This window comes from Vanessa atalanta, chromosome 8 (assembly GCF_905147765.1).
Source record: "Vanessa atalanta chromosome 8, ilVanAtal1.2, whole genome shotgun sequence".
NCBI lineage: Eukaryota > Metazoa > Arthropoda > Insecta > Lepidoptera > Nymphalidae > Vanessa > Vanessa atalanta.
The window spans coordinates 13038314-13597334 of NC_061878.1; the positions used below are offsets into that span (position 1 = coordinate 13038314).

General features: G+C 34.9%; 27 protein-coding genes and 1 non-coding gene across 42 annotated transcripts; 12 read left to right on the forward strand and 16 right to left on the reverse strand.

The window, feature by feature from the left end:
* The first annotated feature begins 80390 nt into the window (after window positions 1-80390).
* Trnai-aau lies at window positions 80391-80464 on the forward strand. Its single transcript has one exon. It is a non-coding gene; the product is annotated as a tRNA-Ile (tRNA).
* An 8165-nt stretch (window positions 80465-88629) lies between these two features.
* On the reverse strand, window positions 88630-95223 carry LOC125065968 (C-type mannose receptor 2-like). Its single transcript, XM_047673833.1, has 7 exons — window positions 95097-95223; window positions 94349-94462; window positions 93785-93925; window positions 92969-93163; window positions 91937-92200; window positions 90326-90591; window positions 88630-90124 (listed from the first exon to the last, which is right to left on the reverse strand). The coding sequence occupies exons 1-6, from the start codon at window positions 95152-95154 to the stop codon at window positions 90407-90409; spliced, it is 957 nt and encodes a 318-aa protein (XP_047529789.1). The 5' UTR covers window positions 95155-95223; the 3' UTR covers window positions 88630-90124; window positions 90326-90406.
* Window positions 95224-98264: 3041 nt separating this feature from the next.
* On the forward strand, window positions 98265-103215 carry LOC125065716 (macrophage mannose receptor 1-like). 4 transcript variants are annotated; one of them, XM_047673493.1, is made up of 7 exons: window positions 98266-98387; window positions 98711-98856; window positions 99462-99575; window positions 100558-100698; window positions 101415-101606; window positions 101850-102101; window positions 102376-103215. In XM_047673493.1, exons 2-7 carry the CDS (start codon window positions 98802-98804, stop codon window positions 102546-102548), a joined length of 927 nt encoding a protein of 308 aa, XP_047529449.1. In that variant the 5' UTR covers window positions 98266-98387; window positions 98711-98801; the 3' UTR covers window positions 102549-103215. The 4 variants fall into 4 exon arrangements, with proteins under 4 accessions (XP_047529452.1, XP_047529449.1, XP_047529451.1 ...); XM_047673495.1 differs by having other exon boundaries at window positions 98296-98324; XM_047673496.1 differs by lacking the exon at window positions 100558-100698 and having other exon boundaries at window positions 98265-98387.
* An 886-nt stretch (window positions 103216-104101) lies between these two features.
* LOC125065718 (odorant receptor 4-like) lies at window positions 104102-109698 on the reverse strand. Its single transcript, XM_047673497.1, has 8 exons — window positions 109602-109698; window positions 108310-108446; window positions 107783-108149; window positions 106913-107069; window positions 106274-106379; window positions 105432-105527; window positions 104422-104580; window positions 104102-104218 (listed from the first exon to the last, which is right to left on the reverse strand). Exons 1-8 carry the CDS (start codon window positions 109675-109677, stop codon window positions 104174-104176), a joined length of 1143 nt encoding a protein of 380 aa, XP_047529453.1. The 5' UTR covers window positions 109678-109698; the 3' UTR covers window positions 104102-104173.
* A 5079-nt stretch (window positions 109699-114777) lies between these two features.
* LOC125065640 (ecdysone oxidase-like) lies at window positions 114778-119506 on the reverse strand. 2 transcript variants are annotated; one of them, XM_047673376.1, is made up of 4 exons: window positions 119382-119506; window positions 118764-118908; window positions 118020-118153; window positions 114778-116445 (listed from the first exon to the last, which is right to left on the reverse strand). In XM_047673376.1, exons 2-4 carry the CDS (start codon window positions 118897-118899, stop codon window positions 114841-114843), a joined length of 1875 nt encoding a protein of 624 aa, XP_047529332.1. In that variant the 5' UTR covers window positions 118900-118908; window positions 119382-119506; the 3' UTR covers window positions 114778-114840. The 2 variants fall into 2 exon arrangements, with proteins under 2 accessions (XP_047529332.1, XP_047529333.1); XM_047673377.1 differs by lacking the exon at window positions 119382-119506 and adding an exon at window positions 119008-119029.
* Window positions 119507-127855: 8349 nt separating this feature from the next.
* Window positions 127856-128871, forward strand: LOC125065847 (oxidized purine nucleoside triphosphate hydrolase-like). The gene has a single exon (XM_047673693.1). The coding sequence runs from the start codon at window positions 128017-128019 to the stop codon at window positions 128518-128520; it is 504 nt and encodes a 167-aa protein (XP_047529649.1). The 5' UTR covers window positions 127856-128016; the 3' UTR covers window positions 128521-128871.
* Window positions 128872-129948: 1077 nt separating this feature from the next.
* Window positions 129949-135926, reverse strand: LOC125065974 (nuclear pore complex protein Nup85). The gene is made up of 9 exons (XM_047673840.1): window positions 135742-135926; window positions 134973-135674; window positions 134112-134234; window positions 132966-133178; window positions 132608-132714; window positions 131999-132216; window positions 131665-131892; window positions 131372-131471; window positions 129949-131124 (listed from the first exon to the last, which is right to left on the reverse strand). The coding sequence occupies exons 1-9, from the start codon at window positions 135814-135816 to the stop codon at window positions 130923-130925; spliced, it is 1968 nt and encodes a 655-aa protein (XP_047529796.1). The 5' UTR covers window positions 135817-135926; the 3' UTR covers window positions 129949-130922.
* A 467-nt stretch (window positions 135927-136393) lies between these two features.
* Window positions 136394-168575, forward strand: LOC125065577 (epsin-2). Of its 2 annotated transcripts, XM_047673268.1 has the most exons (12): window positions 136397-136578; window positions 153964-154053; window positions 158614-158905; window positions 161112-161284; window positions 161636-161832; window positions 162716-162887; window positions 163192-163230; window positions 163826-163942; window positions 164037-164163; window positions 164595-164770; window positions 164854-165108; window positions 165451-168575. In XM_047673268.1, the coding sequence occupies exons 2-11, from the start codon at window positions 153964-153966 to the stop codon at window positions 165100-165102; spliced, it is 1632 nt and encodes a 543-aa protein (XP_047529224.1). In that variant the 5' UTR covers window positions 136397-136578; the 3' UTR covers window positions 165103-165108; window positions 165451-168575. The 2 variants fall into 2 exon arrangements, with proteins under 2 accessions (XP_047529225.1, XP_047529224.1); XM_047673269.1 differs by lacking the exon at window positions 163192-163230 and having other exon boundaries at window positions 136394-136578; window positions 164586-164770.
* Window positions 168576-168648: 73 nt separating this feature from the next.
* On the reverse strand, window positions 168649-212141 carry LOC125065704 (protein singed). Its single transcript, XM_047673477.1, has 10 exons — window positions 211864-212141; window positions 190174-190398; window positions 184924-185032; window positions 179296-179443; window positions 178233-178418; window positions 175927-176155; window positions 171207-171363; window positions 170492-170653; window positions 170213-170340; window positions 168649-169955 (listed from the first exon to the last, which is right to left on the reverse strand). The coding sequence occupies exons 2-10, from the start codon at window positions 190391-190393 to the stop codon at window positions 169756-169758; spliced, it is 1539 nt and encodes a 512-aa protein (XP_047529433.1). The 5' UTR covers window positions 190394-190398; window positions 211864-212141; the 3' UTR covers window positions 168649-169755.
* Window positions 212142-223211: 11070 nt separating this feature from the next.
* LOC125065728 (peptidyl-tRNA hydrolase ICT1, mitochondrial) lies at window positions 223212-225578 on the forward strand. Its single transcript, XM_047673514.1, has 5 exons — window positions 223212-223462; window positions 223542-223643; window positions 223972-224055; window positions 224352-224521; window positions 224811-225578. Exons 1-5 carry the CDS (start codon window positions 223307-223309, stop codon window positions 224902-224904), a joined length of 606 nt encoding a protein of 201 aa, XP_047529470.1. The 5' UTR covers window positions 223212-223306; the 3' UTR covers window positions 224905-225578.
* Window positions 225579-227489: 1911 nt separating this feature from the next.
* LOC125065995 (clusterin-associated protein 1) lies at window positions 227490-231213 on the forward strand. The gene is made up of 10 exons (XM_047673868.1): window positions 227490-227672; window positions 227829-227999; window positions 228082-228177; window positions 228333-228550; window positions 228929-229061; window positions 229372-229456; window positions 229774-229866; window positions 230094-230204; window positions 230671-230778; window positions 231098-231213. The coding sequence occupies exons 1-10, from the start codon at window positions 227490-227492 to the stop codon at window positions 231211-231213; spliced, it is 1314 nt and encodes a 437-aa protein (XP_047529824.1).
* A 1314-nt stretch (window positions 231214-232527) lies between these two features.
* Window positions 232528-285628, reverse strand: LOC125065994. The gene is made up of 7 exons (XM_047673867.1): window positions 285177-285628; window positions 278100-278232; window positions 273681-273980; window positions 272763-272936; window positions 234460-234564; window positions 233952-234127; window positions 232528-233804 (listed from the first exon to the last, which is right to left on the reverse strand). Exons 1-7 carry the CDS (start codon window positions 285578-285580, stop codon window positions 233690-233692), a joined length of 1407 nt encoding a protein of 468 aa, XP_047529823.1. The 5' UTR covers window positions 285581-285628; the 3' UTR covers window positions 232528-233689.
* A 3046-nt stretch (window positions 285629-288674) lies between these two features.
* Window positions 288675-295225, reverse strand: LOC125065758 (ecdysone oxidase-like). Of its 5 annotated transcripts, none has more exons than XM_047673562.1 (4): window positions 295018-295225; window positions 293837-293963; window positions 291302-291432; window positions 288675-290477 (listed from the first exon to the last, which is right to left on the reverse strand). In XM_047673562.1, the coding sequence occupies exons 2-4, from the start codon at window positions 293958-293960 to the stop codon at window positions 288924-288926; spliced, it is 1809 nt and encodes a 602-aa protein (XP_047529518.1). In that variant the 5' UTR covers window positions 293961-293963; window positions 295018-295225; the 3' UTR covers window positions 288675-288923. The 5 variants fall into 5 exon arrangements, with proteins under 5 accessions (XP_047529518.1, XP_047529519.1, XP_047529517.1 ...); XM_047673563.1 differs by having other exon boundaries at window positions 294914-295023; XM_047673561.1 differs by lacking the exon at window positions 295018-295225 and adding an exon at window positions 294727-294785.
* Window positions 295226-297415: 2190 nt separating this feature from the next.
* LOC125066001 lies at window positions 297416-302852 on the reverse strand. Its single transcript, XM_047673878.1, has 8 exons — window positions 302404-302852; window positions 302116-302264; window positions 301785-301933; window positions 300791-300939; window positions 300117-300282; window positions 299448-299711; window positions 298428-299371; window positions 297416-297604 (listed from the first exon to the last, which is right to left on the reverse strand). Exons 1-8 carry the CDS (start codon window positions 302718-302720, stop codon window positions 297472-297474), a joined length of 2271 nt encoding a protein of 756 aa, XP_047529834.1. The 5' UTR covers window positions 302721-302852; the 3' UTR covers window positions 297416-297471.
* Window positions 302853-304040: 1188 nt separating this feature from the next.
* LOC125065779 (beta-1,4-N-acetylgalactosaminyltransferase bre-4-like) lies at window positions 304041-310749 on the forward strand. Of its 2 annotated transcripts, XR_007119640.1 has the most exons (5): window positions 304041-304215; window positions 304532-305022; window positions 305104-305460; window positions 305882-306504; window positions 310738-310749. XR_007119640.1 is itself a non-coding variant. In XM_047673598.1 (4 exons), exons 2-4 carry the CDS (start codon window positions 304586-304588, stop codon window positions 306066-306068), a joined length of 981 nt encoding a protein of 326 aa, XP_047529554.1. In that variant the 5' UTR covers window positions 304041-304215; window positions 304532-304585; the 3' UTR covers window positions 306069-307356. The 2 variants fall into 2 exon arrangements, 1 of the variants encoding a protein (XP_047529554.1); XM_047673598.1 differs by lacking the exon at window positions 310738-310749 and having other exon boundaries at window positions 305882-307356.
* On the reverse strand, window positions 309702-315727 carry LOC125065954 (DNA polymerase nu-like). Its single transcript, XM_047673814.1, is given in 12 exon segments — window positions 309702-309832; window positions 310301-310450; window positions 310530-310703; window positions 310814-310955; window positions 311070-311374; window positions 311608-311717; window positions 312783-312913; window positions 313179-313420; window positions 313626-313860; window positions 313954-314077; window positions 314327-314437; window positions 314805-315727. Coding segments are annotated over 12 exon segments (2778 nt in total).
* Window positions 315728-316608: 881 nt separating this feature from the next.
* On the forward strand, window positions 316609-320910 carry LOC125065778 (vacuolar protein sorting-associated protein 41 homolog). Its single transcript, XM_047673597.1, has 2 exons — window positions 316609-317166; window positions 318567-320910. Exons 1-2 carry the CDS (start codon window positions 316731-316733, stop codon window positions 320651-320653), a joined length of 2523 nt encoding a protein of 840 aa, XP_047529553.1. The 5' UTR covers window positions 316609-316730; the 3' UTR covers window positions 320654-320910.
* A 2629-nt stretch (window positions 320911-323539) lies between these two features.
* LOC125065956 (regulatory-associated protein of mTOR) lies at window positions 323540-335501 on the forward strand. Its single transcript, XM_047673815.1, is given in 28 exon segments — window positions 323540-323848; window positions 325218-325320; window positions 325443-325564; window positions 327168-327287; window positions 327995-328141; window positions 328332-328567; window positions 328862-329044; window positions 329119-329321; window positions 329457-329698; window positions 329826-329900; window positions 329984-330064; window positions 330248-330602; window positions 330679-330757; window positions 330873-330981; window positions 331025-331213; window positions 331299-331434; window positions 331518-331613; window positions 332080-332340; window positions 332409-332538; window positions 332802-332948; window positions 333066-333169; window positions 333406-333486; window positions 333736-333873; window positions 334017-334326; window positions 334433-334532; window positions 334666-334854; window positions 335001-335122; window positions 335465-335501. Coding segments are annotated over 28 exon segments (4272 nt in total). The 5' UTR covers window positions 323540-323671.
* A 2627-nt stretch (window positions 335502-338128) lies between these two features.
* Window positions 338129-339316, reverse strand: LOC125065781 (EKC/KEOPS complex subunit Tprkb-like). Its single transcript, XM_047673599.1, has one exon. It carries the CDS (start codon window positions 339135-339137, stop codon window positions 338607-338609), a length of 531 nt encoding a protein of 176 aa, XP_047529555.1. The 5' UTR covers window positions 339138-339316; the 3' UTR covers window positions 338129-338606.
* Window positions 339317-339985: 669 nt separating this feature from the next.
* Window positions 339986-341455, forward strand: LOC125065595 (enoyl-CoA hydratase domain-containing protein 2, mitochondrial). Its single transcript, XM_047673299.1, has 3 exons — window positions 339986-340616; window positions 340695-341030; window positions 341105-341455. The coding sequence occupies exons 1-3, from the start codon at window positions 340328-340330 to the stop codon at window positions 341368-341370; spliced, it is 891 nt and encodes a 296-aa protein (XP_047529255.1). The 5' UTR covers window positions 339986-340327; the 3' UTR covers window positions 341371-341455.
* Window positions 341456-341616: 161 nt separating this feature from the next.
* On the reverse strand, window positions 341617-342616 carry LOC125065596 (phosphomannomutase). Its single transcript, XM_047673300.1, has one exon. The coding sequence runs from the start codon at window positions 342427-342429 to the stop codon at window positions 341680-341682; it is 750 nt and encodes a 249-aa protein (XP_047529256.1). The 5' UTR covers window positions 342430-342616; the 3' UTR covers window positions 341617-341679.
* LOC125065594 (N-sulphoglucosamine sulphohydrolase) lies at window positions 342545-347009 on the forward strand. The gene is made up of 10 exons (XM_047673298.1): window positions 342545-342717; window positions 343023-343152; window positions 343331-343467; window positions 343672-343828; window positions 343991-344165; window positions 344379-344442; window positions 344605-344919; window positions 345295-345467; window positions 345647-345776; window positions 346067-347009. The coding sequence occupies exons 1-10, from the start codon at window positions 342618-342620 to the stop codon at window positions 346237-346239; spliced, it is 1554 nt and encodes a 517-aa protein (XP_047529254.1). The 5' UTR covers window positions 342545-342617; the 3' UTR covers window positions 346240-347009.
* A 102-nt stretch (window positions 347010-347111) lies between these two features.
* On the reverse strand, window positions 347112-348737 carry LOC125065793. The gene is made up of 3 exons (XM_047673618.1): window positions 348366-348737; window positions 348025-348165; window positions 347112-347801 (listed from the first exon to the last, which is right to left on the reverse strand). Exons 1-3 carry the CDS (start codon window positions 348408-348410, stop codon window positions 347712-347714), a joined length of 276 nt encoding a protein of 91 aa, XP_047529574.1. The 5' UTR covers window positions 348411-348737; the 3' UTR covers window positions 347112-347711.
* Window positions 348738-349375: 638 nt separating this feature from the next.
* Window positions 349376-350231, forward strand: LOC125065735 (28S ribosomal protein S33, mitochondrial). Of its 3 annotated transcripts, none has more exons than XM_047673522.1 (2): window positions 349376-349469; window positions 349669-350231. In XM_047673522.1, exon 2 carries the CDS (start codon window positions 349688-349690, stop codon window positions 350039-350041), a length of 354 nt encoding a protein of 117 aa, XP_047529478.1. In that variant the 5' UTR covers window positions 349376-349469; window positions 349669-349687; the 3' UTR covers window positions 350042-350231. The 3 variants fall into 3 exon arrangements, with proteins under 3 accessions (XP_047529478.1, XP_047529479.1, XP_047529480.1); XM_047673523.1 differs by having other exon boundaries at window positions 349426-349482; XM_047673524.1 differs by having other exon boundaries at window positions 349465-349520.
* LOC125065957 lies at window positions 350227-351712 on the reverse strand. The gene is made up of 3 exons (XM_047673816.1): window positions 351459-351712; window positions 350628-350802; window positions 350227-350479 (listed from the first exon to the last, which is right to left on the reverse strand). The coding sequence occupies exons 1-3, from the start codon at window positions 351700-351702 to the stop codon at window positions 350227-350229; spliced, it is 672 nt and encodes a 223-aa protein (XP_047529772.1). The 5' UTR covers window positions 351703-351712.
* A 154-nt stretch (window positions 351713-351866) lies between these two features.
* On the reverse strand, window positions 351867-368384 carry LOC125065553 (tuberin). 3 transcript variants are annotated; one of them, XM_047673222.1, is made up of 34 exons: window positions 368119-368384; window positions 367891-368027; window positions 365908-366162; window positions 365400-365536; window positions 365127-365301; window positions 364832-365044; window positions 364617-364758; window positions 364301-364446; window positions 363902-364234; window positions 363582-363812; window positions 363286-363480; window positions 362878-363220; window positions 362529-362684; window positions 361631-361827; window positions 360974-361087; window positions 360645-360823; window positions 360380-360505; window positions 360119-360224; window positions 359744-359817; window positions 358498-358588; window positions 358282-358419; window positions 358092-358199; window positions 357743-357816; window positions 357415-357571; window positions 357230-357348; window positions 356865-357046; window positions 355885-355970; window positions 355576-355739; window positions 355311-355441; window positions 355123-355238; window positions 354902-354978; window positions 354423-354699; window positions 354166-354342; window positions 351867-354085 (listed from the first exon to the last, which is right to left on the reverse strand). In XM_047673222.1, the coding sequence occupies exons 1-34, from the start codon at window positions 368189-368191 to the stop codon at window positions 353879-353881; spliced, it is 5436 nt and encodes a 1811-aa protein (XP_047529178.1). In that variant the 5' UTR covers window positions 368192-368384; the 3' UTR covers window positions 351867-353878. The 3 variants fall into 3 exon arrangements, with proteins under 3 accessions (XP_047529178.1, XP_047529176.1, XP_047529177.1); XM_047673220.1 differs by having other exon boundaries at window positions 355885-355982; window positions 368119-368383; XM_047673221.1 differs by having other exon boundaries at window positions 355885-355982; window positions 356865-357043; window positions 368119-368382.
* A 2765-nt stretch (window positions 368385-371149) lies between these two features.
* On the reverse strand, window positions 371150-372397 carry LOC125065958 (alpha-1,6-mannosyl-glycoprotein 2-beta-N-acetylglucosaminyltransferase-like). The gene is made up of 2 exons (XM_047673817.1): window positions 372365-372397; window positions 371150-372265 (listed from the first exon to the last, which is right to left on the reverse strand). Exons 1-2 carry the CDS (start codon window positions 372395-372397, stop codon window positions 371150-371152), a joined length of 1149 nt encoding a protein of 382 aa, XP_047529773.1.
* Window positions 372398-454352: 81955 nt separating this feature from the next.
* Window positions 454353-459892, reverse strand: LOC125065959 (ecdysone oxidase-like). Its single transcript, XM_047673819.1, has 4 exons — window positions 459831-459892; window positions 457652-457761; window positions 456494-456627; window positions 454353-455855 (listed from the first exon to the last, which is right to left on the reverse strand). The coding sequence occupies exons 2-4, from the start codon at window positions 457749-457751 to the stop codon at window positions 454353-454355; spliced, it is 1737 nt and encodes a 578-aa protein (XP_047529775.1). The 5' UTR covers window positions 457752-457761; window positions 459831-459892.
* Between the last annotated feature and the right edge of the window lie 99129 nt (window positions 459893-559021).

Genomic DNA, 559021 nt, shown 5'->3' on the forward strand with positions numbered 1-559021 from the left:
GTATCATAACTATTGTACTTTCTATCTTGACAATGTTTCTGTACGTAAAGCTATACTATCTTCATGATTTTTATCAATACTAATATTATATATATATATGTGAAAATAGGTCTGTCTTTCTGTCCGTTGCTCTTTTCCGGCCTAACCATTGAACCGAATTTTATGAAATCTTTACGAAGCAAGCTACAACTTCAAGGAAGAACATAGACCTTTTTTGCTTATCCCCAAAAACGCGAGCGAAGTCGCGAGCGACAACTAGGCATGTACAAATTTAATAATCATTTTTTTTTTGTTTTTTGGGATAAGATTTGAAATTAATTGCCAAAGTTAATAATAAGCGGAATTTTATTAAAAGAACTATTATCTTGCCCCAGAAAACTTGGTATTATTAGTTATCTTATCGTGTTTATGCTAAATTTTATCAATGATTCTATAAAAAAATAAAATAATACTTAATATCATAAACAGTATGTAATATTTTCAATGTTTATGCACATTAGACATTCTACCGCCAAACAACAGTAGGTTACTCAGTATTGTTGTGTTTCGGTTTGAAGGGTGAGTGAACCAGTGTAACTACAAGCGCAAGAGACATAACATCTTAGGTCCCAAAGTTGGTGGCGCATTGGCGATGTAAGGAATGGTTAATATTTTGTACAGCGCAATTATCTATGGTGGTTGTGACCACAAACATCAGGTGGCCCATATGATCATGAGCCAACATATACATATAAAACATAAAAAATATAAATTTCTACTAATTAAATTTGTGCAGTTGCGGTTCAAAAATTGTCTAATACTGTAGGTAATTTTGAAGGCTTATTTGACGACCACATTATTCGTAAAACGCTGAAAAGTTAGAAGATAATGTAGCGTTTACCAACATTACAATTACTATTACTAACATTTGATCTATTTTTATTTTTTTTATATTATTTAAAAATAATGTAAGATTTCAACATAGAAACGAATGCAAGTTTTTAAAAATCGGTTATATATTGAAGTTATTGTTTTTCATAGATAACCTTTGTGTAGATTCATACATAACATGATAACCTCCGTGGTCAAGTAGTGTATACCCCTGTTTTCATGGGTTCGCCATTGCGAGATCCCGGGTTCGATTCCCGGCCGAGTCGATTTAGAAAAAGTTCAAAAGTTTTCTATGTTGTTTTGAGTCTGTGTTTATGTGGTACCGTCGTTACTTCTGATTTTCCATAACACAAGTGCTTTAGCTACTTACATTGGGATCAGAGTAAGGTGTAGGTGTGTTGTCCAATATTTAATATTTATACATAGCTCTGTGGATGAATTAATTGACAGGCGCAAGACGTAGCCGACGCATTGGAAAAGACGTGGGAGGAACAGAGGCATGAATAAAATCTAAGGCTGCCATTAGACGACAGTTTTGCAGTCACTTTCTCGATAACTGACTTACTTACTTACTTAGTTAGCATTGACTGATGAATAGCTAGCTCTACATATCTCTCCATAGTAAAAATCAAAGTCGCTTCCTGCCGTATTTACACTTAGATCTTTGTAGATTTCATGTATGATTCAATAGGAACGTGTATATCACATTCATATTATAGTAAAGAAAATCTGAGAACTTAAATCCTGGATCCGATAGACATATTGTTAATATTAGTTAGAATGCGTCCTATACTCTACATTGTAATAATATAATTATAACTTGTAACTGATGTGACGATTGCTCGACCGTGTGGTGGACGCCTAAGACTTAAAATAATTTAATTTAATTCACTTTATAATTCACTAGCGGTGCTCTGCGGTATTGCCCACGTTATATGACGATTATTAGTTGATGGTTGATTTTCAAACTATATATAAATTTCATTGTATTTAATTCATTTTATCATATTTGTTGACGGCCGGCTAAGTGCCGACACCTGATAAATGGTCAACACCGCTCATAGACATTGGCGCTACATTTAAAACTTTTTACATCACCAATGCGCCGCCAACCTTGGTCACTAACATGTTATGTCCGTAGTGCGTGTAATTACACTGACTCACGCACCCATCAAATCCCACAATACTAAGTTTACTGTTTGGAGGTAATGGGTGTACAAATCCAGATCCACCACCAAGTTATTAACATAACTATATTATTTAATTTGTGAAAAAGTGTGACTTTAAAATGAATAATCCTTGATAGTAACTAGATTGGGAAACAGAGTGTACGGATTACATTAGTAATCGAGTCGTCTAGAAGACGTCCACTGCTGGACTAATACCTCCACCACAAGGATTTTCACGATTTCCGTTCTTGCACTTTCTGAATCCAAAAGCTTCACGCAACCCATACAAGATCATCGGCCCCAGTGGCTACCATTTTTGTGAGCGATATGCCCAGCGCCACTTAATCATGATTGAATATAATAATTACTATATCCACTTTAAATATTAATCTATAAAAATATGATTCAAAATTGCTACATAATATAAATAAAAGCCTACGTGAATAAAGTTGATATATTATTTATACATTTTTATTGTGCCTTAATAACTGGATTATCTAACGTATAAAATATTTATTTAACGAACTGCTAGTTCCTGTGATTAGAGCGCTCATTCGTTCAAAATTCTCTAGCTTAATACTATAAATATAGACCCAGATATATCTTCAGATGGCACTCGCCTCTTTCTCTAAAATTAAACAAAGTTACATAACTTTGTCTGGGTTTATTAATAATTATTTTTATACAAGAATAATTAATTATAAACTCTTGACGAGATGTAGAGATTATTTTCGGGTTCCGGCTACATATCCTGAGAAACAGTGGTTTAATAGTACATCGCCAACAACTTTTTTGTCACAGCGACCGTCATTGGCCAATTCGGGGAACGCGTGTTAAGGGCCAGTTTGAAGTGGTCACTCACCGTGAAATTATCTATCCCAATGGCTGATACTAGGAAGGAGACGAAGAAAAATGTATCCAAGTGCTTCCGTAGCAAATCTTAAAATGGCACTGACCCATTCAGTCTGATTTTAATTCTACATGGGCTCAGGATGATTTGTTATAACTTGTATGGTTATTGCACCATATATATTTATTTACAAAGCAAATAATTATATACAGTTCACCGCAGCTTATTACTTTAAAAATAAGAATGAATAAGAGGCATTACCTCTTTATTACACTACAATATATTAAAATTATACTAACTAAAATATTGCCTCTTGTGCTTACAACTACACCGGCTCATTCGCTATTTATTATGGCTCATAATACCTACAATACCTAACGCTAGAAACACCTTGGAGTAGTACTGCAAAGGCCATAATAAAGTATAAAACGTCTTTTTATTACCTCTACTGACTATTGGTTATTTTTTTGCAAATGCTGCCACAAATCCACGCGGTCATGATCTGCAGTATGCAGCATGACGTATGTACGGGTATGATTTGTTGTTTTAAATTCTCGATTCCCAATACAAAACAGCGCAATAATTACAAAGTCAGTTTAACCCGTCGAAGTAAAACTTATTGTATAATTGAGTACCAACTCTACTAATATTATAAATGCAAAAGTAATTGCGTCTGTCTGTCTGGTACGCTTCGCAGCGAATTTGATGCAGTATAACTCCAAGGAAAAGCTACTTTTTTATACCTAACACCCAATATTCAACCCCTAAGACTCGAACAAAGCCATGGCGACAACTGGTTTAAAATAAATAGGATCTACACAAAATGTTGCATCAAATAACAAAATACGCTACACGACAGCCATTTCCCCGTCACATGTTTTGAATAAAACTACAATGCATCCAATATTAACTGTAATAACAAAGCATTATACCAAATACGTAACAATATTCATAGAATTTTCCACTCTTGTTTATTTTAAATTATTTGTAATGTTCTTGTTTTAAAATATGTTTCAAATTACACACGCGACCGACTTTTGAACATTGTATATGTTTTATTATTTATAAATTTTTATAACATATATTATATGACACGAGTTTGACAATCACAAATAAAACGTTGTACATAAATACGATATATAATTTGTATTCTCATCCTAAGGGAAATTATTAATTAAGATCTGGTTTCATAATCTTCTTAACTTCCTTAGATATGTTCGGTTTTTAATAAATTTAACTCTGAAACGTAAGAATACATTCTCATCAGCGATAGTTAATTAATCAAAATATGAGCCAAAATAAAAACAAAAATATAGTGGCTCATTTAGTGATGTGGTACAGCTTATTTACATTAGCATTTAACATAAATAATCTACCGTATCTAATAAACTGACTGTCGAAAAAAAGTTACTACGGAGTTTCTTGTCGGTTCTTTTCGGTAGAATCTACACTTTTAATTCAATAATGTAAAATGACATTTCAAAATTTGTCCCAAGAGCCTATTTGAGTAAAGTATAATTTATTTGATATTGTCAGTCAGTCACTCAATGTATGTTTTGTGTTCGTATCTAATATACATAATATAATAAAAAAGCGCAGAGTAGAGAGTAAGCGTTAATATTTAGTTAGAGTTTAATTAGTTTTGTAATACTGTTTTAATAGAATAAACAAACAAATCTTGGAAATTATAATATTATTTACTAAGAAGTCTTTAAAAGTACTTATTAAAAGCTAAGCTCGTATAAATTTTCGCTTATATAATATTTTAAAGATAATTTTATGTACAAACACTTAAATATTTATTTATTTGTATTTGTATATTTGAATATATGTTACATGTTCTTAAAACATTATAACGAACACCACCTAAACTTCTTTTCTAAACTTCCTAAGGTTAGTTTTTTTTAGTATAGCTCGACGAGCAAATATTTCACCTGAGGGTAATTGACCACCATCGCGCATAGACATTGACGCTGTAAGAAATATTAATCATCTCATACATACCTAATGCGTTACTAACCTTGGAGTTACGTTGTTATGTCCGTTATACCTGTAATTACTGTTCGAACCGGATCACAACAATACTGAGTAGAGCCGTTTGGTGTTAGAATATCTGATGAGTGTGTCGTACCCAGACGGGCTTGCACAAATTCCTACCCTCAAGTAGTACGTACGTCAATTGAACAATTTTCTTTTGTAAATTAAAATATTTAAGGCTTGTAAATAACTACAAAGTTAGATAAGAATTACACCGATGATTTCTTCCAGCAGTTATTTTAAGATTATCGTATTTCCTTTGTCAAACCAAATTTAGTTTTAAGTTTAACTATGAATAGTATTAGAATTTTCAATATAAATAATAAGAACTTATTTCCCTATAAATCTTTAAACAATTCCAGCAATATTCAGCTCCAATGCTTTATTGATTGGAGTTATTTGCGTTGAATGTGGGATGGATGTTATTGCATTAAAGATTCTATCAAACGTGCTCGGTGGTTCGACGAGAAACGCGTCGTGATATGTTATGAGGTTTTGATGAGAGAAGTTATTAATTAATTTAATTATTCTATTATAAGTCATACCGACTCGAACTATTTTGATCAATCTTTCTAAGGGAGAATGCCCTTTTCTATATATGTTATTAAAGTTCGGAATGTTCTGAAGTAAGGGTCTTCCTTCGTTAAAAACCAACTCCTCCAGACGGAGTGAATATCGCTGGATTTTTAGTGAGTATTTTGGCATAATTAGCCCCGGTCGATTCCACATTTCATGGAAGGTAAAATAGTTCAATGCATTTTTTTAACGAGATCAAAGAAAAAATATCTTGCTGCAAGCGATATAATCCTGTGCCATAATATTTTGACATTTATACATTTTGTCATGATACGAAATAAGGTCCAACATTGACGTTTTCATTAAACCAGCCTCAACCCCAATCATAATAAACAGAGAGGAAATTAAAACATAATATCTCGGTTTCATTTCCTTTATTAAATCACTGGGAATAATTGATATACATTTTCTTATAAAAATCTTACAGAAATATAACGGTTCGAATAAAAAATTCAATTTGTACAACGTTAAAATTGTAATGCCATTAGAAAGTCGAGATGTCCCATTTCATACAGACCAGATATATACCACCCACTCATTCCAGATGAGTGGGTGGTATATATCTGGTCGACTTCGAAGAAGATCCCGAGTGCCTGATCTCCATGTTTCTGGATAGAATCTGCCCTATGTGTATTAACCAACTCTAATGGAAGCAGCATGTTAGAATAAGCTCCAAAACTTCATCTTAAAAGGAGAAAAGGTCTTAGATCACCAGTGGGTTTTTTCATTTGGGTAATGCTTCAGATATAATAACGCTATACAGTCCAATCCGATTGTCGGTGAAACTTTCAAGAAAAAAAGTAAAAATTTATAATATAGCCATGTAAAGTAGTATTGGAACGTTTGTTTTAAAGAAAAGCATTCAATTGTAATTTAGCTTCGTACACATGTGCACGTCCACGACGTGAAATCATTTATAAAGCTTCGCACAGACATAAGCGATTAAACTACAGTAAGATGTCGGGTGTAGTGAACCTTAATATTTGCAAAGGTTTAGCTGCAGCTTTACAAATGATTTCAGAAAATATTTATTTTAGTTATTCCATTTTTAAAATGATAATATTAAACTTTATCTGAGATAAAGATCTCATTTCAATGAATCTAATAGTACACGTTTGATTCTTATTTTAATATTTCAGTAGTTTCACGATTATATCTATACTTAAAAAAAAAAAAACATTTGTCCTGTCTGTCTATCAATGCGCAATTTCAATTTCAAATAGTATAAATTATTTTAATTTATATTACATTGATTTTTCAAACGTTATTTTAACCCAAGTGACCCACGCTGAGTCTATCTGGCATAATTTATAGTTATAGAATAACTCCAACTACTGTTAATAAATTGACAAACTTTTGACAAAACTTAAAATCGATTTTTGAATAAACAAATCTGTAAAACCTTTCAATATATTTTGTACCCCATAGTTAAATAGATATCTAAAACCTTCTATCTTTCCCTAGCCATGTTTCAACATTACAATGGATTCGCGATAAAATTTAGTCTTCGTTAGTCTTAAATTTAGTATTAAATATCGAAACTTCGGAAGTAAAATTAAAGTATCTATGTAATAATAATAATAATAATAATAATATATTCTTTATTGTACACCAAGATAAGTAAAACACACAGGAAATAAATTTAACAAAATAAAGCATGGCACAAAAGGCGGCCTTATCGCTGAAGAGCGATCTCTTCCAGGCAACCTTGGGGCAGAGGAAATGGTCTATTAACGGCATAGGTGTACATTTTTTTAAATGGAATATTCAATATACATACATACGAGTATATTTGTGCATACAAATATACATACAAAAATAAATAGATACATATACACAGGCAAACATACATATATAATCAATAAATATATAAATAATATATAAACTAATCGATAAATACATATAAAGAAATATTTATATATTACAAAGTTACATTTCTAGGAAATGTTTCTTGACAGCTTTTTTAAGAACTGGCAGTGATTGAGCACGTCTAATGGTCAGGGGTAGGGAGTTCCAAAGACGGGATGCTTGAACAGTAAAGGATTTGCTATAAAAATTAGAGGAGTGGGAAGGAATTTCAAGAAGCAAGTTGCTTTCAGATCGAAGGGAACGCTCGTGGGAATCACTAAGGAATTTAAATCGTTCTTTTAGGTATGGAGGGGAAACAGGATTGAACAGTATACAGTATAGCAGATTGAGAATATGAGTATTCCTGCGAAGGCGAATTGGGAGCCACTTGAGCTTCTTGCGAAATTCGGATATATGATCATATTTGCGTAAACCAAATATGTAACGAATACATAAATTTTGAATGCGCTCAAGCTTATTTAGTTGCTCCTCAGTGATGTCGACATAGCATGTGTCAGCATAATCAAGAATTGGTAAAAGAAGGCTATGTGCAAGCACAATTTTAGTAGGAATCGGGAGCATATTACGCAATCTGCGGAGTGATCCAGCTGAAGCGAATATCTTACGACTTATGTCACAAATTTGTGGTCCCCAGGAGAGATGTTGGTCAAACAAAATACCCAGATTTTTAACACTGTCACTGTAAGAAATTTCAATATTATCGAATATTATTGGTGGTAGCTGCTTTCTATCGATTCGAGCTAGTAATTTAGAGCTACCAATTATTATCGCTTTAGTTTTAGATGGATTCACTTTTAAGCCGAAGGATTTGCTCCAGTTTGCTATTGATGTGAGATCGCTATTAATACAATTTATAGTTTTAGTTAAATCAGTATGTATGTAGTATCGTAAAAATTGTTGTATATAAATAAAGACCAAGAAGTGTTTGTAGTGCACTGTGTGTGCTATGCAGTATTCGTAGACATATTAGCAAATCGCATGGAATACGTAAATCTAAGGTTCGTTTATCTTTACTACTTCATTTGGAATAGTCTAGATAGACATTAACTATATATTTTTTTAACAATAAAAGTTTTTCTAGCAATTGAGTCAAGAGAGAAAAAAAGAGGACTCTAAGTCGACAATAAAAAAAATCAAATCGAAACATTCTTTATTCGAATACGGCCATGAAAACACTTTTGAATTGTCATGTTAAAGGGTTGAATTATAAGTAAAGCTACCACAGATTCGAAATGTAGATTCTGTAGTTACTATTTTCCACCATTTTAAATATAGATTGTGACAGTAAAAAACAATTAAATTTTTATATTTCCTGGCTAGAAATGAAATAAATATTAAGTCCACGCTTTTTTATTTTTAATCATGCATTAAATAATATTCCTTATTTATTAATGTTTTTTTTTTATAGTGTTTTTTTTTTAAAGGCCAGTTATAAATAGCTGTGGAATATTATTAAACGACACGTATACCGTGCTCCAGGAAGGATGTATTACATTCGGAAACTAGATGTTATTAGTTTACCTTTCCTCCTCGTGTCTATACAATGATTGTCACCGCTGCTTTCAAAAATATCTATATTATTGTGAATATACATAATATTGTTGTAAACATATTGTAAAGCAACTGTAAGTATATCCACTTTATTAAAAACATCCCGAAGGGAATATCCATATGTTCTAAAAACCAGGTGTTGTGCTAACTGTCGTATGCTTATGGTAAAATATTTTTGAATAGAAAATTTTGTTCGTGTATCAAAACCCTCAACACATATTTTATATACGAAAATATTATTTATTTGCTCAATGACACAATTTTTAATATAAAGTATTTATTATACTAAAAGATCAAGTCTAATAGTAATCCAAGAAGTTACATAAATAAGCGTATATAAATAATTCACTACACATATATACTAAGTAATATAGCTCTAAAACGGGCCCCGTTAACGAGTAAGCCAAATATTGCTAGTAACCGAACTAGCACCGATGCTAGAACATTTGAATGTGCCTTAGAAGTACGCCCTCTTTAACATCATCAAGACCTACAAAGCGATCTTGCAACATACAAATGCAGACGTACTTATTAAATAAAATACTTGGTGGCAGGGCTTTTTCAAATCCGTCTTGGTACGTACCAATCACTCATAAGATAATCTACCTCCAAACAGTATTATTATTATTGATATATTAGATAATATATTGAAAAATACACAAGATACCATACTAAATCCGAGAAGCCGTGAATTACTTGAAACTAAATCACAATTTATTTATAACTGACTGATTGAATCGGGATTTGAACCCGTAGACCTTATGTAGACGAGTGCAGCACGTCGCAGGAGGAGCAGATTCAAATTAAACCGCGAAAAACGACTAGTTAAAGAATAATCCACTAAGCTACTGGACTACTGGTTGATAAACGGGTAAAGATCCTACAAGAGGTAGATTACCTCACGTTATTCATTTCAAACCAACGTCCGTGTAGTGTTTATAAACGCGAAGTAAGCACCTGAAGACTATGAACTTCTTGCCCCAATTTAAACTTACGACGTATAAGATATTCATATCTCGACATATAAATACCACATATATCATCATCAACAACCCACATTCGCCCACTGCTGGACATAGGCCTCTCCAAATGCACGCCACTGTGATCTATCTTCGGCATCTCGCATCCAGCTCCTGCCAGCCGTCTTGCGCAAATCGTCACTCCACCGTGCCTGAGGACGTCCTACACTACGTTTGCCGAGACGCGGTCTCCACTCTAGAACACGTTTTCCCCAACGGTTATCGGTTCTACGACAAAATGGCCAGCCCACTACCACTTCAGCTTACTAATCCGTTGGGCTATGTCGATGACTTTGGTACCAAATATTTGGTACGTCATTTAATCAAAACTGAGACGACGATGAATACTTTTACTTTCAAATTGAGTATGTAGAACTTCTCATCCGAACATCTCACCAGAACATACGGCGCGTAAGTAAAGTATAAGTAGCTGCGCTTCGCAGTTGGGTGTAACTGCGAAGCACCTTAAATTTAAATAATTGACAATCATCACTTTTATATCCTTGTAATATAAATACAATAAAATAATATTACCTTTTCAATACGGAGAAGCTCGATCAAATATATATTTAATTTTAAAAAACGTATTTAAATATATATTTCGACATATCAAGGACTTATCTTTGATGTCTGAAAATACGAAACACTTCATAAACTCGTGCTGAAGTTATATATATATATATTTATGTCAACAAAAATTTAATGTTATTTATTGGTATGAATATCACTTGAACTTTTCAAGCGATTGTAAATTGTAATTTATCGAATTCATATTTTTAGCATAAAAAAGGCAACAAGTCGGGCGATTCAACTAGTGTAAAATAAAAACATCACGCATTCGCATATACATTTTAAGACGTACTTAAAAGATGAGGAAGAAAGCTCAGTCTTAAGAAGAGAGATTTTTTATGACGTGTTCTGTAAACGTGCGGTTCAAACGCCTTGCGTTCGACTTAATAATAAAAAAATGCCTACCACAGGACGCTCAGCTGGTGAAAAATTGAAATTTATAATTAACTAGCGACCCGCTCCGGCTTCGCACGGATGCAATGCTGATACTAAATAGTAAATATACTAAAGAATGTCTTGCAACGTTCACAGTTTTTCAGACATTAGACAATACAAACCGTTTTAAAACTGTAATATCTTCGAAAATATTTATTTTAATTACATGATGTAAAGGGCCATTATTGATTTACAATTCATGCACAATGTATTTAAGGTACTTAATTGTACAAGGATTAATGCTGTATTGGTTAAAATCGCTTCGAAAATAATCCATTGTTTCTCTCAAAAAGTAAAGGGTAAAAAATAGTTATTGTGAGATAGACGTATACCACTGCGGACTGATTTGGAGACCTTTTTAAGGTGTACAATACTGTAGTACATTATTTTGATATATCTCGTAGAGTTCAGCCAGCGTTTGCAATTTAAGCGCAAAAAATGTGTTTATTTACGAGAGCACTTTAGAAACCTCTAATATGATCAGTGTTTCTCTACTATATTGCGCATGTATTATACATATAAACTTACCTCTTAATCCGTTGTATAGCTTAAAGATATAAGTATACACAGGGCCAGACAGCGGTAAGCGACTTTGTTTTATACTATGTAATGATGAAATAATTATCATTATAGAATACCAATTACTAAATATAAAATGAAAAGAACTCGTTATTAAAATAAATACTTAAAATAGACAGCACCCGTCGGCGAGGGATTACAACGGAAATACCTACGCAGTCCTATTTTCTCTGCGCTACCACTCAACGTTTAAAAATAAAGGAGATCATGAGCAGGTTGATAATATTATTAACTAGTCATCGCCCGTGGCGTCGCTTACGTTTTATAGATTGGTGGTTAAGTATTAGGCATAAAAAGTCTTGAAGAAATGTCCTTTCTTGAAGTTCATGTTTGCTTCATACCAATTTTTTCATACTTACTTGACCTTACTGAATAGTCCAAAATATACCGAAATGATATATTTTGGACATGTGTTATTTCAAATATATATTAAAACTTTCGCCAATATAATATTAAATAATGATATATTTTAGACAATGAAACATGATCTTTTCGATAACTTCCATGAACCAAACCGTCAGTGCGTCACTCAAAGCGAAAATATCAGCTTATACAGATATTAGTTATAAATTCAAAGCGATACGTGCATTGTTCGCAATCAAGCGTTAACCCAGTACACTTATACACTTGTAGTTTTGGATGTACACTAATTTGTACAAAGGGATTCCAAAAACCAACATGGGTTGAGCTGGTCGCGGTCCGCGCTAATGACGCGATTCGCTGTACTGATGGACGCACATAACATTTAATACATCCTCTCTCCATGTTTATCCTTTTCATATTTCTTTTTTTTTTATAATATTGATAGTTTGACGTTTTCTACCTGATGGTAAGTAGTTACCACTAGTAGTAGGACATTGACGCGGTAAAAAATGTTGATATACATACTTCCATTGCATTATTGTCTAACATGTTAAGTAATCATTTTCACAGTAACGCGTTACTTGATGGGCTTTGTGCAAGCCCGTCTTGGTAAGTACCACCTACTTACCATATATTTTACCACCAAGAAACAATATTTCATATTGATTGATTTGAAGGATGAGCCAGCCAATTGGAAGTACAGACAAAAGGCAATTCATATCTTAGCTCTCAAGGTAGTATTGGTCATGTAAGGAATGGTTCAAATTACTTACTAGTGTCTGTGAGCAGTGGTGATTAGTTAGTTCGCCTACCTTTGACATATTAAAAACGCTTAAAATACGGAACTAAATTTTAACGTTAATATAAACGCAAGTTTGTGCGAACTGGAACGCCTTGATACATGAATTTTAATAAGATTTTTTAATAACACCGAGCTTTCAACGTGATATACGACAGCGACGAAATAGATTGTTACCTCACGAATACCCTTAAATTACGTTTAAGAGCAGCGAAAGGTGAAAAAATTGGAAACGGTGACAGTTTTATTTCGGTTATTATTTTGTTGAAGGTACGATTAATATTGATACTTGACAAATGTCTTATTAAACGATCGAACGATGGTGAACTACTGAATGATGTAGTAGTTATTGGGTATTTTTATATGATATCGGTAGGCGGACGAGCAAATCGAGCAAATGGACCACCTGATGGTAAGTGGTCACCACCTCCCATAGACAATGGCGTTGTAAGAAATATTAACCATTCCTTACATCATCAATGCGCCACCAACCTCGGGAACTAAGATGTTACGTCCCTGTAGTTACACTGGCTCACTCACCCTTCAAACCGGAACACAACAATACTAAGTACTGCTGTTTGGCGGTAGAATATCTGTTGAGTGGGTGGTACCTACCCAGACGGGCCTGCACAAAGCCTTACCACCAAGTATTTATGTGTGATTAATCTAAGAATTATTATAGATAAAAAACATCATTATAGATTTAGCGAACGATTACCTGTAAATCCATTGAACGATTGAATATAGCGTTCTTTATTCAAATATGTTAGATGTCAAATGATTTCAGGAGTACATGTTTATTAAGACAATTATTATTATCATTTCAAAAACCCATATTAAACATAAATGTCTACTACATAACTCTTAAAAAATACCACCCTTCTATTCTTTATTCCAAAACATCTAAACTCTTTTTGCTTAAGCTTAAACGGTAAATGAGCCAGTGTAAAAAATCCAGCGTGTCAGGTTCCATGGTCGGCAGACCATTGACAATGAAAGAAAGTTATAAGATATTGGCTTGTTATATTACCAGAATCTATGCACGAATGTGTCACGACCGTTTCATACCGATATAGGTTAAATATAACGTTGATATGTTATATTTTGAGTTATAACTTTTACAATCCACACAGTTTGAGAGATAATAGTCGGACCGCTTTCCAAGCTGAGCCGAGATGACCCAGTGGTTAGAACGCGTGCATCTTAACCGATGACTTCGGGTTCAACCCAGGTAGGCACCACTGAATTTTCATGTGCTTAATTTGTTTTTATAATTCATCTCGTGCTCGGCGTTGAATGAAAAACATCGTGAGGAATCCTGCATGTGTCTAATTTCAACGAAATTCTGCCACATGTGTATTCCACCTACCCGCATTGGAGCAGCGTGGTGGAATATGCTCCAAACCTCCAAGCTCCTAATGCTGGAGAGGACGCCTTAGCCCAGCAGTGGGAATTTACAGGCTGCTAATAATATTCGTATCAAATACATGAAAACTTCGTGTGAATATTTAGTAAATATTCAAAATGTATTAAGAAAAAACAGTACCTTTTATTATATCCATCCAAAAATGGCAATACATAACCGATTACAGTGTTGTCCGTATTAAAATAAATAATGTTTTAACATTAAATACTGTAGCAACATTATCATTTATTCTCTTGCAATATAAACAAGCACTTTGGGCGATACGTTGCTCGATCACACGTAAGATAAAATACGTGATGCGCGAAGTAATGTATGTAAATCAACAATACGGGCAAACAGATCGCTTAGCTCGTTACTGATTGTATTAGGTTTGTTGATATTTCATAACTCAAAAAACAACTTTTAAGAAATTCATGTACCAAATTGTGTGTAATAAAAATAATTTGTTATATATTTTTACTGTACTATTTAAAAATGGAATAGTTTTTTTTTTTGTTTATACATGATGAGTTAGTCTGTAAGACTAATGTATGTATCACGTTTTATTCCCAAATAAAAAAAAATCACTTTAAATAAAATAAAATTATTGTTAATAGACCCTGAGATCATACTACAATAGTGGTGTATTCAAATTTACATTGTCGCCTAAAGTCAAAATGCGAAGCCGCCTAAACATCAGAGAAGCCCAACAGTGTGTTACTATTCCAATCAAGGAAAGTAAACTTTATTACAATATGTTTTCATATTGTGGAAAAAAATCTTTAATATGTTACAATAATGTCCTTATGCGGCAAACGACAGAGCGTCATTTATAACAGCCCTTAGGATTAGTATTCAACAGCAGAACTATTCAGTGGGAAGTCTTCTAGTATCTTCCTTATGATGTATTAAAAATCAACTTACGGTGATACGCAATTTTGACGCGATTGACCATTGAACGCTATAATTTTATGATCAAAAAATTCAACACGCATCTTCTAACATTTCATTAATCTGCGGTAAGTTCGAATTCGTCTTACGGAATATCTCTTCAGCAGTGGGAAATATAAATTCCCTCTACAATATGCACCAGTAACGATAACGCTGGTGAAACCACGCGGACTGGATATACAACAAACGTGTAAGTATTTAAGAGGTTGTGACTCAAACTTATAAAGGTTTAGGCAACTAGCAGAGAAAACAACCGAATGATTAGTTTCTCCAAACACCAAACTTTTGTACGTGACTCGGCTTTCCTCGAGCGCTAAACTTCTCCTAACTTAATGAGGGAATTTCTTTATCCCTCTTGTAATTAATCCACTGACTTCGAATGAAAGTTCGCAATAAAATAGCATAATATTTTAACTTAGCTTAATTAAGTTCTTAGCATTGAATGATAGATTGAAAATCGTAAAGGGATAAAAACGCAAATTGATTTAAGAGATAAAATATTTTAAACTTCAAAATGTATTTGTTTAAATACTAAGTATTACTATCATAGACTTGAAATGTGCTATATTATATACACTGGTAATAAGAACACGTATTCACAGCTGATGTTCTGGTTGCTTAAAATACATTACGTATAAATTTTCAAACACAATTACTAATCGATAGACAAACATTAACTTAAATAAAAGTCAAAGTCAATAATGTTTATTCAATATAGAAGCATTACATTTACACCTTGATTGTCAAGAAGAAATAAATGTACAGGTACGAAAAGAAACAGCTCAGATCTGAGAAGAACCAGCGAATGAAACTTAGGGTTTTTTTAACAATTGTATTGACAATATATATCTATATTTGAGTCAGCCTGGAGACGATCGTTTCATTAACAAGTTTATAATAATCTTTAACACACAAACGTTCCTTAAAGATTTTTTTTTTATATTGCATTCGAATAATTTTGTGCGTTTTCTGGGATCCTGTTGTAAAGGTTTTGCTCAACAAAAAAATTATGAATCCTGTGTTACATTTGTAACTCTAGCTTATGCATGTTTCTAATATTAATAGTATGTGTCCCAATTTCTACAAAAGTATTTTATATAATACTTTAACGAACAAACAACATACATTATGGCGTATATAATAAGAAGAATGCCGAACAACTTAAAGAATTTCCACATCAGTCAACAACCTAATCTTCTTAACTGCGATTCTGCATAGCTCAGACCGTAAAAGACCAAAAAAGAACAATCCGTAAAACGCACTTAGAAACCAATGTCAAATTATTATGCAATGTTGGTGATCACGATAATAATACATATCGAAATGTCGACTAAATTTGTAAATAACATAAAATCTAATATTCTGCAAAAGTTTAAGTGAATCTGCCCAAATGACCATTCTAGCTTTATACACGTTGGAGTCTAGAAGTTGGAAGTGGTCTCGGAAAGCACGTCAAGCCTGTACTGCACCTGAATTATTTTCGGTTTTTTCGACTCTAGTACACCATAATATGATCTGAATAGTTATATAATGACAATAGAACATACCCATGTTTGCACAAAGCCCTACTACCAAGCAGCACCAGGAATCTTCACCGCCAACCACGAAATTTATTATGGAACTCCTCGAAGAGACGGGCTGATAAACCGTTCACCTGATACTTGCAATACATACAGCCCCCCTTCACACGAAGACAAAACCCCGGGGCGAAAACTAGTAAAAAATATGTAAAGATTACAATAAAAAAGCAATCTCCAGCTATTTCAACAGTTTTCAAATATACTTTAATCCATGCGTCAAATCGACAACAATTTTTCGCTCCAATTGAGCGAATCGTATCGCGATTTGGTCTGCTTACTTCTGTATTTTAAAACACTCAGAACATAAGTTTTACATACTATTTGTAATAAAATATTAATGAAAAGTAGTAAATACTTATATAACAATCAATATATGATATATAGACCAGCACGAAGGCCGTTCCCCATTTCATCGGACTATAAAAATCAAGCAGTAGAGAGTGAACTTTAATATGTGTACGTGTTAGATACATCAAGCTCAAGAAAGATCAAGCTAACTTGAACAGCGTATCTGTTCAAGTTAGCTTGATCTTCTAGACAGACGGGCTAGTGATGAGAAACAGAAAATATCTAGTAATTCAAAAAATAACGTTTTAAAATACTTGTAACTGTGACGACATGGTGTGGGTGTCTTATGTGTGACTGTGTGTACTAGACATAAATTATTGCGTAATACAAAAAAGAATTCATTTTTTTTATTATTATTACTCTTATTATTTTTCTAAAAAGACTTATACCAGCTAAAGAGACCCCAACCAAAAGGACACCCGTTCGTAACAATAATTTAACAATAATCTTTAATAATGATTTTTTGTCATCGATATTTGTAACAGTTATATTCTGTTATTCGTGTCCCATCCGACCGATCGATGTAACATTGTACAAGCGTCTATAATTTTCAATGTTCCTATTTAAATTTTACTTTGAAAAAATGAAAAATCTTAAAATTTTCGGATAACGCTTGAATCTTTAGGGACTTTTGTGTTATATGTATTTATTTAATATTTTAACAATTTTTAAAATTATTAAATTAAGAAAATAATATATTCGTCATTGCAAAGTTATGTCGATCAGAAAAATTTTCATCGGTCAAAAAGATCAAGCTAACTTGTACAGGGTATAAGGTTCAAGTTTATTCAGTTGAAAATGACAACAGTGGTACTTTAGTACTTAACTTTAGTAAAACCTAAAAAAAATAACTAAAAGTCATAAAAGGTTTACTTTTACCGATCTGTCGTATAAAATCGTGCCCTCTATAACTATACAAAGTGAGAGATTAGAGTTTATCCCACCAGGCTACCCCCTAGAATAGAAGCAAAAACATCTAGACATAATTTAAGGAAACTTATCTATTTAAAAACAATCTCGGCCCTTAAGTAAAAATCGATATTATATCGATTAAATTATTTATTAATCGAGTTTTAATTGTGTCAACAATTAATATAAATATTCATTAATTCCTCAATATCAATTAGAATAGATAAGAAACGAACAAAGTTGAATAATATAATAACAATAAATGAAATGAAATAGGGATGAAAGTTTTCGGTGATAAACATGGATGAAATTGGCAACGTGCCCCGTTTTGCACCGCAGCCAGTCAGTATCCCATTGGTAACAACATAGACACCATGTCGCCTTTCGGAACACTTTTCGCATATTTCGGTGTGAGTATTCCAGTAATTTAAAAAATCAATTCCAGTTTTAGGATTTATCGTGATTTTGAAGATCATCATATTAAGATTAGTGATCAGTGTGGTGATGTTGCCTTTTTTCCGAAACAGTGATAACTTCATGTCAAATATGATTGTTAATAAATCTTAGTGAATGTTAGTTTAAATAACAAGTTATGGTTTTAACAATTCTGTTGTAGCCTCTTTTAACCTACAAATTATGGTGTTAATAATGCTCTTGGAATGACAAGCCTTTTTTTGTGACTATGTAATTCACATTACATAATACAAAAATATGTAACCTGCCCTCTTAAAACTAGTAAAGTCTACCATTAGTATTATCATTACATGTATTTTAATAGATGTTTACGAAACTAACGCAGCTTTTATTCATGGCTTTCGCGCTATATGAGACATCCGATCATTGGACCTAGTGGTATATTTTGGTTTATCATAATTATTGAATTTTTTTTTCTTTTTTGCTTCTCAATATACTATATAAAAGTTACTTTACAATATAAGTATCATTATTATTATTAATACATTAAATTGTAAAAAAAAATATGTTTATTTATAAGGCATTAATAAAAGTCAAATGAGCCACCTGATGGCAAGTGGTGACTACCACTGCCAACAAGCACGTGCCACTGAACTTGGGACCTGAGATGCTACGTTTCTTGTGTCTTTTGTTACACTCGCGCACATCCCCTCGGGTTTGAAACCAGAAAATAAGAACACTAATAATTGTTGCTTGGCGGTAAAATTTAAGATGAGTGGGTGGTACCTACCAACTCAGACACGCTTGCACGCAGCTCTACCAGCAAGTCATAAAGCTCTACCCGTAAATAGAAAATATTAAGAGTTTATCGTACTTGTATATCTGTACTTTGACTACGCTTCACGCATGCGCCTTGTTGTTTTGACTAAGGTGATCTCATCCCATTGAAATTTGTTTGCGGAGCCATCCTTAAAAGCCTGTCAATTGTTTGCTATGAACAAATGAATGGCTGGGTTTATATTACGCTGGTTTCAGAGCTAGTTCGTTGAATTAGAATTTATGGGTTTTGGTAAAATAATTCATGTATCAGAGCAATAAAAAAAAATAACCTGAGCACCCAATTTTGTCTTTTTCCGTTCCTATTGTTGAATTATTATTAATATCCAATGATAAATTAAGAATTTTGAATTAATTTTGTCATATTATCGTTAGTATTATAAAGCTACTGTCCAGATTGTACTCTTAATGACATTTGATAGACAAAACTAATATTTTTAATGATAATAATCAATACAAGCAACTCCAAACCAACATTTTTACATGGTAGTATGTAAGTGTACCAGCCATCATTGAGAAAGTATAACTACAGGCACAATGAACATAGCAACTCCAACTGCCATGGTTGCTGGCGCATTGGCGACGTAAGGAATGCTTAGTTTTTCTTACACCGCTGTGTGACCGATTTACCAGCCACCTATCTACACCATAAAAAATAACCAAACAATGAAAAATTAACGTTCTTTAAATTTTCTAGCTCTACTTCTTATTCATGCTGATCTTCTTCATATTCATCTGCCTGGTCGGAATAGCGGTGATTTTGTGGTACCATCGGAAAGAGGGGAGCTCGTGTGAGATTCCAGAAGACACTCCGATCAGAAAAGATTTTCACGACCAACCTTCAACGTCAAGGGCATTCAGAGGTTCTTTGTAACGTGATATTAATTATTTGCCTTTTATTACTAGTACTATGTAACTGATTCGTGAACAAAGCAATGGTTTAACATTAAAATGGACTTTTTTGTAAGTATCAATTTGTTATAGAATGAGAGAATTAGTATATATGTCATTTAGAAAATAGGTGACAATGAAAAAGAAGAAGTAACAGACGAAGACAAGAAAAAAAAGGCTTAATAAATAAAAATGGAATAAAATAAATCAAAACATAAAGTTTCGTTGGTAAAATAAAGTTTTCTTATTATTATGACAATTCATAGCAACGAAATATATAATGTATACTTTAAACGCGCTACGCACACAGAATGCCATCTGCCGTCACTTATTCCCAGGGTCAATAGATATTGCAAATTAAAAAATGGGTCGATACTATACTACGAGTATATATCACCTGCGGAAAAGCAGAAACGCTGTTGCGCCAAATTTCTTTTTCCAAAAGTTTCCATCTTTTAGAAAAAATAATTTAAAGTAAAAAATTTAAGCATGTTACAAAAAATTATCCCATTTTGGCGTCTTAGTTTTTCTTCCTTTCTACGGACGATATATTCCAATGTACAGGCTGTACTATTATTATACTCACTTTAAGATAACATTAATCAATGTCAAATTGTAATCGGTCGATGACCTGATGGATACACTGTTTAGTCGGATTATTAAATCGTATTTTGAAAATCGTTAGTGAACTGGACGTTATTATTTTTAATAATTTACATGAAAAATGAAACAAGAAATACTGAAAAAATGTGTAATTATGAAAATATATAATTTTAGGATATTTTAATCGAGAACCTGTCAAGCCATTAAACAAAAATATTTATGTCTAAATGTAAATAATTGCCCATTGTTTAGTGAAGTGCTAATTATTAATTGGATATTTGAATGTCTTGTTGGTCTAGGGGCTATATAAGGATATAAGGCCACAGACCCCGGAGTCAAATCATCATATACTGCATTAATATCAGTATTTAAAACGGGATATTTACCATATTTTTTATTTTTATTTGGTGCAGCTCGATATTTCGACATTATCTACGAATGTCTTGTATTGTTCACGAGACTCTTATATTGCATTATTATTCAAAACCGCAACGCTTGCGTATTACACATATGTATTTATTTATAAAATATCTATGTAATTGTCATGGGTTGGATGTCTGTGGATTAGACATACATTTTTTGGACCCTCGATAAACATGTTTTTAATTAATTTTTAGACGATTATATCTTGTATTTATTTATTTATTTATCCTTTATTGCACTCAAACTTAAAACTAAAAATTACATTATTGCTACACAAAGTTGCATGAGGTGCAACAGGCGGCCTTATCGCTCAGCAGCGATCTCTTCCAGGCAACCTTTGGGCAGAAGATCATAATATTTACATATATGGGAAGGGTACAGTAATTTAAATCATAATATAATACATACATAATATAATATAAATATGTACATAAATAAATACATAAAATATATATATATAAAAAAGGAGATATAACAGAACAAAAAATAAAAACGACAACACGACTGCCTAATGGAACAAGTAAACGTCCTTAACCATTATTTTAAAAACGGCTAACGACTGTTGTTGTAATTGTATGATGAATTATATGAAAAATTGAAAGTATCATAAAATGATTTTTCCATTTTACTCCACAGACGAAGTAAGAGTGATAAATAAGACTTATAGAACCTTAACAAAATGTAGACTCGTTACAAAAGGCTTAGAAAGCGGTTTGAAGACCACGGCAAATAATTTAATCGATTTTATTTCTGAAACAGATTATGTGATACCTTTAGGAAAACCGTTAAAAATAGTTTAGATTAATAAGAAGTTATTAATTGTTACGATAAATATATAACATTTTTAAATTGAGTTACTTGTTTTATTTTTCACAGATACAATATAAAATTTTCAAGATATTAGTTGAGACATTCATTCTGAAATTTTTCCTTTAAATCTGTTATAAGTTTTTTCTGCACTAATGTTGAATTTAAAATGTTTATTTCCAAAGTATTGCAATCTGTTGCAAACATCGAAATTGATAAATATTTATATTTGAACGCACCATTTAAATTTTTTATGTTTCGATAACATAATGAACAAAATATAATTGCAAACACAGATATTCACTAGATATTAATTCTGTTTGAACGCATCATTAAAACCATTTTGTTTTAATATTATAATTATTGTATTTTCACATGGACGAATTTAATTTTTTAAATTTGTTGAGTTACTTTATTGGAAACTAAATAAATATTATGTTAATTTAAACAAAATTGAAATAACTTGCTTAACATTAAATAAATACCTAATACCTTGATTCACCGATTTTTATTTGATAGAAAGTTTAACTTTGCGCACTCGTTAAACTTTTTATTGCATTCAAGTACTTTCTCGTTCACACCTAAATCTTCTATATATTTAAATTGTTTAATTATATTTTGATCCTTACATTAAAAAAAAAAGGAAATTTAACGCCCTGTTATAGCCCACTCTAGAAAAACTCTCTCTAGAAGATCTATCTATTTCCTTTTCTCAATGTAAGGAATATAGCCATTAGGTGATAAGATCTCATTTTAAAAGACACGGTATACAAACTTGTCAAAAACAAACAAAAAAGGACTCTGTGCAGGTAAGATTAGACCATATTTTCAAACGGTGTGATATTGTATTGTATCGCAATAATCCTATTGAAATCTGAAAGAAAAGGTTCAATTTGTACCTTTACTTATTATTGAAAAATACATCTGTATTGAATTTGCTGTCTGTGAGAAACAAATTTGAAACTTAACGGCGAAACTCCTTTGAAATGCTAAAAAACTCGCCTAACTCTTTGAAATGGAAAACTGAATATAAAAATTACAACAAACAAATACAATACGATTCGTTTGATCGTTAGAACTTTAGAAATACGCCATCAAAAAACATTCCTAGTCAAAATTAATGACGTCATAACCTTCCACCACAGGTTCGATGTCATTTGATATAATAAATACTCCCTTATTATAATTTTAAGTCAGAAATCGTCAGCAAAAAGATTTTGCCTTTGTCATTTATTATTCTAAAAACACTGTACCTAGTAAATTCTGAAACTTCACCTAGCTCTATAGGTAATTTTATAAATATAATTTCTCTTTTGCAGTTATGTATCCAGTGGATTTTAAAACAAAACTTTAATAATAATACAATTATGTTCAAGGAGATTTATTTCAGGCGAAATTAAAACAAACAGAGACCCTTCAATTTGGCTTACCGCTGTAAGTTATTCAAAACACTGCACGAAGCCTTATTAGAAGTTTACACGTGTCCGGCGCATTTTTCAGACAAAATCCCCTAAATGGAAAGAAATATGAGCAAATGCTTTTCGAAATCGTAAAATGATTTCTAGTTAGAACCGGTTATTTCCACAATAGTCGCTTGAAGTTCTCACTGCATTGCAGTCTATGAAATAATTATGAAAAACGCCAAAATAATTAGTTTCGCCTTTCAAAAGAAATGTTAAGATTATAAACGTAAAAAAAATTAATGAGAGAGCCCTATTATTTATATATTATAGCCCTATATTCTTGAGACCTATCAAGAGTAATATCCCTTTACAAACTGCGGGAGTATATAAACTCGAATGTGAGTGTGGTTTATCTTACATAGGTCAAACAAAGAGAAGCATCGGTACTAGGGTCAAGGAACATATAGGAGATGTCAAAAATAGGCGTTCTTCAAAGTCTGCAGTCTGTGAACATGCTCTGGATAAACCCAACCATTTTATTCGATTTGATAAACCACAGATCCTCGCTAGAGAACACAGATTCATTCCTAGAATGATACGCGAGGCTATTGAAATTCAAAAACATCCGAACTTCAATAGAGAAGATGGTTGGAGACTTTCTAACACTTGGGATCCACTTATTAAAAATTTAAAATCCCAAATCCAACAGACTGCAAGACCTAAAGATACAGTTAGTGCCTTCTGCGTGCAACCGGAACGCTACTCAAGATACCAATTAAGAAATCGTTGGCGGTAGTTGTAAATAATATTTCTTTTTAATTCGAACAGACAAATGTCACCTTAGTCTGCCCGTGACCACGAACACTGCAAAGTGCTCGAAACGTCGGGGTGTTAAAATAAAATAATTAATATACGCGATTAAATCCGTTAAAAAAAAAAAAACTAGTTTTATTTCAATACATTTATCCTGTCAACTAATTAGCCTCGTGTCTGCTGCTCGAAGCGTGAGCCAGAGGTGAAGTCTCCTTCGTACTCGGTGCCGATGGTTGGCGGCGATACATCGGTGGTCTTGACGTTGCAACTCGTACGATTCCCACGTTATGTGTCACGATAAATTATTGAACTCACGGCGATCGCTTTGGTGGTCTTTGTGTTGTATTCCACAGAATGCTCGAGTATGGTGTTAAGATAATTCTTAAATGTGGAATGTCGATGGAAAATATATTGCGAAAAGTATAGATCGCTAAGTATATAACGAACTATTAAATATAATCATATTTTGTTCCCATTTGTTTATTGTTTACGAAATGTGTGCCAGATGTAGTGAATCGTATTGACGTTTCAGACCTTGTTACTAATTAGTACGTCAGGCGTTATTCTCATTGTATTAAGGGATTACTTACAAAAGCCGAACAGAATAATAGGTAATATTTACTAATTAAAAAGATTTATCTTTCATGGAGATTTCCAATGAAACTAAAAACATTATCAAAAAAACAAAAATCCTCGTACATTGTATTTGTTTGAAAGGCTTGTTAATAAGGCTTTATATTTATGTTTTTTTTTTGTACTTTATAATCTCAATTATTTATTAGTATTCCTTTCGTCACCACTGCACCACCAACTTAGTGATTAGTTCATAGTTATATCAAGTAGTTTTGTGATTCAAATTAAAGTTGGTATTTTATTCACGTACAAGATATATTTCCATAGTAAGCATAATAACTATTAAGTTTTTGCTTTATCCAACCACCTGGCCGTTTTATCTTTTTTTAATCAAATAATGCGTACATCTGTTGTCATAACTGTCCTTTGTTTCCATGACAACCAACGTTCCGAACGAGTTTGTTGCGAACGAGGGCAAGGCATTTAAGACGCCATCTCCATCGAGAGCCAGGCTTCTCAAAAGGGCGTGACACCGAGCAGCCTCTTAATTTCAAACACTTTTATTTTAAATTTATGTTAAATTACGATTGATACTTCTTATAATAGTATACTTTGAATAAAGTTTATTTTTATTTTATTTCTACAGGCGCAAACATGACGACCTCCGTTGTCGAGTAGTGTGTACACCAGTTTTCATGGGTTCGAATCCCGACCGAGTCGATGTAAAAAAAATACGTTAGTTTGCTACGTTGTCTTGGGTCTGGGTGTTTGTGGTACCGTCGTTACTTCTGACTTTCCATAACACAAGTGCTTTAGCTACTTACATTGGGATCAGAGTAATGTATGTGATGTTGTCCAATATCTATTTATATTTGCTTAAACAAGTTTGAATATTGAATAATTTTTCTTCGAGACCAATTATCAAAGATCGAAAATGAATAATACTATTCGCTAACAATAACTAGTCTTGATGCCGGTTAAGCATAATGAATTATATCCCATTTCCATCACAGGAGAATATACTTTACATTGACACGATATTCATTAAGAATTCGCATAAACTTGGCGTTCTGATTGTTGGCGAAGTTGTTATCGGAAATTTGAATGTTAATTTAAAGTTGATATACGTTAAGTGAAATAGTGTAATAAATATTTATCAAGCAATGTTTGCTTGGAGAACATTATATAAAAGAGTTCTTTGTAAATCACATGGAATATGAAAATAAAATGATTGTTTTTTACTCCTTTGTCGATTGGAATAGTGTATAGTCAGTCATATTCGACATGCAACAACAGTACTGACTGTCGATTTTGCATGTAAATACTGATGTAAATTAAAATATTTATACAAACTTAAAATAAAACATAAATTTTAAACAAAACAATTAACATTAAAAATAGTTTAAAAGAGAAACAGGGATAGGAATGAAAAACGGTCGCTGTTGTGTGATAAATTACGGAAACAACGTACGAATAGTATTTATTCAACAATAAGGAATTTCGTTTCAATGTCATAAAGTTATTTCATTCAGTCCACAGTAAAATTATAATGCAACAAATTCAAACAATATCTTCAAAAATTAAGGTTAATTCATTGAGTTTCATCCTTCCACTTTTAACCCCATTGGGGCCTCGCCCTAAAAAGCTCATATGATTGCTTGGTTTTTGTACGTAAAAGCTAAAATATTAGTATTCATATCTCTCTCTTGACAAATTAAGCCAATATCATATTAGGCCCTACTATGTTTGAACTCTTATTCCTACCCTTTATAATAATATTTTATGTTCTTTTATCTTTTATCAATAGCATCATACATACCTAATTTTCGTTTAAAATTAAAGAACTTGCGAATAAAACTTCTTCGCAAATTTACCTCTCTTGAAGAATAAATTTAAAAAAATGCCGTATGTTCAAAATCAAAATATACTTTATTCGAGTTGACTTTTACAAGCACTTCGTCTTTGTCTTTGGTATTTAAGCTTGCTCCGTAACAAATTTAAGAAAAATCAGTTTCTTGGTTTAGCCGTGAAAGCGTAACAGACATACGGACAAACCGAGATACAGATAGTTTTTTTGCAATTATAATATTAATATAGACTATTCAATTTATTTTATTTATTGAATAGCACTTTCAGTCTTGCGATTGATTCAGACCTAATAAGAAATTGAGATGCCTACTTTTTTTATTAAATCAATTTCGAACAGTTTTGATTTTGATTTAATTTCATTGTAAGCTGCTAATCACTCATCTACATTTGGCGCCTAAATAATGAAACTTCTTTTAAATTTTGTTTTTTTAATATAAAGTATTGAACATTAGTTCAGTTAGATTTGGAGTTTATCGGAAACAATTTACTTTAATTTTATTTACGTTTTTCATTTCTCTTCTCTTTTCGCTCTCTGACAATATTTTTTTGCCGCTCTATAAAGTTATTATAAGATATTATTTTTTATAGCATATGGGCCACCTGATGGTAAGTGGTCACCACCGCCCAAAGACAAAGGCACTGTAAGAAATATTAACCATTCCTTACATCACCTATGCGCCACCAACCTTGGGAACTAAAATGTTATGTCCCTTGTGCCTGTGATTACAAGTCAGAAATTGCATAAAGCAACATCTGACTAAAACGGAACGTTTATTCAATAAAATGTGGCAATGAAAAATATTAGATAGAGAACCATTGAAGCAAAGTTCTTCAAGTAAAATTGATAAAATACAACAAAATGCAAAATACACGAGTGAAACTAATACAATCATAGACAAGTAAGATGTTACAATCGAATTACTTAGACTATCTTATTTGTAACCGTATTATTTTACTCACGTTTCAGACCGAAATGACAATACCAAGAATTGCTGTCGCGCAGACGATATCGAATGAAGAACTTTATTAAAGGCACATATTGCAAATTGAATCTGAGAAATGGATATATATTTTTAAAATGAACATATATAACATAGTAAACATAATCAATATTAAGAAAGGAACGAAAAGTTTAAACGTAATAACGATGAACAGTTACCGCGTTAAGTACTTAAAAATTTTGGTCGAAATTACATTCAAGTATGTCAAATATTTGAATACCAAGCTTTCATTTATAGGACTTATTATAAAGAACTACATTCCGTCCCCACCTTTGCAAGCGTATGCGGAGGGCGGGTCATATGTGAGGTAGTGAGGTAAGATTAGAATACGTAACAAAACTCATATAGGCATTTATTTAGTTATAAGACAAAAGTCTTACCTGATTTTTAGGTTTTTTAATAATATTTATAGCTTGCCGCCCCAACGTCATCGTAAAATCATATAAAGATACCCCATCCTTTATCAAAAATCTCTTCTAAGAAGTAACTATGGTAAATTTCAAGTCCATAGGAACTATAAAATTTTAACTAAGTTTCAGAGATCTCGTGATGACTTATATAGATTCTCTAATGAATTATGACGATTGTTTCCTGTATTAAGGAGTCCGAAGGGTCAGGCTTGAACCCTTAAGACAGCTTATGATTTGTTGTGCTATTGGCGCTCATTTAAAATGAAATGAAAGCAAGCAGAATACGAAAACTATGTCAATAGAAAATGTAAGTACACGGTAAGACGCTAAGAAGCTAACATTTGTTAGCTTCTTAGCGTCTTTAGTGCTCTTATAAATATTTTTAAAGACATTCATGTTTTACAATTGAAACAGACATCGTATCAGTCTCTCGAAAACCAAAACTATTTCATGTATGATGTAACTACAAATATTTTCATATACATAAGCTTTGTTAGTGCATATTGAAATGGACTTTATGATGACCGCCATTAGGCATATTTCCGTATACTGGTATGTTTCTTCAATTCTCTGAGTTACATTATTTTTACCAATGTTTATCCTATCTGATTGGGTTGGAGGATTGCTGGTACTTTGACCGAGGGTGCAGTGATTACTTAATAAAATTATGAAACCGTCCTTGGTGTTTTGACGTGTAAACAAGCGTCTCGGCTTCACTGCAATAAGGTCTATACAAGTTTTATATTAAAGAAAAAAATTAACAAATAAACCTTTATTCTTAATTTTTCTGTTTATCGGTAAAGCCCAATTAAAGTCCGTTTCGTAGTTAAACAATCTAAGCGTGAAGACGGCGGGATGTAACTTTGTTTTATACTATGTAGCCAGTAGAGATAACGACATAATTATGATTAATAAACTACTTAGATCGTACAAAATTTGGATTTTTAAATTCTATGTTGTCTTGGGTCTGGGTGTTTGTGGTGGTCGTTACTTTTAATTTTCCTTAACACAAGTGCTTCAGCTCAGTTTCAGCAGCATTGGGACCAGAGTAATGTATGTGATGTTGTCCAATATTTGTTTATATTTATAATTGAATCCGCGGTGCGCAGGAAAACCGTCTGTGGTTTTTGTTGTACCGTTTTGTGTATTATTAATGTATTGTTCTTTTGGTTTAATAAATAAATAAAAAAAAAAAAATAAAAAAAAAAAACTAAAGAGCACCTCTACCCCACCGCCCCCCTCTACTTTAAATTCGTTCAAGTATAGACGATGCTCGGGCTTACAAGACAACAAAAAAAAATGTTTTCCTATAACTTTACTTTCTTCTTCTTTACATGCAAATTTACTCACGACGTTTACCTTTTCCGCCTACACGAGATAAATTAGTAAAATACTTGTACTCATAATATTTTGATAGAAAGCATCATCGTGTAAACGAGGAGTAATGTCAAATTTGTAACACAAAGTTTTCCTCTTCTCGAAATTAATTAATCTTAATTGAGTAAGGTGTTTGTTTCTATAATAAAATTTCTAAGAAATTTCGTAAAATAACGATAAAAAAAGTTCAGTTTGTATAAGTAGATTTTCAAGCAGGAATTATAACATGTGTGTTAAATGGAATAGTTTAATTCCTTCTGCGATAACAATATTTAATTAATGATAGAGGATTACCTAATTTATTGTTCTTCTCGGTAGAATTTGCATTCAGAGCCAGTGACAACTTTAAATTTAATTTTGAAAAACAGAATCTACTTGAATTACTTTATTCATTTTGATTTTATTTGTAGCATTTTTAACACACATAGAATCAATACCCAATTTTAAGTAACAAGTATTTAAATGAATTTTCCTCTAAACGAATTTCTCCCTAAAGTGTTTACCTGTTTCGAAACAGTGCATACAAATTATTCAAGACACAGACGAAAGAAATCGGATCCTAATCCTGAATTGGATCATTCGGAAATTCAAATAAATGAAGGTATTCAAAGTGTAGCAGTTGTGGCGACCGGAAATAAAGGACCGGCCTGGGCTACTTCCGGCCGCCATACTGGATCTGCACTGCGACTAGATAGAACATCTCGCATCAAGAATGCATTTAAACGTAAATAAATGTCACCTTTGGTTCTCATAGTTACAGAATTTTATAAACAGTTTATACGACTATATTTCAATAGTTATTTACCTAATTAGACCGCAATTTACTAATCTATTCTAATTTTATAAATGCGAAAGTAACACCTGACGTTAAGGGTTGGTCCTAAAAGTAGTTATGATGATACAATCACTCGGTTTTAGGCCTTTCTGCAAGATCCTCTGGGTTGGAGCCACTCACTCTTCATGTATTCTTCTATCAAAATGCAGTGCTATTTCTGTTCTGGTTTGAAGGATACGTGAACTAGTGTAACTACAGGCATAAGAGACTTAACATCATAATTCCAGTACGTTGGTGGTGCATGTAAGGAATGGTGATTATTGCTTATAATGTCTATGGTGGTCACCACCTACTATCAACACCAAACTGCTCTGAGACAAGAAGCTGACCCCTGAACTCCTGTAGGCCGATAGTTCTGATTTCGTCCAATCGTTTTGTATTATGGTTCCAAAACTATTTTATTTTATGTTTATAATAGTAAGTTGTTGGGAACTGTCGGCGAATCAAATATTCATTCAGGATAATATTGTTAACAACGTGAATATAATAAGTATACAGTCTCAGTAAAATGATTTTATTGAGTATTTGCATTGAGATTTATTCCAAGAGCTGTAGAGCTATTCTCTAACAACAGACTTGAGACTCGCCGCAGAAATATGTTGAAATATCAAAATTGAAATACGTGACAATTAAAGGAGACAACATTCATAAATAGCATATCAGCGTAAGCTTTTCAACATTTCTCGAGTGCACTATTATTATTATTACTACTGTTTATACTTAAAAAGTTTAATGAACACACAATTGTAAACATTGTTGCTATTAATTTGGTATTCACACATCCTACCTAGATATAAATAAACAATAATACAAGTTATTCTATCTGTAATGACCACACTATACTCAAAAATGTCTTCGTTGACTTTAATTATTGCTAAGCTACTTCTTGTATCGACTAATTAAATGCATACACCTTTATGTGAAATAAATTATTATTATTAAATTTGATGTATCCGTTCCAATATCAGCAGAAACTTCATTTGCTTAAACTTGACTTTCATGTGCGTTTTTATTTTAATTTGCTTCTCTATAAATAGGTTACGAAGAATTTATATTTACTACAGTAAATATTAACTGTGATACCTAGCAAAAATATTTAAATTATATGCATTTGGAATTTCCGATGTCTGCCCCATCGATTTTCTTTGTTAGGAATGCGAATTTCAGTACTAGACGCAGTAATTTACTTATTACTCTGTAAATTGACGAAGTCGAAGCAACACACTGGCAGACCACTTGTGATCTCTCACAATGTCAATAATCACAATTCAGGTACATCGTCTACTCATTATATAATATTTTTGAATCATAGAAATACTTAAAAAATAGATTACTACAAAAGTCACAGCCTCATTTCAGAAGGAATTAAAACTTCATTGCCAGTCAAGTTCAAGGCGTCATGCCACGATTGCAGACACGACCCTTCATGTTTTCTTTGGTACAATGGTGATGATGAATTATCACTATTAATAGAGTCTGTCCAATGACCAAATCATTTGGAAATATTATTCGCAAACTTCGCAACCAGTTGGTTAATTCCTGAGCACCACTTATTTTTTATATATTTTGCTTTGATTACCATGTACTCTGGGCTAAAAAAAACTTCGTGAGGAAACCTAAATGACCCAGATGAAAGTCTGGCACATGTACATCCACTAATCCGTATTGTAGGATATTTAAGTGATATCCCTTTTCAACTGTTATTTATGAAACATTAAATTAACAATTTTATATAATTTAAGATTTATTTTATTAAGATGAGAATAGCATCAACAAAATCCCCACAGGGATTGTCTTAAACCACGCGAAAATCTCTACGATCTCTTAAATGCATTTGTAATCCATCTTTTGTGTTGTATTGCAGGAAACCAAGAAGAAAAATCTGCTCTCGCGAATACGAATAAATGAAAACATTTAAATAAAATACAATAAATCGTTTCCAGTGCTTTATGAGATTCGTTTGTTGTTTAATACGATCTGCTATTTGCGCTTACTTTTTATAGTTGGCATTTGAACAATGTCCTAATAAAAATATAAAAGAAGAAGTATTTATTAAGAATCTATGATTTTTTATAGTATATAAGAATAACGTGTCTACGGTCGGCATAATTTAAATTTTCAATTCGTGGGATATGTTGAGTTTTGCGTTGGTAAGTTTACCTTCACTCAAATAATTTAACATTACAATACTTATATTCTGTCGTCAATTTGGCGACAAAAATGTAATCGAGGATCCTTTATCCCTTTCTTTCCAACCGTAACTCAGCAATGTGAAGTATTAATTGAGATCTAGGTATCTCCACATTTTGTATATATGTTATTGTAAAAGCTCTAACTACGGTAAATCTTATCGGTTATACGGTAATCTTAGGTTTTACTGGAAAATCTTAAGATTGACCTTAGTTCGAGCTTTTACAGTAACATATATCCCTTGCCAAATTAACAAACACACCCTCGCAATTTACGGAATTTTAGAAAGATAATTCATCAAGATAATTGATAGATCAAGAAATTTACATTTTCAGACGAGACTATATCTTTTTTTTATATCTTACATGAAATGGAAAATGAGCCACCTGATGGTGAGCGGTCACCGCCGCCCATAGACAATGCGATTAGAAATTATGATAAATGCTCTTATCGTTAACACTCGATCAAACTTGAGAACTAAGAAGTCTCTTGTGTCTTATATCTCTTGTTCCTGTAGTTACACTGGCACACCTTACCGAAATACGGTAATATTAAGTATTGCTGTATGACACACACTTCTAGGAATTGACTTCTACTGAAAAAATATTCTCAGTTAAATCCAATAAAGTAATTTAGGCTTGACCCGCATTTGCACTTTCGGCCTTGGAATCGTCCTTGTAAACCATCATAGGGTAGCTAGCAACAGACATAACTCATAATAATTTTTCTACTTATACAACTTGAATAACTAACGACATTATAACGATTTATCGTACAAAAAACGCTCCAAGGTCAACTAATAAGAATTTTGCTTTAATATCAGGCTTTCGGACCTAATATTATTCTCTAACTGCAAATGGAAATGATTCAAGTAATCAACTTCGCCAAACGACATTAGTACTTTAAGAAATAAACCTATTACCCAATTTCAATGCGACGCTATTCATGGGAACTTCGTATTTTTTTACGAAATCAAATCTCTACATAGACCTTGTCCGTGTATCTATCTATTATATTTATTGAGTTTATTTTAAACTTGTCTATATGTTCTTAAATCCAAATAGCCTCGTTATCATATAGTGTTATTATTTTTACATGTGTGTGTGTCAGTTTTTTTACATAAAATACGTAAAAAATTGTTTTGGGATGTTATATCACTGTCTCGTTGGTCTAATGCTTAGATACAAGGTCGCAAATCCAGAGGTCCTGTGCTAAACAGGTCAGGACGTTATAAGTTATTGGATTTTACTGCAGAACAATTCTTATGCAGCTCGAGTCAGTAACTTAAGTTGGCCGCACTTCCGTGCCTCTAAAAGCATATCAAACCATTGGTCCGTCGGATTATAAGAGTCTGGGATTAGAGAGTGCATTTGTGTTTTCTCACACACTCATGCACTATAATACACCCAGCGTAGTTGACTAATCTCTCTTTGACTGAAATCGGTTAGGAGACATCACACACTTGTGCCTGTAATAACATTGGCTCACTCCACCTTCAAAACGAATACAATGTACTATTGCTAGGGGCTAAAATCTATATATAAATAAGCAAAGAAAAACATTTCGGTATTTTTTTTTCCTCTGTTTGCCCGATCGTATTGTTTTATCTTTGTTTGATTAACATTAAAGAATGATGAGCTTTGAAGCTATAAATAAAAAAATTGAAAATTAATAGTTGATTTTGTTCGTCAAGCATTAGAACTTGTGTATTAATTTGTCCTCAAATTTTGACTAGTGTATGAACGCTAGTAACTGATAAGTCCACCGCTCAAGGCGAGCTCAGCTATTAACAGTGCAAGTAAAACTAAGTGATATCGCCATTCCTCCATTCTTGTTTTGTAAATACGACCGGCGTCTACTTAGCTGATCTATTGTACATGTAATTACACGAACTTGTCCCTTATTCCGGAACGCAGTCCACTCGTCTATAGAGGGGTCGTAATGAACACTTCAGAGGACAATGCCCTATGAATTTATATACTTAGAACTCTATGGAAGGACGTATATTATGAATTATTTTATATCGAATATTGAAAATATTGCAATATTCAATCGACATTTAGACTATTACTAAGCGAATATAAAAAGGCCAAAGGCCTTTTCCAGAAAAGGTTATATAGTAATTTCAGAACATTTTCATATCGCAAAGAGTTGATATTTCCAACGTTTGGTATGTCTATAGAAAATTGTTGCTTACTTTAATAATTATTTTAGAATTTTAGTAAACACGTCTTACGTTGTATATCTTGGCGTTCAATCAGCAATTAAAACCTAATTACGATAAAAACAAACAATTCAGATTATCCAAGTTAGAGTATGATTAATTGAAGATTGAAGTTAGAGTATGATTAAGAAGGTTTGGACCATATTCCACCACGCTGCTCCAATGCGGGTTGGCGGAATACACATGTGGCAGAATTTCGTTGAAATTAGACACATGCAGGTTTCCTCACGATGTTTTCCTTCACCGCCGAGCACGAGATGAATTATAAACACAATTTTTTTTTAAACGCATTTCATGTGCTTAATTTGTGTTTCATGTGCTTAATTCCTCTTAACTCTTTCCTCTTAACTCCCTCAAAGGGAGAGGAGGCCTTTATCCCAGCAGTGAGACATTTACGGGCTGCTAATGCTAAGCACATGAAAATTCAGTGGTGCCTGCCTGGGTTTGAACCCGAAAACATCGGTTAAGATGCACGCGTTCTAACCACTGGGCCATCTCGGCTCTTATTAATTACATTACCATTTAAATATTTTGTACTAAAATTTATATCTGAGAGATGAGTCTCAACCTTACCGCTTGGATCAACGTAATTACTCGGTTTTATAGCCATAAGAGATATATGCTCTTAGCTTACATGTGTTAGTAACCTGGCAATGTCATAAACAATAAAGTGTCATTAATATGGCACACCATAACTTGAGACATAGGTTTTATCGTCAAGTGGCCTCTTAATATATTTAGTTGCGTAGTCCTCGAACCCAGGATGAGTTCAAACTCCGCGTTCGGTAAAGAGAAAGTTATCAAGTTTTTCTGTTGAAAAATTTTCAAGAGCGGATAGGATTTTAGAAGTTTTTCTTTACATTTTAGTTAAGAGAAGACGCGCAAACCTGCCACGTGACGGTGAGTGATCACCACCGCCCGTAGACATAGATGTTGTAAGGAATATCAATCATTCCTTACAATGCCAATGCGTCATCAAACTTGGAAGCAGCGATGTTGTGTCACTTATGGCGTAAAGTCGAATTTTTCATCCCATCAGATTACGCGAGCGACGAAAAAGAGGGTGAACTGCTTTATGCACACGCTTGTAGTATAATATGTCCTGTACAATTTTCAGTACACATTTTCGCCATTGCTGACTATATTACAGAATACTCTGCTATACAGCAGCGATGGCAAAAGTCTATCAGAGGAATAAAACTATTTAATTGTGTGTGTGTGTGTGTATATGTATTAGTGGAAATATGTAACCTTTACTACATCGTATTCCTTCTGGACTACACTCTCATCTGCACACTCATCAATATTTACCATAAATGAACCTAATCGAGCCGCTAAATTATTTTTTTATAAAGACGTGTATCTGCGCTAGTTTAAAGAGAAAAGAAAATGTTGAAAAGAGACATCGTGATCAATGTGATCGCATCGTTGATCTAAAACGATGTAACACACATAATATTATATGAATTATTTATTTCAATAGATATACAAAAAAAAAAGATGTAAGTATGATCAAAGGGGTAATTTTTCATGGAGATTATTTATTTTATTCGGCGCTAGAAAAGTGCCATAAACATAGTTATTTTTATACACAGCCAAGCAGGTAGAACAGCAACTACTGAGTTTCTTGCCGGTTTTACCATAAATAGTTTGTCAAAAGTGCTTGTAAAAACCTACTTGAAAAAAGTATATTTTGATTTGATTTGAGCGTCTGTTAGATTTTGTTTCTTCATCTGTACTAATATAAAGAACATTTTTTTATTTGTATATAGAGAGTAATCTCTGGAACTAATGATCAAATTCTATAAAAAAATACATTTTTGGTGGAAAGCGACGTTATTCCTGAGTGTTTGGTATAAATTTAATTTTTATGATGTCATTTTCTTTATAAATAAACTACACCCGTGCGGAGCTGGGCTGGATCACTTAGTGTTATAACGTTAATGCCTGAATTTGTTCATATTCGTTCACGTGTCATTAATTTGATTTATTCTGAAACTTGAAAGAGTTGTTTGATAGCACTCGCGTTAAAGTTTCGCCAAATGGTACACAAACTGTTTCAGATACAGTAAAATAATTTAACGAGGCAACAAATATATGTACAAATATATGTAAGAGACTTAGTGTCTCGAGACTAAATACACTTATTCATTTTATTATGATTGACAAAGGCCTTAATAACATGTCAAGACCCCTTATCAAAGTTCAAAGTCTGACATTTTATAACAAGTCGTATGTAACAGTCAGATCCCTGTAGTCAAAATGTATTTGGTTCGGCGACTCATTTATTAAAGGCAGCTTCGATTAAAATAAGTTGAGAAGCAGTTACGAAGGTTTAATTTCTACGTGCGTTTGAATAGAGTGCCATGTAACCAGCTGATGTTACTGTAATTTCAGTAGTTTAAGATGACAAAATAAAATTACGTTTTATAATACAAATAAAATCTCCAACAATTAAATTTTTCAATAACTTCTATTTATCTCATTATTTCTCGTGACAGATCAATCTATTAAAAAAAAGAAGTATGTATATGTATTTGTGCCAGTCTTAAATAGTGTGCCAAATAAAATAGTATTAATTATAGCTTAACAAATTATTTAAAAAAAAAAATTTATAAGTAAATGATAATGTAAAATAAATAGTTTCGATTATAGTCATTATATAAAATAATGTGATATATTTAATTATGACATCCTATGACGTAACACCGTATTTTAACTAACTATAATCTGGCCTAACAAAATGTGAGCTAGTTTAAGTATTCTTTCCGAAAATTCGTGATAAAAAAGAAAAATGTCGTTAATATGTAAATTATCAGATCCTCAGAAAAATATACTCATACAGAAAAAGAAAGTATCTGATGATGTTTAAAGGGTTAGTGATCCGGTGTAACTTCAAGCATAAGAGAATTATGCAATTGGATTACCAGTTTTTTGGCAGATCGGAGCATCAAGGTCGTTGTCGACGGTGCATGCTCTGACTTAAAATTCGTCAATGCTGGTGTTCCACAAGGCTGCGTTCTATCACCCACTCTGTTTCTTCTGCATATCAATGACTTGTTGCAAATCAGTAACATTCATTGCTATGCAGACGACAGCACCGTAGACACCTCATACACCGGCCGTGCTAATATTTCTCGGGAAAACGTCGAAGAAAACCGGAACAAACTTGTATCTGAAATCGAGTCTTCGTTAAACAAAGTCTCGAACTGGGGTCGGCTAAACCTAGTTCACTTCAACCCCAAAAAGACGCAAGTTTGCGCGTTAACTGCTAAAAAAACACCATTTGTCGTATCTCCACGATTCGAGAACATTCCGTTAGCCGCTACAGCTAGTATCGGAATACTTGGCGTTGATGTTTCGAGTCTCGTTCAGTTCCGCGGTCAATTGGAAGGCAAAGCCAAATTGGCATCAAAAAAGCTTGGTGTGCTCAGCAAGGCAAGACAGTATTTCACGTCGGCCCATCGTCTAAGACTATACAAGGCGCAAATTCGGCCTCACATGGAATACTGCTCTCACCTCTGGGCGGGTGCTCCCCAGTACCAGCTCCTTCCATTTGACCGTATCCAACGTAGAGCGGCTCGAATTATCGACGATCAAGCCCTTTCCGATCTGCTTGATCCTTTGGCTTTGCGTAGAGATGTTGGATCGCTCTGCATCTTCTACAGAATTTATCACGGGGAATGTTCCGAGGAATTGTTCGAATTAATCCCGGCTGCTGAATTTCACCTTCGGACATCTCGTCAAAATTCCAAATATCACCCGCACCACCTAGATGTCCGAAAATCCACAACAGCGCGATTTTTAAGACATTTTCTGCCTCGCACAACCACTCTGTGGAACCAGCTTTCGCCGGCGGTTTTTCCGAACCGATACGACTTGGGAACCTTCAAGAAAAGAGCGTACTCTTTCCTGAAAGGCCGGCAACGCACCTGCAAGCCCCCCGGTGTTGCAGATGTCCATGGGCGGTGGTAGTCACTTTCCATCAGGTGAGCCTCCTGCTCGTTTGCCACCTTATGACATTAAAAAAAAAAAAAAGACATGTTCATGTTCCAACATGTTCCAAAGTTGGGCGAGCATTGACGATGAAGAGATTATTTAATATTTCTTACAGCACCTATGTCTATCGGCGCTGGTGACTACTCAAAATCAGGCACCCTTGCCCATTCATACCTGTTACATAAAAATCAAAAGCGACCCCAAATCATACAACTTGTCAAAAATGATATATCCAAACATTATACCTGAAAAAAATTGCGGTTAAGTAAAAACCTTTTTTGAATACATAATTGGTCAAAGGTATAAATTATTCATCCCAATGTCACGAGCAGGGCAGCAATCAGCGTAAATTGCTTATGATAAAATATTTGTTCCTTTAACAATTTGACCTCATACGATATTTGACAAGTAATCTTTATCGTATTTGCTGTTGAAATAATAAAAAATGATTTGATTTTAACGATAAGTCGATATTCAATTGTAAATCTCTGCCATTTACATGAAATATCAATTAGCGAATCACGATCTTAATTTTAATGTTTTCTAAATTAACTCTAAACTTCTAACACAAGGAAGGAAGGAAGAAAAAAGGTGGTAAATACAAATTGATTTTTACGCTCAAATCATTATAATAATAGTGAAACTCTCTTGTTAAGATAAAGTCTGTAGTTGCAACATCACGCTGCTCCAGTGCGGTTTGATACAAACGTGGGATAGATGAAAGTCATCGTTCAAAGACACAAATCAAGATCATGAAAACTCTAAACTTACATACTTTTAAGTGTTTCGTTATAAAAAGTAAACGGAAAGTGTGTTATAAATTCTATGATGATAAAATAAGAGGTAGACGGGCGCGGTACATTAAAGTGAAGCACTAAAAGCGAATTCAAAATCCTAGGAGTCGCGAATGTCGAAACGACGCCTCTTATATACCGTAAATAATTAAGGTGACAACACTTTTGATATTGTATTCGCTTTTATGGTTCTTCTAAAATATTCCGTTCGCCTTTTGTTTTATTATCAGAATCTAAATTTTAATACAATTATTAATAAAGCATTTTTGACTTTACATGTATTAACCTTGGTAAGGCAGTTTATAATAAATGTCAAACTGTCAAAGTACATTTCAAGTCTAAGAAGTTTGGCAATATGTTAAATGCGCCTTGATTTATTAGTATTGTAATATTAACACTTATTACGGGGATGGAAAATGATTATAATAAAATCGTATAAGTAATCAATCTCAAAATTTAAATTGAATTTATGTAATGAAATAATGCTTTTAAAGATAAAGAGAGCTACCGGAAGCGCGACCATGACTTGATGAAGTTTTCTATGCATGGATATAGGTTAGCATTAATTTTGCTGTCGTTGGCAATTTCCACCAGAGATTCGAACAAAAGACATCAGGATTTTAGGGTTGATTAAAAAAAATTGTGAAAATCGTTGAAAAAAACATTTATTTATTAGTTTATTTTTAAAAAGGTTGTTTTTTCTTGTAGTTATAAGGACTCATAATTTACACCATGATGTTTTTCCTTTACATTAATTCGTATAGTGGATTATGTATATGTCTTCAAAAGACCTAAAACAAACGACCCAACTTTATTATCTTGTCGTGCGTGACAACTGCGCTTGACACTCGCCAAACGTCAGTTAGCCACTATTTTTCTTCGACGCGTACCTTTGACAGTAGCCAGAATAAAAAAAAATAAAAAATACCTTTGACAGTTTTAAATATTTTTGTGTTTGTTCTTGTATGTTGTCTTAATAATAATTTATGTTTATCTAATTATTTATTATTGAGTTGTTTTAGGTTATGGGTTAACAGAGAGTCCACTACTATTATGCCTTCAAAATTAAATTAAGTCTGTAATCTCGACCATACCGATCAATCTCCGTCGTATCATCTCCATCGCTCACATTGGCGAAATAATCTTTGTCCCCTTGGCACAAATAAAAGCCAAAACAAAAAAAAAATACCTTTTACATGATCTCTAGATATATAAACAATCAAAGATATAGAGCTACCTAACTGCCCTTGCGGTTTGGTTGATAAGCAATTGGCACAATTTCGTGCGGCACGTGCAGGTTTTCTCACGATACCTCACAGCCTTCAAATTCAGAGTTAACACGAAACGAATTAAAAATACTAATTACTAGAATTAAAATATGATACATCTAACGATAGTGGTTAGAGATACAAGTATTCCGTGCTAATTAGAAATGGCTAACTATTATGTTTATAAGATGTAGCCCCGTCACGGACATACAGACTCAACTAAATGGAAAGTGTAGGCTTATATTTTAATTATATAGCTCTTTTACATTAGCATTAGCAGCCTGTAAATTTCCCACTGCTGGGCTAAGGCCTCCTCTCCCTTTGAGGAGAAGGTTTGAATATTCCACCGCGCTGCTCCAATGCGCGATGGTGGAATACACATGTGGCAGAATTTCGTTGAAATTAGACACATGCAGGTTTTCTCACGATGTTCTCCTTCACCGCCGAGCACGAGATGAAATATAAACACAAATTAAGCACATGGAAATTCAGTGGTGCCTGCCTGGGTTTGAACCCGAAATCATCGGTTAAGATGCACGCGTTCTAACCCCTGGGCCATAGCTCCTTTACTTTAATGATTATTATATGAATAACATTTCAAAACATGTAAAGCTTGTATATTATGCTATAATACAATTCCACCCTAAAAAGGCAATCCAAAAATATCAGTATATGTGTGATATGCTAGAAATATTATAACAATAAAAAACGTAGGCCGTGTATGTTTACAACCTACGAACCAAGGCATTAAGTACCCAGACGACGATCAGCAACATTACTCCACCCGCGTTCCTCGTTCATTCCAAAACCACGTCAGCCGGAACAAATTCCTATTGTATACTACACCACATATTGGATCATCAGAAACAAGCTACTGAAATATACGTCTTAGATTAAATAAACATAAAGGCGATATTTCATTGTATAGTTTTTGTAATGGTCCTGATGGTATTTATGATGGAGCTAATGTTATATCGATAAAGGATACTAAGCAATATCCAACACGTTAGTTTGAAGATGAATCTCGTTATTTCTAAAGACATTATTGTTTATACTTAATATGTGTTACTTATGACGTTATGTACATTAACACGTAAACATATTGTTACATAAGATTAATAGTTGGAAACAAACTATCAACACATATGACATTTTTTATTCAAACAAAAAATATTTATATCTAGACCAAGAATAGATCAATAATCAAATTTAAATATTCTTGATTCAAATATATTCTCGTAGATATTTTAAATCATCTTGTTAAAAAAAAACTAATTAGTTTTTGTAATAAACTTTTTACTCAACAGTATACCCAGTTTAGATCCTAAATCATTTAAAGTTTACACTCGTTGTTAGGTTTTCGTGCAAACCCGCCTGGGTTTGCACCCATTCATCACATCATATTCTACTGCGAAAAAAGAATACTTAGTATGGTTATTTTTCGTTTTAAAGGGTGAGTGAGTCAGTGTAACTTCAGTTACAAGGGACATAACATCTTAGTTCCCAAGGGTGGCCGGTTACATTTGCGATGTAACGGTAAATGCTTCTAACAGCGCCCATTTCTATGTGCGGCTATGTGACTACTTAAGTGTTATTTTAATAAAGCATGATGGTGATATCAATACTTGTTTTTTTTGTTATTCTGAAACTCCAAATTACCCCTCTAATTGCTAAGAGATCGCTTTAGCATACAACAACCGTGTACGTGGAATATCTTACGGAAAGCCCGTCTAACCTTATCAACGAATTGAATAAACTCTCTACTTTTCCACTATTAATAAAAAGGAACGTGTTAAGGAAATTGCAGATGTCAAACCAATACATTACTGAATAAATATTCAAATAAAAACCTTAAGTTGTAACATCATTGACGCTCATCGTTAAAATTTCATACTATCCTCAAAGAGATTGCGAAAAAGAAAAACAAAACATTTCCGTTTTCGCTCTGCCCCTTTTTAATGCGAGTCAGGTTATTTCTACAATTATGATTCGTTGAAATACAGAATACGAATGCAAAACATTTACATTTTTTAACTAAATATAAAATTGTTGAAGTGTTGTGTGTTTTAAGATGTCATTTTTAATGTAAGCACTGATTTATTCTTGAAATTGAATTTTTTGAGGAAACCTGAATGTTTCAACGAAATTCTGCCACATGTGTATTCCACCAACCCACATTGGAGCAGCGTGGTGGAATATGCTCCAAACCTTCTCTTCAAAGGAGAGGAGGCCTTTGCCCAGCAGTTGGAAATTTATAGGCTGCTAATGTAATGTAATGTAAAAATGGGGATAATCCCACTCCGTGGAAAATATTATAGTGCACGAGTCAACCATTATGTGCGTAAACTCGAGCGAATGATCTAATTTCCGTCCCATTAAGTCTCAAATCTGACAAGACCGAAAAGAGTTCTCATTTTTCTGGGCAATTGTCCGTAAACATTGCGAAGTTCCAAACTCCGAGCGAACAGAAAAACCCAATACTCCTTTATTGGACACGAGACTTCGGGATCTGAAGCCTTTATTACTAATCACTAAATCAATGAAGAAATCAATTCAATACACGGATTATCCTGATCAAAATAATTGTATTTATATTAAGACAAATCAGTCAATCGAAATCAGGTTGCAAAGTTAAATTTGTTTTGTCAAAGTTCTGTTTATACTTTAGCAACTTCGATCGTTTCTACTTTAAGGGATTCTGGGACGGATTAATTGAATATTTGATTGTTTTCTTGAACGAATACACACAATGTAATATTAGTAAATAAAGTAGTTTACGATGTTTTTTATTTGATACTTGCTGATTAATTATTTAAGAAATATTCTACTTTCTATTCTATCTATCTATTTATCTATCTATCTATCTATCTATCTATCTATCTATCTATTTATCTATCTATTATATCTATCTATCTATCTATCTAATCTATCCTATCTATATATCTATCTATCTATATATCTATCTATCTATCTATTCTATATACTACTTTAAATTTTGTATTTCAAAGCAATCAATCCAAATAAAAACATTAAAATCCTCCTACGTGATGGTTATATCTGATAATTAAGGAGATCACCTCACAGGTCATCGGTCCACCTGGTTGGAGTTCACTGTCCAATGTGTTTACCAATTTATGCATACATTCCAGGATTCGCTGCTCCAACAACCCAAACATATCACCCCAAAGTGTTACTTTTCTCTATAATAAATGAAGGGAAAAGGTGAGAGAGTGGGGGTACCACCCCCGAAACGGGTGCACAAAAACCCACTACAACGTAATAAGTTAATTTCAAAAATGTATGTGACTATGTCGTATAAATAAATTGATGTGGATAAATGTTTTAAACGACAAAAAATCTTTTGATTTAAAATATTAGTATGCATTGTATTTTTTAGATACTTACGTTCATCCATTTATCTTTGTCATGGAAAAAATAATGATTCATCGCTTCTTTTGTCCAAGTATAGAGCAAAATCTTTGTCTGAAAATATTTTAGAAAACTTACAATAGTTGACATTATAATTCATTTATCGTTTTTATCGTATAATTTATAAAATACTAGTAATATTTTTGAATTAAAGATTTAAATATAGATTCAATAAAAGCGTATAATTACTATTCGTAAATTTTCACACATGTAACTTTTTTCTCCTCAGACATTTTCAGATTGTGATGAATATGATCTCCATGCCTGAAAATTATTTATATAGACGCACTTCAATTCAAAATCTTTTTAATAATACCAATTCACTATTTAAATTATTTCATAGAAACTCATATCGATTTTATTCAACCTTTTTATTAAAATATGTTTTCAAATAACCCAACTTCAGGTACTTATACACTGTCAATTTGATCGTCTTTCAGATACAATGTATTTGAATGAAAAAAAAAAAATAGTTAAAGGTAATGAAATAGTAGAACGTCTTCCACTCGTTTATTTATTTATTTATTTATTAATTTTCGAAACACCATCGGCATATTCACAAAATATTTAAGAAAAAGTAAGAAATACATTTACTTGTACGGTGTGATACACCACTACAGGCGTTTACATTTTACACATCAAATAACAAAATAATAACAAAACATTACACTCTTACATTAATAAATCTTTAAAATAACAACAAAAATATGAAAGATATGAAGTAACAAAAAGGAAACCAAAACAATAATAAATTACTCCAAATTAAAAGAAATAAAAGCAAAAACTAAAAAAATACAAAATCTTGACACAAATTGAGCAAACAGTCTAATTTTTTCTTAAAACTATTGCTGTTATGGCTAAATATATCAATCTCATGAGAAGTGATATTATTGTAACGACTCATATATCGGATAATAGGCGTTTACCCAAATGAAGATATCCTTTATTTGGCTTGAAAGGATAAAGGCAAACACCTTCAACATAAAAATTATCAACGTGACCTTGAATCATAATCAATTTTTATTTTAAGCAGATTTTAAATGTGTGATTGTTTTATGTTTAGTTAAGCAAAATGACTACGTGTATTTTGATAAAATCTTTCTGAAGCCCAATCACTGATGGAGTTAGCTTAAATCCGTCGCCTTAATATTATTTCCAAGAAACAAATATTAACTAAGATTCTCGCTAAAAATATTTAAAGGATGTGCACATAAAATAACGAATACTATTATAAATGGTGTTTGCTTATATATTCACAATTCAAATAGTTAAGATTCTAATATGATAGTATATTTTACATTTCTAATAGAACTATAGTAACACTGTCAAGTCAAAATCAAAAATATTTATTCAAGATGGAAGTGTTACACTTTTTAGTCAAAAATCTAGCACAGAACAAGAACTGGCGAAAGAAACTCAGCGGAGGTTTTTTTATTTCATAATAACAAGCATTATGAAAACATAAAATCACATTGCGGATTCGAACTAGCACCTTTGGGCTAATTTGTTCGTCTCTCCAAACTCAAGCTTATATCTTGAAAACTACACTTATATATAATATATGATTTTATATGGGGGCGTTCATAAAAACCAACACAAGATTTAGGACTTATAGGCATATAAAGGAAGCTTCACAAACGCCTATGAGAAGCTTTCTAGATAAATGGAGGACACGTTCTGTCCGCTACATTAGTCTTCCCACATTCCAGGTTCATTCCAAAATCAATTCAAGCGGAACGAATTCCTATTATACAACTCGCCACGTCTTTAAGCCTCGCAAACCACGAAAGGAAATGTATTTTTTATGATCAGTGCTATACGGATGATATTTCTATAAACAGTTTATTAGATTATTCGCACTAACCTGTAACACACCAATGATAAAGGGTACAGCGGTGATGTGTAATGTTACACATTTATGAACGCAGAATCATTATTTATAAGTGAAAACTAACAATAACCTAATACTTCGTTAATATCATATTTAATTAATCACATATTCCAATCAATCTATCAAGGCTTAATCATTCAGCAATAGTTCTAAACTGTAACTGTAACTGTAACTGTGATAGCCGAGATGGCCCAGTGGTTAGAACGCGTGCATCTTAACCGATGATTTCGGGTTCAAACCCAGGCAGGCACCACTGAATTTTCATGTGCTTAATTTGTATTTATAATTCATCTCGTGCTCGGCGGTGAAGGAAAACATCGTGAGGAAACCTGCATGTGTCTAATTTCAACGAAATTCTGCCACATGTGTATTCCGTCAATCCACATTGGACCAGCGTGGTGGAATATGCTCCAAACCTTCTCCTCAAACGGAGAGGAGGCCTTTATCCCAGCAATGGGAAAATTAACAGGCTGCTAATGCTAAAAAAAAAGTAACATATCCGCAAAATGACAACAATATGATGTTAAGACTCACTGACCAATAGTTACGTAATATATTTTTTTAAATACTTATGCGTACTCGTATAAATGTATAACCGAGATGGTCCAGTGGTTAGAACACTTTCGTCTTAACCGATGATTGCGGGTTCAAACTAAGCACCACTGAATTTTCAATTATAATTTATAATTAATCTCGTGCACAGCGATGAAGAACATAATGTAATGATGAATAATGAAATCAATGTAAACCTGCATGTGCCTAATTTCAACGAAATTCTGTCACATGTGTATGCACCAATCCACATTGGAGGAGCGTGGAGAAATAAGCTCCAATCCTTCTCGTCAAAGGTTTTGTCCCAGCAGTTCGAAATTTAGTCTGTTGCAATAAAAATTTAATCGCCTGTAAATGTTTTGCTAATGGACAAATTCTTATGACACATGAGATAAGCCAACTATAAATGGATCGAACCGTGATATCTGGTTATAATGAAGGATTCGAATCTCGATCGAATATAAATAGAATATCTATTTATATTCGATGGAGATTGCACCTTATAAGAAGACGAATAATAGATACTAACTTAACAAATTCACAATTCTTACCCGGTTTTAACTTCGATTTTTTACGTACCCATCGAGCTGGAAATGAATGATTAAAAACACGGAAACTTAATATAAGGTTCACGTGTTCTAGACACTAGGTTTTTTCAGGTCTAATAATATCCTTATCTCATTCAGGCGACATTTGTCTTAGAAACTAAACTTAATTTTTTTTATTTTATACGAATCTATCGAATAATATACGTTTAATCTCTGTCATCTTATAATACACAACTAAAAATTATCTTTATTTATGTGTAAAATACTGTAGAAAATCTAAAAGACATTGCAAAACTTCTTACAACGTTATTAAAGCAATATTAAATTAAACTTTTAACTAAACGCCTACACTTACAAGCGCAAGGCGGTTCCAAACGATTAATTTCGACCTCGATTTGAAATCGAATACAAGTGTCACACGGCCGCTTATTCAGAGCTTTTTTGACAACAAAATTACCTATTCATCACGTTCCATTTTTGACAGAAAAACATTTTTACGTGACCTGCTTTCTTGTAGCGTTTGAGCGTGTTTACTTCATTGACTCGAGTGGCATGTTCTTAAGCCTCTATCTTAAGGTTTACAAATTGTACTTGTTTTTGTTTCCTTCGTGTTTGTGTCGTAGTTATTTATTTTAAATTACCAAGATTTAAATTTATATGTGTACATATGTATGTGTGCAAAAATACGTACCAATTTTAAAATTATCATTTTTTAAATATTAAAATATATATTTTTTATATTTTGTCATATAGTTAGCCAATGGTGATAAGTGGTTACAAGCCGGTGACATATAGGTCGCTACTCTAAGAAATATTAATAATTTGCCATATCATCAGGCGCCACCAATTTAGGATCTAAGATGATCTTTAGTGATTACACTGGCTAACAATACTATCAGACTATGAACGTGAGAACATTTAATGATGAAAATGTACCACACACACACTTATGCACGATAATACCCTATACAGTTATAAATACATTTAACTAACGCAGCCTTAAATCAATTAATGGTTTTAATTGTTTTATCCAAATGGAATGTTAAATGGGTTTGTTTTGCATAATTTTATTATCATACAGTTTCAGTTGATAGTTAAATACAAAATAAAGTGATATTTCAAATTAAGCCTTTTTCAAGCGCACCATTACATACTTTATTTCAGCGACTATATTAAAGCAAGAACTAAGTACAGGCGCTATTTAAGCTCACGTTAACATTATCTTAAAGTTAGAGTAGGTGAGAATTACAGTGTTACTTTAAACACACTTAGTGCATTCTGGCGCGTAGCACGTAGCTACGTCAGTGCTACGTCGTAGCACGTAGCATGTTAGTGGTACATTGAAAAATCTTACAATGACATTTTCTTTATTGTTAAAATACAATATTTTATTTCAGAAATAGCTACATTTTATCCTATTGACAATTCTTAATTTTCAATGCTACTGTACAACAGCCTGAATAGGACCACCTCATCGCTTATTCAACTGCCAGATAGATAGGTACCGTGCATTGTTGGATTTTGATTTGAGTTCTACTCCTTAAGGCTGGAATTATTATGAATACTATCATATAATACTTGCTATCTTCGCTGATTTAAAATCCTAATAATTACTTACATTGTTTAATAGATTAAAACCTGGAAGGTATTTTAATTTCAATTTGAAAAAAGAACTTCGAGATTTATCCTCGTCTAAAGTACGATCGCACATCTGAGAATGTTGAAATTATATTTAATTATTATAATTATGATTAATATACAAACTATAACATATTACCGTTAAATTAGGAAGAAAATAATTATGTATACTTATTGTAGTAATATATATATTTTTTAATGTTTCATAAAGTGACCTTTATCACAAGTTGAACAGAAATCACTTACACACTACAACAAGCATCTTATTATGTACAATAGCATTTACGACCAACGATTCACTTTCCCAACCACTAAACGTATATTATATTCATTAGCACTTAGTAAATGCACTTTAGAGAACCATATTACTTAGAACCGAACCGACGTACTGATATTCATATATATTTCAATCGATTTTCAATTATATATTTCGGAATATTCCATTTCCAGCTTGCTTATTATGTGATTATTGGAATATGCGAATATCAGCAATAATTTATAAAGTTATACTTGATAAAATTCTCAGCCATGGTTTAATGTTTTAAATTCTTAATTAAAAGATAAGTAGTCAACACTAACTTCATCCTTCGCGACACAGATACACTCTGTATTGCTGAGTTTTGGACTGCAAGGTGAACGAGCATGTGGAGACATAACATCTAAAGTACCGTGATTGGCGTTAATCATAAGGATATATCGCAATTGAAGGCTTTTAAAAAACTGCATTGTTGAGATCGTTAAGCAGTTTCCTCATCAGAAGCTAAATTTAAGTATACTATTTCATAGTTGCACATCATGATGTAAACCTATTACTATCAAATTATTTTAACTAACAGGTTTGTATATTTTAAGTCATATTTAATCACAGAATAAATAAGAGAATGTATTGTAGTCTCTGCTGGAAGAAGTGAAAAATATACGCATTGTAAATTGGTCTTGTTGAAAATTATTTATCTTCCTGTTTACTTGGAGCTGTGGTTCAATCATTTAATATTAATACAAAAATTCGTGGCTATGCTGTGAACCGTTGAACAGTACTTACGTCGTTTATAATCAAATCCTGGATTATAAACGAAGTTGTTAAATTTCAGAACCATCGCATAACTAGATTGCTAGATTTGACTAACTAAACAAACTAATAAACAAGCAAGCAAGTAAATATGAAAACCTTTGAAAAACCTAATTATATTTAGAACCCAATGTTCAATACGGTAGTTTTATTACTAGAGAATATACCTACTAATATTGCACGGGAAAAACTCGATTATCTATCGTAATGAGCGTTACTAAATATTTCACATTTAAACCTATACTATTAAACATTGTTCCGCGTTACCTGTTGGTAGTCCATACGACAGAGTTGAATTTTCCGACATAAAATGAGTTAAGCCTTTTCCATAACATTTCGAATTATTTCCAAAATGTTGAACTTTTATTATTGTAATAATAGAATAAATAAAATAAATCCTTAACGACGTTTCACATTTTAAAAATGATTGGACAAAAAAATAGGTCAAGTCAAAAAAGGTCAAAAATTGGTCAAATGAGAAGTCATGTGGTATAAGTAACATGCAAAAGGCTCCTCTCTTAATAGATAATATTTGGAACTTATTTCATCAAGCTATATCAGTACATTTGACAGAATTGAATTTTATACACATCGATTTTTCTTAACATGTGTGTATTTTTTTTCATCATAAAGCAGATGGGCAAATGTGCCACCTGATGTTAAATGGTCACCACTACCCATAGACGTGGGCACTGTAAGAGATATTAACCATTTTGAGATCATAAATGTGCCGCTTACCTTAAAAAATAGTATAGTATGTCCTTTGTGCCCATGTTATACTGGCTAACGCAGCTTCAGAGACAGATATATCTTGATATACTGGAACTAGATCAAGCAAGCTACGGTTGGATGTCGTGTAACAGGACATAAAAACCAAAATTCCGAAGACCCTGGCAATAGCCGGGATTAATAAATCACAATATAATAATACATAGGTAATTCACTCTTGCTATATATATGCCGTATATATACAGACAGATACTTTAGTTCTATTGTATGTATTTAAACATAATTACTTTCATAACAATATTTTCTTATAGCTACAAATTAATTTACTAGCCTTCGTCTTATTTTCCGTTGCTTGTTTTATGGGCTTGTATTAAAAAAACAATTAATCAGCTTATTAATTACAGTATTTTACTAATTACCGTTTAACTTCTTAATTATCTTAACCTAATTAAGTTAATTTAGTATACTAACTAACAATTCTTATTTTGAAGGCATAAAATACAATTAAGGCTGGCATAGCCAAGCCAAGCTCATTATGAATCACCACAGAATTTTATTGTGCTAAATTTTGGCTTATAAGTCATCACGCTCTTGATGGTAAAGAAAACTACATGTTTCTGATTAAATTCTAGCATCAATGAACAGAGGAATATAATGTTATCCATTCTCAAAGGAGAAAAGCCAACTGTGCAGAAGACATTTTATTGCACAGGTGCGCGCACATAGATAATGTGATAGGGTGGCAATCAGAGGTGTACACGATGAGTTTAGGCGTTGAACCAAAGGCCATGTGTGCCTTCCGAGCCATGGCTGCTACGGAGAATAGTTTTTTTTTTCAGTTGATCCAGTACTTGAACTTAGAACCTCGCAACCATATAAACTAGTTTAATCTAAACCATTTTATAAACCGTCACTCATAAAATTAAAAAAAATAATTAAAATTGTCGAAATTTGAATTTGATATTTATATGATATTAAAATATCGACAAAACATTTTAGAACTTAAATTTTATTATTATCAAGACAGAAATATAACACGTTTGACCCAATATTCCAATATTTGTAATCGAAGTTGGTCGTTGCGAGAAATGTTTCTGAAGTTGTAATACACTTTGATCCGTTTTCATGCTTCGTTTGATATGAAATATAAACTTATATTAGATTGGTTACGTTGCTTTTATCATAATATAATTATTTACGGCAACCGAACCGCAGTTATTGTTTCAAACGTTTTACGAGACTTATTTATTGTTTTATACGTATGTTACTTACGCTTGGTCTGTGAAGCTGGTACTCGTAATATTGAGTATCTACGTTTTGTAAAGGCTCGCAAAGCGTCAGCAAATTCCCCGGTGTTGCCAAAATATAAATTAAGTTAAAATCTTTTGATAATCTATTTATCAGTCGTGAGTGGAGTCGTAAATGTTAACCGAAGATTTCGAATTCAAACCCTCAATCAACCACTGACTTATCAAGTACATTATTTTTTAATATTTTTTTTAACATTCTCTCTCGGTGGTGAAGGACAACATTCATTTTAATGTGGGAAGCATAAACATATTAATATACTAGCGTTAAGTGTATTTTTATATGACACGAATGATCTTCAATGATAATGTAATTTTAACTCTCTTTGACTTTCAGCAGAATGAAGCCAGAATATTTGTTGAAGATTATTTTTAAATATAAAGTGTAAATAAAACTTTTATTTACACTTTATATTGAATATCAATTTCCCTTCCAGATTTAATAATATTAACCGATCAAAGATGAGACATACCGCAATTAAGAGTTATATCTAAATTCAGCGAGATTTTCTAGCCAGATAAGTATATCCAGTATAAGTGTGCTACAAAGTGTGTTCAAAATAAATACAAAGTTTTTTTTTTATATTTACTTAGTAGCTTTGTGAAAATCCTCTATAGAAAATGGAGGTAAATCAATAAGTTTATTTTTTTAGCTCTGTAAGAAATATTAACCATTCCTTTCATCACCATTTGCTAACAACCTTCTGAACTAAGATAAATATGTCCCTTGTGCAGGCACACTGGCTCACTCAACCTTCAAATCGGAACACAACAATACTGCGTACTGCTGCTAGGCGGTTTGAGAATATCTGATGAGTGGGTGGTACCTACCCAGATGGGCTTGCACAAAACCCTACCACCAAGTATTTTTACTAAAAAAGTTATTACCCAAACAAGTAAACCAGACCCGGGCCTGAAGCCGGCTTTACACGGATGCAGTTTATTAATAAAGAAAATGACATGATATCAATATAATTTATACGCAATAACACCCAGAATATTGAAAATTCAAACATTTGACGAGATATAAAGCAATTGAATTTTTTGCTTAATTTCAATATATACGATTTCAGGTTAGATTTTACTTTGAGAATTTATCGTACGATAAACAAAATAAACGACTATAAATGACTTGATATTATAAAACATAGACCCCCGCCGCATGTGTCTATCTGTCTGAACGAGATATATTTAAAAATTACACATGTTCGGCTTTCACTATTTGCATCAATGGAGGTTTATGATGGAGACTTAGGTTTAGGCTTAGGTGTTTCCTTCTGAAACATGATGATTATCGGAAAAAAGACATGCGCACATTAAATATTACTTTATAGAAGATGTATGTAGACCCTTATTCTTCACGAGCGAAGCCGGGCGAGTAATTAGTTAAAAGGTATTTTAATATGGCGGATTGTATTCAAAATTACAGTTTATCATCGAAGTTAAGTGACGCCTGGCATTAAAAGAAAAATAGTTGTTGTTAAGTGAATACTAAAAGGCTGACATGTTTGTTAGAAGCTCACTTATTTTATTAGAAACAGATACGTAAGTAAAATAAAACGTTACAGAAGTATTATCAAATTACACGTTCACTTGAAAAAAATATAATGAACACAACAAACAAATCTAAACCTTATATAAATAGCAATATGGTATAAATTATTGCGTGTGTATAGAAACACGCAAAATAGCCTGAGGTTGAGACATGTTAAAGATATTAAGATTATGTTCAAGTTTTATCTCTTTATAATCGTGAATTTAATATTTGGACTTAATTCAAAGAATCCCGAATAAGAACAGACTTTTAGCATTTTACATACTCTTTGAACATTTCTCGCCCAAATGTTTGTTTGAAAACAGAATTATTCATGTAAGACCTTTTTCAATTGGGTGTTTTTATTTTTTATTTCTCGTACAATTGTCCTTTGATGTCATGTAGGACCGACCAAAGACAATTATAACCCAGATAGCTTGGGATCTAAGATAAAAGGATAAAAATCCATACACTGGATACTAATTCAATCAGATATTCTATCAAATATCAATTATAAGTAGTGGTAATAGTCTGTAGTAAGTTGCTTTTCGGCGATATAATATCTGATGAGTGGTACCCAGACGGCCAATGTATACATGTATGTGTGACGTGAATACATATATATGTATGTACTGGCAGTCGCTGATTGTTTGAAATTCAGCCGTAATTAATTGCTAACAAAAATATATTTTTTTATTTTATTTATTTATTTTATTTAAGGTAAGGTAAGGTTTCTTTAGGTAGTTTTACTGAAAATCGGGGAAAGCCCAGTTTATAATGCTGTCATCAATATGATGATACCTAAATAACGTGACAATCGGTTGAGTAATTACTTAGCCATATTTCCCGATAAATATAGATCCAATTATTTGACACACAATATTAATCCTTATCAAAATTAATCAATCAATTTTAAATGGTTTCACGTTAATCCGCTGTATTTCTATCACTCACTTCGCTCTAGCAACGATATTCTTAATTTCAAATTGCTTTGATACAATAATTATTATAAATTATATATATTAATTACAATAAATTGTAAAGCAACGATACAGTAACACATTAAATTGGAAGACTACGAGCTGTAGATTGAGAATCACTGGCCTATTATTCTAAAGGGCTATAACATAACATCATGAACCAAGCTACGCAATTTTATTACTATTCGGCTCATGACTTTCTGACGTAACGATGTGATAAACTCGATATATCGTAAAATATGATAGACATTGAACGAAAAAAGAAAATTATATCGATATTCGATCAAAGTTAATACGTTTATATTCAGACAAGTCTATCTTGTCAAAAATGTTACCGTTCAAATTTACTGCAGCTACTATTTGAAAGCTAGACAGTGTGTATTGAATCGTTGAAGCGCTTTCAAACTTCGCTTTCGTCTCAATTATTTAATACAATACGTAAACTGTTGATCTTATGATTATTAAATTTAAATGTCATGACAAAAATATTGTTAAAAAACAAGATGAAATTAATATTATATAGATTATATAAAAAACTGTGGAGTTGGTACTTGGAGTTCTTTGTGGTAACAACTCTACTCTCCCTCTACTCAACTCATCATTTGTTCTACCGCCAAGCAGCAACACAATATTTGTGTTCTAGTTTGAAGAGCCAGTGAGTCACCGATAACACCACAACCCACACAGGCACAAGGGACATAACACCTTAGCTTCCAAAAAAGGTGACATATTGGTAATGTGAGAAATAAGTAAAATTCCTTACGGCACCAATATCTATGGCCAGTGGTGACAATAACGTTGCACATTTACCCATCCACGTAACTTGGTACAATGAAGAGGTAGTATTTGTTGATTTTCATGCATGATAATTACATAAATTTATTGTGTTTAATAATTAGTTTAAAAGAGGAACTAAGGTTCTTTCCGATTTTTCTCTCTAAAATCTACATTTTGATGCGGTGGTACTTTACCCACTTTACTACATATATTTTTAATTTTTATCAAATTTATTTTTTACTACTGAAAATTTACTGTATTTATATTTTAACATCTTACAAGATGTTGCACAGCATCCGATTATATTTTATTCCATGGTGCAAGTTAATTCCACAAAAAGCAATTCCCCTCCTTTATAAGGATATCTTACAAAGATTTCCCATGTGGCAAAAAAGGGTAGAAGTATATATGAAGTCCCTCCAAGTGTGGATCGATGCTATCGTAGGAAGTTTAATGAATGCCATGTTCTCCGTTGACGTTCCTCCTACGACAAGATATAGAGGCGAAACAGACAGAAATTATTCTCGTTAAAAATATGTCTCTCAATGAATTCGTTTAGTATTTACTTAAATCTAAAAAATATACAAGTAGGTTGGTGGCAATATAGTTGACCATGTAAACATAGACTGTTTTACACAGTTACATGCAGGTACATAAAAATTAAGGTTAAGTCATAATCAAAACAAGAGAAAAGAGACATTGATAAGATGCCCTGACAATACGTCTACGGAGATTTATTTGAGAAAAAAAGTAAGATCAGAATGATCTGTACATTCCACTTTTTGCCTTTTAAACGGAAATTAGACGGATATGCTAAAGTTTGGAAAAATAATGTGTTTTTTTGATAACGCAATCTTGTTTAAAACATCTCCCATCTTTTGTAAATTCACTGCTCCAACCGGAAATATTAGAGATTTTCATCAAGATTTTTTTGAATATATCAGAAGCATTGAAGTAAATATATTTTTTAATTAGAAAGGCAGACTATTGCTAGTCTGCCTTTCTAATACACCATCCGATCGTAAGGGGTCACCACTACCCAGGCCTCAGATAACCATTGCGTCACTGACCTTAAGGACTAAAGCATTATATCCCTGGTTTCACTGGCTCACTCACCCTTCGAACCAGAACACAACAATACTTTTGCCGTTTACCGGTAGAATATATGATGAAAATACCCAGATGGGCTTACAAAGCACTACTACCAAGTAAAGTTTATAATGTTTAACTTTTGTGATAAATCAGAAAATCTCCATCATGGACATGGCAAGCACAAGGAACATATATATATATATATAAAGAGTCCCCTCCTCCTAACTAATATTTCTTGTGCTTGTAATAATTTACTACTTCCTATTCTCTATCTACATGCATAATTATTTTCTCCTAAGATTGGTAACGTCATTGCTTTTTTATCAGTTTGTTTTAATATTCATTTGAAATGTCAAAAGGGAAAGAGAACGAAGTTTATAAATAATGATTATCTATTTATTTTTTTCCATCACAATCAAGAATGACTTGGTAAAGTAAACAGGATTTTGACACGTAAAATCATACGAAAATAAAATCAATTATATTCCCAACTGTATAGTTTTATAATATATTATCCTAATAAAAAACTTTATTCATAAAATTATGGAGCTGCCATAAATTTAAAATGAAGAACAGCAATAACTAAAGGACCAAAATCGCATGAAACCGAGAAGCGAATTATTCCACATTTATACACTAAGAACTGGTCTTAAAGTAATAAATGACAAAAGTTATCTTCGCCACGCGAATGTGAGTTTATTTCGAAGCAAACTCGATCCAATATTTATACGTTCGAAAACTTGTACACTGTAAACACGTACAAACTACATAAAATGTCAAATAAAAATATACGTCCACGTTATGCACTCAGATTATAAAACAACAAATACAGATAGAGCGTACAAAGCGTTAAAGTGAAGCAACAAAAGCGTATACAAACACACGTTTCTTGTTAAATATAAAATTTAAATCAATTACCCGAACTGTAGATTTTACCGAGAAGAACCGTCACTCGAATTTACATACGGGAAGCTTTACAGGCGTGCACTGCGTAAATACAGTTATATGCATTACGTGTAGACGTTTTATGTAGACCCTTATATTAGCCGTGTGAAGCCGGAATGGGTAGCTAGTATATTAGTCTTATAGTATATTCATCATTTCACCAATTCACGCATGATTTGATTAACCCGAGAGACATAGATTAAATATTGATGAATATACATGAATAATACAATCTGTTTAAAATGGTTTCGACCAATCAAAGAGGAGGGAAATATTAAAGACATAATATCGACCTCGTCTTACATCTTGTTGGTACAATTAATGAATTCAGAAATTTAATAATTTTACAAAATCACCAACTGTTACTGTTTGGATAAACGCTTATGAATTATTTAATCTGTTGAATTATTTCGTGTTACATTTAAGTTACAACGACAACCCGCATTAGAACAGCTGGTGGAGTTAGCTCCAAACCAACTCCTCAAAAGAGAGAGGATATGCTTGAGATATCCTAGCGGTGGATTTTTTTATTGTTTTCTTGGGATTTCATTTTATTCTGCAGTGTTATATTTGGAGTATCATTCTATCTTTTTTTTATATCTTTTGTTCCCTGGTGTCTGATTTGAGTATTGAAAGTTTTTAAACCGTTAACCGAACCGTTGCTATCAAAACATTTTAAAATGTTTGCGATTGGGCAATATGTAGGTCCATACTGATGAGAACGACTATTAATTTTTCCAACGCCAAACAGCAGTAGTATTATATTATTAGTGTTTTTGACGCCCAGTTTTAAGGATAACGGTTCAGAATTATTTCAGGCACAAGGAACATCTGTTTTCAATATTAATTACAGTGCAAATATCTGTAGGGTCGGTGACCTCTTACCAACATCGCGATTTTAAGACATTTTCTGCCTTGCACGACCACTCTGTGGAACTAGCTTCCGCCGGCGTTTTTTCCGAACCGATGCGACTTGGGAACCTTCAAGAAAAGAGTGTACTCCTTCCTTAAAGGTCGGCAACGCACATGCAAGCCCCCCTGTGTTGCAGACGTCCATGGGCGGTGGTAGTCACTTTTTACCAGGTGCCAGCCCAGGAGGCTCACCTGGTAGAAAGTGACTCGTTTGCCAAATATGACATGAAAAAAAAATGTGATTTTCGCATATTCTGTAAATGTGTCATCATGAAATTCATACGAACAAGAAGCAGATTGTCCATGCTGTGACAAATTTCAGCGAACTTCGAGGAACTGGGTTCTCATTTGTTTCAGAGCGGATTTATACCCTACTCATCTGAAAATCGCTTCTCAAAAACTCTGTTATAGTAATCAGATGATCCTAAGGAGAGATTATTATAGTTTAAGAACAGGTATAAAGCAAAATTACGTTAATTAAGCTTAACGTTTTGTATTCATTGTCGTACTATAGGTTAAAAGTCGGTTGACACGGGTAGGCGGATGGGCAAATCGGCCACCTGTTAGTAAGTAGTCAACACCGCTTGAAAGTTGTTTTTATATTTATTGAAATTGTGCAGATATAGTTGAAAATTCATAATTAATAAATCAAGACTTTATTATTAATATTTTCATACTGACTTTTAGAGCCGAGATGGCCCAGTGGTTAGTACGCGTGCATCTTAACCGATGATTTCGGGTTCAAGCCCAGGCAAGCACCACTGAATTTTCATGTGCTTAATTTGTGTTAAGGAAAACATCGTGAGGAAACCTGCATGTGTCTAATTTCAAGAAAATTCTGCCCCATGTGTATTCCACCAACCCGCATTGGAGGAGCGTGGTGGAATATGCTCCAAACCTTCTCAAAGGGAGAGGAGGCCGTAGCCCAGCAGTGGGAAATTTACAGGCTGCTAATGTAATGTATTTATATAAACTGACTTTTATGGGCGATGGTGACTACATACCATTAAATGGCCGATTTTCCAATCTAATCATCAATTGTAGGTACCTCAAGTATGTAATTTATTTATCAGCCGTATCAGATAATAATTCGGTTTTACACAAAATACCAATTACAGTACTATGCTAAGTGAAACCCATTAGCTACCACAGAATAAACAATATAAAAAAAGAGAAATTTTATATATTCTATAATTAAAATTATAGGTCGAGTGTGTAAAGTACCACAAACAAATGCTAGTACGTATAGGATTAATAATGTCGACACATGTTCGGGCGCGGTGACAAGCTGGTGCCGAGCTAATTGGGCATCGTTGACCTGAAGGGACAATCTTGACACACACAATTGATTGGATATATTAACCACTATACGCTTGCAATAGAGTATATAATCCTGTGTACACTTAAAATAATAATAACAAATCTGAAATCTTTAAAAACGTTTTTCTTCGATAAACACGGAACAAAAAATAATCATTTAGGGTGATGACCCTTAATGATTTAATTTCATAAATAATGTTTTTCTTATTTTATATAAATAAAAACTCTTTATTTTAGATCGTCGAGTTGCAGTAAAAGAAAATTAGAATTAACAAAAAAAAAATCAAATATGATATGAAATTTTAGTAGCTTAATTTAATACTGGGCAATGTTTGTATTTTATACTACAATATTACTCAATTATATACTCATCACTATCCCACGGTTGAGAAAAAACCCCTCTATCCCAAGGGTTTGGTTTGAAGGTTTGGAAGGAGCTGGTACCAACAGGCTACTTATGCTACACGGTTATGTTAAGGAAACCCGTGGTCAAATCGGCAATACCGTAGCGCCGATGCCTTGTATTTAAAAAATAGGGCGTGACCCCGGGGCCATGAGGTGGGGGCTTCGTGTATCCTATTTAAGACGGCCCTGGGGAGAACGGTTCCAAGACGTCCTCACGCCTTCAGAAGCACCAGCGTCACCGTAACTATAAGGACCGTTAGTTCATGGTATTACTTTACCATCCACCATCTGATTGTAAAGAGTCAACTCCACCCATATACTGATGCGGTAAGTGTAACTATAGATACAAGGAACGTACATCGGGGCTATAGTTAGACTGGCTCACTCACCCTTCGAACCGGAACACAATATATATTGCTATTTGTGGAACTACTATACATATGTTATGAGTGTAACTACACCGGCGGGCTTGCACCAAGCACAATAAATCTAGACAGATTGTAAACTGTCCTAAAATTGTAGAACCGAGCATTTCATTTACAAAATGTTTATATATTTTTTTGTCGGCTGTCGGTCGGCTGTATAATAGAAAATAAAATAAAATTATTGGGTAAAGTTAACTGAATTAAAAAAACATTTTTGAATATGAAACGACTTCTAAATGTTTAATTAAGTAACAAATTGATTAAACACAGACTTCAAAGGAATTCAGTCTTAATTTTAATGAAATATTTACAATTTTAATATTGTTTCAATTTATTTCTTATACAAACATATATTTACTAAATACATTATATACCGCGTGTATTTACTTGTATTACCTTAAAGTTAAAACCAGTTAACGTTTGCCGAAGACCAAAGGCCACAAATGAATCATATGAAAACTCAATAGAATATGACGGCGGGATACCACATATAAAAGAAAAACACGTGCCCGGAAATGATTATTTTAACTATTTTAATGATGGAAAACGGTTTGATTATTAAATTAATTATATTTAGTTAATTCTGGAATGTTAAATTAGGCTGAGATGTTTTCCCGTCCATTAATAGGTGTTATATTGAGTGAATAGTTCCCCCACCCAATTTTCTTATAAAAAGCCGAGCGCCCGCCGGTATGGACTGACTTGTTCGAACCGTCGAAGCGATCGGACCTCCTCAGCTTGGAATAGAGAAGAATATTTCCTGCGCTTAATTTCATACCTTCAAGGATGGATAGAAATCCAAACCCTGACATTCGTGACGTCAGCAATGCTGACGTCATGTTTTTTAAAAACTGAGACGAACTACTGCGTCAAATACAATAATTTGTTATTTGTATAAACTCACCAAAATACACCACAAACACCAAAAACAAAAGTAATGCTTTCTCCATCCTCATTATAAGTAATGGTAACACTGCCTATCGTAAAGAAAATAAAACAATAGCACTAACCAGGATTGAACCGACCTCCTGGTATTGCAGTGTATCTGGGCGGTTACTAATAACATTCAGTTGCAACTTTACTTCCCTAATTCGAACTCGACTATTGAAATTTCAAACTACGTCAAAATCTAATTGTATTGCATAATACAATAGGTTTTCTCTGTGACCCACTTTACAAGAATCGGATAGACGGAATTTGGAACAAATATTCGTCGTAGCGAGTACGTTCCACTGTATCGTATATCATGAAAGTTCAATTGTCCGTTCTGATAAATACATTTCTAACGTGCATATATTGCTGTAAAACGTTTCGTAAATAATTCTGATCCCAGCTAATACACCCAGTAGCACTATTCCATAAAAAGAAACTCACCGCAGAAAACGCGTGTTAATTTTAATAATGATACAAGTATAAAAATGGCGTATTACTGAATTAAATAATTTATTTAATTAAGGGCCTTATATTCAAAATCAAAATATACTTTATTCAAGTAGGCTTTTACAAGCACTTTTGAATCGTCATTTAAATAACTATTTAAAGCAAAGCTACCACCGGTTCGGAATGTTGATTCTACCGAGAAGAACCGGCAAGAAACTCAGTAGTTACTCTTTTCAATATCTAAAAATATCTAACGTTATTCACGGATTATTTTAGTTAATAATTCTTTTTATATTATACTATTTAATAATATTTTTTTTTAATTTCATTTCTACCCTTTAGCGATTCTTTTTTTTAAAACAATTGAAGTCAGCAAAAAAGAACAGCTACGCATATCAATTACAAGAGTACCATTACAATTAGCATTGTTTTAAATGAGTGGAAATATTGATTGCATTATCACTACATAGTATAAAACAAAGTCGCTTACCGCTGTCTGTCCCTGTGTATGCTTAGATCTTTAAAATTACACAACAAATTATGATGCGGTTTTTTTTTAATAGTGAGGTTAATTCAAGAAATTGTCACACGGAATGAAGACACGAAAATCCGATAGAGGGCGACGGGTCAGCGACATATGCGCCTGCCTAAGACATTCTGTAGTATATTTAATGTCCGCAACCGTGAGAAGCCGGGGCAGGACGCTAGCAATTATATTATATAATAGTTTCGGAAAAGCAATATTCTTATAGTTTATGTTAAAATTTCATGTCAAATTCAATGTCATTACCGATATGATATTCGAAAGAAAAATGCATTGTTTAGCTAATCACTTCCTAAACAAAAGTTACGGGTGAAACCGTAAATATTATTTCTAATCTCTAGGAGCTCGGTATCACTATGAGTGATTGGACGGCTTGCAGTAATAGTACAAATGAAAATCTTAAAGATATAACACCTCGCGACGACAAGATGGTTTTATTTTTCCCCCAGAGATATGAAATTGCGATTCAACGGCAAACGCTATTAGGATTCTTGCCACGTTCTTTGTGTAATTCTTCAATTCTTGCAATTTATTTATTTTTATATGTAGTTTAAACACAAACAAATGTGTAAATTAACCACATGCAGGTTTCCTCACGATTACTTCACCGCCGAGCTCAAGATGAATTATAAACACAAATTAAGGACATGAAAAATCAGTGGTACTTGCCTGGGTTTGAACCCGCCATCATCGGTTAAGACGCACGCATTCTAACCACTGGGCCATCTCGGCTCTATAGTTTACAGGCTGTTAATGTACAAGTATATAGTATTTTTTAATAACAAAGCGCTTATTCTACTATTGTCGTAATTTTCTTTTCTCGTTTAATTTTTGATAAATAAAATAAATAAAATAAAATATCTATATCTGTTTATATAGAGGTTTTAAATTTAGGTTGACTTCCAACTTATGTTACTTACTTAGGTTTGTTTATTTTCGTTAGTTGGGTAGATAGCATTCACTCATAAAATTTTCTACCGCTAAACAGTAATACTTATTAATACTTATTGTCATTCCTGATTGAAGATGTGATTGAGCTAATGTAAATACAGGTCCAAGGTCCATAGCATCTTTTCTCCCAGGTTGGTGCCGCATTGGCGATGTACAGAATGGTTAATATTTATGAATGGTCATCAAACATTTCAATAAAAAATCATTATTTGAAATTAAAACATTAATGCGTTTAAAAATGATAAAAGCCACTAAAATGTCTAACTCTGTTTGATCAAACATTCGAAACCAAATTCTCGAACTTTTGAAATTACAGTCCTTATATTGCATTTAATTCATTTAAGCATCAGCGTCCACCACATACATTGCGCTATATAGTACAGATGAGTTTTATAATACAAGTACAAATAACTCTAAGTTTTATCATTCAGGATGATGTCATGTTGTGTGGCAAAACTCAATGACTAGTGTGAGTGTAAGGGTTTAATAAGAATCAGATAGGACTATGGTCTTAGAAGAGGTGTTGGATCCGACTTTGCTTAGTTTTTGAGGAAGTGAAACATTGCGAGCTTCCTAACTCTGTAAATACTTGACTAAACGTTTAATCACAAACCCGAAATGGATTTTTAGATCTCGAAATTACCCTTTTTAACTTTAGCCCAACGGACAAACTTGTTGATTTTTTTTTTATTTATTAGTTCGCCTTTGACATTGAGAATATATTTAATGAAACTTATATCTAATATTTTATTCTAATAATATTTACAGTTTAAACAGTCTGTTAGCGTCCCACTGCTGGGCGTAGGCCTTATCCTCAGAGAGGTGACCCTTTGAGGTGAACGTTTCGAGCTAACTCCACCCCATTGCTCCAATGCGGGTCGGTGGATACACCATGTGACGGTTTCCTCACGTTCTTAGTTTTCATCACCGAGCACGAGACGAATTATAAATACAAATTAAGCAATGAATTCAGCGGTCTTTGTACTCAGAATCGATAGTCAATATTCACGCCTTGTGACCACTGGGCTATATATGAGATCAATGTAAACCGCATTAGAGCTGTACACGTGAATCTACAAATAACTAACAAACTAACATTACCTATTCGTACGTATGATATAGAAATGAAACACAATGAAAAGTACAAAAGCGTGTACAAGTATAACTAACTTTAAAAAAAACTAAAAAAAATTATAAGCGAAAATATATATTAATAAAATTAGTAATAATCATTCACATATTTAAAACATACATTGAATGTTGTTGAAATTTAAATTTTTGCGTTCTTTTTTTATTTATTTTTTTATTTTTTGGGTCAATGTTTTTTGCCACAGATTCTACCACAAAAACAAACTTTATTCATAAGTTATATGTATTGCTCATTGTAAATTAAACTGTAAGGTTTTTTATGAGTAATAAACTTCTTTAACTTTTAACCTGAAACACCACTGGAACATCGCCTTTAAAATTAAGGATGGAGGTCGTAAAGCAAGTTGTCTTGTAACCATGATGTCTGAATTACGACCATCTCGTACCTTCACTAGCTCATCAAGTTTATTAGCTATTCAGGCGTCGCGTGAGAAACGTCTTGTAGCTTTGGAATTATTAATTAAACATTTGATGACGTTATAGTTGTAATATTTCATACGTCTGCTGTCTTCGTTTCAACTAAATCTAGAATTAAATGGAATAAAGATTCTAAGTTTCTTTTATATAAAATTGGTAGATTTATGGTACGTGGCTACCACAGCTCATGAACATTGTCTCACTCACCCTTCAAATCGAAATAAAACAACACCAAGTATTACTGCTTGGTGGTAGAATATATGATGAGTGGATTGTACCTACTTAGGTGGGCTTGCACAAAGCTCTGCCACCAGGTGTGTGGATGTAAGTGGAAATATCCGATTGAACTTTCAGGGTGGGTGTCTATACTAATATTATAAATGCACAAATAACTGTGTTCGTCTTTCTATCTGTCTTTCAAATTCTTGCTCTTGCTCCCCTGATAACCGACCCCTTTCGCCGACAGCCGCGGGCGACAAATAGTAAGCTACATATGATCCTCTTAAATAAAAGGGGTTATCTTAGAGACCAATTTTGCAAGGAAAATCGGCGAATGGTTACAGATACAAATTGGATGAAAAATAAGGATGTAAGTAAAAAACCATATAATACAATAATGATATCCTGAGCGATTTTAGCCACGGGAGGCCTAGCTGAAAGAAGTCTAGCTAAATACGCAGGATACATCATAGTGCACTAGTTTGTGCGCAAGCACAGGTGCACGCTCTATTAACTCGCTCCCATAATCTGATGGAATGCAAATTCGACACAATTGGCAAGACCTCAGGTTCAGACAGCTTTACGTGTTTTTCAGGGCACGAATTTGTACATAATTCCAACTTCGAGACTCCGAGCTGTTGGTAGGAATTTTGCAACGGAAAACCCAATAGCTCCTAATCAGTCTTAACCGAAGAGGAAACCTTGAATGGATCAGCGGTTGTTATGAGCAAGCCACATTATTCATTTAAAACTATGCCACGAAATAAACAGTAATAAAATATTTAAAAAAAAATACATTTATTTAATTTGGAGTTCAGTCCGTTACTAGCAGTTCAGTAAACATTTCTAACTTCAGCAAATAAAAAGGTAAACTTCCGGACACAGCTGTAAAGAGTTATCTTGAGTTACCGACGTCCAAGTACTTAAGTCTGTTTTGTTAATAATGACAAGCAGAACTAGAAACTATCTAAAATTCGTTTTCTAGTATAAAAAACTGCATTATTAATTAAAAAGGAAAATTAATCTTTTTTTCAAAATTTTAATTAAAATATTCTTTATTCAAGTATTCATTAAAGTACTTTTGAACCGGTATATTACAGTGCGGAATTAAATGTAGAGCTACACTGTGTAGAGCCACCGGTTCGAAAGTAGATTCAGTAGTTAATCTTTTTTTCTTTTTTTAAGTACAGAGTATGTAGTATGTATGTCAATAAAGTATCTACAATTAAATGTATATTATATGTCTTGGCTAGAAATCAACAAATACTAAGACGACGTTTTTTTATATTTAAATAAATATTAGATAACATCACATACATTACTCTGATCCCAATGTAAATAGTAACTAGCAAATAAATAGCACTTGCGTTATGGAAAATCAGAAGTACGATGGTACCTCTTACACCCAGACAAAAGACTACATTGAAAACGAATGAACTTTTTCTACATCGACTAGGCCGGGAATCGAACCCGGGATCTCGGAGTGGCGTACCCATGAAAACCGTCGTACACACACTCATCGACCACTGAGGTCGTTTTTTTTATTATTAATATAATCTTGTATTAAGTAATCTGTATTTATCAATTATTCTTTTTCCGTTAAATGTTAAATTGTTGTTGTAATGTCCTTACTTTACCGGTATAAAATTCAAACGGACTGTATCTCTACATATTAATCTACTAATACTAAAAGAAACTCTAGCCTACTGAAAACTTCAGCCTAAAGAAATCTCTCGCACAAGTTTTCCACTATATTGAAAAAAAAATCATTAAAAAACCAAGAATTTTAAATAGCTCTTTGAACTTAATAGACGAAACTTCGGTAAGTCTGTCCTAAGCTTTTGAAAGGCACAGAACTTGGAAAGTTTGTATTACAACTTTGACCAAATAAATATCGGACCAAGGCTGAAGTTTTTATGCAAAAGTTCGATACGGATTTTACTTTCTTAATTGTATTTTAATTAGAATCCTTTTTGTGTTATGTATTTGCTAACATTGAATTGAGTTTTTGGAATAGTTGTCAAATGATTTACTCTAGCAAACCTCGCTGCGGGTTTGCGGTTATACAAACGACACAATTTATTAATACTCTACTACCGAACTATTAGGACATGGTTTTGGAATTATCTGTTTTGTCACTGAGTTACCGTGTTTATTAAATATGTTATTTTATTCCATAAAAATTGAATTTCTGAAAGAATTCTTATATTTAATATCACATAATTATCACAATGTTTTTCATGCTCTGCAGTGAGTTTCGAGTTTCTACTTACATAATTCAAAATATAGATAGATAATATGTAGAATTTATCGTAGTCACGCGATAAACGCCTGAATGTGTTCTCAATCAATCAATTCGTTCAAAAATTTCACGAGAGCTCTTATTATGGCCACTTTTTACGGCACAAGCAGAAATTATTACCTGCCATATAATTTAATTAACACATAAAATATCATAAACGTTTCAGATTATAAAACAAAAAGGCGCGTGAAAAGATGGAGAGCGTGGAACATTGAAATGAAGCAACAAAAGCGAATACAAAATCAAAAGTGATCTAAAATTCCCGATGATGCGAAATAACGCGCCTTTTTGTTAATATGTTAATTATTAATAATGTGATAGAACTTTTGACATATTAACAAAACCGGAAACGGGTACGTACTACAGGGAATTTGCAATTTTGTTATCGTATTTAATGTTATGGCAAACCTATTTCAGTCATTATAATGTTATTTAAGTTGAAATAAATTTAATATATTTTATAATTTAACTATTACTTATAAGTTAAGTAGAACTAGACTTACGTCCTCCATGATGAAATAGACTAAAGCAGTATCTTGACGTGAGTTTAAGTTTTTAATCCCTTAATGTTTTAACTATTACTTCAAAGTTAGACTTACGGACTTCGTAAGGAATGGTTTTCTCACTGAAGAGCTTAAATTTAATATTCGGAGACTAATTTTAATTCAATATTTAAGCACATATAAGTTAAGACTTAAGACACTTTCCTCCTCGCACAACCACACTCTCTGGAACCAGGTTTAGCCGGCGGTTTTTTCGCACCGATGCGACTTTGGAACCAAAAAAAGAGCGTACTCCTTCCTTAAGGGCCGGCAACGCATCTGCAAGCCCCCCGGTGTTGCAGATGTCCATGGGCGGTGGTAATCAAATTCCATCAGGTGCCAGGAGCTCGTTTGCCACCTATAACATAAAAAAAAAGATAATGTACTAACTATTATGACTCGACCTCTGCAAATGAGCAGACTTCACGCGGCTTTAATGAATAATAAAAATAAATAAATCACACAACGAACTTTAAAATGGCAGAAGTATGGCGGAAGTATCTAAAAACTGGTTTCCTAAGCTTACATAGTTAACGCTGGCAAAACCTTAGATTATTTATCAAAACATTCCAATTGAAAATCATAGATCTTTAAAAAGGGTAGGGTAGGGTAGGAAGAGTCCACGATGTAACGTATCTATCTTTTAAGATAAACTCATAATAACTATTGTTAACTATTACAAATTAATAAGTTTTTCCAGCTAGTTGGAAAAGAGTAACTACTATGTTTCTTGCCGGTTCTTCTCGGTAGAATCTACATTCCAAACCGGTTGACAATTCAAAAGAGCTTGTAAAAGCCTACTTGAATAAAGTATATTTTGATTTTGATTTTTTTTAGTTTAATTCCCGTTCCCGTAGATATTAAGTCGTACTGAAAATTGCTCTAATATATGATTTTATTTCTATGATTTTTATTTTCAAATAATCTAATCGGTTAAATGATTAACTTTCCAAAAAATCCAATAGTATTGGATTCTGCACCTCTCGTGCGGAAAACTATTGACTTCTATATAATGAAAATGCAGATTTTATTATTTTAGTATGAATGCTTGCCAATTTAAATTTGAAAATAAACATTATCGTTAACATTATTTATTATTATTATTAAAGTATAAAGGGAGTATGTAGTAGAGCATATTTTCAGTTGACTATGAATGTCTTAATATTCATTGTGTTAGACATGGTTCTAACGATTACTATGAAAGTGAGCACATTGTATTTTGAATGGAGAGAGTTTATCATCCACTCACCGTTAAATGGCGATGCAGAATGTTGCCGCAGTCACCATGACAATTGGTATATGGAAGAAAACCAAATTATATTTCTTTGTCCCCACCCGGATATCGGAACCAATAGTCATAAGACCAAGGAGACCAGGAGGATAATCACAAATTGCAATGTCAAAATGACGTAACTGCGTAGGAGAACTTTCTCAAACATAAAACTCACCATACAACGATCCCAATATTATCCAAACATATCATGATTCCACTAGAAATTTTATGTTCGTCCATAATTTTATATGAGATTGTAATATGATGATTTTATTATTGGGTCCACACGGCGTCCGATAAAAGAAAAGGGTAATAATATTACAAAATCTAAAGGAGTTCATAGTAACAATTTTAATAAGGTAAGTTTTTGTTTATTCCAAATTTTCTTTTTATAGACATATACTAACTTATTAGCAAAGCTTTGTTATTTATTTGTGAACTAGCGGAACTATTGAGTTTCTCGTCGGTTCTTCATGGAAGATTCTGCATTCCAAGCCAGTGATAGTTTTTATATAAAATAAAGGACCAGACGCTCCTTTCTTAAATAAAAACTCCTTAAAAATATTAGTTAAATTTTTAAATATATATAATTAATTTTGTCAACTTAATGACGTGACAAATAATCTTCAGCCCAAGTGAATTTGTAGCGTCTAAGTATATAGTATTTTTTGATTTGTTCGGTTGGGTATTCTTCGTAATGGGGTAAGTGATGAGCACTTACGATTAGGTGTCCCTTTTGGTAGCCTTCGTACATAATTTAAAATAAATAATATGACACACTCTACTGGATACCGCTCACTACTGGTCATCAATAAATAAAAAATAAAACAGTTATGTAACTATTTATACCCCAAATACATCAAGAGAGGCGACATATTTGCTAACATCTATTATTTTTAAACAGCAGGCAAAATTTGAAAATAGAAATGAAATTCAACAAATAAAACTCGGCAATATATCTGCGACTGTAACGAGGATGAGAAATAATCCTGACTGATACTACTGCAATACGGCGCTGGTGGAAACAAGAGCCGGTCGTAGTACATACACTTATATACTTTTGTATTCCGAGTCGAGACTGGACATTATGTAAAGCGCGTGGGGCTTCACCGAAAGAATCTAGAACACCACAATTGGGTGCTATTTTTGGTTATATTAGTTTTTACATTTTTATGCGGAACAGTTTCAAATGTTCACACACACAAACACAAAACATTATCAGAGGATATAGAGCAAGTTAGATGGATGCTAAAGCGCCCTCATTGCTATAGTGATCTCTTCCAGGCATCTCTTGGCATATAAATTTAACTGTAGTAATGTAAGAAATTGGTTTATACTAATCAAAATAGTATTAAAATCTTAGATCTATACTTATAAAATAACGTGTCCTGACTGACGGATTATATTAAACTTAGGACAAACTATTAAAGTTAGGGCCATGAAATTTGGTGAGTAGGATCGTTTTATTGAGTAGACACTTACTAAGGAAGGAATTTTGAAAATTCGACTCCTAAGGGTGTGAAATAGGGCTTGAAAGTTTCTATGGAAGTCCGTCATTTTTCTAAGTTAGAAACATAAAATTTAATTCTTGGGATACTGATTAAAAGTGTGTAGATTTATATTATTTACGTATTTAAGCGTTACTGGATTTTCTACCCAAAGGGGTAAAATACACACTAATTTGGTATACAAAGAGGTCTTAAATTAACGTAATATTTGAAGTTAATCTGTAAATATATTTAACTTCCACGTGAGCGAAGTCGCGGGCAACAGCTAGTTATTTATATATCTAGATAGAGTGTCGCACTGCCAAAAAACTAAAACAAAGGGATCAACTTTATTATCTTGGAGTGACAGCTGCGCTTGACACTCACCAAACGTCATACTACTTTACTAGCGTGCGTTTACTTAGTTTGTGTGTGTAACTTTAGATACATAAATAATAAAAAACTAATTATAATATATTATAATGATTAAATTAATACATAATAATTAACCGCATGGTTATTGATGGTTTTTCTGTAGTGGAACACTTAGGATGATTATATACAAACGTATACAACGATTATATATTACGTACAAATACATTAAAATAAATTGCAATGCCTGTTTTTTGAAGAATTATTAATATTAGTATTTTCTCCTCTAGTAGTAGTCAGTTTCAAGCCGGTGACATTAAGATCACATCGTTAAGCTATTGGTACTGTAAATGTATAGGTAACTAAATTAGCCATTCAATGTAACAGCCTCGCCATTTTACTAAATGGCGCCGTTCAATCGGGTCGGAATGACATTTGTCAATACATCTTCCGTTTATAGAATAGTATAAATAGACTAGACAGACATAAACATTCTTAAAATGTGCTGAAAGTTTAATTTATTTAAACAAATATGTTCTGACTATTTTTTTATGTAATAGATTGACGGACCGGCAAATGGGCTACCTGAAGGTAAGTTGTCACCACCGCCCATAGACATTGACGCTGTAAGAAATAATAATCATTACCCCAATGCGCCACCAACCTTGGGAGCTAAGAGGTCCCTGTAATTACACTGGCTCACTCACCCTTCAAACCGGAACACAACAATACTAAGTATTACTGTTTGGCGGTAGAATATCTGATGAGTGGGTGGTACCTAACCAGACGGGCTTGCACAAAGCCTAATCACCAAGTACAACTAATATATTTTATTTCAGGTCTGTTACAAAACAAAAAATATTTATTATATAACAGTTGATTTAATTAATACTCCTCTCCTCATGTCATAGCTTCATCAACACTGAATTCAGCTATTTTTTTAAACTATTTTTTGCGCGTGTTACATTATGCCCTCGTGTTACTGCTGACGTATCTAGTTTGCGACGCGTTTTAAATTTAAATCCGAAAAGTTTCACGTACCATGTTTGAAACATTAGAACGGCAAACAGAAATGTCAGCAAAAATTTAAATATTAAACAATGAAAACACAAATTTGAATGAATGGTACACCTATTTACGACTCATTACGACACTGTTCATCTACCAACTCGCATTGAAGGTAAGTGGTGTTAATAAGTATGTGTTGATAAGTCCTAGAACCTTCTAAAGAGGTTTTCTATATTTGCCGCTGATTGCGAATTTGAATCTGGATAACCGGCGATTTCTTGATGCAATGGTACGAGACGATTATATCGCGAAATTATTTTGATATTAAATATATGCTATATATACATATTTTTTTCATCATCAGAGAGCTGTTATATAGTAAAGTAAGAATAATTAACATGATAGAAGCTTCACTTTCGAATCATGACCGCGTGGAAAAGGTAGGCAAGAATGCCAGAAGCAGTTCCCCGTTGAATTTCAATTCCGATCCTCTGAGCACAAATGAACCAGCCATCCTGTCATCAGTCGTGGCAATAAGATGAGATGTCATACTATTAATAAAGGTTTTTACACTATTATTCCAAAGTGATTTATTTATATATACCAACACAACTATGAAGTATGTGTTTTAATTGTATAACTCGTCAAATTTCATGAGCAGCAAATGTATAAAATTAAGTTAAAAATGTGACCCGAGGTACGAACTCACATGTCTACTTAGATATTATTCTCATTAGGACAACCTCCAATAGTTACAATATTGCATTAAAATAAAAAATTAAAACATTCAAAATTATCTAAGCAAAAGTTCTACTACTCAATATGTATTAAAAATATAAAATAAATATAAGCAATAATAAGAAGTTTTAAGTGGTGTTTATTATTAGTAAGTATTTAATATAATATCATACTCTCTTAGAAGTCCTTTCAACGAACATGTCCAAGTGTGAACGAAATTTCGCCTCATATCTACAAACTTTTGGCGAGATAAGGGAAAGGCTTTGCACCGTCTTGGAACATTTTACAAACTGTTATTGTTGTTACTTATAAAACCAAATTTGTTACCTGATTACCTTCTTCAATGAGCATTTTATTTTACCTTACTAGCTACCCATACCGGTACAATATGTGTCTATATAAAACTCTTACATTTGTGAATAAACATAAAGGGATCAATTCTTGTGTTTTTCCGGCTACAAAGGCTAAATTCTCGGCTTTTCTCTACTATAATATAGTACGTTATTCTTACAGACCTTCGTTTTGAATCATTCGGTTTATTATTAAAAGCACATTAAAATCCGTTGCGTATTTAAAAGGGCAGGAAAGGCATGGTATAAAATAAGGTATTTTATACCACGTAGAGATACTATGTAGTTCATTTCTGAAAACTTACTTAGAAATAAATTACTTCGTCATACTTTTTTTTATAATATTGTTTGTTTTATACATTTTAAATGTCGCCTCTATTTTATTATGCGATCTATACACAACAATATTTTTCATGTGAGCTCTACCAAACATTTTACCGCATCACAATAATATAACTTTAACCATTTTGACATCTATGCCATAAATATTTAAAGACCAGAATCGTATGAATAAATTTTATGTTTACGTAGAACCGTTAGAAAAAAGATAACATTTCGTAACAAAATAGGGATACCATTCAAAGTGTACTATAATTTCGGAACTCGTGTAACTTTTATACCGCAAAAACATTTTATAAAATGTTTAAAATCTACATAGAAAAAGTGTTTTAAAATATTCGGAAAATATATACAAAATATATATATTCCATACATTCAAATGAATGCATAGACAAAATATCGTAACGAAAAAGAAAGAAATTAGAAGTTACGGAATGTAAATTGTATATTACGTATGCAATATTGAATGGGAGTCCCATTGAAACGGCGTGGTGGAATAAACTCTAAACATTCACTTCAAAAGAAAAGGTAGTTTCGATCCAGCGGTGAGATATTAAACGATTATTATTTTAATGCTATGCTTCACTAAGTGGTCACCACCGCCCATTGACAATGGCGTTGTAATAAATTTTAACCATTCCTTACATCACCAATACGCCACCAACCTTGGGAACTAAGATGTTACGTCCCTTGTGCCTGTTGTTAAACTGGATCACTCACCCTTCAAACAGGAACACAACAATACTGAGTACTGCTGTTTGGTGGTAGAATATCTGATGAGTGGGTGGTACCTACCCAGACGGGCTTGCACAAAGCCCTACCACCAAGTATAATATAATATCTCAAATTAAAGAAATAATCAATACATAAATAGGGCGTGAAATAAACCAAAATTAAATAGGATTTCGTTGATAAGATTATTGTATTTTTTCTGGTGGAATATGCTGAAAACCTGGGAGAGGAAGAGGAGAGGGAGAGGAGGCCTTAGCCCAGCAGTGGGAAATTTACAGGCTGTTAATGTAAAATGTAAAAAAAAATACAATAAAATAAAGCAACAGAGTACGGCGGATGCGGAACCTGGCATACGAGTTTTACCTTAAGAGTTAAAATACATTCAACTAAGTTTTTCACTAAAAATATTCGTATATATTTGATAAAATCTTTATAAATACTCGCACTATAGGGAATTGCATTCGTTTTTATTTTTATTCGCTTCTGTGCCTTTACTATAATGTTTCGCGCGCTCCACCTTTGTTTTGCAATCTAATTATAAACTACACGAATACGACAAATATAAAAGTCAATCAACTGATCTCACCGTACATCTCACTTCGTGTTTATGTAACTATTAAATTTATATTCTAATTCGAAAAATATATCATAAACAAAATTATAAAGTAGATCAAATTGTAATTCAATATTTCTTTTGAAATCGCCATAATGAAAAACAAGTCAATGAGACGTGAACGTTTACACGTAATTTATTATTAAACATCCAATATTGAATACCAGCAGTTGATACCGCAATTTATACAAACCTCCTTGATAAATTTATACAGATTTCAAACAATCATATATAGGAATACCACTCGTTCTGATTTCCCCGGATTATTTCATTTCTATGGAATATTCAACCTTGCTTGCCTTTTTAATACCCCACGGATAAGCGACCTCTGTATGCGGTTTCAATTGTTTGCGCAGCTGTAATAATCGTACCAGTCGATGTACTTCGTGATGTCATAAGCGGTTTGCAGAGAGCCATGTAGTGCCTCTTCCCTCGGGACTACGGTAGTACATGTAGCGGGATCTTTGTAAACGAAGATTTTTTTGTGTTCAATGCCTTAGCGAATTTTGATTTTGTAGCTGATGGTAGGTGATCGTCAAAAAATCCACCAGAGAAGCGAAGTAAACTAAACCAGTTTGGCTGATCGGGCTAGAATAACTTCCTTGAAGGTAATTCTGATACCGGAAGCAAGACTGCTAGTAATTCGATCCTATAGCATGCTAAATGATAGAAATTCTCAGCTGTCAACAAAAGCGCTCAAGCAAAACCTTACACTGTAGATAGTAACTAGTTGTCCTAATCCAATTTGAATAACTGTTGGAAGAGTGTCGAATCTAATTGTCAATCATGGTTTTTTAAATTAGTAATAGGGAAGGGGACTAGCAAATGCATATGACACCTTCGCAACTGCACCAAGACCCTATGGAAATAAGTTGTCTTTTCTATTGTACCTACAATACACTGGCTTACTATACAATATACAAGAAATGATGAGTATTATCTGACAGACAGGCTTGTTTACAGCCCACCACCAATATCAATCTATTGACATGAATAAGAATAGCGATTCGACGCATAATGCTGCTAGCGTTTTCGTTACCGGTCCTAACTTACACGGTATCTTTTTAATATATTTATTTATAAAATTATATAAAAAAGCTAATTTCAAAAGAATAATGTACTTAAGTACACAATGTAAATAATCCTTTTGAAGTGATAACTTCTCATGGAAGGGTAAACGGCTTCGTTACGTAACGCGTTACGGCAGTCAATTCTTGACAGAGAGGACTATAAGTGATTGCGGCAACGTAAAATTTCAATATAAAATAGATCAACTTATCTTAGTTTAAGTTTGTATAACAAAGGACGTATTATTGTGACAAAAGATGAAATGGTTGTAAATCTTAAATTAGAATATCTATAATAGTTTACAAATAGACTTTTATTAATATTATCTTAATAGTGATTTAGAAAAGGTTGCTTCGGTTTCGCGATCCCTTTTTAACTTCCATCAGATTTTTATACTTATATTTTTTTATAATTAGTATATAAAACGTTTATCAAGCACTCGTCGTAATTTGATACCATCCTTGTTATTAATTAGATAATTTAAATTTTTCTCCAACAACTTCTAAATTTTTGTAAAAATCCTATTAATTGGGCGCGTTCATCTTCAAGGTCGAATTGAAATATTTCTATAAACAATTTGGACGCAAAAAACGTTGAACGCTCTTTATTTTTATGTAATAATGCTTTAATGAAATACTTTTTTCCTCATTTTTCTTAACATTGAGACGTAAGGCACAATAAATTTGGTGTGAAGTAACAGGCGATAAAAATAAAATAAAGTTTTCTATTATTATATTACAAAATACTGTTTTTATTTTTTAATTGTTCCGTTTATATATTGTTTGCTTCATTTGATGCGATTAATGTGATTTTCCTTGACCACCGATATCATATAGCTATATATATATATATACCTATATATGTATACCCATGGCATAATTGCGAATTTTGCTGCTTCAATTAAAAACTAATTAAGTAATTAAACAAATTAGTTGGGTCATCTCTCAAGAAATTGTCGACATCGCCTTGGTGCTAAAAAGACGGAGCTTAAATAAATCAATCAGCTGTTTATATGCTTATATGTTATGGTGTCTCAAAAGAGCTCTCATCGAAGGAAAGAAATTGATACTGTCAGCCCCCCCATCCTCTGGCCGTCTGAAACGAGACACGAGGCACCCACTTCATGGGTCCTCTGTCCGAGGACACGCCCTATGTTTTAATTCCCGGGACTATGAACATTATATCCTGATTTTACAATGAAACATATGGTTACCCTAACAAATATGTAATTCCCACAAAATAAATCGTTGTGTTTATGGTATCGATTTAAATGTATTCATTATACAATATTTCAGAAAACATACAATCCGACATTATCAACCACGATTTACGAGTAAAATATTAAATATAATAAAAAAATAAACCAATAACAAAATGGTGTTACCACTATAGCCATCACCAACCTATTCCTTGCTCTCTATTTCCTAGCTTAGAGACAACATTAACGAGCTGAATTTTATTTTATTACAGAAAGCAGTCTTACTCAATTCGCGCAGATTTGACTGGGCGTTTTTAGCGACTGATTAAATCAAATTAACCTTTTTATTTGAAATAAATAGTAATAATAATAAAAAGGATTATTTCAGGCAAAGCCTATAAAGGTGTGTTAGTCAATAATAAGTACTCGTTTATTAATACTCTTCGATCATTTTATTTTTATTATTATACTCTATACACCTTGATCTGAGTTAGCCAAGATAGACCGCGTGAATCTTTGGTGATGGTTGCAGTCCTCACTGGTGAAAATGCTAGCCCACTGGAGACTTTTCTGTAAAATGTCTAAAAAATATTGTAGGATTTGACTGTATAATAATTATGCAGGATATGACTACTTTTTTGATCCAGAGGCTTGACATAACGCCATAGATTAAGCCTGAGGTAAGAAGTTAATGGATTTTACTGACGTTAAATTCTCAGCAGTAACTCGGAGTTAGAAAGTACAAAAATTTAAAGCACGTAAACCAATTGGTCCAGCACCTGAACTATTTCTGTTCCATTGGATTATGAACTTGAGGAAACAGAGTGCACTTCTGTTTGTGCCACTGTAATATTTGCTACGTAGCTGGCAAGTCTCTCTTGAGATTAACCGCCGTGGCCTAAATTGGTTCGAAGTCCGCAATCAATCCGCCAAACTTCTTATCTAAGGTTGTATAATAATTACACTAGATTACTCAGCCTTAAAACTCAAACATTCCATATTTTCGGCGTTGGTTTAATTATTTGTGAACGGGGACAACAGTGCAAATATATTTACTTCTTGTATAAATAAACAGCTGCTTAAAGAAGCTTTAATTGAATAAACTCTCATTGACAATGGATATCAAACGCTCTAAGACAGTCTAGAAATAATTAATCGTTGTAGAATAATCAAGACTCAAGATTTTCTCTCAGCAACAAATCTTATTCAGAATATTCATTTGCCGATATAATGTTTCTTTGAAGGCTGTTATTAACTTTTGAAGGGCATGCGAAATAATTATTTGTACATTCCAATTTCTTTTGTAATAAAAGACAAAATAAATATGAAAAAAGTCTTTAAATATATTTGTTTTCAAATAATTGACAAAAAAAACTTGGGAGTTAATTAAACAAAAAAATCCTCGCCAGTCGAAATTAAAACACTTACGTCTTTTGTTCGTTCGCTTCGCTAGGCTATATTTTTAGGGTTCCGTACCTCTAAAGGAAAATGGAACCCTTATAAGATCCATCCATTTAAAACGATAGACTCCAGACTTCAATACTTGTGATAATCAAAACTTGGTGGTAGTATAAGCCCGTCTGGGTTGGTACTACCTACATATGAGTAACCCAGTGTAACTACGCGCAAAAGGGATCTTTAAGGTTCCGTGGCACGTTGGCGATGTAAGAAATAGTTAATATTTCTCAAAAGACCTTTGTCTCTGGGCGGTGATGACCATTTAACACCAGCATTAGTCAGCCCGCCTACCAATTATATAAAATGAGAAAATATATATCCCAAATTAATCTTTATAAATGCAGTCCATCGCAAATTCGCTTGCATATTGTTCTTATAAACCCTGTAATTTATATTATGTCTTTGTCGTAATCCAACTTCGAACTTCTTTAATATCAATTATATCAATTGGTCATATTTGTTTTATCGTCATAATCAAACTTATCGTGATGCTTATCTTAAAGAAGTCTTTAAGCGAGCGAAGCTGCGCCGATAGAACTAGTTTCATAGAAACCTTTAAAATCACGATTCAAAAGTTCTTGTAATAGTCTACCCGTGAAGAGAATATTTTGATTTTTAATTTCATGAAATCAATGAAAAATAACACTTTTTATTCTGATCCGGGGCAAAATGACTTGACCTTGAGCGATACCTTTGTGACGTCATAACATAAACTTATGATCTGAACTTAAGAATATGAATTCTGATAACTGAAACTTCGTAACATTATCTGATCAGTATAACACCATAAATAGCATGTGAGCTTATCCGGCTGACTCTTTTACAGGAAAACAGTGTTTTTCCATTATTGGAATACTATTATAATCAGTCTAAGCTGGATGAAAACTTATCGAAAAACAATTGTAGCCTAAATCTCACTGCCTTTGTAAAAATATTTATGTACCAAAATAAAACTTTTATTTTTTACAAAGGAAGAAAATGTTCGTAACTTTTTATTACTAATCTATTTGTTTGTGACATCACCCGTGACAAAAACCTACTTTTCCCAACATATAGGTCATCTAACGCAACAAACATTTTCATAAATGCGTACCTTGGAATTTTTTTTGGGTTTTTTTTTGGGATGGGATTGGGATTTTCATTTTTTTTTATGTTACATAAAAAAAAGAAAAAACCTTGGAATAAGAGCTATCTGCTAGGTGGGAAAAGCAGGAGGCTGCACCTGATGGAAAGTGACGACTGACATCTGCAACACCGGGGGGCTTGCAGGTGCGTTGCTGGCCTTTAAGAAAGGAGAACGCTCTGCCGCCGGCGAAATCTGGTTCCACAGAGTGGTTGTGCGAGGCAGAAAATTACGTCATGGCGTTGCAGTGCCGTTTAACATTGGTGTGCCCTATTTTTTTAATATATCCTTATATATCTATTGGATATCTTTGATTAGATTTGCCTTTGGTAACGGACGGACAAATGAGCTAGCCGATGGTGAGTGGTCATCACTACCCATAAATATTGATGCTGTAAAATATATTAATCATTCTTTACAACGCCAATAGACATGACCCTCAACCATGGAAACAAAGATATTATCTCTCTTATGCCTAACAACACCGACCGATTAGAAGTCTGCCAGGCGTCCGTGATGACTACACTTTATTTTAAAATCAAACTGATGTAGAAGTAAATCCTGAGATTAGCAAAACAAATGAGCAGACAAACACAAAAACAAACAAACTGCAGCTTTATATATATATTACAGACTAGTTATCAAGAATGACTGCTTACTTATTTATTATACACACAAAACTATTAAAGGCTGTTAAGAAGAAGGGTTGAAGCTTATTCAAACGAGTTAGATAGGTACGATCAATAGTAGCTAGATCTCTTATACAACTGACACTTAACATTCGCATTGTATATTCGCCAATTGTCAAAGCGATTCCAACTTTCGATTTTGTCTTAATTATTCAACAAATCAAATACACATATCATACTTATAACTTAATTACATTTTGGAGTTTTCGACCCTCACTACAATAGCTAGAACGAATAGAACACCTGAATTTGTATTTCGTCTCGTCATTCACCAGGCCCATTAGCTCAGTTGGTTAGAGCGTCGTGCTAATAACGCGAAGGTCGCGGGTTCGATCCCCTCATGGGCCATATGGTTTAGTTAAACTTAATTTTTAACGATAGTAATGGAAAAAAGGTCAAAATTTTGTTACTATTTTTTGGGAATACACTAGCAATTGGCATTTTATATACTATAATTAGTTGCGTCAATGAAGGCTTTTTTTCGTATATCCTCCGAAACAGATGACAACTCCGATGTCATAATAAGTATTTAAACAATATAAACAATGATGCCACCGTTTCAAAACTAGCAAAAAAGAGGTCTGCGTCAGATATATCTCTATATATTGTTATCTCTATATATTATATATTGTTTAAATAGAAGTATACTTAAATAGAACTATAGAAGTATACTTCTGATTTCTAAGTGATTAAAAATAGTTTCAAATTGCAAACAAACAATTAATTACAATAAAAGAAAAATAGTCTACTTATGAAAAAAAAATTACTATAGCAATCACTAGAAAATGCATCGTGTAGATATCATGACACCCCGTTCGCGCATCATAAAAATTCACTGTCATTTTTTTTATAACGCGACAAAAGAAGTATAATTTAAAAATATATCAAAATCATGGCTGTTCATGAGGACTTACCAAGATTTGATTGTTTTATGTATTCATCGACACGACTATATACACGCAATTTTGATGCTTGCAACCTTTATTTAACAGTCATTGTCGAATATCAATTACGACATTTCACGATCATGTTCAGCGGTGAGTTTCTAGAACTACAGAATAACTCTACATAATCTAGTTCTCTATCAAGTTTCAAAATTTGTTATTACAGAATAATCTGACTTTAGACGGGTAGTAACATAATATTACGTCGTAAATACATGCTGTATAAACTTTTGGATATATGTAATTTGAAACGTATTAATTGCTCAAATCATTAGTTGTTCAACTAAAAGTAATTTAGTGTTCAAAATGAAGCCACAAAACGTTAAAGTTAAATTATAATATGACTCAATTATAACCAACAAACATTTGTATGGTTTCCCTTAATATGTAATTATTATTAGTTTGTAAACATGAGAACAATTACGAAGAGCAATATCTAATTTACATTAAGGTACTTTTACAACAACAAGTAAAGAAACGCGTATTTCTAAACTTATTTGGGGGCACGGCTTTGTGCAAACTCGTCTGGCACCACCAAACAGCAATTAGTATTGTTGGGTTCCATTTTTGAAAACCAAGAGAAAGCCAGTGCAATTACAAGAGACATGACGTCTTAGTTACCAAAGTTGGTGATGCATTGGCAAGGGTTGGTCATCATTCCTTAAAGTGGCAATGTTTATTGCTGAGCTTCCCATCATATTCTAATTTAGAAAAGTTAACAATTAAAGTGTGTTTAATGATAACCGATGATTTCGGGTTCAAACCCAGGCAAGCACCACTGCATTTTCATGTGCTTAATTTGTGTTTATAATTCATCTCATTCATGTGAAGGAAAACATCGTGTGGAAACCTGCATGTGTCTAATTTCAACGAAATTCTGCCACATGTGTATTCCACCAACCCGCACTTGAGCAGTGTGGTGGAATATGCTCCATACCTTCTCCTCGAAGGGAGAGGAGGCCTTAGCCCAGCAGTGGAAAATTTACAGGCTGTTAATGTATGTATGTAATGTAAAATTTTTCAGTGCCCATGAACGCCCAGGTGATTTAGTACCTCGTGTATATCTACCAACCGCTAAAGAGCAGCGTGATGCCAGTCCAGCTGAACATTTACAGGACTTTGACTTTTACTTCAAACCATAAAATGGTAAATGTAAAAGTATTTGCAATGATGTCACTTAGCTGTACTTAAGTCTTAAGTTATACTTAAGTAAGTCTTAAGTTGTCCTTATTTCAAATTTTCACTTAAGAAATATTTGACTTCGGACTCGCATAAATTAATTCTCTCGGACAAGTTGTCGAAGTTATTACTGACAACATTTAAATAATATTTTATAACGAGAAATTAACCTCACAATAGTTTCAATTAAAGTTTAAATCCAAATTGGCTAAAATGTATAACGATTTTGATGCATTTTTCAAATCTATCAAGCTTCGTTGATTCGCTGCAGACATAATCTTTCTTGTCACGTTTAGAACTTATTTATGTATAAGGTCACAGATCCCGAGGTTCTCTGTTCAAATTCCAGGTAGGACCGATAAAATAGTTATTGGGCTATACTCTAGGAAAATTCACAGTAACAGCCTGGAGTCTAGAAGTTGGTAGTGTGCGCGCTCTCATGCCATACCTTTTGCTTATGATATTGAGGAAATAAATAATTTACCCGTGTTTTGTGCTCACAAGAGCCGAGATGGCCCAGTGGTTAGAACGCGTGCATCTTAACCGATGATTTCGGGTTCAAACCCAGGCAGGCACCACTGAAATTTCATGTGCTTAATTTGTGTTTATAATTCATCTCGTGCTCGGCGGTGAAGGAAAACATCGTGAGGAAACCTGCATGTGTCTAATTTCAACGAAATTCAGCCACATGTGTATTCCGCCAACCCGCATTGGAGCAGCGTGGTGGAATATGCTCCAAACCTTCTCCTCAAAGGGAGAGGAGGCCTTTATCCCAGCAGTGGGACATTTACGGGCTGCTTATGTTATGTTATGTTGTGCTCACATTATAAACTGTAATATAATATATGCGTTGGCTGGTCTCCCTTGAAATTTCCATGGCCAAAATCGGTCAGAATGACATCATCATTATGTTGATATATTTAACGTTAATCTGTTTAAGTTCTTACGACTCTTAAAAAACGCTATTTATCATTAATATTATTTGAAGCTTATTGTTTTGTGTCTTTTTTTTTTTGTTAATCTTGGAATAATTCATGTTTGATAACCTTATTTCATATACTTTGATAATATTTTACTTTTATTACTTGTCTTTTAGTTCACTTCATGTTTTAATGCAACAGTGGAAACTTTTTTTGGCATATGTTAGAATTATTTTGGTATTAATTGTATGTATTATACTACGCCGTATGTTTCCCTAAAATAAAATAAAATTAAAAAAAAATTATCGTAGCGTAACGCGCCAATCCTAAAGAATGATCAATTTTAAGATAACGGAATCCACATTCATAATCGTTGTAGTTTTTAATGTTTTTTTATTTATTAGTGACAAAACTTGTATGCGTGTGAATACATTGTTGTTCGCTCGAAAGGGAAATGGGACAGTGGTCAAATAAAATCCGTTCCTCAGTCTGTCAGTAAGTCAGTCAGTAAGTCTTTTGTAAATCTCTTTTTCTCTTTTTATTTCTGTAGGTGTTTTTATTAATTTATATTTGTTGTAAGCGAATGCGGTGCGACATAAACCGGCATTGGTATTCCATTACAGTTTTAATTATCTTTTTTATTTTAGTAATTGCTGTGTTGCTTATTTTATGCATGCTAGCGTACACTGACTCACTTTTTCTATAAATTCTTTGAAAAAGATGTTTCTTGTATTAGTATACATATAATTCTTCTTCCAGTAGAGTCGTATTCAAAATTACTCAAAAGAGAGTACTGGAATAAAGAGTATTTTGATGTTATAGTCAATTAATTGATATCTACTTCGTGGTAGAGCTTTGTGCAAGCTCGTCTGGATAGGTACCATTCGCTCATTAGATATTTTACCGCCAAACTGCAATACTTAGTTTTATCGTGTTTGGTTTCAAGGATTGGTGAGCCTATAACTAAACACGCTAAGTAATGTTTATATATTAGACGATATTGTTTAAATAAGGTTCAAACTACACTATAATGTTAGCTCCCAAAATTGGTGGCGCGTTGACGGTGTAAAGATCAATTTTATATTTTTTATATGCATTCACGATCCAATAAACCACTACCTTAGTTTTGGTTGACTCTTATACCCCACACCTCAAACTGGGAATTGTAATAAAACAAAAAGTGCCAACATTATAAATTTCCTTTTTTTTCGAATGGAGAGTACCTGTTGGCCAGAGTGGCCTCTACAGCGTTACCGGGCGAGTGGGCGAGTCGTGGAAGACTCTGCCGGATGTTGAGAGCCCACTGTAGGGCTCAGAGCACGCGCGTCCTAATGGCGCCTCCTGTGAGACCGGACCTCGACTTAGGATGAAATCGACGTCTGGAGGGAGGACATTGTGTGCTCCGAGACCCGTCATACGCCTAGGCGCGGAGCGCTTAAAACGTCCTTAAGACGTTTACGCATCGGATTTGAATAATGTCGAAACCCTATATATATTAGATCTAACTAAACGCTAGCGCAATTCATTCAGAAACCAAACCTTTTCGTGCAACTTTTCAGTACCTTAAAACATTTAATGTTTTTAACACTTTGTCAGCCAATATCTACGGACTATAAACAATTGTACTTTCAGAATTGATGAATAAAAATCGTCCTCACGATCTATTTCATCTACAATTAAAGAATAAAAATGGAAATATATTATCGTAGAAACTTTCCTTTAAACGTAAAAGTTTATATAAATCCCTAAAGGATTCCTCGCTCGTGCCGCCGTTAATAAGAAGCATAAAGTGACCAATTGTCTCGGACTCTATACATTATTTGATCGCTATTTTATTTTTGATTTCAATTCTTTTTGTTCAGTAAAATGTTTTGTCCGTCGATATATATAAACTTGGTTGAATTGTACTTTTTTATCATTTATCATACGTGAATAAAATGATATAACTTAAATATACTTTAGCTTATGCCGACCACATGAGTAGTGAAAATAAATAATCATGGCATTGAGTTGACGTCACATTATTAGTCGAGCTCTTGAATAATCTATCGTATTTATTAGGATTCGTGAAAAATTTACATTTTGAATGTCGACGAAGTTATAGGAATTAAAATTTAAGTTGAATAGTAATAAACTTATGTTATAGAGAACCAGATAAATTATGTATATTTTTTTTTAATTAATCTTACAATTTTTCAAGGTTCCTGAAAAATATCTCCTACAAATTTTTTTTCTATATACTTTTCCTCTCCACTGTTTTTATACGTATGTATCTTCTTAACTACTTGAGAAGAAATAAGAAAATTAATGAATAAAATAACAGTCGATATTGAATTTGCTTTTACGATAACAGCTGCCATTTGAGGCTCGATGGACGATGGACCGTCAGTTGCGGGAATATATTATGAAATGATACAATTTTTTAAGTATACGGAATGAAAAAATGTCTTTTTTATTCATTTATATCCATTTATTTATATATAAAATATAATGTTAAACATTCAAGGGATGACGTACGAAATAGTAACATTAATTTTAAAATTTGAATACTTCTTTAAGTAATTTCAAACTTAACACTATAGTATATTTAAAATATGTATTGCTTAGTTATGTAAAAGTATATAAACTGATATTATGTATGCGTAAGTAACTATGTATGTCTGTCTGTCACGCTTTCGCAACCAAACTGCTGAACTGAATGAAGGAATTGTTGAAATTTGATATAAACACCAATTAAAGACACATGGGCTTGTATATACCTAACAGCTGACGAGCAGCCCTTAAAACGCGAACAAAGCCGCGGGCGATATCTGATATTTTTATATATGTATTTGTAGTTATTTTTTTGAATAAATCCTCTAATCAAACATTATCGGGCAGAGTTTATCGAAGCAATAAAATCGTATTTTACCACATTTTATTGTACCCTAATTTTAGATTTTATTTTATTACTTAGAACATGAAATTCATACACGTCAATAGTCTAAATTAAAGCGGACAAATTACGATGCTCAGTTACTTATGTTATAATATTAAATAATATTCCGAAAAGCGCTGCACCTTCTTGTACCAATTTTACATATATTGAGATTAGAATAATAGGAGAGTAGTATTTTATAGTAGTAGAACGCCAAGTTTCCGACTCCGCAATGTCAATAAATCATTCTTGTGACAAGGTTTCCGCTTCTATAATAAAATTCCGCAGACATTTTTAACTTTGCCGTTTCATAGATTCAAGTCAATTGTAAAAAATACATTGGTAAAGAAGGCATATATTCGATACAAGAGTATATTGATGATAAAAAAGCGTGGAGTTAATGCTTGTTGACTTCCAGGCAAGAGACATAACATACATATATAATTGCATTTAACTAACAATGAGTTTCTTGCCGGTTCTTCTCGGTAGAATCTACACTCCGAACCGGTGGTAGCCTACTTGAACAAAGTATATTTTGATTTTGATTATAAAAACACGTCTTCTCAATTAGAGTTAGAACTCGTATTCAAAATTTTCTCTTTGTTACAGAGTTAATCTTCATTCACAAAAGCATTGCTCGTTAAAGTATCATTAAAGATAAAATCTTATTTGTATTATTTTGCTGACTCTACATTACATTAGTCGAATACATTAGTTGGTGCGGAATTATGTTCGGTTGACAACGTTTTCAATAACAATTTACGTGCTTAAGTAACTTTAGATTAAGTTAGATAACTCACTACGAAATTACTTAGTGAATTTAAGTTATAGCTTGTAAATGATCGGCAACGGCCTAATATCTTAAGATAGTTTGGAGCTTACACCACCGCTGCTACAATTCTTTTTAGTGACATAACTAAATATACACTAATTCAAAAAATGTTTATCTGCTAGAAATTTGCATTATTCGTGCTTAAATATATTAATATTCATATCATTTATTTCATTAATAACCTAATCCCGTGCCAAGGTAAGGACGCCCATGAAAACTCAGTAGTGCTTACCTGGGTTTGAACTTCGGTTACGTGTATTTTACTACTGTGTCACGTCAGCTTCATACAACATTATACTTAGGTAATAGTAACTGCCTGATTGATCACTGCTGGGCTTAAATTTCCCCAATGAGTTGGGTATACACACGCGACATACCTTTACCCGGTACATCTAAGTTCCCCCATGATGTTTTACTTCACACGCGCATGGGTTTGAAACTATGATCGTCGGTAAACACTCAAGTATTCTAACCACAGAACCCCTTCTGCTCTGATATACTTATTATTTCCTTCAATTTCGTGTGGAAGATTTTCTCATAAAGCTACTTATGTTTGGTGACTCCGGCGTAATTTAATTTCATCGGTACGTGCCTTTGATATTCGTATGAGACGCAGAACGCAATATCGCCTTAATAAATTGCAGCCTGCTTGCACTCTAAAATTGATATTAAGAATATTATACGAGAATTTTATTTACCGCTATCAAATAAAGTATCAAAAGGGCACATGAAGTTCACGCATCACGTCAATAATCTAAATTGAAAGCTGTTTCTGTTAAACTGTGAAATTCAGTTGTTTACATGGTAAAATTATCCGGAAAATCGTGCTCCAATACGCAGTGTTTTATGTTGTGTATAAGTGTTTTATATTCCAAAAAATAAACAATAATTTTAACAAAAAAAAACCGACATAATAATTGCGTATTCTTCTACAACTAAATAATCAACTTACTTTTTCTAATCATCAATATGTAGGTACGATCTATGAGTTTACCACGCGAGATGATAGGTCGGTACCGACCCACTTTAAATCTAACTCAACACATACCTATGAATAACAAACTATGATTAAAATATTTGAATTAGTATACTTAAAAGTCGATTTACGATAATATATGTTACATTTATTGTTAGTTTTGGAGTCGGTGTCAGCGCCGGGCACGCGTCGCGCCAGTCAAGAAAAGAATACAATACAATTCACACAAGCACTAAATTTCAAATAAAAAAAACATCAAAATCGGTTCACCCAGTCGAAAGTTCTGAGGTAACAAACATAAAAATACAGACGATAACCTCCTCCTTTTTGAAGTCGGTTAAAAAATGACATCTCATTACCATCTCATACCATTATATTTATAGAAAGAAAAAATGACATTTTCTTTCATTCGAATTCCGCGCATCTAACGTCATCGAACGCGCAGTGGCATGACAGATCAATTTTGTGAGCTATGAAAAAGATAACCAAGAAGCATCTCGTGATTGTGAAAAGTAAAGTATCCTAATAGTGATTTAGGAACTGACATTGTTAATAATAAACATTAAATGTCGTTTCTCTTCTTACACGTGCGTAATTATTATTATTGTAAAGCAATAAGTAAATACACACTTTTATTTAATTTTTATTATTGTTGTATAAATTAACCAATAAATCTCTTCACACAGAGAAACTCAATTGTGGTTGATTTACTGTGGCGTCTTAATCAAAAAAAAATATCAGATAATATCTTATATATATAATTTATATTTATTTTTAACGAAATAAATTACAGTTTAATTTCCGACCGAAATTAATGTTAAATCCACAATTCCGTTTTCAATTTTATTTGAGATATGTAAAAATCTGTATGTATTCAATCTCAGTCCCAATATCGGAATTGAACTGTCATATAAAATAACCGATATGCATATTTCGTAAATATTTTACAGAGTACGTATAGGTATATAGGAGGTATATAGGTCTATAGGAGCATGGATGTGGATGGATATAGAGGCAGGGGACGACCAAAGCAACGATGAATTGTGTGAAAGACGATATGATTGGAAAGAATGTTATTTGTAAGTCCGTCAGAGAAGTATGGAAGAAGAAGACATGCTGCGCCGACCCCAAGTGAAAATTGGGATAAGGGCAGGAGGATGATGAATGAGTAATCGGCCGTCACTGGACGCTCGGCAGATGCCATCACGGATATTAACTATGGGAAATATTGTAATTAAATAAAAAAAACTAATTACTATTATTTACACTATGTTGCGTTGTTTAATATTTCATTAGTGTACGTGCCACGCACACAAGAAAGTAAAGTGTGGTGACGGAGCGAGCTCACAACAGCAATAGATTCCGTCATACCGTCTAATTCGAGTCGATTTTATCCCCAAGGCGCGCTATGAAAAAATTACAAGAATATTGTTTTATAAGCCACGCACAGACTGACGTGAAAACGAAATATTGAAGTCGCTCTCTAAACTGCCAATTATATGTCAAAGTCACTCGAAATAGACTTGTTGTATTGCCGTCTCACTTACTCATGCGAAAAAGGCGAAGTTTAATATATTCGACTTTTTTTATTATATTTGACATATTTCATGTCTTGAATTATGTATTTGATTATTTATTATTGCTATGTCTAGATCGACTGCCAAACCCGTCGACTGTCGACTGAGAACCCTTAAAAAAATAGTACATTCTTAGTATAGTGGTATTTAATAGTAGTTATTTTGTAGTGCGACACTCTATCTACACATATAGGTAATATTATTGATATATATCAAGTTATATTAACAATATGCGTATTATGTACAGATTATATTATATTTATCAACGTCAATTTTAATTGTTATTTAAATTGGACATGCTTAAATTTTGAAATCCGTATTAAGGATTAATAAAACCTAGTTATTCGTGGATTTTTTTACGTCTTCGTCGTTCGTCTATTAGAATTCCTGACGATTTATTTTATACGTTAAAAATATCACGCATAGTATCAGATTTATAATTCACATTTAAAATTTATGATAATCTTCAGACTATTTTAACAATTCCTTTCCGAACAACGTATGACCTCCAAATGACTGACGTTTAACTGTCAGTTACTATGAAGTAAGAATAAAAATATACAATGTTGCGATTCTTGAATGAACGTGAACGTTTCGTTTCGTAATTACAATTCGTTCATCGTGAACGAATGGTAACGGAAATCCGATAGTAGCTTACAATGATTACTGTAATGTTCAAATGCGAGGTCGATTTACAAGTTACATTACATAGATATTATATTTAAATATCAGCTCGCAGTGCACACACACCGTCTTCACCGCGCGCCAATGTTTATACATCTTATTTTCCCGCGCTTTCCGCGATGTATAACACTCGAGATGACAGATAATATATATTCATATAAAATATAAATATAATACATTACAATTACAATTTTAAATTACATTTTTATATTACTAATAGACTTTTTGAACATATTTTCCTAATTAATCTATAATAAATGTCTAATCATCAACGTCAGCTAGTAAACTTTCTGGTGATTTTTCACAGATGAATGGCCCCCTTTCGTGGCACCAGACATCGTCCAAGCGACCGTTTCGGAACATACCCCCACAGTATTCGCCAGGGGATGCATTGTCTGGTTGGTTTTCCGCCCAGAGATCGAAGCCGGCCTCCGGGAGGGGAGTTCCTAAAATTAAAAAAAATCTGGGTTATACAATTGTAATAACTTAATCAACTACAGATAAAATAAAAAATATATAATATTTCGCAGTTTTTCTTTGAATAACTGGCTTATTAATAACTAGTGGCTTTGTTGATCGTCAAGTTTTAGGCATAAAAATGTAGATGATGACCTCCTGGAGTTCAAGATCGCTTCATGCCAAACTACATCGAATACTGTTCAGTGGTTTGAAACAGATAGACAGCCAGACTTTCACATTTATAATACTAGAAATGAATCAGCCTCTTTGAAAATATAGATATTGATTTAAGGTGGTTTTTAATTAATTAGCGACCTTTATATAACTCTACTATGGTAATGGTATTTTTTCTTTTGTATTTAGATCATCTGATGGTAGTAGCCACTACTGATAGACTTGATCAAGACTTGCTGATCAGGTTCTGTCATGACAGTAATTCCCAACAACAACAAGACTAGCAAGCTCGTTCGGAATAAACCAAGAAAAACCGACGAGAACAATATGAACTTTTATAGATTCATGCACCAATTATCTATGGAATTGCAATGCAAGAAAATCCGCAGAGAGTTTTGAATTTCGTTTCGAGAAGTCTTTGAAATATTACTAAATTGAATATAAAAGCCCTATGAAGAATTCCGAATCGGTAAAATTCAATATACAAATATAAGACAGTATTATCTATCCGGAGTTTTGTGCAAGCCTGTTCAAGTGGATACCAGCCCCCACAACTCAACAAAGCCAAATCTAACGACATCTCATACTCCATAAACTATGCTGATAATGTTATAGAGCCCTCCAAAGAACTTACGTATATTGAAACTTGATCTCAGTTAAAAGCTATTTTAAAATTAAAAATCTCTTCAAGAATAATTCTTCTCATAATTAGTTAACTTATTGATAATTATTTTACATTTTCAATATTTGCAATCGATCAAAGCTCAGAGAGATGATTGTCTTATTTTGGATCTTTTATGCTGTTTATATTAATTAAAAAATAATTAGGATTAAACACGACTCTTCCATTATTTATCAGCCGCTGTTTAAAAGCTACATGTAATACAAAATTACTGCAATAAAATTAATTAATTCCTAATATTATTTTTGATTTATGCCTATTAAAATACCCTCCCTCTCCATTAGAAGGAGGATGGAGAAGTGTTCCAGTGGTTCCAAGATCGAGAATTGCACTTCACTCAAGATTGAAAGTGTTTATTTCAGTACCAATATGTAAGAGCAATGGTGTCTGTGAGAATGGTGATCTTGGCACTTATCGTCAGGGGTCCTTGTCCGTCCACCTACCAATTTTGAATATAAAAAAATTAAAGAGCTTACCGTGTATCGTAGTCCATATGCCTCTTTCGTTCCAATCGTGAAAGCCGACATGTATTAATTCACGCATGATACCCGGCAGGTTTGAGCGTATTGAATCTCGAGGATGCTTAGCAAATATCTCTCTCAACACATTAGCTTCGGTCTCGCTGTTGATGACAGCGAGATGGCCCCCCTCGGCTGCACACGTCATAAAGGCCCGCGTCCAATTTCTCGCGATGCGATGAAATTTGTAACAACTCCCTGTATTCGGATCTAGAGAGTATTCTAAAAAGAAAGAACGGTATCTGTATCGATTGAAACGTTATGGAAAGCTTAATTTTATAATTATTATCTTTTCTTGATATGATGGAAACAAACAATATAGGTATATTAGTTCGGGTGGATTTAAGGTGAAGCTTACTGTTTTACCATTAACCATTACATGAATTAAGTAAAAAAAAAAAAATCCCAAATTGTGAATATAAACGAAGCTTATTAATAATTGGCATTATTAGCATAATCCTCTACGCTACATTCGAAATATGCAATGTGTATTTTCCATTGCCTCATTTGCAGAGCTAACGCGTAATCAAATTATTTATTATCTACATTGTTTTCAAAATGTTATTTTTAACCAATTATTTTAAGCCGTTCTACAATTAATTCTATCAGAATTAATATCATTATACATTAGCAGCTCGTAAATGTCCCACTGCTGAGATAAAGGCCTCCTCTCCCTTTGAGTAGAAGGTTTGGAGCATATTCCACCACGCTGCTCCAATGCGGGTTGGCGAAATACACATGTGGCAGAATTTCGTTGAAATTAGACACATGCAGGTTTCCTCACGATGTTTTCCTTCACCGCCGAGCACGAGATGAATTGCCTGGGTTTGAATTGGGCGTTCTAACCACTGGGCCATCTCGGCTCTCATATATCAAAATAAATTGGGGAGAAATTAAACTTTCTTAGAACCGTTAATAAACCGTTCTTTATAAAATTTAATTGATTAAAAAATTTACATTTTTTATTTGTTTAATCAAAATAACACTGACCTTTATCGACAGTACCACAACCATTAACGATCATATTTTTAGATTTCTTCTTATAGCACATATAAGGATGGACTTCATTGCAGTTGACGTCAGCTATCGTCCCATTAACAGCAAATAGTATACAGTCCTCGTCATTATTTTTATTATCGGGTTCTGTTGGCATCCACTCTATTGAGACTCTGTTTAACGGCACACCTTCGAGAAAGAAAAAGAAAATTTATATTTACGGACATAACATTTATTAACATTAAGGACTTTACTGTAAAGGCATAGTTTGTTACTTTTGGGAAAAAAGGTTAGTTAAAACTTTAAACTTCATTTCCCAAGAGAGATTTTGCGTTTCTGCTTTTCTTCTTTTACACTGACGATATCTAACTGTGCAAATCATGACTCCGTGTAATGGTGGCGTGCTATCAGCATTCTCGTTGGAATTTAGATGAAAACGTCTTATCTTTGTAGCTTAAGTTTTCTTGGGATACAATACATCTGTGCTACAATGATTCTATTAGAGATATCATGAAGCTAAACCTTATATGTAATTTCGAAATAGTATTTCATATACAAGATATATACAAAGATTTTTTTTATATAATGTTGACTTTATTTTCGATTCCAAAATATTTTAAGCCGCTTTTACACGTATTGATTTCAATAGATCAGCTGCTAAAATGACTCTGACTGAGCTGCTTGAGCAGATTTTAAATTTAATATATGCAACAAAATTAGCCAAAAAAAAAAAAATTGGATTTTTGCTCAACTAATAACTATAATAATTTTTTTTTTAAATTAAAGTTAAAGAAAAACAAAATCACATACCATCGACGGAGAAGAAATCTCCTTTAGAGAAAGTTGCATGAAATCCGGAGAAAATTCCATTCCATGTGACACGATTTTTTACCATCTCATTCCTAATGGCAGTCTCTACGAATATGTTGATCGGAGAAGCCAAAATTGCACCTGTTCGAATACAAATTTATTAAAACCTGTCGCAGTTCACCCTTTTTATCAAATCTATATAAAATGAATGACAGAAAAATTGGCGAGTAGAAGACACTGCCGGTTGTTGGGAGTCCACTAAATTGGTTCGGAATCGTTCGTTCGCATCCTAAGGGCACCTCCTGTGAGGCAGGACCCTTATATTTGAATTATCGATATTATAGGGATAATATACGGTATATTCATTGAACCAAATGTTAGCGCTATTCAGGAAATTGTTTTACATACAATATGTTCTGCACTTGAAATCTTTTCGCTCATAAAAGATTTGCCGTTCTATCGGATTATGGGAGTGAGGGAATATAGATATATTTGCGCACTAACATGTGTCGATTGCAAATTGTACAAAAATATAACATCAAATAGAATGAGGTTCAAGCTTACCTTCAAGGTGACACCGAAGCCAAGCATCGTGCCATGTCGCTGGTATGCGATGAAGCTTCAACCATCCCCCGGCTTCCTCGTGAAAATTATAATCAAAACGGAAATGTTTACTCTCTGGAAATAATAAAATTCATAATATAGACTAATGTTAAGAAAACCCGCTTGAGTAATGTATGAGACACCTCCAAACAAGCCAAAGCTCGGGGGTTTCCTAGTCGCCATTAAATAATTCTACTATTCGTTTCCTGGTTACGTAATCCACTCTATGATATCGTAACATGGTATTCACAATCGAATTTAATTTCATATAAACTATATAAGTTATTAGTGAAGCTAATAAAGTGTGTAGAATTAAACAATTGCACATCACTAGCCAAAAACAAATGTCAATTTACACTTATTCTCTAGATCTTATTAAGATTCTCGCACCCTTTTTGTTTTCATTTAATCAGTTTATTCCTTTTAGATATATGTATAAATAAATTTATTAACATAACAATTGATAACATTAATAAAGATAATAAAGAGATTAACGACACCAACATATAAATATAAGTAAATATAAGTCAACTTAGTTTTAATAACTTAGTCATGTTTAATAAAATTATAAACTTAATATCAATATCTATTCTTGCTTATAAACAATATAAAGATAATTTAAGCAAATTAACACGTGCTTGATATGCAAGCATTAAGATTATGCAGAGTTTATAAAGTACTATAAAAATGATATAATGAAATCTCTTACCAGACACTTTGTAGAATAGTGTTATAATTATAAAAATTGTGCACGTTTTAAATGCCATGTTGCTCACATGGGTGTCGAGAGCTAGCTAGGCAAGCTGGCGTGCGGTCGAACACTCGGGGCCACACAAGGAAAACATACTGTTTATTCGTAATATTATTTACGGATATATTCAATTAACGAAACGAGTTATGTTTAATAATAAATTGTGGTTTCGGTTATAAAAAAGTAAAATTATGATTAATTACTATAAAGGTTTAAAGTTACATTATGTAGTAGACCCAGTAATTGGTCCGAAACTTTTTTTTGTAATGTTTTATTGTTTGTTTTGGTTCGCTTGTTATAGTCATAGGTAAATGGACTGGCAAATGGGCCATCTTATGGTAAGATGATGAGATGGCCCAGTGCCCGGTTATAACGCGTACATCTTAACCGATGATTACGGGTTCAAACCCAAGCAAGCACCACTGAATTTTCATATGCTTAATTTGTGTTTATAATTTATCTGAAGGAAATCATCGTGAGGAAACTTGCATGTGTCTAATTTCAACGAAATTCTGCCACATGTGTATCCACCAACCCGCATTGGAGCAGCGTGGTGGTATATTATGCTCCAAACCTTGTCCTTAAAAGGAGAGGAGGCGTCAGCCCAGTGGGAATTTTAAAGGCAGTTAATGTAAAAAAAAAGGTAAGTGATTACCACTGATAATAGACATTGGCGTTGAAAAAAATTGTAACCATTATTTACATCGCCAATTCGCTACCAAACTTGGAAACTAAGATGTTATGTCAATCATGCCTTTAGTTATCCTAAATAATACTAGTGCTCGCTCAGACCCGGTGATGAATACAAAGATGATAAACCAATAGGAAATAATACTTTAAGCATTAATCTTTTTATGAATAACCGATGAATTGTCGCAGAACAAAAGGAATCCTGATGGTAGGTATACTATCAATACTGAGAGAACGTACAAAACAATTAACAAATTTTATTAAGAAATAAAACGAAGGTACAGTAAATCTAGTGTAAATAAACTGTTAAAATTAAGTCTTATTATTATTATCGATAGTTTACTGGATAAATCCAGCCTGCTGGGTCACCAGTGTTCATCTGACGATTAGAATAATTGGTCTATCGAAACAGAGAATACATACGAGATTACATAAAATAAAAATAGAAACGATACAGTTTAATTATTATTATTACTAGTAATTTCATCATACTCTACTTTTAACTTTAATTCACTTACTTTATATATTATATATTTATATTAATAATTATACCCTAGTTTTATACAATGTATCAATAATAGTTCTAAACGAGAATCATAGTAGCTAGCCGACGACGCTTGCGCAATTGAGGTATTTCCCCGAGACATTTTTCAAACTAAAAGATAAGCTATTATTATAATTGAATTAGTATCGCAACAAGTTCGCCCTTTTAACTCGTTTTAAACGTTAAAACAAAAAACAATACTCCTGATTATCTTGCAAGTTCTAAAATACCAACTGCTGTATTTTGACAAGGGTCTTTGTTATGTAGCAGATAAATTGAGCAAAGGTTTCTGTCAATTTTTCCAATATTAAGCATAACATGTTTACTTTGACTTGTATATATGAGATAGATGCCATTGAAATGCCTTCCAGATTCCAGCGAAGTACAAGTCAGTTTTCCTCAACCCGAATTTCCTGGTGACAGGTGTGTGATAGTTCTAGAATATCCAAATATTAGGCCCTGTATATGAAATTAGCGTTTTGTCGTACTGACCACTTTGATCTTACTTAAGATATCTCCTAACTGCTTAAGAATTTCAAGTTCAAATTTTTAAGTTCATTTAGCCGGTACATTTGAGTTTTGAAAACAGTCATTCTTTTGTTTTATCCTCATTATTTTTTAAATATCGGTATATTCACCAGTGGCACCAGTGCTGCGAAAACATCTCGCAGGATTAATGATTTGTACGGCGCTGGTGTCGCAATAGAAAGCATGATACGTTTTTTGTTTCAACGTTTTCGTTCTAGAAATTTCGAACTTCAGAACCAGCTCCGTGGGCGACCGGAGACCATTGTGAAAGCGAATCAATCACAAAGCACTTCAGAGATAGCTGCAGGTTTCGGAGTAAGTGATAAAACTGTATTTATCCACTTGAAGAAATTCGGGAAAAAAAAAATTTGAATGATAAGTACGTCATGAATTGAGTGAGTCGAACTTGCAAATACGCGTCGACTGCTGTGTTACTTTGCGTAACCAACACAATAATAGAGGGATTTTAAATCGAGCCATTACTTGTGATGAAAAGTGGATACTATACGATACTTGAAAGCGACACACACTCGACACAAAGGCTGAACCCTGGAGCCCAGCCGAATGCTGCCCTTAACAAATATTAACTTAGAAAAAGTTACTTGTAAGTTTTTGGTGGACTAACGTCGGTGTCGTTCACTACAGCTTTCTAAAATCTGGCCAAACGATTACGGCAGATATCTATTGCCAGCAAATGCAAACCATGAAGGAAGAACTAGCCGCTAAACAACCTAGATTGGTCAATCGCTCTAGGCCAGTGCTGCTCCACGACAATGCTAGACCACACACTGCAGAACAAAAAACTAAGTTAGATGAGCTACAATTGGAATGTCTGTGACATCCATTGTACCCCTGGACCTTGCCAACAGATTACCCTTATTTCCGGAATTTGGACATATGAAGTTGTCCAAAGGCCAAGTTGTGAAGGAAAAAAAATCAACTCCGATGCGGCAGTCCAAACCGCCTTGTTTGAGAGAGTTTATTGATTCTCGCCTTCATGTTATTTTTAGTAAAGGGATCAATGCACTACTAATGCACATGAGATGGCAAAAGTGCATAGATAACAACGGTGCATATTTAAATTAATTAAATTTATTTTACAAAAAAAAAAACTGACTTTATTTTCCTCTCGTACAAAACGCCAATTTCACATCAACCTAATATTACTTTTAGTTATAAAGTAAACTTGTTTTATGTTTATTCTGTAATTATATTGTATGATAATGTTAATTGCTTGCAATGCATTAATTTTATTGCTTTATTCGTTTTGTAAAATTTATTCGTCACACAACGATTTATGTCTTTCGATAAAGTTAGTATTATAAATGTTGGAAGATTTTGATACGTTATAATTCTACCAGAGTCCGTTTGAGAATTGCTCAGCCATCCAAATTTATTTTCGACTACGTAATACACTAACATCAGTTACGATTTATATGTATTTTTTATACTATAAGTATGTAGATGGGCATAGGTGCCACCTGTTGGTAAGTGTTCACCACTGTAAGTAATATTAACCATTCCTAACATCGCCAATACGCCGCGAATGTTGTTAACTAAGACGTTATATCCCTAGTGCCTGTAGTTAACTCTTATGAATATGTGTGCCTACATATAAACGTTGTTTAGTGTGTGTTTACTTAAAAACTATTTTCTCTCTTTTTGTCATAATTGATTTAACATTCGAAAGAAGAAGACACAACATTTTGTATTGTAAAAAGACTAGAATAACAGATTCATGTTTTATGTTTGTGTGTGTTTGGGAATCCCAAACGACCTTAATATTTTTCTTATTATATTGGTTTGACAGATAGTGAGGAGGTTATCAAACGTATACCATTTATAAGATTTACGAAACAGAGCGCAATTGTACGTTCAAGTAAACACATCGAGTTATTGTGATGATTTTACAAAATTATTTATTTACCTTGTTATTACTGTTCGCTTGTAGCGTTGGTGAGTTTATTTTTCATTATTAATTTATTCGTTTTAATGGATTAAAGGGTGAAGCTAAGCGTCAAATCGGTATTTATTCAAGCATTGATCTCGTATCACGTTCGACAAGGTCGTATCTTGTATCTAGCCGTCATTTTTAACTTATGTTTCTTTTATTATTGTAACTAATTCTTAAGTTTTAATCAAATTTATTATTAATAATTATATATATATAGAGCCGAGATGACCCAGTGACTAGAACGCGTGCATCTAAACCGATGACAGCAGGTTAAAACCCAGGCAAGCGTCACTGAATTTTCAGGTGCTTAAGTTGTGTATAATTCATCTCGTGCTCGGCGGTGAAGGAAATCACCGCGAGGAAACCTGCATGTTTCAATATCAATGAAATTCTGCAACATGTGTATCTACAAACCCGTATTGGAGCAGCGTGATGGAATAAATCTTCTCCTCAAAGGGTGAGAATGCATTAGCCCATTAGTGTAAAATTTACAGGCTAATACAATACAAAAATATTTATTAATTCATAGTGTGTATTTGATTTTAATATAGATATAACAGACAATAATATCAAATAATGAGAAACGGTATAACTTTCTAAATTTCAGCGGGAAAACATTTTCGTTTTGACTACGATTACAATGGATATGTTGGTGGATGGTTCAAACTCCATTTAATACCGGCCACCTGGCACGATGCTTGGCTCAGATGCGATCTTGAAGGTACTGTTATAAGGGGCGAAGTTACTACATATTTATCGTTTCTAGCAAGATAAAAATCAATACAATATTTTTCTCTGCAACTAACGCTAAATAAATAATCGAGGAACTGGATGTAGAAGATCCTCATCCTTTATTTATGCTAATAATTTGTTGTGCTGTTTGTTGTACAGTAATCGAGTTTCCGGAAAATCGGATTCGACACCGCTGATCTCTGGAATTAATAGTATATTGATCAAAGTTAGTCAAATTAATTTCACAGTTACGAGCGTTTCATAAACTTTCAATGATGGTATCAAATAGGGCCCCGTCTTTTGAGTAATAGGAATTAATAGAAATCATATTAGAAATAAGTTTTGGTTGAATTGTGAATAAGATTTCTATCTTTAAAATTGCTAGATATTACATAAAAAAATATTCATTCAATAAATACTTACCAGAAAAACATTTCTTAAAATATAATTGTAAAAATATTTTATTGCCTAATGAAATTCGTTAAGTTAGATATAAAATATGTTTAAAATTAATATCCAGCAAATTCCCGATTTAAGTGTTTGACAAATTATATTATTCCACTATACAAAACGGTAAGTCTGCTAAGAAATTGTTTATCACTTGAAAAGTTTCTGAAATGTTTCTTGTAAAATCCTCACGTTACGTACGTTTTTGTCGAGACTCAGGGAATCCATTTCAAATGAGATACGAAAAAAAAACTTGCGTTTATTGCCAAAGAATCTAGTTAACCTGTTCAGAGTCTGGTGTTTTTATTTATGTATACTCATATTATATATGCGAAAGTAAATCTGTCTGTCTGTTGCCATTTCACGGCAAAACCAATTAACTGAATTAAATTAAATTTGATACGCAGCAAACTTGAACTCCAAGAAAGGACATATGCTTTATGCCTGTGTGTTAGGCAAAAAGCATATGACCAACCGCTGAAACGCAAGCGAAACTAGTATCTTAATAGTTTTATATTTTACAGGTTCAATTTTGGCTTCCCCAATAAACTATCAAATGAAAATCGCGATGGATGCTTACTGGAACGCAAAGAAAACGGATGACTGCGCCTATTATACTGGAATAAATGCCTTATTCTCACATGGAGATTTTTTTTCTGTTGAAGGTATACACATCAAATATTACGTTTATAAAAAAAACGCTAAAGCATGTACGAATTTAGCAAGAGTTATCACCTACCGCGAGAGTATGCGTTCCTGGTGTCAAGTGGTCCACTCAACGTGCTACAAAAATGGAACGGAACTTTGTCAAAATAAATTAATAATGACAGTTTTCCAGCGAAGAAACATTAGCAGAGCATTTCTGAGGAATAGTTATCGTTCCCTGGCAAAGTCAAAAGGGAATCTGTAGCAATTTATGATATATAATTATTTAACTCGGTGGTATGGCTATGTGCAAGCCCGTCTGGGTAGGTACCACCCACTTATCAGATATTCTACCACGAAAAAGCAGCACTTTGTATTGCTCTGTTCCGGCTTAAAGGATGAGTAAATCAGTGTATCTTCAGGCACAAGGGACATAAAGTCGAAGTTCCCAAGATTGGCAGCGCATTGAAAATATAAGGAATGATTAATATTTCTTATAGGACCCAATATCAATGGTGGTGATGGTGGTGGCGATGCACTTACCGGCAGCTGGTCTATTTGCATACCAATATCATATATATTTTTTAATATCTTTTGTTAGTTGACAATATACTTTTTTATTATACAATTCATTGATATAGTAAAAAAACGATACAAATATTAATTTCAAATATCACGCAAAAAAAACCTCTCGAAGACAGGACAGCGGAAATAAAACAAATGTTTGTTATTACAGGTGTATCTTTGGCTAGGATGCCAGTGAAGTGGGCGCCTGGTGAGCCAGATAATTTCAACAACGGGGAAGACTGTATCGTCTTAACCAATGGCACGATAGCCGACGTGAACTGCTCGGAAATATTTCCGTACATGTGTTTTAAGAAAAACACGAAAGACATCATTATGACGACATGTGGGACTGTCGATAAAGGTTTGATCTAAACTATTTCGTAATTCTTATTTAAAACTTTCAACTCTGACTGTACATCAAAAAAAAAACTTATATAATACACTTACTTACAGTTATATAAATATTTAAATTAACATTGGCTTCTAATCCTTTAACAATATCAGCCATTGTGAAGTATAAGAACATATGTACACAAAACCTACTAAATATTCACTAAAACTATTTAAATAAGAATATTAAAGTTAACGGACGTTTTCCTTGCAGAATATAAGCTTGAAAGTTTAACTGGAAATTGCTACAAATTTCATCGAATAGGAAAACCCTGGAAGCGTGCTTTTATGACCTGCGCAGCCGAGGGAAGTTATCTGGCGGTGATCAACAGTCCACAAGAAGCTCTTCTCCTAAAAAATATATACGACGCTAATCATTCAAAGATCCGTCCCGGGACGAGCAAGGATGTAATAAATATCGGTATGCATGATTGGAACGAACATGGCGTCTGGAGGACCATTCATGGTAAGCACTAGAGGTATCATATGCCTTAATCATCTATTGCTGCAATTTTCGGCGGTGAAGGAACCTTGTCAGCTGATATCTATCTATTATGAATAGCGTGGTGGTGTAAGCTCCGAAAAACCTTATCCTTAAGCCAGCAGTGAATATTTACTTGACACTAATGACTGATACTTGACACTATTCGACTGTTAAAATATCCTGTTGAAATAGGAAAAAATAAAGAGTGCTTAAACTTATTATTGCATACTGCAAAGTTGCATGTTTATGCTTCTAGGATTGACGATCGAGGAAGCAGGTTACGCAGACTGGGCACAAGGACAACCTGACAACTCAAGTGGTCAATTCTGCGGTGCAATGTTTCGTAACAGCAAACTGGATGATTTTTGGTGCCATGCCTCCGCCCCATTCATATGTGAGAAGAGTCTAGACAGCCTGCTTGAACTATAATATCTATATATTTTTTGGAATATATAGCAAATGTGATGGTATAGTATATAAGCCTCATTGCTATCAATAATTTAGTAAGTATAGTTAATATTCTTTTTTTTTTGTTAATTGAAGATTCCGAGTTTCCTGTCCGTTCTTCTCGGTAGGATTCACATTTCGATCTGGTGGTATTGTTACATTTAATACAGTTCTGTAAAATGACGATTCAAAAATGCTTGTTAAAGTTTACTTGAACAAAGTATAATATGTATTTTTAATTTATTTTATGTACTCTAACAACGTTATTTTTTTTACGGCAACTACGTTTATTATCGGCAAGGCTGTGACAAATTATATTTTATATAATTATTTAACCGTTATAAATTATACAGTTTAAGTATATCGGTTTCGCAGTTTAAGATAATATATTTTAGAAGTGCAAATAGCATCGAACTATGTTATTGTTGTACCTCCTAAGTTAAGAGGTCGAACTAGCCGCAGTGGGTTGACATTGCAGATATTTATTTTAATTCTAAAAGTGATGCTAGGATGTATTTTACCAGAGCTCCATCCAAGAATTACAAGCTGCATATGTTGCAAAAACAAAAGCAAAGCTAATTTAACAGTTAACTCATATTTGTAAGTGAATATTAAAATTATGAATAATATAAAGAAATATGGAACAATTTATATGCTTTACTTTAACGAATCAGATTTTACGAGGCGTATTCATTTATGACACTAATTCAAATAGTCTGGCTATTGTTTTAATCGATGTTGTTTCATTATATTTTATAAAACAAAGTCGCTTACCGCTGTCTGTCGCTATACAATGGTCCTACACAACGGATTTAAATGCAGTTTTTTTAATAGATTGATTGATCCACGAGAAAGTTTTATATGTATAATACATGTCCAACAAAGAAGAGAAGCACTGTTAATTTTAGAGGTTTCTAAAGTGATATCGTAAATACACATTTTTTTTGTACTTGTATTGCATAAACGCTTGCATAAACCTTACGAGATAAATCAAAATAATGTACTACAGTATTGTATACCTTAAAAAGATCTTTAAAAAAGTCCGTAATAGTATATATCTATCTCTTAGGGATAACTCACAATAGCCATTTTTTGTCCTGTACTTTTTACGAGAAATAATGGCTTATTTTCAAAGCGATTTTAAGCAATATGGCATTAAACCTTATCCAATTAGATATCTTAAATACATTGTGCATTTAATATAGATCAATATGGCCCTTTAGAGCATGTAATTTAAATGAATATTTTCGAAGATATTACAGATTTAAAACACAGGGGCATAGCGGTTAGTATTGTCTGATGACTAAAAAACTGTGAACGTTGTAAGACATTCTGTAGTATATTTAATATCAGCATTACACCCGTGCGAAGCCGGGGCGAGTTGCTAGTTAAAGATGAAGCGATAATTGATTAGCCGAATTGTGATGTATTTTTGAGTGCAGGTTTTCATTTTATTAAGTACCAATAATCGTGTCAAATGGTATATCAAAATTTATAAACTCAGAAGGACATGATGCAAGATAAATTTATTCTAGGATACATATATTATGTTATGACTTTATTAATAAATACATTACACTGCAAATTCTGGCAATAGTAACTGAAGCTTATTTTCTCAGTAAAGTGTACATGGAATACGATGTTTGAAGTATCTGGAACAAGTAAATACTTTTTTTTAAATAAGATCCTCCTTCTTTTAACCTATTGCATAGATGTGATACGAGGTCTAGTTCCTCCATAGTGACTGTCACTCTTAGTAGAAACGATCTGATCGTTATGGTGGGTACCCATTATTTCAAAATTATGTATATACATATTAAGATGACTTTGATTACAAAGAAATTGGTTAACTGACCGACACAAACATCTCCATGTTGAAAGTAATCATCCCAAGAGCTCTGAAATGTATTGGAATTTGAGCTTTGGTAATGATGAGACATATATATTTCTTTATATTCACATCCTCAATCATTTCCCACGAAGAACTGTAAGCTACATTCGCTACTTCGGCAGCCTGAAAAATAAATGAAAAAGTGCTAATTATAATTGATAAATGCTCCTCTAATACGATGGGATACAAGTGTTATTTTGTCTTGGCATCAGTCATCACCGGCTTCAGATACAGTTTGAATCCAAGATCAAGGATCGTCTTGGTCTAGGCCTTTGTGCAAACCCATTTATATCGACCACCGACCGTCAACTTATCAAACATTCTTCCGCCAAATAACAATATTTAGTATTGTTGTGTTCCAGTTTGAAAGGAGAATGAGCCAGTGTAACTAGAGCACAAGGAACATACATAATATCTTAGTTCCCAAGGTTGGTAGCGTATTTATGATAAGAAAAATGGTTAATATTTCTCATTCTTGATATTAAAAAAGTTTGGCTTCGATTTTTCGAAATCCACGTAAAACCTTGCACCTTATTTATTTTGATACCGAATGTCTATTCCATAAAATAGACCATGAGAGCAGTGGAATAGACAGCGCAAATATTTTTGCACAAAAATATCTGCGCATATTTAACTGAGAGATCGGTCGCTGTTGCTCAAATTCGTTCAGAAACCTTCACATAATTTATATTAGTATACACTGATCTGCATGCAAAGAAAAAGTTGGTATGTTTTATAAATAGTCGAAGCTGATTTGACAAAATTTGCAATAAGTAAGCAGAAGTCTTAAGTTATGATACTTGACTGGTTGATTCAAATAATAATTCCCCGTTGATTCAATCGAATTGCTCCTCTGATAAGTAATGGATCCACATAACTCATAATTTCACAGATATTTTACGCGTGTTTTCGTAACATATTGAAGAATATCGAATCTAAATATCAATGGGAAATTAAACGATACAAATACTCACATTGTAAATAACGTCCGAGATGAGGTAGCACGGCAGGTAAATATGAACGACGGTAGCCACTGCAAATAAGTAGTATACGCCGTTTATATCGCTACCCTGGAATTGTCAAGAAAATACACCTTATATTTCCGAACAAGGAACCAGCTGAAAAATAATACTCTGTTTCGACTCCGATATCCTGTGCTTGTTCCTTTTGCACAAAATTGTATGTGGCAATACGAAAGTTTATTTCTTTTATATATCGACATTCTGGTATAACAGGATATAATTACCCATATCTTATTACCAACGCTCTGCATGAGATGCTCGCCGGAAGGAAAACATCGTAAGTAAACCTGTAAGTAAGCACGTAACACAGTAACTTCCGAGAGTTTCGGGCAAGACAGACGTTCCATTCGGAAATAACATCCGAGCTTAATCTTCACGAGGAGAGTAGAGTTTAACCAAGCATGATACTGACAAACTGTGGAAGCTTTCCATATTTATAACATCGTCCACGGGAATCTATAATATTATTTTGGCAGTATATTAATTGTTATTAACTACTTGATAGGTAGGCGAGGCATTTTGCTATGGTTTTGTCACTATTTTTGCATTTTAGGGCAAACTGTGCAATCTGCCAGAGTACACTAAGCCGCATCATTTTGAAATGAGAGGCGAATACCCGCGATTTGCCCTTTTCCCTTACTTTATCAATAAATATATTACCACTTACCACTTACCCTTCATGTCCGAATATAGTATTAAAAAATATGAAATATGTAACTTGTTTTTACATAGGCATGATTTTTTTTTAACAAAATAGATTATAACTTTATAACACAAACGAAATTAATAATTACAACGTTCGTTGTTATTTGACTCAGCGCCATCCCAATTTGTAAGACCGCGTTGAAAAAAATTCCGACCAACCAAATTTCAAAACATTTCTGAATTTCACCGATCAACCTGAAATTGAATTACCTTTTGTAGTGGAATTATATTAATCAACAATAAATTAATTTATAGTGATTTTATTGAAACTATCAAAAAATATATTATAGAGAGAATAATAACTAAAACTGTATTTTATCTCTTCATTATATTTGAAGATCATTAAATGGGTATAACTTAGGAGATAGATAATCATTGCATAGGTTACTTCGTAAAAAAGCCATATTTTCTTTTAAAAGAATGAGGTCAACTTTTATTATTCTTGCAAAAGACTCCAGCATTATTCTAACAGATCATTATTGACCATTTACAAGATAAGAGATTCTAGGAAACTAGGAAAATTCCTTCCCTATAAGTGTTAAGCAAGATTATTTATAAGGTGTCTCAGAAGTAACAATAGCTAGTATTTTCTTAAGAAGAAACTTTTCCCAATAGGTTTTTCAACATACAACGAATTGGATTGGATTCCTCATAATTATACACTTTGACATCATCATGTTATAAGTTAAATTAAATTTAAATCGCGAATGTAAATTATATACAACTACCTGCTCACTTCACAGTGGTCTTTGACGAATTTTGCAATACGTATTTTTATCGTTGGGATATCAGTTGCATCAACGAACATATACTTCAAGTTTAAGCTAAATATTTTTATTTTCAAAGATACATGGAACACGCAAACGGAGAACATTCCATCGAAACCTGTTAAAAGAAAATATTTTTAAAACAATTTTTTTTCACCGTTAAAAATAGAATCGTTTTCATATACATAAAGATTGTTCGATATTCAACGAAGCTTCATGAAGGCAATAATTTAATTCATAAAGAGTAAATTTTATATAAGACGTCATTTTTCATGAAATAAAGTAGCCGTCTGCTCAATGGGATATCCAATCGGAAAACACTGTAAATATGTTTTTGTACTTATAAGAAGAAGTAAAACTAAATATCGATTTCTATATTTTAGACATCAGGTATGACTCATTTCCATACAAGTTTTCAACTCTCATTTAAGTCCCTTTGGAAAAATCCTGTTAATGCTCGTCATTAAGGAATTATTGTGCAAAAATCCATTTTGTTAAACCTAGCGGTTTAGGATTTGTGTTGAATGTCAGTCAGCCCTTTTGAAATGGTATTATGATGACAGTTTTTCATCAATACGTTTATTGATTGATGAGAAGTTTTTTTATACCAATGATACTGAATTATGTTACACTTCATATCTTTAACGTTATACAGTATTTATTACCTTTAAATCGTATAGGGATGGATTGGTTAAACTATAAACGTTAACAATATTAAAATATATGTTGTAAGAATGTTAAAAATTACCGATAATTCATTATAAGTTAAAAACGATTTTTACAAAAGATATATACGAGAGCTCAAAGCTTCGACCTGTACTCATAACTCACCTGTGAATCCAATAAATACGACCCAAACCACGAAAATACTGTAAAATGCAATTAACTCAAAATAGGGGCTTTCGTATTTTTGTTCCGCAGTCAGATAAAATACTTCAATCTCATGCACCATGAATCTTCGAGGATTATCAGAAAACATCATGGAATATATTGTGCAGACACCAGCCAACACTGGATATGAACATGCGGTCAACGACATTATTACGATCCATATTTTTTCTAAACCCTTAGACCTTTTGATAGTCTCAGCGACGATTTGCTGGTATTCTTCGGGTAAATAATTGAACTTTTCGTAGTCTTCATTTATACCGTCAAATAATGCCCTTAGTTCATTACTTCGGAATACCGTTATTATAAGCTGAAATTTATTTAAATAGTTAACATTATAAAAATATCGTCAAAGACTTGTATCAACATAATTTTCAGGTTTGCTCTTAAAGAATAGCTCCGCAGCATCTCAAAAAGTAAATAGGTGCTAGTTTTGTTCTTAATTAAAAAACTCACAGGACATAATATACCTTAATGATGACAAAGGTGAGGGATACCATGATGATGGACTGTCTAACTAGATTGGCCATGTCGTTATTGAGAATTCGAAGCCGCATATCATTGCAAGCCAGCATTAGTCCTGGAGTCACGGACAGTATCAAACATCCTAAAATCACATAATTACACTTAAACAAGGTCTACTAGAATAGGTACATTCGAGTGGGACACTCCTCGAATATAGCTAGTTAATTATTCCTCAATAGTTCTTAATCTTAAATCAAGGAAGACTTGACTGCGATATTTCGACGCGTAGAATAATTTCAATATAATTGTGATGTCGTAATGCTTCATTTTAGAATAGACAAGAATATTAAATACTTGGCACGTCAGTAGATAGTCTAAGTTCAAGTAAAATTAAAGTGAATATAAATGGTTAAGTGGGATAGTGTCGTATTATAAATAAAGACGTATTAACCAATAACTGCACAATTGTTGCGTCACATCTTGTTAATATAATATATCGCTAATAGCAAATCTCATGGAATACTTAAATCTAAGGTTTGTATATTATTATTCCTTCTACTTCTTCCTAGAAAAGGCTATATTTTTTATGGCATTGGTTGGCGGACGAGCATATGAGCCACCTGATGGTAAGTGGTCACCACAGCCCATAGACAAAGGCGCTGTAAGAAATATTAACCATTCCTTACATCACCTACGCGCCATGAACCTTGGGAACTAAAATGTTATGTCCCTTGTGCCTGTGATTACACTGGCTCACTCACCCTTCTAACCGGAACACAACAATACAGTGTACTGTTATTAGGCGGTAGAATATCTGATGAGTGGATGGTACCTACCCAGACGGGCTTGCATAAAGCCCTACCACCAAGTAAATAATATAAATAATATCATAACAGAATAATCTAAAATCTCGTCCGAAACACGTTGCATCTTCAGATATTAATTTTACTAGTAAATGTACTCAAACGTGACTTCGTGGAGCACCAATATTCCTCAATCCACGGATAGATAAAATGGTAAGTGTAATAGGTCCATAGACATTGGTGCTGTAGGAAATTTTAACTATTCCTCACATCACCAAAGCGCCACCAACTAGGGAACTAAGGTATTATCACTCAATCACCCTTCAAACTGGAACACGACAATACTAAATATTGCTTCTAGGAGGTAGAATATATGATGAGTAGTATATATGATGGGTGGTACCTACCCAGACGGGCTTACATAAAATCCTACCACCAAGTTATAGAAGCATAAATAGTTTAATTTGCAATTTCAGACTTTCGAAATTTCTCACCAATCAAAATTTTTCTTTTGCCATCGGTACGTGGGTTTGGATACATAAGACCGAGGGTTAGCAGAAAAGTGTTCATTTTGTATGTTTCCGAGAGGCTTTTAAATCTTTTCCCATTATCTACTGAAAATAATTTAACAATTTATTTATTTATTCCTCAAAACTAAAATATTGTACCATAATTATATACATATACATTAAACATAGCTCACGTGCAAGCGTTCGCCGAAACATTTCCCAAAACTTCTTTCACAAAATTAAAAGTGTGATTAGAATCCCAATGATAATTCCGAAAGCAGGTACTGGGTAAAGAATAATATTTTACTTTACTAACTGCGATATGGAATAATAATAAAGAAGTTTATTCGCCAAGCATAGAGGATGTTAACAAATTTCTTACTACTAAATAAAAAAAACACAGAAAAAAAAAAAAAAACATTAATCTATGCCGGTAAAAAGGTCGTAGACTCAGCTTAAAGCTGCTTTTCAGTCTGCACCTACTTACATACAAATGCTGCCAACACAAAGTGTAAACTACTCATTTTATACTTACAAAGTTTAGAAGAAAATAAATATATATAGGGTAACAAAATATTGTGATAAATTTGAAGTTAGTAGTGAGCTGCCTAAGATAAAATTTTGTTATTAATGTAATATAATAAAGCATATAAAATTTTGTAACAAAAAAACAAAAAAACCGTCCGTTAATATACAATTGCCCGCTTGCTTTAAAATAAGTATAGTAATGAAATCATGTGGGTAGTCTCGCGTTTAGCCAGTTTGACTGTGACTTTTGATATTCAGTAAGCCATTTTTTGAATACGTATGAAACAAACGAACAACACAATATATAATTAGTATGTAAATATGCAATGAGAATTTTTCTATAAAAATGTACGAGTACGCCACATAGTAGCACGCTTTTCTGTTTTTAGTGCTCACTAACACAATGTAATTCTTTTGTTAAAATTTTTAAAAAAAATCTTGAGTAAAATATCGGCTGACGTTAAACAAAACAGAAGCACTCATTATTCATAATATCCGAAAAACCTAATGAAGTAGTAATAAGTTACATCTTTCCGAGATTTGTATTTATACATACACACTACGTTTAAAATAGCCAATCAATAAGCTTAAATCTCATGAAAAAAAAATTTTGACCAATCAGGCATATTACTCAATGCAATATTAATGATAAAAAGTGTACACTTAATATTCGTTGATTTCCAAACAGGATGTACAATAAATTTTACAGGTAAATAATGATTCATAAATTTAATTGCCCTTTATGGAAATAAACTCTCTAATTAAAAGAGTAATTGCTGAGTTTCTTTCGGGTACTTCTAAGTAAAATCAAGTTTCCGAACTTTGGTTTCCGGTGGTAGCTTTACATTTAATCCAATACTGGAACGTGACGATTCAAAAGTTCTTTTACGAGCCTACTTGAATAACGAATAATTTGATTTGATTCGTCAGCCAGTGGACAAGTTTGATTAAAAAAAAAAATCAAATAATTTTCCTTAACAAGATACTTTTCCTCAACACATTGATCTACTTTCTTATTGATAAAGATTAAGTAAAGATTCAAATTGGAAATCATATATCTTTTTTAAGTCAATTCAAATTCTAGGACCGATACTTACACTTAACAAATTAAAAGTTTTACCGTATTTTCTAATGCGATCTCTTTTATAATAAAGGCTTTCAACTGCGTATAATAATGATATTATATAAATAATTATCGTTACGATAAATGACAGCAGCATATAAAAAAAATTCTTGTAAAGTACACTGCGGTACTAAACTTTGTCACAATTATTATATATCTAAATTAAACTTATGTTATAAATAGCAGTTTAGTAAATAATCAGACTACGCTTCAGTCTACTAGGCTTTTAGTGATCAGGAAGTATCCCGTCATTTAGAAAGCTGTAAAGTCATTGTCCTTTCTTCAGTCGTGATGAATTGTCGTTTCACCGAACTATGAGTATAGGGAAAAGAATGTACGCCTGTGTACTAATATAATACTAGTTAAACTGTATATTACTATGTTTTGTAGATATAGGATGATCGAAGAGTGAATAAGTGCATAACTCTACAAATTGCAATATTCTCAATGTATCAATTTTCAAGTATTGGTTTAATTCCTATTAGTTATTGATTATTTTAAAACGTTATTAATAAAAGGTACCATCTAAAATTAAAATTGAAGAGAAACTATAACATGCTGCCCACATCGTCGAGACTGTTGAAAATGGGTTTCGTAGCTAAGTACCAATTTAAAAAAGATCTTTGACTGGTTTAAAAATACTTAAAAATAATAGTAGAATACGAAGTGTCTGTACCGCAACAGTTGCCTACTTCTCACAAGCTCTTTGATAACAGAGCATGTCAATCAAAATATGTTTTACGATTCTATTACGGAATCATCCTTAGGTCACTTAAATTTTTAATAATATTGCAAAGAACTACTTAGCCGACTTCAAATATATTATCTAATAATCATTTACTTACCATCATAGGGGAGATTATCACTTACTTACCATCTTTTTTAGTATTGAAGATTTCTTACGAAAGTAATATCTAGGTATTTATTTTATCTATAAACGAATGTCCTGGCTGACTGTCTTAAGTCTGACACTTAGTTTTTCTGGAGGATACCTTGTTTTCCGTTATAAAGGATAATATAAGGTGAACATCAAATCCCCTCAATCTTCAATTCCATCCAATGGAAACGTAAATGACGAATATGCGTGTGAACGAGCCGTAACAATATTAAATAAAAAAATATATATTTATAAAATAAATTATGGCAAGTAAAAAAATGCCAAAATATAAATATATCTTAAAACTAAAAACTAAGATATAATATTTAAATTCTTACATTACCTTGGTGGTCCACCAGCTCACCATGCACAAAAAAAAAGAGAAAAAAACTGAGTCAAAGTCAAAAAAGTCAGATTTTTGTCCTATATGTGTTTTATGATACGGATTTATCTGTATTTACACATTGCATAATACGTGGCGTAATATAACTTAGCAAAATCGATTATCCCTTAAATCCGCACAATGCGAAATGTATATGAATAATTACTCCATAAAAATGTGTTTTCCTATTGTTTTTATTGAACACAAACATGATACTATAATTATTCCTTAATGTTTCTCTTTATAATGGCTTAAATTTCTTTTGTAAGTTAAGCTCACTTTAGAATCAGATATAAGTTTCTTAGAATAAGAAATTAGATTACAGGGACTTATTTAAAACTTTTCTTGCGAATATTTTTGTCAAACTACTAATTTAAAGGCAGAACAAGATAGCCTGGCACCTGAGTATTCTGTTGTATTTGTCATATTTAATCAGAGTAACATGTACAATAAACTCTTGTCTAAACTTAAGGTTACCAGTCAGCCACGATGTAAGAAACGAGTCGGCAACAAAATGGCTTTATTAGTAAAATAACAATAATTGAATGTGTAAGCCAGGGTCTCTTACGTTGATATATAATACTAAGAGAATATGGTGCATTGTAATGTCGAAAAAATTATGCATATATAATCGTTACTTCCCTGCAAAAAAAAAAAACAAATACAAATCTTTGTAATATGATTTATTCAACGAATGCATTTCTATCTCAACCGTCTATGTCTGATGAAAGTGAAATCGTTGACGGAGAAACTTTTCTTTTCTTCTGTAGACTTATTTGACTACCGGTACTTGACTTTCGATACCGATTCTTCTTATGTACTTCCTTCTCGACTTTATTACACATGTTGAGAATACTGTCACGCAAATCTATGGGAATATCATTGACAATAACTTCGCGGAGCAACGAATTTCGCACTTTTTGTCTATATGGAGATATTGGATGAACTTTTTTCGTTCTTTTAAATTTATTTTGGATTCTCTTCGAAAGATCTTCAATGTTGCCATTCAACCATTGTTTATGCACCCACACAGTTGTATTAATACAACATATAAAAGACAGCAATCCTGCACACACAGATATAATATACAAGATTATGGATAATACTGCAGATATGCAACCGTTTTTGTAGTCAATTTCTCCATCATCACATGGACACAATCTTCCATACATGAGATCTTTTAGAAGTAACAGGTTTTGAGAAATGGTTGAACAATTAGATTTTAACCTGACTCTTACTAGATCTGCTTCATCGGGTGCAATTGCAACCGTTCCAAGTCCACTGCTGATTAAGTAAACATCTTGAATTGATAATGGTGAACTTAAATCTTTACATACATTTGCTTTTGAAACATATACAATGTCTGGTAATTCTTTATCTATATCTCCTAAACAAAGAGGCGCTTTAATGCATCTCTTAATATTTACATCATAAAAAGGCCTTCGACCATAATATTTGAGGTCACAATCGGTAGGTGAACAGTTGTCTAAAGAGTTCTGATCTATTGTTTGACACCTAATAGCTCTATCATTAACATAATCTTTAATCAAAGATCTTTTCCGATCTTGCAATGTAGTGTTAAACGGAATATGAATCTTTAACTTTTCTTGTGTCTGATCGCAATGATATAGTAACACTATTTCACAATAACCAAGTAAGTCATGTTGATATATCGCTGGGATGAAATATCTTAACGTGGTCCGGTCCTTGGGTTTCACAAGGTTAAAGGTATCACTGTGAACGTCCATTATATCACAATCTTCTTCTGTGTTCCTGGTATCGGTCAGACAACATTTTTTGACTTTTGAATAAATTATACAAGTTTCTTCGCGGTCGTCGTTTTCAACATCTACATAAAACTTAATCGCGACAGATTTTTTCATTAATGGCGATATTCCCTTATCGACGACAGAAATAGAAGCAAATACGAGAATATTGTGAATTAATAAAATGCATAAGCATTTTATATCGATCATAGCATTGTCGAAATTTGACAGTCAATTTATATTTGTATATATACTCTTTGGTATCAAAGTTATAAGGATTTTTAAGGTTTTTTTGGTTAATTAGTAAAAAACTAAATGAAGCTAACTAATTTAATAATTGACAACTTTTAAATGAAAAATGTGAATAAAACTATATATTTATTTATTTTATTATTATTTTCTAGCTTGTTGGTTATTTATCAATTAAAATTTAAAATTAGGCATTCTAAATTTCATGAATATAATTATATTTTTAAGAATTTATTCAGAACCTGCTCAAATTATTTTTTAAATGACAACATTCTTATTATGACAAAATTAAAGTAAAATTAAAGTTCATCGTTCAGCCAGTCCGACGTCCGAGTCCAGTATTCAGATTTAATAAAATCTGAAGCTCTTTCAGCTATGATCATCGTAGGCGCGTTAGTATTAACACTTGTTATAGTTGGCATGACACTTGCATCTACTATTCTTAAGCCTTTTATACCTAAAACCCTTAATTTACTATCAACTACACTGGTGGGATCATCAACTTTTCCCATCTTAGCTGTCCCAACTGGATGGTAAACATTATAAGTTACAGTTCTTGCCATGCATTCCCAGTATTCATAACTTCTAAACTCAAAACCATCGCAATCTTTAAATTTTATTCTTTCAAGTTTTGCTCCCACTTCTTTAAAAACTTTAGTCTCAACTATATCAGTGACACGTCTGAGGCTTTTGATAAAAGTAGACATATCACGTTTGTCGCTGAAATATTTAGGATATATTTTTGGATGATCAGTAGATACCTTAGAGCGTAAAATTATTTTACCCTTTGATAACGGTCTACATAGAGATACAAACAATATTATCATTTCTTGATTAGCATTCATTTCTGAAAACTGTTTACAGATCTCGTCAGTGAATGACATTATGTTTCTACACATGGGATAAATATAAGATGTATTTGGTACAAAGTAATTGTGATCTATTTGTACATCAGGCAACTGTTTACCACTTGGTACAGAAAGAAATGCATTAATATTAGGTTGGTCGTAATTAGTAGCATGTGGTCCGCTTTGATCGATCAGATATTGTGCTGCTGCTTTAAGCCAATAGTCACTTGATTTTTTTACTGCTCCTGTATTCAAGGTAAACGGTACAGGAATGCGTACGTGATCTTGTAAATTTTCACCAACCGGTAGGTCTGCTATGACATTTATTTTTAATTGTTCTAAGTGTTCTTTTGGTCCAATCCCTGATAGCATCAACAACACGGGTGTATTTATGGTACCAGCACTTACTACCACTTCCTTTGACGCATAATAAGTCAGTTTTTCTTCATTTACCTTCGTAATTGTAACTCCAACTGCTTTTGAATCTTTAAAAATAATTTGATCAACAAAGGTGTTTTTCAAAATATATAAATTTCCACGATCCCTAGCCGAATTTAGAAACGCTGTTGCTGAACTAACTCTTCTACCTTTATGATTGCCACCCTGTATCCTTCCAAATCCCATCTGCGTAGGTCCATTTATATCATCTAGATAAGTTAATCCCATTTCAATATAAGCTTGAGTTAATTTATTAACTATGTCAGGGTGAGTGAAATTTAATTTATCAACAATATACAAGCCGTCGGTTCCGTGGTTTCTTCTTAAAACTGGATCATTAAGGATTGTAGGGTCAACATTTTTTTCACTTTTCATAAAATATTTCTTAATATTTGGCCAATCCCAACCATCATCGTCTGTTAAATGCCATGGTTCGTAATCGCCGGGACTGCCTCTCATGTGAAGAAGACCATTAATAGAACCAGTGCCACCAAGCATTCTGCCTCTAGGCCAAAACGATTTTCCATCTTCACAACCTCTATTCGTCGTTTCATCTCTTTCTGTGTAGTATTGCCATACTTGGTCACTTCTATGTGTCGCTCCAGAGAAGTTTGGAATCTAAAAAAATAATAAACCTATATTTTTGATAAGGTTAATACTATTTTTGTACGGCAGTAGAGGGCAATTCGTGCAATTTATAACCTGGGCCCAAAAGATTCGTTAAGAGGTAAATTTAAAGAAATTAAAATAATGACTGTCGCTTCTCAATTTGTTTTTGATAATGTTATGTATGTACGCAAAAACATAAATGATTTTCCCAGAAATTGTGACGTACATTCTGTTAACACTAGGAACAAGAATAAACTTGTTACTCCAAGTACCCGATTACACAGGGTTAGTAACTCTTTTTTGGGGCAATGTATATGTTTTTACAACAGGATCCCAGAAAACGTTCAAAATTATTCAATTATAAAATTTAAAAGAATCGTTAAAGAGCGTTTGTGTGCTAAAGGATATTACAACACTAATGACTTTTTAGTTGATTGCACACCTTGGGAATGAAATGATCGCCTCCAGGCTTCTTCAAATAACTAAAATATAATTATCATTGTACATGGAAAATGGTTAAAAAAAATATATCCCGCTGAGTTTCTTTCGCCGGTTCTTCTCAGGTCTGAGGTGCTAAATTCCGAACCGGTGGTAGATTTTTGACAATCAATAAGCAAGTGTAAACACTTCTATATTGAATAAAGATTTTTGACTTTGACTTTGACTTTGACTTTGACTTTTGATAAGGTTTGTAATTGTAATAAATATAACCGATTGTAGTCTCTCTCGACGTTTTAGTGTATTTTATAAACCTAATTCAGTTTTTATTACTATTTTGAAGTTAGCAAAAACTTCAAAACTAAAAGCTATGAAAAATAGAATGTATAAGGATAAAATTGTAACTAGAGGTATTTTTTTATTTGATACCGATGAAGTAGACTATTATATGTACATCAGAAGCATTTATTTATATAGTCAGACTTAGACTAGTAAGGCATTGGAAATCTAACAAATAAGAAAATCTTCTATTATATATCTTCTCTTCGTTTTTGAAAATTAAAAAGGGACCACAATTAAAAGAAAAATATATATTAAAATTGGCAAAGTTATAGAGCAATAGTATACGTTTAAAAAATAATGCCGAAGCTTGGTTGCAGTGCATTGTGCAATACCGTCTGGGTACAGGTACCACCCACGCATCAGATATTCTACAGATAAACGGCTACACTCAGTATTATGAGAGGTGAGAGAGCCAGTGTAACTACAGGCTCAAAGGAACGTAACATCTTAAATCCCAAAGTTGATGGCGTCTTGGCAATGTAAAGAATGGTTAATATTTCTCAATGCGCTAGTATATATTAGTGGTCACCACTTCCCATCAGGCGGGGCATATGCCCGACCGCCTACCTATAAAATAAAAATATAACAAAAACAAAAATAACCTCTTTTTTTCTAACCAATTTAATATCAGATAGTAATTATTATTCTAATTTTTTACATTATAATTATAGTCGTATTTTATAATAGGAAGATCGATGGCAAACTGGCAAACTTGATGCTAGGTTAGTTAAAAGTATTGAATCGTTACTATATAAAGCACCCGAAACCCTTCCGTAGCAAATAATGGCAGCGGTTATACTTACAATACTCTCAACTGGGGGATTATCTCCAGCTTCAATTAGTAAGACCTTCCATTCCTTGACTTCTGACAAACGGTTGGCGACAATCGAACCAGCGGTTCCAGAACCGACTATGATGAAATCGAAGCTGTCATTATCTGAAATTTAAGATTTAGACCGTTAGATTATAATCTATCGCAATATTGTAAACTAAATATCGAATAAACGTATAAAATAATGCGTTTAATTGTAAACAGTACATATATATATTACAGTTAAAAATACGTCTGCACTCCTAGTTTTTAAATTAGTTTACAAAGATTAGACCTATTTCTTAGCATTTTTTTAGAAGACGGCTTACTAATAGTGTTTAACCCCTCCAATTAAGACCAAAGCTTGTGCTACGAGTGGGGACGACTATAGCCCAAGGGTTTAAGCTTTAACCTACGTCTTTATACATCGCTGGGCGGCCAGTAAACCATTGCGCTTATGATCGTAATTTAAAATGAATACCTCTTAAAAGGTCACTAAATGTTACTAGGCAAAATAATATCGAACTATATAAAAGAATAAATATCAATAGCGCAAGTTGATTTATAGAAGACTCTGAGATGCATCACCAATAGTCTAAGACTTGACCATCATCAGTGAGGCTTTCCGAACGCAAATCCCCCGCACACTTGTTTAAGGCGGACCTAATAGAATAAAACATTATACCGTTACGTAGAAACGAACGACTCGAAAAATAATACTTTTAATATTAAGTACCTCTGACACGTGGTCCGTGGTCCTCAGGCCATGGTTCTGTGATAAGGCACTGTGCGGTCAACAAATGCGATATCAAATTTACGAAAACAGCTCCAGCTGGACCTTGGTTTGGGCAAGGATTGCTTAAGCATGTCATCGCTGAATCCTGAAAATATACGTAGTTTTTTTATTTATAATAGGTTGGTTTATTATATACATATTTCGTTACTATTTTACTGATGAATTAATTCATTATATTTCATACTCTATAACTAGTTGCGTCAACGAATTGTTATTCTCGAAATTCCTCAAAAAATAGTTTCGATATCATAAACAGTGTTGAAACATCATAAATATTTATGTCTTCGCTTCAAAATTTCCAACGTGCCACCTGATGGAAAGTGTTACTGACTATGCACATTGGCACTATAAAAAATATTATCTACAATAACACTGCACCACTAAAAGTTCCCTTATGTCTGCAATAACACTGTTTCGCTCATCCTTCAAATCGAAACATAACGATACTAAACTGTGTTCTTTAACAGTAGAATAAGATGGTCCTCTTAACGTATAGATAAGGAACTCATCTCCTACATCCACTAAAATTATGATATCAAATTAAAAAAATTAAATCACCTGATAAGCTCAAATCATTTAATTCTAAATTGACTAAAACAGTTCATTAAACATAGTTTTACAAATTGAATTGTATTTAAAGTAAATCGTAACAAAATATGCACACGTCTCGTCGAGAAACCTCTTCGATTCAACTGATATATTTATCAAATAAATAATGTTAAATCATAAACAATATTTATATTCAGATTATATTATCGCAACGATTAAAAATAAAATTAAACAATATTAACTGTTAATTGTAAACAGATTCGTGCGGTGGAATTAATTAATAATTTGGAATATTCTCTCTGTGTTTATTCATTAACAGTTTTTCGTCTGTTTGCTTTTTATTTCTACTCTTATTTTTTTTTATTTCTTTAAAGCTCTCTAATAACTACCAAACAAAAAATACACAAATTAAATAAACAGAGGAGGATTAACTACTGTTATGTGTTTGTCTATATTCATATATTCAGTCTATATATATATATATATATATATATATATATAAACTTATGAAATCTATCTATACATATATGTAGATTTAATAATCTCAGCTATATGTATAAGTTAGCACTGTCTGGAGCTTACTGTCTAAGGACTGTATATGTATATGGCCCGTGCCAAGGGACTCTAATAAATGAATGCCTTATTTTTTGTTGGACTGACAATTTCACAAAAACTATTTCAATAACTAATATTATTTATTATTATAATCTATAATGCCTAACCAACTTAAATTACTAGGTGGAGTAAGGTACTCAATACTTGTATTGTGTAGTGTTTAAACGCCACTGGTAGTGATGATGACTTTGAAAATCCTACACGAGCGGTACTAATTTATAGAATGATAACTAAACAAGCGCAATAGGTAAGTGAAAAAGTAAGTAAAGTAAAAATATTAATTACTTTAATTAAAAAAGTAGATGTTATAACGGAAATTGTTGCCTTTTAGAGAGCCGAAAAGGTTCAGTTAGAACGCGTGCAACTTAACCGATGATTGCGGGTTCATACCCAGGCAAACATCTCTGAATTTTCATGTACTCAATTTATTTTTATGATGTATCTCGCGCTCGGCAGTCAAGGATATTCTGCCAGATATATACCCACCAATCCGCATTGGAGCAACGTGGTGGAGTGAAGCTTTAGCCCAGCGATGTGGTATTTACATGCTGTTACTTTAACTGTTTGTTGTATTTTGTTTTATTTTTTAATTAGGGTTAGCATTTTCAGAGTTATTAAAAGTTGAATGTTAAGTTAATGAAGCTACGCAACAGAAATAATGGGATGGGGCGTGCGGTAAATTAAATTCTTTGAATATTCTAGGTAGGACGTACATAGTTAAACACGAGTATAAATAAACAGCTGGTCCTATCTTAGTGATAATAAAAAACAAAAATATTCAATATTAGTAATTACAAAAATATTTAAAGTACCTACATTTGGGTAACTGTAGATTCAAAACGGATTATTTTTTTTTTCTCTTTTTCTATAATTATACAATAAGGCGCAAACGAGCAGGAGGCTCATTTGGTGGAAGTGACTACCTGCCCATGTATGTCTGCAACACCGGAGGGCTTGCAGATACATTGCCGAACTTTGAAAGAATAATAATATTCGCAACCCCGGTGCGAGACCTTCACTTTTGCAAAGATTGAAAAAATGAGTTAAATGCGTAAGAAGTAACCCTTTACTTCGTGCAATAACCTTAATTTCGTAGTAGACATATATAGTTATAGTTTCCGTAAGATTGGGTGAGTGTCATTATGGTTTTGGCGTGAATAACGGCAACGCTTGGAGAATGTCAAAGTTTTAAATGCTTCTCCTGAAAAATTACATTTTCGCAAAAGTGACGGTCTCGCACCGGGGCCGGGGTTGCGATTCTATACAACGTGATATTGTTTGATATAATGTTAATATCTAAATCTTTAATAACGCTTTCCTTTTCCATTCAAGACCTAATTAACTACAAGTGTAACAAGTTTGTTCTACTTCTCAACTCCTAGATGAACTTTGAATTTTAATCATTTTCTTCCAAATTCCAAGAGCTCTTTTATTAATTAAGAAATGTTTCAATTATCATTAAATATTCATTAAATATTTGCTATTACGAAAAGATTAATTGTCAACATATTAACATTCACATCAAACTTATAAACTCGATCAAAATAATAGTAAACAGATCAAAGGTGCGGACAACACGTCTGAGGAGATATGTTAATTAAAAAAAGAATTAATGTTAAGTATTATTGATCTAATAATACTAATTTTGCTTAATTCATCTGACCTCCATAGTCAGAAGACTTCGTTAAGCAACTTGTATGTGTCAGATAAAATTATGCCAGGTATGATACATTCATATGTGGGTCCACAAACCTATACTGAAGCCGCCTGTTGGAGTAAGCTCCTACCCCATTCGTTTAATAGAAGAGTAGACCAGGCTTGGTGTGGCCATTATATTTAATTAATATTTATAAAAAGGATAAGAGAAGATTCTTTCATTTGAATATGAGGCCAAGTCCTCTCTAATGTTGCCCGTATGGACAAAACTGTCCTCTGTAAAACAACGCTTACAAATATGTGAAATACGACACATCAATTTAACCGCGGATAATCTCGTTGCGGTAACATTTAGTTCCCATTTCACACGATCAATTCACTCTATGCGGAATATAAATGATCCGAATGAATCTTTCACTTGATTAATACATTAGCATAGCGCCAACCCTGCGGCGCGAGGCTGCAAGGGTACGCACTACACATTTGTAGCTGACGAATAAGTACCATAGTCGCTGATATACCACAGAGTTATAAAGGTCCCGGGTATCATTATTGTACTACGGACATAATGATTGCAAATGATTACTCCTGGATTTCGTCAAAGAATATCACAGAAAGTTTTCGTTAAATTATCATTGGTAAATTTTTAACAATTCTGGCATTGGGAGCCAGCCTTGAGATCTGAGATTTTATGTCCCTTGTGCCTGTCGTAACTCATTGATGACTCACTCACCGTTCAAACCCGAACACAACAATGTTGAGTATTGCTGCTTTGCGGTACAATATTTGATGGGGGGTTGTACCTACCCAGACGGACTTGTACAAAGTGGAAACAAATTAAAACAATATAACGTAAGATTTTGATAGATTTATTTGTTAAAATTGCTATGAATTTCACAAATTATTTAAGAGGTTCTATTACAAAACTGTATTATTAGTAACTAGAGTAGATTAGGTGTTAATTTAACTAAATCTGCTTTAACCAATCAAAACCGTTGGCCAATCACAGCGACTACTTCGATTCATTCAACGAGGATCATTTAAAGGAGGACCATATATATAAAGTGTAAAAATGTATTACAGTTAAAGAAACTTATATGAAAGTGTTTCATTCGACTAACCCCTAAATAGCCTAAAAAAATCTAATAAATTTTGTGGAGCTCCAGCCGTAGATGTGCAGAAATATAAAAAGGATTCTTGGTTGCAATTTATTAAATTGTTATGATTTAACAAAGAATTAATTTTAGAGAGCGGAAAAATGTTACTGGCCACGTAGAGAGCGGCGTTACGGCTGTACAAAAAAAACAAATGTAAAGCGTGCAAACAGACGTCGTCAGTTTACAATGAATTTAAAAAAAAAGACTGTCATAAGTTTCGAAATTTGTAAAAATCTTAACAGATTATTATGCGAAACTTTTCATTTATTTAACAATAAACGAAAAGTTTCGTGTGCGACCCAATAGTTAATAAATATTAAATATATAGATGATAAAAAGGCATGGAGCTAATACTAGTTGACTTTCAGGCAGGACACATTATAATTATTTATTTTAGTTGCACTGATATAACTTTGAATCACAAATAGTGGAAAAGAGTAACAACCGAGTTTCTTGACGATTCTTTTCGATAGAATCTATATTCGGAGCCGGTTAACGTTTAATAAACTTCTGCAAAGTGCTTGTCGTTTACAAGTATAATTTCTGAATAAAGTATATTTTGATTTTGATAAAACTTTTGAACTTTTTTGTAGATTTTTTTTCATACAAATATGTGTCACATTTTAAATAAAAAAAAAACTATGCATCTACTTATATAAAACAATATAAACGGTAGAATTGAGAAAACGACATCTCACAAATTATTCCAATGATAATTTCATCAGAAATACTACATTCCATTTCCTTGTATGGAAATAATAAATATCAAACTTGATTCATCTCCAACAAATGCGAGTATAATTACAAAAACCTACCGCGTACGGCATGGAGTATAATTACGGACCACGTATAGTGAGTACTGTGTCAGTGGTGTGACCTAATTAAACTAGTGAAAGGCAATTTTGTCGGGCAACTTTGACCGAAACCGATAACTAACATAAATTTTATTAGCTCCGAATGTCCAATTCTATTTCTAGAAATCTAAGTTGTGACAAATTCAATGTTTTGAGTTAGGAAATTTTGTCGCCCTAGACTCGGCCCTAATCGGCCCAGAGGGAAATCCCCCTGTAATAGCCGCCTGTGTGACCTGTAATGTAAATATTTATTCGTTTGACTGTTCTATCCATCATCATTAGTACGAGCGACATTGACTCTAAACTAACTTCATTCGGGATATAGCAAGACAAACAACTGTTTTTATTAATGTCACTTTTTTTTTAATATAGATGTTCTGTGTCTAAAGGTAGAATGGTTATAATAATTCGTAGCCGGATTAAATTTCGAAGTAAATTAAAATTGCTTTCATGGTTTCTGAATCAAGTATTTATCCAGTTATTTACATATGATAAAAACATATAAGGGTTGACTAATTAATTAATTCAATAAATCTGTGGCAACATTGGCAGCCTGCCAATTCGACTTAAATTTTACTACTTTTACCGGAGCAAAATGAGTAAAGCTCATCGACGAAATATTCTCGAATATTTTAATTATAAATCACCCGAGCGGACTTCGTACAACTTGGAAGTGATTCGCTAGACTCTTTGTATAGTGTATACCATTGGAACCTTTCGTTTTAACCGATGATCCTTAATAACCTTATCGTGGCTATTATTACAGTGAAGCTACCGATTCTGAATGATTATTTTGAGAGAATATACAAGAAAGGGCATTCCTCTAAAGAGTTCTTTATTCTAATGGCCCTAACAATACCATTTAATAAGGGGACATTTACATAACATAATTAGAAAACCTTTGAAAATATTTATTGATATTCGCTATGGTTTATTATATACATACGTTGTGACTCTTTACTTCGAGCTGCAATAAAAAATCAATCTCAAAACCCTTACATTATTCTTGGTAAGATTAAAAGGTGTAGAACTGAAGCACCATTCGTTGTTATTTGGTTGCTTTCTCTTTTTCGTCCTTTTGGTCGAAAAAAAAATGTATTCAACTGTAAATAAATTACATTGTGTAACCAAAACCGACTCACAATGATTCAACGTAACGATAAAATCAAGTGTTGTATTTATTTGATATTTTGTTCAACAATTCACTTTGTGTTCGATTTGTTTGGATTATATTGTCTAAATAGTTCATAGAAATAGTAATTGATTAGAAAACAGATAGGGCGTGTGATAATTGACGGAAATATACATATATTATTACGAAAAATGAGACATACATAGACAGACAAATATGAGAATAGATTAGAAGTTGGATAGGTTAATAAACGGACAGACGCGAATATTTACTTTATTGACTATTTAATTCGATTAAAATAAATTTACATATAACATACATATTAACTTTATTGGATATATTTTATGAAATAGCATGTAATTTAAAAAAAATAAATAATGAACAATGTTTATAAAAAATGAATCATTTTACTAGTTACCTCAGTCTATTTTAACTACAAGAGAAATAACGCAAAATAAACTACTTTGACATTGAATTGACGCAATCAGACTTGACCATTTTATATAAGTTATGCCAATTTACTATAGCAAGTCTATGATTGATACGTACGTACGTACGTACTCCACAATAACATCAAACTAGACGTTCGGAGTCGATCGATTAAGAGGAATCCTATAGAGATCCTAAAGACCAACCACTAAGAGGATTTACATATACTTAGGTCTTTGATCTTGATCTATTCGGCGTTACCAATAAATATGGCGCGCGGTAGCCTCGCATCACCTGTACCCTGAACAAAATGTCCATTCAGCGCAACGACTGGTCTCCAATGATTTACTTTGTCGATTACGTATAAATATGGTTATTAAAAATATACATATGCCGCAAATTGAAGGTTCCCTTAGTATTGTGTTACTAAATATTCCAATTTAAAAAAAGGCTGATAATTGTTGCCCTTTTTTAATTGGAATTTAAATGTAATTGGCCTCCCTCTGAATTTCTTATTATAATGAGAAAATCAGAGGGACGCCTTTCCATAATTACTTTTAATACTTATGATTGGTTTTAATATTTTTTTAGATTTTCCGGTGACGGTTACAAAAAAAGAAAAGAAATCAATGTAACTAAAATGAAACCAATTCACGTATATCCACGCCTTAATAAAAAATGGCGACCACGTATTGCATAAAATTGCAAGTCGAGTGTTTTATAAGAGAAAACGCGGAGAATTTTTAATTTATTGAGTTATCGTCTATAAATAATTGAATTGAATTTAAAGTTGAATTATGTGGAGAATTTTTCATATTTAATATCATGTTTATGAATAATTGTCTGTATTTATTAATATATTCAGTACGCAAAGAGAAAGTGGGCGTACCTACTCTTTGCGTACTATCTATCTAAATCTCATACATAATGTATAATAACATCAGACGTACAATACTTAATAATATAATCATTTACAATAATATATTTCTTTTTATTTAATAATTTTACGTAATAAAATTAAACGACGATTAGCAATCATTTTTTTTAGATTATATTTAAACTATAAAACATCTATAATTAGTACCAATACTAGTCCAACATACAAAAATATTATACCTATTTACGCGGTTCCTCTAACATCACCTCCGTATTTTACGTAAACTGCTTACTTAAAAGCTAACATAATTATATTTTCAGACCGAAGCAAAGTCAATTTTCCATTAAAATATAAACAAGATAAATACTTACCTAAAATTTCAAAGGATTTTTGAACGAACTAAAGAACTCTATCTTGAGTTTTAAAGCAAAACATTTTAGAAACAATTTGTATCTGTCGTATTGTATTTGTAAGTTGTATCAGTGTTGATATACATAGAAGTATATTATAATAAAAATTCTGGAATATTATTTACAAATTAAAATGAAAAGTACACTGACAAATGCTTTCATTCTGACTAACTGGGACTCGCAGTGCCACTACTAAGTGCACACAATATAGACGTGAATTAATTCATGTTTATTTTTCATTTTACAAAAGGTTTTATTTTTAGCTGTTCCGCATGTCGTACATAGTGTATGTCTGTCGCAGATACATGCACGCTTTCCGGGAGATGTACTTTAATAATGTTATAAAAATTGTCTGTAAATCGTTCAATCAATTTAAGTGAAGCACTTTGATTTTTTTATGTGTATGTGCTTTGTGTAAACCTGCTCGGTAGATACCACCCACTTATATATTCCACAACCAAGCAGCAATAATAATTAGTATTGTTGTTTTAGGGTTTGAAGGATGTGTAAGTCAGTGAAAGTATGTAGTGTGCCTCTAGGCATAAGGAACATAACATCTTAGTTCCCAATGTTGGTGATGACGATGAATGAGATGAAGAAAAAATGAAAATTTCTTACAGTGCCAATGCCCATGTACCCTACCATATGAACATTTTAACTTTTTTTTATGGCATTGGTTGGCGGACGAGCATATGGCTCACCTGATGGTAAGTGGTCACCACCGCCCATAGACAAAGGCGCTGTAAGAAATATTAACCATTCCTTACATCACCTATGCGCCACCAACCTTGGGAACTAAGATGGTATGTCCCTTGTGCCTATGATTACACTGTCTCACTCACCCTTCTAACCGGAACACAACAATACAGTGTACATGTTATTTGGCTGTAGAATGTCTGATGAGTGGGTGTTACCTACCCAGACGGGCTTGCACAAAGCCCTACCACCAAGTGTAACTTTCTGAAACTTGCTCTGTGTCGCTGAAGTCTATTATAATATCGCTTATTGTATATTTACAAAACCAATTGACACACGGATCTGGATGGAGTGCATACATTTATGAGTTAATATCATAATCATTTCCTCCATCTTCATGAACATTATGTCATAAGTATATTCATAAATACATACATATTAATTAAAATATAAACTTTTTCCATAAGCACATTAATCTATTTTTTAATTTCGTACCAAAAATGTATTATTGTGGAATTTTTGTAAGTTAATTTAAGTAGGAAGCTGTGATATTGATTGCATTATAATCAGTGATTTAACTTAAAATTTTTGATAAAAAATATAACACTTTTTGGATTCAACATGGATAGTCTCTAAAGTACATAAAAAAAAACAAGTACGTGTATCCAAAACTTTGCGCGCGAAATGTCATTTCATTTAAAGCTTGACGTCTATCAAACAAATTATTTGAAATCCACACTTTGAAACTGTTATTTATAAATAATATCTAGTACTGACTTTTAACGAGATCAAGCTTTCATTAAAATAAATGGTGCAAAATGTTTTTGAAGAAAGTTTATACACTTGTATTTCTGCGCAATGAAACCCAAATCTTATTAGGCTTGAAGAAACGTGGTTTTGGTGTAAATAAATGGAACGGTTTTGGCGGCAAAGTGGAGCAAAATGAAACAATTATTGATGCCGCAATACGAGAATTAAAGGAAGAATGCTGTGTGGTTGTTAATAAGTGCGATTTAAAAAATATAGGTCATTTGGAATTCACCTTTGAAGGAGATTCACTGTTAATGGATGTACGAGTATTTTCAGCTTCTAATTATCAAGGTGTCCCGGTTGAAACAGAAGAAATGGCTCCAAAGTGGTACGGGTACGATGAAATCCCTTTCGACGACATGTGGCCTGACGACCGAATTTGGTTTCCTTACATGGTAAAAAATAAATTATTCTTTGGTAAATTCCATTACAAAGGTTTTGATACTATAGTGAATTATGAACTACAAGAACTGAAATCTATGGAAACATTTTACAAAAATAAGAAGGTTTAATTGTTTTCTAAATGAAAACAGATCATTGTTTTATTTTCTATGCTTAAAAAAATTGCCCTAAAAAAGGTTTTATTTAAGGCAATTTGTTTATTACCTATTTAATTTACAACCACTGTGATTTTAGTTTTATAAGTTACTGATAATAAGGCTATAAGATAACTTCAATGTTATTCATAGTATTTAAGAATTAAAAATTATAATTTGATGTTCCCTTTTTGTTATAAACAGATACAGAGAATTATTCTGCAATATATTACACCATAGCTATTCCAATATCCTTGTAATTATTATGGTAATGTTAAATAATTATGTGTTTATATGCTTTCATAAATTTGTACTTATTTTTTTTAATCTAGCCATTAGAAAAAATTAATCAAGTAGATTATTTTAATAGATTGAATCATCATCATCATTCATAAATAATTATGTTATCTAATTTATTTTAATCTTTTTGATATAAGTTTTTATTTTGTGGGGTTACATTTTTTTTAAATAATATTTTGACTTGCACTTCTCATGATACAATTACAGTACAGCTAGTTTATATACCATTGTAAAAATAATTAAACAGAAATCAATTCAATATTTTTCAAAAATTTGTTTAATGTAGAAATAAAATATAATTCAAAACTTGCAAATAAAATAACTTATTGAAATTTTTTATGTCTGTAACTTTAAGTTCCCTATAGCATATAGCTTTTGAAATTATAAGTGTTGTTTAATTATGATTAAAATCTTTTTTTGAAATCTTCAAATTGGCAATTAGAAAAAATTTTATCGTCAAAACATTACTTATACATTTAAATTAGAAAGTAGATAAATTGGTCACATCATAATGTATTTAAAGGAATGAGTATTTTATCTTTTGGTTAAGAATTCTCATGAGGTAAATAAGGCGACCTACGTAAAATATGTTGAAGATGTCTAGGTAACTAGTGTCATGACAGCGCTCAAGAGATTGGAGAAGCAAACCATTTGTCGCACGCACGCGCCCGCACCATTAAGGGTTACTTTTAGAATGTAGCTTATTTCAGACATGAGAATTTGTACTTTGCGAGATTAAAATTGGTTTAAATAAATACTGCTGTCAAATCCCTATGATTTGTCACAGCAGTATATACAATAAAATGTGTTTTATGGAGTTGTACTGAAAAAATAATGTGAAATTGATAGTATGTTCTATGAAAATAATAAAAAAATTAATAAATCATTTTTATTCAACAATTTTTCATCAGAAGTAAATTAATAATAAAATCTGGAATTACAATAGTTCATTGACTCACATTAGAAATTTGTCTCCAAACTGTATAAAATTACAAAAATGCACACACAGGTATGCAACCTTAGTATGTATAAAGTGAAGCTAAAGTACACAATATCGACATTAATACTATTTGTTACGATTCAGTTACTAAAATTGTACAATAATTACTTAGTGATGCACGATAATGTTATAAAATTATCAATATGTAGTTGGTAATGTTGGTCTTGGGACGTAGTACCATTATTGAAAGAACAGTATTTTAATAAATCTGCTAGTATCCAATCTGTTTAACATTCTCCTGTTTTATCTAAAAGATTTTTAAACAATACAACCATTCTAAAGTCTAGTTCACGGAACTAAATGGAATTATTTAAACAAAGTAGTGAATGGCCACAAATGACACGACCTAGATTTTTCAGAGTATACACGTCAAATCTTCGCAATTGTCTACAAAACATTTACATCAAATATTTAAATAAAGATATCAATAGTATTATGAACCCAAATATAAATACTAAAATTATATAGAAAGTGTTTGAGTACTTCTGGTTTTCATTTTTTATTTATTTTCCAGATCATTAATCGATTGGAGCACTTATAATTTTACTTTACATATTAACTTTATAAAATATTTATATTTATTTCGGACAATTTTGCATATTTGGAATTCATGTAATATACATAAAACAAAGTCTAAATGTTGACTTGATAAAATCACATTTTATTTTAATAGAAATGTACTTCCTTCAAAAAAAATTACAATCATCACTGAGAAAATTAGACATGGAAAAAGGCACGAAAATACAATCATTTATACCAATCGAATTTGTCAACTATTTTTTTTATTTATACACCAAACACAATCTTCATAAGTAGCAAGGACAATTCTGGTGGAGCTATCACAGAATCCATTTAACCTGACATCCCCTCTAAGGTTGTTTGAGTGAGAATATCCATTTGACCTCCTTCCTACAGAGGCTTACAAATGTGAACATCAATCAATGTAATACTTAAAAAAAAAAAACATTCAAAATTATCCTCATTACAATTTCAAACATACACTTCCTTCTCAATAATATACACATTCTAAAATAATTATCCAGCTTGCAAAAAACAATCGTACACTTTTCAATAAGCATTATTCATCATCAACATCGATAAGTGCAGTCCGTGCAAGGTTTCTAGCCAGGGCCAACCGGAGTAAGTCGGCTTTCTCACTACTAAGGCAGGTGGACCTCAATTCGAGACACAGCATGATCTCATAGGTGTCATCTGATGATAAAACTGGTTCATCTGTTTCGAGCAAGGGCAAGGTGTCCAAGAGTAGGGTAGGCCAGAAGCTAGTGGAAAAGGTTTAAATTTTATAATATATATCAATTTATTCATTAATTTTGTGATAAAAAGACATGATTGAAATAACTTGAGTGAGGAAAATAAATTATATTTCAGACATAAATAATAATACTACAATTTTTATAATTTATTACTAATAAAATTATATCTGTAACTAAAATACCCAAGAAATGATAAAGTGTTAAAATCTGTATTTCATTACAAAGAAATAAATTAATAATTATTAATACTCACTATTCAGGTGAAATATTGGAAGTTATCAAAGAAATTAGAAGTTTAGCTGCCTTCCTGAATTCCCTGTTCTTATATAGTCTATGAAAGTCACAGTATTTTCCTGCAATAGAAACAAATTATATATGAGAATTCAACTCGAATTAACGACACACAATAACACAAACAAACAATACTACATTAATTTAAATAAATATGTATCTTTTATAGAGCTAATTAAAGTCACCATTAAATATATTGCCTAACGCTACGTGCATATTTAACATAACATTCGTAAGCCGCATATGGTAACGCACCGAGCAGCAGCAGCGTGTCGTCGATGAGCAGCGTGGCGCCGGCGGACAGCAGCAGGTCGGCGGCGGGCAGCGGGCGCGCGTCGCAGTAGGCGCGCAGGGCCGCGTGCGCCGCGCGCGAGCACAGCGCCGCGCTGCGAGCGCGCGCGCCCCACGCCAGCGCCGCGCCCGCGCCCGCCGCGCCGCGCGCCGCCAGCCGCCGCGCGCCCACGCACGCCGGGATGCTCTGCGCTGCACACCGGACCGATGTTCGTGTTATTATACTATCATTTGTCGGGTCGATTTTATGCACGGGAGTTATTCAGTTTGTTGTAATTACTAAAATATATATACGTACCGACACTGAGTAGTCCATACTTTTTCGCCTCGGCCATCACTCTCATGGCTTTAGCCTCGGTCTCTATTGGCATTCGTTCCAGCAGCAATTCGGCTCGTTTCAGGCCTTCGGGGGAGCACGAGGCGAGATACGACAGGCCGACGGACCACAGGGATTTATGTTCCAGTAAGAGTGACCCGTATTCTAGGATGAGACTGTCGCGTAGACGGTTCGTGACACTAAAATTAAATCCATACATTGATTAATTTGGAACTTGTTTATTGAGAGAGTGTTTGGTATGAACTGCAAAAGTGGCACTACAGTTCTACTATTCCAACCAAAACAAAAGCCAAATAATTTTTTTTCCAATATTATCATAACAATTAATCTTGGAAAAGTAGTTATTTTACAAATTTAAATAATATTATAAATCGATTTAAAGCAAATACTATCCAATTATTTCTATTAATTCTATATATTATTTGTTTGTTGTATTTTTTATATCTTCTTTAAATCTGTAAGGCACATCAGGGCTTTCTAACAAAAGAAATGTTGTAGAAACTGGTGGAATATATTTTATATTATATGTACAGTAAACTATTATAAGAGAAAAAATTGAGAGAAACTCACTCAGTTTGATGGTCTAATATTTGTAATTTGCCGCAGTGATACAGAATGTCTGTTAAGTGAGATGCAAACCAACCATTGTCGGATATTTGCTGAATTTCATGGATCACCTGTTAAAAGAAAGAAATAAAATTACTGTCAAATTATGCCAATCCTGATCGGAATGTCTCTACTTTTTATCCCCAAATTGTGATGTATAATTTTTTTTTAATATGACGTAATATTAATATTAAGGTCGGTTTATGATTTTATACATAAAAAATGACACTACTTATATAACAGTCTATTACTGATTATTACTTTAATTCTGGCCGGGGCTAACGCGGCGCGGCCGGCTCTGCTCTGTCAGAGCGACACTCACCTGATGCAGGTCCCCCTCCAGCAGCGCGCGCACCATGACGTCGAGGTGCGAGCGCGCGGCCGGCGCCAGGCCGGCGCACGCCGCGCCCGCCGCGCCCAGCTCGCGCCGCCGCACCCACGGCGCCGTGAACAGCACCCAGCCCCCCAGCACGTCGAACCACGAGCTGTACTTCGGTCGGATCGACTCGAACGCCGAGTATTCGCCAACCATTAGCTAGAATTTGAAATTACAAGCTTATGTAAGTTTTTATTTATTTAATAAAAGCATTACAAAACATTATATATAGCCTATGATTTATGACCATGATGTATATCCGAAAAGCATGGCATTTTTTTTTTTCAATAAGAATAATAACATATTTTTAAAAAAAATCGTATTTGTATTAAATACAAAATATTAAAAACTTATTAATCTCTCATCTGAAATTTTATTGTATATAATAACAGTTTAAAAAAAAAAAGATTATAAACAAAATATATTAATAAAAAATTGTTATAGCAGAGCGTGGTTTCGATCCACGGACCTCTGGGTTATGGGCCCAGCACGCTTCCACTGCGCCACTCTGCTACGAGATCTTTTGGCGAAAATACAAACCAAGATCTAATGCATGATTTGTTTCTTAATTTTCTTCCTTCAGTTTAATAATAAACGATAAACACACAAAAAAAATAAGATGTTTTTTCAAATACTATTTACCTAAACTATAGTTTGCTTAATTTATTTATTAGACACAACATGTTTTTGAGGTAATGCTATTTGAGATGATTCTTTTTAAATTTTATACATTTTAAACTTTACATAAAATAAAAATAGCATTAATAATTGTAGAAAATTTTATTTTATTTTTATTTTTGTTGGTTTTTTTAATATCTAACCAATTTATTTTAATTATTTAGTTTTGCTGTCAGTTTAGTTTTTTTATCAAAGGCAGTGAAATAAATTTCCTTGAACAACCCATTGTTAACCAGACACACATGCGAGCATTGAGCTCCAAGCAGATGCAAGCAGAGTTTTGATTGCAATTTATATAAAACCTCATATAAATTATCATGCTTTTTTATAAAGAGTATCCAATAATTACTGTACCCTAATAAAGGGGTATTTAGTCTTGTATTCTTGTGTACTTTTTAAAACAAATTCACTCACTCTCATGATGAGCTCAAGCTGTGGCTGTTGTGCAAGTATCCTGCTGCTCAGCTTCGACCGACATTCTGCTTGCCAATGTTTCCATGTTATTGTGAACTCGCCTGTTGACATGCCACCATATACCTGAAATTACATCATTCATCTTACTTAATATTATAAATACGAAAGTTTGGATGGATGTGTGTTAATCAATCACAGCAAAATGGCCAAAAAAAAATTTGTCATAGAGATAAATTTTAGTCAAGAATAGGACATGGGTTACTTTAATCCTACAAATATTTAGTTAGCCGTACCACCTCCTCTCATATGAAGGCGAAGCTGCGGGCAGAAATTACTATTTTATATAATTTCAAATAGCAGAGTTTAAGCCCTAATTTAAACTGACTGAAAAAAATTTTACTTGTAAGTCTGTCTGGTAGGGTAAGTACCACCCACTCGTTATATATACTACTGCTAATACTTAGTTTTGTGCTTCATTTAAAAGAGTAAGTGGGACAGTGTAATTCCAGGCACAAGGGACATAAAATCTTAGTTTCCAAGGTTGGTGAATCATTGGCAATGTAAGAGATAGTTAATATTTCTTTGCTCAAATCGGCAGTTTGGTTATTTGCAAGTCATCAATATCACCTGTTTTGAATAAAAATAATATATTTGTAGTTTATTCAAATTGGTTTATTATTTTCTTGCTACTGTATTTGTCTATGTTTAGAATATCGATAAAACATTCCACCTTTAAATTTTGAGCAAACAGATGCTTCTGGTAGCAGTATACTAAAATTTAGTTTGGAAAATATTGTGGACTTGGCAGCTAGAACAGGAATTATATTTATAAGCTATATTTTGAAATTTACATTTACTTACACTGTAAACTGGCATACTTCGCAATGAATTGTCCACGAGCTTAAACTCATTAGAATCAGCTGCAGAATGTAGTTTAAGTAATGCTCTGGCTACATCCACTCTGCCCTGCACAACCATACCAACTACTGTATCCCAGTACTCAGGGTGGTCTTCGGAACCTCGTTCACATGCTTCAAGCAATTGTGCAGCTGTCTGCTCGTGACAAGGGAAATGGAATCGTACCCATTCCAATAAAAACGGTAATACTACTTCTCCAGGAATGATATCTATGTATAATATTTCACATAGATGCCATATACATTCAATGGAATAAAAAATCGTTATGTATGAAACCAATGTGTTTTTATGTAGGCCATCTGTTTCCTTTTCTGCTGCTTCTTGGAGACTTTCTATGCACACTCTTATGATGGAACGATATTGGCGCGAAAGTTTCAGAAACTCAACCTGATTGTCTGAACTTTTTGATATTTCGACAAGTTTTTGTACAGATAAGAATGTTCCGTTGGCTTCGTTGACTAACTTACGTAAAATTGGCGTAAAAAGAACTACATCTTGACGAACGTTCAAAATTTTATCGTCAGTTTTGGTCGCTGTTTCTGATGTAGTTTTGTTCACATTTTGGCTTCGAGGATATATAGCAAATTGATTGCCACGTCTCCAAGCGCAGCCTACACGCTTTTCTAAACATTTGTCTGGTAATACCTGAAAGAAATAGTTTTTTAGTAATGATAAAACATAACCTTAAGTTACATTTCAAACATTTACTCACAAATGTTTTAACGCGCCTAACTGCTTGCACGTTGCTAATTGCTGGAGGACTCGACGAAAAGCTCGAAAAATTCATATTTTGTTAAAATTCGAAATTCCTGTCAAAAGTATACATTAAACAAGATCATAACCGTTTATTTTCAAGTTTCAACTTTCAATTATTTTTATTCCGATGCTGTCATGCTTTGCGTCCATACTTTTTTAAACTGTCAATGTCACAATAGACCATTAATACTCCTTATATTTATTGCGTCCGGAATTCATAAAAAAATTGTAAAAAATATTTTATTATGACATTTTTATCTATTTGTTTTTGAGCAAGTATTCAAATAATATTTGATGTTTAGATCAAAAGATTGAATTAAATCGAAGGTTGTCATCATTTGGTATCTGTGTTACAATTTGATAATACTAGCTTGCTCATTCTGTTCTGGCACAGATAAAATGAAGTCATTTATTATCATCGTCACAATATTTTAAAATTAAACCTTGTACTAAATATATACAGTTTTTTAGAAGATAAAGAAAGCAACATTTATAAAATAAGGTAAATATAAAAATGAATGTAATATAGCATACTTAACACTATTTAATCTTAAATCATCGTTTACTTGACCGGATACAGTGTTGGAGGACATGTTGATTTGTCATGAATGAGGCGATTTTGTCAATTCGTCAAAAAGTGTTTTGTTTAAATGTAAATTGTACAAAATTGTTAAGTAAATCGTGTAATATCGTGTTGTGGTACGTGATAATAGTATAATATGTGATATATGTTTACATTAATAAGTCTGAATTAGGGAATCAATTTTTTTTAGTACCATCGCATATATATTTGGTAAGTGTTGCGTTAACTTTTCCCTATCACTCGCTTTTTATTAAGCGATTCGACCGAGACACCGTTTCATGCACGGTTCGGTAGACCTTCACCTCGTCTAAGTGTCGAGTGGCATCGGGATGTTGTAATCCGCAAAGAAAACTTTGGTCTCACTTTGACGTAGCGGCGAACTTGTTGCAAAGAAACAGAAATTAGGCCGTGATTATCTGGTTAATGCCTATTTGTTTGTGTATTCGCGGGTCGGGTAGTTGTTGTGACGTCATATGTGTACGAGGTGAAATATCTTTGTGTTCATGTGTATCTTTGATATGATAAAAGTTTATCAACAATTGATAGCTGCTACGGTTTAGATTGCACGTCATTTCGTATTTGTGTGAAATTTAGTTTCCCAGGATAAACAGTGCTGTGTGTGTCTTGTACGAGAACATAGAAACTTTTGTAAGTTTACAAATTAATTTCTATTGAATACTTTTAAGAAGTTAAAATTTTTAATTAAATTTCTATAACTTTGACGAACTTTTAATAATAAATCTTTTCTACGAAATAATTTAAATTTCAACTAAATATTGAGGAACAACCAAGCACCCTAATACAATTACTCTAAGAATTTATTCAAACAATAATTAGAATTAAAATTCTAATTTGTATTGTCATTTTTTGCTAATATTAATAGAAAAATGATTCAAATAATTCAGTCAATCAAGGTTTCAAATCATGTGATATAGTTAAATGTTTAGCGCAACAGATAATCAAATTAAATGTTAATAAATTTTTCCTCTTGTTAACGTTAATGACAATTAATTAACATTGAGTGCATTCAATGATTTTCATTTTATTGGACTAGCTATATTGTTTTAAAACTCAATTACAAATTAAAAGAAAATACATAAAATTTTGGAAAACTATTTTTGATGAAAAAGGAGTGTGACAAATAAAAAAAAAATTATCTCTGGTATTATATACACAAAGAACGATAATATTATCGGTATCAGTGTTAGTTTATCATCAGTTGATAACTTTGTTCTTTTACTCGGAAGATAATAATTTAGAGTAATAACCTCTTAGTAATCATTTATAAATATCAAAATAACAAATAAAAATAGAACTTTATGACTTTATTTGAAAAAAGAAAATGACTATCAAAAACCTTTATTATTTATGTTTTATCTTATTAGAAACCAGTTTACATTAAGTATATTATTATTCATATAATCACTGAACTTTGTTCCGTGACCAATTTTAGTAAATAAACGAAATTAAAGAAAGAAAAAAAAATTATCTTAAATTAATAACTAATGTTTATTGTATCTGTTCACTTTAAATATTTGAATAGATATAAAATAAAACTACTAAACAATAATATCAACTATGACTGTAAAAACTATAGTCATAATTAGGTATCTTAAACATCAAATGATTAATATAAGAAATAAATGAGTTTGTTAGGTGTACAATTGACATAAAATATAAAGTCGTCATCAAATAAACTACAACAACGGAACCTTAGCGAATTTAAATTTGACAATAAAAATTCAGATTTATAATACAAGATAAAAATAATTACTAATGCAACACAGATATGTAGTAAAACAAACAAAAGATAAATAAAAGGAAACACATAATGCGAAAATGATTTCCTCTCTAGTGAAACAACAGGACTTAAGGTCAACGTAGAGCCGGCCACGGTCGCACTCACAATGTCACTTCCTCTATCACACATTATCACTTGTATCTTGATTGATTATTATTTAAAAGACTCATCATAAACATGTGACTTACGGAGTGAGCCGAACATGATATTTATTTTTGGATAATTTTCAAGTATCAAGGATATGTAAAGTATAGTATAAAACAGGAATTTGTGTGTAAATAAATTGTTTCGTTTTATTTTTTAATTGGATGTTTGATAAGATTGAAGAAATAATTGCGGGCTATATCTGTTTTGTATATTAAATTTTTTAACCTGTGTTAACTATTAGTGTTTTTTTCTGTGGATTTAGACAAACGGTAATTCCAAATTTATTAAATTTAAGCTTTATTTGTTTTAGTATGTTAATATGAAAGATACTTTGAAAATAGGTTAATTGGATGGACATAAAGATTAAGAGTATGCACCATTCCCTTATATTAATTTATTTAATTTAATTAATAATATAGCATCATTAAATCTAATCTTATCAATCATCTACCAAGAAACAAAGATCTCTCCAGTCACTTATGTTAGCTTAATCAATCAGGACATTTGCCTTCTATATTGATTCCACTTTAATGATTTATTTTAAATAATTTACTGATAATTATGTTTTGTTTGCAATAATTATTATAATCCATTAAAAAAATTTAATGCTTGTATTCAAATACATATATGTACATGATATGTTCTGTAGATAAAATAAAATAATAACCAATATTTCTACTCACTTAAATAATAAGTTCCTCAGGTTCCTTCCTCCAACATCATCTTATTTGCATAATTGAAATATATATTTTAAATAATATAGTAATTAAATAATTACTTAAAGAAATAATTTGGGTACGATGGTACGCAGTTCTGTATCGAGTTCATTTAAAATTTTCTAAATTATTGTCTGTTAGTCTAAAATACGTCGCGCGTCGTCGCCCTTCTCAAATCGAAGTTTTTGTATAACTCAATTGAACCCAACCTAAAATATATTTACCCCATTCATTGTTATCCGACTAACAATAATTCCGAATCGTTGAATAAAATGCAAAAAATATAATATATATTTTTTAGAAAAAATACCACTATAAAGTTCTAAAGAGTACTAGAAGCTACAAGGTATTACTACCATGATCACATCGATTCAAGATTCGATATATTTTTTTTGTAACTAATAAAAAAATATATAAATTAATAATTATTCTAAAAAAGCAAGATAATTTATACAAATCGTATATACTAGGTATTGTAATTATAATAGCACACATATAAGTTAGCTTAAATGCCAGATTCTTATCTTAGTGGAAACCTTGAAGACCTCACTTTATAGAAAAACGTGTAACAGTATATTTTTAACGTTTATTTACAACTTTTAAAAAAATTCAATGTAAACATTAATGGCACTGGTATTTATCAACGTCAATAAACGATAGAACAGGAATGTCTCAGCGGCCGCTCTGTAACCGAAACCAAAAGTGAAGAGTTCCAAATATCATTGGATTTCCTTTTGCTTGATTAATTGCATCTCGTGCTGGGTGATGAAGGAAAACCCTGTTAGAAAACCTTCAGAGTCTTATGAAATTCTGCCACATGTATCCAACAAGAAGCTTTCGAACAGCGTGTCTAACAGACTAACCTTCAAACCAGGCTCGTCTTCATCCGGGGTACAGGAAACGAAAGGTGCAAAAAATCCTTGCGTCGCGCGTCTCCCCGATAACAGTCAAGTTTTGGACTATAAGCCTTAAAAATCTTATTTGGCAGCTGAGATCTCCCTGGGTCCTTGTTGTGTTTCGACGTGATTATATGTGTTCAAACGTTATTAAGAAGAAATAAATATAGCCTAGATAGACATTCAGGGGCTAGTGGTATGGTATTTCATAACATTATGAATATTTAAAAGCTACAAATTAAACTCATACGAATATTTCATTCAAAGATTAGAATTTAGATTATTTATGCACAAGTGTGACTATTTTTTACAGTCGTATACTTAATTTGGTTTCTTTTAATTGATAATACGTCAATAATACCGTAAGACCGCAACGACTTTTAAAATCGTATTCATATAAAAAATGCTAATGACCGTTAGTTGAGTTTTTATAAGTATTTAAATGTTTATAGCTTTACATCTTTGTATATGTGGATCACATCTGCTGCCTTCATTTTTGCCCAGATCCACCACGGTGCTGGTGCCAAAGTTATCTAGTTTATTGAATTTGGATTATTTTTGGGTGACATGAGTAGGCTTGCTGTTTATATTATTTAAATATAATAAAAACAATGCTACGTCATAAATTTTATATTTCCAACCATATTCCAACGAAGAAAATATCGACCTAATATTAAGTATATATATCGTATAAGCAAAATGGTGATGTAAGATCATGGCAATGGTGTTAGTTAGTATTTCATGGAACAGTGATTCATTCTTTACCTCTGATTATGACGTGAAAACACATGACTGGACAGTTTTAAGTTACCTGTTACCGTAACGTTTGAGTGCTGACCGTATAACATAATATTGAGATCATCGGACTATCCATTCCAAAATTCCGACTGCACAGTCAGTATTCCTTGGGGTTTAGTATTTTTTTTTTTCTATAATAAAGTTACATATGTATGATTTGTCTGTTGATAAATTCAAATCTTCACATTCGAATCTAGAGTTCGGTGCAATGGAATAATATTAAATTTAAATTTAATAGAATAGATTTTGATTAGGTATAAAATATAAACATGTAGAATTCAATAAAAAAAAAATTAAGTGATATCTGCTTGATAAGATTGACTCAATAACCAAATTTGTTTAAAACATTTCTCTTATTTCGAACATCATAAAAGACGCACTAAAATTAATGACTGAACATGAGTGCAGGGATGGGGCGAGAATGCTAGCAGTGTAATCCCGTTGAATTGCAAATCCGATTGTCTGAAAGAAATATTAACCAGCCCTCCTGTCACCAGTGGAGACATTAAGACGTGCTGTCTGGCGGATTATCGGCCTTTCGTCTCTTTTAATAAGATATACAACATTAATTACACAAAACATATACTATACATGTATGTAAGGAGCTTAGCTTTCGATTATCATCTCGTTTTCGTATTAATAATTCTTAATTTATACATAAATTAGTATGGATAACTCTAAAACTGGTTTAAACCGGTGTATCAAATAGAGACGTTGTATGTAATACATCTCAGAACTAGAATCGTATTATGTAAACGTTCATTTTCACCTGCTCATTATAAATGTAATGAAAAATTAACAATGTTGTGAGACTACGTATTTTGTTTTAAATAATACTGTGGAGTAGTTACGTGAACACTTAGAAGAGTCATTTATATGGATAATGGTATTGAACATTATCATTATATAATAATATATAGATAAGGGAATCTGTACTAATATTATAAATCCATAAGTTTGTCTGTCACACTTAAACAGCTAAATTGATTTAGATTAAATTTGGTATGTAAATAGTTTGATTCCTGTGAAAATACTTTTTTTTTATTGACCCCTCGAAGGGGTAAAATAGGACGTGACGGTGCTATAGGTAAAGTTTTATTGATTTCACGCGAGTAAAGCCGCAGTGCTTTATAATAAAACGATGTTGTAGTTTTATCAGATATTCATAATTGTCCGTGTGAATAATTTCAAATGAAACTCGCTTTAGCTGTGCCTCGAGTACTTCTGTTCCTATGTTTAATAAAGCTATTGAATTTAGAGAATAATACAACATTTATAACATTTATAATTTTAAATACAAAAATGGCAACGTTAATTTCTATGTTTCGATAGCATACATTGTAGCTATCATCAAAGATCTAACGAGCACGGCGTAACGAAGGTCGTACATTGTTCTACGTGGGACATTTGACAGTTGACGTGAACGCGTTCGTTTACCTAATCATATGTTCGTGTCGACGACCTCTCGCTCGTGATATATGTATGTACTGATCTCCGATGTGACGCTCTGAAATCTGATACATATTTCATATAATATTTAATTCACTTTAGAATTTTTGAGATTTGAAATTCGAAATAAAGAGCCGAGATGGCCCAGTGGTTAGAACGCGTGCATCTTAACCGATGATTTCGGGTTCAAACCCAGGCAGGCACCACTGAAATTTCATGTGCTTAATTTGTGTTTATAATTCATCTCGTGCTCGGCGGTGAAGGAAAACATCGTGAGGAAACCTGCATGTGTCTAATTTCAACGAAATTCAGCCACATGTGTATTCCGCCAACCCGCATTGGAGCAGCGTGGTGGAATATGCTCCAAACCTTCTCCTCAAAGGGAGAGGAGGCCTTTATCCCAGCAGTGGGACATTTACGGGCTGCTTATGAAATTCGAAATGAATAGGCGTGATGACACGACAAAAAAATTAAAATTAATTTATCTTAATTATTTACTTTTATTTTTCTATTTGCGCCTAAAGCTTGCTTGTTTCGATAATTTTTCGAATGATATAGGTCTCTATTAGAATATATATAAAAAACAACGCATTTTATTTTTGACCGCATATACTTTATGTTTACGTAAGTAAAGTAAAAATGTACTGGTACGTTAAATCTCGACCGTATTAAATAATAATACTTAATTCGTTTTTTAAATTAATTATCAAAATGATTCATAATATATCGTTTTTGGAATGTGCTATCAAAATTATTCGTTTGTTAGATAAGATAGTTATTATTATTAATAGTTATTTATCCTCTTAATATTTTATTTATTAATTAAAATTATAAACAAGCTTTCGAACATACAAAGTGCTGTTAAGTAGTTAACATACTTTCCATTGACTCTAACTATTCATTCAACATTAAAATCAATTAATAGTAACTCCGCGCTTTTTTCACGAACTGTGTTCTCTCCAGCGAGTAATAAGACTTATCTCTAGTAATATTATAAAGAGGTAAAATTTATGCGTTTGTACGTAGGGGGCAAACGCGGGAACTAATTACCCAATTATAAAAAAATATATATTTATATCATACCATTTTCTTTATTAATAAATAGCACCCGTGCGAAGCCGGGCCGGATCGCTAGTTTATTAATATTTTGTGAAAACATTTTTTAAATTTATTTACAGGCCATGTTAAAAATACCTGCGGAATGTTATGTTTAAGTTAAATTGTAACTCGTACATTATAACCTTCGCGAAATCATCTCTCGACTTTTTAAAGTGCATATTTCGTCTTTATAGTATATCATATTCATTTAGTTCCTTGTTGTGGAGGAAAATATTAAGGATCTGTGTTATGTAAGAAACCTTGCGAGAAAAACATCACGCGAAAGAACGTACTTGAACGAGCCTCGTGTCTTCCGCCTTAATGGGAGAGGAGTGCTCAGCCGGTCTTCCTGTTGGTATTAAATTAACGGTTTTGGAATGTAGTAAGTCATACGTATATACATATACACAGTATGAATGAAAATTAACATTTAATTCAAAGAACTAAGATATAATCTTAGGAAAAATCTTTGAAAAAAATATTGTTTCAGATTTTTTTTTACTTTGTCAACAAATTTCCATAAATAAAAGAAAAAAAGAAAAAATCATTTCAATTGACACACAGACACAATACTAGCAAGATATACAGCAATAACAAAAAAAAACATTTTAAGCTTTACTTATAGGTACTAAAAACAAAAACCAGAATGAAATCTAGATACCTATTAAAATAAGAAAAGATTAAAAACATGCAAATAAATCTACATAAAACGAGCAACATCACAAACAGACATACATACGTAGGTATACATAACGTACTATGTAACTATAAACACCTTTGTAAACTTCCTAGTTTATAAAAATGATTTACGTTCTACTTAAAATAGATTCTTCCATATATTTTTCGCCTATCGCAAGTTCAACGCACGTTTCGGTTTGATTCTGCACACCTATTATTTCATGTCCGATATAAATAACTGAATTATACAGAAATGATCGTTACACTGTTTGCATTACGGTTTATATTTGTTTAATATCGACAAGATGTAATTTAACAGCAACGCAACGACTTGTTATAAATAACGTCAACGGTATACGAATTGACATGATGTACTGGTTATTATAAAGTTATTTTATTCGTATATAGCTAAGATGTTCCAATGATAGAATATAACACCACGTGGATGTTAATCTATAATCGCAGGTTCGTATCCGGGCAAGCCGGTAAACATACATTTCCTCCCACACGCAGGTAGCTTTCATTGCAAACAAACGCAAAGCGAATCAAATTATATGATGCTTGTACAACTTTAAACTCTTTTACAAATCCACTGTGTTCCGATTTGAAGGATACGGGAGCCAGCACAAGGTTACAAGAGCCAAGTACCCAATGTTGGTGGCGTATTGGCGATGTTGAAGGTGACCAACTACCGTCCGGTGGCCCATTTACCCGTCCGCCATCTCATAGTATACAAAAAAATACAGCGATCTTCGGAAGATCATTGTGTTGTATATTATATTCTATAAGGTACATACATCAAGGAAATTACTAATAGTTATGATAAAATCGATAAATGTTTAGTATGCAAACGAATTTATTTAAAGACAAAAAACAAAACAAATGAACGAATGAACTTATAATATACTCTTTAGAAATAGCTCGAAGCTATTTTTTAAACTACTACACTGAACAAACAACGCGTTGTGACCAGTAATGGTATCACCTGTCGATATTAGTTATGCATGTGTTGGTGAGGTTGACTATTTTTAATGATTACATTCTATTTTTAAATTGAGTAAAATGTTACAAGCTGTCAATATGTCTCTCGTTATGAATGGCTGATGTCATAATTATAGTCGATATTTTTTTTTTCAACGAAAATGAAAACCGACTTTCACTGTTCAGATACCACATGTGGGACTATAAGACATCGATTGACAAAATTATGCCTTGGACTCTAAAACGATTCTAATAAGATATGCTTGGTGTAGGTATATACCAAGAAAGCCGCTTGTATCGTCAAATTATATTTTATTTGAGCAAGTAATAAAAGAATCAGCGAGGCGAGCAATCGCTTGGACTTGACCTGTAATTTTTTACCTTCACATGGCGCTGTAAAAGTGCCTAAATGTGAAGCTATACTAAACCCAATTTGAAAATAAAATGTAAATATATAAAATAAATATACGTAACATATATACTTAGATATATAGGGGCGAATTGATGAAACAATGATATGAATAATTTAAGAGATACACCTGGAAGTGATCGATAAAGCGCCATTATCGATAAGGCCGTATTTTGTAACATCTGTTATTTTGTATTATTATTATTACATAAACATTTTAATCATCGTTAAAAACTTTAAATTATTTTTTTTTTTTTAAATAAAACATGTATGATGTTTTATTTAAAAAAAAAAAAGAAGAAAAACTAGTAACGCAGAGAGCGTTAATCTACGTTCGTGTCTCGTGATGCGTTTTGACCGGCGGGTATTAAATATGTCAATTAATTAAATTAATTAAAACATTATTTCGATGTTGTCCTAAAATTATTATTTACTCAGAAAGATCTAGACAATGAGTATATTTTTTAATTGCGGTTATTTGTCCAGTTTACCATCATTTGTTTAGTATGTTGAGTACAAAAAATTGTTGAAGAAAATCATTTGAAATTTAAGTTTCCTGACAATTATTACCGTGAATAATATTCACAGCTTGAACAAAAGCGATGAAGTAATCTTTGCTTATATTATATCATAATTTATTATATAATTTTATTTTGTCTTTGTTTCTTTATATAAATACATAATCAGAAGTGAACTTGATACCTGCCTTGGTCAGATTAATTATAAAAAATTTAAATAGTTTTTTGTTCAATAATAAATCACATAAATCACAGACCAGTCAGATATAAAGCCTGCCCCGTGGTGTTCATGTATCACTCTTGTTAGATCGCATCGCGTTTAGCCAAGCCCCCTTCCTAGTGCTTCCGCCCACTCATTACCTAACAACCCTGTTAAGGCGATGACACACTTTCCAATTTCAACGATCGGCTTGTGTAATCATATCATATCGAAGTGTACATACGATGAAGATGAATTAGTAGCTTGAGACGTAATCAAGGAATAACTTAGTGAAAGCAAATGAGCTGAAAAAGGCTTGTTGAATTTATACTAACCGTATACCATTTGGTCTGCGTTTACATTCGTAATTTGTTTTGATCCGTAATTTTCTCTTGAAAATATATATTTTTTTTCTAATATTCAATTGTTTATGACTTCGATAAACACATTTAAGAGTACTCCTAGACCTCAACAGTCGTGATTACCTAAGAAACGTTTGTACCGAAGAAACGAATTTTTTGATCTTTGAACAGTTTCCTCTTGTAAAGAACCCAGTCGTGGGAGATTTTCTGACTTACTCTATGATATTAGTATTATTACGTTTTATTATTTTGTACGTAAAATGGAATAAAATATATACATATTATATTTTAATAATCCCATAACACCATTTTTATAAAGATTTCCAAAAAATAGGTCAACTAGAAGCTGCTTATGCATTGCTGCTATGTAGAGTGCATGCTTAAAAGTCATAAGTTTAGAATATATACTGTCGTAAAATATACATCTAAATTAATGAGGAGACTTTTTGTAATGTCTCATTGAAAACGATTAAACCAATATACATAAAACTTATACCCAAAGGTGCAGTGCGCTTCGCAGATTTAGACTATCGACTTGTTGACCATGATTTCGTGTTCTTGTATATTTATAATGAAACCTCTATAAAAAAAATAGTATCGGTTTTAAAGGTAGTGTGAAAACGTCAATGTTTGACCTTTAACATAAAGAGCGATTAAACAGATCCTTATATGTATTTTTATTATTTTAATTCGGCCTTTTAGAGGCTGCTAATTATATAAATGTGTTTCTCGTTGTTAATTCAAATAATATTCCTAATGTGTATACTTTTTTAATGTAATAACTTGTACTGTGTAAACGCAGCTTTATAATATAGGGCAGAATAATGTAGTGTCGTGTGCCGCGTCATACGAGCGTACAGATTGACGACGCACCGTTATTATAGTGGTAATGACATTGACGGTGTCGTGATTTTTTTTTTGTAATTCGTACTTTTGTGCAAACACGGTACTCACAAATGCCGTGTTAAATTTTGTAAGTACTTTTTATTTATATATTTTTTTCTTATTTTTATTGTATAATAATTATTTTTCGTCGTTTTTTTCTTATGTAATTTTATTTTTTTATGTTAATTAATATTATGCAATTGCTTTTTTTTAAATGAACGTTGAAGTACTCTGTACAAATTTGTAAAACTGCTTCGAACCGGCTTCGCTATATGTAACTCTACTAATCAAATCGTCACTATATGAATATTCCTATTCTAAAAAAATTGTAATCTCTTGTTTCTGTACAAGATATATATATATATATACTAAATTAATATTATATACAATATAATATTAATTTAATTATTAACATTTATGTAGTCTGTGTGTCAACTCCGTATTTAATAATTTCATAAAATAAGTAACATTTTAAGTAGGAATATGGTTCGACGATAACAACATTGTTAAATATGCCTAAATATTATTACATAGTATTTCCCAGAATTGATATGAAAAGATAAAAATTTCCCTATTTGACCGGTAAACCACAAAAACCACGTGCCACGTGTTTTACCTGGCATACGAGATTTCAAAAAAACAGCATTCAACGTGGGCTGTGGTCTGTCCACACTACCTACTTTCATATGTGTATGCGGTATCATAAAAGAAAAAGTGATGAATAAAATTTGATGAGGAATTTTGTTAAGTTATAACGCGGATGAGGTAATTCGATCGCTTCCATCATATTTGAGATAAAAAAAGAACAACTTTAAAATCCTTAATCCAAGAAAATAATTTTCCAAATCGTTTCATAAATGGCGGAGTTCAAAGATAACAGAAATATAAGAAATATAACCGAATTGATTGAACTTCCCCCTTTTTTTAAGTCCGGTAAAACATCTTATATCCCGTGTAGCAGCAAGTTAACTAGTGGTTTATATTAATGGGATTATTATACCGATCAGTGCTGGCGAATGTCTGAGTGCAATCGAATTAATCAGCTGATACATTTATCTGTTTTAATTTCTTTCCAATAAAATAAGAAACTCTATTTATTTTTAATACGTAATAATCCACTGATACATAACCACTACTAACGTGACGTGTAACTGAATTTTCGTTTCATTTGAATAGGAATGATTTCATTCATAGATATGGTTATTATCAATGTATGAAATCATTCCCTTTAATAGAATACATACATTATGATATGTAAAAAGATATCCTTGTACTATAGTTTTTTTTTTTATTATATATAATGTAGTTATGTAAGGTGGAAGGTCAACTGGACTACCTGATTATAAGTGGTCACTACTGGTGTAATACAAATTGGTGCCGTCAAAATATTATCCATTCCTTACAACACCGCTGCGCCAGCAACCTTGGCGACTAAGATTTTATATTCCTTGTTCCTGTTACACTGGCTCACTCACCTTCATTTATTCAATCAGACTATTGAAAATCACTTGACTATTATACACATTAAATACATAAAGTTACGGACCCTACAAGTGAAGCTATCACAGCTTACGAATGTGGCTAACCTAGAATTTGCTAGAAACCTAGTAGGTACATATTATACTTTATCAATCAAAGTCGGTAAATTTGTAGCCAAGATGGCTCAGTGGTTAGAACACCCAAATATTAACCGAAGATTGTAGATTCGAACACTGGCGATCATTAATTAATTGTTATGCATCTACATCGGCGAATCTACATTTTTCCGATAAAAGTATGTCACACATGTGGTACAAATACGCAATAACCATTTTTTTTTTTTAAAAAGAGGAATGTATCTTAACTTACTTACTTTATAAAATACAACTAACTGAGTAAAATTCTAACAAGGCTGTCCTTAGCTATGCCTCCCCCTTATTTTTTTATTGTACATTAATTAAACAAAATATAAATATTTATATAGCAAGTAATTCCAGGTTCTAAAATAATTATGCATATATTTTTGAGAATGTTACGAAGTTTACGGTGTTATGAAAATAAAATTCAAATTTTATGGCGTGCCAATTAAATTTAAGCACCACGGCGATGTTTTAAAGTCTAGGCGTGTTTGATTCTGTTTGCATCAGTTTCGTTGCCAAGCGACCACTACACGCTCAACACTGAGAAAGCTAATGTAACATGAAACCAGCCAGCTAACCCTCTTAAACAGCTTTGCCTTGTTTATTAATTCTGTAAACTTCGATACCTCTCACTTGCATTTTATATAATAATTTCTAAGTTAGTTCTACAGATAAGCTGAATTTCAATATTAATTGCAATGGATTTATTAAAATCAACTAAGGTGAAACAGTCGTCTGACGTTGTCTGTCATACTTAAACCTCCGAAACTTTGCATGTTCCAGTATAAGTTTTATGTATATCGATATAAATAAATCGTAGTTTTTGCTTCAAAGCAAAAAAAATGATTTATTTTTACGCTGAAAGAAACCACGATGAAGTAGCTAGCGTGCTCAGAAAGCCTCCAAGTATTTTTAAGTAGACGTTTAACAACGCCTCAGTCTGTTCTGAGTAGTTTTTAAATCATGAACTTTAGATTAATAATTAAAAAATACACGATCGTGGATATAATATTATATACATTTTTTAAATTAACATGGTTATTTTTATTACTAAAAGTATTTAAACGACGATATTATTTACTTTTACGAGACTCTCGTGAACAAGATATTCGTAAATAAAGTCGAAATATCGAGCTCGACCAATTAATAATAAAAAGAATGGTAAATATCCCGTTTTAAATACTTGTAGTAACTTATATTACGTTTCGTAAGTAAATATAAGCATTACAGCTCGCCAATAACAGTTACAGATCTATTGATAATTTTATTTAGCGACCCGCTTTACTCACGAAAAGCAGAAAATATTTTTTTCTTATTGAATAACTTGAAAACGTAATAAATCATTACTACTTACTTATTCATAGTTAAATAATATGTATAAGATTAGACAGCATACGTTATCTGTAGGTTCGCAGCCTGCTGATACCGTAACTAGCAAGCTATATATAAGTAATAGTAAATTCTAATTACGCTTCGTATGCCATTCTACCGACTATGTAAGCAAAACGAATCGTTTCTTGAATATAATAAAGTTTGGTTCGGAGGTCATATGCCAAAGTAATTATAGGCACGAGAGATATAACATCTTAAGACTCATGAAAGAAAAGGACAATATTACTTACAGTGCGTGGTTCGTGTGAATTTGATTGATTTCTCAGTGGGATAATAGAAATTGTGTTCGTACCTTGAGCAATGATCTGTTAAAAACTGAAACCTAACAGTTACATACTATGGGCTTCTTTGATATCGATTTCAGATTAACGCCACCAAACGCCCCCCTCCCCCCTCTTTACCCTAATTATAATACCGTTTGTTCTTATTTAATTCCCAGTTTTTTTTTTTATAATCTGTCTAATCTCATTACGTACAATGTTCTAGGGTGAAATCGTTGACCTACTTGTAGTGCTGTTATTCTGTATTTTTATTAGTTACTAATATTATTTTAAAATACCAAATAAGTAGAGAAGAAATTGTTTCCACGCAAGCATGCGTGACACAAATGAAGTGTATGTCTTTAGTGGCAATTAGAATTATTTTACAAGTACATACCTATTTCGAATTGTGTAATTTTCCTCCTAACTACTGTCGCGATGAATACGATACGTTAACGGGGTCAGTTATCTTGATGAGATCTACGGAGGTTTCAGTTCAGGAATGCATTTGTTTATAACATACATTAAAGATAAGACTATGTAAAAGATATAGCTGTCTGTTTGTCAATTATGACTTAATAAGTTTATTACTTTAGTTTCTTATCAAAAAAGTGATTGCCTTTTTTTCATTTTTCATTTTCCTACTGTAATACAAAATTCAAGTATCATAAATGACTCGTTTAAAAATCGACCACTTCTCGACCTGTAATAAGAATGACATATCGGATAAAAACCATTCACCTAGTAACCGACGCTACCTGTGAGACAGTCCAAAAGTAAATATTTGATCCAGTATTTTGATAGAGGGCTATGATATAGTTTCATTTAAAAACTTATAGTTTTGTTTGATATAGTGAGGCGCCACGAATAGCTAGGCCTTGATGACATATGGACACCACCGCCCATAGACATAAGCGCTGTATCAAATAATCACCATTCCTTACATCGTCAATTCGAAACCATGGTACCTATGGAAATAAGATGTTACGTCCCTTATGCCTGTTGTTACTCTGGCTAACTCCTCCCTCAAACCGGAACGCAATAATAATCATTGCTGTAAAATATATGATGCGTCGGTGGTACGTGCACCTACCCATACGTGCTCGTACAAAGATATACCGCCATATCGTAAAAAAAAAAATACTTTATAGATGCTACGATTGATATTGGGAAAGTAATTTATTTTATCGTAAGACCTGCCCCTGTCAAATAATTTTTTTCCACATGTGTACCGATTGGAGTAACACTGTGGTTTAGGCTCCAAGTTATCTTGAAAACAAAAGGGCTTATTCTTAGCAATGGGATAACGGTCGGTCACTTTACTTAATTTTATAAACTTTCACTAAACACGAATACCTTCTAGCTCAATATCAGATAAAATAAATCGCAAAACAATAAACATTATCAAAACATTTATATCTAAAACATAACATCGTGGCCTGCGCAGGTCAATAGCTCGGTACAGCCGGCGTCATAAACCTAAAAGCGGCTTGGAAGTGACACGAATATAAGTAATTGGTACAATAATTAATGTATTTTATTAATTATATGTAATGTTTTTCTTTACTATAGTATCTATATAAAATACTAGCTGAACCTGCGGCTTTACCCGCGTGAAATTTATTATACCACGAAATCCGTTCTAAGCGAATGTCTACACCTGATAAGGAACTTGCCAAATTTCAAATTCGTAGGTGTTATAGTTTCCGAGGTTTCATGATTAACCAGTGAGTCGTATTTCAAAAATATTATATATTATAGTATTTTATAATCGAATCATATTTTCATAATCATTCGGTAACTGTTACATATGAAGTACTTTAAAACGTTGGTCTCAAATAACCTTGAAAATTTACTCAAGTCCAAATAAATTTGACTGCACTAACCTATTCCGCCTTGCCTGACAAATTCAAAGGAATTATTATTGCAACACCCTAACATTGGTTTACTACAGTAAAATAATCTTTAGAACGACAATACGTCTGGTTATATTACATAATGTCAGACGGCCGTCTACAATAAATAAGCTTACATATGAAGTCATACACTTAGCGAACTCTGACTTAATCTAGCTGCAGAATAATCGTGTAATACGCGACCAATGTCATTTCTCTGTTCACTGCTCCGTGCGTGTTAAAAATAATTACTGTGTCGCGCCCTCTGTTTACTCGTAGCGAGCCAAAATAACACGTCGTCACTCACGTACAGTCTGTACTGCGTCTTTGTGTACGTAACTGTCTATCTTCACTGTACATTATGTATACATATACCGAACATCATTCATTTCGTGTGTTTTTTTGGATACTGAGATACGACTCTGTTATTGCTCAACTCATGGTTTCATGACAAGTGAAGACAGAAAAACGAGGAAACCTAAATTATTTCTGCAAAGAACGTTTGGCTATATCAAGTGATTATGATGGATTGATTTTGCAATAAGCTCTAAACCCCCAAAAGCGATTGCAGACTTTGTCCTTTAATGTATCTATCTATTGTTATAATTGACTTTATTTTTTATGTGTCTACGTTTAATTATTTCCAGACAGCATCACAATCGTAATTTTAGGATTTCTAGTGTCTGTGTGCAATTTGATTGACTACTGGTCTGTTGTGTCAGTTGTCTTACTTCTTGGGGATGTTATTGTTTTTGGGGTATTCCAGATTGATAGGCCAGTCTCACCGTGAGATCTATTTTTGAATGCCATTTTTTATTGTAGCTTAAACCAGTTTACCCCAACTCATCCTCGTTTTCGTCGTTGTAATATATGAAGTTTTTCGTATAACGCGATGCAATCACTTCGTGGGATACGTCATCTTGAAATTGCAGCTTTCTCTTTGCACATTTGAAGAAGATGACCGTTAACTAGTTCCTGTGTCTCGTGTATTGTTAAGATGTTGTCCATTTTCGTACAAATATCTTCGGTCTTCCTATGGGGCATTTACACGTTAGGCCTGTTTATAATGGGTTATATTGTATGTCATGTTCGTATTCTGCTAAGGGCATTCATTTGTGTCAGGAACGTAATAGAGTTTCAAACAGGTCCAGTACAACTTACACGTTAAGTGATAGTTTTGGGGCATTCGGCTTATTTTTGCATCAGAACGAAAAGTATAAGTGAAAGAGTATCACTCTTCGTTTTTTGATTCCGAACGTGAATTCGTCAAATTGAATAGAGATCGAGCGAAAAAAATGTTAAGCTTTGTTTAGAAATGTCTCTGGTCAGTGATGATTATGAATCAGGACTTGGGGTAAGACTCGAAGTATTTCAAACACCGATGAGCTGTTTAGACGCAATCAGACTTAGCCTTAGCATATCCAGGTTCTCTATAAATTTAACTATATTCAATTTAGAAGCTTGTGTTTATTTGCCTGTCTGTTTGTTACAGATGCCCCGCGCCCGGGAAGAAATGCAAGTAAACGTGGCGGGCCTAAGGAGAAATATTAAAAACCTCGCGCACAACTATTCCGATGCCCAGGTAAGATTTATAAGTGTTTGCTTTTGTTACTGTGTATTTTAAAAAGTCATAGATTCTCTTAAAATAAAGACAAAAATAATATTCTATTTTTATATTCATTGTCACATAAATATTTCATTGGCTTCTGTCAGTTTCAAAAAGTAATTAAATTTTTTAAAGTTTTTTTGAAATAAGATAATATCAGAATGACTAGATTTTTCACATTATTGATCATACATCGAAATAAAATATCTATAATCAATTAAAAATCAAGCAAAAGGTCTCCAATATTATATTCGGCATTACAAAAACATAGAAATACATAGATCGGTATAGAATATCAACAATATTTTTATATAGTTTGCTTATTTCTTTAAACGCGCTTATCTCAGGATTACCAATCCAAAACAAACATAACACCAATACAAGTCCAATTACTAGAAGAAATATTTTATGCGTTTGATGGATGATTTATTGGGAAAAGTTACAGACCTTATCACATAACGGTTCGACCGACGGGGGCGGAAAACTAACGTTTAAAGCAGGTCAAACCGCTCGGAGCAACTAAATAAACAGAAGTAGCCTGCAATCATGAAATCAAAAGATTATTCTAGGATTTTTCCTACTGATTTTTATTTATTAATTGGTACTAGGAACAAGCATAATAATTATATATTTATATATAATACTATAAAAAATGTTCTAAAATGTTCTAATGTTAAAATAGAAAAATGTCGTTAAAGGATATTTTAAAACTATGACTTTTTAGTTGATAACATATCTTGGGAATGCAACATTCGCCTTCAGTCCTTTTCGTATAAATAAATATGTATTGATTGTTGTTATTGCATTAACAGCCTCTGCTTTTTGGGGAGAAGGTTTGGAGCAAATTCCACCACTCTGCTCCATGCGGGTTGGTGACAGAATTTCGTTGAAATTAGACACATGCAAGTTTCCTCGCGATGTTTTCCTTCACCGCCGAGCACGAAATAAATTATAAACTCAAATAATTACACATAACTACCGCCATAAAAATTATGGGTGAATGGTTTAAATGAAAGTATATTCTCCAATACTCAAAAATAATTATCTAAATCGGTTCATAAATGACGGAGTTCTGAGGTAACAAAAGAATACAGCAAAATTGATTATCTCCTTTTTTTAAATCGGTTAAAAATAAAAGATTGCGGCGTGATATTCTTTTGCAAGATTTTCAAAATACTCATAGTCCAGTCAAATTATGGCTAAAAATGGGTGTAAAACATGAACTCTGTTGTACTGAGGGAGCTGACCTCAGTACAACCCCTCAAATTGGAATTTATGCTCAGAATACACCCCCCTATCGACCCTTAAAATCCCCAAACTGTGTTCGTTCATGTTTTTTTTTATTTCGTAATTTGACTGGACTATAAGGTGTTCCAAAACGGTGTATATGTAACTATTGATATCGGCATGTTTACAGTTGTCTACATAGTTTTAAAAAGTTTCTTAACCATATTAGTGAGAAACTTAATCGGTTCTACAATTAGAGGGTGAATTAAATACACTACGACCAAACAATACGTGAAGCCATTTACTAATTCTCGAAAGCTTAAATTGAAATAAAGACGATCTTGAAATTGACACTCACTAGTGACAATTTTGTACATTTCGTATAACAAGGAATAAACATTAATTCTAAAGACGAATATTTATTATTATATATAATAAATATGTGTTGCGTATGAGTATTCGTTTTTCCATATGTGTATCTAATTAGGAGTCTTATCGAGCGTACGTCAAACTATATGTATATCTACTGATTGAGTTTTCTGAAAAAAGAAATATTAATTGTTATTCGTATTGACGTTTCGCAATAGAATAGAATAAACACTTTATTATACGTCAAAAAGATCAAAAATCAATATACTTTATTCAAGTAGGCTTTTACAGGCACTTTCGAATCGTCATTTAACAAACTATTTAAAGTAAAGCTACCACCGGTTCGGAATGTAGATTCTACCGAGAAGAACTGGCAAGAAACTCAGTAGTTACTCTTATAGACAAAGATACAACTATTAAACAAAATTAAATGAATGCTACGTACAAAAAACGGTTTTATAGTTTAGAGAGCGATCGCTTCATCAAAACAAATGGTTAATGAAATGTTATATTTACTCCTGGTGCGAAATGGTTGCTTGTAGTCGCGGATTGTCTGATAAGATTGTTTGCGGCTTTTGCGAATGTCCATCTCTCAATACGTGGCGTTCCGTAAACATAATTTGGAACCGTGTCCAAGTAAATACGCTTGCGATACTAAAGTTAGCGCGATTGATAACACAGATAAACGTCTTAGTCACCAGATAATAGGTGGTTTTTACTCGTCATGCTTACCGCGAGACATTGTATCAGCTGTATTTTTATTGATATACACTGATATCTAGATATTAGCCAATACCGTAGTTTTTACTAGAATTATGTTTGACTTTGTTCTGAAGAGTATCGTTGTCAAAGTTCTGTCACATGTGTATCCCGTATTAAAGTAGTGTGGTGGCGTCAAACCTAAAAAAGAAAGGATCTCTTCGCCCAGCCATGGGATACTGGTAGCAATAAAATGTAACCAATTCTATATTCAACAATATGATAATATTCGTAAAGTTATCTACGCTTAACATTAAGGAAGTATGTTACATCCTTAACGCTGTCCGAATATCAATAGATGAGAAATGTTCGACGCTCAAAAGGCATTGCACGTGCTCCGTATCCTCGGATGTTCTTTTGAATTCCGGTCCATAGCTATGAACGTGGTTATCCTGAGACAAGCCATCGCCAGTCATTAGTGTATCTGTGATACCAATAACCTTCGTTCACGAATTAGCACTGAGAAATATAGATAATTCACTTTGCACGTTAAATATCACACTTGCTAGAGCTAGAACCCGCAATGAGATTACAACTGACCAAACACTTCCAACTCCAAGACTCTGGACTGCTATAACAATATTTCGACAGACTCAATAACATTTATCGGCCCGACCTGGGTTTTGAACCTAGGACCTTGAGATCTTCAGCCTTATAAATCGACTAGACCAATAAGGCAGCCGAGTTATAATATAATATAGATACCAAGAAATTCAGTTTAGTAATTTTTTTTGTAATTATAGTAACATTTCGCTTAAGTTAAACGTTCATTAATTAGGTTTAACGACTTTCTAAATTAAAATAATGATAACATTTTTATTGTGTCGTTCTGAAATAACTAAAAACGAACATCTGAGAATATTTCCGCTTAAGCACTTCAAGTCGATACTACAGTTATCTAAATTACTGTTAAATCGACCCAAAAACCATTACATCTTATCGTTCAAATATCGGTTCAAATGGAACATCGTGTATAGTTTATTTCAACAGAATTCGTAAATACTTTTAATGTTTGAATCGTTGTTTAATTGTTAATCGAAATGCAAACGCCTTGGTGTTGAGATCTTTTTGTATTGATATTTCTTCTTAGGTCGGATAAATATCAACTATCATATACGAATATGAACCGGACCACTAACCATGCCTTGGCGTATGATTTTCTACCAAGATAACTGCTAGCCAGACCGTCAGAAACTAATGCATATATTCCTTTATGTTGTATATAAAATGTTGGCCCAACATTACATACATAAACGTAGGCCCAAATCTTGAGTATATATTAACGTTGGATTAAAGAAATTTCACTACAGAAAAAATATTCGGATATAGGACAACCAATTTATTTAGCATGCATGTATGTATGTTGATATAATACAACCACGAGCCCTACTGACATATGATTTTGACACGTACGTAATGTCTTAAATTTTCAAGGTTCGATTACGTCATTGGAACAAGTATGATATTTAACCATTTTGATTTAGTGTTTTGTTATTTGTTCCAAATAATTTCAGCGATAAAGTACAAAAAAAAAAACAATAATCGTTAATGAAATAAAAAAAAATCTTTGCATTGAATATTGTAATTGTTTTGATTTTTTCTTGTGTACAAATTCTATAGAGACGTATTCCAGAAACAAATAATATCTTACGATCGTTTCACGATTCCTACATACATAGATTCTGATTCGCGATTATTTTTCAGGCCATACTGTCGTGAATGGGGTTTATTGTATTATAACGGAACAGACTTGCCTGTGTTAACACAATTAAACGGAGCTTCAATAAAAATAAAACGTCAACTTTTCACCACCTTTACAAAATAAATCATATATAACTTTATCAAATATAACTAAGTGATGAAATAAAATGGAAATTTTGCCATTATAAAAATTAAATTTACCTGAGATTAGTTGTAAAATAAGTTACATATAAATCGTTTTTTGAAAATGAGAAAACAAGTATCAAAATTTATCAAGTGATATATTTTGTAGAACAGAGATGAATATTTAAAAAGATATGTATCAACTATTTAACTATTCACGTCACTTTAAAAGATTACTCATGAGCCCAACATTTTTTATCATCCGTGAAATATGTATAAATGTTAAAATAATAAGTTTAAAAAAAGACACATATTTTCCTTTGTAAATGATTGACAAAATAAATAAATTAATTACAGGTAAAAGTGCGCGAGGCAACATCAAACGATCCATGGGGCCCATCCAGTACTCTGATGGCGGAGATCGCCGACCTCACATACAATGTGATGGCGTTCACCGAGATCATGCAGATGATATGGAAACGGTTAAACGACCACGGCAAGAACTGGCGGCACGTGTACAAAGCTCTAGTCCTGATGGAGTACCTCATCAAGACAGGTAGCGAGAAAGTGGCAATGCAGTGCAAGGAGAACATATTTGCGATACACACGCTTAAGGATTTCCAATACATGGAAGAGGGGAAGGACCAAGGTTAGTTCCGTGCAGTCGACTAGGTCTTGGAAATGTCGTGTGGCGATCCATTACCAAAAACTCATGTCTTAACGTAAACCTGATCAATTCATTCTCCGATAAGATCTTTGTAATAGGCGGACCGGCAATTGTTTAACTAATCTAAACATTTTATTAGATGTTGATTTTATAATGTCAGGGTACTATGTTCTGCGTCGATAGTATAATTAGTGTGATTCGTCAACTTGATAGTAGTATGAGTTGGGTATTTCAAGATTTTTGGTTGTTGTCTGAAACAGAGATGTATTGACAGCATTTATATATCGTTCTCATATCAGTCTTGTGTCGTCTTAAGGGCTAAGAATAAAAAGAAACGGGGGAATTTTTGTTTGTATTTTCGTGTATAACAGTTTTGGTCATATGCCGATCCCGATGATTCGTATCACGTTGGGTTCAGTATAGACATTGAGTAACATTCTATTTAAAACGTACCTCCAAGTAGTTTTTTGAAATCAATTTTTATTTATATATGAAATCTTTAAAATTAAGTTATTAAAACATTCAAATTCGACGTTTCAACGAGTATTGATGCCGTCAACACTACCGTTAATGATATAGAAAACGTTTAATTCAGAGTTCGTCGCTCCGCGATCGGCTGTAATTATTGTCGCCTCGTGCTATTTATAGTCTGTTCGGGTATCATTTGGTAATTAAAAACTAATTTCGATTGATATTTCTGTTCTGAAGGCTGGTGACTCATTAGCTACGTAAGCGATTGTTAAAATTTCTCACGGCGCCAATGTCAATGGCAGGTGACCACTTACCATCAGGTGGCCGATATGTACTTCCGTCTTTTATGTAAAAAAAAAATCAAATACGAATTCATACATTTTACAATAAAAACGACATATGTGCAACTGCCGGGGAAGCCCCGTTTTATTTCTTCGGTCGAAAATATAAACGCGAATTTATTTGATCGTACGACCTTTCGTTAAAATTCTCGTATCACACTGGTATTCTATCTAGTAAACTTCAGTCCCTACAACATGAGATATTAGTAAATTAAAAAGAAAAGTCAATTTTTTTCATCTTAAATTTAAATTTGTTATAAATGACGTCATCAGTTTTCACCGCTAACATAAACTAACGAATGGAAAACTATTTGTTATCTGTTAATAATATAAAATGTAATTATTACTGACCTACAATCGGCCTTGGCACAGTTAATGATAGCTTCTGCGTTTCTTAATATCGTAACGGAATTTAATACAACTGAATTATTCATCCGATTCTATAAAAGTGTGCGATATACAACGTACATGTTCACAGGAACCGGTTCTGTAGTTTCGCACGTGTAGCTGTAAATTACTTTATTTTTAAACGGTATCCATAGCCGAAGTAATAAATAATTTTTAATATCAACGTATTTTTAATTTGCTTATTGATTAATGTCTGGAAAATGTTTGAATGAAATTGTTATTATTTTACCAATGTCTTCAGTAAGTTTGCTACCAACTTACGAAAGCCAGTGTCACAGGCTTCAGACTCGAACATACTAGATGTTATGTTTGGCGCCGTATTGATAGCCTATGAAGTGGTATGTACTGGCATTGCCAGCGTCGACGTATGAAGGTTACCACTCAACGACAAGTAGGCTTTTCAATTGTAGGTTACATAGTGCAGTTCTTGATTAATGTCTTTATTTATAATACAGCACTATTTCACTTAAATACTTATGTTCACTTTAATTTTACTTCCAAAGTTCCGATAGGTCTCGTCGACGTCAAAACGCCATTTCTTTTGTAAATCCATAATGAATATCTTTATTCAATCAAGCTCTCGACCGATGATATCGAGTGTATTCGGTGTCGAATGCTGGTTATTTGGGCCTTTTTGGTTGGAATAGGCTATAGATAATTTCATCTCTAGTTTTTGAGATTTTAACTATTTAATATTTAAAAGTGTTCTATTTCTTACGTCTATGAAATTGTTCCATAATTTATCCCGATGTTTTAATATGTCTACGAAAAGAACATTTTGTTTGAAAGATCGAATTGAAGATAGTTTTTGTGTTATTTGTAATGAATAAATAATCAAACAGTATTGTGAGCGCTAATTTCTATCATTATTTGTTTTAGAAAGATAAATAATTATCTGCATGATTTTCTAATGAGAAATGTTTACGTTTTTGTATATATATATGTATCGAGAATGACATAAATTACAGGTCTAAACGTGCGAGAAAAGGCGAAACAGCTAGTGAATCTTTTGAAAGACGAGGAGCGGTTGAAGAACGAGAGGGCTCGCGCTCTGAAAGCGAAGCAGCGGTTTGCGCAGAGCGCCAGCGCCTTCGGCAGCGACGGCGCGCTGGACACGCCCTCCAGCCCCACGTACCCGCCGGTGAGCTGCTCGCACCCTCCTTTGTGGGCAAGCGGTATATGTCGATATATCTGCTCGGCGGAATGAGCTCCACACCTCCTCCTAAGAACCTCTTCTTTGGAGGAGGTGTGGAGCTCATGTGGGGACGGGCTTAGCCAAGCCGAGGGACGTCTGCAAGCACTTACAAATTTTAATTTAAGTCATTGAATTTTTAAATTTTAATTACTTAATATAATTTAAAGAATTTTATGAAATAATTAAACATCAAACAAAACATACAATGTCAGATAAAACGTCCTCTCGTTTGAAAGGAAAAAAATGTAATTGTAAAAATATATACAAATTTCGACTCTACCCCGTCCCGCCCCGCAGCTCAGCAACAGCGAGCCGGCGGAGTGGTCGGGGCGCGAGGCGGAGCTGGCGCGGCCGCTGACGGCGGGCGAGGAGGAGCTGCAGCTGCAGCTGGCGCTCGCCATGTCGCGCGAGGAGGCCGAGCGCGAGGAGCGGCGCCGGCGCTCCGACGACGTGCGCCTGCAGCTCGCCATCAGCCAGTCGCAGAACGACTTCCAGTGGGTACCGCCCCTCCGTCTGCGTCTCTCCTAGTAGATCCGCCCTCCGCCTGTATTTTCATGTTCTATGGTCTCGACTCCCAAATCGATAGGACAAGATCACTAAAAAGTATTTTGCTGAACCCTATTCGAATACTTAAAATAATTTGTAGTTAGCTCCCATTGATCCCACTCCCTGCTCACGATCCGACCCCGAATCCTATCCTCACAGACTCGAACAGTACCTCCGTGCGCGAGCGCACCTCATGCGCGATACAATCGTACCGCCCGTGGAGTTATATCCGAGGTGCTGGTTCTTCGGCTGCATGGAGTGTCGCCCGAAAGTAATTCTGTTAGTGTTTTAAAACCACCATGACATACAACGGATTTTTCACATATTTTGTAACCGAGTACCCAACCATTGCCTGGTAGATCTTTGATTCACTATTCTGTTGAAAGCTTGCTCAGCGGTTAGGGTGTGTTTGTTTGTTTATGAGTTTTTTATATATATAAAATCGACAGGCAGACAGGCAATCCGCCTATAGACATTTAAGTATTAAAAAAAAGGCTTGCACGAAGCCCTGCCACCAAGTAAATTCGCCAGACCGCACTGAAACAAAGTAGTGGAATAAGGTTTTTTAAGAGGAGAAGACACAGAAATCGCAACATTAGCGTTATATTAGGGCGTTACTTTATTAGATTTTAAAAATTTACATTGACAATGGGTGATATTAATTTATACGAGTTTTAAATTTTTTATATAAAATAGCATGAAGCAGTCAAAACAAATAATTATTCAGAATGAAAAGTAAATAAAATTAAAGAACAAACAACAAATACTATAGTACTACTATATACCAGGATGACCTACATATATATTTAAATAAGAAATATATGATTACAGAACTACAGGCGTGGAGCCCAAGAAACCGGAGCAGCAGTCACATCTGCTGGATCTGCTGGACGTGAACCTCTCCCCGTCGGCCGCGCCCCCCGCACTCGGTGGGGCCCCCGCGCCGCTCGACCCCTGGGGCCTGCCCTCGCCGCCCGCGCACGCCCCCCTCGCGCACCCCGCGGTGAGACGATGCGCCGAACCTTACCTCTGTTTGCAAACATGTCGCAACTAAAACGAGCCTGTATTAAACTACTTATAAAAATGTACAGGCAGCAGAAAAATGATACTTTGCCTAACTTAGATTTGGACTACTATAAACTTTTCATGTTATTGACTCAGTTCCATGGAACCGCCATGTTCCACCAGTTTGTTCTATCTTTGCCTTTAGTACCCAAATATATCAAATATCAATAATATCAAATTTAACAAGAATGATGATAAGAAAAAAAATAGCAATTTAATATTTTTTTATTCTACATATTTAGTGTTTACGTTTGGACCTCCGTCCTGCTGTGGATACTATGGTAAGGAGATATGTGGGAACGTAGTTTATGTGCTAATTTTATGCCATTTATATCATTATCATTGGTAGATAGGAGCCTAACGAGTTATAAAAATACCTAACATGATTTATGATACACTAGTATATGGTTGACGTATTATGCTAGATATATAATTATTTATTATTGATATTTCGTAATGTATATACTGTCGTACGTTCTATTCACTTATGAATAACTGTTACGGTGGCAAATATCAAGGTCTAATTTAGTATAATATAACTCTCATACTGGTGGTACTGCAATACGACAACACTGGATCCGTGGGTAAACGTGACGTCCGAGGCAAGGCATTTTTTAATTGGCTCGACTTTTGATTTGGTCCTTTTCGAGATCTATCGCCGTATAAGTCAGCAACCACGTAGTCATCTGCGATAGTAAAATAACGAATGGTTCGGGCAAAAGTGCGACGGGTACATTGATTATTAAATATCCTGGTGATGTAATAATTTCGCCCTCACTATGAAAGTCACAAACGCGAATCTCGAATGACTAATTATAAATTTAAAAATAAAAATGTAGAGTCGATATAACGCAGACTAACGCAGCGCCCCCGCAGGACACGTCGCCGGACGGCTGGTCGGGCGCGCCCAGCCCCGCGCGCGACCCCTGGGCGCCCGCCGCGCCCCCGCCCGCCGCGCCCGCCGACCCCTGGGCGCCCGCGCAGGTCTGTGCAATAACTCATTATATGATAATTATACTATTGAACCGGAGCGCCGACGCTGGCCACATGTAGAGAAATGTATTTTGATGTGCCGAAAATATCGCAGTTGCAGAACAAGTCTCCCCTGTCGATCCTGTCGTCTCCGTCGTCGTCGGAGCTGGAGCAGTTCGACGCGCTGTCGCAGCGCCCGCGCACGCAGCCCGACAGCGACCCCTTCGACCTGTCCGCGCTCGGTAACGCGTCTCCTTTGCCGACGAATAATTTTGATCTGTATTATTATAAAAAAGAGCGATCTCCTGGGACAACCGGCTCTATATATAATGTATTAAATTATAGACACAGTAAAATAAATTAAATGTATGAAATAAAACAGTAACGAAAATAAGTTAAATTATTGTATACATCATAATTATATTAGGAGACAGAGGGAAAGGGAAAGAGAGAGAAGTCGCCAGAATGGGACATAACGCTTTTCCTTCAAAATATTTTATTCTTCTATCAAAAATATGATTTGTTCCTGAAAAAACGACAAAACAAACTTTTTTCGTTATATTATGAATTATGGACATCGCCTGGATAAATAATTTAGTGCGAAACTTGTTCGATAATCTCTGATAGTAATTATTTTAATATTTATATTAAATATATTTGAATGTATTCTCAGGTGACAGTCTGACTCCAAAACCGGTGTCACCCACGAACACTGGCGCCATCAAGAAGTCTCCCTCTGCCTTCCTCGGAGAGAACTCGTCGCTTGTGAACCTTGAGCGTCTGCTGCAGCCCGTTGCGCCTGACCCCCCCGCACCCAATCCCTTCGCGCACGAGCGACCCCCAGCACCAGTCAGTACACCTACACACATAGACTTCGACAAACATGTTTTAATGAGTTCGAAAACTCATCGTAATATTATATCTCATTGTAGGTTAAACTGTCGATCAATGAAATCAAACAGCAACAAATGGGCCTCAACACGGGCCTTTCATTCCCAAGCGCGTCGCCTGCCTTTGGGGCCCCGATGGCCGCTGCGCCGCCTCTGGTCGGGGGCCCCGCGCCGGCGCTGTCGGGCCCCCACGCCTTGGGCGCGGCGGCAGACCCCTGGGCGCCGGCGCGCGCCACGTCGCCGTGGTCGCCGCCCGCCACCAGGCACACTCCCAATCCCTTCCTATCCTAGCCACAGGTACTTTAATATTTATCTTTACACATATGAATCTTATGTATGTCTGTAAGAGAACTCAAAAGAGAGATGAAACTCTATCACATGTCAGGCAACATCATGAAATAACATATACATGATCGTGATTAAAACTATACGAATATCTTTTTATGTAAAATCGTCGGTAAGCGTGTGTGTGTTTATCTGAACTACTTTTACACAGTGGACAATAATTTTGATGATTTTTGGGTTCATTTGAGTGGGCTTCTAAAGCTCTAGATGATGACAACACAATTGAAGTTTTCAGAAATCATTTTGGTATGTAAAAGTAAATTTTTCATTTTACAGTAGAGTGTTTTGTTTCAGAGCAGCTCTCAGTAGACGGGCAGCTCGCAGCCATGCTTGAAGGTACCGTTTGGTATGAGACCGATGGTACACATGCTTCATCGTTTCATCAGTGCATAAACACATGTTTGCAACGAGTGTTGCCAGTTTGAAACACTTTTTATTTCAATAAAATTCCACAGCAATAAGACAAATAATTATAAATAAATTGACCAATTAATGAATTTAATAAACTCGGAGTTCAGCTAGCTGGTTTGTGTGTAACGATGGAACTATAAATAAATTTTACAAAGACAGTTGTCAGTCAAATCGCTCGTGAAAGTGTAACCGTCGGTCGCTTTCTTCTATTTAGATTCAATCTAATGACTAACCGATCAATTCATTTATGTCAATGAATAATTATTATTCTAAGCACTATCTATAAAATTGTCAAAGCAATATTTTTCAAATGAATATTTAAACTATAAACAAATATTTTTATAATTTAAAAAAGTTAATTCCCTTTTCATCTTTACAATCATTAAAAAATGACAATTTTGTAAATAGTGTTCGGCTCGTCTTTACTAAAAAAATAATATATATTTTGACAAGATTATTTATAATCGTTTTTTATTTTATCTCGCGAGTGGTGTATTTAAATTTAGTGTGTAACAAAACGTGAAACTATTGTGGTGATAGGTTTAAATTAAGGTATATGAGGATAGATACAGTATATAATATAATGAACGATACATAGACTGGGTACCGCTGTCGCGTAGGCTGGACGCGTTCAGAAATACGCGGGACGGTTAAAATACTAATTTAAAAAAAAAATCACAAATATGTTATTAATATTTTTTATCTATGTATTCGTAAAATGTCGTAATCTTTACATGAAAAAAATATGTAACATTTTAGGTGCTAAAAATAAGCGAATATACCTAAATAAACAAATCGTAACAGTATTACTATTATGTAAAATGGAAAAAATACGTTTGTCACGGTTTCTGAACGCGCGAGTAGAGTAGCATAGACGTTAGAATAGCGCTAGTGAGTCCGTGGCCGATATTCCTGCCGCAGTCGGTGACACCAATAGAAATAATTTCTTATCTGTAGTTGTAGAAAATTGTGGCGGGAATATGATCCATGCGCTCGTCGAGACGGCTGTTTAAGGAATTAATGTAGTTTTAAAGGAATTTCACAGTGCAGTGTATTACGATTAGAGTAATAATTGTCTGAGTATTGGTTTTATTAGTTCGTCTGTTTTTTCATCACAAACAATATTACTGTTAATTAACGAGATAGAGTTCTAATCCGATATGTTATGTTACTACGCTACTCGTGTTATGTGTGTCAGTAAGTAAGAGCTCTGAACAGAGACTAGTAACCGTGCAGATCTGGATTAGAAACGTAACTAATTCAAAGTGCAATGAAAGAAAAACAGAAATAAAAATAAAATTATTAATTTGTAAGAGGATTTTAAATTTTAGAATCATGAGTACGTTTTTGTAAAAACTAAAGAATCTATATTATATAATTTTTATTTTGTGAAAAAGATTGACATTTTATTTATGATTATGATAAAAAAACTTTTTTTTACACTAGCTTTTTAATTGATGTACAAAAAGTAATAAAATGTTGTATTCTAGATTGTGATGTCACCAGTGTGGTTCTCTTGTCAATTTTGAGGATTTTTCTCGTATACAATTGTTTTTGATATTAGAATTATTTGTAAAATGTAATCGTGGATTGTGTAGTTATTTAAAACTGTGCGTCTTAAACGCCGTCGATGTCTATAAACAGTCACACAATGAAACGACTAATATCTGCACTGTGAAGGTCCGGCCGGTCCACAGTCGAGGGCTACGTCGTGAGGAGTGCAAATCGTGCCTTAGGTAACTTGTATTGTGGTGTCGCTCCGTGCGGGAGGACTCTTGCCGAACACGCGACATTCGTCTTATTTTTTGCGGACAAAAACTTCATTCAAAATTATTTGAGAAAAAATCTAATAAAATTAAGTGTGTTTACCATAAATTCAGCGACGTTTCTTTAAATCGTCCAACTGTGATGGATCTAGTGACGAGTCGTTTCAATCCGAAGTATTGACAATAACATATCGAAAATTAATTTCAAAGATCCTCCGCACGCAGCTGTCGAGACTGTTCGAAGTTAACGTTACTATTAATTAATTCAGCAATCAGAGATAAGTCGGGCTGAATAGTCAGGTGGCCGAAATGATAGGTTATCATATTGTGTTTAAACATTATTTGCGTTTACGTGTCGCCTCCTGCCTATTGTAGTCGTCAACTTGCACGCAGATCAAACCCCGTTAATCTACTGGACTATCTTTGGACCCGGAGCCTTTTTGGGCTCGTTGACTTCGATTGTGCGTTTGGTCTGCGCGCAGCTCAAACCGCTCGTCCATTTTATCGAACTTGCCTTGCCTGAACACCGATGTAGCAACATGCACCTTACGGCTCTCGTAATACGTGTCACCCTTGTATGAACTCGTGCCTCAGTCTTTAGAATCATTAGTGTATAGGAATCTTTCTAGCTTGTTTGTTTTGATATCTGCACGACTAGTTATCATCAATTCGGAGGCTATCACGCTCTCGGTGCGCCGGAATGTTGTGTAACTTTTTTAGGATTTTTTGTCGTTTAGCGAACTAATTATGATATTCAAGCGTGACAGGGCCGAGGCGAGTTCGCGACTAAAATTGTCCAAATCCGCTTTATTACGTGTATGTTGCGTACAAAATATTCCATTTTATATGTGTATGTGGTATCTAAATAAGGAAAACCCTCATTTATGTAGAAAATTCTATGTTATGGCAACACTGAGTATTGCTTATTGTATTTTTGTGATCACGAGTGTTTCTGTACATAGCGATGCCGATGCCGGCGCTGCGTTTCCTTTATGGAAGCAATAATGTCATTTTTACACTGGCAACATATGACTAATGTTTTTTTTCGCTTTATTATTATTTTAACTGGCGATTCAGATATTCAATGGTTATTATTTGTATCAATTATGTAGATAAATTATTTTTAATATATTAATTTTGACCAATAAAATGCATCGATGCTAATCCAACGTGTCACTGTAGCTAGGGAGAACTGTAAAGATTTAATGTAACTATTTAATTAAAATATATAAGTTTTTCAATGATCTTCGTTTATTTCCTTCCTCTCATCCCCTCACGCCGGCGTCCAACACACAAATAAATAAAACACAACGAGTACAATATGATTATAATTTATTTATTAATAGTTTACAAGACGTTATCGTACAAATATTTAGGATCAGCAATAATGCCATACATTCTCCATTATTTGTTCATTATCGAGACATATAAAAACTTATCGAGACGTCGCCTCCCAAACGCGAGTGCAGGCGGGAGTCTCGCGGGAGTCTCGCGGGAGTCTCGTGCGGCTCCGCACGTCTCACTCGCTCGCCGCACCGGATTCAAAACGCGTAAAAATCTTAAAAAATCTCGTCTAAAGATTAAAAAACCTCGGAATGGACGTACGTTTGGGAGCGGTGTAAATGCAGCTTAATCCTATACCGATATAACTTACATTAACTTAATTAGCTTATTCATACGAAGCCAGACCGCGAAGGGAATGTTCGGCAGCACGTCTGGTATTGCGAATAGCCCAGTTACGACTCACTCACGGTACAATGATTACCTGAATGCTCAATTTTGTAGGATCCGTCTCGGCCGCGTCGGACTCGTCGACTGGACGCTCCGACGGCCGACGTGTGTCCTCGACTGATTCCGATATCTTTGAGTCTCAATTAAATTTAATTTAGATATTTTAAAAATAAATATTCAAGCGATCCCGCGTCACGGGAAAGTATAAAAATAATTCTCATCAAGCGATTACCTCGGCAGATCTACCAATATAAGAAAATAATCTATGATTACGATAATTAGACAAGCGATATTTCAATACGATCACATTCGCACGCGTGCGATAAATATCTTATCCGAACTAATGCGAGTGGCGCGTCCAGTTGGCGCTGTTTATATATTTTTTTTTGATGAAATGTAAATTAAACAATGCCAGGTGCATTGCAGACATTCCCGTTTTTATTTTTATTAAGTACCACTGTCGGCGGATTCTGCCGGGAATCGGCCGTTTGGATCGTTCGGACGCCGTCCGCGCGGGCGCGGAGCGGCGGGAGACGGACTGGCGTCAGCTGGAACCGCGCACTCGGAGAGAGTATGTGGGGAAGTCTAAATCTCAGTTTGACATCGACGAAACGCAACACGACGCAGAGTCGCGGCGCGGGGGTGGAGGCGCGCGCGTGTGGGGGGGGGGGGGGGGGGGGGGGGGGGGCGGCTAGTACTCCCAGTGCGTGGCGTGCGCGAGGTCGGGCCCGGCGAGGCGGAAGTTCCCGTTCTTGGCGGCGGCGAGGTAGCTGTGCTGCGCGCGGATGGCGAGGCGGGTGGGCTCGCGCAGCTCGAGGTGGAAGGGCTGGGGGGAGTCGCTGTCGCACGACACGCTCTCGCTGTCCGCGTGCCAGTACTTGCCGTTCTGACCTGCGGGCGGGGGGGGTGATGTTAGAGGCGACGCGGATCATTTTCATTTACAGCATACTGAGAGCGAGCTCGGATGAAGTAAGTTTGATCTTGAAGCCTCTATAATAGTGTCTCGTATACTCGTATAAGACGAGTCATCGAATAAACTCCGTACAAAACGAAAGTATACTTTTTAATATTGTTCGTGTCAAAAATAATAACATTTTATTATTTTTGACACAAAAGCGGTTATGGTTGCAAATACTGTGAAAGTGTACCTTTGAAATAAACGGCTCCCTTGGGTCCGCGGATGACCTGAATGGTCTCGTAGTTGGCCTTGTTGCACTCGAGCTTGACGCCCTTCGGTCCGACGAACCCTTGCTCGCACTTCAGCACGAGAATTGGCCTGCAATTATAATAACATTTCGATTTGAAAAAATACTTCTAAATCTTTTAGTTCATTTTTCTCTCTTACTTATTTATTAAATACAAAGATTTAAGTAATTATTTTTTTTAAATTTATTCGAAGCGACGTTTATGGCATCGGCTACACAGACCTGTTAATGAGATAGAAGTAGTATTTGCAATTATCGTCGATGGTGTCGGAGTTCGCGTAGAGATGTCCGGACCGTTTGGTCATCAGATATTTGCCGTTGTTGGCGCGGAAGGCGACCGCTCCGTCGCCTTGCCACTCCAGCTCGAACAACGCGTTTGATGATCTGCATGAGTGGAAACCGATTAATGAACTGAGCACCAGATACACGTTACTTAAACAGCTAGCATTCATAAATAAATAAATATTGGACAACATCACATACGTTACTCTGATCCCAATGTAAGTAGCTAAAACACTTGTGTCATGGGAAATCAGAAGTAACGACGGTACCACCAACACCCAGACCCAAGACAACATAGAAACTAATGAACTTTTCGTCTCTACGTCGACTCGGCCGGGAATCGAACCCGGGCCCTCGGAGTGGCGTACCCATGAAAACCAGTGTACACACTACTCGACCACGGAGGTCGTCAAATTCATATATGTATATAAACTAAAAAATTATACTGGTTTGCTGTCCTTACTTATATAAGACCTCAGTCATTTACAAATGTTTTCTTTATCGACACGCACATTAAATATAAAAGAGTTTGTTATAATAACAATTCGTCCTGTCCAGTAATATGTGTTACACATCAGCGAGTAGATTGTTTGTAAGTTATGTTACGATAGAAACTCTTAAAAGGTAATAATTTTGGATTGGAAACTCCACGAACTTGTTATCCCCGCTGGCCTGAATGCCGCCGCCGGTCTCGAGGGTCCAGTACCGGTCTTGCATGGTACGGATGTACCAGCGTCGGGTCGCCCAGTCGAACTCCAGCTGGAAGGTCTCGTGGGATGAGATCTCATCCTGGTTGGCTGTCACGTCTACACCTGATGATGGAAATGAGAAATGTACTGATGTTGCCATTTAATGTATTGCTTGTTAAATGTAACTTTGTATACTTAGTTGGGGGTAATATCGGTGCCTTAGTTATATTTTTCTCTCAGTAGACATCAGTTAGTTTTTATAAATTTAAATTGTTAAATATAATAGAACAGTATTTTAATTCTAGGAAAAGACTTGTTAAAACAAATCTCATTAACCTGTTTTCCTGGTAACGTATAAATGTAACTGATAATTCGCAACTCATTTAAACTTAGTACTTATGTACTGACCTAAATGCTAAAACTAAAAAAACTTGTTTGTTTAGCTCGTGGGAGCTGTATTTGATGTGGGCCGTGCGCTGATCGTTCTCTATTTACAGTCGACACTCAAGATGCTTTTAAGTTTGATAAAATAAACTAAAATCAATTTGTTATCAAGTAAATATTAACATAAATAAAGTAAATGAATATGAGTATAGAATACTGAAAAACGTATTATAATCTCTTCTTGAATTAACAGTATATGCGTTAAAATAAATTATTCAGAGTCTATTGTTATACAGAATCTGGACACTAAAACTTCTTTATGATAAGCCAAGCCAGTCTGGGTTTACTAGGTAAATACTGTTATAGTTATAACATATAAAATAATTATTATGGTAAAATAACCATTCAAAATTGTAAGTCTATTTGGATTAAAAGTAGCAGCGCAATAAAACCACAGGATTGTAAATACAATAATTTTCCTTAATTACGTAGTTGTTAATTCGTCCAATCTCAGAACGCCAGCGCAGATAATAATGTACATTCCAGGTTTAGTATGAAAACGACTCTTATTCTCAGACATTTTGATTTAATTAAGTTATTAATGAATGTTAAAATATCTGTTAAGCTACAATTATCGACAATCTTCCAAGAACATACGATGGTCTCGGCGTACAGTAATTACACTAGACAAATAAAAGACGTTCATTGAAGCGGGTTTAATAATAGGATATATGATTAGAGCAGTCAAAATGTCGTGCGGTGAGTGTGATCGCAGACGATCTGTTCGCGGCGCGTGCGCAGGCATCCGTGCAGGTGAAACTAGAAAGCAAGTCTCACAATGGAGGTTTTTTGCGCGGAATAACTGCGCCGAGATCGTCGGAGAATTACATCGGTGTTGATATAACGGAATTTGTTAAAAAATAAATTATTCTCTGTGTGGGATTTTTTTACTTTGTACAATGCAAGTGATAAAATGGAATTGCTCGTTGAAATAAAGGCTAGTAGTTAAAAGTATTTAATTTTTGAGTAATTTTAATTCGTTTTTAGGAGTCGGGAGCATTATGTTTGATTGAGTTTCAGTTCAGTTCAACCGACCTTTACCTTCTAGTAAAACTGTCCAATCCTAAGACTAGATGAACCTCGAGGTCGAGTGTCCACCGCAAGATACCTGTACCTGCACACCGCGCACCAAGCGCACATTTGTAACGCGCTGTAACCGACACTGCAAACCCTGACCCTTGTAAAATGCTCGGTACGATTACCTGTATCGGATCACATTTGTTTGATAATATAATACGGTTTAATATTCGATAATTTATCTCATTTAGATCTTCTGACCTAATCTAAACTGAGTAATGAAAGTGAGATCCTGGGTAATTTAATCCAATGGTTGATCTTATTGAATCCCATAAAGATTTCGGGTTTTACTGTCAATATAAGAAACACTCAGTAGCAATTCGGCGGTGTTACTCTCCCGCGCCTGGTAAAGCTCTTGGTCCTACGCCTGTCCTCTCTCGAGTGACGTCGTTCTGCCGCCCCTTTTAATCATGTAAGTGTGTAGTGTATAAGTGTTCGCAGTTTTTAAGAAATGCTGCATCAGCAGAAATCGGTCAAGATGACGTCATCTTTTTTAAAATGAAATTACTGATGGTACTTGGTCAGCACTTCTATTAGACATCGATACTGTAAGAAATATTAATAATACCTCATATCATATCACCAATACGTAAAAAATATAGCAGAGTTGAGGAATATTCCCTTCAATTGACTTAGCTTCTGCAAGATTATTGTATAAAAAGAGCGGACGAGAATACGACTCTTGCAATTACAACTGGCGATTGGCGAACTTATCTATTTAATAAAATAATTTTTAAGCTATTCAGCCTGACGCACTCGTGTCATTTTCTTCTGATTGCAACGACGTTAACATTGTCAAGTTCGAATACAATTAAATGCATTTGAATACGGCGCTTATTATTCAACAAGTACGTCGACTTTTCGTCTTTATTAGGTGCACTCGTTACATGAAACAACGTGTTCCGTACGCGTGAATCGTGACAGAACATCGGAGCGTGTTCTCAGGAACGTGACGACGCATCCGCGGAGTGACTTCGTAGCTTAAAATTGGATATAATTTACACAAACAAAACGTGCCTTCTCGTTAAAGAAAAAGTTACAAAAAGTTTTAAAGACAGACACGGTTAAGTCTTTAGCTTCTATCGACAATCCGCGTCGACGGCTATTAAGGGGATAACCAATGCTGACAATACTTTGGGTATATATATTTTATTTATACTGAATTCTTATAACTATTTCCGAATGTAAACAACCTCATAAAAGGTGTGGAAATATTAAAACGCAATAGCGAACATTGTTCGTCAGCTCCATCAACAATGGTTGCATGTTGAAGCAATCTCGAGAAACTGCATATAAAATCTTTAGCATCAAATATGCATCACCGCTTCCAGCGGTTCCGGCCTTCTCAGAACTCGATCCATTGTCTTCGTCTACGGATGGATACATCGCAAAGCCTCCAACCTTATTCCTATTCATTTAGGGGTTATTTTCGTGTACTTCGTCTACAGAATCGTCCATTGCTTAGTACACACACGACGTTCCCGTCTCTCAGTGTACGACAATGACTATTTGGTCGTGATTGACGGGCGTTGTTGTTAAACTTGTTCGTTTTGGTTAGATAAACAAACAACTTGACGAGTTTACGTTTAGATTTTAACGTAATTATGTGTTTTTAGTAACTACTATTTACTCGATAAAAGTTTCTTGCTCCAAGAAAACATGAAACGTTACATAAAAAGATATACTATATTAAAAAGTAATATACACACTATAACGTCTATAGTGATAATATATAACTATAAGCATATACACTATGTTTTCATTCATAAGTATTGTTTCTAACGGATACACATAACATATAATAATAAGTAGCAACAGTTGCTATCGATGTATCAGAATATAAAAATATCCCGCGACTGCTGAGTTTATTCCACCGCGCTGTTTCAATGCGGGTGGATAGAAAAGTAAAGATTAGAAGCTTCATTCGGATATACGCAACCAATACATACGTAATTATATTCATTGAATGGTTAAAATAATTATATCGTTTAACTATTGTTTATAAATAAGAGTTTATTGAACAATGCCTTCGCTGTCTTCGTTTTGGAAACAAGGATTGTACCGTCGGCACAGACGGTGCGCTGATTGCAAGCTGAGCTGCTATAATTCATTTTTATTGTTGATAATGAGTATACTCTATTCGTATGACCATAATGATACTTATATGTGTAATTGCAATAAAACTGTTAACTGGTTTCATTTGGTTTGTGGTCAGAAATATTAATCTTCGAAACCAATGCACGACCAACCTTGGTAACTAAGATGTTATGTGCCTTGGGGTTTTAGTTACAACGGCTCACTCACCCTTCAAACGGAAACACAACAATACAATATTGCTGTTTGGCGGGCTTGCCATTGTTACCAGTACGGTAAGAGTAACGGCTTGGAAATGTTCCACGCATGGGAACGCTTATTCTCTTGAGATGAAGATTTGGAACTTATTTCACCGTGTTTGTAGAAAGACATGTGAAAAAATCAGTCGACATAGCAATTTAGTCCTGTTTAAATACATACCGATATATTTAAAACATTTATCAGTCAAAGTGTGATAAACGACCAATGGCCTTTTAGTAATTAGATTTCTTATTCAAACTTTGACCAATGTTCAATGTTTCATTTCAGGCTAGGTGAGTGTACCACCGTCTCAGCTCCCGTGATCGAATTGTAATTAACTCTCACTCGCGCCGGATGCTGCGCGTCTCAATTGTTTCAGCTTTATTGAGCCGTAATTACAACGCGCCCGGACCGACACGAGCAATTACTGGGAACCGGGGAGGGAAATAAATCCACGGGGAAAACATTATTCCAGATATATAATTGAGTTTAAAACATTTTATTAGGTTTTTAAAGTAATTTAGTTGTTATGTACGCTATGGTAGTGTGTCATGAATGCTATTGTTATAGCCGCGGGGCGGTTTGAAATCTTTTGAAAATTTTACATACAATTATGAAGTGACAACCAGTCGTCGACGGAATGTTAAGCACTGCCTAAAGGGATATGGACACGAACTATCCATAATATTGCATACTTTTTCATATTTGAATTACACTTATTTTTATTGAATCTATTATTTTACAGCTTCAAAGGGGACTGTGATAATTACTCATTGCATTTATTAATGAACCACGATATAAGAAAATATTGAAGCCAACGTTCGAACTTACCCTGTTTAACGGAGACGTATTTTTCATTGAGAGCAGCGATGAATGCGGCCTGCGGCAGACTGTCCTCCAGCGAGAACAGCTCGTCCCTGGTGACGGCGGTGGAGCGCGTCTTGAGCACGGCCTTGGAGCCGATGGGCGCCAGGTAGGCGCCGGCCCCGTCGCGCAGCGCCAGCGCGCCCGTGTGGTACTCCGCGCTGAACAGGCACTCCGACGTGCACGTGTCCAGCAGCTACGGGCGACATGTTGAATTAGGGAGCGGCAGGGACGCGACTGGCGGCGTAAATGTAGGAAAGACTGACAATCCTGTCCTATACCAGAGGATCTAAACTACAACCGATAATTATTGAAGCTTTCTCAGGTTCGAATGAAGGTAAGGTTGTAAAGCGGATGCAGAAACTACCGTAGTCTCTGCTAGACACAACAAACGAAATGACTTAAGACTAATTAGAGTTATTTAAAACTTGGGGCATAATACTTTCAAGAACAGAGGTGGCGGGCACTGCATAACATACATAACAAAAATAAATAAATACGGTCTGTGTGTAATTATATAAATATCTATTTAATCTTAAACATTTAGGGAAGTATCTGATTAATAAATAAAATGGTTTTATTTTATGAATCACGAAACTCACAAATACTTAAACAAGATAAATTTAAAAACAAATTACTTTATTCCGTACTTAATATAAAGAAAAGTAGTTATATCAAGTAGAACTAATGATGTATGTAAGGCAACCTGCACGTAATTGTATCTCTGATATTATATAAGTATGTATATAAGTACATAAATAAACTGCTATCTATTTCCTTTCAGTAAGACTTTAGACGAGACATTGTATTGACTCGCATTTCCATGTCTAGTGGATGAAAGAGGTATTGTCTATCACGACCACAGAGCGCACAGTGTATAGAAATGACATCGGTATTTATAACAAGAATTAATCACAAAGTGAGCACTGTAACACGGGTCTATATTTCGATTTTGCTTATTTCCTACTAACGCAAGTCATAGAAACTATTTGTTAAAATTGTTTTTAGTAAAATCAAGGCTCTCTTATGACGAAACCAAATTTGAAATTTGATGAAGTGATTATTAAATACTTTATAATATAATAATGAAGCAGGAAACAAGGTGAAAGTTCGATGATGGACTCCGATGTGAGGGATATCATTACAGTTTTTTGTTAAACTACACAATATTGAAAACGAGTTTAGCTATTAGACATAATTTAATGAAATTACTAATAAGCTTATGCTGCTAATATTGCTATATATATGGGATTAAGTTTGTTCAAATGGATTTGCCACTTGTGTGGACGGCAACACTCCTCAGAACTGTTTTTATTGGTGTTCAGTTTCCAGTCATTATATAGATGGCAGTTGAGTAAATCCATTAACAAAATTCCTGTAGTCAGTCACAATACCCCTGCAGAACAAGTCGGCACAAATTTTTTTTTGTGTCCGTGTGTCGTTTTGCTGTTGACACTACTGGCCTTTGCAGCATTGGCGGTGTAAAAATTATTAACCATTCCTTAAATAAAACCAACATTATGGCAACATTAAACCAAGGTGGTATAATATATGTACGAAGCCCTATCACCAAGAAAACTTCAAATAAAGATTTTAATTACAATTATTCGAGAAACAAAATGGCAGAAAAGATTTCTAAATAAAATTCCCAATTTAAATTTGTTTTAAGCATCGCGTACGACTCTGCCGTATTGTCTGCTCTCGGGCGCGCCTGAGTATTGTGTGCAAAACGCGTTCACGCACCGCACGCCTCTGTAATACCGATGGCTCTGTCAAATGTTAGTCATTGTGTTGTCGATGGAAGCGATACGAATAGAAAAGGGTTCTCCGTGTGATAATAAACTCTTAAATAGTTAGCCGGCAAAGTACTATTTACGGAATAATGTAACGCTTTATTTAATTATTTCATTTGCATTTAACAGAAAGCGTTAAGTGTATTTTGATAAGCGTTTACTAATAAACGAATTAACCAATTTGAGTGGAATTAGTTCACTATAATTTAACGAGAGTATTAACCACAATCTAAAAGGAAACATCGCATTAAATAAACCTTATATCATAGTTTTTCTTAACTGAACCTATAAAACAAATTTTGCTCGATAGAAACGATTCATTTTTTTTGAATTCGTAATATTACAGCGAGCATGAGGTAAATTATCAAGAAATATCAAATAAGGTGAATCCTTCATTTAAGATTCAAGTGTTCCAGTTCCAGTCCTAACAACCACTGGACCATCGAAGCTAAACTGTAATAAATATTTAAAATTTCTCACCTTTCCAGCGGCGCTGAGGTACTTGTTATTGCAAGTGTGCAACGCGTACTTTCCGCCCTCGTCCGCCCTGAACTCGAGGGTGAAGAGCGTGTCCTCGCCCCAGGGCACGTTCGCGTCCACGTGGATCTCGTCCAGTGACTCGGACAGGTGGGCGAAGCGCTTGCGGCCGATTGAGCGGAGGTTCACCTGAGAGAAAATACAAACCAATTCGGATTGTGAAATTGTTTGTAACTAGAAAATTACCAAAACAAATGAAACGTGACTGAACTATTTGTTTTGTATGTTGTATAACATATTATCGATATCATCTCAGTGTATACTGTATTACGTGTTTAATATAAATTATTTTATGTAAAAGTGTAGAGCTATCTTCTAGACGTTGAGAGTCAGTATTCTAATACCTTCACGAAACAGCTTGCCTTAAAACTGTATGAGATAAAATTAAAAAGTTTCGTAACCATTCAATCATTCGGTCATTCAGTCGACTATTGTCTTAATGTGTACTAGCAGGATAAATCTGTGACACAGACGGAATACAACAATAATTACTCCAACGGTTAAACTGGGTCCGTTTAAAAATTACCAAGAATATAATTAAGCTCTATGTATGATTTCACTTCTTGCCCAGCATGGAGTTTAATAAAGAATTGTAATTACAAAGTTTAAATGAAGAAAACATTTCTCCATTCAAAAGTACCAAATCATTTCGAGAGATGGATTCTCAATAAACGCCAGTCATGTCTTATTATATGTATAAATATTAGTCAGTAGTAATATCTCGGTTTACGATAGTATCAATTTCCTCTCGGAAATAAGCACCGATAGCGAGTAATGGCGTGTCGTGCTAATGCAGAGATGATCATGCAAATGAGATCCGACACGATGATCGTGATCCTCGCATTTGTTTACAAATACTTCGTCTTCAAGTAACGCAGATTGACTTACTATTTATTGATGAGCAATTGATTTCAGTGAAAGTTCAAATAGAAAGTTGTTTGGTTTAAAAATATCAACACATGGTATAGTACAATTATATGTTTAATGGTGAACAACTTGTTCTTACCTGTGGCCTTGCAGCCAAGTGCACGTGCCAAAGCTCCGCGTCGCCAGGGACCTTAGCGGTGCAGGTGAGCTTGTCAGAGCTGGAGCCGAGGAAGTAGCCACGTTCGACGTTGCGAAGCGCCCACCGACCAGTACCATCTTCGGACACACTGCGTAAAATAAAGTTTATTTTTATTGGCACTTTAAGTTAATATGACTATATGCAAGTTACTAAAATTGAAACAAACACATTTTTTTTTGTCAAAATAACCGAACGAAGTTGAGCCTTTCATACCAATACCTTTTCAACGCGAATAAAACCGCGCAATAAAGACTTTAATATATGAACAGGCAGAAGAGTAAATCAGCCACCAGATGCCAGATAGTTCCAAGCTATCGGCATTGTAAGAGGAATTAGCCAGACCTCCACAAAACACTTAGGAGCTAAACTGCAAAATGAATAGCTTAATACTTCAAACGTGAATGTCCTCTACGAGTCGACACCAAAGACGCCATTGTGTCCATAATGAATGAGCTCGTAGTTAACTAATTTCAGACGTTCCGTACAAAGACTGCACCGCATATTTAACTTGAAAGGATCGAAACGTGAAGTGAAAAATGAGAAGACAAACACTCATCACAATAGAAAATGCAACACGCTCGGCTAATTAAAATGCAGGGCGTCACAAAAGTGCTCCTCGATGCGAGCTGGAGATGAAAGGGGTCAACGTATTTGCAGCTATGAGTGTGTTGTGCGGAGCTTTGCCGGATCGTCTATGGCATTATTTTGGGAGAAATTTATACTTATAACATACTCAGCCGTTTTTAAATTAAACTGCAGATTTGATGCCTTTTTTATTAACTCAGCCTTTTAGTGGTTAATCTCACATACTTACAATAACAATTTTATGAGTACACTATACATAATTTAAAGTTTATGATACTCCTACAATTACAATAACAAAAGCATACAATAAAAAATAAAATTAACAAAATATAATAACATTGGTTCTACGAGCTTGTAGTTCCGACGTCGCGGTCCAATAAACCATTCAGGGCCCCACACAATATTTATTATTGATATATAGATTTACATCAATGCTAGAAAATATACTTGAAAAATATATTATTCCAGAGGCTTAAATTACAACTTGTTGGAATGTCGGATGTTTATCTATAGAGCGAAATGAATGATTACCGGTATTAAATGATATTAATGTCATTATAATATTCAGCTTGTCATTAGACCTAATTTCCCGGCGACAGCGTGATTTAACAGAATCGCTTGCAACTTTCAAATAACTGTGAATGAATATTTTATCACAACTCAGCGGTGCCAAGGAAATTTAATTTCGTATGCGATTTTAAGTCTTCGTCTCTAATTCTCTCTTCAATGGAGGGTCGAATTAGCTTCCTTCATTTCCTCACCCTGAGGGCGCAATTATTTTTCTAAACACTTCTCTGTGAGGGTTTCCTTCATAATCGAATGACTTATTCGGCACGTGCTCATTAAAATTCACAATTCAACCCCTGTATCCCCTTCGTGGAACAATATCATGGGAAATTCGACCTAAAGCTGTTGCAGAATCAGTTTTTGAAATACTAATTCATTGTAAGGTAATGTAAACTTTATTTTCGTGTCGTAAAGTACTTTTTTGATTACAAAGAGCGTCCTCTCTAAACAAGGATGCTTTTGTTCTCAAAAGGTTAACGCGTCATTTTAGGTTTTGACAAACGTTTCGTTGTTTTTCTTTGATATTATGAAATTTGTCCAAATTTAACTTGAAATGCTTAACATTTTGTAGAAAAAAATTGGTTTATAATCACAGAAATGCAAATATAAATATTTTTAGTGCCTTCTTTAACATATTAAATTACCACCAACCCTCGTTGAGACAGCGTGGTAGAGGAAAATAATTCCTCAAAATGGAAGAAGACTCTATACGAAGACATAGCCCAGCAAATTATCAAGACATTTACTTTACTTTTACTTTAAAATGTGGTTATTGAGTGGGATGTGTGCGATCGATATAGAAATATAATGTCTTTTAACTCTGACGTGTCCTTCTTTGGCGCGGTTAGCAATTATGGACAAGATGCATCTTTGATAATATTAAATTCGCAGCTCCGAAGGCAGACATATCTCAAATTAAAGTAATTAAGCGCAGTACTCCGCACGAACCGCTTCAAACCGATAGATATTTTTCAATCACATGTTTAGCTTTGCTTATGTACTGAATACAAGACATCTTAGATGAAGCCGTTGCAATATTTACTTTATCGAGTTTATATTTAACATAAGGGCTGATTCATATGAGTCAGCGTGTTTGTTTCGCGGAGAAATGTCGCGATTGGTGAGTCAGTCAAGCGGAGTCACACACGGCGCCTTGTTATTGTTGTGACGGTGCGACAATGGGTACGTATTGATATGAGATGTAGAGCTGTATGGGTTTGTTGCCAATGACTGTTTAGAATTTATAATGAGAATACAGAGCAGTCTTAGTATTTTGCCATTTTTGGAAGTTTACTATTTTAATTTACGAATGTCGTTTTTCTGTCTGGGTAATGGAAATGTATGTAGGTTTTAATGATGTATGCTTATAATTCGTTTGCTTATTCTGATCCAAATAAATCAAAAGTCAAAATATTCTATATTAATTGAGGGACCCCGCGCCTAAGCGACTTGCTCACGTAATGTGCACGGGGGCTTAGGCTTTTAAAAACAATTCGAATTATCAACACAATTTATCTTACAGAATTAAATGGAATGTAAAGATACCAAAGGTTCGCAACAACTGGCAAGAAAATCAGCGGTTACTATTTATTTCAAACGAACAATGACAACTATGTAATTTAACAATTACGAACTTCAAGCTTTATTAACATTTCATCTATATTATATACTTGACTTGGCGCATTATACCAACACATAGTGCGGATGGTTTATTCTACGACAGGAGAGTGATTGATGGAAATACAATTAATAAAAAATGCTTACCCAAGTAAATACGACTGCACTTATTATAATGAGTATAGATTAAACACGATAAGAAGCTATGCTGGACACTAGAAACCATATGCAATGGAGCATTTCTGGATTGAGACGGATAACCAAAGGGCTACTAAATTCTTCAAATAGGAAAAATACATAAAATTCTATATCTAATATTAGTCGTGGTATGAGGATGTCTAGGGTCATATTAGCTCAGAGAATCAGATTTGATTATAATTTGTTAAGTAAAGTAGATCCAATTAATTTACTTGGTGGTAGGACTTTGTGAAAGCCCGCCTGGGTAGGTATTACCTACTCATCAGATATTATACCGTAAAACAGGAATAGACATTTATAAGTTTGAAAGATGAGTAAGGTAGTGTCACTACAGGCACAAGGGACATAACATCTTACTTTAGTAGCGATTGTACGAAACAAATATTCTATACTTAATCTTAAAAATTGTTACCTTAGTAACAATTTTTATAACTAATAGATTTCAGTAGTCTTCAACCTCGCCTGTAGAATGTGTGATTAATTCTTGCAATTGAATTTTAGAGCAGTGAAAGCAAAGTCATTTTAAAGTAGAAATATGTGTAAAGGGGTCTTTATCAACAACGTAACATCTTGTCCAAACTGCATCCATATACTTCCATATATATATTGTGCTATGGCGAAGAAAAAACTTGTATTATTAATGCTATTGCGAATATCAGTCGCCTTCAAAATGAGAAGCACTACGAAGCTTCCGGTGAGTCACTGGGATTAGTATTCGAGGGTCGCGTAAAATTTATTGCTATCCTGAGACAAACGTGCGCCCGCGACTTCACATGATGGAAACGGGAAACGTAATGACAATAAATTGAGTATTAGGTACTTTTTTGGGTGCGCGTCTAGTTTGCCATGTTTGGCGTGTTTTTACGTGATTTGTTTCTGCGACATTTATTTAACTTTTTGGAAAACTTCAATCAAAGAAAAAAAATAAGAAGACGGAAGGTGGCTTATAGTCGCAAGCTAGTGGGCAGACCACGCGTGCGATGGTCAAATGATCTTGGAAGAATAGTAGGTGCTCAATTTAGACCGTGGAAATGGCGCGGCGAGAGGAGGAATGATATGTTAAAAAATAATATATAAATAGTTTAGTAAAAAATTACAAAAAGTAGCTGCTGTATGTTGTCTCTTAAGAAGATATTTTGCTTGTGAGCGTGGATACGCATGTGCAAGCAACACATGCCAAATTATATCCCATACATGGATGTTTTTTCACGATATCTTCCTTCATCAGATAAATTAATTATAAACACATATTAAGCATATGAAAAATTATCGGTGCTCTGCAGCGTAGTTACGATTTTGAATATTCTGTTAAGTATTATGTATTCCAGCCTCCGGGCCATCTCGGCTCAACATTAACAATTTAAATTCTACATACATATAAAAAGCGAAACAAAGTCTAGATAGATTGGTTTAAATTCCAAAGCAAAACTATAATCTACATAATGAATCCAACTGTCCGGTCGTAGCAACCGCGTTATTAACAAGATTGGCGAGGGCTGAGCTAGATACGTATAATTACATAATACTTTTTATTCGTAAACCCATAAAAACATGTAATGGTTAAAGGTGTACCCTTAACACTGGCTCAAGTATAAACCGATGGAGAAAAGATTCATGGTAGTCGAAAACAACGCTGAAACTTAAACGATACCTAAATTCCTTTCACTTAAATAGGTTTATATTCGACTTCTAAAAATATTTTTAATTTCATTTATATACGATATTAAAATTAAGATAAGACACAAAAAAAGACAAATTCATTACTTTGACACTATGTATATGTTCAAAATTTAAATTGAAATAAATACTGCTTTTTATGCTAATGTGATTAGCGTCGACAGCCCTGTTCAGCCTTAATTTATGGCCCATTTGTAACTACTTGCAAGGCTTTTATAGACTTTGGAATGATTTTAGGGATCGGCACACAATGGATAATCTAGAGTATCCGTTTAGTAACGGTTTTATATTCATCGAAGTATCTAACGTTTAGTGAGCGCTGAAGCGAATTGCAAATACGAGGATTATTGTTAAAGTGAATACTTTGATTAGAGTAAAATTCTCAAGGGCCGTTTTGGGAGTATCGTTTTGAAATCTTATTTATACGTTAACTTTTTTTAAATGTATTTTATTGTAGTTTGCAATCAACAAATTGATTATGTTAGGTTTCTTTTCGTTCTACACTTTTAACGTGGCGGCATTTGCTAACGCTGTTAAGACTGACTGATCCGATTTTATAAGCATTAAACAATACCCATTAAATGTGCATTTGTATTGAGCAAACATTATCAAATGTTATTTGGAATGAAACGGTACAAATGTGTATCATCATAAAAAATCTATACTAGATCGAGTTCAAACTCGAGCATCTTTATATGTATATATCTTCTGTATGTATACACATGCACATAAACACTTGGACCGATTACAATGGGTTTTTTTTGTTTGTATTTGTGTGGGTCCCGATTGGTTTAGATGGAGCCGGCAGGTGGCGTTGCGATCTTGAAATAATACAATTTTTATTTCACTCGAACGAACTCGCCAGCTCGTAATATATATATTGTATAAGGTTTAAATAAACACAACTTAGTATCTGATCATTACCTGATCTGAAATTTACTTCCAGCCTCCTTCTCTTCAGACTCGCAAGTGACGTTGCCGAACGAGTCCACGGCGAGATACTTGCCTAAATGCGACCGGAGATAGATCATACCTGGAAACAAAGATTAAACTATTAGACTGTATTAAACTTTACGTTTAAAATCATACTTAAAATTATTGCTATTTATCTTGTCTATAAGATAATTCTATCTTTAAGTAAACTCATAAAAACAGTGAAAGAGTAGTGCCTATAACTGTAACGATATTTCTAATCAATAATATATGAAACACTTATGAGCCTACTTCAAATAATATTTCTTCTAAGTGAATGCTAATTGTCACGTGACATCAGCGTGAGCAAATAGTTTTATACTAATTGGACACCAAAATTTACACCAAACTATTGATAAGGAGATGTTCAGAATATTTATGATGAATCTTCGCTAACGGCTGACTATATCGAACATTTATTATACATTATTATATATACAAATATACCTATAATTCAGTATACGCTCACGGAAAGAGTTTCGAACGGTGATATTTTCCTTAAATTTAACGATATTAATATTGCATTTATGGTTAATACGTGTATTACAACAAAAACTTCCTCATGAACATTAATGACCATTTAAAACGAAACGTATTCATTCCAAATCTTTTTAGAATAACGCGTGCTTTCCAGTGTCCTCTAAACGCACTAGGGTATGACGACGTCTGGAGCTCTGGTCAGTGAACCTGTCTGCTGGATCAACATATCGATTCCCGGTCGAGGCAAATACTATCTTATTTCTATATGACGTATTGTTCCTGGAAAGATTGTCGATATTATATACCTCATAGACTTTCTTTAACCTATTTTAAATATTTCAATAGATTAATTAAAAAATTAATTGAATAACATGCTTATTTTAATATCCGCAACTATAATATATAAAATTAAAATATTAATTTATAAATGTTCACAGATAACGAAACATATTTTTTCTTGGTTCGGTAAATTGTGAAAAATAATTAACATTCATTTATTGGAATTTTTTATTCTAATCGATCGAGTTGTTGATAAAGTTACTTCTAAATGTTTTATAAATAAAAAATTGTGTAAATTGAACGATTTTTAAATAAATATTTTTGTAGTTGAACTCAAAAATAGATTAGTTCTATAATTTCTATAGATGAAATAATATGTTCGTTATATATTATAAAAATATATATTCAGATTTTTTGATTATTAAATATCATTTATTTTTACAATAAGGAAGAAAAATGTCTTTCTTCGCTTAATAATGTTATATTAGAACGAATATACTGCCTACATTGAACCGAGCAGCGATTATTCTCCCTGTAAATAACAATGCTTTGAATTGCCACGGTCCAGTATAAAGGGTTGTAATTACAGGTGCAAGCGACGTACATTTGGTCATAGAATACGGTGTAATTGTTTTTACTTATTGCAGTTGTATTACAAACAGAGAACAGGGGCTTTACAAGTTTTTTTTTAGTTTTTTTGTACTCGGCGGACGAGCAATTTAGCCACCTGATATTAATTGATCACCACTACCACACAACAATACTGAGTATCGCTGAGTGACGGTAGAATATCTGATGAGTGGGTGATGCCTTCCAGACAAGCTAGAAAAAAGCCCTACAGCCGAGCGAAGTGAGCGAAAAAGTTTACTTTTGGTAGCAAAACATTTTGGATTTGTAAAAAGGTATTTGGTGAGCACTCTTGCTTACCATCTGGTCTAGTACTAGACAAAGAATGGGACCTCTGTTTTCGATACACACATCAAATTATCACCGTTAGTCGGTTTTTAACATTTGACGTGTGAGTTACGAAGTGATTGACATTGATGGTCTGATTAATTTTCCACTTTCATCAATAATAGAAACTAAATGTAAAAATATGCTAATAAAGATGAAATATCTCCAGTGAAATGGGAATTTCTTCGGAATAATTTGCAAATTCAAATTCGATTACCGTTTCATTTGTAATCGTGACGCGGTTTATATGTTACTAACGCCGATTCGCGAGGAAAACACTAGAAGTATAGAGATATTATCGCGTACATCAAATATTTAAGAAAATTCATCAAAAATATTTAGATTTCTTATGAAAAAGAATGATACTCCTAATTGTGATAGGAGGAACGGATGATTTATGTCACTTCTTGGTGGAATGTGTGCAAGATACAGTCAGAGTAACTTAGTCCAAAGTAATTATTCAAAATATAGACTCGAAGCTTTTTGTACAAGTAGACAAATTAAATTTATTATGTCAAAAAACATTAAACACGGAGAAATATTTTAAAGTTTTTTAATTTTCTCACAGACGATGGCTTGATCGCAGATTCAGTCTTATGAAAATTATTTGCAAAAGTTAAAAGGTGCTATTTCACTTATAAAACCTTTAAGGTTTCTTTAATTGCTTCTTCGATATTTTAACTGTAGATTGCACTTCATTACATGTATAAAACAAAGTCGCTTACCGCCGTCTGTCCCTACGTATGCTTAGATCTTTAAAAATACACAACGGGTTTTGATGCGGTTTTTTTAATAGATAGATAGATTCAAGAGGAATGTTTATATGTATAATACATACACAATATAGTAGAGAAACACTGATAATTTAAGAGGTTTCAAAAGTGATGTCGTAAATACACATTTTTTGCGCTTACATTGCATAAACTGGTTGAACCCTATGAGATAGATCAAAATAATGTACTACAGTAGTGTACACCTTAAAAAGATCTTCAAAGAAGATGGTTTATATCTATCTCTTAGGGATTGACCACAGCAACCATTTTTACCCTATACTTTTAAAGAGAAATAATGGCTTATTTTCGAAGCGATTTTAAGCAATACAGCATTAATCCTTATCCAATAAAGTACCTTAAATAAATTGTGCATTTAATATAGATCAATATGGCCTTTTACAGCATGTAATTTAAATGAATATTTTCGAAGATATTACAAATTTAAAACGCAGGGACGTAGCGGTTTGTATTGTCTAATGACTAAACTGCGAACGTTGTGAACTTTGAAGTGCATTTTCAGTGGAAAGGAAGAAAGGCTGATGCGCCAAAATTGTACTAACGGAAAATGAGGTTTAAGTTAGTACAAATTGTAACTTTTTATAAAGGAAATAGACCACCGGAAAACAAATGGTCTCTCCCACCCATAGACAAAGGTATTTTAAGAAATAAAGCCACTTCTTAGACCACCTATGCAGCGCCAACATTGGAATTAGTGTGATTACGTCCCTAGTACCTGTAATTTATGAACGACTAGCTATTTAAGCACAATAAATTGTAACAGAGCAATATCAATCCCTGTTTAACAGCAGTAGCCCTAACACTGATTGTTGAATTAGTTTTCCTATTCACCACAATCAACAGTCTCATAAAATGTCACGAAGAATGTAAACAGTTCGTCGAGCGTTCACGATCCCACAAAAGTAGTTTGTTTTACGTGGGAATCTGGCTCTTATAAACAATGTCGGCGTTAATAAGTTTTTGCACCAAGTGTCCCACTTAACGGCTGTCATGCGGAGGAAATCGAAGTGTTACAGTGTGTCAGCTAAATGAACTTGTTGACACTTCGTCACTATTGTTGACATTTACATTAACATTTTAATAATAATTCAATACGATCACATCAAGATCGAAGCCTACAACTCTGATTATTATATTTTTAGCCATGGCAGTGTCCAAAACTGTAATATTTACATTTGTAATTGTATATTATTTGATATGTAAACACATTTCAGCGCACGGTACACCGTAGTCACTAACTGAGACTTCGAGCGTCATCTGACATCGGCGAAGGGCTTGTTTACCCACCGACTCGACATCTTGTACCTCAGCAGGCACACCTTTTTTGTAAAAAATAAGTAACAGCCTGCTCTTGTCTCACCTGGGCAAAGGCCTCCTTATCTCTTTAGAATGTTTTGTATTTACTACATTACGAAGCTCCAGTTATTGTGGAATATTTCGCGCTGAGAAGTAGAAAGGCATACAAATATAAGCCATTTTTTGTCGTGGCTTTAAATTTCTTAATCAAAAAAGAATATAGCTATCTACATGAAACAACATTACTGGAAAGGAACCTTAAAGCACTTCAGTAAATTGTAATAATTAATTGTTCGTAAAATATAATTTTCACAAAAAAAATCACGGATTTAATTCATACTTAGACATGTTTAAAATATATCTCAATTTACAATGGGCATAGTACAGGCGTTGATGCGGTGGGCGTTACCAGAAGTATTGATTCGGGATGAGGGTAACAGCTGGGAGACCTTGGCAATGGGGTGCGACCCTCGGCTCAATTATTGGCCCGGGGTGGATTTACATGTGTGGGCGAATTGAAAATATTTTAACTCAACACAAACGTTGACTTCAAAGAGCTCGCGAGTGGAATGATTAACGAATACGGACGTTTGGAAAACATGTTTTTAATTAAAATCTAAATTAGAATGTTCTCAAACCTCAGAAAATATGTTCCATAACATAAAGTACACTATCTATGTAATCGCTAACAGTTATTTTTGATTCGTATGTTCGTTTATTTGAACCGTACTATTTAGATAGGCAATTTATTAATTTGGCAATAATAAAAAATTGTGTCTCATAAAGGTGCACCTAGCTGTCATTAGTCTATTACTTTGCCACTACTTTTCCTGAAAAGATCATTCCATTGTAAGAATGTTTTGTCTTGGTGTGAAGTAGGTGTATAATTAAAAAAAAATATTACTTAAATCACAATTAGAACTCATTCAAAATCAAACGAGAAATCTTAACAACATGAATAGCTATCGAAAACGCGTCGAATCAAATAATTCCGCAATATACGTCAGGGGTGGTTTGCGTCAATTAGTGCGGGGTGGGAGCCGGTCGCAATCAGCTCGTTTTCAGTTGCGTTCGTTTTTGTTCGATCGGAACGATTTTTGCTATTTGCATATGGAAATGAGTCTTTAATCGCTTTTGATTTATTTAACTCTTATCGTCACTTTCACGTGAAGTTAGCTGCTTCTACTGTTTATGATTCTCTCTACAACTCTTACTGTGTACTTTTATTTATATTATCTTGCGTTTTGACTTTAAAACATGGTTCAGGATGTGTACTTTGTTAGTAGAATTATCTTTAATGTCCTACCTGCTTTTGATTAGGTTTAAGACTTCGTGACAGATCTTATTTATCATTAAAAAACACCATTATTATATTCGTTAAAAGAAATCATATAAGACTTACTATCAATGGCGCTTCCAGTCGCTGGTTCCAGAGTCCATATCTGTTTCTTCTTAAGGCTAGTTCCATTTGCGTTGATCTTAAACCCGAAGGTCTCGGCTGTGAGGTACCGATACCGCGAATTGATCAGGCCGATGGTCCACCAGCCACGCTGCTGGTTCTGGGTGATGATATCACCAGCTCCGTTGACTTCTCCGTTGCTATGTCCGTTCAGACCGTTCATTTTGCCTGAAAAAAAAGGTATGTTAAAAATTTATATCCAAATTTAAACAAAAATTACAAATATAGGTATTATTGACATTGATCAACGTTGAGGGTTTAACGGAGTTCATAAATACTGTTCTGCTTAGAACTTAAGTTGATAATGTGATTCGATTATTAAGATCTAGATTTGATGTATCTTTTCTATAAATGGGAATCATTTATTTAAATGCATACATCTTTTATTTTTTCCGGTTATTAGTCAAAACTGTATTTAAATATTTTGTCAACAGTTTCGGCTTGCATTGAATGCTATTTAAGCCAAGATTACCCACGGTCCAGACTTCTTAGAAGACAATAGAATATTACTGTTCAATTTTACTTTTCATTTTATATATTTTATTAAAATAATTTAAATCTTATTGTTGTACAGATAAGGAATACTAAAAGTGTATTCAACGCGAAAGACCGTAAAAAATTGGTCGAAATAGAAAATAATTGTGAGTCACGGTTTGGTGTAAATATTTAAGAATATAATTCAAATGAGTTGAAAATTACTCAACGTGTCTTATTTGTTTCAGAATTTATACAGTACTGCAAAGCGAAATATAGTTAAATAAATGGGAAATGAGATTATGTACTCCTAAATGATTTTGGCTACTGGGGCCAGTGGGAAACAAGCCATCTGCGCAGGATACGTATTGAACCAGTATGTACGCAAACTCAGAAGGGACGGCAAATCTGATATAAACTGAAAATTTACGAGCGCAGGACCAATGGCTTTCCTTGCTTTCAGATTCATGGTAGTAATTCCGGAGTTCCTATTGAGACTTGATGGTTAAAACTAATGTATATAATTTTATAGACCCCGAACCCAGTGGGGTTTTATCCCAGGGTCTAAGAGTCTGTGACTTCGTAAGTTAGACCAAGTATACAGTAAATGTAGTTATTATTCGAGGATACATTGCTATCTATTAAAAGTATTTATTTAACTTATGATTTATTTCAGGGGTTTGTTGCAGATAACTTGGTTGCTATCACTGTAAGGTATCATAAATATAGCTAACCGGTTGTAGAATTCCTCAAACGTATCATCACTTCACAGCTACCAAGTTGAATAGCCTATCTTAGTCCATAAACGAGACGAACTAGATCCACGCGTTATAGCGCCGGTCCAGATTACAGCATCCGTTACACGCTTCCGTACGATAATGGCGGAATTTGCACCGTTTACGTCTAGAAATACTTCGGTCTAAATAAGTTAAATGAAAATGTCTGACACAAGTGACTGTTCGCGACTTTGTCGTTTAAATTTTTCTGTAAATCAATTTTCAGTGGCATGATTGCATAAAATTCATTTTTAATCTCTTTTTTTTATGACAACATTTCTCCAATACGACTCGCGAGTCACCCTATGTCCGTTGATAACACTAAGTCAAAGAAAAATTAAAATAGACCAACAATTAATATACAAAATTTTAATTCATTCTTAAAATCAATACGTGGACGCAAGTACGAACGAAGATATATATTAGTTGAGAAGATTAACAGACGCATCATTCAGGTATATATATGTTCTTTATAATATTGCCCGTCGCCATGCGTCCGGAAACCGATGCAATCTTATGTTCAACGATCGCGGTCAAGTTCATAACACTTTCAGATATCATTTATTTCGAACAAAATATCAACCAGTAAAAAATAAACCAACCAAGTTGAGGAACTTAATCATTAAGTGATTGACATACATTTAATAGTAAAAGCAATTTCCTCCCATTTTCAAGGGAGACTTACTAGGAGATTGACTAGGAGAGGTCAACAACCTAAGATGGTCTTCAATATTTCATGATTTAACGGCCTTACGTGCTTTCACAGGGTGTAACGACTTTAAAATTCCGGGTTATTGAGAACGCTGAGAAGATTTAAACAACAGAAAAATGTTTAATCTTGGACCCGCGGTCTGTAATCTTAAAACCTAACCATTAGACCGACGATACTGTCCAAATCGTATAATGGCAAAGTTGATTACAATTGATGACCCAGTATAAAGGAGAGTAAGCCATAGGACACGTTTTATAATTACACAGCTATAGTTTAAAATACTCCAGGGTAGGTGGCTTTTAGAGCACATTACGGCGATGCTTTCAACTCGCCTGTGCATTACCGCAATGAAGCAATTGTCTGCCGGTAAATTACAACGTGCTCTTAGTAATATGCGACGCATGCTTTTTCATGTATTCCTCGAGTGTATTGCAATTGAATGAAAACTTGAAACGGATAATGTGCGCGCTTAGCCTTGAGCTTGAGTTGAATCAGAAATTTGAGCGGCTTTGAGAGCTACTTGATGTAATGAGTATGTAAGTTTCAGAAATGAAAATGTTTGTATTTTTATAACCTTACGATGAATATTTATTATATTAATGTAAAAAATGTAACAGTCTATAAATGTTCTACTGCTGGGAAATTCTCATTTTGATGAGATTTGGAGTTTCCACCAGAAGGAACCTGGAAAACCTGAGATGAAGTGCTTATCCGGACCATCTAAGCTTATATTAAGTTACAGTAATTTTCGTGATTTTCTCTTTATAATTAGCATTTAAATGATAGTTAACAACTAACGCAAGTTTTAATTACACTTACGCTCTGAAAATATTTAATGAGATATAAATGTATTAATATTTTAATTTAAGAGAAAAAACAAAACAATATAGCACGTCGATCTGCATTCATAATCCATATTAGCTATGTAAATAATTAATTAGTTGAAATTCGCGCTCACTGTGCGCAGGCGCAACACGTCACGGTACGGCTGCGAGGTCACGCTGCCAGGTCAAAGGCACCGCCCAGGTATTGTTAACTGGTGTTAGGCGTTACGTCATACAGTTAAGTCCATTCATTAATAAATTAACACGCAGATTTCAGCGAAATGTTTTGGATATGAGTGAACTTTGTATAACAATTGTTATTTAAATTTATTTTGTGTTTACTTATTAACAATTATGAAATAATATCGTACATTCGCAGTCAAAGTTTTTTTTTTATTTTATATCTGACGGGAAGGTAAACTTTCAAAAGGCCATGTTAGCATCAGGCTTAAAATGACATGCTTTTGTTACAACGTTAATGTTCCACCGACGAAGGATTTCAACAAAGAGTTTGTATAACTTGCCCTTGTATTTAACCCCTGTTTAATTTAATGAATTCTACTAGCTTAGAATGATAATGATATGTTCCCGATTTTATTACGTTCCTACTTCGACTAAAACCTCAGCTTAATCATAACTGAGGGCCAAATCTACTTATTTATATATGTTACGATACCAACTTCGACCTACTGGATTGCAGGCTGAACGGCAACGAAAACATTTCGATTCGATTGCGATAGAGTAACAATTTATTAGTAGAATTGTCGCCCAGACTCGCTCACTCCAAACTGAAACATAGCAATTACTAATAACAGCTGTTTAGCGGTAAAATAAATATAGATCCATAACCTAGGTTATGGATGGTACAAATGGAGATATAGTATTAGACAGATCTGCCCATTAAAACCGGTTACGCGATAAATCAAATCAGTACTACGTGAACTCGACCTTGTCCGAATTTTATTTATCTAGTATTGTGCTTATACAATGGTTATTAGGAGTGTCTAGGACATGGGTCTCATAATGTAATCGACTTCGGATATGAACGTAATAAAATTAAGCATGTAATACAATATGCATACCTACTAAACATGGGCGGGTATACAGCAGGGTTATAGCGTGCGACAAATACTTACAATACATCTTTTGATTAAAATAAGCAATTGCTTTATCGATCTAATAAAATATAATAATATTTCTATTCGTATTTTAAAATTGTTATCTAAATAAATTTAATGGAGGTATACCCGGATTCCATGGACTACATATTTATAAACTTACGAGACAAATTTCTTCTAAATTTCATAAATATGTCGGTGGTTACGGGTCCGATGGAATTGTTTTCAAGCTGAGCCAAATCATTATTATAAACTGGCGAATAAAATTATTAATATATTTTTTTATCGAATATAATGGAGACGAAGGACCAAAGGACCAAGTGCTACCACGTAACAACATCGGTCTGGTACTCTCGGTATTTGCAACCTTGACCACTAGCGAAACTAAACTTAACCATCGAACTAAATTATAACAAAATTCAAGATATTCTACCACAATAGAAACATCCGATAAACATGAATATATGTTAAATTGTAATTAATCATTGTACTTAGCTTGTTTTATAAATAACTGATAATGCATGTAAATGGAGGATGTTTATTGCTAACGACTGATAGTCGGAACTGTTTGTCTCATTAAGTGAATACATATAACAATGCTAAACTAAGATATAACTGATGAGGACAACTGAAACTTAAAATGGAGTCGGTCCAGATATTTAATATTTATTGACCCAACCGATAAATGTTTCTCCGTTCATGATTATTAATGTTTGAAGGATGAGCGAAAAAGTGTAACTACAGGCTCAAGGGACGTAACAGTTGGTGCCGAATTGGGATATTTCTTATAGGGCTATTATCTATGAACCATCAGGTGGTCTATATGCCAGTCCGCCTACGTATTTGAAACAAAAAAAAAAAAAAATTTAAGCAGGTTTCTTCATGTTTGCTTATTGAAATAAGGAACTATAAAACTTTTTTTAAATTTATTTAAATATGCGGGCAAACGTGCAACGTGACATGGTAATAAAACAAAAATCGAACAGTATTTAACTATATACAATTTATTAAAATAAAATATTATTTTATCTTCATTGCATTTAACATAAAATGAATCCATTAACATAAAACGGAACTGTAGATAGCGCTTTATGAGGTATTGAAGTTCGCGCCGCACCGTTACCGTCTCCCGTTACGAGCTCTCTTAGATTCAATGACGAGCATTTTTGACTGAAATTTTATATTAATTTGGTTTTCTATGAGCTGCAAATGAATAAACTTAATTAAAATACATTTATTTTCATTTACATTTTAAGAAATCTTTCCAAGAATGCTTTCATTTCTGATTGAATTATAACAATGAAATGCAGTTTTTGTAGTTGATTTTGTAATGGAAATGTTTTCGCTTTCCCATATACTTAGCACAGAGATTGTTCTTTAATTATTAAGTTCCTGGGAAAAGGGGGTCACTTTCCGGAACGAAAAGGGCATTGATCCGCTATGTTAATTTTTACATCGCGACTGCTCAAATAGACAAAGGGAGACTTTTTAACATGAAGTCGGCTGGTGAAAATGACCGTTAGTAATTAACGTGTTGTCATTATTTTATAATACTATATAATAAATATAATATAATAATATTAAAATAATTAATAATAATCAGAGAACATACTCTAAGATTAAAGATATTTTAATAGAAGCTTTAAGCTTAATATTATTAAAATTAAATTAAATCGTCATAATTATATCTAATGAATAATTTATTTTGAATATATAACATTAATTTTATAATAAAAATTAATGAACGTTATTAAAAAAATACTTTAGCAATGGACGCAAAAAATAGAAAGGATAGCAGTGTAATAATGAATACTGATATATGTATAATTATAATTATTATATATTATTGTAAATCTAAGAGACGGTATTTTACACGTACAAGGGACAATGCACTACACACATTCTCTGCACGTTGATTCGTTGAGGCCTATTCTTTGAAAAAACGCGCAGAGCTTCATGTGAAAGGTTTTAATTAAATTTCAAACGATAGAAACCAGCCGCTAGCACCCCGACGACGCTTAAAATAAATTGAAAAGTACCTACTCTATGTCATATTCCGAGACATAATAATACCAATATTTTAACATGCAGGAATAAAGGTAATAAATATTAATATTACTTTTGTAGAAACTAAGAAACTTTTTTCAAAGTACATACATATATAAAAAATTTAAGTAATTTGATCGCTCGGTTGGATAAGTTTATCGTCTTTCAGGCGGTTCATTTACCTAACGTTTCGGGCATCTGGAATTTTTAGGATCTGTTTATTTTATTTCAGCACATGTTGAGACGAATCGAAATGGCAAACTTGGCTGGGGGTGGGTCGTTAACCGGCTGCTTGCGAAGCAGTGCGCATTGCGGGTGATTTAAAGATGCATCAGACTAAACAGGATTACGGGTTTCGGTGATGCCCTCTCTGAAACGTTTGATGAATGAATACTTTTGCTTGCCATTGTAAAAATAATTGCAGAGCTTTTATGACTACATTGAAAAGGACGAAGTTTTTATACAAAAGAGGTTCTCATAATTATGTACTTAATGCTAGTGTTTTTTTTTTTTATTTAAAGAATAATCCTAGTGGTAGCAAATGGGAAATAAAGCCTTCGTTTCTATTCAGACAAGTTCATGGACAAGTAAATCAACGTATTTTTCATATAATTTTTTTTTTCTTAATTCATAAGCGGACAGGCAGTTGGGCTACAATGTAGTCAAGTCAGTGGTCAAGTGAGTTGGCTTGCACAAAATCCTACCACCAAGTGACTGTTGAAACTTTATCAATAAGTCCCCTACAATTTATAAATAAACATAATCTTTACATATTTGTTAATAACATTTAAATAGCCTAAGCTCATTTCGGGCTAGAGATATAAAAGCTCATTTTATCTTATCGCTCGAAATGACAATGGTACAAGTTTATGAATCACAGGCGGCGGTTGAGTTGATCGTCCGTAAATAAACTTATCAAAATCGGAGTCCCTTCGAATGTATCGGTTGGATGGTTCCGTTTATTATTTTATTTATATATTTTCGGCTCACTTTAATTTTTCCGTTTAGTATGTCTTCTTACATACTTTTTAACCGACTTCAAAAAATTAAGGAAATTTCTTATGTTTATTAAATCAGAACTCCGTCATTTGTGATCCCATATAGACACTTAGTTTATCATTTGGAGGTATAATTTCATTTTAATCCAATTTAAACTTGAAGAAAAAAAAAGTCTACGGGTATTTGATTTTTTTAATGAGCAATAATTTTATTTATAATTTAGTTTCTCAAAGTATAATTTGAAGTCAGTCAGTCTTTTTGGTAAACTACTATATTGTTAATCGCCCGACCCGAGGCTTTTACCTAGAACCTAGGGTTTAGCGATCGTATAGCTAACCACTAAACCGACGAGGAGGCCAAGGCATACTTATAAATAAGTATGGAGCTGTATGAGTGTATCTTACTAACAATACGGTTCATTGAAGATTTCTTGAGATATTAACATAACCATTAAAGATAATTTAGTAGCTGACCCTCTTAAGCACTAAGGGCTACAAATTGAATATATATATTTCTGTATTTTTCTTATAATACAGAAGCATCTAACAGGAACGCTTTTACCCGCATGAGTGACCGGGAAGGGGAACTTAAGTTTCACACCTGACACAGCCGTCTTTGCGATATCACTATAATATATGTATATATATCATAAATTAACAATGAAAATAGGATGGCATTCAATACTATATCAAACATATATGTATATAAAAATATCTACGGAGATCATTTCGTCAACGGAATATGTGTTACAAACAATGTTATAAATAAATTAAATATTGATACGGAAATAAACCGATATTATTTATCTCATAATGACATTCCATTAAGCTAACTCGTAGGTCAGGTACAATAGAAGATTGCTCCCTCGACTCGTTATTTAAACAAATATTTTATGTACAAATTGAAGCTCCATTACATTGATATATAGATAGAAGTGTATTCTATTCTTCCGAAGTTCGTTCAGTTCAAAGGTCTATGAACGCGTAATCTTGCGGGTACATAAATAAACGGACCAGATCTGACGTCTGGATCGATCCTGCAACCGGAGTTGTTTAGTTTAAGTGAGTTTGTTTTTCAAATAATTGAGTATACCTACTGAAAGTATTTGGTAGCACTTAATTATTTTATATTTATTTTAGGTACCTAATCCAGATTTTGACATTTGAAATATTAAATGTTTTTTTTACCGGCAAATTAGTGCACCCAAACCTTTAAGAAAATAAACCTTGCAATCCACCCTAATGGTGGGGCAGCCTCATTTTTTTTAGTCTCTTAAGATTACGCTGATGACCTCCCAATGGAAAGCTATTGGAAAACTAGCTCAAGCATAATATGAACGATTATATTATCTACTGTCGGACGCTTTAATGATCACCACCACTATTTTATAAGCGTCGTGCAAGTTTAAAAAAAACACGTTATAAGAAAATCACATACGAGAGTAATAAGTTGGTTATACCTAATTACGAGAGACTAAGATGCACTAAGTGGCAGGTATGACGGAAGTCGCTCATCATTCAGCGTCAAACCTGTAATAAAAGAAATATCGCAGCTGCGCAGGCGCACGCGATAGCATAAATACAAACATGACGAGATCAAGAAAACCACGATTGATGTTTTAATTTAAACTTGAAATTAAAAATAAAATGGCTTAGCTTTGATTAAACTAAAACAAATTTCAAGTCCAATATAAATTATTTTGCTACAGACAATACTTATTTTTATTTTTATTTTATTTATGGTCGAATATGAGCCCGATATCCTTGTACATATTTGTATGGGTTTTTCACGATAAAGTTTTACCAGTTTATCTTACAATATTAAAATGATGTTAGTTTTTATTCAGAGTTAAAACTATTGCTAATACTCGCGTTAAGGTTTTTAGTACCGAACCATCAAAACCTCAAAGTTTAGTACTCGTTTTTTATGTAAACACTTGGTGTAATTACTTGGTTCGTCTGCACAAGTATAAGGGTCATTGCATCTTAGTTCTCAAGGTTGGTGGCGCTTTACAAATGGCAATGGGCGTTGGTGACCAATTATAATCAGCGATAGCTCAATTGCCAGACCTGTTCGAATACAAAAACCAAATTATTCGGTACCGTTAGTTAATCGAGAAATCATTTTTATATTTATTTAAATGACATCGCAAACGACATGTCTCAGATTGATTTTAGTTTCATCTGTCGACGTAAACATATGCAAACGGTAACCAGACGAACCGGTCAGAATCCGTCGGTCCGAAATATCGAACGGTATTCGTACCGTACAATATTTAGGGTTACGGATCTTTTTGCCTCTAAACAATATATCTTCATAGTCGAATACCGAATACGACATCATAAATTATGGAGCGTTTCTTTTCTTATTTACATAGTAAAGAAAGCATGTCAATATGTGATTATCTTTCTAACATCCAATAACAAATTTCCCTTTTTGAAAACTATTTATAATTGGTTGACTGACCACAAAAAAATTGGATTTTTTTTGTATATATTTTTTTTATTCGTAGGATTCATTTATACGTGTTTGCATACGTGTGTGGCGCTGGTCTTAAACGGGATGAAACAAATCAATTAACAAACCACTTCTCTCGATGAGTTAGTCGAGAGGAATGAAGTCAAGAGTGATGTTGAGTGTTGAGATTGAACGTGTCAGGGAGCTTATAAATTCCACATTGAATAATGATCTTTATTCATTAGGCATAAGGCTGATAAAATATGACGTTATTTTAACAATTTTCTTGTATCTAGGACCTAAAAATCAGGTCGTCTCGTGATTTCTTTCCAACGGTATGATTTTAACACACTGCTCGTTTCGTTAATACAGTTAGATATTGTTGGATAAAATGTTTAATCTTAAGCTTTAAATGATATGAAGATTCTCAAAGCTTGTACGTTTATGCGTGAACGGTAGCTTGAATATTTATCTAAAATAAAAGGTTCAAAGTGATCGATTGATCGAAGAATAACCCGTTTTTATCGTTCAAATAATAGTGGGATTTAGCAGTAAATTGACTAAAAAATATTTGTGACACTTTAAAATTGAATTCAACTTGGTAACTCTAGTATGAATTGTCGTATTTACCACTATCCCTTATCAAAACGATTGCTTGTCGGACTGCAATCGAGAACTAGTTGTCACTTGTCATTTGAAGCACTTTGGCTGTTCATCTTCGATTCTCGCTCGAACGATCGCTAATTTCTCACTAATTAGCATACTCTTAAATGTGTTTTGCGTGCGGTTTCGCGTTAAGCGCTACTGGCCCGTGTATCGTAGCGTGGAGTCAAAGACTCTAGAGAATCAAAGACCTTTCCATAGGCTATTTAACGCATAAATATTCCATAAATATTCTTTCAAGACCTGCTAAGTCCTGAGAGTAGCATCTAAATCAATACTTTTACAACTATTTTAAATATTTGTACAGATAAAAAAAATATAAAAATATTGTATTAAAAGATGTGAACCAATTTTTATTTCAAATTGTCATTTAATTTACTAGAGTAATAGATACGAAAATTTTGTATGTTTGGGCATAGATTATCTAGATCAGTATTACAGTTTCGATATAATTTTTGGTGTCTAGTTAGGAGTAACTGTTTCGAGTTTCCCACGACGTTATAATAGCAGTGTTATCGTTGTAATCTGTACCTTAACCCTGGAGCTTCGCGTGCACAAATATCGGTGCCGTTAGAGCGGTTCAACGACCCGCTGATCGGGCGCGGATCGGCGTGCGGCGGTCCGCAATCTCGGGAGAATATTGTTAGCTAAATACTTTGTTACAAATACACATTTATTATTTCGCGTTTGAAACGATTTATGTTGTTATGAAAATTGTTCATTATATTCAACAAAAAAAACTGTTCAATTATATATTGAATGACATTTTTTCACGGACAAGGTGTCCGTACATCAACCCGTCAATATTACATTTTGAGACACAGCCTTATTTTTTTTTTATTACGTACCTCTTCTACTTTTATCATTTAGACAATTTCAAAAATCTTCAAAGTTGAACTTCACTTAACTAATATCTCAGACGTGACGTGAATCCTAACCAAAGATGCGTCTTCAAACCCAAGCAAGCACCAATGATTTTGCGTGTGCTTCATTTGTTTTTAAAATTAATCTCTTGCGTGGCGTTTAAGAAAAAATCGTAATGAAACTCATGTATCACATGTTCATACAACAATTTACATTTACGTTAAAGACAATGGTTCGTACAAATTAAGGAAACAAAACTACCGGATATAGTCTACTAAAAATAAAAGAAGTAAATCTTATTAGACCCAAGTTGTCGAATAATCCGCGCGTGACGAATGACGATTTTCTCTGCGGGATAGAAAAAAAAACCGTATAGAGCGGAGACCATCTGGTCGTTTTGGGCTTTGATTACGTTATAATATTTTCTAAGCAATTATATTTTTTACATAGCATATGTTAAAACTCAATAAAGAAGTTTCTGTTTGTTAATGCGGATTTTGGAAGTTAAATTGTAGTCAGAATGATTTGGAAGATATTATTTTTGCAAATGCTACAATTCCATTCTACTAGCGACACAGCCTTCGCAGAGGGTAGAATAAGGAGAAAAAGGTACATAAAAAGGTTATATTAGAGAAAACAGACCAATGTCCTGCAGTGGACAAAGATTGTCTGATGACGATGAAGTTACAAAACTATTAAAGGCATACTTATTCTACGGGTAACAATGGAAAGTTACGTTACGTTACGTTATTTAGCTCTAATTTTACACTTGGGATTGCACAAAGCTCTACCAGCTTTGTGCAATCCCGTCTGGATCACCCAATCATAAGATACTCTTCCGCAAAAAAGCAATACTTAGGGTTGTTGTGTTTGAAGGTTGGAATAGTCAGTGTATTTACAGGACAAGGGACATGACATCTTAGTTTCCAAGGTGGCGCAAGGAACTGTTCATTCTTATAGTCATCCATTGGCGGTGGTGACTTACCATCAGATGCATTTGCCCGTCTTATAGATAAAAAAAAAAAACAAGCTTAACTGAGTACAATTTAAACATCAGTTTCTGACAGCAAACGTTCCTCGAACACACACGAGCTGAAATGTAGGCCGTGCGGTAAGATGCATTAGCAATGGACGATAGATCGGGTATTGCACTTGCCGCGCACCGCGTACGGTTTGTATTATTTACTTACTAGCTGTACCTACATCACTGCCTGCCTCGCTAGCCATCAATTAGTTTTAATATATTTTATTTCTTAAACATATCATACAGTGCATAAGAATATTTAAAAAGAGTCTTTTATACACTTCCTACATATTATTAAAATGTTTAATAGTCAGCCGATTTTGATAAAATAAAGTCTAAATAGTTATATTAATTACTATCGAAATATCAACATATTCATTATTACCAGTTTAGAAAATTACCCAATGATTGTATTTTTACTTCTTTATTTATGTTTAAATCATATTCTTAGGTATATTTAATATAATATAATCTCGTCGACTTATAAAGATATAAAAAAAAATTGTAAGTAATAATAGTAGCAATATTAATAGAACTACATAAATCTATTTTAATGTTATGCCCTAACTAGAACGATCTGTTAATCTATTTTTAAACACTTAGTGAAATCCCCATAAGACAAATTGACTTCATGGCGCTATATTGAAAACTTGGATGCGCTATATATACGCGCTTTGTTTAAATTTAACTGATATTATATCTCAGTATAACATGACTTTAGATATAATTTTAATTATACTAGATATAATTCTTATTTAATACTATAATATCATATTATAATATTTAAAATCAGATCTTAGAAAATCTGACGTTTATTGCTTCTATTAACATATTTAAAATAGAAATTATTTAAAAAATAAAATTTCAAAACTTGACGTTTATTTTCAACGTACTTAATTAATGTTAATTTCGACTCCGGTAACAACCGTTTGGAAAGCATCGAGATGATTTATTTAATGTGCAATCTCGTTAGTTTTATTTGTAAGCACCTTTTTAAAATAATATATAAATAACTAGCAAATCTCGGCAAACGTCTTGCCCGTCTATATACTATTATTCCCGGCGATCGAAGTAAGGTAAAGAAGATGATGCAGCGCTATCTATTGGCGAGTAAACAAAATGAGAATACCTACATAATTATATTAAGAACTTCTACATGATAAAATACATATATGTCTAACAATATCGAAGTCTGTCAATCTTAAACAGATAAACTGTTAGTATGTCTGTCTGTATAGGTTACACCGGAGAGTGAGCCAGTGTAACTACAGCTGGTACAAAAGACATAACATGCTAGTTCCCAAACTTGGTGTTGCAGTTGTGATGTAAGACATTGTTAATATTTCTTACGGGACCAATGTCTAAGGGCCATGGTGGACGCTTGTATCAGGTGATCCATTGGCCCGTTCGCCTTTTCTTTATAAAGTACTTCGTAAATAAAATACACTTAAAAACGGCAAGTTCGTTTTATTTCGAACATCACTAATGCGGTTGATATTCTATTTTAGTATCACGAAGCGATCGCCCTTGTTTGTTTTGCCTTCGTTGGAATTCTTTCTCTCTGAGTTGAGATAGGTCGGTGACGGGCACTGATTAAAGTAAGACTTCTTGTTACCCGTTACTTCGCTTAATCAAACCACAATTAATGCCGCTTTCGGGCTCTCGTGTCTGTCTCTGTGTTACATACGACTGCTACGATCGTCATCAAATTTGATAAAGTTATGTAGCTATTTAAGCATATTATTTCCGGAGATAGTCGCGAGGAACAGCTAGTGAAAAATAATTGTTATTTATTAAAACTTTATTTATATAAACTAATGAATAAGTCTTAAAAATTGTAATATTTTGATAAAATTAAGTATAAAGCCAGGCTAACCTGGTTCGACATTTAGATCATAACGAGAAGAACTGAAGACGTTCAGTACTTAAATATAAAATTTCTCATCATATTATATGATTGGCACGTATTAAACATACAAGATTTGATGTATATACATGACGTAAACATCAACAAATAACGCTTTTTTAGTAATTTTTATAAACATGTATAGTATAAAATGCCTCCTTTATTAATAAGTATATATATTTTTATATAAGTTTCAGTAGTAAAGATATCTTCGATATCTATGATATAGTATATCAATGAGTGTAGCATATAGCATAATACATTTCTCAAACTTAAAAATGTAAGAATGTATATTTATTAATAGATATACAGTAATAAATTATTCGCTAAAATATTGTTCATAATTTATATTTTTACCGCATCAAAATTGAAATATCACTTTTTTAATTTATGAATTATAAAATATAAATTATGGTTTTTGGAAATAACTTCTGATGTGAATATTCTAATTTGTGTAATCATGCAGCAGCATTAATCAAAGTCAATTAAATTTCTTTCACTTTTTACAAAAATTCAAATTTGGAACGAGACGAAAAAATAGTTTGACGAAAGAAATAAATCTAATGACTAAAGCGCACTGGACGCGCAGCTGCTTGTTGTTGTGCTTAAAAGGGCTCGAGAAAAGAAAAAAAAACATCGCGTCTGTGTGCGTGCGGCGCAGTGCCCGTGACCTTGACATTGTCGCCCGCGCACTTATGTACTGAAATAGGAATCATTCCATTTTAGTGTTTTTAACTGATTCAGTAGTATGGTTTTATTGAAATATGTTCCGTGTATATATTTTTTTAATAAAGTTCTAACATAGTTTAACAATATATTTTTTTTCGAATAAGATAAATGTGTGAATAGTCATATTTTCGGAACCACTGGGCAGAGAGCCTCTTTAAAGGTACCTATTGGAATTTGTTCCAACTTTGCAGATTTGTATGATGTGGCAGATTTTATCAAACGTAATTATATAGATTTTCTAACGATGTTTTTCTTCAAGACAGAGAGAGCATCAGAACATTTCAGGATTTAAACCTACAATCTTCAATTAAGATCTACGTTTTCTATCCACTGGGATATCTCAGCTCCATGCTTTATATAATATTAATTAATTCGAGTCGTCATTGTGCTTTGCCGTAGGCGCAGTCAAACACCCATTGAAACCCATGTAGAGACATGGCCTGCATAATAATGTAAGGCATTCATGAGAGGATATGACATAGACAAATCTTTTTTTTCTACCACTTGAGACGACAGCAAAGGTTAAATGGTTCAATAACTTGTCTCATAAACAAAATATGTAATGCGGAATAAAATAGTGCCGTTTCAAAGACATTTTAAAAGCTTTTATGCACACTATATGATGAATGTTTTAGATTTTTTGTAATATGTATTCCGATAATTTAGAAAATCAAGAGTAATTATGTAAAGAGAGGAAAATTCAACGTGCGGGTAACATTAACAAAAAACTATTGTTTCACGCACGTTCTAAATTTAAATTCTACAAGTATAGCATTTTTTTCTCATCAAGTTGATATAACAATCGGATACTTAGCCTAACATCATACGCGTTTAATTTTTTTTAATCTAATAAGATAAATTATACCTTTTTCATTGCTTCCCCCTAACTGTACTTTCCCTATTATCTAGTTACAACGAGCTCCCTTCTTTATATCGATTTTTAAACCTGCGTAAGGAATTAGTTAAATTGTAATAAAAAAAATGTCTTATCATTTGGAACATGCGTCTTATGACGCGAAGACTTTGTTTTTTACTTGTATCACAATGTAATGTAGTAAAGTTAATATTAAAGTACTGAATCATTTATTAAGGAAAATTGTTATTTTAAATTTTGTTATATTATTATTAAGGTCAGTTTGAGGACGTTCAATTTAATACCTAATCTATAACAATAAAATGACAGGTATTTTGTTAATGCCTAACTAAAAAACCCTACCAAAACAATTATCATAAAACTGTACTACTTCTGTGCATCTTCTATGCAGCGTTTCTGAGGTTATAGTATGTGATATAATTCTTGGATGTAATGTTAGTATCTCCTGTTACTTTACTGCCTTAATATATTTTTTAAGATATTGGTAAATGTGATGTGATATGAGCAAATGTGTAACCTGGTGATAAGCGGCCACCCATATAGACATTTGTGATGTAAGAAATATTAACAATTATTTACAAAATCCTTGCGCCACCGAATTTGTAACTTAGATGTCATTTTCCTTGTGCTCGAGTGAATACTGGCTCACTCGCCCTTCTAACCGAAACACAACAATAATAAATTTTACTGATTGGCGGAAAAATATCTGGCTATTGATACCAAAAATGTCTTGTACAAAGATCTACCACCAAGTAATCGTCAGTCACTCATCCGCAACAACTCACACATACACATACAAATATTCATTATTGCCGGTAATATACATAAAAGAGAGTAGTACCTACCCAGACGGGCTGTAAAAACGAGGAATATCGTTACAATATACTGGAATGGTCTGTTTAATCGTCCAAGCTCATCGCCAATACGACATACTTTATTCCAACGCTCATTTACTTTGCATTGTAATTTTACAAGATTAACTTTGTGGGTACAACGCACCGGTTCGAAATAGTTTACTGACAATATTCGATACTAAAATTTGTAATGAAAGAAACCCTGAGGCGCTTAAATGATACTTATGGGAAATAAGGTTTATTAACATAACTTTAATATGCTACATCTCCACGCTCATCCTCACGCTTTTCTTCAATCCGTGGCAGTTATTTCGTAAAAAGGGACGGAAGTATGTAACGGGACGCCGAAGAAGCGCACTATTTGTTTCGGCCAATGAGCGCCCGCAGCGCAAATGTTGGTCTTAATAATAAGGCTTGTGTTTTTATTTATCCTGCATATACTTCTCATTGATATTAACACATAATTTTATTTAAATTTATCACTCGCTATAGCTAAAGGATCACGCTATACTCATACCCATATACATACACAAAACAAATTACTATGCAAAATATATTCTGGTTGCAACGTCGTGGTACAATTTCCATGGTCTCAAGTGTAATTACAGCTGGCCTTAGCTGTATATGGCAAACTTATGCAATGTCAGGAACACTGTATTCTGCATAATTCCAAGATGTACTAATAAGGGACAATTGTTTGTTTAGTAATATTAAGTATCAGTTTAGTATTGTGAACTGAAGCGCTAATATACGTATAAATATTATGTATTTTTTTTATTAATAAGTAATGTATTTTAATATGAAAAGTGTGATTTTAACTGTTTTTTTTTATGCGGGATACATAAATTTAAATGTTTTAATATATATAATTGATGAATAAAGACTATTGAGTTCTTGTCAACAATTTTTGATAGGCTTTTTATACACCGGTGCTCACTTTACTTTTATCATGAAAAATTTCGATTCAAAGGGACATATAAGAATTAAATCTAATTTTGATTCACATAACAAAGAAAAAATGTTTTAAGCACAATGATATAGGTACCTGTTTGTTAGCAACTATATCTATAAATTACAAACTTTTTAGACGAAAAAAAGTTTGATATTATATTTTGTAAAAGAAAAAAAATTTTACCTTATAGATGTTATGTAATTTGTTGTATATTTTTTTTTCACTCTTTTCTATTGGACAAAAGTATTATAATATTAGATTCTTCTCGGTAGAAGCTACCTATCAAACCTGTACCTTTGGTAGCTTTACATTTAAATCAACACTGTATAATGACTTGATTGAGACAAATACTTGAATAAAGAATATTTTGATTTTTCGAGTGCAGTAACTCGTATTAAAAACCTTCTAATATAAACTATCAAGGGATGTAGCTTTAACAAAAATAAGTTATATATTGAATACGAATGAAGATCTAATGAAAACTGTTGATGGTGTTCCACTTGATAAAATCCATAAAAACTCCAGTCGTCTTGTTCACACAGACTTCACCTGAGTAAATAATTCATAAGCTTGTTGAGATACAATCCAAAATAACGCTTACGTCAATACCCATAAGATCCATATATCTTGACGGTAATTAAGAATACGCAGACAAAGCTGGAATAGTATTACAACTACTTTGTATTATAGTCAATAAGTATATTCTTTTGAATTTAAGTCTTAAAGTGATACTTGTTGTGATGTCTGGAAATAGAGACACGCAGGCTCGTCAGAAATAAAGCCAATCAAAAAAATATAGAAAGGATAGGAAAAGACGTGGCGATTTGTTTTTATATATTATATATAATGATTAAACTATATCTTTAGTTTTTTAAGATATTATTTGCCTATTTATGAACTTGGGGATTAAGACTCGCTTGGGGATATTTTAAAAAAAAATAAAGAATAGTTTGTATAATCCCAATAAAATAGACTATTTTGATTTAATCAGCTACACTCATTGACTAAACACGAGAAGTACTTATGGGTAGACTAATGAGACCTTCAATTAAATCCTGTAACATAACGATTCAAAAGTGTTTGAATTAAATCTAAAATATATGTTTATATACTGTTTATTATAAAATATAAATAGCAATCATTAAGTTAATTTATTTTGATCAATGCCTTTTACTACCATCGTAATATGTGTGTAAGGCAACTCTCTCGTTTTATTAAAATTTTCTTCATAGTTCGAAACGTACATTATAATACATGATTGCAACAAATAAATGTATTCACCGAGAATATTATCTGTAGCCGAATTAAGATAAAGACAATAATGTCAACGGCATCCTGAAAGCCTCTCCAAACGTTAATAAGTGATATCGAGAGCTCAACGCCGATGATAGCTTATCAGATGTCCGAATCACAAATTTCACTGGCAATACAATGTACTTTTACCTCCCTAGAGATATATTAGCGTGTCATTAATTCAACGCCGGCTTTGGGTTAGAGGAGTCATTGCAATGGAAATTATTATTTCAAGTGAAAAATTTTTAGAAGGCGATACACGAAGCTACATATTAGTCACCAATGCAACACGTCACAAAGATTTACTTCAAGATAAGTTTACAGACTTTATAGGGATCAAGGCTATGACTACGAAGTCAATATAGGGAACGAAAGAGACGCAAGAGACAGTATCGCTCTACTCTGTTAAATAGCTAGGTATAATGCAAATGTTGCGGCCGGAACTATTTCAGTTCAAATTTTTGACACACATTACATTTGACAGTATAAAATTATATCACCACGCTGCGTTTTAGTCGATACTTTATTATCATAAGAAAATAGGGTTAAAATATATACAAGGTTGAGGATTATATAAATTTTATATTTTGTTTGTAAAATTTTCAAGATCTTATCTGAGGCTGTCACGGCGGCGGGCGGGCGTCCGGACGCGTTCCGCCGCACGCCGCGGAATAATTAAGTATAATTATTAAATACCGGCCGTTTACTGATCGAGCTTCTCATACACGTATTAATAACTACCGTGGAATCGTGGAATGTGTGCGATAAAATGCGCTTATAAACTTTAGCGGATTTACGACCACTATTTTTTTTATTTAATGAAGCCCTAATTTTTTTTTTTTTAAGTATTAGCCACTTTGCATCAAGGTCATAAAAAAATCATTAAATTATTAAAGAAGTGAAGAAAGCTAAAAGCTTTCCGTATTAAATAAAAGTTGTTTCCGGATGCTCACTGAGATCAATTTGTTTTATCCCTTTTTTGCATACAACAACAATGGTCCCCTCACCCTTTGCTTTTAACATCTTATGCGAGTGAGTGGTATCTCAACCACGGTTAAGCAATGCATCGAGGTCTGTTCTGGAAAAATAAAGATATTTTTTTTCTTTTTATTGACAAAGATAACTAATGTAATGCCTAACTAAATATTTACTTAAACGTATTTTTTTTTTTCAATGTAAATAATATGTAGGTTATTATTTTAAGACCGGATATAAATGCGATATAGTTAGTTAGTTTCGGTTTACCAAATAGGTGAGCTGATAAAATGTAGCCGATCCAACCGTTAACTCGGATTTAGTGGGCACAGACACGCAAAGCCTAAATGCCACAAATATAACGGCGGATGCTGAATTATTAATAAATAACACAATTAAAATTATCGCTATTTTTAGTTGACGTAGATACCTAATTAAATCTAGAGTATCGATTTCTCTATTCGATTTAAAATTTCATTAGATTACAGGTATCGAATAAATAAACTTTTACATGTTTTTTTTTTACTTTCAATCACGAGTTATTACTTTTAGTTATCGTCTGAATACATCGATACCTTAGTGCTGATTCATTAATTTCCTACTGTCATCATTTAGTAGAGAAGAGCATGCGCATACAGAGATGTGCCCTTTATTCCCTCACGATGACTTTCTAACTCAACTCCGCGTTGATACACAAAACTCTTATTGACCGTAGTTGGGGTTCGATAAGTAGAAGGCTATACCTTCTAATTAGACAAACGGGGTATTTATTAGTTACTATGCCGACAGTAGAGAAGTATTTATTTAAGTCCGTCGGATAGATAGATAGGTATTCTACCTATGTGTTTCGGTTTTAAAGTGAGTAAGCCAGCGTAATTAGTGGCAAAAAATTACAACAGTATCAAATTAATTTGGCCATCTGCTTCCTTCCTGCTTCAATAAAAAAGTCCAAAATTAAATTTTCTTCGTCAGTTAAAAATACGACGCTTTTAATGTCTAGTCTAAATAAATGTCATTCATAAATCATAATCATGATTTTTATCAACAGTTTCCCCAAATATTTGCAACAATTTTATCAAATATTTGATACGCGTCGTCTCGATATCAAAAAAAAAATACGTTAATATAGTTCGATCACGAAAGTAATTTCAAAGCATTAGGTCTAAGAAAGCAGTCTCGACCCTGCGTGCCATCGCTGCGAAATGCCACATACCACTCATCCTGTATCTATATGGGTAGCTACTGTTGTGCACTTTGAAGAGACCAGTACAGGTTCTATAAATATCTAACTGCAAATATAATTTAAGTAACAACTTTTTTATAAAAAATAATTTTATTTATTCGAAATTAAAACATTTTGATAGACATTTAAAATTTAAGAGTTCGATTTAAGAAAAAAATAAAATATGTAGTATCTTAATAATTAACAGTGTGTTTTAGAAACGATATCGACGTTTTAAAAAATCTGATAAAATATTTCGCTAGCAATATTTATTGAATTGTTTAGTGTGGTAGAATCACGTAGGTACATTTTTTGTTTAATGTCGTCGATCACGATCTATAAATCGAAAAACGTGACTTATCTTGATCTGTGAAGACATTGCATCTTGCTTTGTCTGATTGATAGAATTTAAAACTATTATTTTTCATGAATTTTTTTTGATGATATTGTCTTTTCAAGATGTAGGTAAAGTACCCTCAGTATTAATGCATCCACATATTGTACGAAATATACGAAAACTATTTTAACAATTTTAATTTTGCCTGATTGCATCTCAATAGGTAAATAATAAGTTCTAGTACAAATCTATTTAAAAGATATTGTACTGAAGAATATATATTTTTTTAATTTTATAAATAGAATTAATTTAGACCCATAATTACAGTTTAAGTCCAATATATATAATAATCCCATCGGTCGAACACGAAGTACAGACATTGCAGGTTGGAGAGCGAGGGTGTAGCCGTTATAGGTATGTAAGCAGGCGACTACGCCGGGACAATCGATTCGGAGTTGCTCCCCTGCCGTCTCGCCGGGCCATCCACCCGGCAACCACGCACTCCCGCAAAAAGACACCCATAAAAAAACTTACCTCTTTACACTTCAGCTAGCACACACCACCAAAGAAATGCAGTCGCGTAGATCGCGAAAAAAACACCACACTAATTATAAAAGTCTAACTCGCAGTTTGCGGTTATAACACAAACATAAATTAACTTAACACTGTCTTTCATTAATACCTATTTCTATAAGTAATTAAATTTCTACCGGTTAAATAAGCACCGGGGCAAATTATAATTCTGAATAAAAATTACGACGATACAAACCCCACGACTCTTCGCGGCGGACTGAACGAAATGAACATGGCGCCGTTCGAGCGTTCTGGGGAAGCGAGTGAATGTAGCTACAGAATACCCGTTACAAATTGCACCAATAGGATTGCGTTGCATTCATAGGCTACCAAATCACTTATACCGAACAAAATATAATTCGGCGACTTAAAAAACATGAGAGTTTGAATTCGGAAATTAGATTTTTCAAATTTATTGATAACGAATTTTGATTTAAATAAATATCTACCAATTGCGAGTAATATTGAATAGATATGTCGTTAAAAGATTTTTTTTAGACTGTATATTTATTATTTAATAAAAAAAAAGTTTTTTGCTTTATCTTTTGTGTTCATTTATACTATAAACAATTTTTGGTATCATTTTTTAAATCTTAATTGTTTAAGGCTGCAATAAAATTTAGAAAGGCTACATATATCAGTGGTTCATATAGATAAATTGAAATTATAAGTTCCAATTTGTCAACTATGTTTATTAGACCATTCTAAAATGAAATCGCAATAAACATTGGAAGTTAGAAGTAATTTGCATAAATTAGATATTGGGAACTGCTGCGGCTTAGAAAAACCTGTTGTTTTGTGCTTGATGTTTGTATCATTGCAATGAGAATGAGAGTCGAGACGACAATTACATCTCAAATTCCAATTCAACATTTTTAATGATCTTTTGTTATTAGTGAAAAAGCTTTTCTAAAATATTTAAAACTTCGTCATATTGCTTTCGGTACTGACAGGAAACCTGGTTTATTTCGAATTTTAGCTAACAATTTCACAAATATCCCAAGCCAAGCGTTCATAATTAATTATAGAGCTATTTTTAATATTGATTTGTTTATAACTGTTTAAGTCCTCAGCGTTCATTAATCTTATCTGAATAAATCTTCTATATGTATTAAATGATATTCGCAATACTATTAAAGTTATTTAATTTATTTTAAATATAGACAGTTGTACAAAAAAGAATAATTCCACCACACAACGCCCTTCCAGTACTGGTTGATGTTTATACGATATGTCAGAATCTCTTCAGACACACATGAGATATTGAATATAGCACTAACCCGATCCGTCGATTCTGTCCACTATCCACTGTCCTTTAAAAGATTATAAATTGTTTTTGCGAGTAATTTTTTGAGTTGAATTTTTTTTTACTCTGTACACGTAATGTATTACAACGGTGCAAAATTAAGACGAAGAAATCAATAAATGCAGCTCACATGTTTCCATAACATAACTGTTCTCACAGCGAATGTTACGGGACAGCGAACCAGAAAAACAATCAATCGACTTTCAACATTGCACTCGAGTTGCGATTGCATTACCATAGATAATATCGCGAGTCTAACCAGGATTGAATCAGTCAAATGATCTCGCGTGAACATTTACATTTCGAATCGTAATCTTAGCGTTTCCAAGTTTGAGAATGCGTCCATCAGCTACTAATGGCGTCTTGGGGATTCACTGAATTTGTGGCAATATCTATCTCACACAAATAGCTTGACATTTAGTTAGTAACATGTAAGATTAGTTATAAATACTAAAAAACCTAATTGTCGGAGAAGGCTTCGTAAGAGAACTCTGTTATAATAATTACGTAAATAATGTAATTAGTAGTTAAATAGACAAATAACTTAGTCGTGATAATATTTTCTTTTTTATTTATATGGTTATTTTTAATACTACAAGTATTTAAAACGGGATATTTACCATGTTTATTATTTTTATTTGGTGGAGCTCGATATTAGATAAACATGGTAAATATCCCGTTTTAAATACTTATAGTAATACAATGGTTGTTGTATGTTCGTTGGCAGTTTCAGGTCCTTCAACGAGATAACTACCCTATATTAAGTAATTACTTAGTTCGGACTACTAGATACGTAGATTAACGCGTACGCGTGTCGTACAAACTCCAGCTGTATTATAAAAACTAGTTGAATCCGTGATAACTATGGATAATACGTGCGTGTTTTATAAACATGGTTTATTCACTAATTACAAGTTGGCAGATTTGATCGAAATCAGCCGCGTCAGTGGTTAGAAACACGTGATTCGTAACCGAAGATTGCACGTCAAATCAGGGCGAGCACCGCTGAATTTTTTTGTGCGTAACTTGTGTTTATAATTCATCTAGTAACAATATAAAGAATTCTGTATGAGTCAGGTGAAATGCGCGTTAGAATAGCGTGATGGAATGATCTCCATGGGATGATCTCATAAAGCGATGAGGAGGCCTTTGTCTAATATTGAGACTTCAATTGGCTCAACAAACCAGACTTTTCGTTTCTGAGATTAACTCGTTCAACCACACAAATTATGTTTCAAATTACTCCCATAATATGGAGAACAGTTAATTCAACCACCAGTTAACAATACTTAGTGTGTTGTGTTCCAGTTGAAGGGTGAGTGAGCCAGTGTAATTACAGGCACAAGACATCTTAGATCTCAAGGTAGGCGACGGACTGGCTAATAATAATATTGCTAATTAAAGTTTACAGCCCTAATTTCTTCTAGGGAAGATGGCTATGGTGGCGGCCCATTTGCCCAACCTATATTATTAAAAAAAATCGACTCCAAAAGAACTTGATTAGGTACTGTAAATATTTGAATAATATTTTTAAATTTTTATTTAAGTCAAATATTTTCTTGCGACTTATTAATTATTCCAACGTATCGAAGATAAATTAAATAAAAACAACATTAATACGGAATGTCAAATTCCGATTCAATTGTAACTTTATTACAAGTAAATGAACTGATCCAGTTTGCTCGTTGAAATACAATAAATTCTTCGAATCCCATTTGCTGAAGCGAGAAATGCATAGCATACAAATTGATGCAAAAACATCGGCCTAGATCACGCCTAGATGTTGACAGTCCACGGTAGACGACAGACGAGACAATTGTCCGATTACACGGAAACGTCTGATAGCAAAATAGGAAGACACGATTGTATAAAATGACTTCGAAAATTATCGATACTATGATAACTTTCTTATCGTAAAGTTAAGTTCTAGAAATTTTTAGCAAACTTCAGTAGTTCCTAGTATTCTTTTTCCGTAGCTCCTCTTTGTAAAGCCTACGATTTACCATTAGCTTTTGTATATCAATCCCACGTCTTTATTTTTATAGCGAGCGAGTTGAATTTTTTGATAGAATACGCATAACCATAGCCTCTCATGACAAATTTCAAGTTTATTGGTGACATTTTCTTCTCACTTATTTTGAATCCACAGTTAAATTGTCACTGAAATGAAATTCCATGTAAAAATATAATGAAATTAGATTTTCTTGTTTAAATTTTGTAAAGCCAAATAAAAAAAAATTAAATAAATAATTAATGTGACTGACAGCATTAAAATGAATAAGAAAATTAAAGGGGCCGAGTTCATATTGAATAATGTGATCGTTTTGACTAAATGTTTAGTTCAGACAGTATTTCTAAACATTAAATTGTTTAGAAATCTAGCATATTCAAAGAATATTTAGCTGTAAAATAAACTGAGCCGAGATGGCCCAGTGGTTAGAACACGTGCATCTTAACCGATGATTTCGGGTTCAAACCCAGGCAGGCACCACTGAAATTTCATGTGCTTAATTTGTGTTTATAATTCATCTCGTGCTCGGCGGTGAAGGAAAATATCGTGAGGAAACCTGCATGTGTCTAATTTCAATGAAATTTTGCCACATGTGTATTCTGCCAACCCGCATTGGAGCAGCGTGGTGGAATATGCTCCAAACCTTCTCCTCAAAGGGAGAGGAGGCCTTTATCCCAGCAGTGGGACACTTACGGGCTGCTAATGCTAAAAAAAAAAAAAGTGAATATCAAATGAGTGCTACTTAATTAACTTACCCCTAAGTGGTGGAAACTGGTTTAGATTCTAGCCATAATTACCTTTACACCCTGCTCCTAACTCTTGCTCAAGTGACTAGCTTATAAGGCTTAAACCCCGATTCGGACGTGGTTCCATAATAAGTTCTCAGAACTCTTAGCTTTGCCAATTCAAAATCAACATACACGTTAAATCATTATGGCCTTGTTGAGCAACCCAATCATTAACATAACTTTTCTACCAATAAGCAAGAATACTTTACAATGCTGTGTTCCGGTTCAAATAGTGAGTGAGTGGTTTGTACGTAAAATCTTAGATTCCATGGTTTCCGGCACGTAAATTGTGTAAACAGTGGTTTGTTCTATCATCACCAATGTTTATGAACGAAGGTAACCAGGTACCATGAAGTGTTCTTGGATGTCTGCCTTCATAATATTAATATATCAAAACATACACGATTAAACATGCACAGTGAATTGGTGCGCACTAATATATTTCATAGCCAATAAATATAAGGCCTTATATTTTAACTATCATAGTTTTCTAAAAACACAAAGACTTATGTTAATCGAAATGGTACGACAAACCTCGTTCGAACTGGGAACAAAACGGAGATCGCGGTTTTCAGAGCACCTTTAATTCATAGGTAGTGAAGAAAAACATCAAAACAACCGGCGTGACGTAGAAATGATTCTGTCACATGCTCATCCGTAATTCCGCATTGGTACACCTTGGAATGGGCTACAAACGTTTTTCTTCAAGAGTTAGTCTTTATTCAGTTGTGGGACATTTATAGACTGTTAGTTTTTTAAATAGAGTTATTAGTTTTGCAAAGGCTTAACAGTTAACCATGGAGGTCTCATTGTACTGGTCTCTTAATTATCCTCTAATGAAAAAGAGCGTGAAGCGAAAGCCGTGTTTTTAGTAAACCGTCTCAGTTAATTATCTGTTACATATCTCTGTATCTAGACGCGTTTCTCCCGTGTTGGTTTTATTAAGAGAAAATTTAATTAACTCATTTTATTACGTTCGGAAATTTGAATTTTTAATATAAAAAAGAAATCTTTGTTATTTACGGGCGGGTTAACTTTTATTTAAATATTATAATAACTTACGAATTTGTAAATTGCTTGGGTTTAATTGGCGATTATTTTGTTGGAAACGATAAATTTATCTTAACAGAGTTTTTAATTTGCAATGCTGTTGTTATCTTGCATGGTATCAATTCACTTAGGTACTCATTAAATAGAATATAAGAAGCGGATATAGTATAGATTTATGAATGAAGTACAGTCCCAAAAAACCTTAAGTTAAAAATACTTATGAGCTATTTTGAGATTGACCATTGATTATATTATTCTTTATTTTAAATGCATTCGATAAGCCACGGTATAGCTTAAAATAACAAAAGTACCATAAACATATACGTCTCTTGGAAAGCGCATGACAAAAGTCGATAAGTTAAAATATAAAATATATCTTAATACAAGATTATTAACTAAATAGCGATAAAGAAGTGTCGGCAAAACGGTTGTAAAGCAAATGTTAACAAATTGTATGTCAAGACAGGCATCGTTAAGCCGAATGTACGGAATTCGGAAAGCAGTCGCGTGCGCATCTCGCCGCGACGCACGGACGGACATTATCATAATTGATGAAAGCAGCGGTACCGCCTTCACGTACAGTACCGCTAAAAGATTTAGATTAAGATTTCCGATATTTCACTTAAATTATTGTCAAATGAAAACGTATAAATTATTTTTTCAAAGACTTTGATGTAGCTTTAGTTCGCCTCGTTTTTGAATTCGTACTCAAAAATGTATAGTTACGTCTCTTGCTTTATTGTTTCGAGTTCTAAAACGCTTATGTTCCATGTATATTTAAAAACGCATACAGAATTATGGCGTCGTAAAAATGTTTTAGAGCAAACGTTTATTTGCTTTCATACTATTGTGTAGGGATATTAAACGATTTCTTTTAGTTCTTCCGACATAGACTATGACAGACATAAACATAGACAAATTAATGTCTTAACAATCACAGTCGTTGAAATACAAATTAGCTTATTATAAAAAAAAATCTAGTGAATTATAAAACTTTCTAGAATTTTGTGATCCACACATTGTGATCATTTATTTATTTTTATTTATTTATTTATACTTTATTGTAAACCACATGATACAGATTAAAATATGTTACAAGAAAATTTTTGATATTATTGTAGAGTACAACTGGCGGCCTTATGGCTAAGTAGCCATTTCTTCCAGACAAATTTAGACTCTAAATTTTAGAGAAAGAAGGTTTTGAATCAGAATTCCTCGCGAAACATATAGCTTAGGGTTTTTAATCCAACGTATCGATCTACAGCATTTAGAGACTCAGGTAATTTCAACAGAGTCAGTACAAAATGCAGGCTCGGTTACCCACGAACTACATTAACACCAATCATCCAGTTGTTTGAGACGGCATAATTACAGGCACACGGGACTTAACAACTTAGATCCCACAGTTAGCAGCTCACAACAATGTAACTTCCGTTTACAATTCCAATGTCTATGGGCGGAGATGAGCACTTACCATTGGATGGGCCATTTATTTGTCTGCCCTCCTAGTATTTTATGCACCATTTGGTAAGACCATAAACAAACCTTAAGGCACAGTAAAGTATGAATTGACACAAAGACGTGAAATGAATGTTTTTATTGTTGCCGTCAAAATTTAAGCCTAAAAATTTCGTTAGAAAGTTGTTCTGCCTACTTTCATCTTCGTTATACCTTATGCTGGATCTCTTTTTATAAATATTAATATCTAATTGGATTCGCCGTTTCTCAAGTCAGGGTATTTTCTTTGCCGAACCACGGTAGTTTTTAACTCGACAATAAATACGTGTAATGCTAATTAAGGATATTGTATTGATTTTGTAGCGATTTGTATAGCTTTTAGCTTTTATATGTCATAATTCATTGTTTTGACTCCATAAAATGTACTTGGCGATAGGGCTTTGTGCAAGCCCGCCTGTGTAGGCACACTCATGAGATATTCTAACGCCAAACGGTTTGAAGATTGAGTAAGCCAGTAAATACAAGGGACATAACATGTTTGTTTCGCATATTTCTTACAGCGTCAATATAAATGTGTATTAGTATCACATTAAGCATACTAGTATATAATATTTTAGGTATTCATTACTCTATACAACCGCATTGAATGTTACAAAGGCATTCGCAGGATTGAAAGGTGAAGGTGATTAGGAGATCCTACCTATGTATAGCGTTCTGGCGTACTGATAAACACATGTTCTATCATAACTAATATAGAAGCACAATTAAAAGTTATTAATATTATAATATATATCTCTTTTGAATCTTAATATTTATTATTTAGGCATGTTCCTAATAAAGTCGTTTAATAAAAATAAATAAATAGACAAAAGTAAAATTATCGTTTTCCATATACTACTTTACATGAGTGAGGCGATCGATACAACGTCCAGTGTTGAAGGAAATTAATGATAACGATCCTTCATCGCAACCAGATGCTATTTCTTGTAATGCGAGAAGATTTAGGAAAGTGCCCGATAAGATAGCTCTAATGATGCGCAAACGCAGTTATTTTGCACATTTTTAGCTCATTAGCTTCGGAACAAAATATCATTCGAAATTGATTTGCAAGTGTTAATAATAAGAGCGTCAGTAGAGTTCATCGAACCTTAGATCTGAATACATTTGTGTGTTACGTTTTTGCCATTTCATTTATATCTTAAGCATTTATAGTTTGATATTTAAAAAATATTTTACTCTACTTACGGCTTAAGCGCGTTTTTCTGTCAGAATGTTAAGTTAATTACTTACTGTTGTAAATGTGGAGCAATAAATAACATGGTCTAAAGCTATATATTTTTAATTAATGGTTCGCACTGTTACGAATAAAATATACAGTTTAAAAAAAATCGACGAACGAAAATCTCTATACTGTTTGTTGTAACGCTAGGAATACTCTTTTTTATCTTTATTCTTGTAACACTCTTGTAACAACTCGTAGCTAAAATACGTTTAAAATCGAATGTTATTGAGTAGGGAATAAATCTAATAAAGTCATTTGAATCGAATCTAATAGAATTTCTCTGGGTCCCAAATGAGCATATGGGCGAATAGACACAGCTTTACACGGATTGCACATAAAATATATCAATTTTTTTTAATTGGTTAACGTTTATATCAGCAAATTATTAAATTTATTTCAAATGCAATTTACTTTCGTGACTTTTTCTTTTGATTCGTTTTTTTTTTATTCCAATTGGTACGCAGAGAACATGATCTTAACCTATTCCAATGGAAGTAGGAAAAAAAACTAACCTAAGATTTACATATTTCATGCGATTTGCTATTAACTGAGATATGTTGAGCTATATTGTGTTATTTATAATACAACACTATTGCACTTAAATAATTATTTCTGAATTTTCAAATGTTCTACTATAAACATATAAAGGAAATTTCCATTTTCTTATATGAGTAGGTAATACAATAGCGAGGAGAAATTGCATATATGTTTTTGGTCAATTAAATATGGTAAATTCAGAGATAACTAGACCGAAAATCTTTCACTACTAGAAAGCTAAGTTTAACGTTGTAATTTGCATTAACATAATAATTATGAATAGTCAAGCGAAGTTACGCCACGTCGTTAGTTTAAAAATAAAATACAACAAACGACAACTTTGTGATCACATAAACATTGTGAAGCGATTCGCTTCAATAGACATTTCGTATATAAATTTGTATGGATTATAATTTGACGAAGTTTTGCAATTTAACAAGATTACAGTAATTAATACAACCGATGTATTGTAGATATTCGTGTAAGATAACAGCTTGTTCAACATAAGTAACAAAAAACTTTATACAGTGCATTATATTGTTCGTATTAGATATTATTTTTTTCTTTTCTATCTAGACATAATTCCTTGTTAGAACCTAGGAAACTTTTTTGTAACGCCTAACTTAAAAAGATACTTAAGACTAAAACTTACACCAGAAGACGCAGCGCGTTTCGGACAAGGTTTTAGTATATAATATCATTATATAAGTAGCCGTATATCACAATTTCGCTCGCTTTTAATTGAGACTTTTGACGGGAAAGCGAATATTTCATTTTCGAGGTACGCATTCAACAAATTTAGACATATATTTATACATAGGAGTTATTAGTGACTGTTAAAGATACAAATCCAAATCGTTCCTCACACCATAAAAGAACAATAATATAGAATATTAACAGTTAAGTTTTACCGTTATGCTTTTAAAAAATAATAATCCATCGGTTAATATTCGATATAAAAAGAGAAGTAAGTATATAAACAAATATATAATTGTTAGTTTCAAGAAAATGCATTCAAAAATGTGTAAATTTTATTGTAAATCAGATTAATCAGATAGCCTGTTAGTAGCTGACGGTGAAAAGTACAGTTACTATCATAAAGCGCGTCAATGCTGATAAAATTATTGTCTAAATAGTCTCGTAGAAACGAGAGAGGGCGCCACCGAGTGGAACGAGATCCTAATTAAATCATTTAGAGCGTGAAACTCGCGCGCATTTATACATTACATTTTTTTCTTAAAGAGTATAAAACTGGTAATTGTATTACAAGTTGGCTGATACGAATAGCTTAAGATATGCTCTTTTGCACTTTATTAGAAATGCAAACGAGTTATTTTAGAAGGTATAAAACTATACAGTCTCTTTCGGCGCAGTTATTCGAAATGCCAAAATGAAAATTACCGTTACAATACATGCATTTTTCTAAAATTTTGTTTTAAAACTATAAATAATTAAATCTTAATAATTTAATTTTAATTATACCTAGTAATAAAACATATTTTATAGTTCACCATCTCGAAATATAACATATATAATCGTGATATTTTAAAAAATATTGCTATATGAATAATATTTTTTTGGCGTAGGACGATTTAAGTACATATATCTGGATATATCTGTGGTAATTATAAGGACAGATACCTAAATCCCTAATATAATAGATACCTAAATAGGTGCAATTGTTGAATTTCCAATTAAATTAGTTTATCAAATATTGATACATACATCTCGTACATATTGATATATGTTATTCATTTGATATACTTGTAAATATGGATAATATATTCATATATAATTAAAATCGCCAATGTGCAAATGTAAGATTTGCTTATTTTATCTAAGTTCTACACAAAAAGCTCACAGATTGTAAAAGTGAATTTAAACTCATTTGAACTTTGATGTGCGTACCTATCTATCGCTTGATCTCTTCGAGTATCTCTTTCTAATCATAATTGTTTAAAAAATTATGTGTTTAGTAGAAACACATAATTTGTTTAATTGGTTGCAATACAATGATTAACAATTGAGATATAATATACACATAATCTTAACGCAAGAATATTTTTTTGACAGTAATGTCTAATTTTGATGGTATTTGATAAACAGTCTTGGGTGAAAATTATTTTACCTACATTTTATTCCTATAAATTCATTTGTTTTCGAAATTGAAACGATACATTATACAAAATTTATTAACAATAAAATTTTAATAATTTACAAACAAACATTAAACAATATAAACGAAATAAATATATGCTTACCGTGTAAAATAGACAACACATACAAAAATAATCAATTATTTCAGAATGATCTTGCAATTGTAATTAAAATATATTGCTCAAGTCTTGGAAGCAATGATAAATTTCTGAACCTGTTTAAAATTTGACTGGTCTCTTTCATATATATTTTTTCTTAGGACATTATTTACATTTTTATAGGCATGTCAAGTATTTAATGATAAATAGCCAATAATACGATAAGGCATGTAATGTCGATTCCAACTAAGCAATTAAGCATTTACGTGTCCAGTTTATTTAAATATTTTATGTAGTTTTGGCACCACAATTTCACGTTGGCAGTTCCACAATATTCCACGTTATCGTAAACAGCTTCGATTTTCAGGTCTGGTAGCCCTAAACGTAACATCTTTGCCGTCATCATAATACATTAGATCAGCAAATCTTACACTGCAAAGTTTAGGGTAAATTTTAAAAATAAAATTCTAACAGAAATTCGAACTGAATTTCTGTTAGAATTTTATTTTTAAAATATAATAAATATATTTTAACGCTTTTTAATTAAAATACTAACACACTGACAGTGACATAATATGTCAATTGTCAGAACAGCACTAAATGACAAGTGACATCTTATAAATTAAACTTGTAATCGAAGATCAGAATAAGGTTATTTTTATTAAAATTATGCTATAGGTATTTCTATTCTAAAACAAGTAAAACATAACTGATAAAATGGCTTTTGCGCCAATACGTACGCACGTTATGCGCTTAATCGGACAAAGCGGTCATTATTCAACACTGCTGCAAAGGTCCATGGCATATAAGAGCGCTATTTCTTTGGAAACACTATATCCTAACAGTTCTCTTAAGCTGACTACACCTGCATTTGTAAGTATTAATTAAATAATCTCGGTAATAGTCTATATACTGACTAGGAGCAAGGAGCTAATTGTTTAAATTGTTTCAGACTCCAAATCCAGATGAAAAATTCTCAGGATATATACCGATCGATAAGTTGGATATCAAATATAGCGCTAGCTCGGGGCCCGGTGGGCAAAATGTGAACAAGGTTGGTGGGGATATTTATTCCTTGTTATTTTCTGTTGCTCTTTATCACTTTTTGGTTGTTGTGTAGTAAACTAAATATATTAAAATACACTAGATACTCAACTATCATTGAAATTATATTAGCTGCAAGCTATGTTACTTGCTTAAGCTCTCCCTTGGGTTTTCTGAGATGTTTTGTATGACAAAACAGTTAAAACTAATCATAATCAATTTATGTTTACATATCTAGTTTCTGACAAGCCTAGTTGTTATTTTATTACATTAACTTTTAACATGAAAGCAAATGCAAAAAGCAATGAAATTGATAATGAAGCTGATTAACATTCCAGGTCCATACTAAAGTGGATTTAAGGTTTAAAGTTGATGAGGCTGACTGGATCCCTAAAGAGATTAGAGAAAAAATGCTAGAGCTGGTAAGCTATGATTATCACAGACTATCCAAATGTTTTTATTTTTCATTATAAATATTTTTTTTTTGAATAGTTACACCAGATAGTCCTAATGTTCAAACTTAAACCTAACAGGAATTTAACACTTAAATGCATTCTGTTGTCTAAATAATTGTAGTAGGTTTGAAGAGATTTGAAATAATAATGGCTGTGATTTGTCAAGATAAATCAGAGTCATAAATTCCAAACTACAAAAACAGTTTTACTATGGATCAAATGTTATTTGATGATATTAATGTTCTTGATGATATTATTTTCAGCACAGCAAAAAGTTATCTAAAGAAGGATTCTTGATTTTGCGCTCAGATGTGACTCGGTCACAGCAGTTAAATCTGGCAGACTGCCTTCAAAAACTTAGAAATATAATAAGAGAAGCTTCAGTTACGAAGAAAGAAGCTTCTCCAGAGACCACTGAACGCATCAGACAGAGGTAATTAATATCTAATATCAATTGCACCGTAATATTAATTACTACTAGTTATATTCACCGATAGTACAGGATCGTAGCCTTACCACTTTCGTCGTCTTACCAAACGTCACTAAAATCTTATAATTAGAAGGTTCACAGTGCTACCATCCTGTGCTTCTGAAAGTAATAATCTTACTGTCTCCCATATTTATGAATATGATAATCTTTTTCGCAAATGATGAGAAATTTACCTCACATGTTTTATTATGTTATTGTATAAACATTATAAATAAAACATTTTTAATTCCAGGCATTTAAAGGCTTCTCGGCTGCGTGTTGCTATTAAACGTGAAGATGCTTTGAGGCGTGCTCAGAGACAGCCGCCCACTGTTGTAGACTTATGATTTTTTTATTAAATTGGGCATACATTTAAATACTAACTGGATTCAAATATCGACAGAATATTTTCCAAAATATTAAATTGCTATTAATATAAGTTTTCACTAATGATAACATTCAAAGTCAAAGTCAATAATCCTTATTCAATATGGAAGTGTTAAACTTGATTATTGATAGTCAAAAATCTACCAGTTACCAATTGAAACTACTTCCACTAAAAACTGCCGAAAACACTAACTACAAAGTAAATTTATAGCCAGTGTCACTTGGGATAATTGTTAAGTATTCTTACAATATATCTAAATCAGTTAAGCTTATAAGGAAACTTACATACACAAACTCTGACATAATACACTCCTCTTTTGGGCAGATTGACAGTAAAGAGATATTATGCAAATATTGCTGGCAATAAATATTTCGGTAAACTATTCTGCCGCTCACCATGAATTCAGATTGGTAGATACCATTTTGGAAAATATTTTTATCAAAATGGTGGCAACAGTTTTTGTAATTTAAATGTATTGTCAAAACGAGTTCTACATTCAATCAGGTCAAATGAATGGTCAGATTATAAAAACTTGTTTGAATTACAAAAAACTGTCGAAGTGTGCCCAATTTAAATTATAATAAGGTTTAATTAGTTTGTAGACTTATTAATAAAAATGAATAATTGTACTTATTGTTTTTTTTCTTTTCTTTATTTTTTTATTTATATGAATAGCATTGCATAGTATGAGTGTCAAAAAAATTGTGCTTGTACGTTTGTAATATATGGGGACGCTTATTTAAGCGCAGTGCAAGTTTTGTGTGTGTCTGTCCCACTAGTTTAGAGGCTACATATCTGCAAAGTGCACTCTGAATTTTGTGTCTAGTTCCTGACCGACGGACATTTTCAATTTAAGAATATATTTAAGTTTTGGTAAATGGTATTGACATGTTGACGATTAAGAAGGAACTATATGTAGTACCTATATTTTATGGCACCATTATTATCATGTTATAAATTATAATCACAGAATTTAATGTATCCTAAATTTCGTAGGAAATTGTAATAGTAACTTTTTATCTAGAATTAGTCTATGTTTAGTTGCGACTGTTGACTAGGGAGTCTGTTTATGATAAATTATATGAACTTACTAGACTAAAGAATATTATAATCGAGTAGCAACTTAAAGGTAAACTGTTACTTTAGGAAAAATAAGTTTTACAGGAGTGATGTCTCTTAATGTATGTGACACTATGTTTTTGGGGTCATAATATATACATTTATTACATTGGAGGTTATTTCAAGGTTAAATGTTTGTATGGGTGACATGTCTGAGTAAAACGTATGCTTAAGAATCGAATATAAATTAATTATTGAAATAAATTAAATGCACGGAGCTGTAGTCGAATTACGTCGGTACTTTTAAGAGGAACTTATGATTGTAGCGTGCTTTGCGAATCTTTAAAGGCACTCGAGCAATTGTGAGTAAAGTGACGTACAAACGTGTTCACAAATAGCAGTAGTTGATCGTTTTAGGTATTTACGTGTTGTAGTTAGAATTGAGTATTAAAATAAAAATTGTATTCATATTCCTTGTTTGTTTCATTATACATTGAAAATGAGATTTAGCTATAGACGATTTATTAGCAATTAGCAGCCTGTAAATTTTCCCATTGCTCCCACTGCTGGGATAAAGGCCTCCTCTCCCTTTGTGGAGAAGGTTTGGAGCATATTCCACCACGTTGCTTCAATGCGGGTTGGCGGAATTGTGAATTGAATTTGTGCAAGCCCGCCTGGGTAGGTACCACTCGCTCATCAAATATTCTATCGCTAAACAGCTACAGTTAGTAGTGTAACTACTACATAAGTAGGGATATAACATCTTAGCTCCCAAGGTTGATGGCGCATTGGTGTGATGTAAGGAACGAGTATTGTTTCTTACAGGGTCAATGTCTATGGGCAGTGGTGACCACTTTACAAAAAATAGTTATTCACTGTCACTTCTCCTACAGGATCATGAACATAAAAGCTAAACGCGACTTACATAACAAGTTAATATAGGTATAGAGATCAGAGAAGTTGAAAACTTTCTCTTTCATTGAAGGTGATTACAAGTTAATCTCAATGTTTATAAAACTTATAAATGACGTATTCCTTGCTTCCAGCTATTGAGCTTATTCTGGCAACACCATATGAAGCATAGTCGAATCTGTTACCATAGAAACGCTAAATAAACAACATAGTTAGTCAAGTCAATTTATACTACTTGCTAGATAAGATTGAATAGGGATATTTTGCAATAGAAATGTCGTACAGAGATTTGAGAAGTAAGTATTAGTACGTCATGTCCAATGGCAATTTAATTATTATTATACCGTTAAGATTTGTTGACCCTTTGTTGCTTAAGTTTTAAGTCCTGAAAGATTTTTTTAAACATATGATCATCAGTCTAGTATCGCTTCTTTTCCAGATTAGAACTCACGATATTAGGTAAAGATCCAGGCTTTCTATTCACTGGACCATATCAGCCTGATTTATATTTTATATTGTGTTGAAGAGCGTTACTATGTCTAGCTACAAATATTTTCAGATTTCAGCGAAGCAATGCGAGCGCTAGGCTTTCCTCGTCAAATATCTTTGGAAAGTTTCCGTAACCCTAATTGGGAGCTGGTAGAGTCCTGTTTGAGATGGCTTGCTGCGAGAATCGAACCAGATGCAACATTGGCTGGTGGGAAGGATTCAGTTGAACTACGGGTCGCTATGGTCACACACGCTACTGAACTGTTTGTTCGTAAACCTAATATGTATATTTCTTAATATGTAACGTGTTCATATAGTTCTAACCATAACTGTTTTTTTTTTCATTTCTTATTTTTAAGTTGAGTACCTAATCGGAACGATTTTTCTATGATTAAACTCTTTGATCTATTGTTTCTATTCTAGCACTCAAGAGCAAATCTTAAGCTCAACGGTAAAAAGATTTATGGGGCAGATGGATGGGCTGTGCGCGAACTTCTTAAAGTAGCAAATCTTCTACGTTCGGCTCTAGATACGCCAAACCAAGACGATCAACACAGTGACTCAAATCCATTAGTGTATGATATTAGTACCAGAGTAAGTATTCTATACATGAAATGTGGTTGTGTACCAACTTCGACGTTTTAATTCACTAACTTCAATATTGGCTTATGGTCAGGTCGGAGAAGTGAAGCAAGCTCGAGGATTGGCTACGGATATCACAGCTCAAGGAGCTTTTCTCTACGATCTATTGGCTAAGGAACCAGAAAATAAGGTACGCATAACTTATTTCCACATTTATTACCTGTACCTTAGCTATATATATATACGTTTAGGTAACAATACATAGAGACCCAGACAGACTTGCACAAAATGAAATTACTAAATCCTTATCTGGTAATGTAAAAGGTAAAAATTATCTTTTAACAGGAGCAACGCGACAAAGCACTATCCCGTCCTTTGGACATGTCCTCATTGGAAGCAGCTCTTAATCGTGCGGTGGAGTCAGTGGCCGGTCAGGTGGCCGCCGTCCGCGAGCAGATAGACAACGTGGCGTCCAGCGAGGCAGCGCTCGACGCCAAACTGGAGCGCCGCCGGGCGGAGCTACAGCGGGCGGAGAAGAGGTTGCATACCGTGCAAAAAATCAAGTAAGCAATCAATTATCCTAGGTACAATGAATCTGTATATCTATAAGAACTACTCAGTTTCTTGTCAGTTCTGCTCGGTATAATCTACATTTCGAACCGTTGCTAGCTATGATTCAATTTAACAGTTATAAATTAATACAGTTCTTTAAAATGACGATTCGAAAGTTCTCGTAAAATCGTTCTTGAATAAAGTATATTTTTAATTTGATTTTCCATATAATTTTGAATCTTTTGCAAGCAGGCAATATCATGAAGCACATATTTTAAACTTTGAAGAGTTCGTATTCTCTAAATCTCTTTTAATATAGCCTTGCCATTATGATCATACTTATAAGTCAAGCAGGAATCACATTTTATGATAAAATATATCAATTTTAGACCTGCATATCAAAGCGAGCTAACAGCCCTGGAAGGGGAAATAGAACAGCTGTGGGAGCAGTACGTGGTGCGATACCGCTGCGTGGAGGCGCTAAAACATCAGCTCAGTTTGTTAGAGACTGCTCAGGCTGAGGTTTGTCAGATGCATTAAGATAATTCTCAATATGAGGATAAAATAAAATTTGAATGAGCTCTAACCGCATTTTGTTTAAGGCAAAAGTTAATTTATTTCTTATTTATGCACTTATATTCTTATTTCAAATGAAACTATTAGATAATATATTGATAGTTTATGTATATGTATATTATGTTGTGTTAATTTTTGGTTTCTATAAGTAATATGAAATGTCATGAGATAACGGGTGTTAATTTAATATTAACAGGCTTTCTATAGATTGACCTTTAACTTTTCAATATCCCAGCAGTTTTTTTTTTATTTTCAGGCAGCGGAAGAACAACAAGCGGCGATAATGCAATTAATTCATAAATATGAAGCCGAAGACGTTCTCGGGAAACTCAGCGACTCTGGTTATTTTAGCTTCTTTTATATTTTCCTTGTTGTTAAGCCTTCGTGGATTATTCTCTCTGCAAAACAATACTTAGTATTGTTGTGCTCCAGTTTAAAAGGTAAGTGAGCCAGTGTTATGCCAGCCACCTAAGGGAAATAACGATAACATCTTAGCTCCTAAGGTTGGTGACGCATTGGCGATGTAAGGAATGGTTAAAATTGCTTACAACGCTAATGTCTATAGATGGTGGTTAACACTTATGACCACAAGGTGGCCAATTTGCTAGTCCATATAGTTTTATTGTAAAAATGATTGTTAACATATTTTATATTTCAGATGATATGGATTCCAGTGATGAAAGCAAGGAGCCTGCAAAGCAGCCGCGCCCAGCTACCAGACCTCGGACTAGGCTCCGAATCAAGACCGCTGGTAATTGATTTCCTCTATGTGCTTAAGTCCTTAATAGATGTTTCGAAATCTTATCATGCCCTGTACCGTAAAATACCGCGATCTTCTTGAGCGTCTCGAAAAATAAAATAGGATAGGACTCACTATTGGATGATATACTTCATAATATTATGCTTGGTAGTAATATTTTATAATAATTTTCATTTTGTAATAAATTATTGAACTACATAAGATTTCCCGTTTTTAAGGAACTGGTCCCGACGCAAGACACGCGTTTGGGAGCATGCAAGCTCGGGAGTCCCTCGAGGAATTGGACCGATCCAGCTCCGACACTGATCTGTCTGATGCGCAGATTTACGGTACATCCATTTTTAATTACTATCTATTCAAATATTATGAATGCGAAAATAACTTAAAGTATTTTAAAATATGGAAACTTTCTAAAAATGTTGTGATGCACTTGTTGGAAAATAACCCATAGTCGTCCCAAAGCACCTTAAAGTTAGCGGTACACAGACTGACCAACACTTAACAAACTCTTGTACTAATGTATAGTTATATCGATACAACAAATCTAGTATATAGTTCCTCTGGTTTGTAAGTTTGTTTGTGCCTTTTTTTAGTAAAAAGGCGAACCACAGAACTACAGTAAAGCACAGATGGCAAGTAACGGACACACCCCAAACGGACGTTGGACGTTTGTCTTGTGCCAGTTACACTGGCCCCCTCGCCCTTCCATTTGGCACACAACAATTGGACAGTATTTCCTAGTACCTACCGAATTCTTATGTTATAAATAAAAGTATAACACACGCGCGTGCGCAGGCGAGTCCGGCGGGCGCTGGTCGCGGCCGCGCCCCGCCGCGCGCCCCGCCACGCGCCCCGCCACGCGCACGCTGGCCGGCGTCGACGACTACGCCGACCTCGTGCACAGTGAGACCTCTACTAGATATTCTATCACTTTATACGTACACATTTCGATTAGATTTTGTTATAATCTTATAAGATATAACTATCAATCACATCATTTAACTAACCTCGAAACCTAATAACGAATTGTGATCCATTAAAATATTGTCGTAAGTACGTAAGTTTAACTAAATAGTTTAGTAGTAAATGTATCAAGAAACAACGTAGGTACTTAATTTTGTGTGTGTACGTGATTTAATAGAAAGTGTTTGCCTAAAATAAATACTACGTATTAATAAGACTCAAGGTACAAGAGGTAGCCAACAGTAATGTCTATGTACAGGAGAAGAAGACGGGGAAGGTTCAGAGGGTTCCCTGGGCAGCTCCTCTGAAAGTGAACTGAGGCTGACGAGCGCTCACCCAGGCAGGACGTCGGCGCTCAGCGATAACGAGTTTTAATGTAACTCTACTTAATAAATAAAGCTATTTATTAAATATGTGCTTATTATATACAAATAAAGTCAACAAAAAGAAAAAATATTCATTAGGAAACTTTGTTTTTTAACGGCCGCGGCGATTACTCTATTTAAATTAAGTTATGAAATAAAAGAAAACATTATTAACAATATATTTATTTACTTTACAAACAGTAAATTTTACATTAAATAATTGGTGTCCTCTATATACAGATAATAATAACTAGTATCGAAGGACTAAATGTAATCATCTAGACTTACATTGTAATTGTAAATTATAAACAGACTAAATATTATAAAAAAGTTTCTCCTCCAATTAATAATTATCCAATATTTTGATAATAAAGTATATAACATAGAAAAGATCTATTTACCTACGTAAGTATATAAAACTAAAAATATATTTACAATGAAACTTCACTTATATAGCTAATTAATCTCAGTAAAATACGCGACTCGCTCAAAAAAGTTACGTTACTCCAGAAACGTATTGTGTTGTCGAAATAACGAAAGTGGTAACGAAAACAAATGAATAATAATGATCGATACATTACACTAAGAGTTATTTTAAGATCTAAATTAAATAATGCAAATTGAGCAAATTTAGATGTGTTAGCTATTTACAAACCAATTATGTCGTTTTCGACGAGAATTTGGCACCGGTTAGGTACATTGGACTTGAGTTCAAATATACATTTTATTCTAACTTACGCTATATGCAGATATAAAACATTTTATGTTAATGGTGGTCGAGGTTTATAATCTATTAGGAAAATTAAGAATCAAAATTATATAAGATGTAAATGTTTTTTTAATTATAATCAGTAAGTACAAGTACTCCGTGTCAGAAGAGATTTAATTTGATATATCACGTATACGAACTAGAAATAATTTTCGAGAGAATAATGACCGTAGTCAAATTATTTTTGTAATTTTTTTTTGCCAACAAGTCATGTCAAGGCATGACATTAAACGTCTTATTTATTTATTTTTTACTTCTAATTGTTCAAGTAGGTTTATCTTAGTGATATAATGTTTTACATCTACGTAAATAACTATAACTAAATAAAAAGAACTTAAAGTATGGAATAACACAGATATTTGACGATAAAGAACAAATTTACATTACAAATTTAGGTTAGTAAGGGTGGGTTAATTACGGTGATCAAAACATCTTATCCATAAAACCCAAAAATTAAAATTACTGTTACTTTTAGGTTAAAAATTAAATACAGAATACCTTTATTAATTTAGAATAAGTTTTTACTTTTACGTCACTATTAAAATTACGAATTTTTATTTATTTTAACATGAACAAAAGATATATAATTACTACAGATAAAATAAGCCATAGGTACGTATACGTTTAGAAGGAATCAAATTGAATATTTGTGTAATGTATTATAAAAAAATAAATAAAACGAAACTAGTTATTGTTGTGCGTGAGTTAGTAAGTTACGTTTGAGTGTGTTAGTAAGTCATAAAACTAAAGTCATAAAGCTATCCCGTTTAGTTTGGTACCATACTCTTAATTAATGTGTTAACTTATCAAATATTTATATCATTACTATACTTCTCTACACTGTAAGCTCGTGTTGATATACAAGAGAAATAAAACTTATAAATATCGTATAAAACTATAAAATAAATAAAAAAATTAAAAGAAATATACTTTTGTTTTGCTCGATATTAAGAAAATATTTACAACTTATAATTTAATAATTATAATAATTAATTTTTGCCTCAATTTTAAATAAAAAGATAGTTAATATTGTATTAAAATTTCTATACGGAGTTATTTAATTCTAAGCCACGACTTCAGTCTGCTGTCAAACTGTCAAGTTAATATGGCTAGTAGGTACATATAGCCTATTCCAATCGGAGGAGTAGAGATAAACAAACCTTATACACATAATACACATACCATGCGATTTGTAAATAACAGCTGTATTGTGCATTGTAAATAGTGTCTTTATTTATAATCTAACTTTACTACTTGAAATCGCTTTAATTTTACTTCTAAAATTCTAATAACAACGTCATCGGCATTCAAGACGTATTTTTCCACAAATCCACAATTAATACTCCATATTATTTAAGATCCCGACTAATTCAAGATCGAATCTGTTTATTTATCTTTACTCCTCCTGCCATTGAAATCGACTATAAATATTTTGTTGCTTTTGCTATTACATTTAGTCAGGAGTAATAAGTTTTTATAAGTTGCTTATATTAATTTTAACATAGTCCGTATATTATGTAATTGCGGTTACAGGTCACACACGAAGCCTCTAATTTAGCGGATTTAATTTTATTAACGGAACAAATAAGCTTTTGTTGGTAGCAAGCAATAGTACCAAATTTCTGGTCATGTCAAACGTTCTGGCAGCTCTAGTTCATAGCACGAATACGTAGATAGAAGATTGTGTGAGTCACGTTTGTGTGTCTGTGTGTATGTGCTAGTGCGAGTGGTGCGAGTGCGAGGAGTCGGTGGCTGTGCTCGCAAGCGAGTCGTGCTGCTCCGCCGCGTGCCGGCTCTCGTCGCACACTGCGATGAACTGCTCCGCGTACGCTCTGCGAGATCATGAATATTATGTATTATTATATACTGTCCATCTCGTTCTGAGTGAATATAAAATACATAGTTATATTTCAATACCAAAACTATCGACTGGTTTACATGGTACTTAGCCTATAAGTAAATTCAATATAAATCCTCACCTATCCAGTCCCGTGTAAGTTCTCTTCAAGTCGTCCAGGGATGGATGCTCTCTGTCAGCGCGTCGCTTGCGGTGGATGCGCTCCAGGGACCGAGTTAGTTGCGCGTCCTCTCGGCGGCCGCGACGCGTGCGGCGCTCGGTGCGCACCGCGCGGGGCGAGCGACGTCGCCGTACTCGCTGGAAGCACGTTTCATTTATAAAATACATATAGCTCTTGTCTACGACTACGTTTATTGTATTCACTTTGTTCAAATGTCTCGTGCGCCACCTGTTGTGAAATATTCGTACTCATTCAGAATTCTACGTAATCTTAACCTAACTGAATATAACCAAAGTTAAATCTGAATGTTATAGACACAATACGGGATAAATAAATAAACATAATTTTTATTGATGGCCATGGGTATACATATAAAATACGTATGTAAAACCCTATTTAATCTCGATTTTCACACTACTCATCCATCACGGTTTTAATTGTTTTTTTAATTGGAATTAACTATACTCACCGCATCTGGCACGGGATAGTAAAGGGGTGGCGCGTAGGGCGCTGGCGGTAGCGGCAGTGTCGCATACCTCTGAGGTACCATCATGCTCACGGGAACCCGTCCGAGCTGGAGATAATCAAATATTACATCATTAGGACATACAATACAATATCTTAAGCTGAAATAAACTATATGTAAGTAGGATAATATAAAAACTTTTGAATCACCGTGGTATAGGTTTCAATGTAATGTAAAGCTATAGCAAAATATATTTGAATTCGTTAATTTATTATATATTTATGTTTTACAGTAATTACGTATTCAACACGTACGGTAATTCGTATTTTTTTTTATTATATTATGATTTTTTGTTTCAAGTATAAGTTAAGTCTACTAATTCATATGATCAAACAAATTACATTAGCATCGTCAAAATTGTACAATTAATAAACGTCTTTCATGAATTTATTGCTATTTAAACATTATATACTTTGAAAGTTAGAATTAAAATAATTATTTAACGATTCATCATAATTGTCTGTAGGCGTTATAACATTATCATATAAAGATATAAAGTCGTGCGTCTATATGTAAGATAAACGATTCGGTCACGGCTAGCGTGAGCTGATGCCAGGACGATGGAATGCAGGCGTTCACTCCTCACTTCCTGATTCAGTCGACACTCGACACACTGACTGACAAAAAACGTCTTACTAACATACATTTGAATAATGTTGTTTCTGTTTTTTTTAATAGAAAAACATGTTTTATAGTAGGTATTTATTTTAGAAACTTAACGAATTCGGCATTAGAATTTGTTCATTTCTCTTGATACATTTGTTTTTTTTTTTTTGGTTATATTTTTGCACTTTGGCAGACGAGCAAAGGCCTTCGTCCATTGATAGTGTCCTTAAAAGAAATACCCTCTTCTTATGCCTATCTATATGGTGTGCCTGATTTACTTTAATTACACTGGCTCACTCATTTTTTACACCGTTACAAAATGATACAGAGTCGTGAGGCTTGGTAGTAGAAAAATTTGTGAGCGGGACTGTTCATATCTGTCAATTTTTAAATTAGGAAATGTTATTTTATTTAATAATTAATCCTGTTATTATTTATTTAGAAAAAAGTAAATTGGATACGTCAATTATAAAATTTAATAACATTTCAAAATTTATGCTCACAGATAACATTTTGATTATTAGATTTAACATAGATACTATAAGATTAATACATTTCCGCGAATGGTTGAGGTATTTCGTTTTTTTTTTATATATATTCAAACTATGTCAAATTTTCGAATTGAATACGGATTGACTTTTTTTAGTCGACTTAGCTAAACGGAGTTGTATTTTCACCGTATAATCAGAAAGTAGTTTTTAATATCCATTTTAAGAAGCTCTTAAAACATATTTTTAAATAAAAAATTGTACGATCTTTTCGCCCTGTACTATGTTATGGCCATGATATTTATGTTTTAGTAAATGGCGGTGAGTGAACAAGTTCGTACAGAAGTTAAGAATCAGAAGAACTAGCACCTAAACGTCGTAATCTTGACAATATAGGTAACATTATAATCCACAAGCTCCGAGTTTATAATATGTCACTAAAACTCAAATATTGCAGACGTTATCCGCCATATTGTCAAACTTGTTAGTGCGATTGTGTATGAAGTAGAGCAAAGTAAATCTTAGTCTAGATTTGTGCTACTTTTCAAATATCTATCTATACAAATAAAATTGTACATGACATATAATTACTAATATATATGCATCGCTAATCTTGTATGTTCTTCGTAATTATTTTTACGTATTTTAATAAAACGCAGGTAATAGATTTTCAGATCAATTAGTCAGATATTTCTATTCTATTTATACGAAGTCGCAGAGATGAGTTCTTTACGTAACACGAAGATGTTTATTTACATTTAGTTGCAAATAACACGAATGAATCAATTGCTGTCGCGAATAGTGATCTATAAGATACGGCGGCTTGGAATGCGGCTCACCTCTCGCTTTTGCGTTTGTGTTTAACCCAATATAGATTGAAAACAGCACATATTTATACCATAATAATAATAGATATGTTGACATGATAGGCTTTCGAAGGATTGCTATTCGTTCTTTGAAATATAATATATCTATATTTAGTCGACTGTAATGTATGACATGTTTGGTTAAAGTTTTCTTGGCATTTTTTGAATTAAGAACTTAGTTAGACTTACTTTCATATCAAAGATACTTAGAAGACTCTCGAATCAAAATCAAATCAAATATATTTATTGTAAATACATCAAATCACATACATTAAAGAGGCCCTGTACCCCTAAACTAGGAGAACCCGTATCTTAGGGGCCAGTGACTTCCCAATCAGTGTTTACATTTATTTGACTTATTATTAAGTTTTAACTTTTGATTAAATATATTATGATAGTACAAAGAAAGATAAAAAAAAAAGAATACAATACTCAGATGTAATAGTAAAATGTCAGACCTCTTTTTTAAGTTTGATTGCAATAAAATCGATTCTTGGAATGTATAATTAGATTAATATACATTGAAAGATTTATTGAACTGTAATTCTATATGTAAATTAAATTTTATATGTAAATAATTCTCTGCATATTTTGAATACAACAACATATCAACGATTGATCAATGAGGCAAGCGGTTGAACTGAACTACCTTGATACACTTGTCGTTGCGCTGTTCGCGGCGATCTATCATGCGCGAGAGCAGCTCCGAGTTTTGTAATGTTTGAACGCTGCGAATACGACACAAATAAACAATATACCGATGGCAAAATATTACGCCTCATTTATTTTAGTTTATGAACAAAATTTACTCGAACGTTTTTTTTCGTTCGTTTAAGTTCGTTGACAAGTTTTTTTTTTTTTTCATTACATTTGTTTTTTATTTTTATTTACAACTACGAATAATGTGGATGCATATACTCTATTCCAAACATAAGAGGAGAAAAGCCAAATAAAACATTTGACAACAGACGGACACAATATATTTAGTCGAGACCTTTGATTTCACATTAAATTTACATTATCAGCCTGTAAATTTCCCATTGTTGGGCTAAGGCATCCTCTCCCTTTAAGGAGAAGGTTTGGAGCATATTCCAACACGGGTTGCTCCAATGAGGGTTGATGGAATACGCTTGTGGCAGAATTTCGTTGAAATTAGACTCATGCAGGTTTCCTCACGATGTTTTCCTTGTGTTCACCCCGAGCACGAGATGAATTATAAACACAAATGAAGCGCATGAAAATTCAGTGGTACTTGCCTGGGTTTGAACCCAAAATCATCGATTAAAATGCACGGATTCTAATCACTAAGCCTTCTCGGCTCAGACCTTGATTAATCTTCGAAAATTTCGATAACAGTTTCGTCGACTATGGATTCCTCACTCACTCACATTCACTATGGATTTGCAAAAAAAAAAAACGTTCTGAACGTCGACGAAACTGTTATCGAAATTTTCGAAGTCAAATTAAAATGGAAATAAATAGTTAAGTGTAAAAGTGTTGTATTATGAATAAAAATATATTAATTATAAACTCTTAGTAGTGCACAACATAGCTGAGTTATTAGCAAATCGCATGAAATACGTAAATCTAATGTTTGCCTTTATTCCTACTTCTATTGGAATAGGCTATTCTCCAATTATATTAATTATTTAATGTAATACTTGGTGGTAAGACTGTCCAATCCCGTGGCAACCCCCAGTCACCATATGTTCTACCACTAAGCAGTGTTACTTATTATTGTTGTGTTCCGGTTTGTGGTTTAGGTTTCAATGTGTATTTATAAATTATACTACTACTAATTATTATTATTTATTTAATTATTTATATTTATATGAATTTAGATCATAGAGAAGGAACTCGAAGTGACGAATAGCTTCACTTAATTTAAGGCAATAATTGCGTACAGAGTACATTTTATAATTACCTACATAGAATGTACATTCCGTTGTCTCAATGAGTTGGAGCTCCAAGTTCGCGCGGAGTGCGGACTAAGTCGCGTTCAAAAGTAAATGAATTAAAGAGTGTGTCGTGGGAGAATAAATTAACGAATTAAGATTGCCTCACTCAATTATCTGATGCAGTTGACACAAGATCTCGGTAAGTAGGTTTACAAAAATAAATTAGATTACTGAAATGGTCTTTAAGCTCTTCTTTTGAATTAAACATTGCTTAATACTGCTGCTTACAAAACAGTAATGGCGCTTAACTATTCCTCCTGACAATAGTTTAATTACAACACTCAAAATATATAAATAAATTTATATTTAATTTTTTTTCTTTGAGTTTCTTGTTTCTAATAATGATGAGACACACATCATCACATTTTGTCGCAAAATTAAATCAATATTTAATATAATATGCGACTTTCAAAGTAATCATGAAATGTCGGCTTTATTAAAAAACTAGTTGTTGCCCGCGTCTTCTCTCACGTTTTAGGGGTTAGTTGTCATGTGTTAGGCAAAAATGGCACTCAGGCCATTTCCTATGTCCTTCTTCGGAGTTCAAATTTGCTTCATACCAATTTCATCAACTTGGGTTAATTGGTTGGGCAGTGAAAGAGCGATAAACAGACAGACAGGCAGATTTACTTTCATATTTATAATATTAGTATAGAATTATAGATTAAAGAAAAATAATGTGTAGAAATTTTGTAAGCTGAAGCAAGAGGTTACACCAAAAAGAGCGTCATTCATTTATTTATTTTAGATAATAGCAAACCTTGAGAATTTAACGATCGCCTCCGGGTCATTTATTTCAATATATTTTATTTACACTCTAAGTGTCTCGCCTTAGAGTATTTACCAGTTAGCAAATACTTCAAACAAGTCGTCAATTTCATCGTGAAATGTTCATGTGAATTCCTATCTCGGGACGTGTCTCGCTTTGCAATTACGTATTGCACCGGCTCAGCTTTTACTCTTATCGGAATACATGTCAACAACTTGCTTCACTAGTCGTCGCTTGTTGAATTGTTTATTGCAAGATTTATTGTTTTAATAACAACACAGGAGATATTCATTTTTACTCCAGAATAAAAAGGTACAAATATTTTAAACTAAGAATACTTATCGTTCTTATATATTTATTAATTTAATGTTTGCTTATTATACGTAAAAAATAAGTTAAGTAACGTTCATATCACACAGATGCACAAAGACCGCTCAAGGAAAATGTTTTTATAAGCGAAATCATTCTCTTTCTCGACTGATGCTTGATAGTGAGTGTACGAGGACAGGTTTCCTCACGCTGTTCTGTCTAACTATTGAGCAGGAGATGGATTAAAAATGATTAAAATCTTTGTGTTTCTTGCCATTTTGGCTTTTATTCTAAACCACATAACCAGGTCACATATAAAAAGGTACATTGAATGATTACCGAAAATAAAACTTTTACTATATAATATAATAAATATTAATAATATATTTTTGTAGTTTATAAAAAAATTAATAGGGAAATCTTTGTCTGGCAAGGAGAATTAATAACGATCTGTCAAAATCATTGATTCACACATTTTTTCACTCGACTACAAATAACGCCGCTTTATTTACATAGAAATATACAAAAATCGGAACACGGAACTGTCGATCGCCATTACACAGTTCAACAGTCTGGTGGTGTTTTGAACGTGGTGTTTAGAACCTCTGTCATAAATTCTAAATATCTATGAGGAATATTTATGTATATTACTGGAGTCTTTTTTATTCGATATAAACCAAAAATCATAGTAAGAGATGAATTTGAAGTTTTGGGTAAAATAAAAACGGCAATCTATCGTCATTTTATCGCACGTTGTAGTGAGAAAGCCTAACGCCCGAGTTCGATTTGGTACGTGAGTGACGGGTCAGGCCGGTCAGGTCTCACAGGCGACCGGAGGTGAAAACCTGTGATTTATGGAGAGCTTGTTTGAGAATAATAACGCGATATGTCTGCTTTCCAATATCAAACTGTTTATGTCCACAAGTATATTGATTGTTCGGCCATTTTTGTTGTGAGATAATGCGGTACTTAGGTATTATCGCCACTGCAGCAAAAAAAAAACCATACTACTGATGCGCCAATTACAATAATGCCTTTGAAAAATGGCGTTCGGGCGTCATGGCGTTATGGGCTACCCATCTAGATAGCTATGAGTAGGTATTTATCAAGTTAATTCTACCACCATATAAAGTATTTTTCCGTCTTAAAGTTATCATATTAGTATAAAAATATTTATTCTGATAAAATTAAACGGAAAACATATATTTTTTTAAATGTGGTGCTTTAGCAGATATGTAAACAAGGCTTTTTAGGTAATGTCGCAATATATAGCGCATGTGTGAACGAGTACATCTTGGCAGATGCGCCGGCGCAGCGTTTTGTTGAAATCGCAATGAAGTAAGCGAAAATAAAATGTGTCTTATTTAAAGCGAGACGCCACAGACGCGGATAAAAAAATGTTGCAATGGTTTAAGAGACCATTTTATTATTATTAGTTTTATACGTTGATTCAAAAACGCATCTAAGCATCAATTCCTATATTATATATTTATTTAATTATGTTGTAAGCAATTTTATTATATAATTGTAAATAATTTCATTAAATAGCACTTAATATTCAATTTCCTAAAAAATAAATCAAATTTTGCGTAAAATTAACTGAAGAATTATATATTTTCATATTTATTAAATGTTATTTAAAATAGCATTATTTTATAAAACGATTTTGCAACACATTGTTTTTTGTAAATTCTACGAACCAATAAAATGTTAAATAGAGTCTGGTGTTAATTCTGAGTGTAACTATGGGAAACTATAATATGTACAACGTTTATGTTGAGAAGCTTACTAATATTATTAATGCGAAAAGTTGTAAACGTACTTTTTAAATAAAAAAAAAAAAAAACACTAGAATGTCATTTTGCGGCCTGAATGCCATGAGCTCTATACAAAATACATAGCCTATAAACGGCTCAGTCACACCAACTCAGCGTGTAGTAAGAATGCAGTTAATTTGAATTTATATTGGTAAAAAATTCACGCCACGAACTATACGGTAATCACTTCACGTCACAGAAGCGAACCCGCGACCTCTTGGCAGAGGAAACTTCACACGCAGCCAACTGGGTCATATATTACCATACTGCGTAGATTAACATAAAAACCCGTTGTTAACGTAAACTAGATCTTTAAAAGTTACTTTCATCTTGAATAATAAATTAATACTTTCGTTTTTACAATTAAAACTTATTTAGTTGGAAGAGTTTTTATACACTGTTTTTATTTATTTTGACACATAAAACCTTATTTGAATTTACAGTCGCGGCTTGAGTCCTATTATTACAGATAGGTTGTTGCTTATTATGGAAAAACTTATAGAATACAATAACGTTTAAAAAACAACGTAGATCTTCTAAGGAGGTACTTATTGTAGCGCCGATGTCTACGGGCGAAGGTGAGTTACCATCAGGTTTAAAATATTTCCTATGAATAATAAATAAAATAATTAATTAATCTATCCAAGAGTGGGGTAATGGGGGTAATGACCCCACTTTTGTATAGATTATAGAAGGTTGTTCTCGTAAAATATATTGAGAAAAACTAAAACTAATAGTTGCACTTAAGCGTGCTAAAGTACCTACATACATAAGGAAAAAATCTCTTGATGTTTCTTCTTAAGAAAATACTCCTTTTACGAATCTTTTATTGTCCTTGATGCTCGTCTTTCGAACTCAAACTTCCCGTAGTAATCATACAAAGGAGTCTTATAAACATACGACTTATGTGCTTTAGTCTGTATTTAGTATTAAGTACTGTTTTTATTATTTATTAGGAACTTTTTTGTTTATGCTGTCCCTCCACATAAAGTTATGTAAATAATTACTAACTGTTCTTGGGTTTTAAGCAGAGATCTCTTGTTATAGATAAGTAGGTAGACCTGTGTACACCTCTATCCTATTTTTTTCCGTAGGTAGGCAGACGGGCGTATGAGCCACATGTAACCACCACCCATAGAAATTGGCGCTATAAGAAATATTAACCATTCCTTACATCGCAAATGCACCACTAAACTTTGGAACTAAGATGTTTTGTCCCCGGTACCTGTAGGTACTGGCTCACTCACCCTTCCAACCACAGCGCGTGAAGGCTGCGGAAGAATATCTAATAAGTCGGTGGCACCTACAAAGACTTGCACGAAGCCCTACCACCTCATAAATATGTTGATACATTTATAAATAAATACACGTCATTTAACAATTTAATGTAACGCGACAACCGGCGTGTCATGTATATTCTACCGAGATGAGCCGGCAAAAACACAGTAGTTACCAGCTACTAAATTATATCGGTACTCGTATATAATTGAATATAATCAACGTATGTTTGTGCCTTACACTTGCATATAGTAACGTACAGACATTATCTGTACTTTGGCGACAAAACAGCTTAACAATACAAAGATACATGGTGGCCGCAGACTATATTTATATACTGACGTGCGACTTTCTCCTTGTTGTAATCGAGTAAAAATTCTGTTAATATTAAATGCACTTGGTAAAAACCTTCAAGTGAAGTGATTATGAGAAATATTGTATTGAATATGTTATATAATAATTACCGCATAGTTTTCACATCGATCCGGCGCCGCTGATACCATGATGCTGGCGACGTTGCGTCATCTCTTCCGACCCAACTTTCTACATCGTAGATAACGAGGAATCTTCTTAAATATAACAAAATGTTATGTTCTATGAGAGTGACATTACGAATATTTACATTCGAATTAACATTTAATTATTTGTTGATTTGTAATTTATTATTTTTTTAAATTGTATTCGTAGTTTCTAAAAAGCTTTTTGTGTTTCTGGATTGAAAAGTATGAGTATTTATCTAAAATAAAAGTAAAGTCGAGTTACATTATTAACAAAATAAAGTTAAATTGCTTATCGTCATTGTTTAGAGAGGAGCCATTGCATAGTTCAGATTTTCTTGTATGATTATTAATTCACTAGCGGCCCGCCCGGCGTCGCACGGGTGCACTTTATTACTAATGGAAATTATGTGTTATAAATATTTTATAGCACTTAAAAATAATGTACAATGTACTACCAGTGAATTTTTTTTAGAATTGGATTGTTAATTCCGGAGATTATAACCCCATTTTCTTTTCCTATTTTTTTCTCGCTTGCAAACGCGTTACGCGCTTAGCCCACGTGATGTGAAGTGGGGGGTGATTTTGTGGGACTCGCCGGTGCCCTGGACGCCGAGTGCGCCCAAGTACACCGGAATACCCACTAAAAACCAGCGGTACCCTCTCCGTCTTTTCGGCGGGCGCCACGGGATCGCTTACGCATGCTACCGTGAATGAGATTATACCCCTACCTACCCAATGTTTGTATGTCACAAACAATTAATCAATTATAATTGTAGCTTTACATTATAATTAAATACAACTTGACGATTCAAAAGGGCATTCATGTGATACCTACACGACTAAGTAATATGTTATTTTTGATTTAATAAATATGAGTGCAAGCAATGTCGAGTGCTGTACAATGTTATTTGTCAGTAATACAAATACGTTTCTATAATTAGTATCTCTTTGGCAAAGTAAATAAAAAGTGGTTGGTTGTATCTGTGGACACGTGACGTCATATGTGTATGTCAAACACTTTCACGAACTTCTCGTGTTGATAAAGATTGCATTTTTTTGCCAGTTTAGATTCTAAGTTTCTGTTTGATATGTAAATTATTAATAGTTAAGATATCCCTTACAAAACGGTGAGGGATGACTTAAAATCTTTACCTGTAACTGAATTCGTCATGCAACATAACTAAAGATCAGAGATATATATATAGATCAAATTTGTCTATTGGATCGTCTTTGTATATAATGTACATTTTAATTGTACAAAGACGATCGTATATGTATTATTGTATTTATATATTTTTTTACACAAAAATCCGCGATTCCTTCTGTCACGGCCGATAGCTCCCAGAGCGCTAGGGAGTGTTTCTTATTGCGAAAGACATAGGCACGCGGTGTCGAAATCTAGTAGTTTGCGGCTACTCTGCACTCGCAGACCGGCGCGCCGCGGCCTCACCTGCTGAATGCCGTCTATATGTCAATTGCACCTGACTCCAGTACTGAATTAATGTTGTATTGTGTTTATAATTTATTGTTCAATGAATAGCGCTGATCGATTCTAAGCTTTGATCGGTAAAATTTAACCATGAGACAACATAATCATATTAAACTCATTGTAATAAATACAAAGGTACAGATGACAGCAAAATACGGTACTTGTATTGAAATGTAACTACCTACCTTCTCATTTTGGGTTTCGAGTTTTATAATAAAAGGTTTTTAGTAAATAGTAATGAAAAATAATTATAATTTACTTAAACGTTACTTACTATATTTAGGACTTTAATAAGTATATAATTTAAAATTAAAATGAGCTATTGCATAAATCAAATATTGTGAAAGGATGCAAGAATATTAGCAGCGTGTACATAATGTATTAATACACAATTCGCAATTAAAGGAAAGAAATAATATTACTCGAAAATTGGGACGAAAGTTCAGAGGAGTTAGTTTTTGTATTATGAAAATCAAAATCTATTTTTAACGGTTCCTTAAGTAATACCAGATAACCCTTTAAAGGAGCGCGAGTCCCCTTTATCCTAGAAGTCTTGGAAAGTGGCCCACGTCGTTCACGCCTTATCACGCCTTAGAAATTAATTAGAATTAAGAGACATGAGGACATATCCGACCACTTATCTCTAAATTCACTAATGCGGACACTGTTATGGTACGGAACTGTTAGTTCGCTTAGTCGTTCACACACATTGAATGTATGTAAATAGAAAAAAAAATAATTAATCATCCACGCTTGTTTAAACTACTAACGACCCGCCTCATTTCGCACGAGCACAATTAAGATGTTATCGTACAAGATTTTTTATTCCGTAGAGACATTAACAAAACTTCGCACCACAATATTATCGTTAGTATTCATCTTTCCGTTAATTTAAATCCTTCTTCTTTACATAAAAGTACAAAATGTTTGTTAAAAAAATATTAATAAATAATCAAAAGATTATTTAAATTATAAAAAAGCATGGAGTTAATACAGAGTATATTATTATTTAAATTTAATTGTATTTGTTATGGAACTTTGTAAGTACATCAAATTTTGGATAAGTTTAACTGCTGAGTTTCTTACCGAGACGATAGTAGCTTTATATTAAAGAAAATCTGTGAATTGACGATTCAAATGTTCTTTTAAAAGCTTACTTAAGAAATTTATATTTAGATTAAATTTGGAAATCAATTAAATAAATTAAAATAGAAGATGCCAGTCTCATGGCTGGGATCTTCTCTCATCTTTCATTACGCTGCTACAATGGGGGTGGGGACCTGTATGTATATATATATATATATTACAGTTTTGATTACGAGCGGTGATTAATCGCTGAATACGAAACTTTTGAACCTCTTACAATGAATTAAGAACATAAACCTCAATTCTAAGCCCGATATATGATACTTGTCAGCTCCTTAAAGACTTGCTCCTCTAATCGACGTTACTGAACGCACGAGAGCAACTAATATTTAAACGGCAAAGTTAAAATTCGCGTATTATATAGATTACTTCCAGTCCCATTGATTGCAGGATTGTCATTATAAAGCTTAAGATACAGTTTTTAGTAAAGGTTTTCAATGCGTACTTAATTCTTTTGAATTCTAGTTAGTAGTTGTTTGTAAAAACATATTTTATATGAACAAACGAAAGTTACTATGGCAAATCGCAATCAAAACGATTGCATTTTGAATACCCTTGAATATTTTTTTCTTTTTTTTTTTCTGGCTTTTATTTGTGCCAAAAAGACAGATTATTTCGCCAATGTCACGTGCGAAATATTTTTTGTATATTGCATTATATATTATTTTTAATAGCATTAATATATGTTTGGTTCAAATCACTGCAAGAACTTTCTCACACGCTACTTAAAACGAACGAAGTAATTACAAACTGTTGTCAGTAATTGCTTAATGGCGATGCTACTAAATTGCAGTGATTTTAGTCACACACGTCTTCTTTCAAGTGAAGGGAAAAATATATTTTATTTTTATAAAAATCATCAACAAATGTAAAGAGCTCGCGACTAAACTACAGGCGACGAATAACAAAACATATATAATGACGTATTAGTGTTTTCAGTAGCAACATTTGCGCAAGGTTTTAATAGTGACTAGATGAAAACCCGGCTTTGATAGCCGATATCCCCTTCGAGCCCTTTACCTATAATAATAAAATTGTATTGTAACATAGTGTACAAGAGCCGAGATGGCCCAGTGGTTAGAACGCGTGCATCTTAACCGATGATTTCGGGTTCAAACCCAGGCATGCACCACTGAAATTTCATGTGCTTAATTTGTGTTTATAATTCATCTCGTGCTCGGCGGTGAAGGAAAACATCGTGAGGAAACCTGCATGTGTCTAATTTCAACGAAATTCTGCCACATGTGTATTCCGCCAACCCGCATTGGAGCAGCGTGGTGGAATATGCTCCAAACCTTCTCCTCGAAGGGAGAGGAGGCCTTTATCCCAGCAGTGGGACATTTACGGGCTGCTAATGTAAAACAAAAAAAAAATAGTATACACTGTCGTATACAGTATTGTACTAATAAAATTCCCTCAATCGATATATAAACATTACACTTACTTATTGATTGTGAATTTAAACACTACGACAGGTTCGGAAAAAAAATACCCTCACCGGAAAAGAACCGACGAAAGAAACTCAGTGGGTTACCGGCATTTTATCGCAGTCAACTTAAATTAGCCATTCTAGCTAGGCTATTAATTGAAAAACTATTGGAACTAGTTAGCTACGACATTGACGCTGTCATCTATCAAAATCTATGCTGTTACTGAAAAATTCTTGTCATTAACTCGTAATGTTTGGGACCTGAGATTTGAGATCAATATTGGAATGTAATATTGTTCTATTGGTTAGCTTACATGTTGTAGGGTATTAATAGATAATTCAATTGGAATATTTCGACTGTACCTCCACTCGAGTCAAAATACCTGATCACATAATATAAGTAAAGTATAAGCAAAGTTGTCAAACATCAGTCTGACAATTTCGAATGGCCTGTAACGTCGACGCCAGAGAAGAAAAAACGCTGTTCTCATAATTTAGGCTGTGTGTATAAAGAGTAAAAGCAGGTGGTCGGTAGAAAACCACAATTCATCTGGAGCGCACTTTCCAATTTTGCGGCCATTCTTGTGACAGATTAACATAATGAGTTACGCTTATTTGAAAAACAAAAGCGAAATGCATACAATAACATCGCTGTGACGGAAGGTGTTTCAAATATTAACATCTTATTAATAACGTAAAGATACTGAAGAATGCACGTGCGAGAAGGAACCAACTGGACTCTTTGGTAGTTCTTGAAAATGTTATTTTTTGGGATAAACTAAAACTTTAAATACATATTACATCAAACATTGACGTAGAGTTCCATAGTGGACGTTTTATAATATCCGTGTGTTTCTGACTTGTTTTTATGTAAATAAAACTGATAAGAAAAATAATCTGTTAACAACTAAATTTGTTTCGTCGGTTTCTTTAATATTTATAATAATAATAATAATATAATTTCAGTGCGGTGTGACCTTTTCTTTACGGTTTCCAGGATTAGGTATTCTTATATATCTTTAGACATACAGATATACTGGCTCCATTTATGGTTCAACATGTGAAATTGATATTAGCATTGTTTTTATAATTTTGAAGAAATAAAAACAGTTTGTTTTATTTCTGTTAAACAGTTTATTTATAGGTTAGGATCGATAAGTGACGTAAGATGTTATGTAGTCCGCACGCGTCTTTTGCTCTTAACTGAAGTCGCGTCGAGGTTAGCAAGAAGCTATAATTCGTCCGTTTGAATATCCTTGAAATGCTGGTTTCTTAATAAAGGTATTTGGTTTCAAGGCGTGACTGATTGTCTTGTAAATACGAGTATATATTGCATTACCTGCGCCTGCGCCGCCACGCTTGTACCGGCGCTTCTTTCATAACTTGTTAACGTATTAAATATTTGTATTTTGAAATATGTCCTTACACAATTGTATAAACTAAACATTTTATTAACTGTAATAGACATTTTATTTTGTGTAAAACAAATGAGTATGGCCTCGTCTCTCTGGATTTTATATTTCGATGTTTTCTTCTTTTTCAATTCGTAATTCATACATCACCCAAGCATCGCGTATTGTTGTCTTGTGTTCCGGTTTGAAGGGTGAATTAGTGTATCTGCAGGTGCAAGCGATATGACATCTTAGTTCTTGGGAGATAAGATGTTATATCCCTTGGCCCATATGCCTGGCTTACCAATACTATAATAAAAATCATTTTCAGATCTAAGAATAAAATTAAACAAAAAGAGGAGGTTATAAACGCCATTTTAAAACGTAATATAAATTTACTAATACCGTCTACTAACATGTCAGACATACCGTCTGTGCGTCGATATCGCATGAGAACGCGAACGTGCCGAGAGTGTATTCGATTGAGTAAGTGTCTCATTATTGTTCGATTATCTTAATCACATTCCGCTAATGTTTCCTAAAGGAAATATTCTTGTGAAGTAAAGTCGTTTGGACGCGTTGTAATCGATTGCGGGTAGCAAGTACTACTGAATTTTTATGTGCTTAATTTGTGCTTATAATTCATTTCGTGCTCGGCGGCTAAAAAAATATCGCGAGGAAACCTGCATGTGCCTCATTTCAATGAAATTTTGCCACATGTATATCTACCAACCAGCATTAGAGCAGCGTGGAGGAATAAGCTAGCAGTCAGGAGTATTTCCATATCTATCTTTACCAGAAACCGATTTAAAAAAAGGCTTTTGACTAGATTGAAAATTGCTTATTTTTTAATAATTGCCGCGGGCATGTAAGGGGCAGTGGTTGTGTAATTTTTTGCCCCTGGCAACGTGTATGTCTTTCATATTCGGTTGAGTAATTAAGACGTGAAAGTGTAACAAACAAACTAACAAAAATCCACAAAAAGGTATAATAATATGTTAATATAATTTTAAAATGTAAACACTGAAATTGCTGATTGTATTGAACAATTGAACGTACAATATAAACAGACATCTCTAGCAGCCGCACTCGGAGAAGACTTAGAGGTACATTTTTTTTGTGTCTGTTTGTAGTAGTGCTGTTCGCCCTAGTGGCCTTTACAGCGTCACCGGTTGTTGGGGCGAGTACTAGACAGAGCCTTGAAGTTTAAACCCTTCCGAGCTTGAGATCGCATCTCGGCTCAGAACGTAGTCGGTGGGGTGGAGGGGTTAGTTAGGCGCTCCTTATTAATATAGCTTGTAAGAATTCTCCTCCCTCCCCTCTTAATTAGAGCTTATTCACTATTTCAACCTACTGCATATGCTATGCTGTCTGCTTAATATTTGAGTGCACTATAGATAATAAATAAATAAATATAAAAAATTACACTATACTTGCACTATATTTTTCTTGTCGTTATATTGTCGCTATTTTTAATTGAAATAAGGAAAGAAAGAAGAAAGCTTAGAGCCAAGTAGTAGTTCTTTAGCGTCCTTTAGGCCTTTTAAGTTTAGTATAAGCAAAACCGTCACTTGCACGTGTACTCGGGGATTACCATTGACTTGTATGTATACAAATTACTAAAACGATTTTTGAAACGATAACAAACTCATTTAGGCTCTCAAGCTGGCGCTCTGACTGGAGTCAGATCGTGAGACGTGAGATACTTAAAGTTTTGTTAATAATAACACAAGCCTGAATGATGATACTTTGTACTTTTGAAGTTTGAACGTCACAAAGAGAAAAAATATACAAAATATGGTTAAAGCCCAAATAAATTATTGGTTACAATTATATTCTTTTAATGAATGTAGTTAATTGATATTAAAGTTAATTGACGTTTATGAGTACAGCTGTTACATTTTTTTTTATTGTGGGTTTTATTTATACCGAGAGGGCACAGATTAAGACTTTTTAAGCTAATTACAGTTTTGGGTTTGAAAATATAGTATATACACATGTATATACAAATTCAATTATTATTTATAATATTGTAGTATGTATATATGTATGTAACCTGCTCGCAGGTTAAATATAAAAGCAACTTAATGAAAGATAGTTTAATCCATTTACGAAATATGCTCTTCCAAAGTTCCAATAACAATGTATTTCAGATGACAAATGGACGATTACTCAAAACGAAATCAGCGATTAATTGAGACGAGAGATATTTCTCGACTATATATATATATAAAATCACGAATAAGTCGTGAAGCAAGACGGTGCCGGTGCTTATAGATCATCTTTACTATTACAAGTATTGAGAGAGTGAATAAAACTCGTAGATGTTTTCCCAAGGTCGCGGCTTCGAGTCTGAACAATTGCTTTTTAATTTTTGAAATATTTAAAGCAACATTTATACTGCATCTTTTCTCACCTCCGGTTTCGGTCGCGTTTTAGAGTGTAGTCGTTAGGTGTTAAGTATAAGAAGTCTTTGTCCTTCCTTCCCTCAGCTTCTGTCATACAAATCTCATCAAATTTGGTTCAGTGGTTTGAGCGCGAAAGCGTAACTGATAGACAGATATACAGACTTAATTTCTTACGTATAATATATTTTTAATTCATATTTGTTTTTTTACTGCTATGTATTATTTTTCTGCTTTTTATCGTTACTGTATTTAAATATTTTTTGCTTAGTGCATGCTGTCGTCTCCTGCGATTCAAGGAGCACACCACTTGTAAGCCTTAAGTACATATTAATATTAAGAATATGTAGTTAGTAGGTATGTATCTTTTGTTGGAGACGAAATTAAATAAATATACTGTATTAGTTAATACTACCAACACTCCTAGTTGTACAAAAATAAAAACGAATTATACTTCCAAGTAATATTTTTCGATCACATTAATGTATAGCGATCATTTAATAATTCTTTCCTCGAAACCATAATGTCGCGCTCCGTTTTAAAATTGCAAAAGTGTAAGAAAATATTATAGAAAAATGTTGATTTCCTTCTTCCAATGGTTTTTCTAATGATCGTCCGTCGATGGTTCGATTGTGCAAAGAATTGAAATCTCTGTCGCAAAACAACTTATATCTCAATTCATAAATATGTACACGTGATTATAAAAGATGTATTCGTTAAATATAAAATACAGTTGTATCTTACGTTTACAACCAAGAATCCAGAGAACTGTTATTTTTCGAATCTACTTATCTATGACGCTTGTTCGCATTTCTAAGCCTGCTGCGGTCGCAGATCCGACCTTCAAATCTCCTGTTGTTAATATACGCAATAGTAGTAAACGTTCTCCAATCAACGCATTCAATATTCGTCTTTATTGCACTTATTATCGGATTTGTTCGACAAAAAATCCCTTCCACTTCACAACAAATCCTTTCCAATCAATGGAGGAGTAAAGATAAACAAACCTTAGACGTACATATTTCATACAATTTTATATGAAATTTTTGATATTAATTAATTTTATAATTAATGTGCTAAGCAGTTCTTGTTTAATATATCTTTATCTTAAAACGGTAAGTCTAGTGGCTACTGTATTAGATAATAAGTTATTGAGTAAAACAAAATTAGTGTCAGTACGGAGTTTAACTTTAAGCTTGTAAGTCCTGCGTCTGAACACTTTCTGGCTGTCGGATTTGCCGTCTCGTCAGATTAGAGAGTGAGGGAATACAGAGTGCACCTGTGTTTCCACACACACTTCTCCAGTACAATATGTGATTCGTAGTTGGTTGGTGGTAATTTAGAATACATCTCTATTCCACTCAACTACTTATTTCCACTTTAGTTTTGCTACCCAAGTTCCAGTAACAAAACAAAATATACACCTTCGCCAAAATTAAAAAGTAAAAATTTTCACGAATCCAAAATGAATTATGGTATAATTCTAATTCAAAGATCCATGATATTAGATCCTTCCTAAACAATAATATAGCTTACACATCAATATTATTATTAAACGTGCTGTTATATCAAATTGAGACAACCATGTCCTGTAATAATATGTATACAGTTTTGTATAATAAATAAATAAAAAATCTTAGTTCCCGAAATTGACGACGCATTGTTGTAAGGAATGGTACATATTTGTGACAATGGAAATATGTATGAACTGTGGCAACCAGCCTTAATAAAATAAATAAAAAAGTTGTCCAGGCCGATTTTTATATCTGCATTTTATTCATATGCATGACGATAAGGCAGATGTTAGTCAAATTTGTAATACTATTCATCATTGCGTGTAATTACTATTTCAGATTGACGGACAGGACATGTTGTGCTATGTTCATAACAAAGCAGATGACGGGTTAATTGGTGAAACGATTTATTTATTTACAAGCAAACATATATCGAGTAATAAATCTTCATAGAACGTTCTGTTAGGCATTCAGCCTCAACAGCGCACGCGCATATCATTATAAATACTTTCACAATTATATAGAAATTCTTGTCGTTAGATCGCATTGTTTATTCATTGTTCAAATACTTGGTGTAGCTTGATGACCTGCTGACCGATTTCGACCACTCGGGCCATTGTCAAGAGACTCACCACCACCACTGAACATATTACAATGCACAAGTTTCTGCGCAGTCTCTATTCAAATGTACACAGGAAATAGAGGGTGGAATAGAGGAAATCAGATTAGACCGAAAAGAGTTCAGGTACAGCTCTATACAAAATCTGGTCCGGAGTTGTATACGTCACAGCTTCTAAACTCCGGTATCCTATTAAGAACTGCTAAATTAAAAAAAAAAACATTTTTCTTACTGTCCCAAGTCGGGGTTTGATTTGATTTGCTGCCAGACCAACAAAGCAGTTATGGTTTGCAAATACCTGTGTGTTACTGCACATCTGTTAGGATATCACCAGTTACATTCCGATTTCAAAGCAAAACACGATATGAATTTATATATACATATATAGATTCTATAACCACATGAAAACTCGAAGGCGATTGCCCAAATTTAAACCTTCAGTTCGAATCCATGTGGTGACTCCACTGAGTTACCTCGTCTCAATTTATATCTCCAACATAATATCGTCTATGTTGACTAGATTTGAAAATTGTCTATCAAAGCAATAAATAACACCTTTATATAAATTGTGGCTAAATTAAACTGTCATTACACCTCAGCGGTTACGAGACTGTGTGTGTGACCCCAATAACTTACTTCTCAGCCCGAAGATGGACACGGATAGAAATCGTCATTATCTCAAAGATTTCCCTGCGTCTGCACTGAATCGAGTTACCGGTTAAATGAATACCAATATTTATCAAAAACAATAACAAACTATATATATATATATAATAATTAACGAAAACCAAAAATATATACATAATTTTTAAATTGGTATTCAGACTTGGAAATGTATAGACATTCGCGTTGTAATCAATTTTAAACATTCCTTGCCATTGCACCACCTCCCTTGGGGAGCTAAGTTATTATGTCGCGTGTGCCTGTAGTTACACTGGCTCTCTCACCCTTTAAACCGGCACACAACATAATAATACTAAGTATTGCTGTTTTGCGATAGAATGTGCTCTGATTGAGTCTGGGTAGGTATATACAATGACCTTTTCTTTATGACACAAGATTTTATTTTCATTGATATAGTTAAACCCGTTTATTTGTATTATGTAATAAAGCTACGGCGTTAAAAGCATTTGGTAATGTAATCGCGACGTGTGACAGGATATTTGTTAATAGTGGCCCGCGCTTTCCGGCGCAGCCGCTGGTCTTGGTCTAGAATCTAGAATGTAGGTTCTAGCAGGTGAAAGGGACGGCCCTAGCTGGATCGGAGTACTGACGCGACCACAAATACAGATAATATTTTAACAATAAAATTGGTATGACTTGTTATCTAGGGTAGTTAAACTGTTAGCATTATTAAAATAAAATTAAAAAATAAAAGCCCATTTACGGACTGTTAATTATTTTTAAATAAAATTTAACAAAAACGTCTTTAAATAATCCTCTGAGAATATAAACAACAAAAAACTAAGTTTTCATATCGATTCAAAGAGACAGAATACTGAAGTATAAAACAAAATTAGAACAAACGAATTGAGAGCCTCGTTTTATTTCAATATAACCGAGTTTATGCTCTTGTTTTAATATCTGAAAATCTTATTGTGTATTGTTATTACGACACAAACTAATGACTAGTTTATACACATAACGATTGCGATCCGAGTTCAGTAAACCATTTGTGGGCTAATCGACTTCACATCGAATTATAATCGTTAATCGTAACGATTTTGTATATTTCTGATTACGGGATCGATGGCTTCAAGTGCTCTGCGAGGTTCTTGTACTGAATGATTATATACAATTTCAAAATATATTATTGCAATAGCCGACATGGTACAGCTGAAATTAATCGATTTGGCCATTAATATACTATCATTAAAAATAGAAAATATGTCTGAATTTACAGCAGATATCCTTTCAAAAATTAATCAATATTTATTTTAAAAAAAAGCTAACAAACATAATCATCATTCCATTCGGAAAATCTTTGCGACAGTACTAAGGTCACAGGTACTACGCGTGAAGTTTCCAGATATACTCGTATAGCAATAATAACACACACAAACCAAAGCCAAAATGCCACTCGTATTCATTTAACTTTGAAATCAGATCTTTGGACAGCCAAAGAAAATGGCCGTTAGTGATAAGAAATTGCTATGCGTTTTAGTTCTTAACATTTATGTTATCCTGCGCCCAGTGTGTAGAAAACCGGTAAAAATATGTAATTGTATTCCTAATGTATAATATAATAAACGATAATAATTACAAAATAAAAAAAAAACTATTTATGATTATCTCGATTAGTATAGTATTAGAATGTATGAATAACTGTGCCATATTCCGACGCCAATGCACCACCAATCTTGGGAAGTAAGATGTTACATCCTAAAGTTATAAATAGCTCAGTCATCTTTCAAACCGGAACACAACAATCATAAGTATTGCTGCTTGGCGGTGGACGGGCTTGCAAAAATCCTACCAAGTAATGTATCTGTGTATTTCAAATGTTATTTTGATTATGTCCTATAAATAAATTGAGTCATTATTTCATACTGATTGCTTTTCACGTATAAATGGCCAGTATATTTCGTAATAACCGATACTAATGTATCTGAGAGGATAATTTACATAGATCTATCGAGTGCGTATCAACTTGCGCAAGTGCAGCGATGTAATGGCCGAAGTTCGCACCAGAATGTTCTCAACTCGAATAACATCAAAGGTTACACGTCAAATTACCGCGAAACATTTTGATTTGTGTCCGAGTGTAAAGTTCATTTGGATATCCGTTTTTAATAGGTATCAAAATTACGTTATGAATTACTGATTATTTACTGAGTGTATTGTTCTGTTCGAGAGTTGTCATGTGTGATTGTTTATTCTGCTTTCACACCTTGAGGCAGTCCTCGTAACATTTAGCTCATAAACAGGCGGGGCGCGAGTTGAAATAAAAGTATTTTCTTATCAAATATGAGTTTTTTACTCTGTCCCAGTATGATATAAGTATTTTATTTTCATTTCGGGTCTCAAACAGTTCTGACATTTTTATGCCATAATATTGTTTTTATAAAATTGACAAAATTTATATATAAATAACGGGTGATTTTACACAAAAGAGGAATAGAAATACTATTGTAATCAAAATCATGGCAAAGTAGATACCGTTTTAATTACTCACATTTTATGTAATGCCCATTCATAATTAGAACTAAGATTATGAACTTTTAATGTTGAATACATTAAAAGTTCATTCAATAATAATGTGAGTATTAATTTACTCATTTATTATTACTCGGGTGGCTCTGTCATTCCCACGGAAATATAGTTTGGAAGTCATCAAATAACTGTTTCTATAAGGTTTAAGCTACCTCCCATCTGCTTTCCGTTTAATTCCCATTGGATCCCAAATGAAGTTCGCAGGCACTCGCAGCTAAATAAACAGGATTTATTTGCGAATACGTTACTTTCGTCACATTTATGCTAAAAGTGCTGGCGTTTGAAATGACAGCTCGATGGGGAACACAATTACATTCATATTACGGTTGAAGTTTGTCACATTTCTGTATGGGAAACTCACACGTCGCAACGGTACACTCGCCTAACGGAGATCTGAACCCTTCAGAATACATCTTAACGAACATTTCGCAACTAAAACATGAACTCAAAGGTACAAAGGTTACACACGGTGACAGGATGCATGCTTATAAAACTGTATATCCTTACCGACTATAATTACGTGCTAATTTGGACATACGGCATACACTTCCATTGAAAAATATCATTTTTTGTTTATATTAATTGAATTACAAACATGCAATGATATATTTTTTTCCCAATGGTTATTAGGTGGTATTTGTATATTTAATTACAACTTAAATTGTCAGCTTTTACTCTTTGAAAGATTTTTTTTATAAGGATCCTGTAAAGTGACAGCTCATAAATGTCCTACGTCTCCATCGAGGACAACGATTAGAGCTTATGGAGCACGAAATTAATTAGAAACACAAATTAGCAATATAAAATTTTTTATTGCTAATTAGAGTCCAGGTTTGAACACCCGATCTCCAGGTAAGATTCATGTCTTCTAATCACAGTGACCATGTCTAGTAGGTTCCTCTTTAATTCAGGTGGCAACTCTACGCGCTTTGGGATTAAGTGGGGGCTATCATCTGTCATTGGATATGCCGCTACCACAACGTTCAAAATTTACACCAATCATATAACTAATATTATTTTGGCAAGTCATAATCCTGCCGTACTATTCTGTAAGAACTTCTTTCATATAATATACGTGAAATGTTTATATTCGGTGATATTATAATTTCTGACATTTCACGATCGTGTTCAACGTTGAGTTTTTAGTCTGTTACGGAATAATTCTACTGATATGTCACTAAAACCAACCCTTTTGGTCGCTTTTCAATTATTAAATACAAAAATAAGATACGTCTCTTTTCTCTGGACACTAAAATAAATCCAAAATGGACAACGTTTGACGATAACAAGCCAATAATATAATGTATTGTTTTGATGTCTATAAAGATAACTTTGTTGTGTCTTGTAAAGAATATAATAATATGATAAAATATAGAAATTATTAATTAACATTGTTTTTTTTTAAATAATACCAATAACCAATTTATAGTTTCGCAAGCCGTTTCGCTGCCGTGCCTCGACCGCGCCCGGACCGCACCGAGTCATCGACCGTTGAACACGACTCACTTTGACATTCAAACCAAATATAAAATTACACTACTATCTATTGGATTTGACTACGAATTCAACTTTGTAATTAAAAATAATTTTATTTATTATTAACATAGTGCGGTCAGTGACGAGATGCCCCAGTAGTAAGACAACGTCTATATAAACTAACATGAGTATATTAAGACTATTATTATTTGACAGGGGAATAAAACTATTATGTACTTAGACATAGTATAAAAATGCAAAGTTAGTTTTAATAATTACCATTTACTAATAAAACTGAATAACAAAAGTCGTTCATCTTAATATTCCAACAAGACATCACGACGCCGTATGTTATAGACAGTTAAAACAATTGAATTTGTCCTCATATCTACCTGTTGCTGTAATCGTGCTCGGCACGGTGGTAAATCCGTTCCATAATTACGTAAAAATAATATCGAGTAACTATAATCGAAATTAGCAGATAACCTGGTAAAAGTGTCGAAATAACACACCTTACCAGTACCTTAATATTTCAAATATTTGGTAGTAAAATATTATTAAGGAAGGTTTATCCTTTTTTATCTTGTGAAGGAATTGATTTAAAAAAAGTGAATATAATTTCAGACATAGAATATTTTATTGCGCGTGTTGCGTTCAACAATAAGTGGAATGGTTATTATTTACGTTTTGATATTCTGTCGGTGCACCATTAGACACAAATATAATTACATTAAAATCGACCGGAATTCAATCGGGCAATCAATTTAATTACGTTCAACAAAACACAAATGTAGCAACTTACATTTTTCACTACACCTTGTCATATTTCATTGTTACATTTACGCATGTACGCGCCATTTATTGTATTAGACTGACTGCTTTATTACGAGAGCGTAAGGACCATTATGGAATAAAAATGTCATGTTTTAGTTGATACCGAGCCGCAATAGTCAATACGCAACGTTCCGCTGCGGTTTTCATTACAAGGTTTGCGCAAGCGAACATTACTGGCGAAATATCGTATATCGAGTTCAGTGTTCGTGTGACAGATACAAAGCTTCTCAAGGATTCTCATTCATGTACACACTCAGCCTCGCTAAGTGATAGATATCTAATTCACAGAATCATCTTTTTCGTCGTCCACCAATGAGAAACCAGTAAATGAGTAACTCTTAATATGATATTTTGTACCACTGCTGCATAATTATTTTTACTTAAAAAAATATAAGTGAAGAGTATTATTTCGTGGTTTTGTCTCCAGCGTCTCGTATTCATCTGTTACGTGTCCAGATGAATTATTTATAAGCTCTTTATAAAGATAATATTGAATATGTCTCAACACTCCGCGCTTGTACGCACCGCAAACCACAAGATATAGTTTTATTTGATTTACTTACTTTATATTCTATAAATACGCAAATCAATCTCATCGCGTCGAGTATTAATCTTAAAATTGTAAATTGTTATTTGTCAGTATTTTTGCCATGTACACCTCCTTAATTTTGGTGGTAGGGGTTTGGGCAAGCCCGTTTTTGAAAGTACCATTCACCCATCACATATGATACCACCAAAGAGCAATACTTAGTATTATTGTGTTTCGGTTTTGACAACAGGCACGAGGGATATAACATCTTAGCTCCCAAGGTTGGTGATGTACTAGCGATGTAAGGAATAGTGAATATTTCTTACAGCGCCAATGTCTTTGAATAGTGGTGGCCTCTACAAAAATGTAAGTAGGTATATCAATGTTTTATTAAAAACATAGCTTTTGTCTGGTGCGTATTGTAATGTGTAAATGATTACGCAGATTATTTTCACGCTCCTTTGAACAAAAATATAAATAATTTTCATGAATTAAGAAACGACAATTAAAACATATCTACCTTTAGCTTTAATAACGCACATGTTTTTCGTTATTACCTCTGACCACAGCACTGCACGTACATATATGTAATCATATTATTGCGTACTTAATCTTAAAAACATTATTTTAAATTAATTTATTTGATTCTTACCCACAAGAAAATACATGAGAGTCGAAACTGAAACTTACCTGTAACAATAAATAAACACATTATTATACATTATATGAAAGGTACATTTATTTAAAGAAACTGTAATTTCTTAAGACACGTTTAATAAAAGCCGACAATCCAAGTGACTACTGAAACACTTGTCGTTTTTCTCGATACAATCTACATTCCGAACCGATGGTAGAGGACAGGAAAATGGATGGATGGTGGGAGAGAAAAAATTGTGAACACAATGCAGGATGGGTATGGAAGTGTATTCACCAACCTTCATTGGAGCAGCGTGGTATTATAAGCTCCAAACCGTAACATCAAAGAATGTTTGGAAGGACATGACATCTTAGCCCAGCAGGCAAAGTAACATTAAATTTGCTGGCTGGAACTTTACTCGATTCTACTTTACTTAACTGATTTAAATGAAACAAATTCTTCGTCTTAGCGAGTTTATTACCATTTATTTTTTGTATATGATACGAGGTGGTTATGAAAACTAGTGTCGGCATAAATTACCCGGTACGCATTCGGCCACTCTCCAACGAAACAGAAAGCCGATCGACTAGTGTGGTAACCGTTTCCCGCGTGCCATCGTACCGCGGGGATCCCGATGTGTAACAATTTCTCCAGTCTGTACCACAGGGGAAACTCTATGTCTCGAAATATTTATTATTCAATTATTATTATTTTCCATCTATTTGAGTATTTATCACTACTTTGGTGTCAATTTCATTTAAGCGTAAGATAACAGACAGACAGTGTTTCGCGGTCACATTTCGAGTATTCGCGCAACTTATGATTATATGTAAGCATAGATAAAAAAATAATTTATAATAAACCTCGTTACACGATAAATTCACTAGCAAGAGACTCTTTTTCACGTTTATCGTTCTTACGTAGGTTAAGCGTTACTAGCAAACGCAGCAAATACGCAGCTCTTTGTTGTAACTTTTTATTATCTGTGAATGGACAGCAAAAAACATTTGATGAATGTGATCACCATCAAGCTACGTAAGTTATAGGATATTTTAAATAAAGAATAACGCGATGCCTGCATTATAATTACTAATATTCTTATTTACTCTTCCTTTTAACGAGGTAAGTTGCCTAAGGGGATAGGATACAACGTCAGACTAAATCTTTACATCTCTCTAAATGTCTCTCCTGTTCATTAATTTTATCCATAAGTGCGTCCATCTTCCTAGGGTAATTGTTTTTCTGGTACAATTTATTCGCGCCAGGTAAGTTGGCCGGTCAGAAGTTAGTCTCAAGTGGCTTCGCATTGATAGTTTTTAGAAACTTTCATCACCTGGATGGAAAAAATACTGTCGATGTTGTTTGCATCGGCGAATGATTGAGAAATATCATACTAGGAATTACTTTTTACATATACGTAGTAGCAATATAAATAATATTATAAATATATATTTCAAAGAGATTAATTGCATGATTTAAAATAAATATGTCATTTAGAATCTGTAAGGCTAATTAATTAAAACGCATGGTCACTCTATCAGGTAGGCTTTCTCGCCGTCAGCGGCGGTCGTCGACCTGCTATTGTTTATCGCACAGCTCACTCTACTGATTGCTATTTGTTGTTTCACGGTAAACCTCGACAGGTGCAAGATGTTTCATATCTAAACTAACTCCTTATTGTTAACCATTTAATGTTTGTTGCTGCGTATTATTGCTAATCAGAATTTAATATCCCACTTTTAGGCAAGGGCCACCTCTTCAGAGATGGATTGGAGTATGTAACGAGGTTTATCAATAAGTGTGACAAAATTTTATTCGTTATATTACGTCGTTTTCGTCGCCATTTTAGTTTTTCTTTGTTGCGGATATTCCACGCTAAAGAAAAAGATCAGATATTTAAAATTGATTTATAAATTCAAAATTTCTTTGAAGAATAAGAAAAAAATAATATTTGAACGTTCATCTGCAATTTATCGCAAATAACTTATCGTACCTTTATCGAAACTATTATTTATAAAATTTGCGCAATGGTAACTTGGTCACCGAATGGTAAGTGGTCAACACTGCCCTTAGACATTGGCACTGTAAAAAATAAAAGTCATTCCTTGCAACAGGAAAATGCACCATCAACCTTGGGAACAAGACGTTATATCCCTCGTGCCTGTAGTTACACAGTTTCAATCATCTGAACTGCAGTAATTGCTTTTGGTACTCTCCCATACGAGTAGGATAGGTGTTAACAAACAAAACCATTTAATTCACAGAAGTAATTCCACTAATGAGCACTAGAAAGCTTGATAGGGGAAAAAAAAGAAAAATCGGGGAAAAAGGAATGTACCAGCCCGATTTCTACACCGGCCTCCGGTCATCACCATAACCAGCGTGAGGCCGATATCCCACTGGAGTCACAGCGCCATGGTGCGATATATTCACTTATAAACATTTTACCTTGCAATAATAAGTAATTTTAGAGATAGCAGTTCGGATAGTCGAGAAGAGCTATCAAATACTGGATAGTGCACCTGTGTACATGCACACATACGTTTTACTATCTTCTGTGCAGATTGATTGTCTTTGAGATTAGACAACGTTCGGTTAGCAAGATATTATCTATACATATCTAAGACATAAGGTGAGGCTAGCCTCATTTTTGTCTACATCGATCCACATGGTCACAATCTACAGTCAAGATATTCGTTTACATAATACAACAATATATTAAATGTTTTTTTATTTTTATTTGTTGGAGCTCGATATTTCGACATTATCTACGAATGTCTTGTTCACGAGACTTGTTGAGTCGAAATATCGAGCTCTAACAAACAAAAATAAAAAACATGGTAAATATCCCGTTTTAAATACAGTTAGTAATAAAAATAACCATGTCAATTTAAAATCTAATATATTAAATGTTTTAGTAGCGCATCTTCGCATAAAACGAAGAGCAATAATTTAAATGGGACAGGGTTATGGCTTCGAATAGCGCTGCAGTTAATGGACGGTTAGTCTACGGGGAAAGTGGTATGGAAGTTGCAGCGCTTGAGGCGAATTTCTGTGCGTATGAGGCAGGTTGTTACGTAACGACTAAGACTACAGTTCAATGTTCGGACACATTCGGCAAGATTTTGAAAGTGCTCTTATCGTTGGAGCCGTCATCTATGCGGATGCTGTAAGCGTATTGATGCGTTTTCTTTAATTCGCACTTAACACTACAGCTTCCTGATATAACGTATAATACAACTTTACTTATATTAACTTTGCCATTGACAATCAAATAGAAGGAGGTGACGATCAAGGCGACTCATTTATATAAATATGGTCAATAACTCAATAGTTTGCGAAAATCACATACTTTAATATTTTATTTTATGTATCAAAATCAATAAGAGTAGGTTTTTACAAGCACTTTTGAATCGTCATTTAACAACCTATCATCGGTTATAACGAACCGGCAAGAAACTCAGTAGTTACTCTTTTTCATGATTTAAAATATATCCTGCTTGTAAGTCAATAAGTATTCGCTCCACGCCTTTTTATCATCTATATAATCTTGTATTGAATAATATGCTTTTTTTATTAATGCATTTTTAACAATAACAGAATACATTAAACCTTTTAAGGAAAAAGCTCATTCGAATTAAAGGTATGTACAAAATAACAACACGACAATGTTAAATTATAAGTTATCGAATCTAACTTTAATTAATCGTTACGAAACGATACGGAACTGATTCTGTGACGGTCCAGATACCGAATATTAGGAAAATAATATTGCCAGAATTATGTAAAAAATTGAAGCGTTCAAACGCAATGGGGTGAATTAATTTACAATTATTAAAATGAGAGTCAATGACATTAAGGTCTTTGACATAATATGTCTTTCATATGTTTATTATAAGTTGCCATTAAAATATTTTAATCAATTTCTCATAACATTATTCCTATTTGCTTAAGTAAAATACTCATATGTGTACTTTCACTAAGGGTTACTTCGAAAAATTAAAAGGAATTTTAACGAAAATGCCGACAAAAGACGTAAAGTTTTAATGAACGCTGGTTAATGATACGATCAACTCCACGACACGTCCGCACCGTGGTTTTGTGACGAAACGCATCGGCTTGCCCTTTAGTGGTAAAACCGAAGCAATTAAACAATTAGGCCGGTCACGCGTGACCGCTTGCGTAATTTTTCGTGATCGTGAGGATGAACGCAGTGAACTATGGATAATAACTTCCAACTGCCCGCGACTTTGTGCGCAACATTTTATGTTAACATCATTTAATTATCCTACGTTTGAAACTAGCGTCCTACCCCGGCTTCGCATGGATGCAACTTATATATAAATATATTCTATAGTACTCAGGAATAATTTAGCTTTCTACCGGTGAAAACATTGTTAGAATTGGATTATTAGTTCCGGTCTCCGGAGATTACCACCTACATACAGACAAAAAAAAATTTTTACTTATTATAATATTATACCATTCAATATAAATGGATACTTATACAGTTTAAGTTTCACGATGTATTATACATTTTATACATTATACTCGAGTTTACACCACGAGCACGATTTTGATGCACACGTTGTGGTCAGACAGACAACTCGACCCAAACAATATGTAATGATAATATATAATTTTTCAAAAACAATTGTAACTGTGCGAGTAACATTATTCTACGTATATTAAAATAATTTAATAACGAAGGATTGAGTTTTTTTTTTACTTAATTTCTATTAATATAACTTTTACCAAGAACATTACCATAAACTTTCGCTGAATTAAAATCGTTACGTTATATATCGTTATGTATTTTTTGTTTATGTAATACGATATTATTTAAATAATATATCAAATAATTATGCAAGTGGACATCAAAATTCTATTAGTTATTGTTTTCGCAATTGTAGACTGCGTAATAGAATATGGATCTGTTCACTCGCGCAGGCGCGTGCCTCCACGTTTAATTTTTGACGTTTTTTGCCGTCTTTATCTGTGTTACAATAGTCATCCCACGCACACTGAGACATCTGTTAACACTATCGTCGCTCAACTCATGCACACCGATATAAATGAACGTGGAGACGCGCGCCTTCGTCAGTGGACAGATTTATACAAACAAACACCGCTCCCGACAAGACAGTAAACAGTTGCTACAAACAAGTTGTAATCGTCCGATAATCCTGTAAGTGGAATGCTGGCCGCTATAAACCCCCCGGCAAGCATACAAATATAAATTGCGATTTTATATGCGTTTTAATATTCGTTTATGCCTTTTGAGTTGCGCTTAGGAAGCATTTATACAGGGCTGTCAAAAAAAAAGATTATGAACGTGTATGTGTATCTAACGTTATTATGAAATGCATGTGTAATATTTTAATTAATGAATTGAAACCAAGTATCCAAACTCACCATTGTATATTTAAAATATTTTTTTGAATCACTATCTTAAAACTTTACTGCAGATTTTTTTGTTTTTTCCAGGTTGAGTAATGTAAGCTTCTGCTTCTAACTACTGTGACCACCACACAGGATATGAGATAGACTTTACAAGTAATAGCGTAAATTCATATTATTACTTGTCTGCCTTCCCGCAAGGCTATTTAAAGCAAACACTTTTAAAGTTAATCATTTTAAATGATTATGTTTCGAAATATAGATTTTATCGAAAATAACCGGTAAAAAAACACAGTAATTGCCGTTTTCCATCAAATTATTACATCAATAATATAGGTACTTTAATAAAATGTAATTATATTTAAATATTCTGCCTTAAAATAAACAAACACGAACATCACGCTTTTGTTATCTGTAGTCCATATTTTCTGTATTTAGTAGTATGCCTTATTTATCAATATTTTCAGGACACATTTCAAATGTATTAATTAGCAACATTTAAACCTAATATATTCTAATTATAAAATGTATCATATTTCGATAGTATTCCAAATATTACTACATTTAAAATTAAAATAAAATTTAATTATTATTTCGATGGCAGCCCTAACACATAGTGATGAGGCAAAAGCGACGTTTCCGATGGGAAAGTGCAATTATAGCTACACATCAAAAGCTCCGCTCCGTGCGACTGGGGTTGCCAGTTACTGTACCTTTTAATTATTTCATTTCAAACGGAATAAGTAGGTAACCTACCTACTAATAAAATAAATTTTAACAAAGGTATGAGATACGCGTCTTTAACGGTTTTTACTATTTAAATGTAAGACGTAGACGGACCGGCAGATGGGTCACCCGATGTTAAGTGGTCACAACCGCCCATAGACATTGGCGGTGTTAGAAATATTAACCATCACTTATCTTCGCCAATGTGCCTCCAACCTCGGAAATTAAGGTGTTATGTCCCTCATGCCTGTAGTTACACTGCTCACTCGCCCTTTTAACCGGAACAAAAAAAAACCAAGCATTGCTGCTCGGGGTAGAATATCTGATGAGTGGTTGTACCCACCCAGACGAGCTTGCACAAAAGTCCTACCACCAAAAAAAATCTAGCATATTTATACGCTATAATATCTCTTGTTGGAGAGTAATATCCACTAGAGCTGAAATTTGGTCAAAGGGATTTGTTTATTATAAAGAGATTTTTTTAAATAAATGGAACAATTTCGGGTAACCTCAGTAGAATGGCAGCCCTGCGCCATCCTGCACGAGTGAGATAGATTTATTTCATAGCCTCAGTTCTTCACTCGCAATTTATATATATTTAATTTTCGATTAAACTCGTACGTCATCAAATACTCGGAAGGCACTCGTACAAGTCTTTACTGAGATGTTCATGCTGAATAAGTTTCATCTTTTACATTTCAATTAAAAAAAAAATGTTTTGAAGCTGATGTTTATAAAGAAGAAAAGATATAACCTGAGCATTTGTTTATGTTTTAAAGTGAATTGTTTTTAATTCGATGATGATCCGATCTCTTTGAACAATTTTGGCCACGTGAATACTAGTCCGACGCTGGATATATTAAAATGCTCAGATTATTGATTTGATAGGGCTGCCGTAGACGTATAGAAGACTGCGACCCCCATACTGCCTGAAACTTTTGATAATCGTAATTTCAATTGGTTCATTTAAAAGACTATTAAAACAATCACAAAATTTTTACACCCCTTAAACTTTCTGTCCTAGGCCTGGACCTAGTCAGTCGTAAAGAAATACATTTACTACTTACTTAAGTATGTTTACGTTTAATCACCCTCTATTTGATTACTCTAATAATAATCCGATTTCAGCCGCACTGCCCACTTTCAAATACTGAAAATGTCTTGACGGAAATACCCAATACGTTTTCCTAGCCCTATCACGGGTTAAAGCCTAGGTACTCCAGTTCTTCATCTATATAATATAGACGAAAAACAACGAGGCAGTCTAGTTTGTAAAGTTCGCAGTTGTATAACCTATGCGAATCGAAGGAGTAAAACAAAAAACAAACCTTAAATTTACGTATTTTGCTAATAGCTCCTCTATATTGCGCGTTACTAAAATTTATTGATTAAGATATCATTATTTATAATACAACACAATTACACTAAACTACTCATAGCCAATATTGAATTCTATAGTTCCTATAAAATCTTGTTCATTATTCAAAACGCCATTTTTTCTCGAATCCATATAAAATATTATGGTTATTCAAGATTCGACCCATGATAACGCGTCAATTGGATGTCACGCGTTGGGTCGTTTGCTTGTACTCCTATAAGTAGTGAATTTTAATATTTTTACGTGTACAATTAACTACTTTCTACTATATTTAAAATGTTATAAAAAAGAAACATTGTGTTTAATGTATGAAAACTTATTAAATGATGAACGACAGAGATCTCAGTTTTGATCTCGCTCCAGTTACCGACAATTCCTTTTATTACATATATTAAAGAAATATAACTCTTATGTCATAGAAATTAAGAACTATTGCTGAGTAGGTTCTTCGAATCATATTCATTTATCTCACAATAATTATCTCAAAGTGCGTGTGCGCAGCGAACTGTTAAAAAAATATAAATTTGTTTTTGAAATTGTAATTTCTATTCTCTAAGTTTATTTGTTATAGATTAATGAACGGGAATTATTTTTCCTAAATTTATATAAATATTATGAATGCGAATTTAACTCTCTATTGCATACCTAGTATATAATGTTCTCAGAAATACTATTTTTAAAATAAATCACTTGCGCGCTCCGTTCACGCTCCTATAACTACCATAACAGTATACTCCCGTGAATCGGAAAGCACATGAAGCTGTTGGACTTGCGCCTGAACTCTGGTCATGTCGGATGGCCATGCCATCCGTTCAGGAGCGTGAGGGTATGGAGTGTATACATGTGTTTTTTTCCTGTGCAATTGCCAAAATGAGCCATGAATGAGAATGGACTGGAGAGCAAACAGGTTAGCAAACCATCAATTGAACAATTATTGAGCTTGCTCAGACTATCCATTGGTCACACATACTACCGACAAACTTTATTATTGTTACGTTGAGAGGTATAACTACAGGCACGAGGGACATATTATATTAGTTCCCAAGGTTGGCAGCGAATTGGCGATTTACGGAATGGTTAAAAAAATTTACAGCCTCAATGTACCGATAGAGGCGATGAAGCACTAACCACCGTTATGTATATTTTAATAATACAACAAAACAAACTAAACAACAAAATAAAAAAACAAAACTGATAAAAAGAATTGCCATATGGACAATCATACCTACATACATACATATATATGTATTATTATTTATTATTTTTCCCTATGCAAATATGTTACTGACTGATTTATCTCAGACAATCCTACGTCTTGTATGATCTCTGAAGCATTGTTAATCTCGAGTCTTCACGCAGTGCTTATGAGAGCGGAACGGGCAGCGCCGCGGCAAAAAACGTAGCGTGCCGTGCAGCGCATGCGCAGGTTCCGCGATATTTGTAACTCATTACTTATTGATGAGGCGTTTCCCATCGGAAACGTTTTCGTATTTGTACAAAATACGTTCAGTAATTGGAAGTTACTACCGAACCAATCTTATTTATAAACGAGCTGCAGCCTATGGTGCCGTCACTTAGATATTTAATGTAGCAAAAAAGTTCCGTTTTAAACCCCCCACTCCCCAATTATTCTAGTAGTGTTACTTTATGTAGCTTTTTTCCAATTTGGAAGATGAGACACACCCGACATCTTAAGATTTCGTAATTGGCGGCATTGACAATTTAAAAAGTTGTATGTACTTCTTACATTGTCTATGTCTTACCATCACTCGATCTATTTGTCTGTTTGCCTTAAATAATAAATTAAAAAGAAAGTACTACCCAGTAGTCCTGCTATTCTGAGGAAATCTTATCGTACCCAGTTTCGTTAATATCTAATCTATATATATAATATTATATATGAATTCTTTACCATTATTAAATTTAAACCATAAGACATCATGTTTGAACACGTAAACTTTGACCTACATTCATGATTTTGAAAAATACAATTAAATAGTGAAGATCCGGCTTGATGTAGCGCAGGAGATCAAAGACCACAGAATATTCAGCACGTAAGCCTGCGAATACGTACACGCATCGAACTGAGACTGTAAATATTCTAAATGTAAAACTAACCGTCCACTTTCATTTTCATGAAACCTAAATGAAAGTTTAAGTTACGACATAAAGTAAGATATTTAAATGAATTCATATTAATTAGTAGTAGTCCAGACGCTTTTGAATATGTAAGAATAAACAGCGATGACCCAGAGGCGTGGTGCCGATAAATATGAATATTTGAAAGCAAAATATTACATAACTGTCCATAAATTTCTTCAAACTAGAACTTTAATAAGAACACTATCACAAATGCTATCAGTAATTGATGCAACAATTAAATCATGCCCCCTAAACGATAAACTTCACGCCGCGTCCTTGTCCTGCACATGTAATAACGCAGACCCAAGAAAATCAGAATTGGTAAGCCTCAAAAGAACCATCTCGATCTTTGATTATAATCTTTACAACTATTCCAAACAGCGCAAAAATGTAACTTCCCAGATGATTGAAATATGCAAACATCTGTGATCTAGATAAAAAGCATCTTTAACATTTGGATAAACTTATCAATTCAACTGGAAGATTAATTTAGGAACATCAAAACAATCGTCGACTCCTGCTATTCGGTTAACATTAGGGAATATATTTTAGTCACATACAAATAAATGTTTACCACAATAAATAACACAGCACGGTCTAGATTTGTATTAAATTTTAAAGTAAACCAAGTCGAGTTTGCAAGCAAATCATTAGCATTAGGTTCAGGAAGAGCGCGGCATGCGGAATGAACCGCGTCGTGGGCCGACTTGTCTCTTTGTCTCGACATTTTATAAATACCTTAATAATATATGTACATATTGTTACCAAATCGACTAACGATGCTAAAAGTGCTGTTAAAATTATTTGTGTCTTTGCGACATATGTAATAATAATGTATTTAATATTCAATTCAATTATTTCACAACTATTTTTCAGATTTTAGTAGAAAGAATCTAATTTAAAGTCAGTTAATTAGTTAATCTTTAATCTGAATAGTTGAGTGACGTGATGTCTATGTGCGCCCTGTCTGAAATTTAGTTAATTTCAGAAACTGGCCGTTGGTTTACAGTTATTTGGACGTTTTATTCTGACCTGAGTCAAACATTTAACATACTCTAATTAAAATATATTTAATTCGAACAAGATTTAAAGGTTCTTGAAAGATAATTCTAGGATTTATAAAAAGGCAAACGTTTGGTAAAGGATGTACCATGTGAAAACAAAAACTGAAATCGTTAAAGTTCTTCATTAAATGACAACAATATGAGCATGCCTTTATAAATGTCTTAAAAAATTTAATTCCCTTTTAATGCCATATCGAGCAAAGTCAAGTTGGACTCGAATGGAGTAATCACTGGTGCAAGGTTTTCTTGGAATGGTAATAACAAGTCATTAGAAAAACAACTAACAAACCGATAATCATAAAATACGTTGTAAATATTTAAAAAAAATGCTTGCTTTATATAAATATATTTGTAGTTGATTATCAATAAACCAAATCAATATATACTGATATATACTAACGAGAAAAACCACCAAATAAAGTCAGGAGTTAACATTTCCAAGGATTTAAGTTATGTACTTATGTGTTAGTTATAAACAATTGAATTATTATTTATTCAGTCTTAGAAAATAAACAAACGGTCAAATCATACTTTGGCACTGAGAAATATCAGTATGACCAAACAAAACCCACGAAAGGAATACGTTAACTTCTAGAAGTATAGTAATGCATGATCATTACAACACGTTCGTCGTAGTTTGTCCAAATACAACATTATGAATAAAACATTAATGATTGCAAACGAAATCTTAAATGTTGTTTAGTTTTAAACACAATGTATTGGCGCTTAAATAAAGCGTGTTAGGAGAGTGTTCGTGAGTTGCGTTGGTACATTCGACCCACTGACCCTCACGTCCGACCATTGTGACTGACCACAGCGTAAGAAAAACTTCTAAAGCATCTAAACAAAAGTGATGAAGCATAATTAGAAATTCTTCGAAAATATCATACATTTCATAAACGAAAACGAGTCATATCACGCAACACTGATGTTCAAATTTGTTCTGAAGTCGTAATATCGAATATCTCTTACTGTTCCTCGCAAACATCCCCGAAGTTACTTAACAAAAATATTCCATACTCCTATCACGAAAACTCATCTTGGAAAACTGGCTCCGATAGTGCGCATATGTGCTAAACATAATGAATTCACAAAAGTTATACATGGCATTGACATCTTTCATGATAGCTTCATTACTTTTAAAAAAAAGCTCATGGATTACTTCTTGTCAGCTAAATAGTGCGTTAAATTCCTTGTTTTTTGTTTTTCTTTTATAATATGTAGTTATTGTGTTTATAAACGACGATAGCATAGGCCAATAATCTTTTTTAAAATTGTATAATATATTTTAGTTTCAACTTAATTTAAACTTTATTTTACATGTTGACACCATACACTGTGAATGTTATGTACACTTGTAATCGATGTACATATCAGAAGTTGATTTTATTTTTTTGGATGTTGTGTAAACTATCAATTAATATGTATATTGTTAGTGTACTTATTAAATAAAAATAAAAAAATAAAAATAAAGTAATAAAAATTGCGTTTAATGAAGAATATATTTTATTGAGAGACTAATACATTTATAGAGTTAATAAATTGAACTTTGTTATTTGGACAGTATTTCCAAATCGAAACAAATCGATTATGTATTGATTTTCGTCAATTACTACTTATTATAATTTTAAAAATCTATCTAAAGATAAATTGCAGAACTTAGAATAGTCAATATTTACAGATTTAGTTAATATTCAATTTACTGAATAAATTTCCTAATAGTAATATATTTCCTTGATTTATATTTTAGTTGATTATTAAATATTTTAAAACTAACAAAGAGAAGACTTTAGCATGTTATGTATATCTCACTGAGGAAGACCACTACTCTGCGCCGATACGGTTTGGTGGAAACACACGTTGGAGAAATTTATCCTTCAAACCCAGGTTTTAAGACGATGTTTCATTGATGAGATGAGTAATTATTAACGCAAATTAAGCTCATGAAAATTCAATGATCGTCTTCTGATAAGTACTACGTATTCCAGCCACTGGGCCAAATCGGCTGTCGTAGGAAGATTCGCTGGTGGTTGAATTACTATGGGCTCATTTCGGTGGAGACCTTATGACTAATTACTCCACCGCCAAAAAATATTATTTTGCTATGGCGTGTTTACGTTTAATATATTTAATAAAGTGTATGATATTGTAAAACTTTAGGGTCAAAGAGTATAATACCTAATATAATTTGATCGTGTATCTATTAAATTAAAAAAAAAATGTGACTCAATAACTTCATCAATCACAAAACTAAAAGTCTTACCGTGCTCGCTGGATGTGCTGGAACGAGCATCATCGCTCCTGGTGGAGGTTTCCTTGGTTTCCTAACGCCTTTGCTCCTGAGAGGTCGGACGGCAGTCGTCACGGTGTGGTGACGGCCGAGCCACTTTGTCACCAGTTTTTCTTTACTGTTAGCACTTCCGAATTCAGGTTCCTCCTAAGAAATAAAATATGTTTAAAAACTTTTAAAATCGATGTATGAACTGATGTCTTATTTCCGCCCGACTATGAGAGGGGCTGTGCAAGTGTTAGGTAACAAATCCATCCCACGGAAAACGATCGTTACTTCAGGATAAAAAGTAACCAATGTGTTATTCTATCTCTGCACTAAATTTTATTTCGATTTGTTCGGAATGGCGTGCTTGAATACAACACATCAATCCATCCAAACTACAACATTTATAATCTTAGTAAAATAGTTATAAGAAGTACAAATCCATTTTATTTTTTGTATTTTCTTACTTACACTTGACATAATTTGCACTATACTCTGGTAGTTATTTCTGATATGCATTATTTAAACATCTTTTGTCTTTACCAATAGTAAGCATTAAATAGTAATGTCTTTTCTACAAACGTATATCCATATATGTCCCGAAATCAGCCCAAGGCTAGCGAGTCGAAGTTTTTTCATTAAATAACATAAGTTTTTTTTCTCTTCAATTACATATAACTAGTTCTGGATTTTAATAACGCACTTAGAACATAGATAACTGAACCGACTATTTCAAAGCATTTCTTGCGGCTAGATATTTGCAATCGTTTCAATGTATACTATAGAATTGCTGACATAGTTTGTAATGTTCTAGAAATAATTAGCAAAATATAAAAATAAATTGAATGATGTGAAATAATTCTTCTTTGGTCATTTAATAATCATCACTAAAAACTCAATTGTCACCTTTTTCTTTTTCAGCGTCTCTCCTTGCAACTTCGCCTCCAACTCCTTACAGAGTTCATGTCCTCTTATCTTCTCCGCCTCTTGGGCCTTCTTGATCTCGTCCACGTGGAAAACACAAGGCTGAACCGGCTTAAAGGCCGGGTCGAACTGGTTGTGGTCGAAGGCCTGCTTCGGACGGAAGCAGGGACAAATTCTCTTAGAGAGATGGTAGATGGAGACGATGCAGACCAGGCAGTGAACTGAGGCGATTATGAGCAGCGCGATGTTAGCCAGCACTGGAGTCCATGCTTGCATTTCATCCTGGGAACAAATAAATAATAAAATAATGTAGGTCAAACCTCAAATTTCTAATCGCGTAACTTAAATAATGTAGGCTAAAATAGTCTAATTCAATAGACATCTCTTACGAAATACTGTTTTTTTTTATCTTTTAATATTAATTTGCGCAAACATAGACTATTCTATAATTGGGCACAATATCGTTAAATGTTTTAGTATTCGTAAAGTGCAATCCTCACATAAATCTACCATATTGCTAGGTATTGCACAAGACAACATTTTCGCATTAAACGTCCAATTAACCTGACACACACTCGCGCATGCGCGACCATGCAGCCCAGCGGGGACGCATTTGCCGTGTATGTAATTGCCTAGAACCTAAACATCTTTGTAGGTTTTCACGGTAAAAATGCAGCTAAAGACGTATACATATTTTAACTTTATTTTTTTTAATTATTTTGTCATATAGGTAGGCGAACTGGAAATGGACCTGGTGGTTAGTGGTCACCACTGCGAATATACCAACAACCTTGGGAATAAAGGTGGTATGTGCCCTGTGCCTGTAGTTACACTAACTCGGTCACCCTTTAAACCGAAACACAACAATACTAAATATTGCTGTTTGGCGGTACAATATGTAATGAGTGGGCGGTACCTACCCAGATATACTCAGCCCTATCCTCAAGTGGTATATGTCAGGAAAATCTAGACAGTTAGCTATTTATTAATACATTTACAACACTATAATTTATAATCGAACCTATAAAGTCCTTTTAATAAAACATTCTTAATGGAAGGTGTTGAGCTGGGATCTAGACAAGCGACACTAAGTTAGCATATTGTGTTTGTATTTGATGATTCCCGTCTCACTCGGCATTGAAGGCAATCTACGTGATTCGTGAGATAAATTTTAAATTATTATTAAAACATAATGATATAAAAATAATAATCTTAACATAAAACGTATTGCTTTTATTTCTTCAAACCTGAGTTCAATGTCCTTAGGTTTAGTACCTTATAAAACCCAAATGTTTACATTAATCGTCTACTAGTTAACTAAAATACACAATGATGTTTTTGCTGAGTGGCCGATGTAGTTAAGTGTAATATCGCTACACCGTTATGTCATATGCTCAACGTGCCCGACGTTAGAATATTCTAGGACGGCATCTATTATATCAAACTCTGTTTGTTTGTACATCTTTTCCCAACTCCTAATTGCCAATCATCGATATAACACATGTTATGGAATATTATTTTCTTTTGAACGCCTTTGAAATTTTCTTTTTAATAAATTATTATTATTATTAATGTTAACCTATCTAATAATTTATGTAAACATAAAACGCAAAAGTTATTAAATCTACACATATTTACAAACAACATCCGAACAAAAACTTCGAAAATTATGTATTTTATTATTATATTTATTTAAATTTATAGACAATTAAATTGGTTAATTAACAGCTCGTAATTACACCGGGTAGTACGCCTATGCTACGTGTTCACTGTTCGTACATCTATAACAGAATACACAAGCTCTTCAGCTTTTTATTTAGCTAATAATTAGATTAAAATTTTGAAAACTAATATTTTTGTTATTTTAATACAATATTATTCCACCTTTCGCTATATATTATACAGCAGAATTGCATTTTCCCACCCAACCAAACAGTTAACTACTTAAAATATAAACTAAGAATTCAAACGCAGAATACTATAACACAAAAAAGGAACCGTCTGTAAGCGTCCTACTGATGTGCAAGTAGCTGTAGATATGGACAAATGGATGCCACGAACTGCACGGGTTTTCATCCGACAAATCACGAGATGAAATGTAAACTCAAATTAAGCACATGAAAATCAGTGATGCTAGGGTTTGAATAGCCAATCGACGTTTAAGACGTGTTTGTGTGCTGTGTCCACGACACTCGATCTCGATCACTCAATCGCGGAATAGACCATACGTTATACTTCAATATGACAGTAAAAAAGTTTGATTAAAAATATTTTTTTTTCAAAACACGCTTTTTCTGCCAACAGTAATAAACTAGAATATTATTCCAAAATTTCAGTACAATGGCTTGTTCCCAGGCACTTAAATGAAATAAAAAAATATAAAAATATGTTATAATTTAATTTATTTTTAAGTAGATAACTATTATTGTACATAATAGAATTTAGAATACAATTTTCCCGCGCCGAGTTCAAGGTATCAGTCGTAACACGGTGATGATAACTTATATACAAATAATAGCTCATTATTTCGTATCGTCACGATCGCATCTCGCAAGTGCAGCCTTGAACTTTACACCGTAAATATAATATTAAACTATTGTAATTGTAATTATATTTATGTGAACCTCTTATTTTTATATGTATAGCATATTCCAATCGAAGTAGGAATAAAGATAAACAAATCTTAGATTTACGTATTCTATACGATTCGCTAATAATACAGTTATATCGTGTCCTCTTAAGACTTTATGATTAATATATCTTTATTTATGATATCAGAGTACTTTTTATTATATATTTGCTTAGCACAGCTATATTTTGTGCATTAGCACAGCTAACAGTTCTTGATTCATATTTTTTTATTTATAATACAACACTATTACACTTAACTATTTATGTTATTCCTATAAAAATTTCGTTGACGTTTTTGGTTTAGTTGTGTCATAGATTAATCAAGCTCGCGTCTATTCACTGTCAAATATTGTTTATTTGGCTTTTCTCCTCTTATGGTTCGAATAGACAATTTAACATTTTTTTTATAACGTTGTTAAGCGGACGGACAAAAGTGCCATCTGATGGTAAATGGTCACTACCGTCCATACACAGTGACGCTGTAAGAAACATTAACCCTTCCTTTTATCACCAATGCGTCACCAATCTTGGGACTTTTAGCAAATAGCGTGGCATACGTAAATCTACCGTTTGTTTATCTTTATTCCTTCTTCGAGTGGAATAGACTGTTATTACACTGGTTCACCCAACCTTTAAGCCGCACCAGAAACAATTACTCGTGTCTTTACAAACGCTTATTCAGTTGTAAGATGTCACAACCAAGTACGATTACTGCAGCATTGTCACACGTAAATCGTCCGTTGACAAAATATATGCATACACTTGCGAGCCAAATATGTAACCTTCGCATTACATACAAATGTTTAATATATTTTATTTTGCGTTTAATGATTATTTAATTATCGTGCACGATATTTGCGGATTTTTATTTTACATATTTAAATTTATAAACCCCAACAGAGTAAGTATGTCTTATATTAGTGATATTAGTATTAATGTATGCAAATGAATGAAATCTATAAAGCAAGCATTTGAATAATAAGTTTAATCAAAAATATATATTTATTTAAGGTTTTTGCTGACCATACTAACTGCACACTCGCAGAATGCAGGATTATAAATGTGTAGCTAACTATTATTTTATTTGGTTTTCATCAACATACCAACACAATAAAAGATCACCGATATCATTATATTTAAAATTATCTTAATTAATTAATTAAAAAAATTGCATTCACATACTCACGCCAGTAAGTGTACGTCTTGCTTAATGTGGTAACTGGTGCATAATAAATCGCTTACGAGATTAAGCCACTCTGCGCTTGCGCAGCTGATAAGTCAATCCATTTAATAATTTCAAACGAGCCGACTCATTGACAAACGTTACTCAGGAATTCTGTCGTGTCGTGGGTGCGAGGGAGGATTAGAAACTAAACTTGCAATTGAAATTATTTGCATTTGATGGAAATCTATGGACTATTTGCATGACATTATATGATCCCTTCTTACAAACATAATTTGTCTACACATAGGGTTGCTGTATGTGCGATTTTTTTGTAACCTATTTTAATTATTTTGGACTGCTTTTCAGAAACGTCTAATTTCTCAAAGACTTGACGCCGACTTTAGGGGATGGTCTTCTAATGAAAAATTGAAATAGTTTAATTTATTTTTAAGTCAGTTTTTACAGTCTAACTGACAGTCTACGGACAATGAAGCTTATTTGCCATCTGGTTTGAGGTCAGTTAATTACTTGCCTAATGTAATTGTATGCAGGTGCATACAATTACAGTAAAATAGAGACAAAGTTGTAACAGTTGTAATGCAAACCTCAAAACTGGTGAGCGGTTCAGGTTGCCGCAGCGAGTCGCGCTGCAGACCGGTGGCAGCCAGCACGGCAGCGCTGTTTCCACACGCGAGGCACAGCAGCGACAGCGCCAGGAACGCCGTCAACAACCCACTGCTGTACAAAAAAACATCTTATTAATATCACCTCCATGGGGGGCGTTACATCATTTTCACATAATGGAACTTTTATTATAATGTCTTAGAAATTTGTTTTTACGTACGTATGAGTGTATTAGAGTATGATAATGTGTGTATTTTTTCTGATTTATTCATTTATTTTTCTTTTCGACACCTACAAACATTATATCCGGCATCCTAATTTGTACTTAACGTATTCTGCCCGTATTTTGTACAATTTATTTTATATTAAACAATAAATAATTAAATATTATTGTTATATAAAACAGACAGAACGTACAAATGGTGAAAAAAATACCTGAAGGTAAGTTGTGACCACTGCGTTTATATTGAGACGTTTTAACTTTTATTAGTCGGTACTGTAACAAATATATTATGAAATCCAACTACAACACTGACTGATATACGCACAGCATACGTCGGTGGGCTTATGACGCACAGAATTTAGCACAGGAGTTAGAGTATTGACAACAATAGTCAGATAATAATCATTTAAGTTATAATATGAATTTTTTGTTAGACTAAATAAATAAAAGTCAAATGTGATTTTAAATAACTTGAGAGGATTAAATATGATTGAAATCTTGTATAAAATAAAAAATTGTATTGAGCGAATGTGCTTTGCTTATGGTTAACATAAGTTATACCTTATTGATGTTAATGATTAAGTAAGTACTTATCACTATTTTGATTTTGGTTTGTATTTGGTTAAGTATGCAGTTTGAGTATTTTTTTCGAAATACTGTAAATATGTTCTGGTTTCGTTTGGGTCACTTCACCTGGGCTCCACTAATAATATTCCGTCGGGGAAGGTTGACATCTGTTATGTAATCCTTTGTTATGTATAAGTTATATAGTTTTGCAGGTCTTAGAAATATATACATGATAATACTAACATAAGGAGAGGCACACACAATATTGTATATGTGATAACTCAAACTACATCACTATCCTATTGTGCTTGGTAAGTAAACTATTCTAAATAGGCAGTTATCTTAATTGTTATGTATATTTTTTATGAGTGAAGACTGTTATTAGCATTTATATAAAAACAATAATCTCATGTTACGATAAATGTAGGTAAAAAAGATGAGTGTAAAAGATATTTCTATTTCTTTGGCTTAATTAAAAATCCTTTTTAAATTCTACTTTATTCACCACTAGTGTTAAGACTCATAAATTTAATTAATAATAATGTCAAATTCAATTAAAATAAACAAATATATATCACTCCTATTTTTTCGTATGTGTAAGTGAGATGGCAATATAAGGTGTGAAGTTGTTTATTTCGAGCGATTTGACACTTGACGGCTTAGCCATCAACTTCGACATGTGGTTTAAAACAGCACGTCACCACTGTTCGCGCGCATCATAAATAGACACTCTAATATTTTTATCATGTGTTATTGAAATAACTTATAATTAAAGATAAACAATAAATAAATATGGAGACAATAATTTAAAAAGTTTCATTAAATGATTGTGTTACAAATATAACAATATAGCAAAGAGGTATGCATATTACTATTACTGGTAGTGGATATGCCAAGCACAAAACCGAGTAGAAAGCAATGGCATGGGAAGTCGTGCCGCTTCCAATAATTTTTCAAATCTAATATTCAAAATATTACATTCGAATACCAACCCAAGTGATAAGGTAAGCATAACAAGACGAACATGACTAAATAATTAATTAAGCAATATGCAAGAAAATTCCCGGAATTGATCGTTTTACCAGCCGATGTATTTGCAGCTTCTAGTGAGATGTACTAATCGAATGTCAGGCTTCTTAATCTAGAGAAAGTCACTGAGTGATTTACAAACAGCCATTACTTATTATAGATCGTCCATCTATTCGCGTGTTCTGCTATCATCCAAGCTATTATCTACACGTCTATGAGCATAATTATAAAGTCGTCGAAATACTCAATTTACGACTTACGAGTATGTTAAAAGAGCATGTCTTTTTATTTAATTGGCAATCTAAACCATATTTATTTATTGAACAAAATCCACGGTCAAGAAATGTTATTTCTAAGAGACATTTATATTATTTGTGCTAACAAGATACAGTTGTTTCCGTGTTTTACTTACCTTAAATAATATATAAATACAAAGTAAAACATTAAAATTAAATTTTGTCATCGTTATTAGTCATCTTTTTGGGATAGGTATATTTTTCCATAAAGGGACGCTCCGAATTGAGGGTCCCACTTCAAAATGAATATAAAACAAACCAATAAAAAAATAATACAATTCAGTACAAATTAAGAGTGGTTTCTTTTTAACTCCCCCTTTACGTATGAACAAGATGTCCATTTAAATCGAAGTTTTAAAAAAACAGACCATATTTAATTGAATACTCTATATTCATATACATACATATTTCGCTCATCAAGATTTGATAAATTTATTTTTATAACACAGTTAGTACCAACTGACAAATGTACAGACAGTAGTTATTAGTGCTATAAAAAATGTTATACTATCCTTACGTCGCCAAGGCGCCACGAACCTTCGGAGCTTAGATGTTATGTCCCTTGTACGTGCAGTTACACTGACTTACTCAGTCTTCAAACCGGAACACAATATCAAAAATAATCTTATTTGTTGGTAGAATTTTTGATGTGCGGGTAGCACATTTTCTAGGATTCAACTACGCATGTAATATGACGTTCACTTGTACAGATAATGTGCTGTCTATTCCCTCGGTTTCATAGCCCGATACAATGGCAGGATCAACAGCTCTACGAGATTTTTGAAGCTTGCGGTGACACTTCTCATCTGCTGAATCAAGAATTTCTTCGCAAACAATAATAACTTTTTACCAACCGAGATTTATAAGGATCGGGAGCGTCATTTGACGAGATGAAATAAAGCAGTTAAAACTACTTAATTCAAATTATATTGAAAAAAATCAGCGAGTTTTTGATTAGTTACCCTACTCATCCAAATATTGTTCTATTGGTATGTCACTATAAGTATTATAACTTTGATAAAAACATCCCGAAGGTGTCAAGAACCAATATCTGAGCAATAGCATCAACGTTTTCGTTAGATTGAAGTCAAAAGAATTAAGAAAGTGTTTTAAGTGCGAAAGTTTGGATGGATGGATGTTTCATGACGCGGACGGAAACGCTTAAATAATAATACTTATTATTGTAATAGTTTAACCAATATCAATATATTTAAAACAAAATACGATTTAGTAATAAGACCAATAAAATAAAATATAATATAATATAGTAATAATATTGTTAGACGTAGTCAGTATCATATTTTTTACACTAAGTTGGTAATCAATAACTCTGTAATTAATACAGATACGAAATAAATGGAAAATTAAAAAAAATGGGGCTAAAACAGTAACGTGAGTGTTAAATCAACGTACCGTCACATAAAAACACTTTAATTGCGCTGTAGCTGTGCGATCACGAGCGGAACTGAGAGGTCTTAAATCAATACGCAGGAGTAGCTGTACCTCCACTGAATAAAATATTTCATAAATGTTATAAAATTAAAGCCGATATGACCCAGTGGTTAGAACACAGAATATTAACCGAAAGTTGTGGGTTCAAACCCAGACAAGCACCTGTGATCTGCATATGTTTTTAAGTTATCTCTTGCTCGGCGGTGAAGGAAAACGTCTTTTAACCTGCATGTATCATGATTGTCCAACAACCCGCACTGAAGCAGCCAAACCTTAATATAAAATAGATAGGAGACAGATATTGTTATCAATTCTTCTTTCACGACATAAAGGAACCCTCGGCAAACGGCGGCCAGTTCGCAGTATGTACGTTAGCGGTATAACCGCTCAGTGCGTAAGAAACCGTGACAATTAGAACAAAACGAAAGATTAAACTTAAAAATCAGCTGGGATTGGATCCACTTCTGGACACAGCGGCCAACAGTGCCGCTGGCTGTATGTCGCTTAATGCGTGCGTTACTAAGCGTTTGCTTATAAATCCCACTGATTTCACTGGCCGCTGCACCCGGCTGCCCCTAGACATTGGCACTGTAAGAAATATTAACCATTCCTTACATCGCCAATGCGCCACCAAGCATGGAACCTAAGATGTTATCGTCCTCGTGCTTGTAGTTGACTGTACACTGACTCACTCACCCTTCAATCTATACTAAGTATTGCTAATTGGCTGTAGAGTATAATATTGAATGGATAATAATGAGGTATAATGGAGATGGGCCGGCACAAAGCCCTACTACCAAGTTAATATATCAATGCCTGCCTCGTTGGTTTGACTAGCTATAAAGCTGCACATCTCGTGGTATTGGGTTCAAATTGGGTTTAATTGTCGAAGAACAACCTCGAGCCTGATAAGTGACAGTGTACCAATGCCGGAGCCTTAACTCTTTCCGAAAGAGAAACAAGTCTAGCGAAATTGTCTACTCTCTCCTGAAAATGGACACCGTGGCAGAAATAGATTAAGAGGACATCAGGATGATGATGAATCCTATTATCTATGCGAAATGGCTTATTGGTTATATGCTCCGGGTTGGAGGCGTGAAAGGCTAATTTATATCTGTCTCAGGCGGACTAAGAAAGTTTATGTTCCTATTAGAGCGAATATAAATGACACGTTAAATATAAGGAAGATACAAAAACAAACAATAAGAGTTCGACAATTTTTCCATTATTAAATGACTTTAAAAAAAAATACTCATTACAGTATATTTATAATTGAAATTAAATAAATTTAAATAAGTGATGATAAAATGAGAAAATTGGTGTTTAACTGAACACTAAGCTGGGGTTATATGTGAGGCCGTAACTTATTCGTTTAGATCAAGACTGTCCCCAGCTCGGCCGCGTGCGACCGGCAACTAATATTTGTTCGGCTCTTTTTTCGGCGTTTTTTTGATTCACCGCATATATATTACATAAGGGTAATTTTGAAGGATGCTGGTTTTTTGACCATCTGAATGAAATAAGTTAAAGTAAATAGTAATAATTGTTGAATTCGGGCAGCGCTTTGCAAATTTCCAATAATTAAAGAGTGATATACCATTTTCAATTCCATTTTTTCTGCAAATTGAATTTTAAATGCCTTTATGTTTGCGCGACCACCAGCAAATTTACTATTCTTTTCTCGCCTGGGAAAGTATTTAGTTATTATATCAAACTAATATAATAAATACGGAAGTAAACGTTTGTCTGTTTGTTACCTCATAACAACTTCGCAACATACAGAGCTTATGATCTGGGTAAGAACTTCGACGTAAGTAGATATCAATTACGCGATGTCAGCAAAAAGGCACCTACAGAGTTAATACGTTTGCTATTCATAAACAAATAAATTTGACTAATGACAGCTTAAAAAAATCGAAAGCAAATTATAATTCACGTGTTTATTCATGAAGCTTGTGAGGCATTCATACATATATCATTATTACTCCTATTTACGACACTGCCCTACTTGAGCCTGTCTGAAGTCATTGATGCGTTCACGCATGACACCTTGTGATTGGTGGAGATCATTGTGACGAAGAATAAAACATTAATAATATAACAGATGATCATCTTCTAAGAATTATAGGTTGAACATTAAAAAAAGACCATTTGGACGTTTTAATCTGGAATGCATACGTGGATATTAATGTATAATAATACAAGTGTTTTTATTAAGTTTATATTGAAGGTCATAACTAATAACAAAAATTGCAAAAATCATGATCTTCACGCCCAAGAAGCGGTTTAATATATTGCAATTTTTAATACTACTTAGTTCATTCAATGTGATTTGAAATCATTTTTTAAAGATATAACAAAATGTATTTCTATTAAAGCGTATGATTGCAGCAGAGTATAGCCGAAGAGTTATTTTTGTAAACGCATCCAGCAATCGAACATGTAAGCGTGTAACCACCCACTTTGGTTGAAACAAATCAACGAGTAAAATCATTCCATAGGAGAGGTAGCATCAAGCAGAGGGCAGATGGTGAGTTAGTCAAATCAAAGTAGATGGAATATCCCTAAAAAAATGGGATAAGAGCAAATGACAATAATAAATAAATGAGCTTAAAAAAACTTGTAGTCACAACATGAAACTGAAATGGTGAAAATAATTCAAATGAAATTTGTTATTTATATCAGTTTTTTATTCTTTCGGCCAATTTTTATATTATATAGCATATTATAGCTTGTTGAATTATTTAGTAAAAAAAAAACACAATAATTACCAACACTTAACGTACGCCAAGTGAAACTAACGTGGAACAGCTAATTATATTATAATTATAAAGTGTCAGTATTTCGACAGTTAAAAACTATACAAATTGTTGTTGTGAAATAAAAAATAATTGATGATTCTAAAAGTATAGACTATTTTAATAGTTAATGATTTGGGTAATTAAAAAAATATCCGAAAACTTCATGATTATATAAAGAAGACGGGAGTGAGACGCAATGAGGAGGTGGATCCTACTAGGAGATAATATTGCTTAATCAAGCTTGAAACTTGTGTAGGATGATATTCTGCTATAATATGTATATCCTGCCTTGTGGATAAACATGTTGCCAGTAATTCTACCACTGATGAAAGGATCCAGGGTGGCGTTTAAAGCGTTTTAAATCTTGTTAAAGCTCTTGTAAGTAAAATAGCAAGCCTCCTACTAGGAGAGGACCTTGCTTAGAAGTGGATTTTTAAGAAAAGAGAAGCTGAATCTGCCTTACTCAGTATAGCCATTTCAACCCATCGAAAGAAACTTCTGTTGCCAGCCGTGAAAATTTCAGAATCGATATTGCATTTTACAATATCGTTTCTAAAATAATGTGATAATAATATTCATTTTTTGTCAGAGACTTATAAATATTAAATTCAAAACATAATAAACACTTTTCATATATTGTAATAAATTCCACAACACAACACAACACAAACATGAACAATTTACACTTACCCAGAGGAATTATTCAATCCATAACAGTCATTTATCCCAGCCAATACTCCAACCACTCCAGCGACGACGGCAACGCAGCCCGACCACAGCCCGGCGCCGACCCGCGACAGCGAAGCTCCCTTGACCACGGCCAAGGCGCCCGCGCCTACTAGCAGCGCGCCCAAGACCACCTGCGACAACCCCAGGAACACCACCACACGCCTCGGCCCACCGTCATCACTACCGGCCTCGACACTCTTGGAACTGACACTTTTACAACTTTTCTTCTTCTTCGGCAGTTTCTGCGGCGTCTTGCATATCAGCTGCTCCGTGGAGTCTTCAGATTTCAGGCTCGATACAGTCGGGAAGTTTCCCGTCACCACGGTGACGTTTTCCGTCGATGATTTTTCCAATTCGTCGGTCATTTTCGCGTTCGATTCATCACCGGGTAGCGCGACGTGCGCTCGATACGCGCGCTGGGGACAGACTGCTGCGCGCTCAGTCGCTCACACATGCGGTGAAAGTGCTGTTCTTGATGTCGCGATTTAGCATTTGTTTTTGTTAATTATGTGTAATAAAACACCGGGATCTGGCTATCGCTAGATTAACTTTAAAAGAAAGATTTTTATTATTTTAACGAGTGTCAATTTTTTGCGCTACATCGCCATCGCTAAGAGTTCGTCGTCAAAGAAGTTCAATCGTTAACATTTTTTTGTTAATACACACTTGCATGATTATATTGTGGCTTCATGGCATCATTTGTATATAATTAATATTCAATATTATATATTTATTTCAAATTGATTTTAAGATGAAATCCTAAGACAATATTGTATTTTACGACAATTCATGTATTGCCTATATCCGTATCTGTAAACTAAAAACAATAATCCACTAATAACATTAAAATATAAAAAACAAAACTTGACTATTACAGCTGGCTCGGCGGCGATAGCGCACGTGTCCGCAGTCCGCGGTCGCGCAGGTGAAAGCGTCCGACTCGCGGAAACCGAGCTATCTCCGGTAGTCCGCTGCCTATTCTTCCTGTCCTCAACCTCACGACAGACGTCGCTATGTTATGTTACGTAATATATTAAAATATAGCTATTAATATATTAAGTACGTATCGAGACATTAACTCCTATTCTAATAATTATTAATTAGCTGTCTATTTTAATGTATATAATCAAAAATGTAAATAATCTATACTAATATCATAAATTCCTAAGTGACTCTGAAAGCTTTTTTTTTATGTTATAAAGGGCAAACGAGCAGGAGGCTTAAACTGCTGTACCGATTTAGATGAAATATGATATGGAGATAGTTTGAGCCCCGAAGAAGAACACGGGCTACATTTTTTAATTTACCCCCCTTTGTAAAATGGGTGGTGACGGTTTACGTGCTATGAGTAGTTTTATAAATTTCGTTCGGATAAAACCGCAGATTCAGCTAGTAGTGTATATATCTAAAAAGTAATCTTGATATTTCGATACGTAATATGATTAGTAACTTTCTCTAAAATAATATTTCACTAAGTTATTCTCGTTTTATAATTTATATAATATATTGTGTAATGGTTAAACTAAAACAAAGAGAAAATATAATTTGAATATGTTAATAGGTGATATCCTCCTGTCAGAACTCTCCCTAAAATTGTTAGTTTAACAATTTAAGTCCGCACGCAAATTGAGTGCTCAAACATAAGTGCGCAAAAAATATATCTCTCAGTTTCAAACCGATGCGACGGCATTCCGACACGACCTGATTTAGGTGGTTTAAACGAAATTAGTTGCAGAGCAATGGGCTAAGTGCTTTCTGAGACACGGAAAGCATTTAAACTCAAAATTCACGTAAGCACTGTAGATTTTTTTATTTTCATATTTAGATTTTGTTGACAGAAATACTTTTTTATTGACCAGGGGTTTAACCCCAGACCTTAGAATCTTCAGCCTTATAAACTAGAAACTTGTTGTTTTTTTCGTTTCGCGATGTCGGTATAATGTCGACGTCATAATGACGGAACAATAATTCCGAAATTTAATTTTTCAATCTTATTTCTACATTTCTTGAACTATATGAATATGGACTGTCTGTTTAAAAAGGAGTATATATTTTTTTGGTTTTGTACCACCAAACCACGTTTCTTCGGGTCAAACATGTGATAGACATCTATTTCCGGTAATAACGGTCGGGGACCGGAAGTGGTAACTTTAGACGAGGGGAACCTTCCTGAGGAGGACACCTGCCTTCATATAAATAAATACAAAAAAATCTGTACCTTCAAGTTATGCTTGACTGAATTAACGTATCTTGAACGTTAGTTTAAGTTATTAGAAGTAGGAAATTAAGAAGTTGATAGATCTGAATATTACATCATAAACTTTGAACCTAGACCCTTACGATTACGTTGTATATGAATTTAAATTAAATAATTGCGAATGAAAGGGGAAATGTTCCAAGCATTCTTGCCATCCTTCCACTTGGTTATTTATAAATTTTATTTGTAAATACTTAATGAATACTACATACTTATTTTGGCATAAACTTCCAATTTATCTGTATGTATATACCAATGAAAATTTTATTAAAATTATAGATTTGACAAGTAGTTTAAATACTAAGTAATTTCTTTTCAAACCGCTAGTTTGAATTCATTTTCTTATTTAGTTAAGTATAATATTTGCTTTTAATATCATTATTGAACACTAAAGAGATTGTCATTAACGTCAATTCCCGCAGCTCGTTTAAACTTGTCTAATGTACAGATTTATAATTAATAGAAGATTAAACCAGTTTGATTTCCTCATCAATCAAACCCAATGACAAAATAGTTGGTATAATTATATTTTACACCACACGGATCATGTAACGTCGCGGTCGCGAGTTACGTCTGGTTACATACGACTCCTAACTGGGGGTGAAACTGACACCATGCTCTGTGTCCACTGCTTTGCATAGCTACGGAGTGAAAGCGACGGCTCCTCCGTTGCCTAACGATGATTTTCCGTCTATTGTTCGAATGCACCAACACAGCCCGAGGGATTCCGTTCGATGAAATGATTAAATTAAATGAATATGTAGAATTCATGATGAGTAAAAGCGATCAGTAAACGATTTTAACCTCGTAAATGTCATATTGAGTTTATTCCTCCGCCACGGCCCGCCCCAGGCCTCCAATCTTGGGGCCCCCAAATACATCCGCGTTCCACAGTACCTACATAATATAACTCTACAGCCATCTAGACTTTTTAAACATAAATATTTTTATTTTTTTTTTATACTTGTAAAACTACATTTTTCTACAGCTTTTCATTCAGCTTTTCCGCCCGGGCCTCTGATGGGCATAGTCCGCCACCAAACTTGAAAATGTTTACCAGCAATTAAAAACTTATTTTTTAAAATTGGGTAATTGATGAAAATTTACTTTTAGTATATCAAAGCGATATATTTTTTTTTTGAATCTATCTTTTAATTCTATTACTTAGATAAAAAATCTTTAAAAAAAAATTACACTTAATATAGTCAAAGTTTAATCATAATTGTATTATTTTAAAAAATGTCGAGACAAAATCACATATAAATCATTCAGTCACAAAATAAAACTTATTTCAAGGAACAGCATCAAAACTTTAGATTATCGTCCTAAAATATAAATGTTTCGGTACACATAGGTATGTAGTTCTTATATGAAAATTACTGATCAAGTTTATCAAACCTAATTACAACATCATTTGCTTTGTAATTAGTCAAACTACCAGAAGAGTTAATTTAATTATTATTTAAATAACCCAGAGTCTTATAATAATCTTTGATATAGTCCGCCGCTTTCTCAGCTATCATTACGATGGGAGAATTCGTGTTACCTCGAACTACATTTGGCATTACACTGGCATCAGCTACCCTCAATCCATTAATTCCTTTAACCCTTAGTTCTGAATCCACTACTGTTCCCATAGCAGCCGTGCCAACAGCGTGCCAAGCAGACATAGCTGTAGCTTTCGCAAGGCACTCCAAGTATTCTCTATCAATGAAATCGTTGCATTGTTCTATGTCAAATTCGACAACAAAAGCGTTTTTCGAGTTGAAATAAGACGTGCTTGCTATTGACCGAGCTGTTTCTATGGCATCGGGATAGTAATCCAAATCGCTGCCATCATTGAATGTTCCTGAATAAATGAGCGGAGGATCGAGAGGATCGAGGGACTGCAAGCGTACTCGTCCTCTAGACTTCGGCTTTAGATTTACGACGGCTAACGAAAGAATTTCAAAATCTTTATTTAAGGTCCCAATTTTTTCACAAATGCTTGCTTTGAAACCTAAAATTTCTAGACACGCTACATAAAAATCACTATTAGCGTAAATACATGTTGGATATATAGCGAAGTCTGGTACATTCGCAGCTTCATTGTAAGATATGTACGCTCCTAAATCAGAAGTTCTAACGAGCGATCCGCTTCTGTCATAAAGATATCTAATGGTATCCATGTGAACATTTTTTTTATCCAAGTCGCAAGTCCCATTATCCGCTGCTAAATACGTCAGTACCATGACGTGATCATGAAGATTTTCTCCAACAGGCAAGTCTTTGATGACGCTGATACCCATTTCTTCTAAATGTTCTTTAGGACCAATTCCTGAAAGTAACAATAATTTTGCAGTATTAAACGTTCCTGCGGTCATAATAATTTCTTTATCAGCATAGAAAATAAATTCATCATCTTCTAATAAAACTTTGACTCCATACGCCGTTTCATTTTCAACTAATATCTTAGCAACGTGGGCCTCTTTTAAAACAAACAGGTTATTTCTCTCCGATGCTTTGTTGAGGAGAGCAGTGAGAGAACTGTGTCGTTTACCATCTTTTATGGTATGAGAGAATCTTCCTGCGCCTATTGTGTTTGGATTGGTCATATCTTGAACAATATTAAAATTCAGCTCCTTAAAAGCTTCGAGAAATTTGTCGGTAGTAAAAGTTGAATCAGTAGAACCACTAACTTCGATTTCTCCATCAAAACCATGAAGACTTGCCAGGTCTGGATTGATAGTAATTCTTTCGTCTGTCAAATATTCAGTTTTTTTGAAGTACGACAAAACATTATCCCAACTCCAACCCTCCCCGACTATGGAAGCCCAATCATCATAATCAGCCGGAAAGCCACGAGAATAAATCATGTCATTGATGGATCCACTGCCTCCTAGCATTTTCCCACGAGGTTGTCTCTGACTACCATCTTGAAGAGATTGACTTGAATAGTAGTCATTTGTTGTAGTAAAATTCCAGTCGTAATAACTTCTTTTCATACTGTCCTTGAAGCCAGGTATCTTAAAAGATAATAAATTATTATAAGATAGATATATAATGATACAGATAAACCGCTATTAAGTCGCGAAAATAATAGTAGTGCTTTCCTGGAACGTTGCCTTAGATAGACGTCATAACAATTACTTAGCTGTTTTTTTTTTCAATTTGCAGTACACCGTGCCCTAAACGTCTAAATGCACCATTATTTAAACATATTATTTGAAATTAAATAATAAATTAAATTGTTCTACAGCTTCCTGTCCCGACTTCCCACGATAAAATAAGGGTCTACATAAAACTTTTATATCATAATGCACATAATTATATTAGATTACGCGGCTGACATCAATAAAACAAGCCGACTGGGAGTCGGCTTGTTTTTGTGACATCTTCTACCATCATCATCATATTTTAACCAATTTACCCCAAAATCATAATATATATCGCCTATATATATTATGATTTTGGGGTATCACTCACATCAAATCTTTATCATAAATTACTCCGTACATTAGCGAAAATCGTATGAAAATCCGTTCGGTGGTTTGTAAGTTGATCGTGTTCAGACATATAGACAAATGCGGTGAGACTTTGCTTATAATATATAGTAATTACACTTGTCATCGTGGTTTTTCCAAAAAAGTACAGAACATGGTCTTCCTAAATCTCAACTCAGCTTTAGAAAACATATTCATCCTATTCTGTATATTTAACTATAAAAAAAAATATTAATTCATACAAAAAAACACGAAAGAGATAATAGAAATAGGTACTAATGTTTTTATTTATATTTTTAGATTTTAGATTTTATTCATATATTTAGATGTATATTAAATAAGCTTACAATGCTATCTTGAGGTGGATCGCCTCCAGCCTCCAGTAGCAGGACGCTGACCGGCAGCGCAGACAGCCTTGCAGCCAGGGTGGCACCGGCAGTGCCGCCACCCACCACGATGAAGTCAAAATGGGACCCATCTGACAATAAGTACAGTATGCTTTTACAAATAAATAAATTATAGCAATTTAATGACACGTCATAAGCACATACATAACCCTTAAAAGAGACAGGCCCAGTGGTTAAAACATTTGATTCTTAAACGAAAATTGCCAATTGTGGTCAAGCCAGGGAAAACACCACTGACATTATCATTGTCCAGCAACTCTTTATATGTACTGTAATAAATATATGTAACTTTGACGTAAATATTCTTCGGAGTTAAGTTGGTTTAAACATTGGTAATTTATATAAATTACTCTACAAACAAACTAGCTTTTTATTCGACGACTTTAGTGGTCGAGTAGTGTGTACACCGGTTTTCATGGGTAAGCCACTCGGGTCCGGTCGAGTCGATGTAGGAAAAGTTCATTAGTTTTCTATGTTGTCTTGGGTCTGGGAGTTAATGGTACCGTCGTTACTTCTGATTTTCCATAACACAAGTGCTTTAGCTAATTACATTGGGATCAGAGTAATGTATGTGATGTTGTCTAATATTTATTTATTTATATATTTTATTTGGGTACAAAAATGAATTAAATTTGGTGTCAGTATTAAACGAAATTGACTTGAGATTCAGTTGTAAGGCTCGACACACATACATAAAAAATGAAATAAAAAATATGCATATGTCACCTTAAATTGTAAAACCGTTTTTGTATTGTATGGATTACAGTCTATTGAAGTGAATTTCAATTAAATTAAAAATCTCTAACCTCACCTAACCGAAAGATTAAAAACTATCGAAATTTTATCTGTTTGATTGTATGTTGAGTCACCGTTGACAATCTTTTGACAGTTTACAATCTGGCGATACGACTGTAATCTTAAGATTGTTCCGATTTTGCGGTCATATGTATAACGCCTATATTTTTATCAAATGCTATATTCTGTTACGTTAATATTGCAAATGATATTTAAACAGGTAACATATAGTTTAAAATTTTGAATGTCAGACAACACATCTTTTTTTTTATATTTGATAATAATTTTGCGAAAGTACAGCCAACGACAATTTTGATGAAAAAAAACTATATGTTCTTTATTCTTAAATTTTTCCGAGAAGAACGAAGAACAATCTCAGGAGTTACACTTTTCTCCAAATAAATATATGTGTATTATTAAAATACAATTACATTTATGCATCCGTTCTAAAAATCAGGAAATAAATAATATTTATAAGTGCTGTAATTATTCTGTTTAAAAAAAAAGTCCGCGATTGATTTAAACTATGCGTACCTACTTCTTAATTTTTAATTGCCTCCTTTGATCACGAGATCATCTTAACCGTATCATAAGCCTTAACGCCTCTTAATAGGCTCATTACACTAAACTGTTCCACCGTCCACTGCGAATTAGTAATATCACATATGTAGGCCTCTGGTTATCTGTAAGGAGTATCCACTCCCCATAGATGTTGGCGCGGTAAGAAATCCTCACATAACAAATGTCAATAACATTATCAACGCGTCACCATCCTTGGGAACTAAGTTATTATAAGGGTAAGCTATTATCTTATGCCTGTATATTACACATTTGAGCAATGTGGTGGAGAACCTCGAACCTTCTTCGAAAAGAGAGGAGACTTTTTAAGGAATATAAATGGAATTGCTTGGTCAATTCTTATTCAGTTAAATCGGAAAATTTAAATAATGAATAAATTATTTAAAAAAAAAACAATGTATCAAATGATCACCCTTCGCGATGTCTAATCAACAATAGTTAATGCTTAGAGAATTACTGAATTCCAGCACTATCCCTTACTGCTGTTAAATGATTGCGGGGAAATTTCTAACATGAAATCCGAACAGAGAGCCAATGATTGCTCTTACCATTAAATAGTTACATATCGTCGTTTTCCACAATGAATTAACGCAAACGATACGCACTAATCGATATGGCACTTGTTTAAATAAAACTTGTGAAATAACGATAAAACTGGTGGAGTAGACAACGTCGAAGACTTCATTCGTTTTATTTACTACGCTTTGGTGCCAGAATATTTTTAGCTACAAGGACATTTACGATAATCTTTGATGTTGACTTTGCAATTTTGATACTTGAAGTTTTAATATTATTTAATAATTTTGTTGTTTAAGAATTTTACTAATGATATTTATTTTCAAAGATATAAAATGCAGTATATTGTGTTCTGATTCTCATAATTTAAGATCTAATACAATTGGTACCACAATTGAAGGGTTGCTTAAAATATTGACTACGTTCGTTTTGAATGTAACCCGCATAATAGACAATTAAGGATACTTAGAATCATAAACACAATGTGAACGACGTCTCTAATAAAGAAAACATAATAATTTTCTTAGTCTTTACTAATTAATCTTTACGAATCTAAGTTAACTGATGCGATACCTGACTACTAACTTTGAACATTAGCTTGCGGAGGCCATGGCTCCTGTACGAGGCATTGTGATGCGGCGAAAAACTGCAAGGCTGCGGCGAATGTGGCGCCGGCCGCGCCTCCGCTCTCACAACCTACTTCCATCATAATCTACAAGAAATTATAAATATTGATTTAATAATAAAATACGATTAATTATTGCAAACAATCTCAATCGTCGGTTAAATGTATGGCAAGGTCACTAATTTGATAAAACTGTTGTTATTGAAAAGACTATACATAGTATGTGATATAGTGATCATTATCAAGGAGACTCTGCTAATCTGAATGCGATAGTCATAGATATAATAAATATATGTTTAAAAACACAGATACACTGCGTAAAGTAACTACACATTATATTATTCGGTTATATGAATAGGAATCTGTTACTTGTATAGGTATTGAGTAGCAGTTTTTTTTATGACCCACCCACCTGATGGCGAGTGGTCACCACTGCACACAGTCATTGGCCCCGCAAAAAAATTAACCGCGCCACCAACCTTGGTTAAAGTAAGATGTTACGTTCCGTGTGCCTGTAAAACTGGCTCGCTCACCCTTAAAACATGAACGCAGAAATACTAAGTATTGCTGCTTGGCGGTAGAATACCTGACGAATTGATGGCACCTACCCAAATAGGCTTGTACAAAACCTTACCACCAAGTGAACTGGTTACTTATGATATAAAATGCTTCTACAATATTGAAATGAAATATAGGTCAACTATCAACGAATGATTAATCACAAATTATAAAAACTTACAACAAAATATTCAAGACAAATAATTATTTGAAATTGAATAAAAATGTCTATGTACATTACTTAATGTCGTTCTGTAAATATTTGATAATTATTTATAATACAGCAACTAACCTGGGTAACTATTTATTTAAAAAATGGAATGAGTAACACTACTTGGACATGAAAATATATCAACTACTTTTGTAAGTATACCCTCGCGCTGAAAAATTATCATTAGCGCTACAGAATTAAATTGTAGGTGTTTTATAATAAGATCCCTTAAAATATTGCTACAACAATACGGTTGAAAATAACATACCTAATTTTATAATTAATTATGTAAACTCAAATAAACCAATGATAACATTATTTCAACACAAACATTGCGCTTAAAAGATAGAAGAGTGAAAATAGTGCACTTACTTTTCACTCGTTGGATAAAACTGTGACAAAATACTACGTAACGTTTTATCACAGATTCAATAAATATCTCGACCGTGTTTATCTAATGTGGTTGTGTCGATATCTGATTACTTGAAGAATATTTATAGGAGAATCTGCGGCGTATGTTATTATTATATAGTTTTCCACATATCGCAGGTTGATGAACTCGACGGCAATGCAAATGAGAAATACTTGTGTGATATGTTGAAGTTGAATTTTACAGATATTTTCCGCTTAAATACGTACGCGTTATATAATGCAATGTTACTTTACGCCGGGGATGCTTCATATTCGATATGATTTAGTCCGTTTTGATAATATATACCTATGTATATTTTGCTTCTGTAAACTTCACCTACTTAGTATACATTTCATGGGCTTAGGACCCGCAGTCTCGCTAATCCGTAGTAGAGGCTATTTTGATACAGTAAGCATGAATTCAATTTTTATTATTTTAAAAGTTAACAAATCAAAGACTTTGTTATAACTGATATAAAATATTTAATCCAATCAGGTTGATGTTTTTCATTCAGGAACGGTTTTCTGTAAAGTATTTTGTATGGGCACCCTATATTCCAAACGGCGACAATATTGAAAAAAGTGTATAAAACAGTAGCGAGTGACTTGTTCAATGACTTTGAAGGCAGCATCCATGAAATATATTTAATTACGCCACTTAGGATAATACATGCCGGCATGTCTGTTATAAAGTAAAACAAAATAATATAAATAGCAAAAAGGCAACATCAAATGCACGAATACAATTTTTGGAAATTACTTTATTAAGAGAAAAAAAGCTAATTTAGTAATCGCTGACTGTCAAAATTTAAACTACTGGTCCCGGTCTACTTTGACATATAACATGCCTGTGAACAAATTCACAGGAAGCAGGGCTAGATTTAGAGATCAGAAGGCCCTGGTGCAGGAGTGGGGTTTTTCAACAATTTATTTACAGATGACTTTATTTGGTTTATTTGGTTTCATCTCATATATGGATCTGTTCACTCTGTTAAATTATCCACGTGCAATAACAAATGTAATTCAATTGTATATTCTTTTGCTGTCTTTATTCTCTCATTAGTCGTCACACACACACACTAAAACAACTTCCAAGCACGTGCGTCACTCGAAATGCACGCCAATTTTGTCTTCGTGTGTGAATAGATCTATACCATACTTAGAGGAAGTCTCCTCAGTAAGTTTTGTAGTATTGAGTTAAGTAGTTTGTCATAGACGAAGGTGTTTGACCGTTTGATGGATTAGAATTATAGATAAGTATTCTAAGGCCACAATAGTTTAAGGACATATTGGAAGAACTGATAGCCGCTCATTAGTTATTAATTATCTTATCTTAATGATTTTGTGCTTCAAATGCCTTAGCCTGTGACTTTGCCTGCATTATTTAAACGATAGTTTTGTTTAAAATTGACAACTGATTGACACAAAAGTATATAAAATGTCTCATTGCTGGGTCAAGGTGTGCGGCTTAGGTCTTACCCCATCACGCAGCTTCAATGCGACACGTACTAGAAGTATCGGAATTAGCAATATAATTATGGAAGAATTAGACACATGAAAGTTTTGAGATGTTTTCTTTTATTGATAATAGCTGAGGCCAGGATGAATAATAAACGCCAATTAAGTTTTAGATCAAGCCTCCAATTTTACTAACAAGTTGACACTTTACCGCAATTAAATTGAAACGTAATCGTTCCCGTATTCCTATTTTACTAACGCAACGATCCAGTTGCGGTTCGATCAAAGTTAGGTCGGAATATATTCGGGATCGTATCGTAGCCAAAGTAAACACCTAATTAGAATTGGTCCACACTTACGATTAATACTAAAAAATATGTTATTTTTTGTGAAGAATAGTCGAAGTTGGATCGGAATACGTTCCAGACGTACCTTTACCGCTATGCGTTAGTAGAATTGGCCCTTGGAGATCTCAATTTTCTTTTTATCACGTATAACACTTGCAGTACAGGGTATTCGGTATTAGGTAGACTCTCTGGTTAGCGAACATCGTTCTACGAATTCAAACTGTGTTGCTTTTTTAATTTACAAAATGCGGTGCCCAATCTCTCATTTTCGTATGTATTTGTAAGTTTCTTTGATGTCCGTTTACATTTCAGTTCTTATATTGAAATTAAATATATATAGATAAATAAGAATATATAATTCTGTATTATTATCAATGTATCACCAGTAACGTACTTGTCTCATTTTTCTTCTAATAATACTATTTACGTAATTATTGTAACAGGTTTCCAAGGAACCCCTCCTACGAGTTCAAACGATTCGATACATTCACGACACATTCTAAAGATCAAGGTCTAATGTAAAATATTTGGAATTATTCAAAAACAAGTCAATGCTGTATTTATTTTATTAGCGTATATTTTTCCTTATACATTTAGGAAACTCGATTCACTATACAGAATCGATCCCCGGCGGGTCCCTCGCGCAGATGCCGAAGTAGCCCAGCAGGATGGGCCCCTCGGCGAGGCCGGTGCGGCAGCCCACGCCCGCCACGCGCGCGCCGCCCAGCGGCACCGCGTAGTACCTGCGCGCACGCGGTTAGCTCTCAGGTTAGGTCACAGATGTCTTTATTTTTCTTACAGCACTTATTTATTTTACAAGATTATATAGGTGATAAAAAAGCGTGGAGCCAATGCTCGTTGATACATAACGTACAATTAGCAGCCCGTAAATGTCCCACTGCTGGGTTAAAGGCCTCCTCTCCCTTTGAGGAGAAGGTTTGGAGCATATTCCACCACGCTGCTCCAATGCGGGTTGGCGGAATACACATGTGGCAGAATTTCGTTGAAATTAAACACATGCAGGTTTCCTCACGATGTTTTCCTTCACCGCCGAACACGAGATGAATTATAAACACAAATTAAGCACATGAAATTTCAGTGGTGCATGCCTGGGTTTGAACCCGAAATCATCGGTTAAGATGCACGCGTTCTAACCACTGGGCCATCTTAGCTCTTATATATACATAACGTACAAATATAATTGTATTTAAGTAACATGATTGTAATTTTAGATGTCGAAAAAGAGTACCTACTGAGTTTCTAGCCGGTTCTTCTCGGTAGAATCTACACCGAACCGGTGGTAGCTTCACTTAAAATAGTTTGTTAAATGACAATTCAGAAGTGCTCGTAAAAGCCTACTTGAATAAAGTATATTTTGATTTTGACTCTGACAGGGAAGCAGTGAAGCTGCGACTTCGACTCTTCGACTCATTATATTGGCCAAATTTACGAGCGCGGGGTGCGTGACGGCGCCGCCAAAGTTATAACTTTGTAAACTAATGTTCCGTGAGCACCTGTGAGTACGTCGTACACTAATAATAAGACACGAAACTGTCGAGCAGTTACCTAACTTTCCATCCGTATGCGTTCGCAACGGGCATGTAAAAACCCGGCTCATTCAGCACCACGTACTTCTGTAGCTCCCTGAAGCCAGGGTCCGCTGGGTCACTCAGGGGGTACAGGTTCATGACCTCGGCGGCGGAAGCAACTTCGAGTCCGTGCGGCACGCTGCGACCCACCAACACCACCTTCCTGTATCCGTTCGTTGTATCCGCCAAACTGAGCCTCAAGTTTAAAAACTGGTTCTCGTGTCCCACTAAATTTTTGGTCACCGTACACACAATCAAATTGTTCTTGCAATGGAAATCACAAAAGAATAACCGGGACAGCCGATGCTCCCCGCTCACCGTGTCACAGGGGTTCACTTTGAGGCAGGAGCCTCCGAGGAAGCTGTCTTCGAAGAACGGCTCGAGGCACTCCAACTCCGTCGGAACGTACGCCAGAGCGTATCTCGTTTTGCTCGTTCTGTCCCCTAATCGTAAGTTGACCGACACCTGCATCATGGACCGGCCCGCCGCCCCGTGGGAGCCGTCGGCCGGCTCGCTGCCGGCCGGCTCGCTGTCGGCCGGCTCGCTGTCGGCGGGCGCGGTCCTCGCTGCTTTCGTTCGGAACAGATTCCGTAACGCGTTCTTCATTTTGCGCTTGACGCTGACGCGGCCCTCTTGAGTTTCATTGGTCACCTCGATCGTTTCCTCTTGAGTCAGAACCGCCGCGCTGTCCTCCTTTAGGGACAGAGACACCTCCTTACTCTTTCCCGGCACGAGTTCTACTCTGCTGACTTCGAGCGACTGTCTATATTTGAGAATACCGGCTTTATTTTTCAGAAAACCGATCCGAGAGAGATGCGCGATGTTGTCTTGAGTCGATAGGAGGTAGCCGTGAGGCCCGTGGGAGGAGTTTGGCTGGTACTGCATGTGACGTAAATTGAACCAGGGAACTGGGCAAATCACCTGTAAATATAACAACATCGGCTTACAATCAAACGAACCGTAACATTAAGCTAATAATGGCTGTGGCTAGTTTTACCTCTCCATATAATCGCCTCTTTTTCCCCTGTCCCCTGCAAAAGGAGGTCTGAAAAGGTAAAGCCGACGGCAGCTTGGTGTTAAGGTACGGCCACAGGCTGCACCAGAGCGCTCGGTCCCGGAGCAGGAACCGTTCGTAGGTATCCAGTTCATCCGCATTTTCGATTGCGTTAATATCGCCGACGTCTTCGGACATGGCCTCGTATGTCCAAGCCGGCGCAAATATTGCAAGCGAACAACCATAAGTAAAAGCTACTTGTATGGCCTAAAAAGAAATTAATGAAATGAACGTGTTAAAAGATCAAGGAGCTCGATAAAGTGCATTTGAAAATTGAACGTAGTTATTCAAATCGTTCAAAATAAAAACATAAACATATATATTACTTGGATTATTTTTACAGACTAAAGGCGATGTGTAATTAGTTTTTGAGGATCCATTTTGCAAAACTCCGTCTAGTTAACGTTGAAGAGATTTCGAACCCGTCGTAATCGTCTATCAACCGGTCCAAAGGTGATGTCAGACAGATTGATCGCATAAAAATAACCTATAGACGCCGTCGTTTTCCAATGGCCAACCATTTTTCACGTAATGGATCGAATACAGTCTTAGGTGTGTGTCATTCCATAAAAGAATAAAATAAATAAAACAATAACTCATAAAGGTTAATACTTCTTGCGTGTTAAACTGTCCACCGCCATAAAAATTCCGTCCCCAAACGTCGATACCAATAAAGAGATCTGTCAGCCGCTCGCCGGCCGCCACCACGCTGGACTCCACGTCTTTTTCTGACCAAGAGTAGTTGGTGAAGATTCCGTCCACAACATCGAAGTATCCTCTGAAAATATTAAATATTAATCATTGTGCAAAACATGGACATCTTACCCATCTTACCAATTGTATCCTGGGTCCTGGATGGTTTATATTGGACCCGGTAGTTGGCGCTGCGATTGGGAGGTTAAGAAAATTCCCATTTCAACCAATTAGTTAAATAATAAAATGTTATTTGGCTATTCTGAAAATAATTTCTCAATTGTCCGAAGTTTGGAAATTGATAATTCTTACATTCTCGTGCCTCGGAAAGAAAGTAAAACCGATGATCCTGCGCCTGAACTCTTTCTGATTGCATCGGGCTCATCAGATTAATATAATAAGTGCACCTGTGTTTGGAAACACACTTTCGATCATCATAACTCCTGCATTTACCGTAGTCAAAATCGTTTAGGACGAAATCATGCTCATCATTCATACTTATGTATTCATTTTAGAGCTGGTACGACACAGAGAACACTGCTGTATATATAAGCATCAAATAATAATTATTATTCAAAAATATACAATCGAACCTGTTCTTTTCATTGAGTCCATTTTGCCAGTTAAGGTGACCATCAACTGTGACGCTATCATACCAGATCAGCACTGGGTTTTCCAGCTCCTGGTGCAGGATATCATGCAGGTAGCGGACAAACTGCAAGAGTACAGCCGGCTTCGAAATCTAATCGAAAAGTTTAAACAAATTAAATATTAACAAGCACGATCGCTCAACAAACATCGCTCAGTGATTGATTTTTTTCTCTTCTTTATAATGTATATTGGTAAAAAAAAACAAACGAAGTTTATATTCTAGAAAATAATAAAACTGTGATGTCATACTAGTCGTGACCAAGTTGTCCGACGCGGTTACATCATCCTTCCCAGCTTATACAACTTTAAATGAGTAATTTGAGGTTTTTAATATTTTTTTAATTAGTTTTAACACCTCTTCTTGATTATGACTAGTGAGAGGAGGGCTGGTTTTGTTTTTCCCAGAGGATCGGAATTGTGTTACAACGGGAAAGTAATACATTCTTATCACCCCGCGGTCATGATTTGTACAATTACTATATATATATATAATTGAGGCTTTAATAATTCTTATATACATACTTTAATAAGTATTTTAAAAATAGTTATTATAAAAAAAAATTAACTTTATATTATTGTCATTGTCATTACTGTATAGTCTCGCTCAACTATTTTTTCCCTATATACTGAGTTATAAAATAGTCCTCCGGCATACTCATAGCGTTTTGGAGTACTATCATATATAATAGATACCAACTAATCAAAAACATTGAGATTTAGACATACAATTTGACTAACTTGATATATTCCTAACAAACCACATTTCCCAAAAGCATAATTTTGAAGTTTTAGCGATATTTACAAGTGCCTTTGATCCATTCATATCGGATTGCCTTCCGTATCGGATTATGAGAGTGATGTTGGCTATTGGTGGTGATTGGTCGGTGCACCATTATAAAATAATTATTCTCTCTATTGGGTAATGTGGTAATATACCTTATTCTCGACGTTAAGAAGCCATCCGTCGAACCTTAAGGTCTTAGCGATAGCAACGAGGGCACTTGCAAAATGTTGCCAGTCATTTTCCGACTGCAATATTTTTTCCCACAGTGCTACACCTTCCGCCCACTCAGTTATAACAGTACCTAATCATAAAACAAGACCAATAAAGTCGGTTAAATCAAAATAATTTTCAGTTTTTAGTCACTTTATATTTTAATAATTTTCTGATTAATATTTACTTCGTGTCCATTAAATAACATGCAAAAAACTATATTATCTTTAGAATTAGCAAAAGCTAATTTTAAATTTTCATTTAATAAATTACCAATTACTTGAACCCCATGTGCGTGTCCGACATTTATCCAGCCAAGTGGAGGTATGGTAATGAAATGATGACTGAAGTAGCAGAAAATATCGATGGCGCCCCAATTATATAACGTGTACGCACTGTAATTACCAGTGCCATCGATAACACTAAAACAAATAATTATTTGAGACTAGTATTAACAATTCTAAAAATATAATAAACAAATTAGTATTCCTAATGTGCAACAATTCTAAAAATATTACTATTAGATTAATAAAGGAATAATATGTACATTCCAAAACTTACGAATCATCATGATAACCATTTGCCATATCATGGCAAACCAATGTCTTTGGTATTTTTTTCCTGTCTACGCGTTCAATTTCTTCTTCCGTTTCCGGATCATAATGACAAAATGTTTGCGGAGTTTCGAGTAAATTTTCACCAAAAAACTTATTGATATCCGTATTTCGGACAATATAATCGCTGTGGGGTTTTATTTCTGTGCAAAGAGAACTCCAACTTGGAGGTTCTTGTAGAAAAGATAAGACTTCTTCCAAGTTATCAAGCGGTTTACAGGTTAAGTCTTGATGTTTCCAAATTTTCTTTTCAGCCATGATCATTAACTTATTTTTATTATAAATATTATAAAATGTTTTTTCAGCTTAAATAATAAGGACTTGACTCACATTTTCGTAGATAAATAACAAATATGTTTGTTTACTCGCGTCTTGTAAATGAATGACATTGACAAGGCAGGCGCGATGGCGGGATGATTTGAATGAACACAGTAAGAAGCCGAAATAATTAATACATAAATCAATGTACATAAATATACCAAATATAATTTTTATAAATTAAAAATATAATATTTAAAAATTACACGAATTGACTTTACAGTTAAATTTTTATTGAAATGTTACTACACAAAAACTAAAATACGTATTGTTCTATGAATTAAGTAAGTGCAAAAGCAATAATATCGGTGTGGAAGTTAACATATATTTATTATGTTTGTTTGTTCTAGTTTTGATAAACAAATCAGGATGTGTGCTACTTATTTTGATAACGAGTAACGACATCTATTGTTTATAGTTTATTCCCACAGTATAACAAATAGATTGCAAACTTTGTAATAAATTACACAAAACGTTACAGTAATCGTAATCATAAGATTAAATGTAATGTAATTTAAATTAAAACCGTATGAGCATATTAAATGTGCAAATAGAGAACATATCAGATTGTCATAACTCAGTAAATAATGTTTTTGTTACTAATTAAGGGTAAAAATATTATCTTGATTTTTATTTATTTTTAACAAAATATATAAGTGATATAAGGAAGTGAACGAAACCACTATTGATTCAATTTCAAATGGAACAAAACTGAAAATATTAAGTGTATAGTTAAGTATTTTGAGCACAGCTGTATATTAGTAAAATTTGATCACTATTATTAATATAAGTAAGAGCAAGGTCTAATATTTCCTCAGGTATTGAATATGTGACAAAATATTATAAATAATGGATTACTTATTAATTATAATTATCTATTAAAAAAGTAATGGGTTAAGAAATGACTATTTCTCTGTTCATTGTTCTATTGATTAAATGGAATATATAGATTAAAAATATTCTTTGTTTATTGTAGAGTACTTTTTACGCATAGTTTACTTTATTTACGCCTATTATAAAAACATAGTAAACGATTTAAACAATATATTTTTTTACAACTACATATAACACATAATTGGTAATCACGTCATCAGCATTTATTACATTTATTATAATTGTAATTATTTTAAAGAAGCCTTTAATCCGGAATGGTTTAAAATAATATTTTAAAATGAATAGAAACAGAATATATTGATTATTATAATTAATATCTAGTATGATTAGAGCAGCTGTCACTGTCGAAGTCTGTTTTTTATTATAATTTGATCCATGTCAGATAAAAGATAGGTTACGATTTAAATAATATATACCTTTACCGGCGTTGGTATAATTCCGGAAGTTGTTCGCTGGAAACGATAATGTATACTTACGAAAAATAACTAGTAAACATACCCCAAAATAATACAAAACATAAATATAATGTGTTGATTCTTAAACTTTGGTATGTCGCTTTTTCTGTATATTATGTTTACCTTATTTGATAATAAACAGTTATGATTATAGTTTTACTAATGAAGATAAGAGTTTGTGTAACTGTAGAATGTACTTTGCAGATCATAGAACATTAGTTGTAACAACTTATATTGCGATTTTTATTTGTAATTAGAGATATAAAATATTAATGTAAATGAAAACCCAATATAAGATGACATTCATATTTATGTCAAATTTTTTTGAAGTATATAAGAATTGAATATTTTATTTCCTACGAGGAAATTATTCAGATTTCTTCATAAATTATAATTTCACTTTTTCAGATTCACACTGAGCTTTGTTAAATTTATTAACAACCTGTTAATAAAATTCTACAAATGCCTAAATGGTCTCTAGTTCAAAGGTTACTGCAAGTACGACTTTCAACATGTCTCTTTATTACATTATGTCTTATCGCTGTAATCCAATTCTTCGCATCATATGGTTACTACAGATACGATCATTTGGCGCAAGAAAGTTTGCGCCATCATCTTTACGTACAACATAATCCTAAGCTTATAACAAAGAAATCAAAACCAGACTGTAGATACAATGATATTCTACAGAATTCCAAATCGGTACATAGTTGGGATATACCGAGAAAATTTAATGATTTTTTACCAAATGGCATAATAAATGGGAGCTATACCCCTGAAGATTGCACACCTCTCTTTAGTGTTGCTATTTTAGTAACATACAGAAACAGGCAAAGTCAATTGGACATATTTATTCCTTACATGCATAGCTTTTTGAAAAAACAAAACATACATTACAAGTGAGTATCAGTTTATTAAAATATTGAATAGATTTTTTATAATTTGGGCTGTGTATGCATACAAATTTGTTGACATTTCAGAATATATGTAATTGAACAACAAGATGAAAGACTATGGAATAAAGGCTTACTATACAATATTGGAGCGAAGCAAGCTATGCTAGACAAGTTCCCCTGTCTTATCTTGCATGATGTTGATCTCTTACCTCTCGATGAAAGTAATCTCTATGTGTGCCTAAAACAACCTCGGCATATGAGTGCAAGTATAGATAAATTTAGATTTGTACTAATATATAAATCACTGGTTGGTGGTGTCTTAGCAATTACATCAGACCAGTATAAGGAGTTGAATGGCTTCTCGAATCGATTCCAAGGTTGGGGTGGAGAAGATGATGATTTTGCTGGGCGAATTTCAAAGCACAATCTTGAAATATTGAGGTGAGTGCTTATTATAAACTTAAGTAATTTTACTCAATATTACTGTTAACAATATTAATATTGTGATAGATTTTTATTATTTTTATAATTAGTCTCATGAAAATATATATGACCCTATTATGTTTTTCTATAATAACATATAATTTTACTATTCATGTATGATTTGAACTAAAAATTACTTCTTAAGTTGAAACAAAATAATTTCCGGTCCTATGAAGGATTTTTTGGGAAAAACAGATTAGAACAGTAACAGAAAATACAATAGTATTTGCAAATCAGTAATCATACTTAAAAATGTAGCAAGTGATTAAGTAAAAATGAATTAAATATTTATTCTATAAGCATAAATCCCTACTCACTGAACTAAAATTATTTAGAATTTTGGCACATGATGTATATAGTTTATTTATGTTTGTTATAGGTTTCCCCCACACATGTCAAGTTATACAATGCTACTTCACAAACAAGAACATAAAAATGATGACCGCCATCGCATTATGGAGGAGAATGAACACAACTCTCAAAAAGATGGATTAAACTCAATTCGATATAGAGTAAGCAACATTAAAACTCACAGACTGTTCACAATGATCAAAGTGAGATTATGATTCAACTGTTAGCTGTTTATTGACATATAAACTAATTAAAATTAAAAGATTGAAAGACATTTAACACAGTCTCATGTGTGCTACCTACACAGAATTTTCAAAACATTTTTAGATAATTTGATTTTCGTCTCATCCTCAGCAATGGAAAACTACACCATACATCCAAGTTTCCCTATTGCTATCTTATCCAAGTTCAAATTAGGCTTTATCTGTCCAGAAATACTTACACATGTGTACCTTTGGTCCTGGCCTGTCCTCGTTCAGTTAGTGTAGAATTGCGGTCTTCAGTTTCAGAGTAAGGGAACAGTGTCAATGTTTCCAACCACACAGGACATTGATTATATCGTAGGTAGGTTTTTGTAGGGTTTATATAAATCAATTCATACTGATCAATATTTGAATGTCTTATTAGATAAAATTATGAAATTCTCTTCTAGTCTTAAAATTTGTTGTTAAATTTTGTATATGTTTAAAAAGATCAAAGAAACATATATTTATTACGTAATTCTATTAGTGGTTAAAACTAACAGTGTTTGTAATTAGATCTACATATATCTCAGAATATAATAGTTACGTGTTCTCAAATACTCAAATATTGAAAAAATATACATGAAAGATTAAAAATATTATGAATATATTAAAGTTATTATTGAATTTAAAAAACAACTTGTACTTTCGTACAATGAATACACTGCTGCAATCAGTGAATTTGTATATTAACTGTTTTCACTATAGTAATGTGCAATTGGCAATCTCTCGAATACTGATCTTAATACTCGCGTTGTATCTCGAAGCATTTGACACTAAAGTCCATTCACGTGCACGTGACGTTCATTAATTATTTAATTTTTATGATTTTCGTACATGTACGGGACTCGACTCGCTTAAGTCTAACCGCGTGTATCGACCAATGAGGAACGTGTACTTTATTCCCTCGGAGTCCGAATAGTGGAATGGACTGTAGGCTAAATAATTGTGTCATAAATATTACTCAAATGTACTGTACATATAAGTCAAAGCAATAACTTAAGATCTATCTTGTGTTTCGCACAATCTTTTATAAATTTAAATATCTTCTGCACCAAAGTAAGTGTCACATGTTATGCAATAACTCACTTAGTCAATGTTGTACACTTAGGTTTATAAATCAATCTCACCATAACAATTATAACAGTTACAAATCTAAATGGTCCCCAAGACTCATTTGCAACTTCTAAAGATAATTGGAGAATCAATCGCCTGTCATTTGAAACCTCTCACTTAAACATTGTAGCAAATAACCGTTTTGGGAAAGTCTCGAAGTTATAAAATAAATCGATATTAATAAATTTAATCTCAGCAGTGCGATTGTGTAAGAAATCAATTCGTATCTCACTCTTGAAATGTTGGCAACCGACTTACGATGACACGCCATTAATACGTTTGTCCTATAAATTTAAAAATCATTTTGGTCAATTTCGAATATCACAATCTGACATTTTACGCTTGTGTTCAGCGGTGAGTTTCGAGTTTCTTGTTACAGACCGGCAGAACTGTACTAAAACGAATGAACTTCCGTGACACCCAAGCTTTTAGTTTAGAGGGATAATCATTGCGGGTTCATTTTATATTTATTTTTATAAATACCTCATATATATTTATTAAAATGTTAAAATTATTGGTATCTTAAAAATGATTCTAAATTCATTATTTCTTTAATTACGAATACTTATCTCATATAATACATAGCTTTTAAAGCTTTGTATTATAAAGTATACGAGGCTGCCTGTTTTTTTTAGTTTCATGTATAAAATTCAATAATAAATATTTGTAATAGTTCCTATAATTATTTTTATATATTTTTTTATTTAAACGAAAAATAGTCACCGTCGTTAATTTATCGTTGTGACCTCGTCCTTATATACATGTGTACTAAGTACATGTTCGTCAAGCAACTATTGATATCAAGCAACTTTTTTGTATTTACTTTAAGTGTAAAAAATTATGCAGCAATTTATTTTCTATGTATTAAAGGAAAATTAAATTAACTCAAATTCATTTATATTTTTACAATTGCTTTTGTAACTTTAATATCTTAATTTTATTCATAGTATTTATTGTTAAGGGCCGTTTTAAAAGAATCGCAAAAAATATAATTTCTTACGAGCATCGCATTATTAATAAGTACTTTATATTTTACAAGTAATTAATGGAATATTATACTTTTATTTACGTTTTAGTCATGTATTTTTGTACAAAATCCGTCTATTGCGGGTCAGACTAAGAATAACCTCATATTTTCCGTAGTCGCGTCGGTTAAACGCCCTAGAGATTTCAAATGAATTCCATATTTCGTTTCATGTATTTTTGCTATCTCAAAAATGATGCACAAAAACGAAAACGTTACACTAAATCAACACAGCAGAATTTAATGTGTCAACAATATTCATACTTTTGATAGATTTATATAGTTTATTTGATAAGACCTTTATATGTACGTTAAAATATATCCCGAGTGCGGTGTTGTTAAACGGCTCTTAGTTTGTGACCCATAACAATTGGAAAGGCTGGATACGTTTATATTTATATGTATTTTTAAATTTGTGTTCCTACTTGAATGTAACGATAAAACCAATGCATAAGACAGATGTGTAATTATGTCGACTCTCGAAATTCATAAATAAAGTTAATATTAAGGTAAACTCGACGCTCATTTGCAGCCACCTGTTGGATCGTCAGTTGACACCGACCGTACAGATTAAGAAAAATTAATTAATTTTACTTTAAGTGATATTTCAGAAACTGGATATTAAATCGTGTAATTATAGATATAGCGATGTAAAACAAAGTACGAAAATAACATGACATGTTTATTAAATTTATCTTTTTTCCATTTTTATTCTATTAATAAAAATACGCTAAACGAAGTGATGTTTTAAAAATATACTCGAATGGGATTTAGACTGTTGATAGTTTTTGTAACTCTGTATACTGGTAACTATTTTGTTAACTGTACTCCTTGTGGTCTTTGTTGTTTTTACATTTACATATATGTATTTTGTAATTTTTAAAATGAATTATTTCACGTGTGATCTGTTTCGAGCTATTATTTTAATATTAAAGTTACTGTACTCAGTGGAAATAAACATATGAAAATATCAACCGAGTTATTATTTTCGTGCATTTTGGGAACCTATACTTATTACTAGAAAGCCCGAGTTGGTACGCGGAGCTTAGTCGAAGATTTCGAGTGTTCATAGCTCCTGCCGTCTTCACGCGATGTTTTCTCCGGGTATATGCCGGATGAAATTCTGCCACATGAGTATGGAACAGTGGGTGGGATTACTTGAGGAAGCTCAAAGAAAGTCGTTACTAGCCCGGCAGTAAGACCAAGTGCTTGTTTGACCACCTTCTATATTATAAATTATTTCGTGTCTCGCCGCATTTTGGCGACATAAAACCAAACTACTATAGTCTCTTCCACGATACGAACTCCCAGGGAACAAAAGACTCGCACCTCATTGGTCAAGACGACTGTAACAAATGTTTCGGCCTATTCGCTTGAGAGCTCGTTTAGCGGAATAGACTTAACATCTCCAACAAAAATATTTGACCAGTACGTAATAATAGCTATGTAGGTGCTAATAAATAATATTATAAAATAATTTCCTCCGGAATGAACTCTTCCATTTCCCCCCAACTCATCCCGCGATACATCGCTACGGGCAGGACTACGTCCAGACCGCATTCTCGACCGCAATTTTCCATCGTCGTTTTGATAATGGCTGGAATAACACTTCGTGTGGTTAGTGTCGGAAAAACACCGCATCGATAAAGTTCGGTCGGTAACATTAAGACATAAAATCATCTGCTTCACTTGGTGTTACAATTTGGTGCAAGTTTATCTGTGTAGATATTCTACCGCCAAATAGCAATACTTGATATCGTTGTGCTCCGGTTGAAGGAGTGAGTCAGTTATTATAAGTACAATAGACATACTATCTCACTTCCCAAGCGTGGTGACGCACTGGCGATTCTTACAGGAGGTGGTAACCACTTTCCGTCAAGATATAATTGCCCGTCCGCCGTGCCATTCGTTCGATTCGCTTATCTAAATTCTATCCCTAAGAACGAATTCACATTTGTGACAATGCTAGTCTATGCAGTTAGTATTAGCCATTATTCTGCCAATAGACGGAAACCGTGTAATATTTAAATTTTCTATCGCACTCTCATAGTCAATATAACCTCACCAGCAGCTCTGTCCAGGTGTTCGTCCAGAACTTCCCAAACGAGCTCGTCGTGTATTTGTAGCACCAGGTGGGCATCGATCGGCGGATCTGCGTGCCTCAACTTGTCCGTAGTTAGAATCATCGCTGTTTTGCACAAGTCAGCCGCCGTGCCTGAGGAAGGTATCCCTAAAATCTGTTTTTTATCTAATGAGGAAATAGAAAAGCGATACTACTTGAAGTCAGCGAGTACCCTGAATGATAAAGTTGACGGCTTGTCGTTCCGCGTGCGACTTGGCTGCGAAGTTGGAACTGCCGATGTCGCGGAAGGTCCTCGCCCTGCCGCTCGCGAGCGTCAGGCGGCCGTCGCGCTTCTCACATTCCGCTACGATCGATTTACTAAAATTTTTGAGCGATGGAAATGTACCTGTAAAAAATTTTTTTTTTTATTTTTTATTTAGCATTTTTCACTTGGCAGCGAATTTACAATCAAGAGATCGTTCTCCGGTACCGGTCATACATTCTCGGGCACTCAACTGTTAAAACTGGTCAAAATGGATTGCGCCCGCTCGTAGTCCACGTCGAGGATCTCCACGAGCTTCCCGGCGCCGGCGCCGTACACGCTCGCGTACACGAGCCGCTTGGTGCGCTCGCGGAGCTCGGCCGACACCTCCGACACCTCCGCCGCCCCCGCCGCCCCCGCCGCCCCGCGCGACCTGCCGGCCCGGGCGCCATCGAAGGAGGAAAGTCACACTCGTACCTCACAGGGTGCAACGGCCCGTCGGGGGCAGGCTGGGACTCACCAGAGGCGCGCGAGGTGGCGGAACAGGTCGGGCTGCGCGAGCGCGCGGCGCAGGCGCTCGTCGCGCGCGCGGCGCGCCAGCACGCGGCACTCGACGTGGCGGAAGTCGGCCGCCAGCACGCGCCGGCCCGCGCGCGCCCGCACCGCGCGTCGCAGCCGCACGCCGCCCGCCGACACTGGCTCCCCATACAAAAATTGGGAATTTTCACTTCGGATCTTCTCGAGTAGTCCCGAGTTTGCCGCCTCCTCTAGTTCTGGGAGCGGGTGGGGGAGTGCGCTCGCAGGCCCGTGTCGCCCTCGAACATTGCAGAGAAAAAAATTTCGTATTCCACATCCAAGTACGTTACACTCTGTACTCGTGTATTAAAAAGAATAGCGGCGACGATAATTAATTGTGGAGCGGTGATTAAAAAACGCTTTAACATTTTCACGGTATGTCTGAATTCGGTAGCGTCATATCGGTAAACGATTACGAGTAAACGATTTGATGGCAGACTTGGGACTGGCTAGAATTTGATATTTTCCTCACCGTCGTCTCCGTCCTTCGGAAACAAGACGAGGTCGAAAGGCTTCTTGGGAATAGCCTGGAGATTGGGGTTGTTCGATGCTATGCGACCCGTCGCTGCTGCAGTTTGATCCCTGCACAGGTCAAACTAAATAATCGAAGGCTTCGCTCGCTTGATCCCGCCCGAACCACCCGCTCGCCACCACCCACTCACCATACATATATAATATATATACTTAGTATTGGTGTTTATTTTTATTGTGTTATGGTTGAAATAAGTGAGCCAGTGTAATTACAAACACAAAGAACAATTTATTAGTTTTCTAGGTCGATGGCGCGTTGATGATATGAGAAATGATTAATTCTTACATTACCAATATCTACAGGCGGTGTTGACCACTAATCAGGGGACCCATTCGCCAGTCCACTTACCCAAAAATATTAGTAAACTAATTCAGCTTTAGTACCGATAAAAAGATAATTAGAAAGTGATACGAAGATGACTCGACATACATGTAAATCTCACCTGAGTAAAAGCCGGAGAGATAATTCAGTAAATTATATAATAATTTATTTAAACCCCCAAAACACTTCCCTGCCTGCGGATATGTGATTATACAGTAACACCCTCAATGGTCTGTGATTGAGTGAGTGGAACACAATTATAATTAAGACATCCATTAAAAGGTATTTTTGATAAATACAGAACTGTCTACGTAATTGGTGGTACCAATTACGTAGACAGTTCTGTAAAGCATCAGGTAAATAAAATTCTAAATATATTTAAAGCGAGCCATGCTGTAAAGGGCCATATTGATCTATATTAATGATATATATTAATGATAATATGATTGGATAAGGATTAATGCTGTATTGCTTAAAATCGCTTCGTAAATAAGCCATTTTTTTCTCCAGCCTGTTCAGCCAGATTCGAACATTCACATTAGAAACCTCTAAAATTATCAGTGTTTTTCTACTACCTTCCTCTTGAGTTACTCCTCTATCTATTTAAAGAACCGCATTAAAATCCGTTGCATATTTTTAAAGGTCTAAGCATACATAGAAACAAACAGACAGCGGGAAGCGACTTTTGTTTTTAACCGACTTCAAAAAGGAGGAGGTTATCAATTCGTCTGTATTTTTTCAATATTATCTAGTGATAATGACAATTATAGTTTAAATAGTAAATAAATTTAAACCAAGTGGGTTTGACGACTCCGTCCTTGACGTGCTGGGCGATACCCACTAGGAAGGTCGCGTGTGCCTTGTGCAGGTGCCTGTACTCTAGAATCAATTGCGGAAGCGGATGGACCGTCGTCAGACTGCGTAACTGAAACATAGACGGATCCAGGTGCTTGGTAAATGATCTAAACTTATTTAGTTATTGCATCAAATTCCATCAAATTAGGTTCAGTGGTTAGGCATGACAGAGGCGCGTTGGTCAGGTCGGCACAGGTGGGCTGCGACAGCGGAGGGCTATCGCCAAGACAGTCTGCCCTCTCGCGCACACACCGGCACAATTATATCCCTGCGCTGTCGGCCGACCTTTGAGAGACGACTGTTTCGCCGCTTTTAAGATTTAAGTCAACATTCACCATCGCTTCAGCCGTAGACTTCGCCCCCCGGGCGATCGTCTCCCTTATCTTCACGTTAGACTTCGTGTCCAGCTTCAGCTCGTCGTAGAGGATGGTCCGGACTTGCAGCGACGAATTTATCTGGAAAGTCTTTCCGGCGGCTCTGTAGCATTCGCTTTCTATTTCTTTCATGCGGAGCATCAAAATGTTTTCCATTGACTTCAGCTCGTCTCCGTCCACAGCCACGCCGATGTGCTGCATATCTATATTTGTGATAATATAGATACAAATAGACTAACTGTTGTGTGTGCGATGTGCAGATATACTTTTAACTGCGCGTAAACACATTCTTATAATGCTTAGAATCCTAAAATAACTCCAAGAAATCCAGAATATAGTTACTTTATATACGGAACTTTTTTTAATATATTTAAAAAAAGTTTATATATTATAAAATAAGTCATTCACCGGCGACTATCAGCAGTATCTTCATTTCGATGTCCTCAAAAACCTTCCAAAGACCGTTTTCTATCAGCATATCCTTTAACTTAGCCGAGCTGTCCTTTAGAAGGGTAATGTACCAGGCGGCCTTTTGCATCGAGCACTCGGTGGCGATCGTAAAATTTGGTATGAATTCTAGAAGTTTCTGCACGTCGGAGAATTTTTCTGGCGGATTGTCTGGGCTGAGCAAAGCCGACCCAATCTGCCACGTGGAGAAATATTTTATAACATCACATGGTCATTTACAGGTAAATAAATATGTGTTTTAGTGATTTCAATATTTAACACACGGTACCTTCACGTCAATAACATTTAAAGCCGTGAATGAAAGCTTAAAATGACACTTCAGATATATAAGTAACTCTTTAGCTTCGTAACAAGTTAGCACGTTGTTCGTAAATATTTTCCGTAATGTTTCACTGAAAAACGAAATCAATTCTATACTTTTATAATTTAAGTACTAATTGGTAATTTCCTCCTGACCGAATTCTTTCAAGCTAGTCTAACGAACTAACCAACTCTGCACAAGATAGTCTCCAATACAGAGCTCCCTCCGCTTTCCTCGCCCTCGCATGGGCACTCGGGACTCGGAAGAAATGATAATACATGACCGAAGCAAAACTCGGCCGGGAGGGCAAAGAAAAATTAAAGTATTGCCTTACGTGCACCCATTAATGTATCCTTGGAAATAATAGAATATGTCATCAACGTAGAGCAGGATACCTTCAGAAACGCAATTGACGTCTGTGTGCTGGCTGTTCAGTTGGCTATATCCGTTGCTGTTTTAAAAGTAATACTGGCTATTTAGTAACGAAATTTATTAGCACTAGCGACAAAACCAAACTATCTGCTGCTACCATAATTATTTCTATACTGAATTTAATTATCAAACAGGTTCTTATGAGCTGTGCTCTTTTCGGAAACGACTATAAAAAAAGAGACGCTACTACAATGAAATACATGATTAGTATGGAGATTAAGGAGTTAGGCGACGGGGAAATAGAACAGAAACATTGAAAATGAACTGAACAAAAATTACACTAAGGTAATTTTATTGAGTATTATGAACACGGACCTCCACAGGCAGACAAGCTAAGGTTTAAATTTGTGTAAATATTGAGCAAATACTGTTAACTATAATCTTACCTATACATTAATATTGCAACAATTTCACAATCGCTTATAGAATCTAATTTAGTTGTATGTTCTGTGAAATTGTTGTCATTTACAAGAATTACATTGAATGTTAGATCTTTAACCGGTAATTGTGATTTAATTGGCGCAACGAACTTTGCAACTTTTTTATCTTTCAACGCCTTTGAATGTTTGGAATTTAAAAGTTTTTCTTTTTCGTTATTGTCCTTGCGATCACAGTTTCCTATAATTTCAGTAACATCGCCATCTTTTACGGGTTTTCTAAATTTCATTATTCCGTCCTTATTAGCCAATCGTGCTTGTACAACCTTTTTATTATTTTTATGTCTGATAACTGACTCGTTTGAATTTTTGTCTTTGTTTGGTAGAGTTTCATTGCCGATTCTCGCTTTATGCGTGTTGCAATCACTTTCGTTACCATGAACTTGGTCGCGGGTATCCGGTTCCACTCTATTATTTGGATCTACACAATTAAGCCAATTTTTGACGGTAGTCTTATATTTTTCTTTCCGAAAAATATTTTTCGGCTTCGCCTTATTTTGTTCACTTGTTTTTGTTTTCTTTGTCAACGACTCTACGACTTTTGTTGTATTTTTACGTTTCCTTTCAGTGTCACAAAAATCTACGTGATCTAATTCTAGTTGTAGCTTACTTTTATTTGAAGGTAATTCCATACAAAAAGGATTTAAATTATTCTTTTGCAAACTATCATTAGTATCATCATCCGAGTCATAAATCTCCTTAAAGATATCACTATCAAAAATATCCTTCCACGGAATAGGTTTAGCTTGCTCATTTTTCTCGTTATGTATTTCTTTGGTTTTATTTGAACATTTATGTGGAAATCTTAACTCTAAACTATTATCGAATGTTGTAGGAGCAGTATATTTACTGATTTCATTTCTTACGTTCATTTCTTTATTGAAATCGGTTGTTCTTAATAAATCAATTGATGTCACTACTGGAATATTATTATTATCTACATGTGTAATTGTATTTTCCATATTATTTGTTGATGGTGGAACAGACGCATGCGATTCATTAAATCTGAAAAATGCAGTAATTATTTCGCAAAATTTTAATTTCATATCATTATACATAAAAACACTAAACTTTATTATAACACTTACTTTATTATTTTTTTATTTTGTGAGTGAATCTGTTTTGATTGATTCAAAGGGTTTTTCTTATTTTGACTTTCTAAAATAAATTAAAATATGCTTTTAAATAAGAATACAAAATTGAAATTTACAAATAAGGTAATATGAGTCATGGGTTAAGTGTAATACCGTTTTTGAGTTGCATCAATGTGGTCATAACTTTTAAACCAAATGTAGACAAATGTTTTTCACATTTCTGAAGTACTAGTAATTGGTTTGAATTCAGTTTATTTTTTTCCATTGCACGTTATTTTCGCAGAGTATAGAAATGATATCACTTATGTAAACTTAGTCATAAGTAACTAAAAAACAGAAAGAAACACTTCAAGAAGTAAAAAATAACCTTTTTTTAATTCTTGGCGCCATTTTTACTAAATTGTACGAGGTATACAGGCATATGCCTAAATTTCTGAAATGAACGTTGTTATATTATATGTCATACTAACTTTATCTAAATAACAATTAGCTACAACAAATATTATTAGAAATGTTTTATGCATCAGTATTTTAATATCATTCTGTAGAATAGATTATTTTAAATAGCAATATTAACATACTATTCATAAAAAAAGTTAGGTTGTAGTGTTAAGCTTGTAACACTATTTTTAACGTCAATAGTCAATACTCAATGTCAGTCAAAATGAATAAGAAAACATCGAAACAATAGAGGAAAGGAAAATTATATATATTAATTTCCTTGTTATTCACAACACTCAGCAGTCTCTAACGATTATGTGATTTTATTACATGTGTTATAATGGCAATAAACTCAGGGAGCTGCGATAGCTTAAACAGAAAAATGGAACCCAAACTTAAATATTATCGAATGGGTAATGACGTTCAAAATATACTCCTGAAAGACGCTGTAAGTTGTATTTGCGTTCATACGAAGTTTATTTGCCTCGGAACTCAGTGGGGAGTAATCCACTTACTAGATCACGAAGGTAATACAGTACCTATATCTCAAGACAACAATCAAAAAGATCTGCAAGCTCATGCTATCGCAGTGAACAAAATATCAGTGGACGTGAATGGAGACTACATCGCCAGCTGCTCAGACGACGGCAAAGTGCTGGTGTATGGTCTATACACTGATGACAACACTCATAATTTAACTTTGGGAAGAGTTGTGAAGTCTGTTGCTTTGGATCCTTGTTATTTTAAATCTGGTTCAGGAAGGAGATTTCTTACAGGTTTATATCATATTACTATAATACATGTTTATTTTATTATACAAAGATTTTAAATTTCAGCACAATTTATTTATAAAATGTTACTGCTTGTAAAATTGTCTCTTTAAATGTCATTAAGTTGTTTAAATACACTTTGGCTGTTATGTTGGAGCCCATATCAAATTGTATACAAATTATTCAATTAACATTTATGATGGTTATGAATTGCATTACAAATATATAAAGCTAGACAAGATCTTGTTGTACTGTGTGAATAAAAATAATATATGTTCATTTAAACTATAGGCAAAGTTTGATCAGTCATTTGAGAGCTATTCAAAAATTATAAATTATATGCAAGCACAGTGCAGCCAACTTACCTTTTCTCTATTTTTGAGTATACTTAATTTAATTTAAATGTTCTGTGTCACATTATAAAATATTGACATTGTAGTTATCTTTGAATAATTTAATTATATTTGATTTCTTAGTAATGTTACATTACATATAATAACCAAATATTAATAACATATAATTAATAAATAAAATTGTGACATATAAATGAGGACTCACTTAGTGGTAGGGCTTTGTTTAGGTACTACCTCCTCATGACATATATTCCCACCGACCAGCAATATTTAGTATTGTTGTGTTGATTGTAAATTTTCTTAATGTGTGTATGCCTGGGTAGTGACCAGCAGGTGACCCACATGTTCAACTCCGAACCAATTATATATTTAATAATAAAATAAAAGTGTATGTCCATAAAAGGTAAAGGTTTGATGAATAGACTCAGTGAAGGCTGTGAAGTTTTTAAAAACTTCTCCATCAAACCTAATAATGCTGTAAATAGTCTCATGTGTCTGCAATTATAAAATATGTAGGAAAAAAAAAACAATTTTACAATTACTTTATTGTATATATATTATTCATATATGTAATCTGATAGTTTATAATCGACTGTATGTAATATGATAGTCACAATATGAAGTCAGATCTTTCCTACCACAACCTCTGATTGCCTTATTTATCAACCACAAAAACCAACAGACTGTCTTTTTGCTACACTGAGCCTTGTAGCTTATACTACATATTCTGGATATATATTTGATCCTACCGGTTAACATATGTTCTATGACCATTATTTGATACTGTATTAAACAAAATTTCATGAATCGCATTTTCATATGTAATCAGTATTGCTTTGATCATCAAATAGGATACACACTCTTGATTAGCTTGTACAGAAATTATACACATAAATAGAATCCATGCTCAATGTGACTATATGATATACAGTAGGTATACGTCAAATTCAAATACAAATATATATATATCAAATGTATTAGCTGACCCATTTAGTCTAAATATGTCTAAAATTTCAAATATAAATAAACTTTATAACTATTATTTTATTACAGGTGACAACAAGTTGACACTGTATGAGAAGACATTCCTAAACCGCCTACGAAGCACAGTTCTATGTGAGTGTGAGGGCTATGTGCAAGCAATAGCATGGCATGATCGTTTCGTAGCCTGGGCCAGCGAGGTTGGCGTGCGAGTGTACGACCTCGTCGCGAGATGTTCTTTAGGTCTCATCCAATGGGAGAAAAATCCCAACCGATCCATTGAAGATTTCCGCTGTAATCTTCTTTGGTCGGCCCCTAAAACTCTAATGATTGGATGGGTTGATACGATTCGAATATGTGTTATACGTAAGAGAAGTCAAATCGAACTACAAACGCGCGATGTTACGGAATACCTCATAGACCCAGTACACACCTTTCAAACTGATTCCTACATCAGTGGTTTAGGGCCACTCGATGATCAACTTGTAATCCTCGGTGTTCCGAAAGAGAATGATCCTGAAACTGAAAAATCTCAAAGACCAGTGCTCTCAGTAGCTGAATACAAAGACTGCGAGTTCTGTGAGATCGCTAGTGATAGTCTCACCATTCGGGGCTACGAGGAATATAATTGTAATGATTATTATTTGGATATGCTTATTGAAGAGAACAGATTTTTCATAGTATCTCCTAAAGACATAGTTATCGCAAGTCCATACGACATTGACGATAGAGTCAACTGGTTAACCGAGAATGGGAAGTTTGAAAAGGCGATGTCTGTTCTTGAAGAAGTTGGTGGCAAAACATCGAAACATTCCGTTGTCACAGTTGGCGTCCAATATTTAGATCATTTAATATCAGAACATCTATTCGAAGAGGCGGCAATTCTGTGTGCGAGGATATGTAAAAATGATAAAGTTTTATGGGAAAATCAGATTCTGAAATTCGCCGAGGTCAATCAATTGCGCGCTATCAGTTCCTACGTTCCTAGAATCCCAGAACAAGCTTTAAGTTCTCATATATATGAACTTATTTTCTACGAATACCTTAAAGTTGACCCAAACGGGTTCCTAAAACTGGTACAGGAGTGGAACCCTGCTTTATATAAGACAGGTATAATTGTCAAGGAAGTTTTAGAACACTTATTGACAACTGAGGTTGACAAAAATATATATTTAGAGGCCTTAGCGTTGCTGTATTGCTACCAAAAGAAGTACGATAAAGCTCTGACTACGTACTTAAAATTACAGCACAAAGACGTGTTTACATTAATCACGAAACATAACATGTATTCGGTGATATATGACAAAATATTTGATCTGATGAACCTTGACTGTGATAAAGCAATATCTGTACTGTTGCAAGATAAGACCAAAGTTCCTTATGAAGTCGTCGAAAAACAACTCGAAAATAACGATGAATACTTATTTAAATACCTCGATGCCTATAGCAAAGTGGAACCGAATGGACGATACCATGGCAAACTTGTTACACTTTACGCAAAATATGCTCGCAATAAACTATTACCCTTCCTGAAATGTAGCGATAACTATCCCATACAAGAAGCTCTAGATGTATGCCAAAACAACAAATTTTACCCTGAAATGGTTTTCCTACTCGGTCGCATTGGTAACACCAGAGAAGCTTTACAAATTATCATAGAAAAACTGAATGATATTAACCAAGCCATTAACTTCTGCCAAGAACACAATGATAAAGAACTGTGGACAGATCTCATCATGCATACAGTTGGCAAGCCGGAATGTGTTACTTTGCTTCTTAAGAGAATAGGAAATTACGTGGATCCGAGAATGCTCATAGAAAATATACAATCTGGATGCGAAATAAAAGATTTAAAGGATTCGCTGGCGAAAATGATGTGCGATTACCATTTACAGATGTCTGTGCAAGAAGCTTGCAAAGTTATCACTCTAAGAAATTACTTCGACTTGCACGAGAAACTGATCATCAATCAGCAAAGAGGAATATCAGTTACGGATGAATTTCTGTGCAGTGTGTGCCAAGGACGCATTATAATAAGAGATCTCTCCAACGCATCGGACTTAATAGTGTACAATTGCCGCCATTCGTTTCACATAGAGTGCCTGCCAGATGGAGTGGAGTGCAATCATTGTAGTGTTTGTAGTGCCGTTAAAATGTGACCCGCTCAAATGTAACCAATAGATAGGACAGTGTATATTAAATTTAATAGTATTCATATAAATTGTGTACCTTATCATGATAATGTCAATGTTAATCATAAAATTTAGTTTATTTATATAAATAATGTTATCACATAATAATAATTATGGTGCTTTTATAATGAGGTTGCGTGAATATTTTTCCTCGTGTAACTGAATTGCATTAACATTCATTAAAATCTACAGATTGGTAAAATGCTAACCGAAAATACCTATAACCTTTTTTGTGTTATTATTTCAAAGACATAAAGGCTTACTGTTTTCCTTTGTATTTTTTTTTTTGCTTCTCGTCTCAATATTTTATCGCGTTTGGACCGAACCCTCTTCAATTACATATAAATGCAGTTGTAGGTTGCTAATAAATCATTTTTTTTCATTTTGGAATTAGGAAAAAAAGATTTTTTTTTATGATGTAGGTAGGCAGACGAGAAAATGGGCCACCCGGTGGTAAGTGGGCACCATCGCCCACAGACAACGGCGCTTTAAGAAATATTAACCATTCATACATCGCCAATGCGCCACCAACCTTGGAACTAAGATGTCGTGCCTGTAGTTACACTAGTTCATTCCTTATTTCCTCATTCCTTCAAACAAGAACACAACTAAAGTTTGTACTACTGTTTGGCGGTCGAATATCTGATGAGTGTGTGATACCTACGCAGATTAGCTTGCACAAAAGCCTACCATCAAGTAAAATAAAAGTTTATGGAATTCAGTTTAAAAGTATCTTATTGGATTTCTGGTAGTACATACAAATCCGATGTCCCTGCAATCTTTACTCTAAATTATAATCCAAATAATCTACACAGTTTTTAATTTTACTAGAATTATAAGACTATGTGACGATCAATCTAATGCTTATTCTTTTCACACTATTCAAGACGATTGTCTTGAATAGTGTGAAATTATATACTGATCAAAATTTCTGACTCTCAAACGTTTCAATCTAAATTTCTTACAATCATTTATCCATCTTATCTTCAGTACACCTACTTTCTGCGTCTGCCAATAGCCTTTTGTTTTTATTACTGAAGTGGCAATGGTGCTAGTTGTGTAGGTATGTCGAATGACTAAGAGTCGTTGAAGCGTGGTTCAAAATACACAGCGTAAGGCGTCTTCTAGCCAGACTGATTAAAACCTGACCAGAATAAGTTTGTGGAACCGGACTGATTGGAAGTCGGTGATCTGAGAGCTTCATCCGGCAGTAGACTACGATTGGCTGAATTATCATGATCTCAGTGCTAATAATAAAAAAAAAAAAATAATACATGCATGTATCATACTCCGCAGTAATTTTACTTCGTTTTTTGAAACATCGAATCATATAACTTTTTATTTTTATGTTATAGGAGGCAAACGAGCAGGAGACTCACCTGATGGAAAGTGACTACCACCGCCCATGGACATCTGCAACACCGGAGAGCTTGCAGATTGCAGCGTTGCCGGTCTTTCAGGAAGGAGTACGCTCTTTTCTTGAAGGTTCCCAAGTCGTATCGGTTCCGAAAAACCGCCGGCGAAAGCTGGTTCTACAGAGTGATTGTGCGAGGCAGAAAATGTCTTAAAAATCGCGCTGTTGTGGATTTTCGGACATCTAGGTGGTGCGGGTCATATTAAGAATTTTGACGAGATGTCCGAAGGTGAAATTCAGCAGTCGGGATTAATCCGAACAATTCCTCGGAACATTCCCCGTGATAAATTCTGTAGAAGATGCAGAGCGATCCAACATCTCTACGCAAAGCCAAAGGATCAAGCAGATTGGAAAGGGCTTGATCGTCGATAATTCGAGCTGCTCTACGTTGGATACGGTCAAATGGAAGGAGCTGGTACTGGGGAGCACCCGTCCAGAGATGAGAGCAGTATTCCACTTGAGGCCGAATTTGCACCTTGTAGTCTTAGACGATGTGCCGACGCGAAATATTGTCTTGCCTTGCTGAGCACACCGAGCTTTTTTGATGCCAATTTGGCTTTGCCTTCCAATTGACCGCGGAACTGAACGAGACTCGAAATATCAACGCCAAATATTCCGATACTAGCTGTGGCGGCTAACGGAATGTTCCCGAATCGTGGAGATACGACAAATTGCGCGTTAACTGCTACTAACTGAAATTTGTAGGCTGAATTTCAAAGAGAGAAAAACATATATTTTTAAATTATGTTATTTCTATTTGCATATAACCAATACTGTGTGAGTATGTAATTTAATTTTAAAATTTATATATAAGTATTGTAATTTTTAATCACAAGAATGATCCTGCTGTATATAAAAATATCCGACATATAGGTGGAATAGTAAAAGCAAAATAAATAAGCATATATACATACATACTAGTAATTCTATTTTTGCGACATGTACATTTTACAATCATATTAAAGTATTTTTTTAATTCAGAGCTGTAATTAAGAGCAATTAACGAAAGAGTATACAGTATACGTTATATGCATATAAAATAAATACATATTTACATTTAACTAATTGGTTAAATAAATCCTCTAAGAGTAAGGATTGAAACGAGAGATCTGGCAACATTAACCCCAATTTATTTTGTATACAATTACGAAGATAATCCAAGTAACTGAAAACATTATCAATAAAATCATCAACTATCAGCAAATTATTTTGTAAGTTAAGTATTACTTTTTAACGAAAAAATATATTTTTTACTTATATTTGTTAAAAAATGATTGTTTAATTTATTAAAATATTATTATCAATATTTATCAAATGATATAGAATATTTTTTGTAATTTAAAATTACAATAATAATTAACCGGTTTTTAAATTATCATACCGATTTTCTATTTTTGTTTGTAAATTATAGTAAATGTCATTCGTGGAATGAAGCAAATTGTTTATTCCCATGTGGTGTTGAAAAATGGACGCGCACATGATTCTGTGAGGTTTTGAAAATGTTTTCATTTAATGTTTGCATACGTTGAGCGTTAAAAATCGACGGAATTGTGAAAAAGCGTTGAGTGAAAATGACAGATATGCCTCCTTATCTCGCGCTTAACGATGATGAGGATAACAGTGGAGAGCCTGATAGTGACTCCTCGGATTTTGAGGATGATCTGGTTCTAAGTTTTGACAAACCGAGGCACTTGGAGCCCATAAAGGGAGCCGAGCGCGAAGAACACTCTTGGAGAGTCAAAGAAAAGGTACGTGTAAACAGTGTTTGTTTGGTAAACTACGACGTAACTGCGTATATTGTGGCAGACAGGACATATTAAGTTAAAAACAAACGCACATGGACCTATACATTTCCTCCTCAGATAAAAATTGTAAACATACAAAATGTTTCTAATGGTAAAAATTATAGTAATTTTCAAATAATTAAATTTGTAGAAAATTGTTAAAATGTTTGTTATTAAGTGAGAATATACTGTGTTATTTTTCCCAAATTTCAGTTAATTTAAACATTCTTACTTACTTTACACAGGAAATATATAATTATTGTTATATTTGTGTATAATATTCCACAGTATATATTGCTCCTTTAATACTTAATTAATTATATTTTTAATAAAATTGACACAATTAATATATTATTTTATTTTTCTTTTTTATTTAAAATACTTAATGGCACAACACATAAATAGATAAGAGAAGCAAGAAAAAATAATTAACAAACACTAACAACTAAATGTTTGCTTGCATCTAATAGAAATCTATGTTAAGTTAAAATAGTAAGAAGTAAAAGTATCCATAGTTTTAAAAGCTTAGAAAATGCCAAATAAATTAATTTATTGTATTGTATCGACAAATTCTAAGTCCATGTAAATGAAATTTTTTTTTCTATCAAGATTGAATTTCTTCTGACCAATTTTTGAACCTAAAACATGAACTTACTCTGTATGGAGACTATAATTATATATTCATTTTAGTGAGTTGTGATCATTATGAATGGAAGACTACACAGAAAGTTAAACTTCCTTGTACTATAATAAATGTTTGTTGGCTGGCCTTAAATTAGGCTCTCGGAGATATGTAATATGCCTCAAACCTAGCATCCCTTGCTTAACTTTTTATAACAAAGCTTTTCTCATATTCACTCATGTCAATTTTGGACCATCCAATTCAAAACATGGATAATAATTTGTATTCAAACAATAAAGGCATAATTAACTAGAAATATAAGTAAATAAAACCTATGTAATAATTATTAAAAAAGCATTCTTATAGGAACTCAATTGAATGATGTTTTACACAGGTTTATTTTTGAAATGTAAATTATTCCTATAAGACATTTATTAGTTTATTTGAACATTAATTAAAGTTTATATTACATGATAAAGTAATCTTACAATGTTTAGAAAATAATACTCTTCTTTAAGTCACTGTTTATCTAGCTTTCTTCATATACTTTGCCTTGCAACCTTGATAACCTTCAATGAGTTGAGTTTTAAACTAAAAATACATAAATATGCTTTTAATATCTACATTTGATTGTGTCAAATTAATCTATTTTAAGTCTTTTACATCACAGAAATGAATATTTACCATATGTTAAATAATGATTATTTCTAGTACAAGACCCACTGTGTTGCACTGGTGTTGTGCCTTAATGTGGGCGTTGATCCTCCGGATGTTGTCAAGACACAACCTTGTGCCAGGCTGGAGTGCTGGATAGGTATGTATTTAATATTATTTAATAAAATTTAATTCATAATTATCTATTCAACAAACAGACTGATATTATTATATGTTACCCATATTTATCAAGTAACTATAGAAATATGTTTGACACTGCAGATCCGAATTCACTGTCTCCGACCAAGGCTTTAGAGACTATAGGACATGCTCTACAAACACAGTACGAGCGCTGGCAGCCGCGCGCGCGATACAAACAATCCTTGGATCCCACAAGTGATGAGGTATGTATATTGTCTTCGAATGAATTCCTGGATATATGTAGTTTGTTTTAATGGTGATTACAATAGACCTAAGCTTCATTGGATCAAAACATTATTATTCAAATCTTTGTTACTTTCTTCTTAATACTTTCTACCTTGTTGGTCTAACCTAGGACATACAAATAAAAAGTTGTAAGATTTTTCTGTCAACTATTTAGATATTTAAGTCTGGAATTTACTATGCCTTACACACTACCCGACTAGTGTACAGGTACTACTGTGTATTCAGAATCACGAATGCTTCTAAAATTAAACGCTGAATGAGAATTCCAGTAGTTGTTATTCCATTGTATGTAAAGATTGAGAGAATAGAAAATTCACATGTATTTGTGCTCTATGATATATCCTGTGTAACTGTCCAATTACTAGATAATGGCTGACAACCGACTTATGGGAACCTATGGTTAATACTATGACTTCATAAATTTGTCATTAAAATAATTAAACTAAAAACATGTATTTTGATCCAGACATTCAAAATAACTACAAACGGAGGTCTTAGAATCATAACATCTCAGAGGTTTGAGGGCAATGGACGTACGTGGGCGACGATGAGTGGCTGTTTGGGTGTGTTAGGTAATTAGCGGGGGTGCGACCGGCGCGACCTCGCTCTACTTACATTTAGCGTAACCGAAATACGCGTTGACTAACCGTGTTATTATTAGTGAAAATACGTTTCGCAATTAGATGTTTATTTATTAAGGTTTAGGATTCTAACTCCGAATGACTAAAGATTAACTAACTAATATGAATTTTGTATAGTCTGGTCGCGGAGTAAGTTTTCGGACATTGAATTTTTTTTGCCTAAAAACAAGCCAGCAATAGTTAACTATTAATTATTACCAAAATCTACATCATATAATCAATAATTATTAATCTCATGAGCATGGGTACATATTAATTAGTGCTTGTATATTTCATTCATAACACAAAAAAAAAACAAGTATAGATTGACCCGTTTCTAAGATGATTCAATACTGTCTTCCTGTAAACAACAAGGAAAGAATTGTTTAATTATTGATAAATATAATAATATATGTTGAATGAATGAATATTCAATTTTATTCATTTCGCTTCGGTGTTTGAGGAACAGTAAGATAATCCCAGGCTATTAAGATTTCCTGTATTTTTTTCTATTTTATTACCGTCATTTGTATCTCCAACTACGTTGTCATATAAATTATATCTCATAAAATCTACAACATACAAAAGCACGGACAACATGTCATAAATATAACAAAACTATATCCGCGGATAGCGGAGACTGTTTTCAAATACGTATAGTGATTAGTGTGACGTATTATAGGACAAAGTCAAATGAGCGGCAAATTCAACACAATCAGAAAGAGTTCACTCGCAGAACCAACGGATTTACGAGGGTGCGTTTTTATACTGACAATCTTGTACACCAGCGTAAACGACAACTTCAAAACTTGGAGGTTCTTGTAGCAGGAAATATCTTTCTTTTATTTCCATTCAGCTTACATTCTGACTAGATGTACTAAATCCGGTGATACCTTATTTCTTAGCTTTCTTTTTAAATGTATAAAATCTTTCTTCGCAGATCAAAAAACTTTGCTGCTCGCTGCGGCGAAACGCGAAGGAGGAGCGCGTTCTGTTTCACTACAACGGACACGGCGTGCCCAAGCCGACGTCCCAGGGAGAGATTTGGGTATTTAATCGGGTACGTGGCACGTTACTTTGTACATAGCCTGGGTAGCTAGTTGGGTGTCCTACTGTTGAGTTGAGTATTGGTGAAATAAATGTGAAGGAAAACGTCGTGAAGATCGACCCGCCTTGGAGCAGCATCGCTTTGGCGAAGTGAGGTCCTAACGTTCTGCTCAACACCTGCTCAGCCTTAGCCCTGTATATAATAATAACATAATAACCTTCGCCCACAGACATTTGCAAAATGGACATTAACAATTTTACTGCTACTTTATGTTTAATGTTTTTTTGCACAGATCATTTCTAAATAATTTTACTGTTTCAAAAATCGACACCAACCGTTTGTACTGCGCTAATTCTAAAGTGTGCGCACACTCCGCTAATAATTGTTAGCGTAATATAAATCGATTGATTTAAAAATTAGTAGGGTTGTGTGTGGGTATTATACTTTTAGTAGGGTTGTATAAATTTGTAAGTTCGTTAATTTTGTATATTTTTTCACGATTTTATAAATACATATAAAGTAACAAATTTTAAGCAACTTGGCACAAAAAAACGATTTTCACTAAAATTAGCGTAGTAGAAATTGTAGGTGTCGAAATATTGTGTTTCTTTTTATTTTTAAATTGTCAAATACGACAATATAAAAATAATTTTATTTTAAATTGCATTTTATAGTACAGAATGTACTGAATGTACTGTAATTTTTATGAATTTCCACAGGCTTACACCCAGTACATTCCCCTGTCCATGTACGACCTGCAGACGTGGATGGGCGCCCCGTCGCTGTACGTGTACGACTGCTCCAACGCCGGAGTCATCGTCGACAACTTCAAGCAGTTCGCGGAGCAGCACGAGAGGGACTATGAGGTGCGATTCTAAGTGTACTCAGAGTGCAAGCAGTGTCCAAGGGAACATTACTACCAAAAATCAAACGATAATATATTTTTAGTGACAAAATAAAACAAAATATGAATAAAAGTAATTTTCAAATGTAATCACTGTGCTTGCGCGTTAAAGCAGACACTCGTAATTAACCTCCGCCGAGCCGCGGCCGCAGATGCAGGCGAGCGCGGCGGGCGCGACGGGAGCGGCCGGGCCGGCGCCGGTGTGCTACCGGAACTGCATCCAGCTGGCGGCGTGCGCGGCCGGCCAGAGCCTGCCCATGTCGCCCGAGCTGCCGGCCGACCTGTTCACGGCGTGCCTCACCACGCCCGTCAAGATGGCCATCAAGTGGTTCGTGCTGCGCACGCGCCTGCGCGTCGCGCGCGCCGACCTCGTCGACCTCATCGACAAGTGCGTCCCCTCCGCCATATTCGCCTCCGCCATATTCGCTTTGGACTCAATGCGACGATATTTTATTAAATAGAAGGCCAGCACAATGTGCAGTGTTTATATCTGTATTGAGACATGATGAGATTCACAGTTCATTTCTACTTAAGATACGGGTTAGGACAACGATGATATTGACGACATGTACGTACGTCGAGATAGTGTTTCATAAATTATATAAGCACACACACGTGAATCTGTATATATTTTTTCTTTATTCTGATACAGGACTAGAGTCCGTTTTATTGCTCTTTCCAGGATCCCCGGTCAGGTGACCGACCGCCGGACGATGCTGGGCGAGTTGAACTGGATCTTCACGGCCATAACCGACACCATCGCGTGGAGTTCGCTACCCCCGGACCTGTTCCAGCAACTATTCCGGGCGGATCTCCTTACCGCTAGCCTGTGCCGAAACTTCCTGCTGGCCGACAGGATCATGAGGTAGATAGCGTGCGAGCCGCCCGCCCCCCCGGGATCCCCGACCCGCGACCGAGTGTACATGCTCCCCCCGGCAGGTCGTACAACTGCACGCCCGTGTCGTCGCCGGCGCTGCCGTCGCTGGCGCGCCACCCGCTGTGGGCGGCGTGGGAGCACACGCTGGACCTTGCGCTGGCGCAGCTGCCGGCGCTGCTGGAGCGCCCGCACCACCACTACCGGCACTCGCCCTTCTTCCGCGACCAACTCACCGCCTTCCAGCTGTGGCTCGACCTCGGAAATTGTGAGTAAAACGCCCAATTCGACAATTAAAAAGTATTCTGAATAGATCTGACGGAATTATTAGAGATCCGATTTGATCGGTGAACGTTCGATAACGCGACGTGAGAACGTAGAATGAGTGCGGGCGTGTCCGCAGGGTCGGTGTCGCGGCCGCCGCCCGACCAGCTGCCCATGGTGCTGCAGGTGCTGCTGAGCACGCTGCACCGTGTGCGCGCGCTGCAGATCCTGTGCCGCTTCCTGTCGCTGGGCGCGTGGGCCGTGCGCGCCGTGCTGGCCGTGGGCATCTTCCCCTACATGCTCAAGCTTCTGCAGGCTTCCGCGCACGACCTGCGCGCCTCCATGGTCTACATCTGGGCCAAAATCATTGCCGTGGACCCCGTGAGTATTTGTCATCTAAAACTATGTAAATGTATGTACCATAAAAACTAACTTACTTAAATTTGTTTAACCTTTACGTGTGATTAGTGAGACCGTTCAGTATAACATTATTTTTTCCCTATTGCAGACTTGTCAAGTGGATTTGGTGAATGCAAAAGGTCACAAGTACTTCTTATCTATACTGCAAGACCCATCGGTTGATGTAAGTTTAATTATTATTAGATTTTTCATTCATGTTAATTTTAAATTTAAAAAATATATATTTTAAATCAAATCCATTTTCAGACTGAACATCGGACACTGGCTGCATTTGTTTTAGCTGGCATCGTCGACAACTACCCGGCGGGACAAGAGGCCGCTTTGCAGGTATACTCATTTTTTCAAGTGTTCTAACGATACTAATTATTATGCCATCTGCGTCAGCAATATCCTTTACAAATATTATCAACTAATATAATATTATTTTCATGCACTATATTATCGGACATGCTATCCGGTGTCGTTCTCTGGAACGATTTGAATACATGCGACTGTTGAACGCGAACGCAGGGCTCGATGATATCGGCGTGCCTCGAGCAGCTGGGCGAGGGCGCCGAGCGCGCGGGCTGGCGCCTGCAGCAGTGGGCCTGCATCGGCCTGGGCCGCCTGTGGCGCGGCTGGGACGCGGCGCGCTGGGCCGGCGTGCGCGACCTGGCGCACGAGAAGCTGGCGGCGCTGCTGCCGCACCCGCGCCCCGAGGTGCGCGCCGCCTGCGCCTTCGCGCTCGCCGCCTTCGTGTCGGCCGGCGCCGCCGCGCCCGCGCGCACCGACCACGCCAACGCGCTCGACCAGCAGGTGGCCGTGCAGCTGGCGGCGCGCCTGCGCGACGACGCCTCGCCGCTCGTGCGCGCCGAGATCCTCGCCGGTAACCGACCCCTCCCCGCACCCCACCCGCCAGCCCCCCGACGGCCGCACTCTATGCTCGCGTCTCGTTGTTGCAGCGCTCCAGTGGATGGTTTTAATATTCGAGCAACACTTCATCGCCGTGTACATCAACGAGAGGGTGCGACGCAGCGACAGGTGAGCCCCCATCCTATCTCTCTCTATGTTTTATATATTATATTACTCAAAAAGTTACATCCAACATTTAGCGAATCGATAAAATATCGGTCGACGTCGATGTATAATGACGCAGTGGCCGTGTGCGCAGGGAGAGCGGGCGCGGCGGGCGCGCGGGGCGCGTGGACACGGGGCAGGACGCGCTGGCGGCCGCGCGCACGCCGCCCGCCGCGCGCGCGCCGCACGCGCTGCCGCCCGCGCTCGCGCTGCCCGCCATCGGTACCGTCCCTTTGCATTACGATACTCGCTCAGCCCTCGGTATGGTATGGTATCGGTATTTCACTGTGTAGTGCGTCGTGCGCAGGTTTCGGCTCGGTGTACATGAAGCTGTGGGGCACGCTGTGCGCGATGGCTCGCGAGCCGCACCCGCAACTGGCACAGATGGCGGCCGACATCATCGCGTACGTCTCTAACCAGGTACCGTCGGAGCGGCAGCCCGTGCTTAGACTCGTCCGTATCGAGCGGTTCGGAGTCTATAACTATTTTAAAAATGTCCAATCAGGTAGACAGCGTCGGCCGCGACGTGGAGCGTCATCCGCCCCACTCGCATAGCGGTGGGGGGTCTAGTTCGCTGCCGCCGTCGCCCAACACCCGAGCACCGCACGCGCACCACGACTCGCGCACGTTACCGCACATGGGTACGTATGACTGCGAATTGGAATACTGCTGGACATGGATTTTTTTAATATATATAATTATTAACTGTGAGACGTATGCCCAGGTCACCGCCGGGGAAAGTCTGGTCTCCCGCACACGATATCAGAGGACTCGGTGGCGCATCGTGACCGCGAACGAGACTCGACCTCCTCTAATTCTAGTTAGTATACAACTTGCTATATTTTTATAATATCTACAATCAAGCGAGGCTGTGACCTACCCGAACTGCGTTAGGGAAGAATCGCGTTACATAATACCAATAAATGTAGAGGTGGAGACATGGCTAGAAAGCGTGCGTCTCAATCGATGATTGTGGGTACAAACCCACGCAAGCACCACTGAATTTTCTTGTGCTTAATTTGTGTTCATAATTCGTTTCGTGCTCGGCGGTGAAGTAAAATAACGTGAGGAAACCTGTATTTGTATAATTTCAATGAAATTCTACCATATGTGTATCCACTAACTCGTATTGGAGCAGCGTGGTGAAAAATGCTCTAAACCTCAAAGGAAGAGGAGGCCTCAGCCCAGTAGTGGGAAATTTGCAGACTGTTGATGTTAATACCAATAAATAAAATAATAAATAAATGTACGAACATACAATTTTTACTAATATTATATATCCTCAGGTCAATCGACGAAGAAAGTGATAGTATCGACTCAGTTCGTGGAGTGGGCGACGGCGCAGTTCGCGCGCGGGGACGCGTCGGGCGGCGCCACGGGCCCCTTCGCGGCGGCGCAGGCCGGCGACGGCGCGGCGGCGGGCGCGGAGGGCGCGGGCGCGGGCGCGGCCCACGCGGCGCGCGCGCCCGCCGACTGCGAGAGCCGCGCGCACCACGAGCGCGTGTGGCGCCGCGCGCGCAACCGCAGCATCCGCCGGGAGGCCCGCGGTGAGCGTCTGCCGGGGCGCCCGTCTCGCCGCGGGGCAGCGGGGGCCTTAAAGCGCCGTGTGTTTCAGCCCTGCGCGCGTCGCACCCGCCCCGCCTGGAGACGGTCGCGTTCCACTCGCGCTGCCCGCTGCCGCCGGCGGTGGTGCTGTTCCACCCCTACGAGCAGCACGCCGCGCTCGCTTCCAAAGAAAATTTCGGGTGCGTAGCATCCACCCGGCTACTTGGGCCCACTGCTTATAGATCGAACTCAGACCCTAGTACGACACTCGAGTCGAAGATTACATAATATATATTCTCTGTATTAGTTTATAGCGTACGAGCAACGTAAAGATTGTCGGCACCTGTTTGTGCTCACTACTACAACTGTAACGCTTTGCGCCTTTGTCATACATGTAGGAAATTGGACAAAGCAGTAATTTTTTTAAAGTCGTGCCCTAACTATTTTCCTTCGACATCTCCAGGATCTGGGACTGGGGCACGGCGGCCAAGCTTTGCGTCGGATCGTGGAGACGCGCGTGGGGCCGCATCACGTCGCTGGCCTACCTCAACGCGCACCACCACGCACTGCTAGCCGTCGCCTCGCACCAGGGACACCTTGCCATCTACAGGTGACGAACGTGCTACATATATATATACACTGACTGGAGAATTTAAAATGTAATGACCGTATTCGACCACAACGCTAGAGTCGAATGATCGATATCAATAACAACTGTGCGTTGCAGGCCGTCGGGCAGCGGCATGGAGCCGGCGCTGGTGTCGGCGTGGCGGGCGCTCGACGTGCGGCCGGCGCCCGACTACCGCCCGCCCTCCGCGCAGCCGCTCTACAGTCAGTGCATCGCACCCCACCATACACTTACACTTACCAATGAATGCAGCATTTAATATAACCAACCTTCTAATATGACATCTATACAATATCGATTCCAACCATATGTCCCTTTACAGAAACTCATATAAATCATAACTACTAAAATTTGCCTTTGTTAAATTGCCTTAAGTGGTAACCTTAAGTGACCGACCGGCACTTGTAGAATTAAAGTGAATGACGAGTGAGTCGTGCAGGTCTGGCGCAGCTGGTCACGGAGCAGTTCGCGCCGGCCGACGAGCGGAGTGGCAGCAAGGGGATGCTCTCTGACCCCAACAGTGAGTGCACATGAGCGAGGTGTTATATTTCTTTGTTTTATAATTGTCATCTTACACTGCGTCATGGTGTATGTGGACAAAAGAATGGGAACAATATGGACAAGAAAAAAACATAAAAAACATAGACATTGTTCAAATTCCACGCGCAAACAACGAATATTTATACATCATTAATAATAAGGTTTATGGTGCAAACAGTACGCAGAATTCAAAATGTAATATAAACATATACCGCTCGTGCGCGTGCAGTGGGGAGCAGCGCGCCGCCCTCGGGCACCCTGCTGCGCTGGAGCGCGTCGCGACGCTCGCTGGCGCTGGCCGGCCAGGCCGCCACCGTGCGCCTGTGGGACGCGCACGCCGAGCTGCTGCAGGCCGACATACCCACCGGTACTCACACACGACCTTCTCCCTTATCGCACGTTAGGTTCGAAGGCGCAATCGAATCATTTCAAAAAAATAATTTATTTTGATCGATATCCGTGTATAACCATAACGGTATCACCGTACTAACAATCGAGCATGGCGGCCAGAGTGCGAGGCGGCGGCGACGTCGCTGTGGCGCGGCGGGCGCGCGGCTCGCGTGCTGGCCGGCTTCGGCGACGGCTCGGTGCGCGCGTGGGACGAGCGCGCGCCGCGGGCGACGACGGCGCTGCGCGCGCACGCCGCGCCCGTGCTGTGCGCCGCGCCGCGCGACGACGCGCACGCGCTGGTGACGGGCGCGGCCGACGGCGAGGTGCGCGTGTACGACGCGCGCAAGCTGGCGCGGCCGCTGCACGTGCTGCGCGCGCCGGCGCCGCTGGCCGCGCTCGACGTGCACCCGCGCGCGCCGCTCATCGCCTGGTGCGTCACATTCCTGACTTCTCTCTTCGATCGAATTATTCGCTCCTTCGTTTCGTTTGAGATATGCCTCGAGGGAGCGCGTTATAATTTGTATCGTCTTCTTCAGCGGGTCGGTGAATCAGTGCATCAGCATTTACGACTTGAAGGGCGGTGCGCTCAACACCATAAAGTTTCACGAAGGCTTCATGGGGGCTCGCATAGGGCCCGTCTCCTGTCTCGCCTTCCATCCGCTCAGGTAGTATCTCATTACATTTCAAAAATTGTATTAGTAACAGCTGTATAAAATTATCTAATTTTGGGCTTAAAACGTGCTAACCCGATCTGTTTGTGTCGCCGCAGATGTGCCCTGGGGGTTGGCTCCAAGGACTCCACGGTGTCGGTGTACGTGTCTGAGGCGCGTCGGTGACCCTCGCTCTACGGGCTGGCGCTGCCGCTGCCCTTTGCGCAGTGACAGCGCACCCGCCTCTGCCGCCATCACCACCGCCGCCACCATTTCCGCCATCGCTATCGTCATGTACACGCACGCAGGTGACTGTTAACCCATACCATAAATATTAACTTATGTATAATCAGTTGTGTGTGACAAGTAAGGATATTTATATTATTAATGTTTAATATAGTGGTTATAACATTTATGTTTTTAAATATATAAAACATTTTTTATTTATTTTTAGGAATATCAAGAAGTTCAGCTGAGGATAACAACATTGAAAAATCCTCGGAAACACACTCGCACTCAGGTTTCCGAGATACAAATCGAAGTGCGCGAGCTTGCATATTCCTTGAACAAACTAAAGTACGTTTGGTATTGCGGATACACTACAGGTAGTTCTAACATAAGCTTATGTTATATTTATATATAACCATCACCGACAAGAAAAGTAATGTAGATTCTTAAGTAAGCTTAGTTGAGCCCTAAGGTACTGTACTCCATACACACCTACTTGTATATATATACATTGCACACGCACATACTCTTCCAGATCACAATACTACAACTTATCTTATCCTAATAAAATAATTATGAATATCTTTTAAAAATCTAGCAAAACTTTCTCTCAGTCTTCTGTACTAGAAATATTAAAGTTTATACATTTGGACGAGTATGTGTGTATAAAATTGACTTCCAATATTTTAGAAATAAGTTTGCAAGTCAACTCATAGAACGCATGTAGTAGCTCCCTGAATAGCTCCCACCGACATAATACACTCCCCGTCCGTTCGTAATGTTCTAGTCAATATTAATATATTTATTTTCTGTGCATTATAAATGAAACTTTTCACTTCTACTTCTGAACAGTTCTTAATTTATTTTCATATATAAAAAAAAATAGAAGTATGTAACTCTGAGCTCTGAACAACATTAGTTAAACGATATTTTCTGTTTTCATCTAAACCTGACACTATTTTACAGTACGAGTCCCACCGATTTCTTAACATGAGTGCCATAAATTGAACAACATTCAATCACACATCTTATGATACACAAACGAGCTACCTATACAACATATTTTCAACGAGATCTACTCAGGGAACTAACTGCTACTGAAACTTACTTTAGTAACGACGGTATCAACCAATGGTGTTGCCAGGTCGAAATAAAAACATTGACAAAAGATATTCGATTTCGAAAAATTCGGGTGATATTTTTTTATTGTACTGCGGATACAAACTATTTCCGATAATTGTTACTTTTCCAAATATTGTTTTACTTGATTTAAAAAACTTGAAGTTAACTGCGATCAATTTAGGTGCTAAGGTTTATTTGTAAATTATTCAACAATTAAAGAGATATGAGCGATATGTACATTAATGAAGAGGTGGTGAGCTATTTTTCTTTTTTCTAAAATAATACTGAAAAAAAAATGGCAAGATAATTGATAAACATTACCACAAATAAATAGTGTTAATGTACAACTGACTTACGCAAAAAAATTATAAACGATTAGGTCCCAGTTTCCTGCGTAGAAATATTTATATGAAATGATGTCGCGCGATTAACAAACAAATCAGTTACATGATGCAACTTATTTAGCCAAATATATCTTTGTATATTAACCGTAACGTACTCTAAGTGTAGGACACGATAGGTTTAATTAATATAGCGCGTCAATAATGGGCGTCGCCGTGTTAAACATAAGTGAATGCAATATGAGAGTTATTTAGTGTTCGATGATGGCGTCTCGGGGCCGGAGCCGTGTTAAAACCATCATTCCTCAACGTTTGCGTTCCTCGCTCACAAGAAAATATCGATTTTATTTACAGGTGCCTTAAATTTGTTCTCTCGTCTATGTCTCGTGTGTACTCTCACCAATTTAGTCTAAAGTTGACTCTGAAAAATATATAATAATGATGATTTTAACATAATCCGCGGGATACTAGGGAATTATTTAAGCATTTTAAGCGGAACTTAGCGAAATATTAGCATTTTACGTAGCACGTCTCAACGAAAAAGTGTTCAAGAGGTGCTACCTGATATATTTACAATACTGTTTAATATTATACTCCAATGGCTGCTTGTGTTCTTCCCTCAACTGTGACTACGTAAGAAATAACAATCTAAACGTGCATTCGCTGCGTCGTATACTCAGTCACTCTATTTAAAGGTTTTTTTTATTTTATTTTATTTTCAGATGTAAAGTTTGTGATTAGTGATCAGAAAGTTCCTAAAACTCAATTGTTATTAGATGCCATTTTTTTTATTTAAGTTTTTATAACTACGTAACAGCTGGATATTTTGTGTTCTTTTGTTTTAATTAGATTTTACAAATTATGTTGTTGTTCGAAGTTTTATTTAGGTTTACACCGAATGAGTGAAATTAATCTGATGTAGCTCTAGTTTTAGGTAAACGATAATAAGCATTTAACGATTTATTTACTTAAATAATAGGTATTTAAAGAACAAGTTGAGTATGTTGATGAAATCAATGTAATCGTGGACTCGCGTGATACAAATTATACAAAGCTGGACACCATTTAAAAGGTAGCTTGATTACATGTAAAATTAAGTTTCGATTATGAATTGGTTTATATCATCGCTTTTACTATATTGTGTAATTTAAAATGTACATTTTACATAATAATATTGTTGTTGTTAAAATAAAACAAAGTGCATATATAATTCTTTTATTTACATTTATACCGCCACCTTTACCTTTGTGTTTGAAAATGACAATTTTATTTTATCTTTGGCATAATCAATTGAAATTTAAGTTTTACATTCTTGCTCAGGAGTATATAAATTCCGACAGCAGCAACTTCTTCAAACGCCGAAGATGCGTGGTACCTATTATTAATAAACCTGTTACATAATGAAAAGTGGTCTAATTAATAAGACATTTTATAAAAATATACATAATAAATATTTTAAAACATTGGTTCTTTTTTTAATTTTTATAATTAACTTTTAATAATTTAATTTTGTCAATTGCGCAAAAGGGAATCGTTTTGAAAAAAATAAGCAAAAATATCGTAAGTACCTGTAGACAACTTCTAAGTTACTCTGATGTAATGTATGTAATAGGGTACTTTCGGTAGTAAAAAATAAATTATGAAATTTGATAAACATTAAAATATAATGTGTATAAATTTATTTAAATATTAAGTCATATAAACGCATTAATATTTTATATTAAAATTATTTTAAGTGACCTAAAACACAAGCTGTCATGGTGTGGCGTTAGATAGGCAAAAATTGACATTTCAATATCATCTGGCTCTTTGATAAACAAGTTTTCTGGAGTTTTAATGCTACTGTTTTTACATTAGACACCAACAATAGCGATTGTAATTCATTATTTTCCCTAAAAACACCAAATATTAATAGCTGTTAATGTTAAATGAGTGTCAGTCTGATACTGCACATCCCGTTGCGCCGAACGTCACTCAATTTCATAATAATTGATTACAACCTAATTTTAAGGTTAGAATTAAAGGGTTGCTTTTATTTGAGATATAGCAATCTCAGGAACAAAGCATTGCTTCAATACGGAAGTACTTCTGGGGGTTCCTGGCACATATATATATTTGCTGGTAGCCAGATACCATTTCACTAGTAAAAGTTTTGTTTACATTATTCAAAAATTACAATCCAATCAAAACTTTTATATTCAAATAGATCTTTTACAAGTACTTCTGAATCTTCAGCTCTGTGCTCTACTACCAGTTCCGAATGTGGATTCTACTAATAAGAACTGGCAATAGACTCAATTGAATTCAAGAAAAAATAATGGGAAAAAATATATCATAAAATTAAAAAAAAATATTTTATACTCAAAACTTTAATGACTAACAAAACTCTTGGTAACCATTCTGCTTATAATGACATCTAGCAAATCCAGATCAGATTTCAAATTATTCAATTTATACGCACTTTTAACGTCTTTTAAATTAGTAAATTTATTTAATTCACTCAAAGAACATAATTCTCCTTCTATTGCATTTATAATGTCTTCACTTTCATCAGTTTCATTAACTAAAAAACAGATGAGTACACTGTTGTCCTTTTCAACACCAAATTTACTTAGACTTTGTGAGATATTCTTAGTCAGGGATAAATTGTACAATATTTCCGAGTAAACAGTCTTCGTTACCATTGTATTGGATCTTTCTGACAGTATGGCCCGGTTCGCGGCTACGACAACTTGAAGAATGTCTAGTATTAAGCTTGGTTTTATTACTGCACATTTCCAGGTACCGTCAATAACATTGCTTCTTATCGTTTCGACGTTCTTAACATCCCTCATGAGATATATCTTGACCCTCGTTTCAGTTTTAGGATCAAGAGCACAAGTGTAAGGTTCCGGAGACATTTTTTTTTTTTTGGCAGCAATACAATACGACAATGTCAGCCAAATTAATCTGTTTATTATTGACTCATGGAAAGGTATGAATGTATAAAATAGACACACAAATATTTTATTAATTACAAAAATCAAAAATATATGCACAATGTGACATAATTGTATGTAAACATATTGACAATGACAATTGACATAATTATTCTATTCTCTCTGATTTCAACTTACAGAGAATAAATACAGAATACACGTTAGACGTTAAACACAATATGAATGTGGTATGCGCTGGGCTAACATCTGCAATTTTGTGTATTTCGTCATTGGTAGCAAGCTTAGTGCTTGCTACCAATGAACTAGTCGTAAAGTGATGTTTTTTTTACTTTTTCCGTCCAAACTGCATTAAGTTCATTAGACTAAACAGGTCACTGGATACTGGATTTGGTACTCTCCGGTAACCACGATCACACAATAAATATATTGCCAAAATATATATCCCTATAATATCTTAAACATGCCAAAACATATACATATACAATTTTTACCATTTAGAGGGCGAAAAAATCGTCCTTAGTGTTCAAATAATACAAAATGACATAAGAAGATATGTTGAAAGCATAGCTGCAGAATTAACAGTCAATACTTTTAAAAAAAGGGACTTAATGTAAGAATTTAAAAAAATATAAAATTTAGAGATACATTACAACACCGTAATATCTTACCATTTTATTATATTATATAAGTGCAGTTTCATTTTCTTTTATTTTTTACATGTTGAATCCCTTATTTAACAACGACATAACAAGATTTTTATTCTTACTTCCTTTGTCATTAAATTTAAGTATCAAAGTAATATAAGCTGTTTGTATTTGAAATTAGAGTGAAAGTTGCTCACTCCTATATCATAGGCCATAGCAATTCATAATGGCCTTGATCCTATCAAACAAAATTATTTGAATTTGTATTTGGAATTTTAGAATAAACTTTATATACTGTGTTCTAGAAATTACGAACGTAATAATTGGTACATTTTATCCATTTTTATATGTTTAACTTAAGTGTATTTAAATTATATATTGTTTAACTCTGTTATCTTATACGATAAGATAGATGTTTTTGTGTAACTTATTATTCTAATGAATTTGCACTTTTACTTATCACTGTAACTAATAACCTTATAACTTGTACATTGAGTCAAAATTAAAATGTGGATTCAAAGAGTTAATTCTTTTAAACAAATTAGAAAACTTCAAAGTGTAAAATATTTATCAACAAAAATACAAGATTTCGAAAATGTTGGGCCCATTGTATTTCATAAATTAGGAGGTGAGGATAAAGGGATTGCAGTGTACGGTTTGAACAGTCCAAAGGCAAGAAACGCTCTTGGCTTTGATCTCATACAATCTATGCGGGAAGTCAACCAACTCATCCGAGAGGACACAAAAATCTCAGTGGTAATACTGCATAGTTTAGTACCTGGAATATTCTGTGCTGGTACGTTTATTTAATAAATGAGTGGAAACCAATACTAGCTGTTTATTAGAAACATGATAATATATTTTAATATTTTAGGAGCAAATTTAAAGGAAAGGTTTAAAATGAATGATGATGAAGTTGCAACATTTGTGCGAGGACTTAGAAACACATTTATAGAAATAGAGGATTTACCAATGCCTACAATAGCTGCTGTCGAGGGGGTGGCTGTAGGGGGAGGATTAGAATTGGCTCTGGCTTGTGATATTAGGGTGGCTGCGGAAACAGCAAAACTAGGTCTGATTGAAACAGGAAGAGGTCTTATCCCTGGTGCTGGTGGCACCCAGAGACTACCTAGAGTAGTACATCTAAATATTGCTAAAGAATTAATATTCACATCTAGAATAGTCAATGGAACTGAAGCTAAAGATCTTGGTAAGATTTTGAAATTAGTTCATACATATTTCACTGTTAATATCACTGGTTGGTAACTTTTGTTTTGTTTTTAGGACTAGTCAATCATGTAGTTCCACAAAATAATAAGAACAATGCTGCCTTTGAAAAATCAATGACTATAGCTCGTGAAATAATTTCAAATGCACCCATCGCTCTGAGATGTGCAAAGCAGGCTATCAATGAGGGTGTCCAACTCAGCATCAAAGATGGTTATGAAGTGGAGCAGAAGTGCTATGAAATAAATATTCCCACTAAAGACAGACAGGAGGGAATGCTGTCTTTCATGGAAAAGAGAAAACCTCAATATCAAGGGCATTGAGATTAGTTTGTAATAATAAGAATTTACTGAAAACAGGACCAAATAATATTTTTATTGTTGTTATTATTATTAAATGTTAAACCAATATTATCTCTTTTAATTATGTAATAATAAATAAAAATATTTTAGAATATTTTAATTTTCTGATAACATTATCACAATTTTTTTGTTAGTTAGCTTTATCTATATGTACATAAAATATAAATTTGCCCAGAGTAAACACGTGTTTATGATATACTTGATATGGAAGAAATGTTTTCTCGATACTTCTGTGGCTCATTTATTGGAATATAAGATTAAAATAACATTTTACTTAATATTTAAGCACTGTTTTAACTGTTCTTTTGTATCATCTGGAGATGTTACTACGTGGCCAATTGTCCGTGGGTCATTGTAGATTTCATGGTCGTTACCCCCAGCCATGACCTTGTCACCAAAGAAGTGAATCTCACTGAAGTTTTCGTTTTCTATATGCTGAAGACAGTAAGTTTTGTCCCAACCTGTAGGATAAACATCGACACTGATTTGCCCTCCGAGAGCAAATTTCAATTTCGTGTCAAATTCATTTTGAAGTGCTTCCACAAATTTTGCTCTTATGTTGTGTTCTAAATCATATCTAGAGAACTCTTCTCTCTCTGCCTGACTACAAGATCGGCCAACGGGGCAAATATTTATCATACTCGAACGAAACTCTACAAAATTTCCTCTCTTGGCTGGAAGCTGGAGCTTGGACATATAACCTAAAGCGAAATTAATGACCCTTTGAAGTGTTTCCTCGCCAATATAGTTCAATATACTTTGTGTACTTTTTAATTCTCCTTGTCTGTATTGCATCACCCCATTTTCACAGAATACGTAGTCGAATTGGTTCGTCGCATCTTCCCCGCCCATTTGCTCCACAATTTTAACGTAATCGGAACCACTGACGAGTCCGATTGAAACCCTTGGTTTTACTTTTTCTATTAAAAAACTTTTTAAGTCATCTGTTATAATCTGCCGGGGTTTCGTCAAAGTTCCGTCGACGTCGAATAAATATAAAACACTTTGTCGGCTAGTCATGATTACTTTTTATGTATTTTTATAAACTGCACGTCGTAATTTAAATTTTGGAGCCAAACTAGACCCGGTCAATATTAAAAACACCGGCAGCGCCCGTTAACCCGTACACGCACAGTGCTAAAGTTGCCAACAAACACTGACACGTCAGTTGTCAGGCTAAGCGGCCGACACTCGACAGAAATATTGACATGGCAGGTTCACCGGGCGCTGTTATCGCAATATTGTTATGTATAATATCTGCCGAAACAGTGTTATCTAATAAAGCCCGTAATGTTCTCGTATTACTCGGTAAGTCATAAATCGCTTTAATCCAGTACACATTATTTCATTCAAAGAAAACAGTTTTCTAGGTACAAGTACAGTTAGGTAAACAATATCTATAATTTAATTTATTTTGTCTAGATTTTCAATTCGTTTCTACTTATCAACATCGTTCATATTAAATAAAAATACACATTTGCAATTATTTTAAAGCTTATTTTGTTTAGTTAACTAAATTTTACTTAACATTTAAACTTTTTGACAATTTTTACAGTAAACTTGACCTTTTATTAAGATTAAAATGTATCTAATTTAAATTTTATTTATAATAGCGGATGATGGAGGATTCGAACTCGGTGTGTATCGAAATAAGATTTGCCAAACACCAAACATAGATGCACTAGCGCGACGCAGCCTCATCTTTAATAATGCTTTTTCTTCCGTTAGCAGTTGCTCGCCCAGGTATGTTTAATTATATGTAAAATTTTGAACTATATCAGAGTAATACACAGAAAATTGCTAATGTCAGAACATATTTGTTAAATTTAGTATATACTTTGTAAACATGCTCATGGTATTTGTTACATTAATAAGTAAATACAATTTACATTAATATAAAATTTGCTTCTTTCTTAATTAGTCGAGCTGCACTTTTAACTGGTACGCCAAGTCATCAAAATGGCATGTACGGGTTGCATCATGGAGTACATCATTTCAATTCCTTCGATAATGTTACAAGTTTGCCAAAAATATTGCGGGAAAATGGAATCTACACAGGTAATTTTATTTTATACTACATTTATTTCTTAGAAAGGCGCGAACAGCATCAAGAATATTGTAAAGAAAAATAAAGGTACAAAAGATGTGCTTATCAATATCAAAATCCTTTAAAACAATATAATTTGAATGATCATTATTTTGGAGGCTTTATTTGCCTCAGTTAGTCTGACGGATTAGTAAAATATTACTTACATATTTCAGGTATAATTGGTAAGAAGCATGTTGGGCCCCAGAGTGTATATCAATTTGACTTCGAGCAGACGGAAGAAAACAACCACATCAATCAAGTAGGCCGTAACATTACGCATATGAAACTGCTCGCAAGAAAATTCCTCGAAGAAGCCAATAAGCAAAACAAGTAATATATTTTTGATGGATAACTTACTTAAAATATTGCTGTTAACAAGGCCTAATATTTGCCTAAGTTGAGAGGAGAGAATATTTTGTATTGCTATGGTAAACCTATAAGATATCAAAAATTGTACACCTTTTAAACTAAATTTTACTATAATCATGATAGGCCCTTCTTCCTGTACGTTGGATTCCATGATCCGCATCGCTGTGGACATAGCGAGCCTCAGTGGGGACCTTTCTGCGAACGATTCGGCTCGGGTGAGCCTGGCGCTGGACTGATCCCAGACTGGAAGCCCTGGTACTACCAGTGGGATGAGGTGCAGCTGCCGTACCATGTTCAAGTAAATATACCTTTCATAACTTTAGGCACTGCTATGTAAATTAAAAGCCTTTCTATTTTATATTATCTAATGACTCATAACAATTTCAATGAGAAATAGATATATACAAAAGTCTCTGTGAAATTTATATATTCATAATTTTGTTTGATAAATATTTGTGCATACAAAGTTTACATTACTAAAATGTGTATAAGATAAAATTATAATGTTAAGGATACTGAAGCTGCGCGAAGGGATATTGCAGCACAGTACACAACTATGTCAAGACTTGATCAAGGTAACTCCTCAATCCAAAATAAATAATTATAAATAATTTATTTAGAATATACACCGTTACAAAGGTCGACCTAAATAAATCAGTCATAGCATGGGGAACTCGAGAAATTAAAAAAATATATATATGAATTTTATGAAAGTATTTATACATTGTACATTACAGGTGTTGCTCTCATGCTCAAAGAAATAGAAACAGCGGGACACAAGGACGACACACTGGTCGTGTATACATCTGATAATGGAATTCCCTTCCCATCCGGTCGAACAAACTTCTATGACCCCGGCCTTCGAGAACCTCTAATTATTTCGTCACCTGAACCTAATGCTAGGAAAAATGAAGTGTCTGGTGCTATGGTCAGCTTGCTGGACATCATGCCCACTGTGCTGGACTGGTTTGGAATTAAAAGAGAACAGGAAATGAGCAATGACATATGGGGTGATGACCAGCCAAAAAGCTTACTGCCGGTCTTAGAAAAGGGTAAAATATTCTTAGATTAGCAATTAATTCGATAAATAATTAAACAATCTGTAAATTCTGGGCTCCAAGGGTACAGACTCCCTTCGAAGAGAAGGTTTAAAGAGTATTTCACCGTGCGGTTTGATGGATACACATGCAAGTTTCCTAAATGTTTTTCTTTACCATCGAGCACGAAATGTATTAGTAAATACATGAAAATTCAGTGGTGCTTGCCTGGGTTTGAGCCTGAAATCATAGGTGATAAATAGATAGAGGCACGCTTTCTACCCACTGGGCCATGTCGTCTCACAAAATAAGTAAACGTAAAATAAGAGATTTAATTATTTTTTTATCTAGAAATGTGTGAATTTACTTTTAACTAATATCTATTTGCAGAGCCGCCACATTCAGATAAAGAAGCAATATTTGCATCACAAACACATCACGAGATTACCATGTACTATCCGATGCGAGCCGTGCGCACGCGTCGTTACAAACTTATTCATAATCTGAACTACGGAATGCCCTTCCCAATAGATCAAGATTTATATGTCTCCCCTACTTTCCAGGTACTTTACATTGTTTTATTTAATTAAATATCTTTGTTCTTTCGCTTTTTTAAAAATACAATAGAGTTTGAATTTTATGCAAATTATATACCAATTCTAATGAGAACTCCAGGATTTTACATACTTATTTAAAAGATAAGGGTGAAAAAAATAAAACGAGTGTTTCATATGTTTTCTAGGATATCCTTAATCGTACCCGCAGTAAGCAGCAGCTGCCGTGGTACAAAACGCTCAAGCAGTATTACTACCGATCACAGTGGGAACTATATGATTTGAAAAGTGATCCCGAGGAGATCAATAATTTACATGGTAATGTAATTAGGTATACACTACATTGCAATAAGTGAAATACACATAATTTACATCACAATAAAATAAACCTACGCCAATAAAAAAATAATAACTCTGTTAATCTTATCTCTTTTTATATATAAATTTAAAAAGTTACCGATAATTACTTTCAATTCTGTAACGACGCAAAAATTATGTAGATAATAACTTGAAACATTTTATTAGTATTTATAATATAATATAGTATTTATGAATACTGAAGTAGACACTTATGTGATTAACTGTACTTAATAAATACCAATGGATAGGTAAACCGTCACTGGAGGAAGTCGAATCAACTTTGCGCGAACGTCTTCACGAATGGCAGCGCTCCACTCGCGACCCGTGGCTGTGCTCGCCCGACGCCGTGCTGGAGCGCGACGACAGCAGCGCCGTGTGCCGCTCGCTCGACAACGGCCTCTCGCACTACCATCCGAGGTAGTCGGCACTGATCTTTTGTTGAGATTTGTTAAATAATGTCGAGTCCTCTTCTTACAATTGACGTGACATTGACGTGTTTAATTAAACACACGCTAAACGACCTATAAAGGGCCGACGAAGTTTTTTTAATATAATTAATGATTAAAAATGTTATTACTAATTTTCACAGAAACAACGTGTGCAAATATATAGTTAAGCAATTTCATATAAAGTTTAAAAAACTGAACCTCATAAACAAAGGAATAAAATATAGAATTTGTAAGTCGAAAGCGGAACTTAAGTTTATTTACAGAAACAAGTGAATGTTAGGACGTATTTGATATATATTTTTTTCCTTCTCAAGACTATACAATATTCCAATGACAAATAGATCTCTGCCAATGATGTCAATTCGAGATTAAACTTTTTTATTTACCATAAAGCTGTAATTTTCCAATTTAAGGTAAATATATAAATATCTATATTCTATACATAAGATCGTAAACGGACTGCGGAGTGTTTAGAATTAACGCGAGAGCTGATCGCTATGCCATGTTAAGTGTCGTCAAAGGCACAAAAACTAACATATCGGTAGCTAGTTTACACATAGTTATTGTTATAATTATGAAATATGAACCAATTCTAATAAAATTAAATAAGTAGTTGAAATTGAGTAGGAACACATTACTTTTTAGAGTTAAGTACTTGTGAATCTCTTTATAAAACGATACATCGTTAACTTTATTAGTATCAATAGATTGTCTTTAATACTGATGTTAAAATTTATTATAATATTTAAATATTTAGAAATGTATTGTTATTTATTTTAAAAATTATCTTGCCTTCAACTATCAAATTTAAAAAAATACAGGGATAATAATTGATAGAAACGTGTTTTATTTTTGATTACTATATTTTAATATTCCTTTCACAGTAATAAACATACATATGTATATCATGTATATTTTATAATAAATAATAAATAAATTACTAAACCTTAACAATTATCAAGCAAATTTAATGTCATGAAACATTTTAAATGCAATACATATCAGTCAATACTTTCCTTTCACCTGACAGTCACAATTTTAGTCTATAAATAATAAAATAGGAAACACACATTTTTTTTAAACAAACAAATTACAATAAATAAAGCAGCATTAAGTACTTAAAAAGATAAATATCACAGAAATTCTACCTAAAGATTAAAAATTAACATAATAATCCTCTTAACAGCTAGTGATAGGTTGTTCCAAGCTTGTTTTACTAGGAAATGTATTTGATATTATTTGATATATTATTACTTTGGTTACTGAAATGAATGTGATTGAGTCTAAGGTTCTACACTGATCAGACAACATTGTCGTCTGCCACTCTTTTTGTCACAAAAATGACAAAAAATATTTACATGAACTATGAAAATAATTGATTCATAGTCTCATGTTATACAAAATACATACACAGAGAGATTATTTATCTTCTAAGAAAGGTTTATCACTCTAAGTCCATCAGCTCTTCCAAAGACATGGTTATGTTTTGGTCGATAACAAAAATATGCTCCATCATATTGTCCGCCTTCACTGTCTGAAATATAAACATCAAATTGTATTAATGCGGATAGAGCTTTACTATGTACTTTTGTCTTTTCATGTTTTGTTGTTTATTTTTAATTCTTTCTGTAACAGCAGCACTTGATATCAATTCATTAATAAGATTGTGCTAGGATTGTGTTCATGGAGTTGGGATTCATAAAGTATAATCCATACCACTAGGTAGCTGGTATTCAACAAATAAATTTGTCACTTACCAACATTCCTATACGGTCAAGTTGCTTAGATTTTATTATAAGTCCTCTTATATAAATATGGAGGTAAGTGTACAACGCAAACACAAACACTATCATGGCACAGATCTTCAATGTACCAGTCCAGCTGTTTGACATTTTGTCCTAGAATAGAATATTTTATTTGCACAACACTATAATTTATTAAAAAAATATATTCAACAATAACAAATAAAAGTTCTTCCTTGAGGATGAAGCCATTAACTAAGATCAACATAAAGGGTCATATAAATAAATAATGTACAATTATATTATGAATAATTAATTAATTTATAAGTACAATACATCTTCAGATATAAACTTACTGGTTTGATAATGATCACTTCAACTTCATCCACTGAAGCCGCCATTCGGACCGAGTTTATTGGACTGTTAACAATTAAAAACTATTTTCTAATTTATTTTCTAAGTCCCTCCTTAAGTATTAGCGTTTAATTATTGACGAATACAATCGCAGCGCTGTTTTCCGAATAAAATGCAATGTATTGATTTTGTGAGACTATGGTCATCTTTATGGAAGATTTAACTATGGATTGAATAAAACTCATTTTTAAGGATTCATTAGTAAATAATTAATTTATTTTTTTTAAATAAAAGCGGTGTATTAACCACTTAAAATATAACAGAGAATTGAAATTTCTATCATATTTTAATTTAAAATAAAATATTACAAAAGTACGGGTACTGGTACTAGTGAAAGATAAAAAAGCAAAAAGCGTGAAATTACTGTTTTCCTTGTAGAAACAAGTGCTAGAAGTTAGAATAATTAAATACTATGCATTAGTTATGTAGTAGTGTTAGTTTAATATCATTTCAAATTATACGATTGAAAAAATTATCTTCAAGGTCGAAAATCTAAATATTGTCCTCAATGTATTGCGACCCTTATTGTTAAATTGCTTACCTAAAAATCTTGAAAGAGTCTAATTAAACTGAATTGAATTTTATATCATAAGAGCTAGAAATCATACTTTAATTGTATCGAGAAATAAATAAAATTCTGCACGGTTTTTATGAAAGTCCTTAAACTAAAGTTTATATTTGGCGGCGAGCACATACCAAATTCATTTCATGCAGTGAAGCAAGATATTTTTCATTTTCTGCTTAATTAAACTACGGCAATTAAGTCAGATCCTTCGCGCTAGGTGAAAAATAAAAGTTAAGGTGTATAACAAAAAAGATTGATAATTAAATAGAACAATGGTATTGTCAATTTCTTATTCACATTTCACACAAATTTGGAAATTTATAAGCATCTTATAATCTGTCAAAATAAAAGCTTGACACAACTTTTTGTTGAACCATCTGTATTACTATTGTACACTTGTTTTGTGACTTTTGAATGAATTAACTCAAGTTGACACTTGACAGACGACATTGTGAAAATAAGTGCGAGGAAATATTTCAAAGTAAATAGAATAAGTATTGTTGGATTTTTTTAGAATCTTTTATCTCATATTGTAAATATGACATAACATTTATTCATAATAAGAAATATAAAATTGTCATACAAATTATTTTTATCAGCATTTATAATACTTACTGAATCTAGAAATAAAAATATTGTTTAGTAAGGTTATATACAAATTATTATTATTGTTGTTTCAGTTTAATTTTCTGAGGAACGATGGCGACGAATTTTGTCAAATATTCTCAACTTATAAATAACTCAACGAAATACGCACAACGGATGAAAAGGTTATCGAACAGAATATTCAGCGAAGTCGCGATTCCGACCAACTCTAGGTCAATGAAAGTGGTTAAAATTTTCTCAGCCAGGCCACTGCATAGCAACGAGGAGATCATTCACTACTACCCTAGACATGTGGAGACTCACGCATTGATGCTAAAACTGCGCGAATACGGTTTATTCCGCGATGAACATCAAGACTTCAAAGAAGAGATGAAGAGACTTCGAGAGTTGCGTGGCAAGGTTAAAGTTTGGAAAAGAAAACTAAATCAGGAACAAAAAGAGTCTTAGTGTGTGTGCTGTATTAATTTATTGTAGGCTTTTAAGTCACGACAATTGTTTTGCGATAACCCAATTTAAATGAGATCATTCAGAACTTTTTGCTGTTCCATATTCAATGTGAATAATGTAAATAAAACTTCGGTTTATGAAACACATTACATACTATATTAATAGAATAAAACTAATTAGGTGAGTTATACATATGTAGTTTCCTTGTTGTTATTATTTTTAAGATTTCTGTATGGAATTTTATTACCTCTGCTCTTACCAGTAAAGAATATAACGAACAAAAATAATACTATAAAGGAAGTAGACGGTAACACTACAGTCACCAGAAACATTCTCATTGGTGTTGAGTACATTTTATGATAGCTTCTTTTATAACCCCATGTTGTTTTGATCTGTATAGCTTCAGTAAAATTAATATTTTTCAACCAATCATCCAGCCTGTTAAAAATACATAGAAAAAAGGTTACAGTAATTTATATTGTAAATTGATAATTTAACATTTGATTAGTTTTTATGTACATAAATTAGGACTCTAGAAGCATGGAATTTGAAATGAAAATTTTGGAAATAAGCAAGAAGTAATTACTTATTGATTATATTGCCACTGATAGTACGATTGTCGATAAGCTCTGTGGAGGTGATCGGCCAGGCCAGTTGAAGCAATGCCAGGTCCTGCTCCGGGTACATTGGATGCTTGTAAAACGCAACTAAGTGATGTGTGCATGAGTCACCGGTTGCTATCGATGATTGAGTATTAATATCTGTGCGCAGAAGCATTAAGGATTTGAAATACTAGAGAGCAATGTTCCTTGGTTATAGGATAGCTTATGTAGGTACACTATCAGTATTGATGATGTCCAGCGCACTGCCATGCGGTCGTTTTCGGAGGACACAAATCTTCTCTTTTTTGCCTTGACCTGACCTGTGTGTGAAATCCGTAACAAATATTTGATAGCAACAGTTGCTTTGCTCTAACAGTAATAACCCCACTGGGATTTGAATAATAGCTGCGAGATAATCTAACCAATAAATAAATTATTTATTACGTAAAAAAGGTAATTATTGTTTACTATTGATGATGTCCATAACGTAACATCCCGTACAATAAAGGGGGTATGCGTTTTTCGTTAATCGTTTGACGTTAACGAGAATATTTCCTTAGTAGTCTAGATGGCGTTAGGTTCGCATATTGTACCTTAAAAACGTTAGGTCAATAAATAAAAAACATCCATCTCACTTATGAAGGGTTGGAATCTCGCCTATACAAGTTTTTTCACGATGTTTTCATTAACCACGAAATGAATTTTAATCAAATAAACCACATGAAAATTCTCCCTCCCACGTAGGAGTTAAACAATCGTGATTTTTCTTTAAGCTTAATAAAAAGCAATAAATTTTGAGAGATTGTAACACAAACTTTGACTACAGTCGACAACCCCTTTCTTCACGTAAATAGAAGCAAAAGGATAAGGGAGAACACAGGAAGCCTGTGTGAGCACCCAGCGCTGCTTCCACACGAGGCCTGCACACGCGCGCGCGTCGCGTCCCTGCACGCATGCCGTCACACGGTTCGCCACGAGGGCCTTGTACAGGCTCGCGAACATTTCCTCGGCGATGCAAACGTTTATCGTCAAATAGAGACACAACAGTTTGAAAAACATGGTTATTCAGTAGTTTTACTAGTTAAAATTAACCGCCGAAAATGGATACTGAACTGTCAAACATCTTGTTTTTTAATTTATTAAGTTTGGCTTGTTATTTCATCTGTGTCAAAACAGAACCTCTTTAAACTTTCAGCAAATGGAATAAAAATAAAACATATGAAAAAATAGCCATCATTTATTCGATTACAAAATCTTTCGTCAGGAAATAAATTGCTACATAAAATATTTCAACAAGAAATGCCTCAACTGCCAGATGGTCGCGACCGGCGAACTGAGATTGCACGTCACGCGTGTCTGACCGCTGACGTATGACGCGCTCTCGCGCCGGACTGACCATACGAGTATAAATATCCAAACCTAAATACGAAATAAAACGTAATCTCCGATATAATAGAATCGAATACTTCAGATTCATTTGTAAGTAGTTTAGTTGCCAGTGCATGTTAAGCTCCAGGTCGCCGCGTGGTCGTTATCTACATTTTTAATCACGTGACCTGTTTTTGTGTAGGGCGACATTTGTTTACAATTTAAACGAATGAGACGCATCTCTGTTGCGCAATTCATAACGTCTTTGGTTTCTATATTCATCGTCGTCACTTCCAACGAGTGAATCATCAGCTGGAGGCAGTTAAATGGGCATATTTAAATTGTATTCAAATGTACGCGTACATACATCACACACACCAATAAACAGAGTATCCGAATATATACATCATGATTTCATGACATTGGCTCATTTCAGTAAACACAGTAAACACAGACAGCGCCAGATATCAAAATGACTGAAAGTTGTGCAAAATATAGTCGAGGAGGAATCGCAGGGATCACAATCCAGCCTCCGGTCAGATCGTCTCGAAGCGAAGCGTAGTAGAAAAACTCCAGCGTTATTTGTATTATCGTATTAAGATACTGTATTTAATCGCTACACTATTATCACATCTCACAAAATGTAAAAAATGACTTATGTGAATTTTATATATAGTTTTGTTTTGTTATAGACAAGTACCGTTCATTATAGAGTATCTGATTGAGAATACATATTACTCCGTCGTTCTCAACATTGATCTATTTAAAATACAAATGACTCAGGTATAGAGGTGCTCGGCATAGCTGACGCTCAATGGTGAGCTGGGGTCGGTGAACAAATGTCTACAGAGATATCTTCGAGATTTCCAATGGCATATAAAATATATAATCATTTAGAAAAATCGTTGTAGGCAAGTTGTCAATTCTATATTACGTACAAAAAAGTTGAAGATATCTGCCGGCGACATATTTAAGCTAAACATGAAGACTTCTACTATCAGGACCTCTTTTATATTGTAACGTACGAAAAAAAATTTGAAAATCAGCAAATTGATGTCATTTAATAGTACATTAAGCCAATAAAAGTTTTACATTTCTAATATTATTAACCCCATTCGCCATACATTATCGCGTATTCTCAATGACACACTCGACTCAGTCTCAGACCAGGCGTCCGTATGTGTGGATCACATTGAACATTTAATCTCGGACCTTGGCCAAATATCATGGTGAGTGTTGCAGCGAGCGATCAATTCTATCAAATTTATTTACAGGAGCGAACAAAGACCTCGTCGGAACTGTTTTTTATTGAATAAAGTAATAATGCAAGTCTCAAGTTCGACAGGGTTCTCGTTACGATCCGTAAATCGTTAGCGGGATTTGGATATTTTCATATTTTTGTATTCAACAGAATTGCTGGCTCGCTCGCACAATACTTAAGTATAGAATTGCGTCACATTCGGCTTTGTACATTGAAATTTGAATCCCGAACAGTGCTAACATTTAAGGAACACTCAAACTATGCAACGTCGAAGTCTAAGCAGCTTTCGATGTTCGAGCACAAACAGTGCAGACAGTTCGAGCATGTGTGTGTGTGTGTGTGTGTGTGTGTGCGCACCCGCACACATGCGTCGTTCGCACATTTGCGACTCGTCATCGAAACCGAAAGAGTATGGCATTTTTATAGCTGCCTTCATTGCGCGGCTCCCGCGGAGCATCTGTCGACGACAGAACTTCAGAGCGAGGCGGCCGGCCCGACCGACAGCACTCCTCTACAACTACCGTGACTAGATTTCAACGTGCGTCCGTCACTCCTCAAAACGCCAAGGGACCGAATGAATCGTTAAGCGGGCGAGCGCGACTCGGCCTACGCGTAGTCGTCGAAGTCGTCGATGGCGACGCGGCGCTGCGCGTCGGGCGGCGCGGCGTAGGGCGCGGGCGCGCGCGCGGCGGCGGCGCGCCGCTCGTCCTCGGCGCGCGCGCGCAGCCGCTTGATGAGCCGCAGCCGCTCCAGCGAGTTGGACGCGTACGCCGCGCCGCCCAGCTTCAGCGACTGCGAGATCTGCGACGCCAGCTGCCGGGCAGACACGGCCGGTCAGCGCGGGCGCAGAGCGGGCCGGGGAGGGGACGGGGAGGGGACGGGGGCGTACGTACCGCGGCGTGCAGCGCGTGCTGGCGGGCCAGCAGCGCCACGTTGGCGTCGGACACGCAGTGCGGCTCGACGTGCGCGAGGAACTTGCCGCGCAGCCGCTCGTCCTTGCTCTTGAGGGTGACGCGGTTCATGGCGTGCTCGAGCGGCTCCACCACGACGATGCAGAGGTTGAATTGGCCCTGCGGCGGGGGGGACGCGTTAGGGGCGCGTTAGGGACGCGTTAGGGACGCTCGCGGGCGGCGGCCGGGGCCGGTCGTACCTTGATCGTGTGTATGTTGAAGTCGTGTCCGGAGTCGTTGTAGACGATGGACACGAAGTCGTTTCCGATGTACTTGCGCTTCTCGTTGCAGCTGGGGTCGCGCGGCGAGCTGGGCATGGCGGTGGCCACGTGGAACAGCACCTGCATGATGTCGTCGTTCCAGACGTAGGTGTAGTGTCCGTCCTTGCCACCCTTTTCTAGATTGAGGAACAGGTTGGGCTCCTCGGCTCCCTCAAGCGGCACCAGCGTACCCAGCAGCCTCAAAAACTCCATGTACCTACGAGTACATTGAAACGATTTCGTTCATTGAAATTCTATTTAATATACGCTCGGAAAATTTATGTAGACACAAATTCGGAACAAACTAAATATCGACAAGTATCGACAATGTTAATTTCGTACACTGAAGGAACATAAAAAGAGCAGTATAACAGATTTAACAAGAAATTATTGATTCAAAGAGTGCGTTCCGTTCTCACCTCACACTACCGTATTCATTCTTCAATATGGCCACCTCGTCGTCCTGCTGTCCCGGGCCCACGTACAGGACACCGACCTGGAAATTATTAACCTCGGTTCGATTACCGGCTTTGGACCAGACAGTCCACGCTCTCATTAAGTGTGTATAAAGCGATCCTATTGATAAACGCGGGCGTGCCTCGTGTTCTCCGCGTCGCTTGTGGGTTAGTTCGGTCGTTACCTTGTAGGTCTCCAGGGGCGGCACTAGGTCGAGGTTCTTAATGGTTCGCTCGTGCTGCACGCCAGATACCTTCAGCGGACGACCCATCAGCGGGTTCAGAGCCGTCGGCGTCTCCCCTGCAAACGACCGCCGCGTGAGTATCACTCTTTTCCAAAACACTCACACGGTACAGCGGACGGGGCAGCTACCGGGGACGGTGGGCGAGATGGGGTAGGTGCTCATGTTGTGGTACAGCTGCAGGAACACGAAGGACGGAGACACTCCACCGCCGGCACCACTGCCGCCCCCTCCCGTGCTGGGGGGGTTGCGGGTCAGCTCTCTGCGAAACGTTGGGCGGTTAGTGTCGTTTAATAAATATGAGGTCGAGTCGATTATATAAATTGAACGCCTAGAAAATAGTACTTTTAAGTGAATTGCAATGCAAGTAAGTCATAAAATAGGCAGTGCGCAGACCGGTTGCGGCGCGTGGGGCTCATGACGGAGATGGTGTTGGAGCGCTTGGAGCGCGCCAGCGGCGGCAGCTCGTCGCGCGCGTCCGCGCCCGCGCCCGCCTCCGCCTCCGCGCCCGCGCCCGCGCCCGCCTCGTGGCCCAGCGTCACGCGACTGTCGCTGCTCGTCTGGAAGCGGACACCTCTCGTTCACTATTCGCATCTTTTATACCTCATTGTATTAATAATGGGTAATGATATAACGCCTTTGAACTTTTAAATTATATCAATATACTTAGAAATAGTGTTCAGGAGATTTGTAGGACGGCGGTACCTTCTGCAGCTGATGGTGCGTCGCGGTGGCGGCCGTGTTGTTTGTCTCGGGCTTCGTTTCCACTTCCGTCTCGGACCCCGTCGTTCCTATTTGAAACACTATTTTCTATATAGACACAGTATGTTAAGTTATTTTCATGTTTAATTAAGTCGTTTTCATGAAAAAAAGTAAGCGATGACCGAAAATGAGTTAAACAATAATCTAATACCATATCTAGACACGCAGTAGCATGTGGTCAGCCAAGTACAAGTAACAGAACTGGCTGGCAGCACCGTGTGTTCTAAACACTTTTGACCTCCTCATAACTCAAAAACTAATTGACATGGCTCATATATTGAGACTCGCGAGATACATATGTGTTCCAAATTTCATAAACGCATCTCAAACGGTTATTTAGATATTAACGTCTAAAAACCGTCATTTTTATCACTGACTGACCTATAGATCAAATCTATAACCTACTTCCAGGTGACCTAGAAAGTTGAAATTTGGCATGCAGGTAGATAATTAGGCCAATACAAGGGAAAAAATCTGAAACTGGAAATTTTTTATCATTTTATTATAATTTTTCATTTTACTGGGTCTATTAGGAACACTTATATTATACTTAGTTCCTGTAATAACTACTATATATATAAAAAAAAATTTATGTAAAAACCTGCAATCAAAACTTATGACAGCCGGTCTTAATGTGGATTTTGAGGTCTTCACGTGAATATATAACGAGTTGAATACCACCCTTAATTTTTTTAAATCCAAATATTTCCGTTTTAGTACTTATGAGTATAATCGACTTTCGTATTTATTGCGTTATTAACTGGCATTTAGCGCACATCAATGCTGCAAAAGGCAGACCTTAGGCTACGATATGTTATTAGATGATGGGATGTTTTTAACAAAGTAGGAATACTCAATGTTGCGTCACAATATATTTACAACAATTGATTGATTGATTTCACAAACTTGAAGCGCGCGCTCACCTGGGTCGGAGTTGTACGTCATGAGGTGCGCGTGGTGCGCGTGGTGCGCGTGGTGCGCGTGGTGCGCGTGGTGCGGCTGCGGGGAGGTGCCGCACATCTCCTCCGGTATGGCCTCGCACGATACGCGCATGTCGCTCTTCTTGCCAACCTTCTTGCTCGTGTGCATCGTCATCGGAGCCCTGCTGGTGGAGTGCCGGACTCGGTCCTTCATTCGGAAACCTCGACTCGGCAGCATATTTCATATGCGCACCGTACTCGGCGAATCAGTATATTTACCGAGACGGTGGATACGAGTCGAGATGCATTTATACGAGTTGCAATAAGCAAAAATGTATAATGGATGGTATAGGTCGCTCCACACTCACGCGGGCTCGGCCGGCAGCAGCACCAGCTCGTCCGCGTCGGGCTCCCGCACCGCCGCCTTCCACGACGACGACATCTCCGGGGACGAGTTGGAGCGCCGCACGGGGTGCCGCGACTTGCCCTGCACAGACAGCGCGTGAGAGCAGGCCGGCCGGGCCGGGTCGGGCGCCGGGCGGCCGGGCCGTACCTCCGGCACGATGAGCAGCATGTCGTCGTCGTCCGTGGTGCTGGACGAGCTCTGCCGCTGCGGCGAGCCGGGGATGTTGATGGGCTGCGTGCTCATGCGGGTGGCGGCGCCCCCCGACTGATTCGCGCGCTTGTCGCTGCCCACCACGGAGTCCGAGCTGGGGAGGACGCGTTAGATGTAGGCAGAGGTGGAGCACCGGATGAGAGAAATATCTATGAACTTCGATGAAATTTATTCGTTAATGGTTGACCATTATGGATACGACTTGTTTGGAATTCAATTTATAGGATGATTCTGAGAAGCAGTATCGATTATTGAATTCCCTGACCTGGACTTGTGGAGATCTGGTGCGTGGGAGCGATGCGAGGCCGACCTGGACGAGCGAGGCGAGCCTTCGGAGCTCTGGGGATGTACACAACGGTCCACAGTTTAGAGGGAAGAATGTCTTACAATATTTAAAAGCAAAAGATACTTCAAAGTTGCAGGAATGTAAATATGAACATGACTAATGGAATCAGTAGGAGTACTAGTGATTCGCTCTTTAATAATGTAATGCCGCCCTTTGTACTGCACATATTTTATTTTATTTATTTTTTGTTATTTTGGCTCATCTTTAAGCTATGCCAATTCGGTGGACCACTCGAGGATCAAGGCGAGAGGAGGCGTCGGATACGTACGAGGTCGGGCCTGGAGTCGCCGAGGCCGCTCGAGGGGTCGCTGAGCGGCGGCGACAGCAGCGCCAGCACGTCCTGCAGCGGCCACTCCTGCAGCTGCCACGAGCTGATCTGCGGACGGCGAAGGGTCACAGAGGGCCGACACGCGAGCGAGAGCATCGAGAGCATCGAGAGCGCCGAGAGCGTCGCTCACCCTGTTCTGCATGCGCAGCAGCCACGACACGTCGCCGGTGGGCGAGCGCACGTGCAGCTCGGCCCAGCGCGCGCACCAGCACGGGCACGCGCGCGCCGCCGCCAGCGCGCCCACGCGCCACCACTCGCCCGCCGCCTCCTGCGCACGCGCACCGTCACTCCGCGCCCCGCGCGCCCCCCGCGCGCCCCGCACATAGCCCGCCCCGCCCGCACTCACCACCTCCTTGGACAGCTTCTCGAAGCGCTGCGAGAACTGGTTGAGGGCGTCGTACACGGGGTCGCTCGCCTTGTTCTCCGCCGAGTTCTGCCTGCGAGGCGAACGCGACGGGAGACGTTATCGAGGTTACGTAAAATCATTTCAAATGTTTACGCGCTAAGCAAATTAAAAGAATCGTTTGCTGCTACGAAAATATAGTAGTAAAGTTTTTTATCGAGTCGAGTGAAACGAAACACTTTTGCGCAAGCTTCGCATGCAAAATAATTACACGTCCGCCCGCCTTCGGCGCTCGCGTGATTATCTTGGCTGCGTTACAGGAACACCTCTAGGGTGATGCGAGGAAGCCTATAAAGATGTGAGGCGTGCAATTTTGTATAAAAAGCGAGAAAGAAATAGCAGCACGAGAGGCTCCAGCTAATTAAATTAGAGGATTGGGAAAAATTGGTAAATAAGACATATTTAATTCATTAAGGACTGAAAACTTTTTGGATCTGCTTCTGTTTCTTTTAGCTAGCAACTTATAACATCAACGACAATTTCAGAAATAGAAAAGGAGAAAAAAGTTACTTTAAAGTATTCAATATTCGATCCTACGAGTGACACTATTGGGAACGTAGAGGAGTGAGCAGGGGGAGGGGTTGGGCGCGGCCGACCTGGTGGTGTGTCCGCTGGAGGGCAGCTGCAGCTCGGAGATGGACAGGGAGGAGCAGGAGGTCTCCGTGGAGCGGCTGTGCTGCAGCGAGTACTTGCTGTAGCTGCACACACCCACACTTACACGCTTACACTGTCACACCGTTGGCGTTTTACTTTATGACTTTTAATGTAGGGTTCATATTTGATTATTAACTTTACCTCAATGATACACAAAAGTATTAGTCGAAAGCGACATGCGTCCGTGTTAATTAAGAAATTGTTAAAGGTTCATTTAGAAAAGCATTATTAGTCGATACAACAGTCAGTAGGCGATCAATCTACAGACTCATCGTTGCAAGATGAGTTATAAAAACAGCTAAGCTTAAGCCACACCGGCTGTTTCAAAACAACTCAAATTTTAGTTTTTTCGTTCGACACCCAGGTTCACCGGTGAGTGAGTGATGACAAAATCATCTTTGTAACTTTCAACGAGGGTCTAATATTACTCGTTGAAAGGATATCGAGTATGAACAATCTAATTTAGCCCAAAATTGACAAGACAGCGACAACGATGTACATATATATGTAGTACAATGCGACGGCGCGCACGTACCGTTTGACCTCCGGCGCCGCGTGCGGGTGCACCTGCAGCTGGTTGGCCGCCTCGGAGTTGTCGTTCAGCTGCACCTTCAAACACGCGCAACGGTTTATCTTTGTGAGGAAAATTATTGTATGTTCTGTGATCTCATGTGACAGTATTTAGTGACTGAGCTATCGAAAATTCTCCGAGTTACGTTTCATACCTGCGGACCCCGAGAGATATTCGTCGCCGTCGCTATAGGAAACAACGGCATTATCAAAAGTCACAAGCGGTAACCGTAATATTCGTGCTAGTAATTGTGAATTTCCTCCAGTCATAGTCTGCGTGTCGGGCAGGCTCGTCACCGCTAACGGGACGGAACGGTACAAGCGGACAGCGAGGCGCTACCTGCGGCGCGTCGTCGGCGGCGGGCGCGGGGGGCGCGGCGGGCGCGGCGGGCGCGGGGGGCGCGGGCGGCGCGGCGTCGGCGTGCTGGCGGCACAGCGTGGCGCACCTGCACACACGCACACTCGTCACGGCGGGGCGGGGCACCGACGGGGTGTGCCAACTCTCGCCCGCGAGGATCGAGGCTCGAGCCCACCTCCGTTCACGTCGCCTGACGCTTTACCTCGAAGTAGTGTATATATGGAACGTATCGAGCGACGTCACCTTTCGCACAGGCCCTGCTTGATGGAGTTCTGTAAGCAGCCGGACGTGGTGATGGTGATCAGCTTGTGCCCCACCAGCCACGTGGTCGACTGCCCGCCGTTGAAGAGGAACTCGGCCGTGTCGCTCCTTAAGGTCACATTCGTTACATCAGCTGACATATATTCCACTTTGATTAATTATTTTGTAATATTATTTCTACCGGTTTTCCATGGGAGAGTTGCTTGAACGTAAAAAAATATTTAGTAAAATTTTAATTAAATGTTACCTCTGCGGCTTGACGCTGCAGGGTGTGAAGGTATATCTGGCAAGCAGGTCGACACAGGTCTCGGTGAGTTCCACATGGAAGGCGGCGGGTGCGCTGGCTCCCCCCGCACTCGCCCCACCCCCCACAGCCGCTCCCCCGCGCGACCCCGAGAGCGGCGCGCGAGACACCGCCTTGGAGCCCTGTCACGGCGAACGAGTAGTTTCATAGACAGATTCACTATTTTATAAAAATGCGTGTTCTTTGAAAAAATAATAACAGCTCGATATAAATACAGAATAGGAAACGCAAATTAATGTCCTATTGTGTATGGTATAAAAATAGAAACGTACGAGACTGGAGCTCCTCTGCCTGTTGGACGAGTCCTCGTTGACGCTCTGGTGGAAGTGGTTGGACTTGTACTGCAGCTGCTCCTCGAACGGCATTATTATGTAGTTGTGCAGGCCCTGCCGAGACGGTTAACTTTGATACGGACATCATAAATTGTTTTCTATGAAGTACAACTGTGGTTAAAATAAGATCCGAAGAATGCGTTGCTGCGCCTTACAAATGGCACCCGCACGGTGAATCCATAAAATGCTAACAAGTTCGTTTTTGCTGAGGATTGGTAGAACTGAGATTAATTTAAAGTTATTGAAGTCTGAAGAAACCAGATCTAAATATTTTAATTACTAAAATAGTATGGTTCTTCATTCGGTCAGGCAATATATCATGTTAAATTTTTATTTATTGCTGTAAGATGAAGTGCACCTTACACCTTCACTTCAAAGGGTCGAAAGAATACTTGTAATAATTCACTTGGTGGTAGGGCCTTGTGCAGGTCTGGGTACGTACCAGACCTTATTCATTACTCTTCCACAAAACCGCAATTCATAACATCTTAGTATTAATATTTCTAGCAGCGCTAATGTCTGTGATCGGTGGTGACCACTTACCACCACCTATGTGGTAGTACATAAATAAAATATTACTTCGCATATCCGACTTACGTGTATGATAAATCGCACAAAGTTTCTGCGGTAGGAGAGACGGCACTTGAGGAACCAGGCCGCGATCACGTGATGCGCCAGCGACACCACGTAGTGGTTGTAGCGCGACGGGTTGGTGTACGGCAGCAGGATCGCGAACACCGACATGTACTGGTCCTCCACGAACGACGCGAACACGCGCGGCAGGCGGGTCAGCGCTGCGGCGGGGGGGGGGGACGCTTTAGGCACTTCCGATAGCATACGCACGTGTCATGCAATTTATAACAAAAAAAGATTAATCATATTCAGAGCCGATAATGTGACGTATTTTATTATTTTATATTCGAGTACGAATGGATTAATGCTGATTGCTCGCATATGAAATTAAATATAGTACCCGTCACGAAAAGCTATAAATTATGTAAACAAACATTTTTTACTAAGTAAACATTTTATACTGCGAGATAATAATAAATTGACCATATTCAATCGACATGAAATATAGACGGGTTATATGAAAGTAACAAACTATTTAATTTAGTCGGATCATATTTTAACGACGCAAAGCGCTATCGTTTGTGTTTTTTGGTACCGGAACGCGTCCGTCGCAGGGATTGTAAACTATCGGGACGCCATTTTGAAATAAACGCGTCATTCGAGTTTCGAATGCGTACGAGTTTGTTTCATTGCTTTGCATACATCGCGGATCGTTTGTTAATTTTACTTATGAATCTGACGAATAATTATTCTTAAATAATATATGTTAATTAATATTTGTTATTTAATAATTTATTAAATCTTAAACAAATTCATTTTTTTGTTGGTCCAAATGTTGTGAACTCCTGAACACTTGTTTACAAAATTTATAGCTTCTCATGACGGTTACTATAGATTTGTATAATGTCAAGGCAAATGTTACTAGAAAGGAACTCTAGCATGGGGCTGGCGATCGCCTTCGTGTCGGAGATCTTGGACAGGTCGAGCAGCACCTCGGGCAGCATCTTGACCATCGTGTCGCGCGTCTCCAGCGTGAAGATGGTCAGCGCGTTTATGTACGGCTGCGGAGTGCGGAGCACTGGAATACGGTAACTTCGATTATTCATTATTCATTTATTCATTTCATACATTGCAACGGGCCAGGTGTGAGAGTCAAAATCGCATTTTTATGAAAAAATAATTACCACTCGACCGTTTCGATCCATTCGAGAGTCAGCACGCGCTACGCGTGACGAGGTCGACAGAGTTGAACAAAAAAGTATCAAGCGTACCCATTCCGTATTTGAGAAGACAACGCACGATGCGCTGCTGCGTCTGCGGCTCCAGGTAGGCGTGGTACGAGGCCAGCGCCGCCAGCGCCGGCAGCGCCGCGGCGTGCAGCTCCGACAGCAGCAGGCGGCCGCCGCCCGCCGGGCCGCGCTCCGCCACCATGGAGCACAGCGTGGACGCCAGCAGGTCCAGGTCCTGCGCGCGCCGCCCCACGGCCAGCGCGCGCGCGTGCAGCAGCTGCGGCAGCGCGCGCAGCACGTGCGCCAGCACCGACCACTCCGCCTCGCGCGTCAGCGCCGCCGTCAGCGTGCGCGCCGCGCGCCCCACCGGCAGCAGGCACGCGCCCTGCGGGGCCCGCGGTTAGTGGCGGCGGCTCGGCCGGCTGGGCGGCGGGGGGGGGGCGCACGTACCGGCGGCAAGTCCTTGCCCTGCGTCTGGCTGGCGGGCTGGTGGCCGCGCGGCGCCGGCGGCTCGGCCAGCAGGAAGGGCGAGCACAGCGGCCGCAGCCGGAGCGCCGCGGCCCCGTACACCGCCGTCCCCCCTTCGTAGCAGAACCCGACGCAGTTGAAGGCGTTCGCACGGAGGGCGAACAGCATGTCGAAAATCTGAAACATTGTCGGGGCGTTATGTCGGAGTTTCCCTATTGAGTGAGTGATCGCGAGGCGTACGTCCTCCTACGCGGAAACGTACGAGAGATTTTACTCGCCTTGAGTCGTATATCCGGGTGGTGGTGCAGCAGCGCGGGCCGGCGGTAGTGATGGTCGAGGTGGTCGAGCAGCACGAGGAAGGCGCGCGCGGCATGGGCGGCCGGGGCCCGCAGCAGCTTGTCGTGCAGCAGCTCCAGCAGCCCGACGGCCGCCAGACGCAAGTCCGACGTGTCCGCGTCCGCCGGGACCGACACGTCGGCTACGTACATCTCGAAAGGGCGGTTCAGGATCTACAACGGCGGAAGGGAGGCGCGGTTATCGAGATGCTCGCCGTCGGACAAGCGGAACGTCGGACAAGCGGAACGTCGGAGAGGGTCACCTTCTCGAGCTGGTCGACGAGGTCGACGCACACGTCGGAGCTGCACATGCGCGCCAGGTCGGGCAGCGCGCGCGCGGCGGCGGCCCGCAGCGCCGGCTCGGCGTCCTGCGCGCAGGCCGCCGCCACGGGCCCGCCCACGCGCTCCGCCAGCTCCTCGCCGTGGCCGCAGCGGTTGCGCTTGATGTAGGCCAGCACGCAGGCCAGCGCGTGCAGGCGCACGGACAGGCGCGGCTCCAGGCGCACGTAGCGCTCCGCCAGCGCCAGCGCCGCGCTCGCGTCGGCGCCGCCCAGCGCCGCGCAGCGCTCCGTCAGCAGCCGCATGGTGGACGCCTCCTGCGGGGTGGCCGTGAGGTGACACCGGCAGCGGCTCGGCGCTCCGAGGGTTGCCGCTCGACTCACCGGCCGGTCGTGTCCGCAGAAGTCGACGAGGTCGAGCAGCGCGTCCGCGTCGCCGAGGAACTGTCCCGCCTCGTGGAGCTGCTCGATGGAGGTGATCAGCGCGTGCACGCGGCTGTGGATCAACTCGTTGGGGGGGTCGAAGCTTTCTGAAATGATCGCGACTCATGTATCAGCGGTTAGATCTGAAAGACGACATACCGCACGAGAGTTTGAGAACGCATTAATTACTTCTTCGATAACCAAGAACTTCCATTCCATTTTATATTTTTATGAATATTTAGTATAGAAAAACAATTGTAAGGCGCATGAAACTGACTATCTTGCTGTAACACGGCACGGATGATGGCGAGCACGAGATCCCAGGCAACCTCGTCCACCTCCAGGGGTACGCGCGTCACCAGGCTCTGTAGCGCCACAACCACTTCGTAAGTGACCACCGCCTGCCGCCCCGCCAGCGCCTGCAACGACACGATTCAGTTAAACGTACACGAGTGAGACCACGCGGCACATGTTTGGCATATGTGGACCCACCTTGAGGAAGGCGGGCAGCACGGCCAGGAAGGACACGTGCAGCGTGCGCACGCGGCGGGGCCCCCACAGCGCCATGTTGATGTAGAACACGGCCCCACGCGCCAGCCCCGCGCCCTCCTCCGCGTCCTCGGCGTCCCCCGCGCCGCGCACCAGCTCCGCCATCTCCTGCAGGGCCGCGTGCCCCATGTCCGCGCCCACCACGTAGCGCATCAGCTGCGGATGAAAACATTTCATGAGTATTCAGGGATATTCATGTAATATTTGCGATTCGAAAGACATCGACTGCTATCGAGACCTTCCAACTGTTTTGACAGTAATGCTCTATGTTGACGGTCCTGCAGAGAGCGGCGACGAAGGTCCTTAGAGCGGCGCGTGGTAGCAGCGAGTACGATACGACCGCTTCCAGAAGCGATAGGCACCCCTGGACAACTCCTGGGTCCGAAGAGTATACGCAGAGATGACATGCATTGCTAAAAATATTTAATGAAAAATAAATAAATTCAAAAGTAAAGCAAATTACTGTTTGTAGAGGCAGGTAGCCTTGATGTGTTCTAATAAAGGAACATACTTAACAATTCCATGAACGATTTCCTCGTCTAAATAGACAGCATTAAATTTTACAACATTTGTGATGAGACTGACGAAGTCTTTTATGTGCGCCGGCGCTTGTATATGTGGCAGCCATTCTATCAAAAATGGCCCAATCTGGAATATAAAGATATAGGTAATATTATTACATATATTATATTTCTTTTTTTTGTCAAACCCAATTTTACGAACAATGGCCACATGATGGTAAGTGGTCACCTAAATAAGTGGTGAGTAAAAAATGCCAGTTAATGAGTCAGGCCCCACTAAGTTAACACCTTATATAGAATATGATAGAAATGTATATACTAATTTATATTTTCAGATTCTAAAACATACAAGAAAAAGTATGAATTTTGTTGCATAATTGAATTGTCATTTAAGACCAATAAAAAACATAAAAGGCATCATTATGTAATGTTGCAATTAAAATTTTGTTTAACAATGTTGTTGTACTTAATTTGAGTCAATTTTATGGTCAGACAAACCTGTTCTTCAAGACATTTAATATCCTTTCCAGTATTAGTTAAAGTGTAAAGTAATTTAAAACGGAGTTGATAATCTTCTGGCGGATGGTTCAGGTGCGTCTCCTGCAGGTACCGGAATAAAATGGTGCGCATTATAAGCAGTTCTGATTGACCTTCAGCAATACATCTTAGTAAACCAAGTACTGTGTGGCGTGCTTCTACATTTGAGTCTTTGAGAAGGTCCCTCGTACAAGCCCAAATTTTTTCTACACCACCCTGAAATATAAATAGAAATATATCACAAACTTTTGATATTGAAAATAGCATTCAGTTGAGAAATTGTATTGTATTCCTAAAAACCAATTTCTGTTTTTTCAATAGGCATTGGTCAAACAAATCTTTGAGATTGTTGGTGCATTGCTAAATAATTGCAATACTTTACAGGTGCACACATCATAGAAAATCAGATTCTAAAAAGTTGTGAAAATACACATTTCAAACTATGGAAATTTATAATAATTAAGATAATTTTGTTGACCTCAACTGATATTACTTTTACTTTACTTTTTTCAAAAAGATTAGTAAGCATAGCATTTAATACAAAAAATTTACTATAAATATTTGTTATGGATTGAGAGGATCCATAACAATCATTTTTTTACTATTATTAACATATTATACATTTGGACAATGTTTATTTCCCTTACTTCATATAGTTTGTTAATTATCTTTTTGTCAAATATTGACCAAATTTACATGGGACAACTCCTGAGGTACCTTGTCTTTAACAAAGAAAAACATCACTGAACATGTGAAAAATTAATACCAAGTTATTGAGAACCTTCTCTTAATATTGTGATAATGATATGAAAAAAAAAAACTAAGATAGCTATGATGATTAATGTAAAATGCTACATATCGCCCATATTTGTGAATTCAATTTATAGAAAATATTTATTAGTGTAACTACAGGCACAAGGGACATAACATCTTAGTTCCCAAGGTTTGTGACGCATAGGTGATGTAAGGAATGGTTAATATTTCTTACAGAGCCATTGTCTATGGTGGTTTATAGTACCACCATACACATCCATCTTCTCGTCCTTCTACCAACACAATAAAAAAAATATATATATTTATATCCAAAGAGTACTGCTTGAATTTTTTAATCAAAGGATCAACATAAGTTTTAAATATATGTGTGTATAGCATACTTGCACTATACACACAAAAACTATCTACAACAGACTGAACAGTGAATAGGCTTAGTCTAAAACAAGGTAAAGAAAGTAATTGTATTCATAAATAGATATTTTTTGAATCATATCCAAAGTTTTATAATCTTATAATACTTTGGATATTATTTACAAAATTGTATTTCCTTGTGTATACATAGAAAATTTAAAAAATAATCCTTATTTATCTAGACTTATTGTATGATTGATTGATTAATAGTAACAGTTATACGAGTTAACACTAAGTAATTAGTAATAATGTTATATTTATAGTCTGGAAACTTAATATTTTTATCTAATTTTTATGTGTAAATAAATGGTATGAATTGCATGTTTGGTTTGGTAATTATAAAATACAAATGCTTCAAAAATGTCTCGAAAGTACTGGTACTTGCTATTAATATATTCATAACACCCACTCTACTCCACCAGTGAATACACCTAAATAATTGATGATATTTAAAGATTTTACTTAACTAACTAACTGTGGTAAATTTTAACAATTTATAGTTTATCTCAATATAAAATAGTGTTAAAAGTAACCATTAAGAATTAAATACACTTAAATCGGTACAAGTTGTACAAATGTTACTCATAGATTTGATGAAGGAAAAAGAGTAATTAAAAACACATAAAATTATTTATTGAAGTATATTGCTCAAGTAAAAAGATCTTAGTTGGAAAACATAATGAAAAAACATAATAATATTGCATAAGAAAGATAGGTTAAAGATGAGGGTATAAGGATAATTGAAGGTAGGTAACTCACATCTTGGACACGAATGTGAAGGATCTTGTCGCCGACCTCCTTGACTGCACGGAGGCGGCGATTAAGCGGCGTCTCAGGACCCAGCTCTCGCCGCAGTTCTGCCGTCACCACCAGCTCGTTTTGAGCCGCAACGGGCGCTGGGACCGTAAACGGGAACACTCGTTAATCACGAAATCTACGTCACCGGCTTGCGGTTACACCGCGCATACACACAGTAGCGATACGCACCCGATGCACCCTTCTTGAAGAACACTTTCAACTTGTCGTGAAGGGATTTTGTGTCCCTATCTCTAGAGCCCATTATGCACCCGTAGCGACCCTGGTCCCCGTTCGTAATTAACCTAAAGCTAAAGCTAGGCGCGGCGATTACCTATGCGTATGAAATTGGAAATAAAAACACATATTTGTTAAAATTATTCTCACTACCGCTCTGCTTTGCTATTCACCATCTGACAGCTTGATAGCCCTCCCTCCGTACAGCTGACAGATATCAGTTCAATACATGAAGGAAACTTTATTAGGCCTTGCTTTTATCGGCTATGTAAGTTTTGAAGTTAAAAAATATAAGATTGATTTTGTTATATTGCTGTTAATTATAGTCATTGCAATAAAGAATTAATATAACAAATACCTTTATGGTGACTACGTGACAATGAAATTAGTAAACAAATTAGATGACATTGTTTTCTGAACGTGCATTTAGTGTTGTCACTCTTGGGAAAATGTTACCAATAAGAAAAACAGAATTACTATTATGTCATTGTGTTGTGTAAACAAATTCAAACATATATGATGAAATGAAATAGAAAAAAAACCTTCAGTATCTCTATAATTATTGTGGTAATAAAATAGTAAGAAATAATTCTGGGTCATGAGTTTGATCTACATAAAAGTTTTGTTTATTCTTGCAGTCTTAAAATTATTTGCAATGTTAGATAAGGTTCAAATGTGTTACTCCAGAAAAAATTGCACCACCTAAGTCGTTTTTGAATTTATAATTAACTAGCTTTCTTTGTAAAAGTGAAATAAGACTTATTTACTTCCCGATTGCAATGCCACCTACCGGGTCCAATTTATACCATTTAGGAATCCACTTAAACATACTTAAAGGTTTTAAAGCTTATGCCACCACTCTGGTCGAATGCGTGTTGGTGAAATAATTTCACAGAAATTAGACACATGCAGTTTGCCACCCGATGGTTTCCTTCAGTGCCGAACACGAGATAAATTATAAATACATGCAAATTCAATGTTGCTTGTCTGGGTTTGAAACAGTATTCATCGATTAAGTTGCATGCATTCTAACCAGTGGGACATCTCGGCTCTCGTAGGTATTTTCTGTTGTCACAATTATGCTTGGGTTATCTTATTAGTTTATCTCTACCTAGCGAATCCAAGTATTATAATAAATTCTAATACAGCTACTTATATATATTATTATACATTATAACCTTCTCCAAAACAAGCTCCATCTTCTGGTATAAGTTTTGTGAATTTTGGTTTAGCAGGTTTTGAGTGAACAAAAATATATTCATTTATAAGCATAGAGAACTTGAGCAAGTCACAACAATAAAATAAAAACTAAATATAATAATCCTGTAACTGTAAGATAAATTCATAATTTCGTTTATAATAAATCCCATGTTAAGCGAATAATCTCGCTAACCTTTAAGGGCTGCCAGTTTTGCATCGGTCAATGTTCAATTTCGTCAATATTTTTGCTTTCTTATTCAAACGTTCAAATAATATAATCATTTAATCGTTCAGGGCCAAACTACTAAAACGAATTTAATAAAATTTGATACGAAGCAAGCCCGAACCCGAAAGGATTTAGGCTAACACCTGACGAACGACCTCTAAAATGCGAGCGAAGTTTCGGGTTCCAAATATTTGTATAAAATTTTAACTTTCTATCACAAACGAAAATAGAAAAAGTTACTTAAGTGGCAATTTTTCTTCTTGCTTAAATAATAATTGTATTATATTTATTAATAATGAGTTAATAGAATATCATACCGTTTTTGTTATAATCATGCATCAATTATGTTCTACCTTAGCACCAATTATGATCTTGACAATGACAACGTCACAGGTGTTTCATCTCGACCTGCCAGCCCTAGGCCGTGTCACAGGTGAGTGCGAATTGTCGACCCTCGTCACTTGAGGATGAAATTAAACGTTCAAATATTACCTACGCGTTATGGACGGGTTACTATCCCTTTTATAATACGTTACTGCTTGACGTGCACTTGATTTACGGCAAGTTGTAAAGGTATTACGATAAATTAACCCTATTATAGTATAATCTGTGAAATACTAAAGCTTCAGTACTAATAAAATTAGTAATTATTTAATTTCCCTCATATCCATTTCTAAAGTTACTGTCACCTCCGCTAACAAAATCAGCTTTTCTCTCTTCTTTACCCACCGTTTGCTCACTTTATAATATCACCGTTACAATATTTTAACAATCGTCAAAGCTATCCTCACCTCTCCTCTTCTTATCTCATCACACCTCTTCTATGATCACCTCAGTTCACTTCACTCCGCTTTTATTCTCCTTTTTGCACCTTCGAAATATCACCGATACAAATCTTTTTCAAAATAAGTAATACATACGTAATAAAATACAAATAACATAATACGTAATAAGATATTAAAAGTAAAACTCAGGTAAATTAAATTAAAATTTCAAGAAAAGACGGGCTGTCCGCCCGTGTGATGGTGTAATACAAGCTGCGATGCCTTAAATGGTTTTGTTGTGAATAAGTTTTACATAGGCTGTACTTAATAAATGTTAAAATCTCCTGTAATTAGTTACAGAATTGAATAATAAAATTTCTAAGAAATACTACGAATACAGCCAAACTTTTATATTTTTATCATGAAGTTTGTAACATAAATTAAAAATAATATAATAAAAAGAAACTATGATTTATTTTAAGAACTCGTACGCTAGATGGCGTTATCAGCAGAGAAAGAGCAAGTTCTTGATATAAAATTCGTGTAAAATAAGCTATAATAGGTAAACATTTACAAGTTGTTAATAAATTAACTATTTTTAATAAATTGTTACAATTTATAATAATGTAGAATAAGCCAAAAAACGAAAAGCGAACACAAAAGCAATTTGAGTAACTTGAATAGAATTCGATTAAAAATCAAATCATAAACTGTAAACAGGTGCTTTAATCCTCACCATGAAATATTGTCTTGAAATATACACACACTTGAGATAATATACAGAATACATAATTGATTAGGATCTGGTGACTTCGTATTCATTGTATCGCTTTTCTTCTGTGGTCGTGCTCATCATGGGATCCAGACACAAGAGTTGGTCTCGAAGATCATTCCAACCACCTCTGCCAACTGGAGGGCCTTTCAGAACTCTTTCCACTCTCCCTTCGGGTCCAAATAAGAAAACGGCTTGTACTTTCTTTGGAAACAGGTTCAATGCAGAAAACAACTCCGTTTTTTTTTTAAATATGTTAACATTATTATCATACTCTTTCGTCGATAATACGCGTGGCGCCACGCACCCCACCATGTCTACATGCCCCTTAGGGAAGCTTTCGAATACATGAAGCAATGAATAACTCCAACTGTAGTCGTTATACATACAAAATTGTCCCGATAATTGCAATATCTTCCGCCATGTCGTCTTATTGAAAGCTAAACCAATATCATAAGCCGGTCTCCAAGATTCCACTGTGAGTAGATTCATGTTGACGTTTTTCGTCCACGGTGTTCCAAATGACATGACGTCCACACTGGGAAAGTAATCCAACGAGCGAGTGATATATTGGAACATGTAGAGGAAGTCTGGTGCAACGTAGTTGTCTTCTTCGAGAAAAACTACAGGAGTTCCATGTCTTTGTAAGCACTTTGTGCCTTGAAAAATAAAATTAGCCTTCCACCACCAGTGCTGTTTGTGTTCTGTGAGACGGGCGTCGCGAATGAGGCAATATTTCGCGTTTTTCGTTTTCGACAAGCCAGGCTTACAGTCACCGGGGTCGATGCCCGGATGTTTATACGGATGAAGTTGTAGGGAGAAAGGATAAAATATTTGCATCACTTTACAAAAATCAATGTTCCTTACGAGGCGGTTTATTGGTTCGTTGTAAAAACTGTGAGAAAATATCAAGAGAGCTGTCTGTATGCCTTGAACTTCGGACAATGAGATGATAAGGTGTTGCAAATGTTTAATATTTTTATGCACTTGAATAACCAGGATCGGCGTGTGATCTCCTACTGGCGTGAATTCGTCCAGGTTGCTTATATTTTGTTTAGAATTTATATGCTGTATGCGTGTTTTCAATTTTTCAATATCAATTGTGTTATTGACGATAGCATTTTCGGTCAATAAATATTTCTGAAGATGTAGGGGTAGTTCGTGAGTCGGTTTCCGGTAAGCAGATCTATATATATAGTAAACGAATAATAATGTAAATATTATAACAAACAATCTTACCGATGCCACATTATCTTTTTCGTTCAAGTTCATTGTGTATGGATAATATATACGAGGTGACGCCTTCACTTTTATGTCAAAATATATTATCTTTACATCTGTATACTACTTTCTATTTACTGTCAGTGCGTTAGTGTGTTTGTTATATTATATCAGTGTGAGCATTTCACGTTTGGGCTTTACCGAATGTGATAATTTGAAATCTATACATATAATAAAATTGGAGTGTCTGTTTGTAAAATTAAAATAACCGCGTTTTACTAAATGCATATGTATATATACATGGTACATATACCTAAATAACGTTTAAAAATAAAAATGTCTGTGTCTGTCTGTTTGTTCCGGCTAATCTTTGGAACGGCTGGTCCGATGTTATAAGGAGTAACTTTATTTTAGAATTATATGTAAAATAATAATAAAGTCACGTTTTTTTTTAAATTCAAACGCGCACGACTGCTCGGGCACAGCTAGTAGTAAAATATTAATTGGAGAAATAAACTAAGGACACATTAATCATGCAACTTTAATGTATTTATATCAATCTTTCAGAAATTACGATATTGTTAATATACATCTACATATTATATCAAAATTATATATTTTTTTGTTTTTATTCGTACGATGTTATCTCCGGAACTGATTCTATTATTTTTCTGATTCTATTATATTTTCTTTTACTGGTTAAAAGCTACATTATTTCTGAGTACTATAATGTATAAATTACATTTATATAATATAGTTTTCTTTACTAATAAATTCCACCCGAGCGAAACCGGGGCGGGTCGATAGTAAAACATATAATACGAATTTGGAATGTATTGTGCATTCGTCTATGTACACATTACGTTGAATAAAGAGATAAATTATCAAATAAAGGTATGATGAGGCCTTTATGACGTCATAAAATAACCCATGTGTGGATAGCACATATAAAGCAATCAGCATGATCAGCTCGGATTATTATAACCGCTTACAATAATTATTTCCGAAGCGATAAATATGACATTTAAAAACGTCGCGTGTGATGGCAAAATGTCGGCGAAATCTAATGAACAAACAAACAGCGCTGAGGTTCCAAAGTTTTCATCGTCGAAACAACTTCGCACTCTTAAATTTTTATTTGAGGGGAGAATTCAATTTGACTAAGTATATCACTTAAGTACTTTTCGTATTACGGCCTTACAATTTCTTTATTCTTTACGATCTAAAATAAAGTCCTCGGCCGGTGCGCCCGGGGACGGATGACGTTCATCCGGATGAAGAATATTTCACCGGATAATGGGCTCACGCTGACAATCATTTCATATCGTTTATGGAGTCGTTACTCTCTGATGAAATTGCGACATTTTTGGAGGGAATGTATTATGAAACTTTTCAATGCTGTTTATTGTCCTGTGTTGCGTGTTATTTTAATTATGTTTATTCTATTCATTTTTTAATTTAAATATTATTAATGCAGATATATTGCCACAGCCCGTCACAGCTACAAAGGGTCCCATTTAAAATCAGTGTGGGGTTTTGGAATCTAACTTGGAAATTGAATGGGACGGCTGTTTGGGACACTATTGCAGTCATTTTTTTAGATTAATTTATGTTTTCTGCCTTTTTTAATTGTAAAATATTAGTATCTCAAATAAGAGTTCTTCTTATTCTTAATCTTATCCTTATTAAAGTGTATTAAATATGTTACTAACACTGTACAATAAATCTGTTAAGCGCACGTCAATGTAAGTGTGTATACTAAAATGATCAGTAAGTATTTTATTGATGTTATAACAAAAACCGACGTTTTAAAACGAGCAATTAGTGAGTGAGCTATGTCGCATGGGTCGTGCAGCGTCAGCGGCGTGGGTGCAGGCAGACTGCAGCACGATGTATTTGTTCGCACTTCGCAGTTTTGTTTCCTGCAGTTGCGCTGATTTATCGGAACGGCGCAGTTAATGGCCCTTTTCCAAGGAAAACGAACTATCCACTCGAAACTCTCACCTGCCTTCGAATAACTAACGTCGAAATAGAATGGAGTTACGATGTTCGAATGCTCTTCAGCTGATTCAATAGATAAGAGGATTAACAAAATAGTTAAATGTTTTTAGTTAGTCTCTACAGGGCTACGGGCAGTTGCTTTTCGCTTAGTTTAAGATAAAGCGCTTTAAGCGCTTTTGTTTTACAAAAAAATTCAATCCAAGATCATAGTGACGTTCAAATAGTGCTTATTTTTTAAATAAATTAGTCTTCTGTTCTCTTGACCGCTGTGAGGACTGGCTTTATCTGTTTTCCGAGGTAAGGAAACCCTTACAGCCAGGCTTAATACACATAACACTGCCAATTTTTAGACTCCAGGAATCTACTGAGAATTTCGTGACACAAAAATCAACTAAAATTTAATAGCCGATCCGAGGTTGGAGCGTTGGCCCTCGGTATATGCGACCTTACAGCTACTAGACCACTGAGGCAGTCGCTAAGCCATAATTATAATAATACGGAAATATTATAAAATATACTGACTACTATTCACCATCACATAAAATGGAAAAACAACAAAAAAATCTGTGAGTCCAATCTATCAATTCTTTGCTCGTATTTCACTCTAGTTTCTGCCCTCTTCACAGGCGACATCTGCCGGATATTTACTGATCTTTCAGCCTCAATTTATACAGTCTGTTTTCCCAACGCTCTGCCGTGTTTTAAGAGCTTTGAGCAATTTAGCGGAGCTGTTGAAAAAAAATCGGCTTTCAGCTCTTTGATTCAGAATAGCTCCTGATTAATATACAGCGGACGTGATTGGTACATCCTTAAAATGTTCCTTAAAACTTTCTTAAATTGATATTTACTTTATAATAAAGTAACTATTTTAGAAATTGGGGTAACATGTCTTTGATGTTAGCAACATGTTATTGGATCATAAAATAATATTTGAGACTTTAGTTACAAAGCTGCGTCAATCAAATACAATTCAAATAACGGGCACACGAATTCAATGCTTTTTATTATCTATTTAATATTTTGTCGATTAACTAGCAGTACTGACCAACAAAAAAAGGAAATATTTTAATTGGGAAAGTCTAAAATATCTAATCTACGTTATTTTATTATAGAAACGAATACTTTACCCCGTATGCGTTACAAGCTTATTCCTTATTTTTTGAGTCTATACATTTAATAAATGTTTTAATAGAATATTTATTTGCGTATCTAATCATTTCCTAATTTTGTATTACACGGAATTTTGCCGATATTAAAAATAAAATATTTGGTCCGACGTTTCAATTTGGTCACAACAAGAAAAGCCGGTAGAAACCCGATAAACATAATATAATTATGTATTTTTTATGAACAAAAAATTATTTTCTTATTATAACGTTATATATTTTTAATATATAATTTTCATTATTGTCATTTTTTGTGAATAACAATCATTGAATTTTGTTGAAAGCATGAAAATTTAATATCCGATGTAGAAATGTGGACGCATTGTATCTGTCTCAATTTATCTCTTCGGATACTTTTGAAATATAATTTTGTCCTAAATAGAATTGAAGAGATTACAAATGAGTCGCAGAGTTTGATGTCAATCATCGTTAGCTTAATCTCGGAAAATTCTTTTAACAATTTCAAGCATTTTTATGCGAGATGAATAATATAATTTCTTCGAGTACTACTGAGCTCGTTGTCGGTCCTCCTCGGTAGAATCTATATTCCAATCCGGTGGTAACTTTATATTTGATAAAATTCTGTAAAATGACGATTTAAAAGACTACTTCAATAAAATATTCCTTTTTATCTGTCAAATCGAAAACACCAATACTAAGTATTGCCGTTTTTCGGTAGAATATGTGACGAGTGGGTGGCACGAGACGGGATTACGCCGTCTATGACAGATAATTGAGCCCTTTATATCTATTTTTAGAATTGAGGATTCGCCTACCTCGCGCGGTACACTTTTGTAATCTGAGAAGTTCACTAAGAGCTGAGACTCCGGAGCGATACGTACTCGCATGACACAACCATCGCGCCGAAGCGACGAAGAATTACCGATTATGGTTATCTGTTGTTGCAACTATTTTGTGGGATTTATATAAGTAAACAACACTTATTGAGTACCAAAAAGTTAGTTTATGTTTAACTTTAAAATAGGATAACTAAGTACGTTAGTTATGTTGATGTAACCCTTGCCCTACAAAGCTTAAACGACTTGGACTACTTCGACTAGGCTGAGCTTAGTTGTAACTTTAAAGAGCTTGGACAATCCTTTCGGATTCACAAATCCGTGACCCGAATATGTTTTTATATATCGTATTCGTTTATCTTTATAATTTTTCGTACATGCCAATTGAAAATATATTTCTCATTCTCCGCCGTCGATGAGTGACGAGCAGATGAGCAGTTCGTCCACTGTTATAAAGTCTAAACTTTTGTAACGTATTATATACGACGATACTAAATTTTAACGATAATATATTTACGTTATTGGCTAGACTGGAGATTTGAATGTATTCAATTATATCTTGTTGAGATATATATGAGCCGAGATGGCCCAGTGGTTAGAACGCGTGCATCTTAACCGATGATTTCGGGTTCAAACCCAGGCAGGCACCACTGAAATTTCATGTGCTTAATTTGTGTTTATAATTCATCTCGTGCTCGGTGGTGAAGGAAAACATCGTGAGGAAACCTGCATGTGTCTAATTTCAACGAAATTCAGCCACATGTGTATTCCGCCAACCCGCATTGGAGCAGCGTGGTGGAATATGCTCCAAACCTTCTCCTCAAAGGGAGAGGAGGCCTTTATCCCAACAGTGGGACATTTACGGGCTGCTTATGTATGTATGTATGTATGAGATAAATCGCTAGAATTTGTGTGAAAATCGAATCGATCGACTATAGTAGTAGTATAATCGCCAGTCTAGCCAATAAGGTAATTGTATAATCGCCGATAACTATATATTAATATATACAGTTATCGGTACCTAATGCGGCTTATTTAACGCTAAACTTTAATTAAATCAATTCTCTTCATTCAATATAGAAGCATTACACTTCTTGATTGTCAAACCAAATACTACCACCGGTTCGGAAAAGAAAATACCCTGACCTGAGAAGAACCGGCGATAGAAACCCAACGGGTCTTGATTTTGTGATTATTTATAAATATTCAGTATTAAAAAAAGAAATAGCAAGGAGGTGATTGTTTCATTCTTAAGGTGTGCTATCAACTACGAACTCACTAATTTTACAGTAACTTTTTTTTTATTTGGCATTTTGAACGATTTCTGGAATCCTGTTATACAACCGTATACATTGCCCCACAAAACAGTTACTGACTCTATGCAGTCGAAAAATTGGAGTAATAAATTTCTGTTTGGTCCTTGTACCAATGCTGTTAGTATCATATTTTATCACAAAATCATTAATATTTTTCCGTACATTCATAAAATTACAGAATATATATTGAGAAGTAACGAATATCTTGATTTCTTTAAATTTAACCCTCAATGATTATTTAGCTCCCAGGTTATAGATTGCACGTGTAGTCCTTGTCTGCAGCACAAATATCATATGGATAGCGGCCGTGTTGTCCCAAAGCATAATACCGTTCGACATTATACTGTGAAAGCAATTGAAATATACTAAGCGAGCCTTATCTGCATCGGTAAATATTTTGTTTTTTAACCACAAATACCACAGAGCTTAATCTGGTCAAAAATCGTTTTATATGGGGGACACAACTGGATCCTTAGATTCCCCATTGATTAGTACTTATATAGGAGCTGATGTACTTTAGCTGTTACCTTTTTCACATTCGGAGTTATCAATTTTAAAATTTTAGTTTTTATTATTTTGCCTAACATTATTTAAACCCGTTTACTCAGTGGCTTTCTATTATTTTAAAAACTAAGGATGTATTATCAGCAAACAATACTATATCACGTTTTTTCCCAACAAGAATGGGCAAATTTATGTATACGAGGAATAGAAAAGGTCCAAGAATTATTGAAATTCTTGAGGGATCCCCATATTTACTGAGATCCCATAAAATCTTTTCCTGTATCACCAACCCTATAAATTATATTGTTAAGATAAGAAGTCAAAAGTTCGAGCGCACATTCCTTAATTCCGTAGTGATAAAGTTTTCTGACCATGTTCATGCTGAACATCAAAGTCATAGAAAATCCCTACGGCATCCTGTGACTCTTCACAGATATTCTTAATATGCTACTACCACTACTACCGAGTACCGACAGCTACGTCGGTACTCGGTAGTCGAGCGACTCCTCGTAAATCAGAATCCTCGTAATCAGAATTTTTTCTTAATATCTAAAGACTTAAACGATTTAACGAACGAACGAAGCTGCAACCGCCGACTTTCCCAGTTTCACAATTAATAACTTTCCGAGTCAATTTCATGTGCATTTTTCATTTTATTTTTTATAGTTAACGTGAAATATAAGTTGCAAAAACGTTGTCTATTCAAGTAGCTGTGGAATCGGTAATGTTAGTTGGTTCTAAGAATCAGGGTCCTGATTGTTAATTACTATAAAGCTAATGAAGGAAGTTTGACTTATTATCACAAAATAAATATTTTGATTCATATATTCAGGACACGGTTACATGCGTTTGTTTGTTAGTATATAAAATTTTAAGACTGCTGCGGGTTGAACTTGTTGTTTACTTACGAGTCCGCAGGCCTCAGAATCCTGAGCTTAACTCCCGATATTGTCGTTTCCAGTGCTATATAGGCGCAAGAGTGTAAGCGTACCCAACTCCGAGACTCTAGGCCAACAGTGAAAATTTTATTGGCTCAAGTCGAGTTTAAGCCTAAGACCTCCGAATATGCTACAGACACCAACCGACGAGGAAGTCGAATATAATGTTACCAATTTCGTCTTTTCATATTGACGTTTAATTCAAACTTCTGATATTTTAATTAATTCGTTCTCATTTCTGCCCTTATTACAATAATAAATATATTCCTAAAAAAATGTTTCAAGAAATCTTTAAGGAGGCAATCTTAATAATAATTGTGATATTTACATTTTTATAAGAAAATCTAGTATAAAATGTGGAGTATGACAGGATCGATTCACTCGTTCTCCAGCCTCCGAGCAGACGACTTCAAATATGATTTTCTTCGCGGTACTCGTCGCTTGCTCTCTGTGAGTATTTATGTTTATATGATATAGATAATTTTACCGTCTGTTTTTCTAAATAAATGAATGAGTAGATGTTACGAAAGTTTTTGAAATTTGGGTTTTTATGTTTACTTTTAGCTAATCAGTAATTTGTTTTTAATTTACAGATTCATTAACGATGCGGCTCAACTAGAATCCTACAAACGCGACTATGAAAACTTCAGTTTCCCCAGAAATAAAAAGATCGTAGCCATCGATTATGATTGTGATACTTACTGTAAGTGTCCACAAGGACCACCCAATAGATCTTCTGACCAAGACATCGAAATATTTAGCACGTTACTTAAGCCAAAGGAAGAAAAATACACTAGCGATAAATTTCCGAAACGAACCGATGTAACGTCTCCGCAGGAAACCGAGGAAATATATGTAGGTATTTATCTAATATTTAATCCGTAAAAATTTCAATTATTATAAAGAAAAGTCACAACAGACTCACACCACCTCAAAGTTGTGCAAACGTCTTTATTTTGATATTATACATTTCCGCACAGGATAATATTAAAGGCATTACAAGACACACAAACACAGGTGGCCTCTCTATTCCCTCACTCTCGTAATCCGACAGGACGGGTAATTCGACCCGATCGGAAAGAACTTGGGACCACCGCGGCTTACAAGTTACGGGATTGTATACCTTTCCAATTTCTAGACTCAAGTTTGCTAAAACGATTTTTTTAACAAAAGAAACCAAATACTCCAACGCGTTACTTCCGGGTCTGTCTTAGATCTAAAAAGAAGACCAACATTACAAGTATCCTCCGATATCGAATAGTACGCTTCGTTTACACATGTGAGATTTCATGCACACCGTGTTAATTATAATTATTCATTTTAATGTCAATTGTTACAGAGCCGCTGGCGAAGTGGTGGATTTAATTTTGATAACCCTATTATACGAAACGTATTTGGTCGTGCGTATTCTACTCCATCGATATTTGACGAGAACAAAACAACAAAACAAACAACGAATTGAAGCTTACTGAAATATAACATAGCTATGAGTGTGATTTTATAATCAGTAGAACGATTCTCTAAAAACAAACTCGAGACTCAGCTCAAAACACGAACTCTTGAATTATCAAAAAGTGTTTTGTGATATAATAATTAAAACACTTATCGGATACACGCTTCAGTATAGCCGGTCACTGTAACTTTTAAAATAGCACTGCAGAACTTGTATTCGTCTACGCCGTAGACACATGTTGGCTTTGTTGCGAATCTCGTCGTGTATATGCTATTCAACATCTGTTACACGATTTAGTGTTAAAATTACAAACCAATACTAAAGAAAAGATGTTCAATCGAGTTTATCGAATCAAATCTAAATAATAAAAATAATGTTTGATTGATTGAACTCCAAACACGCTTCTGATTATAATCACAAAAAAATACTTTTAAATTGAATATAGGCAATTCTATAAATAATAATTGGATTAGAAATAATACGAAATGGCATCAGAATGAAATATTTATTATAGTAATGTAATAGAAATTATATAAAAATATTATTTAATAAATGAAGCTCCATACATATATGTTTTTTTATTATTAATATGTCAGAAACTCTTCATTACGTCAATAGTTATACCGATTCGTTACTAGAGTTAAATTAAAAAACTACAATTTTGTTTTGACATTAGTTGTATATTTGATTTTCAATGTTATAAAGATTATTAATACTAAATTAAAGATTTGTGTTTTATATGAACTACAAGACGGTCTAAACTAAGTGCAAAGGCAAAAAATTTAACTCCTTTGGTGCACTTAACAATGTCAAGTGTAAAAAACTTTATTTATAAAAAAGAATTAATTTATAATTTAACAAACCCTAACGGAATAAAATACACAATAAAACTTAATTTGAATCGAACAGAAAAAAATATCTTTCTCACTTCAATAACTTGAAAAAAACAGATGACTTTAAACAGTTGAACACATTTTCTTTAATCATAGAAATATACTTGATCAAGTCACCTTTAAAACCAAAATAATCAAATTCTTTTCCATCATGCAGCCCCGTTGCCACAAATGGACACATTGATACAAAATTTAATTTTAATTAAATGTAAAGCTACTACTGGTTCGGAAAGTAGATTCTACCGAGAAGAACCGACAAAAAACTCAGTAGTTACTATTTTTCACCATTTCAGCTACAGAGTTTATGTCAATCAAATACATTTGTATATATCCCACCTGGAAATCAATAAATACAAATCCACGCTTTTCATCATTAATATATTCTTGAATTGAGTAATAAGCCTTATTTTTTTATATTAAATTTAAATATGTTAATAGGCCAATTTAATAATAACACTGGAATCTTATTATAGAAACGAATACTGTGCCTCAGGAAGGATGTATTAACTCTGTGAAGTCGGAAACTATTGTGTTATTAGTTTATCTCCTCTTGTCTATACAATGATTGTATGTATGTATGTAAGTAAGTATATATTTATATATTTTTGTATGAATATGTGTATGTATATTATATGATAATTATTATTTAATATACATTAAACATTATAACATGTGACACCACCCTTCTCTGAAATCATGACTGTGTTTCTAAGCCCATAAGGTTGTCTGGTAGAAATCGCTACCTAGCGATAAGACCGCCTTATTGTGCATCTACTTTTATTTTGTATATATTTTATTTTTATTGTTAAATTACTGTGTTACTGTGGTGTACAATAAAGTATATTATTATTATTGTCACAGATTATAACAAAAATATCTATATTATTGTAAATATACATAATATTGTATATATACATTATATAAACATATTGTGAAGCAACTGCAAGTATACCTATTTTATTAAAAACGTCCCGAAGGAGGTCTCGAGCTTTATAAATAGACCGGACAGCTCTTTTTTGCGGAATTAATACAGTTTTAATATCTGTAGCGATAGACTAAAGTAAAATGCCGTAAGATATAATACTATGGAAGTAACCAAAGTATACTAATCGAACAGTATCAGCATTAGTTAGTCGTCTAACTTTTCTAACCCGACTTGGCTTGTCAGGGATGATAAATTAGGATTCCACTGAAGTTTTGAGTCTAAAGTGATGTCTAGAAATACTGTAGTAACATTTACTTTTAGATCACTATTGTTTAAAGTTAGCTTTCAATTTCCGTGTCTTACATTGGGTAGGGCAAACATTTTTGTCTTTTTGTGTTATTAGAGCTAAATTATTTTTTATTACCCAATTATGTATATATGTACGTGTAGTAGCCCATATTTTTAGTTATATTAAAACAATCAAACGATTGTTTATAGTATGCGTTTGTTCAGACGTTTTTCTAAATATTTATGTATTATATCTGCATTTGTAAAAAATGTAAATTTTAAACAGAAATATTAATTTATTAGTAACAATAATATAAAATGACGTAGTTACCGGGATGCTGGCGAACTTCAGTAAGTGAGCGTTATGTAAGCTGCATTACTTACTATAACTAAAAAACTACTCAACCTATTTTATGGACTCCATGAAAATAATATAATTATGACTCTCCAATAAATAAAGATCAGATTTTCAGTAATGCATATTCTGACATATTGCATTACGGAAAATCTATCGTCTTGCGTCAAGAAAAGTTAAAGAGTTAAGTTGACCTTAATACTCTGTCATTATTCTGCCAGGAAATCATATGTGTTTAGCGCGCTAATGGGAATTATAATCAAACTATCGACGGCAGAAAACAAATCATTTATAATATTTATATAAAAAGCGTTTTAGTTGTATAAGTTTTAGAGAGGTCAGCATTTATTATAGCAACACTTTTTTCATAGCCTTACTCTACTTTAAAAAAAATGCTGTCGGTGGTGGTGGTAGCCGAAAATGGAGTGCACAAACACCGCTTACTTACCACGTTTGATTTGTGTTTATAATTCATATCATGTTCGGCGGTGAAGGAAAACATCTTGAGGAAACCTATTTGTGTCTAATTTTAATGAAATTATGCCACAAGTGTATCCACTAAGCCGCATTGGAGCAGCATGGTGGATAAGATCCAAGCTCCTCGAGGAGGCCTTAGCTAAGCCGTGGGACATTTATAGACCGTTATTAACGTTTTAAGTTTTAAGCGAAACATTGTAACGGATAAATTCGATTTTGAAAATTTGTTGTTATAACAAACATTAGTTATGTTCTGTTGATAAATTTGAATTTCATTGATGGCTTTGCGGCACAAAAGCTTGTACAAACAAATCTAGCACAGCATCAGCTCAATTAACGTAAAACGGAATAGCTGTTCGGTGAACCATATGCAGAGCCGCTAGTGTTTACGACTAGCAAGCTGAAATAATATTTGGGAACGTTTGACCGAGGGTTTTCGAGAATTTAAATGGTGTAGAGGCGTTAGTGCGGTTGAGAACTGACCAACATTTATCTTGCCCAAATCGAGCGCAGCGGGAGGAGCGTTGAGCATTTTGTACTTTGTGTCGACTGGTTTACGTGTAGGAAACACGAACCTTCTACTATTGTTCTTTCATAAACTTTTCTATGTATGTCATATTTTATAATAATCTCGGATAATCTTTTTTTATTTTTTTAATTTAAATCTCATTTTTAATACAACCACTGTTGGTTTAATATTTATAATTTAATTATATAGACAAACAGTCTACAGGATACACGTATCCCACTCACACGTTACATTCTGTGGATAAAAAAACATACAAGGCCTTAATATTATAGAAAACTTACCTATTATGTTATTATATATAACGTAACTTACCGATTACTTCTAAAAAAATAACAATAAGTAGGTACTTTAAGCAAAATAATAACCGTGACTTATTCTCTTTCAGTTCTTAATAATCCTTTTCGATCTTTATAACGATAAAGATCCATTAACACGAATATATAATATGTTCTCTTTAATCTGTAAAACAATAAACAGTCGGTACTCTAAAATACTAATAGTCTGATATTGATAGAACTTTAATAAAACAATCTTCTGAAAGTTAGATCGTTCGTAACGTTACGGAAATTTATTAAAAAGTCAATTAGACCATCATGGACTGTTTTGACTAGAAATTTTGTCTGAAGTACAAATGAAAATCTTCTAATACCTAATTGTTTCTGGAGAGCAGACCATAATTTACTTGTATTAGATATTGTTGAAAGCACTTTGACTTTCTTTGATATAATAGGGTACTATTGTATAATCTGCTTGACATTAAGAATTATTTTGAAAACAAAGATAATAGTAGAGACAGACATTTTGACATTTCTAACTTTTTATTTGCACCCACGGCAGACTAGCGCTCATGTATTTTTATGTTGTTTACAATACTCAAAAAAAAAAATACATAAAAATACTGCGTTAACTCACTTTGCCGATTCTGATTTTTAGACCGATATTGCTGACTTCTGATAAAATACAAAGAACATCAACGAGACAAATATATGTCCCTTTATGAACTCTTTATAGGCTGTAAGACTCCGATATGTAAATTTGCGCAATGTTATTTAATTTTTTTGTTAAAAGTTCACGTTGGCTTGGAGGGTTGGTTCGTTTTTCGCTGAGAGAATCAGAATTGCGATCCATTCGCTAGTATAGTTCTATGCGGAATGATTTGTACAGTAGTTACATATACAAAAAAAAGATCATATTTCATAAGACGTATAATAGTTTGTGAATAATTTTTCATTTTGAAAGACGTAAATGATAATTAGAACTCGTAATACATAAACGTCTGTCTTAAAAGCGCACAAGCGGCAGCGGTTACTGCTATGCTATCGATGCCGTAAAATAAAATCAACATGGAAAAATAGCTTTTATGCAATGAGACTCAATGGTTGAAATTGTTTCATAAGGTTATTCAAAGGTCACTCAGCTTGAGCTCCCGACTGGTTCTATATTCCTTGCACTCGGCTCAAGTGGCCGGCTACGATTTCTCGGCTGTCAGTAATAAAGTACGCTAAGGTATAAACTTTCGTCGAAAATTAATTCTTAAGGAAATTCCAATATGCTCTTACGTATTACGAAGTTTTATTCACGCTAAAAGTTTCGATGATTAAAACTTTAACTACAATGCTTTATAATGTATTCAGTGAACTCCTCCTTATTCAGACTTTCTGCGAGAGACGAGAGTTAACGATGTCTACTTCTACATACATAGTACTGGTACAAAGTATTCTTCAAGCTGAACGTCATTGAATACATTGCACTTCATTTATTCAGTTACGCTGCATACATCGACCGCCAGCGACCAGAAAACCATAATATTCAATCATTAGCCTCTTCATTGTATTTAATATTCAGTCGCATGGAAAGCTACCAACGGTTCTGAACATGTAATCGACAAGAAACTCAGTAGTTACTATTTTTTTGGAATGACAAAATTGTATTACAATTTGTTTTGCACAAAAAATACTAAATAATATAAAAACTTGTTATATTAAAAAATATTTTTTTAACTTTTTTTCTAATTTTAACTTTTTTTAAATTATCCAAAACGTCACAAAAGTGTAAAATTACTTTAATCCGTACCGTTAGCCCATTTCCTACTTCCCATATATCGGTGTTGCATTTCATGGAATAATTGATCAGTATTTCAGTGCTTTAATGGTATTTATCCTTTCAGAATAAAATAATAATGACGTTTTCAAGTTTGCTAAAACTTCTGACAATATGTGCCTACCGATCTTTAAAAATTGTAAGTCTTTAATTCTTGTTTTTGCTTAAATGCGTAAGTTTGCAATTCAGAAAGTCATAGTCATGTCTAATTTGTGGTTTTGCAGTGATTTTTGACCCATTCGAATGTTTCTCCGGAGTTGAAATCGTCATTTAAAGTTAGCAGGACTTTGAACCTCCAGAAAGTAATTGCTTATATCCCTCGTTCAAGGTATTTGGTTATTATATCTTTTGGTTATTTACGTAATGATGGAACCTGTGTATTTTGTATTGCTGGAGGTGTTTTTTTATACCTACCACATAGATTGGAATAGTACATTGATTTTTCAAACATTCTTTTATCCCAAGTGACCCACGCTGAGTATAGCTAGCATAATTTTTAATTATAGAACATCTCTGTAACTAAAATATAAATATAAATAAATTGAGATCTATATTTGTAATAACAATATCTATAACACACCATTATTGTTTGTTACATGAATTAAATAGTTATATAAACAAAACTGCTTTCTCATTCTTCTTCTGTTCCTCAATTCCCACAGTACTTTACCCAGTAGTATTTGTGGCCCATATATTGTACTTTGACAGTTCTACGATAGAAATTTTCAAGTAAGTGTAAGAACAACAACAGAAAAATGGAAAGAAAAACTAAGTCATTTTGAAAATAAGTATCTGAAACAGCTGCACTAATTAAATTTATGCTAAGTAAAAAACTGTTTTTATGCCTTATATGTTGATAAAGTTTGAAATTAAGACGCACTGGTTATTTATTTATTTGCAAAACTGTTTCCCTTTTCTTCCTACTTTATATTTTGACGAGAAACGAAAACTACGGTACGTACAAAATGGCGTCCTCCACATTTATTTATCTCCGCGAGAGTGATGTTACGTGAAACGTTTGAACGTCGTCGTTAGCCATCCCCGGGTGGGTTGCGACGAATTCATAATTCTGGAACGACTCCGTACAAATGGAATTCCTGATCAAGTGTAATTGAGTCCGCGTTAAAAACGACCAAGTCCCGCGTCGCACCGACAGTTTCTCACTGGTCCGATGAAATATTCCTCATATCTGCCGATGGAAGTCATCTTTGGGTCCATTACATATCTTCGTAAAATATCTGCGTACATATGTATCTCCAATCTTTATATTTCACGTGATTATACAGATATTGGCAAAAATTAAAAGTAGATAAGGATTTATTTATCTAATTGCTGAAATAATATATAGTGGATACTTTTTTCGCCACACAACAGACTGGGCTGCGTCCCATCGCTTACTCTTTATCTACTATTAGCGACTCGCCCCGGCTTCGCACGGTGCAATGCTGATATGTACTAAATATACTATAGAATGTCTTACAACCTGCACAGTTTTTTGTTATCAGACAATAAAAACCGCTATGTCCCTTAATTTTATTTAAGTCTGTAATATCTTCGAAAATATACATTTAAATTACATGCTGTAAAGGGCCATATTGTTTAAAGTAAATGATAAAAAATGGTTATTATGGGTTGTTCCTAAGAGATAGACATATTCCATCGCGAACTTTTTTGAAGGTTTACAATACTGTAGTACATTATTTTGATCCATCGCGTAGGGTTCAGCCAGCGTTTGCAATGTAAGCGCAAAAAATGTGTTTATTTACGACATCACTTGAGAAACCTCTAAAATTATCAGTGTTTCTCTACTATATTGTGCATGTATTATACATACAAACCTTCCTCTTGAATCAAACCGCATCAAAATCCATTGTGTAAATTTAATATCGTTGTGTAATTTTATCATTCATCATATATAGGGACAGACAACGGTAAGCGACATTGTTTTATATATGTAATGATGAGTATTGTTCTTTGGCGGTAGTACTACCGCTAAACAGCAAAGCTTATAGCAATCCGATATGAAGACTGAGCGAGTCTGTGTAATTACATGTAGAAGGGACTTCATTTCTTAGTACCCATAGTGTATGGTACATTGGCAGTGAAAGGATAGCTTCAATTTCTTACAGTGGAGCCCATTATCAGGACGCCTATTTATAAGTTTGATTGCCTTTACTTATCTTATACAGAACCACTTCAGTGCCATAATATGTCCTGCGAAGCACTACAGCTGAATATACATTTAACAGTTTTAAGTTAAGTTATACATCGTTGATTAATCTAATTAACCTAAAGGAGTGATATTATATAGTTGACATGATATTAACATTCAAGTAACCGAAATAAACAGTCATAGAAAAAAACCAGTATAATTTAATTTATTATAATATTAACTTTTAATTTTTTTTTTATTATTATATAGAAAGTCATCCCCTTTAGATGGGACTTAAAACGGCGCTATAAAAGGCACTTTTTCACTTATTCATTAGGCTTACCGTCAGGAGCCTTGGATTATAAAGATTTATGAGGTGGCTCTTTACACTATGGATCAAATTCGGACGTCATATTCAAAAATGTGTAAAGGTGAAATACTATATAGTGCATAATATATTATATGTCATCGACGATTTCAGTTTTCGTAGTTGCCTTTGCATTTATGTTTGTATTTTTAACCGACTTCAAAAAAAGGAGGTTAGATTTGAATTATGTTTGATTATGATGATCCATTTAGGCTTCCAAGCATGTGTGCTTAATTTCTTAAGTGTGTTTGTATATTTGTCCACGAATTTCTCGTAAAACTACAATTCGTAACGAGACGATCATTTAATTCAAGTTAGGTATACTTCAACTTAGGGAACAGTGTAGAGTTTCATTAAAATCGGTCCAGTAGTTTCAGTAGTTCAGTTGATGCAAAAGTCGAAAAGAGTGTTTGGTGCTACACCTTTACGAACTGCTGAACGGATAAAGATTAAATTTTGTACTCTTTGTCCTACGATTCATAATTTGATGGGGGTAAAGCCACGGCGCTCGTACTCTTATTATTACTTATCAGTGGCGCTAATGATAATAATAATAAGAGTACGCGGGACGGTTACGGACGGTGATCATAAGGTTGTCTTAACAGTCTGTTAGGCTCTGGTTTGTTTTGTTTTTTTTCTCCATCTTAGGATTCTCCTTTTTTAGCAGAGCTTCTCGATAAGGATCTCCCCATTGTTATGAAGTAATTAAGACTTTTAAATTACTAATAATCAAACGTGTTCACTTAGATATTACCTTTTATAATATATAAAGTAGGAATAAATATCTATTTACTTCTATGTTAACTGAATACACTAACAACTTAAAAATTAAAATTCTTATGAAAAAATTTATAACGCCGGTAGATAAAAAATAAACACTACATTTGATATTAAACTTATTTAATCACTCTTTCACAACTTCAATATTATAATTTATGTAACAAAAGTAACCCGAATCACACACTGCCGCCTATTTATACAACTCTCCTCTCCTCTCCACAACGCACCTCCCGTCCTCGCCCCTCCTCGACAACAACTCCCCTCTCTAGTCAACACACCATCTGTTTTTCGTTACAGTCGGCCATCCTGAAACAATTGCACCGCAATTGGTGCAAACACAAAATTTTAGCTCTCTAATAAATCAATTAAATCATCTCTAGTAACTATGTCGTCATCGCTACTAGTCTCACTATACTCAGGGGCACTTCGATAGGTACGAAGAGAATCGGCGGCCACAATACCAGAGAACTTTTTGTAACCACGCATGCCTTTTACACTTCTAATTTCGTAACGGGCATTATTCAAGACTTTTTGTACAATGTAAGGCCCAGAATAAAGTACTTGCAATTTATTATTCGCGTTCTTAACTTCACCCCCTGAAGGTGCTTGTTTCCAGAGTACTAAGTCCCCTTTTTTGAAAATTTTCTCAGGTTTATGGCGTTTGTCATAATTTCGCTTCATATTTTCAGCTTGGCGCTCTAAACGTTTTGATGCATTTTTACGTTTTTCTCCTACAGATGTTGACTCTTCATTACCAATTAAATTCGGCATAAGTCTACCTTTATGACTAAACATAATTTCGTATGGATGATAACCGAGACTTTCATTAACTGTATTATTCATCCCCCATACAATGTCTGGCAGACATTCTGTCCACATATTAGGATCGACATTGCGAGTACGTAAGGCATCTAAAAGTGTACGATTGTACCGCTCGACTTGGCCATTGGCCCTTTTTTTTTTTTTTTTTTGTTTAACGAGGAGGAAATGCATTTACGCATGCCGCCCGGTCGGGGGACCGGGACGGGTATGTGGGACTCAACCGGGAACTAATGCCCCGTGCCAGGGCACGCTAGTGCTAATGCCCTGTCCTACCCACTAAAACCATCCTCGGGTTTCCACCATGCCGCCGAGTGGTGAGGCCACGGGATCGCCAAGGGCATGCAACCGCGACCACACCAGCGGCAGCCGCCGTAAGGCGGCTGAATATTCATGGAAAGCGCGCCTAGTGCGCGCCTTCCCCCTCATCCTCCACGTAAGAATGTAGCGAACTCCCCCGAGTTCGCCACTGGAGGCTGGGCGTCAACGGAGCTGACGCCCTGCGGCGGATAAGATGGTAGGCTCCGCCGCTGACCGCCGGTGTAAAACACCTGGGAGGCTCGAGTAGCGAGCCCTCCCACTCCCTCCTAGCCAACGAGGCCACTCACATGGTCCGCCCTGACTTGGCCATTGGCCCTGGGACAAGCTATTGCGTTCAATGTGTGGTGAAATTGATGTTTCATTGAAAACTCCTTAAAAACTCTACTAGTAAAGGCTAAATTTCTATCGGATATTACTTTCTTAGGAAAACCAAATAAACTAAACATGTCCTTGAGGACTGTAACAGTCTCTATAGAATTAATCGTTCTAGTGGGACGAGCTAATAGAAATTTTGAAAATGAGTCAACGATCATTAAAATGTATTGATAACCTTTTTTTGTCTTACAAAAGGGGCCAAGATGATCAATATGAACGAGTTCCATTGGAACACTAGGCTTAGGGATAGGGTGTAATTCACCACTTGGCTTTCCGTAATTACCTTTAGCATAAGCGCACTCTAAACAATGATTTATATACTTTTTAATAAAACGGGTCATTCTGGGAAACCAATAATCAGATTTAATTAATTCTTCGCACCGTTTAAAACCTACATGACCTATTTGGTCGTGAAACTTTTGCATGAACTTCCACCTAGCGAATGTCGGAACGACTAACCTATCCCCATTTAAAGTTATTCTATATAATCGGTCATTTTTAATTTTGTAATTATTTTTGATATCACTACATGGATTTCCTTCAGATAACTGCTTTATAATATTTTGTAACTTGTCATCTTGTAATTGTATTGTTAAATACCAATCATCGCTGGATATCATATTAACATTGACAATATTCACAAAGGATTTTAATTGATCAATATTGTCTTGCATTGCTGCATCAGTTGATGGATTACGGCTCAAGGCATCGACATGCTTCATACGATCTCCAGGTCTATATTCGATTAAAATATCAAATTCCTGAATCGTGAGCCACCAACGTGCTATACGAGGCACTAAATCTTTTTTCAATAAAGTGTATCTCACAGCGGAACAATCTGTAACTACTTTAACTGAATGTCCTAGTACATAAACTCGAAAATGTTTCAATGAATCCACAACTGCTAGAGTCTCTAATTCGTAACTATGATACATTGATTCTTCGCGCGAAGTTACTCTGCTAAAATAGAATACAGGCTTTAATTCTTTTTCGTTTTGGTACTGAAATAAAATACTGGCTATACCGTTTTTACTCGCGTCTGTATGAATTTCACAAGGCAAGGAGGGATCATATAAGGCAAGAACCGGTCGTGAACATAGTTTTTGTTTTAATTCATTGAAACATTCGTTTTGTCTTTCACCCCATACCCATTCCGATGACTTCTTTGTCAGATCGGTTAATGGTTTTGCAATAACCGCGAATTTATTTATATATTTTCTAAAATAACTACATAACCCTAAGAACTGACGCAACTGATGTAAATTGGTAGGTTTAGGAAAATTAAATACCGCGTTTATTTTTTGGTTACCCGGCCTTATACCATCCGCACTAATTTCATGACCGAGAAAGGATACACTAGATTTAAGAAATGCGCACTTTTTTATATTTAACTTTAAATCAGCTTTTTTTAATTGAATAAGAACTCTTTCCAGTAATTTTAGACCGTCTGACACATTAGAAGTGGATAACAACATATCATCCATAAAAGTAATAATTTCATTACTACCCACAAGTTTAACTAATTTTTGAATAACGCGCATAAATACTGACGGTGCGTTGGCTAATCCAAATGGTATTCTTAGATATTCATATAGTCCGTCTGGTGTAACGAAAGCCGTCTTATTGATAGAGTCCGAATGAACTTTTATATGATGATAGCCAGAAAACAAGTCCAAACTCGTAAAACAACTTTTACCCGATAATTTAGACAATTGGTCATCAATGTGCGGCATAGGAAAGCGATCCTTTACTGTAATTGCATTTAGATCCCTATAATCAACACATAGTCTATAATCACCGTTTTTCTTACGCACAAGTATAATTGGAGATGCATACTCTGAATTTGACTCCCTAACTATACCACCACTAATTAAGTCGTCAACTAATTTAGATACTACTTGTCTCTCTGAATGAGCTAATCTATAGGGTTTTCGAACTATTGGCTTACTAGTATTAAGTTCAATCCTCATTTCACCTAAATTTGTACAACCTATCTCCTCATTTGTACTAGCAAAACAATTTCTGTACGATTTTAATAGTTCAATTAACTCAATTTTATAATTTTCGTCAACATCTCCCAAATCAATATTTGCCAATTCCTGATTAAAGTTAATACTCATCTCACCTCTCCTCAAAATTAAATGACTTGAACTCACCTCTAAATTCGTTGTACACTTCTCGGCTCTGGCAATCGTCATCTCTTTTTTCCAAATAATGGAGTCCGATCCAATATTGCAGACCCTCACATAGCCGTCACCGTCCTTGAGTACTGTGCTCGCTATGGCGTAAACAACTTTGCCCATGCTATATCGTCTCGGCTTCGTGCAATAGTTTCCTAAATCGGCTCCATTCACTTTTACCCTCACCAGGTTGTCGCCAATGGGTACAACTGTATCTTCTATTAATTCAACTCTGAAACAGCTCGCTTCATCACATATATCGATATTCATTAAGTCGTTAGGTATATTTGGTACTTTAGATAAGGTGACCCCGTACTTAGAAACGCTTAACATAACATCTTCTCTATTTATAATAGTTTGTCCAATTATTAAAACAAAATTTCCCAAATCAACATCGGTGACTACGGCAGAAGTTTTAATTATCTCGTTGTCTACTAAAAGATCAAACTCAACTTCTCCAATAGCACGAACAGAGCTATTATTAAAACCCTTTAAAACAGTGTTTGTAGGCTTTACCTTCAGTTTAAGTGCGTCTGATGCCTTCTTGTTGATAACATTTAGCTCGCTCCCTGTATCGATGTAAGCTTTCATGTGTACATCATTTACACAAACATTTTTCTTATATACGTCGTTTAAATTTGATAACAGCTGTACCTTTTTATAAGTTACCTGTTCACCATCAGCAGTGCACGTACTCGCCACATGACCTAGTTTACCACATCTAAAACATTTACGTTTATCAGGCAACTTACAGGTAGTCGCAACGTGTCCTATCTCATTGCAGCGATAGCAGACCGGTGTTTTTCTCGTATTGGTATTTTCCAACTGGCTGGTAGACCCTTCAGCGTTCAAAGCTTTCGAAAGCCCAACAGCTTTGACAGGAAAGTTTTGCGTTCTCTGTGAATTGTTTTGATAAGAATCAAAGACACATAGAAAACCTTCATACAGCTCGTCTGGAGTATGACACTGAAATGCTTGTGCATTTGCTCGAAGTTCTTGAGGCAGCCCACGCACAATGCAGGATACAGCGGCCTGATCGCTCAATTGGCACCTGTAGCACATGGCTAACTTTTCCTGAAAATACTTAGTCATAGATTCAGTTGGGAGTTTCTTTCTAGACATAAGCTCATCTAACAAAGATGCGTAATCATGATGACGTGGAAAAGCCCTTATAATCATAGATTTCCATTCTTCCCACGAATAGTCATACGAATCCAATCTATTAAACCATTGTCTAGCCTGTCCTTGTAGCTTTGATTGCAAAATAAATGATTTAGTTTCGTCATTCCAATGATAAATTACGCCTAAATGCTCAATTTTCTTAATCCAACTTTTTATATTTAAATCACGATTTTCAGGATCGTAATCAGGAACTAATTTTTCTGTATTTTGTAATTTTGTAAATCTAATATTTAATTCACTATTCAAACATTGATTTACTGCTTTATCTACCCTCTTTTTTATCAATTCTTTAACAGGCATAGATTTCTTACTGGATTCACTTACTTGTGAGTCGCGGTGCCTTTTTATTCGTAAAGAATATCCTGGGTCCTCACGGGTTCTCTTCATTTTGCGGTAATCCCTCTTCTGATATATAACGCCGGTAGATAAAAAATAAACACTACATTTGATATTAAACTTATTTAATCACTCTTTCACAACTTCAATATTATAATTTATGTAACAAAAGTAACCCGAATCACACACTGCCGCCTATTTATACAACTCTCCTCTCCTCTCCACAACGCACCTCCCGTCCTCGCCCCTCCTCGACAACAACTCCCCTCTCTAGTCAACACACCATCTGTTTTTCGTTACAAATTAATGCGCCTTCAAAATCAAAAACAGCAGTGAACTGAAAATAAAAAATAAAAATATTTTTAGGACTTGGGAAGGAATACAAATTTCAAAAATGGATTTGTCTAAGATTTACCTAATTCAGTACACATGCCGACAATTTTTTTGAAGTCGGTGCCAACTGTTGAAGTCGGTTTAATTTTTTTATAAATTATTATTATCCTGTTTTATTTTAAATGTATTTATTGATTTCCAAATTGAAATCCTTTGTCGATATATATTATATATATTATCATTAAGCATAGGAACATACTTATCTGTAATGAATTGCAAATCAACACAACGAGATAAGCTTTCTTTTTAAGGAAACCGCTTACGTATTAGACGTATTTACGTATATAGCGTAAGCGGGACTTTATTGTTGCATTATTACATATTTTTCAGTTTTTTTTCACTTCCACATGTATTTTATTTTATAAAAGCTTTTTACGAGTGTTATACGGATGCCGATATGTACGGCTGATCAATTTGCGTATATATTGACTGTGGACGGTTCAGACGATTACCTATTCACAAACAACGTTTGAATTTTATTCATATTGTTCTGTTTTTATTTATTTATCGTGAAATACTCGATATGTGTCGAAGACCACTGTCCCTTTCACACTGAAACACGATGTCAACCATTTGCCGAGAGACGAATAGTAATTAGCGAAACCAGGATATTCACATAAGTAAGTTTATATCTCGGACAGGTAACGAGGATATCGTGAGAAAGCAAAGAGACGATTGATGTTAATATCAAGCGGATTGGTAAATGTATCTTTTATTTTGTCACGGCGGAGAAAGCAGAAGCAGGGTGAATATAGTTAGACAAATTGACGTAAGTGCGAGTGGGTTCTTAAAAAAAATAATTAAACTTATTTATTTAAACAATGAATTGACCGAGCAGAAGCTCATGTAACTATCAATTGAAATTATTTCTAATACATTATGTTCACATCAAATATGTTTCCCACGATATGAGTTGATTCATGTTACTTTTCCTATAATGCTGATTATGCATTTACTTGTACTGTTCTAACTCCTCGGGCCAATATAACTAGTTCTTTTCATATTTTTTTAGTTTATAAATAATTACCAATACACTTGTCAGAAAAATTACGACAGCGCGAGACTAAAACATATACATTTTTACGTATATTTATGTATGTTACGTAAAGTTCTAGCAAGGCTTATAATTTAAAATATGCAGTAAAATAATAAGGCCGACGTGGTAAAGTAGACACGAGTTATTGACGTAGTTGCTAACTCGTCGAGTTGAATGAAGTTTGGCGGTAGTTGTGAATTTGTTGTTTCTTGTTTGTCCACACCTGCGCCGGTACCATGGCGGTCCTGCTTGACGATTCCGTATCGCTTATCACTTCACAGACTAGTTATAAATAGGACTGGATTTAATTTTAAAATACGTAAGTAATGTCTAGTGTATTTATTTCATAATTAAATATATAATAAATGGTCGCCAAGTGAGTCCAAAAAAGAGTGTCTTAATTCGGTTTGAATAAACTCCGTCATTTATGGATCTATACGGATGGTATTTGTTTTGGATACTTCGCGGTTGGTCCCACTTAATTTTAGACAAAAATACCACCGTAACGGTGATTTTCTATTTATAATAGTATAATTTGAATTTTTTTAATAAAATAAACTTTGTGTGACTTATCGACATATTAGCATTAGCAGCCCGTAAATGTCCCACTGCTGGGATAAAGGCCTTCTCTCCCTTTGAGGAGAAGGTTTGGAGCATATTCCACCACGCTGCTCCAATGCGGGTTGGCGGAATACACATGTGGCAGAATTTCGTTTGAAATTAGACACATGCAGGTTTCCTCACGATGTTTTCCTTCACCGCCGAGCACGAGATGAATTATAAACACAAATTAAGCACATGAAATTTCAGTGGTGCCTGCCTGGGTTTGAACCCGAAATCATCGGTTAAGATGCACGCGTTCTAGCCACTGGGCCATCTCGGCTCATTATCGACATATAAATATTATTAAAATATGAAATCCAAAAGAATTAAAAATACAACATTATATACAATAAACAATATTATATGTAATGAGGCAATAAAACCTACTAAAATGACCATTCTATAACGATCTAATTGTAAGCCAAAGTACTGTTTACAATTAAAAAAAAAACGGTTAGTTACATAGTGGTATAATTAATATTGTTTTTTTTTACAATGTCTGAATTGGTCGCTGTCGCGGCTACAGGTAAGTTTCTTGTATTTGAGAAAATTAATGATCCAGGCGGACTCTAATAACAGATCATTAAAACTTTGTACGAGAGGTGTGTCTGTAGTCAACCTATGTGTATAATATATCTACAAATAAGTCAGTGACAGCATATTGTGACTATATATATTTTTAGAAATAAGACCAGAAGTTATTTTTTTAAATAAAAATTTATTTACTACCCTCAAGAAAACAATTTACAAAACAAATCTACTTTGAAAGCAATAAAATTTAACAAACCAAAATTAATTTAAACGAAAACTAATAATGAAACATCTCTGAAGCTATTACAAAAATTACGGAACAATCTAACAAAAAACCCAACGGACAGAATGAAGTTGCCGAGATGTTGACCCGATAACAGCCGAACAGCAAAGAGAGCACAACCACACAACCGTCTCGTCCCAGCGCCGATGCAAAAGTGAAGCGCCGCACTTTATTGGTCCGTTCTCGTGTTGCTATCCCTCTTCCACCTGACGTCATCGCGCCGATGTACTAGGTTGAGAGGGATTTTCCTCTAAGAATATAATTATAGTTAGGTTATAGGAATCAGTTTAGTGTTTATACATTGAAAAACTAACGGTACTTTATTTCTATTGTCATAAAACGTTGATCATTATGAAAACGAATGACATAATATTTTTAAAGTTTTTCTAAACATCAATCATGTTTATTACACTTTGTAATTCGAGCCGGTAGTTTTTTATTTGTTTCAAACAAATATACAAGTTTCTAAGAATTAGATATTAATATCTAGACTTAAATATTCTTAAAATAAATGCACTAGAAATTTACTTTCAATTCGAAAAAATATTAAATTGTCAATTATTGTTCGTTTCCGCTTGAGTAGTACAACGTAGTATTCAAACGAAACAGTCGAAAAATCTATCTTTTCGATGTTTCTGTCAAAGTTTTGTTTCAACAAAGGTGTTTTGCGCTGAAGCGAATGGATACATAGCGCGAACAGCGATTGAGTCGTGAATACACCTCTGTACCGGATTCTACACTACGCTGAACAGCGCTTTGTGCTTGTCGCCTTAGCCAACTATTTCTATTTCAGACAAAATGTTGCAATATTGTGACGTTTACTCTCGTCTACTATTATAACACGATGCTCTAAATACTTGATGGAGTAAAGTCATTCGGATCTAATTGAATTCCTATCTTATTTACCAAGTCATTTGCATATTATAATGAATCAGAATACTTACATACATTTTAAAATATTTATCGTAGTTGCGTTCGATACATATATATCTCAAATAACAGACACAATTTCGTTTTAAAAAATATTCATATTAATATAACATATAACTGATGACTAGAAGGTATTTGTTGACGCGTCAAGTGTGCGGTGACCTTAATAGTCACAGGACGGACGCTGGTAACATTTGTCTCCAGCCTCCGTAGAGACGCTAATTGCTTAATGTACTGTGACTGGGCCGCCGTGATTTATGCTTGTTTATTTATAAAATATTAAAGGAGTTTGATAATACCTAACTTTACTTTACACGTTTGTAAGCTCCGTTTACAATTTCTACAAAGAACGTAAATTTATTTTGACTTGGTCGTAGGGCTTTGTGCAACCCCGTCGCCGTCAAGGTGATCTAAGGAATGTTTAATATTTCTTACAGCCATTGTCTATGGGCGGTGGTGACCACTGACCATCAGGTGGCCCATTTGCTCGGCCTACCGATATCATAAAAATAAATAAAAATGCGATTTTAATAATTCAATAAAAAAGGTATGTTTTCATATTGCACGCTACTTATATATACATATATATGTGTAAGGATTGTTTACAATTTACATATTTTAGGGCAGCCCTCAATGTCTGATAAACTTTTAACTCACTTATGGGCGAATGCTCCCAGCCAGAGATCACCTTTACACTTATAAAAATAAGATAGACTATCGTGCTATTGATATCGTTTCGAGCTTGTGGGCCACGATACGGTTACATTGTGGTGAAAATAAGAAATTATTTATTTCCACTATACACGAAAAACCAAATGACAATATACTGGAATCAACGATCCAATTCAAAAAAAAATCACTGGTACAAAGCTACAATTCTCCTGATGGCTATAGGGTATAAATTACACCCGTGCAAAGCCAGGGCGGGCCACTAGTGATATATAAAGTATTCAAGTGTTTTTAATTATATTTATGTATTTTCTGAAATATAATACAATGAATTTACACTATTAAACTTAGTATCAACTTAAAGTTGGTATTTACGATTGATTTATGAGGATAAGGTTCCTCATATTTCACAAAAATATTTGATCAACGAAGATTGATCGAACAACGAATTGAATGTCTCTTATATTTTTGTAATTATAAGACGATTCTCTCCGAGGCGCCTTCGTCCGAGCAGATGGCTGCGAGCGGGAGTAGTTTAAAATTAATGAAAACACTCGAAGACAGCTCGATATTGAAGCTAAATGCATTTACTTTGAAACTAGCTTCGATGGAAATTCAAAAGAGGTTGAAAGTGGCTGATTCACAATTGATGTTGAAATTGATTTGTAGAGACGCGAAGATTGGCCTCGTGCCTCGACTCCTGATAGAGCAGAGTTATAAATGATGGGGATTATTCATATTGCAAGAACCTTCCTGAAACAAGGAAACGAAGATTTAGGAGCCACTTACGCGGTTAAATATCCAATTCCTCTTAAAAAAACTTCATCTTATATGACCAATACGTAACACGCACACTTTTGAAAATATATTTTTATAGCACCTACAAACTGAGCGTCCGTAGGTAACTTTACGTAGTTACTGAATGCATATTTTTTATGATTGCTAACGGTTCACATTCGCTCCTTGCAACTCTCGTAAGTACTCACTGTGTTGCCACTGGCATACTGATCTTCTTACTCAAATATTAATACATACACGTTTTACTTTGTAGATATTAAATAATAAATTAATATGTTCCAAGCAATGTTGTAAGTTTAAAGGACCGAAAGACTGAATAGAGTAATAACAGTATAGAGCATTGTACTAAAGAAATATCTTTTCAGTTTTTCCAACGTTAAAAGGCTACTCTGTACTGCCGTGCGACGCGCATCGTCGATTAGAGGACTGATTCGTATCTCTTACAGTGTCAAAGCCTAAGTGACGATGACCATTTGCCAACGAGGGGCCTGTTGGCGCATCTGCCTTGATCAAAATGATCTAAATGAAATCCGATGCTCAGCGTCTCAGTATTGGGTTCGAAGACTAAATTTAATGTTTAGTAAAATAAATGTTGGAATTTCTTTCGTCATTTTGAGTGCGAGTGAGAACAACCGTCTCGTCGGCGATGATCACTAACGTTATAATGACGTTATACACAGTGTATCTAATATTTATTTTACTACAAGAGAAACCTCTTGTTTACTGTATTGTCTATTAAAATCAGAAATATACTTCCTTCTCTCTTATATTTGAGTCGTCATTTTACCAGTTAAATTAGTTTAACGTTACATATTACCTTTGGAATGTAGAATTTATCGTGTTCAACAGTCAAGATCACTTAGTGGTTACTATTTATCGTCAATTATATTAAAAATCATACATTTTATGATCGCTTTTATTTATAATATAAGCAAAAAAGCTTATTGTTACGAGATTATAATAAAAATAGAAAAAAAAATCTGTTTCATCCAAAGACAGTCTTACCGATTTACTTTAAGGTGGAATTTGATATCATTTCTCATTTTAAGATAATAGAGAATTCTTCCGCAATGAAATTTAATAAAGCAGCATATCTTAATATCCTCCACGTACCGAATGTGTCCTCGTAGCACTAGTGAACAAATTTAATCTTTAGTGCAATATGTCAGAAAAATTCTCTTTCACGTATCCTTGTTGTCACAAAAAAAATATTTTTCAATGCTCCCAAACTCTGTCGACACACAAACGTTTTTCCAATGTATTTTACGTTTCATTGTGTTTCGTACACAAAAATAATACTAAAATGTTTAAAATTTGTCAGTTAGCGGTTGCGTAGTTTTATAATATACAGACGCGGACGCTTTGCAAAACCATGCGAAATTATTCTAGAGTGGTAAATAGCGGGCGCGGGTGATTTCACTTTTGTGTTATATCGTTTTATTATATTTATTTGAAATATTTTTCTTTTCTGTTTTACTAGAAAACTAGAAACCTCGATATAAATTTAAAAAAAAACCGTTTTATTGCGGAAAGAAGTGTGCTGAATAAAAATTTACAATGTTTCGCGCCTGGGGATGAGTTCCTGATTTGTTCGATATTTTTTGGAGTCTGTTACCACTTTTAAACTATTACTTATAAAAACGTAATGTTATTTATATAATATGTTAGTTAATTATATATTTGCGTAGTTTCAATTAAGACAATGTTACAATTATTTATGTTATGATGACAGCTTATGTGTGTAGATGTTATTTGACACAACACGTTTACTTGAATTTTCTATTATTAAAATCTACACAAGCGAGTTAATTCTCTTTATAACACCCTCAGTATGTACTAAAACTAGGTAAATTCACAACAGGAAGGCTTGTTTTAAAAATATAAACTAATCCAGGTCGCGAGTTTACTTTGCCATTATAATAAGACTTACAATTTCGATAACACTATCGCGGCGACGCCGCACTCGCCCGGTACCTCGTCAACTGCAACTTATACATTCGCTATGGGATTAAGGATTATCGCGCATAAATAAATTTATACCAATATGTGTGTGTAGAAATGGTTGACTTGTGTACATGTCTGAGATAGTTTTGTATACAAATAATAAAAATACAGCTTATTGCTGATGCTAATTAAATACTTTTGCTTAAAGGACGCGGAGTCAGTATCACAGACTCAAGAACGTCGTGAATTTTAAATATCAGTTTTATACGGGGTTAGGTGGGTAACTTGTTCGTCGAATTTTATAATATAAGTTTATACATATGTGACATTTGGCATATCACAGAGAATAAATGACATCTGCAGTTACTGTTTTAATACATTTGGTGTTTAATATTTTTCAAGAACTAGCAGTCGCGGGTTCACTTGCGTTTTAGAGATTAGTCGTCAGGTATTAGGTACTCAAAGTATGGCTATGTCTTTCATTAAGGTTCAAGCTTGTTTCATACCAAATGAAATCAAATTCGGTTCAGTGGCCGAGGAAGAGCCACAGATAGACATACACACAGAGTTACTTTCGTATTTATATTATAGTAATATTAAAGATATTAAAGTGAACGCAGTTTTATTCCTCTAGAAATTTTGAGACGAATTAAAATTTCAGTCTGAGAAGGAGATTTTTCACTTCGTCTTTCGACTCGACTATGACATTCACAAGTCGTTCAACTTGATTGACGCACTGACGTTATTTTGTAGATCCACGTTTTTTGGGCTGAGAGGTCAAGGAATGGTCAAACGTCGAGCAGTTCATATTACATGTTACAATACGTTTCAATATATAGCCACAAAGCACTTTTGTTATTTTTAAAAAAAGAAAACTAAGTTTGACGCTTTTTTTAATTTTTTATTCGTTTTCTGCAATCTGAAATACAATTTATATATGTTTTTATGCGGTCTTAGAATTTATAACTCGTGCTACCCTAACTGTAGTTTGCTTTGAAAAACTGAAAATTTTACAATCTGTGAGAAAATTCATGATTAAGCTGTTGGTCATAAAAATGTTAAATGTGCCATATTATAAGTTAAAATATAGCTCTTAGCAGTTTGAGCTATGGAGCCGTAGCCACCATAGGCTTCTAATTCGACGACTTTGGGCGTATAATTTGATGTGAAATATTACATACATGCTTTTGGCCTCCATGAGATGATATGATATTATCATTTGAAAAAAATAGCCTTTCAAAACGATTTAATCTAGATCGTAATTTAGATATTGGTGCCGTCCTTTAAGGGAGAACAGCGAGGCCGTAGCGGATTCTATAGATAGAATATTGCGTGGAAACAATATAGTCATGCGTTTTTTATATTTATTTTTACAATGGGCTATCGGCGTCCGCGTGTGCGAGTAACGCGTTAATACCGCGGATATTAAAATACTGGCAGCTGTAACGCGTTCGTTAGCGTTTTTTTAAATTTCATGACACTATGTTTTTGTTTTGATGTTTCACGTGTGTTAAGCGAAACTATCGCACGACATCTTTAATAAGCACTAGATGAAAACACTTCGCTACACAAATATTAATATGTTAGCATATATACCGTTTCACTCCTGCACGAAATCATTATTTGGAACACACTCTCCGAACGCAACCGTAGACGTCAAACATGGCTGCCCGTTGAACTGTCATGTCATTGTATTTCATGGATTTAAATCGAAATATCTCAATTGTACGAATTTTGCGGATATATCATACCGACTAAAAAATCAATATATTTTAACTATCTATAGCTGTGGATAGGTTTCGACCGGGTCTATCGTAGACCTGCGCGAAATTATTAAAATATCGTTATAAAACGTATACAGGCTACATTTGCATGAAAATTTTCAATTTAAAAAGTCAAGTGTTATAAACATGTGGTATTTGCTATGATCTAATAAATCGCACGTCAAAGTAGCTTATAAAGGTTACGAAGAGCAAACGGATGGGAACATTTAACGAAATGCGTCTTCAGGGATCCATTGTAATCAAACGTGTCCGTAAATAACCTCTCCTCCTCGGAGGCACGTGATCTCGGTCTGCGGAATGTTAGTGCAGATATAACGAGACCGGCTGACCGGTCACTCTATGTGAGCGGAGCGTTACCGTAGCGCTACGCAACGCAATATTCGTAAATTATCCGTATCCCGTGATGGCCTAGTGAATAAAACGTGTTAATCTCTAAAATCGCTGGTTCAAATCCGAGTTAGCATCATTGAGTTTTCGTTTTTATGGTTCAACGGGAAAGGAAAACGATTGTATTGTTGCAGTAGGATTTGATAGATATACAGTACAAATAGCGTACAGGTAGACGTGTGTAGCGTGGAGGAAGTAACAGTTAACTAGCTCATTTGTTTTATATAATTTATGCCGGTTAGGTGGACTGGCAGAATACCTGCCACCAGTCAACCTGCATAAATGGTGGTCACTACTGCCCATAGGCATTGGTACTGTAAGAAATATTAATCCTTCCTCATATCACCAACGCGCCACCAACCTCATGCTTGTCGCCAAACGTCGGCGCCGTAATGGATAGTGTGATGTAAATGTTAATTTCCATACACGTAGCGTTATAAACACTCTAATGGTGTTTATGTTGCATGTTGTGTGAGAGGCGATTCCAGCCTCATCACTCTTGCTTTGCGGGAGTCGAGTCGAGACAAAGCCATCCGTCTTAGTTCGCCTTAAACTGTCGCCCGCTATACCTGATCTTATGTTACATACATTGGAAGCCTAACCCCTCGACTCAGGCACGCGCGCTGAATTTACTCCAAACATTAACGCTAAGAATTTATGGTTAGTATCACTCTCGGCGGTAATAAAGTGCGTAGCAATTATTCTATCCTTTTAGATTTTAAATAACTCACTAAATAAAATATCGTGGAGGTTAATATAACGACTTTTTATGTGATTGTATTCTTTTAAGCTTAATATGAGTATCACGAACTCAAACTCTACACTATATGTCAGTTAAGGCACAGCTTAACTCAGCTCTCCTTTCAGATACGTAAGTCAACATCCATTTCCGTTCGCCTGTCCGAAACTCCTTCCTGGAATCCCTCTTCCTGTCAATGTTGATGTTGTGTATTTCTTTTGTTGAGTGAAATTTCTTAAATTTTATGTAAATATAATAAAATTTAGTAGTTCAAGTAATTGTTATCACGGTTTATTATGGATATACGGATATGTTTTATAATACTAACGATTATTTATTCTCTCGCTTATGTCTGTATTGGTCTAGGTTATATATTATCAAATATATTGTTTAGTGTTAAAAATTTTATTGATTTTGCAATCTCGGACGCACCGATCAATCGACTTCGGGGTCTTCTTCATCCCACGTGGTGACGTGACATTGTCGAAACAATCTCTACGCTGTTGGTAGAAAATAAATAATTGAATTGATTTACGTAAAAGAAAGAAATATTTAAATTATATTTTTTTAAACTTTCAAATATGTATCAGTAGTTTTTCGGACAGATGAGAACAGATCTTAAGATTTTCATTCGTTTCTATGCGATTGTATTCGTCTCACGCGTTTGTTTAGCATTTTCGACTGAAATCCGGGCACCGCTGAGCGCGGCGCGGCGCTGCGGGATCTGCAAATATGCACTCTTATTTGTAACGAAACAAATACTTTCAAATTCTGCGATTGCTTTCCATTTGGAACATATTATTTCAGTCGTTTTCTCACTTTAATAACTTTAGTAATAAAATCAGAGTTTATTTTCAAAATAACTGTGTGTAATAAATTCCTAACACAATATACATATATTCCGTTTTAGTGTTTGTTTCGTGTAACAGGATCTGTAAAGTAAATGTAAAGGCACCCCTGCTGGGCTAAGGTATAGTCCTTGTTAGGAGTTGATTTTTGTGGATTATTCTACGACTATTATATACTATACTATACTATATTATGAGACAGAATTTCATCCACCAACGTTTCCTTTACCGCCGAGCATGAGATAAATAATAAACACGAGTTATTCGTAAGCGCACTGTTACACGGGCTTTTTAGTTTACCTGTTCTTCTTTTGTATATTTGGTATATAGTGTAACAATAAATAAACTAACAAATACACATGGCGCAAAGATGTTGCTCATTGGAGTGCTTGTCCAGGTTTGAATCCGTGAGTATGCGTTAATTCATTTGTTCTCTATTGGATTTAATTTGGCGCGATGAGGTTAAAATTTTGAGTCCAACTGTTTTATTCTTTTCAAATATTTAATGGAACAATATTACAAAATGAAAGTACTTCATACATTGTTAGTATAATATATTAGTGAGAAGGAAGGCGGCACGTCGCGGGCGGCGCGGGGTTCGCAGTCCCGCCTCATTTGCAGAATCGCTTTGATTAGCATAACTGCAGTATTACCAGCACTAGTGGTTCCACGTGAGCGTGCAAGAATGAAATTAATTATAAGAGTAATACGCCACAGAGCACGAGTACGACGCTCGCACACGCGTCGCTCATTATACGAGTGTGTTAGATTTTTTTATTCAATTTATAATTAATAATTACAATAAAACCAAACAATTACCTTAATTAAAATATATTTATTCAAGTAGGCTTTTATCGTCATTTAACCAACTATTTTAAAGTAAAACTACCACCGGTTCGGAATGTAGATTCTACCGAGAAGAACCGGCAAGAAACTCAGTAGTTACTCTTTTTCAATGTCCAAAAATACAATCATGTTAGTTAAATACAATTATACTAACTTTGTATATATAATACTAACTTTGTATATTAATAATTGCAAAAGACACAATTCATATATTCATCCATAATTTAACAAGCAATAACAACTATAGGGAAATATTAGTATCATTTTTATACACAAATATTTTAAAATAATAATTTACTAACACTAGCAAAAATAAAAATACATTACGTATCTCGTAGATGTTGACACTTCAGATCGCCACCAAAAGAGCCCGGTAAAATACTTACAAGGGGTATTTATACAAAAATTAAGTGTCAAAGTTGTCATATTACGTTTTTTAATTATGTTATTAAAAACTTTTTATCTTAAATAAATACTATACTGAAAAATAATATAATTTTAATAATATTAAGTCACAATAATTAATTATATTGATAATTTTATACAACTATCTATCACGGCCATACTGACAGTACTTCGTCCACGAAGGACAACTCGAATAAAAATATAATATCGTAATAGTTGACAATCTTGAATAATTGAAATTAATAGTGGAACAAAAATGATAAAGAAGTATTAATAACCAAAAGGAATAACTGTAAAAAAGTTGTAACAATTTAAAGATTTTTTTACGTTTCATTTGATTGAAAATTTTTCAACTTGTTATTTGCACAATTTGTTTTTCTTTCTCATACAATCGCGAGAATTAGATTTTGAAACATTATATAAGGTTTGTATTTGAGCCAGATACATAGACATGCCAATCACATTCACTCGCTGCTTGTGAGATAATTGGCACCAAGTATAAGGCCTAACAGCGAAACAGTTGAGCCAGTGACATAGACATACTGATTCCATTCACCTGCTGGGGGTGAGTAACTAACCAGTACCAAATCACGGCCTACCAGCGAGGTTTCAGCCAATAACATAGACATACTGATTCCATTCACCCGCTGGAGGATGAGTAACTAATCAGCACCAAATCATGGCCTACCAGCAACCTACCCAATTTAAATTTATAACTCGAAAAAAAAATAATATAGCAAAAAATGTGCAAATATCAAATTAAAGATTCAATGATAAAATTTTGTAAGAATTGTATTTTAAAAATATAACTTTAATTTTTATTTATAAAATATAATATACTAATATCAAATTAAATGATTTATTAACAGATGTTTTATGTATTATCGATAACAATTGTCTTAATACTATTCTAACATTAATGTTTTATATTTAATTATAAAAATTAAACAATCATTTTATAACATTTTCTTTTTATTCCAAGTAATAACTTCAGAAAGGGCTAATCGAAATTGTATTTATTTATATTATATATTTAACAATAATTTAAAATTTAATGTTTTATGCGACTTAGTTACATGGCATTTTCAACAGCAATGTTTTCGTCAACCCATTCGCCTGGCCAAAAACGCAATTTTTCTTTTGCAATCACAGTATCTCTTAAATTACCGAGTCCTTTTAAAGCGTAACGATCATTAGAAAGAATTGAAGTAATTTCATAGGGGCCCTTAAATTTCGGTCTTAATTTATCATTGCGTCTGTGATCCTGACTAACGTAAACTAAATCACCTACATTATAGATTATATTGTTTCGCCTGACAGAATCAAAACGATCTTTGAATTTTTTTGAAATCTGCTGTAAACGTTGTCTAGCAAGTTCACGATCAGCTTGTACGTCAATGTAAGGATTTAAGCTATTACTGTCGAGAATGTCGTTTAGACGAGCTTGAACAACGGGTATATTTGCTTCTACACCGATCAGTAAGCGCAAAGGAGAAAATCCGGTAGATTTTTGGACTGTGGTATTTATAGATTGTTGTACTTTCCATAACCCATTCGGCCAGTCTGACAAATCGTTACATATAGTGCTTAACATGTTAACTACTGTGGCTACATAACGTTCAACCTGTCCATTACTTCTAGGTGTACCAGTAGCTATCATGTGATGTTCTATAGATAATTCTCTAAAAAAGTTTTTAATTTGATTAGAACTAAAATTTGTTCCGCGATCAGTGATAATTAAGGATGGCGTACCAAATATTGTAATCGTTTCTCTTATGATAGGTATTAACTCTTGGGTATTTAAAGTTTTAAGTGGCCTTAACAAACAAAACTTAGTAAAACCGTCAACTATTAATAAAATATATTTGTATCCCTCTCTCGTTGCTGTGAAGGGTCCTCTGCAATCTAAATGTATTGTATGGAATGGAATAGCAGTTTTTTCAATGGGATGGAGAAACCCTTGTTTTGGACCTGAAGGTCCTTTTCTTTCGACACAAATCAAACAATGGGAAATGTATTTTTTAATAAAAGATGACATTTTAGGAAACCAGAAATAATCTTTAATTTTATGCAAAACTTTATCAAAACCTACGTGGCAATTTTCGTCGTGAAATAATTTTAATATATTCAGTCTATAACCCTTCGGTACAAACAATTTCGGTTTTGCATCTGAACTAACTTTATAATGAAGTAGATCATTTTTAATTAAATATTGATTAGCATCCAAATCACCCGATTGTAGTTTTGAGATAAGAGTTTGAGTTTCAGAGTCATTTTGCTGAGCAATTTTAGCCATGATTGTGAAATATCTCTTTCATTAGAAATTTCAATAAGACTAACCTCACGAGCTAGCTTTGGGTCTGGGAGCCCGATCGGGTTGCGGCTAAGGAAATCGACATGACTTATAAATTTTCCCTTTTTATATTTAATTTCAAATTTAAAATCTTGCATTAGGGTCCACCAACGGGCGACCCTCGGTGACAAATCTTTTTTTGTCATGGTGGATTTTATCGCATTACAGTCTGTAACAATTGTAAATTCAATACCTAACAAATAGACTCTAAAGTGCTTTAGGGCATTATAGATTGCTAACGTCTCTAAATCATAGGAGCAATATTTAGATTCTGGAGGAGTTGTTCGTTTATTGTAATAAGCTACAACTTTATGTTGATTATTAATTTTCTGTAAGAGTATTGCTCCGTATCCTATGGAACTGGCATCGGTATGCAGTTCAGTAGGATACTTCGGATCAAAAATAACTAAGAGGGACAGAGAAACAAGATGATCTATTATATAATTTCTAGCCGCATCCTGTTCGGGTCCCCATTCCCATTTTTGATTTGTTTTTGTTAATTTATTAATACAAGCCGTCCTTGAAGCAAAATCGGGGATAAATTTACGAAAATAACTGGCCAAGCCCATAAATTGGTAAATTAAAAATATACTTGCTTGACATTATTGGGTATACAAGAATTTACTAAAGCACTATGTTTAGATTCACTTGGCCTAACACCTTCACGATATGTGCCTACCTAGGTATTCAATATTGTCAACAAAGAATTTACATTTTTTTAATATTTACTGTAAAACCATTAGAATCCAAAGCCAAAATTGTTTGTTCTAAATAATCAAGTCCCTCTTCAATGTTGTTAAATGGTATTAAAATGTCATCTATATATACTAATACAAATTTTAAATGTCGTAAAGCTTTAGAAATAGCTCTCTGGAACACCGAAGGTCCACCACAAATTCCAAATGGCATTTTGAGAAATTCGCAATGGCCATCCGGTGTTAAGAAAGCCGTGTACTTAGTCGAATCGTCATTTATGGGTATTTGGTAAAACCCATTTTTCATATCCAAAGATATGAATAACTCGCACTGACCTAATCTATCAATTTGGTCTTCAATGAGAGGGAGGGGGTATCTATCTTTTTCTATTATTCTATTTAAAGCTGTGTAATCGATACACATTCTGTCAGTTCCGTCACTTTTTTTTTAACCAAAATCATAGGACTAGCGAAAGCTGAATTACTTTCTTTAATTATCTGTTTATCTAATAAATCATTAACTATTTCTTTAACCTTCTCTCTCTCAATTGGAGCTAATCTATACGGCTTATAATACACAACTTCGTCTCTTTTTAATTTGATTTCTAGTTTACCAGTCTTAACATTTCCAATGGGTTTCAAAACAGACGGATATTTTTGAAAAATATCCTTAATCCTTATCTGTATACTATCATCTAGGTGTTACAATTTCTTATTAAAGTCGTCTGAAAATTATTAATTATTAATTTTTCTAATGAATTAATTTCAAGATTAATTTTAGGTGGATACTTCCGTACTAAACGAGAACCTAATGAATCTGTTATAATCTCAATATCGGGATGCTGTATAACATTTTTACCTATTAAAAGATCATAACGACAATCGTTGTCCTTAACCACATATATATCTAATTCGATACATAACTGTTTAAATTTAACGGGTACCGTAATTTTCGAAAATATATTTATACTACCTTTACCTATACCAAAAAACGTAAAAACAACATGGCGTTAGATGGCAACCTAATCGCTTTGCTATAGATTCTCTTATTATACTGCAATTTGCCCCAGTATCAATTAATGAATTGATTTTAACATTATTAATAGATACTACTGTTAATTTTGACTGAGGCTGGGTTCCCCTAAAAAATTGACTTCCTTATTATCATATTTTTATTACCGTACCGACAAATATTATCTGTATGTCCGGGTTTTCGACAAATAGTACAAAATCTTTTTTTTTTTATTTCTGTTTTGCCTATTGCCTAGACATGTCAAGTCCCTCCACCCGCTGCTAGTGGGATAGACTTGCATCAAGCAAAAGACCGACCAGCGGAAACAGATTTTTTTTTTATATCGATTACCTCGACATGCTTGACCCAATCACTCGCTGCCAGTGCGTCGGACAAGCACTTTTTTTTTTATTTTTATTTATTAACAATCACAACTTTTGTATACTTCAAAATTTCCTTCCTAATCATATATAGAAATATAAATAATATGACATTACAATTTAGGCAAATATGTCATATCTAGTAACAATTAGTTATATGTAATTATTATCATCTAAGGCTATTTTCGATAACTATGTTTTCCAAAGTTCGACCTCTAGAAGGCGCCAGACTCGAAACATTTTAAACGGAACCCCTTAGGGTCTTACCAGCCTTAGGAACAGCCATGCTGCTCCATCGAAATTCTTTTGACGGTTTCTTAATTTTCTGACACCAGCCTTCCGCACTGTTGTCACTGGTTGCTCGATCGTAGACGGAGTGCTGCGTAGTCATCATTACGGTGACGGCCAGATACAGCTCCTCGAATCGCGTTGACGAGACCATTGAAACACAAAAAATAAAAATTAGTAGGTACTTATGTGAATTGCATATCCCACTTCTGATGTTAGATTTTTTTATTCAATTTATAATTAATAATTACAATAAAACCAAACAATTACCTTAATTAAAATATATTTATTCAAGTAGGCTTTTATCGTCATTTAACCAACTATTTTAAAGTAAAACTACCACCGGTTCGGAATGTAGATTCTACCGAGAAGAACCGGCAAGAAACTCAGTAGTTACTCTTTTTCAATGTCCAAAAATACAATCATGTTAGTTAAATACAATTATACTAACTTTGTATATATAATACTAACTTTGTATATTAATAATTGCAAAAGACACAATTCATATATTCATCCATAATTTAACAAGCAATAACAACTATAGGGAAATATTAGTATCATTTTTATACACAAATATTTTAAAATAATAATTTACTAACACTAGCAAAAATAAAAATACATTACGTATCTCGTAGATGTTGACACTTCAGATCGCCACCAAAAGAGCCCGGTAAAATACTTACAAGGGGTATTTATACAAAAATTAAGTGTCAAAGTTGTCATATTACGTTTTTTAATTATGTTATTAAAAACTTTTTATCTTAAATAAATACTATACTGAAAAATAATATAATTTTAATAATATTAAGTCACAATAATTAATTATATTGATAATTTTATACAACTATCTATCAAGTGCGAGTGTTATATAATGCACTTTTTGTATTTATATAATGAGCTTGAACATTAGTGTTTTAGCTCAGCGGGCGGGGCTACCCAGTATATTCGATGTATGTTTTTTTAATTATTTCTGGCATGTCTATTACGGATTCGTTTTTGACATCATGTTAATTATAACTATATTTAGTGTATATAGATAGTGGTATTAGTATACGTCTACGAATTTTAAATTATGTTGTTGGAATCCAAAATACATATATTTAAATATTTTTTATTTAATAATATCTAATAATAATGACGACTGTCTTGTTGAGCTTTTGGTTAACGTTACTAAGCTGCGGGTCGGGTCAATACAATTTGTCAGGGTTTTCTGTGTGAGATGTGTCGGTAGCAGCCCGGAGTTTGGAATTTGGAAATGGTCACCCGTGCCTCGGACAGCACGTCGAACTATTATATTATTATATATTGTCATTGAACTCTTTTTGGTCGTGTCAGATTTATTTTCCTCTTCCAATATGAGAGTATAAACAAGGAGGAAGGAGTATATACAAGGAGAAAGGAATAAACAAAGTTTGTAAGACGTGTATATTAAAGAGTACAATACCAAGGAACTTTCAGTTTATTTTAGCAATATATTTTTCATAATGTTATTTTCGTAATCGATACGTGTAAATAATTATGCAGTCTGTCATCCATCAGCCATCCAGCCGGTTACCGTGACCACTGGTTTATACGTAACAGTTACGAACATGACGCCTGGTTAGTATTATTACATATATTAATAACAATTTTTAATATTCGAATTGTACTTTCTCCGGGCCTACATATTTTATCTATTCAATCTCGTAAAGTATATAATAGCATTAACCTATATTTCTGTTAAGACTAAGCAAAGTAAATAAATTGATATTTCAATTTGTATTGAGATCGATCGAAGCCGGGCCGCGGTGAATTATAAATAAGTAATTTAATAAATGTAAAACATTTCTGATTGAAGTTTCCGTCCAGCCGCCTCGTTAGCGACCGCGCGTATTTATATATATATATATTGATTAGTTTTATAACTCCAAAGCCTAGGTTTATCCGCGCTGGGTTTAGGCTCCGCAAAGTAGTAAACCGGGAATATTTTGGCTTGGTCCGGTAGAAAATTTGGTTGAAATTAATTAACCAATAACATCTCATATGAAAGGACGATTTAAAGTGTACACCTGCTCGTCGAGCTATTTTAACACAATTATTTATACGACTATTTAAGAATATTATTATCGAATGTGTAATTTTATTTCAATCTATATGTAGGTAATTATATTATTAACGTGTGTGTGAATGAGTCTTGAGATATTTTTATTTGATTGAACCAGTAAAACTTTAAATAGTAAACCCAGTGGGGTATGCGAGGTAAGTGCAATCCGTACCAATTAAACCCCCATTAATACATACATGCATCGTTTCGAATTCTAAATAATAATAATATAAACACCCAAGCGATGCAGGGAAAGTCGCAACTGTTATGGAGATTTATAAAACGTTCGGAGTAACTATTGTAATGTTACTGCAACTATTCATGACTTGATTATTATTACTTGTGTACTACTAGATATAATTATTTGAGTAAACTAAATACGGTTGTAGAAATATTATGATACTGAATGTTTAAAATAATTTTTTATTGTCCTTTTTATAAATCATTGATGTTATATTTGTTGTTTAAGTGTTGTTGCTGTGCATATAGTCACGGCATAATCGGTATGTTTCGTTTATAAATTTAATAAAATAGTGTTGAAAATGTCTTCGTTAAAGTGTGTTTTTTAAAATCACAGATTTTTTAAAGTTGTTTTATGAATAAGCGGCTAAAATATTCATTTTTAAAAGTTATCCAGAAGGAATTTAAAGTTGAAATTGCTTCGAGATTACTTTAAAGTAGGAACTCTATTGCAAGATAAATCGTGGATTCTGCGGAATCTATTAAACTTTCTCATTAACTTGTAACAAATTAAAAACTACTCGTAAGACCATTTCGTAAACCTCTTTGCTGCAAAATCATTCAAACTTACAACCGCAGACTATCTTTTAGCTCGTTTCATTCTAGAGTCGTGGTCGCCTGTGCGAGGCGAATTTAGCTTTTAAGTAAAGTGACGTATGCCCGGCGCTCGAAACCAATAATACCTCACATAATTTTACATACTGTAATATATATTTTCATTTTTTTTATTGCACTAAATCTCGTGACAAACAGAAGAGGAAAAGGTACTGAACTGTACTTACGTTGTCTATTTATGTAGATAGGAGAAAATAACTAAATATCTTAAATTACTCCCTACCACTAAAGTAACTAAAGTAACTGTTAATTCCCTACAGTTGCGAAAAGGCTTCCATCCTCTCCAATGATGGTTGATATAGATGATGCTTATCTGGATTTTACTCGGTGATTTTTGGCGATATACGGGTTTTACAGTGCCGGATCCAGGTTCGTTTCGAGAGGAGCTCGAACCCGCTGTAGTGTAGGTTTTAGTAAAGTAAAAACTAGAAAAACATACAACATTTTATTTTGCTTTATGGAGTACTGGAATATGAGGCTTACTCCCTCACTGAATCCGCCACTGGATATCTATCCACTGAAAAACTCGGATATGTATCTCCCTAGTAGTAGTTATTATTTCGTAGTTTAGTTAAAATGCTCCTAACAATAGTTGCAGCGGCTTCAATTCTCATAAAAAAATAACACCAAATACCGACATTATGTCTTTCGAACGTTAATCTATGTTTCTTTGAATGCGTCTATACTAGACTTCTTTTTCTTCAATGTGTGGGTACTTAACTGGAACTAAAAACTATAAACTCAAAATATAATATAAAGTATATTTTGATTTTTTTATTACTCTACTATACTATTACAAATAAATTGTTTATTATTAATGTTAATAATTTAATATTAAAGTATGTTATGTTGTCTTAGATTTTCGCGATTATTACACATTGAAATAAAACTAGTTTTTAACGGATTTAATCGCGTATATTAATTATTTTAACATCCCGACGTTTCGAGCACTTTTCAGTCTGCCCGTGACACGAACACTGCAAAGTGCTCGAAATGTCGGGATGTTAAAATAATTAATATACGCGATTAAATCCGTTAAAAACTAGTTTTATTTTAAAGTATGTTCTTAGCATTCTAGTGGATTAAGTTACATGCATGTAAAGATACCGCCGCCCGATTCGGATTGCATATTCTACTTTGCATTGAGTTATATGGATTGAATGTTATTAATACAACAACACAACTCAACAATTTATATGTATAATTTGTTAAGATTTAAAAGAGGAAAACAATATTATGAGACAAAAAATGCCATGAAGTGTGTCGAATTATAAACATAACATTATTCAACCGGGTACAAAACTGTAAAAATCACTACATACAAGTCGCTATAATGATGATCTTAAGTCGTAAAAACTTCTATTAGTGTTACTGTGGGTTGTTACATTTATATACTGTTGTTAGTTTAAATACGTCTTGAGAATAATATAATATGTGTATATATTTAGATGTCTTTTTGTAAATAATTATAAATATACCAAAGCATTGGATGACATAAAAAGAAGTAAGCTTATGTGATATAAGCAATATTGTACATGTTTATGTGGCAGAGCTCGCCGCAAACGTGCCGGCGTGGGTTGACAGTAGACGTCCCCCACCCATCAATTAATGTGCTCCTAAATAGCAATTTGTCAATATAATGAAATATTTGTATTTCTTTCAGCGCAGTGTGTATACGCTTATATTTAGCCGAATATAAAAACGAATATTTATACATTCCTATTACGTTAAAATGCTTCGAAACTGTTTAGTTGTTTTTAACTGTTTATTTTTGACTTTCATTTATTATTTCTTAGGTACGATTTCATTTTATTGATGGACATTGAATGCCCCTTTGCAAGCTGTAATTATTTTATAAAATAAATAGTAAGTGTATTTCGTTAACACGATTTGAAGAATTTAAGTGCTGTCGTATTTCAGCTAACGTCTCGCAAGTTGTAACTTTATTTGAAAATGGTGACAGACTGAAGCGTCATGATATAACAAGGCAAAGGCAAGATTAACAATAAAGTACCAACAGTGTGGAAAAGTTAGTTTTTATCAACTTGATAAAGTTCTTCGTATTCGAGTAATTTTAACATATATGTCACTGATTAGTATGATTATTATAGATTTTATTTCAGCCGAGATAAGGGTCATAATTATCTGCCATAGGGCCATTACATATGGTTGTCGAGTAACTTCATCAAATTATGCTCGTTCAAATTGTAACTGAAGAGATGCGATGATTGTGGAGACGGCTCTAACCTTATTTTACTAAATGCAATGTATTATCTGTGTTTTGGTTTGAAAGACTTCTAAACAGCAACGAAGTAAAATGAAGAAGTCTACAACAACTATGGATAAAAAACGTAGTGTTTTTGTTTTCAACTATAAACGAAAAAGAATTACTAGAAAAAGAACTTCGGCTGCTAGTCCATAGGATGGCTAAATAATTTGTATTCTTAAAAAAATAATGTAACTTCAAAAGCTATAAATTCGCACAGTAAAGCGCTTAAGTCGACGGCGGAGATTAAGCGATGAGCGCGTTTAATCGCTCATGTTGGCAAGTCGCCAGTCGCGCCGCCGCGGGTCACGTGGGAGTGCAATTGAATAAACCGGAGCTCTTACACTAAGTGTTTATGGATAGTTATTATATCTGCCAAAGTCAAGCCGGCATTAATCGCTTGCTACCTTAAGTAAAAACCGTATTACCCAGTAGTTTACATCACTCGATGGTTACACTTTGTGGAAGCTCGTCTGGGCAGTTCTCGCTCATTCATAAGTTATTCTACAGCCAAACAGCAATGCTTAGTATTGTGGTGTTCCAGTTTGTCAGTATACATAACTGCCCAGAGTACATAACGTCATAGCTTCCGAATTTGGTGGCGAAAATTGGTGATCTATGGAATGTTTTATATTACTAATGCCAAGATTACTTTCATCGGAGTAAAAGAAAGATTCCAGTTGGTTTTCCGAGCAAATATTTACGTAATAATTACTAGAGGCTTGCTGAATATGTGTTGGCTGTGCTTGGCGCTCGTACAATGAAAGTTTCTTAATACAGATTTCTTTTGAATAGAGGTGAGGGTGGTTTCGTTGTGGCCGCGTATTGACGTCCTTGGCGTGGCCTTATTAAATAGCTGAAAAGATTAAATTTGCAATGTACATCTTGTATAGCCGTCGAATTGATCCCATTAGGCTTTATTATTTAATTATAAACAATAATGTTAAAGTTATTTATCAATTGAAATAATTGTTATTGGTTGTATCTGTAAAAAACCCAATTATACGTATATGCTCTATTTTATTGTCCTTGCATTCTTTAGTAAAACGTGTTGTAACTGATGTTTGAAATTTATTAGAATATATTTATAGCAACATATTTGATTTCTGCCCACGTTTGTACAATATTATCGATCGAGACAATGAGTCGAATAATTAATTGTGTTGCATTATATTTGTCTTAATACGAAGTAGATGCATCAGATTATAAACTACGCTAATGAGACTCTTAAGATTAACTCGCACACGGCAGAGTCTAGTACGTACGTAGTGTGTGCAAGTGCTATTAGATCGTGAGATATGATTTTTAAAAGGGAGTAATATAGTCTAGTTTGAAACATTACAATAGTTCTCGATCAATAGCGAATTTTCCAATAATCCCGGACGAGAACTTAAAATAGCGAATGAACGATCGATGAACCAGTCGACCGAGCAATGGGATAAAGGCAAACATTTTGTGTCGGTCAATACGATATATAAACGAACAATAGTTATGTCACGAGAAGCAAGTTGGCCACAAAATATATATTATTTGAGCAGCATTTCTGAGCATGTGAGCACAATGCGGGGAGTCGGGCTGAATAAATAATACATGCGCGGCGACCCGAAAGTACAACTGCGTTCCACAATGGAACTGCAGATCCTATTTACTGTATCATCTTAGCTAAAATTTTGTCAGAATTCAGTCGGACATGTTCAGTTTTAACAAGATTTTTATTTGAAAACTCGAAGCACTCGCGAGCGTTGAGAGTGGATACAGCTCTCTAAGTGGGTCACTTTTCGTTTATTGTTATAAATATTAATTATAAATATTGCTTGCAACGGCGGCTTAGGGACGGACTGGTCAGAACACGTGACTAATAGTCGATGATTGCGGGTTCAAGCCCGAGCAAACATGAGTGCTTAATTTATGTGGAAACGACGAGACAGCAAGTGTCTTGCATGGCTTAAATGCAAAACTGGCACAATTGTTGCACCACTAACCTTCATTAACCTGTGCTTCTACTGGGGTGGCATTAATGACCTCTATTCACATGGAGAGGAGTTGCTTAGCATTGGGTAATTTCGGGTTATTACTTCTGATTAATATAGCAATGATTATATATTTTATAACGATATACATATATACGATGTATAAAGTTGAAAGTATAGAAACATACGATAAATAAAGATTCTAACATAGTTGTAAACGTAACACATATACATAGAGAACAATGTACGACAATTTAAAAAATAAATTATAGGCGTAATTTCCGTCGAGTATGCTATTTTGGCACATAAATATAATTGTTAAGGATTGTACTGAGACGAACCGATACGAGATAAGAAATGTCACTTTTAAAATCATTTCCTTACATTTTAGGTTAGATCGATCAGTATTCCCTCCTGGTCGATTTCCATTACGTTCGCAAAAACAGGTGCAGTCTCTATTTCCTCGCTCTCGTAACCCGATGGGATGGCAATCCAACTCGACCGCACAGAATGCAGGTGCAGGACGTGCATTACTCACACTACGTGGTCGAAGGCGCAGGATGGTTTACGATATTAATATAAAACTTCAGGTTGCCACTGAGAATATTTGAACCAAAACCTCGGAATCTGCAGCTTTATAAACTTGCCTCTACACCGATGAGACGGTCAAGATAGGTTAGATTAAAAGTACACTATGTACATGCAAAAGTTTATTATCACAATAATGTTTCGATGGTGATATTTAATACATATACTCTACAGGGCATTAGGCCAGACTGCAATCCCGGGGGCTTACAAGTAGGAAATACGAGCACACATGAGGTCTCGAGGGAAATCTGCCTAGCCGCATCCTGTACCGCTCACCTCGCCGGACTAGAGCCGGCTGGCTAACTGCGGTGTATTAAACCGCTTGATTTAATCTTTGAGGCGGAGTCCAGCTGATTTATGTACGTTCATTTTGTGGTTGTGGTTTAATTTAATTTATTTTGTTAATTTGCATTCACGATTCAAGTTGGAGATATTGAGGATAAGGTGGAAAAGTTCTTCGACACACGCTTGTCGCCTCACGATTTGCTCGTTTATCGTCGAGCAAGAAATTAATTACTTATAAGCTCAAAATAAATGAAAATTATTTAGTCCTCTGCGTTAAGCCCGCGATCTCTTAGTTTATCTCTGGTAAAAAAATATCCCGGGGGGAAATTATATCTAAATCTTATGAACCCAAATCTATAATTCATGTTGCTGATCAGACGTCGTATTTTTTTTTCAGGTGTTTCATGGCGTTTTGATTTAAATAAAATTTTACAACCACTTTTGAAGCGCCGCGCCTTACAACAGGTTCGGAGTTTCGATTACACCTTGAATAACTGATAAAGACTCAGTAATTACGTGTTAAAAAAGCACAACTAGTTGATTTTCACAGATTTCAGATTAGTGAATAAAAGCTTTATAAAAACTAGGGGACAAATTGATATGGTTCGGTCTGAATGACCCTATTATCCAGAGCGAGACATCTTTACGGCTCGCCGTGGGAAATAATGTTCATAAAATAATATAGATAAATTGCTATTACCTTTGACTGTGTCGACTTAAAGATAATATTCCTTTATATTAAAATCGGCAGCTTCCGGACGCCATCTTTGAGGCATAATGTAATGCAGACGCAATCTATTCTTAAAATGAGAATTTTTATTTCCAATTTCTAATAAAAAATATCTGTTTATGAAAAAAGTAAAATATTCCTTGAGAGATTTTTTTCACATACGATTTTTCATATAACTTTAAATGGCTAAAATTTTTTTTGTAATATTGTATGAAGAAATTTGAAACGTAAATAAAAGACTATTTATCCGCTTTCGTGTTCACCTTTCGACAATTTCCGTGTGTATAGTACAGGCGATGTTTAGGTCTGTGACGTAACTTCATATTAATATTTGGTGTATTATTGTAAGTTGTCTACACTGCTTTTTATTTATAAACGATATTTTTCTCTACAAAACCAACATTTAGCTTGTAGATTTTAATGTTTTGAGTTTTAACTCAATCGGAATTATTTTAACGAAACAGGCAAACTAGGTTACGTTTAGTCCGTATTAAATATTTGATAGTTATATGTGACATTATAGATACTATAGTGTCATATAAAGTAACTGTCTGTAAATACTGCTGGTCCAGGGCCTCCCCTTTGAAGTCCTCCTCCTCCTGTACAATCTACGGTTAAGATTAACGTGATCTAATATTAAAAGTCAAGGTGAAATATTCCAAATGTGTGTGTGTGCAAACAAGGAGAGCGTTTCGACCGTCCGAAAGCGAAATTTACTCGCTTATTAAAATGACTTCCCGCGGAGCGTTCGTTGAATAAATCGGTTTTCACTTGATTGATCACGTCGCTTATAATTTTGTTTTTAATTGAAAATTGTTTTCGATAAATTTCCCCTTAAAATTACCGAAATCAGAACATTTCATCTCTTGGCAAATTATGGTTTTACTAACGGTCCGTCCCGACTACGCGCTGGTAAAATGATGATTTTTATTACGAGGTAATCTTTTAATCACTAAAATATAAACATCCGCCCGTCAAACGCCGACTGATACGATTTCATTTTCGTTCGTACCGTATTTGTTCTTCACGAATGACAGGTTTGTTTAATCATCTCGTTATTTTTTTTAAAAGTTGCATACAACGTTTAAAATTAATCAATTTATTTGATAAAATTTAATAATTTGTGTCAATGAAACTGAAATACAGTTGTCGTTATATTTCACCGATTTTTTTAAGATAAATATGGTCTTGTGTGTTACCTATAAAATATAGTTTATATACAGTCACAGATTTTTTTGTACACTTGTTGGAGACCTACAAATCTATTAATAAGATACGCCGTATAAAGTAGCGTTCGCAGTGGACTGGACCAATAATGTTCTTATCGACTGCTTCGGCATATTGAGCTGTATCTCGTTATCTCGTCATGTCGGTCCGAAAACTTTATAGCAAACTGAAACTAAAATTTGAAAGTTTCATATCAAGCGGAGTAGTTTCTTCGTGAAACCAGGAAAATCGAAATCTGAAGACAATATTAAAAATTGGCATTAATACCGGTTTCTCAGTCGTTAAAATGATTTGGTAAGTACTTACTGAACAACAAATACGATAACGTTACACGTGGTTGAATGCAAAGGCAATGAACTCCAATAAACATAATTGTTAGGAAATTATAAAATCATTAAAAAGTAGTAAAATTGTCTTTGATTGGTAAGACATTTTATTTTGAAAGCAAATAGTTGCGTGGTCGAAACTCGGGTGAATTAAGTTACAGTGACAGTTTTCTAATTGTGCATTTGTTAAATTCCCTCAGAGTCTTCGTCATTAAAACGGCAAGCACCGGCTTTCAAATTGAAATTCAGTAGAAGTTGTAATTAAAATTTCCAATCGTGTTCCCGCGTCCCGTTGTTCTCGATAGCCGACGGCCGCATGCAGCGGCTTGCACAAAGAACTCCATTACCGAGAGGCACCGCATCCTGTGCACCGCATATGCTAACGTGCAGCCGATGGCTTCTGCGAGCGTGTTCACAGTGTATCTACACTGAGATGTCATACGCAATACGCCTGTCAACGTAAGAGTCATTACGTGTTGAAGCAGAACGCATTTTTAAGATGGTAATTTAAAAAAAATTACACCGAATATGGTGTATTGATATATCAAAGCACATAGATCTTGACCGCAGATAATGGGTACAGATTTTATATTAAAATTCGTCTTGCGCTCGTCAAGGAATGTAGTGAAGAAACATGTCTGAATATGTTTTGGATTTATTTCTTCCATATGTGCATTCACCATCACCAAACGTGGAATAAGTTCCAAGGAAAGATAACCTGGCCATCAGTGGAATATATACTCTTTACTTTGAAACAGACAAGAATATAATTAAGAATCATCAATCAAGTTAAAATTTCAACGTTTCAATTTTATTCAAAAATATGAAACAATTTGATCGGTATTAAGAAGTTATAAGGAAAGTACAAGATATTTTGTCGATAATAGGTACTGTATCACGAAGTAAACAGGCGCGAAGGTTTTATTCGAATGCGACTTATGGCTCTTTTGATTGGTTTTAGATTACTGCAAACAATCGAATGAATTTTCGTCAATATGATTATATTTAGCCCAACCATATAACGGAAAGTAATTCTAATAAGGATTAAAAAAAAAAAAAACATAAATAAGTTTCAATACTCTTATAAGTAAGTTATTTTGAATGGATCAGACAAATTTGATTTACATTTCATCATTCGAAGTCGATAGAATTTTGTAACAATCGATTTTTCTTTAATAAAAATTCAAAGAGTTCAATAAAACTACTTTGGAGTAGCGAGAGGCGATAGATTTCCAACTTTTTTAATTTTAAAAGCTTCACAGTTTGCGGCGACGCGACAGAACTTGAAATTATTTTATACATTTTTATTTATAGTATCAAGTGCTTCTTCGATTGAGATCTGTATAGCAAGTTTCTTTATTTACTTTCAAATATTTACTGGAACGTATCGAGGCACAGGCCGCGTCATATGTTTTAGAGCATTTAATTAGAATGACAAAAATTTAAATATTCTTTTTCCGACATCGGCGCTATTAGTAATTAAATAAGTATTATGTTATAGTCAATATAAAGTTACCACCGTTTCGGAATGTGATTATCTACGGAGAAGAACCGACGAGAAACTCAGTAGTTACTATTTTCGACCGATGTCAAGTAAATCTAATTAAATTATTATATTATATAACAAATACCTACTTACGCGTTTTCATTTTTATGTACCATTATATTAAGTAGTCAGCCTTACTCGTAATATCACTAGAATACTCATTTATTTATTTATTTATTTATTTATTTATTTATCCTTTATTGCACCCAAACTTAAAACTAAAAATTACATTATTGCTACACAAAGTTGCATGAGGTGCAACAGGCGGCCTTATCGCTCAGCAGCGATCTCTTCCAGGCAACCTTTGGGCAGAGGATCATAATATTTACATATATGGGAAGGGTACAGTAATTTAAGTCATAATATAATACTTACATAATATAAAATTACACAATACACAGATAACAATAAATATATATAATATAAATATATACTATAATAAATATTTACATAAATAAATACATAAAATATATATATATAAAAAAAAGGAGATATAACAGAACAAAAAATTATCAACGACAAAACGACTGCTTAATGCAACAAGTAAAAGTCCTTAACCATTCTTTTAAAAACGGCTAACGACTGTGCGCGTCTAATAGCTAAGGGTAGTGAGTTCCAAATTCGAGAAGCTTCAACAGTGAAAGACTTAGAATAATAAGAAGAAGAGTGGGAAGGAATGGAGAGAATTAAATTTTCATTCGAGCGAAGAGCGCGCTTATGAGTCTCCCTGAGGAGAGTGAAACGCTCTTTAAGATAGAAGGGTGTCGCTGGATTAAAAAGAATAGAATAGAGAAGAGTTAAAATGTGAGTATTCCTGCGAAGGCGAATAGGGAGCCACTTGAGTTTTTGGCGAAATTCGGAAACATGATCATATTTGCGTAAACCAAATATGAACCGTATACATAGGTTTTGTAATCGCTCAAGTTTATTTAATTGCTCCTCACTTAAGTTAGTATAACAAGTGTCAGCATAGTCAAGAATAGGTAGAAGGAGAGATTGTGCTAGCGTAACTTTAGTTGTAATGGGTAAAAAGTTTTTCAATCTTCTCAGTGAGCCAATGGAAGAGAATATTTTTTTACTAACCTCATTTATTTGAGGTGCCCACGAAAGGTGCCTATCAAAGATAACACCTAGATTTTTTACTGTTTCACAGATTGGTATGCAGACGCCATCAAAAAGGACAGGTGGTAATTGTTTCCAGTCAATCCGTGAAATAAGTCTCGGGCTACCAATGATAATCACCTTTGTTTTTGTGGGATTAACTCTCAGACCATAGGATTTACTCCATTGACTTATGTGCATCAAATCTACTAAATCAAATAGATTTTTCCTTCTATTCGCGCCACCACGTTTATTGACAGTAAAAATAAATCACATTAATGATATCTATGTCAAAACGATCGCACAACGAGACATCCTAATAGATTACATAAAAATCACTTGTGGGAATTAGAAATCACGACGTTTAATTAATTTTGTTTATTTCAAGCGTACAAGACCCCCTCAACACAGTTACGCAACGACAAAACCAAAAAACACAAGGAGCTTTTGTTTTGTTTTCTTTGAGTTATATTCTCGTTGTTTTTATTAAGTCTTAAACGTTAGAAAGGACGGAATCGAGAGCTGGAGACCAATAGTATAAGAGTTTAAAGTAGTTTTCTGTAAAAAGGTAGTGAAACTCAAGAACAAATAGTCGAGGCTAAGTTGTCAGACGCAAGCTGGAACAAAACAAAGTTTAATTAACGGTCAATGAGCTAATGAGCTGGCTCCGTATCGACTTCTAATGTTCCAGATAGCATTAAGACTCAGTTACGGACTCGGTTATTTACTAAACTTAAACTTAAACCATTGTGCTCTTTTTTGTTCAAATCACATTATGATAGAAGACCATTATGTATACAGGGTTAAAAGTCACACAACATAGTTATACAATAGTGCTGCTAGAATGTTTGTTAACTTTTATATATTGAACACACGTCGAGTGACTGGCTCGCAAGACCAGGAGTCCCAGGAAGAGGTTAAATCTCAGGTCAGGCCAACAAATAGTGTGCAGTCCGGAGTTTGATGGTTGACAGTGCATGCATTGCCGTGCCTCGGGAAGCTCTTACCATTATTGCTCTAAATTCTGGATCTTCCGTCCGTTCGTCCCATCACATTATGAAATTGAAGGAATAGAGCATATGCCTGTGTTTGTGCACGCCATTGTGCACTATCATATTATACCTACTATTAGTTCTAGACATGCTACTAGAAATGTTTGCAGTATTGTATCTGAGTTCAGAAACTAGTCAACTGTAGGTCGGCGCGGCGCGGAGCACTCAGTCGGAGACAATTGTATATTCAAGCGGAACTAATTATAGTTTCCGACTTTCGTCTGCTTGTTGCTGTTCCGCGTTAAACCAAACTGTTGTACCGCATGGCGACGTTTCCCACGACCGGCGACCGCGCCGCTATATTTAGTTTTGAACAGAACTTTGTTGTATTTACAGTGTTAATTAAATCGGTTTAAGAAGTGTTACGGCAGCTCATATTGCGTCAAGTGGCACACGCGCTGGGTGGTTTTCTATACCGTCATTTAGATGAAGCCCGTTCGGATAGTTTTTATTAGTAGCTAATAGAATTTATCGTGTTGCTAGTTTTGAAAAAATATCTTAAATATATTGTGTCTCACATGTAATTCGAAAACTTTCATTACAATAATTAATTAATAAAAAAGTGTGAAAAAAAACATTCTATAATGGCGGCTTGCTAATATGCTGTGTTACTAGTATCGATCATAATATAATGATGAAAGGAAGTCTCAATGAGTCATTAGAATAAAAATATAGTGTAGGCTCTGCCGAGGTTATTCCAGTGTACGTACTCCTGAAATTTCTGAAGTTACTACGTGACGAGAGCTATTTGACGTATAAATTTTGCAGAACCGAAGTTGGTTGAGGAACTTGGGAAAGCGCAAAAGTTACTTATTCATATGACATTGGCTAATAATATGACGATGCTGGATGGCACCAAACAGACATACATATATGCTATCGATATATTTATATTCAAGTTGGTGTCATAAGAACCTTTGACTTGTTATACCACACATAACGACCTGTTCAAAATTACACCGAGAACGACCATCAAGAATACGAATACGAATTTGAAATGTCATAAAATTTAGTTGCTACACGAGATCTAGCAGTCATTCAATTCATGCGATTTCCTGACATTCTTATACAGAGTACTTGGCTTTAATGACTTTAATGACATAATTTTAAATAAGAAATTGAAAGTTGAGTAGAGCATAGTTCAAGTACAGACTTTATTAAAACTTCGAAAGCATTGCCCTGTAAAACAGTTATTAATGTTCTGAAGAGGAAAGCTTGGGATAAATTTATTTCTATTTCTAGTTATGTAACTTTTTTGTAATCTTATTAATTTTGTTACGATTTATAGAATACTGACATACCTACTTGTGCATATAAAAGTGTTATTCAACATTATTTCTTTTACAAACCATTTAAAATGTATGTAACGCTGTGTACTCAATACTAAAATAATTTAATTATTTATTTCAAATGCAATCTGTGGTTGTGTGGTGTCGTTCATTGTTGTCGTTGTCGTCGTTTGTTCCAGCGCCAGAAGTGTCGCGTGTCGCGTGTCGCATTTTTGCCGAGCAGTCTTGTCTCATTACGGACGGGTTATCAATTAAACACGGCAGACTTTTGTGGAGATTGTTATTTAAAATTTTAATTAAATCGTTAATAAACAATTACAGACATTCACTTTTAGTTTTATTATCGGTGCAGATATCAATAGGTCTTACGTAGACTCAGAAGTGGCACATACGTCTTTTCACAACTTTAATAACGAAAGCTTAAGTTGTGTTTGTGCTATATATTAGCTGAATCAAAAAGTAATTCTAAGGTTTAAACCCAATTTTAAAAACTGATCAAAACGCTTATCATACTCAAATGAAATAAACAAACACATGTAAAAACGCATATTTCACCATTCATGACATATGGTCACCACCACCTACAGACATTAGCCCAGTAAGAAACACACACTCACACTGGCTTACACTGGCTCATTCACCCTTCAAATCGGAACACAACAATACTAAGTATTGCTGTTTGGCGGTAAAATATCTGATGAGTGGGTGGTACCACAAGCCCTACCGCCAAGAAAAGTGCTTAGGAAATATTGCGAAAAATGAATAATTAGAAAATTTATACTAATAGACGAGTATTACATTGATAATAACTAATGAAAAATTTGAAAAAAAGTCATTGTGAGATCGACAACGCATACTTTTACATTTTAGTCAAAATACTAAAGCAGAAATACCAGGAGATGCAGCGCACGTCGGAGTATGTCGTAGTATTTAATATTAATATAAATAAGAAACGGCGATGTGCAGCATCGCCTACTTTAAAAGTTCGATTATATTTTGTTGAGACAAGAGGGAATTTTCGTTTTAGAATAAATAATAATACTAATCCGTTTTCTCATTTCAGTTGGTTTTTAATATTATTGATTCGTCACAAAAATATGCGTATCGATATCGAAATTATTTACAACATTTAGAGATAGATATGCGGCAAACGATCCATTACGACGATTATAACTTTTTTAAAGATTTTGTAAAAAAAGGCGAAACTGATTTTATTTTAACGACAACATTAACAATGGTCAAAAGATTTCAATGAAAACAACGTATAGGCTAGGCTTAGTAAAAAGGCGAATCAAAACATTCGCTCTTTTATTTAGTTTATTATTTATATATTCTCCAATTTCTAAGAACTATACATGAGAAAGCGCTGTATCTTAAAATATATGATAAAGTTGTTCATTTTGTAATACTAGATGCCAGCCAAATCTATTAAGAGATTTCGAAGATATCTCTTGACAAACTTAAACGGCTCTTCTGAAAATATACCTTTTCATGTGAGACCTTTGATGCTATATTTGTATAAAATTATCTGTTAAAGCAACTACGTGTGTATTCCTCTCTACGTCTGTTACGAGGAAAATTAAATAGTATCTAATTTTCGTAATTAATATGATATTTACGATTCGGGTAACGAAATATCCCTTTACGTAAATGTTACGTTATAATTATTGTAACCCAGTTCACCATTTAGTAAGACCGAAGTACAAACAGACATACTTTTTTATTTATAACGAAACAGTAAAATACAAAATATTCGGAGCAATTAAAGACACGAAACAAAGTATACAATTTTTATAATTACTTTCAACACGCGATTAGTTATTAATTCATTTACTAATATTCTTTCATGTATGCATTTTGTAAAACTGATTGCCTCGTTGGATTAATGACTAGTTTATAAGGACGAGGTAGCGGGTTCTAATTCCGTTAGCCCTGAGTTTTCAAGTTGTAAGTATTTGCAGGCCTAGGAAAGCTCGTAAAGTCATTGGTCCTATGTCTGAGTTCCGGACTATATCCATTGCAGTTGTTGTTGGAAACTATGATGGATATCATGGAACACGAATGAATGGACGCTGACTACTTCTACGATTAAAGCCACTAAAATAAACTTCATAGTTGCAAAGTAAAATGAGTGAATTATTAAAGTAATCATAAAAACTAAAAATTCAAACAGAGTTATTTCGAGCGTTGATTTTATCTAATTTTATGCAAAAAACGCTGGATAGGCGGGGGCTTTAGTTATAAAAGAGTAAAAAGGATGAAACGATAAGGTAACACGTATTGAGATGAGACAGGTAACGCCGCGGGGCCGACACTATCACGCCGCTCGGGGAACTGCTTGCATACAAATGTCGGTCTTAGCGCGACCGAGCTTATGTAAATCCGCGGAGTAGAGCTGATAGGACTTTCAAGATATTTCAGGGAAATATCGAAGAGCTCGTCGTATTATTAATCTTATTACATCTGAATACGCATAACGTATGATCCCGTAACAGGCGATACGTGTGTTGTTTGTTGTATCTTTTAAATAGTTGACTCGACTTGATGGCGTTTGACCCTTCCGGCCTTTGATTTCGATCGTAGTAGCTCCTACTCGAGGGAGATCCACAGGGAATGGGAAAAATAGACGTGGAACGTTTATTTTTTAAATTGATCTTGGAGCGTTCTCTTATTGTGTCCAAACTTATATTGCTTCTAAAACTTTGAAAGATGTGTTTGAATGATGTGTGGGTCAAAGATGTGGTTACTATGAAATTTATATATTTTTTTACAAGCTCTACCATACATTGGTAATATCCCACCAAGCAGTTGAAAGGCCGAAAGGTGTGAGCCAATGTAATTACAAATATGTAGGAAAACATCTTATTTACATAGTTGACGAAGTTATCGTTAATATCAATAGTTCAGACCATAGTCTCTAAATTCGGAACTAAAAACTCCATTAATTTACCATTTTAATAAAATTAGAAAAAAGTTTTATTTGCAATCCTTATCTACTATACGTTTTAGTAAATAAATAATATATTTGCGGGACAGTTTGACACGATAGCGGGACAGTGTGGCGTGATTGGCGAGTTCCAGTGACAGATAACATCGGTATTGAACGATCAGTAATCCCCACTAATTCTCGTGAACTCGTGTTGACTAATTGCGCTATTATGGTTAGATGCACGTATTTAAATGACTATTAGTGGTGGTTTTAATATACTTTTTACTTTACAGCTTCGAATACGATGTTTTAGGTATCACTGTACCTGTCGATGTTATTGCAGAGGATACAATACGTTAGATGAATAAAGCTAGATTTAATATACGAAATGCGAACAAAGATGGCTGATATATGATTATAAATTGAGGTTGTCTCCAAGACTGTAAATAGATTTAGATCTTAGAATTTCAGACACGAAGACTAAATTATGAAGAAAGGCTGCAACAGTTAGCATTTAGCGAAACATAGTTAACACTGCGAAGTAAATTAATATGGTAGGGAAGCTAAGACGCGCTAGTCACGTGCATGGAACTTCAGGCGCGAGCTTATAATTAGAATGTATCGTCGACTTAGGTATTCAGAACGGCTTCTAATAACGACGTGGTATGGAAACTCCCGATACACGCGTCTTTTTACGATATATTTATTCCTTTGTATCAAAACAATTCACGCGATTACTTTAACAATAATAGCAACAAAGAGCCACCAGCGTTTACAGTGAGCTATTTACATTTTGATCTGGGATGATTGTACAAAATGTTCTTTTTAAAACATTCCAGATTTAAATGTGTAATAAAAGTAATAAAAAACATTTTCTTTCAACTCAAGGAAGGCTAGGAAACTACGCAGGACATTTTCTATTGCACAAGTTTGAGGGAGAGAGGGAACGAGAGTGTACACATTTCCAACTTCCAGTCTTCGGGCTACTACAGAGGTTTTTGAATAGAAAAACCCAACAACTTTGTATTGGCTAAAGGTTCGAACCCTGGTCCTGGGGCTTTTTTATGGTATCGGTAGGCGGACTAGCAAATGGGCCACCTTATGGTAAGTGGTCACCACCGCTCAAAGAAATCTGTGGTGCTGTAAGAAATATTAACTATTCGTTACATCACCGATGCGCCACCAACCTTAGGAACTAACATGTTATGTCCCTTGTGCCTGTTGTTACACTGGCTCACTCAACCTTCAAGCCGAAACACAACAATACTGATTACTGCTTTTTGGTGGTAGATTATCTGGTAAGTAAGTAAGGGTGGTTCCTACCCATACGGGCTTGCACAAAGCCTAACCACCAAGGCTCTGCTGATTTTTTTTTTCTAATATAGACGAGCAAATAACCCGCCTGACGGCGCACAACCGCCCTTATAGACCATATATCATGTTAATCATCAGCAATGATGTTGTGTCTCTTATGCCTGTAGTTATACTGGCTCATTCACTAACTGGACACAAAAATATTATATGTCGCTGTGTTATGGTAGAATATGTTATGATGTCGTGGTACTTACCTAGATGGACTCGGATATAGCGCTCCCACCAAGTAAAAATATAAGTAATTATGTCTAAAGTATAGAAATACGATTACATATACATATTAGTAATCTATGACATGTATGATATCTATTCTTTTATACTATAATACTATAAATATGTGAAAAAGTTACTCTGTATGTCTGTCTGTTTGTCGCTCTTTCATTACCAAACCACTGAACCGAATTTGATGAAATTTGGTATGAAGCTAACATGACTTCCAAGGAAGGACACAGTTTTTTTTTGCCTAACACATGACAACCAATCCCTAGAACGCGAGCAAACCCGTGGGCGACGACTAGTATACACATATAAATGCCTTAACGGGAGGAGCGGTGGCTTTGTAACCGCTCTTACAAATACAGATTAAAACGAAATAAATATTAACAAGAGTGCCGTTTACAAATTCCATTGCATTATCGATACCCTAGAACTCTAAACGGACAATGAATAATTCTTTCTGTTATTAATTAGCGAGGGTCACCGTGAATATTTCATTATCTTTTTACTTTGTTATTTATGCTCAATAGCTTTACTTTAAATACTATCACAATAGTGAAATGTAAGTTGAAAATCGTAGGCTTTACTACTGACTAAAATAATCAGTGTAAACATTCATTAAGCTTTCGAAATAATCATAAATCTTTTTCGACGAAGACAATTTTTCTTGCCAACAAAGACCTTTTACTGTTACGGTATAAGATGCGAATAAACAAAGTTTCTTAGACCCACTTTCGTCGTTCCTCTTAAAGTGGGACACGTTAGAGAAATAATTATGACGCACATAATGACTGTTACACAAACTCCCTGAAAGTTCCTTTTGTCTTACGAGACAAAAGTCCTGTTTCGCGTCGGATTAACAATCATTCACACTGCCTCGGATACGATATAATTAACGCTAAACATTTATTAATTGAGAAATATATTTGGGTGCGTCAACTGTTCGTAAGGCTTCGTAATTGAAAGTTTCATTTGATTGAGTTGTCGAGAGCTTTGAACACGGAGACACGCATTTCAAAAAAGATTATTTCGTCCATTATGTATAGTCTTTGGGTCTTCATTCGTATGTAATGTTATAACATACATCACATTAATAGCCTGTACATTTCCCACTGCTGGGGTTAGGCCTCCTCTTTCTTTGAGGAGAAGGTTTGGAGCATATTCTACCACGCTGCTCCAATGCGGGTTGGTGGATACACATGTGGGAGAATTTCATTGAAATTAGACACATGCAGGTTTCCTCACGATATTTTCCTTCACAGCCGAGCGTGAGATGAATTATAAACACAAATTAAGCACATGAAAATTCATTAGTGCTTGCTTGGGTTTAAACCCGCAATCATCGGTTAAGATGCACGCGTTCTAACTCTGTCGTAGGTTACCCTTGTTTAAAAAGCAAGCGTTGTCGATGGTCCTAGCTGTTAGTAAATAGAATTATAGTTATAGTTTATGTATGAAGCTTAATTAGAGGACAGGTTCGTCAGCGTATATTTTTACGCCGGTGAAAAGAGAATGAAATAATAAAGCTACCGTCACACTTAGTCTTTCATACAAGTGCACGCGACACGGATGTTAAGTGAAAGTAAGGTTTATACAACGTGTGCCGTGTGGGCTATGAAAGATCATAGTAATACATCGGTGTAATGATTTTATTGCATAAAGGTTGCTCCTAAAAGTTACAGTAATTATATCACAGCCACCAAAATTTACTACACGAAGATAAATTATAATGTAAAAAATAAAAATTATAATGTTTCATCTACAGGACGAAAGTTATATCGAAATGAATTCTTATTGACGTTTGTTCACTATTAAGGTTGCTCGTGTGATTATACTCATGATAAAAAGCGTCAACCGTTATATTGTGTTCCCTGACAAATTATAATGCAACTGTTGATTGGAAGATTATTATTAGTCATCTCCGAAAGACAGTCAACAGTATTCTCGCTATCGACAAAACAAAACCAAATATAATTTCGTACGTTGAAATGAGAGGTAGATCGGGCTGGGGAGGGCTCCGTGTTAATTACCTCTGTTTAATGTCCCATTTAATATCGTTTTAATCCACCAGCTACCTCCTACCTCAGAACACGCTCTGTTTCGTTCAAACATTACACGCCAATTTGCGAAACAAGTCTCGTAATTATCTCAACAATTAACTCAATATTTCCATCTGCTTAATGAAGATGTCTTTAGTATTTATTGTATTTTAACGTGAAATTAAACAAATAAAGATTGTAGTCAAAGAGAGATCTCTTGGACAACAATCTTTATTTTGATGGGAGATGTTTGTGGTGACTCGCAGCTGTTCTAACGCTCTTCCATAGTTTAGTCTCGTGTAGCAGAAGTAGTGTAAGGTATATACAGAGCTCGAGTAACATGTAAAGTAGCTACGCCACGTTGAAACTGCTGCGGGTCGGGCTCGCGCGGACTAAATTCTCGGTATTACATATTCGTTTCAACATTTTTAAATTTATGTTTTTTACCAAATTATTAAAATTATGTTAAATATGATTTACGTCTCTGTACTTCTCAAAAATTAGCAGTCATTTTATTCCGCGATAAATAAACGTAATTGGATTCCTTTAGTTGGTCTGAATACTATATTTTTTTTTCTTATTACTATAATACTGTCACACTTTTACTGATAGAGTTCTGTTCTGGAGGCTTGTTTATCTACTCTCTTCAGATCATATTTTTGCTAGTTGGAACAGTGAACAGTGGATGGATATCTATATTGTAGGTAATTACAAAATAACGTTTTTTTTTTAACTTTGGGAATAATATTGATCGGGGAAGCCTAGGCGAATGAGGAATAGATATATTTCGGAATAAAGAGAATTGGTAGTAACATAACGTAATCGATGTTCGGATCGGAATTTCAGAATGTGTTCTATATTTAAAATTGCTGCAATTTAGTAAAGAGGGTTAGGTCTTTTACGCGTTAAAACCGACAAAAATATGACTCATTTTGTGCTCTAGGGCGCTAAAAGGTTCCACCATAAAAGCGCGACCGAAATCTTGTTACGAGCGAAAACATTGAACAGAAGGCGTCGACTAGAATTACCATTTTAGAGAGAACGATGTTAACAGGCCAAGAAATGGCTCAGCAATTACGCTGAAAAATGTAATTTCTGTTGCTTCAGATTATTGAGGCCTTTTATCAGATAATAAATTATATATTACTTATAATTACAAAATATATATAAATTATAGAAAACCACATTTAAATTATAAAAATGTGATTAAAAAAATAATAAAAGGTCATCCAAAAATATATAAAGAATCAGTCGCGTAAGTTCTGAAGACGCCCGTATTTGTGGAGCGCGTGGAGTCGCTCGGGTCGCTTCATTGTCTCTGGACAGACAAGTTGCGGGTTAGAACAAGTCCAACTCTGAGTTTTCAAGAGCTCGCAAATAGAGCTTGTAATAGTTTTAGTGGAAGTTAAATTTTATTGACTTCTGACTCCGTTGGCTCGTCTTAGAAGTTGCGTCGATAGTTTAGGTCGGACTAGCGGGATGTGGGCCGCAGGCTGCCTCGCGTGTGTCGTCCGACATTTCATTGATACATTCAATTGTTATTAAGCGTAAGTATATAAATATAAAGAAATTGCAACAATATATCTTTATTACAACAACAAACTAGGATACCTCGACACTGAGGCAAGTCTTTTCCTAATTGGTTACTTATTTACATGGTATATTTTAAAAATTGATGCTTTCCTGACCGAATCCCATAATTAACTGCTCGTGTTAACACAGTCGCACTCTCTATTAACTCACGGATAGGACGGTAATTAAATACGACCGAAGAGAGTTCAGACACAAGTTCGACTACTTCGCTTGCTGTCCAAGTTTCCAAGGGAGTGTAATATTGCTGACTTGATGTTTACGGGCCGATACGGTTTTATTGGAACTTAAAAACCAATATTTGTTACTAGCCAAACCGGAAGTTCAAATCGGGGACTTCAAACCGGGAAAATGCAGGTGGACAGGCGAGCTATCAGACCAGCGAGTAGTTCAATTACGAAATTTTCATTTTTGATATTATTTGATTAAAGAATATTTAGAATTTCCCAATTCCCTATTGACCTTTATCACTTTATTCTCTTAAGACGTTCACGTAGAACTTATAGGTTTGGGCATTATTTACACACACTTTATATTCATAATATAATATAACAAATCTGACTTGTTTGTGCGTAAATGTTTCTTTGAGTTCTTTTGCTTATTTTGACTAAATCTGTTCATTTTACACACAAAATGAAGAATTAGGTAATTAAATTAAACAAGTACTTCATCATAAATAAGAATATTTATCTGTGATTAAATAAATATCTTAATTATTATAATAATAATTATTGCGATAAATCATATGAATTTAAATTTAAAAACCTAAAACTTCAGTTTATCGAGCCATCGAATGCGCCACTGTAAAAACCGAGTAAATGATCGAAGAACAATTAATGCCAGATTACATTTTGTTGATCGTTCGTTAGCAATGTTTAATAATGTTTAATAGTTTTTAGTTATATGCGTTTATCATTTATCTCGGGAAAGATTCGATTTATTCCCTATTATTAGTGGTTGAATAAGCTTGTGCCTACATGTAATGAGTCACATTATTGACGAGAGACAAAAGCTCGAAAACTCTTTGCCCAGCAGTGGGTCATTTTCAGGTCGTTGCGTGTTTTTTTCCTCGCCCATTATCGCTCCGTATCCATTTACTGCAATGAAATAAATGACTTCGGTAAATGGAAGCGAAATTTTGACGCGTCGTTTTAAAAGCATGCCAGTTCAATAGGTTTGAAAATTTTAAAAATCTTTCTGGAATTTCGGATATTTCTTTTTAAAGCGAACAGTTAGTTTAGTTCTCTTTGCAATCAAAAAAGGTCAATAAAATTATGAATGCGTGAAAATTGCGAGTTAAAATAATCATAGCTTTTTCTTTGTCTATTTTAGGTACCAAATATTACATAAAAAAAGGAAACTAGCACAACGTGATTCATATAAGAATAGGACTGACCTCGCACCGTCTCGTGACGTCTTAGGTATTTTAAATTATTGTTGAAGCGAATTATAATAAGTTCAAGTGATGATTATGACTTCAACAGATTTGTTAGTATTTTGGATTGATAAACGTTCGTACAACATTAAAAAGACAATTATAATTAATTTTAATAAGTTTATGCCTGCGTTAAATGAGCCTCCGCTAAAAACGTTTGCTGGTGATATTTTGTAAGTTATTTATTTTAGCAAAATTTAGAAATTTCTCCAAGGAAAGTTTTTTAATAAACCAAACTCGAAAGTTACGAAAGAAAATCATAAATTGCTAACATTCATCGCCGACCTCGCTAATGTCATTATATACGTTTTCGCCTTCGTCGCTCTCATGTCACTAAACATTTTAGTTACTAATGACTCTCTTGTATATTTTATTCGGGTTTTAACCGCGACTTGCGACCGAATAAGTTTTTCATTTAGCCCTAAGTTTTTGTGAGGTTGCCACTAACATGTTTACGAATTGACAGTCGGCTATAAGAATAATCTTAATAAATAAACGAATTTTCAGTCGGTGGGAGGTCTTTGTGCAAGCCCGTCTGGATACCTGGGTAGGCAGTTACTTGTTTCTTTTTCTCTATATGTATATAAACTGTATTTTATTGTAATGTTTAGAGTTACTCTTGTTTTTGTTTTGTATTTATTTTAAAGTTACATATATATGTATTCGTGAATTTCTCGTATAGTAGTGTGCGTCAAATAAAAGATTACTATTTTCTATTCTAGTGATTGATCATCATAATAGTTTTATCATTAATATAATATTTCACGTACATCCTGTTCCTGTAACGCGCGGCTTATTTCTTAGCTTATATTCCTTAGTGTTAGTAACTTAGTATACGTACACATGTTTATAAATCGGGTCATAAAAACACCTCAGCCATTTCGCCGGTATAAACTAGTATTACTATTAAATTTAATTAACCCTGAACCCTGAACGGTGTCATTAAACTATTTTATAGTTTAATGAAACCGTTCAAGGTGTCCGTTCATTAGCCGAATGCATTTGGGCTTAAAACGAAAATAAAAAAAAAAAAAAAAAATAAACTTAAATACAAATAAAATATACTAAGCCGCGACGGGTAATGCTAATTGTTATATTAAGAGGTGTCATATGTGTGAATTATCTACTTATAATAGAAATTTTGTATTGATAGATTGCTGGTGAGATTGTTGTTACAGCGTTACATAAGAGTTCCTTATTCGACTACGGCATCGAAATGTGTACGGAGTGTAAGAGTTCTACGCGGAGGATAGAAGAGGTCGTACAACAGGCAGATGGACGTAAAGTTGGAAAGTCCACGGAAGTTTATATCGACCAATAAAACAAACGGCTTGCTCGAGCGACGACATGCTGGAGGGCACAGGTGGGGCTGTTTACGTTACTTTTATATTTTATTTTATCGTTGAATTTCAGATAACTTCACGACAAACAGACGTATCGTATCCTTAGATGATCGTGTCGTGTCCGATCGGAGCAGGAACGTCATCAGAGTGGAATCGTACATAGAAAGTACTTATACCATCTAAAGACATAAGAAGACTTATTTATTTTCACGCAATTTATAGTTTCGTTTATCGGAACACTAGCCGTTACCCTCAGGCTCGCTGTAATCACTTAATCATTGCGTTTAATATTTTATCCGTTATACCGAAGTCAACGTAAGTACAGCAGCACACACGAATATGTTATGTTTGCGCGTCGCCCATGTGTTGATTCGTGTCCCTTTCAGGAGATATTTTAACAAGCGCGTGTCTGTTTGTGTATGATTTAATTAAAGAGTAAGAGCTCTTGAAAGGAGTTCGTTATAATTTTGATGTGGTTTCAATGAACAAGAACGAAATACGAAAAAATCTTATAAGCATTGAGTCTTTTTTGCATTTTTTACTTTTTCATTATATGATGTTATATTGTAAAGCGTAACTTTAGTTTTAACATAATTAACAAGTAAAAGTTAACTAAAATAATATCTGTGGCTTCATCAGGGCATATTATTCTTCGGATGGTGGATGTTACTTAAAATGCAATTGCCTACGTTAGAAGCGAGTTTAGTAGTATACCTTAAAATTTAGACAGTCCGTATAGTTAAATACACCACAGACACAGTACGGCACGAAGTATGAAGGTATTATCACAACTGGCAGCGTTTCTTTGCAGGTTTCAGACTTTCCCTGCCGCTAATACAATCAAACCGGCTACGAGAAGATTTAATAATTTATTAGAGGTTCTCGGAAGGCGTCTTAAAATACGGAAGTTTATATTCTCGGTTGGAACTTCTTCCGTCGCTTTATTTCGGTCTTCTTTGACAAAGTTCCAGCCGCGCTCGGTTAAGATAATTTTGCAACTATCACAAAGTAAGCACCCTCTTAACTTTGTACGCAGCTCATTATTATCATTAAATATATTTTTTGGTAAGTTTAGTTTTAATTTCTGAAACAAATATAGCTTCAAAATTGTCAAACAAGAAACATTTAGTTGTATAATTTGCATAGTTTCATTTTATATGTTTTAATTTCACCAGGCGAGGGACAACGATTGCAAGTTCGACTCCCCTCAGTGAAAGTGAAAGCCGTGCAAACTGTACAAGTATTTGCCTGTCGACACTCGATCCTAACTATCCTCGCGGGGGTCGTCGAGTTATAAGCGCCGGCAATTTGTGTAGCTTGCTGTAACCGTAATATTATAAAGAGTTTTGTTTGTGTCACTTGTTTTTCCTGATTTAAGTCTATAATATGTCGGAGGAGATTTGTTCTGACTGATATTGTCAATTAATGCGGGAGTTATTCTTCTGAGTTAAAAAAATGGTTTTAAATTTGTATAATATTTATAAAAGTTAATGCGTCTTAAGGAAGTAATGTCTGCCAATGCTAAGGAAGTAAGCCTGTGAATGTCCCGCTGCCGAACAAAATTATCTTCGAAGGTTTAGAGTATATTTCATCACACTGATTCAATGCGGGTTGGTGGTTGCACGTGCCAGAAATTTATCCGGCACGTGCAGATGGGACAAACTCAAGTCTCCCCACAATTGTTTCTGTATGACAGTGCACGAAATAGATTATAAACACAAAATAAAAAGCAATGCTTACCCAGATTTGATTCCGTAATACTTGGTTAAGATTCACTCTCTGTTGATGAGAAAAATAATTAAATCTTATTATTTATTTATTTTTTTCAAACTTGGAACAAAACCTTGTTATTAGAGCGCCCAAGATAAAATATAGGAGCAGTACGCCTATAATGAATGCTAAATTCAATACAGTATGTCACCTTGATATTAAATCAAAATATATATTTATAAAAAGTATTTTCAATCCCCTCGTGTAAGACAAAGTTGACATTCAATTTCCTGGCGTTCAAAGGAGATGGATAAATAGATGTTTGACGAGCGCACCTGGAGGGGACACACCGCGCCGCGCCTCCGCGGGAATCGTGAGTCGTAATGCTACGGGAACACCACATGCCTCTACGAAAGTTATTTTACACACAAAATTGGGATGCAGTTTCATTTTAGGATTTTTTTTAGATAATATTTCCATCCGTTTTGAAAGATGAGTAAACCAGTTTGTTTACAGGTATAAGGGATATGACATCAGGACACAGGGAAGTTCTCAAGGTTGTTGGCGTACTGCTGATGTAAGGTTTTATATAATGATTAATATTTCTCACAACGTCTACACTCTACATCAGTGATCAGCGGAGTCCACTTACCGCTATGTGGATCATTTGATGAAAAAAAAATAGTATAATAAATATTAATTAAAATTTAAAATTTTGGACTATATATGTAATAACAAAAAGATTACATTATAAGCAAAATACCACGTTTTGTTTTTAAATATTTGATATAATTATGTGTATTGGTTTTCATGATTAACAAGTGCTACTTTAATTTTTGAAAATATCATCGAGTCTAATAAATAGAATCTCCTGTGATATTTTCGGTAAAAGGCTACATTTAAAATCAGATAATATTGCAGCGTCGACGTGAACGCAATCAATAGCGGCGGATTCGTTCGGAAATTGAAGTAAATCCGATGGAAATTGTCATTTTTCATGTCGCGTCGCGTCGCGTCGAGCTCCTCCGACTAAACGTCTATTCAGCGGCAAACGAGCGCTCATGTCATTCTGGGAATATTTCAGATTTAAGCGCTTCAACGAAGTGATCAATTAAAATCTCAAAGAACCTCAACTGTTTACCGTCTAAGCCGTTACGGTAATACTGTTTGTATTTCAAATTTTATATTTTAATAATTATTTTTTAATAATAGACCTTTTTGTATTTTTAAAAGTTTATTAGCATCTTTAGCAGCAGGAAAATTTGACCCACTATTGGGTTTAAGCTTCATTTTGTTTGTGTCATATAACGTCTATTGTATTTCCTACAAGACAGCTTAATTTTAGTATTATTATACGATTCTCATTGTCTTTCAATTTTATTCGACGTCAGATCTTGACTTTGGATCGAAATCGGACTGACGTCGGAACTTGACAATTTTCTCATAACAAATTGCCAAAATTAACCTTTAAAATTTAAATGTTTGTTCGGAATTACTCTTCAATAATTTACTTTGCCACTTTGGAAAATGTTAACTGGACAAATGGCGCATGAATAACACTGTTTGATAATACAATACATATAACTATTTGCCGCCCGCGGCTTAGCTTCAGTTATAGGAGTCAGTTGTCAGGTGTTAGGCATCAAAAAGTAGTTCCTTGGGGTTCAAACTTGCTTCATACCAAATTTTATCATATTCAGTTCAGTGATTTAGAGGTGAAAGAGCAGCAGACAGACAGACAGATTTATTTTTGCATGTATAATATTGGTATTAATTATAAATACTGATACTCTAGTAATAATTATAATATATTTATAGCCGAAAGTACCACCTGTAAATGGTATTCTACCATGTTGTTCTAATTTTGTCAAGTAAACATTTGAGACCAGTTTGCTGGCCAGTTCCTTTGGTAGTATTACTGTTTTAATTAAAGCCTAATGATTATTGTCATTGTACTATACTCTTATGCGTATGATCTCGCCCGCATGCATTTAGTTTGCCACGAAGTCTTTATTTCGTATAGTGTACATTTGTAAAACGATTGTCTAAACATTTAAGTCATTTTATAACGTATGCCGAATGTAAGTGAATTTAAAATAAATCTGTATTGTCTGTGCCTCTAAATAGGTCTTAGGTAAGCTATCTCAATAAAATTCAATGTCGAATAAAATATTGTGAATAAATTTGGAGCAATAAAAACAATTCACGTTTCATTTTAACCGCCATTTATAGCCGCCCGCGTTGACAGTTACTGCACTCGAAGAATAACGATAGAAATTATACAGTTTAAAGTAACTTCGGGCAGCTGTTGAGAATTGCTACAGCAAAAACAAATTTGGCGTAATCCAGTATCGAAGACAGGACCCGGCTCCGAGGTATTAAACTTAACTAGTAAGATTCTGGAGAAACGAGGCAGTATAGCTTATAGATAAAGGTGCGTCGTAGCGTCGCGTGCCGTTTCTTCTATAGAGCCTGCGTTCCGAAACGGTGGCAGTATTCAATATGGATGATTTAAAAACGCTTTATTGTAACGTTTCTTTGAATAAAATAAAATAAAAAATTGATTTGTTTTCAGCTTAAAGTCAGTTTGGTTGAATCAGTTAACCGGTGTTAGTTTCTAGTTTGGATAACAATTATAAGCGTTCAGTATATTAATTAGTATTTAAAAATTTTAATATCAATTTTGTCTGAAATTGTCTGAATTTTTACTGAAAGCTCTTTTATGAGTGCTCTTATTTTCTATTTAATTTCACATTATATCAGTATATTTTATTATATGTATGTATGGTTTTGTGTGTAAAAGTATGAGTAAAGAGCTTAATAAAATATTATTTTAATTTTCTAAAATTACCCGTTGAAGCCTTTTGTACAAAATTAATATTTTTTTTGTGTCCTGCAATAAAGTTTTAAATAAATAAAGTTTCAACATTTCGTTCGTCTCCATCGTACACAGTCACCGCGCGGCGTATAGGTACTCGTAGTCTGTATCGATATGAGGGAATGTTGTTGTTCGGTGAAACATTTATAGCTCTCGGCTGCACAGAGAAATGTATGAAAATGTTTTGTTATTTTATTTTCACACAAAATAACGGGCCGATGTCACGTGACTCGCTGAATCCAATACCGCAATGCAGTGTAACATGAACATCACTGACACAATCAAGTTTGCATGATACACGTCTGTAAGAGCACACCCGGTACTATCCGCGTCGCTAGCGCGCGACGCGGCTTCGCTCTCGTGAGGCTTACGAAGTAATCTCCCCGAGCATATGTTCGCTCTCGCTACGGAATTTTCCATTGATAACTTTTCGAACGTATTTAATAATAAAATTCTCTGCTTTGTCTTTTTATTATAATGTAACGTAACAGCCTGTAAATGTCCAGAAATGTCACCGGGATGAGGTTGATGACCCCTCATAAAACTATGTGGCAGAATTTCATTTAAATTAGACACATGCAGTTTTCCTATTTTTTCTTTCACCGCTAGGCACGAGATGAATTATAAACACAAATAAAGCACATGGAAATTCAGTGGTGCTTACCTGGGTTTGAACCCTCAATCATTGGTTAAGATGCACGCGTTCTAACCAGTGGGCCTCTCGGCTATTATGACGAAGACAATGTTATTATTATAATATAATTATTTATATACAAATTTTATTTTATTTTATTATTTTTTTTATTTTTATTTTTACAAATGTAACTTTATCAAGATTTCGACTAAACTGGTAAGTTGTAAATAGTTGTAAAGAAACGTAATAACCCGTTAATATTTATTTATGTATTAAATTGCAACAGATCGTGACACATGCGAAAAATAGTTTATCAAATGAGAATTATTTTTGCATCAACAGTGGAATATTGGTCGAGAATTTGTCTGTATACGGCCTCGTTTTCATTCAGCAGTGCGATAAGAAAAACTATTTTATACATTTATCGACGTTATATTAGTAGGCTTATAATATTTTTGTATTTTTGTAGTTCTATTTGAATATAATATACACAAATATTATAATAGAATCTGTATCGAGCCAAGCGATTTCTGTTTGTACCGACTGTGCTGATACGAATACGTACCCGAATATACGGCCGTTCCACGTCTCCGTCTCCCACGTTCCAACATCTTGTTATATCTCTGAAACTACTGCTCGAAAATACAATGTTTTGTTTCCATTGTATCTATCTGTATTCTATTTGTAGAGTATGTATAAAATGTATTATTATAAATATAAATAATATAAATACCTATTGTAACAAATAAATGAATAAAACGTTAAAATTGCTTACGTTTGAATTATCCATTGAAAATATTACGCTGCGGTGCTTACGGTGCGTCGGCAAGTCAAAATTCATCTCAAAAAAATTAATATATACATTCTTGGAACAAGATTTCATCTATTAATATTAATAAAGTTACTTTTAATCGATAGGCAAATAGATAATTTTTGAAAATATGTAATTTTTGAGTTTCTTGCCGTTTCTGATCAGTATAATCTATACCGAAAACCGGCTAAATATTTTTTTCATGAATTATACAATTAGCTGAGCTAGAGCGAGTTCGTCAATTTAAGCTTACTTGATATTTGCTCGTTAGCGTTTTTGCTCAAAAATAATAAAGGCAATTTAAGTTAAAATGTACATCGAATAAAACTGTTGAAATTGAGTGGCCATTAACAACATGAGATGCATTAATACACACATCTAAAAGCCTGTTGAATGGATGCAGCTCGCTCCGCTCTCGATCAATTGCGAATGTCGAACGGTTGAAGTGAATGAAAACGAACCAAAAAAGTTTTGAGGTAAAAACGTCGAATTAAGTCGCATCGCTGTTGACTAATGGCAGTTTTAATTGTTCAACGACCACTAAACAATTTATATTGAATATTAAAATCCTCTTGTCTTTTCTGTGTACCGACAATCCCCACAGAGATGAACTGTTTCTTTTTATAGCACTCGAAAATTAAGGATATGCGAGTATATTAATAAATGTGTATTGAACAGCGTGTTTTTTATTCCGCCAAGCACGATATGAGTTACAAAAACTAATTCAACACATGACAGCTGAGTAGTGCTTGCCCGCGTTTGAAACTGCAATCTTCGGTCAGCATGCACGTGCACTAGCCACGGGACCGTTTCGGTTCTTTTATAGAAAAGTAATATATTTCATATTGTTCGAAAATCTGCTGTGGAATAAAATGTTCTTTATTTAGTTTAAGTTGTCCCAATTGGCTGTCTGATAAAAACTTTTATCGTTCTCGGATATAAGCAGCTGCGATTTGTGAAGTAATTGCTTTAAAGCCGAGCGTCGTATTCGGTCTGCTTATTTTATTAGAATTGAAAGTAATTATCAGAAACAATAGTTAGAAGAATTGTTAATGAAATACGAAATTGAATACCTACATAAGACAGAATTTAATTAGTAGGAAGCAATTAAAACTAGTGCAGATTACGCTGGTTTTATTTAAACGTAATTACTGAGAAGCGTACATTTGTAAGCATGTGTATAACAGTGTCTGGAGCTTCAACTCGTCAAGGATTGTGACAAAGGATACGCGTCAAGTCGTTCTCAGACAGAAGTCGACGGCTCGAGACTCAGTCCTCGCGTAAGCTACGAGTAGTAGTAGTATTGTTACGCACGCCGCGAGTGTGTAGCGTTGCTTTATACCGAGCAGTTCCTCACAACTTCGTATGCGCGGAATGTTCTACATAATATATATTTTTTAGTTTTTTATAATGTTCATAGTTCTACAACACAAAATGATAATCAAAAATACATATGATTCGTCTCGGACGAGTCAGTATGCCCACGAATTAACTTGTGAAAAAAGATATTGTTGTTTATTTTTCTTCTAGTGAAAATTGAGTTTCCGTGTGTACGATTTATTATCAGCTTAAGAAAGATTATGAAATACAAGATATAACTTTTACAATTACAGTAACATTTAAAATTACAATATCTATTTTCATCAAAACGTTGATAATGATATTTCATAAATTTCAAGTTCATAGCTCTGAAACTGTCACCGACATAAATCCCTAATCCCCTCCTTTTAATAACTCCTTGTGATTTGATTTCCATAAAACGCGTTCTCAATAGGTGCTTACGATCTCGTAACGTGAGGACCATTCGTGCTAAATTTCAAGTTTGTAGATCTTATCATTCCGGAGAGATTGTAATCTACTCGACCTCCAGTCCATCCCAGTTCACCCTAGGGGGAGTTGATTTGCATAAATCAGCTTTTTATGGATTAAAGGTAAAAATCAACGTTCATCTTCATTCAATGAGCTAGCATTATACTTCTCACAAACAAACAGACATACCAGCGGCGAGTATAAGACATTAAGGGATAGTACTAGGGAGCAGGTGTATTTATTTATCATGTGTTCATTAAGCAAACAATAAACAAATGAGAACGGGCGGTTAGCGGATAAAGTTACAAGCCCAATGCAAGCAGCTCCATTATTCCGTAAGCAGACCTCCATGCGTACGTATGGGTTCGCTCGCTTCGCAATTATTTTCTTTACTCGTATTTTCAAACTTTTTTATCGGAAATTGTTGGACGTGTATAAAATTTTATCTTTATAAGATTACGTATTCCGGAGACTTGGAGAGTAATTTTTTCGCCGATGAGATATTGTGATGCAAATGGAAATGTGTTATAAAAAGTCAAGGTTATCTTAAAATAAGAATTCGTTTCATTATATAAGGCGTATCGCACACAAACGACATGAAATACATAGTTTACTATGAAGTGGTTGTTATGAAACTTAGCGAAGCGCAAACTTCATATGCTTAAACACGGATAAAGCGCCGTTGATTTTTCACGTGCTTAATTTTTGTTCATAATTCACTTCGTGCTCGGCGGCGAAAAAAAAAATCGTGAGGAAACGTGCATTGGAGCAGTATTTACTGGACTGAAACTTTTTTGCTTTTTTGCGACACAAGGACAGCAATAATTTATTTTCCTCTGAGACGGTCGAGTGAGTATCGGCAGGTACAGCGACGTCATCCATGGCGCTTTACCTTTTCATTTATTTTATTATCTTATATTTTCTAAGTAATTGAAAAAAACCAATTGCAAACTCCATAACAAGAGTCTGTTAAAGCAATGGCGGTTGGCCGGCGGGGGTCGGACTAAAGCTAATTAAACGGAATAATTGCGAAACAAATAACTTGTTTATTAATGGCGATGGCGATCCTTACTTTGTCTTACTTTCAACGGATTACCGTCTCTATTATTCTCGGGTAATGATGCAGAAATTCAAGTAGAAATAAATCAAACATTCGTTGTATTTTAATTCCAGACGAGGAATTAAAATAGGTTATCTTTGGATCCAATATCGTACATATGGTACCTTGGTCTAGTGTAAGGCTGCAGACTTTGAGGTCCTAGATTTCAATTTTGGGTAACTGATAAGAAGAAATTCAGAGTTAGGTGGTTGATTTTGTTACACTCCTCTGCCTCTGAGAACACGTGAAGACGTTGTTTCTGCGCTTGATCATTTCCTCCGGTCGTTTCGGTTTGACGTGACGTAGTCATTATGCGGAATTCATGCTATGTGAGGGAATAGAGAGCACGCTTGTGTGTGCGTGCGCACGCTTTTTCAATGTAAAATGTCTGTGGCGGGTTGTTATTCGTTATAGTGATGATATACTGAAAACAATAATGTTTATTAACGTTGTCAGTTTTAAGTACGATTGTCGATTCAGTTATTTATTCTAACATTGTCTTAAGTAAAGTGAAATTAAAGTCCTAATACGACATTGGTATTAATCTAAGACACCAACCATTTATGACCCGTGTGGGTGTTTAAAACGCTTTCATGGAAATTTATTTTACATTATTTCATTTATTGGAGCAGAAAATGAAAGAAAACATGTTTTCGTCGTAAATATAACGATTTATGAGCTAAGTTTTTTTTTATCGCGGCTAATAACAATAGTAGCGGGACTTTCCCGACACTTTGAGGTGAAATAAGATGGATGAAGCGGTACGAGCGCTGAGCTAAAGCGGAACACAAACTGTACGCGTACGTTTCAAAGTATTTTTGTTGGCCAGCGGACAAACGGATTAACCCTAAGCTCTAAAGCCTAAGCGTATTTATATTGAAATTAGCTTTTTAATAGGCGCGATTCTTACTAATATTGTAAGTCTCAAAGTGAGTTTTTTGTTCGTCTTCAAAAAAAGTCTAACTCATATAAAATTTGTTAAAAAAACCCTTTGAGTTTCTTTCGCCGATTCTTCCGCACCGCTGATAGTTTTTGTTTTGACTACCAATACACATTACGTGCAATGCAGATGACACTGAATAAACGCATTGGAATTTGTCATGCAAACACCGAGCAACGGCTTGTTTTGAGATAATTTTTAGACTGGGACGGGTTAAGTACATTTCAAGGCCGCTGGAATAAAGGCTAAAGAAGAGTGTTAAATATTTGAGATTTACTCGAATATTATTAAGTTACATTTTCCAGCCAACGAAACCATTGAAACCTGCGTGGAACAAAATTATTATATAATACGTAATTACAGCGACTCACGCTATTCAGCTTTTAGTATTATAGTAATGTATTACTCGATGCAGAAACGCGAATAAATCAATTAGCACCATCGAGGTACCGCTTTGTTCGTGGTGTTGGGGCTTTGTTAAGGCCCGTCAGGGTAGGAACACCCACTCGTAACTTATTCTACCACTAAACGACTTAGTATTGTTGTTCCAGCATGACCTTCCAACATGCGTGTAATTACACTGGCTTACCGAGTTATCTCGAGTCCAGTGTAGTTTGTCAGTAGAACTACAGGTGATCGGCCACGGCGGCTGACCTCAAGGCTAGCCGGCTACGCGGGACATACGAGTATTATAATGCGCACTCTTTGTACACTCACTCTCATAATCCGCAGGGAAAGACGTACGGGCGCAATTACAAGTACATGGACCACAAATTCTTAGCTCCCAAGATTGGTAGTGATGTAGCGAGTGGGCAATGTTTCGCACTGCGGCCATGTCTATGGCGGTGTTGACCTCTTACCACTTTTCAGTACTCCACATATCTGTGATTTAAAGAACACGAATAATTTTAAAACTTGTGGGCCAACTGTGTTATTGGTTTTATTTTAACATAGTATAATAAAAACCCATAAAAATTGGCTATACGATCTTTTGCTCGTATGCTCGTATGACCCACATGTGATTGATTTTCATTTGAAAAATGGGAAACTTACATATGTGTATATCTTTTTAGTAATCATATATAGTTATTGTAATTCATGATAATGTTGTCTGCTCGCGGAACACAACTCAGATCGTAATCAATCAACAAATAGCCGCTGTCTTCTGAACTCCGCGATATGAAGCAATATGTAAAATAAATAAGCGGTATAACGGTTTGATATGAACGAATGATGATTGGTTTTGTACAAAGCCGGTAATAACCGATCCCAGGGTCCGGGATTCGGCCGGGATTGCAAATAATATTTATATTGGAAAGCCATTAGCGCTGCGTGTTAACGACGCGCGCTCCGTCCGCGCATAGTTACGTGCTCGTTAAGGTCAATGAACAAGCGCCGTCGGAAATGGCACCGCTGTCCATCTGTACATGTCAGTTTCCATTGAAATTATATTAGGATTCGTAATGTAGGTTATTTTTTTATTTAAATCATATAAAATAGAAGAATCTTTAATTAATTTTTTGTTTGTAGTAGAAGATATACGAGTAAATTGGCCTTCCGCCTTGGCATCAATTAACCCCTTCCCTTATTGGCACTATATTATAATTGTAATTACACTGGTACAACCTTTCATAAGTACCTCAGTTACAGTATAGTGTTTAACTGAGTAGAATGGCCAGACCATTTGACGAGTGATACAGATTTTGTCTTGAACACGTCATTTATCGTCGTACGTCGGAAATAGTGTATTCATAATGGTAAACTTTTTTGGTATATGTAGACCACATTAAGTGACTTGCGTGAATTGTCGATATGAGCTCTGAGGGTGAACTATTTCGTCGGACGTGGTAATTCTGAACTCGCTGTTCTGTTGTTATGACAACGGTGCTTCACTATTGTGCGGATTATCCCGGGATTCCGGGACTCGTTTAGCGAAATTGTCGGTTATATTCGCAATTGCTAATTCACTGGGTATGTGTTTATAGTTTTATTATATCGAATAAAACTTCAAGTTTTTAATAAATCTGTCAAACAACAATCAAGTCTAAGAAAAAATATTGTTTTATTTACTTCGCCCGTGCACACTGCAATACGTACTGATACCGTTTTTATTTATTGTGCCCTTAATCACTCCTCACTCTTAAAGCCGCAACAAAATCATACAGATTATGTATATTTGGCGACAAAATTAATGGCTAGTATCCACATCGGTGAGTTTGCTCCAAACCGATAAAAAATCCTTTGAGGTATTATATTATATTAATTAAAAAGAATCGTCCTAATCGGCTTACAAAATATTCAAAACATTTTGTGAAAATCACTAAATGTTTCACTTGGTGGTAGGGCTTTGCTAGCCCGTCGGGTAGGTTTACCACCCACTCATCAGATATTATACCGCCAAACAGCAGTACCCAGTGTTGTTATGTTCCGGTTTTGCAGCGCCATTGTGAAGAGTGAACTTTATAACGCGCCAGTTCAGGGTGATATGTAAACTACACGGTGAAGTTGCTCCCTAAACTGCCAATTAAGTGTCAAGCCGCTCGAAATAGACAACTTCACACCTTACCTTATTTTACAATGTTTATTTTATTATAATTACATAATAAGTACATAAATAAATACAAATTGTGAGTAATGGTAAAAAATGAAGAAATTACATTTATCGTAATATGTAAGATTATTATTATTTGATTGTAATGAATTATTCGCATTCAATTAAAAAACATTATAATTTTAAAATAAAAAAACTGAAGACTGTTTCTACTATTTATCTATGTGGTGGTTGTTGCACACACACGCACACCATATTTTAGTTAAATTTACCAATTAATTAATTAACTTTTCAAAGCACTTTTATTTAGATTCTAAAATTTAACTTTTTCCTTTGGTATGTGTGGGTCAATATTTCAGATTTTTGTACAGTTTTAATGTTCACCGCATTATGTCAGCTAGTCACTTGCACATATATTAACAAAGGTATTGTGTAAACTAATCTAGGAAGTCCATTTTAATTCATTTATATCCAAATCTATGTGATCTGATTATAGGACCATGAGGCAGTTAGACGGAATCTTCAATGACCTCTCATTTGACCTCCTTAACTTTGTTCTGATATCTCCCTTGAGTTAGTTATGCCAGCCTTGAGCGATCTTTATTATTATATAACTCCTAACAGTTGAACCGAGGAGCCGGAGCTACTAAGAAATTATACTATACATACTTCCGCAGTCAGCGGATAAATAATTATATCTGTCCAGTTTAATATTGCTCATTGGCATTGCGGTGGATAACTAATGCAGGCGAGGTGATTGCCGCGCTGGAGGCTCGATTACATATGATTATGTATTCCGTTTGAGTGACGAGGTATTATGAATTCGTTGGGGACCGTGATCGCGGCCTTTGTGAGATTAACTCTAATTATACTATGAATTCCAACTGATTAAATATTGTTTTATATAGTTCTGAAAAATGTAAGTATGCATTTATAATGGCGCACGAATCGATGTAAGGGTTATATCGCGTTGAAAAAAAACACGTAATTTTATTTTTACCTTCTGTAACATTTGCAATCATAAACGAATTGATACAAACTTGCGAATATAAAATAGCTCGGTGTCACATCGCAGTGCGGCCATAACGTCAGTGTGTAAATGTTTTGAGAGCGCGGTTGAATATTGATTCCAATATCGTATAAAATTTTAGTTTTATATCGTTTATCGATTCCTAGCAATAAAACTGCCACTTGTGTATGTGATCAGCAGGCTTAGGATGATTTGATATCACGACCCCTATCTCTTGTCTCAAACTTTCGGATGTCTAATTTCAATGAAGTTCTGTCACATGTCTATTAACTAACCCGTATTGGAGCAGTTTGATGGAATACTTTCCAAGCTTTCTCCTCAAAAGGAGAGGCGGCCTTAGCCCATCAGTGGGACATTTATTACATTGTTTAATTTTAATATCATGATAAAAAGTAAAATTTAATTTAATTTTATATATATTTTTTAAATTATCAATGTGATCACTGGTACAAGAATCCTGCGCAGCAGATATCATTCTGCACAAGTGTCTCAAGTGACACACGCGAACTCAATATTCCAGCACATAACATAATAGCACCGGAGAGGGTTTAGCCGCTGGACCAACATGCTTTCCAAGGCTTAGATATAATATGTTATTTGAGAATGGAAAAAGCATGCGTACAGTACTGCGGTTCTATCGAACCCTATAATTGTAAGAATTATTACCGGTAATTGAACCCGAGAGGAGTGAGAATGAGTAACTAGGTTTCATATCACCGTGAAAATGTATCGCTATAACATCCAGGCGAGATGACTAAAGTCGCGGCTAGCGGCTAGTATCCAATAAATATCGCTCAAGCCACACGGCACTCCGAGCCCGACGTATACACCGCTAAAAGGAAAATCCTCATGTTCCCGCGGGAAATCTGAGCTCCTCAGAATCCGCAATGATGTTAATCGTAAGAAAATATGTAACGTAAAATAATTATCCGCGCTTGCTTTTATCGGGTAGAAAGCTGCGATCGGGCGTCCCGCAGGCGCCGGCGGGGGGACGTTTACTTAATAATATATTCAAGTTACCATTTCAACGAAATCGCTAACATTTTACAGCGAATCACTTACGCAGTAAGAAGAGTTGCAATACTTAGTTTTTTTTTTGTAACGACTGTCTTGAGAGATACCTTCGACACTTATTATTGTCATAGTAAACATCGATATTTTTTTAGATACTGTGATTCAAGTGGATGGTTGGCAGAGGCGAAAAGAACAATTGATAATTAGCAAGGACTTGTAATTGCTTCTTTAACTAAAAGTATTTTATATATTTTTCTTATATATATCATTGACATTTCAATATTATTCTCATCAATCCTAACTTATCTTTGCTCGGCTGTACAACCAATCAACCAGAACGCCGGTAGCTGTGAGTCGGTGACGTAGTTCAGTTGTCAATTGTCATTGTACCGCAGCTTACAACAAAGCCTTAATACGACTCTATGTGTTGTCACCGTATATTTATTATATTTAATTGTATGTTAGTATTTTATTGTAAATATTTTCATCTCAGTTGTAGTTTTCAAATTCAAAATCAAGTCAAAATTAATTATATGGAATTATGGGTAAGTTTTAAATGAGTAAAATTAGGTGAAATTAGGAGTTCTCCCGCTACCGATGATATGGATTTAGTAGTTTGTTTATTTAAATAACTTCGACCGTACAATGACCGGGCACGGTTTACGGTCATTTCGGCAAGTAGCCCGGATAAGTAATACATATTTTTACTACGTACCAGAAGATTACTTATATGATTTTGCACTTCGTAAATATATTGAAAACTATATAGTTTTCTTCGTCGTAAATCTAAATCAAAGTGGTCCCTCTGTTGGAAATATACGACACTGATACAAAGGAATGGTTGTCGTGATTCGAAAACAAAATATTCCCGAGGCGGCGTCGTTGCAATGAGAGTCGTTAGATATTTCTCACTTAATATTTAATATTTATAGATCAGAGGATGCCTGATGTGCACTACAAAGCTACTTTTAATTTTGTTGGAAGCACTTAACCGACCATCTCACGCAAGAACAGAAAAGGAAGCGATGCGTGGATTACGAACCAATACAGTCGTTCGCTATTATACGAAGGGGTGCAAATTCGTTCGCCCTAACTAGAAATTATCTGCTATTTTTAAATGTTATCTTTCATAAGTGTAAAAAAATAAAATTCACTCACACACAAGCTTTTGTAAATATATAAAGCGGGCCAAACTGCGAAACACAGCTACTTATATAATAACATTGTGTACTAAAACCTCTTAAACGCGTTGCATCCTAAAGTTTAATGTATATTAGTTTATGATTTTTTCAGGGAATTACAAAAACGACGTAATTTCTTTTTTTTTAAAACAAAATCAATATACCACCCTCGTAGATGAAATACATTACGTTTTCAACACGTTTCAGTCGAGTAAAAATCAATATATATATATTTTCTCGCGTAAATACTAATGCTGTGTTTAAATATGCGTGTAAGCTTCTAGCAATTAATCTCTATCGGCTCGAATACACTGAGTAGAACCGAACCGCAGTCTATGAAGGTAGAAACAGATCTTATTAGCTGGGAACATTGTAAACTACGTTGAAATTCCCGAGTAAATGTTTGTTGTTGCAACAAATACAGCTGCCTCGGTACATACTGTACTACGCTATACGTACTGCACACTGTGTGTATATATTTGTTAACTTTTCACTTTAAACATATCGACCGAGCCCTGCTTGTTCGATGGCTGTTTATTTGTAAGCGCGCACAGAATAATTATTTATGAGGTTATTTATTTATGTTAAAACTAGTTACACTGGGCGACTGTTGCGTCTCATCCGTCTATGGTAGTACATTTTTATAGAGTTTATGTGTTCTTTTTTAATATGATCTCAATAATAGTAGTAGTTAATATACTAACTTTTTCATATTTTTACTTTACGTATTCATATATTGATAAATGTATTCGATAGAGTGTAACATTGAGTGGAGAAAAGTTAAAGAAAATAGTTTGCGCACATTATAACTTTATATAAGTCTTTACCAGGGATTTCAAATAAACATCATAAATGCTTATTATGTTTGTACTTTTAATAAAGAGTAAATTTAACATTAATCCTAATCTATTGAAAGCGTCAGTTTTTCTAATTACTGTGTAACTGTTTTATCATATGAGAGAGTTTCTCCGCAATCATAATCACAGGAACGTTAGTGTTCCCACTCGTAATGACGGGCATCACACTCGTGTCACCGACTCGTAGCCGGCTCACATTGAGCACGCGCAGGTGGCCGTCCACCACTGACCCCATGGCGCACGTGCCCGAGTAGTGGAACATGGTCGACATCGTACATTCTACGTAGCACCGCCAATATTCCCTACTGCCGAAGTTTAACCCTTCACATTGTTCGAGTTCAAGGTCCACGAATTCAGCGTTGACGTCCTTAAAATATGTCGTGTTCAGGACTTTTAAATAATCTTCTAAGTAATCCGTCAAATCTGTTAAATCTGTTTCATCTGAAAATATTTCAGCGTGCACCAGTGGAGGGTCCTTTGGATGTGTACTCCGTAACAAGACCCTGCCTCGAGACTTGGGACGTAGTATGCTTAAGTTTGCTAATAATATGTTACGGTTGTTACTGGCTTTTATCAAATTCCTACAAACAGTTTCATCAAAACCGAAATTAAATATGCAAAGTTGATACGGTAATTCGGAGTTACTTGGAAAAATAAAATGAACAGCTTGGTAATCGGGACACGTACTCGAGTCATTCAGTGCGACGTAGCCGATGAAGGAGGGCGAGGGTTTGTGAGGATCACTTGGTGGTGGTCGCGTTTGCGACTCTTCCATTTTAATTGCAGCGAAAATAATAGGATGGTCTTGGTAGTTCATACCGACTGGTAAATCGCTTCTTACTTGAATATTTAGAGATTGTAAATGGTTTTTCGGACCAATGCCAGAGAGCATAAGGAGTTTCGGAGTATTAATTGCTCCCGCTGATATTATAACTTCCCTGTTTGCTGTGATAGCTATCAGCTCATCGCCCTCCGTTAATGCATTGACGCCAATCGCATTGTTATTCTCATCGAATAATATTTTTGTTACTAAGGTTTTTTTTAGGACATGAAGATTCGGCCGATGCTTGTTTCTGCCTAAGTTTGTGAGAGCGGTGGTTTGTCTCATATTATTGGCAATGGTAAATAGCGGTATCGTGTAACCTAATGTGCTGTTACCATTGATATCTAAGAGCACACGGTGACCTAATTCTTTAAACGCATCTAAATATTTGCGGGTTTCGTCTCGATCCTCTCCTCTTGTGACTCCTAAGAAACCGTTTACGCCGTGATAATCTCTGTATTGAGAATTAAGGATTTCTTTATTTTCTAGTCTTTCACTTTTAATAAAAAATGGGTGAACTTCGCTGTACCTCCAAGACGAATCATTCACCGACCTCGCCCAGGAATCGTAATCGTTCTGGCAACCACGCACGTAAAACATATAATTCATACTGCTGCCGCCACCGAGAACATGTCCAGAGGTAAGATTCAATGATTTACTCGCATGAGTCTGTGCTGTACGATTGTCGTTAACCGACGTGTAGTTCCAATCGCATTTTGTCCTCGGTAAGAACGCAAATATGCTCGGTACCTGCAAGATAAATATAATTATATAGTTAAAACATTACAAACTCTTTAATAAAACGTTGAATTGATTTGTTAAAAAATAGGACTATAGGAACGACGGCTAGCTATTTGTAGGTCGTGTCAAATCAGAAGGTTATTCGTCATTGAATTCATGGTCAGCTCATTAAATTGGGTTTTTCAACAAAGAAAATGTCAGTTATATAATTATATAGACATTTTTAATCTCAAGAGAGACTATCTAACTGCGTAGGAGATATGCCTCTGTATTACCACTATCACTCTCATTACTATTTTAGTCCAATGGGGGGAAAATCTAACTCAACTGGCTTTACGTGCTTTCCGAGGCAAGAAATGAACACACTTAATATTTGGGTTTTCTTGTCGAAAGGAAAATCTAATTTTTTATCGGCTCAACCTGAGGTTGGAACCCAACACCCTGGTATTTTCGATTTTCTCCTATAGCATCGGATACCATTCGATCAAATGAGACTGACGAAATAGAGAGCATACTAGTGTTTCCACGTACGCCTCTGCTGTAATCTACTGTGTATGTGATTAGTCTGGGTTGTGAGAGGCCGTGGAGCCGTGGATAATTTTTGGTAAATTATTTTTTCAACAATCGCGATGTTTGTGGAAACTTACGACTGATTCAATAGGTGGGTCATCTCCGGCTTCGATCACCAGCACCTTGTACTGCGGACATTCAGACAGTCTGTCGGCGATCACGCTTCCGGCCGACCCACCACCAACTATTATGAAATCATACTCATCGGAATCTGTTGATGAAAAAACGTGAAATAAATAAATATTCACCGATCATTTTTTATTTCTTGCAGTTGTGGCTCATGAGCCCTTATTTGTTTTGTCTACGTTCTTATTTATAACTCAGACTCTCTTAGTGGCAAAGGACATTGTCGAGGATCACTGAAAGACAAACATACATATACCTAACACTCATAGTAGATATAAGAACCATCGACACCTTGCGTTATTTATTGCATTTAAAGTATTATAACGACATAACATCAAAGATTTCACTATTCGTACAATTTGTATCAAGGTGGCATTTTAACTAGAGATGATTCCCGACGATAATATAATAAAGAAAATCAATATGCTTGGTACCTACTCGAAAAGATATTCTTTTTTTAAATCTAACGAAATAGTCGCCTAATGGCTGTTTCTCGTTGAGTCTTTTTGATGTATATAGATTAAGATCATTGAGAACTAGCTAGCCGCCCCGGCGTTGCGTGGGATAATATAAAATAATTACTCACAAACATTTTTTTAAACGTGAAAGAATTTCTGAAATCGACCAAGTGTTTTTTTTATAATGGTATAGGCGTTTTTCTTTATTCCTTACAAACAAATAAAACAATGTTTTCTGTTTATATAGTTCTAAATTCATCCATTTTTTTTCATCAGACGATCAAGGACAACGATAAACAGACAGACAGCAGAATTATTTCGTATAAAATAAGTGTATGTATATTTGTAATAAGAAGGCCGATGAACAAAGGCGACCTGATATTAAACGGTCAATTCTGCTCGTATAATTGGACATGGAAGAAACGTAAGCCGATAAGTCGGAAATAAATGATCGCTGGACAACCTTTTTCATTATATCTGCCAGTGTCGATATGAGCCGGAGGAGTTTTGATCGAGATCCAGTAACTTAACTTTACTTTCAATTCTTATACTCGATACCAACCTTAACCAATTAAAAAAACAAAACTAATAAATTTAGGAATCTAGATAAACTTTTAAATGACAGACAGACGAATTAAATAAAAACCTTACCATTAACGATAGCCTGGTTCGGGAAGAGGTATCCCGTCAGCAAGAGAGAGGCGATGACAGCGAGTGCTTGTTGGATGCGAATCACCGCCGCTAATGCCATTGGCTCGACCCTTGAAATAGTTATAACACTAAACTGTTAATACATTTATAACTAAATTAATGATTGTAGTATTTTATGCACCGAGACACGATTAAAATATACTTACTGTAACTTGTTAATATATTTGAGCTAAAGAACTTCGATTATTATTCTGAGTACACTATGTGAAATATTTATTTACTAAGTAACAACTATTATATTTTAATAAGCATTTGATTATTTAATATTTCCGATAAGTATGTTGGATTTATACCGTTTTTTTTTTAATTATTGATGTATGTATAACCCTTTTTTAATAAAAATTAGTGTTTATTAATGGTAACAAAAACTTGTTAAAATTTCAATATACTATCTGTAATAGTGTGTCGTAAAAATAAATATGGATCAAAAAAATAACAGACCTTGACTTGATAGATAACGAATCTGTGCTACACGCTCACGTATAATTACTGAGAGCGAGTGCGTATCGTTTTAATTAATTAATAATTGTTTAATTGTTAACTAAATAATTAAAAAAAAAAATGAAAAAAAAAAACAGTTAAAAAGATGTCTGTGCCGCATCGTACACGTGATGGAAGTGAAAAAATAATGTGCCTAAGATGACGCGTCCTTAAAATCAGTCTTAATTCTTGTCCACGTCTTGGTTTTGGAATCGCCTCATAAAAAGATTAGTTTCAGTTCAAAACAGTTTTATCGTTTTTATTCAATTCGATTGAAGAACTGTTTAGGCGATTCGTATCGCTAACTATAAGTGTACTGAGTTTCTATCCGGTTTTTCTTGTTAGTCCCTGGATCAATTGTAACTTGTATTTGCAAAAGCCTACTTTTGAATAAAGCATATTTTTGGATCGTGCTTATATTGATTATTGTGGCTTTGATCTAACTACATATATTCATATTTAAAAACAATCATAATATCAATAAATTATTGAGCAACATTTTAAATCCAAAAACATTTTTCGTTGCTCAATATAGAATAAATTACACTTGCTTATTGATTCGGCTCGGCTCGATTGACTACTCTGAGCCGAGAAAAACAAGTGAAACAGTTTTGTTTTGATGTTGATAATTGGGTATATAATGTTTTAAATTAATCACTATGTACGTTCAATCAAAATTAATGCAAATATTCGCGGTCACAACGGCGGCCTCGTACCCCACAGTGACACATATACACACGGTAGCTGACGTGATTATGTTTGCTAATACTTATTTATGTTGTGCTATGTTTTTTTTTAAATATATAATAAGGGGAGTGGAGAGTCCGAAGTTGAAGTTCAGCAATATTGTGGTCGGAATATCTCTTTGATCATCATGATTCAATGTTGGAGAGTTTGAGCTGAGATGGCCCAATGTTAAGGCGAGACCCAGATAAATATCATCGAATTTCCGTGGGCTTCATTTGTGTGTAATTTTAATTAAATTCTGCTACGTCCATGTGATATGGCATTAGATACAACCATCGACTTGTATTCCAGCAGCGTAGTGGAATAAGCTCCAAACCTACTCATTGAAGGGATAGGAGGCCTTCGTCCACAAGTAGGACATTTACAGAATGTTACTTAACTTTTAATATGTTTTTTATTAATAGAATATAATTTATACGTACCGATCTTGGCGTCTGCATTGATAAAATCGGTTGCCGCTAATTCATTATTATTTAATAATAAATATAATAGTGAACGCTTGACTCACACACACACACGCACACACACATACACTTGTTACAAGACAAACGTATACTCGTGTAATTATTCGATGAAATTATGATTTTAATTAGAAGATTTAATGAATTTGAAAATATATAGTAATTTAAATATTTCATGAAAAAACGAGAAATGTCGTGGGACAACCGATTGGAACGAATTTGCTTTCGGTACATGTTGTGAGTTAGATAACAGACATTGAAATAAAGTAAAATAAGAATATTTGAGAATAATTAAACGACATAATAAGTAGAAAGAGACAGAGAAAGCGAAAGAGAGGGATAGCTTCTGCGAGTTCTCTACCGTGAGCCGCGAAAAGACCTTCGTTCCAGTAAAAGGCAAATAATTGTATATAAGAATAATTGATACCCACCTCTATGAATATTGCGTTTTTATTGTATTACTCCAGCCCGCGTGCGGATGCAAACAGTCCAGTCAACACCGAGTGTTTGTAGTACGCGCTAGAAATACAAATAGTTGATATATACTGCTTAACTTCTTTACCATTCACGCTGATAATAATATTATAGTGATCTTTGTCCTCACGAACTTTACAGCGAGAAGGAAAAGAATTGCTTTAACGCTTATTACGTAAGCTATACAGATAGAACAGCGTTATTATGAAATTTTGCGACGTATTGAGGAAAATGTACTTGTAAATAAGTAATCATATTTTTATCGTGTGTAATGGTGGTATCGAACAAGAAGTTAACGGCCACACTTATCTTTAAAAATATAAGAGTATAACGATAACTAAATCTTACTGTATCGCATACGCATTTTTGTCTCTTTTAATTTAAATTTTAGTTAAATAGTGCAGTGTTCAAATGTTACGTATACATGCGCAGTTACAAGTAGAGAGTAAAAATGGATGAAAGCGAATACATTGTAGAATTTTAAGTAAACTAAACAAAATTTACGCTATTAGGAAGAATTGGTGCCTACACTTTGATCAAAAACCAATTTGAAATAATACAAGATTATGTGCTACTGGGATTTCCTCATTAAATGTAAACAAAATTTACCTCTTTATAATAATTAAGCATTCGCTTATATCTCGCTCATACCTCTAAATAATAATTAAAAATTCGCTGACGGGTATGTTGTTGAACGCTGTGCTAATGCGTCAATAACTTTTAAATTATTACAATTTTGTAACGTAGAACCTCCACTTTTCTCACTTCTTAATGAAAGGTAGCAAGTCCAAAACTACTGACGTAGTTTGCTACGCAAGACTTGCTTAAATCTTGCCGCTAAATTATCGACCAATTATGTTAACACAAAGACGCGTAATTAGTTATTCGAATCTGAACGCGTGACCTCCGGTTTCGGGGATTCGATTGTTTTTAATGCGGACTCAATTACAGATGATCACGAATTCTATTTGCTCGCCGAGCCGGCGGAATTATGAATTCGTTCGGAGTCCGTCCCCAATCTGCTACTGATATAGAATTAAAATGGGTTTTTGGGCTGGCGCCACTAAATGAACGTCATTGCTGTCTGTTGACCACCGCTACGTTACCTGTGGTACCATCGAAATAGGGTGTATGTATATATGTGTAGTTAATATTAATTTATTCAACAAAAAAAAGGTTGAAGGTAATTTATAATAAAATATTTTTATTTAAATTCGCGGAAATATCCGCGATATAAAGTACGTTTTATTGCAATGATGTAATCTCCCCATTATTAGGAAAATACGTGAAAGGTTCAATTCGTCAAAACAACGTAAATTAAATGAGAGGACTGAAGTGGAGTACAATAGAACAACCTGATTGCAATCAATATGTCTCGTAGGAGCTTTATGTTTACAGTTAAATAATGGTGGAGACCGACAACACCAAAATATACTACAGTATAACTGGCACTCGACAAGGTCTATCCGAGCTAATAAAGGAATTGTCTTCGTGGAGTATTTTTTTTAAATAAAGTAGATAGGTTTGTGGGTCATCTGATGATAAGTGGGCACCACTGCCCATAGACATTAACGCTGTAAGTAATTCAAACCCTTTCTGACATCGGCGATGCACCACCAACCTTGGGAACTAAGATGTAATTTCCCTTGGGCCTGTTTTACACTCGCTCAAACCGAAACACAACAATACAAAATATTGCTGCCTGGCGGTAGAATATAACACGATGAGTGGGCGGTACCTGCCCAGAGGGGTTTGCACACAGCCCCACCACCAAGTTACTCGTAATCTGTCTGTGTCTTAACTTGTATATCCATCAATATTCATAAATCTTAGATCGTGATGCTGCCTCGTAATACAAACACGCAAGCACATCAAAATAACGTCTGTGGAGATACGAATACTGGAGTGAGGTACGAAACAAAATAAATTCTAAAGTAAAAGGACATGTTAGTGTGACGAACGACTCCGCGATCACGATCTATTATACGTAATACTCAATAACGCGATTACCAAATAAAGTTAGTATTAAATTAAAGCGAATAACGTTATATGTAAAGAAGAAAGGCTGACTCTCTCGGGAAATTCAGGTTACCGAAATCGGTTTAACGATCGCACTCGCAGGAACATACGATGTTAAGGAAATAATGAAGTATCGGTTTTATTAAACAGTGAAGCGATTGATATGAAGGTCCCTGGGAATTGATTCCTTAATTTTTTATCACTGTAGTAATTTAACGTAGTTTATACCGACACATTTTAGTTTTTATTGTAGCAGCACGTCCCTGTTCTGGCATCTAATTTGTATGTACCTTAGGAAGTCATGTGTGCACCAGTCGATGGTGAGTGGTCACCCATAGACTCCAACAAAACATTATAAGCACTTCTGTCTGGTAAGATAAATCCTTGATCGATATTGATGTATTTCAATAAGTAAATAGATGATAATAAGATGCAATGATCGAGTTCCAGGAATTTATTTTTAACAAAAAAGTCGAATAAATATCATTCTTATTTCTCCCGTACGCAATCGCTGCATGCCGGTAGGTAATAATTACTTATATTGTCTATATCTACATAACATCTCCAAAGTTATTACAGCCCGTAGTTTTTTATTTTAAATACTTTTGAACATAATCATATTTTGAATTTAAATTCTATGATGAAGTAGAATAGAATTTCTTTATGAAATTTAATTTTTCCAGATCAATAGAATTCGTGATTTATTTAAGAAATGTGAACAACCTCCGTCGCGTTATTTCTGACAGCCGCGAGATCGGCGCGCTTGAGCTAAGAGCGAGGAAATGTAGGAACACCCAGCGACGAATATGCCTTTTTCTAATACGTGCAATGAATTTCGCACGTTTAAACATAACAATAGAAGCGACTATCGCTCGGATCTTTTTCCCATAAAATACGCCGCTGTAAGTCGTTTCTTTACATCTTCCACATGCATTTTCGTGGCGCAGACGTTTTATGTATTGCGACTTTTATTCTATGTTGCTTTTTAGAATTTGACGTTTCGACATTAATAAATGTTACAATGAACTGAGAAGTCGTGCTGAAAGAATTTGGGTTTTTATTTATTACAGTCGTGACGATAAAATGGGGAGTCACTCGTGTATTCATTTCCTTGTGTGAAAATCACACAGATTTAATGGTGCACCGGCTTTTGCTGCTTGTAGCGAAAGTAAATTAAAACTTGCGTATTTAGTAGTTATATCGATTCTGTCTGCTGAGCAACTAGTTTCTTTTTTATATTAAACACTGTTTTGTTATTTATACTTCACTGAAAATAATAATATAACTAATAATATTATAATTATATTATATTAATAATATAAATTGCATAATATTTTAAATAATATATTAACAACGTTGATCATTCTGACAGATTGGTTGGTAATCATTTGCGGTGCTGCTATTTCTTATTAGTGTCCTACACTTATGTTGAAATAAGGTTTACTATTTTATACGTCATGCGTTGAATTTGTTTCTTTTTCTTTTCTTCATATTAAAAAAAAAAATTAATAGAATTTCACAAATGTGTTTCTCTCCGAAACGTACTCAAGTGACGTCGCCTCGTAGCATGCGTGTGTTCTCTTACTTTTATATATTGAAATGAAGTGGATTATTTTTCTCCTTTTCATTTGCAAGATTTACACACTACTCGGGATATGGGTAACAAGCTACTACTTCAGAATATACATTTATTAAATACTATTATACTATTTTATACCAAACTATTGATATTGAGATCAGCACCTGCTTATTATTCATCCTAGAATAACTGACGAGGAGGTGATGTTTGTGATGTAACAAATAAAGCGACAATCTGTTCCAATAAAAGATAATTACAATCCGATCTTCAAAAAGATACAAGTTAACCGCTAAAAACCCTTTTTCATAAAAAGCAAGCCTGGAGCACATGCAGTACTGCTCTCACCTCTGGGAGCTCCCCAGTACCAGCTTCGTCCATTTGACCGTATTCAACGAGAGCGGGTCAGATTATCGAAGATCAAGCCTTTTCCGATCTACTTCATCCTTTGGCTTTGTGCAAAAAAATTCGGACATTCAAAAATCCAAGTTTTTGCCGCACCATGAACATCCACAACAGCGCGATTTCAAAGGAATTTTCTGCCTCGCACAACCACTTCTTGCAGGTTCCACAGAACCGAGCCGAAGAAGAAAGCCGGCTCATTCCTCAAAGGCATCCGGTGAGTCTGCTGGTCTTTGCCAACTATTAAAAAAAATACAAATTGTCACCGTGTATAACATATACAGCATATATAATAAAAACAATTATAATCCGAAATAAAAACTTTTGAATTTTCTTCCAAGATTAAGTCGAGCAGCAATAAACTCAGGTATTACGGGTTATTTAAAATGAAATGACAAAGTCAATTACACTTATAATTATACTTATATTCTATAATATACCACTAAAGTATTACAAGCTAAAAAGAACAAACACTCCAAACTACTTTATCTTTTATATATTAGTGTATTGTGCAATGGGGATTATCTTGATTTATTTTTAAACATGATATTGAAATGTATTAATAGGCAAAATTGAATGACTTGTATGAGCAATTGTATTAAAGGTTCGCTACAATATATGATCTCGCAATACAATAGCGGGCAGCGTTCGCTCACAATATGTCGCAGTAGCAAGAAAACCTCCGTTACATTGTCTCCGCGACCGGATTACACTCCGTTTCATCCGTATTTATTTTTTCATATGTTATTAGCTTTCTCTAATAGAAAAGGGATTCGATTCCCCGAACGGGATGAGCAACGTAAGACGTTAGAATCTATTAGGCGATATCAAATCCCCGTCTGCCGCAGCAACTTTCGAACTATTTGGAGCAAATATTGTTTTCAGTAAAACAAAGCAACTTTGTGGTCAACTCGAATCCAGTAAATGTATATTGTCTTTATGGGGACATATATGCGAACACCTGCACTCTTAACGAGAGCTGCCTAGTTTCAGTAATTATATAAAAAGAAGAGGATGCCAATAGATTACCGGAAATCACTTGTAACTTTACTAATTAGGTAATAGAAAAAAAAAAGGATAATAGTGTTTTGTATAGGCAAGACATAGTATTCAAATATATGACGGCGCGCTGATTTTTGATTAATTTTAATGATAAAAATTACGAAATTATTATTTACGATTTTTAATAATGTTTTAGTTTTAGTTAATTGTGTTATAGTATTAAAAATATGAGCGGGTAACTCCGAATAGAGTAGTGAGTGTCGCCTCGAGGAAGAGCGGCCGGCATTCGTTTGACAGCTGCCGCACGAGGTGCACACGTGCTAATCTATTGGCTCTAATCCAATTATAATAAAGTGTTAATTGTGTACCTTTTGTAAAAAAATTGTAGAACAATAAAACGATAAGACTTTATACAATACGAGTGTGCTTTTATTTTCAAATTCCTGCCGTTACAACGCCCACTATGGATAACGACACCCAGGATCGCTATGAGGCTCCTTCTGACGCTCCTTTATCAGAAGTGGGATTACCTGTGACGAATCAGGAACAAAATACAGGCCAGTGTAATAATATTTCACAACTAAATGAGTGTGAACGTTGGAAAAATCTTTTTGAAATGCAGCAACAAAACATGATGGAGTTAATTCGTGCTATACGAGAACCACGTGTCTCCAGCATGATTACGTTGCCTGAGTTTAATCCCGATACTCCAGAGCACGACGCTCGCGCCTGGTGTGAGACGGTGGACATATGTTTACAAGAAAAACCTATTTCTGGCAGTGATTTGATAATCACTATGAGCAAGGCACTCAAGGGATCGGCGTCACCATGGCTAGCCCAATCTAGTTTTTCGGGAATTACATGGCCGCAATTAAAAAACCTGTTCTTGGCTAGATTTGACACCGTTGAGACTCCAGCTGCGAGTTTATGGCGATTACTGAATAGTACTCCAAAGGAAGGCGAGTGTTTGTCTGCATATGCCGGACGATTTATGAGCACTTTATTAGTGCAGTGGAAATCTTTATCGAAAGAGCAGATTGCGATCGCGATTACTCTAGCACATGCTTCAAAAATTGAGCCGCGATTGCAAAGAATAACATTTACTACCGAGATTGACACTCGTAATAAATTACAACAAGAGCTCATGGCTTTTAGCTTTAGAAAAAGAGCGCCTCCGCCTAATGAGAAGACTACTACGCCTGTGGAAGCGAAGAAGCCACGTATGGAGAATACGCGGCGATGCTATAATTGTGGCAAGATGGGTCACGTATCTAGTGATTGTAGAGGCAACAGTAGTCGTGACAGTAATACTAATACGCGACTTGAGATATCAGACACAACCTCCTCTCAACAGTCGAAGGAAGCTGGCGCGCAGAAGAAGACAATCACTCCGACCTGCTTCAAGTGTGGCGAACGAGGCCACATCGCGCCGCGCTGTTCCAGTGTGGATGTCAAGGGCAGCGATGCACGGACCGAACGGCGAGTGAATGTCTGTTCCATCCAACCAGCTATGGATAAGCTCGTAGATGAAACCGGTGAGATGTTTTCATTTTATTTTGACTCGGGTGCCGAATGCTCTTTGATAAAACAAGTTCTATCAGATAGGTTTCCAGGTAAAAGACAATATAATGCAGTAACATTATTGGGTATAGGTAACGCTTGCCTTAATTGCAATATCCAAATTCTCGCTACAGTTTCAATTCAGGGTTATTCAGTGCAGATACTGTTTCACGTAGTGCCCGATTCCTGTATTTCCAACGATATAATGATTGGAAGGGATCTGCTTGCATTAGGGTTTTCAATTGAGATTTCTGAAAACAATCTTATTCTTAAAAAGAACAGGGTAGTTTCTATTTGTGACATAGGTAAAAAGGTAGACAAATTCGAGACTATAGAGTGCGACGTATCCGATCGTGAGAAAGAGCAATTAATAACCTTACTGAAAAATCATTCTAGTTATTTAGTTGAGGGTACACCAACTGGTAGGGTTAGTACTGGTCAGCTGGTCATTAAACTAATAGACCCTAATCTCACGGTTCAACGTAGACCCTATAGATTGAGTCCAGACGAAAGACAGGAAGTACGCCGTCAAGTCAAAGAACTATTATCAGCTGGCATCATACGCGAGAGTTCTTCCCCCTTCGCGAGTCCAATTATCCTAGTTAAGAAGAAAGACGGGAGCGATAGGCTCTGCGTAGATTATAGGGAACTGAACAGCAATACGGTGCCTGATAGATATCCTCTTCCACTTATTTTGGATCAAATACAGCGTTTAGTGGGTGCAAACTATTTTACTTCTTTAGATATGGCTAGCGGCTACCATCAAATTCCTGTCCAAGAAAATTCTATAGAACGTACGGCATTTGTTACACCGGATGGCCAGTTTGAGTATTTGTCAATGCCTTTTGGGCTTCGCAATGCACCTTCAGTGTATCAACGTGCCATTAATAAAGCCCTTGGGACATTAACTGAGTCTTTTGCTGTAGTATACATTGATGACGTCATCATTCCATCACGAACAGTAGGCGAGGGCATTGAACGATTACAGCTAGTTCTTAAAGCGTTAACTGATTCTGGATTTTCGCTAAATATAAAAAAATGTAGTTTTCTTAAAACCAGGGTTGAATTTTTGGGTTATGAGGTGTCGGCCGGTGAAATAAGACCAAATCCTCGTAAAATTCGAGCCCTTACTGAGCTTCCACCACCTCAAAATGTCACACAACTTCGACAATTCATTGGTTTAGCTTCCTACTTTAGGCAATTCGTACCTGGGTTCTCTCAAAAGGCAGCTCCTCTTTATGGGCTTACCTCGGGAAAAGGTAAAATCAATTGGAATCCCCAACTCGAGAAGATTCGTCAGGATATAATAGACATTTTGACTGATAAACCTGTATTGATGATCTTTGATCCTAAACTCCCAACGGAGCTACATACAGATGCCAGCGCTGAAGGCTATGGTGCAATACTTATGCAGCGAGTTGATGGCAAACTGCATGTAGTCGAATATTACAGTCGCCGAACTTCCAGCGCTGAATCAAAATACCACTCATACGAGCTGGAAACGCTTGCAGTAGTGAACGCTGTCAAGCATTTCCGTCACTATTTGCAGGGTAGAAGGTTTATTGTCGTTACTGATTGCAATGCTGTCAAGGCTTCTAAGTCGAAGGTTGACCTTACACCTCGTGTTCATAGGTGGTGGTGTTTCCTGCAAGCTTTTGACTTTGATGTCGAATATAGACTGGGGAAACAAATGAGTCACGTAGATTTCCTTTCCCGTAACCCGTTGCCAAACACAGTGCGTTCAGCCATCAAAGCTGAACAAAAACGTATCCATTTGACTATGATTTCAGACCATTGGTTACAGGCTGAACAACAAAAGGATAATGAAATTAATTCTATAATGACAAAACTTCAAGCAAATGAGCTTAGTAGTGATATCGCTAAAACGTACGAAATTAGGCGCGGTCTTCTTTATCGTAAAATTGACAGGAATAACAAGAGCTATTGGTTGCCAATAGTGCCTAGGGAATTTCAGTGGGCTATAATTAATCATGTGCACGAAAATATCATGCACCTAGGGTGGGAGAAAACATTGGAAAAGGCCTATTGCCACTATTGGTTCCCAAATATGAACAAGTACGTACGAAAATTTGTAGAAAACTGTATAACTTGCAGAACTGCAAAGTCTAATTCGGGAAAAGTTCAAGCTGAACTACATCCAATCCCTAAAACTCCAATCCCATGGCATACCATTCACATGGATGCAACAGGTAAATTAAGCGGTAAGAAAGACGCAAAAGAGTATGTTTTTGTATCAGTAGACGCTTTTACCAAGTACGTCATATTACATCATACACGTAACATAGACGCAAACAGTGCCATTTTGGCATTAAAATACAATGTCTCCTTGTTTGGTGCTCCTACACGCGTCATAGCTGATCAGGGTCGATGCTTTGCTGGAAAAGAGTTTAGGGACTTTTGCAATACACACAACATTAACCTACATCTTATAGCTACCGGCACAAGCCGCGCAAACGGGCAGGTAGAGCGAGTCATGTCCACATTAAAGAATATGTTAACTGCTGTTGAGGTAGATAATAATAAGTCATGGCAAGATGCGTTGCCTGAAATTCAGCTGGCCATTAACTGTACTATAAGTAGGGTTACAAAGGCAAGTCCTTTGGAATTGTTAATAGGAAAGGTTGCTAGGCCCCTAAATTTAATGTCATTAGAAACCGATGACATAGAAATAGATTTAAATCATATTAGAGAGCAATCGACACAAGCAATAGAAATGAACGCTTCCTCGGAGAAAGTAAGATTTGATAAAAGTAAAGCTATTTTAAAAAAATTTCAAGTAGGTGATTATGTGCTTCTTGAAAATCACGAGCGTAACCAAACCAAGCTTGACCCAAAATTTAAAGGCCCCTATAAGGTAGTTGAGCTGTTGGATGGTGACCGGTATTTACTGCGGGCCCTTAACTCTAATAGGACATATAAGTATGCACACGATCGTGTTCGTGCAATGCCTGAATGTTATGTTCCATTAGAGTTAAGTGGCGGACTAGAAATCCCAACCAACCAAATTGAGACAGAATGTGCCGATGACGGCCATAGTAAGTAATTACATTTTCTTTCAATTGTATTTTTGATCTATGTGATATTGACTGTGTGACAAAGACTAGCCTGTGTGGCAATGACTAGCCTGTGTGGCAACGACTAGCCTGTGTGGCAACGACTAGCCTGTGTGGCAACGACTAGCCTGTGTGGCAACGACTAGCCTGTGTGGCAACAAATGGCCTGTGTGGTATTGAATAACGTATGAACCATGTGTGACCCTATACTATGTGTACTTTTTATTTAATTTACGAAACATTACGTTGTATCTGGACGCAAATATTTGTAATCACTGTGAGTTGTTGTATAACATTAACTAAGGAAGTTACTTGAAGAGTCAGGGTGACCAAACGGAGTGTGCTATAAAAAAAAAAAAAAACGATGTCTTTGGCTTACAGATGGGACACACGAGGACGTGTGATAATGCAGGACGGCCGTGACGGCGCGCTGATTTTTGATTAATTTTAATGATAAAAATTACGAAATTATTATTTACGATTTTTAATAATGTTTTAGTTTTAGTTAATTGTGTTATAGTATTAAAAATATGAGCGGGTAACTCCGAATAGAGTAGTGAGTGTCGCCTCGAGGAAGAGCGGCCGGCATTCGTTTGACAGCTGCCGCACGAGGTGCACACGTGCTAATCTATTGGCTCTAATCCAATTATAATAAAGTGTTAATTGTGTACCTTTTGTAAAAAAATTGTAGAACAATAAAACGATAAGACTTTATACAATACGAGTGTGCTTTTATTTTCAAATTCCTGCCGTTACAACGCCCACTATGGATAACGACACCCAGGATCGCTATGAGGCTCCTTCTGACGCTCCTTTATATATATATTTTTTAAAACCTGTTCAAGCAGCTAAGTAAGCTATTTTAAGGTGGTGGCCGTGTACATGCGCTGTCTGCCAGCTCCGTCGAGAATAGAATGCCTGCCTATTTTTACCAACCCCTTCGCTGCGAAGTAGCAAACGAACGTGGCTGGCACATTTTAACGCGTCGAACTCGGCGCTCGCGCCGCTTAGTAGATTGTACGCGTATTTGTTTGTTTTACATCACTGGGTGGGTAGAGCAGTCTTGTGACGCGAATCGCTGTCATTTTGTTATGAATCTTGTTTTCTTTCGGCCTGTCACTTCAATGTAACCATCACACGGCCTTGAAGAAAGTTCCAGTTATTTGATAAATTTTATCCAGATCCAGATCACCTCTATATCTAGGACCGATAGATATTCTGAGAACAGATGAATTTATTGGACAGAGTACCGCAGCTTCGAAACATGCGCGGCGAAGTCTTGTTGCGGCGACGTGGGAAGCGATATTCAAATACGAACACAATAGATATAAATGATGACAGAATCGTGTGAATAAGCTAGTGTTAAGTAATGAAGCGAGCTCGTAAATCGCGACGTCCATTAGCGCCTCCGTGATCGTAATCCTTGTTAGCGTGGTTAGGTTTTAGCTAAAAGTTCTAAGCTTTTAGTTGGTTAGGGAATAAAGGGATTGGCGATGTAGTTGGGCGAAAACGTTTTAAATACTAATATAATCGACGTAGAAAGAGTAACATTTTAACTTTCACTAACTATTCCCTACAATTATAATTACTTGCGGATTAAATTCCATTTTAAACTACACTTTGATTTGGACGCGTATTATGAATGTTAAAGTAACTAAGTCTAACTAGTAGATTATCAGAATCATCCTGAGACCTGAATACCTGGAAAATAAGCATTTATATAACGTGATTTACGGTGAATGCGGTATTTAGCGGAATATAAAATAGACGAGAATCACGTGAAGCTGTAAGGTATCTACATAGAAGCTTAAAGAAGAAGAAGCGTAAGGGTCAACGTGAACGGGATCGCGACGAAGACAGGATGTGAGAAACCTAGTAATAGTCGTGAAATGTTTACAAAAAGGATGCAGAGGTGAGACTTGTTTCATTACAGTGAACCTCTATCGATAAATATAAAAAATAAAATAAGTAATAGCGGCTTGTATTTCTTAATATTATTAATAACATTATTCAAAATGAACTTTCACTTTCAAATTAAAATATTATATTTTAATAATATTTTAATAACATTATTATGAGAGAAACGGGGTCGTTTAAGACATCCTTAAAAAAGCAGTTTGTAGAGCGTTTATTCTCCGATGGAAAGCCTTTCCCCGGTTACAGACCATTCTAGTCGATAAACTGTAGATAAATCTGCTCGATCAGATGTAAAATGAGTTCGGTTTAACCGCGGGTGGTTTATTACGTATCGCTATCCCGCAATGTGGGGGCGGCGGGCAGACCGTGCGGTTCTGTGGAGTCGGGCTCGCGTCGATGTATTCCTATGTACCCACTGTTATAAAGCCATTTCGCAGAGATTTTGAGTTTTTGTTGTTAATGAATTGTCAATCATTACTATACAAATATGAAGACTTTTCTTAAATTTTCATGCATTCTTATTTATTTACTAGCGACCTGCCTCGGCTTCGCACGGGTGCAATGCTGATACTTAATATACTACATTATGTCTTTATATACAACGTTCACAGTTTTTCAGTCATTAGACAACACAAGCCGCTATGTCCCTGCGTTATAAATTTGTAATATCTTCGAAAGTATTTATTTGAATTACGTGTTGGTCATATTGATCTATATTAAATGCAGAATGTATTAAAGGTACTTAATTGGATAAAGATTAATGCTGTATTGCTTAAATTCGCTCCGAAAATAAACCGTTATTTCTCGTAATAAGTAATTTATTGTGGGTTATCCCTAAGAGATAGACCTATACCATTCGGGACATTTTTAAAGTCTACAATACTGTTGTACATTATTTTGATCTATCTTGTATATTATACATATAAACCTTCCTACTAAATCACTCTATCTATTAAAAGAACCGCATCGAAATCCGTTTTGTAATTTTAAATATCTAAGCATACACAGGGACAGACAGAGAGCTGTAAGCGACTTTGTTTTATACTGTGTAATGATGGTAACTTATTTAATAAGGGCTAGCGGAAGAATCTAAGCGGTTTTTTATATATAACGGGGCGCGATTACTTTGATTGTTGATTTGGATAATTAATTAATAGTTGGCAATAATGTTTGATGGCTGATTTACTTTTAAGAGCGGGTCACCCCGAATGGAGTTGTAAGTGCCATGGCAACGCGAGTCGTTATGTTTTGACAAGCGATTCGAATGCGATGGTTGCTTGCAAACCCATTTGCTCTTAATCGAGATGAATTATTGTAATCCTTTGATATTATTGTGATGTACGATTATTGAATCAATTAATGTAGTAATTAGACGATATTAAATACGTTTTATTTTTTGAATATCTTCATTGCAAGCCCACATAGTCTTCCAGATGTCGATCAATCCCCGAACCCAACCGTTAGGCATCCTGCTCCTCCGACATATATATGTTTTCTATTTTATTTCAATCCTTGTAGACTGTAATGAACTTTAAGGTGAATGAGCCCGTCAAATTAGAGCTTCAAGATATGTCTTATATATTGTGATTTTAAGCGCGCTTATGAAATAAGAAATGGCTTACTGTTCTTGTAATGCCTCAAAATTATTAGATGGTCCAATAAAAGCAGGATTAATAAGTACTTCGTACACTGAGAGGACGTCAGACATAAAGGTGCAATGCAAAAACACAAAACAAACAGTACGAATTTGCGACAGATTAAACCCACCGGGACGTCAGTAAGTTCTCAACAATGAATTTGGATTTGCGATCGAATCACTCGTAGTCAGTATTGAAATAGATTTCGTATATTTACGAGGCGGAGTGATCCGTCACGGATACGAAGAGGCGTAGTGTTTAATGTCCCTCCCTGCACTCAATTTGAGCAAGACAAATGTTGACAAACGGTGAGCCGCATACAGCTGCTCGTACATCACGAATCGCGATCCTCGATTCAAGGGGAGCTAAGAGGAGTGTTCTAATAAAAGTCTTTACTACTTATTTAATTTCATGAATAATTATATTAAATTGTACATAATACACAAACAAATCTAAGGCATGGTCGGCGTTCAAAAATACATTTGTATTTAATTATTCATACATTTTTAATTCTATATTTAAAACAATCTATCATGGGGTAAAATCATACTGTCCGTGCGACTCGGGGCAGGTAGCTAAATTATAAATACACCTGATAGGTAGCTTAAATGATATATTAATGTTAATGTAAATTATATATTAAAAATATACATATATCACCAAATATATTATCATGTAACAAGTTCATGTGAGGATTCAAAATGCACTTCGCACCCGTACAAGATAAATAATGCTTTACTATGTAGTAAAAACGTTAGGTAAACTTTATTACAAATCGTGTAACGAGTACTTCCAGCAAGCAAACGTATTCAAAGCGGTGTTGCCACTTGCCAATTCTCCATATCAGTGACAGCGAGCGTGTTGGAGCTCTCGGGCGACTTTGTGGAGTCGAGCGCACTTGTGCCCTATTGAGTGGCGGAGCTCGAGCGCCTTTAGTGACACTTGAGTCGCTGGATGAGATGGAGGATACATTCGCACGTTAAACTTGCAATATATTGAATATATCTTTAATTTGGAGACTGAGCGAAATATCTCAACCAATGTATAAAAATATTGCTTATTTTATTACGTTGCCTCACTGTAGGTTGATAGATTCAGATTTAACAGAATATTATCCCACAGACAACGGTTTCCTCACGATAGTTCCATTCACTGTATGACAAATTAAGCGCATGAAAACTTACGGCCCCCATTTCCAATAAGCTAAGCTATCGCAGCTCAACTGAAAACTAGCAAAACTCGTCACATTGACGACGCGCGTCACGAACGACGGCGAAGTCAGTCAGTATAACATCATCATAATAAAATAGAAATGAAAAATACTAATGTCTCACGATTCCTGCTATCATAGAATAAGGAAATGTCTCAAGTCAGAACCAAAAGTTCTACAGATGCTGAATCTTAATAAGTCGACATCGCCGTCGTAGTTCGGGAACGGCTTAATCGTTCGGATTTATCCGTGTCGAGCTCAACGTCCAATTTAGGCTTAAATTGCCGAAAAAGAAGCGTTAATCGTGCTCAAGTCAAAATGTCCGAACTCAAAGAGTTGCTAAATGTAAGTCGATATTTCCCTGTATATTTTAAATTATACAAAACAACTGTTCAAAGGTCTTTGTTAATATAAAATTTCGGTTTCAACGAAATCGATGTCGATGAATCGATGATTATCCTCGATGATATGAAATATTCATATTTATTTGTTGATCGTCAAAAACTCCCCACCAGGCCCAAAAGAGACCCTACTATGCAGAACCGAAACTCAGCAAGCTTAATTTTTACAACAATATTGATGTTTACTTTTTTTTTTATGGCATTGGTCGACGGACATAGATAGATAGACAAAGGCGCTGTAAGAAATATACCATTCCTTATATCACTTATGCGCCACCAACCTTGGACACCAACTAAGATGTTATGTCCCCTGTGCCTGTAGTTACACTGGCTCACTCACCCTTCTAACCGGAACACAACAATACAGACTACTATTATTTGGCGGTAGAATATCTGATGAGCGGGTAGTACCTACCCAGGCGGGTACATTCGGCGTGTGCATAACCTAAGCTTGTGTTAGTCGCGTTGAGCGAATCGTCGAGTTATCAGAAATCGCTCGTCAATGCGACGAGCTCTGCAACAATTATTATTAATATTGCTTATTTCACTGCGTGTTCATAACAATCATCCATAGAGTCCGCAGACGAGGAGGGTGATGTAACGGAGCCGCGAACACGGATTGTGGTGTGGCCGAGCATTAGTTATCCACCGCACCGCTAATGAACTCCATTTGTTCTGGACATTGATATTTGAAACATAAAATATTAACTATTAGTTGTTAAACAACTAACAAAAACAATATTTACTTCTCAAATAATTTCTGTGACACGAGATGGGTGTCGACGGAGACACTTTTATAGCATATAAGTTATGACTTAGTTTCTTAGGAACCTCTTAGACCAGTATATTTCACATATAGGCGATAACTGCCCCTCTCCTCTATATCACTATGTTCGTCGTTAAATAAATCACGACTACACATTACGGTGATTCAATTTCCTCCGGGACCGCGGCGGATGTTACTCTCGTGATACGACCGTATCCTGCGAAATATATGGAATTAAAATATTTTGAAACATTTTAAAGTAAAATCGGTACCATTTTTATATAAAATACGAAGTAACAAATAATACGGGTTTGGTATATTCAGTACTCGGAAGCGATGCAGTCGAGTCGGGTTTACACAAGTGACATAAAACCGAAACGAATATATTCCCTTCTTACAGTCAGTTGCTCTATAACGCCGGGCACTTAATTCACTAGACCTCTGCTCTCGGCTTAACATAATTTATACAGCCTCCTACCTACACAAGTGCTGCAGGTATCCTTGCTGTAATATTTCACACTTAACCACTTTAAGTGGGTTTAAGCGAGTATCATATCTAGTCTTCTAATAACATTGTAACAAGATACTTTTGGAGTAAGACGATTTTTTATATTCGTTTAGCCAGGCCGCTGATTGAACGGTGCGACTTGGCAAAAGGGCAGTTAATTGAATGCTAATTAAGCTAGTTGCTTGCGACGTAATATATACTCTTAAATAATTCATATAATCAATTTTCGAATGTGGTACCAAAAACATGATGTAAGTAACCCTATTGTAGTTAACTTAAAACTCACTTCAAGATCAACAGCAAACACAGCTGTAGCGAAAGATATGCAGCACAATGTTGTTTGCGAGAAGATGTCGGTCAGTGTGTATGGCGAATGCGATTTGCACCACGAGCTCACCGACAGACAGGCACTCGCGCGTCTTTAAAGTACGGGGCAACGTCGTTGCAGATTTTCATCGTACTGAGGCGATATTGAAACAAAAGTATCGTTTCATTCTATATGTGAAAAAAACTCACAACTCAGATAATTATTTGTAACAAAAGAGAGTTGAACGAGGATGCAGTTTATTTTATACGTAGTAATAATTAAATTAAAATAATATAGTCAAGTTTTTTTTAAACTAAGCCATTTTTAACTCGGAAATATTAAAGATTTTATTATATTTTAGAGATTTTATGATATTGTTAGAGAAGAAGGAATTATAGTGCTGTGTTCACAGAATTGCAAATTTTATCGTTGTATTTTTGTAACGTTATCCCCAATAATATTCTGCTATTGCTTTCTCACTATATTTTTTTTTTATGTACTGATATTTTAAATTAACTTACGCGCGCATACATAATTATGTAAAATACATGCTCCATACATTTACTTTTCGTTTTAGTTTTTGTACCGTGTCCGCGAACCTTACGATGTTTTCTAATTTGTTCTACGGTCGCAGTGTCTATTACGTCGGGTTGTTATCATACCGTTTGAGGTTTCGTGGTAGATGGAAATGTTATCATTAAGCGGCGGGATCAGATAATGAGTAATGCATCGGTGCCGGCCTGAGTCGTCGCCATCGTAAAAAACTAACTTCCTTTACAATATTCGACAGGATCCCTCGTGTTTAATGTATTGAATGATATAGCATCAGTAATAACAGTCTGAGAATGATTATATATCGTATATAAGAAAAAAATATCATCGTGATTCATAATAGATACTTGTTGTTGTTAAAAAAGTACAACAATTACAACTATCGAAATTTTAAGTTATTTATGTTTACAATATTATTGATAATACTAAACGTTAAGCGTTATGTTATATCAACAGAAAAACATATATATGTGTATATTTACAGTTTGTTTTACTTTGTACAAGATAATATAGATGAGATAAAAACTGTGTTATTAATTTGAACGATGGAATTTGAATTGAGGAAAAGAATCTCCGAATTACTTTTCAATATGTCTCAGTAGCATCCGCATTACGAAACGGTAGAAGCTTAACGTCGCCTTTAATTCTGTATTCTGTGTGTTGTTGTTTAATTCTCGTTGAATGAATCCAGAACAGAACACAACAATACTGAGAGTTACTGTTTGGCGGTTGAATAAGCGGTGAGTGAACGGCATCTTCCCAGATGAGCAACAAAGACCTACAACCAAGTTGGTATTGTATATAATGTGTTATAAGACGTATAGTAACTAATGGGTTTGGTACACGCGGACTGATTTCATCGCTTGCATTTGTTATTGTATGATTGTTACTATTTACATCAATGATTATATTGAACAATACATAAGATATATTTATGTCACCTTATAAATATAAATAGCGTTAGATTATAATCTATCTCGTAAAATTGTAAGCTTTCGAACGATTGTGAACCGTGACATACTGCTTACAATTTAACGCATTACTTTTCGGTTGATTATAATCTACCGAAGCTAATTAAAGTTAAATTATAAAAACTCTAAGCTAACCTATCCGATAATATAACCTATCGGACTTCCATATGTTTTATTGTAAGTCGTATATCACCGTTTACGATTTTTCGACGGTTTACAAACTCGCGATATAGTTTATAATCTAACGGTATTTACGATTTTACGGTGATACTTACAATGATCTTATTCGAGTATAATTTGTATCTTTGATGAATTATATTAAATAGTATTTAGATACTTTTAAAGAGTATTTATTTAATAGAATTATAACATCTCGCTCAAATAATCGTAGCGAGCGTAGTTCGTTTCGAACGTCGTCGTAGCAAACGGTAAAAAGTACATTAAGTATATTTACTTACGGACGTAACATCTCGCTCGTAATTAATTTTACGGAATGTTACTTTGTAGGATAAGTGATCTATTAATATCCACTTAATAATTACATCTTTATTTAAATGATGAGATATCACAGACGCCTTGTGAATAGACCACATCTATCATATCTGATGAGAACGGGTTCAAATCTGGATTAGTACTACGAAGTTGTAATATGTTTATCACCTGTTTTGTGATAAAGAATACACAATGAAGAAATTTTTGTGTCAAATAATTTTCGATCACATGTGCATCGGCAAATCCGCATTGAGGCAGCGTGGCGGAATGAGCGCCATAGCTAGCAATGGAACACTGAGGGGTACTTGTAGATAATACCTTTATCTAAAGTAACAGTTTATTATATCACGAGTGGTTATCGTGTCGGTCTCGCGGATTCCCTATCGCTTAGTATAAAACCAGCTCTAGTCCTCGTAAACATAGCTCTGCGCCTCCCCCCGCCCGATCAACGACAGTTACTTAAATAAGTTTTAGGCGCGACGCGGTTATATCAGCTGCTACGATTAGTTTACAGTTTCTAATTTATAATTTTAAATATATACATTTTATGTTTTGACTGATCTGTCAGATATTTTTATAATATCGCAATTTAATGTTTTAAGGAGTATAACAATAAATTATCTAATGGGAACAAAGTATCTTTGTTCCAGCGAGTTGTAGGCCTACAGCAATATCTACAGATAAGTCAGTGATTTCATCTTTAATAGGTAACTAACAGTAGGTAATCAATTTTAAGTTAAAAACTTAGCCAAGTTACTCATTTAAATTTAAAGTAATCATTATTATCATTTTAAGCGTTACTACTAGATACTTATTGTCTTTTAAACTTTGAGATTCATACGGGTTGTTTAAGAAATATTACGAGATTTGAATATTACGCATTAGCGCAGCACGGGCGGACAGATCGGTTGGCGAATGTTTATAATTGTCTCATTCGTTAAAAAATTCGAAATATTAACACGGGATAAAAGCCTTATTTTATCTGTAAAAACTAGGAGCGGCGGTGACCACATACCATCAGACAATTACTGACCTACTTAATATATAAAATAAATAAATATTGCCGATATTAAAAGAAGTAGATAAATAATTCCATACAGAAGCAATATCACAGATTCAATTTGAAGTAAATGAATGTCAGCTATGAAAACAAGTAAAAACTTTATAGTCATGATCTAAATAAAAATTACATTCTGCGTACAATGTTTCTTTCCCAAAAAATCCTGTTGCTCGATGCACGTCACACAACACACTCAGGTCAATAGATGGCGTTACAGTCGCTCAATCTATTTAAAAATTAAATGTTAGTTAATTTGCGTAAAATGAAACAACCAAATTACATAAACTATACACAACAAGAAATTCGATGAAGTTTATTTTATTTATAAAAAAAAATAAAACTTTATAATTATATGCAAAAGGTAGTAATTGAAACGTGACTATACTTAGAAATAACTTCTCCACGTACCGACACCGACACGTACTGATTTTATTTTAATTTTATTCTATTTCTCCATCTATTTGTATTATATTAATTTCGTATATTATATGTCACCTTGTGGGTGTATAATATGGCAAAAAAACAAATTCTCATATAAATGGTCATACATTTCGCTAGCATAGAAGCATTTTACTACATGGCTAGCGGCTAGCGGGAGATGTCCAAAAATAAATTATTCGTTTCACGGGTTTTCCGTCGCGTTAATAAAAACAACCATTGTGCTGGAGGCCGCGGCGCAGTTTCGTGACAAAAAGACACTTTTTCGCATAAACAAAGAGTGATGTGATAATACTTTCCGACTGAAATGAGTATTTGGACATATTTGCCGTGAGCAAACGAATGATTTTATATTTGCATAATTATTTTTTTTTTTAATTTTATTTATATTTTACTTAGGTAGATTAGAAAAGGCGAAAGGAAACCTTGTGACGTAGGTGTTTATTTACCAAAGTGCAAGTGGTGTCCCACTTGTTGTGTTCACGAGGTTACTTTCATACATTTCATAATAAGTTTAATGGTAGACTTTAATGGTTAGATGCTAATTTTAAACCACACAACAATACATTATCATTGATATAATGCGTTAGTAATAATAATCTATCTCCTAAGTGCCGGAGAAATTCTTAAAGATGAATATGTTTTCACGGAGTTATACGCTATTTTAATGTCACATTCACCGTCTTCATAATGATAGTATAGTGTAATTGATGACGTATTGTTACGTATCAGGTCCTCAATCATGCTCAGTAAGTGGTCATATTACTGTGAGCGCCTCGAGGATGAATGATCGCCATTGATAAATAATACTAACAATAAATCAATATTATGTCCAAATTATTACATTGAGTATAAAGGACTGTTTTACGAGAAGCCCTGTGAGTGGAGGGGCTACGTTAGGGGGGAGGGGGGATGTTTAAATTTAATTATATACAGTTGACGTTATTACTTAATTTGAGAAAATATGTATCTACAAAGTTTGTTTCCAGTTCTTCTAAGCAGAATCTACTTTCTATAATTTTTTTACCTTTATTTATATCTTACATAAATATCCAAAATATTGCTACGGTATCTCGCAAACACATCTCGCTTCGTGTTTTTTACCTTAAAGAGTTATTGGTGTTTGTTTGAATTTGTATCGGCGGTCGTAGGTAAGATCCACGTGATGTTGAATACATGTGCCATTTCGGCTTTCGGCTTCGATCTTCTATAAACATTATGCTCGCAATGTGTTGAATTTGTTTTTTGTCATGTAACCTACTTAATTTAAGTGAATAATATTCTTGTGAAAATTTTCGATACTGATAAACGTGTTTATAGCAAAACAACTCACTATTTCGTTAAAAAATACCATTCAAATTCATGCTATAATCAAAGTCATTTTTCCGCACCAGGTTATATTATCACATGACGATATTAATCAATCCATGCTATTATTTGGTATAGTTGTATGTTAATTATGTGAGCACACTGATATGTCTCTCCAGTGTCAGCAGTTGAAACAGTTATTTCATTACAAGCAGAGGACTGAATGTAATCTAAGTTTCTCGGTCACCGTAAGTCCGCGCCGAGTGTCTTGGCGGTGTTAGAGTATGTGAACTCGCCGGCCTGTAATTGGTTCAGTACTATACGACTATTCGGCCTCGATTTCGGAACAGAAATGGCTTTGAACAAATCTTTTTGCGATTTATTTATTATTTTTAATAGAACTTCTTATTATAGTAGGAACTAAACATAATTGACATAATTGAGCAGTCCCATTGGGTTGTATGAAGAGACTGACGGAGGACGAGAATTACGATTTATTTCGGATCGCGATTGTCATTTCTCCTGTTCACTTTGTTCTTTGGTCGACATTACTATCAAAGAAGAAATCTTGCACTCTGAGACTTGTTTGTATGGTTAGATATTTTTGATCAAAGTACTTGTAGCGGAGCTTTTTCCAACACATGCAGATTTTCTTATACATTTTTTTTCTTCGCTACTATAGGAAAATGAAAAATCAGTGGTTCTCTCACCAAATCGTTCCACTCTTCAAATATTAATATAGTCTGGATCGATTAACATAAGCGAAACAATCACGAGACCAGAAACACAAACAATCTCCAATGTAAAAACAATCTGCGCGCCAACGTACGTTCTAGATACGCGTCACAAAGTATTACGAAGAGATTTTTCTTCTATCCACAAATACAGGTGAGCGCAAAAAGACAGGGCGCGGCGTATTGGACACAATTGCAATAAAACTGTCTCGCTGACTGATCGCATTGAATCCTCCACAAATTGAGTGAGGTAGCCGTCAGGGGGTGTCTCAGCCGATACAAGCCGGGGATAAGATACGTCGTATTGTATGCGTCATTTCCTTTTTTCATCGAAAATAATTTGCCAAATGATGTCATTGTATAATATACCTTGGCAACTAATGAATTATAGTATGTTTTAGAAACTGGTAATGTTATGCTCTAAGTTTGTTTTTTATCGGATTTTATTTAAATTGACGGCGTACTGTGCATTCGTAAGGAATTCTTTAATTTTGTATGAGGTCAACTTTAGGAGATAACCTATTAAAACCATACTATACTTTCTCGACGTGTATATATTTTTCTATGACTAGTTTTAACTGAGTCACTAAAATCAATGTTTGTGATTTTCTAAATCTGTTGGTAAAACGCGCTTATCCGTTAATTATATCACGGAGCAGGATATTCAGTAATTTCGGAATTATTCATTAGCCGTTAGAATCTCATTTACGCGCGATGAAGTGAGAATAAGGTGATATATATTAACAGTTTGTATGTTAACTAAGGACTGAGATTAATATAAAAATTACGATATTATATTTTTACGTTAGCTTTCTATGTATTCCGGCATGCGTCAAAGAGTTGTACTTTTTATTGATCTTAAGTATTATATAGTAATTATTTGTTCTTTGTTCGAAAATTAAACGAAAACATTTTTAATTTTTGAGGTGTGAAGTTTTAAAGTTCACAATAGTAACGGAAGCCGGAGATTTAACAACTTTAATTTCAATCAAAGTATTTTCAGCATAGACACAGTGTATTGGCCGCAGTGACACACTTTACTTTTTATTTCGAAATACTGCGTGTGGAGGGGGGGGGGGGGGGTGTTTGTGAGTCGGTGACACCGCGCACCGCTAGTTATGCTAGTTGAATTATATTACTAAATCAACCACTTTTATTATTCAAACAAGAGTTTGATTTGTTAAACAAGCGAATTTTCGCCATTCGATGAATATTCAAATAACGGCATGTTCATTACGCATTCGCGGTGTATTTTTGCTAATTTGATTTTCATAGTTGTATAATTAGTGTTCAGATATTCATTGAAGTTGAAAACTACATATTTCACTAAAATTAAAACACATTAATGTGAACATAAATTACATATGTTCCAATAAAAGCGCTTTTATTAACAATATATACAAGTGAAAATATCGTAAAAGTTATTTTTGTGACTTTTAATGATACTGATATTTACTTACTAAATTCTAATCAAACAGCAGCTACGAGTCTCTCAAAATAATGGCGATCAAAGACAAAATATAGATTGACAGTAACAACTACCACCGCTTCGGTTATCTTTAATTTAAATTTTTAGACAATTTTTTTTTTTTTTTTAATGTAATTGTTTTATTCCTAGGGTGTTCTGTCTTGAAAAAGTCGCTCCTTTTGTACAGCACATCATTTATAATGATTGTATTTTAGTGATTATACGTGTCACACTTGATTTTTTACGCGTTCTGTGATTTAAAGCCAAATTATCCATTGTAGATTGTCTCTCAAAAGAGTTACGAACTCGATCTGGTCAAGAAACAGAAGTTCCAATTTTATTTTCGTTCTGGCCAACATTAAGCGCGTTATTTGTATCTGTAACCACTCCGTAACATTGCAGTTGTGTGCAGAAACCAATACCACATGTAACAATGCGAAACCTAACTCAGTCTGTGACCATAATTCTGCTGTGTCGGTGAAGTTTACGTGCGGTTGACGGTAATGTTCCATCGGTCGATGAGACAATGCCTCGTTAGGTGATGCGGAAGCGAGCGTCCACTTGACCCGCGCGCTCTCTGTGAGCGACTGAACATTAAGATAATTATAATAGCTACGTAAACAACTGCGACTAAAGATACAGATTGAGACCTTAACATTATTCAACGTATTGAACGCTCGAGGCGCATGGTTGAAGGCATATTTATGTTTGGATTTGTTAATCTTTTAGCTGTTTTCATTGTCTTCTAGTCTTTTTATTTAAATAAAGAATGATAATAGTTACGATATATTCTTAAACACAAGCAGACAAATGTTTCAAACATCGTTAATGCAAGATAACTCAAGTCATTAGAGACCTCTCTATTTCAAACTTACTATCGATGACATCATTTTTTTTACTACTGTTCACTTCCCGCAGTTCTAATGTGATGAACAGATACGATAGACGAATTATATTTGGATTTGCAAAGTTTGTTGAGAGCTAATTAGTATTGAACTCTCGAACTATAGAGCTATTGGGTAAGGCAAACTCGAAACTCGTCGAGATTCTAAAACAAGAATATTATTGACAATCAACATGGAATTATCGACAATGTATGCGGATAATAACATTATGGTTGTGTTTGTGCCAAGTCTGTAGTTACGTTAGATGCTTGAGTGTGAAACTTCTTAGGTGCGATGAAAGTTCATTTTAGTGGTTGAATTTGAGTGGAGCATTGTAACATAAATACATGTACATTATGTAACATAAAAAAGCTAGTATTTTCTATTTTGGAAGGAAAACGGATCACCTGATGGTTAGTGATCACCACTGGTATGTATTGACGCTGTAAGAAATTTTAAACATTCCTCTCATTGCCAATGCAAAAAAGATGTAACCCTACTGCCTTTAGTAACACTCACTCACGGAGCAGAACAATATTAAGTATTGCTGTTTGGCGGTAGAATATATGAAAAGTGGGTGGTCCCTACCTCGACAGGCTTAAACTGAGCCATCAAAAAACTTCTTAGGCCTCCTCTCCTCTAAAGAGAAGGCCTTTCATTCGACACGTGCCTGTTTTCTCGCGATGATTTTCTTTACCGAGGCGCTCGATGGGAATTAAATTATTATAAACACAAATTTAGTCCACGCTAATTGCTTCCTCGGCGTGTAAACCCAAACTTTGGTTAAAATTTGCTTTATTCAATCAACGGGTCATTCATGTCTTACATGTTACGCTAAATAAATCGTTTAAGTGCCGACTGTGTGCGAACCCGCGGAATTTTGTAATTGAAGAGAAACCGAAGGACAGTTATATTTTTAAAGTGATTAATTTGTAAAGTAACCAAAGTTTTTGGCGCAGACTGTTTTAATATCGCAGACGGTTTTTATTGTTGCGATTTTTATAGCAAGTATTATAATTGAGGTGGATACCGGTGTTCCAGTAAAGCTTGGTTCGCGTGCTCGTAGCATCTGCGCTTACCCACGGAACGGTTCCTTAGTGTATTGTGTAGACGGTATTAACGACCTAAGTTTCGTTTAGGCTGTAAATTGTTCTGTTATTTAACTTTGTTCTATCTCTGAAGTAATTAGTATTTAAGTAAATGTTGACGAATTCGCGACGATAAATGTGTTCCAATATATTCAACTTTAAATGTTTGTTACAGTTTTAACCGTTTTTATGCAAATACATTTGTGTGCCGCTATTAGTGTTTCTAATTATTATTGGAGGTGTGCCACTGCATGAAATTCTTTGTCACAACATAGACCTTTGACAAACAACTAATTTTACTTAACTGTAATAAGTAACCAAAATGTTCGCGTCCAAACTCACTAAAACTCTCATAAATTATTTAGCGACATATTTTAAGGGTTTTTATTTAAAATAAAAACTTTTATTACATTAATAACATACAAAAAGGTTAACAGTCCAAGTTAGAGTTGCGAAAACATTGAATCTCGTGTTTGTGAAGCTTCCATCAGCCGGAAAGCCGTGAGGTTAAGAAGTTTAAAGTGTCGCGGCTTCTTTAAAACTTAGCTGAGGCTCGGTGTGTGTCCAGGAAACGAGCGAGGCCAACCACTGCATTATAAGCTTAATAAAAAACAATATTCTTTTATTTAGAATATAGCTTTAAGCTAAATTTAGGAAACATATGACAAAGAACCGTAGATGAGGTTCAGGTGCGTTATTAGATAAACTGATTAAAGAAATACAAATAAAGCGAAATGTGTATTTAAGTGTAATTTAAAAAAAAATGGAGAAAATTATGATATTGCAAAACGTGTCCGCTCTACCGAGACCACGAGTTCAAGTGTGGAACTGATCTATCGTATAACGATAACGTTCATTACTCGTAACCTAGACGACGCCGCTGCGGCAGCATATCGTTAACAGAGTGTTCACCGTATTGCTCATAAGGTTATATTCGCATTCGTATCTCGATATCAGCCAAGTTTGTGGCTCATTCTCTAAGCCCACAATAAAGATATTTAAGCAAAGCTGGAGCGACGCCAGCGCCGCACCGCAGTTCGTGAAGAAATGCCTAGCTCTATAAGATTACATCTGCATACGATTTTAGGGAAAACTCTATTGGAATAAGCAGTTTGAAATAAAATACCATTATATCACATTTAACTCAATTACTGTTTGAATATAACTTTAGTGTCAAATGAACAGTTTTGTTCGATTACACGTCGTAATAATAAATTGTTTCTTTGAATTAAACTATTGAGTTCATGAAAAATCATGATTGAATTGGAACTAAAATGTACAGAAAGATAATTAGAATCGAGTTTATTTGTAATATTTCAAAAGGTAAGCGCCCTGACTGCAATAGGTCCAGCGATATGATAGTTGTGCTACATACATACGTATGTAGGTGACATACGTGAGAAGTCTTGAGTTGCGATGCTAAAATTATAAAAGTGAATCCTCTTTAGTTGAAGTTTTTTTTAAGACAGTTGTGTTAAATCTATAATATAATAAAATAAATAAATATTAACAATAATGATACGCAAGATTAAATGATAAAGAGTTACAAAGTGTGAAAAAGTACATATTTCTAAGTCGTCGTATAAGTTGTACACAATCGTGAAATAAAACAAAAAGCTTTTTAACATTTATTTATTTCTTGTATTTATTTATTAGAAACCGAAACCATATAATGTATATGCATGTATCATATCTTACGAATAATATTACTATTAGTACGTACTTATTCTATGAGTAGGTACAAATTGTAGTAACAAGCGTCTGAACTAGGCCGAGCCCGTGTCTCAGACGCTGGACTCCTTCGATGACGTAATACAATTATACGAAATGTAAAGTGACAGGCTAATAACACTAAATCTAAATATCATAAACACACATTTAGTAACATGTTAATATTAAGAGCAGAGATGGCCCAGTGGTTAGAACGCGTGGGTTAGCTTTTTTAATCAAGAGTTAATATATTATGTTTAAGATAATTTCTATTTCTTTATTATTTTATTATATTTGAAGGTTATAATATAAGAAAATATAAGATGATATGTGAAACACAAATATTTATTTAGCCGTTATAATAGCTGTAGTAATCGTAATTAACAAACTATTTAAAGTAAAGCTACCACCTGTTCGGAATGTAGATTCTACTGAGAAGAACCGGCAAGAAACTCAGTAGTTACTTTTTTTCAATATCCATAAATACAATCATGTTAGTTAAATACAATTATACCAACTTTGTATATATAATACTAACTTTGTATATTGATAATTGCAAAAACATATTTCATATATTCATCAATAATTTAACAAGCAATAACAATTATACTATATCACAAAATTATATCGTACTTTAAATGTTAGCACCTTGCTAGTCCAGGATCAAAGTGAATAGTAAAAAGTCGTAGTCCCAACTGTGTTCTGTACCGAGCTTCCATCACTTATATAAGCCTCACTACGAATCACGTGACTCACAATATTGTACAGAAAAGTCAAAGTACCCTCTTATTTAATATCAATGTTATCAATACAATTCAAAAATAACTTAAATTAAAATATTATTATTACAGAATTGATAAAACATACAATACATAGTGTAAGCCTTGTTTGTAATTGTCTAATTATTTATTTATTTCTTACTTAATCTGACACGTGCATCTTAACCGGTGATTTCGGGTTCAAACCCAGGCAGGCACCACTGATTTTTCATGTGCTTAATTTGTGTTTATAATTCATCTAGTGCTCGGCGGTGAAGGAAAACATCGTGAAGAAATCTGCATGTGTCTAATTTCAACGAAATTCTGCCACATGTGTATTCCGCCAACTCGTATTGGAGAGCTCCAAAGCGGGTTGGCAACGAATGAAGGAAAGGTGGAATATGCTCCAAACTCCAACGGAGAAGTCCTTAAAGGGAGAGGAGGCCTTTAGCCCAGCGGTGGAAAAATTTACAGACTGCTAATGCTAATGCTAATATAAAGAAAGGAATCTGGGGTCGGTTTTATCCGGTTCTTATCGCGTCAGGGCAGTTTCTTTTGACGGTAGTTTTTACTTTGTTTATTAATAAACACGTGTAATCCTTTGACTTAATTAATTTGAATTCAGATGATTATTTTTTTATACTATAGATTACCTCTTCTTTTGAGGAGAGTTTTTGGTGCTTATTCCATTCTACGATGCACCAATGCCGGTTAAGTATAGACGTGGCAAATTTTACCTCACATTTTTCTTCACAAATATTCAGTTGCCTACTTGGATTTGAGCCCGAAATCATCAGTCCACTATCCACTGGGCTATCTTGGCTGAAAACCATATACATAAGTTATATTTAAAAACTTCAGACATATTTGCCGAGCTGTTACAATTATTTATTCCTTTAACCTCAGCGCAAACATCAGAAACTTAATTCACAAGTTACCTCTTCCCTCGTACGTTGTTATTAAACAAATTAACGTCGAAACAAATGATGTAAATTCTGTTACGTAATCCTTAATTACTTTATTATGTCTGTCTGTACGCCGGCCGTCCCTCTCGTCGCTTCCCCCAGGAATCCTGCTTCTCGGAAGTTGCCCATTAGAAGGGAATACATATGTTACAGCGGCCACAAATATTATGTGTATTAATTACACCGAGTTGTGAATAGGAAAGGCGAAATGTATTTCAAGTATCGTCCGAAATTTGTGTGTATTTATCAGTCTGCGCTATTTACAAACACAAATAATTGAAGCCAATATGTGAGTTGTTGCAATAAACTCGGGGCATAGTTCTCCTGCCTGTAGTTCGGCGAAGGCGGCCAATATCTAGGTTTGGCCAGCCAAACTAGCGCAGAATGTATTACAGTGCACAGGAGCATTCTCAATCCAATACACTGGGATGGCAATTTGATTGGTACATGATAGATTCATATTTATTTTAATGAAAGATACCTTTCATGTTTCGTACAATGTTGTGAGCTTGTTGTGGTTTAACAAAATAACTAATGGTTATAATTACCAGTTGTTACAGAGAAAAATACTTTATTTATAAACACATAATTTTATTAATATTTCCAATAAATTAAAAAAAAAATCGATATTTTTTTTAATGAGGACCTTATGTTCTACCAGAAATATTTCTTGGTTCAGTACTAAATAAATCGTAATATTTGAAAAAATCTCATTATTTAAAAGAATGTGACGCGAAGACGCTCTCAGTTTACTCGTATATATCGGACACGGATAGCCAGTTCTATATTATTTTTAAGGTAACGGGAAACGTCAACTCGGGGGACACAACGCTTGTGTTGGTATTTTTTCAGGCATTCCCGGCGTTTAAAGGCCTAATGACATGAACCAGTACGGGCGGTGTAAAGCGTATTGTACATTTCGTGCGCTCCCCGAGGAGCGTACGTTGCTCAACTTGCGTCGTTAGGTGCCGCCGTCCTGTCGGCTGCAGGACGTTAGCGGCAGTTAAAGTTGACGACAGTTTCGCGAAGCAATAAGACGCGACAATGCGGCTCCGTTACTATCAATGGACGATTAAAATTAATTCGACGCCGGTGTGTGATAACGTTGTCTTGTGAACTTCTATGTAGCTGTCGCAATTCTCGGAATCATTTGTTTATAGTGGGTCGGATTACCCATTTGCTCAGATTATTGTGTTGTTCCCTCAACACCGTTATCGTTGACATTAAAATGTATATATTTCGCAACGATAAGAATGTATTGCGCTCGGTACACGTTTAACGCGTTGTGTCGGGTATGAAACCTCATTTTTAAATTCGATGATGATTTTTTTTAGCTTAATTCAAACTTATTGTACAACACAAAATATATCTGTAAAGTTGGAGTGCGAAGGAAAAATAAATGATTTTAAGAGAAAATAACAATTAAGTCATACATGTACATGAGGTCTAAGTTGTTATGTCCCTTGTGCTATGCGTATTGTGGTTACACTGGCTCACTCAAACTGCTGGCCTTAAAGTAGCTGCTAGTGTGCAGCACTTACTCAAGTCGGGCTGCACAGAGTACAGTATAGCTTAAATAAAATACATTTATTTATTTTTATGATAAACTTCAATAAAGATATAACTAAAATTGAAATACTCGAGTTAATAAAGATTTGAAAGTACTATTTTATTTTAATTGGGTATATCTCTCCACTTCCTTTTGAGTTTCTACAATTTCAAGTATTTATTTTGTTTTGCTCCTTTGATTGCTAAAGGATTTAAAAGTATCATGAGATGCAATAGGCGATCTGATCACTAAAGCCTGTTTTCCTGGATAAGGTTCCAGAGCGGAGACCTGACTGTAAAATATGTGGGGAGTGGCACAATCATTTGTAAATTGCAAGTAAAACATTTACAACACAATATTAATGTATCAACCAGCTGAATACTTACTGGCAACAAATTCATTAAAGTGAAATGGCCTTTGAAGCGAAGAAAGAAAGACACTAAGCTGCACATTAAATCGTAATATAACAATTTTTTACAATTATTTTATAATATTAATAAGCAGGTTACTTTAATATAGAACGTTTTTTTAGCTAAAGACTGAACCGTCGTGGTTCTGACGTTAAGGCAATAAGTCCGCTAAGCAAAACGATTAATTCCCGGCCGCGATGTTTCGTACTGCGCTGGCTCGTCGCCAGCCGCACGTTTAATAGCTAGGCCTTACCCGGGACTATTACCACTTTACTGCTAGTGTACTTATCTTTCTTAATCAGTGATCACGTGAATAACTCAGCGATTACCCAAGATTGCAAATAGCTTAAAGTAAATGTAGAAGAATGTATAATATACATATAATATTACATATTAGATCGCCTTCGCGGCAGTTGAGTTAGTTACCTAACTCTAGAATTATAGTATACTCTCCTTGTCTTCGGACAATTCAGATAAACCATTAAAGAATAGGCCATTATATATGACTTGACTTTGCCTCAAGTTTTTGTGAGGTCCAGCCTCATCGGGCGTCCAATCTGAAATTGTGACCACAACTTTAAGCTCTGTAATAATATATTTTAAAGGAACTTTTCTTACTCGTTGAGTGAGATATTGCCAAAAATAAATCTTATAATTCAAACCTTAAAATTAGGTTTTTTATCAACAATTATGAAAATCTACGCTTCGGGATGCGCAGCACCTTCGCTTAGCGCAACAAAGCACCGGCACGCTGTGCCTGGTGAGTATGAATAATAACATAACACAGAGACAATTTAAGACATTCGCTGAGCGTTGTAATCAGGGTCCAATCACCTACCATAAAAAAGCACTTTGTTTTCCTAAAATATTGCGGCTGTGTACTGTCGGCAACCCTTTATCTCCTTATAATACAAAGTTGATGAAAAGAAATAATAAGAATAACAAAGTGTATGTAATTAACTAATTTTTTATGTAAACTGCAAAGTTCAGACCAAATATTTACATTTGATCGGTGTACGCGTCAATATAACGCATTGCGTAAAAAGCAATGCTAGTCGCATTAGGATAGGAACGCACGTGACTGATTAAGCAAGAAATTATTAAACAATAAGATGATTACAAAAAAGGCTTACGTTATGTATTGTTTTAATCAATAATGTGATAATAATAATTATATTTACATTATTTTTGAATTGTATTGATAACATTGATATTAAATAAGAGGGTATTTTGACTTTTCTGTTCAATATTGTGAATCATATTGTGATTTGTACTGAGGCTTATATAAGTGATAGAAGCTCGATACAGAACTACTTTACTCTTTACTCTTAACTCTTTCCTGGAGCAGCAGGGTGTTAACATCTAAGGTATGATATCCTTTTGTGATAAAATATAATTGTTATTGCTTATTAAATTATTGGTGATATATGAATTCTGTTTTTTGCAATTATCAAGTTACAAAGTTAGTATTAAGGTAATTGGTATTAATTTAAATATTAATTAATACAATATTACTACAGCTATTATAATGGTTAAACAAATATTTAATTGTTTTACATATAAAAAATGTGTTTACCGGGATATAGCTCACACTTTGTTTGGGTTATATCACAGCCAAAGTTTGGGCTTGATCAAGCTAAAGACGTAGATAAGGACAGACATCCACTACTGAGTTTTCAAGTACGTATTATTATCAATTTTAAGTTATTGTCTTAACCAGTTATTTAAATACTTAATGACTATAAATAAAGAGATGATAGATAGATAGATAAAGAGATGAGATGCATAGAGCCTATTCATACATAGCCTTCTACCGAACCATCTAATATAACTAATCCATCACAACGAGTTTTACTACTTTTTATTGATTGACATTATATACAAACATACACTGACACTGAATATTTTACTACTTTTTATTATTTCACATTTCCCTCACGGAGTAAAACTAAAGATACAACATGTAAATATACTGTTGAGTGAAGCTCTGCGCTTCACTTAAGGATTATTACAGTACACTGCTCTGATGCGAGTAGACACCCCGTAGTTGGTTCTTCCTGGTTGGAAGTTTCGGTTGAGATTTACGTGTTCTAACTACGACGTCAAGTCGGCTCCACACGCTTTAATTTTATTTATAATACACAATACACATACGGTGGTGTCCTCATCATGAGGATTAATTATTTGAGTAACGATTGAAATGGCCATTGACTGTGACATATTTCTGTAAGGAATTAGTATTATTTGTAGAACCCTTTATTTCCTTACCTTCAGAGCACAGTTCAAATATTTTGACTCTGAAGTTGTGTCGTAAGAAAGGAGCTTTCATTTATTATCCGTATAATGTACTTACCAGTCCATACTTCATCGGCCGGACGCTTTGAATTCATCAATATGAAACTAGGAAGCGCTTTAAATGGCTGGCGACGTGCCAAACAAACTAATAGCGTTATATTTCCTACATAATATATTCACAATTATATATATATGAGTACACATGAATGGCATAAGAGCAACCAGCCCAAACCAGTTTCTAAAAGACAATCACAGTAGTCTTGCCGAAGCATAAGCAGTGTGAGAAATTAGACAGCCACGAGAAGTACTCGTAGCTTTTAACTTAGATCCTTTTTATTCTCAACTAGTCGAATAATTCAACTTAGCGATGCTTACAAATGAACTCGCAAAAGTAAAGTGCACTAACTTATTCCACTGGATTTATCAAGAGTCAAAGTTGCAAAGGAATAAAATTCATTTGGTGGCAAAGCTATGTAACATGGCGGCGTGCATCTTTCATAGCGCGCTCACTCCGCATCAGTCAATATAAGACTATGAGGCGTGACGAAATCGACTGGCGGTGAGCCAACGCTTTTGTCATATTCGTCTCCCAGGGGTCTGAGCTGTGAACTGGCAAATTGATGTATTTTCTATGCATTTTCTGTTAACAAGTAACACCATTTTGAAATAAAAACACGTGACACGCACGATCGTTAGAATATCATGCATGTACATTGCATGGCAGGTACCATCGATCTTAACAAAAAATCGCGGTTTAATTCAGGCGTTATCTATTATTTTTTTATATATCCAGTTATTATTAAATATATATGTATTTTTAAATTTACTTTAATGAACTAGAAACATGATTTCATTCAATATCAATATAATATTCATTTCCGAACGGGAGAAAATTATAATTTAAAATTATACAAAAAACTGGTATTTCATTTTCAGTTCAATTAAAGAATTGATGGCAAGATATGCTCACCACATCAGGAGTAGATGTAAATATAGGATATCTTGTTTTACGCTCTCTATGTTCTTGGTGTGAGTGTGAGTTTCGAGTTCTTTTTTCTAACAGAATTCCTCTTCAAGTCCCTCTCATGTTTTCTACCCGAACGTTTATTAGAATATTTTGTCATGTAATATATTTTGTAAGCTGAGGGTATTCAATGGGTGTAAAATATAAAAAATTGTCAATCAAATACATATATGGGATTATCTCCTCGTCGTACGGTCGTAGAGTAGTAGTGGCCGTTCAGAGACATATTTAAACCGTAAATTATTACAAATAATAAGTCCGAATTCATAAACAAAACGACTAGTCTAAAAATATAATTATTTTATACTAGTTAATAACGTGACGTATTTTTTTAGGTTTTTGGCTTTATGCAATACCGTCTGGGTAGGTCGAGCGCGTTGGTGTAGGGACATAACAACATAGTTCCCAAGGTTGGTGGCGCATTGCCGATTCAGAGAACAGAATATATCTTATGTTAACAAAGTATCTTGACCTAACGTTTATTAATAAACGGAGATTAAACTCGGATTACCGATTAAGGACTACAATCTGTAAACATGATGAAATAAATGGAACTAATGAATTGAAAGAAAAAAGTAGTAAGTCTTACGTCTATTTATTTGTCATTCGATTTTAAACTTTATTGCTATTGACGTACAGTTTAAATAAAATACATAATGAATATTATTAACGTCGTTTCGTTGAAAGTAACAGCTTCATCTGACGAGAATAAAATTATATGAATAAGAAATTGCTGAGATCTTGCGGTTCAGCAACAAATGAATTTAATTAATTATATCCCTTGTATTTGGCCGTTTACAATGTTGAAGCATTCAGTGTATTTGCCAAACGATTTTATTATGAAACGGATCACATGTCGGTACGGTCTTTCGTAACGATATATTCGTTACTGTAATGAATCAGTAATCGCTTTCTGTTTCTGTCTGTATCTCCGGTTAATTCTTCTAAGCCAGCGAATGGATTTTAATACGTTTTTCACTAATAGAAACAACGATAATCAAAGAAGTATTTTAATTATAATTTGTTTATCTTGTAGACAAAATGGCTGAACTGTGACAGTGATTTAAACAAAATAAATCTATTTTCGTTTACTTAGATGGCTCACGCTAGTTTCACTTCAGAAGATACACTAAACAATGTACCTACTGTTGTAATGTAGATCTTAAAAATGCATACAGAAAAGTTTGCAATAGCATGTGAAAATGTATATTAATATTTTTACAATTATATCTTCTAAGTCCACTCATAATAATTTTTTTTATTGTAAATACTGAAGGTTATTTTCCTAATTAATAATTTATTAAGATAGTAATGGTTAGCGAGTAATAACTTTTAAAATATCATCGATCAAAACATTCGTTGGCTGCGAAAAGAGTACAAACAATTCGACCGGCCGTTAAAGTGTTTCAAAATCCTATAAGCTGGTGTGGAGGTGTTTTCCTACGTTTCAGAATAAACTATAATAATTATATTTATATTTCTCACTTATGGGATGCTTATATAAACGTCGTAATATTTACTTTCTAAGCGCACTTCTCATTTCTTTATTAATAAATTAGGCACGTGAGAGCTCACCGAACCCGCTTGACGCCGCGACCTTAGCGTATTTAAACCACATCACATCAAATACAAATATATTGCGAACAATAATATTTTGTTATTTTTTTACCCCTGCATTGGTCAACAGGTCCGAGGTCCGCACTATTTGTATGCACTTAACATAATACAAACTAAGTAGGTGCTATATGTATTTTAATACAGGTATATTATACTTGACTACTCATACTCGCCACGCATATCGGACGAGTCTTCAAGGGTCGATAAAGATTTCCATGTAAATGTAAATAGTACTGCAAGTTCAAATTTCCTCATTCATAACCAAACATTTGCTGTAATAATATGAACAAGGCCGGCCCCGGGGACAGCTAGCGAGCAGCAGTCGGCCTACCCGCGCGGGCCGTCCCGGGGGAAATATAACTATCACAGAACGCTTCTTTAGCATATGTAACGCGAGGCTTGCGGCCGAGTGGCAGGAACGCTTGTAATCTCTGCGGCGAGCGGGGATAGTACACGGGATGGTGGAATGAGCTTTTTGAAGTGACGCGGAACAAAACTCTACATGAGTGAACTAGAAAACTTTATTTGATAAGCCGTTGGTTTTTTCAGTAACTTTCTCGGTTAAATAGATGCCGAAAAAATGGTCACTATGAACAACAGCTATGTTGTAAAATCTATTTTGAAACTTCATAATAACCTAAACTTATTGCCGAGTCGGGATCGTATAATCCAACTTTAAATTAAAGCAGATAATTCAATTGTCTTCATACATTACTTTACATATGAAAGAGGAAAATTATACAGAACAGCGACCGAGCCGTTAGCGGAATTGAAACAAATTGTATGAAAACGGCGACGCGGCGGCGTGTGTCGCTGGCCTTACGCCAACACGTCTCATATTCCGCCACAGTGCGTCCTGCACGGGACTCACCGACGTTTGATTACCTGAATGCCGGCGATCTGTTGTTGCCATTACGATATGGACATTTATATTAAATATTCAATTTTCCTTCTTTACATTCACGAAGCGGAAAAAAGCCCCAATGGAGTCATTACACAGACCCCTGGATTTTTTTTGACGAATTTTCATAAGCAATATATAATTTTTTTACTTGTAAACATTATAATAATGATCTTCGACTGGTCTTACTATTTTTCATTCATAAATGGAATCTGAAACTGTATTTCCCTATCTAGAACAATAAAAATGACAAACCTATCCACCGCCTTGGGCGAGGAATATTAATAACCAAACCAGTGTTGACAATTCTTTTTTACTTATAAAAATAAGCCTAAATACCGGTTGCCAGATTTACGAACAAATTCCAATACCAACTTTCTGCCCCAATTTATCTCCCTTAGAAGATGAATTTTTAAAATTTCGTTAGACCCAACGGTTAAGGCTATGTGTTGCATGTTAGTCAGTTAGTTGTGAATATTATTAAGTTGAATATTATATAGTAGTCCAGATACATTTTTAACTATAATATAAACTACAGTTAACCAGTAGTTGATTATAAAGCGTAATTAAGTCGCGCTTGTACTATTAAATGGTTTTTGATACAGGGTCGTGTTAATAACAACGACTAGGGCAAGTTTTCATAAAGTATTTCTAGTACAAGCTCACGTACAAACACATTTATTCCACCTGTAAATTACTCGGGTCGTTTGAGTCACGGGGCAGTCGGCAAATCTTTGCCGTGTTCGAATGCCGCTGCACCATGCGAAAAATGTGCTTTTTCACATGCATTTCTATTCAATAATAAAACGTGAAATTCTTGTTGGAGTAAGAGCGTATATTTTTCCTCTTAAGCACTTTTTAATTGCCTTTTCTTGAGCGCACAAAACTCCATATATCATACTCGTACCGCTTCGCTTGACTGGAATTTTTATTCTACGATTCCGTTATACGGAATTAAATGTTTTACAACATTTGTGCCCTGTACGAGATAGGACTCGGGCTTTTCTGTTATTTTACCTTACATGGTTGAATAAAGCCTGAATTTGTACCACTCACAATTCATTAGTCTGACGCCAAAACTCAATATTGATTGCTGTATTAAGCATATTGTATATGCTTCCTATATATATTTTCAGCTAAAAGTACTCAGAGCAATTCTGCAATTATCGAAATATGCAAAGTATTATACATTTTGCTAGTTACAGTCGGTAACTTTATGCGAAACGCGACCTACGCTAAAGTTGAAAGTTCGTGACAAACTCACGCCAATTAACTAGTAACTGTCGCTGCGGCAGTATTCTCTGAGGTCCTCGCAACAAGTCTCGGGGACGTCACGAGAGTTCTTAAAGTTGTTTTAGTAAGTAGTATTTCGTTAGAGACTGCGATACAGTGGTCTGACAATTTATAATTATGTATTATGTAGGTAGGTAGGCATTAGGTGGAAAACACACAAGCGACTCGATGCGGTGAACAGAACACGTTGCCCACGGTTCAATTTATATTTCCTGTATTATTTATCATTATTAGAATTTAGTGTTTAAAGCAATATTTGATAACTATTTAAGGATATATTGACTTTGGGGAGTCGGGCAGTTAGTTGTTCTACGGCCATATATAAATGTGTTTTGTATTGCGTTCCATTTTGAAGGCGAGGGATGCGATCACAGGCAAGTACAAATATCATCGTTGATAGATTTTACTAAGTATTCTAAAAAGAACCTAGTTCCGTTAACGTTTATGTATACTTGAATGCTAACTCCTCTCTGGTTTAATTTCAATTCTGATATTGCGCAAAGAAGCGTCGGTGCTGATCAGTGAAAAGAAGTTATTTCGATTTCCTCGGAATATAAGCCATTAAAACCTTGTATACATTTCATTTTAGCGCGCGAATACAATCAGCTCGCTCCACTTTTCCCACTTCATTGCCTCCCAAAGAAGATAAAACATATTCTCGGTCGGAATAACTTTCTGAATAGCCGAGTTTACACAAATGGTTTGTTGAAGTTGTTAGGAAACTTTTCTTATAATACCTAAATACACTTCGTATTATATCAGAAAAAATAACGATTTTAAAAGATTTAAATCTTAGTTACTCAGTCATGCAGCTAACAAACACCAACACCTAGTTCGTTTAGGGGCAAGCTTATAAGACTGCAAATCTCCTGGTCCTGAGTTCAAGGCTCGGGTCGAGTGAATAAAAATGTTACTGGATTTTATGTCAAGAAATTTACAATTGCATGAGGAGCACTACATGACTTATTGTGAATTTCACATTCAAAAAACTGAACGATTTATAAACAAATATTTTTTCTGTTTAATCTCTTATAGGGCTTCCTACTTTCTTCAGTCTTATGAAACATTAAGTGATCGGTCGACGATAACTCATCATCAAATTTTATAGAATCGAGTCTGGAAACTTCGAGGCGTATAAAAAAGGTCGTCTGTTTCCTTTATTTTATAAATACGTCACTCTAGGTTTCCTTGAAATATTTATAATTCATATTTAGATTATAAGTTTAGAACATCGTTATAACTGAAAGCGCTAAATTCAGAAACTACTAGTCATGTTTGAATAATTCTCTTAGCCTGATAGTCTGCTTTTCGTATAGAGGTATACGTTGTACAGCTTTGCGGGACAGTAACTCTAAACGTTATCCAATCAGACAAATTGTATTGGAATAAATCTAATGTAAGCATCATGTCTTTCTAAGAGACATCTATATACCAAATTTGATACCACAGCTATGTAATATAAAAATAACTCTCATTATAAGTACGCTTCTAAGGGCTTACCTTCGCTAGTAAATGCACACACTCGGTGACTTAAGGCGCATTTTCATTGGTCGATAAGTCGGTAGTTAGCCCGATTGCGGGGAGTACCCGCATGCGAGCTAACAACCAATGAAATCCACTGGTCGATAACTCGGTCGATTAAACGTGTGCGGGTGATATCCGCATTTATCTATTGATATTTATATATGCGTTATAGAAATCACCCGCACCCCGTATGCGGGCTCTGACGACCAGTGAAAACGATAAACTCTTTGCGGGCCCTATGGCATGCGTTACAGAAATCTCCCGCACCCCGAATGCGGGCCTTATCGACCAATGAAAATGCGCCCTTAGTCGCAAAAAAGTATGTTGTATAATAGCGAGTGAGTTTTAGAATCGAATTGATGACACCAGAAGTAGTAGAAGTATAGAAGTATTGTCGAACACGCTAAACGACAAGTTCCTTCGATTTCACTAGTAAGTTTCAGAGATACAATAAATAAATCTCTATATAAATTCGTTAGTAAGCCGGCTTCGGGAACAATAAAAGTTGGTAACGATCGCAAACGGAGCGATTCCGCTGAACAAGATACCAAACTTCTAAAAGATATGAGACGGATATAAATTACTGAGATTATAGGCTTCCGGTTCGTCGATCTTGTGTACATATACGAGTATATCTTGTCAAAGAAACATCACTACGAAGTTGCTAGGGTATATAAATATTTATATAATTCCGATAAATATTTAATATGTTATCAAACATATTTGCACCTCACAACAGTTTTTATATATCTGTATTTGTTGGTAAGCGAACAGCGCTCTGACACGAAAATAAATGTGTATAGAGTTACTGCTTAACACAAAACTACGTACAACATTAATATACTCACAATAAGATTTCAGAAATTAAAAATAATAATAATAAGACATTCGTTGATAGATATTAAGTGTTCTTAAAAAAATTATATTTACTTAAAAACAAAACCTACCTATTATTTTTTCATCAATATCCAGAATCCATCTTGAGTCAAGCGCCAGTCTTTTTGCCTTAAATCAGCTTTTCCTGTTTCCTCTCCGCTAGTGACGAGCCCTTGTTATTGCTTAAAACTTGTTGTAACTAGGTTATGCAGGTGTCGTTTTTTCATTATACGGATATTGATAAAAAAATGTAATAGGTAAGGGTTATTTTTAGGTAAAACTCTATTTTATTATTATTGTATCAATATCCGGAATCTTGAGTGAAGTGATTGTTATAACATGACTATTATCTGGGGCTAATAAAATAAATTTTATTTTATTGACGCTATACTGTTCAGAAATGAGAAAGTCTAAGTAAAATAAATAAAATACGTGTGTATGAGCTGTTATTAAATGACATTCCATCACACATATGAACTATGAACTCCATTTTATATCTAATTTTATTTAGAGAAAATTAAAAAAAAATGGTTTTGTCACTGATTCTTTAATACTTTGATTTTGGATATTCACGATACTCATATTGCCTGAAGTTTTCGTTCTGTATGTTTTGAAGACTTTGTTATTTTGAATGATTAGTGACGATTTAAAAATGAATGCGAGCACCATTCAATAGTTTGCATATTTGTCTTGGTGGACTCATATTGTTCCAAACTAGTTGAATATTTAGACAACTCCCGTAAAATAGCCGAGAGTCTCTCCCGAGACTTATTTTTAAAGGAAATGTGTAATCCTGAGTTCTATTATTTTTGCCTATCCCTATAGTGGTCTTGTTTATTTCGGCTATGATAGGATATTCGAGGATAATGTTTTCTTCTTTTTTCATTGGGTTTTGGCGAAAAAATCTATGGTCTGGTTGTTTACATGGTTTTTGAATATTACTGATATATAATTATAATTCGTTTTAATACAAACTTCTTAAAAGTAGGTATTACGTAGTAGGGCCTCTAATCAACATCATTAAATTGATCATTTCCGCTCGCCTGACACAAAATATTTTGTGGCAGATCACCACCCACTTATTTCCTTTACAATAAGCGGATTCCGAAATTCCGAAATTCCGAAATAAAATTTGTGTTATGTCAAATAACGTATTGGCAGTTAATGTATATTTGATGTATCGTTGAAATCATTTAACCGTTTGCTACTAAAGCTTTTTATAAAGCGTTTTATTCAACGCAAGATTATAAAGATGATAAAAAAGGGTGGTGGTGAAATACGTATCCTGCCTAAATTAATGTAATTGTATGTTATTTATTCAACTAACATAATGTATCTCAAATGTTGGAAAAAAGAAACTACGGTGTTTCTTGCCGGTTCTCCTCGTTAGAATCTACATCCCGAAACGGCGGTAACTTTACTTTTAATATAGTTTTGTAAAATGTCGATTCAAAAGTATTTGTAACACTTGAAGAAAATGTATTTTGTTTTTTTATTTTCGATTACGCTTCATTAACTTAGGCTATTGAGACTGGCACTTGAGTGTTTCTAATGACAGCAATGTCAAAACGTACGTATTTATTTATATATAATTTTACTTTTGACTTAAAGTCGAACACTATATTCCAAATGTGCAGTAAAGTCCCTGTTTTAAGTAAATCATTCACTTTATACTTCCGCTGAACTAAACTACTCCTCGTCCTTTGACTGGAACTCAATGGTGCACTTTATTCGCACTTCTAACTCTATTTTCATTTTTAAGAATAAGTATGTGTGTATCTATGTATATGAAACATTTTGTTATTAATGTAACTGTAACTGTCCAGGATAATATAAAAGCGAAAATAAATTTGAAGTAGTAATTACTAAGTAATTTCCAAGTTACTATAATCCCTAAATCTTGCCCATTTTAAAAGGAACTTGATAAAATTCAATTTGTCTCGTGAAATTCGATTTGAGCGTGTCTGGAATTCCGGTGCCGTATCGTTGTCACGGGCTGCATACGGGCGGAGAGTCTCTTCAGAAATAAACAAAGCGTACTTGACCCGGTGGAACAGATTTACTGAATGTTTTTAAGTCTACTATTATAATTATGATTACTATTGTTGTCTCGAAATCGAAGCGGAGTGGGTGATAGATTTCTTATCGCCACAAAATAAAAACCACAATACACTCAGCTTCACTTATTTCTACCAACATTAGATAGCACTTATTAAAAATACGTTCCAATGAACAACTCTGACTAATAATAACAGTTATTTATTTTCAGTTTCCATCGAAAATCTGAGTAACAGGCCAAAGTCTGGGAGTTGGAAATGTGTACACTCCCGCGCTTCGGAAAGCACGTAAAGCCGTTGGTCCTGCGCCGGAACTCTTTCTGGTCGTGTCGAATCTACCGCCCCGCCGGATTATGAGATCGAGGGAAATAGAGAGAGCACCTGTATTTGATGACGTGGCTGAAATCGGTCACCAAAATCAAACTTTATTCAACAACATAAATTTAAATGATCACAAAATGAAGTTTAACGAAGTTGCAGTAAATAATTAATTGGCCTTTATAAGAACCAATTCCTCATCACGATAATGAGCCGAGCAAACTTTCAAAGCATTAAGTTTAACATAGTTCTAAAATTATCCTGACCGCAGCTCGGTTGGGAACTTTGTCAAAGCAGGCCGATATAAAGCGACGGACGAAGTTTTAACGAAGAATATAAAGTTCCATATTTTAAGGCGCATCTCGAGGGCCGTTAATAAATTATAAAGCGGCTCCCCTCGGCCTCACTCCCCCGCGCCCGATTACTTCTTACAGAGTCGCCGGTGCACACACTTGATTGATACCATTTAACAATCATGTTGGAAATAAATAAAATAAAATTTTACTTTATCCGTCGGGGTCCTGTCCAGTCCAATGCAATAGTTTCATAACTTCGTTTTCTAAAATAACTTGGATATTGAAATACATTATGGTTGAGATGATAATTACTACAAAACGCACGGAGATTACACATTGAACATAAGTTCAGCCTAAAAGCCGACACAGAGTCGATGCCGCGATGGTCGGTCGTGTGATCGTCGACGTCGAGGACGAGGACGCGCTGTTAACTCGACGATTAAAACGACTAAATATAAAATTTCGATTCGAAACCCATTTAGCGTCAGTTGTCTCAACGCTGATAGAAATATCGAAGTTCAATAAAACTCCCGCCGGTTGCAGCAAGCCATAGATTTTAAACTTTAGCAATTTTAAAAGCTTTTCAATTTGTATTTAGCGAGACGATTTAACTTTCCGACAGATGTGTTTTGTGCGCGGTTTAGCGGTCGAGATGTCACTTTGTAATGGCGACTCGTTTTAGTATAATTAAAAATTTAAAAAAAAGTTATCAAAACGCTTTTTTAGGTTAATGAATACTTTTTAAGAGTATCAGCTGGTTTGAGCAATAATGTTTGGTCACTGAAGGTGAGTTGTGAAGCAGACCGTGAGGGTAAATCCAAACGGCTCGCCGGTATACCAGCTGCCAGGCTGAGAAATCCAAGGCAATTAGGATGGTAGAAATACTTCTAACTACATGAAAACAGAATTAGTCGGTAGAGTCCGATGAAAATCTACTAAATTGTGTATTACAACAACCAGTGGAAATAAACTCTAAGAATAGGAGGCCTCAGCATATCATTAGTTTTGTAATTACGTTATTTAGTTAGTTCATGAATGTTTTTATGTAAGTAGAAGTATTCTCGCTTCCAGGTAATAGTCGTGAATATGCCGACTTGTAAAACTGCGTTACTATTTTATTTAGCACGGAGCTGAAAATTTACGCTACGATTCGAAACATAATTCCATAGACTCGCTATCTGTGACGTCTAGATATGGAATAAGTATTATGCAGGAATTAATAAACAGACAGTGTTCGGCTGAAAAGCCGCGGGCGCGGCGCATACACTCCGCGGGAATGCGGCGCTGCGGCCAAGAAATGTGCTGAATGTACACTGTGGCTCGTTTATGCCTCCTGGGAAATATTTATGTATAAATTAAGGTTTACATTTTAAATGAACATGTAACTTTACACGCAAGAAATAGCATTAATTACTTTTATAATGTATTGTCTTCGGATATGTTTATTTGTGTGTATTATCATAGAAGCTTTCGGTTCATTTGACTGTCTCGTTTAAGTCTCGGTAAAGTTGCGAGATTATGCATTTGCGATTCTTTATTAAATATACCTGTCGTGATCTTAATGTATTCTTAATGTATCTTAATAATGAAAACTTTGGGCAATTAAATTTACCCTATAGGTTACCAATCCACTATAATCTATAATTAAGTTAATGATTATGATCAATAAAATATTGGTCTGTGAAAAAACATGTACGGGTGCTAGCTTACAAGGTCATCGGTGACGTGTGGTCAAACTGATACACCAACATTCATTGTATATTATAGAAGATGAATTATAAATAATCTGTCTTTACATTAAAACACGTTTTATCTTCGAATAGTTACATTTAATTTATGGCTCGATCTCGAAATAAAATCTGATTCCCACGAGGAGCGCGCGGCGGCGCGGCCGGCGCGGCGTCGTTACAGCTTTTAATTTAATACCACTATATTTTACAACGACGATTTATTTCCACAAAAAAAAAAATTCTCACCCCTGTCTTTACAGGAAAGTATTGTGCTATATAAAATGCATACAAAATAATGTAATGCGTTTAGAGTAGGAGTAGGACATGTAAATTATAACGCAAGTTTTTCTTTTATTCACTATTTGATTTCACAGTCTTTCTTGTTAAGGTTCTCAGGTCATCGTTGTTCGTACTGTGGGAAGCTAGTCGCACCAGCTTTGATGCATTGACCCTGTCTCAAGTCATGGCAATAAATATAAAGTGGAAGCCGCGCTCGAGAGTCCTGAAGCGAACAGGTGGTGCAATCGTTTGTCTGCAATTCATTGATTCAATATTATTATGTTATACAATTGTACTTGAAATATCTGAGTTCTGGATGAGTAGTGTAAAATGCAACTGATATGACGGCCCGATTTGTTACCATCGCCGGTGAGCTTTTCGCCTAGACTCGAGAGTATCGAAATCGAAATTGCGATTAAACGGGGAAACATTACTGGAATACTTGTCACTGGGGCGGTCGTACATTACATTAAGTCGTTAATATAAATTATGCGTATTTCAAAATATATATAAAATAATCACTTATAATGTACCTAACGCTAACAGCTATGATTAGTAAAAGACGCTTCGTAATCGCATATTTTTAAGGGTCGAATAGTTGGACACGTATGAGTGTAATAGTGTACTCGCGGAGTGCACTTTCTAGATTGTCTGAGTGTAAAAAATGCAGATGACGCGTGAATTTCTGACTAAAGAAGTGCATATTGGTTTTAGGGTTCAGTTGCTATTATTAAAATCTTTTATTACTGTATATGTAATGTACTTATTACAAAAAAAAACCTTATATATTTGTATATATTATTTATTGCACTGAATCACTATGTAGTTTATTTTATTGTTTTCTATTTAGATAAAATTGTATCTTTTTCAATGCCCATAGCTCTAACTAAACGGCAAAATAAATTTGTAGCAACTTTCTTCAGTGTTCAAGTGCAATTTTATTTCTAGAAATAAAAAAAATAACTATTAGAGCGTTTCCGTCGTATATAGGATTTCATTAGTATGGTTCCAATTATAATTTGATGTTATTGTAAAGTTTAAGTATAAAAGTAAACAAAAATTATTATTTGCGCTTTGTAATTTCGTGCATACAATACAATGCATATTATCATGAGTGTTAACTGCACAGTGTAATATACAAACGTAATTGAGGCTATGCAATGTTTTCTTTTATGTAACAACACTTTCTCGTTCTTTTTTCAAATATAGTCCGTTAGAGATCGTTATAAGCGATGAGGCTGCTTTTCCGAGTGGTTTTAATCTGATTTGCAATTAAGTATATACACGAAATAACGACGTACAAAGCTGTTTTTAAGCTTATTCGTAGTTTTCGATATATGTACTGAACCCTCGACGTTCATCTTACGTAAAAGAATATCTAAATATGATTTCAATCACATCTCGACTGACAGAAACGAGTGCGACAGACGTCCTGACAGAATTGAACTCTCGAGTGAATTTAATTGCCAGATGTTATTCCGCACGGTGTGGAGCGCCATAGTTAGCGCACTCTCGTAAATGAGCTAATTATAAGCTTGCGAGGGCTATTTGTTTACTGTTTTATTTTCCTTTATATATGCTAATCATAATGAAATAAATCATACTATTCTCAGTTAATATTATTTGGTTTTATTCGTATTTTTTAAAAACAAACATAACTTTTTATGAGCTGTAAAATAAAAAACAAGCACCTGTGCAATCGTATATTTGATTATTTAGACAATTAAATAAACAAGGTGCAGTTCAAATTGTATCAAACATGTTCATAGCGAGAGTCATGAATCGGATTAAAACTGAACAACGCTATGCTACAATGATCGCGTGCAATCAGCTGACCAACGAGGCTTATCTGCATTCAAATATCAATCTTACATCCATCGAATAAGGTCTATACTCAATTAAAACAATTTCCCCGTACCTGACTAATGTTCGGTGTAGCGATGCAGTATATAGCGTGCTCCCGCACCTTAATTCCGCATTCATATCGACATACTATATTTCTACAGCTTTGCTACAACCAATAATATTGAGCTCCTCGACAAGTGCGTTTCAACTCTAAGTCGCTCGTAATAGGAGCCAATTTAGACGTAATGCGGGCCACTAGAGTATATTTGCATCGCTGGTGGTAGGTTTCAGGCGAGTAATGTTTGAGTTACACATTATACACCTGCTTGAGTAAGCTCTCATCGAGCTCGTATATCATTTTGTAAATTATATTAAATATAAGATTCCTGCAGTTTCACTCGTTTATATTTCACTGCACAACTTAAAAGTTAAAAGTAACTCTGGCTAGAGGCGTCCTCGCCTATCGGGGAGAAGGCTTGCAGTTTATACAACAATGCGATGAAACAAGAACAAACCTTTGGTAGTTATTTGGTATAAAAAGTTGTAGACTTATTTGGTTGATTGACTTGACTTATTTTGTTATTAGAAAGAAGTACCTTATTTATATTAAAAACTAATGGGATGATCTCAACGTCAAATTAACATCGTGGTTTCGATATGCTGTCTCGAGACGAACATTACGGTACTTCATACAATACAATAAAACACTATACAAACACCTAAAATAATTATAACACCATTTAAGAAAAAGAATATATTTGAATATAATGTATTAGAATTAAATTAATGGCGAGAAGAAAATAACGAACAACGAGAAGAAGCGAACAAAGGAAAAATGGCACGAACAAGTCTGTGAAGATACAATAACTTATAAAGAAAAAAACAGCCAAGTTTATAAAACGATAAAGTTTAACACTCTTTAACAGACCGCCCCCGTCGCCCTCTTAGTTGCTCATCTTCCTCTGCCTATTGAATCAATCAACACGAGGAGACACAGAATCTGACGTGAATAAATCCCAAATAAAACTCTTAGAAACGAACGTCTCCGCCACCTGCGTCCTCCGCGCTTTGCCCCGAACAAGCCGTTTGTTTTATTATTCGATATAAACTTCACGGACTTTTCGACTTCGCGAATATTCTTTTCCGGCTACATCGCTTGATTATACTTTTATTACTCAAGTGATACATTCTACTAAAAAGTTCTCATCCCGTCGTTTACTTTCAGACTCATTTAAAAAAAGGTAATTTCAATAAAATAAAAGTTAAATTATTATTGTATCATAAGCGCTAAGTCGTGCCTGATGTTAGTTTAGACACATTATTTATAACGTTAGTTTAATCTTTCAAAGTTTGATCGCTTAGTAAAACTTTCCTCCGCCGTCGCGCCTTCTTCATGTCCAATAACTTCGAGCACCTTTTAAACTATAACGCGATAGTGAAACTTTTAACCCTATTATACACATTCATTTATTCCTTTAATTATACTTATTTTATTTAAAAAAGAAGGTAGGAAGGAATAAGCTGCGAAGCGGTAAATTTTGTAAATGAGCGAGTGGTCCGACCACAGACGGTATTGCACAAATCCCTTCCACCAAGTACGTGATAATATTGTTACGGACGTTTTTTGATCAATTTTATGTAAATAATTATTTTTTAGATTAGTAGTTTGTCCGGAAGTGGCTCGTACCAAACTTTGCTACCTATTAATTTCAATTTTTATTTATAAAATAACTGCTCGGCTTTATTTCATAGTACAATAAAATAAATCTTTCTTATTTATTTTCTTGACAGAAAATCGAAATAACTTATATTCGCTTGATCAAAGTTCGAGCTTTAAAACGTATTCATATTCTGTATTATTGTAAGGACATCAGGATTCTTGACGTTGATTATGAATCAAGATAAAACAGTTACAGTGAAACCGAATTAGTACTTGTAGTGATGGTGATGTACCTCCTGGGATACCTACATAAGTCAAGCTACCGCACATGCCGTACCGTCAGTACCGATTTTTATCTTTTTTTTTCAGGTGTGGTAGTGTTTTTGATCAATTGAGTAAAATAGTTAGATTCATTTGTCTTATACAACAAAACTCCCCGTTGTGTTCTCGTGTCCTTGGTGTATCTTTTTGATTTATCTTACTTTGTTGTACCAGCACCTCGTCGATGAGGCCTCAGAATCTAAATTTTAGGATTTCTGATGACAATACTAAATTTTCAGTGGACTCTCATCTTGTAAGATTTGCTGTGTACTGCAAGCCAATATCAACTGGTGTCATTATTTTAAATTGTTTATCATTAATTCAGTTTTAATATTTAATTATTGTTAGTAAAATTATCTTAAACAAAAAGAAATAATAAATATTTTTGTTACAACCTAAAAACTGCTCGTAAGAGTTAGCTTGAGTATGATTTGATATATTTGAATTGAAATTAAAACCGCGTTTCAAACTGCAATGAAATACGTCTAAGTGAATTATTGTTGTTCCTTCGGTCTAGAACCGCTCATGCTTCACATTACTGGTATTACTTTGCAAATAAACTCGCGACTCAATCAGCTGATAATTTCCCTCGGGTCGCAACCTTCGCTCATATTTCTTTACAGTATATATTATACTTGTCACAATATTTTTCAGGTATTTTCCAAAACGATATTAAAATTTCATTATTTATACGGGAATCGAGATATAATTTGTGTTGTTTTGTTAATAAGACTAACACCCGAAGTTGTTTTGGTTACTATTTGGTTCAAAAAATTTTATTCTCAAAAAGACAAAGTCATGAGAACAGAATTACGTAAAGTGAAAACTCATAAACTGTCGCCGCATAAGTAAGTTGGTTCTCAGGTAACGAATTCAGGTATTAGTAGGTTACAAGTGTGTCTATATCGGATGATATTACATCGGTTATTTATTTTACAACATATATTGTGAGAGTTGAGATTTAAATGACTTTACTATGTTTATAACTTGTAATTTATACTGATATAATAATCGGAATAAGTATTATTTGTGTGCTTAAAAATATAAAAAAGGAATGTTAACTAATATGATTTCCGACGGCAAGTCGGTCTCCGCAGGTCAAGTTGTAGTCATCGCTATCATTAATTCCACAAAAAATAAATAGTACTCTTTACACCTGTAACGAATAAATCATATAAAACTAGTAATTTTGTCTAACTTCCCTGTTTTTGATGAAATTGATGTTTTGTGGTAGAATTGGGCGGTCCCCCGCCAGACGGGTCTGCACAAAACGCTTTCACGGTGGAAGACGGCTCTTTACTCATTTATAATCTTTATTGCGCTTAACATAATTCACGAGGTAAGAGGTATTGTACATAACGCGTGATATACGGGTGCAATAAGTTAAAAGCGTGCAAAGACGGCCTTATCGCCACAGCGATCTCTTTGGAGTAGCCTTAATGTTAATGCGACAACCTGTAGTTAAGGTTCCGCCGCGAGAGAGCAATTATCGGCAACAACGAAGTAATGAAATAATAAACTATCATAGCAGTCAACCGGTGTGCAATAATTACGTTCAGAATTATAAAGTAAAAGAAAAATGTTGAAAAAATAAGTTTTTGTTATAATTAATTATATCTGAGAAGTAAGTTTACTTTTTGCCGTGTATTTTTATCATAAAAAATATACCATTTATACGAAAGCAGTCAGAGACGGGCCACTCAAGTTACCCCCCTCCCTTGCAGACGGGCACAGCATTTGTCTTACTGCGCTACACTTGTGTAAAATAGTGGCAATTGCAATATGATCGAAATTAACGGATATACAGCTTCCCATTCCTGTAGCTATAATAGTTAAGGAACAATTGATCTTCGCTGCCGTGACGTCTTATTAACTGAGAATCAGATGAATTTATATATTCTTAATTATCAGCTTATTCACGAAACTCGCATAAACGCACCACTCGTGCGGTATCAGGATGTGCAACTCATAACCAAGTTCCATAATCTCTTCACTACGAGGTTAAAAGTCGTAAGTGAGATACGAGGCAGTGAGCTCCAGAAATGTAAGCTGTTAAAGTTATAAGTGCGTCATTTGGAAGTGAGCTACATCGACCTTTCATGAGACACGTCCTCGAGGAGCGGGAAGTCATTTCTACTTGAGTTGGAATAAAAGTGTATTTGAGACACCGATAGACTTTAAGAGGTTTAGAAAAATTATGGACACGATGATACAGATTTTGCTAATCACGAAATTCTTGTTTCGTGTTCAAAGACATAAGAATTTTAATATAAAACTATTCGATATTTGTCTATTTTCTTGGATAACTCCTGGTCAATTACATAATTTTTATTTATTTGGTTTTATTAAAAATAAAATTACTTTAAGTGTTTAAACAGACGAGCCTTGACGGCTTTACCAGGAGGGAGAACTCTCGACTGGTCGGCAGTATCGATGAATATCATGTATGTTCCCTAGCAACTGAGCATTGCCAGCAGCCAGTTTATCGTTACTGTGGTAAAGGACGTGCTTGGGACGAGTACAGGTTTGGTTTGCAAATTCTAAGGGAATATAATACTCTACTGGCTATTCTATGCTCACTAGGGTTAGACATGCGCTTTGAAATATCATTATGAGTTGACTTAATCTTTTTTTAAATGTTTTAATGTTTAGGTACTCTCTAAGAAGATTAACATTATTACTATTGCAAAATAATACTATGACTGACCGATTAAGACTATTATATAATTTAATTAGTAAAATTGTTGTTTTCTTTTTAAGTGGGTGTTAACTGTAAATATTCTTTGAGAAAATAAAATTCTTTAAACAAGACCTTTACCTATGTTTCACATAAAACCCGAGGTAGTGCTTGGATATCTATTTTGATTACCTTAACTAGCTACCCTAGCTAGGTAGTTAGGTAGGCTCAAATGAGCGAATCGTATTATTAGTACTAACCTTATGCCTAAGGGACGTTTTATTTCGCTCGCATAGTATCGGGTATAAAGTGCATCACCATGCAACTGACGCGCTTTTAGCAAGCTGTCGAAACGCTTTCATTTACCAAGGCCATTTATTCCATTCTGGCAAATGGATACGGGGCGAAGGTGAGTGAGAGGGACGTATATCGCTCCCCTATTCTATATTCTTTATGGTAAGTGGGATAAATGCGAGACAGATGTATGCTCTCAATATCCTATGTCTCATATGTTCAAACGACGCTGGCCTTCTTTCGTCAGAATTAAGCAAATCTGAAATAAAATACTACTACAGATTAAAATAATATTATAATCAAACGATGAACTCAAACGAATTATGTATGCAGTGGTGCACTTCTACGAATGCGAGCAATGTAGACAAAACATTTATTGTTATCAATAGTTTTCGTGTTCTAACTAAAATGTCAATTCTAAAATTATTCAATTGTCGCAACATGTTTTTTCCAATTATTCTCAATGAATTCCTTTCTTTAATACAGTTGTTACTTAAAATTTTGTAGAAACTGAATAAGCCTCATCTACTTGTGCTTATTTTTACTCTTCGGAATCAGTTTGATTTTGAGTTGAAAGTTAATTGAATAGACTGTGTTTTTCAATAGTTATTAAGAAAAACGTGCTTAAGGTGGTTTTTCTGTAAGAAGTCTACAATTGTACTGTATCATTTTTTGAACAAAAACAAACTATTCGCGTCATGTTGATCGTGGGCCTGTAGTGAGTTAAAGTATACCGACACACAAGACTAGCTGCAGACTAAGGAAATATTCAACCCGAATATTTATTATCGTGAGTATAACTACCGGATCTTCTAGGTAGAACCGGTGGTAGCTTATCTTTTAGCACAATTCTGTAAAATGACGTTTCTAAAGCGCTTGTAAAAGCCTACATGAATAAAGTATATTTTGATTTTGATTTATTTTAAATTTCAATTGTGATAAATATATATTAACGTGAAAATGCTAATGAAGATCGATAATAAAATACTCTAAATATGTCAATATCTTGTCGTCAAATAAACGATTAAAACTGCCAATTTAAATCCAATATATTTTATATAAGTAGATATAAATAAAAAGCTTCCGCAAAAAATGATACAGCACAAAATAGCAAAGTTAAGGTATTTATAAAAAAAGATAACTTGAATAACAACGACAAATGGCGTCGAAGTACCGACACAGCGATATTGAAAATAAAACGAATAATGTTGACGGCATCATTGGCGGAGACATTGGCGGGCCTTGGGAGACGTTTGAAACGTAAAGTCTGAGACATGCCAGCTCTGATGATAAGCAAATACTTTGATACACGTATTTATATGCATTGAAGTCTTAGCGTATTAACGGATAATATTTTATTTGAAACGATTGCTAATTGCAATTCGTGTTATATCGAACTCTTCAAGTGTGAAGCGGCGTGGTGAACCGTCAATACCATCTGCTCCTATCGCCAGATAAAAATAATGGCGATCCACTCGGCTTTCTAAAGACTAAAACTCCTTGAAAGCGATCGTGTAATTCTCAATATTTGTTATCATTTAAAAAGTGACTTATACTGAAAAAATCTCACCATTTTTTAAATTGTTATTCTGGTACCTCTTATAAAATACTCTATTTTACGAGTAATTGATTACTAAGCCCTAGTGGTAAGGAAAAAATGTATTTTTTTCCTGTGTTGATAACACTATTATCTTTCCACGAGGAAAGCATAATATTAGATTATCAGGTATGTTTTACAAAGTTTTATATACATACATTCTGTAAAAATGGTCTATTATGAAAATAACTATAATTTAAATGATATTGATACTGCTCGTCTAGTATATTATAGTTATTGTACCAGTAATATGTCATATGGCATATTACTTTGGGGTAATGCTGCAGATATTGAATCTGTTTTTATTTTACAAAAGAAAGCAATCCGGTCTATTTATAATCTTGGAGCGAGAGACTCTCTTCGGGATGTTTTTAACAAAGTAGGAATACTCGCTGTTGCGTCACAATATATTTACAACAATATTATGTATATTCACAGTAGCATTGATCACTTTGATAAAATCAGTGATAATCATTGTATGTGCATAAGAAGTAAGGATAAGCTTATAACGCCAAGTTTCCGACTCCTAAAAGTCAATAAATCATTCTTGGGGCAAGGTATCCGTTTCTAAATTAAATTTTAGCAAAAATTTTTAACTTTGCCGTTTTTTATACAGAGAATAAAAAAACGTGGAGTTAATACTTGTTGACTTCCAGGTAGGATATATTACATACGTAGGTATATGATTGTATTTAACTATCATGACTGTATTTTTAAAACTTGAAAAAAAAGGACCACAGAGTAACTGCTGAGTTCCTTGTCAGTTCTTATGGGTAGAACCTACATTCCGAACCGGTGGTAGCTTCACTGAATATAGTTTGTTAATTAACCATTCAAACCTACTTAAATGAAGTATATTTTGATTTTATTTTGACTGACCGATAATCTGTCTTTCACTAAGCTCAGTATGTTATATGATAGGTCTTCACTTTCCATTTGTGAGATCTGTTTCTTTAATAAATTTTAGATACGAAACCATAACACAATGCACTGTAAAATACAATAACAGTATAAATTCCGAATAAATTGAATAAATGTAATATTATAATCGCGGAACATGTCCTCGTTAATCCCGAACTAATATCACCAATTAGTCTATTCCAAAGCTAACTAGCGCTTTAGTGGGGACGCGGCTAATTCAAAATCATTACTTAATCCGGTTAAAATGGACGAGTAATTATGGGACGTGTTAAATTATGGTTATACGGGAGGCCGTATACTGCGGCCGGGAGATTGAAATTATTGCCGAGCAGCGTCACGTACGTCTTAAAATCAAATTCATCATTGAATCACTAAAATATAAACTTGATGACGTGACGTGATTCACGAATAAAAACCTAAAATATCTCGCTGAAGTGATACGTGTACCTGTATAGTGCTGCCGTAATATAAACGATATTATTACGATATCATTGCGTCGTAGGACTTTATGTTGTTACTGGCTCAATTCGACAAACGCACGGTGAGGCAGTGAGCGGTATTTCGCTTATTGTATTGATTTTTAAATATCTGTGAAGATAAAGTTTATAAGACACGCAATATGTTCCTAACTTCATCATGGTCATAAGTATAGAAATCTTACGAACTTCTTTAATAACGATTCAGATTACAATAAGCCTTTGCTATATTTATCTGCATTTTATTAGACAAACACATTATCTAAAGATACGATTTTTTTTTTGTATAATATGGAATCAGATTCGGTTGCATTTCCACCATTCGCAATCACGATGCTCTCAATCTCAAGATATGTGCTATAATTAGTTGTATGACTCAGATTATGATGATTTATGTTTCGTTTTAGATTCGAAATACAAGCAAATAATAATACCCTAGAGACCTCCTGTATTTATTATCAAACAGATATTATATTTGAAATTATTTAGTATTCAGTGAAATAAATATCATCGACACCATTGGTTTGTCCTTTTCCCGTTATCCCGTATTTGTGGTCGCTGCGATGTGTTTTATAATCCGACCGTCTATTTAGCTAATATGCCGCTGGCTGGTTTCCCGGCACCGGCTAAATACTTATGACGTTGACGGATGCGACTAACACAAAAAGTAGCCTTAGTTGACTCTCCCGACGCCCTAGGTTGACATTGAGTCTATTCTACCCTGCCGGAGCGTCTGCCGGAATTCACATGGTTGTCATTTGCCTAATTCGTAGACATTAAAACTGGTTGAGCGTAATATTAATTTATAAATAAAAAAAATTTGGACCTTATAACGGATGGTGCTTTTGTATTTGATTAGCGCCTCCGTGACATACGGGACTGCGAATGTAGCGCAGGAATCGCACTGTCTGAATCGCCAGTGATTTATCGCCTTGATATTAAAAAACTTCGCTCCGACGCAAGACCTGTGTTTTTGTCAAAGACATTATTACAAAGAGATATGTTAATGTCAAGGGAACTTTCCTGCTGTATCTAGAAATACTTGCAAATTAAACTGGAGTACTTCATAGTGCGACGAGCGGACGCTAAAGGTTCATCCACACGAACGTCGTTCCAAATACTTTTTTCGCGCAGACATGTTTCGAAATGGTTCGTCTTACGCTTCAAAATTACTTGTAAATATAAGAAATGTGAATGTGAAATGGAATTTAATACGTTTGTTACTTTCAAAATATAGAACCTGTCAGTTCTAGCCGCAGGTCTTTCAAATCTGGTCAATCGACAGTTAGATTTGTTTAATTAATTTGTGATTAAAATTAAACAGAGTTTTTACTTCTAAGTGGTTATGGAATGAACGTATCTCAATAATTATCTCGTTCTGCGCCTGTAACAAATATAATATAAGAATATTGTTTCTGTAATTCACTAGTCACGCCAGAACAAAAGTAAAACGACGAACAGCTACGACCAGCAGTACGAGCTATAATTTTGCCCAAACCAGCATTTCTCTTTACTGCTCCTCACCGTTTGTTTTATTTTCCCTTACAAGTGTAACATTAAACTTTGCGTACAGTATTTCCATTCTGTTAAATTTTCCTGTTTAATGTTTATTTTTATTTTTAGAAGATTTTATTTAATTTAAATAATTATCACGATATTAATTCGATAATTTTCACTACAAGATACGAGAATTCCTGCCTTTTTTTAAATTGTGACTGTGTGCATTTTGTACTGGCAGTGGCCTCGGCTCACTAATCCTCTCCTCGCGTCGGCGGAAGTTGCTTGATTGACACGATCATTTTTCAGGTCTTTTACTGCTTTAAAGTTAATTTTAAAGTCGCGTCCGTCATTTAAGATTATTATTTTAATTGTAAAATCCCTATATCTACAGAATTGCCATCTTTGGTTGAGATATGAGCGTTCACATGTTCAACTCCGGGCAAACCTTTAAGGCTTAAATGAATGAATCTTTTGTTCAAAAGCTTCGTAGAAAAACGAAATTGTCTTCTTGCAATATTTTCACAATGAAGTGTTAAGAAGACTACGTGGCAAAGGCTTCATTTGTTTGTCTTTATTATAATAAAAATTTATTGTTCGATTCAAATGGAATAGTTATTTCAATTATACGCTGCGAACTCCTGTTCTGGGAATCGCATATGATTTCTCCTTTACCTTAGACCTTACTGTTAATTTAATAAAAATCACGTCTCTGTAAATAAATATATTGCTTTGAAATAAAACGACGTTTCGAGCACTTTGCAGCGTTCGTGGTCACGGGCAGACGGCAGTCTACATGTTAAAATAATTAATATACGCGATTAAATCCGTTAAAAACTAGTTTTATTTCAATGTGTAATAATCGCGAAAATCTAAGACAACATTAATATATTGCTTTTTAAGCTTTTATCGCACCTCGGAAACAGTATGCACAAAATATTCTCCTAAGAATAAAATGGTTTCGGAAAATGCTACAAAAAATTTCACCTCTTAAAAACGCCCGACGAAGGCCGAGCTAAGGCGACTATGTCTAAAGCCTGAAGCTGAAAGATAAAGTCTAATTTTGTCAAAGTCTGACTGTCCTGACCTTGAGACTTTTTAATCGTCATAATGAACGGGTTTAACAAGCAAACAAGGGTTTTTAAAAAATATATTACTAAATTTTGACAATCAGTATAATGTTTCACAACCAATGTGGGTCTTTGGCAAGCCCGTCTGGGTAGGTACCCACTCATCAGATATTCTACCGCCAAACAGCAATACTTTGTATTGTTGTGTTCCAGTTGGAGAGGGAGTGAGACAGTGTAACTAGAGGCACAAGGGTGATAACATCTTAGTTCCCGAGGTTGGCGGTGCACTACTATAATCTAGGCCAATGTTCATAAAGTGTATGTTTTGGACGAAATCGTCTTAAATGAGCATTTGTTATTGATATAATGTGCGTCAACAAACATTACGACAGCCTTCAATGGTCGCCGATACTGTCACCTCACTCGTGTATTCCTGTACATCTCTACGTTGCGGAATGTTTCCCTTAAAAAGCAATCAGTTTATAATAATGTACAGAATAATCTTAACTTGTCCGCGTTTCGTTAAGAGGATCGCAATCAAGTTTAACTCCCACGTAGGTTCGTAGATAAGTGAACACAGATTTGTTCCTTGGGCGATCTGCCAAAAGAACTTTGAAAAAGTTTTCGCACGCTATTATAAGCCTTATGGCAATCAATATAGGTATTATAATGTTTTGTCGTGTCGCCTATTATTATAGAAGGATGGGGACCTAGTTTCGAGATTCATTTTCATTGCTCACAGCTGTCCGCTTCTGATAATTGCATGTTGTACTTAAAGAATATAAGTTCAGGAGAAGAACTACATATTTATTAGGCGTATCTTTCTGCAAGTAGATGACTTCACGTCCAAAAAATTTGAAGTTATCGTTATTGATATTGGTCTAGAATTATATGTTAAAATACACCTATATACGTTTATGTTTTCTATATTATATTAATAATATAAAATTATTAATAAAAAATTTATTCAAATAAGAATGATTAGCATTAAATATAATATAATATACTAAGTTATTATTTATATTATAAAAGTAATTGTAGTAAAAACTTTTTTCAAAACGTAGCAGTAACGAAAAGTCGGAAACTATAAATACGTAGTTTCGCTGGCGTATACAATTGCTACGAAGTGCGACACCGCAGTCGAAGCACTTGAACGGGTCGACGAGTACTAAGCTCGGTGTAAAATTAATAAAATATTAAAAGTAATATGATATTAAATAATATTAACCGCTTGCAGGGTTCTGTAAGCCCGTCTGTGCCAGAGCCAGCCGAATTACTAATTACTCTACCGCCCAAGAATAATAAGAAATACTCGGTGACGTAATGTTTATACTTCTTGTTGACGTTGTAAGAATATTTTCTTCTTCTTCTTCAGAGCTGGTGAAGGCTATTACTTACTGTCCGGTAAGCTGAATGCCCATCCGCGTTCATAATAAATATATCAATAAGGAAAAATTTAAAAATGGCTAATATTAGAAGTGGCATTATCCTTTGATCAGTAAAACAAACACCTACAAAGAGTACACGAGCGGTTCCGTGTTTTCATTTTATTAATAAAAGTCGTTAATAAATTGTTTAAGACAAGTTGGCTCGAAGTCGTTACAGCGCCGGCTCATTGGCTCGATGTCCGTTAATTAAAGTTCGTTTGTTCCCCGAGCCGCTTGCGGCTGACAACTAGTCGCCGAGTGTTTGTTGCTCTTAAACTCAAATACTTCGTGCAAAGAAAGGACCAGTTTATAGAGCGTTTAAATCCCAGCTTAGGAGAGAACTCGATTGAGATTTGTAAACATGTTGTTCGTCGAACAAACTGAAAACTGTGGTAAAAGTCGGGAATCTAGCATTTATATCGTATTATTTGTTTCATTATAATATTTACTGTCGGATATGTGTTAACATTTTTTTTACATGCGTATTTCGTTGATACAGCGACTAGAATATAAAGATGCCGCCTGCCGATTTCGAGGTTCTGAGTTCAAATCCAGTGTCGCGGCAAACAAAAAGTGCTAAGATTTCTGCCCAGGAATTCTTATGAATTGGAAAACATATAAAGTCATCGGTCCAGCGTCTGAAGTGACCCAGAGAAACTAGTCTGTAGCAAACTAACTTAGAGACGATCGGCATGACTTTGAACAAATTTAAAGTCCTGTCATGGAGCAACTTGTTCGAGCCCTTATATTGGCACCTTTTCTTATATCTTAAATTTGTATTCCGTACATGATCCGCCATGTTGTAAAACATTTAAACAGTAAAATTATCTTACTTTATTTCCGCGAGATGTGCTGATCTTCACTTGTTTGTTTAAGGTAACACTGTGTTATGCAATATTAATGGACAGAATACGCAACCAGCTCTATAATGCGAGTTGGATATTATATTCTATTAGTTTCGTAGAGATGAGAGCGACGGCAACCCTAATATTGCTTCAATCGGCTCCCGGTCAAGTTCTGTCTCAGCCGCGCTTTACCTGCCCGAGGCAGTACTCGGCAGGCTGTGGCGATGAAGCCATTGCGTCGGTTTACGACTCGCCCCTACTTTTCACATCGTTTGCGCTAAACTTACGGTTACTCGTTACACGAGACCTTTTGAATAGAAAATACAGCTTTTGGGTTTCTGTTGGATAACTTACTGTACGAACTGATAATATGTAAGGTTATGCTAATAATATTACACGATTAATTCGTGGTACTGCCGCATTAATATGTGTTCATAGTTGTAAACGACAAAAATTTTTATGGATCGTGTAAAAGGCTACATAAGAAATCTTTAGAGTACGCGCGATGTCAGGCAGCGGACCGCAGCGTATAATAACATATCAGTTGAGTCGAGAGGCGAGAGCTCGCGACGCGCCCTCCCCCCACACACTCCACGGTATCGTCTACATCAAAGGACGTCAGAGTCACCGCCTTTGTGCCGAGATAAAATAAGTGACCCTTCGCGCTAAACAGCGAATTTTGACATTCTCTCTTTGCGGTCTTTGAGTGGAGGTTAAGAAAGATACAGTCAAAGTGCCTGTCTTTTTCCTTATCGAGTACTCGCTTTACTTTGAAGTTAAATGTCGCGTGACGACCCCGAACGATAAGTATATTTCAGTATCACAATATGCTGGCTTAACTAGATGTAATTACATGATCAACCCAGATAGATCAAAGCATATGTGACGTCTTTGCAGTAAAACCCTAATTTTCTACGAACTTTTACTGTTTTCAAATCTTTGTCGCAGGCTTTGCATAAAATTCCAAATGATTAGTGCGTTTGTCAACTATGCAGTATACCTTAAACCTGTTGGGTCATCAATCGACAGCTCAGTCATTTTCATTTAGAATTAATCAATATACTTTAAGAAATAATATCAAGGTAAAAATATAAATGGTTTACGTAACATTAGAAATATACCCTTTTAAATATAATTTTATTACACTCTATCTGAGAGTTCTTCCGCTTTGATATCACGATAATTACGTAAAGCTACTGACGTAAAAAGTTCCCAGCGAGCTGATCAGAGATAAAATTAAAGAAGCGGAAAGTGGGGCAAAGGGGAGGAGTGGTAGATGGTATCTCACCTAATGTAGGGGAAGGACTGGCAGCTTACTTGCATATAAGTTCACGGTAAATCCCTGAAGATACCGCGGTACAACTATTACTAGATAATTACATGAGTGTAATTTTCTCCTTATACGAAGAACTGTTTTCTGTACTACGTCTACTCCGAACTATATACTGTGACCGCACGATTTCCTTGGCTTGCCATTTCTCAGTGTAGTCTCTGTTTGCTCCTGTGTTCTGCTGTTGTTCTGCTCGTAAATTGTAAGCGGTCCTAAACATACGTATAAAGAAAACTCATCGACGACTTCACTTTTTTAATATCTATGTTATTTTATTTTATTGATTTAATATTTAGTAGCTCTAGGATTCAGATAGCTTAATGTAAAGTTTATATTTGCAACTTTTTTGCACTTTTTAATTTCATGAATCTCATAAATAGTATTCGGATGTTATTATAAGGAGACAAATATTAATACAATCTCGTAAATAGGAACGCTTCTCGTACCTGGATCATGCACGCTGTACCACTAAATAATAATATTTTGTATCGCTATGTTTCGTTCAGGTCGTATGGACGGAGGTGACCAGCCGCATCAGGCGGGCCAAATGGTCGTCTGCCTTTTTAAAGTAAATTGAGTACTTCAATTTGTCATAAAATATAAATATATTTATACTTGTATAATTCAAGGTGCTTAATTTGTAAAAATTTAGTAACAGTTTGATGGTGAGAACCTCCCGAGTGATGGAGCGCTGCTGGCGAGAGGCCAGCCCCGGCGACACTCGGCCCTGCGTCGCCGTTCCCATCCAATTTTGTTTCAATTCCGCTAACTGCGCGCTCGCAGCTCTGTATTCTGCGAGGCGACTCCGTTATTACCAACTTATGTACTCTTTTCTATGCAAAATACAACATAAAGCGTAATGAAATTTCTGTTTCTGTACCGACTACCGACTACCGACTGCTTGATTTAGATAACATTAAGTATTATTGCCGCATTAGGTTCCACGTCGCAATTGTCTTTGAAATAATACATTTAATAGAATGCGAGGTCTGCGTTCACAGAATAAACGTCTGCAGGAAGAGTTATGTATCGCAATTAGCGCCTGAGTTTGGCGAGGCGCCGGCTCCGAGAGCGTGTGTGCGGTGTCTGCGAGGTAAAGTGAATCGGTAAGGCATTACTCTCTGTAGAAAACTCACTCGTTGAAATGATATTAATATTTATCTACGCAGGAATTAATATATGTTGAATTTCTTACGTTCAATGCCCGTATGAGTTAGAGATCTCCATGTCCGACCTTAATATCAGGAGTGAAAATAAACGTATAGATATTTTTACTGATTTTACAACTTTTTTGTCCACTACTATTATAGCTTCCATGTTTTTGGGGCTTCGACATCTGAGATGTTAGCAAAAAATCTACAAACGATAAGATCGACAATTTCATTCTGGTTTTTGTTCATTTCGGTCGCAGTAAAAGTAAATCCGCTGATTCTTATTCCGGATTGGAACTTTTGTAAAATATAAAGCTGTGGAAAGTGAAGCAATACTTCAAATCAACTTTGTGCACCAGCTTAAAATCAAATTGGTGGCGCTCCTTTCAGCATCGTCCTGCGGCGAAGTGTCTACACGTGGCGTCTCTGCGACGAGTCCATTAGTCGAGGCCACGCCGATCGCTAGGAGGACTGCAACAAAGCGACGTATTGATCTATTTACTATATATTATCTAGCTGTTGCTCTCTTTGTACATAGCACGAGTCGTAGTAGAGTTACTAACGAGTTTCTTGCTGATGATAAAAGTATTATTAAATAAATGTTAAACTTGTAGGCAGGGCCAACTCCAATAAACATTTTACATAAAAAAAAACATTGATTTCCTAACTCTGAAGTGGCAAACTTTAATTTTGATTTAAAATGTACCTTTGTAGAAGCGAAGGGAGAACCGGCAAGAAACTCTGTAGATGCTCTTTTCTAATAAATAATAGACATTATCTAAGATACGAAATATTAGAAGGTCTAAAGTTAGAGGCAAGTATTTTTTTATTACATATTTGATTTCATTCAATGCTTAAGGATCAAACAAAAGTCGAATGAAAGCAACGCGTGACGCGCGACTGCACGTGAGTACGCTTCAGCGCGCCCGCAACTATAACTGTTGCGATAAAATTAAATATAGCTGCGGGAACTCTTTTGTTGCGCAGTTATTTTTAATAAAATGATCAGTATTTCACCGGCGAGAGTCGTAATTGAATTTAATATAGCAAATATATGTGATGGCGTAACGGTAAGTGGCGCGCGTCGGCGGCCAATTAAGGAATCGAGTGGAAAATTCTATGAATTTTTTTTCATAACGTTTTGTTAAAAAACTTAACGCCGAATAAAAATAAAGGTGCTTTTAACCTTTATGTTCATTTTTATAAATATTACCGTACAAATGTCGTTTACGGTTCTGTTCAGAGGCACGCGACGCGGGGTTAAAGTTATTTCTTAATATCCACCCGCGCCAACAGTCGTGCCATTGTTACGCCAAGTTTCATTAGGATTATCGTAACTTATTTACATGTTTAATAATAACATCGATGACTACTGATAGGGCCTAGTATGTCCGTCGGCGGGGGGACGCGTTCGTCGCTGGTTCTCCCGCTAAATGTCAATACACTGTATCGCGGTGTTTCGCTTCAAATAACCCGTTTTTTTTTTTTTTTAAAAAAGCCGAAATTAATGTTTCGGGATGTAGGAAAAAATATAAACTGTCACTTTTCAAATATAACACTTGTCGTTTATGCATCTTATATGTAAAATGGGTGATGGTCTATATACGAGTATATTGAGTATTTTTTTTTAAATTATATGTACTTGGTAGGCTTTAGTACTGGCCCGCTGGTCGGAGAGCACTCACTGCGTTCCGATTTTATCGGTCCATGTAATTGCAGGCACAACGTTTAACACCTCAAACATTTAGGATGTCTATGGACGAACATTGGTACAAACTGTTACGTTTAAATTATTAAGATCGAATACATGGAGATAATTATGCGCTGGTATACATTTTAGGAATCCATAAAATAATATAAACATTGTAATCGCAATAATTTACTGCAAAGACAGACATACGAGTACAGCCCACCGCGTCTTTTATTCTGCAGCTTTACTCGATCTCGAACACACATGTACGACGTTAGAGGACGTCGCCTGTAATTCCATGATTCATGTACGAACAGCATTCATATGTTCCCGTGACTTTAAGCTTAAAATAATCTTCTTCGTAGTTTCGCAGGCAATGTGCAGGAAAAAGGTTATCTTATTATATGATTCAAAGTGAATACTAAACGTAATTCCAATACGTATCACGTTTACTTACTATTACTATTTTATTTCTTTATAAGTTTTTTTCATCGTGAATTTAATCCTATGCAACTGTGGCTTCGAGCTAAAGAAGAGAAGTCTGCTGCCGTCAACAACGACCGAGCTTTGAATTCGCTTGTCAAACTGAATCGGGAGTTTAGACTACGGATACAATTCTTAACGATATGTTTTTTTAATATCAATTCCAAAACAAGTTTAGTGGGTATTTCTCTGTTTGCAGTATTTACATAACTAACTTCCAGGAAGGTATGTCTCAAAGGGAAATCAAATATTATTCTCTCAACAAATTTCAACCCAGACTTCCTTATGGTTCGTTACTTTCCAGGAGATATTTACTTTCGTATCGAAATGAATGTATATTCTATACATATGTGAAATATCACTGACACACTCGGAAAAAAAGGGGATTTAACTTAGGACCTTTTAGATGTAGACCAAAGAGGTAGCCAATGGTCCTAGCAATATTTGTGAGGCGTTGTATTTGTGAACTGACAACATCATTTTCACATGAACTGAATATACAAAAAAGTCCAACCATTGCAAATGTTCACCTTGGTTCGTTTTGTGTTTTCATTCCGTATATTTTAATTAACGAGATTTCAGAATTACTAATGAGATCATGTGCAACGGAAAGGATGAAACAAAATGGCGACTCGCGGATTATTTCCCAGGATTACTGCAATCTGCTTAACTGCTTGTTACATTAAATATTGTTTGTATTTATATTCATTTCATTGTTAATTGTTAATTACTTACGTACAAAGCGAAATTCAGTTTTCAATCATTTTCAGTTTTTCGCGTTCTCCTTGCTGTCATTTTAATATTGTACTTAAGTTCTTGTGTGTTATTGTCTTTCTATTAATTTGTAGAACGTTTAATATCTAGTGTAGATTTTACAATGTCATATACTCCAAGGGTGTCAGTTTGCTGTTTTAGTAAAAACAGCAAACAGAGCCGCATTTTGTACTATTTTAATCTGTTTCTTGTTCTTTAAGTGTACAATTAAATAAGTATTATATTTATAATTCAACACTTAACTGTTGACAACTAAAAAAGTGACAATCCGTAAATATTTAATTGTTTCCCAAATTTCCACTTTTCTTTAGAAGAAGCTTAGCCCTTATTTCACCACATCGCTCCAATGACACCCGCGTTGTGGATACACATTTGTTAGATATTTTATCTGACACACGCAGGATTATTTTTAACAACGAACACAAAATGAATTTTAAGCACAAATGGTTACATAAAAATTCAGTAGTGTCCAAGCCATTGGAGTATCTCGGCTCAAATTCAAAATTAAAATCGACGTGAATTATATTTTTACGAAACAAACTTAATGTTGGAACTGAGTGTTATTCTATCGGTCATAAAACTTAAAACATGAGATGCATGACACATCCTTAGGAAGTTTATTGAGGAGTAAATATAAATAGTTCAGCGTGTTGGAATGCAGATAGTGGATAGGTTTAAGGTGAGTTTCCTTACCCTCGCAGCGCTGGCGGCCGGCCAGCGTCGCTGTAAGCCATTTTACTGTAGGTTTAAAGGTCAGCCACGCCAAAGGCGGAGGCTATCCCCCGTTAATGTTAATATCTGCATAGTAACGTGACGGACGTTGGTAGTCGAGTATCGAGACTACTCTAAATGATTATAAAGGAAACGACCACAATAAAAAATTGCAAATATTTTGTCTGATCGGTTTTGTAAACATTTACTTTACGTTTTATAGAACGCAGTAGTTATATGTCTCTTAACTAGAAATATCTAAATATCAATTTATTTTTCTCTTACGCAACTTTGTTTATTTACTGTGCTATTAATACAACTGACCGCTGTGAGACTCCGCAGTGGTTGTCTCCATCTCCATATCCAAGCTGTTCTACCAACGAGAATTTTAGTAAATACTCTCTAAATAATAAATCTCTTACCTACGATAATCTAAATAAAGTTTCTCAAAACTGAGAGGCACAAATAAAATAATTCAACGGGTCTGTTGCTTTTTTTTAAATTTTTATTTAACATATAAATAAAGTTAAAAATTAGACTTACTAAGAGTTTTTGAGATAGATCTATAATTATTATGGAGATCTGATGAGCGCTCCGATTTGGATTAATAATTGCACCACGACATAGGTGTGTTTCATTAGATCGGGAAGCAAATTGTTGATTTTTAGAAATTAACATTTGACAAGGATCCCGCATAGCTCAACCGTTATCTTAATGAAAGTTTGATTATTTTTCTATAAAACAATTAACCTTTTTAAGCTGACAGCATTGAAACCGACGACGTCAATGCTCACAATGATTCACCGAGCTTGAGTAGGGGACGCTGCGTTCGTGGCCGCAGCGGCGGCGGCGTGCGGGCGCAGTTTCGACGCAAACGACACACGACCAAAAGTTCTACTCGAACGCTCCGCGAGCCAAATTCAATTGTTTCTCCCTTTTACGCGATTTATCTCTGTCTCATTGTTACGTTTTTTTTTTCGATGTTAATTGTTCCTACATAAATATGTTTCCAGCCACGTGCAATAGCAAACCCTAGCAAGTCTATCTATAATAACTCTGTGCGCTTCTGTTGTAATAATCGTATCAAAAGGTTATTCGTCTTCCTTCTTTAGTTCCTGTCATATGTAAAATTATTTGTACTTAGAAGCAGACTATAAATGTCTCCCAATATTTTGACTTCAAAATAAGAGTTAGTTCGCAGGTCGTTCCAATACTGTTTATGTAAGTTCAGTTCAGTCACTTCCATATAAGTGTGGTCGAGACCTGATAATTATATGTGAAATTCTATGTCGATATTGAATATCTCGTATATCCATACAAATTTAAATATTTAAGTGTTACAAAAGTAATGTTAAGGTCAAGGTGTATCATAAGAGACTCGTTGTTCTTAAGTAACGCTATGTCATATTTCTAAAGCTAATAGCTTTGCGTTGCTCTCATATTACCTAATAATTACTGAAAGCTCTTTATTCATTAAGCTTACATGTTTTCTCAGAATTGAGATGGAATTTATGAAAAATAATCTCGCGCATTTGCTGCTCATTCGCTTTCGCTGTAGAAACACAACGAAAGCTATGTAATATGGGCGTAAGAAAAAATAATCTCGCGCATTTGCTGCTCATTCGCTCCTTCGCTTTCGCTGTAGAAACACAACGAAAGCTATGTAATATGGGCGTAAGAAAAAATAATCTCGCGCATTTGCTGCTCATTCGCTTTCGCTGTAGAAACACAACGAAAGCTATGTAATATGGGCGTAAGAAAAAATAATCTCGCGCATTTGCTGCTCATTCGCTCTCGCTGTAGAAACACAACGAAAGCTATGTAATATGGGCGTAAGAAAAAATAATCTCGCGCATTTGCTGCTCATTCGCTTTCGCTGTAGAAACACAACGAAAGCTATGTAATATGGGCGTAAGAAAAAATAATCTCGCGCATTTGCTGCTCATTCGCTCCTTCGCTTTCGCTGTAGAAACACAACGAAAGCTATGTAATATGGGCGTAAGAAAAAATAATCTCGCGCATTTGCTGCTCATTCGCTTTCGCTGTAGAAACACAACGAAAGCTATGTAATATGGGCGTAAGAAAAAATAATCTCGCGCATTTGCTGCTCATTCGCTTTCGCTGTAGAAACACAACGAAAGCTATGTAATATGGGCGTAAGAAAAAATAATCTCGCGCATTTGCTGCTCATTCGCTTTCGCTGTAGAAACACAACGAAAGCTATGTAATATGGGCGTAAGAAAAAATAATCTCGCGCATTTGCTGCTCATTCGCTTTCGCTGTAGAAACACAACGAAAGCTATGTAATATGGGCGTAAGAAAAAATAATCTCGCGCATTTGCTGCTCATTCGCTTTCGCTGTAGAAACACAACGAAAGCTATGTAATATGGGCGTAAGAAAAAATAATCTCGCGCATTTGCTGCTCATTCGCTTTCGCTGTAGAAACACAACGAAAGCTATGTAATATGGGCGTAAGAAAAAATAATCTCGCGCATTTGCTGCTCATTCGCTTTCGCTGTAGAAACACAACGAAAGCTATGTAATATGGGCGTAAGAAAAAATAATCTCGCGCATTTGCTGCTCATTCGCTTTCGCTGTAGAAACACAACGAAAGCTATGTAATATGGGCGTAAGAAAAAATAATCTCGCGCATTTGCTGCTCATTCGCTTTCGCTGTAGAAACACAACGAAAGCTATGTAATATGGGCGTAAGAAAAAATAATCTCGCGCATTTGCTGCTCATTCGCTTTCGCTGTAGAAACACAACGAAAGCTATGTAATATGGGCGTAAGAAAAAATAATCTCGCGCATTTGCTGCTCATTCGCTCCTTCGCTTTCGCTGTAGAAACACAACGAAAGCTATGTAATATGGGCGTAAGAAAAAATAATCTCGCGCATTTGCTGCTCATTCGCTTTCGCTGTAGAAACACAACGAAAGCTATGTAATATGGGCGTAAGAAAAAATAATCTCGCGCATTTGCTGCTCATTCGCTCCTTCGCTTTCGCTGTAGAAACACAACGAAAGCTATGTAATATGGGCGTAAGAAAAAATAATCTCGCGCATTTGCTGCTCATTCGCTTTCGCTGTAGAAACACAACGAAAGCTATGTAATATGGGCGTAAGAAAAAATAATCTCGCGCATTTGCTGCTCATTCGCTCCTTCGCTTTCGCTGTAGAAACACAACGAAAGCTATGTAATATGGGCGTAAGAAAAAATAATCTCGCGCATTTGCTGCTCATTCGCTTTCGCTGTAGAAACACAACGAAAGCTATGTAATATGGGCGTAAGAAAAAATAATCTCGCGCATTTGCTGCTCATTCGCTTTCGCTGTAGAAACACAACGAAAGCTATGTAATATGGGCGTAAGAAAAAATAATCTCGCGCATTTGCTGCTCATTCGCTCCTTCGCTTTCGCTGTAGAAACACAACGAAAGCTATGTAATATGGGCGTAAGAAAAAATAATCTCGCGCATTTGCTGCTCATTCGCTCCTTCGCTTTCGCTGTAGAAACACAACGAAAGCTATGTAATATGGGCGTAAGAAAAAATAATCTCGCGCATTTGCTGCTCATTCGCTTTCGCTGTAGAAACACAACGAAAGCTATGTAATATGGGCGTAAGAAAAAATAATCTCGCGCATTTGCTGCTCATTCGCTTTCGCTGTAGAAACACAACGAAAGCTATGTAATATGGGCGTAAGAAAAAATAATCTCGCGCATTTGCTGCTCATTCGCTCCTTCGCTTTCGCTGTAGAAACACAACGAAAGCTATGTAATATGGGCGTAAGAAAAAATAATCTCGCGCATTTGCTGCTCATTCGCTTTCGCTGTAGAAACACAACGAAAGCTATGTAATATGGGCGTAAGAAAAAATAATCTCGCGCATTTGCTGCTCATTCGCTTTCGCTGTAGAAACACAACGAAAGCTATGTAATATGGGCGTAAGAAAAAATAATCTCGCGCATTTGCTGCTCATTCGCTTTCGCTGTAGAAACACAACGAAAGCTATGTAATATGGGCGTAAGAAAAAATAATCTCGCGCATTTGCTGCTCATTCGCTTTCGCTGTAGAAACACAACGAAAGCTATGTAATATGGGCGTAAGAAAAAATAATCTCGCGCATTTGCTGCTCATTCGCTCCTTCGCTTTCGCTGTAGAAACACAACGAAAGCTATGTAATATGGGCGTAAGAAAAAATAATCTCGCGCATTTGCTGCTCATTCGCTTTCGCTGTAGAAACACAACGAAAGCTATGTAATATGGGCGTAAGAAAAAATAATCTCGCGCATTTGCTGCTCATTCGCTTTCGCTGTAGAAACACAACGAAAGCTATGTAATATGGGCGTAAGAAAAAATAATCTCGCGCATTTGCTGCTCATTCGCTCCTTCGCTTTCGCTGTAGAAACACAACGAAAGCTATGTAATATGGGCGTAAGAAAAAATAATCTCGCGCATTTGCTGCTCATTCGCTCCTTCGCTTTCGCTGTAGAAACACAACGAAAGCTATGTAATATGGGCGTAAGAAAAAATAATCTCGCGCATTTGCTGCTCATTCGCTTTCGCTGTAGAAACACAACGAAAGCTATGTAATATGGGCGTAAGAAAAAATAATCTCGCGCATTTGCTGCTCATTCGCTTTCGCTGTAGAAACACAACGAAAGCTATGTAATATGGGCGTAAGAAAAAATAATCTCGCGCATTTGCTGCTCATTCGCTTTCGCTGTAGAAACACAACGAAAGCTATGTAATATGGGCGTAAGAAAAAATAATCTCGCGCATTTGCTGCTCATTCGCTTTCGCTGTAGAAACACAACGAAAGCTATGTAATATGGGCGTAAGAAAAAATAATCTCGCGCATTTGCTGCTCATTCGCTTTCGCTGTAGAAACACAACGAAAGCTATGTAATATGGGCGTAAGAAAAAATAATCTCGCGCATTTGCTGCTCATTCGCTTTCGCTGTAGAAACACAACGAAAGCTATGTAATATGGGCGTAAGAAAAAATAATCTCGCGCATTTGCTGCTCATTCGCTCCTTCGCTTTCGCTGTAGAAACACAACGAAAGCTATGTAATATGGGCGTAAGAAAAAATAATCTCGCGCATTTGCTGCTCATTCGCTCCTTCGCTTTCGCTGTAGAAACACAACGAAAGCTATGTAATATGGGCGTAAGAAAAAATAATCTCGCGCATTTGCTGCTCATTCGCTTTCGCTGTAGAAACACAACGAAAGCTATGTAATATGGGCGTAAGAAAAAATAATCTCGCGCATTTGCTGCTCATTCGCTTTCGCTGTAGAAACACAACGAAAGCTATGTAATATGGGCGTAAGAAAAAATAATCTCGCGCATTTGCTGCTCATTCGCTTTCGCTGTAGAAACACAACGAAAGCTATGTAATATGGGCGTAAGAAAAAATAATCTCGCGCATTTGCTGCTCATTCGCTTTCGCTGTAGAAACACAACGAAAGCTATGTAATATGGGCGTAAGAAAAAATAATCTCGCGCATTTGCTGCTCATTCGCTTTCGCTGTAGAAACACAACGAAAGCTATGTAATATGGGCGTAAGAAAAAATAATCTCGCGCATTTGCTGCTCATTCGCTCCTTCGCTTTCGCTGTAGAAACACAACGAAAGCTATGTAATATGGGCGTAAGAAAAAATAATCTCGCGCATTTGCTGCTCATTCGCTCCTTCGCTTTCGCTGTAGAAACACAACGAAAGCTATGTAATATGGGCGTAAGAAAAAATAATCTCGCGCATTTGCTGCTCATTCGCTCCTTCGCTTTCGCTGTAGAAACACAACGAAAGCTATGTAATATGGGCGTAAGAAAAAATAATCTCGCGCATTTGCTGCTCATTCGCTTTCGCTGTAGAAACACAACGAAAGCTATGTAATATGGGCGTAAGAAAAAATAATCTCGCGCATTTGCTGCTCATTCGCTTTCGCTGTAGAAACACAACGAAAGCTATGTAATATGGGCGTAAGAAAAAATAATCTCGCGCATTTGCTGCTCATTCGCTCCTTCGCTTTCGCTGTAGAAACACAACGAAAGCTATGTAATATGGGCGTAAGAAAAAATAATCTCGCGCATTTGCTGCTCATTCGCTTTCGCTGTAGAAACACAACGAAAGCTATGTAATATGGGCGTAAGAAAAAATAATCTCGCGCATTTGCTGCTCATTCGCTTTCGCTGTAGAAACACAACGAAAGCTATGTAATATGGGCGTAAGAAAAAATAATCTCGCGCATTTGCTGCTCATTCGCTTTCGCTGTAGAAACACAACGAAAGCTATGTAATATGGGCGTAAGAAAAAATAATCTCGCGCATTTGCTGCTCATTCGCTTTCGCTGTAGAAACACAACGAAAGCTATGTAATATGGGCGTAAGAAAAAATAATCTCGCGCATTTGCTGCTCATTCGCTCCTTCGCTTTCGCTGTAGAAACACAACGAAAGCTATGTAATATGGGCGTAAGAAAAAATAATCTCGCGCATTTGCTGCTCATTCGCTTTCGCTGTAGAAACACAACGAAAGCTATGTAATATGGGCGTAAGAAAAAATAATCTCGCGCATTTGCTGCTCATTCGCTTTCGCTGTAGAAACACAACGAAAGCTATGTAATATGGGCGTAAGAAAAAATAATCTCGCGCATTTGCTGCTCATTCGCTTTCGCTGTAGAAACACAACGAAAGCTATGTAATATGGGCGTAAGAAAAAATAATCTCGCGCATTTGCTGCTCATTCGCTTTCGCTGTAGAAACACAACGAAAGCTATGTAATATGGGCGTAAGAAAAAATAATCTCGCGCATTTGCTGCTCATTCGCTTTCGCTGTAGAAACACAACGAAAGCTATGTAATATGGGCGTAAGAAAAAATAATCTCGCGCATTTGCTGCTCATTCGCTTTCGCTGTAGAAACACAACGAAAGCTATGTAATATGGGCGTAAGAAAAAATAATCTCGCGCATTTGCTGCTCATTCGCTCCTTCGCTTTCGCTGTAGAAACACAACGAAAGCTATGTAATATGGGCGTAAGAAAAAATAATCTCGCGCATTTGCTGCTCATTCGCTTTCGCTGTAGAAACACAACGAAAGCTATGTAATATGGGCGTAAGAAAAAATAATCTCGCGCATTTGCTGCTCATTCGCTCCTTCGCTTTCGCTGTAGAAACACAACGAAAGCTATGTAATATGGGCGTAAGAAAAAATAATCTCGCGCATTTGCTGCTCATTCGCTCCTTCGCTTTCGCTGTAGAAACACAACGAAAGCTATGTAATATGGGCGTAAGAAAAAATAATCTCGCGCATTTGCTGCTCATTCGCTTTCGCTGTAGAAACACAACGAAAGCTATGTAATATGGGCGTAAGAAAAAATAATCTCGCGCATTTGCTGCTCATTCGCTTTCGCTGTAGAAACACAACGAAAGCTATGTAATATGGGCGTAAGAAAAAATAATCTCGCGCATTTGCTGCTCATTCGCTTTCGCTGTAGAAACACAACGAAAGCTATGTAATATGGGCGTAAGAAAAAATAATCTCGCGCATTTGCTGCTCATTCGCTTTCGCTGTAGAAACACAACGAAAGCTATGTAATATGGGCGTAAGAAAAAATAATCTCGCGCATTTGCTGCTCCTTCGCTTTCGCTGTAGAAACACAACGAAAGCTATGTAATATGGGCGTAAGAAAAAATAATCTCGCGCATTTGCTGCTCATTCGCTTTCGCTGTAGAAACACAACGAAAGCTATGTAATATGGGCGTAAGAAAAAATAATCTCGCGCATTTGCTGCTCATTCGCTCCTTCGCTTTCGCTGTAGAAACACAACGAAAGCTATGTAATATGGGCGTAAGAAAAAATAATCTCGCGCATTTGCTGCTCATTCGCTTTCGCTGTAGAAACACAACGAAAGCTATGTAATATGGGCGTAAGAAAAAAGTAGTGCCGTAAAAAATAGAGGAGGTCCCGTATTTTTTTAGATAATCACACAACTGGCACGAGGTACTCCATTTGTTATTGTGACCTTCAACAAGATTCACTCAGGAGTGAAAATATTCCCATGCATTTACATACGTGCCACGAATGTAATTAATAAAATAATATACATTCACAATTATATTATTACACAAAGCAATCGGCCGCCGCGCGCCGCCGCCGGTGGGAGCGGGCAGGTGCTGCGCGCACGCGAGGCGCGCATTACGTGCCGACGGTTGTGTGGCGAGCGAGGGAGAGGGCGCGTGTGCGTCCCCGTCGTACATCACTGTCAGGACTTTGTACGAACTTTAGTAAGCTATATTATTATCTATTGTGTTCACAGTGAGACATCTCGACTAGTGTCCCGTAGCAGTGATGGATGTTAGAGGAATTATATTCTGAAGTTTCATTAAAGTACACTAATGTCATCGCCGCGTCAACACGCAGCGCCCACGTCGGGAGATATCATGTCTTATACGATTAAAGTACAAAACGATTTCGGTATATATTTTAAACAATAACACGGTTAATGTAAATTATCTGTCAAGCACAATGTCTATAGATATAAATAAACCAGACTATGATTGTATCTCAGCCCACGTTGGCGTAATCAGAAGATACTAAAAATACAAATGCAGCAGAAAATACAATAATAATAGTGTATCTAGTGATTTGATTTCAGTTAGCAACAATACCTACTGAATCATTGAAATCATTACTAGAGGAACGGAAACGCGGTGACGTAGGAAAGTGTGACGAGGATATGTTGGAACGATTTGTTAAAACTGATTACGAACAGGAAGTTTTACAAAAATTGGCTAAAAATTTCACATCGTTACGCGTCATAAGGTTTTCTGCAATAAGTGCAACGCTTCCCGCGGGACAACAAAAACAAGCTATGACACACTAGATCAAAAATTGGAATGCATAATTGTCTCATATTGAATTTAGTTTGATAGCCATAAAGTCTCAAAAAATACGGACATTTATATACTGCACTCCATTAAACAAATTTTAAAACGTTTTAGCAGATCCCAAGCACAGAATCCAATTATTAAAATTCCAACGTCGCTTAAAACACTTTTTTTATTTGAGCAGACAAGCGCCGGTTGCCGGTTGCCCACAAATTAAATTTGTTAACAACGCTCGCTCGGAGTATACATTTAGAAGGAGTGTATGATCTAATGTTTACCTTTTACAGAAGAGCGACATCTTGTCGTCGATAATTAATTAATGTAAACGACGTTTTGTTTCATTATATTATATCGCAGGCACTCGTACAGAAGTACGAAAGTGCGCGTTACAATATTAATATCAGAACTATTTTATACGAAGAGATGGTTTTACCGCTAAATAGCGATCTCTTGCTGACAATCTATGCGCTTGGAACTTTATGATGGCAACATTTTAAGGTTAATGAGTAGCAGTTTCGAGAAAAGACAGTCCGGTCTATTAATAATCTTGGAGCTAGAGACTCTCTTCGGGATGATTTTAACAAAGTAGTAATATTCTCTGTTGCTTCACAATATATGTAGAAAAATATTATGTACATTACCAGTAACACTGATCACTTTAAAATAGTCCTTGTATGTACACGAGACGCAATGATTAGCTTATAACATCAAGTTTCCGACTCCGCAAAGTCAATAAATCCTTTACGGAGCAAGGTATACGTTTCTATAATAAAATTTCTCAGATATCTTTAATTTTGCCGATTCATAAAATCAAACCATTTGAAAAAAATAAATTGGTAAAATTTTCAATTCAATAGATGATAAAAAAGCGTCGAACTAATGCTTGCCGTCTCCAAGGCAGGATATATTAAACACATATAATTGTATTTAACTAACATAACTTTGCATTTTTAATGTTGAAAAAGAGTAACTACTGAGGTTGTTGCCGTTTCACACCGGTGGTAACTTTACTTGTAATAAATATAGTTTGTAAATTGACGATTCAAAAGTGCTTGTAAAAGTATATTTTGATTCGATTCAATTTGATTGAAATGAATCGTTATTGCCGACACGTGTCTAGTGCTGTCTGCATGCTCTATTCTTTATCGTATTTTATGTTTTGTTTTTTAAAAATATACACAATCTCACCTATAATTTAGCTTATAAATAATAAAATCCGATGTAAAGATTTCCTTAATAAAAGATTAATTTAATATAGGAAAATTAAATTCACTAAATAGTCGATGCCATTTGATCGGCAATTATCAATATATTACTTTTACCTTCATTTTATTATTTTTGTGTCAATCACCCCGCCATCTGCAGTATATACATATATATGAGTTGTTACATGTAGGAATATAGCCAAAATTATATAAATTAATAAATTATACGACCTTAATTTACACTCAATATATAGGTACATAAAGACACGTACATACAAAGTAAAGTGTTCGTGAAAGCGTCGTAAGGTTACAATGATAAAGCGTAATTTGCGAGCGCACCGTGCAGCAGGCGCCGGGTTACGTGAGTGACGATTCTACGATGTCATCGTCCGCCGCGACAAAGCCGGCGCAGTCATCCGTCTTAGTCCGCCGCGGCCTGTCCGCCAGCGGCGACGCCGTAGCCCGCATCGCCTCGTCTCACAAACTCGCTAACACCTCACGTTCGCGATCTAAATTCACCACATACAAAATCACACGAAAAGCGGTGACAGAATGTTGTATATTTTGCCCTTTTAGAGAATATTGTAGGTAATACTTTGCTGATAAGGAAACATTTCGTAGCTTTCGTAATATTTCGAAGCGGTAAGAAGTAGTTTATGAATTTGTTGAAAGACGATAAAAACGAGCTCTGCACTCTTTTAAATGCATAAAAATCACTCAAGAAGCTGGAAAATTGCAGCGCGTCTAATTAGGAGTACCGTTTTATAGGGCGGCCATGTCTCCCGCCGCCCGGCACCCGGCACCCGGCACCCGGAGCCGGCACTCGATGTCGCCGGACGCGGACTGCTACCGCTCGACCCAGTAATTATTCACATTGTAATCACTGGCCACCGATACCAGAGCTTAGCTAATTTAACAACGGATATAATATAAAACAAATTTATATCAGAATTTCTTGTTACTTTGAGTTAATTAGTGGGACTTAAATGAAAACAGAAAATAAATTAAACATTTTTAATTAATACCCTTTTAGAAACATCTATTCTCTCTTTAATTTATAAATTTTTTTTAGAAAATTCAGAATTTGTTGTTTTAATAAGGTTGAAATAATAAGATTTATAATAACTTACTAAGGCAACCAATTATACTAATTTAAAATAAGTTAAAGGGGAAGAAATATAGTAAATATAAACAAGTAAGAGAAACATAAGCGAAATCACGGAGTTCGTTGATAGAGTTACATTGAGCCGTTACAAAGAATACGACGACACTTATTAAACTATGGTCGATGTCATCATGGTTGAGACGCGATGGCCCGAGTGGCCTCATGCAAACAGCTCTTTGTAATTCCGTAGCTGATAAGAACGGAATTGGTTAAAACAAGTAAACCTCAAAGTTAATCTAGTCTCAAACGGTCGTCGATACACATACGGCACTAAATCCAGTTTCCATATTATTCTCAAATACTCAGTGAACCGCGGCGTGTGATCATTAAACAGCATCTCTGCATCACCTACTTCATACGTAACAACGGAAAATTGTCTTTATCGAGTACCCGTTGAGTCTCTTTTACAATGCTAGGGGCAGATTATTTAAGAGCTTCCGTTGAGCAATGTTTCGGTTAAGAAGTAATAAAGTAGATTTGTACTTAGCGCAACGAGCTGTTCTTACGCCTTACGCTGCCAATGTTACTGATAACGCAGAGGGTTCTAGTTTATATATAAAAACAAAAGTAAGCGGATATAAAGTGGTATATTTATCTTTCTCTTAATGTTCGAACATTAAACAAAACTCTACTTAAAAAAGCATATCTGTATTTCGTGGATGCGACTTAAATTTCGAATTGTTGAAGCTGATACTTTCTGAAGCGGCTAACTAATAAGCACGTATCTTAAAGAAGTCACAAATGGGAAGCAACCTAATTGGAATAAACACAATTAATGGAGTATCTGAATATTTGTTCGTGAATTTCAGCATGCTCCTTGCAGATTATGAACGTGGTTGAATTCTAACGACACACGCCATGACTCCCAGCACTATCGCACTATAAGAACCATCCTTTCAAATACGTAACGACATTTTCATAATATAAATATATTTAAGCGTTGTTTTTAAAAGGACTTCATTTACGTTTTTCTGCGCTGACTGAACTGGCGAGTAATTAAGTGTGATATAAACGACATAGCTTTATCGCATGCACGTAATATTTCGCATCAAATCACACGCTCAATCTCGTCGAATTTCAGGCTACATCGGGCAGTTCAGCGCGCGCCGGAGCTCGGAACTGCTCTTTAATCCGATAGCGAGTGGGTGACGCGAGTAGCGAGTCGCGAGTCGCGAGTCGTGACCGGGGCCGACGTGGGCTTGAGCGACACGTCGGTCGGCGATAATGTTATCGAAATTGTAACTCCGGCATTTATGATTCAAATGTTGCGTGACAGTTTCTTCGCAATAAACTAACGCGATTATGTGTTTTTAATCCGTTGCGTTTGTTGCGACCGAAGTTCTTTAGCCTGAAAGAAATTGATCAAATTTATATACGAATATAATACAGAATAACCTCAAAGTAGTGTGACTTAATGCAATAGATCACTAAAACATGTGTTTTAAAATTTTTGTCTGTTTGTCTGTTTATCTGTACGTTTGTTACCGCTAATCTCGGAAACGGCTTTACCGATTTGGATGCAGTTTTCACTGATGTACATAAACTGATGTTATGTATGTAAACTCATCTTCACAAATAAAAAGCTATGGCAATTTAAAAAAAAATACATGTATATATTTATTGAAAAAATATCGTTAAGTTGATTTGTTTGAAATTTTTTGTTAACTATTGTCTATAAAACAGTATGATTAAAAGTTAATGCGAACACAAAGTTAAAAAGATACAGGTTCCTGTGAAATAGAGTTTATGTGTATAGGCTGGTTGTTGCGGTTCGGGGTTTGGTTGCCTTATCTTCTATACATTTAATAAAATCGTAACTGATCACAATCTGTATATGGAAGATATTTGAGAAAAAAATATTACTGGAGGTATCTATTACCGCAATAGATCCCATTAATTAGATTTTTAGAATTTTGTACGTTTATCTACTCGTTTGTTACCACTAATCTCGGAATCGGCTTAACCGATGCGGATGGATTGGATGCGGTTTTCACTAATTTGTTCTGGTTCTAACTTTGGGATAACATATAGCGTTTGTTTTATTAAAATCAAGATGTTATGGAACCAGGGCTGATGAGTATAAAACCTTTTTAAAGAGTTCCAGTGGTGTTGCATCCTGCATTTGCTCTTGAAAATAAATATACTATAAATATAAATGGATATGGCGCAGATGATTTAATATTTATACCCCAGTTCCTTCTCATTTCAAAAAAATCGTTTATTTTTAAGCGAGTCCAGTGCCCACGGGCGACATAATAATTCTGTTACTTTTGGTGTCAGTCAGGGAAATCCATGCTTTGATATTACTTTCCTGTTATCAAATTTTTTTTTAGTAATTCAGAATTATTTTTTAGTAGAGTACACTTACGTATCGTATGTACATACTTCTAAAGCAAATTATTTTGATTATACAAATAGGGCTCCGCAACTAAATGTGTGGTATTTAGGTAGAAATTAGCAGGAACCCTCTTTTTCGTTTCCTTGAAATATTTCCCATACTTATGTTTTACCCTCACAGCGCAATCACAATACCGACGCGATTACATTATTTATGCGTTTCCAAATACGACCTTAATCGTATGTGACTGCAAAACACTCCTCTAACGCAAATATATGCTGCACGTATTAGCATGCGGCAAGCTATTCACACACACATCGCTGTGATTAGCGCTGCGAGCGCCGCGGTGCCGTGCGGCGTGCGGCGCGGCGTGCGGCGTGCGGCGTGTAGCGAGCAGCGCGTAGCGTGTGAACAAATACTATCACTTATTGTCGGCGTTGCGCTTTGTTTGTAAACGAGCCCGTTTACGTTACGTTTCGTGTGTGTCATTATTACAATCGATGTCGTGTTTAGTGTTTCATGTCGATTCCTAAAATACTACTTATTAGTCAATCCGCGCGTCGCGTGACGGCAATCATACTAAAGCTGACGATTTTATCAATTCAAATTTCAATAATATTTTATAAATTTATATTATTGAAAGACTAATATTGTACTTCGACTCGAATTTATTTTTATCTTTGATTTTATTTATCCTGCGTAATTACTTTCTAAATATTTATTATTTCTGAAACTTTATTAAAAAGAAAATTTAGAAAAATGCTGGCAAATGGGGCAGCAATTGCGTAATGGAATGGAGCAAATGCGTGAACGATAAGTCTGCTACACTTAATACTGAGTAAGAATCTTTCAACTTCAACCGAACCTCTATATATTAAGTATAATGAGGTACATGTTTTAATATGTTTATAATATCTTTGTTGTCATTATTTTGTGGTTTAATCTATGGAACACTAACACAAGCCGAGGTAAGTCAGTGAATAGAAAACGCAGATTTTCCTTAAGACAAGCATTTGACCGGCAGAAGGTCATTTTCCGATAAACGTGAAGGAATATAAAAAATAAAGCTATTCCGGAAGTCTCAGCCGCGAGGGTCACGCGACATCAAAGGTCATTTGTATAATCGATCACCGTTACCGTTATTTTTTAATACGTTGAAATAAATCCCGCGCCGCCGGTGACGACATTTAGATTTATGGTACTGTATGGTAGCTAGTTTAAGCAGACAAAGACGTGAAAATTCGACGGTAATAAGATCGAGTTAGCGAAACCTCTTAAGAGACCGATGTGGTGACGTAAATTCAAATCATTGACTATTTGAACGACAAGTTTGAACTTAACTGAAAGGAATAAATAACAATTGTTTCATTTATGAAATTAAAGACTTGGGAATGTAAAAGGGATTGCGATTAATTTATACTTCGCTCATTGTAAAATAAAAATTAACCTTCGGAATGATGATGGGTAAACAATTTGTACATTTTTTTCAAAACGAGGAATATTAACAAAAAATTTTACATCCGCGTGAGTGAAACTGAACCTAACTCTCTTATTACAAACACTAGAAGTCAAAGTTGAAGATTACTTATTTTCTCGACCCAATTAAGAAGAACGTCGAACTACTGGAATGCAACGACCACATTTTGAATGTACATATGTAATATATGCGTAATACAGTAAAAGGCCGCAGAACATTATAACGGGCGTATGTGGCTGCAATGAACCGCCTCGTGTCATTGGACAACATTCTGCTGTGATAGTTCACGGCAACGATGTGTTCAACTGTTCAACATTTTCGTTTCTAAATTTATTTCAACTCAGGTGAATTTTATTAAGCAAGGATATCCAGTACTCTGGCAATGTGTCCGTCGATACGATTCGACGTGATCCATGTTAAGCATGTTTATTGAAATTCCCAACTTCTCTTCTATTTTTACTCGAATGAGCATATTGTGCCTTTTCTACCCCAATTTATCTAAGTATTCTTCTATAGTATATTAACTTATAATACACAAGCTATTTCTATATATGAGCGAAGATATTGTATTGCTTAAGAAAAAGCAATAACTATTTTAGCGCGACACAAGGTGTGAACCCAGATCCTTGGGATCTGCAGTCTTATAAGCCAGCTCCTAGACGAACAAGACAATGTTTCTACATTAAAGTTAGATGGCATAAGCTTTTATAGATCGCGGTCGTATTAATCAAACTAGTCTACGTTTTTAAATAACTCTCGTTACAACCACTCTTCAGTCAAGTCATAAATATTAATCGCCGTGTATATTAACCGTCTCAAATTTAAATCGCTATTCATCATGTTTCACGAAAGTATCGCGGATCACGGTGACGCAACACGGCGTAGCGTTTTCTGGTAGCAATGTCGCTATCACTATCCAAAAGTTTCGTGTTTTAGAAACAACTCGTCCATCGTTGACTCAGCCCGCATAACTTAAATAAGTAAAATATTTGCTTAGAAATGCCCGCGATACCTTGTGAGGATCTTTCAATCGAAGAGGAGCGTTAGACTGGCCCTGTTGTATTCTTTACGTACATCATCCCTATTTTTTTGTCACTATTTATGCTAATATTATAAATGCAAAAAAAACACTGTCTGTTACCTCTTCCTGCTTAACCTTTTTTTATGTTATATGTGGCGAACGAGCAGGAGGCTTACCTGTTGGAAAGTGACTACCACCGCCCACTAACACCGGGGGCTTGCAGGTTAGCAGGTAGGCTAGGCAGGCAGCTTAAAAAAGGAGTACGCTCTTTTCTTGAAAGTTCCCAAGTCGTATCGGCTTGGAAAAACCGCCGGCCAAAGCTGGTTCCATATAGGGGTTGTGCGAGACAGAAAATGTCTTAAAAGTTTTTGAGTTTTTACGTCCGGTAACTGCTAAACCGATTTAGATGAAATTGGGCGAGGGGATAGTTTCGAGTCCCTGGGGAGGACATTTTTTTAAGGAATAAGTTACTTTATAAAATACCTTCCTCGAGGGGCTAAAATGGGGGTGATGGTGTGTGTGCTATCAGTAAAGTTTTCGCAGGTTCGTCTAATAGGTATATACATATATATCAAACAAACAGACAGACAGAATGAAAATAATGTTACGAAAACTTTAAGTCGAGGTGTGATACTTTACATCTCGCTAGTACTGCTCACTCGATAAGAAATCAATTAGACGTAATTAACAGCACATCGACGACACAGACAGCGCCAGTGATAACGACACTTAGCTGATCGATTAATACATCTGTTTCTAGTAATTGCTGTTAGTAATCGTTCCAATCATAGGAATGGTGCGTGACTGGGCGCAGTATGATATACGATACGCTCGCTGGTTCATCCTTGTCAATTCAATTCTATTCCTGCCCTTGCTGCTGATAGAAATGCAAACATTGCACACAATTTAGCTCGGCGAAGGATATTGTTATGTAGGACGTGATCAAATTGTTCACAACAATGAGATTTTGATAGCAAGTTCACCTGAGGGAAGTATTAAAAATATGTAATTTTAACGAAAACTTTAACATTTCTTCGTTGAAAACTTTAATTTATATTTAACGAGTACACGTTACAGTTTCAGTTAACAAAATCCTTAGTACATACAAACCATATTTCCAGTGCTGACTTGAATTGTTTTTAAGATAATGTTCTGATTGTTAGGTTTAACAGCGTTATATGATTTTTAACACTTGTAACGCAACATGTTTGGTATAATATTGTAAAGTAGCGTCCCAGTATTTCTTGTACTTCTTGGAAACCAGACATATGCAATACTTACTACAGTCACGCAAATCGTATATTGGCGTATTCGTGGCCGCAAACACAATAAAATCAATGCTACAAATGTGTAAGAAGTTATCTTGTTATCAAATCTCAAACCCATTGTTCGCGTGAGTGGCTCGGATAGCTCAAGATATTGATACTCCGTGCCGAATCTACAACAAGTACAGTTTCTAGCAAAGCGAAGCAGAGGCAGAATTTACATAACGTGGAAGTACATTGAAATAAAAATGTCTAATAATAAACTTTTCACTTGCGTCAATGATGAAGCTTACTTAAACTCCAAGTGCCGGATAAAGCTACAGTGAGTTGCGCAGGTGTCAACTGAACTTTACAAAAAAAACTGTTGTTTTAACTTTTTCTCGACGTCAACAACATTTCCTTAACAAGCATTGCCTGAGTTACGTTATGATGTTATAGATATATTTAGTTAGAATATTTCCATTATGGCCGTAATCATGAAGAATTGTATGATAACAATAGAATGAAGAAAGTTTAGCTACTGTTTTAGAAACGCAGGCAATTGATCTGATCGCCCCAAACCATCCTCTCCGCGAGTTATTGCTTTGAAATTTTCACGCGTTAAATATTTATATTTTAGTATTTCATCACCTTAAAGCGGAGAGCGAAAGATGTTTGGATGCATTTGTAGAACTGCGGGAAACGCAGAAAATAATACTTTTAAAATCGTTATAATAAAAGTATCAAGAATAATTCATACTAACGAAGCTGCAGGGCGCGAGCGCACACACGGCGGTTCGTTTATGTACAATATTAACATCAATAAAACAGTTGTAGCACGCATACAAAGGATGACAGACCACAGCTAGGGCTGGCGACTAGCTGAATTATTTTTATGCTCTATATAAATACAACAGCGACAATGAGATTGAAAATAACAAAATTCTCGAAGTTAAAAAGAGGTCCAACTCATATACATATAACATGTAAAATACTATTAATTTAAAAAAAGTTTATTGTGTTACATGCAAACGGCTTAGTATATAACACGCTATGAACCAAAATGTAGTTAGTTACTAGTAAGGACTAGTACTCGTGTCTGGTGGTAAGTAAGTAAAAGTGGTGGTAAACCTATTATAAGTTTTTAAAACAATATATTAGAACAAAAGTAAGAATATGTATGACTGTGTTTGAGTGTGTGAGTGACTTAAGAGACTCGTTGTATTAAACCGTCTGTTTCATTGTAGTTTGAGTCCAGTAAGTAATCTGTTAATCCTTTTTACAGTTATTTATAGTTTAAGGGATAGTAGCATTTATAGGCCTCTCGTTACCCGGATTTTGAAATTATAATCGCAATATTTCCCGTAGCAGTCAACCCTAGCCGAAGTTGATAGACGTGCCCTAATGATAAAATAATTATCGACCAAATTCACTTTATTTCTAATCTATTACAACCTCTGAAAGATTTATGGTTAATAATGCGGAGCGTGCGGTCGGCTGCGACACTCACATGTGGACTTTGTATGTATGAATATGTATGTATGTTTTCTGATATTATTAACGATATAAAACTATAGGGCGCAACTATAGGGGGCATTTCATATGTATCATCACACTCGCAGGACGCCAGGACGTCAATCAAATAAAACATATCAAATGCAAAGATCACGTGCTTTTTTATAATGAAAATGCAAATAATAAAATAGAATTTACAAGAATATACAAAAGGAAGCGCGTTCCTGTTTTTCCTTCGTAAATGTTTGCTCAGAAATAGTTTCAGCGCGGCGGACAGCGACTCGCAAGTAGGTCGCTTCCAGCATAATAGAGTGGAGGCAGGTGTGTGAGATATTAGGATACTAATGTTGACTTGCTGATGTTGTGCCGGATCACTGCGCCAATTGCTCGAGCGGCGCATTAGGTTTTTATGACCAAACACCTTCAGACCATTTTTAAAAAGATATTATTTCATTAAACATTAAAAAACCAGTATTGTGGCGAACGGACAGCAAACGCATATATCATCCCCTACCAAGACATCCTATACTATTAAGCGTTGGTCCTGAACTATCAACGCACCGCTAACACGATTGAGAATAATTGTAGAACGCATGGTTGCTTTATGACCCACCATTGCTTACTTTGTATTTTTTATTTATTTTAATACGAAGTCGGACTTATTCTGTAATCTTAAACAGTAATCACTTGACTGAATCGTCGTGTAATGCGTGAAAAGTGATCAAAGAGATGAGGCGAGCGGGCCATCACTGTAGAATGTATGTTTCCGAACTTTTAATACTTTTTATAAAATGAAACAAAGATCAGCTTCTTTAATACTGACCCCGACAGATGTCGGCTCGTAGAGCACATTTGCTTGTTCAGAGCAGTATTATACGGCTAATATTCAGAAAACATATATTAATAAATGTAAATTCGAGTAAAAGTTGTATTTAAATTTTATTTCGAAGCCTATTTGCATTATAATTAGATTTAAATTAAAACGGGAACCGCTGTGGCATTAGGCCAAAACGTGCTTACAATTTCAGACCTAACACGCGCCGAGATCGCAGTTTTTGTAGATTTTTAGCTTTATGTGTGACTTTAATTTCGCCCTAAGACGAGCGCGAGTTTTTGTTTAATTTTATAATTTTTTTCTGCGTGGTCTATTCTTTACTTTTCGGACGAATGAAAGAAGGTTGATCGTTAATGAGCAACTCTTTATTTGCCACGTGCTCATGGGTTTGGGCAAGAACAAAATTCGGGGGGGGGGGGGGGGTTATTTTACGAAGCAGAAACGTTTGACCGCGTTGGTCCGCGCTGTTTGTGTGATCGCATGACGGCTACGTGCGTTCAAAATGTAGCTAAACTTAAATAAGTTATGTAATATTATGGCAGGGACACATAATGTAGCAACATTCTGAGATATAATGACGATTCGTATATTAAATGCAGGCACACCATATATGTATTAACTTTGCTTGTAGTGAAAGTTCTGTGAATTTAGTTTCTAATATGTAAAGAGATCGGCAATTAGATTCACATTTTGTAGGATTATTTCTACATCGGTATGGGCGCGTATGTTCGAGTGTTTCGAGCCGAACAGTTTACTGTCTTTTGTAGTCTGAGAGCAAGCAGCTGCACTGTCTCTCAGTGTAACTAACTGTGAACACGTGGCACACGCGCAGCTCCGCAAACAGCGCGTAACTACTTCAGGCGGACACTTCGTTTGTCTTTTGACCGAACTCCAGCACGAGGCCACACGCTTCCTTTGAATTTAAATAGCTTATTAGGTAGAGGTGCATATTGATATTCATAATTTACTGATAGATCTCATATGGGTTGAAATGTTGCATTTTGCAAGGGACGAATCTAAAACAATAAAGAAAACAGGAGATGCGAGCGAGCGCAAAGAGCACTAATTAATATGAATGTAAATGAACATAAATCACGCCGACTACAGCTACAGTACATTAAGCAATTAGCCGGCGTCGGGCGGAGATGAATGCACGCTGCGTCCACGACCCGCAACCCCGACGCGCGACCGCTGCCTCTCGCCGCTGCCGCTCGCCGCCGCTAGTCGCCGCCGCTAGTCGCCGGCGCTAGTCGCCGCCGCTAGTCGCCGCCGCTAGTCGCCGCCGCTAGTCGCCGCCGCTAGTCGCCGCCGCTAGTCGCCGCCGCTAGTCGCCGCCGCTAGTCGCCGCCGCTAGTCGCCGCCGCTAGGCGCCGCCGCTAGTCGCCGCCGCTAGGCGCCGCCGCTAGCCGCTCGTCCAGCTCGGAGCACGTTCCGCGGAGACGCGAGGATTAAAGCGGAACCTGGACTTGTATGCATATTAAAACTATTCTAATCGTGCTTAAATTCATTTTTGTGAGATTTAAAAATAATAATTCTTACAAACAAACCTCAGTGCTTTTTATTTATATAACATGAAGCTACGCGCCCGTACATTGCCTGTTATAAATAACAATGACGACGAAACGAACACAAGAAATATTTTAAGTGCAATGTAACATAATAGTTTGTACGAGCCTCCACGACGTACTCGTACACCATTATCGTAATGCACACGTATATAACGCTGCACACGTATATATTTTGTAACGTTTATATCTTAAAAGAAAAATAAATCTGGGCGCAAACGTAATAAATTTGCATTTCTGAAGTCGCAATGAATTAGTCGAGCCCGATCAAGTGAACGCATCACAGCTCTCGCGCGCCGGGCGGTCGCCTCGACGTGACGGGCGGTCGCATTGCTCAGAGAAACATTTAGTTTAGATCATAGTCTAGTTTGCAAGCTTCGGAAGCAGGGGGCGGCGGCGTGCGCCGTGCAGCGGTGTGTGGAATGAAGTGCGCCGATAAATTCACGGCTTACTCGACGCCATTATCGCTCCGTATCCATTTGCTCGAACGGAATAAATGGCTTCGGTAAATGGAAACAAAACTTTTGCACATCTCGTCTCGGAAGTGTTCGGTATGCTCGCCTCCATGTGCAGCGCTCGCACGAGTGACTGCACTATACTAACGATTTATTCCTCTCCCTTACGTTTGCTACGAATGTTTAATCTATACCATTGTGCGAAAAAAATCTCCGAGACGGAAAGATCTCTCTGTAACCACTTTATAGAGCGAAACTATAATTATGAGAACATCTCAAATAAGAGAAAAAAGAATAAAAGAGTAACTTAGCAATAGATAGAAAAAATCAAATATGTTCGTGAATACATATGGCGCTGCGAGCGTCCGGAACTCGCGCCGATGCCCTCGGGAAATCGAGCAGTCGAACGGGATACAATAAAACCTAACCTTTACCATTTACCCACAGTTGACCACCTGTCTGGTTTATGTGTCGGCTTGGACGTACAATTGGATAATGTAATATTTTATTAAACATCAAAATCGTTTTTTTTTTTGTTTCGCATTATATATATATATGGGTGTGTCCACTTTCGCGCTTAATTTCTAATAAACAATATCAATATGAGATTGACTAATTCTCCAACTGAAGACATTGGATTGACGTCTTAGAAACTTCATCTCCTAAATCGTACTGAGCTAACATCTGGTGTGAACTAACTCTGAGCTAGACCATGCGACAACAAAATTAATAATCCAGCATTCAGTTTGAATTTTAAGCGAGTTGGCTAACTAGCGGATGGCGGACACGAGGCGCAGCGGCCGCGCGAGTAGCTGGCAGTGCTGGCGCGCCGCTTGCATGGACTGCGCGTGACGCTCGGCGCCGGGGAAGCCGTCGTCGCCGTCGACGAGCATTTACATAATTCCACCAGCCGTTATTGAGTTAGTTAAGAAACTATTTCTCTGAATGTAATGTTAAATATTCAATGTTCTCTTATTTGCATTCATGTTCTAACGAAATTCTCGAGTATCGACAGCAAGCTTGGAGAATCCTAAATTCCGGTTATAGCTTAAAGGATCTACTCAGTGCAACTTAAAGTTTCCGTATATCTCTATTAAAATAAAGCAAGCTAAACGCACTGAGTAGAAGTAGCTACTTAACATAATACACAACTTAGCTCTTACACCGGATCAAACTCGCCATGTCGATAAAATAGTTATTTATTCGTGATACCTATATACAACCTCAAAGCCCTCTTCCTTAAGGCTGTGTTTAACAAAGTTGACACACCGCGTTGACATCGCGTATATTTATAACGATAATGTGTATATACACCCACAATAATGTTAATAAATTTTGATAAAAACGGTGACTATGCTTTATAAATACGAGAGGTAATACGCAACCGGCGTATGGTTAGTGCTCATTGAATGTCAAGCAGGATGAATAATAAATTGTAATGAAAATAGCTGCTGCTAGGGATCGCGGTGGCTCTTTTCGGTAATATCTAGATTTTAACCAGTAGTAACTTTTAATTTAGTTCTGTTGGATGAAAATTCAAATTGCTTTTAAGAGGCTACTCGAATAAAGTATATTTTGATTTAATTTGACCAATTCACATCGAGGTCTGCTCGGTCCGGACCGTCTTCGACACTTACTTAAGTATGTTAAACGTGTCCTGAGAGCGCCCTCACTCGGCCGATCCTGGCTCGGCTTAGTTAAGTGGTGCAGTGTTCTGCAGCTACGAGTAGGTAGCTTGCCTGGAACAGGGTAACGCTCTCCGAAGTGAGTCCTTATCTCGAGCTCCGAGCGCCCGACGCGCCGCTGGCTATTTTATTTCCTTACTATATCGAACATAAGACTTTTCTTTACGAGTTATCTTGTCAATATTTTATATAAATACGGAAAATATTATCATTTTTGTGGTATTAGCAGTATACTTTATTTTTGGTAAATATCAATTTTCATTAGGAATATACACGTTCTACGATCAGATGCAATGAAAACAGTTTCAAAGAGTTAGATCACAAGACGTGTTTGATTGTGACGGGGCCCCGGGTGCGCGGGTAGAAGTCCGGCTTGGGCAGCAGCTCGTTGTAAACCATTCTTAGTTCTATAGTTCTTTCTACTGGTTTTCTTATCGAAGTAACGAAACAGCGGGAATTGAATAAAATTGTAATGGTTTTGCCGGCGCGTACAGTCGCATTATAATACGTAATTGCTTGTTACCGCAATGCTTAACGTCAGGGCTTACAGAGATTTCTATTATTGAGTTCGTTGCGTATATTTCCTTTTATAAATTATCCAATATGGTAAGAAAACATAAAATTTACCCTCAAAATTAAATGTCGATTAACGCAATCGACATTTAATTTTGAGGATTTATTGAATGGGATTGCTTTACGCTCTGTATAAACACCGCGAGTTAGGTTGGGTTAGTTAGAGACTACTCACTCGTCGATGACTATATGCTGTTGACATATACGTCTTAAAAAGTGATTCTTTATTGTTACTATTCTGCTAGGAACTCATAAAAATAAATGTTTTCGTCATCTTGAGGACACGATCTGCAGCCTTGCGGTTTTATTAAAATCTATTCTGTTTTTTTTACTACGGCACACACACACGCGCACCAACGGCCCTAGTATACACGGTCATTTATTATCACTACAGTATTTTTTACGAAACATTTTTAATATAAAACAATTAATGCAACGAACGTTCAACAGCCCTGGTGCGCATTCACCGATTACATGTTATATTGGAAGTGAAGCAGCTAATTGTTTAGCGACGGTGGAGGCGACGGGCGACGCGGCACGAGGCACGAGGCACGAGGCACGAGGCTCGGGGTTACGATTCCACACGAGCTAGCACTCGCACGTGACTTTACAACATGAATAATTATAATCATTCTTACTTAATACATTCACTGCGACCGGCCAGGACCGGACGTAACGCTAATAACGCTATGTGAACTCAGATAAGACGGAGAAGTGGTTACAAGTGGTCATTAGTCAGTAGTCAGTTGTGAAATCAAGCGACAACGACACAATCATATTATCTTGCAATATTTTAACCGTTATGTTTGGAAAGCCCGATAAGACAGCTTTGTAAGATAATCGAGTCAAGCTGCTGCTAAGCATGCTTCAATGTGTTATTAAAATGATGTAATCGGTAAATTTTATAATCAGTCTTTGACGATCCAAATCGATATCGATATTCATTTTTTTTTAAATTATACATATACAGCTTAACACTCTAATGTGGCCCTCGGGCTACAAAAGGTGGATCTGAGTTTGAACCTGACTAATAGTCATATGTCCGCCTCTTGTTGCAGTACAAGGGGCGGGACACACACACGCGATAATTATTAAATAATATATATATCCTGATTTCGAAATCTTCATTCTTAACAAATGTATAACATTACTGAGCTCTGGACGAGTTCTTCTGACACGAGTTTTTCTATGTACTATCTATTATATATGAGGCCAAAATTTGTAAATTTAAGAATTGTAGGTACATTTTGGCATTAAGCATTTTTTTTACTTTTTTCTAGTGGTGTTCGATAAATTATAGGGAAAATAAATAAATGAAATAAAATCTAATATTTCGTACCAGAATATAAATAAGTCAAAAAAAGGCATGGATAGAATCACGGCTGAATGTCGTGTAGAAATTAATTATTTGTTTCCAATTTATAAAAATAAAAATGTTTTGATAAGATTTAACAATAGATTTTCTCGGTAGAATCCGCATTCCAAACCGGTGGTGAGGCTCATGAGTCCTCGTAAGAGTCCACTTGAATAAAAATATTCCTATTCGATTTAAGATGATTGTTTAAACGGTTCTCTATACCAAAGAGATTTATGACCAGGGTACGAAAGCACATCTTCGAGCAACATTTACAATATTCCACTCCTCGCCCGCATTATATACGTATGTGAATAACATTAATGTTTGTTTTACGAGGAACGTCTCGGCTGCAATCGCGAGAGTGTGCGCAATATTTATAGCGCCTGCATCTTTACTGCGCCTCGCACTTCGCAATATGCCTCGCTGCAAATTGTATGCAGCGAGCGAAAGATTGCTCGAGAACAAGAGTGCTTTAAGACGTGAATAAATTTCTTTAAAATGTATTACAAAGTGCAGTCCGCAGCGGCTCGGTGTGGTGCACCAGAACGCAGAGTAATCGCGCCCGTGATGGCTACTAATACGGTTCTACGCATCTGTCTGCAGTGAGCTAACGAAAATATCTGCTTGTTAATGGATTTTAAAGTAATTCAGAGCTTATTCTACGACGCTGTTCTAATGAAGGTTGATGGGTACATGGAGAAAAATGACTTTCAGACGACCGACGAACAGACAAAACATTCGATTCACGTACTCTGTCCACTGAGCTATCTTGATTCTTTTAATTTTAGGTCACCGTAAACATTACATTACATCATACATTAACAGCCTGTAAATTTCCCACTGCTGGGCTAAGGCCTCCCTCCCTTTGGGGAGAAGGTATGGAGCATATTCCGCCACGCTGGTCCAATGTGGAATACACATATGGCAGAATTTCGTTGAAATTAGACACATGCAGGTTTCAATTATAAAGACAAATTAAGCACATGAAAATACAGTTTTGCCTGGGTTTGAACCCGAAATCATCGGTTACGATGCATTTCTTCTAACCACTGGGCCATCTCGGCTCTGTAACAACCTGTAAACGTTGAGATACTTCATTACAATATTTTCGTACAAACAATTCAAAGTAACAAGTATTCTTATTTAATGACATGTATTTGAGTGCGCGAGTCTGAGACTAAAACGGCATAAAATAAGGTAGTAAGTCCGCGCGACCGCAGCCCACAGTCCACAGTCCGCAGTCCTCAGACCGGTCCGACGCTCTAACCGTACAACGGGATTGTCTCGACCGTAGTCTGCCTCGAGATGTGGCGAGCAGTAACTTTACACTTAATTACAGACTACTTACAAACATCCTCCCGGCGATCCAATTTAGTTTTGCGTAAATGCGCAGTGTTCTTTACTTTGAGCGTAGCAACATGTGTTTTGTAGTTTGCGTTTTACTGATGTCTCTACAACACATTGTAATTTAAGTGTAAAATAAATGTCAAGAAAATGGAGTTGTAGTTCATTAACGATTAAAATGTGAACATAATTTATTAACATACACGAATACAATATACCAGAGAGGAGAAGAGTGCAATCACAGTCGTTGAGAAGGCTCCTTGCGATGCTGTGGTCTCTAGTCGCAGCATTTAAGACTTCAAAAGGTTACAACAATGTCGGAGTACGAATACGAACCAAGTGTCATAGGTCGCCTTTAACTCGTAGTTTCATGAACTTGCAACTTGTTACTATGCAGAGCGTCTAACGAGATGTTTGGAGGCGCGAAGCCCGCGGTTCGATCTTGCAGTCTGGCTAGCGGGCACCGTTTGTGAACCCTTATTCAGCCATTTTTTATAACGATATATTGAATAAATTTTATATCATACGTATAAAATATTTAAATTATTTGAAAGAGTAATAAAATTCTGTCCTTTAGCACGAATACCCCTTAAGTATTAAGAAAAAAATAATGTGCAAAATGAACATTCTTGGGTTTCTCGCATATTCTGAACCAAACTTTAATAATACATATGGAATTAAATATAAGTAGATACGATTATTATTAGAAATCCACATTAAAACCTTCAACTCGTATAACTTATTATATATTATACTAGCTGTTTCCCGTCCGCTTCGCTGGGCCTTTTAAAATGTATTTAAAATTAGTTATTTATCACAATAATAAATGTTATTGTAAATGGAAACCATACCTTTTTATTTTGAATTTTTTTTATTGAACATATTAGATATTAAAATAATAATGAATAGTGAAAATAATTAAATTAATAATAGGAACACCAAAATAAAAAAGAAATTGAACTTTCGCGACAAACTTAATCGGCCTCTGACTCCGCCTCAACTGTCACCGCAAGTCGAAAGGCGAAGTGTCGTGATCCACCTCCACACAGTTTCCATATAAACACATGGTATGTGAAATTTTGAAAATTAAAATACAAAAACAACAAAATCTAAAATTTAAAAGGAAGCGTTGACCAGAATTTACTTCATGACGAACGCGTTTGAAGAAAATGATCTGATCGCATAAACTAAAAAACACATACTTGTTGGAGCTGGACGACCACGCCAAGTACTTTAAGTTCATCATGAATCATGATCAGTGAATGTGGCCATCCATATTTCGGTTGGTGAAACAAAAATAGGGGGGTAAATAAATATAATTTACATAACCAGTGACATTGACAACTCGACCGAAAAATCTGTTATTCTGAAAATAAATTATCAGTTACATGGCACAAATAAAAGCCCAATAAAAAACAAATTACATGGAGATAGAAATAATAGATCAAGAAAACATTTACACGTAGAATAAGATGCTCCTTACCGATAAAAGGGAGGAACGTCGAACGTTCAGCATATTTAAAATTATAATTTAAATTATAAAATAAATTACAAAAGTAATGCCGAATCAATTATAATTTTTCACGAATCGCAGAAAAACAGATAGTGAACTGTTTCTATAAAATATGAACTTTATTCATTTTACAAATAAAAACAAGGACATTCTGCAATCGACTTCAGAAGAGCCGATTTTATTTTGAGAATAGTTTTTAACTTCCCGCTATGAAAATTGAGATTTTCAAAATATCAACTATGCAAACAATTTTAATTGAATATTTTCTACTACCTTAAGTTCAATGTTGTCAAAAAACAAATTAGCGAACATTAAAATATTAATATTTGTTAAGAATTCAAATTTGAAAAGTCATATTATCTTCTCTCATTATCTTGTGTTTCTTAACATAAATTTAAAGAATTAAAAATATAAAGTTGTCTTAGATTTTCGCGATTATTACACATTGAAATAAAACTAGTTTTTAACGGATTTAATCGCGTATATTAATTATTTTAACATCCCGACGTTTCGAGCACTTTGCAGTGTTCGTGGTCATGGGCAAACTAAGGTGACATTTGTCTGTTCGAATTAAAAAGAAATATTATTTACAACTACCGCCAACGATTTCTTAATTGGTATCTTGAGTAGCGTTCCGGTTGCACGCAGAAGGCACTAACTGTATCTTTAGGTTTTGCAGTCTGTTGGATTTGGGATTTTAAATTTTTAATAAGTGGATCTATATCGGTACTAGGGTCAAGGAACATATAGGAGATGTCAAAAATAGGCGTTCTTCAAAGTCTGCAGTCTGTGAACATGCTCTGGATAAACCTAACCATTTTATTCGATTTGATAAACCACAGATCCTCGCTAGAGAACACAGATTCATTCCTAGAATGATACGCGAGGCTATTGAAATTCAAAAACATCCGAACTTCAATAGAGAAGATGGTTGGAGACTTTCTAACACTTGGGATCCACTTATTAAAAATTTAAAATCCCAAATCCAACAGACTGCAAGACCTAAAGATACAGTTAGTGCCTTCTGCGTGCAACCGGAACGCTACTCAAGATACCAATTAAGAAATCGTTGGCGGTAGTTGTAAATAATATTTCTTTTTAATTCGAACAGACAAATGTCACCTTAGTCTGCCCGTGACCACGAACACTGCAAAGTGCTCGAAACGTCGGGATGTTAAAATAATTAATATACGCGATTAAATCCGTTAAAAACTAGTTTTATTTCAATAAAAATATAAAGCTGTCTAAAACATGTAGTAATGAAAACCATCAATTGTAATTTAATTTATTACTTCTGTTTTTTGATTTACTTATCGCTATGTCCCGGGAGAATATAATATAAAACATACGGCTCTTGAAACAACATTTTATTGGTTATGATTTTTCATAAAACAAATGATTGCTACATTTTACTTTGAATTAAATGTAACATTTTCTTTTTAAACAAATGACACTAAAATGACAGGTATACATGGTTATGTATACCTGTCATTTTATATATATATATATATATATATATATATATGTATATATATAGTCTATCATTTGCGCAGTCACATGTTCTTATTGTATACCAATTTTTATAAAGATCGGTTCTACCGTTCTTGAGTTATATCGGGACATACAAACAGACAGACAGACACGCAAAAATTTCAAAATTCCATATACATATAATATTTCTTAGTATAAATTCTCTCTACAAAAAAAGATGTATTTTCCAAATTAAAGCTGTAGAGTTCATAGTAATGCTGAAGACTGGAGTATTTCGATTACGATTTAATTAGAATATGCGAGGAAGAAAGACGCGCTTTATAGGAACTGCAAACAGCAGTGGCCAGCAGAAACTTAGGTGTATATGAATCCATTCTCGACTGTCGAGTGAACGTCGGATTTAATGTATCTTTAGTATCAACAACCCAACGGCGGCTCCAATACGAAGCATAGAAAGTAAACATTAGTTGGTCGAACTTGCTCACAGCACGCACGCCCAGTGATTAACTATAATAATAAATCTTCGACTATTTTTGCTATAAAGTGTTATCTTGTATTTTTTTCTTTTTGATCTGATACAGATATCTTGATGTTTAAATAAAAATAGGATATTTCTGAAGTACATTATTATGAATCAAGAAGTGACTACTACCGCCCATGGACATCTGCGGAACCGGGGGGCTTGTAGGTGCGTTGCCGGCCTTTCAGGAAGGAATGTTTGCTGCATTTTTAATTTTCCTTAAGCATTTTAAATTATATTAGTTTTTACTAGTTTTATGTCAACCGAAAACGATAGTGTACTATTAGTGTAGTATACTACGGACTGTAGTCCGCTACTATAAACGAAGTTGCATTCGGTGAAATATATGCAGGTGCAATATTAATATTAAGCCGAGTTTAATGAAAGGGGAATAGCGGGTCCAAGGCAAGGTAATATCGCAAACTGGAAGCTCTCCGGTATTTGTGGGTTAAAAACAAGCTCAACGATGCACAAGAGGTTTGCGAGGGATTTATTAGTTGCCAGGTATTTCGGCGTCCGTCGCATCGCGTCTCGCCGCACCGCACCGCACCGCTCCGCACGGCGCCGCACCGCGCCATGCCGCAAACTACTTCATTAGTATTCAATCCCGCGTGTATAAGGCTAATTACACCGGCACCGAGCTCACTTTAAAGCGAGCGTGTTGTACTATTAAAGTAGGTAAGTTCTCTTTGGGGAAGTGCACGAGAGAGCTCCTAACTTTGATTATATCCATGTAGATTATGTTACGAGGCTGCTCGGCTGAGGGATTTATTCTTTTACCACACAATAGTTTAAACAGCGAGCGTATTAACTCGCGACATTCATGCGGTATGGCGGCGAGCCCGAAGGTCTGTGTCTTGCTGGGTCGAGATAGGGTGGAACGTGGCGTGTCGCGGTGTAATCCCAGCGGGCGTGACATATCGCCCGGCGGCCGGCTCTGTCACACCGCAACGCTTATCTGTCACGGGGCGTGTCCGAGTCCAAAAGGGTACTTGAAACTCGTGAGATATTTTTGTAACTTAAACAAAATACCGGTGTATTTGTTCCCCAAATCTGTGAAAATATTTTCATTCGCATGATGTAAGCCTGAGTGTGTGGCGGCTCGGGAAACGTGTTTATTTAACGTGATATGTTTGCTCCCTGTGTATGTTCATCTCTCTTCCGCTTCGTTTAGTGCTTAAATTGGAATTTATATTTGTTATTAAACCTGGAAAAAAATTAAAATTGGGAAATATGAAAAAAATATATGAAATTTGTTTGTGTGTATCAATAATTGGTGAAATTGGGGGGGTTGGTCCGACTTGTATGCCGTGACAGCAATCGGCATGGCGCACTCATGTCCCTCTCTACGCCGCTATTTACTCGCCTTTGTTGCCTAAATATTATACGTCGCTAATATATTATTCAAATGGTCATGAAATTAAATATTGGTTTCTTGGAGTAATCATTGTTGCAATAACCATCAATATGGCCAATTCCCGTGAAGGCTACTTTTTATAAAAGGACGTCTTTTTTTAAATATTCCTAAATGATCTTCAATTCGTGGCCCTTTCCTTTACAGTCTGTGTCCGTTGTAAAACTGTAAAAGCGAAAACAAAAAAGAAAGGTAATATAAAATTAAATTCCCTGAATGGAAGTTGAGTTTGTGCCAAATAAGTTTTTCGATGAGTCGACAACCGCCGCTGGAATTGGAAAGCCGTGTAGAGACAATGAAATTTTCTAATAAAAATCGATTATAAGAATTCAGTGAAGCAGATGTAACTCGGATTCGAACAAAAATAGTATTTTAAAGAAAGAAAAGCTTCCTCGAGCTAGTCTTGTCCACAAAATGTCGAGAAACCAAGAAGTAACATTTAAAAATATGATTAACTTATTTCACCGAAGTCCGCGAGGTCGCGCTGCCGGCAACGCGGCCTTCGCTTCGGTTCAACTTTGCTCACTTCGGGTAATTAAATAGTTTCCATTGTTTGTTTATTTATATTTTTATGTAAATATGGCATTTTCTTTTTCGATGAATGCGTAATTATTACTGTTTAATAAGTTCGACGTTTGTTATTGTTGTCTGTCTGGAGTACAATTTATTTTATAATTCACAGGAATACTAAAATATATATTGGTTAAACCGGGATGACCTAGTACTTAGAACACGTGCATCTTAACCGATGATTGCGGGTTCAAACCCAGGCAAGCACCACTGTATTCTCATGTGCTTAATTTGTGTTTATAATTTATCTCGTGCTCAGCAGTGAAAGAAACCACTGTTAGAAAACCTGCATGTGTTTAATATCATTAGAGCAGCGTGGTGGAATGAGCTCCAAACCCTTCTCCTCAGACGGAAAGGAGGCCCTCGCGGCCAGTGGGACATTTACTGGCTTTTACGTTTTAGTTACGCACCAGAAAGCGCGTCCGCTGGTCTCAATTGTAATTATGAATAAAAAACAGTTGTTTGCCGTGATATTTTAGAGAAACCAATGATGTTCTAGTAAATTTATTAGAATATCATTGAGGAAAACTCTATTTTTTAAGCAATTTTATTTTTACATTTATAAAATAGATATTAATAGCCAGTAATAGCATATCGACACGAGGAGTTATTACTAAGTATCTTCCGTTAAATAAGACGTTATTTTCAAAGCTAATAAATATCTTATGAATTTTTAATTTAAATCATATCAATTGTATTTAATGATCTAAGAGGAGTCTTACAGCTTAATCACCATCGCATCGTCGGTTATTCGCGTTGTATTGTCGGTATTATCTGTTCCGAGTTCTGTTTATTCTGCCAGAATCAGTGAGAGGGCGTTACGAGGTTCTGGTTATTTATTTACTAACTCCATATATTACCACTTGTACGTTACACAACTTATTCTAGAAAAAATAATATTCGGTAATATGGGTATACTGAGAACGTAAAGCTGACCTTTTTATGTGTTAATCCAGTAAACAAATCACAAGAATTTAATAAAATAACACTTATTCTATTAAAGCGCCGCAGCGCTATTTTCATGGTCGTATCCTAACATCGTGTGGGCGGATAATACGGCTCTTTTGGTTTCGTATTATTACTAGAGCGTAAGAGTAAGTATCGAGTTACCATCACAATATAACATTATGTTGTCTAGATTAATACAACAATATGTTGTTTTGTTCATTAAAGATTGAAATATAAGCTCCACTACATCATTCGGCGAAATATTCGAATAAATAAGCCTAC

Bases quoted from the DNA above. Each gene is read 5' to 3' on its own strand.
- LOC125065995 (XM_047673868.1), top strand. From the start codon at position 227,490: ATGCGAGCGCTAGGCTTTCCTCGTCAAATATCTTTGGAAAGTTTCCGT. The intron at 228,000-228,081 runs GTAAGTATTCTA...GCTTATGGTCAG, and splicing joins TGTATGATATTAGTACCAGA to GTCGGAGAAGTGAAGCAAGC. The intron at 230,205-230,670 runs GTACATCCATTT...GCGCGTGCGCAG, and splicing joins GTCTGATGCGCAGATTTACG to GCGAGTCCGGCGGGCGCTGG.
- LOC125065728 (XM_047673514.1), top strand. From the start codon at position 223,307: ATGGCTTTTGCGCCAATACGTACGCACGTTATGCGCTTAATCGGACAA. The intron at 224,056-224,351 runs GTAAGCTATGAT...TATTATTTTCAG, and splicing joins GAGAAAAAATGCTAGAGCTG to CACAGCAAAAAGTTATCTAA. The intron at 224,522-224,810 runs GTAATTAATATC...TTTTAATTCCAG, and splicing joins ACTGAACGCATCAGACAGAG to GCATTTAAAGGCTTCTCGGC.
- LOC125065758 (XM_047673562.1), bottom strand. From the start codon at position 293,960: ATGATGGAAGTAGGTTGTGAGAGCGGAGGCGCGGCCGGCGCCACATTC. The intron at 291,433-293,836 runs GTTAGTAGTCAG...ACTTATTGTCAG, and splicing joins TCCGCAAGCTAATGTTCAAA to ATGGGTCCCATTTTGACTTC. The intron at 290,478-291,301 runs GTAAGCTTATTT...TTATCTTTTAAG, and splicing joins ATCCACCTCAAGATAGCATT to ATACCTGGCTTCAAGGACAG.
- LOC125065847 (XM_047673693.1), top strand. From the start codon at position 128,017: ATGTTTTTGAAGAAAGTTTATACACTTGTATTTCTGCGCAATGAAACC.
- LOC125065640 (XM_047673376.1), bottom strand. From the start codon at position 118,899: ATGACATGCTTAAGCAATCCTTGCCCAAACCAAGGTCCAGCTGGAGCT. The intron at 118,154-118,763 runs GTACTTAATATT...CTTAAATTTCAG, and splicing joins CCACGGACCACGTGTCAGAG to ATAATGACAGCTTCGATTTC. The intron at 116,446-118,019 runs GTAAGTATAACC...TTATTTTTTTAG, and splicing joins ATCCCCCAGTTGAGAGTATT to ATTCCAAACTTCTCTGGAGC.
- LOC125065716 (XM_047673493.1), top strand. From the start codon at position 98,802: ATGATTTTACAAAATTATTTATTTACCTTGTTATTACTGTTCGCTTGT. The intron at 100,699-101,414 runs GTATACACATCA...TTGTTATTACAG, and splicing joins AGATTTTTTTTCTGTTGAAG to GTGTATCTTTGGCTAGGATG. The intron at 102,102-102,375 runs GTAAGCACTAGA...TTATGCTTCTAG, and splicing joins CGTCTGGAGGACCATTCATG to GATTGACGATCGAGGAAGCA.
- LOC125065779 (XM_047673598.1), top strand. From the start codon at position 304,586: ATGCCTAAATGGTCTCTAGTTCAAAGGTTACTGCAAGTACGACTTTCA. The intron at 305,023-305,103 runs GTGAGTATCAGT...TTGACATTTCAG, and splicing joins AAACAAAACATACATTACAA to AATATATGTAATTGAACAAC. The intron at 305,461-305,881 runs GTGAGTGCTTAT...TGTTTGTTATAG, and splicing joins CACAATCTTGAAATATTGAG to GTTTCCCCCACACATGTCAA.
- LOC125065778 (XM_047673597.1), top strand. From the start codon at position 316,731: ATGGCAATAAACTCAGGGAGCTGCGATAGCTTAAACAGAAAAATGGAA. The intron at 317,167-318,566 runs GTTTATATCATA...ATTTTATTACAG, and splicing joins AGGAAGGAGATTTCTTACAG to GTGACAACAAGTTGACACTG.
- LOC125065553 (XM_047673220.1), bottom strand. From the start codon at position 368,191: ATGGGCTCTAGAGATAGGGACACAAAATCCCTTCACGACAAGTTGAAA. The intron at 362,685-362,877 runs GTACGCTTGATA...ACCGTATTCCAG, and splicing joins TCTTCTCAAATACGGAATGG to TGCTCCGCACTCCGCAGCCG. The intron at 358,589-359,743 runs GTACGTGCGCGC...TTCGCCTCGCAG, and splicing joins GCGGCGCCGGAGGTCAAACG to GCAGAACTCGGCGGAGAACA.
- LOC125065994 (XM_047673867.1), bottom strand. From the start codon at position 285,580: ATGACCGACGAATTGGAAAAATCATCGACGGAAAACGTCACCGTGGTG. The intron at 278,233-285,176 runs GTAAGTGTAAAT...TTTTTTGTACAG, and splicing joins GGATTGAATAATTCCTCTGG to CAGTGGGTTGTTGACGGCGT. The intron at 272,937-273,680 runs GTGACAATTGAG...TTTATTTCTTAG, and splicing joins AGACGCTGAAAAAGAAAAAG to GAGGAACCTGAATTCGGAAG.
- LOC125065595 (XM_047673299.1), top strand. From the start codon at position 340,328: ATGTGGATTCAAAGAGTTAATTCTTTTAAACAAATTAGAAAACTTCAA. The intron at 340,617-340,694 runs GTACGTTTATTT...TTAATATTTTAG, and splicing joins ACCTGGAATATTCTGTGCTG to GAGCAAATTTAAAGGAAAGG. The intron at 341,031-341,104 runs GTAAGATTTTGA...TTTTGTTTTTAG, and splicing joins AACTGAAGCTAAAGATCTTG to GACTAGTCAATCATGTAGTT.
- LOC125065735 (XM_047673522.1), top strand. From the start codon at position 349,688: ATGGCGACGAATTTTGTCAAATATTCTCAACTTATAAATAACTCAACG.
- LOC125065577 (XM_047673268.1), top strand. From the start codon at position 153,964: ATGCCCCGCGCCCGGGAAGAAATGCAAGTAAACGTGGCGGGCCTAAGG. The intron at 163,943-164,036 runs ATAACTCATTAT...AAAATATCGCAG, and splicing joins CGCCCGCGCAGGTCTGTGCA to TTGCAGAACAAGTCTCCCCT. The intron at 164,771-164,853 runs GTCAGTACACCT...ATCTCATTGTAG, and splicing joins ACGAGCGACCCCCAGCACCA to GTTAAACTGTCGATCAATGA.
- LOC125065704 (XM_047673477.1), bottom strand. From the start codon at position 190,393: ATGAACGGTCTGAACGGACATAGCAACGGAGAAGTCAACGGAGCTGGT. The intron at 170,341-170,491 runs GTCTGTGTAGCC...TTATAATTGCAG, and splicing joins TACTTCTATCTCATTAACAG to GCCAATTCTCGTGCTGAAGT. The intron at 169,956-170,212 runs GTACACTTTCAC...CCCCGCCCGCAG, and splicing joins GGGAGCCGTTTATTTCAAAG to GTCAGAACGGCAAGTACTGG.
- LOC125065968 (XM_047673833.1), bottom strand. From the start codon at position 95,154: ATGGCATTTAAAACGTGCACAATTTTTATAATTATAACACTATTCTAC. The intron at 94,463-95,096 runs GTAAGAGATTTC...TATTATTTCCAG, and splicing joins ACTATTCTACAAAGTGTCTG to AGAGTAAACATTTCCGTTTT. The intron at 92,201-92,968 runs GTCAGTGTTATT...CTTTCTTTTTAG, and splicing joins TTGTGGTACTGTCGATAAAG to AATACTCTCTAGATCCGAAT.
- LOC125065957 (XM_047673816.1), bottom strand. From the start codon at position 351,702: ATGTTTTTCAAACTGTTGTGTCTCTATTTGACGATAAACGTTTGCATC. The intron at 350,803-351,458 runs GTTTGTGTTACA...TTCTGCGCACAG, and splicing joins GGTTGTCGACTGTAGTCAAA to ATATTAATACTCAATCATCG. The intron at 350,480-350,627 runs GTAATTACTTCT...TATTTTTAACAG, and splicing joins AGTGGCAATATAATCAATAA to GCTGGATGATTGGTTGAAAA.
- LOC125065958 (XM_047673817.1), bottom strand. From the start codon at position 372,397: ATGAACTTGAACGAAAAAGATAATGTGGCATCG. The intron at 372,266-372,364 runs GTAAGATTGTTT...CTACATCTTCAG, and splicing joins AAAAAGATAATGTGGCATCG to AAATATTTATTGACCGAAAA.
- LOC125066001 (XM_047673878.1), bottom strand. From the start codon at position 302,720: ATGATCATGGCTGAAAAGAAAATTTGGAAACATCAAGACTTAACCTGT. The intron at 301,934-302,115 runs GTAATTTATTAA...TTTTATGATTAG, and splicing joins ACATGGGGTTCAAGTAATTG to GTACTGTTATAACTGAGTGG. The intron at 299,372-299,447 runs GTAAAACTAGCC...TTATATTTACAG, and splicing joins AGAGGCGATTATATGGAGAG to GTGATTTGCCCAGTTCCCTG.
- LOC125065781 (XM_047673599.1), bottom strand. From the start codon at position 339,137: ATGTCTCCGGAACCTTACACTTGTGCTCTTGATCCTAAAACTGAAACG.
- LOC125065974 (XM_047673840.1), bottom strand. From the start codon at position 135,816: ATGAATTTTTCGAGCTTTTCGTCGAGTCCTCCAGCAATTAGCAACGTG. The intron at 133,179-134,111 runs GTGAGTGAATTT...TTCAAATTCTAG, and splicing joins AGCTTGAGCTCATCATGAGA to CTAATGGTTGGCGAATACTC. The intron at 132,217-132,607 runs GTGAGTTTCTCT...ATTTAATTTTAG, and splicing joins ATATTAGACCATCAAACTGA to TGTCACGAACCGTCTACGCG.
- LOC125065793 (XM_047673618.1), bottom strand. From the start codon at position 348,410: ATGGCGGCTTCAGTGGATGAAGTTGAAGTGATCATTATCAAACCA. The intron at 348,166-348,365 runs GTAAGTTTATAT...ATTCTATTCTAG, and splicing joins AAGTGATCATTATCAAACCA to GACAAAATGTCAAACAGCTG. The intron at 347,802-348,024 runs GTAAGTGACAAA...TTTATATTTCAG, and splicing joins TTGACCGTATAGGAATGTTG to ACAGTGAAGGCGGACAATAT.
- LOC125065594 (XM_047673298.1), top strand. From the start codon at position 342,618: ATGGCAGGTTCACCGGGCGCTGTTATCGCAATATTGTTATGTATAATA. The intron at 343,468-343,671 runs GTAATTTTATTT...TACATATTTCAG, and splicing joins GGAAAATGGAATCTACACAG to GTATAATTGGTAAGAAGCAT. The intron at 343,829-343,990 runs GTAATATATTTT...TAATCATGATAG, and splicing joins GAAGCCAATAAGCAAAACAA to GCCCTTCTTCCTGTACGTTG.
- LOC125065718 (XM_047673497.1), bottom strand. From the start codon at position 109,677: ATGAACACTTTTCTGCTAACCCTCGGTCTTATGTATCCAAACCCACGT. The intron at 104,581-105,431 runs GTGAGTATTTGT...TTTATTTTTCAG, and splicing joins TCTCGGACGTTATTTACAAT to GCTGCCGAAGTAGCGAATGT. The intron at 104,219-104,421 runs GTCAGTTAACCA...TACTTGTTCCAG, and splicing joins ACATGGAGATGTTTGTGTCG to ATACTTCAAACATCGTATTC.
- LOC125065959 (XM_047673819.1), bottom strand. From the start codon at position 457,751: ATGGCATTAGCGGCGGTGATTCGCATCCAACAAGCACTCGCTGTCATC. The intron at 456,628-457,651 runs GTAAGGTTTTTA...TTTCATCAACAG, and splicing joins GAACCAGGCTATCGTTAATG to ATTCCGATGAGTATGATTTC. The intron at 455,856-456,493 runs GTAAGTTTCCAC...TTTATCTTGCAG, and splicing joins ACCCACCTATTGAATCAGTC to GTACCGAGCATATTTGCGTT.
- LOC125065596 (XM_047673300.1), bottom strand. From the start codon at position 342,429: ATGACTAGCCGACAAAGTGTTTTATATTTATTCGACGTCGACGGAACT.